Source organism: Coturnix japonica, chromosome 33 (assembly GCF_054131305.1).
Source record: "Coturnix japonica strain WE chromosome 33, WE-NBRP24, whole genome shotgun sequence".
In the NCBI taxonomy this organism is placed as follows: Eukaryota; Metazoa; Chordata; class Aves; order Galliformes; family Phasianidae; genus Coturnix; species Coturnix japonica.
In genome coordinates, this window is record NC_140695.1 from 616,467 (window position 1) to 1,078,166 (window position 461,700).

At 42.9% G+C, this 461,700-nt stretch overlaps 2 protein-coding genes, 2 long non-coding RNA genes and 1 pseudogene across 4 annotated transcripts; 3 read left to right on the forward strand and 2 right to left on the reverse strand.

Annotated features, from left to right (window-relative positions):
• The first annotated feature begins 5,223 nt into the window (after positions 1-5,223).
• On the forward strand, positions 5,224-6,159 carry LOC146755311 (olfactory receptor 14J1-like; annotated as a pseudogene).
• Positions 6,160-175,292: 169,133 nt separating this feature from the next.
• Positions 175,293-455,021, reverse strand: LOC146755312 (cytosolic carboxypeptidase 4-like). Its single transcript, XM_085525716.1, has 7 exons — positions 454,281-455,021; positions 358,456-358,636; positions 324,925-325,054; positions 320,435-320,566; positions 317,116-317,292; positions 291,151-291,317; positions 175,293-175,409 (listed from the first exon to the last, which is right to left on the reverse strand). The coding sequence occupies exons 2-7, from the start codon at positions 358,611-358,613 to the stop codon at positions 175,406-175,408; spliced, it is 768 nt and encodes a 255-aa protein (XP_085381842.1). The 5' UTR covers positions 358,614-358,636; positions 454,281-455,021; the 3' UTR covers positions 175,293-175,405.
• Positions 209,132-210,695, reverse strand: LOC146755313 (myosin-binding protein C, cardiac-type-like). Its single transcript, XM_085525725.1, has 2 exons — positions 210,383-210,695; positions 209,132-209,415 (listed from the first exon to the last, which is right to left on the reverse strand). The coding sequence occupies exons 1-2, from the start codon at positions 210,591-210,593 to the stop codon at positions 209,132-209,134; spliced, it is 495 nt and encodes a 164-aa protein (XP_085381851.1). The 5' UTR covers positions 210,594-210,695.
• On the forward strand, positions 292,320-295,861 carry LOC146755314 (uncharacterized). The gene is made up of 3 exons (XR_014938147.1): positions 292,320-292,476; positions 292,647-292,738; positions 293,889-295,861. It is a non-coding gene; the product is annotated as an uncharacterized LOC146755314 (long non-coding RNA).
• On the forward strand, positions 325,061-327,603 carry LOC146755315 (uncharacterized). The gene is made up of 2 exons (XR_014938148.1): positions 325,061-325,212; positions 327,449-327,603. It is a non-coding gene; the product is annotated as an uncharacterized LOC146755315 (long non-coding RNA).
• Positions 455,022-461,700: the final 6,679 nt, after the last annotated feature.

Sequence of the window (461,700 nt, forward strand, 5' to 3'; positions counted from 1 at the left end):
ATTTTGTGACACAGTTATCCGTTTAGTTGACCAAGGGAAGCCAGTTGATGTAATCCTTGAGGATTTCAGTGGAGATTTTGATACTGTTTCTCACAACAACCTTCTGGACAGAATGTTCTGCATATGGCTAGACAGAAACACAATGTGGTGGGTGAGCAGTTGGCCAGTAGGTCAGTCCCAAAGGATTATAGTCAGTTTTTTCCATCAGGCTGGTAGATGGTCACTGTTGGGGTCCCCAGGGTTCCATTTTGGGGCCACTTTCCTTTCATGTTTATGCAGATGGCTTGAATGCAGGACTAGAAGACGTTCTGAGCAAGTTTGGTGATAAGACCAGATGAGGAGGTGCTGTTGCCTCCGCTGAGGTTGGAGAGGACTTGCAGAGAGATGTGGACAAGTCAGAAAATTGGGTACCAGTTGGTACTAAGCACCAAGTGCATAAAGTATAACAAGAACAAGTGCCTGATTGTGCACCTGGGTAGGGGCAACGCTGGACATACACACTGACTGGATATGGGACACTGGAGAGGAGTCTGACTAGAAAGGATTGGGGTGCTGGTCAGCATCACACTGAATGTGAGTCAGCAGTGTGCCCAGGCAGCCAGGAAAGACAACAGTCCCCTGGAGTGCATGAAGCAACTTATTGCCAGCTGGGTGAGGGAAAGGATCATCCCTCTCTGCTCTGCATTGCTACTGCCTCACTAGCAGCACTAGGTGCACTTCTGGGCACCGCAGAACATAAAGGACATCAAACTCTGGGAGAATGTGCAAAGGAGGGCACTGGAACTGAGAGATCTGAAGTTCAGAGTTTCACAGGGATTGACTGCTTGTTCACACTGGGCCCTTCTCACATCCCTTCTCACATCCTGCAATGAAACATAGGTCTCATATGGAACATGAACCTCACAGCGTCCTTGCACCACATGTAGAGCCTGGGATCTTCTGTCCCCATGTCTTTCATTTAACATCATACAAAATTCCAACCCATTGCCCCAGGAAATGCCAGGAGCCAACATGAGATACAGGACCTCTCTACCACTGGTCTTGCAATCAGGGCTTGACCTGTCTGCTTTGTAAGGCAAAGGAGAGGTTTCTTAGCATGCCAGTGCCTTTGCCTGCCTGTAGTCATGTCTTCCAGTTATCTTCTCTAACAAGTCCCTTGGGAAGCTTGCTTGTTAATGTTCCTCAGTGGGCCCATTAATACTCCAAGAAACTTCACTGTTACTTCTGACTTTGTCTTGTTGAGCACTTTGTGCAAACTTCTCTCTGCACTGGAGGTTGATGGACTCAGCATCAAATGCGCCCTGGGGCCCATTATAACCTAAATAATCTCCTGTGTTTTATGCCATCTTGTTATCTTCTTCAGGTTATCAGAACTTGTTTAGCAAAAAGGAGGGATATCTGAAGAGAGCTTAAAGAGAAAGAATCCATTATAAATTTATTGTCTCTTTATTTATAGCTGGGTTTAAAGCAGCACTGTGCAACTGATACCAATCCAGGATGTCCCAATGAGTTCTGTACTGTTACTGTGTTGACAAAGGTCCTTCTCAACCTCCCCACCCAATTTCTGCTCACATTGGACCTATGGGACTTGCATCACTTTTCTTCACATCACTCTTCTCCTCTGCATTCATCCGCTCAGTGTTAAAACTGCTTTGCACCAACTCCCACTGGCTTTCCTCAGAGAACCAGCTACACATGGAAAAGGAAAGATTTCTCTTTTTTATCTGGCCAGCAAATGGAAAGAAAGGTGATGCAATTGAATGAACAGTAAAACACAGTGATCAACTGCATGCCATGTTCAAGCTGCATCTATTGAAGTTTGTCTTTCATATGGAATACTTTTAAAAGAAATGATTTATATTGAGGTAGGATAGGATAGATTGAATCACAGTGAAGTAGTTGACAACAGAGGCCATCAGACTCTGGGAGATGGAGCAAATTCCAGTAATCTCCCTGGGATAGATCAGCCAGGTAGTTGAGAGGTATCAACTTAAAACTGAACAGGACTTGTGAGTATTTCACACATTGAGACGGGTTAACACATTCTCACTGATTCTCAGAATTTGGGGAGATGGAACAAATTCCAGTAATCCCCCTGAAAGTGAGAAATCAGTCAGATAATTGGGAGGTATCTGACTGAACAAAGAGCAAGGGATGGAGAAATCTGGAGGGCAGTGGGAGTAGTGTGTGCCCAAATGGCCTGCTGAAAACATGCCCTTAACCATGGCCATTTATTTAGGAGAGCTGAAAAAACTTGGAGAATGAGACACATCAAATAGGCAGCAGGGAAGAGTAGTGCTGGGCACCGGGCTATAGTCACAGGGCATTGGCACTGGCACCGCTGTCTGTGTCTCTGAACCTGAAGACATCTGTGTCCAGCGAACACAGTTCTGGAAAACATTGTAGTTTCAGCAAAAGAAAATAAAAGACATCAAATCACCTCAAAGATTCATATTTACAACTTAAAATGGAACAAGACTCATGAGAATTTCTCATGTTGAGAAGGGTTAACACATTTTCATTGATTTCCATCTTTGTTTTCAATTATTTGTTTCAGTTTTATTGACATTTATGATCAACTATTAAGCTTACAGCCTCAAAATAAATAAATAAATTAAAAGAGATACATTTGCATCTTGCACATGGCCTGATGCCACTTTGACCTTCACAGTTCCCACAAGTCCTTCCATGCCGGAGAGTATGAGATCCAGCAGAGCACCTCTCCTCTTTGGTTCCTCCATGGCTTGGTCAAGAAGCTGCCATCTGTGCTCTCCATGGATCTGCTGGATGCCACATGCCCTGCTGTGCTGTCCCTGCCGCAGATAATGGAGTGACAAAGGCCCCCAAATTGGACAAGGGACAGACAACATCAGATTCCCATCTGTCTGCAGAGGGCTCCTTCCATTTACTCTCCTTGATCAGGAAGACAGGAAAAGACACTGATGGTCTCCTCTGTTGGCCATTTCCATTAGCTCTGACCTGGCTGCTCTTCCATCCCCAGGCAGAGCTCAGTGCACTCTCACAGAGAGCAGTCGCTCTTCCTTGTCTCCTCGCCCATCCATCCTAAAGACTCTGTATCCCCCTTGTGCTACAGTGCAGTTGTGGAAACCATTAAACTGTGTCCCCATGGTCCAAACAGGAGCTCAGGCCTGCAGCTCTACCAAGATTTCTAGCTTCTTGTGTGTTGGTGTTTGCATTAGTGCAAAAGCACAGAAGTAAACATCCTAATTGAAAAGCATCACTGGACATAGCCTGACTGGATAGCTCATCTATGGTATCAGTGTGCAGAAGGTGGCACACAAACATTAGACCGATCGTGGGTCTTGGAGCTGACGTAGCAGCACGGACACACCATGGGCATGACTTTGCTGAAGGCCCTGTGCTGCACTTGTAGCTGCATGTGAATTCACCAGACAGCCGGTGCTATCCCCTCTCTGGCCCTCAGCTGATGCCCAGGAAGGAGCTGTCTGTCTCAGGGACTTCCCACACGGTTTACAAGCACTGGCACACATCAGGAGCAGCCCAGGCACCTTGGGCATCACCCAGTGTCTGTGTGTGAGCAGCTGCCTCCCTGCTGAAGGACCGAGGACTCAGAGCAGGAGCTCACATGCAGGCAACTCCTTGTGCTCTTCTGAACTGAACCAGAGGAATCCCAGCTCCTGTGGGTGTGTAGGGAGCTGAATCCCATTTCAGCTCCAGGATTTCTGTCAACGGATGAGACTCCTGCACTGCCTCAGCTGGATCACTGCCCTGCACAGGGAAAGTCCAAACCTCCTGTCCTTGTCTGGGTGCCCTTATTGTTTCATCAAACAATAACTGGGAGCACTCCCCATATGTCTCCAATCAGTCACTGACCACTGGACATGTGGTGGTTAATTGAGCAAATTTCAACGCACAGTTATGACGCTGTTGTCTTTCAGGAGCTGTTGGCCATGAGGACACAGGGACATTTCAGGAGAGATGAGTGGGAAGGATAAAAATGACATCATCTGCTGCTTGCTTGTCTAGGCTCCTGGGACACAGGGAGCTCATAAAAGTGTGCAGGGCTGCAGAGAGACAGCTGTGCCCAGGAGCAGCTCTTGTGCACAGCACAGCCTGCAGGTGACAGAAGGAGAGGAGAGAAACTGGAGAGAGCTTACAGGATGTCTGTGGTGTGAGAGGGCTTCGAGCTCACTGCAAGAGGTTTGCTCACAGACCATGACAGGGTAAGTCTCACTACAGACCATGCAGATGCTTTTCATAGATGGTTAACTTAATCTGTGACATCCAGTAGCAGATCTGGCTGCAGGCACTGCATATTCCTTTACTGTGTTAAAAGCCTTCTGCTACAGCTGAGGGTTTCGGTGCTGCAGCATCAGAGCACAGCCCTGAGGGCTGCGTGTCCCAGCACGGCTGCAGGCTGTGCAGCCGGGGCTGCAGGTGGGTGCCCAGGGCTGTCCTGCAGAGCAGGGTCCCTGCTGTGCCCCAGGGGCTGTGTGCCGGGTATGGGACTCTGCCGCCTGCCAGGCTCAGCACTCAGCCTGCCCGGGGAGCTGCCCAGGGCGCTGCGGGGAGACGTGTGGGGGAAGGAGCCCCCGGCAGGGCTTGTGCTGCCACAGCTGCTGCCTGGGGCAGGGGATCACAGCTCCACTGCACAACTGAAGGTTTCTGAGGGCACTTTGCAAGAAGACAGCCAAGGCAGGGGGTTTCCATTTCCTGTTCTGGGGCAAAAAGGATTGGAGTCAGAAACCTAAAAGGGGCTATCAGAGATCCGAGAATTTTTCATGAATCAATTGCTTGTTTTGTGAACAGTCACACATTATGTGCTCTCAGTCTCCCCTTACTCTAATAATTGAACCAATTGTAATTACCTTCATTTTCTGCAGGCATGAATAATACATTTATCTTAAAATCAGGCAGCATTACCTAACTGAAACTGAATGTCACTGAAGCTGGGGTAAGGGGCCCTAAGAGCACTTGGGGTAAAGATAAGACAAGAAACAGTAGGAAATATCCAGGGAGAAGGGATAAGATAATAAGAGGAGGGTTAGAGCTCCATCTGCTGCTTCTGCTTAAGGAATGCTGAACTACATTAAAATAAATGCAAGTAATGGTGCTAAACGTACACTGCTGTAGGAGAATTAAAACATTTCATATTATAGCAGGAGGAGTGTCTCTGAGAATGGTCTGGACTTGTCATTATCTTCTGCACTCTGAACAGGACTCCAAGCCCAACAACAGCAGATGCCCAACAGCAGCTCCATCAGTGAGTTCCTCCTGCTGCCGTTGGCAGACACGCGGCAGCTGCAGCTCCTGCACTTCTGGCTCTTCCTGGGCATCTACCTGGCTGCCCTCCTGGGCAACGGCCTCATCAGCACAGCCGTAGCCTGCGACCGCCGCCTGCACACCCCCATGTACTTCTTCCTCCTCAACCTGGCCCTCCTCGACCTGGGCTGCATCTCCACCACTGTCCCCAAAGCCATGGCCAACGCCCTCTGGGACACCAGGGCCATCTCTTACACAGGATGTGCTGCACAGCTCTTTTTCTTTTCCTTCTTCCTCTCAGCAGAGTATTCCCTTCTCACCATCATGTCCTATGACCGCTACGTTGCCATCTGCAAGCCCCTGCACTACGGGACCTTGATGGACAGCAGAGCTTGTGCCACCATGGCAGCAGCTGCCTGGGGGACTGGGGTTCTCCATTCCCTGCTGCACACTGCCAGTACGTTTTCACTGCCTCTCTGCCAAGGCAATGTTGTCAACCAGTTTTTCTGTGAAATCCCACAGATCCTCAAGCTCTTCTGCTCTGGCTCCTACCTCATGGAATTTGTGTTTCTCATTTTTAATGCCAGTTTAGTCTTTGGTTGCTTTGTTTTCATAGTGGTGTCCTATGTGCAGATCTTCATGGCTGTGCTGAGGATGCCCTCTGAGCAGAGACGGCACAAAGCCTTCTCCACGTGCCTCCCTCACCTGGCCGTGGTCTCCCTATTTCTCAGCATTGCCTTTTTTGCTTACCTGAAACCCCCCTCCATTTCTTCCCCACTTCTGGATCTGACAGTGGCACTTCTGTACGCAGTGGTTCCTCCAACACTGAACCCTGTTATCTACAGCATGAGGAACAGGGAGATCAAGCACGCTCTCAGGAAGGTGTTACAATAAGCACTATTCCAGCTTCAATAAAATGCACAACTTCCTCACAGGATTCCCAGTGATGGTTCTTTATATTTTATGCATATATACTTTTTTGATCATGTATGATACAGAAATCTGGAGAAAAATGTTGCAAATTATTTCTCTTCTTTCCGGCCTACTTTCCATTTTCTCACTCCAAGAGCTTAAGTAAACATTGAACCAGATTTCCTGATTAGGTTAAGAGATACATAAAAAGTTTTCAAAATTGACTTTTCTTTATCTCTTCTCTCTTCCTACCTTGTTCGGGTCTGGGTCAGGGGGACAGTAACAGACAGCTGCACAACATTCTCTTTTCAATCCTGCTCTCTTTACACTGCCACTGTGCTCTCAACTCCTCTCATTTGTGCAGGCTCAAGGACTTGTGTGTCTCACAACAGTCCTGTTGTCTCTACAGCAGCACTCTGGGGCTGCAGTCAGTAGCCAGCAATATGAATGGCTGTGTCAGGGCTGGTCTCCTTGCTGGCACTGCCATAACAAGAGAGCTGCTTCAGAGCAGGACCAGAGAACTGGAGGCCTCTTCCAAGCTGGTGTAAGGAATATACCTCAGCAGCTGCTCCCTGAGAAGACCTCAAGATCTTCTGGTGCTCTTCACTGTGTGACCAGATCAGATTGTATAATCCCAATGAGATCAGTAAGAGACTCGGGGCAGTCCTGTGGTTTAAGGTTTATGGGTTGAGATAAAAAGAAAAGGATAATAATTATGACAATATATATATACATATATAATATATTTAGTATATTTTCACACATATACGACATAAGCAGTTGCAAACATATACGAACTAATCCCTATGTGTATCTGTTTGCAAGTCCAGGACTAGTTGCAGGGGTTTTAAGAGCCATAGGGTTCACTGTAGGAGCTGTACTGACTTTCAGGCTGTTGCAGGAGTTGAAGTGACCTCAGAGTTCATTGTCAGAGCTGGAATCACCACAGGACATGTGACTATGTTGGAGCAGCCACTGGGCTCATTGGAGGGGTTGGAGTGACCACAGGGCTGAACCTCCTGGCACAGTGCACCTCCCTTGGGCAGCATTTGTTTCATTTTCTTATAGCAATACTTGGAACAGCTACAGGACCTGCAGCAAGAGTGACCGCAGAGGGGCAGAGTGACAGTGGGATCTGTCCCAGAGCTTGGAGCAACTGCAGGACGTGTAGCAAAATCTTGGATCTACTGCATTGTCTGTACCAGGAGTTGCAGAGGCTGCAGCACTGTCAGCAGATCCAGCTCTCTAGATCTGGCACACTGCAGTCATTTGTGCCTGTTTGGGATTACCAGTGCCACTGCAGACCTGCCCCCAATATTCTACCAGTTTTTCAGGATCCTGCAGTTGCTCAGAGATGAAGTTCCAAAGCCCTGGAGGTGCCCACCGCTCCAGGCAGCTGCCCAGACTGTCCCACACCCTCTGCCATGCAGAGCCTTCTCACCTTGGGGCAGATCTCTCAGTGATATTCCTGAATAATTGTTTAATCTAAATCCTAGAATCATAGAATCGCCAAGGCTGGAAAAGGCCTGAAAGACCATCCAATCCAACCGTTCACCTATATACCAATAGCTCCCACTTAACCATGTCCCTCAACACAATATCCAGTCTCTCCTTGAATACCCCTGGGCTCCCAGAGACGACAGTGTAAAATGTGTAATTCCTAATCATATGGACAATATTACTTCCAAAACCCAAAGATGTCCAAAGAGCTGAATGTGCACAAAACTTCACTTTGCCAATTTTATCGTGGTACAAACCAAGGTCAAACAGCATAGCAAAATAAATACCCTAATCCAGCATCCAGAGTTGACAAATAATGCAGCAGGGAAAACAAGCAGCAAGCAAGGAGCTGTGCAATGCAGCTTCATGAGAAGACTCAGCAAGCTTCACAAATAGGGAAACTATCAGCACTATGGCCTGCACATCTCCAACTCCCACAAAGCCCTGTCCACTCTGGACAGATGTGCTGTTATCACAACCCTTAGAGCCTCACATCAGGCACCAAAATGACAGTGGTGGTTGAACCCAACATGTGGCTCAGCAGCTCACAGTGCTTGGTGCACTGCCCAATTCCCAGTGGGATGGGGATGAGAACTGGGAAAAAGAGTACAACTTCTGGGTTGTAACAAAACAGTTTACTAAGAGAGATAAAAAGAGAGGAGTAATAGTTATCACTATATATCCGTTGATATGGAATCGTATGTAACAACTGATGCACAAGCACTTGCTCAGCACCACCAGAATGATGCTCAGCTGGACCCTGGGCAGTGAAGAGACTGAGATGAACTCCCACCCCTTTCAATACAATTTCTGCTTGCTGTCAGGTGATAGAGAACGTCCCTTTGGCCACTTTCAGTCAGCTGTCCTCACTCTGTTCCCTCCCAGCTCCATGTGCCCTTTACTGACCATGGCCTTGGCTCCGTACAACACTGCTTAGCAGCAGCTGTAAACATCAGAGTGTTATCAATTATTTTCTCCTAGAACCAAAACACTGCACCATAGCAGGCAGTCTGAAGAAAAAAAATTCATCTGAGCTGTAACTCAGATTCCTGCCTGTCCCCCTCCTCTTGTTCTTCCTGATCAGGAAGCAAGGAACAGAATCTGCTGCTCTTCATTTTGAAACCTTTCCATCAGTATTCAGGTGGCTCCTCTGCCATCCCCAGGCAGAGCTCAGTGCACTCTCACAGATGGCAGCAGCCTTTCTTCATCTTCATTGCCTAATCGTAATGAAGAGTCTGTACCTACTTTGCTACAGTTCAGAGGTGGGAACCATCCCACCACGTCTCTGTGAGACAAACAAGACCCTAGGCCTGCAAAGGCACAGAGATTTGGAGTTCGCTGAGTGAATGTTTGTGGTCCTCTCATTAGTGTAAGGATTCTTCATAAAGCATCCCCTTCCAGAAGCATGCTTTGATTTAGCCTGTCTGGGTCTTGCATCTACACTGTGGTACTGATGTTCAGGGCCTTGCTCAGAAGCAGCAGCCTGCATGAAAGGAAAAGCTCTGTGGTTTTCTCTTGATTTGTCCCATTTATTTCTCATGCTACCCGCACTGGTCTACAGGCACTTTAGGGCAGCAGCAGGTTGGGGTTACCCCCAGAGGGTACACAGTAAGATTTAGGACGGGGTACTGGCAACAAGACTTTCTCTGAGGAATCCTCACACAATCCTATAGAACAACTCAGAGGCTTTCCATTCAATCTCCAACAGCAACAATATCCCTCAGCCCTTCTCTGTCACATCCAATTCCCCACCCTTCCCCATTTGGACCTGGTTTAAAGCCCTATAATCAATCAGTGCAGGAGCATTTCAGATGGGGTCATGGAGGAGGCAGACTGCCATTCTTGGGGTGGCCATTTTCCCAGGAGGGCATGGTGGGAGGGCTTTGTCCCATCTGGTTCCACCAACACTTGCATCCACCCAGCAGAAGGCTGTGCCCTCTGTGTCCCACTTGAACTCTGCATGGAGCTTACAGTTGACAGGAACATGGCTGAGAAGCTCTGGGCATGGACTAATGGACAAGGAAGTAAGGTAGCTTCTTAAATTCCTCCCTTCATACCTTAGCAACTTCCTTGTAATCTCCCCAAGTATCCTGTCCTTTCTTCTCAATGACGTAGATTCTCTTTTTCTTCCTGAGTCTCAACAGTTTTTCCCAGTTCATCTGCACTGGTCTTCTTCCCCTATGGCTCACCTTATGGCATTCAGGGACAGCCTGATCTCGTGCCTTTAAGATTTCCATCTTGAGGAGTGTCCAGGCTTCCTGGACCCCTTTACCCATAAGGAGCGACTCCCAAGGGACCTGTGCTACAAGTGTCCTGAACAGGTCAAAGTCCGCCCTCTAGAAGTTCAGGATAGTAGTTTTGCTAGTCACCCTTCTGACATCTCCAAGAATAGAGAATTCTACCATTTCATGGCCACTCTGCCCAAGACAGTCCTCAACCTTCTCAACTCCTACCAGTCCTTCACTGTTAGTGAAGAGCAGGTCTAGCAAGGAACCACCCCTGGTAGGCCTTCATACCAGCTGCGTAAGGAAGCTGTCTTCTATACAATCTATAAACCTTTTGGACTGATTCCTCTGCTATTTATTATATTCCCAGCATATATCAGAGAAGTTGTAGTCTCCCAAGAAAATGAGTGCTGGCAATCTTGCGACTTCAGTAAGCTGCTCATAGAATGCCTCACCCATCAATTAGGCGGTCTATAAGAAACCTTTAGCAAGATGTCACACTTACAGGCCTTTCCCCTGATCCTTACAAACATGCACTTCATTCTGAAGCCCAAGCTCTTCAACATCAAAACTCTCTTTAATATAAAGGGCCACACCTCCACCCTTCCTTCCTCCTCTATCCCTTCTGAAGAGCTTGTAACCATCCATCGCAGCACTGCAGTCATGGCAGTGGTCCCACCATGGGTCGGTAATAGCAACTAGGTCATGGTTTGTCAGATGCACAGTTGCTTCCAGCTCCTCCTGCTTGTTGACCAAGCTGTGTGTGTTGGTGTAGACGCACTTCAGCTGAGGCATCTGCCTCTCTCCCAGCTCAAGAAGCGTTCCCCTAGGCTCATCTCTGGTGAGCCTTGTTTTGTCCCCTCCCCCATCGTAGCTAGTTTAAATCTCTTTCGATAAGCCCCGCTACATTCTGTGTGAGGATTCATTTTCCCCTTTGAGACAGTTGGGTTCCATTCATGGATAACAGACCATGGGCCAAGTAAACTGCCCTGTGATCAAAGAAACCAAAATTTCTGGCTCAATACCAGTCTCTGAGACAACAGTTCATTGCTTTGCTTTCCAAGCCTGCTCCGTGTCCCTCACTGCCACTGAAAGTATAGAACAAAAAATCACTTGATCTCCCACTCTGTGAACTAAATGGCCTAAAGTCCTGAAATCTCTTTTCATAGTTTGTAGTCTTATCTAAGAAATTTCATTACTGCCCACATAAACTATGAGTAGTGGAAAATAATCAGTGGACCTAACCAGCATGGGGAGTTTCCTCGTTATGTCCCTGACCTGAAACCAAGAAGGCAGCAGACTTACTGACGGCTCGGGTCCAGTCTGCAAATGGGGCCCTCTATTCCTCTGAGAAGGGAGTCACCCACCACGACCACCCTTCTTTCTTTCATGGCAGAGGAAGTCACAAGGCTTGGTAGTGACTGCCTTGCATTAGGCTCCCTCCTAGGCAGATCCTCCATTGCCTCCCCATTCTTATCTCCTTCAGATTTCAGAGCGTCAAACCTGTTGCTTAGATGGATCAGGGGTCGAGGGCTAGGCAGGCATGGGGGGGCTCCTGTGACATTGAGTTGGGACTCTCTTCCAACCCTCCTCATCAGTCAGGTCTGTCCGACTGTGACAGGGCAGGGAGTCAACCACTTTTCTGGGGGTATCTGCCTGGCAGCCTTCCCTCGGGGATGCCAGCAAATCACTCCACCAGCCCATCTCCAGATCACACACCCTGATGGTAAATTGTGAGTAAAACCTTGAGTAAAGTGAGAGTTCATCTAGACAAAAGTATGAGTAGAAACATGGACTGACGTGAGGGTAAACCCAGTGTAAACCCAGGATCCCATCCATCGGGCATGCTCAGCCTCTAAGGGCAACTTTTTCCAGTGTTGCTGTGTAAAAAAATAGGTTCCTCACATCTAACCTATGTCTCCCCTTTTTAATTTAAATCCGTTTCCATTTGTCCTGTTATCAACAGACCATCCCATCCTTATTCTAGCGTTAGGCATCTCATCCTCAGATGGAAACCCTGGGGCTGAATTGGGATCAGTTTTTCAAAGAACCACGGGAGCTACAAGTTCACCTAGCTGAGTTCAGATGTGCACAGTGAGGTGTCTGTGTGTGAGTCCCTCATCTGAATCCTTGGTTTTTATTCCACAGCGACTGCACTGCTCGTACACAGACTCTCAGTGATGCCCAAGGTGCCTTGGGTGATCCTAGTTTTGTGCTAGTGCTTGTAAACTGTGACGGAAAATCTATGAGATAGACACCTCCTTCTGGAGCATCAGCTGAGGGCCAGAAGGGAGGTATTCTTGGCCATCCTAAATACCACCTCAGCCACGTGCTTAGGGCACCCATTGTGTCTTTTGCACCTGACCCCATGAAGTATGTAGTGATATTCAGCTTATCGAAAGGATGAGCTCAGAACAGAAGAGGCAGATTTTCCTCTCTGCTCCATCTGTGGCATAGTCTGGATTTCAAGGCATTGCAAAGCTATGGCACATCTACGTTCTTGCACTGATGACACTTTAGCATGCTCTGGGCTCGCATTTCAATGGCATCTAATAAATCTAGGGTCATACCAGTTGACAGGAAGCTGGCAAATGTTGTCACATTGTAAGGAAGAGCAAGAAAGATGACACGGGCAACTATGGACCTGTCAGTCTCACACCAGTGCTTGGTAAAATTATGGAGAAAATGATGGTGGGAGTTATGGAAAAACAACTGAAGGACAGGTCACAGACAACACAAGATACAGAGGGGAAGGTCCTATTTAATTTCAGGTCTTTTTATGACAACTTTATCCATTGAGCTGAACAAGGGAAGGCAGTTGATGTAATCCTTGAGGATTTCAGTAGAGCTTTTGATACTATTTCTCCAGCACCCTTATGGACAGAAATTCCTGCATACAGCTAGACAGAAACAGAACGTGGTGTGTTGTAATACAAGAAGAATTTTACAGAGCAGCAGCCATGGATTGAGATAAGGAGTTCACAGAGCAGCAGCTGCGGAGCAGGATGAACAGCATGAGAACAAAGGACATCTCTAGGAAAAGAATGAATGGCTCGTGGCTTTGAAGGGGGGTTATAGGGTTGTTATTGCAGTAGCTTTCCTCCAATTAGCGTCTGTGATTTTTGGACACCCTTGTCTGTATCCTTTAAAATCATGGCTTTTCGGGCAATAAATTGATGCAGCTATATGTAACTATATTGGTGTTTGTCTGTTTGTCCCAGCACCCTGACATTTTGCCTTTCAGGTTCACCAGCAGTGGTGGGTGAGCAGTTGGCCAGTAGTTCTGTCCCAAAGGATTATAGTCAGTGGGTTCCATCGGGCTGGTAGATGGTCACTTCCAGAGTTCCCCAGGGTTCCATTTTAGGGCCACTTTCCTTTCATGTTTATGCAGATGACTTGCATGCAGGACTAGAAGATGTTCTGAGCAAGTTTGCTGATGAGACCAGATGAGGAGGTGCTGTTGCCTCCACTGAGGGTGGAGAGGACTTGCAGAGAGATGTGGACAAGTCAGAGAAGTGGGTACCAGTTGGTACTAAGCACCAAGTGCATAATGTATAACAAGAACAAGTGCCTGATTGTGCACCTGGGTATGGGCAACCCTGGACATACACACTGACTGTATATTGGACACATGAGAGACGTCTGACTGAAAAGGATTGGGGGTCCTGCTCAACATAAAATTTTAAGTGAGTCAGCAGTGTGCCCAGCCAGCCAAGAAGGCCAACAGTCCCCTAAAGTGCATCAAGCAATTTGTTGCCAGCTGGGTGGGAGAAAGGTTTGTCCCTCTTTGCTCTGCATTGCTACAGCCTCACCTGGAGCACTGGGTGCACTTCTGGGCAATGCAGAACATAAAGAACATCAAACTATGGGAGAGTGTGCACAGGAGGGCACTGGAACTGAGAGATCTGAAGTTCAGAGTTTCACTGGGATTGACTGCTTGTTCAGACTGGGCCCTTCTCACACCCCACATCCTGTGATGAGACACAGGGCACATGTGGGATATGAACTTTAACAGCATCCTTGCACCACATGCAAATGCTTTTCCCAGTGCTTCAGTGTTCCACCACCCATTGCTTTCAACATAGTTTTCAACACCCCATTGTATCTTTTAATTTTACCAGAAGCTGGTGCATGCTAGGGGATATGATAAATCCACTCAATGCCATGAACTTTGGCCCATGTATTTATTAAGGGAATTTTTGAAATGTGTCCCATTATGAGACTCAGTTCTTTCTGAGGTGTCATGTCTCTATAGGACTTGTTTCTAACAACCCAATATTGTGTTTCTGGCAGTAGCATGGGGTACTGTGTATGTTTCAAGCCACCCAGTGGTTGCTTCCACCATGGTAAGCACAAAACGCTTATCATTATGAGATCCTGGCAAGGTGACATCATTCACCTGTCACTCCTCCCCATATTTATACTTTTGCCTTGGCCTTCCCCCCAGAGAGGCTTCATATTCTTGGCTTGTTTAATTATGGCACATGATTCACAGTCATGAATAACCAGTGCAATAGCATCCATAGTTAAGTCCACCCCTCAGTCTCTAGCCCAATTATATGTTATGTCCATTCCTTGATGGCCTGAGGTCTCATGGAACCATCAAGCTTGAAATAATTCACTCTTGTTCTGCCAGTCCAAGTCTATTTGAGCCACCTCAATTCTGGCAGCTCGACCTACCTGATGGTTGTTTTGTTGTTCTGCAATAGCCCAACTCTTGGGCAAGTGTGCATCCATGTGACACACCTTTACAATCATATCTTTTTTTTGAGCAGTTATGTTTTTCTACAGTTCAGCAGCCCAAATAGGTTTACACCTCCGTTGCCAGTTATTTTGTTCCCACTGCTGTAACAACCCCCATAAGGCATTTGCCACCATCCATGAGTCAGTATAAAGATAAAGCATTGGCCACCTCTCCTGTTCAGCCACATCTAAGGTAGGCTGGACAGCTTTTACCTCTGCAAACTGACTTGATTCTCCTTTACCTTCAGTGGCCTCTGTGACCTGTCGTGTGGGGCTCCAAACAGCAGCTTTCCATCTCCGATGCTTCCCTACAATATGAAATGATCCATCAGTGAAAAGAGCATATTTCTTTTCATTTTCTGGTAGTTCGATGTATGGTGGGGCCGCTTTAGCACATGACACCTCTTCTCCTGGTGATGTTCCAAACTATTTATCTTCAGGCCAGTTCATGATCACTTCTAAAATTCCTGGACAATTGAGGTTCCCCATCCACGCTTGTTGTCTAATCAGTGCAATCCACTTGCTCCAGGTGGCATCGGTAGCATGATGGGTGGAGGGAACCTCCCCTTTCAACATCCGGTTCATCATTGACAGTCGAGGTGCCAGAAAGAGCTGCATTTCAGTACCAGCTACTTCGGAAGCAGCCCGAGCCCCCTTATACGTGGCTATGATCTCCTTCTCAGTTGGAGTGGAGCTGGGAGGGAACAGAGTGAGGACAGCTGACTGATAGTGGCCAAAGGGACGTTCTCTATCAGCTGACAGCAAGCAGAAATTGTATTGAAAGGGGTGGGAGTTCATCTCAGTCTCTTCACTGCCCAGGGTCCAGCTGAGCATCAGTCTGGTGGTGCTGAGCAAGTGCTTGTGCATCCGTTGTTACATACAATTCCATATCAACGGATATATAGTGATAACTATTACTCCTCTTCTTTTATCTCTCTTAGTAAATTGCTTTGTTACAACCCAGAAGTTGTATTTTTTTCCCAGTTCTCATCCCCATCCCACAGGGAATTGGGCAGTGCACAAAGCACTGTGAGCTGCTGAGCCACATGTTGGGTTCAACAACCACCATCATTTTGGTGCCTGATGTGAGGCTCCAAGGGTTGAGATAGCAGCACATCTGTCCAGAGCGAGATAACTCAGGGCTTTGTGGGAGCTGGAGAAGTGCAGGCCATGGTGCTGATATGTGTGGATGTGCTCCCTATGTGTGGAGCTTGTTGAGTCTTCTCATGAAGCTTCACTGCACAGCTCCTTACTTGGTGCTTGGATGCTGCATTAGGGTATTTATTTTGCTATGCTGTTTGACCTCAGTTTGTACCACGATAAAATTGGCAGCTGACAAAGTGAAGTTTTGTGCACATTCAGCTCTGCGGTCATCTTTGGGTTTTGGAAATAATATTGTCCATATGATTAGGAATTACACAATTTACATTGTCGCCTCTGTGAGTCCGGGGGTGTACTGGATATTGTATTGAGGGACATGGTTTAGTGGGAGCTATTGGTAATAGGTGAACAGTTGGACTGGATGATCTTTTAGGCCTTTTCCAGCCTTGGTGATTCTATGAATCTAGGATTGAGGTTAAACAATTATTCAGGAATATCACTGAGAGATCTGCCCCAAGGTGAGAAGGCTCTGCATGGCAGAGGGTGTGGGACAGTCTGGGCAGCTGCCTGGAGCGGTGGGCACCCCCAGGGCTTTGGAACTTCATCTCCGAGCAACTGCAGGATCCTGAGAAACTGGTAGAATATTGGGGGAAGGTCTGCTGTGGCTCTGGTAGCCCCCAAGAAACACACATGACTGCAGTGTGCCAGATCCAGAGAGCTGGATCTTCTCACAGTGCTGCAACCTCTGCAACTCCTGGCACAGACCCTGCAGCAGCTCCAAGGTTTTGCTACACGTCCTGCAGTTGCTCCAAGCTCTGGGACAGATCCCGCTGTCACTCCATCCCTCATAATGAGCTCTGCAGTCACTCCTGCTACGAGTCCTGTAGCTGTTCCAAGTATGGTAATAAGAAAATGGTACAAATTCCTCCCAAGGGAGGAAGTACAGCCCTGCGGTGGCTCCAACCCCTCCAATGAGCCCAGTGGCTGCTCCAACATAGTCACAGGTCCTGTGGTGATTCCAGCTCTGGCAATGAACTCTGAGGTCACTTCAACTCCTGCAACAGCCCGACAGCCACTTCAGCTCCTACAGTGAACCCTGTGGCTGTTAAAACCTCTGCAACTAGTCCTGGACTTGCAAACAGATGCGCATAGGGATTAGTTCATATATGTTTGCTACTGCTTATGTTGTATATGTGTGAAAATACACTAAATATATTATATATGTATAAATACATTTGTCATAATTATTATCCTTTTCTTTTTCTCTTTGTCTCAACCCATAAACCTTAAACCACAGCACTGCCCCGAGATGCTTACGGATCTCCTTGGGACTATTCATTCTGATCTGGTCACACAGTGAAGAGCACCAGAAGATCTCAAGGTTTTCTCAGGGAGCAGCTCCTGAGGTATATTCCTTACACCAGATTTGGAAGAGGCCTCCCTCCAGTTCTCTGGTTCTGCTCTAAAGGGGCCCTCTTGTTATGGCAGTGCCAGCAAGGAGACCAGCTCTGACACAGCCGTTCGTATTGCCGGCTACTGACTGCAGCCCTGGATTGCTGCTGTAGAGACAACAGGACGGTCGTGAGACACACAAGACCATCAGGACTGCACAAATGAGAGGACTTGAGAGCACTGTGGTGGTGTAGAGATCAGAAATTAATAGAGCACGTTGAGCTGCTGTCTGTGGCTGTACCTCCCCAAATCCAGACAAAGTAGGAAAAAAGAAAAGCTAAGTAAAAGTCTATTTTGAAACCTTTTTAGGTATACTTTAACGTATTCGGGGAATCTGGATACATGTTTACATGAGCTCTTGGAGTGAAAAAATGGAAATTAGGTAGGAAATAAGTGTAATACAATTTTATTTATAAGTTCAATAACATTTTTTTTCACGTTGCTATATCTCACATAATCAAACAATCAAAGATGCATAAAACATGAAGAACCATCACTGGGAATCCTATGAGGAAGTTGTCTGTTTTATGGAAGCTGGAATAGTGCGTATTGCAACACCTTCCTGAGAGCGTGCTTGATCTCCCTGTTCCTCATGCTGTAGATAATAGGGTTCAGTGTTGGAGGAACCACTGAGTACAGAAGTGCCACTGTCAGATCCAGGAATGAGGAGGGAGTGGAGGGGGGCTTCAGGTAGGCAAAAAAACTCATGCTGAGAAACAGGGAGACCAAGGCCAGGTGGGGGAGGCACGTGGAGAAGGCTTTGTGCCGTCCCTGCTCAGAGGGCATCCTCAGCACAGCCATGAAGATCTGCACATATGACAAAACTATGAAAACATAGCAGCCTACGTCTAAACTGGCACTAAAAATGAGAAACACAACTTCCCTGAGATTTGATTCTGAGCAGGAGAGTTTGAGGATCTGGGGGATTTCACAGAAAAACTGGTTGACAACATTGCCTTGGCAGAGAGGCAGTGAGAACGTACTGGCAGTGTGCAGCAGGGAATGGAGAACCCCAGTGCCCCAGGCAGCTGCTGCCATGGTGGCACAAGCTCTGCTGTCCATCAAGGTCCCGTAGTGCAGGGGCTTGCAGATGGCAACGTAGCGGTCATAGGACATGATGGTGAGAAGGGAACACTCTGCTGAGAGTAAGAAGGAAAAGAAAAAGAGCTGTGCAGCACATCCTGTGTAGGAGATGGCCCTGGTGTCCCAGAGGGTGTTGGCCATGGCTTTGGGGAGAGTGGTGGAGATGCAGCCCAGGTCGAGGAGGGCCAGGTTGAGGAGGAAGAAGTACATGGGGGTGTGCAGGCGGCGGTCGCAGGCTACAGCTGTGCTGATGAGGCCGTTGCCCAGGAGGGCAGCCAGGTAGATGCCCAGGAAGAGCCAGAAGTGCAGGAGCTGCAGCTGCCGCGTGTCTGCCAACGGCAGCAGGAGGAACTCACTGATGGAGCCGCTGTTGGGCATCTGCTGTTGTTGGGCTTGGAGTCCTGGTCAGAGTGCAGAAGATAATGACAAGTCCAGACCATTCTCAAAGACACTCCTCCTGCTATAATATGAAATGTTTTTATTCTCTTACAACAGTGTACATTTAGCACCATTACTTGCATTTAATTTCATGTATTTCAGCATTCCTTTTCTTATCCCTTCTCCCTGGATATTTTCATCTGTTTCAAGTCTCATATCTTTACCCCAAGTGCTCTTAGAGCCCCCTACCCGAGCTTCTGTGGCATTCAGTTTCAGTTAGAAAATGCTGCCTGTTTGTAGGATAAGTGAATTATTCATGCCTACAGAAAATGATGATAATTTCATCCTTCGAGAAAGGGGAGACTGAAAGCACATCATGTGTGACTGTTCACAAAACAAGCAATTGGTTGACGAAAAATTCTCAGAACTCTTATTGCCCCTTTTAGATTTCTGACTCCAAACCTCTTTGCCTCAGAACAGGAAGTGGAAACCCCCTGCCTTGGCTCTCCTCTTGCAAAGTGCCCTCAGAAACATTCAGTTGTGCAGTGGAGCTGTGATCCCCTGCCCCAGGCAGCAGCTGTGGCAGCACAAGCCCTGCCGGGGGGCTCCTTCCCCCCACACGTCTCCCCGCAGCGCCCTGGGCAGCTCCCCGGGCAGGCTGAGTGCTGAGCCTGGCAGGCGGCAGAGTCCCATACCTGGCACACAGCCCCTGGGGCACAGCAGGGACCCTGCTCTGCAGGACAGCCCTGGGCACCCGCCTGCAGCCCCGGCTGCTGGGACACGCAGCCCTCAGGGCTGTGCTCTGACACTGCAGTATGGAAGCCCCCAGCTGGAGCAGAAGGCTTTTTCCACAGTAAAGAAACATGCAGTGCCTGCATCCAGATCTGCTATGGGATATCCCAAATTAAGTTGACCCTCTATGAAAAGCAGCTCATTGTCTGCAGTGAGACTTACCCTGTCATGGTCTGTGAGCAATGCTCCTGCAGAGAGCATGCAGCCTGCTCACACCACACACATCCTGCAAGCTCTCTCCAATTTCTCTCCTCTCCTTCTGTCACCTGCAGGCTGTGCTGTGCACAAGAGCTGCTCCTGGGCACAGCTGTCTCTCTGCAGCTCTGCCCACTTTTATGAGCTCCCTGTGTCCCAGGAGCCTGGACAAGCAAGCAGCAGATGATATCATTTTTATCCTTCCCACTCGTGTCCCCTGACACATCCCTGGGTCCTCATGGCCAACAGCTCCTGAAAGACAACAGCATCATGACTGTGCTTTGAAATCCGCTCAATTAACCACCATATGTCCAGTGGTCAGTGACTGATTGGAGACATATTGGGAGTGCTACCAGAGTTTGTTTCTTGAAGCACAAAGGGCACCCAGACAAGGACAGGAGGTTTGGACTTTCCCTGTGCAGGACAGTGATCCAGCTGAGGCAGTGCAGGAGTCTCATCCCTTGACAGAAATCCTGGAGATGAAATGGGATTCAGCTCCCTACACACCCACAGGAGCTGGGATTCCTCTGGTTCAGCTCAGAAGTGCACAAGGAGTTGCCTGCATGTGAGCTCCTGCTCTGAGTCCTTGGTCCTTCAGCGGGGAGGCAGTTGCTCACACACAGACACTGGGTGATGCCCAAGGTGCCTGGGCTGCTCCTGATGTGTGCCAGTGCTTGTCAACCGTGTGGGAAGTCCCTGAGATAGACAGCTCCTTCCTGGGCATCAGCTGAGGGCCAGAGAGGGGATAGCACCGGCTGTCTGGTGAATTCACATGCAGCTGCAAGTGCAGCACAGGGCCTTCAGCAAAGCCATGCCCATGGTGTGTCCGTGCTGCTACGTCACCTCCAAGACCCACGATAGGTCTAATGTTTGTGTGCCACCTTCTGCACACTGATACCATAGATGAGCTATCCAGTCAGGCTATGTCCAGTGATGCTTTTCAATTAGGATGTTTACTTCTGTGCTTTTGCACTAATGCAAACACCAACACACAAGAAGCTAGAAATCTTGGTAGAGCTGCTGGCCTGAGCTCCTGTTTGGACCATGGGGACACAGTTTAATGGCTTCCACAACTGCACTGTAGCACAAGGGGGATACCGAGTCTTTAGGATGGATGTGCGAGGAGATAAAGAAGGGCAACTGCCCTCTGTGAGAGTGCACTGAGCTCTGCCTGGGGATGGGAGAGCAGACAGGTCAGAGCTAATGGAAATGGCCAACAGAGGAGACCATCAGTGTCTTTTCCTGTCTTCCTGATCAGGGAGAGTCAATGGAAGGTGCCCTCTGCAGACAGATGGGAATCTGATGTTGTCTGTCCCTTGTCCCATTTGGGAGCCTTTGTCACTCCATTATCTGCGGCAGGGACAGCACAGCAGGGCATGTGGCATCCAGCAGATCCATGGAGAGCACAGATGGCAGCTTCTTGACCAAGCAGTGGAGGAACCAAAGAGGAGAGTTGCTCTGCTGGATCTCATACTCACCGGCATGGAAGGACGTGTGGGAACTGTGAAGGTCAAAGGGGCATCAGGCCATGTGCAAGATGCAAATGTATCTCTTTTTATTTATTTATTTATTTTGAGGCTGTAAGCTTAATAGTTGATCATAAATGTCAATAAAACTGAAACAAATAATTGAAGACAAAGATGGAAATCAATGAAAATGTGTTAACCCTTCTCAACATGAGAAATTCTCATGAGTCTTGTTCCATTTTTAGTTGTAAATATGAATCTTTGAGGTGATTTGATGTCTTTTTCTTTCTTTTACTGAAACTACAATGTTTTCCAGAACTGTGTTCGCTGGACACAAATGCCTTCAGGTTCAGAGACACAGACAGCGGTGCCAGTGCCAATGCCCTGTGACTATAGCCCGGTGCCCAGCACTACTCTTCCCTGCTGCCTATTTGATGTGTCTCATCCTCCAAGTTTTTTCAGCTCTCCTAAATATATGGCCATGGTTAAAGGCATGTTTTCAGCAGGCCATTTGGGCACACACTACTCCCACTGCCCTCCAGATTTCTCCATCCCTTGCTTTTTGTTCAGTCAGATACCTCCCAATTATCTGACTGATTTCTCACTTTCAGGGGGATTACTGGAATTTGTTCCATCTCCGCAAAGTCTGAGAATCAGTGAGAATGTGTTAACCCGTCTCAATGTGTGAAATACTCAGAAGTCCTGATCAGTTTTAAGTTGATACCTCTCAACTACCTGGCTGATCTATCCCAGGGAGATTACTGGAATTTGCTCTATCTACCAGAGTCTGATGGCCTATGTTGTCAACTACTTCACTGTGATTCAATCTATCCTATCCTACCTCAGTCTAAATCATTTCTTTTAAAAGTATTCCATATGAAAGACAAACTTCAATAGATGCAGCTTGAACATGGCATGCAGTTGATCACTGTGTTTTACTGTTCATTCAATTGCATCACCTTTCTTTCCATTTGCCGGCCAGATAAAAAAGAGAAATCTTTCCTTTTCCATGTGTAGCTGGTTCTCTGAGGAAAGCCAGTGGGAGTTGGTGCAAAGCAGTTTTAACACTGAGCGGATGAATACAGAGGAGAAGAGTGATGTGAAGAAAAGTGATGCAAGTCCCATAGGTCCATTGTGAGCAGAAATTGGGTGGGGAGGTTGAGAAGGACCTTTGTCAACACAGTAACAGTACAGAACTCATTGGGACAACCTGGATTGGTATCAGTTGCACAGTGCTGCTTTAAACCCAGCTATAAATAAAGAGACAATAAATTTATAATGGATTCTTTCTCTTTAAGCTCTCTCCAGATATCCCTCCTTTTTGCTGAACAAGTTCTGATAACCTGAAGAAGATAACAAGATGGCATAAAACACAGGAGATTATTTAGGTTATAATGGGCCCCAGGGAGCATTTGGTGCTGCATCCATCAACTTCCAGTGCAGAGAGAAGTTTGCACAAAGTGCTCAACAAGACAAAGTCAGAAGCAACAGTGAAGTTTCTTGGAGTATTAATGGGCTCACTGAGGAACATTAGCAAGCAACCTTCCCAAGGGACTTGTTAGAGAAGATAACTGGAAGCCATGACTACAGGCAGGAAGAGGCACTGGCATGCTAAGAAACCTCTCCTTTGCCTTACGTAGCAGACAGGTCAAGCCCTGATTGCAAGACCAGTGGTAGAGAGATCCTGTCTCTCATGTTGGCTCCGGGCATTTCCTGGGGCAATGGGTTGGAGTTTTGTATGATGTTAAATGATAGACATGGGGACAGAAGATCCCAGGCTCTACATGTGGTGCAAGGACGCTGTGAGGTTCATGTCCCATATGAGACCTATGTTTCATTGCAGGATGTGAGAAGGGATGTGAGAAGGGCCCAGTCTGAACAAGCAGTCAATCCCTGTGAAACTCTGAACTTCAGATCTCTCAGTTCCAGTGCCCTCCTTTGCACATTCTCCCAGAGTTTGAAGTCCTTTATGTTCTGTGGTGCCCAGAAGTGCACCCAGTGCTGATAGTGAGGCAGTAGCAATGCAGAGCAGAGGGATGATCCTTTCCCTCACCCAGCTGGCAATAAGTTGCTTCATGCACTCGAGGGGACCGTTGGCTTTCCTGGCTGCCTTGGCACACTGCTGACTCACATTCAGTGTGATGCTGACCAGCACCCCAATCCTTTCTAGTCAGACTCCTCTCCAGTGTCCCATATCCAGTCAGTGTGTATGTCCAGCATTGCCCCTACCCAGGTGCACAATCAGGCACTTGTTCTTGTTATACTTTATGCACTTGGTGCTTAGTACCAATTGGTACCCAGTTCTCTGACTTGTCCACATCTCTCTGCAAGTCCTCTCCACCCTCAGTGGAGGCAACAGCACCTCCTCATCTGGTCTCACCAGCAAACTTGCTCAGAACGTCTTCTAGTCCTGCATGCAAGTCATCTGCATAAACATGAAAGGAAAGTGGCCCCAAAATGGAACCCTGGGGACCCCAACAGTGACCATCTACCAGCCCGATGGAACCCACTGACTATAATCCTTTGGGACTGACCTACTGGCCAACTGCTCACCCACCACATTGTGTTTCTGTCTAGCCATATGCAGAACATTCTGTCCAGAAGGTTGTTGTGAGAAACAGTGTCAAAATCTCCACTGAAATCCTCAAGGATTACATCAACTGGCTTCCCTTGGTCAACTGAACGGATAACTGTGTCACAGAATGAGCTTAAATTAAACAGGACCTTCGCCTCACAAACTTGTGTTGGCTGCGACCAATGACAGAATTGTCCTTCAGCTGTTTTTCCATAACTCCCACCATCATTTTCTCCATAATTTTACCAGGCTCTGGACTGACAGGTCCATAATTGCCCATGTCATCTTTCTTGCTCTTCCTTACAACGAGACAACATTTGCCAGCTTCCTGTCAGCTGGCATGACCCTAGACTTCTATAGATGCAATTGAAATGAGAGCCCAGAGCACACTAAGGTGTCATCATTGAAAGAAAGTAGATGTGCCATAGCTTTGCAATGCCTTGAACTCCAGAGTATGCCACAGATGGAGCAGAGGGGAAGATTTGCCTCTTCTATAGTGAACTCATTCATTTGGTAAGCAGAATAACACTACCTGATACATGGGGACTGTGTCTCTGCTCTGCTCTGCTCAGCTCACAGGGCAGCGGTCCGGCAGGGTGTTGCTCTCATGTCAGTGCAGGTAAACTTGCTTTAACCCTTTTTCCTCTGTAAATGCTTCCTCTGTTTGTATGCTCAGATACACTTTTACATTCCCTCAAGTACACTTTCATGTATAATTAACAATTACACTTTCTTATACCATCAAAACAGTTTGTCAAACATTACAGTTCTTCAGTTCACATAAACTCCCTTAATACAGTCTGTATTCTTCAGTTATAAACACTGTGCCACAGAACCAGCACTGATTGAACCACCTCCCTCACACACTTCCTCGCAAGCAGTACATAGTATTACATAAATGGGTTGACACTCATTGGTCGGGTGGAATGTACACCTCTCCTCAGGACAATCTTACTAATCTACAGAGTGCAAACCCCCATCTTCTTACATACAAGCAGAAAGTACTTATGAGTGGACAGACAACACAGTCTTTCACTTTGTCCGTGTCTGGCCATTTCCCTCACAGGAGGAAGGAAACATGGATCGGGACTCGGCACTCACCCTGCAGCTGTTCTGTGTCTCACTCACACCACACTCACTCTGACATTTAGATCAAAAACCATGGTTTATTCATACTACACAATGCTGACAACGTTTTCTAGCTGGAATCTTAATACCACTCATACACTGGTCGACCAGTTGCAAACGTTAATGTTTTTCCCAGAGTCGGCTTGACACACGGTACCAAACACTTAAAGCAGATGATAATATTGAACATACAACCTATAAGCCCCGTGATTACAACTTGGAGAACCCAGGCTACCATTTGACAGGCTATCCACTATATCCCATACCTGTAGGAGAGACCAACCTAGGTCCCTCCTATTGTCAACTACCTGGGAGAGAGTATTTGTTCTTGTTTCCATTCATATGACATACAGTTCCCTTTCATAGGAACTCACCCAAGGAGTCTTCCTACCCCAGCTGGCAACCAAAGCCATGAGCTCACCTCCCTGGGAGCAGCACGTATGGCTGTAAACTGTGTAGGATGTCTCCTCAAGACATATGGGCTCCACTTACCATACACATACCTGGTCCACCTATGGGTGGTCCTTGTCTGTCCCTGCAGTGATCAGGTGAGGAAGGGAGTCCTTCAGAGAAATCTCAGGGTGCGCCAAAAGTGTCTCCCTCTCAGCTGGTCCTGCAGCGAACAGAGCTGGTCCCACCTGGGCCGCCAAATTGACTACAGGAATTGAACTCTATAACCTCTATAACTGATACAGTCTCCCATGACATACTTATACCAAAGTTGAGGAAGTATGGGATAGGTGAGTGGACAGTGAAGTGGGTTGAGAATTGGCTGACTGGCAGAGTGCAGAGGGTTGTCGTTGGCGGTGCAGTGTCTGGCTGCAGGGCTGTAACTAGCGGCGTCCCCCAGGGGTCTGTGCTGGGTCCGGTCTTGTTCAACATCTTCATCAATGACCACCCTCAGCAAGTTTGCTGAAGACACGAAGTTGGGAGGATTGGCTGACACACCTGAAGGCTGTGATGCCATTCAGCGAGACCTGGACAGGCTGGAGAGCTGGGCAGTAAGAAACCAGATGAGGTTTAACAAAAGCAAGTGTAGAGTCTTGCACCTGGGTAGAAATAATTGCATGCACCAGTACAGGCTGGGGGAAGAGCTGCTGGAGAGGAGCTCTGCAGAGAGGGACCTGGGCGTCCTGGTGGACGACAGATTGACCATGAGCCAGCAGTGTGCCCTTGTAGCCAAAAAGGTCAATGGCATACTGGGGTGCATTAAAAAGAGCATGGCCAGCGGGTCGAAGGAGGTGATCCTCCCCCTCTACTCTGCCCTGGTGAGGCCTCATCTGGAATATTGTATCCAGTTCTGGGCTCCCCAGTACAAAAAAGACAGGGATCTCTTGGAAAGAGTCCAGCGGAGGGCCACAAAGATGGTGAAGGGCCTGGAGCATCTCCCCTATGAGGAGAGACTAAGTGAACTGGGTCTGTTTAGCCTTGAGAAAAGAAGGCTGAGAGGGGACCTGATCCAGGTCTATAAATATTTGAGGTGAGGGGGGAAAAGTGGTGAGACCTGACTCTTTTCAGCAGTGTGTGGAGACGGGATAAGGGGAAACAGACAGAAACTGGACCATAGGAAGTTCTGCACTAATGTGTGCAATAACTTCTTTACGGTGAGAGTGACAGAGCACTGGAACAGGCTGCCCAGGGTGGTTGTGGAATCTCCTTCTCTGGAGATATTCAAGACCTGCCTGGATGCCGAGCTGTGCAACCTGGTGTAGGGAACCTGCTTTGGCAGGGGGGCTGGACTCAGTGGTCTCTGGACGTCCCTTCCAACCCCTACAATTCTGTGATTCTGTGAATATCATGGGGTGGTTTGGATGGGGAAAGACTACCCCTTTGAATGACCTTTTGTCAGGGCATGTCCTGGGATTCCTAGGATCCTCAAAATGCAGCATTGCTTCTGTCACTGAAAAATGGGACCCTGTGTGGGACGGAGGGAGGGTCCATGAGTCCCTGGCCCACCTGACTGAGTATTTCCATGGTCTTAGCAAAGACATACTTACAACTTGAGAATGACAGTTAGCTGCGTTCGTGGTGGCATGGCCACTGCTGATGGCCTTGAACTGTCTGAACATAACTGAAGAGGCTCAGGCTGATGCAAATCAGCTATTGAATGACAGTGTTGAAAAACTGGAAAGACAGGTGGCAGTTTTGATGGGGAAAAAACCTAATTCAATCATTCTCCTATGGAAGATCAGTAACATCTCTCTGGAAGACCATGGGGACCCTGTACAAGGGAATCTGTATAAAATGGACTCTGTAAATGAAGGCACTAAAAGGTCAGATTTTGAGGTTCCATTTGGACTAGATCTATTTGAGATCTGACTGATTGTATCCCAAAAATGAAAAGAATAAATAGATAAATGCAGGATAGGTTGGTGGGAGTGCCCTGACCAGTGTCCAACCCCCCAAACCCTGCTGCCCATAATACAGCAGCTGAACTGATGGATACAGTACAGTGATTTAGACAGAAACCAAGAGAGCATGCCAGCATAGCTGCTCTGGTTATGGGACATGGAGGCAGAAAGCGCTGTGGTGAATGGACTAGAAATTTCAAAACTGACATCCATTACTACTCACCCTGCCCTCAGGCAAAGACTGTATGTTCTGTCCAACATAATGAGGATAGCCATTTGATCAGTGAATGATTTATGGCTGTGTGTCATATAACATGGCCAAATAAGAATGACATACCATTAAATATGAGCCTGTGGTCCTCTATGGAGGACTAACAAAATTATATTAGAGAATTAGGCATGAAAGAGGCAATCTATGAAGATGATTTTGAGAGCCCAGTCAATAAATTTTTCATCAGGAACGAGGGATCTCATCCTACAGCCATCACCTTTACATCAGGATGGGTCTATGTTATCCATACTGAACCCCCCAGTGGCCCTCAGGTGCTGTAATAAAACAGGCTGCCCAAGTGATGGGGAGACAAGAGTGCCTGCAGCCAGATGCAGGCTCTGAATGGTGGTGATAAGGTCAGAGAACCATCTGCTACCATGACTTAGGCGTCCAGCCCCTAAGGTAATCCAGTCTGGACCCATTAGAGTCTTGAGACAACAAATGTTTAAAGACCAGATTAGAGCAGGAGTTCAGTTTAAAAAGATCGATGGACAGCATAATCAGGAAAATATCTGTTAAACAGGCCCAAGCACTGAGTATTTATAGTCCAACCTTTTCAGCCAAACTAGATGTGAATGTAACTCAAGAAGGGTCTGGATGGGGGCTCTGGCAGAGCCAGAGTTCTTTGTGAACCCCTATGAGGTTTTGGTCACAGGTTTGGCATGGAGCAGAATTAAGATACATCACAGCTCAAAAGCATTTATTGGCTACCTATTCTACACTGCAGGTGGTAGAACCAGTAACTCAGATTTCAGAGGTTATCGTTAAACAACAAGGCCAGTCCAGGGGTGGGTAAAAGATCTAACACACATCTCTATGATGGGGGTGGCCCAATCACAAGCAGTGGTGCGCTCAGTTGTTCTGCTTGCCTGCTCCTCAAGGAGTTAGGAGAAATCTGTGCCTGCTGCGTGTTCGAGTGCATGCGCAATGCCATGTGGAGGGCTTATCGCAATAAAGATTGGCGGATTTGCTGCGTAGACCGGTCAGAACTCAGATCTGCGTTGTGCTTCCTGTGGCACCAAACGCCCAACAGTGGCAGTTCCGTGTATTGGCCAGCAGGTGGCAGCAGAGACCACGGAAAGAACGTCTGCGGGACAGACCCTGGGGATCCGTTCTCTATTGATTATAGGGGAAGAACACAAAGATGGAAGAGGAGGGAAGGGGGAAAAAAAAAAGAAAAAAAGAAAAAATCAAACCACAGCAAAGAAATAAAAACTTCTCCAAATGTAGCAAACGTGAATCTCTGTCAATAAATAAATGAGTAATTGAATTGATGTCCCTCCCCCCCCCCCCCCCCCCCTCCCCAACTTCTGAGATGAAAAAAAACCACCTGGTATCAATTGGACAGATGCACACAGTGAAGCCAGGGATGGTCTGAAACGCAAAGCAGCTGAGCAGCTTTTAGAAGAAAACAGAGTAGTAACAACTTCTGTACCTACATTCACCACTCTGAGATCCTGTCTGGGTCACCCAAGGCTTGTAAATAACCACTGGGTCGGTTCTGATGTCGAGTGATTTGTTGTCAGTTCTCTCATGGTTCTCCGGTCAGTTCTCCGGTGCCAGGATCTGCCACAGGGCATTCTGACCACGGGCATCATGTTTCTACGCTGCCGCCTGCATTTAACAGGCAATGGGACTGCCCAGCATGTGCAAGGCAGCACCTCTTTCACACCACCAGAATGTTTAAGGCTGTTGGGATTGTTGTTAGCGTCCCATTAACACTGAGGCTAGAGATACCCTTAGGATTGACATTACTATTAGCATTACTTTGATGGTGCCCTATCTGGGTCATTTCCAGGGGATGTCAGGAGTAAGGCATAGTGTCAGGAGAAAAAGAACAGACTCTGTTACTTTATAAAAGTGATAATAGAGAGAGTTCATTGGAAAAAATACAACTCTTAAATAATACAAAGCATGCTTCTGATTGGATGCAGGCATCATCTGGGCTCTGATTAATATTACTCTTAAGGTAAAGAGTATTGTTACCATAATGATTTTTTTTTTTGGATTATGATCAGGGTTAAGGTTCCTTTTGCTACAAACTTCTAGCATCATTTTTGTTGTTACATTTGCAATTAGCGACGATTTTAGAATCAGGGCAAGGGTTAGGATTAGAGTTACATTGCGGGTTAATGCTGTTATCTTTACAGCTCCTGTGAGGGTTGGGGTCTGGGTCAGGTGTTTAAAAAATGAAATGAGAAAAGAATAAAAAAAATATATTGAAAGCTTCAGATTTCCTTAATCTTTGTGGGAATCACAGAATCACAGAATTACCCGGGTTGGAAGGGACCTCAAGGATGGTAGTTCCTCAATGTAGTTCCAACCCCCCTGCCTAGCAGGGCCACCAAACATACAAAGGAATCATATAATGTGCAACTCAGATCTACCTCTTCGTGCAGTGACTGCCTGTAAATTTGCTAGAGCCTAATATAATATGGCCTTGTGCTTCCCGCTAACTCACCTTCATTTCATTTTCATTAAATTTGCTTGGTAGTCAGATTTTGGTGTGTGGATATTTTAAAACAATCTAACTGACATTGGCAAAAAATTAAAAATAAATAAATAAATGCGCGACAGCATCAATTGTATCAATTTTTATAGATAAGAAGTTTCCCTTAGTTTTCTGTGCCTCTTTACTTTCTTACCATCTCCCCTTGTGTGAGAAACTCTCAAAGTCAAAGATTTCTAGTTAGGCAAAGATGGCAGCGATAGCAGCAGTGCTTATTCATCATTGCAATACTGCGCGCACATCCCCTATTGGCAAGGGAGAAATTGCACACCAGTCAGTGAAATCAATTCTGTTCTATGCCCTAAACCCAATGCAGGTGATGCTCTCATGGCTCTCATTGGTTGAGCATCTCAGGCTCACAGACTCCTCAAGACTGTTGCTAGGATTCATTTCCATATAAGGTCAATTACCAACCTCTTGTTTTTAGGTCTGCCCTGTACTTTTCTGCGGAGAGAGAAGGGCAATGTTTCCAAAAGTCAGTACATTCATTCTGTCCTGTGCTGGGCTCTACCCACCCTGTGTATTTATCTTGTGCTTGTCTCAATTCTCCCCATGTCAGAATGCCCCCAGTCTGAACTTAACTCTGCTCAGCAACTTTCTTGGTGGAAAAACTACTTATACAGCTGTTTTACAAGAGGGTTATACATTCAGTTAGGGCCTACACTATGTACTGAAAATACTGGAAACTTCCACTGCAAAAACACAATCTACCTCTCCCATCTGTGTAGCCTTGCAGACCCAGAGCATGCCAGGTTATTTCTGCTTTCATAGCATTTGCATGCTGTAGGGTGAGCAAAAGGTTCTGCTGCTTGATTCTTCTGCAAGAGCTGCCTACCGGCAAATGGTTGCAGGGATGGAGGATGTGACAGAAAGCATTTGTCTCCACAAGAGCATAGTTACATTCAGTCACAAAGAGGCATTATCACGTCACAAAGGGGCATTATGACATCACAAAGGAGCCTTATGATGTCTCAAATGGCATTATGACATCACAAAGGGCATTATGACGTCACAAAGGGGCATTAAGACATCACAATGGGTCATTATGACGTCAGAAAGGGTCATTATGACGTCAGAAAGGTGCATTATGATGTCACAAAGGGGCATTATGACGTCACAAAGGGGCGCTGGGAAAGGATCTCTGTGTGGAGATTGCTTCTACTATAGGTAGTTCTATAAGACTGTTATATAGAGCTGTGCAGAGGCTGTAAATCTGTCTGCAGAGGGTGATGATCAGTTCCAAGTGTCTGCAGTCAATGCTCATGGACAGAGCCCATCCAACCTGGCCTTGAATGCCTGCAGGCCTTGAATGGGGCATCCACAACCTCCTTGGGCAACCTGTTCCAGTGCGTCACGACCCTCTGAGCAAAAAACATCTACCTAAGATCCAATCTATACCTCCCCAGTCTCAGTTTTAAACCATTCCCCCTTGTCCTATCATTATCCACCCTCATAAACAGCCATTCCCCCTCCTGTTTATACGCTCCCTTCAAGTACTCAAAGGCCACAATGAGGTCTCCCCACAGCCTTCCATTCTCCAGGCTAAACAAGCCCAGATCCCTCCACCTTTCCTCATAAGAGAGCTGCTCCAGCCCTCTGATCATCACAGTGGCCCTCCTCTGGACCCCCCCCCAACAGCTCCACATCCTTCCCAGGCCTGGACACAGTGCTGCAAATATGGCCTCACAAGAGCTGAGCAGGAGGGGACAATCACCTCCCTCTCCTGCTGGCCACCCCTTTTTGGGTGCTACAACTGCTACAACTCCATAGAATTTTCAAGGTTGGAAAAGACCTGGATGATCTTATGATCTTACGATCTCAGATCTTATGATCTGGATGATCTTATGATCATCCAGTCCAACCATCACCAATACTTCCCAGTTAAATCACATCCCTCAACACAACACCCAAACTTTTTGTGAACTTCCCAGGGTTGGTGACTCTCCATGAGAGAAAAGGGCACTCAGATAAGGGATTCTGCATTTGCTATTAGCAGAGGTGGGATGAGACCGAGCACTGCCCCAGCGCCTGGGATAACGCAGAAGGGCTGAGACCTTCCAGCTGCTTCCACCCAGGGTCACACAGCAAAGCCGACCCTGCAGGAGTCTGCATCATTCTTTGCATGGCATTGCTAAGAGGAAGATCCCCCCCCTACCCTTGGCTCTACACTCCAGCTGCTGTCTGCCATCTGTAAAGCCACCACAGCTCTCCTACTGGAGTTCCCATCTGCACAGTGACAGCTTGGTTTCTTCTTACTGTCAAAGCAGCCACAGCCTCAGTGCTTCTCAAATCTCCCCTTTTCAGCTGATTTCCTCTTTCTAGTGGCTGGGCAATTCCTCCCTCTCACAGTCATCCCTCTGCCCCACTCTGTGCCCACAGACCCACAGAGGGCACACAGAGCCAGCCCTGTCCCAGCTGCTGCTGCTTCACATCTGACAGTCTCAGGAGCTGAGATCCAGGCCGAGACAGCAATGCCCAGACATGGTTTGTAGGACGTTTGTGATAGGAAATAAGGAGGTTTGTGATTAAACCTGCCCCCTAAGGAGGAAGGCAACGCTGCCTGCAGCCCCAGCAGGCATTACAAAACATCCCCATTTACAGGAGGGTTTTAAATAGCACAATTCAGGAACTACAACTGCACAAATTCCCGCATGCCCTGGAATAAGTTTGGGAATGGACAAGGTTCTGACGTTGGGGCGGGGGGGCAACGCGGGGGGGGTTCGGCAGTGGGGGGTGTTGGAGGGGGTGGGGCAGCATTACCCCCGGACCCCGTGGACCCCCCCCCCCCCAGCCAAAGTGCTGCTCTCCGACCCCCGCGGGCTCTATGTGCAGCCGCTGCCCTCCAGTTATAGGACCCCCCCCCCCCCCCTATATTGCGCTTTGCTCACCCCCACCCCCCAACTCCGGAACCCCCCCCCCACTCACCACATCGCCCCCTCCCCCCCCGGGTGGGGTTATGGGGGGTGGGGGTGGGGTCGACGATGTGCTGTAAGCCGCGCCGGGGTCGTGTGACAACCCCCCCGCCCCCATCAAGATGAATGGGGAACTGTCGGGGGGGGGCTCAGCCGTAAGGATAAAGCGGGGGGGTTAATGACGGGGGGGGGCAGCGCTATAGGGAACGCAAGTAATCTAAGCCCCCCCCCCACATTAACACCCCATTGTGTGTGGGGGTGGTGGGGGTGGGGCACACAATAACCCCCCCAAAGGCCAAACAGCTCCAACCCCCCCCCTCAAAGCCGCTGCCTTACGCTGTGCCCCCCCTGCATGAAGGGCCCCCCCCCATGGATTGAGCCCCCCCCAATCCCATCTATAGTTGAGAGCTGTGCTTTTGGTAACCCCCCCCTTTTAAAGCCCCCCCCCCAATGTTGTGCACGTTGTGCTGCCCCCCATGAGCCCCTGACCCCCCCCCCCTTAAAAGATGGGGTGTGGGGGGGTGGTCTCGGACCCCCCCTCCTTTAAACGATGGGGTGTGGGGGGGATTGTCACTGCCCCCCCCACCAAAATGGACACCCCCCTTTTAAAGGATGGGGTGAGGATGGGGGAGGGGGTGAAGGTGGTCTCGGCTCCCCCCCATTAAAACGGACCCCCCACCCCTTTAAAGGATGGGTGGGGGTCAGTTACGGGCCCCCCCCGGCGCTTTGTATGTATGTGGCCCCCTCCCCGTTTTCCCCCCCCCCGTGTCGGAGTGTGCTGGGAAAGGATCTCTGTGTGGAGATTGCTTCTACTAGAGGTAGTTCTATAAGACTGTTATATAGAGCTGTGCAGGGGCTGTAAATCTGTCTGCAGAGGCTGATGATCAGTTCCAAGTGTCTGCAGTCAATGCGCATGGACAGAGCCCGTCTCTGGAATTCCCAGGGGGCGTGCACCTTGGTAAGCACAAAAACCCCATGAGCAGCTGTGTTAGTTCCCTAAAGATGTTTCCTTTGACTTTAAGGATAGTAGTGCATTAACACACCAAAGGCTTTCCTTTATTCCTAGTTCTCCTATCTCCTATCAACCTCCAGCTACCACTGAAGTGATACAAGTTCTGTTTCTGTGACAGAGACATGAATATCCTTATCTTTTGATATCTCACATGTGCAAGAGGCAGAACTTTCTCTAACAGATCTTAAGCATAGAAGTGCTTCTTCTAGCACTCATGCAGAGGGAGAAGTAGAAATGTACCTATGATTTAATATTCCATTTATAATTGAGATACCAGACTTGCATCTCAAGAGCATTAAGACATCTATGTTGTTCTTCCTCAGAAACAATCCTGGCTGTGAAATCCCCCTAAAAACTGGTGAAGCTGTACCTAACTACTCACAGCCTAATCATAAAGAACGTCACCAAGAACGATGATGGAGCAGAAGTGAAATTTGTTGCCCCAAATGTTGATGTCAGCACCAAGATGGGAGTGAGAGGTATTTGCTTTGATCCTTCTCTTTTCCTCTTACAGTCAAGGCATAGTTGCTGTGATCTGATGATTAGAACTGGGGCTGCAGGCATTCACTGACTGTACCAAATACCTGAAATTGCATCCCATGGACTGACGTGAGTCCTGGTAATGACCTAAACATGATAGCACTGAGTGTAGGGTAAGCCAATCTACCCAGCTGCTTAGTATCTGAACCAGATTGCTTCATGCCAGCTGATGAATGTCTGCAGTTCACGGCTATTGGCCAGTGCATTCAGTCACCAGGTTTACCACTGCATCACCATAGAGCAGTACTTTCAGCTCCAGGTTCAGATAGACTTTCTGATTGCACTGGAATAGTTTAGAAGTAGGGGAGCAATCATTCCAATAATATCTCTATCAATCAGCTTTGCATGACAAAATAGAACAAATAAACATTCATTATGGGAGGACTTGTTTGTCATTGGGTGGAAACCTCTGCAGAAGCATGTTTAGAGCATTATTAATCAGTAGAAGGAGATGTTTGGTTGATTTTTACTTAGTAAATCCGGCAAGAAGACCAAATGAAATATCTTGAATTGCTCAGCAGTGACACAATGATGAGTGCAGGAACAGAAGGTGATACTTTTTCAGAGATGTTGCAGCAAACATTGACCACGTTAGCCTGATATCAATTGAAATAACGAGGCCTTTGCTCCTGACAGGTGCTGCAGTGAGATTTACCAAGAAGAGCAAAGATGTAGAAAAGATCTCCGCTCAGCTGCGTGAGGAAGCCAAACTGCAGGCTGAGCTTTCAGACACAGGTGCTACTGTGGAGTGGATGAAGGATGGGAAGGAGCTCAAGGCCAGTGAAAAATAGGAACTGCACATTGTGGGGAAGAAACACACCCTGAAAATGCACAGCGTCTCTATGGATGATGCTGCAAGTTATCAGTGCATCTGTGGGGGGGATAAAATGCTCTATCAGCTTTCACTGAAAGGTATGTAATACTCTGGGCTGTCCTCTTCCTGCCCAGGGCCAGCAGACTGCATTCACCTGACTCCCCGACAGTCCAGCTGTTGTCAGACAGCATCTGGGGTGTTTTCAGTGGCTGTTTTGACTTGATCTGGCCAATCTGCTTTGTAGAGCCATTTGATTTCTGTGTTCTGTCCTGTGATTCGTCCCTAAGATATAGAGGAAATCAAGGGAAAGATAGGAAAAAGAGCATCCCAGTCTTCCTGTTCTTCTCTCAGGGTGGCCACGAGAGATGATGTAAACAGCTCTTTTTGTAGCAGTGATCCCAAATGTAGAAGAGACCTGTGAAGAGTCACAGGGATGTTTACTTAGCTGTCATTCCATGGTGGGCTTTTTCTTGCACAGATGTAGAGAGAAACTTAACTTTCCCACGCAGGTCTCTGTTTTGCTGCAGGGTGTAGGTCTGATCTCTGAGATCCACACGCTGGGCCTTGATTGCAATAAATGAGAGCCCTTTGTTTGCTCCAGTGGAAGACTTTCCATTTCTGCAGTACCCTCTGCAGATGACACAAATGCAAATGCACCTTCTTCCCAGCAACAATTGGCTTATTTTTTTTTCACACTGAGTATGCATGAGGCTCTTCATCATATTCTGCTGGCTTGTCACCCTTGTTGGTCCATGGAGAAACAACAAAGCCCTAGAGTAGTGTATGCACTTTGGCATTGGAGAGCTTACTTAATTGCTTCTTCTCAAAGAACAAACTCCAGAGAGGCATGGAGACAGCTCCAAACAGAATTGAATAATGGGACTAAATTGATGGAGAAAAGAACTTCCTGCCAAGGTTTGTCAGCTAGTCTTAATTTTGCTTTTCTTCTCTCAGTCATGTTAGCATAATATTTCATACTGGCAGGTCTGCCCCCAGAATTAATTGAATTAGCTGATGGACATTTCCATGTGCTTTGCACTGTAATGTGACTATCAAATGAGTAATCAATGCTGTTATTTTAAAATCTGTGCTGGCAAACTTTAAGACAAACAACTGCTGTTGGTAGCTTGGTTACTGCAGAATCAGCTTTCGTGTATCTCATAGATAGGGAAGAGACCCTGAAGGGTCAGCTAGTTGGACTCCCCCCGCAATGAACAGGGGCACCGCAGCTCCATCAGGTGCTCTGAGCCCTGTCCAGCCTGACCTTGAACATCCTCAGGCTCACCAATCTTATACCCATGCCACACACTCGCAGTATTTCACCATTCAGCATCACCACTTGTATCTTCTCTTGCTGTAAACCAGAGCTAGCTGGTAAATCATCTGCTGTGCGGGTCAGCTGTGTCTCTCCCATGGGCATCACGTGGCTGCTGGGAGGCTCTGAAGAGCTGCAGCCAGAGGTGTGTCACCCGCTGGGCCTCGTGCCCAAAGGAGCCCACAGGAAAGTGTTGTTGCAGTTTGTCATGCACTGCACTGCCATGAGACTTGACGTGCCAGACATCCTCTGACACGTGACCTCCTGCATCCAGGCAGGACATCTGAGACGTCTCCTTCAGCCTGACGTGGCTGCAGTTTCACACTGGTTTTACTAAGGAAGGAGAAGGCACGTGGATGAAACTCTTTTCCTGCTCTTCCTGGCATTAGCTCATAGTACAAGTAAAGCACTGTCAGGTCAAGCCTGGAGGAGTAATGCTTGTCACTGACATGTTCCTGTTCAGGGTGGAGCTGGAGGGTAAAATAACACAAGAAATTGTCATTGATATTCAATATCTGTGAAATTCAGCTGGCTGCATTCACAGAACCTGGCGTTAAGATCTGTTTTCTGGTTTCTATCTTGAGCCTCTTTTCCATAACCCAGTCCTCATTTATGAACTGAAGCTCTACTGAAAGCCTTTCGCTGTGTATGCTCATGCTGCAGCGCAGCGCTTGTGACCTTTAACAGCACATTCACATTCCTCTGATCACAGGATCCTTAAGGTTGATTAAGACCCTCTAGTCCGACTGCTCACCCATCACCACCGTGATGCTCACCATCAGCTAGCTAAAAACTCAGCAGAGATGATAGATCAAGCACAACACTGGATTTGGGGTGTCTAGAGATTCCTAAGATATTGAAGGATTGCTTGCAGGTGGTATTGGCTCAGGTATTCACCCTGCATCCCACCTCCTGTTCTGTTTGGTTGAGAATCATGCATTCTGCAATTTCACTTTGTAATTCAAAGACCCTGGCTTTATCTGTTGAAAAACTGATCTAAAACAAGCCAAGAAGACTCCGTTGGAACTGGTTGATGCAGAACAAAGGCATCCCCAAAAGACAAGTTGCACTGTTTGATGAACATTATTGGATGAGAGCTAAGCTAAGATTTTAAAAGTTCTGGGGCTGTCTCTGAGCATCAAATACAGAGGAAGCCTGCATGATTCCCTGAGAATGGATACCTCCTACTTTGGTGTAGGGTTAAGGGAACACTAGCAGTAACTCCTATCACAAAATGTCACATGGCTCAGACAAAATGCCATCAAGAGGGCTTAATTAGGAGCACCAAATGGTCACAAGATGGTTTAGGGCAGGGAAGTAATCTATCTATGTGATATTGTTTGGTGCTATTAGTTCTTCACAGCTTGACTCTAGAGGGACTGTTCTTCTTTGGTCACCTAGTTTTAAAAGAATAGATGTCTCCTGTCTATTACAATTTTTAACGAATTATTTGTTCACTGATGCCATAAATGTGCCTGGCATAGCAATTGGCCTTGGTGTATTCAGTGACTGAAAGCAACAGTTGTTGCTCTAAGAAATGCAAGACTAAGCTAGGTCTGCCTGTAGCTGGCAGCCATCAGCTTGCTCCTCAGGCAGGTTCTGTCTGGATGGAATGAAGGGCATGAAATACTGATGTGCTCATCAAACTCTGCTTGTTTGCTTAGAGACAAGGTGTTGAATAGGTTTGTTCATGTATTGCAAACACGTTACTTAGCTGCCTTCATTTTAGCTTCAGAAGAACATGTGCAGAATACAGAATTGATTAAAAGAAATAAGAACTGTCTGCATAGAACTTACTCTTTCCTTACACAGGAGAATCAAGCAGATGTTTGTATGTGAGTACCTCCAGAGGTGAAACTCAATCACCCAAATGTAATGAGCAGAGACATTACAATCAGTTCTAACTGTATCTTCATGCTGTGCCGAATAAGCCTGAGTCAGGATGTAAACCACTTTCTCTTTTTTTCTTCAGATGAAGCCATTAATCTTGTCAGCAAGTCCAAAACGACTCCCGAAATATCAGTCACTCCTTCTGAAGACCTGGAGCTGGTGTGTGAGGTGTCAGCTGCAAGCGGAGCTGTCGTATGGAAGAAAGATCAAACAGAGGTGAAGCAGGACCAGAGGAAAACCATCATTTCCCAGGGGACGCACCTCAAGCTCATGGTCAAATATGTGACCCTGAAAGACCAAGGGAGCTACAGCTGTGAAACAAAAGATGACAAAGCAACATTCCAAGTGAAAGTCAGAGGTGAGAAAATGCTTGGAATCCCAGAGATAAAGGAACGCTTCATTTGGTGTGTCTTGCATTGGGAGGATCAACTGACAGCCTCTCTGGTGCAAAACATTTTGGCTATAGGACTTTCTTTGTCATCTAGTGTCATAGCAACTCTTTTCTACATGTGCTTTTCCATCGAGGAATGAATTACTGCAACAAACAATAGGCAAGGAGGGTAACTTGTGCAGCTCTTGTAGTCAGCTGGTGTCTGCAGGGTTACAGTGCAAGAGCACACCAGGCATGCAAGGAGTGAGAAAAGGGGAGGTGTTTGAAGAGATCTGGTTACAAAATTTTAATGACACAATTAGGTGGAAAATGCCACTAATCAGACTCATAAATGGCCTGGGTTGCAAAGCCCCACAGTGCTCATCCAGTTCCAACCCCCTTCTTCCTATGTGCAGGGTTGCCAAGCAGCAGCCCAGGCTGCCCAGAACCACATCCAGCCTGGCCTTGAATGCCTGCAGGGATGGAGCATCCACAGTCTCCTTGGGCAACCTGTTCTAGAGGGCCGTTCCCTTCTGATTTTCTGGAAATGTAGAGAGACATCAGAAGAAAAAAAGAGAAGGGAGGAGGTTCAGCAGTGCATGCAGGTGTTCTAAATCTCATGTCCAAATCTGCTATCAGACTGAGAAATGTTTAGCTTTGTGATATGATGTGATATGATGTGATATGAAATGATATGCTTATCATTTCCCAAGGCAAAATAGAGGGGAAAGTATTTTCCTGTCTTAATGAGGCATCACGATGCTCTCTGTGAAGGGCAAGTATAGTGAAAACGGGGAACTGGAGTTAGCTCTGCAGCAGACTACAGCAAAACGGTGTGACTGTTGTGATGTCCCTGCAGAGAAAGAAGATGTGTTTACAAACAAGGACAAGGTACAAAAAGAGGTGAAGGCTGTACTGACTCAAAATGCCACGCTGAGCTGCGAGGTGGCCCAGGAGAAGACAGAGGTGAAGTGGTACAAGGAGGGGAAACTGATCACCTCGAGCAAGAAGTTAAAGGCTGAGTCAGAGGGCAAACAGCGTCGGCTGGTGGTGAGCCAGGTGGAGAAGAAAGATGCAGGGGAGTACAGCTGCGAGGCTGCTGGCCAGAAACTCACCTTCAAGATTCATGTAACTGGTAGGAAACACATTTTGGTTGATATTCTTTGATTATTCCATAGTCTGGCTGTGGAAACGTCTGTGTGAATGTGTCCTCTTGATTCTGCCATGAAACTGTTTTTGGGAGGATGAAAAGAAATGCTTACAAACGTGCAGCTAAAATGATTATTTGTTTTTAACAGTGTTTCATCCAGCTCTTCCCCAACGACTACTTTTATAATGAGCTGTCCATAGATGTCCAACTGTGATTTATACAATGTGCAACACTGCTCTACCAGTTGATATTTCAACAGTAGTAGTTACAGTTCTCTACTGTGGGTGCACTGAGGTTTGGTTGTTGGTGTCCTAAGAACTTTTAGTCAGAGGCATTGCACTTGCCTTTGGCTTGTTGAATCCCACGTTGACGACCATTCGTTCCATGTTCTGTAAATGTAATGACCAGTTGTCATGGTTTTGTAATTTTGTAATTTTGCTATCAGTATTCCACATCATAACATCATGTAAAGTATGGATACTTCTATTGAATGTGCAGTCCACAGAAGAAGACTACATATCCCAGAGAACAACAGGGTTAATGATAAGTCACGGGACCAGGACTCTATATAATCTCATTTCCAGGCTGGAGTTCCCTCCTTCTTCTCTCGAACTTCTCGGAGAGTGGGAAGCGTTACAGCCGTGTCGCCTAGAGTTCACAGTAGGCCTCTCGGTTTTCGGGGACTCTCTCTCTCTCTCTGTTTCGTTCGATTTGTTAGCCTCAATTATATTATATGTGTTATCTTGTATTTCGGTATCATATTTAGTAAAATAAGTTTTTCCTCCTTAGATTGTCGCTGTTTTATCCCACTCCCTTTTTCCCCCTCCTTTCCGGGCCCCGGGGGGGGGGGGGGGCCACGGGGTGGCTTCCCCTGTCACGGGCATAGGTAAATCTAAGTAACCCGTGACAGATTTTTTGGTGGAGAATGCGGGCATAGAGCTTTTTAGCTTTTAGAACGACTCTCTCTTTACTCTTAAAGAGCTTCGTTAGGGGAGTGTTATCTTTTCGTAGCTGCTCACTGAGAACGTGACCTTGAAATACCAGACAAATTGTCAGCATTAAGGGCTGCTGTACATTCTCAGCACTGCTATCTAACTTTTGTGTAGAAAACAAAGGGATTTCTTTCTCCCTTAGAGCAAAGCTAGCTAGCTCTGACTTTTACAGAGCCTGCCAGCTATGAATCCACTCTTCATCCCAGTTGCTCTGTTTAAGGGATTGAACGCAATTATGATCTTCTTAAAGTATTGGTCAACTATTAACACCATAATTTGGTGTTGTGGAATTGTGCAGGTATATAGCCTAATAAGGTGGATACTGATGGAGACACCTGCCTGGTACTTTTATGAGATGTGGTATGGTCAGAATTTTGGCACCTACACCCCAGATGGAATTGTGAATCTTACAAACACTTGCATCCCAGATGGAATTGCGAATCTTACAAGTACTTGCATCCCAGATGGAACAGGCAATTTTACAAACAGCACCATGTTTAATTCATTGTACAGGCTAAAAAAACCCTTTTTATTTAGGTTGTACTCTCAGGTTTCCACACGCCTTTCAATAACTGAGATAGGGTTCATACTTGCATCCATGTTATCACTATTAATGAATGCATATATGTTCCTATGCATTCGTTCTATGCAGAAGTCTCCTCCAGAACCAGAGAATGATGACTGGCAGGGAATATGGAAAGGTTTAGGAAAAGTCTTAGAAGCATGGGGACCCGCAGTGTCATGGGATTTCACTCTTGAACACCTAAGGGACCCTAAGAAATTAAGTGAGTATTTGGGTCAGAGATCTAAGGAGGTAAACCTTATGTGGGGTTTGGCTTATGCATACCGTGCTTTGTATCATACTATTCTGGAGAGAGAGAGTTTCCGATCTGAGATTCAAGCCCAAGTTAATTCTGATCAGTCACAGGAGGCATCAGTAGCAATATCAGTTGCCCCTGTGGAAGGCAAGAAATGGAAACGGGTGTCCACGCGTCTAGAACGAAAAGAAGGAGAAGCACAGGGGGGGGCAGCAGAAGACCCAGGTGCCGGGCATGGAGCAGTACCGAAAAAAGCAAAGGCAAAAACCAAGAGGCATGAAGAAGAGACTGATGATGAGGAGGAAATCACCTATTGTCGACCTCTGAAGCTGACTGAAATCCAAGGCTCAAGAAAGGAGTTTACACGGCGTCAAGATGAAGGTATCCTTGCTTGGTTGCTTCGCTGCTGGGACAACGGGGCCAACAGCTTGTCTCTAGATGGTAATGAAGCTCGCCAACTAGGAAGCATTGCCCAAGATGCAGGTATCGACAGAGGGATTAGCAGATGTTCGGATGGAGCTGCTACTCTCTGGTTGCGGCTGTTAGAAGCCGTGAGAGAAAGGTACCCCTATAAGGATGCTTTGAAGCCTAAATTTGATAGTTGGAATACCGTCCAAAAAGGTATTCAGCGCCTGAGGGAATTGGCCATGGCGAAAATGTTGTACAGCCCTGATCCAAGCGAACTTGACCCTGAGAGAGTGAGGGCCGATCCTGACATGTGGCAGAAAATCACAAGTACAGCACCAGAGAGAATTGCACAGTCATTGGTATCAGGATCTAAAGGATTCGTGGACAGATGGCCCCGAGTTGTTGAGCTGATTATAATGCTTCAAACCATCGATCAGCAGCTCCCCCAACTGCATGCCGCAGTTTCTGCCATCTCACGGCTAGAAAACCGAGTAGATGAAATGTGCAAGAAATTGTTTCCATCAACTAATTGTAATGATCCCGTAATAGTATCAGAAACAACTGATGAAGGTCAATCCTCGTACGGGCCACCAGGTCTAATGAAGGATCTGATCAAACTAGTCCAGTCCTACTCCCCACCTGCATCATCAAAAGTCTCAGCTGTTAAACGCACACGCTTCCCAGCTCGAGCAAAGAACAACAGTACGATTGCACCGCGTGTTTCCATGTGGCGCTACCTACGTGACCGTGGAGAAGACATGAGGAAGTGGCATGATCAGCCCACGTCTGCACTACGAGCACGGGTGAAAGAACTACTAGACATACCAACCACCAGTGGAGTTGCTCCAGTCATCACAGGTAACCAATAGAGGGGCCCTGCCCTCAGTCAGGGGAGGGAAAGGGATAATAGAGTTTATTGGACTGTGTGGATTCGATGGCCTGGCACATCAGAACCACAGGAATATAAGGCGCTGGTGGATACCGGTGCACAGTGCACCCTAATGCCCTCCAGTCATGAAGGGACAGAATCAATCCATATTTCTGGAGTGACTGGGGGCTCTCAAGAATTGACTGTGCTGGAGGCTGAAATAAGCCTCACTGGCAAAGACTGGCAAAAACATCCTATTGTGACTGGCCCAGGGGCTCCATGTATACTGGGTATTGATTACCTCAGAAGGGGGCATTTCAAGGATCCTAAGGGGTATCGATGGGCCTTTGGGATAGCTGCTGTAGACATGGACAACATTAAGCAGCTGTCTGTTTTGCCTGGCCTGTCAGAGGACCCGTCTGTTGTGGGGCTGCTACGAGTAAAAGAGCAGCAGGTACCGATTGCTACAAAGACAGTGCACAGACGGCAGTATCGCACCAACAGGGATTCCTTGCTCCCCATTCATGATTTGATTCGCCAGTTGGAGAATCAGGGAGTGATCAGTAAAACTCACTCACCTTTTAACAGCCCCATATGGCCAGTGCGTAAAGCCAGTGGAGAATGGAGGCTGACAGTAGACTACCGTGGCCTGAATGAGGTCACACCCCCATTGAGCGCTGCTGTGCCGGACATGTTGGAACTCCAGTACGAGCTGGAGTCAAAAGCAGCCAAATGGTATGCCACCATTGACATTGCCAATGCCTTCTTCTCTATTCCTTTGGCCGCAGAATGCAAGCCACAGTTTGCCTTCACCTGGAGGGGCATTCAGTATACTTGGAACCGTTTGCCCCAGGGGTGGAAACACAGCCCAACCATTTGCCATGGGTTGGTTCAGACTGTACTGGAACAGGGTGGTGCTCCTGAACACCTGCAGTACATTGATGACATTGTTGTGTGGGGTGATACAGCAGAAGAAGTTTTCACAAAAGGAGAGCAGATAATCCGTATTCTTCTACAAGCTGGCTTTGCTATTAAGCGAAGCAAAGTAAAAGGACCTGCCCAGGAAATTCAGTTCTTAGGTATAAAGTGGCAGGATGGACGTCGTCACATCCCAGCAGATGTGATCGACAAAATCACTGCCATGTCTCCACCAACTAGCAAGAAAGAGACACAATCTTTCCTGGGTGCAGTGGGCTTTTGGAGGATGCACATTCCAAACTACAGCCTCATTGTAAGCCCCCTTTATCAGGTAACGCGGAAGAAGAATGATTTTGCATGGGGCCCTGAGCAGCAGCAGGCTTTTGAACAGATTAAACAAGAGATAGCCCGTGCTGTAGCCCTGGGGCCAGTACGGACTGGACAGGATGTAAAGAACATCCTCTATACTGCTGCTGGAGAGAAAGGCCCCACTTGGAGTTTGTGGCAAAGAGCCTCAGGAGAGACCCGAGGCCGACCCCTGGGATTCTGGAGTCGATCATATAAGGGGTCTGAAGAGTGCTACACTCCAACTGAGAAGGAGATCTTAGCCGCGTATGAGGGGGTTCGGGCTGCTTCCGAAGTAGTCGGGACTGAAACACAGCTCCTTTTGGCACCTCGACTGCCAGTGCTGAACTGGATGTTCAAAGGACAGGTTCCCTCCACCCATCATGCTACCGATGTCACCTGGAGCAAGTGGATTACGCTGATTACACAGCGAGCGCGAATGGGAAACCTCAATCGTCCAGGAATCCTAGAGGTAATCATGGACTGGCCTGAAGATAAAAAGTTTGGAACATCACCAGCAGAAGAGGTATCACGTGCTAAAGAGGCCCCACCATACAACGAATTACCAGAAAATGAAAAGAAATATGCCCTATTCACTGACGGATCATGTCGCATTGTAGGGAAGCATCGCAAATGGAAAGCTGCTGTGTGGAGCCCCACACGACAGGTTGCAGAGGCCACCGAAGGTAAGGGAGAATCAAGTCAGTTTGCAGAGGTAAAAGCTGTCCAGCTGGCCTTAGATGTTGCTGAACGGGAGAGGTGGCCAATGCTGTATCTTTATACTGACTCATGGATGGTGGCAAATGCCTTATGGGGGTGGTTACAGCGGTGGGAACAAAATAACTGGCAACGGAGGGGAAAATCTGTTTGGGCCGCTGAACTATGGAAGGACATTGCTTCCCGAACAAAGAATATGGTTGTAAAGGTGCGTCATGTGGATGCACATGTGCCCAAAAGTCGGGCTACTGAAGAACAACAAAACAACCATCAGGTAGATAAAGCTGCCAAAATTGAGGTGGCTCAAATTGACTTGGACTGGCAGAATAAGGGTGAATTATTTCTAGCTCGATGGGCTCATGAGACCTCAGGCCATCAAGGAAGAGACGCAACATATAAGTGGGCCAGAGACCGAGGGGTGGACTTAACCATGGACGCTATTGCGCAGATTATTCATGATTGTGAAACATGTGCCATAATTAAACAAGCCAGAAGGATGAAACCTCTCTGGGAGGAAGGGCGATGGCAAAAGTATAAATATGGGGAGGCGTGGCAGGTTGATTATATCACCTTGCCACGATCTCGCAGTGGTAAGTGTTATGTACTCACTATGGTAGAGGCAACCACTGGGTGGCTTGAAACATACGCAGTACCCCATGCAACTGCTCGAAACACCATATTAGGTCTTGAGAAACAAGTCTTGTGGCGACATGGCACCCCAGAAAGAATTGAATCTGATAATGGGACACATTTCAAAAATTCTCTTATAAATACTTGGGCCAAAGATCATGGCATTGAGTGGATTTATCATATTCCCTACCATGCACCAGCTTCTGGTAAAATTGAACGATATAATGGGTTGTTGAAAACTATGTTGAAAGCAATGGGTGGTGGAACATTTAAGCACTGGGAGAAGAATCTGGCAGAAGCCACTTGGTTGGTCAATACTAGAGGATCTGTCAATCGTGATGGTCCTAGTCAATCTAGCCCCCTACACACTGTAGAAGGAGATAAGGTCCCTGTTATACATGTAAAGAACATGTTGGGAAAAGCTGTTTGGGTCCTTCCAGCTTCTGGAAAGGGCAAACCTATCCGTGGAACTGTCTTTGCCCAGGGACCTGGGTGCACTTGGTGGGTAATGCAGAAGGATGGGGATGTTCAATGTGTGCCACAAGGGAATTTGATGCTGGGGGAGTGCAGTCAATAATTTTATGTATCTATATATATATATATATGTTTGCATGTGTAGTGTATTTTAGTTATTATAGTTGTACATTTAGTTATGTTACATGTAATTCTACTATTTAGCTATCACAATTTTACATACGTGTATATATATGTATATATATGTATATATTAACCATGATGTAATAATGTAGAATAAGGGGTGGAATGTCATGGTTTTGTAATTTTGTAATTTTGCTATCAGTATTCCACATCATAACATCATGTCAAGTATGGATACTTCTGTTGAATGTGCAGTCCACAGAAGAAGACTACATATCCCAGAGAACAACAGGAGTAACAATAAGTCACGGGACCAGGACTCTATATAATCTCGTTCCCAGGCTGGAGTGCCCTCCTTCTTCTCTCGAACTTCTCGGAGAGTGGGAAGCGTTCCAGCCGTGTCGCCTAGAGTTCACAGTAGGCCTCTCGGTTTTCGGAGACTCTCTCTCTCTGTTTCGTTCGATTTTGTTAGCCTTAATTATATTATATTGTGTTATCTTGTATTTCGATATCATATTTAGTAAAATAAGTTTTTCCTCCTTAGATTGTCGCTGTTTTATCCCACTCCCCTTTTCCCCCTCCTTTCTGGGCCCCGGGGGGGGGGCGTGGGGTGGCTTCCCCTGTCACGGGCATAGGTAAATCTAAGTAACCCGTGACATAAGCTAAGCAATGAGGATGCTAAGCAATGAGGTTTCTAAGCTAAGCATTGAGGATGCGAAGCATTGAGGATTCAAACTATTGAGGATTCTAAGCTATGCATGGAGGATTCTAAGCATTGAGGATTCTAAGCATTGAGGATTCTAAGCCAAGCATTGAGTTTTCTAATCTTTGAGGTTTCTAAGCATTAAGGCCTCTATGCATTGAGGTTTGTAAGCATTTGGGATGCTAAGCAATGAGGTTTCAAACAATAAAATTTCTCAGCATTGATGTTTGTAAGCATTGAGGATTCTAAGCATTGAGGATTCTAAGCATTGAGTTTTCTAAGCTAAGCATTGAGGATGCTAAGCATTGAGGATTCTAAGCATTGAGGATTCTAAGCATTGAGGATTCTAAGCATTTAGTATTCTAATCTAGGCATTGAGGATTCTAAGCATTGAGGATTCTAAGCCCTGAGGATTCTAAGCATTGAGGTTTCTAAGCTGAGCATGGAGGATTCTAAGTATTGAGGATGCTAAGCATTGAGGATTCTAAGCATTGAGGATGCTAAGCATTGTGGATTCTAAGCATTGAGGATTCTAAGCATTGAGGATTCTAAGCTAAGCATTGAGGATTCTAAGCATTGAGGTTTCTAAGCAAAGCATTCAGGTTTCTAAGCATTGAGGATGCAAAGCATTGAGGATGCTAAGCATTGAGGATGCTAAGCAATGAGGATGCTAAGCATTGAGGATGCTAAGCATTGAGGATCCTAAGCATTGAGGTTTCTAAGCTAAGCATTGAGGATGCGAAGCATTGAGGATTCTAACTAGTGAGGATTCTAAGCAATGCATGGAGAATGCTAAGCATTGAGGATTCTAAGCATTGAGGATTCTAAGCTATGCATGGAAGATTCTAAGCATTGAGGATTCTAAGCATAGAGGATTCTAAGCCAAGCATTGAGTTTTCTAATCTTTGAGGTTTCTAAACATTAAGGCCTCTATGTATTGAGGTTTGTAAGCATTTGGGATGCTAAGCAATGACGTTTCAAACAATAAAATTTCTCAGCATTGAGGTTTGTAAGCATTGAGGATTCTAAGCATTGAGGATTCTAAGCTAAGCATAGAGCATACTAAGGATTGAGGATGCTAAGCATTGAGGATTCTAAGCATTGAGGATTCTAAGCTATGCATTGAGGATTCTAAACATTGAGGAAGTTAAGCATTGAGGATTCTAAGTATTGAGTTTTCTAAGCTAAGCATTGAGGATGCTAAGCATTGAGGATTCTAAGCATTGAGGATTCTAAGCATTGAGGATTCTAAGCATTGAGGATTCTAATCTAGGCATTGAGGATTCTAAGCATTGAGGATTCTAAGCATTGAGGATTCTAAGCATTGAGGATGCTAAGTATTGAGGATGCTAAGCACTGAGGATGCTAAGCATTGAGGATGCTAAGCATTGAGGATTCTAAGCATTGAGGATTCTAAGCTTTGGGGATTCTAAGCATTGAGGATTCTAAGCATTGAGGATTCTAAGCTAGGCATTGAGGATTCTAAGCATTGAGGATTCTAAGCATTGAGGATTCTAAGCAAAGCATTGAGGATGCTAAGTATTGAGGATGCTAAGCATTGAGGATGCTAAGCATTGAGGATTCTAAGCATTGAGGATGCTAAGCATTGAGGATGCTAAGCATTGAGGATGGTAAGCATTGATGATTCTAAGCTTTGAGGATGCTAAGCATTGAGGATGCTAAGCATTGAGGATGCTAAGCATTGAGGATTCTAAGAATTGAGGATTCTAAGCTATGTAATGAGGATGCTAAGCATTGAGGATTCTAAGTATTGAGGTTTCTAAGCATTGAGGATGCTAAGCATTGAGGATGGTAAGCATTGAGGATGCTAAGCAGTGAGGATTCTAAGCATAGAGCATACTAAGCATTGAGGATGCTAAGCACTGAGGATGCTAAGCATTGAGGATTCTAAGATTTGGGGATGCTAAGCATAGAGGATTCTAAGCATTGAGGATGCTAAGCATTGAGTATTCTAAGCATTGAGGATTCTAAGCATTCAGGTTTCTAAGCAGTGAGGATTCTAAGCTAAGGTCTTAGGATGCTAGGTATTGAGGTTTCTAAGCATTAAGGATTCTGTGCATTGAGGTTTCTAAGCATTGAGGATTCTAAGCATTGAGTTTTCTAAGCTAAGCATTGAGGATGCTAAGCATTGAGGATTCTAAGCATGGAGGATTCTAAGCATTGAGGATTCTAAGCTATGAGAATTCTAAGCCAAGCATTGAATTTTCTAATCTTTGAGGTTTCTAAGCATTAAGGCCTCTATGCATTGAGGTTTCTAAGCATTTGGGATGCTAAGCAATGAGGTTTCAAACAATAAAATTTCTCAGCATTGAGGTTTGTAAGCATTGAGGAATCTAAGCATTGAGGATTCTAAGCTAAGCATAGAGCATACTAAGGATTGAGGATGCTAAGCATTGAGGATTCTAAGCATTGAGGATTCTAAGCTATGCATTGAGGATTCTAAACATTGAGGATGTTAAGCATTGAGGATTCTAAGCATTGAGATTTCTAAGCTAAGCATTGAGGATGATAAGCATTGAGGATTCTAAGCACTGAGGATTCTAAGCATTGAGGATTCTAAGCATTGAGGATGCTAAGCATTGAGGAAGTTAAGCATTGAGGATGCTAAGCATCGAGGATGCTAAGCATGGAGGATGCTAAGCATTGAGGATGCTAAGCATTGAGGATTCTAAGCTATGCATGGAGGATTCTAAGCATTGAGGATTCTAAGCATAGAGGATTCTAAGCCAAGCATTGAGTTTTATAATCTTTGAGGTTTCTAAGCATTAAGGCCTCTATGCATTGAGGTTTGTAAGCATTTGGGATGCTAAGCAATGAGGTTTCAAACAATAAAATTTCTCAGCATTGAGGTTTGTAAGCACTGAGGATTCTAAGCATTGAGGATTCTAAGCTAAGCATAGAGCATACTAAGGATTGAGGATGCTAAGCATTGAGGATTCTATGCATTGAGGATTCTAAGCTATGCATTGAGGATTCTAAACATTGAGGATGTTAAGCATTGAGGATTCTAAGCATTGAGTTTTCTAAGCTAAGCATTGAGGATGCTAAGCATTGAGGATTCTAAGCATTGAGGATTCTAAGCATTGAGGATTCTAAGCATTGAGGATTCTAAGCATTGAAAATTCTAATCTAGGCATTGAGGATTCTAAGCATTGAGGATTCTAAGCATTGAGGATTCTAAGCATTGAGGTTTCTAAGCTAAGCATGGAGGAGTCTAAGCATTGAGGATGCTAAGTATTGAGGATGCAAAGCATTGAGGATTCTAAGCATTGAGGTTTCTAAGCATTGAGGATGCTAAGCATTGAGGATGCTAAGCATTGAGGATTCTAGGCATTGAGGATGCTAAGCATTGAGGATGCTAAGCATTGAGGATTCTAAGCCAAGCAATGAGTTTTCTAATCTTTGTTGTTTCTAAACATTAAGGCCTCTATGCAATGAGGTTTGTAAGCATTAGGGTTGCTAAGCATTGAGGTTTCAGAGCAATAAAATTTCTAAGCAATGAGGATTCTGCGCATTGAGGATTCTAAGTAATGCATGGAGGATGCTAAGCATTGAGGTTCCTAAGCAGTGAGGATTCTGAGCTTTGAGGATTCTAAGCTAAGCAATGAGGATGCTAAGCAATGAGGATGCTAAGCAATGAGGATGCTAAGCATTGAGGATGCTAAGCATTGAGGATTCTAAGCACTGAGGTTTCTAAGCTAAGCGTTGTGGATGCGAAGCATTGAGGATTCTAAGTATTGAGGTTTCTATGCTAAGCATTGAGGATGCTAAGCATTGAGGATGCTAAGCATTGAGGATTCTAAGCATTGAGGATTCTAGGCATTGAGGATGCTAAGCATTGAGGATGCTCAGCATTGAGGATGCTAAGCATTGAGGATTCTAAGCATTGAGGATTCTAAGCCAAGCATTGAGTTTTCTAATCTTTGAGGTTTCTAAGCATTAAGGCCTCTATGCATTGAGGTTTGCAAGCATTTGGGATGCTAAGCAATGAGGTTTCAAACAATAAAATTTCTCAGCATTGAGGTTTGTAAGCATTGAGGATTCTAAGCATTGAGGATTCTAAGGTAAGCATAGAGCATACTAAGGATTGAGGATGCTAAGCATTGCGGATTCTAAGCATTGAGGATTCTAAGCTATGCATTGAGGATTCTAAGCATTGAGGATTCTAAGCATTGAGGATTCTAATCTAGGCATTGAGGATTCTATGCACTGAGGATTCTAAGCATTGAGGATTCTAAGCATTGAGGTTTCTAAGCTAAGCATGGAGGATTCTAAGCATTGAGGATGCTAAGTATTGAGGATGATAAGCATTGAGGATGCTAAGCATTGAGGATGCTAAGCATTGAGGATTCTAAGCATGGAGGATTCTAAGCATTGAGGATTCTAAGCATTGAGGTTTCTAAGCAAAGCATTGAGGTTTCTAAGCATTGAGGATGCTAAGCATTGAGGATGCTAAGCATTGAGGATGCTAAGCATTGAGGATTCTAAGCATTGAGGATTCTAGGCATTGAGGATGCTAAGCATTGAGGATGCTAAGCATTGAGGATGCGAAGCATTGAGGATTCTAACTATTGAGGATTCTAAGCAATGCATGGAGATTGCTAAGCATTGAGGATTCTAAGCATTGAGGATTCTAAGCATTGAGGATTCTAAGCTATGCATGGAGGATTCTAAGCATTGAGGATTCTAAGCATTGAGGATTCTAAGCCAAGCATTGAGTTTTCTAATCTTTGAGGTTTCTAAGCATTAAGGCCTCTATGCATTGAGGTTTGTAAGCATTTGGGATGCTAAGCAATGAGGTTTCAAACAATAAAATTTCTCAGCATTGAGGTTTGTAAGCATTGAGGATTCTAATCATTGAGGATTCTAAGCTAAGCATAGAGCATACTAAGGATTGAGGATGCTAAGCATTGAGGTTTCTAAGCATTGGGGATTCTACGCGTTGAGGACGCTAAGCACTGAGGATTCTAAGCATTGAGGTTTCTAAGCAGTGAGGATTCTAAGCTAAGCACTGAGGATGCTAAGTATTGAGGTTTCTAAGCATTAAGGACTCTGAGCATTGAGGTTTCTAAGCATTGGGGATCTGTAGCTTAGAGGATTCTAAGCTAAGCATTGAGGATTCTAAGCATTGAGGATTCCAAGCATTGAGGATTCTAAGCATTGAGGATTCTAAGCATTGAGTTTTCTAAGCTAAGCATTGAGGATGCTAAGCATTGAGGATTCTAAGCATTGAGGATTCTAAGCATTGAGGATTCTAAGCATTTAGTATTCTAATCTAGGCATTGAGGATTCTAAGCATTGAGGATTCTAAGCCTTGAGGATTCTAAGCATTGAGGTTTCTAAGCTGAGCATGGAGGATTCTAAGTATTGAGGATGCTAAGCATTGAGGATGCTAAGCATTGTGGATTCTAAGCATTGAGGATTCTAAGCATTGAGGATTCTAAGCTAGGCATTGAGGATTCTAAGCATTGAGGTTTCTAAGCAAAGCATTCAGGTTTCTAAGCATTGAGGATGCAAAGCATTGAGGATGCTAAGCATTGAGGATGCTAAGCAATGAGGATGCTAAGCATTGAGGATGCTAAGCATTGAGGATCCTAAGCATTGAGGTTTCTAAGCTAAGCATTGAGGATGCGAAGCATTGAGGATTCTAACTATTGAGGATTCTAAGCAATGCATGGAGAATGCTAAGCATTGAGGATGCTAAGCATTGACGATTCTAAGCTATGCATGGAGGATTCTAAGCATTGAGGATTCTAAGCATAGAGGATTCTAAGCCAAGCATTGAGTTTTCTAATCTTTGAGGTTTCTAAGCATTAAGGCCTCTATGCATTGAGGTTTGTAAGCATTTGGGATGCTAAGCAATGAGGTTTCAAACAATAAAATTTCTCAGCATTGAGGTTTGTAAGCATTGAGGATTCTAAGCATTGAGGATTGTAAGCTAAGCATAGAGCACACTAAGGATTGAGGATGCTAAGCATTGAGGATTCTAAGCATTGAGGATTCTAAGCTATGCATTGAGGATTCTAAACATTGAGGATGTTAAGCATTGAGGATTCTAAGCATTGAGTTTTCTAAGCTAAGCATTGAGGATGCTAAGCATTGAGGATTATAAGCATTGAGGATTCTAAGCATTGAGGATTCTAAGCATTGAGGATTCTAAGCATTGAAAATTCTAATCTAGGCATTGAGGATTCTAAGCATTGAGGATTCTAAGCATTGAGGATTCTAAGCATTGAGGTTTCTAAGCTAAGCATGGAGGAGTCTAAGCATTGAGGATGCTAAGTATTGAGGATGCAAAGCATTGAGGATGCTAAGCATTGAGGATGCTAAGCATTGAAGATTCTAAGCATTGAGGATTCTAAGCATTGAGGTTTCTAAGCATTGAGGATGCTAAGCATTGAGGATGCTAAGCATTGAGGATTCTAGGCATTGAGGATGCTAAGCATTGAGGATGCTAAACATTGAGGATTCTAAGCCAAGCATTGAGTTTTCTAATCTTTGTTGTTTCTAAACATTAAGGCCTCTATGCAATGAGGTTTGTAAGCATTAGGGTTGCTAAGCATTGAGGTTTCAGAGCAATAAAATTTCTAAGCAATGAGGATTCTGCGCATTGAGGTTTCTAAGTAATGCATGGAGGATGCTAAGCATTGAGGTTCCTAAGCAGTGAGGATTCTGAGCTTTGAGGATTCTAAGCTAAGGAATGAGGATGCTAAGCAATGAGGATGCTAAGCAATGAGGATGCTAAGCATTGAGGATGCTAAGCATTGAGGATTCTAAGCACTGAGGTTTCTAAGCTAAGCATTGTGGATGCGAAGCATTGAGGATTCTAAGTATTGAGGTTTCTATTCTAAGCATTGAGGATGCTAAGCATTGAGGATGCTAAGCATTGAGGATTCTAAGCATTGAGGATTCTAGGCATTGAGGATGCTAAGCATTGAGGATGCTCAGCATTGAGGATGCTAAGCATTGAAGATTCTAAGCATTGAGGATTCTAAGCCAAGCATTGAGTTTTCTAATCTTTGAGGTTTCTAAGCATTAAGGCCTCTATGCATTGAGGTTTGCAAGCACTTGGGATGCTAAGCAATGAGGTTTCAAACAATAAAATTTCTCAGCATTGAGGTTTGTAAGCATTGAGGATTCTAAGCATTGAGGATTCTAAGGTAAGCATAGAGCATACTAAGGATTGAGGATGCTAAGCATTGAGGATTCTAAGCATTGAGGATTCTAAGCTATGCATTGAGGATTCTAAGCATTGAGGATTCTAAGCATTGAGGATTCTAATCTAGGCATTGAGGATTCTATGCACTGAGGATTCTAAGCATTGAGGATTCTAAGCATTGAGGTTTCTAAGCTAAGCATGGAGGATTCTAAGCATTGAGGATGCTAAGTATTGAGGATGATAAGCATTGAGGGTGCTTAGCATTGAGGATGCTAAGCATTGAGGATTCTAAGCATGGAGGATTCTAAGCATTGAGGATTCTAAGCATTGAGGTTTCTAAGCAAAGCATTGAGGTTTCTATGAATTGAGGATGCTAAGCATTGAGGATGCTAAGCATTGAGGATGCTAAGCATTGAGGATTCTAAGCATTGAGGATTCTAGGCATTGAGGATGCTAAGCATTGAGGATGCTAAGCATTGAGGATGCGAAGCATTGAGGATTCTAACTATTGAGGATTCTAAGCAATGCATGGAGATTGCTAAGCATTGAGGATTCTAAGCATTGAGGATTCTAAGCATTGAGGATTCTAAGCTATGCATGGAGGATTCTAAGCATTGAGGATTCTAAGCATTGAGGATTCTAAGCCAAGCATTGAGTTTTCTAATCTTTGAGGTTTCTAAGCATTAAGGCCTCTATGCATTGAGGTTTGTAAGCTTTTGGGATGCTAAGCAATGAGGTTTCAAGCAATAAAATTTCTCAGCATTGAGGTTTGTAAGCATTGAGGATTCTAAGCATTGAGGATTCTAAGCTAAGCATAGAGCATACTAAGGATTGAGGATGCTAAGCATTGAGGTTTCTAAGCATTGGGGATTCTACGCGTTGAGGATGCTAAGCACTGAGGATTCTAAGCATTGAGGTTTCTAAGCAGTGAGGATTCTAAGCTAAGCACTGAGGATGCTAAGTATTGAGGTTTCTAAGCATTAAGGACTCTGTGCATTGAGGTTTATAAGCATTGGGGATCTGTAGCTTAGAGGATTCTTAGCTAAGCATTGAGGATTCTAAGCATTGAGGATTCCAAGCATTGAGGATTCTAATCATTGAGGATTCTAAGCATTGAGTTTTCTAAGCTAAGCATTGAGGATTCTAAGCATTGAGGATTCTAAGCATTCAATGCCTAGCTTAGAATCCTCAATGCTTAGAATCCTCAATGCTTAGAATCCACAATGCTTAGCATCCTCAATGCTTAGCATCCTCAATGCGTAGAATCCTCAATGCTTAGAATCCTCAATGCTTTGCTTAGAATCCTCAATGCTTAGAATCCTCAATGCTTAGAATCCTCAATGCCTAGATTAGAATCCTCAATGCTTAGAATCCTCAATGCTTTGAATCCTCAATGCTTAGCATCCTCAATGCCTAGAATCCTCAATGCTTAGCATCCTCAATGCTTATCATCCTCAATACTTAGCATCCTCAATGCTTAGAATCCTCAATGCTTAGAATCCTCAATGCTTAGCATCCTCAATGCTTAGCATCCCCAATGCTTAGCATCCTCAATGCTTAGAATCCTCAATGCTTAGCATCCTCAATGCTTAGCATCCTCAATGCTTAGAATCCTCAATGCTTAGCATCATCAATGCTTAGCATCCTCAATGCTTAGAATCCTCAATGCTTAGAATCCTCCATGCATTGCTTAGAATCCTCAATAGTTAGAATCCTCAATGCTTAGCATCCTCATTACATAGCTTAGAATCCTCAATGCTTAGCATCCTCAATGCTTAGCATCCTCAATGCTTAGCATCGTCAATGCTTAGCATCCTCAATGCTTAGCATCCTCATTGCTTAGCTTAGAATCCTCGGTGCTTAGATACCTCAATGCTTAGCATTCTCAATGCTTAGAATCCTCAATGCTTTGAATCCTCAATGCTTAGCATCCTCAATGCTTAGCATCCTCAATGCTAAGCATCCTGAATGCTTAGCATCCTCAATGCTTAGGATCCTCAATGCTTAGAATCCTCAATGCTTAGAATCCTCAATGCTTAGAATCCTCAATGCCTAGCTAAGAATCCTCAATGCTTAGAATCCTCAATGCTTAGAATCCTCAATGCTTAGAAACCTCAATGCACAGAGTCCTTAATGCTTAGAAACCTCAATACTTAGCATCCTCAGTGCTTAGCTTAGAATCCTCACTGCTTAGAAACCTGAGTGCTTAGAATCCTCAATCCTTAGTATGCTCTATGCTTAGCTTAGAATCCTCAATGCTTAAAATCCTTAATGCTTACAAACCTCAATGCTAAGAAATTTTATTGTTTGAAACCTCATTGCTTAGAATCCTCAATGCTTACAAACCTCAATGCATAGAGGCCTTAATGCTTAGAAACCTCAAAGATTAGAAAATTCAATGCTTGGCTTAGAATCCTCATAGCTTAGAATCCTCAATGCTTAGAATCCTCAATGCTTAGCATCCTCAATGCTTAGAATCCTCAATGCTTAGCATCCTCAATGCTTAGCATCCTCAATGCATAGCATCCTCAATGATTAGCATCCTCAATGCTTAGAATCCTCAATGCTTAGCATCCTCAATGCTCAGCATCCTAAATGCTTAGAATCCTCATTGCTTAGCATCCTCAAAGCTTATAATCCTCAATGCTTATAATCCTCAATGCTTAGCATCCTCAATGCTTAGAATCCGCAATGCTTAGTATCCTCAATCCTTAGTATGCTCTATGCTTAGCTTAGAATCCTCAATGCTTAGAATCCTCAATGCTTACAAACCTCAATGCTGAGAAATTTTATTGTTTGAAACCTCATTGCTTAGCATCCCAAATGCTTACAAACCTCAATGCATAGAGACCTTAATGCTTAGAAACCTCAAATATTAGAAAACTCAATGCTTGGCTTAGAATCCTCAATGCTTAGAATCTTTAATGCATAGTATAGAATCCTCAATGCTTAGAATCCTCAATGCTTAGCATCCTCCATGCATTGCTTAGAATCCTCACTAGTTAGAATCCTCAATGCTTCGTATCCTCAATGCTTAGCTTAGAATCCTCACTGCTTAGAATCCTCAATGCTTAGAATCCTCAATGCTTAGAATCCTCAATGCTTAGCATCCTCAATGCTTAGAATCCTCAATGCTTAGAAACCTCAATGCTTAGCATCCTCAATGCTTAGAATCCTCAATGCTTAGAATCCTCCATGCATTGCTTAGAATCCTCAATAGTTAGAATCCTCAATGCTTCGCGTCCTCAATGCTTAGCTTAGAAACCTCAATACTTAGAATCCACAATGCTTAGCATCCTCATTACATAGCTTAGAATCCTCAATGCTTAGAATCCTCAATGCTTAGCATCCTCAATGCTTAACATCCTCAATGCTTAGAATCCTCAATGCTTAGCATCCTCAATGCTTAGAATCCTCAATGCTTAGCATCCTCAAAGCTTAGCATCCTCAATGCTTAGCAACCTCAATGCTTAGCATCCTCAATGCTTAGCATCCTCAATGCTTAGCATCCTCAATGCTTAGAAACCTCAATGCTTTGCTTAGAAACCACAATGCTTAGAATCCTCAATGCTTAGAATCCTCAATGCTTAGAATCCTCAATGCTTAGCATCCTCAATGCTTAGCATCCTCAATGCTTAGCGTCCTCAATGCTTAGAATCCTCAATGCTTAGCATCCTCAATGCTTAGCATCCTCAATGCTTAGAATCCTCAATGCTTAGAATCCTCAATGCTTAGAAACCTGAATGCTTTGCTTAGAAACCTCAATGCTTAGAATCCTCAATGCTTAGAATCCTCAATGCCTAGCTTAGAATCCTCAATGCTAAGAATCCTCAATGCTTAGAATCCTCAATGCTTACAAACCTAAATGCATAGAGGCCTTAATGCTTAGAAACCTCAAAGATTAGAAAATTCAATGCTTGGCTTAGAATCCTCATAGCTTAGAATCCTCAATGCTTAGAATCCTCAATGCTTAGCATCCTCAGTGCTTAGAATCCTCAATGCTTAGCATCCTCAATGCTTAGCATCCTCAATGCTTAGAATCCTCAATGCTTAGCATCCTCAATGCTTAGAATCCTTAATGCTTAGAATCCTCAATGCTTAGCATCCTCAATGCTTAGAATCCTTAATGCTTAGAATCCTCAATGCTTAGCATCCTCAATGCTTAGAATCCTTAATGCTTAGAATCCTCAATGCTTAGCATCCTCAATGCTTAGCATCCTCAATGCTTAGAATCCTCAATGCTTAGAATCCTCCATGCCTAGCTTAGAATCCTCAATGCTTAGAATCCTCAATGCTTAGAATCCTCAATGCTTAGAATCTTCCATGCATTGCTTAGAATCCTCAATAGTTAGAATCCTCAATGCTTAGCATCCTCATTGCATAGCTTAGAATCCTCAATGCTTAGAATCCTCAATGCTTATCATCCTCTATGCTTAGCATCCTCAATGCTTAGCATCCTCAATGCTTAGCATCCTCATTGCTTAGCTTAGAATCCTCGGTGCTTAGAAACCTCAATGCTTAGCATTCTCAATGCTTAGAATCCTCAATGCTTTGAATCCTCAATGCTTAGCATCCTCAATGCTTAGCATCCTCAATGCTTAGAATCCTCAATGCTTAGCATCCTCAATGCTTAGGATCCTCAATGCTTAGAATCCTCAATGCTTAGAATCCTCAATGCTTAGAATCCTCAATGCCTAGCTAAGAATCCTCAATGATTAGAATCCTCAATGCTTAGAATCCTCAATGCTTAGAAACCTCAATGCACAGAGTCCTTAATGCTTAGAAACCTCAATACTTAGCATCCTCAGTGCTTAGCTTAGAATCCTCACTGCATAGAAACCTGAATGCTTAGAATCCTCAATGCTTAGAATCCTCAATGCTTAGCTTAGAAACCTCAATGCTTAGAATCCTCAATGCTTAGAATCCTCAATGCTTAGAATCCTCAATGCTTAGCTTAGAATCCTCAAAGCTCAGGATCCTCAATGCTTACAAACCTCAATGCATAGAGGCCTTAATGCTTAGAAACATCAAAGATTAGAAAACAGAATGCTTGGCTTAGAATCCTCAATGCTTAGAATCCTCAATTCTTCGCATCCTCAATGCTTAGCTTAGAAACCTCAATACTTAGAATCCTCAATGGTTAGCATCCTCATTACATAGCTTAGAATCCTCAATGCTTAGAATCCTCAATGCTTAGCATCCTCAATGCTTAGCATCCTCATTGATTAGCATCCTAATTGCTTAGCTTAGAATCCTCAAAGCTCAGAATCCTCGTTGCATAGATACCTCAATGCTTAGCATTCTCAATGCTTAGCATCCTCAATGCTTAGAATCCTCAATGCTTACCATCCTCAATGCTTAGAATCCTCAACGCTTAGCATCCTCAAATCTCAGAATCCTCAATGCTTAGCATCCTCAAAGCTTAGCATCCTCAATGCTTTGCTTAGAAACCTCAATGCCTAGAATCCTCAATGCTTAGAATCCTCAATGCTTAGCATCCTCAATGCTTAGCATCCTCAATGCCTTGCTTAGAAACCTCAATGCTTAGAATCCTCAATGCTTAGAATCCTCCATGCATTGCTTAGAATCCTCAATACTTATTATCCTCAATGCTTCGCATCCTCAATGCTTAGCTTAGAAACCTCAATACTTAGAATCCTCAATGCTTAGCACCCTCATTACATAGCTTAGAATCCTCAATGCTTAGAATCCTCAATTCTTAGCATCCTCACAGCTTAGAATCCTCAATGCTTAGCATCCTCAATGCTTAGCATCCTCAATGCTTAGCATCCTCAATGCTTAGCATCCTCAATGCTTAGCATCCTCAATGCTTAGCATCCTCAATGCTTAGAATCCTCAATGCTTAGCATCCTCAATGCTTAGAATCCTCAATGCTTAGAAACCTCAATGCTTTGCTTAGAAACCTCAATGCTTAGAATCCTCAATGCTTAGAATCCTCAATGCCTAGCTTAGAATCGTCAATGCTAAGAATCCTCAATGCTTAGAATCCTCAATGCTTACAAACCTAAATGCATAGAGGCCTTAATGCTTAGAAACCTCAAAGATTAGAAAATTCAATGCTTGTCTTAGAATCCTCATAGCTTAGAATCCTCAATGCTTAGAATCCTCAATGCTTAGCATCCTCAATGCTTAGAATCCTTAATGCTTAGAATCCTCAATGCTTAGCATCCTCAATGCTTAGAATCCGTAATGCTTAGAATCCTCAATGCTTAGCATCCTGAATGCTTTGCTTAGAATCCTCAATGCTTAGAATCCTCAATGCTTAGAATCCTCAATGCTTAGAGTCCTCAATGCTTAGCTTAGAATCCTCAAAGCTCAGGATCCTCAATGCTTACAAACCTCAATGCATAGAGGCCTTAATGCTTAGAAACATCAAAGATTAGAAAACAGAATGCTTGGCTTAGAATCCTCAAAGCTTAGAATCCTCAATTCTTCGCATCCTCAATGCTTAGCTTAGAAACCTCAATACTTAGAATCCTCAATGGTTAGCATCCTCATTACATAGCTTAGAATCCTCAATGCTTAGAATCCTCAATGCTTAGCATCCTCAATGCTTAGCATCCTCATTGATTAGCATCCTCATTGCTTAGCTTAGAATCCTCAAAGCTCAGAATCCTCGTTGCATAGATACCTCAATGCTTAGCATTCTCAATGCTTAGCATCCTCAATGCTTAGAATCCTCAATGCTTACCATCCTCAATGCTTAGAATCCTCAACGCTTAGCATCCTCAAATCTCAGAATCCTCAATGCTTAGCATCCTCAAAGCTTAGCATCCTCAATGCTTTGCTTAGAAACCTCAATGCCTAGAAACCTCAATGCTTAGAATCCTCAATGCTTAGCATCCTCAATGCTTAGCATCCTCAATGCTTTGCTTAGAAACCTCAATGCTTAGAATCCTCAATGCTTAGAATCCTCCATGCATTGCTTAGAATCCTCAATACTTATTATCCTCAATGCTTCGCATCCTCAATGCTTAGCTTAGAAACCTCAATACTTAGAATCCTCAATGCTTAGCACCCTCATTACATAGCTTAGAATCCTCAATGCTTAGAATCCTCAATTCTTAGCATCCTCACAGCTTAGAATCCTCAATGCTTAGCATCCTCAATGCTTAGCATCCTCAATGCTTAGCATCCTCAATGCTTAGCAGCCTCAATGCTTAGCATCCTCAATGCTTAGCATCCTCAATGCTTAGCATCCTCAATGCTTAGAATCCTCAATGCTTAGCATCCTCAATGCTTAGAATCCTCAATGCTTAGAAACCTCAATGCTTTGCTTAGAAACCTCAATGCTTAGAATCCTCAATGCTTAGAATCCTCAATGCCTAGCTTAGAATCGTCAATGCTAAGAATCCTCAATGCTTAGAATCCTCAATGCTTACAAACCTAAATGCATAGAGGCCTTAATGCTTAGAAACCTCAAAGATTAGAAAATTCAATGCTTGTCTTAGAATCCTCATAGCTTAGAATCCTCAATGCTTAGAATCCTCAATGCTTAGCATCCTCAATGCTTAGAATCCTTAATGCTTAGAATCCTCAATGCTTAGCATCCTCAATGCTTAGAATCCGTAATGCTTAGAATCCTCAATGCTTAGCATCCTGAATGCTTTGCTTAGAATCCTCAATGCTTAGAATCCTCAATGCTTAGAATCCTCCATGCCTAGCTTAGAATCCTCAATGCTTCGAATCCGCAATGCTTAGAATCCTCAATGCTTAGAATCCTCCATGCATTGCTTAGAATCCTCAATGCTTAGAATCCTCAATGCTTACCATCCTCAATGCTTAGCATCCTCAATGCTTAGTATCCTCATTGCTTAGCTTAGAATCCTCGGTGCTTAGAAACCTCAATGCTTAGCATCCTCAATGCTTAGAATCCTCAATGCTTTGAATCCTGAATGTTTAGCATCCTCAATGCTTAGCATCCTCAATGCTTAGAATCCTCAATGCTTAGCATCCTCAATGCTTAGCATCCTCAATTCTTAGCATCCTCAATGCTTAGCATCCTCAATGCTAAGCATCCTCAGTGCTTAGCATTCTCAATGCTTAGGATCCTCAATGCTTAGAATCCTCAATGCTTAGAATCCTCAATGCTTAGCATCCTCAATGCTTAGAATCCTTAATGCTTAGAATTCTCAATGCTTAGCATCCTCAATGCTTAGCATCCTGAATGCTTTGCTTAGAATCCTCAATGCTTAGAATCCTCAATGCTTAGCATCCTCCATGCCTAGCTTAGAATCCTCAATGCTTGGAATCCTCAATGCTTAGAATCCTCAATGCTTAGAATCCTCAATGCTTTGCATCCTCAATGCTTAGCATCCTCAATGCTTAGCATCCTCATTGCTTAGCTTAGAATCCTCAAAGCTCAGAATCCTCACTGCTTAGGAACCTCAATGCTTAGCATCCTCCATGCATTGCTTAGAAACCTCAATGCGTAGAATCCCCATTGCTTAGAAATTTTATTGCTCTGAAACCTCAATGCTTAGCATCCCTAATGCTTTCAAACCTCAGTGCATAGAGGCCTTAATGTTTAGAAACCTCAAAGATTAGAAAACTCAATGCTTGGCTTAGAATCCTCAATGCTTAGAATCCTCAATGCCTAGCTAAGGATCCTCAATGCTTAGAATCCTCGATGCTTAGAATCCTCAATGCTTAGAAACCTCAATGCACAGAGTCCTTAATGCTTAGATACCTCAATACTTAGCATCCTCAGTGCTTAGCTTAGAATCCTCACTGCATAGAAACCTGAATGCTTAGAATCCTCAATGCTTAGAATCATCAATGCTAAGCTTAGAAACCTCAATGCTTAGAATCCTCAATGCTTAACATCCTCAATGATTAGAATCCTCAATGCATAGCTTAGAATACTCAATGCTTAGAATCCTCAATGCTTAGAATCCCCAATGCTTAGCATCCTCAATGCTTAGCTTAGAATCCTCAAAGCTCAGGATCCTCAGTGCTTACAAACCTCAATGCATACAGGCCTTAATGCTTAGAAACCTCAAAGATTAGAAAACAGAATGCTTGGCTTAGAATCCTCAATGCTTAGAATCCTCAATGCTTCGCATCCTCAATGCTTAGCTTAGAAACCTCAATACTTAGAATCCTCAATGGTTAGCATCCTCATTACATAGCTTAGAATCCTCAATGCTTAGAATCCTCAATGCTTAGCATCCTCAATGCTTAGCATCCTCAATGCTTAGCATCCTCATTGCTTAGCATCCTCATTGCTTAGCTTAGAATCCTCAAAGCTCAGAATTTTCGGTGCATAGATACCTCAATGCTTAGCATCCTCAATCCTTAGCATCCTCAATGCTTAGAATCCTCAATGCTTAGCATCCTCAATGCTTAGAATCCTCAATGCTTAGCATCCTCAAATCTTAGAATCCTCAATGCTTAGAATCCTCAAAGCTTAGCATCCTCAATGCTTAGCATCCTCAATGCTTAGCATCCTCAATGCTTAGCATCCTCAATGCTTTGCTTAGAAACCTCAATGCTTAGAATCCTCAATGCTTAGAATCCTCCATGCATTGCTTAGAATCCTCAATAGTTAGAATCCTCAATGCTTCGCATCCTCAATGCTTAGCTTAGAAACCTCAATACTTAGAATCCTCAATGCTTAGCATCCTCATTACATAGCTTAGAATCCTCAATGCTTAGAATCCTTAATTCTTAGCATCCTCAAAGCTTAGAATCCTCAATGCTTAGCATCCTCAATGCTTAGCATTCTTAATGCTTAGCATCCTCAATGCTTAGCATCCTCAAAGCTTAGCATCCTCAATGCTTAGCAGCCTAAATTCTTAGCATCCTCAATGCTTAGATACCTCAATGCTTAGCATCCTCAATGCTTAGCATCCTCAATGCTTAGAATCCTCAATGCTTTGAATCCTCAATGCTTAGAAACCTCAATGCTTTGCTTAGAAACCTCAATGCTTAGAATCCTCAATGCTTAGAATCCTCAATGCCTAGCTTAGAATCCTCAATGCTAAGAATCCTCAATGCTTAGAATCCTCAATGCTTAGAATCCTCAATGCTTAGCATCCTCAATGCTTAGCATCCTCAATGCTTAGCTTAGAAACCTCAATGCTTAGAATCCTCAATGCTTAGAATCCTCAATGCCTAGATTAGAATCCTCAATGCTTAGAATCCTCAATGTTTAGAATCCTCAATGCGTAGCATCCTCAATGTCTAGAATCCTCAATGCTTAGCATCCTCAATGCTTCGCTTAGAATCCTCAAAGCTCAGGATCCTCAATGCATAGAAACCTCAATGCACAGAGTCCTTAATGCTTAGAAACCTCAATACTTAGCATCCTCAGTGCTTAGCTTAGAATCCTCACTGCTTAGAAACCTGAGTGCTTAGAATCCTCAATCCTTAGTATGCTCTATGCTTAGCTTAGAATCCTCAATGCTTAAAATCCTTAATGCTTATAAACCTCAATGCTAAGAAATTTTATTGTTTGAAACCTCATTGCTTAGAATCCTCAATGCTTACAAACCTCAATGCATAGAGGCCTTAATGCTTAGAAACCTCAAAGATTAGAAAATTCAATGCTTGGCTTAGAATCCTCATAGCTTAGAATCCTCAATGCTTAGAATCCTCAATGCTTAGCATCCTCAATGCTTAGAATCCTCAATGCTTAGCATCCTCAATGCTTAGCATCCTCAATGCATAGCATCCTCAATGATTAGCATCCTCAATGCTTAGAATCCTCAATGCTTAGCATCCTCAATGCTCAGCATCCTAAATGCTTAGAATCCTCATTGCTTAGCATCCTCAATGCTTAGAATCCGCAATGCTTAGCATCCTCAATCCTTAGTATGCTCTATGCTTAGCTTAGAATCCTCAATGCTTAGAATCCTCAATGCTTACAAACCTCAATGCTGAGAAATTTTATTGTTTGAAACCTCATTGCTTAGCATCCCAAATGCTTACAAACCTCAATGCATAGAGACCTTAATGCTTAGAAACCTCAAATATTAGAAAACTCAATGCTTGGCTTAGAATCCTCAATGCTTAGAATCCTCAATGCTTAGAATCCTTCATGCATAGTTTAGAATCCTCAATGCTTAGAATCCTCAATGCTTAGCATCCTCCATGCATTGCTTAGAATCCTCACTAGTTAGAATCCTCAATGCTTCGTATCCTCAATGCTTAGCTTAGAATCCTCACTGCTTAGAATCCTCAATGCTTAGAATCCTCAATGCTTAGAATCCTCAATGCTTAGCATCCTCAATGCTTAGAATCCTCAATGCTTAGAAACCTCAATGCTTAGCATCCTCAATGCTTAGAATCCTCAATGCTTAGAATCCTCCATGCATTGCTTAGAATCCTCAATAGTTAGAATACTCAATGCTTCGCGTCCTCAATGCTTAGCTTAGAAACCTCAATACTTAGAATCCTCAATGCTTAGCATCCTCATTACATAGCTTAGAATCCTCAATGCTTAGAATCCTCAATGCTTAGCATCCTCAATGCTTAACATCCTCAATGCTTAGAATCCTCAATGCTTAGCATCCTCAATGCTTAGAATCCTCAATGCTTAGCATCCTCAAAGATTAGCATCCTCAATGCTTAGCAACCTCAATGCTTAGCATCCTCAATGCTTAGCATCCTCAATGCTTAGCATCCTCAATGCTTAGAAACCTCAATGCTTTGCTTAGAAACCATAATGCTTAGAATCCTCAATGCTTAGAATCCTCAATGCTTAGAATCCTCAATGCTTAGCATCCTCAATGCTTAGCGTCCTCAATGCTTAGCGTCCTCAATGCTTAGAATCCTCAATGCTTAGCTTAGAAACCTCAATGCTTAGAATCCTCAATGCTTAGAATCCTCAATGCTTAGAATCCTCAATGCCTAGATTAGAATCCTCAATGCTTAGAATCCTCAATGCTTAGAATCCTCAATGCTTAGAATCCTCAATGCTTAGCATCCTCAATGCTTAGCTTAGAAAACTCAATGCTTAGAATCCTCAATGCTTAGAAAACTCAATGCTTAGAATCCTCAATGCTTAGAAACCTCAATGCACAGAGTCCTTAATGCTTAGAAACCTCAATACTTAGCATCCTCAATGCTTAGCTTAGAATCCTCAATGCTTAGAATCCTCAATGCTTAGAATCCTCAATGCTTAGCATCCTCAATGCTTAGCATCCTCAATGCCTAGAATCCTCACTGCTTAGCTTAGAAACCTCAATGCTTAGAATCCTCAATGCTTAGAATCCTCAATGCTTAGAATCCTCAATGCTTATCATCCTCAATGCTTAGCTTAGAAAACTCAATGCTTAGCATCCTCAATGCTTAACAGCCTCAATGCTTAGCATCATCAATGCTTAGCATCCGCAATGCTTAGCGTCCTCATTGCTTAGAAACCTCAATGCACAGAGTCCTTAATGCTTAGAAACCTCAATACTTAGCATCCTCAGTGCTTATCTTAGAATCCTCCCTGCTTAGATACCTCAATGCTTAGAATCCTCAGTGCTTAGCATCCTCAACGCGTAGAATCCCCAATGCTTCGAAACCTCAATGCTTAGCATCCTCAATCCTTAGTATGCTCTATTCTGAGCTTAGAATCCTCAATGCTTAGAATCCTCAATGCTTACAAACCTCAATGCTGAGAAATTTTATTGTTTGAAACCTCATTGCTTAGCATCCCAAATGCTTACAAACCTCAATGCATAGAGGCCTTAATGCTTAGAAAACTCAAAGATTAGAAAACTCAATGCTTGGCTTAGAATCCTCAATGCTTAGAATCCTCCATGCTTAGAATCCTCAATGCTTAGAATCCTCATTGCTTAGCTTAGAATCCTCAAAGCTCAAAATCCTCACTGCTTAGGAACCTCAATGCTGAGCATCCTCCATGCATTGCTTAGAAACCTCAATAGTTAGAATCCTCAATGCTTAGCTTAGAAAGCTCAATGCTTAGCATCCTCAATGCTTAGCATCCTCATTGCTTAGCATCCTCATTGCTTAGCTTAGAATCCTCAAAGCTCAAAATCCTCACTGCTTAGGAACCTCAATGCTGAGCATCCTCCATGCATTGCTTAGAAACCTCAATGCGCAGAATCCTCATTGCTTAGAAATCTTATTGCTCTGAAACCTCAATGCTTAGCAATCCTAATGCTTACAAACCTCATTGCATAGAGGCCTTAATGTTTAGAAAAAACAAAATTAGAAAACTCAATGCTTGGCTTAGAATCCTCAATGCTTAGAATCCTCAATGCTTACCATCCTCAATGCTTAGCATCCTCAATGCTTAGAATCCTCAATGCTTAGAATCCTCAATGCTTAGAATCCTCAATGCCTAGCTTAGAATCCTCAGTGCTTAGAATCCTCAATGCTTAGAATGCTCAATGCACAGAGTCCTTAATGCTTAGAAACCTCAATACTTAGCATTTTCAGTGCTTAGCTTAGAATCCTCCCTGCTTAGAAACCTGAATGCTTAGAATCCTCAATGCTTAGAATCCTCAATGCTAAGCTTAGAAACCTCAATGCTTACCATCCTCAATGCTTAGAAACCTCAATGCTTAGCATCCTCAATGCTTAGAAACCTCAATGCTTAGAATCCTCAATGCTTAGAATCCTCAATGCTTAGAATCCTCAATGCCTAGCTTAGAATCCTCAATGCTTAGAAACCTGAATGCTTAGAATCCTCAATGCTATGCTTAGAAACCTCAATGCTTAGCATCCTCAATGCTTAGCATCCTCAATCCTTAGCATCCTCAATGCATATCTTAGAATCCTCAAAGCTCAGGATCCTCAATGCTTAGAAACCTCAATGCACAGAGTCCTTAATGCTTAGAAACCTCAATACTTAGAATCCTCAATGCTTAGCATCCTCAACGCGTAGATTCCCCAATGCTTAGAAACCTCAATGCTTAGCATCCTCAATCCTTAGTATGCTCTATGCTTAGCTTAGAATCCTCAATGCTTAGCATCCTCAATGCTTACAAACCTCAATGCTGAGAAATTTTATTGTTTGAAACCTCATTGCTTAGCATACCAAATGCTTACAAACCTCAATGCATACAGGCCTTAATGCTTAGAAACCACAAAGATTAGAAAACTCAATGCTTGGCTTAGAATCCTCAATGCTTAGAATCCTCAATGCTTAGAATCTTCAATGCTTAGCATCCTCCATGCATCGCTTAGAATCCTCAATAGTTAGAATCATCAATGCTTCGCATCCTCAATGCTTAGCTTAGAAACCTCAATGCTTAGCATCCTCAATGCTTAGCATCCTCAATGCTTACCTTAGAAACCTCAATGCTTAGAATCCTCACTGCTTAGAAACCTGAATGCTTAGAATCCTCAATGATTAGAATCCTCAATGCTAAGCTTAGAAACCTCAATGCTTAGAATCCTCAATGCTTAGAATCCTCAATGCTTAGAATCCTCAATGCTTCGCATCCTCAATGCTTAGCTTAGAAACCTCAATACTTAGAATCCTCAATGCGTAGCATCCCCATTACATAGCTTAGAATCGTCAATGCTTAGAATCCTCAATGTTTAGCATCCTCAATGCTTAGCATACTCAATGCTTAGCATCCTCAATGCTTAGAATCCTCAATGCTTAGCATCCTCAAAGCTTAGCATCCTCAATGCTTAGCATCCTCAATGCTTAGCATCCTCAATGCTTAGCATCCTCAATGCTTAGAATCCTCAATGCTTAGCATCCTCAATGCTTAGCATCCTCAAAGCTTAGCATCTTAAATGCTTAGAAACCTCAATGCTTTGCTTTAGAAACCTCAATGCTTAGAATCCTCAATGCTTAGAATCCTCAATGCCTAGCTTAGAATCCTCAATGCTTAGAATCCTCAATGCTTAGAATCCTCAATGCTTAGAATCCTCAATGCTTAGCATCCTCAATGCTTAGCATCCTCAATGCTTAGCATTCTCAATGCTTAGCTTAGAAACCTCAATCCTTAGAATCCTCAATGCTTAGAAACCTCAATGCACAGAATCCTTAATGCTTAGAAACCTCGATACTTAGCATCCTAAGTGCTTAGCTTAGAATCCTCACTGCTTAGAAACCTGAATTCTTAGAATCCTCAATGCTTAGAATCCTCAATGCTTAGAATCATCAATGCTTAGAATCCTCAAAGCACAGAGTCCTTAATGCTTAGAAACCTCTATACATAGCATCCTCAGTGCTTAGCTTAGAATCCTCACTGCTTAGAAACCTGAATGCCTAGAATCCTCAATGATAAGCTTAGAAACCTCAATGCTTAGAATCCTCAATGCTTAGAATCCTCAATGCTTAGAATCCTCAATGCTTAGCATCCTCAATGCTTAGCATCCTCAATGCTTAGAATCCTCAATGCTTAGAATCCTCAACGCTTAGAATCCTCAATGCTTAGAATCCTCCATGCATTGCTTAGAATCCTCAATAGTTGGAATCCTCAATGCTTAGCATCCTCATTACATAGCTTAGAATCCTCAATGCTTTGAATCCTCAATGCTTAGCATCCTCAATGCTTAGAATCCTCAAAGCTTAGCATCCTCAATGCTTAGCATCCTCAATGCTTAGCATCCTCAATGCTTTGCTTAGAAACCTCAATGCTTAGAATCCTCAATGCTTAGAATCCTCAATGCTTAGAATCCTCAATGCTTAGCATCCTCAATGCTTCGAATCCTCAATGCTTAGCATCCTCAATGCTTAGAATCCTCAATGCTTAGCATCCTCAAAGCTTAGCATCCTCAATGCTTAGCATCCTCAATGCTTAGAATCCTCAATGCTTAGCATCCTCAATGCTTAGGATCCTCAATGCTTAGCATCCTCAATGCTTAGAAACCTCAATGCTTTGCTTTGAAACCTCAATGTTTAGAATCCTCAATGCTTAGAATCCTCAATGCTTAGCATCCTCAATGCTTAGCATCCTCAATGCTTAGAATCCTCAATGCTTAGCTTAGAAACCTCTATGCTTAGAATCCTCAATGCTTAGAATCCTCGATGCTTAGAATCCTCAATGCCTAGATTAGAATCCTCAATGCTTAGAATCCTCAATGCTTAGAATCCTCAATGCTTAGAATCCTCAATGCTTAGCATCCTCAATGCTTAGCTTAGAATCCTCAATGCTTAGCATCCTCAATGCTTAGCTTAGAAAACTCAATGCTTAGAATTCTCAATGCTTAGAAACCTCAATGCACAGAGTCCTTAATGCTTAGAAACCTCAATACTTAGCATCCTCAGTGCTTAGCTTAGAATCCTCACTGCTTAGAAACCTGAATGCTTAGAATCCTCAATGCTTAGCTTAGAATCCTCAATGCTTAGAAACCTCAATGCACAGAGTCCTTAATGCTTAGAAACCTCAATACTTAGCATCCTCAATGCTTAGCTTAGAATCCTCAATGCTTAGAATCCTCAATGCTTAGAATCCTCAATGCTTAGCATCCTCGATGCTTAGCATCCTCAATGCCTAGAATCCTCAATGCTTAGTATCCACAATGCTTAGAATCCTCAATGCTTAGAATCCTCAATGCTTAGAATCCTCAATGCTTAGAATCCTCAATGCTTAGCATCCTCAATGCTTAGCTTAGAAAACTCAATGCTTAGCATCCTCAATGCTTAACAGCCTCAATGCTTAGCATCCTCAATGCTTAGCATCCTCAATGCTTAGCATCCTCATTGCTTAGAAACCTCAATGCACAGAGTCCTTAATGCTTAGAAACATCAATACTTAGCATCCTCAGTGCTTATCTTAGAATCCTCCCTGCTTAGAAACCTCAATGCTTAGAATCCTCAGTGCTTAGCATCCTCAACGCGTAGAATCCCCAATGCTTCGAAACCTCAATGCTTAGCATCCTCAATCCTTAGTATGCTCTATGCTTAGCTTAGAATCCTCAATGCTTAGAATCCTCAATGCTTAGAATCCTCAATGCTTAGAATCCTCAATGCTTACAAACCTCAATGCTGAGAAATTTTATTGTTTGAAACCTCATTGCTTAGCATCCCAAATGCTTACAAACCTCAATGCATAGAGGTCTTAATGCTTAGAAACCTCAAAGATTAGAAAACTCAATGCTTGGCTTAGAATCCTCAATGCTTAGAATCCTCAATGCTTAGAATCTTCAATGCTTAGCATCCTCCATGCATTGCTTAGAATCCTCAATAGTTAGAATCCTCAATGCTTCGCATCCTCAATGCTTAGCTTAGAAACCTCAATGCTTAGAATCCTCAATGCTTAGCATCCTCAATGCTTTGTATCCTCATTGCTTAGCATCCTCATTGCTTAGCTTAGAATCCTCAAAGCTCAGAATCCTCACTGCTTAGGAACCTCAATGCTTAGCATCCTCCATGCATTGCTTAGAAACCTCAATGCGCAGAATCCTCATTGCTTAGAAATTTTACTGCTCTGAAACCTCAATGCTTAGCAACCCTAATGCTTACAAACCTCAGTGCATAGAGGGCTTAATGTCTAGAAACAACAAAGATTAGAAAACTCAATGCTTGGCTTAGAATCCTCAATGCTTAGCATCCTCAATGCTTAGCATCCTCAATGCCTAGAATCCTCAATGCTTAGCATCCTCAATGCGTAGAATCCTCAATATTTAGAATCCTCAATGCCTAGCTTAGAATCCTCAATAGTTAGAATACTCAATGCTTCGCATCCTCAATGCTTAGCTTAGAAACCTCAATACTTAGAATCCTCAATGCTTAGCATCCTCATTACATAGCTTAGAATCCTCAATGCTTAGAATCCTCAATGCTTAGAATCCTCAATGCTTAGAATCCTCAATGCTTAGAATCCTCAATGCTTAGCATCCTCAATGCTTAGCATCCTCAATGCTTAGAATCCTCAATGCTTAGCATCCTCAATGCTTAGCATCCTCAATGCTTAGAATCCTCAATGCTTAGAATCCTCAATGCTTAGCATCCTCCATGCATTGCTTAGAAACCTCAATGAGCAGAATCCTCATTGCTTAGAAAATTTATTGCTCTGAAACCTCAATGCTTAGCAACCCTAATGCTTACAAACCTCATTGCATAGAGGGCTTAATGTTTAGAAACAACAAAGATTAGAAAACTCAATGCTTGGCTTAGAATCCTCAATGCTTAGAATCCTCAATGCTTAGAATCCTCAATGCTTAGCATCCTCAATGCTTAGCATCGTCAATGCTTAGCATCCTCAATGTTTAGAATCCTCAATGCTTAGCATCCTCAATGCTTAGCATCCTCATTGCTTAGCATCCTCATTGCTTAGCATCCTCATTGCTTAGCTTAGAATCCTCAAAGCTCAGAATCCTCACTGCTTAGGAACCTCAATGCTTAGCATCCTCCATGCATTTCTTAGAAACCTCAATGCGCAGAATCCTCATTGCTTAGAAATTTTATTGCTCTGAAACCTCAATGCGTAGCAACCCTAATGCTTACAAAGCTCATTGCATAGAGGCCTTAATGTTTAGAAACAACAAAGATTAGAAAACTCAATGCTTGGCTTAGAATCCTCAATGCTTAGAATCCTCAATGCTTAGCATCCTCAATGCTTAGAATCCTCAATGCTTAGAATCCTCAATGCTTAGCATCCTCAATGCTTAGAATCCTCAATGCTTAGAATCCTCAATGGTTAGAATCCTCAAAGCTTAGCATCCTCAATGCTTAGCATTCTCAATGTTTAGCATCCTCAATGCTTAGAATCCTCAATGCTTAGCTTAGAAACCTCAATGCTTAGAATCCTCAATGCTTAGAATCCTCAATGCTTAGAATCCTCAATGCCTAGCTTAGAATCCTCAATGCTTAGAATCCTCAATGCTAAGCTTAGAAACCTCAATGCTTAGCATCCTCAATGCTTACAATCCTCAATCCATAGAAACCTCAATGCATATCTTAGAATCCTCAAAGCTCAGGATCCTCAATGCTTAGAAACCTCAATGCACAGAGTCCATAATGCTTAGAAACCTCAATACTTAGAATCCTCAGTGCTTAGCATCCTCAACGCGTAGAATCCCCAATGCTTAGAAACCTCAATGCTTAGCATCCTCAATCCTTAGTATGCTCTATGCTTAGCTTAGAATCCTCAATGCTTAGAATCCTCAATGCTTACAAACCTCAATGCTGAGAAATTTTATTGTTTGAAACCTCATTGCTTAGCATCCCAAATGCTTACAAACCTCAATGCATAGAGGCCTTAATGCTTAGAAACCTCAAAGATTAGAAAACTCAATGCTTGGCTTAGAATCCTCAATGCTTAGAATCCTCAATGCTTAGAATCTTCAATGCTTAGCATCCTCCATGCATTGCTTAGAATCCTCAATAGTTAGAATCCTCAATGCTTCGCATCCTCAATGCTTAGCTTAGAAACCTCAGTGCTTAGAATCCTCAATGCTTAGCATCCTCAATGCTTTGTATCCTCAATGCTTAGCATCCTCATTCCTTAGCTTAGAATCCTCAAAGCTCAGAATCCTCACTGCTTAGGAACCTCAATGCTTAGCATCCTCCATGCATTGCTTAGAAACCTCAATGCGCAGAATCCTCATTGCTTAGAAATTTTACTGCTCTGAAACCTCAATTCTTAGCATCCCTAATGCTTACAAACCTCAGTGCATAGAGGGCTTAATGTCTAGAAACAACAAGGATTAGAAAACTCAATGCTTGGCTTAGAATCCTCAATGCTTAGCATCCTCAATGCCTAGAATCCTCAATGCTTAGCATCCTCAATGCGTAGAATCCTCAATGTTTAGAATCCTCAATGCCTAGCTTAGAATCCTCAATAGTTAGAATACTCAATGCTTCGCATCCTCAATGCTTAGCTTATAAACCTCAATACTTAGAATCCTCAATGCTTAGCATCCTCATTACATAGCTTAGAATCCTCAATGCTTAGAATCCTCAATGCTTACAAACCTCAATGCTGAGAAATTTTATTGTTTGAAACCTCATTGTTTAGCATCCCAAATGCTTACAAACCTCAATGCATAGAGGCCTTAATGCTTAGAAACCTCAAAGATTAGAAAACTCAATGCTTGGCTTAGAATCCTCAATGCTTAGAATCCTCAATGCTTAGTATCTTCAATGCTTAGCATCCTCCATGCATTGCTTAGAATCCTCAATAGTTAGAATCCTCAATGCTTCGCATCCACAATGCTTAGCTTAGAAACGTCAATGCTTAGAATCCTCAATGCTTAGCATCCTCAATGCTTTGTATCCTCATTGCTTAGCATCCTCATTGCTTAGCTTAGAATCCTCAAAGCTCAGAATCCTCACTGCTTAGGAACCTCAATGCTTAGCATCCTCCATGCATTGCTTAGAAACCTCAATGCGCAGAATCCTCATTGCTTAGAAATTTTACTGCTCTGAAACCTCAATGCTTAGCAACCCTAATGCTTACAAACCTCAGTGCATAGAGGCCTTAATGTTTAGAAACAACAAAGATTAGAAAACTCAATGCTTGGCTTAGAATCCTCAATGCTTACCATCCTCAATGCTTAGCATCCTCAATGCTTAGCATCCTCAAAGCCTAGAATCCTCAATGCTTAGCATCCTCAATGCGTAGAATCCTCAATGTTTAGAATCCTCAATGCCTAGCTTAGAATCCTCAATAGTTAGAATACTCAATGCTTCGCATCCTCAATGCTTAGCTTATAAACCTCAATATTAGAATCCTCAATGCTTAGCATCCTCATTACATAGCTTAGAATCCTCAATGCTTAGAATCCTCAATGCTTAGCATCCTCAATGCTTAGAATCCTCAATGCTTAGCATCCTCAATGCTTAGAATCCTCAATGCTTAGAATCCTCAATGCTTAGCATCCTCAATGCGTAGAATCCTCAATGCTTAGAATCCTCAATGCTTTGCTTAGAAACCTCAATGCTTAAAATCCTCAATGCTTAGCATCCTCAATGCCTAGATTAGAATCCTCAGTGCTTAGCATCCTCAATGCTTAGAATCCTCAATGCTTAGCATCCCCAATGCTTAGAATCCTCAATGCTTAGCATCCTCAATGCTTAGCATCCTCAATGCTTACCATCCTCAAAGCTTAGAATCCTCAATGCTTAGCATCCTCTATGCTTAGCTTACAAAACTCAATACTTAGAATCCTCAATGCATAACAGCCTCAATGCTTAGCATCCTCAATGCATATCTTAGAATCCTCAAAGCTCAGGATCCTCAATGCTTAGAAACCTCAATGCACAGAGTCCTTAATGCTTAGAAACCTCAATAAGTAGCATCCTCAATGCTTAGAATCCTCAATGCTTAGCATCCTCGATGCTTAGAATCCTCAATCCTTAGTATGCTCTATGCTTAACTTAGAATCCTCAATCCTTAGAATCCTCAATGCTTACAAACCTCAATGCTGAGAAATTTTATTGTTTGCAACCTCATTGCTTAGCATCCCAAATGCTTACAAACCTCAATGCATAGAGACCTTAATGCTTAGAAACCTCAAAGATTAGAAAACTCAACGCTTGGCTTAGAATCCTCAATGCTTAGAATCCTCAATGCTTAGAATCCTCCATGCATAGTTTAGAATCCTCAATGCTTAGTATCCTCAATGCTTAGCATCCTCCATGCATTGCTTAGAATCCTCACTAGTTAGAATCCTCAATGCTTCACATCCTCAATGCTTAGCTTAGAAACCTCAATGCTTAGAATCCTCAATGCCTGGCATCCTCAATGCTTAGCATCCTCAATGCTTAGCATCCTCATTGCTTAGCATCCTCATTGCTTAGCTTAGAATCCTCAAAGCTCAGAATCCTCACTGCTTAGGAACCTCAATGCTTAGCATCCTCCATGCATTGCTTAGAAACCTCAATGCGCAGAATCCTCATTGCTTAGAAATTTTATTGCTCTGAAACCTCAATGCTTAGCAACCCTAATGCTTACAAACCTCATTGCATAGAGGCCTTAATGTTTAGAAACAACAAAGATTAGAAAACTCAATGCTTGGCTTAGAATCCTCAATGCTTAGAATCCCCAATGCTTAGAATCCTCAATGCTTAGAATCCCCAATGCTTAGAATCCTCGATGCTTAGCATCCTCAATGCTTAGCATCCTCAATGCTTAGAAACCTCAATGCTTAGAATCCTCAATGCTTAGAATCCTCAATGCTTAGCATCCTCAATGCTTAGAAACCTCAATGCTTTGCTTGGAAACCTCAATGCTTAGAATCCTCAATGCTTAGAATCCTCAATGCTTAGCATCCTCAATGCTTAGCATCCTCAATGCTTAGAATCCTCAATGCTTAGCTTATAAACCTCAATGCTTAGAATCCTCAATGCTTAGAATCCTCAATGCTTAGAATCCTCAATGCCTAGATTAGAATCCTCAATGCTTAGAATCCTCAATGCTTAGAATCCTCAATGCTTAGAATCCTCAATGCTTAGCATCCTCAATGCTTAGCTTAGAAAACTCAATGCTTAGAATCCTCAATGCTTAGAAACCTCAATGCACAGAGTCCTTAATGCTTAGAAACCTCAATACTTAGCATCCTCAATGCTTAGCTTTGAATCCACACTGCTTAGAAACCTGAATGCTTAGAATCCTCAATGTTTAGAATCCTCAGTGCATAGCATAGAATCCTCAATGCTTAGAATCCTCAATGCTTAGCATCGTCAATGCCTAGAATCCTCAATGCTTAGCTTAGAAACCTCAATGCTTAGAATCCTCAATGCTTAGAATCCTCAATGCTTAGAATCCTCAATGCTTAGCATCCTCAATGCTTAGCTTAGAAAACTCAATGCTTAGCATCCTCAATGCTTAGAATCCTCAATGCTTAGCATCCTCAATGCTTAGCATCCTCAATGCTTAGCATCCTCAATGCTTAGCATCCTCATTGCTTAGAAACCTCAATGCACAGAGTCCTTAATGCTTAGAAACCTCAATACTTAGCATCCTCAGTGCTTACCTTAGAATCCTCACTGCTTAGAAACCTCAATGCTGAGAATCCTCAGTGCTTAGCATCCTCAACGCGTAGAATCCCCAATGCTTAGAAACCTCAATGCTTAGCATCCTCAATCCTTAGTATGCTCTATGCTTAGCTTAGAATCCTCAATGCTTAGAATCCTCAATGCTTACAAACATCAATGCTAAGAAATTTTATTGTTTGAAACCTCATTGCTTAGCATCCCAAATACTTACAAACCTCAATGCATAGAGGCCTTAATGCTTAGAAACCTCAAAGATTAGAAAATTCAATGCTTGGCTTAGAATCCTCAATGCTTAGAATCCTCAATGCTTAGAATCCTCCATGCATAGCTTAGAATCCTCAATGCTTAGAATCCTCAATGCTTAGCATCCTCAATGCTTAGCAATCTCCATGCATTGCTTAGAATCCTCAATAGTTAGAATCCTCAATGCTTCGCATCCTCAATGCTTAGCATCCTCAATGCTTAGCATCCTCAATGCTTAGCATCCTCAATGCCTAGAATCCTCAGTGCTTAGAATCCTCAATGCTTAGCATCCTCAATGCTTAGCATCCTCAATGCTTAGAAACCTCAATGCTTTGCTTAGAAACCTCAATGCTTAGAATCCTCAATGCTTTGAATCCTCCATGCTTAGAATCCTCAATGCTTAGCATCCTCAATGCTTAGCATCCTCAATGCTTAGCATCCTCAATGCTTAGAATCCTCCGTGCTTAGCTTAGAAACCTCAATGCTTAGAATCCTCAATGCTTAGAATCCTCAATGCTTAGAATCCTCAGTGCTTAGAATCCTCAATGCCTAGATTAGAATCCTCAATGCTTAGAATCCTCAATGCTTAGAATCCTCAATGCTTAGAATCCTCAATGCATAGCTTGAATCCTCAATGCTTAGAATCCGCAATGCTTAGCATCCTCAATCCTTAGTATGCTCTATGCATACCTTAGAATCCTCAATGCTTAGAATCCTCAATGCTTACAAACCTCAATGCTGAGAAATTTTATTGTTTGAAACCTCATTGCTTAGCATCCCAAATGCGTGCAAACCTCAATGCATAGAGGCCTTAATGCTTAGAAACCTCAAAGATTAGAAAACTCAATGCTTGGCTTAGAATCCTCAATGCTTAGAATCCTCAATGCTTAGCATCCTCAATGCTGAGCATCTTCAATGCTTAGCATCCTCAATGCCTAGAATCCTCAATGCTTAGAATCCTCAATGCTTAGCATCCTCAATGCTTAGCATCCTCAATGCTTAGCATAGAAACCTCAATACTTAGAATCCTCAATGCTTCGCATCCACAATGCTTAGCTTAGAAACCTCAATGCTTAGAATCCTCAATGCTTAGCATCCTCAATGCTTAGCATCCTCATTGCTTAGCATCCTCATTGCTTAGCATCCTCATTGCTTAGCTTAGAATCCTCAAAGCTCAGAATCCTCACTGCTTAGGAACCTCAATGCTTAGCATCCTCCATGCATTGCTTAGAAACCTCAATGCGCAGAATCCTCATTGCTTAGAAATTTTATTGCTCTGAAACCTCAATGCTTAGCAACCCTAATTCTTACAAACCTCATTGCTTAGAGGCCTTAATGTTTAGAAACAACAAAGATTAGAAAACTCAATGCTTGGCTTAGAATCCTCAATGCTTAGAATCCTCAATGCTTAGCATCCTCAATGCTTAGCATCCTCAAAGCCTAGAATCCTCAATGCTTAGCATCCTCAATGCTTAGACTCCTCCATGCTTAGCTTAGAAACCTCAATGCTTAGAATCCTCAATGCTTAGAATCCTCAATGCTTAGAATCCTCAATGCCTAGATTAGAATTCTCAATGCTTAGAATCCTCAATGCTTAGAATCTTCAATGCATAGCTTAGAATCCTCAATGCTTAGAATCCTCAATGCTTAGCATCCTCCATGCATTGCTTAGAATCCTCAATAGTTAGAATCCTCAATGCTTCGCATCCTCAATGCTTAGCTTAGAAACCTCAATGCTTGGAATCCTCAATGCTTAGAATCCTCAATGCTTACCTTAGAAACCTCAATGCTTAGAATCCTCACTGCTTAGAATCCTCAATGCTTAGAATCCTCAATGCTTAGAATCCTCAATGCTTAGCATTCTCAATGCACAGAGTCCATAATGCTTAGAAACCTCAATACTTAGCATCCTCAGTGCTTAGCTTAGAATCCTCACTGCTTAGAAACCTGAATGCTTAGAATTATCAATGATTAGAATCCTCAATGCTAAGCTTAGAAACCTCAATGCTTAGAATCCTCAATGCTTAGAATCCTCAATGCTTAGAATCCTCAATGCTTAGCATCCTCAATGCTTAGAATCCTCAATGCTTAGAATCCTCAATGCTTAGAATCCTCAATGCTTAGCTTAGAATCCTCAAAGCTACAGATCCCCAATGCTTAGAAACCTCAATGCACAGAGTCCTTAATGCTTAGAAACCTCAATACTTAGCATCCTCAGTGCTTACCTTAGAATCCTCACTGCATAGAAACCTCAATGCTTAGAATCCTCAGTGCTTAGCATCCTCAACGCGTAGAATCCCCAATGCTTAGAAACCTCAATGCTTAGCATCCTCAATCCTTAGTATGCTCTATGCTTAGCTTAGAATCCTCAATGCTTAGAATCCTCAATGCTTAGCATCCTCAATGCTTTGTATCCCCATTACATAGCTTAGAATCCTCAATGCTTAGCATCCTCAATGCTTAGCATCCTCATTGCTTAGCTTCGAATCCTCAAAGCTCAGAATCCTCACTGCTTAGGAACCTCAATGCTTAGCATCCTCCATGCATTGCTTAGAAACCTCAATGCGTAGAATCCTCATTGCTTAGAAATTTTATTGATCTGAAACCTCAATTCTTAGCATACCTAATGCTTACAAACCTCAGTGCATAGAGGACTTAATGTTTAGAAACCTCAAAGATTAGAAAACTCAATGCTTGGCTTAGAATCCTCAATGCTTAGAAACCTGAATGCTTAGAATCCTCAATGCTAAGCTTAGAAACCTCAATGCTTAGCATCCTCAATGCTTAGCATCCTCAATCCTTAGCATCCTCAATGCATATCTTAGAATCCTCAAAGCTCAGGATCCTCAATGCTTAGAAACCTCAATGCACAGAGTCCTTAATGCTTAGAAACCTCAATACTTAGAATCCTCAGTGCTTAGCATCCTCAACGCGTAGAATCCCCAATGCTTAGAAACCTCAATGCTTAGCATCCTCAATCCTTAGTATGCTCTATGCTTAGCTTAGAATCCTCAATGCTTAGAATCCTCAATGCTTACAAACCTCAATGCTGAGAAATTTTATTGTTTGAAACCTCACTGCTTAGCATCCCAAATGCTTACAAACCTCAATGCATAGAGGCCTTAATGCTTAGAAACCTCAAAGATTAGAAAACTCAATGCTTGGCTTAGAATCCTCAATGCTTAGAATCCTCAATGCTTAGAATCTTCAATGCTTAGCATCCTCCATGCATTGCTTAGAATCCTCAATAGTTAGAATCCTCAATGCTTCGCATCCTCAATGCTTAGCTTAGAAACCTCAATGCTTAGAATCCTCAATGCTTAGAATCCTCAATGCTTACCTTAGAAACCTCAATGCTTAGAATCCTCACTGCTTAGAATCCTCAATGCTTAGAATCCTCAATGCTTAGAATCCTCATTGCACAGAGTCCTTAATGCTTAGAAACCTCAATACTTAGCATCCTCAGTGCTTAGATTAGAATCCTCACTGCTTAGAAACCTCAATGCTTAGAATCCTCAGTGCTTAGCATCCTCAACGCGTAGAATCCCCAATGCTTAGAAACCTCAATTCTTAGCATCCTCAATCCTTAGTATGCTCTATGCTTAGCTTAGAATCCTCAATGCTTAGAATCCTCAATGCTTACAAACCTCTATGCTGAGAAATTTTATTGTTTGAAACCTCATTACTTAGCATCCCAAATGATTACAAACCTCAATGCATAGAGGCCTTAATGCTTAGAAACCACAAAGATTAGAAAACTCAATGCTTGGCTTAGAATACTCAATGATTAGAATCCTCAATGCTTAGAATCCTCAATGCTTAGAATCCTCAATGCTTAGAATCCTCCATGCATAGCTTAGAATCCTCAATGCTTAGAATCCTCAATGCTTTGCATCCTCAATGCTTAGCATCCTCAATTCCTAGAATCCTCAATGCTTAGAATCCTTAATGCTTTGCATCCTCAATGCTTAGCATCCTCAATGCTTAGCATCCTCAATGCTTAGCATCCTCAATGCTTAGAAACCTCAATGCTTAGCATCCTCAATGCTTAGCATCCTCAATGCCTAGAATCCTCAATGCTTAGAATCCTTAATGCTTTGCATCCTCAATGCTTAGCATCCTCAATGCTTAGCATCCTCAATGCTTAGCATCCTCAATGCTTAGAAACCTCAATGCTTTGCTTAGAATCCTCAATGCTTAGCATCCTCAATGCCTTGATTAGAATCCTCAATGCTTAGAATCCTCAATGCTTAGAATCCTCAATGCTTAGAATCCTCAGTGCTTAGAATCCTCAATGCTTAACATCCTCAATGCTTAGAATCCTCAATGCTTAGATTCCTCAATGCTTAGCATCCTCAATCCTTAGTATGCTCTATGCTTAGCTTAGAATCCTCAATGCTTAGAATCCTCAATGCTTACAAACCTCAATGCTGAGAAATTTTATTGTTTGAAACCTCATTGCTTAGCATCCCAAATGCTTACAAACCTCAATGCATAGAGGCCTTAATGCTTAGAAACCTCAATACTTAGCATCCTCAGTGCTTAGCTTAGAATCCTCACTGCTTAGAAACTTCAATGCTTAGAATCCTCACTGCTTAGAAACCTCAATGCTTAGAATCCTCAATGCTTAGCATCCTCCATGCATAGCTTAGAATCCTCAATGCTTAGAATCCTCAATGCTTAGCATCCTCAATGCTTAGCATCCTCAATGCTTAGCATCCTCAATGCCTAGAATCCTCAATGCTTAGAATCCTCAATGCTTTGCATCCTCAATGCTTAGCATCCTCAATGCTTAGCATCCTCAATGCTTAGAAACCTCAATACTTTGCTTAGAATCCTCAATGCTTAGAATCCTCAATGCCTAGCTTAGAATCCTCAATGCTTAGAATCCTCAATGCTTAGAATCCTCAATGCTTAGCATCCTCAATGCTTAGCATCCTCAATGCTTAGCATCCTCAATGCCTAGAATCCTCAATGCTTAGAATCCTCAATGCTTAGCATCCTCAATGCTTAGCATCCTCAATGCTTAGCATCCTCAATGCTTAGAAACCTCAATGCTTTGCTTAGAAACCTCAATGCTTAGAATCCTCAATGCTTAGAATCCTCCATGCTTAGAATCCTCAATGCTTAGCATCCTCAATGCTTAGCATCCTCAATACTTAGCATCCTCAATGCTTAGAATCCTCCATGCTTAGCTTAGAAACCTCAATGCTTAGAATCCTCAATGCTTAGAATCCTCAGTGCATAGAATCCTCAATGCCTAGATTAGAATCCTCAATGCTTAGAATCCTCAATGCTTAGAATCCTCAATGCATAGCTTAGAATCCTCAATGCTTAGAATCCGCAATGCTTAGCATCCTCAATCCTTAGTATGCTCTATGCTTAACTTAGAATCCTCAATGCTTAGAATCCTCAATGCTTACAAACCTCAATGCTGAGAAATTTTATTGTTTGAAACCTTATTGCTTAGCATCCCAAATGCTTGCAAACCTCAATGCATAGAGGCCTTAATGCTTAGAAACCTCAAAGATGAGAAAACTCAATGCTTGGCTTAGAATCCTCAATGCTTAGAATCCTCAATGCTTAGCATCCTCACTGCTGAGCATCCTCAATGCTTAGCATCCTCAATGCCTAGAATCCTCAATGCTTAGAATCCTCAATGCTTAGCATCCTCAATGCTTAGCATCCTCAATGCTTAGCACCCTCAATGCTTAGAAACCTCAATGCTTTGCTTAGAAACCTCAATGCTTAGAATCCTCAATGCTTAGCATCCTCCATGCATAGCTTAGAATCCTCAATGCTTAGCATCCTCAATGCTTAGCATCCTCAATGCTTAGCATCCTCAATGCCTAGAATCCTCAATGCTTAGAATCCTCAATGCTTTGCATCCTCAATGCTTAGCATCCTCAATGCTTAGCATCCTCAATGCTTAGAAACCTCAATACTTTGCTTAGAATCCTCAATGCTTAGAATCCTCAATGCCTAGCTTAGAATCCTCAATGCTTAGAATCCTCAATGCTTAGAATCCTCAATGCTTAGCATCCTCAATGCTTAGCATCCTCAATGCTTAGCATCCTCAATGCCTAGAATCCTCAATGCTTAGAATCCTCAATGCTTAGCATCCTCAATGCTTAGCATCCTCAATGCTTAGCATCCTCAATGCTTAGAAACCTCAATGCTTTGCTTAGAAACCTCAATGCTTAGAATCCTCAATGCTTAGAATCCTCCATGCTTAGAATCCTCAATGCTTAGCATCCTCAATGCTTAGCATCCTCAATACTTAGCATCCTCAATGCTTAGAATCCTCCATGCTTAGCTTAGAAACCTCAATGCTTAGAATCCTCAATGCTTAGAATCCTCAGTGCATAGAATCCTCAATGCCTAGATTAGAATCCTCAATGCTTAGAATCCTCAATGCTTAGAATCCTGAATGCATAGCTTAGAATCCTCAATGCTTAGAATCCGCAATGCTTAGCATCCTCAATCCTTAGTATGCTCTATGCTTAACTTAGAATCCTCAATGCTTAGAATCCTCAATGCTTACAAACCTCAATGCTGAGAAATTTTATTGTTTGAAACATTATTGCTTAGCATCCCAAATGCTTGCAAACCTCAATGCATAGAGGCCTTAATGCTTAGAAACCTCAAAGATGAGAAAACTCAATGCTTGGCTTAGAATCCTCAATGCTTAGAATCCTCAATGCTTAGCATCCTCAATGCTGAGCATCCTCAATGCTTAGCATCCTCAATGCCTAGAATCCTCAATGCTTAGAATCCTCAATGCTTAGCATCCTCAATGCTTAGCATCCTCAATGCTTAGCACCCTCAATGCTTAGAAACCTCAATGCTATGCTTAGAAACCTCAATGCTTAGAATCCTCAATGCTTAGAATCCTCCATGTTTGAATCCTCAATGCTTAGCATCCTCAATGCTTAGAATCCTCAATGCTTATCATCCTCAATACTTAGCATCCTCAATGCTTAGTATCCTCCATGCTTAGCTTAGAAACCTCAATGCTTAGAATCCTCAATGCTTAGAATCCTCAATGCTTAGAATCCTCAGTGCATAGAATCCTCAATGCCTAGATTAGAATCCTCAATGCTTAGAATCCTCAATGCTTAGAATCCTCAATGCATAGCTTAGAATCCTCAATGCTTAGAATCCGCAATGCTTTGCATCCTCAATCCTTAGTATGCTCTATGCTTACCTTAGAATCCTCAATGCTTAGAATCCTCAATGCTTACAAACCTCAATGCTGAGAAATTTTATTGTTTGAAACCTCATTGCTTAGCATCCCAAATGCATGAAAACCTCAATGCATAGAGGCCTTAATGCTTAGAAACCTCAAAGATTAGAAAACTCAATGCTTGGCTTAGAATCCTCAATGCTTAGAATCCTCAATGCTTAGCATCCTCAATGCTGAGCATCCTCAATGCTTAGCATCCTCAATGACTAGAATCCTCAATGCTTAGAATCCTCAATGCTTAGCATCCTCAATGCTTAGCATAGAAACCTCAATACTTAGAATCCTCAATGCTTCGCATCCACAATCTTAGCTTAGAAACCTCAGTGCTTAGAATCCTCAATGCTTAGCATCCTCAATGCTTAGCATCCTCATTGCTTAGCATCCTCATTGCTTAGCATCCTCATTGCTTAGCTTAGAATCCTCAAAGCTCCGAATCCTCACTGCTTAGGAACCACAATGCTTAGCATCCTCCATGCATTGCTTAGAAACCTCAATGCGCAGAATCCTCATTGCTTAGAAATTTTATTGCTCTGAAACCTCAATGCTTAGCAACTCTAATGCTTACAAACCTCATTGCATAGAGGCCTTAATGTTTAGAAACAACAAAGATTAGAAAACTCAATGATTGGCTTAGAATCCTCAATGCTTAGCATCCTCAATGCTTAGCATCCTCAATGCCTAGAATCCTCAATGCTTAGCATCCTCAATGCTTAGCATCCTCAATGCTTAGAAACCTCAATGCTTAGAATCCTCAATGCTTAGAATCCTCAATGCTTAGCATCCTCAATGCTTAGCATCCTCAATGCTTAGCATCCTCAATGCTTTGCATCCTCAATACTTAGCATCCTCAATGCTTAGACTCCTCCATGCTTAGCTTAGAAACCTCAATGCTTAGAATCCTCAATGTTTAGAATCCTCAATGCCTAGATTACAATTTTCAATGCTTAGAATCCTCAATGCTTAGAATCCTCAATGCTTAGCATCCTCAATGCTTAGCTTAGAAAACTCAATGCTTAGAATCCTCAATGCTTAACATCCTCAATGTTTAGAATCCTCAATGCATAGCTTAGAATCCTCAATGCTTAGCATCCTCAATCCTTAGTATGCTCTATGCTTAGCTTAGAATCCTCAATGCTTAGAATCCTCAATGCTTACAAACCTCAATGCTGAGAAATTTTATTGTTTGAAACCTCATTGCTTAGCATCCCAAATGCTTACAAACCTCAATGCATAGAGGCCTTAATGCTTAGAAACCTCAAAGATTATAAAACTCAATGCTTGGCTTAGAATCCTCTATGCTTAGAATCCTCAATGCTTAGAATCCTCCATGCATAGCTTAGAATCCTCAATGCTTAGCATCCTCAATGCTTAGCATCCTCAATGCTTAGCATCCTCAATGCTTAGTATCCTCAATGCTTAGAAACCTGAATGCTTTGCTTAGAAACCTCAATGCTTAGAATCCTCAATGCTTAGCATCCTCAATGCTTAGCATACTCAATGCTTAGCATCCTCAATGCTTAGCTTCCTCAATGCTTAGCATCCTCAATGCTTAGAATCCTCAATGCTTAGAATCCTCAATGCTTAGAATCCTCAATGCTTATCATCCTCAATGCTTAGCTTAGAAATATCAATGCTTAGAATCCTCAATGCTTAACATCCTCAATGTTTAGAATCCTCAATGCATAGCTTAGAATCCTCAATGCTTAGAATACTCAATGCTTAGCATCCTCAATCCTTAGTATGCTCTATGCTTAGCTTAGAATCCTCAATGCTTAGAATCCTCAATGCTTACAAACCTCAATGCTGAGAAATTTTATTGTTTGAAACCTCATTGCTTAGCATCCCAAATGCTTAGAAACCTCAATGCATAGAGGCCTTAATGCTTAGAAACCTCAAAGATTAGAAAATTCAATGCTTGGCTTAGAATTCTCATAGCTTAGAATCCTCAATGCTTAGAATCCTCCATGCTTAGAATCCTCAATGCTTAGCATCCTCAATGCTTAGCTTAGAAAACTCAATGCTTAGAATCCTCAATGCTTAGAAACCTCAATGCACAGAATCCTTAATGCTTAGAAACCTCAATACTTAGCATCCTAAGAGCTTAGCTTAGAATCCTCACTGCTTAGAAACCTGAATGCTTAGAATCCTCAATGCTTAGAATACTCAATGCTTAGCATCCTCAATGCTTAGAATCCTCTATGCTTAGCATCCCCAAATCTTAGAATCCTCAATGCTTAGCATCCTCAATGCTTAGTATGCTCTATGCTTAGAATCCTCACTGCTTAGCATCCTCAATGCTTACAATCCTCAATGCTTAGCATCCTCAATGCTTAGAATCCTCAATGCTTAGAATCCTCAATGCTTAGAATCCTCAATGCTTAGCATAGAAACCTCAATACTTAGAATCCTCAATGCTTAGCATCCACATTACATAGCTTAGAATCCTCAATTCTTAGAATCCTCAATGCTTAGCATCCTCAATGCTTAGCATCCTCAATGCTTAGCATCCTCAAAGCTTAGAATCCTCAATGCTTACCATCCTCAATGCTTAGCATCCTCAATGCTTAGCATCCTCAATGCTTAGAATCCTCAGTGCTTAGCATCCTCAATGCTTAGCATCCTCAATGCTTAGAATCCTCAATGCTTTGCTTAGAAACCTCAATGCTTAGCATCCTCAATGCTTAGCATCCTCAATGCTTAGCATCCTCAATGCTTTGCATCCTCAATGCTTAGCATCCTCAATGCTTAGCATCCTCAATGCCTAGAATCCTCAATGCTTAGAATCCTCAATGCTTAGCATCCTCAATGCTTAGCATCCTCAATGCTTAGCATCCTCAATGCTTAGAAACCTCAATGCTTTGCTTAGAAACCTCAATGCTTAGAATACTCAATGCTTAGAATCCTCCATGCTTAGAATCCTCAATGCTTAGCATCCTCAATGCTTAGCATCCTCAATACTTAGCATCCTCAATGCTTAGAATCCTCCATGCTTAGCTTAGAAACCTCAATGCTTAGAATCCTCAATGCTTAGAATCCTCAGTGCATAGAATCCACAATGCCTAGATTAGAATCCTCAATGCTTAGAATCCTCAATGCTTAGAATCCTCAATGCATAGCTTAGAATCCTCAATGCTTAGAATCCGCAATGCTTAGCATCCTCAATCCTTAGTATGCTCTATGCTTACCTTAGAATCCTCAATGCTTAGAATCCTCAATGCTTACAAACCTCAATGCTGAGAAATTTTATTGTTTGAAACCTCATTGCTTAGCATCCCAAATGCTTGCAAACCTCAATGCATAGAGGCCTTAATGCTTAGAAACCTCAAAGATTAGAAAACTCAATGCTTGGCTTAGAATCCTCAATGCTTAGAATCCTCAATGCTTAGCATCCTCAATGCTGAGCATCCTCAATGCTTAGCATCCTCAATGCCTAGAATCCTCAATGCTTAGAATCCTCAATGCTTAGCATCCTCAATGCTTAGCATCCTCAATGCTTAGCATAGAAACCTCAATACTTAGAATCCTCAATGCTTCGCATCCACAATGCTTAGCATCCTCATTGCTTAGCATCCTCATTGCTTAGCATCCTCATTGCTTAGCTTAGAATCCTCAAAGCTCCGAATCCTCACTGCTTAGGAACCTCAATGCTTAGCATCCTCCATGCATTGCTTAGAAACCTCAATGCGCAGAATCCTCATTGCTTAGAAATTTTATTGCTCTGAAACCTCAATGCTTAGCAACCCTAATGCTTACAAACCTCATTGCATAGAGGCCTTAATGTTTAGAAACAACAAAGATTAGAAAACTGAATGATTGGCTTAGAATCCTCAATGCTTAGCATCCTCAATGCTTAGCATCCTCAATGCCTAGAATCCTCAATGCTTAGCATCCTCAATGCTTAGCATCCTCAATGCTTAGAAACCTCAATGCTTAGAATCCTCAATGCTTAGAATCCTCAATGCTTAGCATCCTCAATGCTTAGCATCCTCAATGCTTAGCATCCTCAATGCTTAGCATCCTCAATGCTTTGCATCCTCAATACTTAGCATCCTCAATGCTTAGACTCCTCCATGCTTAGCTTAGAAACCTCAATGCTTAGAATCCTCAATGCTTAGAATCCTCAATGCCTAGATTAGAATTTTCAATGCTTAGAATCCTCAATGCTTAGAATCCTCAATGCTTAGCATCCTCAATGCTTAGAATCCTCAATGCTTAGAATCCTCAATGCTTACAAACCTCAATGCTGAGAAATTTTATTGTTTGAAACCTCATTGCTTAGCATCCCAAATGCTTACAAACCTCAATGCATAGAGGCCTTAATGCTTAGAAACCTCAAAGATTAGAAAATTCAATGCTTGGCTTAGAATTCTCATAGCTTAGAATCCTCAATGCTTAGAATCCTCCGTGCTTAGAATCCTCAATGCTTAGCATCCTCAATGCTTAGCTTAGAAAACTCAATGCTTAGAATCCTCAATGCTTAGAATCCTCAATGCACAGAATCCTTAATGCTTAGAAACCTCAATAATTAGCATCCTAAGAGCTTAGCTTAGAATCCTCACTGCTTAGAAACCTGAATGCTTAGAATCCTCAATGCTTAGAATACTCAATGCTTAGCATCCTCAATGCTTAGAATCCTCTATGCTTAGCATCCCCAAATCTTAGAATCCTCAATGCTTAGCATCCTCAATGCTTAGCATCCTCAATGCTTAGTATGCTCTATGCTTAGAATCCTCACTGCTTAGCATCCTCAATGCTTACAATCCTCAATGCTTAGCATCCTCAATGCTTAGAATCCTCAATGCTTAGAATCCTCAATGCTTAGAATCCTCAATGCTTAGCATAGAAACCTCAATACTTAGAATCCTCAATGCTTAGCATCCTCATTACATAGCTTAGAATCCTCAGTTCTTAGAATCCTCAATGCTTAGCATCCTCAATGCTTAGCATCCTCAATGCTTAGCATCCTCAAAGCTTAGAATCCTCAATGTTTACCATCCTCAATGCTTAGCATCCTCAATGCTTAGCATCCTCAATGCTTACCATCCTCAATGCTTAGCATCCTCAATGCTTAGCATCCTCAATGCTTAGAATCCTCAATGCTTTGCTTAGAAACCTCAATGCTTAGCATCCTCAATGCTTAGCATCCTCAATGCTTAGCATCCTCAATGCTTTGCATCCTCAATGCTTAGCATCCTCAATGCTTAGCATCCTCAATGCCTAGAATCCTCAATGCTTAGAATCCTCAATGCTTAGCATCCTCAATGCTTAGCATCCTCAATGCTTCGCATCCTCAATGCTTAGAAACCTCAATGCTTTGCTTAGAATCCTCTATGCTTAGAATCCTCAATGCTTAGAATCTTCCATGCATAGCTTAGAATCCTCAATGCTTAGAATCCTCAATGCTTAGAATCCTCAATGCTTAGAATCCTCAATGCTTAGCATAGAAACCTCAATACTTAGAATCCTCAATGCTTAGCATCCTCATTACATAGCTTAGAATCCTCAATTCTTAGAATCCTCAATGCTTAGCATCCTCAATGCTTAGCATCCTCAATGCTTAGCATCATCAAAGCTTAGAATCCTCAATGCTTACCATCCTCAATGCTTAGCATCCTCACTACTTAGCATCCTCAATGCTTAGAATCCTCAATGCTTAGCATCCTCAATGCTTAGCATCCTCAATGCTTAGAATCCTCAATGCTTTGCTTAGAAACCTCAGTGCTTAGAATCCTCAATGCTTAGAATCCTCAATGCTTAGAATCCTCAATGCTTAGAATCCTCAATGCTTAGAATCCTCAAAGCTTAGAATCCTCAATGCTTAGAATCCTCAATGCTTAGCATCCTCAATGCTTAGCATCCTCAATACTTAGCATCCTCAATGCTTAGAATCCTCCATGCTTAGTTTAGAAACCTCAATGCTTAGAATCCTCAATGCTTAGAATCCTCAATGCTTAGAATCCTCAATGTTTAGATTAGAATCCTCAATGCTTAGAATCCTCAGTGCTTAGAATCCTCAATGCTTAGAATCCTCAATGCTTAGCATCCTCAATGCTTAGCTTAGAAAACTCAATGCTTAGAATCCTCAATGCTTAACATCCTCAATGTTTAGAATCCTCAATGCATAGCTTAGAATCCTCAATGCTTAGAATCCTCAATGCTTAGCATCCTCAATCCTTAGTATGCTCTATGCTTAGCTTAGAATCCTCAATGCTTAGAATCCTCAATGCTTTGCTTAGAAACCTCAGTGCTTAGAATCCTCAATGCTTAGAATCCTCAATGCTTAGAATCCTCAATGCTTAGAATCCTCCATGCTTAGAATCCTCAATGCTTAGCATCCTCAATGCTTAGCATCCTCAATACTTAGCATCCTCAATGCTTAGAATCCTCCATGCTTAGCTTAGAAACCTCAATGCTTAGAATCCTCAATGCTTAGAATCCTCAGTGCATAGAATCCTCAATGCCTAGATTAGAATCCTCAATGCTTAGAATCCTCAATGCTTAGAATCCTCAATGCATAGCTTAGAATCCTCAATGCTTAGAATCCGCAATGCTTAGCATCCTCAATCCTTAGTATGCTCTATGCTTACCGTAGAATCCTCAATGCTTAGAATCCTCAATGCTTACAAACCTCAATGCTGAGAAATTTTATTGTTTGAAACCTCATTGCTTAGCATCCCAAATGCTTGCAAACCTCAATGCATAGAGGCCTTAATGCTTAGAAACCTCAAAGATTAGAAAACTCAATGCTTGGCTTAGAATCCTCAATGCTTAGAATCCTCAATGCTTAGCATCCTCAATGCTGAGCATCCTCAATGCTTAGCATCCTCAATGCCTAGAATCCTCAATGCTTAGAATCCTCAATGCTTAGCATCCTCAATGCTTAGCATCCTCAATGCTTAGCATAGAAACCTCAATACTTAGAATCCTCAATGCTTCGCATCCACAATGCTTAGCTTAGAAACCTCAGTGCTTAGAATCCTCAATGCTTAGCATCCTCAATGCTTAGCATCCTCATTGCTTAGCATCCTCATTGCTTAGCATCCTCATTGCTTAGCTTAGAATCCTCAAAGCTCCGAATCCTCACTGCTTAGGAACCTCAATGCTTAGCATCCTCCATGCATTGCTTAGAAACCTCAATGCGCAGAATCCTCATTGTTTAGAAATTTTATTGCTCTGAAACCTCAATGCTTAGCAACCCTAATGCTTACAAACCTCATTGCATAGAGGCCTTAATGTTTAGAAACAACAAAGATTAGAAAACCAAATGCTTGGCTTAGAATCCTCAATGCTTAGCATCCTCAATGCTTAGCATCCTCAATGCCTAGAATCCTCAATGCTTAGCATCCTCAATACTTAGCATCCTCAATGCTTAGAAACCTCAATGCTTAGAATCCTCAATGCTTAGAATCCTCAATGCTTAGCATCCTCAATGCTTAGCATCCTCAATGCTTTGCATCCTCAATACTTAGCATCCTCAATGCTTAGACTCCTCCATGCTTAGCTTAGAAACCTCAATGCTTAGAATCCTCAATGCTTAGAATCCTCAATGCCTAGATTAGAATTTTCAATGCTTAGAATCCTCAATGCTTAGAATCCTCAATGCTTAGCATCCTCAATGCTTAGCTTAGAAAACTCAATGCTTAGAATCCTCAATGCTTAACATCCTCAATGTTTAGAATCCTCAATGCATAGCTTAGAATCCTCAATGCTTAGCATCCTCAATCCTTAGTATGCTCTATGCTTAGCTTAGAATCCTCAATGCTTAGAATCCTCAATGCTTACAAACCTCAATGCTGAGAAATTTTATTGTTTGAAACCTCATTGCTTAGCATCCCAAATGCTTACAAACCTCAATGCATAGAGGCCTTAATGCTTAGAAACCTCAAAGATTATAAAACTCAATGCTTGGCTTAGAATCCTCTATGCTTAGAATCCTCAATGCTTAGAATCCTCCATGCATAGCTTAGAATCCTCAGTGCTTAGCATCCTCAATGCTTAGCATCCTCAATGCTTAGCATCCTCAATGCTTAGTATCCTCAATGCTTAGAAACCTGAATGCTTTGCTTAGAAACCTCAATGCTTAGAATCCTCAATGCCTAGCTTAGAATCCTCAATACTTAGAATCCTCAATGCTTAGAATCCTCAATGCTTAGCATCCTCAATGCTTAGCATACTCAATGCTTACCATCCTCAATGCTTAGCTTCCTCAATGCTTAGCATCCTCAATGCTTAGAATCCTCAATGCTTAGAATCCTCAATGCTTAGAATCCTCAATGCTTATCATCCTCAATGCTTAGCTTAGAAATATCAATGCTTAGAATCCTCAATGCTTAACATCCTCAATGTTTAGAATCCTCAATGCATAGCTTAGAATCCTCAATGCTTAGAATCCTCAATGCTTAGCATCCTCAATCCTTAGTATGCTCTATGCTTAGCTTAGAATCCTCAATGCTTAGAATCCTCAATGCTTACAAACCTCAATGCTGAGAAATTTTATTGTTTGAAACCTCATTGCTTAGCATCCCAAATGCTTAGAAACCTCAATGCATAGAGGCCTTAATGCTTAGAAACCTCAAAGATTAGAAAATTCAATGCTTGGCTTAGAATTCTCATAGCTTAGAATCCTCAATGCTTAGAATCCTCCATGCTTAGAATCCTCAATGCTTAGCATCCTCAATGCTTAGCTTAGAAAACTCAATGCTTAGAATCCTCAATGCTTAGAAACCTCAATGCACAGAATCCTTAATGCTTAGAAACCTCAATACTTAGCATCCTAAGAGCTTAGCTTAGAATCCTCACTGCTTAGAAACCTGAATGCTTAGAATCCTCAATGCTTAGAATACTCAATGCTTAGCATCCTCAATGCTTAGAATCCTCTATGCTTAGCATCCCCAAATCTTAGAATCCTCAATGCTTAGCATCCTCAATGCTTAGTATGCTCTATGCTTAGAATCCTCACTGCTTAGCATCCTCAATGCTTACAATCCTCAATGCTTAGCATCCTCAATGCTTACAATCCTCAATGCTTAGAAACCTGAATGCTTAGAATCCTCAATGCTTAGAATCCTCAATGCTTAGAATCCTCAATGCTTAGAATCCTCAATGCTTAGCATAGAAACCTCAATACTTAGAATCCTCAATGCTTAGCATCCTCATTACATAGCTTAGAATCCTCAATTCTTAGAATCCTCAATGCTTAGCATCCTCAATGCTTAGCATCCTCAATGCTTAGCATCCTCAAAGCTTAGAATCCTCAATGCTTACCATCCTCAATGCTTAGCATCCTCAATGCTTAGCATCCTCAATGCTTAGAATCCTCAATGCTTAGCATCCTCAATGCTTAGCATCCTCAATGCTTAGAATCCTCAATGCTTTGCTTAGAAACCTCAGTGCTTAGAATCCTCAATGCTTAGAATCCTCAATGCCTAGCTTAGAATCCTCAATGCTTAGAATCCTCAATGCTTAGAATCCTCAAAGCTTAGAATCCTCAATGCTTAGAATCCTCAATGCTTAGCATCCTCAATGCTTAGCATCCTCAATACTTAGCATCCTCAATGCTTAGAATCCTCCATGCTTAGCTTAGAAACCTCAATGCTTAGAATCCTCAATGCTTAGAATCCTCAATGCTTAGAATCCTCAATGCCTAGATTAGAATCCTCAATGATTAGAATCCTCAATGCTTAGAATCCTCAATGCTTAGAATCCTCAATGCTTAGCATCCTCAATGCTTAGCTTAGAAAACTCAATGCTTAGAATCCTCAATGCTTAACATCCTCAATGCTTAGAATCCTCAATGCTTAGCATCCTCAATCCTTAGTATGCTCTATGCTTAGCTTAGAATCCTCAATGCTTAGAATCCTCAATGCTTACAAACCTCAATGCTGAGAAATTTTATTGTTTGAAACGTCATTGCTTAGCATCCCAAATGCTTACAAACCTCAATACATAGAGGCCTTAATGCTTAGAAACCTCAAAGATTAGAAAACTCAATGCTTGGCTTAGAATCCTCTATGCTTAGAATCCTCAATGCTTAGAATCTTCCATGCATAGCTTAGAATCCTCAATGCTTAGAATCCTCAATGCTTAGAATCCTCAATGCTTAGAATCCTCAATGCTTAGCATAGAAACCTCAATACTTAGAATCCTCAATGCTTAGCATCCTCATTACATAGCTTAGAATCCTCAATTCTTAGAATCCTCAATGCTTAGCATCCTCAATGCTTAGCATCCTCAATGCTTAGCATCATCAAAGCTTAGAATCCTCAATGCTTACCATCCTCAATGCTTAGCATCCTCAATACTTAGCATCCTCAATGCTTAGAATCCTCAATGCTTAGCATCCTCAATGCTTAGCATCCTCAATGCTTAGAATCCTCAATGCTTTGCTTAGAAACCTCAGTGCTTAGAATCCTCAATGCTTAGAATCCTCAATGCTTAGAATCCTCAATGCTTAGAATCCTCAATGCTTAGAATCCTCAAAGCTTAGAATCCTCAATGCTTAGAATCCTCAATGCTTAGCATCCTCAATGCTTAGCATCCTCAATACTTAGCATCCTCAATGCTTAGAATCCTCCATGCTTAGTTTAGAAACCTCAATGCTTAGAATCCTCAATGCTTAGAATCCTCAATGCTTAGAATCCTCAATGTTTAGATTAGAATCCTCAATGCTTAGAATCCTCAATGCTTAGAATCCTCAATGCTTAGAATCCTCAATGCTTAGCATCCTCAATGCTTAGCTTAGAAAACTCAATGCTTAGAATCCTCAATGCTTAACATCCTCAATGTTTAGAATCCTCAATGCATAGCTTAGAATCCTCAATGCTTAGAATCCTCAATGCTTAGCATCCTCAATCCTTAGTATGCTCTATGCTTAGCTTAGAATCCTCAATGCTTAGAATCCTCAATGCTTACAAACCTCAATGCTGAGAAATTTTATTGTTTGAAACGTCATTGCTTAGCATCCCAAATGCTTACAAACCTCAATACATAGAGGCCTTAATGCTTAGAAACCTCAAAGATTATAAAACTCAATGCTTGGCTTAGAATCCTCTATGCTTAGAATCCTCAATGCTTAGAATCTTCCATGCATAGCTTAGAATCCTCAATGCTTAGAATCCTCAATGCTTAGCATTCTCCATGCATTGCTTAGATTCCTCAATAGTTAGAATCCTCAATGCTTCGCATCCTCAATGCTTAGCTTAGAAACCTCAATGCTTAGGATCCTCAATGCTTAGCATCCTCAATGCTTAGCATCCTCATTGCTTAGCATCCTCAATGCTTAGCATCCTCAATGCTTTGCATCCTCAATGCTTAGAAACCTGAATGCTTTGCTTAGAAACCACAATGCTTAGAATCCTCAATGCCTAGCTTAGAATCCTCAATGCTTAGAATCCTCAATGCTTAGAATCCACAATGCTTAGCATCCTCAATGCTTAGCATCCTCAATGCTTAGCATCCTCAATGCTTAGCATCCTCAATACTTAGAATCCTCCATGCTCAGCTTAGAAACCTCAATGCTTAGCATCCTCAAGGCTTAGAATCCTCAATGCTTAGAATCCTCAATGCCTAGATTAGAATACTAAATGCTTAGAATCCTCAATGCTTAGAATCCTCAATGCTTAGAATCCTCAATGCTTAGCTTAGAAAACTCAATGCTTAGAATCCTCAATGATTAGAATCCTCAATGCTTGGAATCCTCAATGCTTAGAATCCTCAATGCTTAGCTAAGAATCCTCTAAGCTACAGATCCCCAATGCTTATAAACCTCAATGCACAGAGTCCTTAATGCTTAGAAACCTCAATACTTAGCATCCTCAGTGCTTAGCTTAGAATCCTCACTGCTTAGAAACCTCAATGCTTAGAATCCTCAGTGCTTAGCATCCTCAACGCGTAGAATCCCCAATGCTTAGAAACCTCAATGCTTAGCATCCTCAATCCTTAGTATGCTCTATGCTTAGCTTAGAATCCTCAATGCTTAGAATCCTCAATGCTTACAAACCTCAATGCTGAGAAATTTTATTGCTTGAAACCTCATTGCTTAGCATCCCAAAAGCTTACAAACCTCAATGCATAGAGGCCTTAATGCTTAGAAACCTCAAAGATTAGAAAACTCAATGCTTGGCTTAGAATCCTCAATGCTTAGAATCCTCAATGCTTAGAATCCTCCATGCATAGCTTAGAATCCTCAATGCTTAGAATCCTCAATGCTTAGAATCCTCAATGCTTAGCAATCTCCATGCATTGCTTAGAATCCTCAATAGTTAGAATCCTCAATGCTTCGCATCCTCAATGCTTAGCATCCTCAATGCTTAGCATCCTCAATGCCTAGAATCCTCAATGCTTAGAATCCTCAATGCTTAGCATCCTCAATGCTTAGCATCCTCAATGCTTAGCATCCTCAATTCATAGAAACCTCAATGCTTTGCTTAGAAACCTCAATGCTTAGAATCCTCAATGCTTAGAATCCTCCATGCTTAGAATCCTCAATGCTTAGCATCCTCAATGCTAAGCATCCTCAATGCTTATCATCCTCAATACTTAGCATCCTCAATGCTTAGAATCCTCCATGCTTAGCTTAGAAACCTCAATGCTTAGAATCCTCAATGCTTAGAATCCTCAGTGCATAGAATCCTCAATGCCTAGATTAGAATCCTCAATGCTTAGAATCCTCAATGCTTAGAATCCTCAATGCATAGCTTAGAATCCTCAATGCTTAGAATCCGCAATGCTTAGCATCCTCAATCCTTAGTATGCTCTATGCTTACCTTAGAATCCTCAATGCTTAGAATCCTCAATGCTTACAAACCTCAATGCTGAGAAATTTTATTGTTTGAAACCTCATTGCTTAGCATCCCAAGTGCTTGCAAACCTCAATGCATAGAGGCCTTAATGCTTAGAAACCTCAAAGATTAGAAAACTCAATGCTTGGCTTAGAATCCTCAATGCTTAGAATCTTCAATGCTTAGCATCCTCAATGCTGAGCATCCTCAATGCTTAGCATCCTCAATGCCTAGAATCCTCAATGCTTAGAATCCTCAATGCTTAGCATCCTCAATGCTTAGCATCCTCAATGCTTAGAATAGAAACCTCAATACTTAGAATCCTCAATGCTTCGCATCCACAATGCTTAGCTTAGAAACCTCAGTGCTTAGAATCCTCAATGCTTAGCATCCTCAATGCTTAGCATCCTCATTGCTTAGCATCCTCATTGCTTAGCATCCTCATTCCTTAGCTTAGAATCCTCAAAGCTCAGAATCCTCACTGCTTAGGAACCTCAATGCTTAGCATCCTCCATGCATTACTTAGAAACCTCAATGCGCAGAATCCTCATTGCTTAGAAATTTTATTGCTCTGAAACCTCAATGCTTAGCAACCCTAATGCTTACAAACCTCATTGCATAGAGGCCTTAATGTTTAGAAACAACAAAGATTAGAAAACTCAATGCTTGGCTTAGAATCCTCAATGTTTAGCATCCTCAATGCTTAGCATCCTCAATGCCTAGAATCCTCAATGCTTAGCATCCTCAATGCTTAGCATCCTCAATGCTTAGAAACCTCAATGCTTAGAATCCTCAATGCTTAGAATCCTCAATGCTTAGCATCCTCAATGCTTAGCATCCTCAATGCTTTGCATCCTCAATACTTAGCATCCTCAATGCTTAGACTCCTCCATGCTTAGCTTAGAAACCTCAATGCTTAGAATCCTCAATGCTTAGAATCCTCAATGCTTAGAATCCTCAATGCCTAGATTAGAATTTTCAATGCTTAGAATCCTCAATGCTTAGAATCCTCAATGCTTAGAATCCTCAATGCTTATAATCCTCAATGCTTAGCATCCTCAATGCTTAGCTTAGAAAACTCAATGCTTAGAATCCTCAATGCTTAACATCCTCAATGTTTAGAATCCTCAATGCATAGCTTAGAATCCTCAATGCTTAGAATCCTCAATGCTTAGCATCCTCAATCCTTAGTGTGCTCTATGCTTAGCTTACAATCCGCAATGCTTAGAATCCTCAATGCTTACAAACCTCAATGCTGAGAAATTTTATTGTTTGAAACCTCATTGCTTAGCATCCCAAATGCTTACAAACCTCAATGCATAGAGGCCTTAATGCTTAGAAACCTCAAAGATTAGAAAACTCAATGCTTGGCTTAGAATCCTCTATGCTTAGAATCCTCAATGCTTAGAATCCTCCATGCATAGCTTAGAATCGTCAATGCTTAGCATCCTCAATGCTTAGCATTCTCCATGCATTGCTTAGAATCCTCAATAGTTAGAATCCTCAATGCTTCGCATCCTCAATGCTTAGCTTAGAAACCTCAATGCTTAGGATCCTCAATGCTTAGCATCCTCAATGCTTAGCATCCTCATTGCTTAGCATCCTCAATGCTTAGCATCCTCAATGCTTTGCATCCTCAATGCTTAGAAACCTGAATGCTTTGCTTAGAAACCTCAATGCTTAGAATCCTCAATGCCTAGCTTAGAATCCTCAATGCTTAGAATCCTCAATGCTTAGAATCCACAATGCTTAGCATCCTCAATGCTTAGCATCCTCAATACTTAGAATCCTCCATGCTCAGCTTAGAAACCTCAATGCTTAGAATCCTCAAGGCTTAGAATCCTCAATGCTTAGAATCCTCAATGCCTAGATTAGAATACTAAATGCTTAGAATCCTCAATGCTTAGAATCCTCAATGCTTAGAATCCTCAATGCTTAGCATCCTCAATGCTTAGCTTAGAAAACTCAATGCTTAGAATCCTGAATGCTTAGAATCCTCAATGCTTGGAATCCTCAATGCTTAGAATCCTCAATGCTTAGCTTAGAATCCTCTAAGCTACAGATCCCCAATGCTTAGAAACCTCAATGCTCAGAGTCCTTAATGCTTAGAAACCTCAATACTTAGCATCCTCAGTGCTTAGCTTAGAATCCTCACTGCTTAGAAACCTCAATGCTTAGAATCCTCAGTGCTTAGCATCCTCAACGCGTAGAATCCCCAATGCTTAGAAACCTCAATGCTTAGCATCCTCAATCCTTAGTATCCTCATTGCTTAGCTTAGAATCCTCAATGCTTAGAATCCTCAATGCTTACAAACCTCAATGCTGAGAAATTTTATTGTTTGAAACCTCATTGCTTAGCATTCCAAAAGCTTACAAACCTCAATGCATAGAGGCCTTAATGCTTAGAAACCTAAAAGATTAGAAAACTCAATGCTTGGCTTAGAATCCTCAATGCTTAGAATCCTCAATGCTTAGAATCCTCCATGCATAGCTTAGAATCCTCAATGCTTAGAATCCTCAATTCTTAGAATCCTCAATGCTTAGCAATCTCCATGCATTGCTTAGAATCCTCAATAGTTAGAATCCTCAATGCTTCGCATCCTCAATGCTTAGCATCCTCAATGCTTAGCATCCTCAATGCCTAGAATCCTCAATGCTTAGAATCCTCAATGCTTAGCATCCTCAATGCTTAGCATCCTCAATGCTTAGCATCCTCAATGCTTAGAAACCTCAATGCTTTGCTTAGAAACCTCAATGCTTAGAATCCTCAATGCTTAGAATCCTCCATGCTTAGAATCCTCAATGCTTAGCATCCTCAATGCTTAGCATCCTCAATGCTTATCATCCTCAATACTTAGCATCCTCAATGCTTAGAATCCTCCATGCTTAGCTTAGAAACCTCAATGCTTAGAATCCTCAATGCTTAGAATCCTCAGTGCATAGAATCCTCAATGCCTAGATTAGAATCCTCAATGCTTAGAATCCTCAATGCTTAGAATCCTCAATGCATAGCTTAGAATCCTCAATGCTTAGAATCCGCAATGCTTAGCATCCTCAATCCTTAGTATGCTCTATGCTTACCTTAGAATCCTCAATGCTTAGAATCCTCAATGCTTACAAACCTCAATGCTGAGAAATTTTATTGTTTGAAACCTCATTGCTTAGCATCCCAAATGCTTGCAAACCTCAATGCATAGAGGCCTTAATGCTTAGAAACCTCAAAGATTAGAAAACTCAATGCTTGGCTTAGAATCCTCAATGCTTAGAATCCTCAATGCTTAGCATCCTCAATGCTGAGCATCCTCAATGCTTAGCATCCTCAATGCCTAGAATCCTCAATGCTTAGAATCCTCAATGCTTAGCATCCTCAATGCTTAGCATCCTCAATGCTTAGCATAGAAACCTCAATACTTAGAATCCTCAATGCTTCGCATCCACAACGCTTAGCTTAGAAACCTCAGTGCTTAGAATCCTCAATGCTTAGCATCCTCAATGCTTAGCATCCTCATTGCTTAGCATCCTCATTGCTTAGCATCCTCATTGCTTAGCTTAGAATCCTCAAAGCTCAGAATCCTCACTGCTTAGGAACCTCAATGCTTAGCATCCTCCATGCATTACTTAGAAACCTCAATGCGCAGAATCCTCATTGCTTAGAAATTTTATTGCTCTGAAACCTCAATGCTTAGCAACCCTAATGCTTACAAACCTCATTGCATAGAGGCCTTAATGTTTAGAAACAACAAAGATTAGAAAACTCATTGCTTGGCTTAGAATCCTCAATGCTTAGCATCCTCAATGCTTAGCATCCTCAATGCCTAGAATCCTCAATGCTTAGCATCCTCAATGCTTAGCATCCTCAATGCTTAGAAACCTCAATGCTTAGAATCCTCAATGCTTTGCATCCTCAATACTTAGCATCCTCAATGCTTAGACTCCTCCATGCTTAGCTTAGAAACCTCAATGCTTAGAATCCTCAATGCTTAGAATCCTCAATGCTTAGAATCCTCAATGCCTAGATTAGAATTTTCAATGCTTAGAATCCTCAATGCTTAGAATCCTCAATGCTTAGAATCCTCAATGCTTAGAATCCTCAATGCTTAGCATCCTCAATGCTTAGCTTAGAAAACTCAATGCTTAGAATCCTCAATGCTTAACATCCTCAATGTTTAGAATCCTCAATGCATAGCTTAGAATCCTCAATGCATAGAATCCTCAATGCTTAGCATCCTCAATCCTTAGTATGCTCTATGCTTAGCTTAGAATCCTCAATGCTTAGAATCCTCAGTGCTTACAAACCTCAATGCTGAGAAATTTTATTGTTTGAAACCTCATTGCTTAGCATCCCAAATGCTTACAAACCTCAATGCATAGAGGCCTTAATGCTTAGAAACCTCAAAGATTATAAAACTCAATGCTTGGCTTAGAATCCTCTATGCTTAGAATCCTCAATGCTTAGAATCCTCCATGCATAGCTTAGAATCCTCAATGCTTAGCATCCTCAATGCTTAGCATCCTCCATGCTTAGCATCCTCGATGCTTAGCATCCTCAATGCTTAACTTCCTCAATGCTTAGCATCCTCAATGCTTAGAATCCTCAATGCTTAGAATCCTCAGTGCTTAGAATCCTCAATGCTTATCATCCTCAATGCTTAGCTTAGAAATCTCAATGCTTAGAATCCTCAATGCTTAACATCCTCAATGTTTAGAATCCTCAATGCATAGCTTAGAATCCTCAATGCTTAGAATCCTCAATGCTTAGCATCCTCAATCCTTAGTATGCTCTATGCTTAGCTTAGAATCCTCAATGCTTAGATTCCTCAATGCTTACAAACCTCAATGCTGAGAAATTTTATTGTTTGAAACCTCATTGCTTAGCATCCCAAATGCTTAGAAACCTCAATGCATAGAGGCCTTAATGCTTAGAAACCTCAAAGATTAGAAAATTCAATGCTTGGCTTAGAATTCTCATAGCTTAGAATCCTCAATGCTTAGAATCCTCCATGCTTAGAATCCTCAATGCTTAGCATCCTCAATGCTTAGCTTAGAAAACTCAATGCTTAGAATCCTCAATGCTTAGAAACCTCAATGCACAGAATCCTTAATGCTTAGAAACCTCAATACCTAGCATCCTAAGACCTTAGCTTAGAATCCTCACTGCTTAGAAACCTGAATGCTTAGAATCCTCAATGCTTAGAATACTCAATGCTTAGCATCCTCAATGCTTAGAATCCTCTATGCTTAGCATCCCCAAATCTTAGAATCCTCAATGCTTAGCATCCTCAATGCTTAGCATCCTCAATGCTTAGTATGCTCTATGCTTAGAATCCTCACTGCTTAGCATCCTCAATGCTTACCATCCTCAATGCTTAGCATCCTCAATGCTTAGAAACCTCAATACTTAGAATCCTCAATGCTTAGCATCCTCATTACATAGCTTAGAATCCTCAATTCTTAGAATCCTCAATGCTTAGCATCCTCAATGCTTAGCATCCTCAATGCTTAGCATCCTCAAAGCTTAGAATCATCAATGCTTACCATCCTCAATGCTTAGCATCCTCAATGCTTAGCATCCTCAATGCTTAGAATCCTCAATGCTTAGCATCCTCAATGCTTAGCATCCTCAATACTTAGCATCCTCAATGCTTTGCTTAGAATCCTCAATGCTTAGAATCCTCAATGCTTAGAATCCTCAATGCCTAGCTTAGAATCCTCAATGCTTAGAATCCTCAATGCTTAGAATCCTCAAAGCTTAGAATCCTCAATGCTTAGAATCCTCAATGCTTAGCATCCTCAATGCTTAGCATCCTCAGTGCTTAGCATCCTCAATACTTAGCATCCTCAATGCTTAGAATCCTCAATGCTTAGAATCCTCAATGCTTAGCATCCTCAATGCCTAGATTAGAATCCTCAATGCTTAGAATCCTCAATGCTTAGAATCCTCAATGCTTAGAATCCTCAATGCTTAGCATCCTCAATGCTTAGCTTAGAAAACTCAATACTTAGAATCCTCAATGCTTAACTTCCTCAATGTTTAGAATCCTCAATGCATAGCTTAGAATCCTCAATGCTTAGAATCCTCAATGCTTAGCATCCTCAATCCTTAGTATGCTCTATGCTTAGCTTAGAATCCTCAATGCTTAGAATCCTCAATGCTTACAAACCTCAATGCTGAGAAATTTTATTGTTTGAAACGTCATTGCTTAGCATCCCAAATGCTTACAAACCTCAATACATAGAGGCCTTAATGTTTAGAAACCTCAAAGATTAGAAAACTCAATGCTTGGCTTAGAATCCTCTATGCTTAGAATCCTCAATGCTTAGAATCTTCCATGCATAGCTTAGAATCCTCAATGCTTAGAATCCTCAATGCTTAGCATTCTCCATGCATTGCTTAGAATCCTCACTAGTTAGAATCCTCAATGCTTCGCATCCTCAATGCTTAGCTTAGAAACCTCAATGCTTAGGATCCTCAATGCTTAGCATCCTCAATGCTTAGCATCCTCATTGCTTAGCATCCTCAATGCTTAGCATCCTCAATGCTTTGCATCCTCAATGCTTAGAAACCTGAATGCTTTGCTTAGAAACCTCAATGCTTAGAATCCTCAATGCTTAGCTTAGAATCCTCAATGCTTAGAATCCTCAATGCTTAGAATCCACAATGCTTAGCATCCTCAATGCTTAGAATCCTCAATGCTTAGCATCCTCAATACTTAGAATCCTCCATGCTCAGCTTAGAAACCTCAATGCTTAGAATCCTCAGGGCTTAGAATCCTCAATGCTTAGAATCCTCAATGCCTAGATTAGAATACTAAATGCTTAGAATCCTCAATGCTTAGAATCCTCAATGCTTAGAATCCTCAATGCTTAGCATCCTCAATGCTTAGCTTAGAAAACTCAATGCTTAGAATCCTCAATGCTTAGAATCCTCAATGCTTACAAACATCAATGCTGAGAAATTTTATTGTTTGAAACCTCATTGCTTAGCATCCCAAATGCTTACAAACCTCAATGCATAGAGGCCTTAATGCTTAGAAACCTCAAAGATTAGAAAACTCAATGCTTGGCTTAGAATCCTCAATGCTTAGAATCCTCAATGCTTAGAATCCTCCATGCATAGCTTAGAATCCTCAATAGTTTGAATCCTCAATGCTTCGCATCCTCAATGCTTAGCTTAGAAACCTCATTGCTTAGCATCCTCATTGCTTAGCTTATGTCACGGGTTACTTAGATTTACCTATGCCCGTGACAGGGGAAGCCACCCCACGCCCCCCCCCCGGGGCCCAGAAAGGAGGGGGAAAAGGGGAGTGGGATAAAACAGCGACAATCTAAGGAGGAAAAACTTATTTTACTAAATATGATATCGAAATACAAGATAACACAATATAATATAATTAAGGCTAACAAAATCGAACGAAACAGAGAGAGAGAGTCTCCGAAAACCGAGAGGCCTACTGTGAACTCTAGGCGACACGGCTGGAACGCTTCCCACTCTCCGAGAAGTTCGAGAGAAGAAGGAGGGCACTCCAGCCTGGGAACGAGATTATATAGAGTCCTGGTCCCGTGACTTATTGTTACTCCTGTTGTTCTCTGGGATATGTAGTCTTCTTCTGTGGACTGCACATTCAACAGAAGTATCCATACTTGACATGATGTTATGATGTGGAATACTGATAGCAAAATTACAAAATTACAAAACCATGACATTCCACCCCTTATTCTACATTATTACATCATGGTTAATATATACATATATATACATATATATACACGTATGTAAAATTGTGATAGCTAAATAGTAGAATTACATGTAACATAACTAAATGTACAACTATAATAACTAAAATACACTACACATGCAAACATATATATATATATATAGATACATAAAATTATTGACTGCACTCCCCCAGCATCAAATTCCCTTGTGGCACACATTGAACATCCCCATCCTTCTGCATTACCCACCAAGTGCACCCAGGTCCCTGGGCAAAGACAGTTCCACGGATAGGTTTGCCCTTTCCAGAAGCTGGAAGGACCCAAACAGCTTTTCCCAACATGTTCTTTACATGTATAACAGGGACCTTATCTCCTTCTACAGTGTGTAGGGGGCTAGATTGACTAGGACCATCACGATTGACAGATCCTCTAGTATTGACCAACCAAGTGGCTTCTGCCAGATTCTTCTCCCAGTGCTTAAATGTTCCACCACCCATTGCTTTCAACATAGTTTTCAACAACCCATTATATCGTTCAATTTTACCAGAAGCTGGTGCATGGTAGGGAATATGATAAATCCACTCAATGCCATGATCTTTGGCCCAAGTATTTATAAGAGAATTTTTGAAATGTGTCCCATTATCAGATTCAATTCTTTCTGGGGTGCCATGTCGCCACAAGACTTGTTTCTCAAGACCTAATATGGTGTTTCGAGCAGTTGCATGGGGTACTGCGTATGTTTCAAGCCACCCAGTGGTTGCCTCTACCATAGTGAGTACATAACACTTACCACTGCGAGATCGTGGCAAGGTGATATAATCAACCTGCCACGCCTCCCCATATTTATACTTTTGCCATCGCCCTTCCTCCCAGAGAGGTTTCATCCTTCTGGCTTGTTTAATTATGGCACATGTTTCACAATCATGAATAATCTGCGCAATAGCGTCCATGGTTAAGTCCACCCCTCGGTCTCTGGCCCACTTATATGTTGCGTCTCTTCCTTGATGGCCTGAGGTCTCATGAGCCCATCGAGCTAGAAATAATTCACCCTTATTCTGCCAGTCCAAGTCAATTTGAGCCACCTCAATTTTGGCAGCTTTATCTACCTGATGGTTGTTTTGTTGTTCTTCAGTAGCCCGACTTTTGGGCACATGTGCATCCACATGACGCACCTTTACAACCATATTCTTTGTTCGGGAAGCAATGTCCTTCCATAGTTCAGCGGCCCAAACAGATTTTCCCCTCCGTTGCCAGTTATTTTGTTCCCACCGCTGTAACCACCCCCATAAGGCATTTGCCACCATCCATGAGTCAGTATAAAGATACAGCATTGGCCACCTCTCCCGTTCAGCAACATCTAAGGCCAGCTGGACAGCTTTTACCTCTGCAAACTGACTTGATTCTCCCTTACCTTCGGTGGCCTCTGCAACCTGTCGTGTGGGGCTCCACACAGCAGCTTTCCATTTGCGATGCTTCCCTACAATGCGACATGATCCGTCAGTGAATAGGGCATATTTCTTTTCATTTTCTGGTAATTCGTTGTATGGTGGGGCCTCTTTAGCACGTGATACCTCTTCTGCTGGTGATGTTCCAAACTTTTTATCTTCAGGCCAGTCCATGATTACCTCTAGGATTCCTGGACGATTGAGGTTTCCCATTCGCGCTCGCTGTGTAATCAGCGTAATCCACTTGCTCCAGGTGACATCGGTAGCATGATGGGTGGAGGGAACCTGTCCTTTGAACATCCAGTTCAGCACTGGCAGTCGAGGTGCCAAAAGGAGCTGTGTTTCAGTCCCGACTACTTCGGAAGCAGCCCGAACCCCCTCATACGCGGCTAAGATCTCCTTCTCAGTTGGAGTGTAGCACTCTTCAGACCCCTTATATGATCGACTCCAGAATCCCAGGGGTCGGCCTCGGGTCTCTCCTGAGGCTCTTTGCCACAAACTCCAAGTGGGGCCTTTCTCTCCAGCAGCAGTATAGAGGATGTTCTTTACATCCTGTCCAGTCCGTACTGGCCCCAGGGCTACAGCACGGGCTATCTCTTGTTTAATCTGTTCAAAAGCCTGCTGCTGCTCAGGGCCCCATGCAAAATCATTCTTCTTCCGCGTTACCTGATAAAGGGGGCTTACAATGAGGCTGTAGTTTGGAATGTGCATCCTCCAAAAGCCCACTGCACCCAGGAAAGATTGTGTCTCTTTCTTGCTAGTTGGTGGAGACATGGCAGTGATTTTGTCGATCACATCTGCTGGGATGTGACGACGTCCATCCTGCCACTTTATACCTAAGAACTGAATTTCCTGGGCAGGTCCTTTTACTTTGCTTCGCTTAATAGCAAAGCCAGCTTGTAGAAGAATACGGATTATCTGCTCTCCTTTTGTGAAAACTTCTTCTGCTGTATCACCCCACACAACAATGTCATCAATGTACTGCAGGTGTTCAGGAGCACCACCCTGTTCCAGTACAGTCTGAACCAACCCATGGCAAATGGTTGGGCTGTGTTTCCACCCCTGGGGCAAACGGTTCCAAGTATACTGAATGCCCCTCCAGGTGAAGGCAAACTGTGGCTTGCATTCTGCGGCCAAAGGAATAGAGAAGAAGGCATTGGCAATGTCAATGGTGGCATACCATTTGGCTGCTTTTGACTCCAGCTCGTACTGGAGTTCCAACATGTCCGGCACAGCAGCGCTCAATGGGGGTGTGACCTCATTCAGGCCACGGTAGTCTACTGTCAGCCTCCATTCTCCACTGGCTTTACGCACTGGCCATATGGGGCTGTTAAAAGGTGAGTGAGTTTTACTGATCACTCCCTGATTCTCCAACTGGCGAATCAAATCATGAATGGGGAGCAAGGAATCCCTGTTGGTGCGATACTGCCGTCTGTGCACTGTCTTTGTAGCAATCGGTACCTGCTGCTCTTTTACTCGTAGCAGCCCCACAACAGACGGGTCCTCTGACAGGCCAGGCAAAACAGACAGCTGCTTAATGTTGTCCATGTCTACAGCAGCTATCCCAAAGGCCCATCGATACCCCTTAGGATCCTTGAAATGCCCCCTTCTGAGGTAATCAATACCCAGTATACATGGAGCCCCTGGGCCAGTCACAATAGGATGTTTTTGCCAGTCTTTGCCAGTGAGGCTTATTTCAGCCTCCAGCACAGTCAATTCTTGAGAGCCCCCAGTCACTCCAGAAATATGGATTGATTCTGTCCCTTCATGACTGGAGGGCATTAGGGTGCACTGTGCACCGGTATCCACCAGCGCCTTATATTCCTGTGGTTCTGATGTGCCAGGCCATCGAATCCACACAGTCCAATAAACTCTATTATCCCTTTCCCTCCCCTGACTGAGGGCAGGGCCCCTCTATTGGTTACCTGTGATGACTGGAGCAACTCCACTGGTGGTTGGTATGTCTAGTAGTTCTTTCACCCGTGCTCGTAGTGCAGACGTGGGCTGATCATGCCACTTCCTCATGTCTTCTCCACGGTCACGTAGGTAGCGCCACATGGAAACACGCGGTGCAATCGTACTGTTGTTCTTTGCTCGAGCTGGGAAGCGTGTGCGTTTAACAGCTGAGACTTTTGATGATGCAGGTGGGGAGTAGGACTGGACTAGTTTGATCAGATCCTTCATTAGACCTGGTGGCCCGTACGAGGATTGACCTTCATCAGTTGTTTCTGATACTATTACGGGATCATTACAATTAGTTGATGGAAACAATTTCTTGCACATTTCATCTACTCGGTTTTCTAGCCGTGAGATGGCAGAAACTGCGGCATGCAGTTGGGGGAGCTGCTGATCGATGGTTTGAAGCATTATAATCAGCTCAACAACTCGGGGCCATCTGTCCACGAATCCTTTAGATCCTGATACCAATGACTGTGCAATTCTCTCTGGTGCTGTACTTGTGATTTTCTGCCACATGTCAGGATCGGCCCTCACTCTCTCAGGGTCAAGTTCGCTTGGATCAGGGCTGTACAACATTTTCGCCATGGCCAATTCCCTCAGGCGCTGAATACCTTTTTGGACGGTATTCCAACTATCAAATTTAGGCTTCAAAGCATCCTTATAGGGGTACCTTTCTCTCACGGCTTCTAACAGCCGCAACCAGAGAGTAGCAGCTCCATCCGAACATCTGCTAATCCCTCTGTCGATACCTGCATCTTGGGCAATGCTTCCTAGTTGGCGAGCTTCATTACCATCTAGAGACAAGCTGTTGGCCCCGTTGTCCCAGCAGCGAAGCAACCAAGCAAGGATACCTTCATCTTGACGCCGTGTAAACTCCTTTCTTGAGCCTTGGATTTCAGTCAGCTTCAGAGGTCGACAATAGGTGATTTCCTCCTCATCATCAGTCTCTTCTTCATGCCTCTTGGTTTTTGCCTTTGCTTTTTTCGGTACTGCTCCATGCCCGGCACCTGGGTCTTCTGCTGCCCCCCCCTGTGCTTCTCCTTCTTTTCGTTCTAGACGCGTGGACACCCGTTTCCATTTCTTGCCTTCCACAGGGGCAACTGATATTGCTACTGATGCCTCCTGTGACTGATCAGAATTAACTTGGGCTTGAATCTCAGATCGGAAACTCTCTCTCTCCAGAATAGTATGATACAAAGCACGGTATGCATAAGCCAAACCCCACATAAGGTTTACCTCCTTAGATCTCTGACCCAAATACTCACTTAATTTCTTAGGGTCCCTTAGGTGTTCAAGAGTGAAATCCCATGACACTGCGGGTCCCCATGCTTCTAAGACTTTTCCTAAACCTTTCCATATTCCCTGCCAGTCATCATTCTCTGGTTCTGGAGGAGACTTCCGCATAGAACGAATGCATAGGAACATATATGCATGCATTGATAGTGATAACATGAATGCAAGTATGAACCCTATCTCAGTTATTGAAAAGCGTGTGGAAATCTGAGAGTACAACCTAAATAAAAAGGGTTTTTTTAGCCTGTACAATGAATTAAACATGGTGGTGTTTGTAAAATTGCCTGTTCCATCTGGGATGCAAGTATTAGTAAGATTCACAATTGCATCTGAGGTGTAGATGCCAAAATTCTGACCATACCACATCTCGTAAAAGTACCAGGCAGGTGTCTCCATCAGTATCCACCTTATTAGGCTATATATCTGCACAATTCCACAACACCAAATTATGGTGTTAATAGTTGACCAATACTTTAAGAAGATCATAATTGCTTTCAATCCCTTAAACAGAGCAACTGGGATGAAGAGTGGATTCATAGCTGGCAGGCTCTGTAAAAGTCAGAGCTAGCTAGCTTTGCTCTAAGGGAGAAAGAAATCCCTTTGTTTTCTACACAAAAGTTAGATAGCAATGCTGAGAATGTGCAGCAGCCCTTAATGTTGACAATTTGTCTGGTATTTCAAGGTCACGTTCTCCGTGAGCAGCTACGGAAAGATAACACTCCGAACACTCCCGTAACGAAGCTCTTTAAGAGCAAAGAGAGAGTTGTTCTAAAAGCTAAAAAGCTCTATGCCCGCATCCTCCACCAAAAAATCTGTCACGGGTTACTTAGATTTACCTATGCCCGTGACAGGGGAAGCCACCCCACGCCCCCCACCCCGGGGCCCGGAAAGGAGGGGGAAAAGGGGAGTGGGATAAAACAGCGACAATCTAAGGAGGAAAAACTTATTTTACTAAATATGATATCGAAATACAAGATAACACAATATAATATAATTAAGGCTAACAAAATCGAACGAAACAGAGAGAGAGAGTCTCCGAAAACCGAGAGGCCTACTGTGAACTCTAGGCGACACGGCTGGAACGCTTCCCACTCTCCGAGAAGTTCGAGAGAAGAAGGAGGGCACTCCAGCCTGGGAACGAGATTATATAGAGTCCTGGTCCCGTGACTTATTGTTACTCCTGTTGTTCTCTGGGATATGTAGTCTTCTTCTGTGGACTGCACATTCAACAGAAGTATCCATACTTGACATGATGTTATGATGTGGAATACTGATAGCAAAATTACAAAATTACAAAACCATGAATCCTCAAAGCTCAGAATCCTCACTGCTTAGGAACCTCAATGCTTAGCATACTCCATGCATTGCTTAGAAACCTCAATGCGCAGAATCCTCATTGCTTAGAAATTTTATTGCTCTGAAACCTCAATGCTTAGAAACCCTAATGCTTACAAACCTCATTGCATAGAGGCCTTAATGTTTAGAAACAACAAAGATTAGAAAACTCAATGCTTGGCTTAGAATCCTCAATGCTTTGCATCCTCAATGCTTAGCATCCTCAATGCCTAGAATCCTCAATGCTTAGAATCCTCAATGCTTAGCATCCTCAATACTTAGCATCCTCAATGCTTAGCATCCTCAATGCTTAGAATCCTCAATGCTTTGCTTAGAAACCTCAATGCTTAGAATCCACAATGATTAGAATCCTCAATGCTTAGAATCCTCAATGCTTAGCATCCTCAATGCTTAGCATCCTCAATGCTTAGAATCCTCAACGCTTAGAATCCTCAAAGCTTTGCTTAGAAACCTCAATGCTTCGAATCCTCAATGCTTAGAATCCTCAATGCCTAGCTTACAATCCTCAATGCTTAGAATCCTCAATGCCCAGATTAGAATCCTCAATGCTTAGAATCCTCAATGCTTAGAATCCTCAATGCTTAGAATCCTCAATGCTTAGCATCCTCAATGCTTAGCTTACAAAACTCAATGCTTAGCATCCTCAATGATTAACAGCCTCAATACTTAGCATCCTCAATGCATATCTTAGAATCCTCAAAGCTCAGGATCCTCAATGCTTAGAAACCTCAATGCTTAGCATCCTCAGTGCTTAGCTTAGAATCCTAACTGCATAGAAACCTCAATGCTTATAATCCTCAGTGCTTAGCATCCTCAGTGCGTAGAATCGCCAATCCTTAGAAACCTCAATGCTTAGCATCCTCAATCCTTAGTATGCTCTATGCTTAGCTTAGAATCGTCAATGCTTAGAATCCTCAATGCTTACAAACCTCAATGCTGAGAAATTTTATTGTTTGAAACCTCATTGCTTAGCATCCCAAACGCTTGCAAACCTCAATGCATAGAGGCCTTAATGCTTAGAAACCTCAAGGATTAGAAAACTCAATGCTTGGCTTAGAATCCTCTATGCTTAGAATCCTCAATGCTTAGAATCTTCCATGCATAGCTTAGAATCCTCAATGCTTAGAATCCTCAATGCTTAGCATCCTCCATGCATAGCTTAGAATCCTCAATGCTTCGCATCCTCAATGCTTAGCATCCTCATTGCTTAGCATCCTCAATGCTTAGCATCCTCAATGCTTAGCATCCTCAATGCTTAGTATGCTCTATGCTTAGAATCCTCACTGCTTAGCATCCTCAATGCTTAGAATCCTCAATGCTTAGAATCCTCAATGCTTAGAATCCTCAATGCTTAGAATCCTCCATGCACTGCTTAGAATCCTCAATAGTTAGAATCCTCAATGCTTCGCATCCTCAATGCTTAGCATAGAAACCTCAATACTTAGAATCCTCAATGCTTAGCATCCTCATTACATAGCTTAGAATCCTCAATTCTTAGAATCCTCAATGCTTAGCATCCTCAATGCTTAGCATCCTCAATGCTTAGCATCCTCAAAGCTTAGAATCCTCAATGCTTACCATCCTCAATGCTTAGCATCCTCAATGCTTAGCATCCTCAATGCTTAGAATCCTCAATGCTTAGCATCCTCAATGCTTAGCATCCTCAATACTTAGCATCCTCAATGCTTTGCTTAGAATCCTCAATGCTTAGAATCCTCAATGCTTAGAATCCTCAATGCCTAGCTTAGAATCCTCAATGCTTAGAATCCTCAATGCTTAGAATCCCCAAAGCTTTGAATCCTCAATGCTTAGAATCCTCAATGCTTAGCATCCTCAATGCTTAGCATCCTCAGTGCTTAGCATCCTCAATACTTAGCATCCTCAATGCTTAGAATCCTCAATGCTTAGAATCCTCAATGCTTAGAATCCTCAATGCCTAGATTAGAATCCTCAATGCTTAGAATCCTCAATGCTTAGAATCCTCAATGCTTAGAATCCTCAATGCTTAGCATCCTCAATGCTTAGCTTAGAAAACTCAATACTTAGAATCCTCAATGCTTAACTTCCTCAATGTTTAGAATCCTCAATGCATAGCTTAGAATCCTCAATGCTTAGAATCCTCAATGCTTAGCATCCTCAATCCTTAGTATGCTCTATGCTTAGCTTAGAATCCTCAATGCTTAGAATCCTCAATGCTTACAAACCTCAATGCTGAGAAATTTTATTGTTTGAAACGTCATTGCTTAGCATCCCAAATGCTTACAAACCTCAATACATAGAGGCCTTAATGTTTAGAAACCTCAAAGATTAGAAAACTCAATGCTTGGCTTAGAATCCTCTATGCTTAGAATCCTCAATGCTTAGAATCTTCCATGCATAGCTTAGAATCCTCAATGCTTAGAATCCTCAATGCTTAGCATTCTCCATGCATTGCTTAGAATCCTCACTAGTTAGAATCCTCAATGCTTCGCATCCTCAATGCTTAGCTTAGAAACCTCAATGCTTAGGATCCTCAATGCTTAGCATCCTCAATGCTTAGCATCCTCATTGCTTGGCATCCTCAATGCTTAGCATCCTCAATGCTTTGCATCCTCAATGCTTAGAAACCTGAATGCTTTGCTTAGAAACCTCAATGCTTAGAATCCTCAATGCCTAGCTTAGAATCCTCAATGCTTAGAATCCTCAATGCTTAGAATCCACAATGCTTAGCATCCTCAATGCTTAGCATCCTCAATGCTTAGCATCCTCAATACTTAGAATCCTCCATGCTCAGCTTAGAAACCTCAATGCTTAGAATCCTCAGGGCTTAGAATCCTCAATGCTTAGAATCCTCAATGCCTAGATTAGAATACTAAATACTTAGAATCCTCAATGCTTAGAATCCTCAATGCTTAGAATCCTCAATGCTTAGCATCCTCAATGCTTAGCTTAGAAAACTCAATGCTTAGAATCCTCAATGCTTAGAATCCTCAATGCTTACAAACATCAATGCTGAGAAAATTTATTGTTTGAAACCTCATTGCTTAGCATCCCAAATGCTTACAAACCTCAATGCATAGAGGCCTTAATGCTTAGAAACCTCAAAGATTAGAAAACTCAATGCTTGGCTTAGAATCCTCAATGCTTAGAATCCTCAATGCTTAGAATCCTCCATGCATAGCTTAGAATCCTCAATAGTTAGAATCCTCAATGCTTCGCATCCTCAATGCTTAGCTTAGAAACCTCATTGCTTAGCATCCTCATTGCTTAGCTTAGAATCCTCAAAGCTCAGAATCCTCACTGCATAGGAACCTCAATGCTTAGCATACTCCATGCATTGCTTAGAAACCTCAATGCGCAGAATCCTCATTGCTTAGAAATTTTATTGCTCTGAAACCTCAATGCTTAGCAAACCTAATGCTTACAAACCTCATTGCATAGAGGCCTTAATGTTTAGAAACAACAAAGATTAGAAAACTCAATGCTTGGCTTAGAATCCTCAATGCTTAGCATCCTCAATGCTTAGCATCCTCAATGCCTAGAATCCTCAATGCTTAGAATCCTCAATGCTTAGCATCCTCAATGCTTAGCATCCTCAATGCTTAGCATCCTCAATGCTTAGAATCCTCAATGCTTTGCTTAGAAACCTCAATGCTTAGAATCCACAATGCTTAGAATCCTCAATGCTTAGAATCCTCAATGCTTAGCATCCTCAATGCTTAGCATCCTCAATGCTTAGAATCCTCAAAGCTTAGAATCCTCAAAGCTTTGCTTAGAAACCTCAATGCTTCGAATCCTCAATGCTTAGAATCCTCAATGCCTAGCTTACAATCCTCAATGCTTAGAATCCTCAATGCCGAGATTAGAATCCTCAATGCTTAGAATCCTCAATGCTTAGAATCCTCAATGCTTAGAATCCTCAATGCTTAGAATCCTCAATGCTTAGCATCCTCAATGCTTAGCTTACAAAACTCAATGCTTAGCATCCTCAATGATTAACAGCCTCAATACTTAGCATCCTCAATGCATATCTTAGAATCCTCAAAGCTCAGGATCCTCAATGCTTAGAAACCTCAATGCACAGAGTCCTTAATGCTTAGAAACCTCAATACTTAGCATCCTCAGTGCTTAGCTTAGAATCCTAACTGCATAGAAACCTCAATGCTTATAATCCTCAGTGCTTAGCATCCTCAGTGCGTAGAATCGCCAGTCCTTAGAAACCTCAATGCTTAGCATCCTCAATCCTTAGTATGCTCTATGCTTAGCTTAGAATCGTCAATGCTTAGAATCCTCAATGCTTACAAACCTCAATGCTGAGAAATTTTATTGTTTGAAACCTCATTGCTTAGCATCCCAAACGCTTGCAAACCTCAATGCATAGAGGCCTTAATGCTTAGAAACCTCAAGGCTTAGAAAACTCAATGCTTGGCTTAGAATCCTCTATGCTTAGAATCCTCAATGCTTAGAATCTTCCATGCATAGCTTAGAATCCTCAATGCTTAGAATCCTCAATGCTTAGCATCCTCCATGCATAGCTTAGAATCCTCAATGCTTCGCATCCTCAATGCTTAGCTTAGAAACCTCTATGCTTAGAATCCTCAATGCTTAGCATCCTCAATGCTTAGCATCCTCATTGCTTAGCATCCTCAATGCTTAGCATCCTCAATGCTTAGCATCCTCAATGCTTAGAAACCTCAATGCACAGAGTCCTTAATTCTTAGAATCCTCAATAGTTAGCATTCTCAGTGCTTAGCTTAGAATCCTCAATGCTTAACATCCTCAATGTTTAGATTCCTCAATGCATAGCTTAGAATCCTCAATGCTTAGAATCCTCAGTGCTTAGCATCCTCAACGCGTAGAATCCTCAATGCTTAGCATCCTCCATGCATAGCTTAGAATCCTCAATGCTTAGAATCCTCAATGCTTAGCATCCTCAACGCGTAGAATCCTCAATGCTTAGCATCCTCCATGCATAGCTTAGAATCCTCAATGCTTAGAATCCTCAATGCTTAGCATCCTCAATGCTTAGCATCCTCAATGCCTAGAATCCTCAATGCTTAGAATCCTCAATTGTTTGCATCCTCAATGCTTAGCATCCTCAATGCTTAGCATCCTCAATGCTTAGAAACCTCAATACTTTGCTTAGAATCCTCAATGCTTAGAATCCTCAATGCCTAGATTAGAATCCTCAATGCTTAGAATCCTCAATGCTTAGCATCCTCAATGCTTAGCATCCTCAATGCTTAGCATCCTCAATGCTTAGAATCCTCCATGCTTAGCTTAGAAACCTCAATGCTTAGAATCCTCAATGCTTAGAATCCTCAATGCTTAGAATCCTCAATGCCTAGATTAGAATCCTCAATGCTTAGAATCCTCAATGCTTAGAATCCTCAAAGCTTAGAATCCTCAATGCTTAGAATCCTCAATGCTTAGCATCCTCAATGCTTAGCTTAGAAAACTCAATGCTTAGAATCCTCAATGCTTAACATCCTCAATGCTTAGAATCCTCAATGCATAGCTTAGAATCCTCAATGCTTAGAATCCGCAATGCTTAGCATCCTCAATCCTTAGTATGCTCTATGCTTACCTTAGAATCCTCAATGCTTAGAATCCTCAATGCTTACAAACCTCAATGCTGAGAAATTTTATTGTTTGAAACCTCATTGCTTAGCATCCCAAATGCTTGCAAACCTCAATGCATAGAGGCCTTAATGCTTAGAAACCTCAAAGATTAGAAAACTCAATGCTTGGCTTAGAATGCTCTATGCTTAGAATCCTCAGTGCTTAGAATCCTCAATGCTTAGAATCCTCAATGCTTAGGAACCTCAATGCACAGAGTCCTTAATGCTTAGAAACATCAATACTTAGCATCCTCAGTGCTTAGCTTAGAAGCCTCACTGCTTAGAAACTTCAATGCTTAGAATCCTCACTGCTTAGAAACCTCAATGCTTATAATCCTCAGTGGTTAGCATCCTCAATGCGTAGAATCCCCAATGCTTAGCATCCTCATTGCTTAGCATCCTCCTTGCTTAGCATCCTCATTGCTTAGCTTAGAATCCTCAAAGCTCAGAATCCTCACTGCTTAGGAACCTCAATGCTTAGCATCCTCCATGCATTGCTTAGAAACCTCAATGCGCAGAATCCTCATTGCTTAGAAATTTTATTGCTCTGAAACCTCAATGCTTAGCAACCCTAATGCTTACAAACCTCATTGCATAGAGGCCTTAATGTTTAGAAACAACAAAGATTAGAAAACTCAATGCTTGGCTTAGAATCCTCAATGCTTAGCATCCTCAATGCTTAGCATCCTCAATGCCTAGAATCCTCAATGCTTAGCATCCTCAATGCTTAGCATCCTCAATGCTTAGAAACCTCAATGCTTAGAATCCTCAATGCTTAGAATCCTCAATGCTTAGAATCCTCAATGCTTAGAAACCTCAATGCTTAGCATCCTCAATGCTTAGAAACCTCAATGCACAGAGTCCTTAATTCTTAGAATCCTCAATACATCGCATTCTCAGTGCTTAGCTTAGAATCCTCAATGCTTAACATCCTCAATGTTTAGATTCCTCAATGCATAGCTTAGAATCCTCAATGCTTAGAATCCTCAGTGCTTAGCATCCTCAACGCGTAGAATCCTCAATGCTTAGCATCCTCCATGCATAGCTTAGAATCCTCAATGCTTAGAATCCTCAATGCTTAGCATCCTCAATGCTTAGCATCCTCAATGCCTAGAATCCTAAATGCTTAGAATCCTCAATGCTTTGCATCCTCAATGCTTAGCATCCTCAGTGCTTAGAAACCTCAATACTTTGCTTAGAATCCTCAATGCTTAGAATCCTCAATGCTTAGAATCCTCAATGCTTAGAATCCTCAATGCTTAGAATCCTCAATGCTTAGCATCCTCAATACTTAGCATCCTCCATGCTTAGAATCCTCCATGCTTAGCTTAGAAACCTCAATCTTAGAATCCTCAATGCTTAGAATCCTCAATGCTTAGAATCCTCAATGCCCAGATTAGAATCCTCAATGCTTAGAATCCTCAATGCTTAGAATCCTCAAAGCTTAGAATCCTCAATGCTTAGAATCCTCAATGCTTAGCATCCTCAATGCTTAGCTTAGAAAACTCAATGCTTAGAATCCTCAATGCTTAACATCCTCAATGTTTAGAATCCTCAATGCATAGCTTAGAATCCTCAATGCTTAGAATCCTCAATGCTTAGCATCCTCAATCCTTAGTATGCTCTATGCTTAGCTTAGAATCCTCAATGCTCAGAATCCTCAATGCTTACAAACCTCAATGCTGAGAAATTTTATTGTTTGAAACCTCATTGCTTAGCATCCCAAATGCTTACCAACCTCAATGCATAGAGGCCTTAATGCTTAGAAACCTCAAAGATTAGAAATCTCAATGCTTGGCTTAGAATCCTCTATGCTTAGAATCCTCAATGCTTAGAATCCTCAATGCTTAGAATTCTCAATGCTTAGGAACCTCAGTGCACAGAGTCCTTAATGCTTAGAAACCTCAATACTTAGCATCCTCAGTGCTTAGCTTAGAAGCCTCACTGCTTAGAAACTTCAATGCTTAGAATCCTCACTGCATAGAAACCTCAATGCTTATAATCCTCAGTGGTTAGCATCCCCAATGCGTAGAATCCCCAATGCTTAGAAACCTCAATGCTTAGCATCCTCAATCCTTAGTATGCTCTATGCTTAGCTTAGAATCCTCAATGCTTAGAATCCTCAATGCTTAGCATCCTCAATGCTTTGTATCCCCATTACATAGCTTAGAATCCTCAATGCTTAGCATCCTCAATGCTTAGCATCCTCATTGCTTAGCTTCGAATCCTCAAAGCTCAGAATCCTCACTGCTTAGGAACCTCAATGCTTAGCATCCTCCATGAATAGCTTAGAAACCTCAATGCGTAGAATCCTCATTGCTTAGAAATTTTATTGCTCTGAAACCTCAATGCTTAGCATCCCTAATGCTTACAAACCTCAGTGCATAGAGGCCTTAATGTTTAGAAACCTCAAAGATAAGAAAACTCAATGCTTGGCTTAGAATCCTCAATGCTTAGAAACCTGAATGCTTAGAATCATCAATGCTAAGCTTAGAAACCTCAATGCTTAGCATCCTCAATGCTTAGCATCCTCAATCCTTAGCATCCTCAATGCATATCTTAGAATCCTCAAAGCTCAGGATCCTCAATGCTTAGAAACCTCAATGCACAGAGTCCCTAATGCTTAGAAACCTCAATACTTAGAATCCTCAGTGCTTAGCATCCTCAACGCGTAGAATCCCCAATGCTTAGAAACCTCAATGCTTAGCATCCTCAATCCTTAGTATGCTCTATGCTTAGCTTAGAATCCTCAATGCTTAGAATCCTCAATGCTTACAAACCTCAATGCTGAGAAATTTTATTGTTTGAAACCTCATTGCTTAGCATCCCAAATGCTTACAAACCTCAATGCATAGAGGCCTTAATGCTTAGAAACCTCAAAGATTAGAAAACTCAATGCTTGGCTTAGAATTCTCAATGCTTAGAATCCTCAATGCTTAGAATCTTCAATGCTTAGCATCCTCCATGCATTGCTTAGAATCCTCAATAGTTAGAATCCTCAATGCTTCGCATCCTCAATGCTTAGCTTAGAAACCTCAATGCTTAGAATCCCCAATGCTTAGAATCCTCACTGCTTAGAATCCTCAATGATTAGAATCCTCAATGCTTAGAATCCTCAATGCTTAGCATCCTCAATGCTTAGAATCCTCAATGCTTAGAATCCTCAATGCTTAGAATCCTCAATTCTTAGCTTAGAATCCTCTAAGCTACAGATCCCCAATGCTTAGAAACCTCAATGCACAGAGTCCTTAATGCTTAGAAACCTCAATACGTAGCATCCTCAGTGCTTAGCTTAGAATCCTCACTGCTTAGAAACCTCAATGCTTAGAATCCTCAGTGCTTAGCATCCACAACGCGTAGAATCCCCAATGCTTAGAAACCTCAATGCTTAGCATCCTCAATCCTTAGTATGCTCTATGCTTAGCTTAGAATCCTCAATGATTAGAATCCTCAATGCTTACAAACCTCAATGCTGAGAAATTTTATTGTTTGAAACCTCATTGCTTAGCATCCCAAATGCTTACAAACATCAGTGCATAGAGGCCTTAATGCTTAGAAACCTCAAAGATTAGAAAACTCAATGCTTGGCTTAGAATCCTCAATGCTTAGAATCCTCAATGCTTAGAATCTTCAATGCATAGCTTAGAATCCTCAATGCTTAGAATCCTCAATGCTTAGAATCCTCAATGCTTAGCAATCTCCATGCATTGCTTAGAATCCTCAATAGTTAGAATCCTCAATGCTTCGCATCCTCAATGCTTAGCATCCTCAATGCTTAGCATCCTCAATGCCTAGAATCCTCAATGCTTAGAATCCTCAATGCTTAGCATCCTCAATGCTTAGCATCCTCAATGCTTAGCATCCTCAATGCTTAGAAACCTCAATGCTTTGCTTAGAAACCTCAATGCTTAGAATCCTCAATGCTTAGAATCCTCCATGCTTAGAATCCTCAATGCTTAGCATCCTCAATGCTTAGCATCCTCAATGCTTATCATCCTCAATACTTAGCATCCTCAATGCTTATAATCCTCCATGCTTAGCTTAGAAACCTCAATGCTTAGAATCCTCAATGCTTAGAATCCTCAGTGCATAGAATCCTCAATGCCTAGATTAGAATCCTCAATGCTTCGAATCCTCAATGCTTAGAATCCTCAATGCATAGCTTAGAATCCTCAATGCTTAGAATCCGCAATGCTTAGCATCCTCAATCCTTAGTATGCTCTATGCTTACCTTAGAATCCTCAATGCTTAGAATCCTCAATGCTTACAAACCTCAATGCTGAGAAATTTTATTGTTTGAAACCTCATTGCTTAGCATCCCAAATGCTTGCAAACCTCAATGCATAGAGGCCTTAATGCTTAGAAACCTCAAAGATTAGAAAACTCAATGCTTGGCTTAGAATCCTCAATGCTTAGAATCCTCAATGCTTAGCATCCTCAATGCTGAGCATCCTCAATGCTTAGCATCCTCAATGCCTAGAATCCTCAATGCTTAGAATCCTCAATGCTTAGCATCCTCAATGCTTAGCATCCTCAATGCTTAGCATAGAAACCTCAATACTTAGAATCCTCAATGCTTCGCATCCACAATGCTTAGCTTAGAAACCTCAGTGCTTAGAATCCTCAATGCTTAGCATCCTCAATGCTTAGCATCCTCATTGCTTAGCATCCTCATTGCTTAGCATCCTCATTGCTTAGCTTAGAATCCTCAAAGCTCAGAATCCTCACTGCTTAGGAACCTCAATGCTTAGCATCCTCCATGCATTGCTTAGAAACCTCAATGCGCAGAATCCTCATTGCTTAGAAATTTTATTGCTCTGAAACCTCAATGCTTAGCAACCCTAATGCTTACAAACCTCATTGCATAGAGGCCTTAATGTTTAGAAACAACAAAGATTAGAAAACTCAATGCTTGGCTTAGAATCCTCAATGCTTAGCATCCTCAATGCTTAGCATCCTCAATGCCTAGAATCCTCAATGCTTAGCATCCTCAATGCTTAGCATCCTCAATGCTTAGAAACCTCAATGCTTAGAATCCTCAATGCTTAGAATCCTCAATTCTTAGCATCCCCAATGCTTAGCATCCTCAATGCTTAGCATCCTCAATGCTTAGCATCCTCAATGCTTTGCATCCTCAATACTTAGCATCCTCAATGCTTAGACTCCTCCATGCTTTGCTTAGAAACCTCAATGCTTAGAATCCTCAATGCTTAGAATCCACAATGCCTAGATTAGAATTTTCAATGCTTAGAATCCTCAATGCTTAGAATCCTCAATGCTTAGAATCCTCAATGCTTAGCATCCTCAATGCTTAGCATCCTCAATGCTTAGAAACCTCAATGCTTAGAATCCTCAATGCTTAGAATCCTCAATTCTTAGCATCCCCAATGCTTAGCATCCTCAATGCTTAGCATCCTCAATGCTTAGCATCCTCAATGCTTTGCATCCTCAATACTTAGCATCCTCAATGCTTAGAATCCTCCATGCTTTGCTTAGAATCCTCAATGCTTAGAATCCTCAATGCTTAGAATCCACAATGCCTAGATTAGAATTTTCAATGCTTAGAATCCTCAATGCTTAGAATCCTCAATGCTTAGAATCCTCAATGCTTAGCATCCTCAATGCTTAGCTTAGAAAACTCAATGCTTAGAATCCTCAATGCTTAACATCCTCAATGTTTAGAATCCTCAATGCATAGCTTAGAATCCTCAATGCTTAGCATCCTCAATCCTTAGTATGCTCTATGCTTAGCTTAGAATCGTCAATGCTTAGAATCCTCAATGCTTACAAACCTCAATGCTGAGAAATTTTATTGTTTGAAACCTCATTGCTTAGCATCCCAAATGCTTACAAACCTCAATGCATAGAGGCCTTAATGCTTAGAAACCTCAAAGATTATAAAACTGAATGCTTGGCTTAGAATCCTCTATGCTTAGAATCCTCAATGCTTAGAATCCTCCATGCATAGCTTAGAATCCTCAATGCTTAGCATCCTCAATGCTTAGCATCCTCAATGCTTAGCATCCTCAATGCTTAGTATCCTCAATGCTTAGAAACCTGAATGCTTTGCTTAGAAACCTCAATGCTTAGAATCCTCAATGCCTAGCTTAGAATCCTCAATACTTAGAATCCTCAATGCTTAGAATCCTCAATGCTTAGCATCCTCAATGCTTAGCATACTCAATGCTTAGCATCCTCAATGCTTAGAATCCTCAATGCTTATCATACTCAATGCTTAGCTTAGAAATCTCAATGCTTAGAATCCTCAATTCTTAACATCCTCAATGTTTAGAATCCTCAATGCATAGCTTAGAATCCTCAATGCTTAGAATCCTCAATGCTTAGCATATTCAATCCTTAGTATGCTCTATGCTTAGCTTAGAATCCTCAATGCTTAGAATCCTCAATGCTTACAAACCTCTATGCTGAGAAATTTTATTGTTTGAAACCTCATTGCTTAGCATCCCAAATGCTTAGAAACATCAATGCATAGAGGCCTTAATGCTTAGAAACCTCAAAGATTAGAAAACTCAATGCTTGGCTTAGAATTCTCATAGCTTAGAATCCTCAATGCTTAGAATCCTCCATGCTTAGAATCCTCAATGCTTAGCATCCTCAATGCTTAGCTTAGAAAACTCAATGCTTAGAATCCTCAATGCTTAGAAACCTCAATGCACAGAATCCTTAATGCTTAGAAACCTCAATACTTAGCATCCTCAGTGCTTAGCTTAGAATCCTCACTGCTTAGAAACCTGAATGCTTAGAATCCTCAATGCTTAGAATACTCAATGCTTAGCATCCTCAATGCTTAGCATCCTCTATGCTTAGCATCCCCAAATCTTAGAATCCTCAATGCTTAGCATCCTCAATGCTTAGCATCCTCAATGCTTAGTATGCTCTATGCTTAGAATCCTCACTGCTTAGCATCCTCAATGCTTTCCATCCTCATTGCTTAGCATCCTCAATGCTTAGAATCCTCAATGCTTAGAATCCTCAATGCTTAGAATCCTCAATGCTTAGCATAGAAACCTCAATACTTAGAATCCTCAATGCTTAGCATCCTCATTACATAGCTTAGAATCCTCAATTCTTAGAATCCTCAATGCTTAGCATCCTCAATGCTTAGCTTCCTCAATGCTTAGAATCCTCAAAGCTTAGAATCCTCAATGCTTAGAATCCTCAATGCTTAGCATCCTCAATGCTTAGCATCCTCAATGCTTAGAATCCTCAATGCTTAGCATCCTCAATGCTTAGAATCCTCAATGCTTAGAATCCTCAATGCTTTGCTTAGAAACCTCAGTGCTTAGAATCCTCAATGCTTAGAATCCTCAATGCCTAGCTTAGAATCCTCAATGCTTAGAATCCTCAATGCTTAGAATCCTCAAAGCTTAGAATCCTCAATGCTTAGAATCCTCAATGCTTAGCATCCTCAATGCTTAGCATCCTCAATGCTTAGCATCCTCAATACTTAGCATCCTCAATGCTTAGAATCCTCCATGCTTAGCTTAGAAACCTCAATGCTTAGAATCCTAAATGCTTAGAATCCTCAATGCTTAGAATCCTCAATGCCTAGATTAGAATCCTCAATGCTTAGAATCCTCAATGCTTAGAATCCTCAATGCTTAGCATCCTCAATGCTTAGCTTAGAAAACTCAATGCTTAGAATCCTCAATGCTTAACATCCTCAATGTTTAGAATCCTCAATGCATAGCTTAGAATCCTCAATGCTTAGAATCCTCAATGCTTAGCATCCTCAATCCTTAGTATGCTCTATGCTTAGCTTAGAATCCTGAATGCTTAGAATCCTCAATGCTTACAAACCTCAATGCTGAGAAATTTTATTGTTTGAAACGTCATTGCTTAGCATCCCAAATGCTTACAAACCTCAATACATAGAGGCCTTAATGCTTAGAAACCTCAAAGATTAGAAAACTCAATGCTTGGCTTAGAATCCTCTATGCTTAGAATCGTCAATGCTTAGAATCTTCCATGCATAGCTTAGAATCCTCAATGCTTAGAATCCTCAATGCTTAGCATTCTCCATGCATTGCTTAGAATCCTCAATAGTTAGAATCCTCAATGCTTCGCATCCTCAATGCTTAGCTTAGAAACCTCAATACTTAGGATCCTCAATGCTTAGCATCCTCAATGCTTAGCATCCTCATTGCTTAGCATCCTCAATGCTTAGCATCCTCAATGCTTTGCATCCTCAATGCTTAGAAACCTGAATGCTTTGCTTAGAAACCTCAATGCTTAGAATCCTCAATGCCTAGCTTAGAATCCTCAATGCTTAGAATCCTCAATGCTTAGAACCCACAATGCTTAGCATCCTCAATGCTTAGCATCCTCAATGCTTAGCATCCTCAATACTTAGAATCCTCCATGCTCAGCTTAGAAACCTCAATGCTTAGAATCCTCTAGGCTTAGAATCCTCAATGCTTAGAATCCTCAATGCCTAGATTAGAATACTAAATGCTTAGAATCCTCTATGCTTAGAATCCTCAATGCTTAGAATCCTCAATGCTTAGCATCCTCAATGCTTAGCTTAGAAAACTCGATGCTTAGAATCCTCAATGCTTAGAATCCTCATTACATAGCTTAGAATCCTCAATTCTTAGAATCCTCAATGCTTAGCATCCTCAATGCTTAGCATCCTCAATGCTTAGCATCCTCAAAGCTTAGAATCCTCAATGCTTAGAATCCTCAATGCTTAGCATCCTCAATGCTTAGCATCCTCAATGCTTAGAATCCTCAATGCTTAGCATCCTCAATGCTTAGCATCCTCAATGCTTAGAATCCTCAATGCTTTGCTTAGAAACCTCAGTGCTTAGAATCCTCAATGCTTAGAATCCTCAATGCCTAGCTTAGAATCCTCAATGCTTAGAATCCTCAATGCTTAGAATCCTCAAAGCTTAGAATCCTCAATGCTTAGAATCCTCAATGCTTAGCATCCTCAATGCTTAGCATCCTCAATGCTTAGCATCCTCAATACTTAGCATCCTCAATGCTTAGAATCCTCCATGCTTAGCTTAGAAACCTCAATGCTTACAATCCTCAATGCTTAGAATCCTCAATGCCTAGATTAGAATCCTCAATGCTTAGAATCCTCAATGCTTAGAATCCTCAATGCTTAGCATCCTCAATGCTTAGCTTAGAAAACTCAATGCTTAGAATCCTCAATGCTTAGAATCCTCCATGCATAGCTTAGAATCCTCAATGCTTAGCATCCTCAATGCTTAGCATCCTCAATGCTTAGCATCCTCAATGCTTAGTATCCTCAATGCTTAGAAACCTGAATGCTTTGCTTAGAAACCTCAATGCTTAGAATCCTCAATGCCTAGCTTAGAATCCTCAATACTTAGAATCCTCAATGCTTAGAATCCTCAATGCTTAGCATCCTCAATGCTTAGCATACTCAATGCTTAGCATCCTCTATGCTTAGCTTCCTCAATGCTTAGCATCCTCAATGCTTAGAATCCTCAATGCTTAGAATCCTCAATGCTAAGAATCCTCAATGCTTATCATCCTCAATGCTTAGCTTAGAAATCTCAATGCTTAGAATCCTCAATGCTTAACATCCTCAATGTTTAGAATCCTCAATGCATAGCTTAGAATCCTCAATGCTTAGAATCCTCAATGCTTAGCATCCTCAATCCTTAGTATGCTCTATGCTTAGCTTAGAATCCTCAATGCTTAGAATCCTCAATGCTTACAAACCTCTATGCTGAGAAATTTTATTGTTTGAAACCTCATTGCTTAGCATCCCAAATGCTTAGAAACATCAATGCATAGAGGCCTTAATGCTTAGAAACCTCAAAGATTAGAAAATTCAATGCTTGGCTTAGAATTCTCATAGCTTAGAATCCTCAATGCTTAGAATCCTCCATGCTTAGAATCCTCAATGCTTAGCATCCTCAATGCTTAGCTTAGAAAACTCAATGCTTAGAATCCTCAATGCTTAGAAACCTCAATGCACAGAATCCTTAATGCTTAGAAACCTCAATACATAGCATCCTAAGAGCTTAGCTTAGAATCCTCACTGCTTAGAAACCTGAATGCTTAGAATCCTCAATTCTTAGAATACTCAATGCTTAGCATCCTCAATGCTTAGCATCCTCTATGCTTAGCATCCCCAAATCTTAGAATCCTCAATGCTTAGCATCCTCAATGCTTAGCATCCTCAATGCTTAGCATCCTCAATGCTTAGTATGCTCTATGCTTAGAATCCTCACTGCTTAGCATCCTCAATGCTTACCATCCTCAATGCTTAGCATCCTCAATGCTTAGAATCCTCAATGCTTAGAATCCTCAATGCTTAGAATCCTCAATGCTTAGCATAGAAACCTCAATACTTAGAATCCTCAATGCTTAGCATCCTCATTACATAGCTTAGAATCCTCAATTCTTAGAATCCTCAATGCTTAGCATCCTCAATGCTTAGCATCCTCAATGCTTAGCATCCTCAAAGCTTAGAATCCTCAATGCTTAGAATCCTCAATGCTTAGCATCCTCAATGCTTAGCATCCTCAATGCTTAGAATCCTCAATGCTTAGCATCCTCAATGCTTAGCATCCTCAATGCTTAGAATCCTCAATGCTTTGCTTAGAAACCTCAGTGCTTAGAATCCTCAATGCCTAGCTTAGAATCCTCAATGCTTAGAATCCTCAATGCTTAGAATCCTCAAAGCTTAGAATCCTCAATGCTTAGAATCCTCAATGCTTAGCATCCTCAATGCTTAGCATCCTCAATGCTTAGAATCCTCAATGCTTAGAATCCTCAATGCTTAGAATCCTCAATGCTTATCATCCTCAATGCTTAGCTTAGAAATCTCAATGCTTAGAATCCTCAATGCTTAACATCCTCAATGTTTAGAATCCTCAATGCATAGCTTAGAATCCTCAATGCTTAGAATCCTCAATGCTTAGCATCCTCAATCCTTAGTATGCTCTATGCTTAGCTTAGAATCCTCAATGCTTAGAATCCTCAATGCTTACAAACCTCTATGCTGAGAAATTTTATTGTTTGAAACCTCATTGCTTAGCATCCCAAATGCTTAGAAACATCAATGCATAGAGGCCTTAATGCTTAGAAACCTCAAAGATTAGAAAATTCAATGCTTGGCTTAGAATTCTCATAGCTTAGAATCCTCAATGCTTAGAATCCTCCATGCTTAGAATCCTCAATGCTTAGCATCCTCAATGCTTAGCTTAGAAAACTCAATGCTTAGAATCCTCAATGCTTAGAAACCTCAATGCACAGAATCCTTAATGCTTAGAAACCTCAATACTTAGCATCCTAAGAGCTTAGCTTAGAATCCTCACTGCCTAGAAACCTGAATGCTTAGAATCCTCAATGCTTAGAATACTCAATGCTTAGCATCCTCAATGCTTAGCATCCTCTATGCTTAGCATCCCCAAATCTTAGAATCCTCAATGCTTAGCATCCTCAATGCTTAGCATCCTCAATGCTTAGCATCCTCAATGCTTAGTATGCTCTATGCTTAGAATCCTCACTGCTTAGCATCCTCAATGCTTACCATCCTCAATGCTTAGCATCCTCAATGCTTAGAATCCTCAATGCTTAGAATCCTCAATGCTTAGAATCCTCAATGCTTAGCATAGAAACCTCAATACTTAGAATCCTCAATGCTTAGCATCCTCATTACATAGCTTAGAATCCTCAATTCTTAGAATCCTCAATGCTTAGCATCCTCAATGCTTAGCATCCTCAATGCTTAGCATCCTCAAAGCTTAGAATCCTCAATGCTTAGAATCCTCAATGCTTAGCATCCTCAATGCTTAGCATCCTCAATGCTTAGAATCCTCAATGCTTAGCATCCTCAATGCTTAGCATCCTCAATGCTTAGAATCCTCAATGCTTTGCTTAGAATCCTCAGTGCTTAGAATCCTCAATGCCTAGCTTAGAATCCTCAATGCTTAGAATCCTCAATGCTTAGAATCCTCAAAGCTTAGAATCCTCAATGCTTAGAATCCTCAATGCTTAGCATCCTCAATGCTTAGCATCCTCAATGCTTAGCATCCTCAATACTTAGCATCCTCAATGCTTAGAATCCTCCATGCTTAGCTTAGAAACCTCAATGCTTAGAATCCTCAATGCTTAGAATCCTCAATGCTTAGAATCCTCAATGCCTAGATTAGAATCCTCAATGCTTAGAATCCTCAATGCTTAGAATCCTCAATGCTTAGAATCCTCAATGCTTAGCTTAGAAAACTCAATGCTTAGAATCCTCAATGCTTAACATCCTCAATGTTTAGAATCCTCAATGCATAGCTTAGAATCCTCAATGCTTAGAATCCTCAATGCTTAGCATCCTCAATCCTTAGTATGCTCTATGCTTAGCTTAGAATCCTCAATGCTTAGAATCCTCAATGCTTACAAACCTCAATGCTGAGAAATTTTATTGTTTGAAACGTCATTGCTTAGCATCCCAAATGCTTACAAACCTCAATACATAGAGGCCTTAATGCTTAGAAACCTCAAAGATTAGAAAACTCAATGCTTGGCTTAGAATCCTCTATGCTTAGAATCGTCAATGCTTAGAATCTTCCATGCATAGCTTAGAATCCTCAATGCTTAGAATCCTCAATGCTTAGCATTCTCCATGCATTGCTTAGAATCCTCAATAGTTAGAATCCTCAATGCTTCGCATCCTCAATGCTTAGCTTAGAAACCTCAATACTTAGGATCCTCAATGCTTAGCATCCTCAATGCTTAGCATCCTCATTGCTTAGCATCCTCAATGCTTAGCATCCTCAATGCTTTGCATCCTCAATGCTTAGAAACCTGAATGCTTTGCTTAGAAACCTCAATGCTTAGAATCCTAAATGCCTAGCTTAGAATCCTCAATGCTTAGAATCCTCAATGCTTAGAACCCACAATGCTTAGCATCCTCAATGCTTAGCATCCTCAATGCTTAGCATCCTCAATGCTTAGCATCCTCAATACTTAGAATCCTCCATGCTCAGCTTAGAAACCTCAATGCTTAGAATCCTCTAGGCTTAGAATCCTCAATGCTTAGAATCCTCAATGCCTAGATTAGAATACTAAATGCTTAGAATCCTCTATGCTTGGAATCCTCAATGCTTAGAATCCTCAATGCTTAGCATACTCAATGCTTAGCTTAGAAAACTCAATGCTTAGAATCCTCAATGCTTAGAATCCTCAATGCTTAGCATCCTCAATGCTTAGAATCCTCAATGCTTGGAATCCTCAATGCTTAGAATCCTCAATGCTTAGCTTAGAATCCTCTAAGCTACAGATACCCAATGCTTATAAACCTCAATGCACAGAGTCCTTAATGCTTAGAAACCTCAATACTTAGCATCCTCAGTGCTTAGCTTAGAATCCTCACTGCTTAGAAACCTCAATGCTTAGAATCCTCAGTGCTTAGCATCCTCAACGCGTAGAATCCCCAATGCTTAGAAACCTCAATGCTTAGCATCCTCAATCCTTAGTATGCTCTATGCTTAGCTTAGAATCCTCAATGCTTAGAATCCTCAATGCTTACAAACCTCAATGCTGAGAAATTTTATTGTTTGAAACCTCATTGCTTAGCATCCCAAAAGCTTACAAACCTCAATGCATAGAGGCCTTAATGCTTAGAAACCTCAAAGATTAGAAAACTCAATGCTTGGCTTAGAATCCTCAATGCTTAGAATCCTCAATGCTTAGAATCCTCCATGCATAGCTTAGAATCCTCAATGCTTAGAATCCTCAATGCTTAGAATCCTCAATGCTTAGCAATCTCCATGCATTGCTTAGAATCCTCAATAGTTAGAATCCTCAATGCTTCGCATCCTCAATGCTTAGCATCCTCAATGCTTAGCATACTCAATGCCTAGAATCCTCAATGCTTAGAATCCTCAATACTTAGCATCCTCAATGCTTAGCATCCTCAATGCTTAGCACCCTCAATGCTTAGAAACCTCAGTGCTTTGCTTAGAAACCTCAATGCTTAGAATCCTCAATGCTTAGAATCCTCCATGTTTGAATCCTCAATGCTTAGCATCCTCAATGCTTAGCATCCTCAATGCTTATCATCCTCAATACTTAGCATCCTCAATGCTTAGTATCCTCCATGCTTAGCTTAGAAACCTCAATGCTTAGAATCCTCAATGCTTAGAATCCTCAATGCTTAGAATCCTCAGTGCATAGAATCCTCAATGCCTAGATTAGAATCCTCAATGCTTAGAATCCTCAATGCTTAGAATCCGCAATGCTTAGCATCCTCAATCCTTAGTATGCTCTATGCTTACCTTAGAATCCTCAATGCTTAGAATCCTCAATGCTTACAAACCTCAATGCTGAGAAATTTTATTGTTTGAAACCTCATTGCTTAGCATCCCAAATGCTTGAAAACCTCAATGCATAGAGGCCTTAATGCTTAGAAACCTCAAAGATTAGAAAACTCAATGCTTGGCTTAGAATCCTCAATGCTTAGAATCCTCAATGCTTAGCATCCTCAATGCTGAGCATCCTCAATGCTTAGCATCCTCAATGCCTAGAATCCTCAATGCTTAGAATCCTCAATGCTTAGCATCCTCAATGCTTAGCATAGAAACCTCAATACTTAGAATCGTCAATGCTTCGCATCCACAATGCTTAGCTTAGAAACCTCAGTGCTTAGAATCCTCAATGCTTAGCATCCTCAATGCTTAGCATCCTCATTGCTTAGCATCCTCATTGCTTAGCATCCTCATTGCTTAGCTTAGAATCCTCAAAGCTCAGAATCCTCACTGCTTAGGAACCTCAATGCTTAGCATCCTCCATGCATTACTTAGAAACCTCAATGCGCAGAATCCTCATTGCTTAGAAATTTTATTGCTCTGAAACCTCAATGCTTAGCAACCCTAATGCTTACAAACCTCATTGCATAGAGGCCTTAATGTTTAGAAACAACAAAGATTAGAAAAATCATTGCTTGGCTTAGAATCCTCAATGCTTAGCATCCTCAATGCTTAGCATCCTCAATGCCTAGAATCCTCAATGCTTAGCATCCTCAATGCTTAGTATCCTCAATGCTTAGAAACCTGAATGCTTTGCTTAGAAACCTCAATGCTTAGAATCCTCAATGCCTAGCTTAGAATCCTCAATACATAGAATCCTCAATGCTTAAAATTCTCAATGCTTAGCATCCTCAATGCTTAGCATACTCAATGCTTAGCATCCTCTATGCTTAGCTTCCTCAATGCTTAGCATCCTCAATGCTTAGAATCCTCAATGCTTAGAATCCTCAATGCTTAGAATCCTCAATGCTTATCATCCTCAATGCTTAGCTTAGAAATCTCAATGCTTAGAATCCTCAATGCTTAATATCCTCAATGTTTAGAATCCTCAATGCATAGCTTAGAATCCTCAATGCTTAGAATCCTCAATGCTTAGCATCCTCAATCCTTAGTATGCTCTATGCTTAGCTTAGAATCCTCAATGCTTAGAATCCTCAATGCTTACAAAAATCTATGCTGAGAAATTTTATTGTTTGAAACCTCATTGCTTAGGATCCCAAATGCTTAGAAACATCAATGCATAGAGGCCTTAATGCTTAGAAACCTCAAAGATTAGAAAATTCAATGCTTGGCTTAGAATTCTCATAGCTTAGACTCCTCAATGCTTAGAATCCTCCATGCTTAGAATCCTCAATGCTTAGCATCCTCAATGCTTAGCTTAGAAAACTCAATGCTTAGAATCCTCAATGCTTAGAAACCTCAATGCACAGAATCCTTAATGCTTAGAAACCTCAATACTTAGCATCCTAAGAGCTTAGCTTAGAATCCTCACTGCTTAGAAACCTGAATGCTTAGAATCCCCAATGCTTAGAATACTCAATGCTTAGCATCCTCAATGCTTAGCATCCTCTATGCTTAGCATCCCCAAATCTTAGAATCCTCAATGCTTAGCATCCTCAATGCTTAGCATCCTCAATGCTTAGTATGCTCTATGCTTAGAATCCTCACTGCTTAGCATCCTCAATGCTTACCATCCTCAATGCTTAGCATCCTCAATGCTTAGAATCCTCAATGCTTAGAATCCTCAATGCTTAGAATCCTCAATGCTTAGCATAGAAACCTCAATACTTAGAATCCTCAATGCTTAGCATCCTCATTACATAGCTTAGAATCCTCAATTCTTAGAATCCTCAATGCTTAGCATCCTCAATGCTTAGCATCCTCAAAGCTTAGAATCCTCAATGCTTAGAATCCTCAATGCTTAGCATCCTCAATGCTTAGCATCCTCAATGCTTAGAATCCTCAATGCTTAGCATCCTCAATGCTTAGCATCATCAATGCTTAGAATCCTCAATGCTTTGCTTAGAAACCTCAGTGCTTAGAATCCTCAATGTTTAGAATCCTCAATGCCTAGATTAGAATCCTCTATGCTTAGAATCCTCAATGCTTAGAATCCTCAATGCTTAGCATCCTCAATGCTTAGCTTAGAAAACTCAATGCTTAGAATCCTCAATGCTTAGAATCCTCATTACATAGCTTAGAATCCTCAATTCTTAGAATCCTCAATGCTTAGCATCCTCAATGCTTAGCATCCTCAATGCTTAGCATCCTCAAAGCTTAGAATCCTCAATGCTTAGAATCCTCAATGCTTAGCATCCTCAATGCTTAGCATCCTCAATGCTTAGAATCCTCAATGCTTAGCATCCTCAATGCTTAGCATCCTCAATGCTTAGAATCCTCAATGCTTTGCTTAGAAACCTCAGTGCTTAGAATCCTCAATGCTTAGAATCCTCAATGCCTAGCTTAGAATCCTCAATGCTTAGAATCCTCAATGCTTAGAATCCTCAAAGCTTAGAATCCTCAATGCTTAGAATCCTCAATGCTTAGCATCCTCAATGCTTAGCATCCTCAATGCTTAGCATCCTCAATACTTAGCATCCTCAATGCTTAGAATCCTCCATGCTTAGCTTAGAAACCTCAATGCTTAGAATCCTCAATGCTTGGAATCCTCAATGCTTAGAATCCTCAATGCCTAGATTAGAATCCTCAATGCTTAGAATCCTCAATGCTTAGAATCCTCAATGCTTAGCATCCTCAATGCTTAGCTTAGAAAACTCAATGCTTAGAATCCTCAATGCTTAACATCCTCAATGTTTAGAATCCTCAATGCATAGCTTAGAATCCTCAATGCTTAGAATCCTCAATGCTTAGCATCCTCAATCCTTAGTATGCTCTATGCTTAGCTTAGAATCCTCAATGCTTAGAATCCTCAATGCTTACAAACCTCAATGCTGAGAAATTTTATTGTTTGAAACGTCATTGCTTAGCATCCCAAATGCTTACAAACCTCAATACATAGAGGCCTTAATGCTTAGAAACCTCAAAGATTAGAAAACTCAATGCTTGGCTTAGAATCCTCTATGCTTAGAATCGTCAATGCTTAGAATCTTCCATGCATAGCTTAGAATCCTCAATGCTTAGAATCCTCAATGCTTAGCATTCTCCATGCATTGCTTAGAATCCTCAATAGTTAGAATCCTCAATGCTTCGCATCCTCAATGCTTAGCTTAGAAACCTCAATACTTAGGATCCTCAATGCTTAGCATCCTCAATGCTTAGCATCCTCATTGCTTAGCATCCTCAATGCTTAGCATCCTCAATGCTTTGCATCCTCAATGCTTAGAAACCTGAATGCTTTGCTTAGAAACCTCAATGCTTAGAATCCTCAATGCCTAGCTTAGAATCCTCAATGCTTAGAATCCTCAATGCTTAGAACCCACAATGCTTAGCATCCTCAATGCTTAGCATCCTCAATGCTTAGCATCCTCAATACTTAGAATCCTCCATGCTCAGCTTAGAAACCTCAATGCTTAGAATCCTCTACGCTTAGAATCCTCAATGCTTAGAATCCTCAATGCCTAGATTAGAATACTAAATGCTTAGAATCCTCTATGCTTAGAATCCTCAATGCTTAGAATCCTCAATGCTTAGCATCCTCAATGCTTAGCTTAGAAAACTCAATGCTTAGAATCCTCAATGCTTAGAATCCTCATTACATAGCTTAGAATCCTCAATTCTTAGAATCCTCAATGCTTAGCATCCTCAATGCTTAGCATCCTCAATGCTTAGCATCCTCAAAGCTTAGAATCCTCAATGCTTAGAATCCTCAATGCTTAGCATCCTCAATGCTTAGCATCCTCAATGCTTAGAATCCTCAATGCTTAGCATCCTCAATGCTTAGCATCCTCAATGCTTAGAATCCTCAATGCTTTGCTTAGAAACCTCAGTGCTTAGAATCCTCAATGCTTAGAATCCTCAATGCCTAGCTTAGAATCCTCAATGCTTAGAATCCTCAATGCTTAGAATCCTCAAAGCTTAGAATCCTCAATGCTTAGAATCCTCAATGCTTAGCATCCTCAATGCTTAGCATCCTCAATGCTTAGCATCCTCAATACTTAGCATCCTCAATGCTTAGAATCCTCCATGCTTAGCTTAGAAACCTCAATGCTTAGAATCCTCAATGCTTAGAATCCTCAATGCTTAGAATCCTCAATGCCTAGATTAGAATCCTCAATGCTTAGAATCCTCAATGCTTAGAATCCTCAATGCTTAGCATCCTCAATGCTTAGCTTAGAAAACTCAATGCTTAGAATCCTCAATGCTTAACATCCTCAATGTTTAGAATCCTCAATGCATAGCTTAGAATCCTCAATGCTTAGAATCCTCAATGCTTAGCATCCTCAATCCTTAGTATGCTCTATGCTTAGCTTAGAATCCTCAATGCTTAGAATCCTCAATGCTTACAAACCTCAATGCTGAGAAATTTTATTGTTTGAAACGTCATTGCTTAGCATCCCAAATGCTTACAAACCTCAATACATAGAGGCCTTAATGCTTAGAAACCTCAAAGATTAGAAAACTCAATGCTTGGCTTAGAATCCTCTATGCTTAGAATCGTCAATGCTTAGAATCTTCCATGCATAGCTTAGAATCCTCAATGCTTAGAATCCTCAATGCTTAGCATTCTCCATGCATTGCTTAGAATCCTCAATAGTTAGAATCCTCAATGCTTCGCATCCTCAATGCTTAGCTTAGAAACCTCAATACTTAGGATCCTCAATGCTTAGCATCCTCAATGCTTAGCATCCTCATTGCTTAGCATCCTCAATGCTTAGCATCCTCAATGCTTTGCATCCTCAATGCTTAGAAACCTGAATGCTTTGCTTAGAAACCTCAATGCTTAGAATCCTCAATGCCTAGCTTAGAATCCTCAATGCTTATAATCCTCAATGCTTAGAACCCACAATGCTTAGCATCCTCAATGCTTAGCATCCTCAATGCTTAGCATCCTCAATACTTAGAATCCTCCATGCTCAGCTTAGAAACCTCAATGCTTAGAATCCTCTACGCTTAGAATCCTCAATGCTTAGAATCCTCAATGCCTAGATTAGAATACTAAATGCTTAGAATCCTCTATGCTTAGAATCCTCAATGCTTAGAATCCTCAATGCTTAGCATCCTCAATGCTTAGCTTAGAAAACTCAATGCTTAGAATCCTCAATGCTTAGAATCCTCATTACATAGCTTAGAATCCTCAATTCTTAGAATCCTCAATGCTTAGCATCCTCAATGCTTAGCATCCTCAATGCTTAGCATCCTCAAAGCTTAGAATCCTCAATGCTTAGAATCCTCAATGCTTAGCATCCTCAATGCTTAGCATCCTCAATGCTTAGAATCCTCAATGCTTAGCATCCTCAATGCTTAGCATCCTCAATGCTTAGAATCCTCAATGCTTTGCTTAGAAACCTCAGTGCTTAGCATCCTCAATACTTAGAATCCTCCATGCTCAGCTTAGAAACCTCAATGCTTAGAATCCTCAATGCTTAGAATCCTCAAAGCTTAGAATCCTCAATGCTTAGAATCCTCAATGCTTAGCATCCTCAATGCTTAGCATCCTCAATGCTTAGCATCCTCAATACTTAGCATCCTCAATGCTTAGAATCCTCAATGCCTAGATTAGAATCCTCAATGCTTAGAATCCTCAATGCTTAGAATCCTCAATGCTTAGCATCCTCAATGCTTAGCTTAGAAAACTCAATGCTTAGAATCCTCAATGCTTAACATCCTCAATGTTTAGAATCCTCAATGCATAGCTTAGAATCCTCAATGCTTAGAATCCTCAATGCTTAGCATCCTCAATCCTTAGTATGCTCTATGTTTAGCTTAGAATCCTCAATGCTTAGAATCCTCAATGCTTACAAACCTCAATGCTGAGAAATTTTATTGTTTGAAACGTCATTGCTTAGCATCCCAAATGCTTACAAACCTCAATACATAGAGGCCTTAATGCTTAGAAACCTCAAAGATTAGAAAACTCAATGCTTGGCTTAGAATCCTCTATGCTTAGAATCGTCAATGCTTAGAATCTTCCATGCATAGCTTAGAATCCTCAATGCTTAGAATCCTCAATGCTTAGCATTCTCCATGCATTGCTTAGAATCCTCAATAGTTAGAATCCTCAATGCTTCGCATCCTCAATGCTTAGCTTAGAAACCTCAATACTTAGGATCCTCAATGCTTAGCATCCTCAATGCTTAGCATCCTCAATGCTTAGCATCCTCAATGCTTAGCATCCTCAATGCCTAGAATCCTCAATGCTTAGCATCCTCAATGCTTAGCATCCTCAATGCTTAGAAACCTCAATGCTTAGAATCCTCAATGCTTAGAATCCTCAATGCTTAGCATCCTCAATGCTTAGCATCGTCAATGCTTTGCATCCTCAATACTTAGCATCCTCAATGCTTAGACTCCTCCATGCTTAGTTTAGAAACCTCAATGCTTAGAATCCTCAATGCTTAGAATCCTCAATGCTTAGAATCCTCAATGCCTAGATTAGAATTTTCAATGCTTAGAATCCTCAATGCTTAGAATCCTCAATGCTTAGAATCCTCAATGCTTAGCATCCTCAATGCTTAGCTTAGAAAACTCAATGCTTAGAATCCTCAATGCTTAACATCCTCAATGTTTAGAATCCTCAATGCATAGCTTAGAATCCTCAATGCTTAGCATCCTCAATCCTTAGTATGCTCTATGCTTTGCTCAGAAACCTCAATGCTTAGAATCCTCAATGCCTAGCTTAGAATCCTCAATACTTAGAATCCTCAATGCTTAGAATCCTCAATGCTTAGCATCCTCAATGCTTAGCATACTCAACGCTTAGCATCCTCTATGCTTAGCTTCCTCAATGCTTAGCATCCTCAATGCTTAGAATCCTCAATGCTTAGAATCCTCAATGCTTAGAATCCTCAATGCTTATCATCCTCAATGCTTAGCTTAGAAATCTCAATGCTTAGAATCCTCAATGCTTAACATCCTCAATGTTTAGAATCCTCAATGCATAGCTTAGAATCCTCAATGCTTAGAATCCTCAATGCTTAGCATCCTCAATCCTTAGTATGCTCTATGCTTAGCTTAGAATCCTCAATGCTTAGAATCCTCAATGCTTACAAACCTCTATGCTGAGAAATTTTATTGTTTGAAACCTCATTGCTTAGCATCCCAAATGCTTAGAAACATCAATGCATAGAGGCCTTAATGCTTAGAAACCTCAAAGATTAGAAAATTCAATGCTTGGCTTAGAATTCTCATAGCTTAGAATCCTCAATGCTTAGAATCCTCCATGCTTAGAATCCTCAATGCTTAGCATCCTCAATGCTTAGCTTAGAAAACTCAATGCTTAGAATCCTCAATGCTTAGAAACCTCAATGCACAGAATCCTTAATGCTTAGAAACCTCAATACTTAGCATCCTAAGAGCTTAGCTTAGAATCCTCACTGCTTAGAAACCTGAATGCTTAGAATCCTCAATGCTTAGAATACTCAATGCTTAGCATCCTCAATGCTTAGCATCCTCTATGCTTAGCATCCCCAAATCTTAGAATCCTCAATGCTTAGCATCCTCAATGCTTAGCATCCTCAATGCTTAGCATCCTCAATGCTTAGTATGCTCTATGCTTAGAATCCTCACTGCTTAGCATCCTCAATGCTTACCATCCTCAATGCTTAGCATCCTCAATGCTTAGAATCCTCAATGCTTAGAATCCTCAATGCTTAGAATCCTCAATGCTTAGCATAGAAACCTCAATACTTAGAATCCTCATTGCTTAGCATCCTCATTACATAGCTTAGAATCCTCAATTCTTAGAATCCTCAATGCTTAGCATCCTCAATGCTTAGCATCCTCAATGCTTAGCATCCTCAAAGCTTAGAATCCTCAATGCTTAGAATCCTCAATGCTTAGCATCCTCAATGCTTAGCATCCTCAATGCTTAGAATCCTCAATGCTTAGCATCCTCAATGCTTAGCATCCTCAATGCTTAGAATCCTCAATGCTTAGAATCCTCAATGCTTAGCATCCTCAATGCTGAGCATCCTCAATGCTTAGCATCCTCAATGCTTAGAATCCTCAATGCTTAGCATCCTCAATGCTTAGCATCCTCAATGCTTAGAATCCTCAATGCTTTGCTTAGAAACCTCAGTGCTTAGAATCCTCAATGCTTAGAATCCTCAATGTCTAGCTTAGAATCCTCAATGCTTAGAATCCTCAATGCTTAGAATCCTCAAAGCTTAGAATCCTCAATGCTTAGAATCCTCAATGCTTAGCATCCTCAATGCTTAGCATCCTCAATGCTTAGCATCCTCAATACTTAGCATCCTCAATGCTTAGAATCCTCCATGCTTAGCTTAGAAACCTCAATGCTTAGAATCCTAAATGCTTAGAATCCTCAATGCTTAGAATCCTCAATGCCTAGATTAGAATCCTCAATGCTTAGAATCCTCAATGCTTAGAATCCTCAATGCTTAGCATCCTCAATGCTTAGCTTAGAAAACTCAATGCTTAGAATCCTCAATGCTTAACATCCTCAATGTTTAGAATCCTCAATGCATAGCTTAGAATCCTCAATGCTTAGAATCCTCAATGCTTAGCATCCTCAATCCTTAGTATGCTCTATGCTTAGCTTAGAATCCTCAATGCTTAGAATCCTCAATGCTTACAAACCTCAATGCTGAGAAATTTTATTGTTTGAAACGTCATTGCTTAGCATCCCAAATGCTTACAAACCTCAATACATAGAGGCCTTAATGCTTAGAAACCTCAAAGATTAGAAAACTCAATGCTTGGCTTAGAATCCTCTATGCTTAGAATCGTCAATGCTTAGAATCTTCCATGCATAGCTTAGAATCCTCAATGCTTAGAATCCTCAATGCTTAGCATTCTCCATGCATTGCTTAGAATCCTCAATAGTTAGAATCCTCAATGCTTCGCATCCTCAATGCTTAGCTTAGAAACCTCAATACTTAGGATCCTCAATGCTTAGCATCCTCAATGCTTAGCATCCTCATTGCTTAGCATCCTCAATGCTTAGCATCCTCAATGCTTTGCATCCTCAATGCTTAGAAACCTGAATGCTTTGCTTAGAAACCTCAATGCTTAGAATCCTCAATGCCTAGCTTAGAATCCTCAATGCTTAGAATCCTCAATGCTTAGAACCCACAATGCTTAGCATCCTCAATGCTTAGCATCCTCAATGCTTAGCATCCTCAATACTTAGAATCCTCCATGCTCAGCTATGAAACCTCAATGCTTAGAATCCTCTAGGCTTAGAATCCTCAATGCTTAGAATCCTCAATGCCTAGATTAGAATACTAAATGCTTAGAATCCTCTATGCTTAGAATCCTCAATGCTTAGAATCCTCAATGCTTAGCATCCTCAATGCTTAGCTTAGAAAACTCAATGCTTAGAATCCTCAATGCTTAGAATCCTCAATGCTTAGCATCCTCAATGCTTAGAATCCTCAATGCTTGGAATCCTCAATGCTTAGAATCCTCAATGCTTAGCTTAGAATCCTCTAAGCTACAGATCCCCAATGCTTATAAACCTCAATGCACAGAGTCCTTAATGCTTAGAAACCTCAATACTTAGCATCCTCAGTGCTTAGCTTAGAATACTCACTGCTTAGAAACCTCAATGCTTAGAATCCTCAGTGCTTAGCATCCTCAACGCGTAGAATCCCCAATGCTTAGAAACCTCAGTGCTTAGCATCCTCAATCCTTAGTATGCTCTATGCTTAGCTTAGAATCCTCAATGCTTAGAATCCTCAATGCTTACAAACCTCAATGCTTAGAAATTTTATTGTTTGAAACCTCATTGCTTAGCATCCCAAAAGCTTACAAACCTTAATGCATAGAGGCCTTAATGCTTAGAAACCTCAAAGATTAGAAAACTCAATGCTTGGCTTAGAATCCTCAATGCTTAGAATCCTCAATGCTTAGAATCCTCCATGCATAGCTTAGAATCCTCAATGCTTAGAATCCTCAATGCTTAGCAATCTCCATGCATTGCTTAGAATCCTCAATAGTTAGAATCCTCAATGCTTCGCATCCTCAATGCTTAGCATCCTCAATGCTTAGCATCCTCAATGCCTAGAATCCTCAATGCTTAGAATCCTCAATGCTTAGCATCCTCAATGCTTAGCATCCTCAATGCTTAGCACCCTCAATGCTTAGAAACCTCAATGCTTTGCTTAGAAACCTCAATGCTTAGAATCCTCAATGCTTAGAATCCTCCATGTTTGAATCCTCAATGCTTAGCATCCTCAATGCTTAGCATCCTCAATGCTTATCATCCTCAATACTTAGCATCCTCAATGCTTAGTATCCTCCATGCTTAGCTTAGAAACCTCAATGCTTAGAATCCTCAATGCTTAGAATCCTCAATGCTTAGAATCCTCAGTGCATAGAATCCTCAATGCCTAGATTAGAATCCTCAATGCTTAGAATCCTCAATGCTTAGAATCCTCAGTGCATAGCTTAGAATCCTCAATGCTTAGAATCCGCAATGCTTAGCATCCTCAATCCTTAGTATGCTCTATGCTTACCTTAGAATCCTCAATGCTTAGAATCCTCAATGCTTACAAACCTCAATGCTGAGAAATTTTATTGTTTGAAACCTCATTGCTTAGCATCCCAAATGCTTGAAAACCTCAATGCATAGAGGCCTTAATGCTTAGAAACCTCAAAGATTAGAAAACTCAATGCTTGGCTTAGAATCCTCAATGCTTAGAATCCTCAATGCTTAGCATCCTCAATGCTGAGCATCCTCAATGCTTAGCATCCTCAATGCCTAGAATCCTCAATGCTTAGAATCCTCAATGCTTAGCATCCTCAATGCTTAGCATAGAAACCTCAATACTTAGAATCCTCAATGCTTCGCATCCACAATGCTTAGCTTAGAAACCTCAGTGCTTAGAATCCTCAATGCTTAGCATCCTCAATGCTTAGCATCCTCATTGCTTAGCATCCTCATTGCTTAGCATCCTCATTGCTTAGCTTAGAATCCTCAAAGCTCAGAATCCTCACTGCTTAGGAACCTCAATGCTTAGCATCCTCCATGCATTACTTAGAAACCTCAATGCGCAGAATCCTCATTGCTTAGAAATTTTATTGCTCTGAAACCTCAATGCTTAGCAACCCTAATGCTTACAAACCTCATTGCATAGAGGCCTTAATGTTTAGAAACAACAAAGATTAGAAAACTCATTGCTTTGCTTAGAATCCTCAATGCTTAGCATCCTCAATGCTTAGCATCCTCAATGCCTAGAATCCTCAATGCTTAGCATCCTCAATGCTTAGCATCCTCAATGCTTAGAAACCTCAATGCTTAGAATCCTCAATGCTTAGAATCCTCAATGCTTAGCATCCTCAATGCTTAGCATCCTCAATGCTTAGCATCCTCAATGCTTTGCATCCTCAATACTTAGCATCCTCAATGCTTAGCTTAGAAAACTCAATGCTTAGAATCCTCAATGCTTAGAATCCTCAATGCTTAGAATCCTCAATGCCTAGATTAGAATTTTCAATGCTGAGAATCCTCAATGCTTAGAATCCTCAATGCTTAGAATCCTCAATGCTTAGCATCCTCAATGCTTAGCTTAGAAAACTCAATGCTTAGAATCCTCAAGGCTTAACATCCTCAATGTTTAGAATCCTCAATGCATAGCTTAGAATCCTCAATGCTTAGCATCCTCAATCCTTAGTATGCTCTATGCTTAGCTTAGAATCCTCAATGCTTAGAATCCTCAATGCTTACAAACCTCAATGCTGAGAAATTTTATTGTTTGAAACCTCATTGCTTAGCATCCCAAATGCTTACAAACCTCAATGCATAGAGGCCTTAATGCTTAGAAACCTCAAAGATTATAAAACTCAATGCTTGGCTTAGAATCCTCTATGCTTAGAATCCTCAATGCTTAGAATCCTCCATGCATAGCTTAGAATCCTCAATGCTTAGCATCCTCAATGCTTAGCATCCTCAATGCTTAGCATCCTCCATGCTTAGTATCCTCAATGATTAGAAACGTGAATGCTTTGCTTAGAAACCTCAATGCTTAGAATCCTCAATGCCTAGCTTAGAATCCTCAATACTTAGAATCCTCAATGCTTAGAATCCTCAATGCTTAGCATCCTCAATGCTTAGCATACTCAATGCTTAGCATCCTCAATGCTTAGCTTCCTCAATGCTTAGCATCCTCAATGCTTAGAATCCTCAATGCTTAGAATCCTCAATGCTTAGAATCCTCAATGCTTAGCTTAGAAATCTCAATGCTTAGAATCCTCAATGCTTAACATCCTCAATGTTTAGAATCCTCAATGCATAGCTTAGAATCCTCAATGCTTAGAATCCTCAATGCTTAGCATCCTCAATCCTTAGTATGCTCTATGCTTAGCTTAGAATCCTCAATGCTTAGAATCCTCAATGCTTACAAACCTCTATGCTGAGAAATTTTATAGTTTGAAACCTCATTGCTTAGCATCCCAAATGCTTAGAAACATCAATGCATAGAGGCCTTAATGCTTAGAAACCTCAAAGATTAGAAAATTCAATGCTTGGCATAGAATTCTCATAGCTTAGAATCCTCAATGCTTAGAATCCTCCATGCTTAGAATCCTCAATGCTTAGCATCCTCAATGCTTAGCTTAGAAAACTCAATGCTTAGAATCCTCAAAGCTCAGAAACCTCAATGCACAGAATCCTTAATGCTTAGAAACCTCAATACTTAGCATCCTAAGAGCTTAGCTTAGAATCCTCAGTGCTTAGAAACCTGAATGCTTAGAATCCTCAATGCTTAGAATACTCAATGCTTAGCATCCTCAATGCTTAGAATCCTCTATGCTTAGCATCCCCAAATCTTAGAATCCTCAATGCTTAGCATCCTCAATGCTTAGCATCCTCAATGCTTAGTATGCTCTATGCTTAGAATCCTCACTGCTTAGCATCCTCAATGCTTACCATCCTCAATGCTTAGCATCCTCAATGCTTAGAATCCTCAATGCTTAGAATCCTCAATGCTTAGAATCCTCAATGCTTAGCATAGAAACCTCAATACTTAGAATCCTCAATGCTTAGCATCCTCATTACATAGCTTAGAATCCTCAATTCTTAGAATCCTCAATGCTTAGCATCCTCAATTCTTAGCATCCTCAATGCTTAGCATCCTCAAAGCTTAGAATCCTCAATGCTTACCATCCTCAATACTTAGCATCCTCAATGCTTAGCATCCTCAATTCTTAGAATCCTCAATGCTTAGCATCCTCAATGCTTAGCATCCTCAATGCTTAGAATCCTCAATGCTTTGCTTAGAAACCTCAGTGCTTAGAATCCTCAATGCTTAGAATCCTCAATGCCTAGCTTAGAATCCTCAATGCTTAGAATCCTCAATGCTTAGAATCCTCAAAGCTTAGAATCCTCAATGCTTAGAATCCTCAATGCTTAGCATACTCAATGCTTAGCATCCTCAATGCTTAGCATCCTCAATACTTACCATCCTCAATGCTTAGAATCCTCCATGCTTAGCTTAGAAACCTCAATGCTTAGAATCCTCAATGCTTAGAATCCTCAATGCTTAGAATCCTCAATGCCTAGATTAGAATCCTCAATGCTTAGAATCCTCAATGCTTAGAATCCTCAATGCTTAGAATCCTCAATGCTTAGCATCCTCAATGCTTAGCTTAGAAAACTCAATGCTTAGAATCCTCAATGCTTAACTTCCTCAATGTTTAGAATCCTCAATGCATAGCTTAGAATCCTCAATGCTTAGAATCCTCAATGCTTAGCATCCTCAATCCTTAGTATGCTCTATGCTTAGCTTAGAATCCTCAATGCTTAGAATCCTCAATGCTTACAAACCTCAATGCTGAGAAATTTTATTGTTTGAAACGTCATTGCTTAGCATCCCAAATGCTTACAAACCTCAATACATAGAGGCCTTAATGCTTAGAAACCTCAAAGATTAGAAAACTCAATGCTTGGCTTAGAATCCTCTATGCTTAGAATCCTCAATGCTTAGAATCTTCCATGCATAGCTTAGAATCCTCAATGCTTAGAATCCTCAATGCTTAGCATTCTCCATGCATTGCTTAGAATCCTCAATAGTTAGAATCCTCAATGCTTCGCATCCTCAATGCTTAGCTTAGAAACCTCAATGCTTAGGATCCTCAATGCTTAGCATCCTCAATGCTTAGCATCCTCATTGCTTAGCATCCTCAATGCTTAGCATCCTCAATGCTTTGCATCCTCAATGCTTAGAAACCTGAATGCTTTGCTTAGAAACCTCAATGCTTAGAATCCTCAATGCCTAGCTTAGAATCCTCAATGCTTAGAATCCTCAATGCTTAGCATCCTCAATGCTTAGCATCCTCAATGCTTAGCATCCTCAATACTTAGAATCCTCCATGCTCAGCTTAGAAACCTCAATGCTTAGAATCCTCAAGGCTTAGAATCCTCAATGCTTAGAATCCTCAATGCCTAGATTAGAATACTAAATGCTTAGAATCCTCAATGCTTAGAATCCTCAATGCTTAGAATCCTCAATGCTTAGCATCCTCAATGCTTAGCTTAGAAAACTCAATGCTTAGAATCCTCAATGCTTTGAATCCTCAATGCTTAGCATCCTCAATGCTTAGAATCCTCAATGCTTGGAATCCTCAATGCTTAGAATCCTCAATGCTTAGCTTAGAATCCTCTAAGCTACAGATCCCCAATGCTTAGAAACCTCAATGCACAGAGTCCTTAATGCTTAGAAACCTCAATACTTAGCATCCTCAGTGCTTAGCTTAGAATCCTCACTGCTTAGAAACCTCAATGCTTAGAATCCTCAGTGCTTAGCATCCTCAACGCGTAGAATCCCCAATGCTTAGAAACCTCAATGCTTAGCATCCTCAATCCTTAGTATGCTCTATGCTTAGCTTAGAATCCTCAATGCTTAGAATCCTCAATGCTTACAAACCTCAATGCTGAGAAATTTTATTGTTTGAAACCTCATTGCTTAGCATCCCAAAAGCATACAAACCTCAATGCATAGAGGCCTTAATGCTTAGAAACCTCAAAGATTAGAAAACTCAATGCTTGGCTTAGAATCCTCAATGCTTAGAATCCTCAATGCTTAGAATCCTCCATGCATAGCTTAGAATCCTCAATGCTTAGAATCCTCAATGCTTAGAATCCTCAATGCTTAGCAATCTCCATGCATTGCTTAGAATCCTCAATAGTTAGAATCCTCAATGCTTCGCATCCTCAATGCTTAGCATCCTCAATGCTTAGCATCCTCAATGCCTAGAATCCTCAATGCTTAGAATCCTCAATGCTTAGCATCCTCAATGCTTAGCATCCTCAATGCTTAGCATCCTCAATGCTTAGAAACCTCAATGCTTTGCTTAGAAACCTCAATGCTTAGAATCCTCAATGCTTAGAATCCTCCATGCTTAGAATCCTCAATGCTTAGCATCCTCAATGCTTAGCATCCTCAATACTTAGCATCCTCAATGCTTAGAATCCTCCATGCTTAGCTTAGAAACCTCAATGCTTAGAATCCTCAATGCTTAGAATCCTCAGTGCATAGAATCCTCAATGCCTAGATTAGAATCCTCAATGCTTAGAATCCTCAATGCTTAGAATCCTCAATGCATAGCTTAGAATCCGCAATGCTTAGCATCCTCAATCCTTAGTATGCTCTATGCTTACCTTAGAATCCTCAATGCTTAGAATCCTCAATGCTTACAAACCTCAATGCTGAGAAATTTTATTGTTTGAAACCTCATTGCTTAGCATCCCAAATGCTTGCAAACCTCAATGCATAGAGGCCTTAATGCTTAGAAACCTCAAAGATTAGAAAACTCAATGCTTGGCTTAGAATCCTCAATGCTTAGAATCCTCAATGCTTAGCATCCTCAATGCTTAGCATCCTCAATGCCTAGAATCCTCAATGCTTAGAATCCTCAATGCTTAGCATCCTCAATGCTTAGCATCCTCAATGCTTAGCATAGAAACCTCAATACTTAGAATCCTCAATGCTTCGCATCCACAATGCTTAGCTTAGAAACCTCAGTGCTTAGAATCCTCAATGCTTAGCATCCTCAATGCTTAGCATCCTCATTGCTTAGCATCCTCATTGCTTAGCATCCTCATTGCTTAGCTTAGAATCCTCAAACTCAGAATCCTCACTGCTTAGGAACCTCAATGCTTAGCATCCTCCATGCATTACTTAGAAACCTCTATGCGCAGAATCCTCATTGCTTAGAAATTTTATTGCTCTGAAACCTCAATGCTTAGCAACCCTAATGCTTACAAACCTCATTGCATAGAGGCCTTAATGTTTAGAAACAACAAAGATTAGAAAACTCAATGCTTGGCTTAGAATCCTCAATGCTTAGCATCCTCAATGCTTAGCATCCTCAATGCCTAGAATCCTCAATGCTTAGCATCCTCAATGCTTAGCATCCTCAATGCTTAGAAACCTCAATGCTTAGAATCCTCAATGCTTAGAATCCTCGATGCTTAGCATCCTCAATGCTTAGCATCCTCAATGCTTAGAAACCTCAATGCTTAGAATCCTCAATGCTTAGCATCCTCAATGCTTAGAAACCTCAATACTTAGCATCCTCAATGCTTAGACTCCTCCATGCTTAGCTTAGAAACCTCAATGCTTAGAATCCTCAATTCTTAGAATCCTCAATGCTTAGAATCCTCAATGCCTAGATTAGAATTTTCAATGCTTATAATCCTCAATGCTTATAATCCTCAATGCTTAGAATCCTCAATGCTTAGAATCCTCAATGCTTAGCATCCTCAATGCTTAGCTTAGAAAACTCAATGCTTAGAATCCTCAATGCTTAACATCCTCAATGTTTAGAATCCTCAATGCATAGCTTAGAATCCTCAATGCTTAGAATCCTCAATGCTTAGCATCCTCAATCCTTTGTATGCTCTATGCTTAGCTTAGAATCCTCAATGCTTAGAATCCTCAATGCTTACAAACCTCAATGCTGAGAAATTTTATTGTTTGAAACCTCATTGCTTAGCATCCCAAAAGCATACAAACCTCAATGCATAGAGGCCTTAATGCTTAGAAACCTCAAAGATTAGAAAACTCAATGCTTGGCTTAGAATCCTCAATGCTTAGAATCCTCAATGCTTAGAATCCTCCATGCATAGCTTAGAATCCTCAGTGCTTAGAATCCTCAATGCTTAGAATCCTCAATGCTTAGCAATCTCCATGCATTGCTTAGAATCCTCAATAGTTAGAATCCTCAATGCTTCGCATCCTCAATGCTTAGCATCCTCAATGCTTAGCATCCTCAATGCCTAGAATCCTCAATGCTTAGAATCCTCAATGCTTAGCATCCTCAATGCTTAGCATCCTCAATGCTTAGCATCCTCAATGCTTAGAAACCTCAATGCTTTGCTTAGAAACCTCAATGCTTAGAATCCTCAATGCTTAGAATCCTCCATGCTTAGAATCCTCAATGCTTAGCATCCTCAATGCTTAGCATCCTCAATACTTAGCATCCTCAATGCTTAGAATCCTCCATGCTTAGCTTAGAAACCTCAATGCTTAGAATCCTCAATGCTTAGAATCCTCAGTGCATAGAATCCTCAATGCCTAGATTAGAATCCTCAATGCTTAGAATCCTCAATGCTTAGAATCCTCAATGCATAGCTTAGAATCCGCAATGCTTAGCATCCTCAATCCTTAGTATGCTCTATGCTTACCTTAGAATCCTCAATGCTTAGAATCCTCAATGCTTACAAACCTCAATGCTGAGAAATTTTATTGTTTGAAACCTCATTGCTTAGCATCCCAAATGCTTGCAAACCTCAATGCATAGAGGCCTTAATGCTTAGAAACCTCAAAGATTAGAAAACTCAATGCTTGGCTTAGAATCCTCAATGCTTAGAATCCTCAATGCTTAGCATCCTCAATGCTTAGCATCCTCAATGCCTAGAATCCTCAATGCTTAGAATCCTCAATGCTTAGCATCCTCAATGCTTAGCATCCTCAATGCTTAGCATAGAAACCTCAATACTTAGAATCCTCAATGCTTCGCATCCACAATGCTTAGCTTAGAAACCTCAGTGCTTAGAATCCTCAATGCTTAGCATCCTCAATGCTTAGCATCCTCATTGCTTAGCATCCTCATTGCTTAGCATCCTCATTGCTTAGCTTAGAATCCTCAAACTCAGAATCCTCACTGCTTAGGAACCTCAATGCTTAGCATCCTCCATGCATTACTTAGAAACCTCTATGCGCAGAATCCTCATTGCTTAGAAATTTTATTGCTCTGAAACCTCAATGCTTAGCAACCCTAATGCTTACAAACCTCATTGCATAGAGGCCTTAATGTTTAGAAACAACAAAGATTAGAAAACTCAATGCTTGGCTTAGAATCCTCAATGCTTAGCATCCTCAATGCTTAGCATCCTCAATGCCTAGAATCCTCAATGCTTAGCATCCTCAATGCTTAGCATCCTCAATGCTTAGAAACCTCAATGCTTAGAATCCTCAATGCTTAGAATCCTCGATGCTTAGCATCCTCAATGCTTAGCATCCTCAATGCTTAGAAACCTCAATGCTTAGAATCCTCAATGCTTAGCATCCTCAATGCTTAGAAACCTCAATACTTAGCATCCTCAATGCTTAGACTCCTCCATGCTTAGCTTAGAAACCTCAATGCTTAGAATCCTCAATTCTTAGAATCCTCAATGCTTAGAATCCTCAATGCCTAGATTAGAATTTTCAATGCTTATAATCCTCAATGCTTATAATCCTCAATGCTTAGAATCCTCAATGCTTAGAATCCTCAATGCTTAGCATCCTCAATGCTTAGCTTAGAAAACTCAATGCTTAGAATCCTCAATGCTTAACATCCTCAATGTTTAGAATCCTCAATGCATAGCTTAGAATCCTCAATGCTTAGAATCCTCAATGCTTAGCATCCTCAATCCTTTGTATGCTCTATGCTTAGCTTAGAATCCTCAATGCTTAGAATCCTCAATGCTTACAAACCTCAATGCTGAGAAATTTTATTGTTTGAAACCTCATTGCTTAGCATCCCAAATGCTTACAAACCTCAATGCATAGAGGCCTTAATGCTTAGAAACCTCAAAGATTATAAAACTCAATGCTTGGCTTAGAATCCTCTATGCTTAGAATCCTCCATGCATAGCTTAGAATCCTCAATGCTTAGCATCCTCAATGCTTAGCATCCTCCATGCTTAGCATCCTCAATGCTTAGTATCCTCAATGCTTAGAAACCTGAATGCTTAGCTTAGAAACCTCAATGCTTAGAATCCTCAATGCCTAGCTTAGAATCCTCAATACTTAGAATCCTCAATGCTTAGAATCCTCAATGCTTAGCATCCTCAATGCTTAGCATACTCAATGCTTAGCATCCTCAATGCTTAACTTCCTCAATGCTTAGCATCCTCAATGCTTAGAATCCTCAATGCTTAGAATCCTCAGTGCTTAGAATCCTCAATGCTTATCATCCTCAATGCTTAGCTTAGAAATCTCAAAGCTTAGAATCCTCAATGCTTAACATCCTCAATGTTTAGAATCCTCAATGCATAGCTTAGAATCCTCAATGCTTAGAATACTCAATGCTTAGCATCCTCAATCCTTAGTATGCTCTATGCTTAGCTTAGAATCCTCAATGCTTAGAATCCTAAATGCTTACAAACCTCAAAGCTGAGAAATTTTATTGTTTGAAACCTCATTGCTTAGCATCCCAAATGCTTAGAAACCTCAATGCATAGAGGCCTTAATGCTTAGAAACCTCAAAGATTAGAAAATTCAATGCTTGGCTTAGAATTCTCATAGCTTAGAATCCTCAATGCTTAGAATCCTCCATGCTTAGAATCCTCAATGCTTAGCATCCTCAATGCTTAGCTTAGAAAACTCAATGCTTAGAATCCTCAATGCTTAGAAACCTCAATGCACAGAATCCTTAATGCTTAGAAACCTCAATACCTAGCATCCTAAGAGCTTACCTTAGAATCCTCACTGCTTAGAAACCTGAATGCTTAGAATCCTCAATGCTTAGAATACTCAATGCTTAGCATCCTCAATTCTTAGAATCCTCTATGCTTAGCATCCCCAAATCTTAGAATCCTCAATGCTTAGCATCCTCAATGCTTAGCATCCTCAATGCTTAGCATCCTCAATGCTTAGTATGCTCTATGCTTAGAATCCTCACTGCTTAGCATCCTCAATGCTTACCATCCTCAATGCTTAGCATCCTCAATGCTTAGAATCCTCAATGCTTAGAATACTCAATGCTTAGAATCCTCCATGCACTGCTTTAAATCCTCAATAGTTAGAATCCTCAATGCTTCGCATCCTCAATGCTTAGCATAGAAACCTCAATTCTTAGAATCCTCAATGCTTAGCATCCTCAATGCTTAGCATCCTCAAAGCTTAGAATCCTCAATGCTTACCATCCTCAATGCTTAGCATCCTCAATGCTTAGCATCCTCAATGCTTAGAATCCTCAATGCTTAGCATCCTCAATGCTTAGCATCCTCAATGCTTAGAATCCTCAATGCTTTGCTTAGAAACCTCAGTGCTTAGAATCCTCAATGCTTAGAATCCTCAATGCCTAGCTTAGAATCCTCAATGCTTAGAATCCTCAATGCTTAGAATCCTCAAAGCTTAGAATCCTCAATGCTTAGAATCCTCAATGCTTAGCATCCTCAATGCTTAGCATCCTCAATGCTTAGCATCCTCAATACTTAGCATCCTCAATGCTTAGAATCCTCAATGCTTAGAATCCTCAATGCCTAGATTAGAATCCTCAATGCTTAGAATCCTCAATGCTTAGCATCCTCAATGCTTAGCTTAGAAAACTCAATGCTTAGAATCCTCAATGCTTAACTTCCTCAATGTTTAGAATCCTCAATGCATAGCTTAGAATCCTCAATGCTTAGAATCCTCAATGCTTAGCATCCTCAATCCTTAGTATGCTCTATGCTTAGCTTAGAATCCTCAATGCTTAGAATCCTCAATGCTTACAAACCTCAATGCTGAGAAATTTTATTGTTTGAAACGTCATTGCTTAGCATCCCAAATGCTTACAAACCTCAATACATAGAGGCCTTAATGCTTAGAAACCTCAAAGATTAGAAAACTCAATGCTTGGCTTAGAATCCTCTATGCTTAGAATCCTCAATGCTTAGAATCTTCCATGCATAGCTTAGAATCCTCAATGCTTAGAATCCTCAATGCTTAGCATTCTCCATGCATTGCTTAGAATCCTCACTAGTTAGAATCCTCAATGCTTCGCATCCTCAATGCTTAGCTTAGAAACCTCAATGCTTAGGATCCTCAATGCTTAGCATCCTCAATGCTTAGCATCCTCATTGCTTAGCATCCTCAATGCTTAGCATCCTCAATGCTTTGCATCCTCAATGCTTAGAAACCTGAATGCTTTGCTTAGAAACCTCAATGCTTAGAATCCTCAATGCCTAGCTTAGAATCCTCAATGCTTAGAATCCTCAATGCTTAGAATCCACAATGCTTAGCATCCTCAATGCTTAGCATCCTCAATGCTTAGCATCCTCAATACTTAGAATCCTCCATGCTCAGCTTAGAAACCTCAATGCTTAGAATCCTCAAGGCTTAGAATCCTCAATGCTTAGAATCCTCAATGCCTAGATTAGAATACTAAATGCTTAGAATCCTCAATGCTTAGAATCCTCAATGCTTAGAATCCTCAATGCTTAGCATCCTCAATGCTTAGCTTAGAAAACTCAATGCTTAGAAACCTCAATGCTTAGAATCCTCAATGCTTACAAACATCAATGCTGAGAAATTTTATTGTTTGAAACCTCATTGCTTAGCATCCCAAATGCTTACAAACCTCAATGCATAGAGGCCTTATTGCTTAGAAACCTCAAAGATTAGAAAACTCAATGCTTGGCTTAGAATCCTCAATGCTTAGAATCCTCAATGCTTAGAATCCTCCATGCATAGCTTAGAATCCTCAATAGTTAGAATCCTCAATGCTTCGCATCCTCAATGCTTAGCTTAGAAACCTCATTGCTTAGCATCCTCATTGCTTAGCATCCTCATTGCTTAGCTTAGAATCCTCAAAGCTCAGAATCCTCACTGCATAGGAAACTCAATGCTTAGCATACTCCATGCATTGTTTAGAAACCTCAATGCGCAGAATCCTCATTGCTTAGAAATTTTATTGCTCTGAAACCTCAATGCTTAGCAACCCTAATGCTTACAAACCTCATTGCATAGAGGCCTTAATGTTTAGAAACAACAAAGATTAGAAATCTCAATGCTTGGCTTAGAATCCTCAATGCTTAGCATCCTCAATGCTTAGCATCCTCAATGCCTAGAATCCTCAATGCTTAGAATCCTCAATGCTTAGCATCCTCAATGCTTAGCATCCTCAATGCTTAGCATCCTCAATGGTTAGAATCCTCAATGCTTTGCTTAGAAACCTCAATGCTTAGAATCCACAATGCTTAGAATCCTCAATGCTTAGAATCCTCAATGCTTAGCATCCTCAATGCTTAGCATCCTCAATGCTTAGAATCCTCAACGCTTAGAATCCTCAAAGCTTTGCTTAGAAACCTCAATGCTTCGAATCCTCAATGCTTAGAATCCTCAATGCCTAGCTTACAATCCTCAATGCTTAGAATCCTCAATGCCCAGATTAGAATCCTCAATGCTTAGAATCCTCAATGCTTAGAATCCTCAATGCTTAGAATCCTCAATGCTTAGAATCCTCAATGCTTAGAATCCTCAATGCTTAGCATCCTCAATGCTGAGCTTACAAAACTCAATGCTTAGCATCCTCAATGATTAACAGCCTCAATACTTAGCATCCTCAATGCATATCTTAGAATCCTCAAAGCTCAGGATCCTCAATGCTTAGAAACCTCAATGCACAGAGTCCTTAATGCTTAGAAACCTCAATACTTAGCATCCTCAGTGCTTAGCTTAGAATCCTAACTGCATAGAAACCTCAATGCTTATAATCCTCAGTGCTTAGCATCCTCAGTGCGTAGAATCGCCAATCCTTAGAAACCTCAATGCTTAGCATCCTCAATCCTTAGTATGCTCTATGCTTAGCTTAGAATCGTCAATGCTTAGAATCCTCAATGCTTACAAACCTCAATGCTGAGAAATTTTATTGTTTGAAACCTCTTTTCTTAGCATCCCAAACGCTTGCAAAACTCAATGCATAGAGGCCTTAATGCTTAGAAACCTCAAGGATTAGAAAACTCAATGCTTGGCTTAGAATCGTCTATGCTTAGAATCCTCAATGCTTAGAATCTTCCATGCATAGCTTAGAATCCTCAATGCTTAGAATCCTCAATGCTTAGCATCCTCCATGCATAGCTTAGAATCCTCAATGCTTCGCATCCTCAATGCTTAGCTTAGAAACCTCAATGCTTAGCATCCTCAATGCTTAGCATCCTCATTGCTTAGCATCCTCAATGCTTAGCATCCTCAATGCTTAGCATCCTCAATGCTTAGAAACCTGAATGCTTTGCTTAGAAACCTCAATCCTTAGAATCCTCAATGCCTAGCTTAGAATCCTCAATACTTAGAATCCTCAATGCTTAGAATCCTCAATACTTAGAATCCTCAGTGCTTAGCATCCTCAATGCTTAGCATCCTCAATGCTTAGCATCCTCAATACTTAGAATCCTCCATGCTCAGCTTAGAAACCTCAATGCTTAGAATCCTCAAGGCTTAGAATCCTCAATGCTTAGAATCCTCAATGCCTAGATTAGAATCCTAAATGCTTAGAATCCTCAATGCTTAGAATCCTCAATGCTTAGAATCCTCAATGCTTAGAATCCTCAATGCTTAGCATCCTCAATGCTTAGCTTAGAAAACTCAATGCTTAGAATCCTCAATGCTTAACATCCTCAATGTTTCGAATCCTCAATGCATAGCTTAGAATCCTCAATGCTTAGAATCCTCAATGCTTACAATCCTCAATGCTGTGAAATTTTATTGTTTGAAACCTCATTGCATAGCATCCCAAATGCTTACAAACCTCAATGCATAGAGGCCTTAATGCTTAGAAACCTCAAAGATTAGAAAACTCAATGCTTGGCTTAGAATCCTCAATGCTTAGAATCCTCAATGCTTAGAATCCTCCATGCATAGCTTAGAATCCTCAATAGTTAGAATCCTCAATGCTTCGCATCCTCAATGCTTAGCTTAGAAACCTCAATGCTTAGAATCCTCAATGCTTAGCATCCTCAATGCTTAGCATCCTCATTGCTTAGCATCCTCATTGCTTACATTCTCATTGCTTAGCTTAGAATCCTCAATGCTTAGCATCCTCAATGCTTAGCTTACAAAACTCAATGCTTAGCATCCTCAATGCTTAACAGCCTCAATGCTTAGCATCCTCAATGCATATCTTAGAATCCTCAAAGCTCAGGATCCTCAATGCTTAGAAACCTCAATGCACAGAGTCCTTAATGCTTAGAAACCTCAATACTTAGCATCCTCAGTGCTTAGCTTAGAATCCTAACTGCTTAGAAACCTCAATGCTTATTATCCTCAGTGCTTAGCATCCTCAATGTGTAGAATCGCCAATCCTTAGAAACCTCAATGCTTAGCATCCTCAATCCTTAGTATGCTCTATGCTTAGCTTAGAATCCTCAATGCTTAGAATCCTCAATGCTTACAAACCTCAATGCTGAGAAATTTTATTGTTTGAAACCTCATTGCTTAGCATCCCAAATGCTTACAAACCTCAATGCTTAGAATCCTCTATGCTTAGAATCCTCAATGCTTAGAATCCTCAATGCTTGGCTTAGAATCCTCAATGCTTAGAATCCTCAATGCTTAGCATCTTCAATCCTTAGTATGCTCTATGCTTAGCTTAGAATCCTCAATGCTTAGAATCCTCAATGCTTAGAATCCTCAAAGCTTAGCATCCTCAATGCTTAGCATCCTCAATGCTTAGAATCCTCAAAGCTCAGGATCCTCAATGCTTAGAAACCTCAATGCACAGAGTCCTTAATGCTTAGAAACCTCAATACTTAGCATCCTCAGTGCTTACCATAGAATCCTCACTGCTTACAAACCAGAAAGCTTATAATCCTCAGTGCTTAGCATCCTCAATGAGTAGAATCCCCAATGCTTAGAAACCTCAATGCTTAGCATCCTCAATCCTTAGTATGCTCTATGCTTAGATTAGAATCCTCAGTGCTTAGAATCCTCAATGCTTAGCATCCCCATTACATAGCTTAGAATCCTCAATGCTTAGCATCCTCATTGCTTAGCATCCTCATTGCTTAGCTTCGAATCCTCAAAGCTCAGAATCCTCACTGCTTAGGAACCTCAATGCTTAGCATCCTCCATGCATTGCTTAGAAACCTCAATGCGTAGAATCCTCATTGCTTAGAAATTTTATTGCTCTGAAACCTCAATGCTTAGCATCCTCAATGCTTAGCTTACAAAACTCAATGCTTAGCATCCTCAATGCTTAACAGCCTCAATGCTTAGCATCCTCAATGCATATCTTAGAATCCTCAAAGCTCAGGATCCTCAATGCTTAGAAACCTCAATGCACAGAGTCCTTAATGCTTAGAAACCTCAATACTTAGCATCCTCAGTGCTTAGCTTAGAATCCTAACTGCTTAGAAACCTCAATGCTTATTATCCTCAGTGCTTAGCATCCTCAATGTGTAGAATCGCCAATCCTTAGAAACCTCAATGCTTAGCATCCTCAATCCTTAGTATGCTCTATGCTTAGCTTAGAATCCTCAATGCTTAGAATCCTCAATGCTTACAAACCTCAATGCTGAGAAATTTTATTGTTTGAAACCTCATTGCTTAGCATCCCAAATGCTTACAAACCTCAATGCTTAGAATCCTCTATGCTTAGAATCCTCAATGCTTAGAATCCTCAATGCTTGGCTTAGAATCCTCAATGCTTAGAATCCTCAATGCTTAGCATCTTCAATCCTTAGTATGCTCTATGCTTAGCTTAGAATCCTCAATGCTTAGAATCCTCAATGCTTAGAATCCTCAAAGCTTAGCATCCTCAATGCTTAGCATCCTCAATGCTTAGAATCCTCAAAGCTCAGGATCCTCAATGCTTAGAAACCTCAATGCACAGAGTCCTTAATGCTTAGAAACCTCAATACTTAGCATCCTCAGTGCTTACCATAGAATCCTCACTGCTTACAAACCAGAAAGCTTATAATCCTCAGTGCTTAGCATCCTCAATGAGTAGAATCCCCAATGCTTAGAAACCTCAATGCTTAGCATCCTCAATCCTTAGTATGCTCTATGCTTAGATTAGAATCCTCAGTGCTTAGAATCCTCAATGCTTAGCATCCCCATTACATAGCTTAGAATCCTCAATGCTTAGCATCCTCATTGCTTAGCATCCTCATTGCTTAGCTTCGAATCCTCAAAGCTCAGAATCCTCACTGCTTAGGAACCTCAATGCTTAGCATCCTCCATGCATTGCTTAGAAACCTCAATGCGTAGAATCCTCATTGCTTAGAAATTTTATTGCTCTGAAACCTCAATGCTTAGCATCCCTAATGCTTACAAACCTGAGTGCATAGAGGCCTTAATGTTTAGAAACCTCAAAGATTAGAAAACTCAATGCTTGGGTTAGAATCCTCAATGCTTAGCATCCTCAATGCTTAGCATCCTCAATGCTTAGCATCCTCAATTCTTAGAATCCTCAATGCTTAGAATCCTCAATGCTTAGAATCCTCAATGTCTAGCTTAGAATCCTCAATGCTTAGAATCCTCAATGCCTAGAATACCCAATGCTTAGAAACCTCAATGCTTAGAATCCTCAATGCTTAGAATCCTCAATGCACAGCGTCCTTAATGCTTAGAAACCTCAATACTTAGCATCCTCAATCCTTAGTATGCTCTATGCTTAGCTTAGAATCCTCAATGCTTAGAATCCTCAGTGCTTAGCATCCTCCATGCATTGCTTAGAAATCTCAATGCGTAGAATCCTCATACCTTAGGATCCTCTACGCTGAGAAATTTTATTGCTTGGAAACCTCAATGCTTAGCATCCCTAATGCTTACAAACCTCAATGCGTACAGTCCTTAATGCTTAGAAACCTCAATGCATAGCATCCTCAATTCATACCTTAGAATCCTCAATGCATAGAATCCTCAATGCTTAGAATCCTTAATCTTCGAATCCTCAATGCTTAGAATCCTCAACGCTTAGCATCCTCAATGCTCAACTTAGAACCTTCAATGCCTAGAATCCTCAATGCTTAGAATCCCCCCAATGATTAGAGCCCTTAAAGCTTAGAAACCTCAATACTTAGCATCGTCACTGCATAGCTTAGAATCCTCAATGCTTAGAAACCGTAATGCTTAGCATCCTCAATCCTTAGTATGCTCAATGCTTAGCTTAGAATACTCAATGATTAGAAACCTCATTGCTTAGCATCCTCCATTCTTTGCTTTGAAACCTCATTCCATAGAATCCTCAATGCGTAGAATCCTCAACGCTGAGAAAACTTATTGCTTTCTAACCTCAATGCTTAGCATCCCTAATGCTTAGAAACCTCAGTGCATAGCTTAGAATCCTCAATGCTTAGAATCTTCAATGCACAGCATCCTCAATGCTTAGCTTATAAACCTCAATGCATAGAATTCTCAATGCGTAGAATCCGCATTCCTTAGAATCCTCAACGCTGAGAAACTTTCTTGCTTTGAAACCTCAATCCTTAGCATCCTTAATGCTAAGAAACCTCACTGCATAGCGTCCTTAATGCTTAGAATCCTCAATGCTTAGAAAGCTCAGTACTTAGACTTCTTAAGGCTTAGAAACCTCAAAGCTTAGAATCCTCATTGCTTAGCATCCTCATTGCTCAGCACCCTCAATGCTTTGAAACCTCAATGCATTGAGTCGTTAATGCTTAGAATCCTCAATACTTGGAATCCACAATGCTATGCTCAGAATCCTCAATGCCTAAAATCCTCAATGCTTAGAATCCTCAGTGCTTAGCATTCTCAAACCTTGCAATCCTCAATGCATAGAATCTTTATGTCTTAGAATCCGTAATGCTTAGCATCCTCAATGCTTAGCATCCTTAATGATTAGAAACCTCAATGCACAGAGTCCTTAATGCTTGAAACATTTATGCTTAGAAACGTCAATTCATAGAACCCACAATGCTTAACCTAGTATCCTCAGTGCTTAGAATCGTCAATGCTTAGAACCCTCAATGTTTACCTTAGAATCCTCAATGCTTAGCATCTTGAATGCTTAGTATCCTCAATGCATAGAATCCCCAATGCTTAGAATCCTCAATGAAAAGAGTCCTTAATGCTTAGAAAGCTCAATGCTTAGAAACGTCAATGCATAGAGTCCTCAATGCTTAGAACCCTCAATGCTTAGAACCCTCAATGCTTAGAATCCTCAATGCTTAGAAAACTCAATGCTTAGAAACTTCAATGCATAGAGTCCTCAGTGCTTAGCTTAGAATCCTCAATGTGTACCATCCTCAATGCTTAAAAACCTCAAAGCTTAGAAACCTCAATGCTTAGAAACCTCATTGCTTAGAATCCTCAACGATGAGAAACCTTATTGCATAGAAACCACAAAGCTTTGAAACCACAATGCATAGAGTCCTTAATGCTTAGCAACCTCAATGCATAGAAAACTTAAAGCATAGAAACGTCAATGTTTAGAATCCTCAATGCTTAGAAACCTCACTGCTTAGAAAGCTCAATGCATAGAGTCGTTAATGCATAGAAACCTCAATGCTTAGAATTCTCAATGCTCAGCTTAGAAACCTCAAGGCTTAGAAACCTCATGGCATAGCATGCTCAATGCATAGCATAGAATCATCAATGCTTAGAACCCTCAATGCTTAGAATCTTCATTGCTTTCCATTCTCAAAGCTCAGCAGCCTCAATACTTAGCATCCTCAATGCTTAGAATCCTCAATGCTTAGAAACCTCAATGCTTAGAATCCTTAATCCTTAGCATCCTCAATGTTTAGCATCCTCAATGCTTTGGGTAGAATCCTCAATGCTTAGAAACCTTAAAGCTTTGAATCCTCAATGCTTTGCTTACAATCCTCAATGCTTAAACAACTCAATCCTTAGCATCCTCAATGCTTAGCATCCTCAATGCTTAGCTTAGAATACTCAATGCTTAGAATCCTCGGTGCTTAGCAACCTCAATGCACAGAGTCCTTAAAACTTAGAAACCTCAAAACTTGGCATCCTCAATGCTTAGATTAGAATCATCAATGCTTAGAATCCTCATGGCTTAGATACCTCAATGCTTAGTATCCTTAATGATTGGAAACGTCAATGCTTAGAGTCCTCAATGCTTAGCGTAGAATCCTCAAGGCGTAGAATCCTCAGGGCGTAGAATCCTCAGGGCGTAGAATCCTCAGGGCGTAGAATCCCCAAGGCGTAGAATCCCCAAGGCGTAGAATCCTCAAGGCGTAGAATCCCCAAGGCGTAGAATCTCCAAGGCGTAGAATCCCCAAGGCGTAGAATCCTCAAGGCGTAGAATCCCCAAGGCGTAGAATCCTCAAGGCGTAGAATCCCCAAGGCGTAGAATCCTCAGGGCGTAGAATCCTCAAGGCGTAGAATCCTCAAGGCGTAGAGCCCTTAAAGCATAGAAACCTCAATGCTTATAGTCCTTTATTTTTAGAAACCTCAATGCTTAGAAACCTGAACGCTTAGAATCCTCAATGCATAGAGTCCTTATTGCTTATCATCCTCAATGCTTAGCATCCTCAATGCTTAGATTAGAATCATCAGTGCTTAGAATCCTCATGGCTTAGATACCTCAATGCTTAGTATCCTTAATGATTGGAAACGTCAATGCTTAGAGTCCTCAATGCTTAGCGTAGAATCCTCAAGGCGTAGAATCCTCAGGGCGTAGAATCCTCAGGGCGTAGAATCCCCAAGGCGTAGAATCCTCAGGGCGTAGAATCCTCAAGGCGTAGAATCCCCAAGGCGTAGAATCCCCAAGGAGTAGAATCCTCAGGGCGTAGAATCCTCAAGGCGTAGAGCCCTTAAAGCATAGAAACCTCAATGTTTATAGTCCTTTATTTTTAGAAACCTCAATGCTTAGAAACCTGAACGCTTAGAATCCTCAATGCATAGAGTCCTTATTGCTTATCATCCTCAATGCTTAGAATCCTCAATGCTTAGCATCCTCAATGCTTAGAAACATCAATGCTTAGAAACCTTTGATGATTAGAATCCTCAATGCTTAGCGTCCTTAATGTTTAGAAATCTCAATGCATAAAGTCCTTAAAGCTTAGAAACCTCAGTGCTTAGAAACCTGAATGCTTAGATTCCTCAATGCTTAGAAACCTCAATGCCTAGAATCGTCATTGCTTAGCTCAGAATCCACAATGCTCAGATTCCTCCATGCTTAGAAATCTCCTTGCTTACTCAGTGCTTAGAATCCTCAATGCTTAGCATACTCAAAGTTTAGAAACCTCAATGCTTAACATCCTCAATGCTTAGCTTAGAATCCTCAATGCTTAGAATCCTTAATGCTTAGAAAGCTCAATGCTTTGCATCCTGTTTTCTTAGCTAAAAAACCTCAATGCTTAGAAACTTCCCTGCTTAGAAACCGCAATGCTTTGCATCCTCAATGCTTAGCATCCTTAATGCTTAGAAACCTCAATGCTTAAAGGCCTTAATGCTTAGCATCCTCAATGCTTAGAATCCTCAATGCTTAACATCCTCAATGCTTAGCTTAGAATCTACAATGCTTAGAATACTCAACGCTTAGAAACCTCCATGCTTAGTATCGTCAATGCTTAGCTTAGAATACTCAACGCTTAGAAACCTCAATGCTTAACATCCTCAATGCTTAGGTTGGGATCCTCAATGCTTAGAATCCTTGATGCTTAGAAAGATCAATGCTTAGCAACCTGTTTGCTTAGCTTAAAAACCTCAATGCTTAGAAACTTCCCTGCTTAGAAACCGCAATGCTTTGCATCCTCAATGATTTGCATCCTCAATGCTTACAAACATTAATGCTTAGCATCCTCCTTGCTTAGAAACCTTAATTCTTAGAAACCTCAATGCTTAGAATCCTCATTGCTTAGAAACCTCAATGCTTAAAATCTTCAATGCTTTGCTTAGAATTCTCAATGCTTAGGAACCTCATTGCTTAGAAACCTATGTGGCTAAAATCCTCAATGGTTAGAAACCTTAATGATTAGAATACAGAATACTTAGAATCCTCAATGCTTAGCTTAGAATCTTCAGTGCTTTGCATCCTCAATGCTTAGCATCCTCAATGCTTAGCTTCAAATCCTCAATGCTTAGAAACCTCAACGCTTAGCATTCTCTATGCTTAGCTTAGAATCCTCAATGTTTAGAATCCTTAATGATTAGAATACTCAGTACTTAGATTCCTCAATGTTTAGCTTAGAATCCTCAACACTTAGAAACCTCAATACTTAGAATCCTCGATGCTTAGCATACTCAATGCTCAGCATACTCAATGCTTAACTTAGAATCCTCAATGCTTAGAAACCACAATGCGTAGAATCCTCAATGCTTAGCTTAGAATCCTCATTGGTTAGAAACCTCAATGCTTAGGAACCTCATTGCTGAGAAACCACAGTGCTTAAAGTCCTCAATGCTTTGAATACTGTTTAAGTTTTTAACTAACATCTCCATCTAAGCAGTTGCATCTGCATTAGTATAGCATGATATTACAACCACTGCATTTTGAACCAGATATGCAACTCAACATTCATTGGCATTCTTTATCTCACTCTGTCAGTCCTCTGAGCTATGCATATACAACTGAGTTTCAAAATTTAAACTGCATACCTATTATATTGCTGCTAATGTTAGCTTCACAGGTACTCATCACAAACTAACCTTGCATTTACTGTAGGGTAAGAACGTTCCCATCCACGATTGTATGCCACACATTCTCAGTCTAGCCTGGCGGCAATATCCAGAGACAGAGTATTGAGACAAATTCCATCGGAATCAAATTAAGACGGAGGACAGCTGGCTAGCAAGGATTACTGCCAAAAACAACTGGGGATTATACTGGATGAGCTGATGATGTAAATAAATTCCCAAAAATGACATTTCTCCTTCTGGGACACACTAACATCAATGTCTCAGCTAACACAAGTAATGCTGTTCTATTGGTCTTTTTTTCACCACCTTGTTCAACCCAATGAACAAAAACAACTTGCTTAAGTATGGTGTCTACTGCTGGCCACCAAAGTTTAAAAATTTAAACTGGTGAAAAAGCCATTAAGGAACGATAACATGTTTGGTGTTAACAATGTATTAAGAAAATTAGGGAAAATGGATTTTAAGCTAGAAAAGGAAAGATGAACAGAGAAGAAACAACAGTGTTATTGTCTATCTGCTAAACCTATCTACAGTAACTTGACTGCATTCATGTGTGCCTCCATATTTACACTACCCTCCCGCTAGTCTTTGTCTATAAAAGTTCTGTATGAAGATACTCCACCACAGAGCTCAGAGTAGAATCAGTGCTAAGTCTATTATCACATAGGTCATCCTAGCTACAGGTTTAGAAATTAGGTCCAAGAATGCCCTCTATACCACTGAAACCAACTCTTGGATCCTGAGATTGGCTTGAGATTATTTTTTTTCCTGCAGCACCAGGTAATTTCAGGTATCCAAGTATTTCCTACTAGCATGTATTTTCTACTACTAATCATCAGTCCATATGTTTTTCAGTCTATGTGAGAAAAACATAGATTGCCTTGTAGAAACAGTAGAAGATGCAGTCAGCAGATGCAGAAGACACTGGAGATCCATAAAACAGACTGCAACAATATGCTCATTCAGGATGAGCAAAGCAGTGGAACCATTGCCCTAAACTGTCCCATACGTAAAATGAAGTATAGGCAGGACACGAGAGCAGCAGAGACCTGCAGGATAAGTGCTGCAAAGGCAAAGCAAAGAAATCCACAGAGCTATGAAATCCACTGGCTATTTTCTGAGAGAAGGATTTCATCTGAAATGAAATCAGGCAGGAGAAGCAGACTGAGAAAGTTTCCATTGTCATAAAAATATCTCCCTGGGTAATCCACGCTGATGGGAAAAGGAAACTCTGATAATTTATGTGACAGTTTAATGGGATTTTGGTGACACATGATACTTTAGAAAGAATTTGCCCAAATCGGACAGACAGGACTTTAATAAGGTTTCAGCCTCAAAACAGCAATATTTTCACCCTTTATTTTGCATTTTATCCTACACATACACTGCTCACTCATAGCCCATCTATCTCATTTGCAGGGCATATTTCTATATTGTGAGAACAACAACTCCTCTGCACTTTCTGGTGACATTCTCAGCTAGAGAAACCTCTGCCTATCTGAGATCCCTAAAGGGATCAAGCTGACTTTGCATCTTCAGGGCAGAGCAGCAGAGCTTTGAATTCTGAGCCATAAGCTGCCCATGGGCCACATCCCCAGCTCTGTGGATGTCATTAATAGCTTCTCTGTAGAAATCAAGGGTAGCAGATGGACAGTCTGCAGTAGCGATCACAAACAATAGGATGCACCCAGGGCACACTCCAGGAGTAAACGTCTCTCACGCTGACTTACACCTCAACCCATTTCTTCTCCTTATGAGAGACAGCCTTCACCCCAGTGCAGCATTCCCCTGCCCTTCATTGCCATCACTCAGAGAACAGGCACAGTACCAAAAGTAGTTGCTTAGAACACTCAACTATGGCGAAGCCAGGGTTAACAGGACGAAACTTTGCAGAAGTTGAATATCAGTGAATTATATGGAAGAGTTTCCCCCGTGGAGAAGTAGAAGTTAACATTAAATATACATTGCCCTGAGCACTAGAAGCCATTCTGTACATAACAGCCTCACAGAGGCTGGAGACAGAGATAACCCGACAGGCATTTGTTTTCTTACTCATTCCTATGGATCTACCCCTGAAGCCCTTATTTTTTCTGGAAAAGCACCTTGTGGGAATCTGGGCAGGTGAGGAATGGTGTGCAAATGATTCAATGTTTTGCCCAGTGTTTCTTTACTCCATGAAGCTAAGATCAGCGTGGGACATGAAATGATACCTGTTGGCCCTACGATGGGCGTGGAAAACAGAGCACCTGTCACTATTTCTTTCACCATTGGGACTACCAGCCAAATTTAACAGGGAAACAAGCTGTGTTGTGTAGTCCCTCGAGCTCTTCTGCTCTACGTGAGACACATTCTGTAGTAAAGAGAAGAATTTAAACCCACCTAATCCCACCAGCAGCATAAAGCAGTGCTCATTCTTAAACATGGGTTGTGTCTTTAAGAGGTACAGATCCATCTCTGCCTCTGACTTGAGGTCTTCCTCAGGGAATGGCTCATAAGAAATGAGATATATTAAAAGGAAGTGAAATCAGAGCCTCCCATTATCAAAGGGATAAAATATCAATTTTTTGTCAAGATAAAAAGCATCGTAGATTGGCTCAGATGGGAAAAATTAAATTCTTGGTCTTCAGTTGATTTGATATTTATCACTCCACCGCTCTAGAAATATTCTGACAGGGAATGTTTCTTAAAATATTATCCTGCATTTCTCCTCAGTTAGCAAGCTGGGAGAGTATGAACTTGTGTGTCTTGTTACACCTAAAAAACTCATAGGAAAAGAGAAAAAGGAAAGAAAACAAAGTCTAGAAAATACACCTTCTAACACTTCATTTCACCAAGAGCTTCTCAATAAAGGACCTCAATTGGGGAATCACTGCTGTCCAAGTCTACCTACCCCATATTGTAGAATATCCCAAAAGCAATTCTCTCTTCCCATATAAAGAGACTAATAAGCAAGAACTGTCTCCCAGTTCATAACAATTAATCTTATCTTGACAGCAAGAGCTCAGATGAACTCAGAGAATTGAGTAAGAAATTGAAAGTAGGGGAATAACGTAGAAGGTCTTTCAGGGAGTCCTGCTGCCCACCCTCCAATGGTGAGGACTGATGTATCCTTCAGCCTGGACAAGCTTACTTCTAGATATACAGTGTTGTCTTGATAAAGAATTAAGTGGAATGAGCCAGTGTTTGTGTCTAAAACATGATTAATGGAACTTGATCACGCACGTAAAAAAAAAAAGTGTTTAGGAGAACTGTCAATTCAATGTTAGTGGCTGCTCCTAATCTGTATTCCCCTGGCTAAAGAGCGACTTGGAAACACTGCAGTGTTTTAACAGCTTGTGTTCAAACCCTCAAATCAAAGGCTCCTCAGTAGCTGTTTAGATCATGGACAGAACATCAGTTTTCCAAGAGAACACGGATGAACCTTGGAGCTCACAGGCAAGCTCAGAACTAAGCAATACTTACATATCATCAAGATGATCAGGCAACTGAGATCCTATGGCATAATCAGAATCTCAGCATACTTGGCAGAAGGATAGATAAAGCAAGATTCGCCATTGCAATAAAGTAGATAGCATGAGGAAATTTCAACCAGTGTGTGTATGCCAAGACACTGTGCAGCCACCATGAGATCAGGAAGATCTTCCATTCAGTGAAGAGATTTCTGATGAATCACACCTTTCTACATCAATCACTATTGGGAGTGGAACATCAAGCCAGGAAGACTACTGGGCAGAGGAAAACTGTCTCCTCTTAGGTCTACTAGTAGGAAGGTTGGACAAATGAAATATATATATATATATATATAATTTTTTGCCCCAGAAGTTGCTACAAAGCATGGAATAAAGGTATACCTGAATAAAGGAGTCAGGTTGTGAAATAGTCTTATCAGCTCCAGAAGGAAAACTAACAGAAGTGAACACAATGTCCAGCACCCAATTGCTTTTCCTTAATAACACGCTATGTATCATTAAAGTGGGAGTTTTCACACAAGAGATCAGTTTGTTCTTTAATTCCTATCTTCATAAGTGATATTCTGTTTTGAATACAATCTCCAGAAGGTTCTTTTTTGTCAAATAATTTAACAGCATGAATGATGGCTGCTGATCAGTTTGAATTTCTGATGCCTACTACAAACAATGCAGACTTACACTATATGTTTGTGAAGCTGATACTGCCTGATATGTTTCTCCAATTCTGGTGCCTCCTTGTATATTCAACCCAACATTTTCCTAGCAGAACTCTTCCAATTTATGTTGCCAAGGAATCCTTCCACTGCAGCTCAGCCATTCTTCACAGTCTGAACAAATCCTTACTTGAAATGAAGCACTTGCAATGAAACAGTTCTATTTCAGAGCATTCGCAGCCACTTCATCTTCCGCTCTGTAAACTATCGGAATGCTTTTAAAGGAAACACTTATTTAAATAAAAGAAAATCCCTGTAAATTACAGTCGTGACAAGCTAACAGCAAGCACTGCAAAGATGATTTATCTTCCTGCTACATCTAACAAAGCTTCGCACATCAACACATTGTTTGTAAAGACTTCTAACTCACGATTTCTAACTACAAGAATATACTAGTAACAAAAACCTTCTTATATCAGTAATCTCTCCCTGTCATCTAATATCCCATCAACCTCAAAATCTGAGAGTCTCCTTCAATTATTTCTGTTTACTGTCTTATCCAGCATGCCTTCTTCATGGATGAAGAAACCAACTATTTAGTCTCACTGCCTGCTTGTAATCCAAATTCATTTCAGAGCTTGCATGCATTAGCTGCATGCTTTAATTTGATTTATTTTATTTGACTTCTATTAAATTACATTTGAGACAGGTTAGCAGATGGCCTCATGGGGAGCATCTCGCCAGCATCACCCCCTGTGCAAACAGCAATTATTGTATCTTAGCTGAGCCCAATTTCAAGTTATATCTTGACAAGCTAACAAATAAGGTCACAGTATCTGCATTGCAAGTAATATCCCAACTGGTGGGAAAGACACTTGACAAGCTTGAAGGTGGGCCCAGAGAGCGTTCTGATTGCAAGGGGAAGATGTAAAGGAAATTAAGCAGCAAGTCACCACTTAAGAGCAGGGATGCTGTTTCAAGTCTATCCACATTCTGCATTGCTTGCAGGCCCGCCACCTATGTTAGTACAGAGACTCCACGTCACTACGTGGATTGCTCATTCACAGTCTGTTAGTGCTAAACACGGGAGATGATGGATAGTGAGGGCACCACAGCCACCGAGGCCCCCTCTTTCTTCATATTTCTCACTCTTCTTTTGCCCCTGGCCAGTCGCTCTTTGTGAAAAACAATTCCTGCACGTTGCATTACCCTCCACGGTGACCCTCGAGCTGTTTTTTTTTTTTTGCCCTTTCAAAACACTTGACAAAGCTGTCACAGAAGGAGTTCGGCATCTGGAAGCTGTGACAGACACGATATGACCTGATTCATAAAACATAACTAAACAGCTTGGGCTGCCAGAGGCCAGGATTTACAGGACTGCGTTTCAAGAACGGCCTTCAACGCCTGCTCTACCAAACACACTCCTACTCTGCCGCAATACAAATTCCCCAGCTCCGATGGGGTGACCTGCAACACTACAAAATGACAGAGCAGCTGAGACACTAATCTTGTTACAGTCTACCCTGTCTCCTGCTGGTCAAGAAGGGGAAGGGATGACCTTGGTGTTGGCTGCACCTTTTACACCAGGCTACAAGGGAAGGGAATGCTATAAAAATAAAAGACATCATTTTTTTTTTTTCAGAAATGACTCCAGCACAGCAAGTACAAAGGAAACAAATCAAGGCACTGATAGTTTCTGTTATATTATCCCTACAGCCTCACTTTTACAATAAAAGCCTCTCTGCATTTTTATTTCCTGAAGGTGCAACCTGACCGACAGTGTATTTAAGGACTTTCTGCCATCCTATCCATCAACCCTTTTTCCTTCATTTTCCCTTCAATCACTAGTTATAGTCTGTTAGGTGATTGCCATGGTACCAAAAGGCAAACATCATTAACAATTACACTTTCTTATACCATCAAAACAGTTTGTCAAACAGTACAGTTCTTCAGTTCACATAAACTCCCTTAATACAGTCTGTATTCTTCAGTTATAAACACTGTGCCACAGAACCAGCACTGATTGAACCACCTCCCTCACACACTTCCTCACAAGCAGTACATAGTATTACATAAATGGGTTGACACTCATTGGTCAGGTGGAATGTACACCTCTCCTCAGGACAATCTTACTAATCTACAGAGTACAAACTCCTGTCTTCTTACATACAAGCAGAAAGTACATATGAGTGGACAGAAAACACGGTCTTTCACTTTGTCCGTGTCTGGCCATTTCCCTCACAGGAGGAAGGAAACATGGATCGGGACTCGGCACTCACCCTGCAGCTGTTCTGTGTCTCACTCACACCACACTCACTCTGACATTTAGATCAAAAACCATGGTTAATTCATACTACACAATGCTGACAACGTTTTCTAGCTGGAATCTTAATAACACTCATACTCTGGTCGACCAGTTGCAAACGTTAATGTTTTTCCCAGAGTCGGCTTGACACACGGTACCAAACACTTAAAGCAGATGATAATATTGAACATACAACCTATAACCCCCGTGATTACAACTTGGAGAACCCAGGCTACCATTTGACAGGCTATCCACTATATCCCATACCCGTAGGAGAGACCAACCTAGGTCCCTCCTATTGTCACCCACCTGGGAGAGAGTACTTGTTCTTGTTTCCATTCATATGACATACAGTTCCCTTTCATAGGAACTCACCCAAGGAGTCTTCCTACCCCAGCTGGCAACCAAAGCCATGAGCTCACCTCCCTGGGAGCAGCACGTATGGCTGTAAACTGTGTAGGATGTCTCCTCAAGACATATGGGCTCCACTTACCATACACATACCTGGTCCACCTATGGGTGGTCCTTGTCTGTCCCTGCAGTGATCAGGTGAGGAAGGGAGTCCTTCAGAGAAATCTCAGGGTGCGCCAAAAGTGTCTCCCTCTCAGCTGGTCCTGCAGCGAACAGAGCTGGTCCCACCTGGGCCGCCAAATTGACTACAGGAATTGAACTCTATAACCTCTATAACTGATACAGTCTCCCAGGACATACTTATACCAAAGCTGAGGAAGTATGGGATAGGTGAGTGGACAGTGAAGTGGGTCGAGAACTGGCTGACTGGCAGAGTGCAGAGGGTTGTCGTTGGCGGTGCAGTGTCTGGCTGCAGGGCTGTAACTAGCGGCGTCCCCCAGGGGTCTGTGCTGGGTCCGGTCTTGTTCAACATCTTCATCAACGACCTTGATGAGGGGATAGTGACCACCCTCAGCAAGTTTGCTGATGACATGAAGTTGGGAGGATTGGCTGACACGCCTGAAGGCTGTGCTGCCATTCAGCGAGACCTGGACAGGCTGGAGAGCTGGGCAGTAAGACACCGGATGAGGTTTAACAAAAGCAAGTGTAGAGTCTTGCACCTGGGTAGAAATAATTGCATGCACCAGTACAGGCTGGGGGAAGAGCTGCTGGAGAGGAGCTCTGCTGAGAGGGATCTGGGCGTCCTGGTGGACGACAGATTGACCATGAGCCAGCAGTGTGCCTTTGTAGCCAAAAAAGCCAATGGCATCCTGGGGTGCATTAAAAAGAGCGTGTCCAGCAGGTCGAAGGAGGTGATCCTCCCCCTCTACTCTGCCCTGGTGAGGCCTCATCTGGAATATTGTGTCCAGTTCTGGGCTCCCCAGTACAAAAAAGACAGGGATCTCTTGGAAAGAGTCCAGTGGAGGACCACAAAGATGGTGAAGGGCCTGGAGCATCTCCCCTATGAGGAGAGACTGAGGGAACTGGGTCTGTTTAGCCTTGAGAAAAGAAGGCTGAGAGGGGACCTGATCCAGGTCTATAAATATTTGAGGTGTGGGGGGCAAAGAGGTGAGGCCAGACTCTTTTCAGCAGTGTGTGGAGGAGGGACAAGGGGAAACAGACAGAAACTGCACCATAGGAAATTCTGCACTAATGTGTGCAATAACTTCTTTATGGTGAGAGTGACAGAGCACTGGAACAGGCTGCCTAGGGTGGTTGTGGAATCTCCTTCTCTGGAGATATTCAAGACCTGCCTGGATGCTGAGCTGTGCAACGTGGTGTAGGGAACCTGCTTTGGCAGGGGGCTGGACTCAGTGGTCTCTGGAGGTCCCTTCCAACCCCTACAATTCTGTGATTCTGTGAATATCATGGAGTTGTTTGGATGGGGAAAGACTACCCCTTTGAATGACCTTTTGTCAGGGCATGTCCTGGGATTCCTAGGATCCTCAAAATGCAGCACTGCTTCTGTCACTGAAAAATGGGGCCCTGTGTGGGACGGAGGGAGGGTCCATGAGTCCCTGGCCCACCTGACTGAGTATTTCCATGGTCTTAGCAAAGACATACTTACAACTTGAGAATGACAGTTAGCTGTGTTCATGGTGGCATGGCCACTTTTAATGGCCTTGAACTGTCTGAACATAACTGAAGAGGCTCAGGCTGATGCAAATCAGCTATTGAATGATAGTGTTGAAAAATTGGAAAGACAGGTGGCAGTTTTGATGGGAAAAAACCTAATTCAATCATTCTCCTATGGAAGATCAGTAACATCTCTCTGGAAGACCATGGGGGCCCTGTACAAGGGAATCTGTATAAAATGGACTCTGTAAATGAAGGCACTAAAAGGTCAGATTTTGAGGTTCCATTTGGACTAGATCTATTTGAGATCTGACTGATTGTAACCCAAAAATGAAAAAAAAAAAAAAAAAAAAATGCAGGATAGGCTGGTGGGAGTGCCCTGACCAGTGTCCACCCCCCAAACCCTGCTGCCCATAATACAGCAGCTGAACTGATGGATATAGTACAGTGGTTTAGACAGAAACCAAGAGAGCATGCCAGCATAGCTGCTCTGGTTATGGGACATGGAGGCAGAAAGTGCTATGGTGAATGGACTGGAAATTTCAAAACTGACATCCATTACTACTAACCCTGCCCTCAGGCAAAGACTTTATGCTCTTGTCTGGAGGGCTTATCACAATAAAGATTGGCGGATTTGCTGCGTAGACCGGTCAGAACTCAGATCTGCGTTGTGCTTCCTGCGGCACCAAACGCCCAACAGTGGCAGTTCCGCTTATTGGCCAGCAGGTGGCAGCAGAGACCACGGAAAGAACGTCTGCGGGACAGACCCTGGGGATCCGTTCTTTTGATTATAGGGGAAGAACACAAAGATGGAAGAGGAGGGAAGGGGGAAAAAAAAAAGAAAAAAAAAAATCAAACCACAGCAAACAAATAAAAACTTCTCCAAACGTAGCAAAAGTGAATGTCTGTCAATAAATTAATGAGTAATTAAATTGATATCCCTTTCCCGCCCCCCCCCCCCCCCCCCCAACTTCTGAGATGATAAAAAAACACTTCTTTTAGAAGAAAACAGAGTAGTAACAACTTCTGTACCTACATTCACCACTCTGAGATCCTGTCTGGGTCTCCCAAGGCTTGTAAATAACCACTGGGTCGGTTCTGATGTCGCGTGATTTGTTGTCAGTTCTCTCATGGTTCTCCGGTCAGTTCTCCGGTGCCAGGATCTGCCACAGGGCATTCTGACCACGGGCATCATGTTTCTACGCTGCCGCCTGCATTTAACAGGCAATGGGACTGCCCAGCATGTGCAAGGCAGCACCTCTTTCACACCACCAGAATGTTTAAGGCTGTTGGGATTGTTGTTAGCGTCCCATTAACACTGAGGCTAGAGATACCCTTAGGATTGACATTACTATTAGCATTACTTTGATGGTGCCCTATCTGGGTCATTTCCAGGGGATGTCAGGAGTAAGGCACAGTGTCAGGAGAAAAAGAACAGACTCTGTTACTTTATAAACGTGATAATAGAGAGAGTTCATTGGAAAAAATACAACTCTTAAATAATGCAAAGCATGCTTCTGATTGGATGCAGGCATCATCTGGGCTCTGATTAATATTACTCTTAAGGTAAAGATTATTGTTACCATAATGATTTTTTTTTTGGATTATGATCAGGGTTAAGGTTCCTTTTGCTACAAACTTCTAGCATCATTTTTGTTGTTGCATTTGGAGTTAGGGACGATTTTAGAATCAGGGTAAGGGTTAGGATTAGAGTTACATTGCTGGTTAATGCTGTTATCTTTACAGCTCCTGTGAGGGTTGGGGTCTGGGTCAGGTGTTTAAAAATGAAATGAAAAAAGAATTAAAAAAATATATTGAAAGCTTCAGATTTCCTTAATCTTTGTGGGAATCATATAATGTGCAACTCAGATCTACCTCTTCGTGCAGTGACTGCCTGTAAATTTGCTGGAGCCTAATATAATATGGCCTTGTGCTTTCCACTAACTCACCTTCATTTCATTTTCATTACATTTGCTTGGTAGTCAGATTTTGGTGTGTGGATATTTTAAAACAATCTAACTGACATTAGCAAAAAATTAAAAATAAAATTAAAAAAAATGCACAACAGCATCGTATCAATTTTTATAGATAAGATAAAGAAGAGCAGTTTCCCTTAGTTTTCTGTGCCTCTTTACTTTCTTACCCTCTCCCCTTGTGTGAGAAACTCTCAAAGTCAAAGATTTCTAGTTAGGCAAAGATGGCAGCGATAGCAGCAGTGCTTATTCATTATTGCAATACTGCGCGCACATCCCCTATTGGCAAGGGAGAAACTGCACACCAGTCAGTGAAATCAATTCTGTTCTGTGCCCTAAACCCACTGCAGGTGATGCTCTCATGGCTCTCATTGGTTGAGCATCTCAGGCTCACAGACTCCTCGAGACTGTGGCTAGGATTCATTTCCATAGAAGGTCAATTACCAACCTCTTGTTTTTAGGTCTGCCTTGTACTTTTCTGCAGAGAGAGAAGGGCAATGTTTCCAAAAGTCAGTACATTCATTCTGTCCTGTGCTGGGCTCTACCCACCCTGTATTTATCTTGTGCTTGTCTCAATTCTCCCCATGTCAGAATGCCCCCAGTCTGAACTTAATTCTGTTCAGCAACTTTCTTGGTGCAAAAACTACTTATACAGCTGTTTTACAAGAGGGTTATACATTCAGTTAGGGCCTACACTATGTACTGAAAATACTGGAAACTTCCACTGCAAAAACACAATCTACCTCTCCCATCTGTGCAGCCTTGCAGACCCAGAGCATGCCAGGTTATTTCTGCTTTCATAGCATTTGCATGCTGTAGGGTGAGCACAAGGTTCTGCTGCTTGATTCTTCTGCAAGAGCTGCCTACCGGCAAATGGTTGCAGGGATGGAGGATGTGACAGAAAGCATTTGTCTCCACAAGAGCAGAGTTACATTCAGTGCAGAGTGTGAGAGTCAGGTTGGTGTGGAAAAGCACTGACACGCTGGGGATGATGCAGTGCTCACATGTCTAACACTCACAGACATTACTGTCAGAAGGATGGTGCTGTGTTGTGCTTCTACCTTTGGCAGCCCCTGGAGAAATGCTATGGCACACAGAACACCTTTGTATTGCACTGACTGCTGCCATGCAGCATGGATTTAACACACCAAATCCAGAGGAGCATGACTGCATCTAACTGCCCTGAGAAAAACTACTGTAGCTGAAGAGATGAGGAGGCAGCTGCTCATCTGCAGAACAAGCAGTACTGCCAGACATTGGGCCAGGTGAGCACCTCCTGCTGCAGCGTGATGATGACAGGGCTGGAGATGATCTGCAAAGCCAGCTTAAAAGTGGGAGACGTGAGTCAACATGGCAGGAGGACAGAGGTGTTAGGGAGCAGCCAAGGCATCAAAGAGTATCAAAAGGCTTTGAAAAGTATCACAAAGTGACAGCCAGGAAGACTGGGATATATCATGAGCAGCAACCTGGATGCTAGAGATTATTTGCTCCCATACAAAATGGTAGAGATCTTGCTGCAGACATCCCAAAGCCAGGCAAAATGGGAACCCAGAGCTCTGCCTGCACGAACCCCACAGCCATAGCATTGCAAGCTGAGCTGCCTTGCTGTTTGTTGCATTCATCCCAATCCCTGTGATTGAAGACTCAGAATGCAGTCGAGGCGATGACTGAGCATGAGAGTGACTTTATTCAATAAAAGACAGGAGGGCTTGAGAGGTCAAGGGTGAAGATGGGACTCCTCTTGTCAAGATGAGAGTGGCTCAGAGCTGGTGCTGCTGCCTGGTGCCTGGGACTGGCAGCCTGACTCTAAGTCCCCATCTAAGATGCTCAGCTTCACCTCACTGATGCTGACCTGCTCCTGCATGGTGGTGCTGCTGCTGGGACACTCGGGCTGTGCTTGGGATGGGCAGCACTGCAAAGGCGCTGGGTCACAATCCAGGCAGGTGACTGCTGTGTCTGGCAGGCTCAGGTCAGGAGCTTCAGCAGAGCCAGGAGATATGAGAGCATGAACGTGGATGAGCCCCTTGTGTCCATCACTGTTACCATGTGGAAGGCTGTCATCCGAATTGCAGCGATTCATGCTTAATAAGAACTCTCCATTGATGGAAAGACACTGCTTGGTTTGGATCTTTGGGGTTGACAAGGGCTCGAATCACCTAGGAAGGCATAGAAACACAAGGGTTAGTTTCAAACATTTGCAAGTTGAATCATGAAAGGTTGTTGATACTTGGTAATAGAGTGGCGGCAGGAAGAAGCAAGTAGGCTTGAAGCAGCATAGCCACTGTCTTGAAAGTGATCCTCATTCAGGTCCAGCTCGTGTGTTGTTTCACTGTAATCTGCTTCTTTGGGTCTACCTAGTGGGCAGCAACACTCGAGCTGTTACTGATATCATTGAAAAGAACTGGAGACAATTGTTCTATTCCTAAGAGCTTCAAGGTGCCTAGAAGCACAAATAGAAACCAGCAGTATTTCATCACTTCACCAAAAGGAAGGTCAAACACCTGAGCTGTGAAGAGCAGTTACAGAACCTATGCATAAGATCACACCAGACATACTTTGTTCTAACAACAGTTATGGCACATAGTCCATTTCCTTCAATATTCCCAAAATGAAATGATGTGGAGCATTACAGGGAAAGAAACACTGCACACAGACACTATGACCCTGATTAGACTCAAGCAGCAGACTTAAAACAAGTCAGAGTTTTTGATTCCAGGATATTTCAGGACCTATCGTGTGAAATTCAGTTACACAACAGTGCCTAGGTGCCTGCGTTTCAAGCAACTTTCAGATCACAGCCATGTAAAATAAAAACAAATTCAGTGCAGAAATAGCAAGCCTGTACCTTAATACTCATGAGATTATCCATTTTTTACTGCATTCTGACTAAGTTCTAAAACTTGCTCATCCCAGTTCACTTCAGCAAGTTCCACCAGTTCAAGCAATGCAGTTCTGAGATCCGGTGTATGTTAGGCAGATAGAATTGAACAGTGCAGAAATAATCTCTGACAGCTTTAAGAGCTCTGTTCTGCTTACAAACTCTCAGTCCAAAACTATTCACAGTTTTAAGGAAATGAACACCTGAAGCAGTTGGATCATCTGCCATTTGCCGCATTCTGCTTCTTGGCATCATGATTAGCACAAAGGGTTTTCTGCTGTCCTGCAGAGATGGACAAAGTCCTGCTTACAAATGGACCAGGTTTCAGTGTACAGCAGAGTTTGTACCAGACTAACAAGCCACGTCATTCAATTCATGTGCTCAGGTTGTTATGCACTCCGAAAGGAAACAGAACTAACTGTTGGATTCTGAAGGCAATCTGTGGGGTCCTACATTACCTCCTGATTCTGGAAGAGGAAATTCTAATAGCAAATGCAGAACTTTGATCTTTGTAGACATGAGAAGAGCTGGCATTTAGGAACATTCATTTCAGGGAAATCAAATGATGTGTCTATATTTTTACTACAGATAGTATAGGGAGCAGCCAGTTGAAGAACCAGATACAAAAAAATCCAGCCCATTGGCAGGAAAATACTTCTCCTTAAATTCTGTATGCTATCATGGTACAGAATTAGGCTACAGTGCCACATAGGCCAACCAAGCGTAGAACCAAATCCACAAAATACTGGTAGACAAAGCAGCAAAAACAGGGACAATATTCAGCAGACTGTGCTGTGGCCTTTCTACCCACAGCTCAGCATGTTCTGCCATCCGAAAAGCAAGGCCTCTTGTCAAGCTCAGCTATTTCCCTTCTCAGTGTATTCTAGCACCACTGATACCCACTGGTATCCTCCTGTAGAGTGCCATCATATTGTCATCATCCAAAGGAAAAACCCACACAGCAGAGCATACAGCACTACACCCATGCTCCAAATATCCGCCTGAAAAACAAAAAGACAAGCTTACAAACCTGAAGCACCTCAAATGGCTTCCTGACAGACTGGATTGTCTGCCCTTGCCAAAGCCCACATATAGCCCATGAAAAGCTGGCTCTTTCCCTCAGGAAATAAAACCTTATCGTCCCAGAGAAAGCATATAACCCTCATTCAATTGCCCTTTCACTCAGCTTAGAGCACTACTAAAACCAGCATCTTCACCTTAGCTCATCACACTGCTGCAGTTCCTTTTACAAGGATTTCACTGGCAAAAATGAAATCAAAGCCGTCACAAGGGATTTAGCACAGTTACGTGTTACTGGCTACGAGAGCTGTCAGCACAGTCACCTGTCTGGCTTTGCTGCTGTTCGGTTCTCTTTATGTAGAGGCACAACAAGGTTCAGACACAGTGCAGTTCTCACTTTGACTGTAAAGAAAAAGGAGGCTTGAAAAGCAGCGTGTGGAAAACAAAGAAACAAGAATTAGAACAACAGTGGGGCCATGGCACTTGTAGGAATTGCTCCGCCTTTAACAGCGATTCAAGAAGTACGAGGGCATTCCAAACCAGACCAGTTTGGACAGATTAACAACTGCAAGTAGTGGGTTCCAAAATTCCAGACATGAAATCAAAGCTGGAAAAACTCTTCACATTTTCATCTCTCAATTTTTAGTTCATTGTGCATTACAACGGAAACAATTCTTCACATACAACTTGGAAGCTAAAGACAAGTCTGACAAAACAGACTGCACAGAAATGATGGATAATTAACAGAGCAAATTGCTCTTTCAAACACTTAGTAATAGAAAGAGATCTCTGAAGTTGCTGTTCTGTAGAGCCCCAAAGCAGTCGCTTGAGGCAGTTCAGGATTAGCCTGAGACAAACCAGCCAGCTGTGTGAACTGAGACCAATTGCACTTTTCTAGTCTGTGGCCACTGACAGCTTCTGAGAGCTACCAAGCGATGCAACCTAGCAGAATTCAGAAGGGAAACCAAGAGAGCCTACCTGAGCTCCACTGCCTTTAAATGCTCTGTGGAGAGGGAAGGGAAAGAGGGGAAAACAAACACCGCTCTACATCCCTCTGAGCCAATAGACACTTTGCCCTGGATTAGCTCTGGTGCTGCATAAGCTGGGCTTCCACAGCATGTGTTCAGGCGGTAATCAAGGCCTGCCTGGAATAACACAAAAAATAGAGAGAAACGTTTGCTTTAACAGAGTTTATGTCTTCTGGTCATAACACTTGAGAAGCCTCAGAGGCTTCTTCTCCTGTGTATATTTTCATTCATCTTAGAGTTTGCTTTCATTCAATGTGACCTCTCTAGGCAAATATTGTCTAAGACCATGAGCATCACATAAATGTGCAGATCTCAAGCTGCTCACTTATCTAGTACCCTTCGCATGATGCTTTATTTTCCTCAGCTGATCATCTAGATTGTGTCTGTTGATTGTGCAACAACAGCCTGTTGGTCTCGATTACCTGTGAGAGGCTCTAACTTTGGCCAGGAAAAATCATTTGAGGATAAGTAATTATCTGGGACTCAGTAAGTCTTCCCATGCTTTCATAACAGCCGAGATACACACACACACAAACTCGTGGAACCCCACTGCTTTGCACAATCCTGTGCACACTCACGTGTGTCATGCACTGATTTCCCAGCCAGTCCTCATAGGGTCTCTTACTTAGGACGGGAGTGTAGGGGAGCAGCCAGAAGCTGTTTGCATTCCCTGCTGTCTGCTGGGCAGCTTTGCTGGAGATGCTTGGGTTGCTTTGTTTTTCCTTGGGAGGTGGGAAGGAGCTTTGGGTTGGAGGCACATCCCGTGCCAGAGCATCCCAATGGCACGTGTGGGGCACTGATCTGCAGCAGATGAAGGGGAGGAGGTCCCAGCACAGCTCTGCACCATGCTCTGCCACACTGGGCAGCTTGTTCCTGGCTCAGCAGCGTCATCAGACAAGAAGCAGGGAAGGAAATCAAGGATGGGGGGTACCATCAAACGCAGTTAGTGCATGCCTGTGCAAGACAAACAGACCCAGAGCTTGCAGGTTGTTCCTGCTTTTGTAGCATTTGTGTGCTGTAGCTGAGCAAAAGGTTCTGCTGCTTGAATCTTCTTCTGCAAGAGCCACCTACCGGTAAATGTCTGCGGGGATGTAGTCGGTGTGCACGTCTGAAGCCATTTGAGAACCTAGTCATTCTTGCTGCAGGACCCCTGTCTTCTGTTAAAAGCTGAACGGTCCCCAGAGCACCTGTTTCCATCAGCTACCACCATCCAAAGCAGCCAGCCTTCTTACAGTCACCTGGCCCAAACATCCCTTTTGCTCTACACTTGATTCCTGCAAGAGATGGGAGCTCGGCACGCACACCATCCTTCCAACACCCCATCCCTGCAGCAAGGGATCACAGCGCTGGCACAGCTGAAACAAAAAGGGTGTGCGAGTTTCCTGTTAGCACTCAGTGTGAACCAATCTACCACTGAGCAACACCGTGAGTCCCCACTCACCTCAGCACAGGTCAACCTGTAACCCCAACCTTCCCCTATCCATGTGCACACGCACACCCATTCACCACCCTGCCTGCTTTGCACACCCCCATGCACACTCTGCATCGTGTGCCCTCCTTTGCATTCACAGACGTGTGCAAACCATCCCTGGGAACACCTACGTGCCTACACCTTCCACAAACACCCCTTTGTGTGCACCTGTGTGCAACCCAACTCCTCAGCACACGCACGCGTTTGTGCCACCCTGTCCATGCACTCACCACGTGCCCTCCAGCAACCAAGGATTGCAGAGATGCTCCAGACTGTGCCAGAGATGGAATCTCAGAGTGCTGGGACATTATTGATCACTAAGGAAAACACTTGGAAGCATATTCAATCTGCAGAAGCTGTAATTACTGGGCACAGTTAGCTTTCCTATGGCTCAGCTGGAGGAGGCGGGTGCTCTCATACATCTGAGACACTCGCACAATGTTGGGATCATTCTGATGGAAACTATGTCTTCAGATATCATGGTTAAAACCATCCAAGATGATCATGCAGAGCCTTAGCTCTTGAGCAGCACTTCCTCCCCACCCTTCACTACTCCAAGCAGCTCCAACAAACTTCTCAGAAGAAATCCAGGCCAGCACAGACCTGGCAGACCAGAACCAAGTGCAGCTTGTGGGACGGCAGTGCCCACTCCTTGCTTCCACCCTGCTCCAGCAGGTTAAGGAGTCTGAGCCTCACTGGCCTTTGACAACTCAAGACTTTCAGCACCTCATGCCAACATTTCTCACTAAGATACACCTCAGGCATTGAATTCTCTTCTCACTACCTCCTCCCAGTCCTCCCCTAGGAACAGAAACCATTCAGATTCTACAGCAAACACATCTACCCTGCAAGAGCACACTGAACCACCTGCAACAATGAAACATGGTTTTGGAGAGTGGGTTTGAAAACACACCTTTAGACAGCTGTCTCCCTGTAGCCAAAAGGAAACCAAGCAGCAAAAGAAGAGTCCAGCCTGAAATATGCCCATGCTACTAGCCCAGGTTTTTCACAGTCAATGCAGAATCCATCCTGCTCTTGAGTTAACAAATGACCAGTGGGTCTCCCCTTGCTCCACCCCTTCTCCTTCAAAGCCAGAAAAAGAAAGAAAAACAAGTAGAAGAAAACCCAGACGTACCTTTCCACACACAAAGCAGAAAGTGGAACAGCAGTTGTCTCCTTCCTGAGACATGGTGGGGCGCATCCCAGAGGAAGCCCAAGTTCTTTGCTTCTCTCCACAGGGACTTCAAGCACTCTTGGCAAGAGCTGCTTTGGTTCTTTCTTCAATTGCTTCCATCACCAGAATCTCCTTTGGAAAAGGAACCCGAATGAAAGAATCAGCAAATGAAAAAGAATGAGCAATAGCCACTTTACCAGCTTTCTTCTGACACTCAATTTAGACTCTTGACTCGGGCAAGGTCTTAAAATCAGCTGGTTACAAGAACTGTCCCAAAATATATCCAACATCTGTACAGCTGCCGTTATTTCTGACAGCGAGTGTAATCACAGAATCATAGAATGGCCCGGGTTGGAAGGGACCTCAAGGATCATGAAGATCAATCACCTCCCTGTCCCTGCTGGCCATCCCCTCTTCTGATGGAGCCCAGGGGACCATTTGCTCTCTGAGCTGCAAGAGCACGCTGATGGCTCACGTTCTGTTTTTCATCCACCAGGACCCCCAGGTCCTTCTCTGCGGGGCTTCTCTTAAGGACTGCTCCTCCCAGTCTGTAGAAATGCCTGGGATTCCTCCAGCCCAAGTGCAAAACCTTGCACTTTGCTGTGTTCAACCTCATTAGATTCACGTAGGCCAACCTCTCGGTTGAGCTCCCTCTGAATGGCATCCCTTCCTTCCACTGCGTCAGCCGCACCACTCAGCAAACAGCAGAGGGTGCACTCCATTGCATCATTGGTGTCTCTGATAACCATGTAAAAAAGCACTGGTCCCAAGACAGACTCCTGGATGACACCACTTGTTATCGGCCTCCACCTGGACATAGAACCATGAATCACCACCCTCTGTCTGTGGCCTTTCAACCAATCCCTTATCTACCAGGTGGTCCACCTGTCAAATCCACATCCCTCCAGTTTAGAGATAAGGATGTGGTGGAGGGCAATGTCAAAGATCTTGCTCAAGTCCAGGTCAATGACATCTGTTACCTTCCTTTTGTCCACAAATGCCGTCACTCCATCATAGAAGGCCACCAGACTGGTTAGGCATGGCCTTCCCCTGCTAAAGCCACGCTGCCTGTCTTGGATCACATGCTCATTTCTTATGTGATCAAGCATGTCTTTGAGGCAGATCTGTTCTTCACCATCTACATCAGTTACACATTTGAATCAAATAATTGGTGTTCCTGTCACCAAGAAAACCTCTTTGTCTTCTACTCCTGCTGCACTTCTGTGCTTTCATCAGAAGCAAAGGAAGAGACCACCTCCTAGATCCAAATTTTAAGAAACCAACACCTAATAGGTGTCATCTGAAGTAAAATAGCAGAGAAATTAAGATGACTCTTCTGCATCCAGCTTGGATCACTCCCTCACTCAGGCACACCACCATCAGATCAAGGAGATGCTGCCTTCAGCTTAGAGACTGTATGGGAAATCACAGCTTGAACCTCTGATTAATCAGCTGAGGCAAGTATTGGGTCAGCTGCGGGAGCACAGGTGAGAGTAATCTAGCTGTGCTCCCAGAAGGGGTGGACCTCGACTCAACCTCCTCTGAGACCTCATTTAAAGGCTGACCACCACTGAGACAGCATGTCTTAGAGATTGCTCCCTAGTTGAGGCTGCCTCAGCTTTCTAGTCAAGGTATCGATATTGGTGAGTTTCCCTTTGCTAATAACCTTAGGCTATTTACCACCATCTTGGTTAATATCTTTTTATTAACCACCCTTACAGAGACCATAAGGGTTTGGGCTTCCAAACTCTCAGCAAGCATTTGGATCAGACAGCTTCCTGCTGAGGAGCCCCCTGCATCACTGCTGCCTATTCTGGTACCGGACCCGCAGATGCTTCAGAGCTCATTAGCATGGACTTCCTTCCTCCCCTCAGCAGCTGCTCCTGCACTCACCTTCATTCCTACTCAGATACCGGCCGCTTCCAGCACCAGCTGACCTGCAAGACACAGAAAGGAAAGGTGGGAGTCATGCAAACGCACAAGCCCAAGGCTGTGTCACCACCACACATGGCAGCCTCGGGAAGTCAGCTGAAACTACAGCCTTTGTCAGAATGGAAACAGGCACCGTCAATTAAGTGTGACCTCTGAACTCATTGCCACCATCAGAAATAGGCACTGAAATCGCTCACTTCACTGCAGCTGGTTAACTCCAAATTCTTTTGCTTTTGGGAAAATGCGGACACGGAATTGAAGGACACCAGAAAAACGACATCTACTTCATTGTAGGTGGTTAAGCTTGGAAGCAGGACTTGAGCAAGAAATGCTTCTCAGCTCCTTGAAAGGCACTAATCCTGACCTCTGCCACAGGTGGCTGAGTGACACAAAAGTTGAGCTGCCCATTCAGAAGCACATGGAGCAGGCCATGGAGCGGTTACATACCAACACATGAACAGGCACTTTCCCATTGGAAGTGAAATCCCTTCTCCCTGCCATGCCATGCCCACACCGCTCCTCAGGGCTGCACTGACAGCACAGACAGAATTGAAACATCTTTTGTCATCATTGTGGTTTTTCACAGACCCAGACAATGAGATACTGGGTTACTGTGTGAGTTCCCAGGCGGCACTGCCATTTCCAAGCCATTGCTTCCTAGGGGCACAGAAAGGAAAACGCCTGAACAAAATGTCACCCAGAGATTGCTATTTTACCATTCTTCCATGCAAAACAGGAGGACAGTACAGCGGATTTGTGCAGCTGCATCAACACCCTGGGTGCTAAAGGAATGCAAAGACAGAAATATCAAACCTACAAGGAGGGAAGCTATGTTTAGTAATATCTTTTCTCATTTACAACAGGCAGTTGGCACTACTAAAGGAAAATCCCAGGCCTCAGGTTCTGACAGTGCGACAATCTGGCACGGACTCAGATGTGAGTGATCCAAATGGTTTATTCCAGGTTCTAATACCACTTCTGTGAATTCACACGTTTTCTCTCTTAACTTTCCCACAGCCTTCACATGTCCACAGAACATCCCACAAACTCTCCTTTACGGCGCACGTAGGCACTCATCCCACCAGAGCCATCAGTCATTCCTAGCCATGTGCTTCTCCTCCAGTCACGGACAGTATCACACGGCCATCATGCATCTTAAATGACTTAGTTTTTCTGTTCTTTCTGGAGGTGTCCTTGGTTCCTAGCCTTACCTTCTCATGCCGTTCATCTTCCTCTGCAGCTCCTGCTCTGAAGAGTCTTCTTATGTTCCCACATGACAGGAAGAAAATGAAGACACAACCCCTGCCACCAAGGTCAGCTCTGCAGCACACGTTACCTGAGGAGCACTTGGCTACTCATGCAAACTGCACAGTGCCAGGAAGATTGTTACATGTTGCACTTCTTCTTCTCCTGGCTCAGAAATTAAATTTTCTACCTAGAAAATGGAAAACAAACAAACAAGCAAACAAAAAACAACAACAACAAAAAACACCTCACCTGACATAAAGGAGACATGATTGTTACTATGGAATTCCGGAGGGCAAGGTATTTGCCCTCTCTATGAAGAAGCTGACTGCAAAGGACTAAGAACAGCCACGATCACGTTGAGAACTTGCGGGTAAAATTCGGGACTGAACCAATAATGGGCTTCTGGAGGTGAGGGTCTGCTCCAGGCCGCCTGGTCAAGGGAGCCTGTTGATGGGCCCTGCTTACTGCAGCTACCAGAAGCACCGCGCTCACTGACTCTCAACTTGATGGGGGATTCCAGTCAGGCTGGGAAATCAGCATGGCTGGCTGCAAGCTGTCTGAGAGACTGCTGGACTGCACTGGGAATAACTTTGTGGGCCAAGCATTAAGCACACCAAGCAGAAGGGAAGGTATTGGACAGACCGACCAGAGGTCAAGCGTTGCTGGACCTGCTGCTCACCAACGCTGAGGAGATCATCAAAGGCGTCAAGGTTGGAGGCTGCCTGGGCTCCAGCGATCATGCCCTGGTTGAGTTTGTGATCTCAAGCGATGTGGGCCTGGCAAAGAGCAGGACCAGGATGCTCAACTTTAGAAGAGCAGACTTCAAGCTACTCAATGGAATGCTGGCCAAGATCCCCTGGCGCGCTGCCCTCAAAGATAAGGACGTTGAGGAGAGCTGGCTACTGTTCAAGGATGCCCTCCTGGCAGCACAAGAGGTCTCCATTCCCCTGATTAAGAAAGTGGGCAGGAGAGGTAGAAAACCGGCATGGCTCAGCAAGGACCTGCTAAGAGAACTGAGGGTGAAGAAAGGGGTGTACAAGCTCTGGAAACAAGGCTGTGTCACCCGGGAAGAATACAGGGATGCCGTCCGAACTTGCAGATGTGGGATCAGGAAAGCCAAGGCTCAGGCAGAACTGAACTTGGCGAGGGATGTGAAAAACAACAAGAAAACCTTCTACAGGTACATTGGCCAGAAGAGACAGGCCAAAATGGGCGTGCCTACTCTGGTAAATTTAAAAGGAGAAATGGCTTCAACAGATGAAGAGAAAGCTGAGGTGCTGAATGAGTTCTTCACCTCGGTCTTCACTGGTGGCCAGGATTCTAGTCTTTTTCACGTCCCTAAGTCTTGCACCCCCATACCTCCATGTGGGGACCAAGGAGGTAAATCCCTCCCCACTGTAAGGGTAGAGCAAGTCCGAGAGTGCCTCCTTAGACTGAATGAGTATAAGTCTATGGGGCCAGATGGCGTGCATCCCAGGGTCCTGAAGGAGCTGGCTGAGGTGGTTGCTGAGCCGCTCTCCATCATATTTGAGAAGTCGTGGCTGTCAGGTGAGGTCCCGGATGATTGGAGGAAGGGTCACGTCACTCCCATTTACAAGAAGGGGAGCAGGGACGACCCGGGTAACTACAGGCCGGTGAGTCTCACCTCTGTGCCTGGGAAGATTATGGAACAGATCCTCCTGGACAACATGCTTGATCGCATAAAGAACAAGCATGTGACCCGAGACAGCCAGCATGGCTTCACCAGGGGAAGGTCATGCTTAACTAATCTTGTGGCCTTCTATGATGGAGTGACGGCGTTGGTGGATGAAGGGAAGGCGACCGATGTCATTTACCTGGACCTGAGCAAGGCCTTTGACATGGTCCCCCATCACATCCTCATCTCCAAATTGGAGGGAGGTGGATTTGATGGGTGGACAACTAGATGGATAAGCAATTGGTTGAAAGGCCGCAGACAGAGGGTGGTGGTCAATGGCTCTATGTCCAGGTGGAGGCCGGTAACGAGCGGCGTCCCTCAAGGGTCTGTCTTGGGACCGGTGCTCTTTAACATCTTTATTAATGACATCGATGAGGGAATGGAGTGCACCCTCAGCAAGTTTGCTGATGACACCAAGCTGAGTGGTGCAGTCGATACGGTGGAGGGAACAGATGCCATTCAGAGGGACCTTGACAGGCTGGAAAGCTGGGCTCAGGTGAACCTAATGAGGTTCAACACAGCAAAGTGCAAGGTTTTGCACTTGGGCCGGAAGAACCCCAGGCACCTGTACAGGCTGGGAGGAGTTGTCCTTGAGAGCAGCTCGGCTGAAAAAGACCTAGGGGTCCTGATAGATGAGAAACTTAACATGAGCCAGCAGTGCGCTCTGGCAGCCCGGAAAGCAAATGGGATCCTGGGCTCCATCAGGAGAGGGGTGGTCAGCAGGGATAGGGAGGTGATCGTCCCTCTCTACTCTGCTCTTGTGAGGCCCCATCTGGAGTACTGTGTCCAGGTGTGGAGCCCTCAGTACAAAAAAGATATGGAAATTTTGGAAAGGGTCCAGAGGAGGGCCACAAAGATGATCAGGGGGCTGGAGCACCTCCCCTATGAGGACAGGCTGAGGGAGTTGGGTTTGTGCAGCCTGGAGAAGAGAAGGTTGCGAGGTGACCTCATTGCAGCCTTTCAATACCTGAAGGGAACTTACTCCCAGGAGGGGAGTAAACTCTTCGAAAGGGCTGATAATAGCAGGACTAGGGGAAATGGTTTTAAGTTGAAGGAGGGAAGATTTAGGTTGGATGTTAGGGGAAAGTTCTTTACTAGAAGGGTGGTTAGGTCCTGGAACAGGCTGCCCAGTGAGGTTGTGGATGCCCCGTCCTTGGAGGTGTTCAATACCAGGTTGGACAGGGCCCTGGGCAACCTGATCTAGTAAATGTGTATGTTTGGTGGCCCTGCTAGGCAGGGGGGTTGGAACTACATGATCCTTGAGGTCCCTTCCAACCCGGGTAATTCTGTGATTCTGTGATTCTGTGAAGGGAAGCATTACTGGACATGCTGCACAGCAGGGGTTAAGACTGGAGGTGGTCAGGGCTGTAGTGACCATGCCCTCCTAGAGTTCCTCATCTCAAGGAATGCGGGCCTGGCAAAAAGCAAAGTCAGGACCCTGAGCTTCAGGAGAGTCAGCTGCAGGCTGTTCAAAGAATTCTTGGACGAGAGACACTGGAAAACTGTTCTTAGGGGCAAACGGGGGTTGGAACTACATGATCCTTGAGGTCCCTTCCAACCCGGGTAATTCTGTGAAGTCAACCTCAAGAAGAGAAATCTGAGGTGAAATAGGACATGGAAGAGGCCACCCTCCCTGCTCATACCTTCAGCTGTCAGCGTGGCCTCAGTCTCTGCAATTCCTGCTTTGCACTTGTACACACCAGCATCATCGGGCTTCAGCTTCAGAATCTTGAGCTCTGCTGAATGCTTATCCCTCTTGATCTTGTACTTCTCAGAGGGCTCGATGGGTGTGTGGCCCTTGAACCATTTCACAACCTTTGGAGAAGGCCTGAAGTCACAGGACAGGATGACAGAATGACGTTCCAAAGCTGTCTTGTCCTCCAACTTCCTGGTGATTTCTATATGGTAATCTGCAAAGCAGGGGTGGAAGAGAAGAAAGGATGAGGACAATTGGAAGAAGAGGAAAGTCTCTTGCGTGTATTCCATTCCAATTAATGTCAAGTTCACAATGGTTCTTTGAACGACTCTAAAGATAAAACAAACGATTGTCTATAGGGAATGCCATTGACTACATTTCTATGAAGTAATACTGTACAGTATCTACCAAATGCAAGGTCCAGCTCTTGTTCTGTGCTTATTAAATTGCTCCCAATTGTTGAGGCTTTTATTCAAATAAGAGTGAGTTGAAAATATAACAAGTACTTTAGGATGTGAATGGATAATCTTACGCTGGGGACAACAGCAGATAAAAAGCCTGCAAGTTTCTTTCAGATGAAATCAATGACAAACCGCACCAAATTTAGGTGCTACCAAACTTAAACTTGTCTAGTTCAGAAATACAATTAATTTCACCTGATTTGACTTCTTTGCTATAGCCAAGGACAAAACCTCAGCTCTGTAAATCTGAATAGTAAGCACATCACAGCTATTCAAACACATCTTTTACTGAGATGCAGCTGTCTCATTTAGTGTCCAACGACTTTGAACTGGAAATGGAGCAGACCAAAGCAGAATCTAAACATGGCTTCTACAAGGACTGATCAAATGCGGCCACCGTCAAATTCAAAGTATCTGATACAGAAGGATCACACTCACAGTCAGACAAAACCTCTTTGGAGAGGTGAACTGACTGCCCTGTTCACCCCCACTTTGGAAATAACTGCACTCATTTCCTACCTGCTCCCAGCAGTGTGGGATGGTGGGATAGCATCACACTTCCCACACTAAGCATCCCACCATGTCACTTGTTCCACCTAAACCTCAGTCCCAAAACAAAAGGGGAACTCGCTTCTGAACCCTCTTCACTTCATTTCAGATGTCTTATATGCTTGATCTCCAACCCACCCCCCACTCAGGAGAAAGACCCCCCGCTTACACCCTACCATCTTGTTGCATTCTGATGTTGTCATCAGCCTTCAGCTTGTTGTCCTCTTTGTACCACTGGGTCTGAACCTCATCGTGTGAAATCTCACAGACAAAAGATGCACTCCCATATTCATTTACTTCCACATCTTCCAGTGCTTTAACAATCTTGATATCTCCAGCTGTGAAACAGTAGAGATATATTTGTCAGGGTATTTCCAGAACTGAGTGCAGCATCTTTTCCTTACACATATTTGCATAGAAAATAAGTAGGATTATGTTTTATTCTAAACCATCATCCATTCCTGAGTCATTTCTCTCTTCAACACAGTCAATGCATTATTGCCCTTGAACTTAAAGACAGACCTACTAGCTACAATGGAGCTCCCTGCAAACAGTTTTCATGGAAACCAGAATCTCATTTATTCTAAAACCTTTCAAGCAAAATTAAGGGTAGAAAAACAATAGAACTGACTGAATCTTTAAGGTCATTTAGTTCCAGTCCCCCTGCTATAGGCAGGGACACCTCCCTCCACACCAACTCTTCTCCTCAGGGTCAAGGCTTCTCTCAAATCATTCTCCTCTAAGCCTGTGCCTGGGATTGCCCTGACCCAGGTGCAGGGCCTTGTACTTGGCCACACTCAAGTTCATGAGGCTGCCAAGGGCCCACCTCTCCAGCCTGTCCAGGTCCCTCTGAGTAGCATCCCTTCCCTCTAGCACATCAACAGCACCGCTCAGCTTGGTGTCATCTGCAAACTTGCTGAGGCTGCATTTGATTCCACTCTCCATGTTGCCTACAAAAATGTTAAATAACACTGGTCCCAACACCACCCTCCACCTGGACACTGAGCTATTGACTGCAGCTCTCTGAGTGTGACCATCCAGACAGTTCCCTATCCTGCAACTGGTCCATCCATCAAAACCATTTTTCTCCAGTTTGGTGACCAGGATGTCATGCAGGACGGGATCAAATGCTCTGCACAAGTCCAAGTAGATGATGTCAGTTGCTCTCCCATTATCCACTGATGCTGTTACTCCATCATGAAAGGCCACCAAGTTTGTCAGACATGGCTTGACCTTGATGAAGCCATATTGGTTACCACCAATTACCTCATCTTTATTTTCCAAACTATGCCAAGGAGAACTAGACAGAACTCTACAGTGTTGTGTCACTACAAACCTGTCTGAAAATTGGCTTCTCTGCATGCTCATCACTAGTCTCTCCTTAGCTTGTGTGCCTACAAACAATGTATGGGGAATGTCAGCCACAAATCTTACCTAGGGGACATCTTTGCTTCAAAATCCTTTGAACATCACACAATCCCTTTTAACTCTCCAGGTCTGCATTTAGTTATGTCAGAATCAGGCCATATTTCTGTGCTGCTATATCCCTTTCCTTCTGAAGGGCCTGGATACAACTTGGATTAACCTCAGGAGAAGAGTTCCTGCATAGAATCATAGATTTACCCAGGTTGGAAAAGACATTGAAGATCATCAAGTCCAACCGCAGCCTAACCAGTACCCTAACTCTAAAAACCCTACACTAAATCATATCCCTGAGTACCACATCCAAAAGGCTCTTAAACACAACCAGGGATGGTGATTCAACCACCTTTCTGGGGAGCCTATTCCAGTACCTAAAATCTCTAGTATCTAAATCTCTCTAAAAGAGCACAGGTATTAATCTGACCAGAAAGGTTCCTGTTTGTTCATAAAATGAGCCTTTTCCGCTCCATCTTGCATAGGCCACTGGGCACAGGGTAGCTGGGAGACCACAGAAAAAGTGGTTCTGTGAGCAATAGGGAAACTACTGCCTAATCCAACTCCTCCAATCTCTGCGCTCTGCCAGCATGTCTAAATAGGGTGGCAGATACACACAGGAGATAAATATTTCCACTTCCCTCAGCCAACACTGCTCTGAATTTCTATGGGACACACAGTTAGATGAAAAGGCATTTGACAAAGAAGGAAATGAAAGAGTTTAATCTGCTGTGTCATTCTCTCGGTAGCCAGAATAACTAACCCTCGCCAGTGTTAGTTCAAAGAATAGGCAGATTTTATCTCCTGACATGAGCAGTAATTCAAAGAAGCTGGTATATGATCCAGTATCCTGCATATTCACTGCAGGCAGGCAAAGACATTATGAGATAAGGGAGATCTACACATCACTTGTTATGAACACCTCATAAAGATAAAACCACACACAAGAGGAGAGTTTAGGAAGAGGACCACTCTTGGACTACTTTCCAAGAGGCATCAATTAGTAACTCTCTTCGCTCATTTTTCACACTACTCCACAGTGTCCTCCTGAGCCCCCTTACTCCTGTTGCCAACTGCTGATGCAGGGAATCCTGAGGAACCAAGGATTCATAGTTGTTCCATCAGTAGTCCTTGGTCAGCTCTCCCTCCCTGCCCCTTCTGTTTTGATCCCACTAACCAAATTTTAGTTAGTCTGAAAAGAGGATGGAAACCTCCGCAGCAATTAGTTTCTAAATATCTTGCAATGGGCAGCTTGTAGGAGCCCCATCTCAATGCCCACAGCACAGGAGGCAGGACTGCTTAGCCCATGCACTAGTGCATTTACCAGCACAGATGTAAGCCCAGATCTATGCACACCAAATACAGGCTCTCAGTTTGCACAAGGAGGCATCCATGGAGCTGAAGTATTAGGCAGATATTGTGGTGGGGCAGCAGTTATTGAGACGCCAGACAGAAAGGACACAGATAACGTGGCAACTCAGCTTTACCATTATGACTGATGATGGAACATCTAATTTCACTGCTCAAAAGAGAACTTCCATATAACTGGAAAGAATGAAATTCACAGGGGAAACCACACACAGACACACACAAAAGCAATACAAAGGAGATGAAGGATGGTTCACATACTAGTGATTCACTCTGAGACGCAAGCAAATGAAAGAGTATCCCCAACCATTTGCCTCCTGAAATGCTAAATATATAAACTCATTGCTGTGATAACTCTGCCAGACGTGAGTCATACACTGTAAAACCTTATGGGGTCAATCAGTTTAACTTCATAAATTCATTACACCAACAAAAACAGACCATCGTGTCCAGGCTGGTTCATTTCAGCTCTTCAAAGCTGTTGGTAAAACTGCCTGAGAGCTGAAATGCTTACCAGCAAAAGCTAAAAACTGTAAATCAAATGTAATAGGCTGGCTTTGTCTACTGTATAGAAATGATGCCTGAAAAAAAGAAAATAAAAAAGAACGTAAACCAGAACAAATGGAATGGCTACATAAAACAGCCAGTACTGAAACAGCAACCCAACCTGGTTGCAGAATGAGAGAGAAAATGAGAGTTCACCAAAGTCATGGGACAGGACACATGTTCATGTTCATGCTAACACTGAACCCAAGTGGCCACATGAGGACAGCATCTAGTAGGAAATCAGAAAAAAGCATCCTTTCATACGTCCCTTGGGAAGGTGGCATCTACCAGGGCACAGCAGACCCATGTGTTCAGTAACAAGTCTGATGCTTCAGAGCCCAATGATGAGCTACAAACTGGGGTTTAACCAATGCAACACATGGAGGGAAAATCTGTCTTGAGCATAAAGAAGAAAGAGAAAGGTATCCAAAAGGACTAACCAAGAAATGCCCAAACTGCCCATGAAGCATTTCTTCCCGTGGTGCAAAATACCACAAGAGGATTTATTTGCTCTTTCAGTTAAACATAAAATGAACCTTTAGGGTAGCTGATGTCTTGTCTTAGGCTGCTCAGCATGTGGATGTTCCCTGATCTTCATATTCACACTTGTGAATAATGAGACTTCTCTTATTTCCCTGGGAAGTAATGCCCACTTTTTTACTTTGACAGAGCTCCTTCCCATCCTAGAAGGGAAAATATCAAGTCAGATCTCCATTAGTCCTTCCATCTCTGCACTGAGCAAAGGGAGCCTTCAGATCTATGCTTAATTCACCCACTCCCCTAGAATTAATGGAACTGTGCTTACTGGAACATATGCTGAAGCTTAAGCACAGTGCAGTGTTTTCAACATGAAGGAATGGCTATAGAACATGCATAAATTCTGGCTGACCTATGACAGCTTAAAGCACTGCGGAGGACTGTTAACAAGCCTGTTTGGACATCACCTTGAATAAATGACGTTATCCCCAAGTAAGGGAAGGAACAGCTGAGCACCGGGGAGGTACACAAAGTGCCAGAGCAAATTCTCACACTGTCAGGTGCAAAGAAAACTGAGATTTCACCCCAAAAACCCAGTTCACAACAAGGCTACAAAATCCCGGCTGAGAATTTCTGTGTTAGACTTGAAGCTCAAGACTGTACTGTAGTTCAACCAACAATATTTTGTGCAGCATGACCTAAAAAGTTCACAATAAAACCAAAACAAACTTCAATTTCAACTTGATAAATGAACTCAGGACATAATAACAAAGAGTGCTGATCTGGGCAAATAAAAGAGCATAAAGAAAAGAGAGCAGTGAAAAAGCTATCAAGGAAAAGCTCAGACTCGCATCCCTTGGAAGTGAAATTAAAGGCTCTCATTCATTTCCAGAGAAGTCAGAAAGGAAAATACCATTACATGCCATACCTTGAACCACTTGATGTCCACGTTGGGCCTGGACAGCTCACACTCAAATGTGACCTTGTCCTTCTCAATGACGCTACTGTCTGCCAATGGTTTGCTGATTTTCACAGGCAATTCTGAGAAGGAGAAAGAAGAATGTGGATTTAGTTGGGAACATAGTTTTGTTCATAACCAGGTCCATGGGTGCTGTTAAATGGATCCTTCCAGATGGAAAAAACATTTCAGGTGGCCTCCTAGATTTTACCCCTTTTTGTGTTGCACGCAAGACTGAAAAAAAAAATTACTTCTGCAAAGTTCTTCTTGTCATAAGGAAACAAATATTTGGGGAATGGCAGAACCAGGTAAAATTTTCCTTCACGTCAAGAAAGTATAAATTTCACTCTCATGCTCTTGGTGTGGTTTCTGCTATGATTATTTGGACTAATTAAGCTTCTCCCTGATGAAAGCCTAGAAGTATATCACAAGAAGGACCAACTTACCCGTGACCTTTTATTTGTCTTACTCAAGCATCTCCTCCTGACCAAAACTGACAATAAAAGATTCAGCCAGACTACAGGTTTGAGCAGCTGAGTTGTTTCTAGGATCTCCTGCAATCTCAAGCTTGGAACACACACTTGTCTTTTGACTAAGTGTCTCTTATAGTGCAGTAAAACAACAGGTTTTCACACAGCGATTCCTCATTTACCTTGATCTGAAATCATTCTCAAACCATGTGGGATCAGTCCAGGGAGAAGGGGAGGAGAGGGGAAGGGAAAGGGGAAGTCCACAGTCCTCTAAAATCAGGCTTCTTAGCCTAAAGCTCAACAGCAAATAGCAGTCCACTTCCCCACATTGCTAGACTCCGAGCATTTAAAGAACATCAGCTGACCTCATTATGAGCTCTAACATAGCCAAAGGAATTCATATATTCAAATATTCTCTTGAGTGATGAGAAATATGGAGCATAACTTCAGACTTCTGCTGTTAAACTCTCACTTCTATCATAAACCAGAGTAAGAGTTCAATGCTGTTTTAGATGGAGGACTCATATTTTAAATAACTCATCTCATTAACGCTTGGATTCCCTACTACAATTAGTTAAATTCCAGTTTGGATCATGCTTCACCTTGGATCACTTAGGGCTTCAGCCACTTATTGGAACTAACTCAATTTGTCTACAGAGAAGCTGTTTTCTATAGCAACAATAAGCTGTGATTGCAACTGGATGTCGGGAGAGCACAAATCCCGCAGTTATCCTGCACCAACATCCTCTCCTTCCATCAGAACAGCAAGTTTTTAAACCAGACTCATGCAAGCTTGCATGACACACCTTGTGTAAAACTGTTGGCAGCCATCAGGACAGCCAGTTGCTTCCTGCATAGACACTGTTCCATCAGTTTTGGTTTTTTGTCTCGCTAGAACAACAGCCAGTGTCTGAAAACTCCCACAACTGAAGCAACCACGCTGATATACCGCAGTCACTGGAGGTGCTCAAGAGCCACGGGTATGTGGCACTGGGGACGTGGTTAGTAAGTCCAGTGAGGGTGGGCTGGGTTGGACTCAGCTATCTCAGTGGTCTTTTCCAGCCTTGGGTGCAACTTGTAAGAGGGAATGAAGCAGCAAACTGCCCAGCACTGAGCTGCATTCTTCTGACACATGGTATCAGTGAACTGCTGTATTTCCCTATCTTCTCTGGAGCTATTGATCTAACCTAACTGAAAAAGTAAGCCTGAACCTAGATATAAATCAGGATCATAGTCACCCATGGTTGCTTATATATTCAGAAAGACACTCCAGAGGGTAATTCAGCGCATCTAGAAATTAAAGTAGAAGTTCCTTAGTCAAAAATATTCCACAGCCAGATTTTCACCTCGCTACCACTACATTAAAAAGGAGAAACCAACTTGTGGTGTGGGTCATTGATGTTGTTCCGGGGGGAATTGTGGCTGTTCCATGCCCACAGGGTAGAAGACAGCCAGTCTTCCTCTAAGCCACATAAAAAGCTGCTTAGTGCTCCCAAAGCGAATGCTCACCAGTTGTTTCCAACTTGAAGGTCATCTTCTGGCCAGCAGCCTCGCAGATGTATTCTCCAGCATCTTTCTTCTCCAGCTGCTCCACAACCAGACGCCGTGTTTTGCCCACAGATTCCATTCTGAACTTTCTGGAGGAGGCAAGCAGTCTTCCATCCTTGTACCATTTTACTTCTGTTGGATCCTGTGCTACTTCACAGCTGAGGGAGGCACTTGCTGCCAGGGCAGCACTCACCTCTTTCTGCACCTGCTCCTGGTTTATAAACACAGGTTTTGGCTCTGAGGGAAGAAAAGAAAAAGTATTGACTGAGGGACCGAAATGAGACCAACTTGCAGGTTTGTATGTACAGGCTGGAACAGGTTTAGGTTACCACTTGTGCCCAAACTAATAGCCTTCACTAGAGAATATCAGCTCTTCTGTTGAAACAAAGTGTCAAATCTAGGCAAGAAAGAACCTAGGAACTGAAGGAACCAAGAGGGTCCTTGAACACCAGTCCCATGGTTGCAAGTCACTATGCAAACATATTGAACCCAAAAGAACATCTGTCCTGCAGGCAACCAAAACCTGAGTTCCTTTTACTTAAGACCCACTGTGAAACATCAAAACACATAAACATGTGATAGTCAAACCACTGGCTGCCTTTTCATGACCCAGAACAGTACTCCTGGCTTCCTGAACAGACTCCTCATGGCCTCTACCATTGCCACAACTGTGACTGTCAAAGGCACAAAGGAAATATGCTCACCAACGCAGTCCTTTGTTCTTTGTGTGTGATTTGCAGATATCTATCTTACTTTGAGCTCTGGCAATAGTCAGCTCTACCAGGTCTCTTACTGTGAGTAGCAGACTCACCTATCCAGATGCAGCCTCCAACATAAAGGCATAGTAAAAAGGCAGTGTACTACTAGGAGAAGTTCCTGCTTCTCCTGCCATGAAAGGCTGCACGTAGAACATGCACTCCAGCCTCACTGCACATACTTATCTTAGTCAAATGTTTCGGTGAACAAGAATTACAGTTTGGGATCTCAGGCACAGGAGAGATTTGAATAATATCTTGAATATTGCTTCCACTGTACATATATTACTAATTATTGCTCTACAGACAGACTGAAACAGGTCTTTGTGTCATACTGAAACCAAATACTTTCTACAAACCCAGGCAATCAAGTCTAGGGAAAAAACCTCAGCACAGACTACAGTGATCCAGGTGCAGTATAATAGAAACTAGATTTTACTTTACTGTTCTCTGCTGTATTTCATACAACACCTGTCTTACCTGTGACATGAATCTTGAAGGTGAGTTTCTGGCCAGCAGCCTCGCAGCTGTACTCCCCTGCATCTTTCTTCTCCACCTGGCTCACCACCAGCCGACGCTGTTTGCCCTCTGACTCTACCTTGAACTTCTTGCTCGAGGTGATCAGTTTCCCCTCCTTTTATCACTTGACCTCTGTGATAAAATGTTTGCTCATTAAGACCGGGATGTGGTAGCATTGTGGTGGAGTGCTTGTTCATTAGGACCGGGATATAATGGTGGAATATGGAGGCCACAAAGGTTGCAGAACACTCTAATTTTATGGGTAGATTGTGTACTCTGCGTAGTTACAGGCAAAGCGCGCCCCGATGGATACAAAGTTCCACGGAAGGACCAACCAAGGAACGACACACCAAGTCGCACGATCACAACCGACCAATTAAAGGACAATACGCTCGGGATGGACAATACAAAAGAAGTTGCAAGGGACGGGACGGCGCGGCAGTTGGAGGAACAATAATCCCCCTGTCACCCAGCGCTGAATTGCCTTTTAGTTTTACCCGCTACAATTAATAAAAGTTTATAATTGGAACATTATTGGCTCATTGCTTATAAATTGATGACAACCTCCATCTTCTCCTGGGCCACCTCGCAGCTCAGCGTGGCATTTTTCTGTTGTTGCAGCCTTCACCACCTTCTGTACCTTCCCCTTGTTTGTAAATACAAATTCTGGCTCTGAAAAGAGAGAGATACATTAGTTTGGCCTCTTGAAAGAAGAGCAGGTTTTGGGGAAGGAGTCAGAAAAATGAATCAGTTCTCCCAGTCTGATGCCCCAAGAGAATGATGTGGAGAGAAGTTGTGCAATTTATGGATGCCCCATCCCTGAAAATATTCAAGTCTAGGCTGGATGGGTGTTAGAGCAACCTAGTCTCAAAGAATGTGTTCCTTTCCAGGACAGAGATTGGAACTGGATGATCCTCCAGGTCCCTTCCAACAAAAGGCATTCTGTGATGCTTCTTGTATGACTCTCATGACTCTTTCGTCCCCTAGCTGCCATTTACTTATGTCTTCAAAACATCAACTTATACAAAACATTCCTGTAGTATTCTCTCCCATGCTAAAAGAGCACTTCCAAGACAAAAACATGTTACATAGAGCACACCCCCTAGTGCTTGACACAAAGCCCCTGTTCTGAAACTTCCTGAGACGCAGCTGCATTGCAGAGTTGTTCTAGTGGTACAGGCACGTGGGAATGGAGAAGTGCAATCAGAACTTTCTTGTCTATGGCCTCATTCCCACAGCAAAAGGAAATTCCTGAAGATTTTAAAAGATGGAGCTGCCTCACAACTGTATTTAGAATAATTTGTTCAATTTCCTCATCAGAAATTAACCACCCCAAAGTTCAGCTCCAAAAATTTTAAGCATAGCAGGGAAAACTTACAAACTAATGACCGTTTTCTAAAACATTCTAGAATGAAAGGCCAAAATGTGTTCTCTCTCACCTGTGACATGAATCTTGAAGGTGAGTTTCTGGCCAGCAGCCTTGCAGCTGTACTCCCCTGCATCTTTCTTCTCTACCTGGATCACCACCAGCCGACACTGTTTGCCCTCTGACTCCACCTTGAACTTCTTGCTCGAGGTGATCAGTTTCCCCTCCTTGTACCACTTCACCTCCATCTTCTCCTGGGCCACCTCGCAGCTCAGCGTGGCATTTTGAGTCAGTGCAGCCTTCACCTCCTTTTGTACCTTGTCCTTGTTTGTAAACACGTCTTCTTTCTCTGCAGGGACATCACAACAGTCACACCATTTTGCTGTAGTCTGCTGCAGAGCTTACTCCAGTTCCCCATTTTCATTATACTTGCCCTTCACAGGGACCATCATGATGCCTCATTAAGACAGGAAAATACTTTCCCCTCTATTTTGCCTTAGGAAATGAATAGGCATATCATTTCATATCATAAATCTAAACATTTCGCAGTCTGATAGCAGATTTGGACATGAGATTTAGAACACCTGCATGCACTGCTGAACCTCCTCCCTTCTCTTTGTTTCTTCTGATGTCTCTCTACATTTCCAGTAAATCAGAAGGGAATGGCCCTCTAGAACAGGTTGCCCAAGGAGACTGTGGATGCTCCATCCCTGCAGGCATTCAAGGCCAGGCTGGATGTGGTTCTGGGCAGCCTGGGCTGCTGCTTGGCAACCCTGCACATAGGAAGAAGGGGGTTGGAACTGGATGAGCACTGTGGGCCTTTGCAACCCAGGCCATTTATGAGTCTGATTAGTGGCATTTTCCACCTCATTGTGTCATTCAAATTTTGTAACCAGATCTCATCAAACACCTCCCCTTTTCTCACTCCTTGCATGCCTGGTGTGCTCTTGCACTGTAACCCTGCAGACACCAGCTGACTACAAGAGCTGCACAAGTTACCCTCCTTGCCTATTGTTTGTTGCAGTAATTCATTCCTGGATGGAAAAGCACATGTAGAAAAGTGTTGCTATGACACTAGATGACAAAGAAAGTCCTATAGCCAAAATGTTTTGCACCAGAGAGGCTGTAAGTTGATCCTCCAAATGCAAGACACACAAAATGAAGTGTTCCTTTATCTCTGGGATTCCAAGCATTTTCTCACCTCTGACTTTCACTTGGAATGTTGCTTTGTCATCTTTTGTTTCACAGCTGTAGCTCCCTTGGTCTTTCAGGGTCACATTTTTGACCATGAGCTTGCGGTGCGTCCCCTGGGAGATGATGGTTGTCCTCTGGTCCTGCTTCACCTCTATTTGATCTTTCTTCTATACGACAGCTCCGCTTGCAGCTGACACCTCACACACCAGCTCCAGGTCTTCAGAAGGAGTGACTGATATTTCTGGAGTCGTTTTGGACTTGCTGACAAAATTAATGGCTTCATCTGAAGAAAAAAAGAGAAAGTGGTTTACATCCTGACTCAGGCTTATTCAGCACAGCATTAAGATACAGTTAGAACTGATTGTAATGTCTCTGCTCATTACATCTGGGGGATCAAGTTTCACCTCTGGAGGTACTCACATACAAACGTGTGCTTGATTCTCCTGTGTAAGGAAAGAGTAAGTTCTATGCAGACAGTTCTTATTTCTTTTAATCAATTCTGTATTCTGCACATGTTCTTCTGAAGCTAAAATGAAGGCAGCTAAGTAACCTGTTTGCAATACATGAACAAACCAATTCAACACCTTGTCTCTAAGCTAACAAGCAGCGTTTGATGAGCACATCAGTATTTCATGCCCTTCATTCCATCCAGACTGTATTGGCAATAACTATGCTGGTATTAACAAGGATAGCAATTACAAGCAAAATGGTAGAAATACAGAAGATATAAGGAAAAGGGAACTCACCAGAGCTGAGGCGATCCTCCCTGGTGAGCGATCTCCAAGAGATGCTGCCTCAGTGAGGGTCAGCCCTTAAATGAGGTCTCAGAGGAGGTGGAGTCGAACTCCACCCCTCCAGGGAGCACAGCTACATAACTTTCACCTGTGCTCCCACAGCTGACCCCACACTTGCCTCAGCTGATCAATCAGTGGTTCACATTGTGATCTCCCATACACTCCACCCCTTCACAACGTGAACCAATGATTAGGTGAGTTCCCCTTATTACAGAGACCCAATCACGACGCTGATACAATCTCCCGTCGCATTAGATGTTGATATTATTCAAATGATGATGATTGGATGGGTGTTTATGATCTTCCATGGGCCAGTGCTTGATAGATGTTACCAGAGACAAATCATCTTGAAGTGCAGGTCCGTCTGCGTTTCATCAGTCCAGAGTAATGGTCCTAGAGGCTTAGAATCAATCTTAAGGGGAGTAATATAGATGTTTCAAGGGTACTAGGAGGGGAAGATCCGCCCTCCAGGGCAAGATACAGGCCGTATTCTTATCTTGGGTCAATACTTCTGCTTGTACTGGATTATGTCCCGGCCTCCGATACCATACCCTCTGGCCAGATATCTGTGGCTGTATAACTATATCTGGCACCAGAGGAGGAGTCTTGATCTGCCATAGGGACATAATAGGTGTTCCTTTAGCAATAAAGGCCGGAGTATTGACCACGATGTCAGTAGGCCATGTACCTATCACCGAGGGGGTGACTGAACCTCCCACCTCCAATAATCTCCCCCAAGGTGCAAGTAGGCCACACCATTTGGGTCCTACCTGCACCTTCCAAGGCCAATTTATCTTATGGATTCCCGGTTCTAAATTCTCAGGGGCAGGGAGCAGAAGATTATTTTCAGTACCAACCTGCGGTTTTACCTTATTATCGGTGCCTGTAATTTGGATCCTAAGAGGGGAGGCCCATATAGTTTGTAACATTTTCAGGGCACTGGGTCTGCCATCCCGAGGTCTTTCATTCAGGTCCCGCACGGTTTCATATAATCTTTTTGTCCACCCCTGCAGGGACTGAGAGTCTGTTTTCAGGGCAGCCTTAAGGATACCATTATAACGTTCAATAAGGCCTGCCCCTGTTGGGTTATATGGCAGGTGGAATCGCCATTCAATGTTGTTTTCTTCTGCCCAGCGCTGTATCATCGCTCCAGTGAAGTGAGTCCCTTGGTCACTCTCGATAACTTGAGGTGTCCCGTATGCAGACATCAGTTTAGTAAGTGCCTTAATTGTGTATGCTTGATTTGCCTTTGGTACAGGATAGGCTTGCAGCAGTCCACTTACAGTGTCAACGCAGGTCAGGGCATATCTCGCCCCCTCAGACCGAGGGAGGGGCCCAATGTAGTCGACCTGCCATCTCTGAAGAGGACTATATCCTCTAGCAATGTGGGATGTTGTTTCAGGCAACGGTTTCGGTCTCATCTTTGAGCAAGCATCGCAATCCTGACATGCTTGAACGATATCAGATAGTTGTACAGGCAGCCCCCATGCTTTAGCAGCTGCCCACATTATCTTCTGTCCAGCATGCCGTAGCTTCTGATGTAACCAACGGGCAATATTTTCAGATTGTGAATTCTCAATCCATCAGATTCGGGCCAGTGTGTCAGCTTCATCATTTCCTGGTGACTGCAAGGGTTGATGACCAGAGACATGGTAGACACATACTGTCCTGTGTTTGACCGTATTCCAAATGTCTACCCACATGTCTTTACCCCAAATCAGTCGGGTGTGGATAGTCCATTCCTGGGTAGCCCATTGCGTAATCCACAGAGTGAGCCCCCGGTACACAGCCCAACTATCTGTACAGATGTTCAGGACGCCGTCACCAGGTTCTTTAGTTATAACCATCCACACGGCTCGCAATTCTGCCCATTGGCTGCTTTGACCATCCCCCTCATCAAACCAGATGGTCTCAGTAGAGGGATGGTATGCTATTGCTCGCCACTTGCTCGGGTTGCCTCTGCTGGACCCATCCGTATACCAGGCATCTTCAGGAATAGGATATCTTCCTTCCTGAACGGGACTCTTCTCTGGTGGAGCAACCATCGGTTCTTTTGATGTATCACTGTGATACGTCACTGGGCCTAGGATCTTCTGTAGTTCTTCTTTAAGTGGAGATGAAGACAGACTGCTTCTCTGGCTTAGATAGGCGACCCATCGTGCCACCGTTTGTGCTTGGGCCACCCCCATCTTAGGAAGGTGAGTCAAATCTCTCACCCACCCCTGGATTGGTAATGAAGTCTTAACTATGACCTCTGCTGTTTGCGTTATCGGCTCTACTGCTTGTAATGCCGAATAGGCAGCCAATAACTGTTTCTCAATCATGCTATATCGTTCTTCTGCTCCGTGCCAAACCTGAGACCAGAATCCAATGGGGGTTCGAACAGAACTCTGGCGTTGCCACAGGCCCCAGCCAAAACCATCTTGAGTAACATGAACATCTAGTTCAGCTGGGAGGGTCGGATCAAATATACCCAACGCCTGAGCTTGTTTAACTGCCAGTTTTGCCTGTTGGAAAGCATCCTGTTCTATCTTTCCCCAATTCCATGATTGACCCTTCTTTGTAAGCTTGTATAATGGCCTTAATAGCTGAGCTAAATGAGGTATAAAGGAGCGCCAATACCCCAATATACCCAAACATTCTTGCAATTGTTTTGATGTTGTAGGGACTGGAAACGCTTGGACTTTATCTACTACCGCACTGGGTAGTACTTTGGTTTTCCCGGACCAAATTACTCCCAGGAATTTTACAGATAGCCCCGGACCTTGCACCTTCTGTGGGTTTATAGCCCACCCTCTTTTCTGCAGGTAAGCTATCAACAAATCTGCTGCTTGTCTCACCGCCTCTAACGAATCGGATGTTAACAGGAGGTCATCAATATAATGATATAAATTGACATTATTTGGCTTTTCCCACTTAGCCAGATCACGTGCCACTAAATTATGACAAAAAGTGGGCGAATGTACGTACCCTTGGGGTAGGACCTGGAAAGTCCATTGCCTCCCTTCCCATGTAAATGCAAACTGATCTTGCGATTCTTCACTGATTGGAATACTGAAGAATGCATTCGCCAAATCCAAGACACAGTGATATGTTTTGATTTCCCTGCTTAGTGTGTCCATTAGGGAGGCAATATTGGGTACAGCCGCATGAACAGGTGGCGTGACCTTATTTAATTCCCTATAGTCTACTGTCATCCTCCATGTTCCATCCGGTTTTCGCACTGGCCATATTGGGGAGTTATATGGGCTATGTGCAGGCCTTATAATACCCACTCTTTCTAATTCCTGCACCGTCTTTGTTATTTCATCCTGCCCACCCGGGAGTCTGTACTGTTTCACATTAGTAATCCGGCGTGGCTTCGGCAAACAAATAGGCTCATGTTTTGCATGGCCTCTCAATATTGTCTGGATTGCCCGGATACTAATGCATCTCTGCCGCAATCGGAACTCTCCCACTGTTGTATGGAGAGCCAGACCCCACAGGATATCAATTCCTAATATATACTCTGGAATTGGGGCAATGGATACCTTGTACTCCCGTGGTGGAAGACGCCCGACCCCCAGTTTTACCCAGGTTTGGGTGACCGGAATGGTTTGTCCCCCAAAACCTCCAATCATCACTCTATTACCTTTAAATTTAGTTGGGTCTCCATATATTATAGATGTCTCTGCCCCGGTATCAACTAGGGCCATAACCTTCTGTATATTCTTTCGGGACCAGTATATCGTCAGTTCCACATAGGGCCTCCGGTCCCGTCTAGAGGCCCTAGGAGGACTGACATCCCTCGTCAAGCCATGAACTGAGCCAGATTCAAGTCTTTTACCTCCGATACCTCCGGTGTCATAACCCGAGGCACCTGAGGTGGCTTCTTTTTCCTATTTGGAACTATAAAATCTTCTAAATTCCATGTTGTTGTTGGTCGCCGCTCTATAAATCTTATCCCTGGCCTTTTGGGTTTATTCTGAAATTTTTGTTCATCCTTCAGTTGCTTCCACAACTGAAGGAGAACCTGATTGGGCTGCCCATCAATTTTTGAAAACTGAACGCCTGCCCGGAGCAGATCATTAAACATTTGTTTCCGGGATACCCTAACAGGTCCTGCCCGAGAAGTTCGCGGGGCCGATCTTCTGGCTCGCACTATTGGAAAAGCCTCGGCATCCTCAATCACCCTGATATTGCGCTTAGCTCGTAAACGCTCAGTTTCTCCGAGGTCTGCTACCAATTGGGCGGCTTGTTGGACTACTGCCTCTGCGGATACTACTGGATTAAGTATGGAAACCAAGGTTCCATACATATGAGAGGGTGCTTACTGTAAAATTAGGTCCCTCATTCCCGCAGAAAATTTAACCATATCAGGGCTATCGAATGTGTCTTCGTAGATAGCCTCTCTCATACCTAATTCGCGTATATAATTTTGAAGGTCTTCCATAGAAGACCACATCCCTGTGTTTACTGGCATGTCAGTTTTATTTGTCCACACCATGCGGCAAGCAGCCATTATCCATTCTACAATTGAATGGTTTTCTTCAGGGAACTGAGTCCCAGCATACAGTCTCTGCCGAAGGGCAGGATGTACTGTTATTGTGGCCAACTTAGATACTTCGGGGCCACTAACCAGTACACTATCTGCCCCTGAATCCCATAACCGTAATAACCAAGCCGGAACACTTTCCCTTGGCCTTTGCCTAAATCGTTGCACTAGGTCCATGAGTTCAGTAGGCGTATATGGACGGGCTGTTACATGTAAAACAGATTCGGCAGGGGGCCATTGATCAGGAGGCACTCCTGCTGGTCGATCTTGAATTTTCTTTGTTTTTTGAGTTATTACTGGACGGACTTCTAGTGAGTCCATCTCAGATGGTTTTTCTAGATCAGATTTAGTGATCTTATTTTGATTCATTTCTTCAGGATCTTGATCGTCATTAAATGAAATGTATCTAATTTGAGGGTTGGAGGAAGAAAATGACGTTTTTTTTCCTGTCAATAGATTGATCTCACCCTCCAATTTTTCAATACGGGCCTTTAACAATTCATTTTCATGTGCAACGTTGTTTGATTTTATCTCTGCCCGATTTAAAGCATTTAATAATGGCCAGGCTGCCATAGATGCAGCCATTCGCTTTTCTTTTGTAATTAAGATATCTTTTTGTAGTCCTAGAAAGTAATCAGTTAGACAATAGGCATCCATGTTATTTGGTACTCTTAAAGGGCCCCATTGTTCAATAATTGTTGCTAATTGGTAATATGGGGACGCCTCAAAACCTGGAATTTGTCCAGGAAGGCATGTCCCTAAGGGGGTGGTCTTCTCCCCCTTGTACCAATTAAAGATTTTCCACACAAAGGACATTTTTTTTTTCCCCTTATATTTCTAGATGCCAAGTCAGTGGCTCCTGCCTGGCTTGCCAAATGTATTGGCAATAACTATGCTGGTATTAACAAGGATAGCAATTACAAGTAAAATGGTAGAAATACAGAAGATATAAGGAAAAGGGAACTCACCAGAGCTGAGGTGATCCTCCCTGGTGAGCAATCTCCAAGAGATGCTGCCTCAGTGAGGGTCAGCCCTTAAATGAGGTCTCAGAGGAGGTGGAGTCGAACTCCACCCCTCCAGGGAGCACAGCTACATAACTTTCACCTGTGCTCCCACAGCTGACCCCACACTTGCCTCAGCTGATCAATCAGTGGTTCACATTGTGATCTCCCATACACAGACAGAACCTGCCTGAGGAGCAAGCTGATGGCTGTCAGCTACAGGCAGACCTAGCTTTGTACTGCATTTCTTAGAGCAACAACTGTTGCTTTCAGTCACTGAATACACCAAGGCCAATTACTATGCCAGGAACATTTATGGCATCAGTGAACAAAAAATGCGTTAAAAATTGTAATAGACAGGAGCCATTTATTCTTTTATAACTAGGTGACCAAAGAACAACAGTCCTTCTAGAGTCAAGCTGTTAAGAACTAATAGCATCAATCAATATCACATAGATAGATTACTTCCCTGCCCTAAGACCATTTTGCGACCATTTGGTGCTCCTAATTAAGCCCTCTTGATGGCATTTTGTCTGAGCCATGCGACATTTTGTGATAGGAGTTACTGCTAGTGTTCCCTTAACCCTACACCAAAGTAGGATGTATCCATTCTCAGGGAATCATGCAGGCTTCCTCTGTATTTGATGCTCAGAGACAGCCCCAGAACTTTTTAAATCTTAGCTTAGCTCTCATCCAATAATGTTCATCAAACAGTGCAACTTGTCCTTTGGGGATGCCTTTGTTCTGCATCAACCAGTTCCAACGGAGTCTTCTTGGCTTGTTTTAGATCAGTTTTTCAACAGATAAAGCCAGGGTCTTTGAATTACAAAGTGAAATTGCAGAATGCATGATTCTCAACCAAACAGAACAGCAGGTGGGATGCAGGGTGAATACCTGAACCAACACCACCTGCAAGCAATCCTTCAATATCTTAGGAATCTCTAGCCACCCCAAATCCAGTGTTGTGCTTGATCTATCATCTCTGCTGAGTTTTTAGCTAAGCTGATGGTGAGCATCACGGTGGTGATGGGTGAGCAGTCGGACTAGAGGGTCTTAATCAACCGTAAGGATCCTGTGATCAGAGGAACGTGAATGTGCTGTTAAAGGTCACAAGCGCTGCACTGCAGCATGAGCATACACAGCAAAAGGCTTTCAGTAGAGCTTCAGTTCATAAATGAGGACTGGGTTATGGAAAATAGGCTCAAGATATAAAACAGAAAACAGATCTTAACGCCAGGTTCTGTGAATGCAACCAGCTGAATTTCACAGATATTGAATTTCAATGACAATTTCTTGTGTTATTTTACCCTCCAGCTCCACCCTGAACAGGAACATGTCAGTGACAAGCATTACTCCTCCAGGCTTGACCTAACAGTGCTTTACTTGCACTATGAGCTAATGGCTGTGCTTACAGCACCTCAGGGAGACACCTCAGAGATCACAATGTCCTTCGGGTACAGCAGGAGACACTCAACTCTCCAAATGTGGAGTTTAATTTGTCCAAAGAGGAGACAGGATTCCCATGCTAATAACTTAGGACCATTTCAGTCATAGGTTTAAAGATGATGTAAGTGCTGAGGCAATACATGAACTAGATGAATGAAGCCCAGATGTCAGGGCTCAAGTCGTGACTCCAGCCCCAGCTGGAGCTAAGGCTGTCTTGAATTCATCACAACACAGTTACATTATTTGCTCATACTGTGGATTTGCATAGGGACAACAGGAAGGTCAGAATTGCTTCAATAGAGCTATGCAATCTTTGTCCTAAATACTGGAAACCCACAGCTTTGGACAAATAAAATGAATTAAGTCTGAAGTGCTTTACATGGATTGTGATCCTATGTTTGCCTCACAAACTTACCTGAGACTTTCCAATCAAAAATCAGAGTGTCATCTCCAATTGTGTAGATGTATGTTCCCTCGTCTTCTTTCGTTACAGCTGAAGCCACAAGCTTATGCAGTTTCCCTTTATCTTCCATTGTGAATTTCTTACTGGTCTTGATTTCTTTGCCATTTTTGTACCACTTCACCATGACATTGGCTTCAGAGGTCTCAGAAACAAATTCAGCTTGTTTTCCAGCAACGGCCCTGATTACTCCTCCACTTGTCTCTTTGATTACGAAGTTTGCCAGTGCTGAAACAAAATATGAAGACACAAAATACATATGATGGTAAAGAACTGCAGGGACATTGGTGACCATGAGGCATTCATTTATCATAAGATCAAACGTGCACGTTTAATCCTAGTTCTAATTGCTAGATTCTAATTCAGAAGCTGGCAAATTGGCAGCTTTTATAAACCACGTACCAGATTACCTTATCTCCACAAGTTGAAGGGCATACACTGTACAGGGGACAGAGCCAAAGGAAGAAGCCCAAGGCTTCAAGAAAATGTCTAAAATAGGAAAACTGAGGAAAGAATTGGAACAAGCAAACTAGAAGGAAATCAATGGAGGGGGTATCTATTACTGCACTGTAACCCCCTGGCAAACAAATCAAGCCTAAAAGATAGAGATATCACTTAGGACTGAAAAGAAAAAAGAAAAAAAAAGAATTCCTTTATGGAAATTAATTGGAGTGCAAAAGTTAGATGATAAAACTGGCCCTTATTAACACACAGTGGAATAATTGACTTCAAAGATTCAAAATCTCACCACTGTCTTAGCCAAAAGTTCAAGCCTAAGTCCACGGTCCTATTTTACTGAGGGTAATTGAGCTTGTTTTCCAACTTCTTGTTAACATATCATTTCAAAACAGCGCACACAGCTGAGTTGGGTCTGTTGAGACAGCGCAGTCAGAGCTGCTAAAATCAAAGTCTGGATTATGCATGCATTTGTTCTGCAGTTCCAAGAACACGCATGTATAATACAAATTCAACAACGTTCTACAGAATGCCTGTATTTAGGAGCTCGAGAGCCAGCTGATGGACACTGGGATGCCTGAGATCCTGTCAATACATTTAACTCCATCCTATCATACAGTCAAATTTCATTCATTTTTTCAGGAACTGTCTCTTATCATTGTAGTCCCGTCACCACTGCTGGATGTGAGCCCAATCACACAAAAGCAGCTGCTGGTTTTCACTGCAGATACTGCAGTAAGGAGAAACAGCCTCCAGACTGGACCAGCTGAGCGTGGCCCTACCAGGATTTGCTCCAAAGGTCTTATTACCAGTAGTGCTTCCCGATGAAATACATGGGGGTCCTCCTTTGATTCCAACCCCAACCCACCCCACCATGCCCCCTGATAACATCCATCAGGGCCACATCTCCACAGCTCCTGAACACCTCCAGGGATCCCACCACCTACCTGGGCAGCCTGTGCCAGTTAATTCTATGGGCAGACCTGCCAGTATGAAATATTATGCTAACATGACAAAGAGAGAGAAGAAAAGCAAAATTAAGACTAGCTGACAAGCCTTGGCAGGAAGTTCTGCTCTCCATCAATTTAGTCCCTGTGACTCTTCACAGGTGTTTTCTACATTTGGGATCACTGCTACAAAAAGAGATGTTGACATCATCTCTTGTGGCCACCCTGACAGAAGAGCAGGAAGGCTGGGATGCTCTTTTTCCTATCTTTCCCTTGACTTCCTCTATATCTTAGGGACGAATCACAGGACAGAACACAGAAATCAAATGGCTCTACAAAGCAGATTGGCCAGTTCAAGTCAAAACAGCCACTGAAAACACCCCAGATGCTGTCTGACAACAGCTGGACTGTCGGGGAGTCAGGTGAATGCAGTCTGCTGGCCCTGGGCAGGAAGAGGACAGCCCAGACTGTCACATACCTTTCACTGAAAGCTGATAGAGCATTTTATCCCCCTCACAGATGCACTGATAACTTGCAGCATCATCCATTGAGTCGTTGTGAATTTTCAGGGTGTGTTTCTTCCCCACAATTTGCAGTTCATAATTTTCACTGGCCTTGAGCTCCTTCCCATCCTTCATCCACTCCACAGTAGCGCCTGTGTCTGAAAGCTCAGCCTGCAGTTTGGCTTCCTCACGCAGCCAAGCGCAGATCTTCTCTACATCTTTGCTCTTCTTGGTAAATCTCACTGCAGCACCTGTCAGGAGCAAAGGCCTCATTATTTCAATTTATATCAGGCTAACGTGGTCAATGTTTGCTGCAACATCTCTGAAAAAGTATCACCTTCTGTTCCTGCACTCATCATTGTGTCAGTGCTGAGCAATTCACGATATTTCATTTGGTCTTCTTGCTGGATTTACTAAGTAAAAATCAACCAAACATCTCCTTCTACTGATTAAGAATGCTCTAAACATGCTTCTGCAGAGGTTTCCACCCAATGACAAACAAGTCCTCCCATAATGAATGTTTATTTGTTCTACTTTGTCATGCAAAGCTGATTGATAGAGATATTATTGGAATGATTGCTCCCCTACTTCTAAACTATTCCAGTGCAATCAGAAAGGCTGTCTGAACCTGGAGCTGAAAGTACTGCTCTATGGTGATGCAGTGGTAAACCTGGTGACTGAATGCACTGGCCAATAGCTGTGAACTGCAGACATTCATCAGCTGGCATGCTTGCACGTTGTTGTAAGGTCAATAGTAAACATGGCATCCCCTCCAGGTACAGCTTCACCAGTTGTTAGGGGGGATTTCACAGCCAGGACTGGGTCTGAGGAAGAACATGTATGTCTTAATGCTCTTTAGATGCAAGTCTGGTATCTCATTTAGAGATAGAAGATTAAATCATAGGTACATTTCTACTTCTCCCTTTGCATGAGTGCTAGAAGAAGCACTTCTGTGCTTAAGATCTGTTACAGAAAGTTCTGCCTCTTGCACATGTGAGATATCAAAAGATAAGGATATTCATGTCTCTGTCACAGAAACAACTCGTATCACTTTAGTGGTAGCTGGAGGTTGATAGGAGATAGGAGAACTGGGAATAAAGGAAATCCTTTGGTGTGTTAATGCACTGCTAACCTTAAAGTCAAAGGAAGCATCTTTAGGGAACCAACACAGCTGCTCAGCACACACTGACCCATTTCCATTGGGGTTTTTGTGCTTACCAAGGTGCACGCTCCCTGGGAATTCCAGAGACGGGCTCTGTCCATGCGCATTGACTGCAGACACTCGGAACTGATCATCAGCCTCTTCAGACAGATTGCTCACCGTGAACTCTGGGACGGGGACATGAGACTCGTGGCACCTCACCCAGGTGAAGCCAGTTAGTTTCTTGCATTCCACAATGTAGCCATCGACTGGAATGGGGCGGTGCATCTTCGGAGGGGACCATGCCAGCGTCACTGAGGTTTCTGTTTTATTTTTCACCACAGGGTCAGCTGGGGGCTGGGTGGGAGGTTTTCTGGGAGCTGAACAGAAATAAATTTCAGAAATATTAGCATAAGGTCATGTAGGCTGGAAAAGACCTTCAAAAGACCTTCAAAATCAGCAGACTCAACTTTCAGCATGACCTACTGAGTCCCACCATTAACTACTGTGGTACCTGAGGACATACATGACAAGCTTATTCCTGCAGGTATTTGCATAGTGAATATATTGACCCTCTGGTTGCTTTGGAACATTTTAGAGGTTAAAATCCCATCAGACTTTTTCACTGTGTGCAGCCACTGATACAGGCAGGAGGCTGGGAATTACCTGATGGGCTCTAGTTACAGACTACTGACACAGTAAAGGATTGATTTCATTTAATTTTGGCCATCAGAAAGTTTGGTGTCTGGTTTCAGTCACCCATCTGGACTCCAATTATAATCATATGGAGAACAGCGCATTCAGGAGAACTCATCTCAATAAACCTGAATGAAATCACAGAATCATAGGATCATGGGAGGGCTTGGGTTGGAAGAAACCTTCAAGATCATTAAGTGCTAGATGCCAAAGGTCCCACTAACACAGTATTAAGCCAAAAGCTAGACGCTGGAATCAGATCTCCTGACCTTACCATCAGAAATCGAGATGTCATATTTTGCTCAGAGGTGCCTGCTTGTAGGAGGGACAGCTTCCGAGCTTTTTCTGCTCCAGGAACCAGCTCGAGCTTCAGAATTTAAACAGCAGTCAGAAATTAAACTGAGCTTTGTCACCTCCATCAAATAGAAGGAGTGGTTGGGTGGTACAGCTTTCCAAATCGCTTAGAAACTGTCACAACAATCAGATGCCTACCTTTTCTTTTTGAACTTGTTAATACATAGAGCTTAATAGCATCAGAATGCCCCAAGCACTTCAGACAACAGGACAGCTGTAAACCCTTCTTTAAGGATTCCTTTGTTTAACCACTGAGTAACTGTAATTCAGTGGTGCTGGTAGGAGAAGGGAAGTCCTAATCTTCCCAGATGGTGAACAGAGTTGATGTTCACATGCAGACTGGTGCTGCAGCAGAACCAGAAACCACTCATTTGGGAAACACAGCACCAAGAAAATAATGGGAATAGCTTCATAAAATCAGGAGCTTCACTCAAATTTCATGTCAGATCTATAATTCTTCCTATTTTCAGGAAGAAATGATTTCCCTTTTTCTTGTAGTTTTATTTTCTTTTCCTTTCCAGCAAGCAGCTTTGTAGCTTACAAATTGTTTTCTAATCACCTCCTGGTGTGGACAAATCACACAGGTCTGACTCCATGTTTTACATAGTTAGCATATTATATTTGTTCCACTATGGAACTGTACAGTCATAGAATGGCCTGGGTTGAAAAGGATCCCAAAAATCATCCAGTTCCAACCCCCTGCTATGTGCAGGGACGCCATCCACCAGACCAGGCTGCCCAGAGCCACATCCAGCCTGGCCTTGAATGCCTGCAGGGATGGGGCATCCACAGCCTCCTTGGGCAACCTGTTCCAGTGCGTCACCACCCTCTGAGTGAAAAACATCTTCCTAAGATCCAACCTGATCCACAACCCCTACACACCCTCAGAGCCCCCTAGAGCCCCTAGTCCTCCTATTGCCCACCACAGCCCCATATGCCCACTAGAGTCCCCCTCAACTCTCTTTACAGGCCCTGCACAGCTCTATATAACAGTCTTATAGAACTACCTCTAGTAGAAGCAATCTCCACACAGAGATCCTTTCCCAGCACACTGCGCCACGGGGGGAGCAAAACGGGGGGGGGCACATACACACACAGCGCCGGGGGGGCCCGTAACCGACCCCCACCCATCCTTTAAAGGGGCGGGGGGTCCGTTTTAATGGGGGGGGGGGCGAGATCACCTTCACCCCCCACCCCCCCATCCCCACCCCATCCTTTAAAAGGGGGGTGTCCATTTTGGTGTTGGGGGGCAGTGACAATCCGCCCCCCCACCCCATCGTTTAAAGGAGGGGGGGTCCGAGACCACCCCCCCCACCCCATCTTTTAAGGGGGGGGGTCAGGGGCTCATGGGGGGCAGCCCATCGTGCACAACATTGTGGGGGGGGGGGGCTTTAAAAGGGGGGGGTTACAAAAAGCATAGCTCTCAACTATAGATGGGATTGGGGGGGGCTCAATCGATGGGGGGGGGCCCTTCATGCAGGGGGGGCACAGCGTAAGGCAGCGGCTTTGAGGGGGGGTGTTGGGGCTGTTTGGCCTTTGGGGGGGTTATTGTGTGCCCCACCCCCACCACCCCCACACACAATGGGGTGTTAATGTGGGGGGGGGGGCTTAGATTAGTTGCGTTCCCTATAGCACTGCCCCCCCCCGTCATTAACCCCCCCGCTTTATCCTTACGGCTGAGCCCCCCCCCGACAGCGCCCCATTCATCTTGATGTGGGGGGGGGGGTTTGTCACACGACCCCGGCGCGGCTTACGGCACATCGTCGACCCCACCCCACCCCCCATAACCCCACCCGGGGGGGGAGGGGGCGATGTGGTGAGTGGGGGGGGGGTTCCGGAGGTGGGGGTGAGCAAAGCGCAATATGGGGGGGGGGGTCCTATAACTGGAGGGCAGCGGCTGCACAAAGAGCCCGCGGGGGTCGGAGAGCAGCACTTTGGCTGGGGGGGGTCCACGGGGTCCGGGGGTAATGCTGCCCCACCCCCTCCCCCACCCCCCACTGCCGACCCCCCCCCTGCGTTGCCCCCCCGCCCCAACGTCAGCTCCTGCGGCAGCTCCTCGTCGCTCTCCTCCTCCTCTTCCTCGTCTGGGGGGTCAATATGTGGGGGGGGGGGTCCCATCGGGCAGCGGCAGCTCCGCCGGCTCCGATTGGCTGAGCCGCAGTGCGCGGGAGCAGCTGTTGTGTGCCGGTCGGTGGAGGGGAGGCTCTTCATGGAGCTGCCCCGCAGCCAACAACAGCCTGAATGAGATCCTGGAGTCCCAGACGCTGGAGGATGAGCTGGGAAAGAGCAGAGGCTCCCCACAGAAGGGCAAATCACGTCTGATAACGTGAGTGTGGAGCACAGCCAGCCCCTTCCTCACATGTGTGGGGCTTCCATGTTCCTCTGTGCCCATTGCAGTGTGCCACCCCAATCCTGCTGCCCAGCCAGGAGTGGATGGGATGAGCAGGTTGGGATGCACAGAGCAGTGCTCAGACATTGCTGGGACATTTGTGCACTGCTGTTGAGCTTCCCTTTGTGCAGCAGGGGAGAGGATGGAGGTTTACAGGTGGATGGTTGTTATTTCTATGGCATTGCACAGGTGGTAGAACCTTGTCCATTCCCAAACTTATTCCAGGGCATGCGGGAATTTGTGCAGTTGTAGTTCCTGAATTGTGCTATTTAAAACCCTCCTGTAAATGGGGATGTTTTGTAATGCCTGCTGGGGCTGCAGGCAGCATTGCCTTCCTCCTTAGGGGGCAGGTTTAATCACAAGCCTCCCTATTTCCTATCACAAACGTCCTACAAACCATGTCTGGGCATTGCTGTCTCGGCCTGGATCTCAGCTCCTGAGACTGTCAGATGTGAAGCAGCAGCAGCTGGGACAGGGCTGGCTCTGTGTGCCCTCTCTGGGTCTGTGGGCACAGAGTGGGGCAGAGGGATGACTGTGAGAGGGAGGAATTGCCCAGCCACAAGAAAGAGGAAATCAGCTGAAAAGGGGAGATTTGAGAAGCACTGAGGCTGTGGCTGCTTTGACAGTAAGAAGAAACCAAGCTGTCACTGTGCAGATGGGAACTCCAGTAGGAGAGCTGTGGTGGCTTTACAGATGGCAGACAGCAGCTGGAGTGTAGAGCCAAGGGTAGGGGGGGGATCTTCCTCTTAGCAATGCCATGCAAAGAATGATGCAGACTCCTGCAGGGTCGGCTTTGCTGTGTGACCCTGGGTGGAAGCAGCTGGAAGGTCTCAGCCCTTCTGCATTATCCCAGGAACTGGGGCAGTGCTCGGTCTCATCCCACCTCTGCTAATAGCAAATGCAGAATCCCTTATCTGAGTGCCCTTTTCTCTCATGTAGAGTCACCGACCCTGGGAAGTTCACAAAAAGTTTGGGTGTTGTGTTGAGGGATGTGATTTAACTGGGAAGTATTGGTGATGGTTGGACTGGATGATCATAAGATCATCCAGATCATAAGATCTGAGTTCATAAGATCATAAGATCATCCAGGTCTTTTCCAACCTTGAAAATTCTATGGAGTTGTAGCAGATTGTGGGGGTGTAGGTGTGGTATATATATGTACACAGATGGGAATATCCGTATGGAAAAGATAGATCCATGTGTGTTCTGGGCTGCACTGAAAAAGGGGTGGCCAGCAGGAGAGGGAGGTGATTGTCCACTCCTGCTCAGCTCTTGTGAGGCCCTATTTGCAGCACTGTGTCCAGGCCTGGGAAGGATGTGGAGCTGTTGGGGGGGGTCCAGAGGAGGGCCACTGTGATGATCAGAGGGCTGGAGCAGCTCTCCTATGAGGAAAGGTGGAGGGATCTGGGCTTGTTTAGCCTGGAGAATGGAAGGCTGTGGGGAGACCACATTGTGGCCTTTGAGTACTTGAAGGGAGCGTATAAACAGGAGGGGGAATGGCTGTTTATGAGGGTGGATAATGATAGGACAAGGGGGAATGGTTTAAAACTGAGACTGGGGAGGTATAGGTTGGATCTTAGGTAGATGTTTTTTGCTCAGAGGGTGGTGACACACTGGAACAGGTTGCCCAAGGAGGCTGTGGATGCCCCATTCAAGGCCTGCAGGCATTCAAGGCCAGGTTGGATGGGCTCTGTCCATGAGCATTGACTGCAGACACTTGGAACTGATCATCACCCTCTGCAGACAGATTTACAGCCCCTGCACAGCTCTATATAACAGTCTTATAGAACTACCTCTAGTAGAAGCAATCTCCACACAGAGATCTTTTCCCAGCGCCCCTTTGTGACATCATAATGCCCCTTTGTGACATCATAACACCCTTTGTGACATCATAATGCACCTTTCTGATGCCATAATGCCCCTTTCTGACGTCATAATGACCCATTGTGATGTCTTAATGCCCCTTTGTGACGTCATAATGCCCTTTGTGATGTCATAATGCCATTTGAGACGTCATAAGGCTCCTTTGTTTTCATAATGCCTCTTTGTGACGTGATAATGCCTCTTTGTGACGTCATAATGCCCTTTGTGACGTCTTAATTCCCCTTTGTGATGTCTTAATGCTCTTTTGTGATGTCACAATACCCCTTTGTGATGTCATAACACCCCTTTGTGACATCACAATGCCCCTTTCAGACGTCATAATGACCCTTTTTGACGTCATAATTCCCCTTTGTGATGTCATAATGCTTCTTTGTGGTGTCATAACGCCCTTTGTGACGTCATAATGCCCTTTGAGACGTCATAATGCTCCTTTGTGATGTCATAATGCTCCTTTGTGATTCATAATGCCCTTTGTGATGTCATAATGCCCTTTCTGACGTCATAATGCCCCTTTGTGGTGTCATAATGCTTCTTTGTGAGGTATCTGTGGTGCCATTGATAATGAAGTGTGATGAACTGGAAGGCTTTCAGTAGAATTGCAGCCCTAACATAAACAATGACTTGAACTCTGGAATTCTGTGTAAAATCATTAGCTAGCTTGTGGTCCGGGTCTTCAAACCAAAGGCTGTGAGGTGCTGCTCTTGTTGACGCAGGCTGTGAAAGATGACTTGAGCTCTAAGAGTAATTTCCCTTCTGCTCTTTATATGAACGTCAAATCCACAATTAGAATATTAAGAAGATAATATAAAATTTTGTGCTGCTGGACTGAGGACTTCCATTAGCTGTTAGCCATGGTTTGGAACTTGCAAAGCAATCATATTGGAGCCTTGCTGGGCAACCTGCTCCAGTGTCTCACCACACCCACAGTAAAGCATTTCTTCCTAATATCCAATCCTAATCTACCTTCTTCCCATGTAAAGCCATTTCCCCTCATTCTGTTGCTACCTGCCCTTATGAAAAGTCCCTCCCCAGCCTTCCCTGTAGGCCCTCTTCAGATACTGGAAGGCCACTCTAAGGTCTCCTTGGAGTCTTCTCCAGGCTGAAGAGCCCCATCTCTCTCAGCCTGTGCACATAGTAGAGGTGCTTTCAGCCCTCTCTGATCACCTTCATGGCCCTCCTCTGGACCTGCCTGAACATCTCCAAGTCCTTGTGTTGAGGGCTCCAGAACTGCGTGCAGTGCTCCAGATGGGGTTTCAATGAGAGGAGTGTGGAGGGGCAGCACCACCTCCCTCGACCTGCTGGTCATGCTTCTGTGCTTTAAGCTTATGCTTTAAGGTCCTATATGCTTTAAGGTTTAGATAGTGCAGTCGCCTCACCTCTTCAGGTTTATCTGTGAAGGTCCCTTCCAAGTGAACCGTGCTGATCCAGACAGTTCGGATTGCTCATTAAAGTGTTTTAGTAAGTTGGGCTGGTCCTACGAAGCAGTATGACTGCAGTAAGCAGTGTACATGGTGCGCTGTGAGTACTGCACACATTCCTCTTGGCAGCTTGTGGAACAGAAATTGTGCATTGTTTGGATTGTGTAAGTATTCCTGTTGGTCTCTTGTGATGCTTACCTTCTTAGAGCACCTTTCCTCGTTTGGCTCTACATATTTTGGTACCTTACTTGTTCTGTTTGGCTTAGCAGGGAAGGTCTTCTTCTGAAGCATCCTCAGTCTTGGTCTGGGCAGCATACTTAGAAATGACATGGACGTTACATGAGTGGGTGGTCAAAGGGGGGAAGAACTCACCTTTCTGATCTGTTTCCTTTTAGAACACAGTCCTGGAGAGGATTTGCTTTCCTTGTTTCCTGGAGACTTGGATTCTTAGATGGTTTTGACTGCAGCTATTTCTGATGTTAATTCCTTTTTCTTTACTTTAGTAGCCAAGTGCAAGTGGAGTGCTTTGGGAATTGTCTGAAGTTGCCAGGTTGCGTGTGATCACATATGTAACGTGGAGTTATGTGTGGTGCCAGTGATAATTAAGTGTGATGAACTTGAAGGCTTTCAGTACAATTTCAGCCCTAATGTAAACAGTGACTTGAACTCTGGAATTCTGTGTAAAATCATTAGCTAGCTTGTGGTCCAGGTCTTGAAACCAAAGGCTATGAGGTGCTGCTCTTGTTGACGCAGGCTGTGAAAGATGACTTGAGCTCTAAGAGTAATTTCCCTTCTGCTCTTTATATGAACGTCATATCAACAATTAGAATATTAAGAACATAATATAAAAGTTGTTGCTGCTGGCCTGTGGACTTCCATTAGCTGTTAGCCATAGTTTGGAACTTGCAAACCAATCTTATTTAGACTTTAGTGGTGAAATCTTCTGATGAAATCTTCCTTCTAATTCTGCAAAAGAATCTCGGTGGAACATTTCTGTCTGAAAAGGCTCTGGCATATGAAGATGTGCCAGACTGCAGCCATGTGCCAGATGCGTTTGGATCCATGGAATTTTCTGATGTAGCTTCAGTGTTTGAAGAATCTCCACTCGATCTAAATACTCAGAAAACAAAGCAGGTGTGTGAAGATGTACAGCTAGTTTCTTACAGAAAAAATACAGCTCTTAATCTAGAAATCTGCTTCTCATTGTATCTAGTGCTTACTCCATATTTAAGTATCTAGTGGACCTTGACCAAAGGAAGATAAAGGTAGAGCAAAGAAGTATGTTAAGCATAAATTTTGTTGCCTTCTACCTGTAGGCCATGGTTGGTTTGACGTGATCCCTAACTCCAGTGTTTGGTTTGCACAGAAACAGCAAGCAAGGGAACAAGTAAAGGAGTCAGTGAGGATTTTAAAACACAATGGGAAGCGATAAGGCACAGTTAATAAGATTCTGGAGTTAGGCTGGAGGTAGGCAGAGGTTGAAAGGTACCGAAAGAAATTCAATCTTACTGTGTTGGACAACAAAATCCACTGTGATATTATTCAAATTTTTAACTAAACCAAGTGATAATTCATATTTATGTTTAGATAAGCTGGTGAGGGTTAATCCTCAATGGAGAATTGAGATGAACAAATAAAAAAATGGTGTTTGACAGTCTATAAGAAACGAACTTATTCTAGGAGAGAATCAGAGTTTTCAACTGTTTTGTTCAATAGCCAAATAATGTATGATATTTTTATAAGCATTGTGTCTGACCTTCTCAGCTGTTAGAATTTCTTTGACAGTAACTTCTCCGGCTGTGATCAGAAAACCTTTTGTTCCGTCTCTGGCACCATTCGAGGCATGATACTCAACTGGGTGATATGGAATTCACACTGTCAACTCCAGTGACAAGAAAAGTGGCATCTAAGAAGCGTGCAAACACAGAGAATGTTGATGCAGAGTCAGTGTTAAGAAATGAGCTGCCCTTTGCATTTCCTGCTCCAAAGGCCTTCTTTTCGAAGAGCCAGACAGAGAAGCAAGTAGAAGGCATATCTTTTTAGGCGCCTACTTCCAAAGGTATGTTGTATCTAACAAATGGAAACCTAGAACATGTGTAGCTTAGGAATTTTTTACTTTTAATATGAATGCAGTACTTGTAGGTCCTAAAATTCTGAAAGGTTTCAGTGTGGGGTTTATTTGGTCACAGCACATACAGCTGCCATCCTGTACATCTGACAGTGCACTGCAAGCGGTTTAACCATATATCAGGGCATGGTACACGTCTGTTAATGATAGAAGTTCTCACAGTTTCACAAGGAGCATGCCTTGAGATGCATTCAGATAATGAGATAAGTGCTGTGTTCCTAAAACTAGCATGTGTCTCCACTCTCCATCGAGATTTAGTAGATAATTTCTTTAACAATTATGATGAGAGTTTTGTTTTGTTTTTATTTTTTTCTGGGCTATTATTTTGAGTGAAAGAAAAGGGTATGCTTTTATTTAAGCGAGCTTTTGATTGCATCATGCTTCTAAATTAAATGTAACCTACTGAATTCCTCATGATAGCATACGAGTACTTGCGTGTATCTGTTCTCCCTAATAGAGGGAGAAGAGACTCAGTGAACCTGGACAGTGTTACCCAGGGTTGTGAGAACAGCTAAATGATTGTTGAGAACTGGTCAACTCGTGAGCCTGAGACCTGGCATCCTCCATCCTAGGGTGGAACTTTACTGGAGCACGTGGGTGCCACAGCAACAAAAGGACTGTGTACAATAGACTGAGAGTTTGCTGAGTTTCTTGGTTTACAGAAAGCACAACTAACTCAGCAGCAAGTGACGTATTTGGGATAGGAGATGACAGCTGGACTTTGAACCTTAAGGACTGCCAAGAAAGAAGCCATCTGCTCAACCCCTGAGCTGCAAACTGCCAAGGAACTCCATACGTTGCCAGGAATGACAGGAGGGTGCCGACCATGGATACACAGCTACGGACTGATGGTAAACTTGAAACAGCTTGAAGTGAGTAAGGGATATCCAGGGTGCACTGGTGCTCAATATTCAAGAAGCCCATCAATCTACACTGGGCCAAAGGATACCAGTTTTAATATCTCATGCAGTGTTTACTGTATTGGAGGCAAAAGGGGGACATTGGCTTTCACCCCACAGAATCACAGAATCACAGAATTACCCGGGTTGGAAGGGACCTCAAGGATCATGTAGTTCCAACCCCCCTGCCTAGCAGGGCCACCAAACATACACATTTACTAGATCAGGTTGCCCAGGGCCCCGTCCAACCTGGTCTTGAACACCTCCAAGGACGGGGCATCCACAACCTCACTGGGCAGCCTGTTCCAGGACCTAACCACCCTTCTAGTAAAGAACTTTCCCCTAACATCCAACCTAAATCTTCCCTCCTTCAACTTAAAACCATTTCCCCTAGTCCTGCTATTATCAGCCCTTTCGAAGAGTTTACTCCCCTCCTGGGAGTAAGTTCCCTTCAGGTACTGAAAGGCTGCAATGAGGTCACCCCGCAACCTTCTCTTCTCCAGGCTGAACAAACCCAACTCCCTCAGCCTGTCCTCATAGGGGAGGTGCTCCAGCCCCCTGATCATCTTCCTGTCCCTCCTCTGGACCCTTTCCAAAATCTCCATATCTTTTTTGTACTGAGGGCTCCGCACCTGGACACAGTACTCCAGATGGGGCCTCACAAGAGCAGAGTAGAGAGGGACGATCACCTCCCTATCCCTGCTGACCACCCCTCTCCTGATGGAGCCCAGGATCCCATTTGCTTTCCGGGCTGCCAGAGCGCACTGCTGGCTCATGTTAAGTTTCTCATCTATCAGGACCCCTAGGTCTTTTTCAGCCGAGCTGCTCTCAAGGACAACTCCTCCCGGCCTGTACAGGTGCCTGGGGTTCTTCCGGCCCAAGTGCAAAACCTTGCACTTTGCTGTGTTGAACCTCATTAGGTTCACCCGAGCCCAGCTTTCCAGCCTGTCAAGGTCCCTCTGAATGGCATCTGTTCACCCCAAAGATTCCCGAAATACCAGGCCATCCTGGTAGAGCAGGGTGATATAGAAATAATTGTAACTACTATTGCCAACCCAGTATCTTTCCTTAGCGGAACTCCCCTGGTGGAGAACCAGGATGACATCACTGCTTTGAAACAACTGATGCTGCACATTACATCCAGTCGGTCGGAGCTGAAGGACGAACCCTTAGAAGATGCAGAAGACGCCTGGTTTACCAGCAGCTGCAGTTTTGTGAGACAAGGAGGCTGTAAGGCAGGACATGCAGTAACTGCTACTGAGCAGGGAATGGAAGCACAACCATCAGCCGTGGGGACTACCCCTCAGAAGGCTGAAATAACTGCCTTGACGAGAGCCTTAATGATATGGACAGATGCTAACTATGTGTTTGGGGTGTCACACGCTCATAGTACCATCTGAAAAGAGCAAGGATTGCTCACACACAAGGAAAAGAGCATGATGTAAATGTACCTATGTTGTAGGGCACAGTTCTCTATCCAGGCCCAAGTCTGTGTGGGTGTCTCCTCTATCCACAAAGCTGCTCACCCTGCAGGAGGCACAGGCTGAGAGGAGAGGCCAGAGCAGCTCTCCCACTGTGACACGGAGCAGCAGGATACAAGTAAAGGAAGGCCCCGCAGCGGTACTGGGAAGGTTCCACACAGTCATCAATTTTTCATCTGAAAGGTAAAGAGGAATTCCCTTTTCTGCCCCTATCATCATTGGTCGGGTGAGTAGCAATGATGCCCGGTGTGCTTCCATCAATGGAGCAGAATAGGCGGAAGGCTGGGGTGCAGGCTTTCCTCTGCTGAGGTGAGTGGGGGCTCAGGGTGTTGCTCAGTGGTAGATTTGTTCACACTGAGTTCTAACAGGAAACTTGCTCAACATCGAAGGCCTTGCAAAAGTCTGGCTGAGTGATGTCAGTTGCTTTTCCTTTCCCTACTGATGCTGTCACTCCACTGTAGAAGGCCACCAAAGCGACCAGGCTGCATGTCTCCGTTTCCGCTGTTTCTCCATTTCCTTCTTGTTGCTCCCTGTAACCAGCAGGTTCAGCCATGCTGCTTTCCTGCCTCCTCTGCTGTGTTTCGTGTGGTCGGGATGGAGCTCAGAGCTCCAGCTCTGAGAAAGGTTTTCTGAGAAAGTTACCATCTCTTTTCCATTCCTTTACCCCTAAAAACAGTTTTCCAGTGTCTCTCATGCAAGAATTCTTTGAACAGCCTGCAGCTGACTCTCCTGAAGCTCAGGGTCCTGACTTTGCTTTTTGCCAGGCACACATTCCTTGAGATGAGGAACTCTAGGAGGGCATGGTCACTACAGCCCTGACCACCTCCAGTCTTAACCCCTGCTGTTCAGCATGTCCAGTAATGCTTCCCTTCTGCTTGGTGTGCTTAATGCTTGGCCCACAAAGTTATTGTCAGTGCACTCCAGCAGGCTCTCAGACAGTTTGCAGCAACTGGGATTGGTGCTGGATGGTTGCTGGGAGGTGTCTCAGCAGAAAAGCTGGGCTGGGGTGGGCGTGCTGTGTCAGTCCTCATCGCAGCTGGCAGAGAGAGTTAGAGGAGGGTGATGGGTGCTGCCTGCTCTCAATGCTGCTGCACTGAATTTGGGGCACAGCAGCACACTGGTGAGTGAGCTGGGAGGGAGACGGACTGCTGCTGTGCATGGCTAGGCCAGAGCTGGAGGATTGTCAAACGTGAGTCATGCTGGTGCAGCCATTGCAGCTGCAGCAGGAGTAGAAGACAAAGAGGTTTTGTAGAGGACAGAGGGTGGTGACTCATGGTTTGATGTCCAGGTGGAGGCCGATAACAAGTGGTGTCATCCAGGAGTCTGTCTTGGGACCAGTGCTTTTTTACATGGTTATCAGATACACCAATGATGCAATGGAGTGCACCCTCTGCTGTTTGCTGAGTGGTGCGGCTGACGCAGTGGAAGGAAGGGATGCCATTCAGAGGGAGCTCAACCGAGAGGTTGGCCTAGGTGAATTTAATGAGGTTCAACACAGCAAAGTGCAAGGTTTTGCACTTGGGCTGGAGGAATCCCAGGCATTTCTACAGACTGGGAGGAGCAGTCCTTAAGAGAAGCCCCGCAGAGAAGGACCTGGGGGTCCTGGTGGATGAAAAACAGAACGTGAGCCATCAGCGTGCTCTTGCAGCTCAGAGAGCAAATGGTCCCCTGGGCTCCATCAGAAGAGGGGATGGCCAGCAGGGACAGGGAGGTGATTGATCTTCATGATCCTTGAGGTCCCTTCCAACCCGGACCATTCTATGATTCTGTGATTACACTCGCTGTCAGAAATAACGGCAGCTGTACAGATGTTGGATATATTTTGGGACAGTTCTTGTAACCAGCTGATTTTAAGACCTTGCCCGAGTCAAGAGTCTAAATTGAGTGTCAGAAGAAAGCTGGTAAAGTGGCTATTGCTCATTCTTTTTCATTTGCTGATTCTTTCATTCGGGTTCCTTTTCCAAAGGAGATTCTGGTGATGGAAGCAATTGAAGAAAGAACCAAAGCAGCTCTTGCCAAGAGTGCTTGAAGTCCCTGTGGAGAGAAGCAAAGAACTTGGGCTTCCTCTGGGATGCGCCCCACCATGTCTCAGGAAGGAGACAACTGCTGTTCCACTTTCTGCTTTGTGTGTGGAAAGGTACGTCTGGGTTTTCTTCTACTTGTTTTTCTTTCTTTTTCTGGCTTTGAAGGAGAAGGGGTGGAGCAAGGGGAGACCCACTGGTCATTTGTTAACTCAAGAGCAGGATGGATTCTGCATTGACTGTGAAAAACCTGGGCTAGTAGCATGGGCATATTTCAGGCTGGACTCTTCTTTTGCTGCTTGGTTTCCTTTTGGCTACAGGGAGACAGCTGTCTAAAGGTGTGTTTTCAAACCCACTCTCCAAAACCATGTTTCATTGTTGCAGGTGGTTCAGTGTGCTCTTGCAGTGCAGATGCTGTAGTTTGCTGTAGAATCTGAATTGTTTCTGTTCCTAGGGGAGGACTGGGAGGAGGTAGTGAGAAGAGAATTCAATGCCTGAGGTGTATCTTAGTGAGAAATGTTGGCATGAGGTGCTGAAAGTCTTGAGTTGTCAAAGGCCAGTGAGGCTCAGACTCCTTAACCTGCTGGAGCAGGGTGGAAGCAAGGAGTGGGCACTGCCGTCCCACAAGCTGCACTTGGTTCTGGTCTGCCAGGTCTGTGCTGGCCTGGATTTCTTCTGAGAAGTTTGTTGGAGCTGCTTGGAGTAGTGAAGGGTGGGGAAGAAGTGCTGCTCCAGAGCTATGAGACGTGCAGCTCCTTCTGAAGTGCTCCTGAGAAGGACGGAGCGCATTTGCTGCAGCTTTCTCTGCAGATGTGCTCCTCACCTTGAAATCCTCCTGGTTTGTCCTCAGCTCCTGACCACGGCCTGTTCTCTGTTTTGCAGGCTGATAACATGCAGAAGCCGCAGCTGGTGCGTGCTATGTCATCTTTAAACGTACCAGCATTTGCGGCAGCCCATGTTATTAAGAGCCACGTCGCCCAGGGGCCAGATGAGCTCTCTCTGGAGGTAAGCAGTTCCAGGCGTTCCGTGTTGTCGTGCATAGAAGAGGGCAGTCCTTTCTGCTTTGTTTTCCTACCAGATTTGCTGAATCTGGGATTGATGTTTCAATCTCTTTCAGGTCGGAGATCTGGTGAGCATTGTTGATATGAGGACATATCAACAGGCTGAGCCCCTGGTGGAGAGGCAAGCGTGGCTTTGAGGTAGGCACACGTTTTTGACTAGAGAGCACAACTTCAGTAGAGTTGGGAATCTCAGCTTGGAGCTGCTCTGCCTGCACAGGATGGCTGCTGGATGCAAACAGTTGCCCTGTGTCACTGTCAGTGGACCTTCCCTTTGGCTCTGGGCTCGGGCTAATGCTCACCTGTCTTTTTGTTCTAATTACAGGTTGGGCTTTTCCCTGGTGAGTGCATGGAACTCATCAGCGGAAAAGTTCCCGATTCCCTCCTCAATTCATTGCCAAAGCCAGGTGCGTAATTTACATTTGACAATGCGAGTTAGTCAAATAGGGTCAGAACGTTACTTTCAGGGGGTTTGTTTATGCCCAAGTTCAGCAAGCTTAGAAAGAGAACTACAGTAATCTCCTTGGGCACCTCCAGGGATGGGGAAAATCCATTCTTGCGTGTCCTTGTTGGGAATGTTCTTCCCGTTGTTACATGCTCTGTCGAATGCATTGCGCTCAGCTTCGTCCAACCGAGCCAGGCCTGAAATGAACTGGTTTCTTTGTTTTGTTGCGCAGAGCCAAAGAAATGGGGCAAGCTCATCAACGGCCTTTGTTCCCTGGTGAAGGTCAGCCCTGGGAGAGCAAAGCAGCCTGAGCCTCCGACATTCTCCGGATCCATGTCCTTGCTTGACATCGTTGAGAGGTATTTAGCCTTCAGGACTTGAGGGCTGAGCTGTAGGAATGGAAGCATCCTCTGCTGTTTGAAACAGAGGGCGTTTCTAAGCTGTGTTTCAGCAGAAAGCAGGCAGTGCCCAGAACAGGCAACTTTTGGCCAGGGCTCGGTGCAGCTCTTCCCTCACCCTGCACCACGTCTGACAGCATGCTCTGTATTCTCTGCAGAATGAGTTCTCCCAGTAAGAGGGCAGAGTCAGCAGCTGGCAGTTGGTGTTCCTGCTTCTGCCTGGGCAAACCATCCCCTGTGGCCAAACACCAACTGCAGAGCAGTGCCAGGGAGCCCTCTGAAGCAGAAGTCTTGGTCCTGGCAGGTAAGGGTGCAAGTCCAGCTTACAAAACACTGCTTGTCAGCAACACAGGTAGAATTCATGCTTTCAGTGGGCTTGTACCTCCTTCTGGCGTTCAAGCCCGTGCCTGACATCTTCAGTTGATCCCTGTCTTTCCCAAATGAGTCTCTTGTCAACACAAGAGCTGGACCTGCACGTGGATCACTTTCAAGACAGTGACACTGTTGCTAGAAGCCTATTTGCTTCTGCCCACCACCACTACATAGCCAAATGTCAAGAATCTCCATGGTTCATCTTGCGAACGTTCGACACTAACTGCTGTACATCTGCTCCTTCCTAGGTGACCCGAGCCCTTGTATATCCCCAAGACGCAGGGCATGTTACGATGACGCATCTTCCATCAATGAAGAGTTGTTACTAAGCACAGAATGCTGCAGTTCGGATGAAAGCCTTCCGTATAACATCAGCTATCAAGAGAAGAAGGTCATCATCGTTGAAGCCTTCATTCATCCCATCCCTACTGAAGCTGCTGACCTGAGCCCACCAGACACCTCAGGCACCAGCCTGGACTCAATGTCTCTGCAGTGCAGCCCAGCCCAAGCACAGCCTGAGTGCCCCGACAGCAGCACCACCATGCAGGCTCAGGTCAGCATCACCGAGGAGAAGCTGAGCATCTCGCAGGGGGGCACAGAATCAGGACACGAGTCCCAGGCTCCGGGCAACAGCACGGTCTCTGAGCAGCTCTCATGATTACAAGAGAGGATGAGTCCCATCTTTCCTCCAGACCTCACACCCCCTCCTTTCTCCTATTGAATAAAGGCACGCTCGTGCTCAATCAATGCCTTGACTGAATTCCGAGTTTTCATTCGCAGAGATTGGGATGAGTGCAAGAAACTGCAAGGCAGCTCAGCTTACAACACTCTGGCTGTGGGGTTTGTGCGGCCGAGCTCTGGGTGTGTTCCCATTTTGCCTGACTTTGGGATGCCTGCAGCGAGAGCTCTGCTGCTGTTGTGTATGGCAGCAAATAGTCTCTAGCATCCTGGATGCTGCTCATGAAAACCCCAAGCTTCCTGGCTGTGGCTGTGATGCTTTTCAGGGCCTTTTGATGCTCTTTGATGCCGTGGCTGCTCCCTAACACCTCTGTCCTCCCGCCGTGTCCATTCCTGGCTCCCACCTGTGAGCTGTCCCTGCAGATCATCTCCAGCCCTGCCATCATCGCGCTGCAGCAGGAGGAGCTCGCCCTGACCAACATCAGGCAGTGCTGCCTGCCTCTCTCACTCTCTAGACCAAGTGTAACTACGCTGTCATGGAGACAAATGCTTTCTGTCACATCCTCCATCCCTGCAGACATTTACCGGTAGGTGGCTCTTGCAGAAGAAGATTCAAGCAGCAGAACCTTTTGCTCAGCTACAGCACACAAATGCTACAAAAGCAGGAATAACCCGCAAGCTCTGGGTCTGTTTGTCTTGCACAGGCATGCACTAACTGCGTTTGATGGTACCCCCCATCCTTGATTTCCTTCCCTGCTTCTTGTCTGATGACGCTGCTGAGCCAGGAACAAGCTGCCCAGTGTGGCAGAGCATGGTGCAGGGCTGTGCTGGGACCTCCTCCCCTTCATCTGCTGCAGATCAGTGCCACACACGTGCCATTGAGATGCTCTGGCACGGGATGTGCCTCCAACCCAAAGCTCCTTCCCACCTCCCAAGGAAAAACAAAGCAACCCAAGCATCTCCAGCAAAGCTGCCCAGCAGACAGCAGGGAATGCAAACAGCTTCTGGCTGCTCCCCTGCACTCCTGTCCTAAGTAATAGACCCCATGAGGACTGGCTGGGAAATCAGTGCATGACACACGTGAGTGTGCACAGGATTGTGCAAAGCAGTGGGGCTCCATGAGTTTGTGTGTGTGTGTATCTCGGCTGTTATGAAAGCATGGGAAGACTGCCTTACTGAGTCCCAGATAATTACTTATCCTCAAATGATTTTTCCTGGCCAAATTTAAAGCCTCTTACAGGTAATCGAGACCAACAGGCTGTTGTTGCACAATCAACAGACACAATCTAGATGAATAGCTGAGGAAAATAAAGCATCATGCCAAGGGTACTAGATAAGTGAGCAGCTTGAGATCTGCACATTTATGTGATACTCATGGTCTTAGACAATATTTGCTTAGTGAGGTCACATAGAATGAAAGTAAAATAGAAGAAGTGCAATTGGTCTCAGTTCACACAGCTGGCTGGTTTGTCTCAGGCTAATCCTGAACTGCCTCAAGCGACTGCTTTGGTGCTCTACAGAACAGCAACTTCAGAGATCTCTTTCTATTACTAAGTGTTTGAAAGAGCAATTTGCTCTGTTAATTATCCATCATTTTTGTGCAGTCTGTTTTGTCAGACTTGTCTTTAGCTTCCAAGTTGTATGTGAAGACTTGTTTGCACTGTAATGCACAATGTACTAAAAATTGAGAGATGAAAATGTGAAGAGTTTTTCCAGCTTTGATTTCATGTCTGGAATTTTGGAACCCACTACTTGCAGTTGTTAATCTGTCCAAACTGGTCTGGTTTGGAATGCCCTCATCCTTCTTGAATCGCTGTTAAAGGCGGAGCAATTCCTACAAGTGCCATGGCCCCACTGTTGTTCTAATTCTTGTTTCTTTGTTTTCCACACGCTGCTTTTCAAGCCTCCTTTTTCTTTACAGTCAAAGTGAGAATTGCACTGTGAGGTGTCTGAACCTGGTTGTGCCTCTACATAAAGAGAACAGCAGCAAAGCCTGACAGGTGACTGTGCTGACAGCTCTCGTAGCCAGTAACACGTAACTGTGCTAAATCCCTTGTGACGGCTTTGATTTCATTTTTGCCAGTGAAATCCTTGTAAAAGGAACTGCAGCAGTGTGATGAGCTAAGGTGAAGATGCTGGTTTTAGTAGTGCTCTAAGCTGAGTGGAAGGGCAATTGAATGAGGGTTATATGCTTTCTCTGGGACGATAAGGCTCTTTTTCCTGAGGGAAAGAGCCAGCTTTTCATGGGCTATATGTGGGCTTTGGCAAGGGCAGACAATCCAGTCTGTCAGGAAGCCATTTGAGGTGCTTCAGGTTTGTAAGCTTGTCTTTTTGTTTTTCAGGCGGATATTTGGAGCATGGGTGTAGTGCTGTATGCTCTGCTGTGTGGGTTTTCCCTTTGGATGATGACAATATGATGGCACTCTACAGGAGGATACCAGTGGGTATCAGTGGTGCTAGAATACACTGAGAAGGGAAATAGCTGAGCTTGACAAGAGGCCTTGCTTTTCGGATGGCAGAACATGCTGAGCTGTGAGTAGAAAGGCCACAGCACAGTCTGCTGAATATTGTCCCTGTTTTTGCTGCTTTGTCTACCAGTATTTTGTGGATTTGGTTCTACGCTTGGTTGGCCTATGTGGCACTGTAGCCTAATTCTGTACCATGATAGCATACAGAATTTAAGGAGAAGTATTTTCTTGCCAATGGTCTGGATTTTTTGTATCTGGTTCTTCAACTGGCTGCTCCCTATACTATCTGTAGTAAAAATACAGACACATCATTTGATTTCCCTGAAATGAATGTTCCTAAATGCCAGCTCTTCTCATGTCTACAAAGATCAAAGTTCTGCATTTGCTATTAGAATTTCCTCTTCCAGAATTGGGAGGTAATGTAGGACCCCACAGATTGCCTTAAGAATCCAACAGTTAGTTCTGTTTCCTTTCGGAGTGCATAACAACCTGAGCACATGAATTGAATGACGTGGCTTTTTAGTCTGGTACAAACTCTGCTGTAAACTGAAACCTGGTCCATTTGTAAGCAGGACTTTGTCCATCTCTGCAGGACAGCAGAAAACCCTTTGTGCTAATCATGATGCCAAGAAGCAGAATGCGGCAAATGGCAGATGATCCAACTGCTTCAGGTGTTCATTTCCTTAAAACTGAGAATAGTTTTGGACTGAGAGTTTGTAAGCAGAACAGAGCTCTTAAAGCTGTCAGAGATTATTTCTGCACTGTTCAATTCTATCTGCACAACATACACAGGATCTCAGAACTGCGTTGCTTGAATTGGTGGAACTTGTTGAAGTGAACTGGGATGAGCAAGTTTTAGAACTTAGTCAGAATGCAGTAAAAAATGGATAATCTCATGAGTATTAAGGTACAGGCTTGCTATTTCTGCACTGAATTTGTTTTTATTTTACATGGCTGTGATCTGAAAGTTGCTTGAAACGCAGGCACCTAGGCACTGTTGTGTAACTGAATTTCACACGATAGGTCCTGAAATATCCTGGAATCAAAAACTCTGACTTGTTTTAAGTCTGCTGCTTGAGTCTAATCAGGGTCATAGTGTCTGTGTGCAGTGTTTCTTTCCCTGTAATGCTCCACATCATTTCATTTTGGGAATATTGAAGGAAATGGACTATGTGCCATAACTGTTGTTAGAACAAAGTATGTCTGGTGTGATCTTATGCATAGGTTCTGTAACTGCTCTTCACAGCTCAGGTGTTTGACCTTCCTTTTGGTGAAGTGATGAAATACTGCTGGTTTCTATTTGTGCTTCTAGGCACCTTGAAGCTCTTAGGAATAGAACAATTGTCTCCAGTTCTTTTCAATGATATCAGTAACAGCTCGAGTGTTGCTGCCCACTAGGTAGACCCAAAGAAGCAGATTACAGTGAAACAACACACGAGCTGGACCTGAATGAGGATCACTTTCAAGACAGTGGCTATGCTGCTTCAAGCCTACTTGCTTCTTCCTGCCGCCACTCTATTACCAAGTATCAACAACCTTTCATGATTCAACTTGCAAATGTTTGAAACTAACCCTTGTGTTTCTATGCCTTCCTAGGTGATTCGAGCCCTTGTCAACCCCAAAGATCCAAACCAAGCAGTGTCTTTCCATCAATGGAGAGTTCTTATTAAGCATGAATCGCTGCAATTCGGATGACAGCCTTCCACATGGTAACAGTGATGGACACAAGGGGCTCATCCACGTTCATGCTCTCATATCTCCTGGCTCTGCTGAAGCTCCTGACCTGAGCCTGCCAGACACAGCAGTCACCTGCCTGGATTGTGACCCAGCGCCTTTGCAGTGCTGCCCATCCCAAGCACAGCCCGAGTGTCCCAGCAGCAGCACCACCATGCAGGAGCAGGGCAGCATCAGTGAGGTGAAGCTGAGCATCTTAGATGGGGACTTAGAGTCAGGCTGCCAGTCCCAGGCACCAGGCAGCAGCACCAGCTCTGAGCCACTCTCATCTTGACAAGAGGAGTCCCATCTTCACCCTTGACCTCTCAAGCCCTCCTGTCTTTTATTGAATAAAGTCACTCTCATGCTCAGTCATCGCCTCGACTGCATTCTGAGTCTTCAATCACAGGGATTGGGATGAATGCAACAAACAGCAAGGCAGCTCAGCTTGCAATGCTATGGCTGTGGGGTTCGTGCAGGCAGAGCTCTGGGTTCCCATTTTGCCTGGCTTTGGGATGTCTGCAGCAAGATCTCTACCATTTTGTATGGGAGCAAATAATCTCTAGCATCCAGGTTGCTGCTCATGATATATCCCAGTCTTCCTGGCTGTCACTTTGTGATACTTTTCAAAGCCTTTTGATACTCTTTGATGCCTTGGCTGCTCCCTAACACCTCTGTCCTCCTGCCATGTTGACTCATGTCTCCCACTTTGAAGCTGGCTTTGCAGATCATCTCCAGCCCTGTCATCATCACGCTGCAGCAGGAGGTGCTCACCTGGCCCAATGTCTGGCAGTACTGCTTGTTCTGCAGATGAGCAGCTGCCTCCTCATCTCTTCAGCTACAGTAGTTTTTCTCAGGGCAGTTAGATGCAGTCATGCTCCTCTGGATTTGGTGTGTTAAATCCATGCTGCATGGCAGCAGTCAGTGCAATACAAAGGTGTTCTGTGTGCCACAGCATTTCTCCAGGGGCTGCCAAAGGTAGAAGCACAACACAGCACCATCCTTCTGACAGTAATGTCTGTGAGTGTTAGACATGTGAGCACTGCATCATCCCCAGCGTGTCAGTGCTTTTCCACACCAACCTGACTCTCACACTCTGCACTGAATGTAACTCTGCTCTTGTGGAGACAAATGCTTTCTGTCACATCCTCCATCCCTGCAACCATTTGCCGGTAGGCAGCTCTTGCAGAAGAATCAAGCAGCAGAACCTTGTGCTCACCCTACAGCATGCAAATGCTATGAAAGCAGAAATAACCTGGCATGCTCTGGGTCTGCAAGGCTGCACAGATGGGAGAGGTAGATTGTGTTTTTGCAGTGGAAGTTTCCAGTATTTTCAGTACATAGTGTAGGCCCTAACTGAATGTATAACCCTCTTGTAAAACAGCTGTATAAGTAGTTTTTCCACCAAGAAAGTTGCTGAACAGAATTAAGTTCAGACTGGGGGCATTCTGACATGGGGAGAATTGAGACAAGCACAAGATAAATACAGGGTGGGTAGAGCCCAGCACAGGACAGAATGAATGTACTGACTTTTGGAAACATTGCCCTTCTCTGTCCGCAGAAAAGTACAAGGCAGACCTAAAAACAAGAGGTTGGTAATTGACCTTATATGGAAATGAATCCTAGCCACAGTCTGGAGGAGTCTGTGAGCCTGAGATGCTCAACCAATGAGAGCCATGAGAGCATCACCTGCAGTGGGTTTAGGGCACAGAACAGAATTGATTTCACTGACTGGTGTGCAGTTTCTCCCTTGCCAATAGGGGATGTGCGCGCAGTATTGCAATAATGAATAAGCACTGCTGCTATCGCTGCCATCTTTGCCTAACTAGAAATCTTTGACTTTGAGAGTTTCTCACACAAGGGGAGAGGGTAAGAAAGTAAAGAGGCACAGAAAACTAAGGGAAACTGCTCTTCTTTATCTTATCTATAAAAATTGATACGATGCTGTTGTGCATTTTTTTTAATTTTATTTTTAATTTTTTGCCAGTGTCAGTTAGATTGTTTTAAAATATCCACACACCAAAATCTGACTACCAAGCAAATGTAATGAAAATGAAATGAAGGTGAGTTAGTGGAAAGCACAAGGCCATATTATATTAGGCTCTAGCAAATTTACAGGCACTCACTGCACAAAGAGGTAGATCTGAGTTGCACATTATATGATTCCCACAAAGATTAAGGAAATCTGAAGCTTTCAATATATTTTTTTAATTCTTTTTTCATTTCATTTTTAAACACCTGACCCAGACCCCAACCCTCACAGGAGCTGTAAAGATAACAGCATTAACCAGCAATGTAACTCTAATCCTAACCCTTACCCTGATTCTAAAATCGTCCCTAACTCCAAATGCAACAACAAAAATGATGCTAGAAGTTTGTAGCAAAAGGAACCTTAACCCTGATCATAATCCAAAAAAAAAATCATTATGGTAACAATAATCTTTACCTTAAGAGTAATATTAATCAGAGCCCAGATGATGCCTGCATCCAATCAGAAGCATGCTTTGCATTATTTAAGAGTTGTATTTTTTCCAATGAACTCTCTCTATTATCACGTTTATAAAGTAACAGAGTCTGTTCTTTTTCTCCTGACACTGTGCCTTACTCCTGACATCCCCTGGAAATGACCCAGATAGGGCACCATCAAAGTAATGCTAATAGTAATGTCAATCCTAAGGGTATCTCTAGCCTCAGTGTTAATGGGACGCTAACAACAATCCCAACAGCCTTAAACATTCTGGTGGTGTGACAGAGGTGCTGCCTTGCACATGCTGGGCAGTCCCATTGCCTGTTAAATGCAGGCGGCAGCGTAGAAACATGATGCCCGTGGTCAGAATGCCCTGTGGCAGATCCTGGCACCGGAGAACTGACCGGAGAACCATGAGAGAACTGACAACAAATCACGCGACATCAGAACCGACCCAGTGGTTATTTACAAGCCTTGGGAGACCCAGACAGGATCTCAGAGTGGTGAATGTAGGTACAGAAGTTGTTACTACTCTGTTTTCTTCTAAAAGAAGTGTTTTTTTTTCATCTCAGAAGTTGGGGGGGGGGAGGGGGGCGGGAAAGGGATATCAATTTAATTACTCATTAATTTATTGACAGACATTCACGTTTGCTACGTTTGGAGAAGTTTTTATTTGTTTGCTGTGGTTTGATTTTTTTTTTTCTTTTTTTTTTTCCCCCTTCCCTCCTCTTCCATCTTTGTGTTCTTCCCTATAATCAAAAGAGAACGGATCCCCAGGGTCTGTCCCGCAGACGTTCTTTCCGTGGTCTCTGCTGCCACCTGCTGGCCAATAAGCGGAACTGCCACTGTTGGGCGTTTCGTGCCGCAGGAAGCACAACGCAGATCTGAGTTCTGACCGGTCTACGCAGCAAATCCGCCAATCTTTATTGTGATAAGCCCTCCAGACAAGAGCATAAAGTCTTTGCCTGAGGGCAGGGTTAGTAGTAATGGATGTCAGTTTTGAAATTTCCAGTCCATTCACCACAGCGCTTTCTGCCTCCATGTCCCATAACCAGAGCAGCTATGCTGGCATGCTCTCTTGGTTTCTGTCTAAACCACTGTACTATATCCATCAGTTCAGCTGCTGTATTATGGGCAGCAGGGTTTGGGGGGTGGACACTGGTCAGGGCACTCCCACCAGCCTATCCTGCATTTTTTTTTTTTTTTTTTTTTTCATTTTTGGGTTACAATCAGTCAGATCTCAAATAGATCTAGTCCAAATGGAACCTCAAAATCTGACCTTTTAGTGCCTTCATTTACAGAGTCCATTTTATACAGATTCCCTTGTACAGGGCCCCCATGGTCTTCCAGACAGTTGTTCCTGATCTTCCATAGGAGAATGATTGAATTAGGTTTTTTCCCCATCAAAACTGCCACCTGTCTTTCCAGTTTTTCAACACTATCATTCAATAGCTGATTTGCATCAGCCTGAGCCTCTTCAGTTATGTTCAGACAGTTCAAGGCCATTAAAAGTGGCCATGCCACCATGAACACAGCTAACTGTCATTCTCAAGTTGTAAGTATGTCTTTGCTAAGACCATGGAAATACTCAGTCAGGTGGGCCAGGGACTCATGGACCTTCCCTCCGTCCCACACAGGGCCCCATTTTTCAGTGACAGAAGCAGTGCTGCATTTTGAGGATCCTAGGAATCCCAGGACATGCCCTGACAAAAGGTCATTCAAAGGGGTAGTCTTTCCCCATCCAAACAACTCCATGATATTCACAGAATCACAGAATTGTAGGGGTTGGAAGGGACCTCCAGAGACCACTGAGTCCAGCCCCCTGCCAAAGCAGGTTCCCTACACCACGTTGCACAGCTCAGCATCCAGGCAGGTCTTGAATATCTCCAGAGAAGGAGATTCCACAACCACCCTGGGCAGCCTGTTCCAGTGCTCTGTCACTCTCACCGTAAAGAAGTTATTGCACACATTAGTGCAGAACTTCCTATGGTGCAGTTTCTGTCTGTTTCCCCTTGTCCCGTCTCCACACACTGCTGAAAAGAGTCTGGCCTCACCACTTTGCCCCTCACACCTCAAATATTTATAGAACCTGGATCCTGTCCCCTCTCAGCCTTCTTTTCTCAAGGCTAAACAGACCCAGTTCCCTCAGTCTCTCCTCATTGGGGAGATGCTCCAGGCCCTTCACCATCTTTGTGGTCCTCCACTGGACTCTTTCCAAGAGATCCCTGTCTTTTTTTACTGGGGAGCCCAGAACTGGACACAATATTCCAGATGAGGCCTCACCAGGGCAGAGTAGAGGGGGAGGATCACCTCCTTCGACCTGCTGGACACGCTCTTTTTAATGCACCCCAGGATGCCATTGGCTTTTTTGGCTACAAGGGCACACTGCTGGCTCATGGTCAATCTGTCGTCCACCAGGACGCCCAGGTCCCTCTCAGCAGAGCTCCTCTCCAGCAGCTCTTCCCCCAGCCTGTACCGGTGCATGCAATTATTTCTCCCTAGGTGCAAGACTCTACACTTGCTTTTGTTAAACCTCATCCGGTTTCTTACTGCCCAGCTCTCCAGCCTGTCCAGGTCTCGCTGAATGGCAGCACAGCCTTCAGGTGTGTCAGCCAATCCTCCCAACTTCGTGTCATCAGCAAACTTGCTGAGGGTGGTCATTGATGAAGATGTTGAACAAGACCGGACCCAGCACAGACCCCTGGGGGATGCCGCTAGTTACAGCCCTGCAGCCAGACACTGCACCGCCAACGACAACCCTCTGCACTCTGCCAGTCAGCCAATTCTCGACCCACTTCACTGTCCACTCACCTATCCCATACTTCCTCAGCTTTGGTATAAGTATGTCATGGGAGACTGTATCAGTTATAGAGGTTATAGAGTTCAATTCCTGTAGTCAATTTGGCGGCCCAGGTGGGACCAGCTCTGTTCGCTGCAGGACCAGCTGAGAGGGAGACACTTTTGGCGCACCCTGAGATTTCTCTGAAGGACTCCCTTCCTCACCTGATCACTGCAGGGACAGACAAGGACCATCCATAGGTGGACCAGGTATGTGTATGGTAAGTGGAGCCCATATGTCTTGAGGAGACATCCTACACAGTTTACAGCCATACGTGCTGCTCCCAGGGAGGTGAGCTCATGGCTTTGGTTGCCAGCTGGGGTAGGAAGACTCCTTGGGTGAGTTCCTATGAAAGGGAACTGTATGTCATATGAATGGAAACAAGAACAAATACTCTCTCCCAGGTAGTTGACAATAGGAGGGGCCTAGGTTGGTCTCTCCTACAGGTATGGGATATAGTGGATAGCCTGTCAAATGGTAGCCTGGGTTCTCCAAGTTGTAATCACGGGGCTTATAGGTTGTATGTTCAATATTATCATCTGCTTTAAGTGTTTGGTACCGTGTGTCAAGCCGACTCTGGGAAAAACATTAACGTTTGCAACTGGTCGACCAGAGTATGAGTGTTATTAAGATTCCAGCTAGAAAACGTTGTCAGCATTGTGTAGTATGAATTAACCATGGTTTTTGATCTAAATGTCAGAGTGAGTGTGGTGTGAGTGAGACACAGAACAGCTGCAGGGTGAGTGCCGAGTCCCGATCCATGTTTCCTTCCTCCTGTGAGGGAAATGGCCAGACACGGACAAAGTGAAAGACTGTGTTGTCTGTCCACTCATAAGTACTTTCTGCTTGTATGTAAGAAGACGGGAGTTTGTACTCTGTAGATTAGTAAGATTGTCCTGAGGAGAGGTGTACATTCCACCCGACCAATGAGTGTCAACCCATTTATGTAATACTATGTACTTCTTATGAGGAAGTGTGTGAGGGAGGTGGTTCAATCAGTGCTGGTTCTGTGGCACAGTGTTTATAACTGAAGAATACAGACTGTATTAAGGGAGTTTATGTGAACTGAAGAACTGTACTTTTTGACAAACTGTTTTGATGGTATAAGAAAGTGTAATTGTTAATGATATACGAAAGTGTAGTTGAGGGAATGTGGAAGTGTATCGGAGCATACAAATAGAGGAAGCATTTACAGAGGAAAAAGGGTTAAAGTGAGTTTACCTGCACTGACATGAGAGCAACACCCTGCACCGCTGCCCTGTGAGCTGAGCAGAGAATAGTGGAGACACAGTCCCCGTGTATCAGGTAGTGTTATTCTGCTTACCAAATGAATAGTTCACTACAGAAGAGGCAAATCTTCCCCTCTGCTCCATTTGTGGCATACTCTGGAGTTCAAGGCATTGCAAAGCTATGGCACATCTACTTTCTTTCAATGATGACGCCTTAGTGTGCTCTGGGCTCTAATTTCAATTGCATCTATAGAAGTCTAGGGTCATGCCAGCTGACAGGAAGCTGGCAAATGTTGTCTCGTGGTAAGGAAGAGCAAGAAAGATGACATGGGCAATTATGGACCTGTCAGTCCAGAGCCTGGTAAAATTATGGAGAAAATGATGGTGGGAGTTATGGAAAAACAGCTGAAGGACAATTCTGTCATTGGTCGCAGCCAACACAAGTTTGTGAGGTGAAGGTCCTGTTTAATTTAAGCTCATTCTGTGACACAGTTATCCGTTTAGTTGACCAAGGGAAGCCAGTTGATGTAATCCTTGAGGATTTCAGTGGAAATTTTGATACTGTTTCTCACAACAACCTTCTGGACAGAATGTTCTGCATATGGCTAGACAGAAACACAATGTGGTGGGTGAGCAGTTGGCCAGTAGGTCAGTCCCAAAGGATTATAGTCAGTTTTTTCCATCAGGATTGTAGATGGTCACTGTCGGGGTCCCCAGGGTTCCATTTTGGGGCCACTTTCCTTTCATGTTTATGCAGATGACTTGAATGCAGGACTAGAAGACGTTCTGAGCAAGTTTGCTGATAAGACCAGATGAGGAGGTGCTGTTGCCTCCACTGAGGGTGGAGAGGACTTGCAGAGAGATGTGGACAAGTCAGAGAACTGTGTACCAGTTGGTACTAAGCATCAAGTGCATAAAGTATAAGAAGAACAAGTGCCTGATTGTGCACCTGGGTAGGAGCAACCCTGGACATACACACTGACTGGATATGGGACACTGGAGAGGAGTCTGACTAGAAAGGATTGGGGTGCTGGTCAGCATCACACTGAATGTGAGTCAGCAGTGTGCCAAGGCAGCCAGGAAAGCCAACGGTCCCCTGGAGTGCATGAAGCAACTTATTGCCAGCTGGGTGAGGGAAAGGATCATCCCTCTCTGCTCTGCATTGCTACTGCCTCACTAGCAGCACTAGGTGCACTTCTGGGCACCGCAGAACATAAAGGACTTCAAACTCTGGGAGAATGTGCAAAGGAGGGCACTGGAAGTGAGAGATCTGAAGTTCAGAGTTTCACAGGGATTGACTGCTTGTTCACACTGGGCCCTTCTCACATCCCACATCCTGCGATGAAACATAGGTCTCATATGGGACATGAACCTCACAGCGTCCTTGCACCACATGTAGAGCCTGGGATCTTCTGTCCCCATGTCTTTCATTTAACATCATACAGACCTCCAACCCATTGCCCCAGGAAATGCCAGGAGCCAACATGACATACAGGACCTCTCTACCACTGGTCTTGCAATCAGGGCTTGACCTGTCTGCTTTGTAAGGCAAAGGAGAGGTTTCTTAGCATGCCAGTGCCTTTGCCTGCCTGTAGTCATGGCTTCCAGTTATCTTCTCTAACAAGTCCCTTGGGAAGCTTACTTGGTAATGGCCCTCAGTGGGCCCATTAATACTCCAAGAAACTTCTCTGTTACTTCTGACTTTGTCTTGTTGAGCACTTTGTGCAAACTTCTCTCTGCACTGGAGGCTGATGAACTCAGCATCAAATGCACCCTGGGACCATTATAACCTAAAGAATCTCCTGTGCCTTATGCCATCTTGTTATCTTCTTCAGGTTATCAGAACTTGTTCAGCAAAAAGGAGGGATATCTGGAGAGAGCTTAAAGAATCCATTATAAATTTATTGTCTATTTATTTATAGTTGGGTTTAAAGAAGACATTAAAGCAGCACTGTGCAACTGATACTAATCCAGGATGTCCCAATGAGTTCTGTACTGTTACTGTGTTGACAAAGGTCCTTCTCAGCCTCCCCACCCAATTTCTGCTCACAATGGACCTATGGGACTTGCATCACTTTTCTTCACATCACTCTTCTCCTCTGCATTCATCCGCTCAGTGTTAAAACTGCTTTGCACCAACTCCCACTGGCTTTCCTCAGAGAACCAGCTGCACATGGAAAAGGAAAGATTTCTCTTTTTTATCTGGCCAGCAAATGGAAGGAAAGGTGATGCAATTGAATGAACAGTAAAACAGTGATCAACTGCATGCCATGTTCAAGCTGCATCTTTTGAAGTTTGTCTTTCATATGGAATACTTTTAAAAGAAATGATTTATACTGAGGTAGCATAGGATAGATTGAATCACAGTGAAGTAGTTGACAACAGAGGCCATCAGACTCTGGTAGATGGAGCAAATTCCAGTAATCTCCGTGGGATAGATCAGCCAGGTAGTTGAGAGGTATCAACTTAAAACTGATCAGGACTTGTGAGTATTTCACACATTGAGACGGGTTAACACATTCTCACTGATTCTCAGAATTTGGGGAGATGGAACAAATTCCAGTAATCCCCCTGAAAGTCAGAAATCAGACAGATAATTGGGAGGTATCTGACTGAACAAAGAGCAAGGGGTGGGGAAATCTGGAGGGCAGTGGGAGTAGTGTGTGCCCAAATGGCCTGCTGAAAACATGCCTTTAACCATGGCCATTTATTTAGGAGAGCTGAAAACACTTGGAGGATGAGACACATCAAATAGGCAGCAGGGAAGAGTAGTGCTGGGCACCGGGCTATAGTCACAGGGCATTGGCACTGGCACCGCTGTCTGTGTCTCTGAACCTGAAGGCATTTGTGTCCAGCGAACACAGTTATGGAAAACATTGTAGTTTCAGAAAAAGAAAAAAAAAGACATCAAATCACCTCAAAGATTCATATATACAACTTAAAATGGAACAAGACTCATGAGAATTTCTCATGTTGAGAAGGGTTAACACAATTTCAATGATTTCCATCTTTGTCTTCAATTATTTGTTTCAGATTTATTGACATTTATGATCAACTATTAAGCTTACAGCCTCAAAATAAATAAAAAGAGATACATTTGCATCTTGCACGTGGCCTGATGCCCCTTTGACCTTCACAGTTCCCACAAGTCCTTCCATGCCGGAGAGTATGAGATCCAGCAGAGCACCTCTCCTCTTTGGTTCCTCCATGGCTTGGTCAAGAAGCTTCCATCTGTGCTCTCCATGGATCTGCTGGATGCCACATGCCCTGCTGTGCTGTCCCTGCTGCAGATAATGGAGTGACAAAGGCCACCAAATGGGACAAGGGACAGACAACATCAGATTCCCATCTGTCTGCAGAGGTCACCTTCCATTGACTCTCCCTGATCAGGAAGACAGGAAAAGACACTGATGGTCTCCTCTGTTTGCCATTTCCATTAGCTCTGGCCTGTCTGCTCTTCCATCCCCAGGCAGAGCTCAGTGCACTCTCACAGAGGGCAGTCGCTCTTCTTTATCTCCTCACCCATCCATCCTAAAGACTCGGTATCCCCCTTGTTCTACAGTGCAGTTGTGGAAGCCATTAAACTGTGTCCCCATGGTCCAAACAGGAGCTCAGGCATACAGCTCTATCAAGATTTCTAGCTTCTTGTGTGTTGGTGTTTGCATTAGTGCAAAACCACAGAAGTAAACATCCTAATTGGAAAGCATCACTGGACATAGCCTGACTGGATAGCTCATCTATGGTATCAGTGTGCAGAAGGTGGCACACAAACATTAGACTGATCGTGGGCCTTGGAGGTGACGTAGCAGCACGGACACACCATGGGCATGGCTTTGCTGAAGGCCCTGTACTGCTCTTGTAGCTGCATGTGAATTCACCAGACAGCCGGTGCTATCCCCTCTCTTGCCCTCAGCTGATGCCCAGGAAGGAGGTGTCTATCTCAGGGATTTCCCACATGGTTTACAAGCACTGGCACACATCAGGAGCAGCCCAGGCACCTTGGGCATCACCCAGTGTCTGTGTGTGAGCAACTGCCTCCCAGCTGAAGGACCGAGGACTCAGAGCAGGAGCTCACATGCAGGCAACTCCTTGTGCACTTCTGAACTGAACCAGAGAAATCCCAGCTCCTGTGGTTCTGTGGGGAGCTGAATCTCATTTCAGCTCCAGGATTTCTGTCAAGGGATGAGACTCCTGCACTGCCTCAGCTGGATCACTGTCCTGCACAGGGAAAGACCAAACCTCGCCTTCCTTGTCTGGGTGCCCTTATTGTTTCATCAAACGAACTCTGGGAGCACTCCCCATATGTCTCCAATCAGTCACTGACCACTGGACATGTGGTGGTTAATTGAGCGAATTTCAAAGCACAGTCATGATGCTGTTGTCTTTCAGGAGCTGTTGGCCATGAGGACCCAGGGACATGTCAGGGGAGACGAGTGGGAAGGATAAAAATGACATAATCTGCTGCTTGCTTGTCCAGGCTCCTGGGACACAGGGAGCTCATAAAAGTGGGCAGAGCTGCAGAGAGACAGCTGTGCCCAGGAGCAGCTCTTGTGCACAGCACAGCCTGCAGGTGACAGAAGGAGAGGAGAGAAACTGGAGAGAGCTTGCAGGATGTGTGTGGTGTGAGCAGGCTGCATGCTCTCTGCAGGAGCATTGCTCACAGACCATGACAAGGTAAGTCTCACTGCAGACCGTGAGCTGCTTTTCATAGAGGGTCAACTTAATTTGGGATATCCCATAGCAGATCTGGATGCAGGCACTGCATGTTTCTTTACTGTGTTAAAAGCCTTCTGCTCTAGCTGAGGGCTTCCATACTGCAGTGTCAGAGCACAGCCCTGAGGGCTGCATGTCCCAGCACGGCTGCAGGCTGTGCAGCTGGGGCTGCAGGCGGGTGCCCAGGGCTGTCCTGCAGAGCAGGGTCCCTGCTGTGCCCCAGGGGCTGTGTGCCGGGTATGGGACTCTGCCGCCTGCCAGGCTCAGCACTCAGCCTGCCCGGGGAGCTGCCCAGGGCGCTGCGGGGAGACGGGTGGGGGGAAGGAGCCCCCGGCAGGGCTTGTGCTGCTGCTGCCTGGGGCAGGGGATCACAGCTCCACTGCACAACTGAATGTTTCTGAGGGCACTTTGCAAGAGGAGAGCCAAGGCAGGGGGTTTCCATTTCCTGTTCTGAGGCAAAGAGGTTTGGAGTCAGAAATCTAAAAGGGGCAATAAGAGTTCTGAGAATTTTTCATCAATCAATTGCTTGTTTTGTGAACACTCACACATGATGTGCTTTCAGTCTCCCCTTTCTCAAAGGACGGAATTATCATCATTTTCTGTAGGCATGAATAATTCACTTATCCTACAAACAGGCAGCATTATCTAACTGAAACTGAATGCCACAGAAGCTGGGGTAGGGGGCTCTAAGAGCACTTGGGGTAAAGATAAGACAAGAAACAGAAGGAAATATCCAGGGAGAAGGGATAAGATAATAAGAGGAGGGTTAGAGCTCCATCTGCTGCTTCTGCTTAAGGAATGCTGAACTACATTAAAATAAATGCAAGTAATGGTGCTAAATGTACACTGTTGTAAGAGAATAAAAACATTTCATAGTATAGCAGTAGTGCCTCTGAGAATGGTCTGGACTTGTCATTATCTTCTGCACTCTGAGCAGGACTCCAAGCCCAACAACAGCAGATGCCCAACAGCAGCTCCATCAGCGAGTTCCTCCTGCTGCCATTGGCAGACACTTGGCCGCTGCAGCTCCTGCACTTCTGGCTCTTCCTGGGCATCTACCTGGCTGCCCTCCTGGGCAACGGCCTCATCAGCACAGCCGTAGCCTGCGACCGCCGCCTGCACACCCCCATGTACTTCTTCCTCCTCAACCTGGCCCTTCTCGACCTGGGCAGCATCTCCACCACTCTCCCCAGAGCCATGGCCAACGCCCTCTGGGACACCAGGGCCATCTCCTACACAGGATGTGCTGCACAGCTCTTTTTCTTTTCCTTCTTCATCTCAGCAGAGTATTCCCTTCTCACCATCATGTCCTATGACCGCTACGTTGCCATCTGCAAGCCCCTGCACTACGGGACCTTGATGGACAGCAGAGCTTGTGCCACCATGGCAGCAGCTGCCTGGGGCACTGTGCTTCTCTATTCAATGCTGCACACTGCCAGTACGTTTTCACTGCCTCTCTGCCAAGGCAATGTTGTCAACCAGTTTTTCTGTGAAATCCCCCAGATCCTCAAACTCTCCTGCTCTGGCTCCTACCTCAGGGAAGTTGTGTTTATCATTTTTAGTGCTTGTTTAGTCTTTGGTTGCTTTGTTTTCATAATTGTGTCCTATGTGCACATCTTCATGGCCGTGCTGAGGACACCCTCTGAGCAGGGACGGCACAAAGCCTTCTCCACGTGCCTCCCTCACCTGGCCGTGGTCTCCCTATTTCTCAGCACTGCCTTTTTTGCCTACCTGAAACCCCCCTCCATTTCCTCCCCACTCCTGGATCTGACAGTGGCAGTTCTGTATGCAGTGGTTCCTCCAACACTGAACCCTGTTATCTACAGCATGAGGAACAGGGAGATCAAGCACGCTCTCAGGAAGGTGTTGCAATACGCACTATTCCAGCTTCAATAAAATGCACAACTTCCTCACAGGATTCCCAGTGATGGTTCTTTATATTTTATGCATATATACTTTTTTGATCATGTATGATACAGAAATCTGGAGAAAAATGTTGCAAATTATTTCTCTTCTTTCCGGCCTACTTTCCATTTTCTCACTCCAAGAGCTCAAGTAAACATTGAACCAGATTTCCTGATTAGGTTAAGAGATAAATAAAAAGTTTTCAAAATTGACTTTTCTTTATCTCTTCTCTCTTCCTACCTTGTTCGGGTCTGGGTCGGGGGGACAGTAACAGACAGCTGCACAACATTCTCTTTTCAATCCTGCTCTCTTTACACTGCCACAGTGCTCTCAACTCCTCTCATTTGTGCAGGCTCAAGGACTTGTGTGTCTCACAACAGTCCTGTTGTCTCTACAGCAGCACTCTGGGGCTGCAGTCAGTAGCCGGCAATATGAATGGCTGTGTCAGGGCTGGTCTCCTTGCTGGCACTGCCATAACAAGAGAGCTGCTTCAGAGCAGGACCAGAGAACTGGAGGGAGGCCTCTTCCAAAGCTGGTGTAAGGAATATACCTCAGCAGCTGCTCCCTGAGAAGACCTCGAGCTCTTCTGGTGCTCTTCAGTGTGTGACCAGATCAGATTGTATAATCCCAATGAGATCAGTAAGAGACTCGGGGCAGTGCTGTGGTTTAAGGTTTATGGGTTGAGATAAAAAGAAAAGGATAATAATTATGACAATATATATATACATATATAATATATTTAGTATATTTTCACACATATACGACATAAGCAGTTGCAAACATATACGAACTAATCCCTATGTGTATCTGTTTGCAAGTCCAGGACTAGTTGCAGGGGTTTTAAGAGCCATAGGGTTCACTGTAGGAGCTGAAGTGACTGTCAGGCTGTTGCAGGAGTTAAAGCAACCTCAGAGTTCATTGCCAGAGCTGGAATCACCACAGGACCTGTGAGTAAGTTGGAGCAGCCACTGGGCTCATTGGAGGGGTTGGAGCCACCGCAGGGCTGAACCTCCTGGCACAGTGCACCTCCCTTGGGCAGCATTTGTTTCATTTTCTTATAGCAATACTTGGAACAGCTACAGGACCTGCAGCAAGAGTGACCGCAGAGGGGCAGAGTGACAGTGGGATCTGTCCAGAGCTTGGAGCAACCGCAGGACGTGTAGCAAAATCTTGGATCTACTGCATTGTCTGTACCAGGAGTGCCCACATAAACTATGAGTAGTGGAAAATAATCAGTGGACCTAACCAGCATGGGGAGTTTCCTCGTTATGTCCCTGACCTGAAGCCAAGAAGGCAGCAGACTTCCTGACGGCTCGGGTCCAGTCTGCAAATGGGGCCCTCTATTCCTCTGAGAAGGGAGTCACCCACCACGGCCACCCTTCTTTCTTTCATGGCAGAGGAAGTCACAAGGCTTGGTAGTGACTGCCTTGCATTAGGTTCCCTCCTAGGCAGATCCTCCATTGCCTCCCTATTCTTATCTCCTTCAGATTTCAGAGTGTCAAACCTGTTTCTTAGATGGATCAGGGGTCGAGGGCTAGGCAGGCATGGGGGGGCTCCTGTGATGTTGAGTTGGGACTCTCTTCCAACCCTCCTCATCAGTCAGGTCTGTCCGACTGTGACAGGGCAGGGAGTCAACCACTTTTCTGGGGGTATCTGCCTGGCAGCCTTCCCTCGGGGATGCCAGCAAGTCACTCCACCAGCCCATCTCCCGATCACACTCCCTGATGGTAAACTGTGAGTAAAACCTTGAGTAAAGTGAGAGTTCACCTAGAGAAAAGTATGAGTAGAAACATGGACTGACGTGAGGGTAAACCCAGAGTAAAACCAGGATCCCATCCATCGGGCATGCACAGCCTCTGAGGGCAACTTTTTCCAGTGTTGCTGTGTAAAAAAATAGGTTCCTCACATCTAACCTATGTCTCCCCTTTTTAATTTAAATCCGTTTCCATTTGTCCTGTTTTCATCAGACCATCCCATCCTTATTCTAGCGTTAGGCATCTCATCCTCAGATGGAAACCCTGGGGCTGAATTGGGATCAGTTTTTCAAAGAACCACAGGAGCTACAAGTTCACCTAGCTGAGTTCAGATGTGCACAGTGAGGTGTCTGTGTGTGAGTCCCTCATCTGAATCCTTGGTTTTTATTCCACAGGGACTGCACTGCTCATACACAGACTCTCAGTGATGCCCAAGGTGCCTTGGGTGATCCTAGTTTTGTGCTAGTGCTTGTAAACTGTGTCGGAAAATCTATGAGATAGACACCTCCTTCTGGAGCATCAGCTGAGGGCCAGAAGGGAGGTATTCTTGGCCATCCTAAATACCACCACAGCCGCGTGCTTAGGGCACCCATTGTGTCTTTTGCATCTGTCCCCACGGAGTACATAGTGATATTCAGCTTATCAAAAGGATGAGCTCAGAACAGAAGAGGCAGATTTTCCTCTCTGCTCCATCTGTGGCATAGTCTGGATTTCAAGGCATTGCAAAGATATGGCACATCTACATTCTTGCACTGATGACAATTTAGTATGCTCTGGGCTCGCATTTCAATGGCATCTAATAAATCTAGGGTCATACCAGTTGACAGGAAGCTGGCAAATGTTTTCTTATCGTAAGGAAGAGCAAGAAAGATTACAAGGGGAACTATGGACCTGTCAGTCTCACACCAGTGCTTGGTAAAATTTTGGAGAAAATGATGGTGGGAGTTATGGAAAAACACCTGAAGTACAATTCTGTGATTGGTCACAGACAACACAGTATTCCGAGGGGATGGTCCTATTTAATTTCAAGTCTTTTTATGACACCTTTATCCATTGAGCTGAACAAGGGAAGGCAGTTGATGTAATCCTTGAGGATTTCAGTAGAGCTTTTGATACTATTTCTCCAGCACCCTTCTGGACAGAAATTCCTGCATACAGCTAGACAGAAACAGAACGTGGTGTGTTGTAATACAAGAAGAATTTTACAGAGCAGCAGCCATGGATTGAGATAAGGAGTTCACAGAGCAGCAGCTGCGGAGCAGGTTAAACAGCATGAGAACAAAGGACATCTCTAGGAAAAGAATGAATGGCTCGTGGCTTTGAAGGGGGGTTATAGGGTTGTTATTGCAGTAGCTTTCCTCCAATTAGCGTGTGTGATTTTTGGACGCCCTTGTCTGTCTCCTTTAAAATCATGGCTTTTCGGGCAATAAATTGTCGCAGCTATATGTAACCATATTGGTGTTTGTCTGTTTGTCCCAGCACGCTGACATTTTGCCTTTCAGGTTCACCAGCAGTGGTGGGTGAGCAGTTGGCCAGCAGTTCTGTCCCAAAGGATTATAGTCAGTGGGTTCCATCGGGCTGGTAGATGGTCACTGTCAGAGTTCCCCAGGGTTCCATTTTAGGGCCACTTTCCTTTCATGTTTATGCAGATGACTTGCATGCAGGACTAGAAGATGTTCTGAGCAAGTTTGCTGATGAGACCAGATGAGGAGGTGCTGTTGCCTCCACTGAGGGTGGAGAGGACTTGCAGAGAGATGTGGACAAGTCAGAGAAGTGGGTACCAGTTGGTACTAAGCACCAAGTGCATAAAGTATAACAAGAACAAGTGCCTGATTGTGCACCTGGGTATGGGCAACACTGGACATACACACTGACTGGATATGGGACACATGAGAGACGTCTGACTGAAAAGGATTGGGGGTCCTGCACAACATAAAATTGGAAGTGATTCAGCAGTGTGCCCAGCCAGCCAGGAAGGCCAAAGGTAACCTGGAGCGCATCAAACAATTTATTGCCAGCTGGGTGAGGAAAGGTTTGTCCCTCTTTGCTCTGCATTGCTACAGCCTAACCTGGAGCGCTGGGAGCACTTCTGGGCACTGCAGAACACAAAGGACATCAAAATATGAAAGAGTGTGCACAGGAGGGCACTGGAACTGAGAGATCTGAAGTTCAGAGTTTCACTGGGACTGACTGCTTGTTCAGACTGAGCCCTTCTCACATCCCACATCCTGCAATGAGACACAGGGCACATGTGGGATATGAACTTAACAGCATCCTTGCACCACATGCAGAGCCTGGGATCTTCCGTTCCTATGTCTTTCACTTAACATCATATAGACTTCCAACTCACTGCCCCAGGAAGTGACTTGAGCCAACATGAGAGACAGGATCTCCCTACTTCTGGTCTTGCAATCAGGGCTTGACCTGTCTGCTTCGTAAGGCAAAGGAGAGGTTTCTTAGCATGCCAGTGCCTTTGCCTGCCTGTAGTCATGGCTTACAATTATCTGCTCTAACTAGTGCTTTGGGAAGCTTACTTGGTAATGGCCCTCAGTGGGCCCATTAGTACTCCAAGAAACTTCACCATTAGTTCTGACTTTGTCTTGTTAAGCACTTTGTACAAACTTCTCTCTGCACTGGAGGTTGATGGACTCAGCAGCAAATGTGCCCTGGGACCATTATAACCTAAAGAGCATCTTGTGCCTTGTGCCTTCCTGTTATCTATTTCAGGTTATCAGAACTTATTCAGCAAAATGGAGAGATATCTGGAGAGAGCTTAAAGTGAAAGACATTTACTGTTTATTTGTTTATAGTTTTGTTTAAATAAGGTATGAATGCAGCACTGTAAAACTACTTGTGAACATCTGAGCTGAACCAGAGGAATCCCAGCTCCTTTGTTTCTGTGGGGAGCTGCATCCCATTTCAGCCCCAGGATTTCTAACTGGGGATGAGTTACCTGCACTGTCTTCTCTGGATCACTGCCCTGCACAGGGGAAGTCCAACCTTCCTTACCCTTGTCTGGGTGCAATTTTTGATTCATCAAACACTCTCTAGTAGGATTCATCTCATGTTAAAAATTTACTGGTGGATAATGGAGCAGGTTTCAAAGAACAGTTATGATACTGCTTATGATCAAGCATGCTCTCAGGAAGGTGTTGCAATATGCACTATTCCAGCTTTGATGAAGTGCACATCTTCCTCACACAACACCCAGTGATGGTTCTTCATGTTTTATTCTTTTTGGGGTTTTTTTGATTTTTTGTAATACTGTAATCTGCAAATAAGTTGCGATTTATTTCACTATTTCTTTCCTACCTAATTTCCATTTTCTTACTCCAGGAGCTCAGGTAAACATGGAACCATATTGCCTGAATAGGTTAAGAGATAAATAAAAAGCTTTTATAATACACTTTTCCTTAGCTCTTCTCTCTTTTTACCTTGTCTGTCTCATGGGGAGGTACAGCCACAGACAGCAGCACAACGTGCTGTTTTCAGTCCTGCTCTATTTATACTGCCTCAGTGCCCTCAAGCCCTCTCATTTGTGCAGGCATGAAGGTCTTGTGTTTCTCACAACAGTCCTGTTGTCTCTACAGCAGCACTCCGGCACAGCAGTCAGTAGCCAGCAATATGATCAGCTTTGTCATGGAGTTATCTAGATCAGTCTGTAACCATGATGGGGGGGCAGTAGACCTGTGGTCCACCTGGGCCCAAACAAATGGTATGGGGTAAGGAGATGGGAGCTGGGCTCAAGGAAACAATCATAGCAGCGGCAACGACCTAAGGAGGAAAACTTGTTTTACTAACTGTGATACGTGGAATACCAATAGGAAAAATCACAAAACCATGACATTCCACCCTTAATTGTACATCACTATATCATGCTTAGAAAACATTTCTATACAGAAAGAAACAATAATTAAAATGCACAACACACTTGTCTGTATACATATATATACATGGAATTACTGTCTGCACTTCCCCAACACCACATTCCCTTGTGGTACACATTGAACATCCCCATTTTCTGCATCACCCACCAAGTGCACCCTGGGTAAAAATGGTTCTAAGGAGAGGTTTGCCCTTTCCAGAGTCTGGAAGGACCCGAACAGCTTTTCCCAACATGTTCTTTGCATGCACTGCAGGGACCTTACCTCCCTTAACAGCATGTGGGGAGCTGGATTGGGTAGCACCATCTCTACTGACAGATCCACTTGTGTTAACTAGCCACATTCTTAATTCTTAAATATTCAGCCTCCCTTTGCTTTCAATATGTTTTTTTAACAACCCGTTGTAGCATTCAATCTTACCAGAGGCTTGTGCTTGATAGGGTACATGATAAATCCACTCAATGCCATGTCCTCTGGCCGAGGTATCCAGAAATGAATTTTTGAAATGAGTCTCATTATCAAACTGAATTCTTTCTGGGGTTGTCATGTCACCACAGGATTTGCCTCTCCAGACCCAGGATGGTGTTTTGGATGGTAGCATGGGGTACTGCGTATGTTTTGAGCCACCCAGTGGTTGCCTCGACTGTGGTAAGCACATAACACTTACCATTGTGAGATCTTGGCAAGGTGATATAATCAACCTGCCACGCCTCCCCATATCTATAATTCCACCATCTCCCTTCCCCCCAGAGAGGTTTCATCCTCTTGGCTTGTTTAATTATGGCACATGTTTCACAGTCATGAATAATCTGTGCAATAGCGTCCATAGTTAAGTCCACCCCTCGGTCTCTGCCCAACTTATATGTCGCTTCTCTTCCTTGATGGCCCGAGGTCTCATGGGTCTCATCGAGCTAGAAATAGCTCTCCCATGTTCTGCCAGTCCAAGTCTATTTGAGCCACCTTAATTCTGGCAGATCAATCTACCTGATTGTTATTTTGCTGTTCTTCAGTAGCCCAACTCTTGGGTACATGGGCATCTATATGATGCACATTTATAACCATATTCTTTGTTCGGGCAGCAATGTCCTTCCTAAGTTCAGCAGCCCAAATATATTTACCCCTTTGCTGCCAGTTATTTTGTTCCCACTGCTGTAACCACCCCCATAACACATTCACAGACATCCACGAATTAGTATAAATATAAAGCATTGGCCACCTCTCCTATACAGCAACATCTAAGGCCAGCTGGACAGCCTTTACCTCTGCAAACTGACTTGATTCTCCTTTACCTTCAGTGGCCTCTGCAACCTGTCGTGTAAGGCTGCATACAGCAGCTTTCCATTTGCAAAGCTTCCCTACAATACGACATGATCCATCGGTGAACAGGGCATATTTCTTTTCATTTTCTGGCACTTTGTTGTATGGTGGGGCCTCTTTGGCACGTGACACCTCTTTTGCTGGTGATGTGCTTAATTTTTCACCTTCAGGTCACTCCATGATCATCTCTAAGATTCCTGGATGACTGAGGTTCTCTATCCGCACTCGTTGTGCAATCAGAACAATCCACTTGTTCCGAGTGTCATCTGTAGCATGATGGGTGAACGGGAACCTTTCCTTTGGACATCCAGTTCAGCTCCGGCAGTCCAGGTGCCAGAAGGAGCTGCATCTCAGTACCGACTATTTCAGAAGCAGCCCAAACCCCCTCATAGGCAGCTAAGATCTCCTCCTCAGTTGGAGTGTAGCCCTCCTTGGATCCCATGTATGCTCAACACCAAAATCCCAGGGGTCGGCCTCGGGTCTCTCCTGAGGCTCTTTGCCACAGACTCCAAGTGGGACCTTTCTCTCCAGCAGCAGTGTAGAGGATGTTCTTTACATCCTATCCAGTCCATACTGGCCCCGGGGCTACAGCATGGGCTATCTCTTGTTTAATCTGTTCAAAAGCCTGCTGCTGCTCAGGGCCCCATGCAAAATCATTCTTCTTCTGCGTCACCTGATAAAGGGGGCTTACAATGCGGCTGTAATTTGGAATGTGCATCCTCCAAAAGCCCACTGCACCCAGGAAAGACTGTGTCTCTTTCTTGCTAGTTGGTGGAGGCACGGCATTGATTTTGTCGATCACATCTGTTGGGATGTGACAACGTCCATCCTGCCACTTCATACCTAGGAACTGAATTTTCTGGGCAGGCCCTTTTACTTTGCTTCGCTTAACAGCAAAAATGGCTTGTAGAAGAATTTGGATTATCTGCTCTCCTTTTGTGAAAACTTCCTCTGCTGTATCGCCCCACACAACAATGTCATCAATGTATTGCAGGTGTTCAGGAGCACCACCCTGTTCCAGTACAGTTTGGACCAACCCATGGCAAATGGTTGGGCTGTGTTTCCACCCCTGGGGCAAACGGTTCCAAGTATACTGAATGCCCCTCCAGGTGAAGGCAAACTGTGGCCTACATTCTGAGGCCAAAGGAATAGAGAAGAAGGCGTTAGCAATGTCAGTGGTGGCATACCATTTGTCTGCTTTTGACTCCAGCTCATACTGGAGTTCTAACATGTCTGGCACAGCAGCGCTCAATGGGGGTGTGACCTCCTTCATGCCACGGTAGTCCACTATCAGCCTCCATTCCCCAGTGGCTTTATACACTGGCCATATGATGCTGTTAAAAGGGGAGTGAGTTTTACTGATTGCTTCCTGATTCTACAGCTGGCGAATCAAGTCATGAATGGGACGCAAGGAATCCTGTTGGTGCAGTACTGCTGTCTGTGCACTGTCTTTGTAGCAGTCGGTACCTGCTGCTCTTTTACTCGTAGCAGCCCCACAACACACAGGTCCTCTGACAGGCCAGGCAAAACAGACAGCTGCTTAATGTTGTCCATGTCTACAGCAGCTATCCCAAAGGCCCAGTGATACCCCTTAGTATCCTTGAAATGCCCCTTTCTGAGCTAATCAATACCAAGTATGAATAGAGCCTCTGGGCCAGTCACATAGGATGTTTTTGCCAGTCTTTGCCAGTGAGGCTTATTTCAGCCTCCAGCACAGTCAATTCTTGAGAGCCCCCAGTCACTCCAGAAATATGGATTGATTCTGTCCCTTCATGACTGGAGGGCATTAGGGTGACCTGTGCACCAGTATCCACCAGCGCCTTATATTCCTGTGGTTCTGATGTGCCAGGCCATCGAATCCACACAGTCCAATAAACTCTATTATCCCTTCCACTCCCTTGACTGAGGGCAGGGCCCCTCTATTGGTTACCTGTGATAACTGGAGCAGCCGTACTGGTGGTTGGACTGTTTTGTAGTTCTCTCACCTGTGCTAATAGTACAGGAGTAGGCTGGTCATGCCACTTCCTCATGTCTTCTCTGTGGTCATGTAGGTAACGCCACAAGGAAACACGCAGTGCAATTTACTGTTGTTCCTTGCTCGGTCTGGAAAGCGCTTGTGTCTAATAGCTGAGAATTTTAATAATACACATGAAGGCTTTATGATCGTTAATTTCTTTACGATCTCTCACCTTCAACTGAAGCAGCAGCTAGGCCAATTACCAAGTGACACCAAGGAGATGAAGTGGCAAAATGGCGATTTATTGAAACAGACTCATCCTTATATAACCTACGCCTTTTTGTCTACACCCACTGTATTACACTAAGATTCTTCCAGAATATGGGGAAGGGCCTGTCACATCACAACAAGCTACAGTCCCAGCTGTCCCAACAGCGAAGCAACCAGGTAACAAGAGATTCATTCTGGTGCCGTGTGAACTCCTTTCTCACGCCTTCGATTTCAGTCATCTTCAGGGGTCGACAAACAGTAATAGAGATTTCCTCCTCATCACTCTCTTCTTCATGCCACTTTTCCTTTTGCCTTTCTCGGTACTTATCCAGACCTGTCACCTGGATCTTCTGTTGCCTCCTCCTCCACTTCTTTTTTCCGTTCTAGACGTGAGGACATCCATTTCCATTTCTTGCCTTCCACAGAGGCAACTGATATTGTTACTGGTGCCTCCTGTGACTGATCAAAATTGACTTGGGGATTTCCCTTTTTGGCTTGAACCTCAGCACGGAAACTCTCTCTTTTCGGAACAGTGTTATATAGAGCACGGTAAGCACAAGCCAAGCCCCAAATAAGTCGTACCCCCTTAGATCTATCTAGGCTGCACCATTCCTGACTCAAATACTGGCTTAGTTTCTCGGGATCCCACAGGTGTTCAAGAGTTAAATCCCATGACATTGCGGGCCCCCACGTCTTGGCGAACCTGAAGGCAAAAGGTCAGTGTTCTAGGACAAACAACCACACACCAATATAGTTAATTATAGCTGTGTCCATCTATTGCCTGAAAAGCCTTACTTTTATAGCAAACAAACAAGGGTGTTCAAAAATCACACGTACTAATTGGAAGAAAGCTTCTGCAATAAGAACCCTAAAACCCCGCTTCAAATCCACGAGCCTTTCATTCTTTTCCTAAAGGTGTCCTTGGTTCTCATGCTGTTTATCCTGCTCCGCAGCTGCTGCTCTGTAAAGTGCTTTTCTTGATCCATGGCTGCTGCTCTGTAAAATTCTTCTTGTATTACAACAGAATGGCAGTTCCCTGGGGTCTCCAACACACCCCCAGCCAGCTGGCAAATGCCACTGAGGACCTTTAGGAAAGACATGCCCTGGGTAGTGACAATGTCCACTGGACAACTGTGAGCCCCACAATGGGTCTGGTACCTGTGTGCCATCTTCTGAACACCAGTAGCACGGTGTAGATGCAAGGCCCAGCCAGGCAAAATCAAAACATGCTTCTGGAAGGGGATGCATTCTGAAGAGTCGTTACACTAATGAGAGGACTACAAACATTCACTCAGCGAACTCCAAATCTCTGTGCCTTTGCAGGCCTAGGGTCTTGTTTGGTTCACAGAGACATGGTGGGTTGATTCTCAGCTCTGTACTGTAGCAAATGGGGTACAGATTCTGCATGACGGATGGGCAAGGAAGAAGAGAAAAGGCTGCTGCCATCCATGAGAGGGCACTGAGCTCTGCCTGGGGATGGCAGAGGAGCCAGCTGAGAACTGATGGAAAGGGCTCAGAAAGGAGAGCAGCAGATTCTGTTCCTTGCTTCCTGATCAGGAAGAACAAGAAGAGGGGACAGGCAGGAATCTGAGTTACAGCTGGGATGGAATTGTTTTCTTCAGACTGTCTGCTGTGGTGCAGTGTTTTGGTTCTAGGAGAAAACCATTGATAACACTCTGATGTTTACAGCTGCTGCTAAGCAGTGTTGTACAGAGCCAAGGCCATGGTCAGTAAAGGGCACATGGAGCTGGGAGGGAACAGAGTGAGGACAGCTGACTGATAGTGGCCAAAGGGACGTTCTCTATCAGCTGACAGCAAGCAGAAATTGTATTGAAAGGGGTGGGAGTTCATCTCAGTCTCTTCACTGCCCAGGGTCAAGCTGAGCATCAGTCTGGTGGTGCTGAGCAAGTGCTTGTGCATCAGTTGTTACATATGATTCTATATCAATGGATATATAGTGATAACTATTACTCCTCTTCTTTTATCTCTCTTAGTAAACTGCTTTGTTACAACCCAGAAGTTGTACTCTTTTTCCCAGTTCTCATCCCCATCCCACTGGGAATTGGGCAGTGCACAAAGCACTGTGAGCTGCTGAGCTACATGTTGGGTTCAACAACCACTGTCATTTCGGTGCCTGATGTGAGGCTCCAAGGGTTGAGATAACGGCACATCTGTCCTGAGCGAGATAACTCAGGGCTTAGTGGGAGCTGGAGAAGTGCAGGCCATGGTGCTGATATGTGTGGATGTGCTCCCTATGTGTGGAGCTTGTTGAGTCTTCTCATGAAGCTTCACTGCACAGCTCCTTACTTGGTGCTTGGATGCTGCATTAGGGTATTTATTTTGCTATGCTGTTTGACCTCAGTTTGTACCACGATAAAATTGGCAGCTGTCAAAGTGAAGTTTTGTGCACATTCAGCTCTGCGGTCATCTTTGGGTTTTGGAAGTAATATTGTCCATATGATTAGGAATTACACAATTTACATTGTCGCCTCTGTGAGTCCGGGGGTGTACTGGATATTGTGTTGAGGGACATGGTTTAGTGGGAGCTATAGGTAATAGGTGAACGGTTGGACTGGATGATCTTTTAGGCCTTTTCCAACCTTGGTGATTCTATGAATCTATGATTGAGGTTAAACAATTATTCAGGAATATCACTGAGAGATCTGCCCCAAGGTGAGAAGGCTCTGCATGGCAGAGGGTGTGGGACAGTCTGGGCAGCTGCCTGGAGCGGTGGGCACCCCCAGGGCTTTGGAACTTCATCTCCGAGCAACTGCAGGATCCTGATAAACTGGTAGAACAGTGGGGGCAGGTCTGCTGTGGCACTGGTAAGCCCAAGATACACACATGACTGCAGTGTGCCAGATCCAGAGAGCTGGATCTGCTGACAGTGCTGCAGCCTCTGCAGCTCCTGGCACAGACCCTGCAGCAGCTCCAAGGTTTTGCTACACGTCCTGCAGTTTCTCCAAGCTCTGGGACAGATCCCGCTGTCACTCCATCCCTCATAATGAGCTCTGCAGTCACTCCTGCTATAGGTCCTGTAGCTGTTCCAAGTATGGTAATAAGAAAATGCAACAAATTCCTCCCAAGGGAGGTGCACTGTGCCAGGAGGTTCAGCCCTGCGGTGGCTCCAGCCCCTCCAATGAGCCCAGTGGCTGCTCCAACTTACTCACAGGTCCTGTGGTGATTCCAGCTCTGGCAATGAACTCTGAGGTCACTTCAACTCCTGCAACAGCCCAACAGCCACTTCAGCTCCTACAGTGAACCCTGTGGCTGTTAAAACCCCTGCAACTAGTCGTGGACCTGCAAACAGATATGCATATGTATTAGTATCTGTGCATATATGATTGCAACTGCATATGTTGTATATGTGTGAAAATATACTAAATATATTATATGTGTATGAATACATTTGTCATAATTATTACCCTTTTCTTTTTCTCCTTCTCTCAATCCAGAAAATTTAAACCACAGCACTGTCCCGAGACGCTTAAGGATTTCCTTGGGGCTATTCAATCTGATCTGGTCACACAGTGAAGAGCACCTGAAGATCTCAAGGTTTTCTCAGGGAGCAGCTCCTGAGGTATATTCCTTACACCAGCTTTGGAAGAGGCCTCCCTCCAGTTCTCTGGTCCTGACCTGAATGGGCCCTCTTGTTATTGCAGTGCCAGCAAGGAGACCAGCTCTGACAGACCTGTTCATATTGCTGGCTACTGACTGCAGCCCTGGATTGCTGCTGTAGAGGCAACAGGACTGTCGTGAGACACACAAGACCTTCAGGACTGCACAAATGAGAGGGCTTGAGAGCACTGTGGTAGTGTAAAGAGATCAGAAATGAAAAGAGCACGTTGAGCTGCTGTCTGTGGCTGTACCTCCCCAAATCCAGACAAAATAGGAAAAAAGAAAAGCTAAGTAAAAGTCTATTTTGAAACATTTTTAGGTATATTTTAACGTATTCGGGGAATCTGGATACATGTTTACATGAGCTCCTAAAGTGACAAAATGGAAATTAGGTAGGAAAGAAGTGAAATACATTTTTATTTATAAGTTCAATAACATTTTTTTTTGCACGTTGCTATATCTCACATAATCAAACAATCAAAGATGCATAAAACATGAAGAACCATCACAGGGAATCCTATGAGGAAGTTGTGCATTTTATGGAAGCTGGAATAGTGCGTATTACAACACCTTCCTGAGAGCGTGCTTGATCTCTCTGTTCCTCATGCTGTAGATAATAGGGTTCAGTGTTGGAGGAACCACTGAGTACAGAAGTGCCACTGTCAGATCCAGGAGTGGGGAGGAAAAGGATGGGGGCTTCAGGTGGGCAAAAAAGCCAGTGCTGAGAAAGAGGGAGACCACGGCCAGGTGAGGGAGGCACGTGGAGAAGGCTTTGTGCCGTCCCTGCTCAGAGGGCATCCTCAGCACAGCCACGAAGATCTGCACATAGGACACCACTATGAAAACAAAGCAGCCAAAGGCTAAGCTGGAACCAAAAATGAGAATCACAATTTCCCTGAGATTTGATTCTGAGCAGGAGAGCTTGAGGATCTGGGAGATTTCACAGAAAAACTGGTTGACAACATTGCCTTGGCAGAGAGGCAGTGAAAACGTACTGGCAGTGTGCAGCAGGGAATAGAGAAGCACAGTGCCCCAGGCAGCTGCTGCCATGGTGGCACAAGCTCTGCTGTCCATCAAGGTCCCGTAGTGCAGGGGCTTGCAGATGGCAACGTAGCGGTCATAGGACATGATGGTGAGAAAGGAACAGTCTGCTGAGATGAAGAAGAGAAGGAAAAAGAGCTGTGCAGCACATCCTGTGTAGGAGATGGCCCTGGTGTCCCAGAGGGCGTTGGCCATGGCTTTGGGGAGAGTGGTGGAGATGCAGCCCAGGTCGAGAAGGGCCAGGTTGAGGAGGAAGAAGTACATGGGGGTGTGCAGGCGGCGGTCGCAGGCTACGGCTGTGCTGATGAGGCCGTTGCCCAGGAGGGCAGCCAGGTAGATGCCCAGGAAGAGCCAGAAGTGCAGGAGCTGCAGCTGCCGCGTGTCTGCCAACGGCAGCAGGAGGAACTCACTGATGGAGCTGCTGTTGGGCATCTGCTGTTGTTGGGCTTGGAGTCCTGCTCAGAGTGCAGAAGATAATGACAAGTCCAGACCATTCTCAGAGGCACTACTGCTATACTATGAAATGTTTTTATTCTCTTACAACAGTGTACATTTAGCACCATTACTTGCATTTATTTTAATGTAGTTCAGCATTCCTTAAGCAGAAGCAGCAGATGGAGCTCTAACCCTCCTCTTATTATCTTATCCCTTCTCCCTGGATATTTCCTTCTGTTTCTTGTCTTATCTTTACCCCAAGTGCTCTTAGAGCCCCCTACCCCAGCTTCTGTGGCATTCAGTTTCAGTTAGATAATGCTGCCTGTTTGTAGGATAAGTGAATTATTCATGCCTGCAGAAACTGAAGATAATTACAATTGGTTCCATCCTTAGGGAAGGGGTAGACTGAGAGGACATCATGTGTGACTTTTCACAAAAAAAGCAATTGATTGACGAAAAATTCTCAGATATCTGACAGCCCCTTTTAGATTTCTGACTCCAATCCTTTTTGCCTCAGAACAGGAAATGGAAACCTCCTGCCTTCGCTCTCCTCTTGCCAAGGGCCTTCGCAAACATACTGTTGTGCAGTGGAGATGCAGTCTCCCTGCCCCAGGCAGCAGCTGTGGCAGCACAAACCCTGCCGGGGGCTCCTTGCCCCCACACATCTCCCCGCAGCGCCCTGGGCAGCTCCCCGGGCAGGCTGAGTGCTGAGCCTGGCAGGCGGCAGAGTCCCATACCCGGCACACAGCCCCTGGGGCACAGCAGGGACCCTGCTCTGCAGGACAGCCCTGGGCACCCGCCTGCAGCCCCGGCTGCACAGCCTGCAGCCATACAGGGATACGCAGCCCTCAGGGCTGTGCTCTGACACTGCAGCATGGTAACCCTCAGCTGGAGCGAAAGGCTTTTTCCACAGTAAAAAACATGCAGTACCTGCAGACGGATGTGCTATGGAATGACCAAGATTAAGTTAACCCTCTATGAAAAGCAGCTGCATGGTCTTCATTGAGACTTACCCTGTCATGGTCTGTGAGCAAAACTCCTGCAGTGAGCCCGAAGCCCTCTCACACCACACACATCCTGTAAGCTCTCTACAGTTTCTCTCTTCTCTTCTTCTGTCACCTGCAGGCTGTGCTGTGCACAAGAGCTGCTCCTGGGCACAGCTGTCTCTCTGCAGCTCTGCCCACTTTTATGAGCTCCCTGTGTCCCAGGAGCCTGGACAAGCAAGCAGCAGATTATGTCATTTTTATCCTTCCCACTCATCTCACCAGACATGTCCCTGGGTCCTCATGGCCAACAGCTCCTGAAAGACAACAGCGTCATAACTGTGCTTTGAAATCCGCTCAATTAACCACCACATGTCCAGTGGTCAGTGACTGATTGGAGACATATAGAGAGTGCTACCAGAGTTCATTTGATGAAGCACAAAGGGCACCCAGACAAGGACGAGGAGGTTTGGAATTTCCCTGTGCAGGGCAGTGATCCAGTTGAGGCAGTGCTGGAGTGTCATCTGTTGACAGAAATCCTGGAGCTGAAATGGGATTCAGCTCCCTACACACCCACAGGAGCTGGGATTCCTCTGGTTCAGTTCAGAAGTGCACAAGGAGTTGCCTGCATGTGAGCTCCTGCTCTGAGTCCTCGGTCCTTCAGCAGGGAGGCAGCTGCTCACACACAGACACTGGGTGATGCCCAAGGTGCCTGGGCTGCTCCTGATGTGTGTCAGTGCTTATAAAATGTGTGGGAAATCCCTGGGACAGAAACCTCTTTCCTGAACATCAGCTGTGGGGCAGAGAGGGAACAGAGGTATTATCGACCATCCTGAATGACAGCAGACCCCAGCGTTTAGGGCACTTCATGGTGCCTTTGTCTCCACCTCCACTGAGAATGCAGAGTTACACAGCTGACTAAATGGATGAGCTCACAAAAGAAGAGCCAGATCTTTTTCTGTTCTCCATCTGAGGCATATTCTGGAGCTCAAGGGAATACAAAGAAAACATATGTCTTTATTCTTCAACAGACATAACCTCAGTTTTCGGTGGTTTCTCAAGTGAATGGCTTCAGAAGCAGCCTAGTGTCTCTGGGCTCTCCCACACACTCACATGCAGCTGTAAATGCAGCACAGGGCCTTCAGGAAAGCCATGCCCATGGTGTATCTGTGCTGCTGTGTCAACTCCAAGATCCACAATGGATCTAAAGCCTGTGTGCCACCTTCTTCACAGTAATACCATAGATGAGCTATCCAGTCAGGCTCTGTCCAGTGATGCTTTCCAATGAGTATGTTTACTTCTATATTTTTGCACTAATGAGAACAGCAAGACTTGAGGAGCTAGAAATCTTTGTAGAGTTACATGCCTGAGCTCTTGTTTGGACCACAGTGACACAGTTTAATGGCTTCCACAACTGCACTGTAGCACAAGGGGGATACAGATTCTTTATGATGGGTTGGCGAGGAGACAAGGAAGAGCGACTGCCCTCTGTGAGAGTGCACAGAGCTCTGCCTGGGGATGGCAGAGCAGCCAGGTCAGAGCTAATGGAAATGGCCAACAGAGGAGACCATCAGTGTCTGTACCTGTCTTCCTGATCAGGGAGAGCAAGTGGAAAGTGCCCTCTGCAAACAGATGGGAGTCTCATGTTGTCAGGCCATTGTCCCGTTTGGGAGCCTTTTTCACTCCATTATCTGCTGCAGGGACAGCACAGCAGGGCATGTGGCATCCAGCAGATCCCTGGAGAGCACAGATGGCAGCTTCTTGACCAAGCCATGGAGGAACCAAAGAGGAGAGGTGCTCTGCTGGATCTCATACTCTCTGGCAATGATGGTCTGGTGGGAACTGTGAAGGTGAGAGGGGCATCAGGCCACGTGCAAAAGACAAATGGATCTAATTTTATTTATTTATTTGTTTGTTTGTTTGTTTGTTTTGAGGCTGTAAGCTTAAAAGATGAACATATATGTCAATAAAACTGAAACAAAGAATTGAAGACGAAGATAGAAATCAATGAAAATGTGTTAACCCTTTTCAACATGAGAAATTCTCATGAGTCTTGTTCCATTTTTAGTTGTAAATATGAGAATTTGTAGGGATTTTGTGTCTTTTTTTTTTTTTTTTCCCTATAATTCAAATGCCTTCAGGTACAGAGACACAGACAGCGGTGCCAGTGCCATCATTGCCCTGCGACTAAAGCCTGGTGTCTGCCGCTGCTCTTCCCTGCTGCCTATTTGATGTCCCTCATTTTTCAGGTGTCTCCAGCTGTCCTAAATAAATGGCCGTGGTTAAGGGCATGTTTTCAGCAGACCATTTGGACACACACTCCTCCCACTGCCTGCCATATTTCCCCATCTTTGTTCAGTCAGATACCTCCCAATTATCTGTCTGATTTCTGACTTTCAAGGAGATTACTTGAATTTGCTCCATCTCTCCAAAGTCTGATTGACTGCGTTGTCAAACCCTTCACCATAATTCTATCTATCCCTTCCTATCTTTTCTTTTTCTCTTTCTTTTTCTTTCTTTTTCTCTTTTTTATCTCTTTCTTTTTCTTTTTCTTTTTCTTTTTCTTTTTCTTTTTCTTTTTCTTTTTCTTTTTCTTTTTCTTTTTCTTTTTCTATTTTTCTTTTTCTTTTTCTTTTCCTTTTTCATTTCTTTTTCTTTTTCTTTTCCTTTTCCTTTTTCTTCTTTTTTCTTTTTCTTATTGTTTTTCTTTCTTTTTTAAAGCACAATGTATAAAAGATGTTCATTAATGTCAGTAAAAGTGAAAAAAAAGAGTTTGAAGACAAAGATAGAAATCAATGAGAATGTGTTAAGCATTCTCAATGTGTGAAATACTCACAAGTCCTGTTCAGTTTTAAGTTGATACCTCTCAACTACCTGGCTGATCTATCCCAGGGAGATTACTGGAATTTGCTCCATCTCCCAGAGTCTGATGGCCTCTGTTGTCAACTCCTTCACTGTGATTCAATCTATCCTATGCTACCTCAGTATAAATCATTTCTTTTAAAAATATTCCATATGAAAGACAAACATCAATAGATACAGCTTGAACATGGCATGCAGTTGATCACTGTGTTTTACTGTTCATTCAATTGCATCACCTTTCCTTCCGTTTGCTGGACAGATAAAAAAGAGAAATCTTTCCTTTTCCACGTGCAGCTGGTTCTCTGAGGAAGTCAGTGGGAGTTGGTGCAAAGCAGTTTTAACACTGAGCGGATGAATGCAGAGGAGAAGAGTGATGTGAAGAAAAGTGATGCAAGTCCCATAGGTCCATTGTGAGCAGAAATTGGGTGGGGAGGCTGAGAAGGACCTTTGTCAACACAGTAACAGTACAGAACTCATTGGGACATCCTGGATTGGTATCAGTTGCACAGTGCTGCTTTAATGTCTTCTTTAAACCCAACTATAAATAAATAGACAATAAATTTATAATGGATTCTACCTCTTTAATCTCTCTCCAGATATCCCTCCTTTTTGCTGAACAAGTTCTGATAACTTGAAGATAACAAGATGGCATAAAACACAGGAGATTCTTTAGGTTATAATGGGCCCCAGGGCTCATTTGATGCTGAGTCGATCAATCTCCAGTGCAGAGAGAAGTTTGCACAAAGTGCTCAACAAGACAAAGTCAGAAGTAACAGTGAAGTTTCTTGGAGTATTAATGGGCCCAGTGAGGAACATTACCAAGCAAGCTTCCCAAGGGACTTGTTAGAGAAGATAACTGGAAGCCATGACTACAGGCAGGCAAAGGCACTGGCATGCTAAGAAACCTCTCCTTTGCCTTACGAAGCAGACAGGTCAAGCCCTGATTACAAGACCAGTGGTAGAGAGATCCTCTATCTCATGTTGGCTCCTGGCATTTCCTGGGGCAATGGGTTGGAGGTCTGTATGATGTTAAATGAAAGACATGGGGACAGAAGATCCCAGGCTCTACATGTGGTGCAAGGACGCTGTGAGGTTCATGTCCCATATGAGACCTATGTTTCATTGCAGGATGTGAGAAGAGATGTGAGAAGGGCCCAGTCTGAACAAGCAGTCAATCCCTGTGAAACTCTGAACTTCAGATCTCTCAGTTCCAGTGCCCTCCTTTGCACATTCTCCCAGAGTTTGAAGTCCTTTATGTTCTGCGGTGCCCAGAAGTGCACCTAGTGCTGCTAGTGAGGCAGTAGCAATGCAGAGCAGAGAGGGATGATCCTTTCCCTCACCCAGCTGGCAATAAGTTGCTTCATGCACTCCAGGGGACTGTTGGCTTTCCTGGCTGTCTTGGCACACTGCTGACTCACATTCAGTGTGATGCTGACCAGCACCCCAATCCTTTCCAGTCAGACTCCTCTCCAGTGTCCCATATCCAGTCAGTGTGTATGTCCAGCGTTGCCCCTACCCAGGTGCACAATAAGGCACTTGTTCTTGTTATACGTTATTCACTTGGTGCTTAGTACCAACTGGTACCCACTTCTCTGACTTGTCCACATCTCTCTGCAAGTCCTCTCCACCCTCAGTGGAGGCAACAGCACCTCCTCATCTGGTCTTATCAGCAAACTTGCTCAGAACATCTTCTAGTCCTGCATTCAAGTCATCTGCATAAACATGAAAGGAAAGTGGCCCCCAAATGGAATCCTGGGGACCCCGACAGTGACCATCTACCAGCCTGATGGAACCCACTGACTATAATCCTTTGGGACTGACCTACTGGCCAACTGCTCACCCACCACAATGTGTTTCTGTCTAGCCATATGCAGAACATTCTGTCCAGAAGGTTGTTGTGAGAAACAGTGTCAAAATCTCCACTGAAATCCTCAACGATTACATCAACTGGCTTCCCTTGGTCAACTAAACGGATAACTGTGTCACAGAATGAGCTTAAATTAAACAGGACCTTCGCCTCACAAACTTGTGTTGGCTGCAACCAATGACAGAATTGTCCTTCAGCTGTTTTTCCATAACTCCCACCATCATTTTCTCCATAATTTTACCAGGCTCTGGACTGACAGGTCCATAATTGCCCATGTCATCTTTCTTGCTCTTCCTTACAAGGAGACAACATTTGCCAGCTTCCTGTCAGCTGGCATGACCCTAGACTTCTTTAGATGCAATTGAAATTAGAGCCCAGAGCACACTAAGGTGTCATCATTGAAAGAAAGTAGATGTGCCATAGCTTTGCAATGCCTTGAACTCCAGAGTATGCCACAAATGGAGCAGAGGGGAAGATTTGCCTCTTCTGTAGAGAACTCATTCATTTGGTAAGCAGAATAACACTACCTGATACATGGGGACTGTATCTCTGCTCTGCTCTGCTCAGCTCACAGGGCAGCGGTGCAGGGTGTTGCTCTCATGTCAGTGCAGGTAAACTTGCTTTAACCCTTTTTCCTCTGTAAATGCTTCCTCTATTTGTATGCTCAGATACACTTCCACATTCCCTCAAGTACACTTCCATATATCATTAACAATTACACTTTCTTATACCTGGAGACTGGAAATTTCAAAACTGACATCCATTACTACTAACCCTGCCCTCAGGCAAAGACTTTATGCTCTTGTCTGGAGGGCTTATCGCAATAAAGATTGGCGGATTTGCTGCGTAGACCGGTCAGAACTCAGATCTGCGTTGTGCTTCCTGCGGCACCAAACGCCCAACAGTGGCAGTTCCGTGTATTGGCCAGCAGGTGGCAGCAGAGACCACGGAAAGAACGTCTGCGGGACAGACCCTGGGGATCCGTTCTCTTTTGATTATAGGGGAAGAACACAAAGATGGAAGAGGAGGGAAGGGGGAAAAAAAAAAGAAAAAAAGAAAAAATCAAACCACAGCAAACAAATAAAAACTTCTCCAAACGTAGCAAACGTGAATGTCTGTCAATAAATAAATGAGTAATTGAATTGATTTCTGTTTCCCCTCTCCCCCCCTCCCCCCCCAACTTCTGAGATGAAAAAACACCTGGTATCAATTGGACAGATGCACACAGTGAAGCCAGGGATGGTCTGAAACGCAAAGCAGCTGAGCAGCTTTTAGAAGAAAACAGAGTAGTAACAACTTCTGTACCTACATTCACCACTCTGAGATCCTGTCTGGGTCACCCAAGGCTTGTAAATAACCACTGGGTCGGTTCTGATGTCGCGTGATTTGTTGTCAGTTCTCTCATGGTTCTCCGGTCAGTTCTCCGGTGCCAGGATCTGCCACAGGGCATTCTGACCACGGGCATCATGTTTCTACGCTGCCGCCTGCATTTAACAGGCAATGGGACTGCCCAGCATGTGCAAGGCAGCACCTCTGTCACACCACCAGAATGTTTAAGGCTGTTGGGATTGTTGTTAGCGTCCCATTAACACTGAGGCTAGAGATACCCTTAGGATTGACATTACTATTAGCATTACTTTGATGGTGCCCTATCTGGGTCATTTCCAGGGGATGTCAGGAGTAAGGCACAGTGTCAGGAGAAAAAGAACAGACTCTGTTACTTTATAAAAGTGATAATAGAGAGAGTTCATTGGAAAAAATACAACTCTTAAATAATACAAAGCGTGCTTCTGATTGGATGCAGGCATCATCTGGGCTCTGATTAATATTACTCTTAAGGTAAAGATTATTGTTACCTTAATGATTGTTTTTAGGATTATGATCAGGGTTAAGGTTCCTTTTGCTACAAACTTCTAGCATCATTTTTGTTGTTACATTTGGAGTTAGGGACGATTTTAGAATCAGGGTAAGGGTTAGGATTAGAGTTACATTGCGGGTTAATGCTGTTATCTTTACAGCTCCTGTGAGGGTTGGGGTCTGGGTCAGGTGTTTAAAAATGAAATGAAAAAAGAATAAAAAAAAATATATTGAAAGCTTCAGATTTCATTAATCTTTGTGGGAATCATATAATGTGCAACTCAGATCTACCTCTTCGTGCAGTGACTGCCTGTAAATTTGCTAGAGCCTAATATAATATGGCCTTGTGCTTCCCGCTAACTCACCTTCATTTCATTTTCATTACATTTGCTTGGTAGTCAGATTTTGGTGTGTGGATATTTTAAAACAATCTAACTGACATTAGCAAAAAATTAAAAATAAATAAATAAATGCACGACAGCATCAATTGTATCAATTTTTATAGGTAAGATAAAGAATAGCAGTTTCCCTTAGTTTTCTGTGCCTCTTTACTTTCTTACCCTCTCCCCTTGTGTGAGAAACTCTCAAAGTCAAAGATTTCTTGTTAGGCAAAGCTGGCAGCGATAGCAGCAGTGCTTATTCATTATTGCAATACTGCGCGCACATCCCCTGTTGGCAAGGGAGAAACTGCACACCAGTCAGTGAAATCAATTCTGTTCTGTGCCCTAAACCCAATGCAGGTGATGCTCTCATGGCTCTCATTGGTTGAGCATCACAGGCTCACAGACTCCTCGAGACTGTGGCTAGGATTCATTTCCATAGAAGGTCAATTACCAACCTCTTGTTTTTAGGTCTGCCTTGTACTTTTCTGCGGACAGAGAAGGGCAATGTTTCCAAAAGTCAGTACATTCATTCTGTCCTGTGCTGGGCTCTACCCACCCTGTATTTATCTTGTGCTTGTCTCAATTCTCCCCATGTCAGAATGCCCCCAGTCTGAACTTAACTCTGTTCAGCAACTTTCTTGGTGGAAAAACTACTTATACAGCTGTTTTACAAGAGGGTTATACATTCAGTTAGGGCCTACACTATGTACTGAAAATACTGGAAACTTCCACTGCAAAAACACAATCTACCTCTCCCATCTGTGCAGCCTTGCAGACCCAGAGCATGCCAGGTTATTTCTGCTTTCATAGCATTTGCATGCTGTAGGGTGAGCACAAGGTTCTGCTGCTTGATTCTTCTGCAAGAGCTGCCTACCGGCAAATGGTTGCAGGGATGGAGGATGTGACAGAAAGCATTTGTCTCCACAAGAGCAGAGTTACATTCAGTGCAGAGTGTGAGAGTCAGGTTGGTGTGGAAAAGCACTGACACGCTGGGGATGATGCAGTGCTCACATGTCTAACACTCACAGACATTACTGTCAGAAGGATGGTGCTGTGTTGTGCTTCTACCTTTGGCAGCCCCTGGAGAAATGCTATGGCACACAGAACACCTTTGTATTGCACTGACTGCTGCCATGCAGCATGGATTTAACACACCAAATCCAGAGGAGCATGACTGCATCTAACTGCCCTGAGAAAAACTACTGTAGCTGAAGAGATGAGGAGGCAGCTGCTCATCTGCAGAACAAGCAGTACTGCCAGACATTGGGCCAGGTGAGCACCTCCTGCTGCAGCGTGATGATGACGGGGCTGGAGATGATCTGCAAAGCCAGCTTAAAAGTGGGAGACATGAGTCAACATGGCAGGAGGACAGAGGTGTTAGGGAGCAGCCAAGGCATCAAAGAGTATCAAACGGCTTTGAAAGGTATCACAAAGTGACAGCCAGGAAGACTGGGATTATCATGAGCAGCAACCTGGATGCTAGAGATTATTTGCTCCCATACAAAATGGTAGAGATCTTGCTGCAGACATCCCAAAGCCAGGCAAAATGGGAACCCAGAGCTCTGCCTGCACGAACCCCACAGCCAGAGTGTTGCAAGCTGAGCTGCCTTGCTGTTTGTTGCATTCATCGCAATCACTGTGAATGAATACTCAGAATGAAGTCAAGGCGATAATTGAGCATGAGTGACTTTATTCAATAAAAGACAGGAGGGCTTGAGAGGTCAGGGGTGAAGATGGGACCCCTCTTGTCAAGATGAGAGTGGCTCAGAGCTTGTGCTGCTGCCTGGTGCCTGGGACTGGCAGCCTGACTCTAAGTCCCCATCTAAGATGCTCAGCTTCACCTCACTGATGCTGACCTGCTTCTGCATGGTGGTGCTGCTGCTGGGGCACTCGGGCTGTGCTTGGGATGGGCAGCACTGCAAAGGCGCTGGGTCACAATCCAGGCAGGTGACTGCTGTGTCTGGCAGGCTCAGGTCAGCATCTTCAGCAGAGCCAGGAGATATGAGAGTATGAACGTGGATGAGCCCCTTGTGTCCATCACTGTTACCATGTGGAAGGCTGTCATCCGAATTGCAGCGATTCGTGCTTAATAAGAACTCTCCATTGATGGAAACACACTGCACATCACTACTTGGTTTGGATCTCTGGGGTTGACAAGGGCTCAAATCACCTAGGAAGGCATAGAAACACAAGGGTTAGTGTCAAACGTTTGCAAGTTGAATCATGAAAGGTTGTTGATATTTGGTAATAGAGTGGCGGCAGGAAGAAGCAAATAGGCTTCAAGCAACAGAGCCACTGTCTTGAAAGTGATCCTCGTGCAGATCCAGCTCGTGTGTTGTTTCACTGTAATCTGCTTCTTTGGGTCTACCTAGTGGGCAGCAGCACTCGAGCTGTTACTGATATCACTGAAAAGAACTGGAGACAATTGTTCTATTCCTAAGAGCTTCAAGGTGCCTAGAAGCACAAATAGAAACCAGCAGTATTTCATCACTTCACCAAAAGGAAGGTCAAACACCTGAGCTGTGAAGAGCAGTTACAGAACCTATGCATAAGATCACACCAGACATACTTTGTTCTAACAACAGTTATGGCACATAGTCCATTTCCTTCAATATTCCCAAAATGAAATGATGTGGAGCATTACAGGGAAAGAAGCACTGCACACAGACACTATGACCCTGATTAGACTCAAGCAGCAGACTTAAAACAAGTCAGAGTTTTTGATTCCAGGATATTTCAGGACCTATCGTGTGAAATTCAGTTACACAACAGTGCCTAGGTGCCTGCGTTTCAAGCAACTTTCAGATCACAGCCATGTAAAATAAAAACAAATTCAGTGCAGAAATAGCAATCCTGTACCTTAATACTCATGAGATTATCCATTTTTTACTGCATTCTGACTAAGTTCTAAAACTTGCTCATCCCAGTTCACTTCAACAATTTCCACCAATTCAAGCAATGCAGTTCTGAGATCCTGTGTATGTCAGGCAGATAGAATTGAACAGTGCAGAAATAATCTCTGACAGCTTTAAGAGCTCTGTTCTGCTTACAAACTCTCAGTCCAAAACTATTCACAGTTTTAAGGCAATGAACACCTGAAGCAGTTGGATCATCTGCCATTTGCTGCATTCTGCTTCTTGGCATCATGATTAGCACAAAGGGTTTTCTGCTGTCCTGCAGAGATGGACAAAGTCCTGCTTACAAATGGACCAAGTTCCAGTGTACAGCAGAGTTTGTACCAGACTAAAAAGCCACGTCATTCAATTCATGTGCTCAGGTTGTTATGCACTCCGAAAGGAAACAGAACTAACTGTTGGAATCTGAAGGCAATCTGTGGGGTCCTACATTACCTCCTGATTCTGGAAGAGGAAATTCTAATAGCAAATGCAGAACTTTGACCTTTGTAGACATGAGAAGAGCTGGCATTTAGGAACATTCATTTCAGGGAAATCAAATGATGTGTCTATATTTTTACTACAGATAGTATAGGGAGCAGCCAGTTGAAGAACCAGATACAAAAAAATCCAGCCCATTGGCAGGAAAATACTTCTCCTTAAATTCTGTATGCTATCATGGTATAGAATCAGGCTACAGTGCCACATAGGCCAACCAAGCGTAGAACCAAATCCACAAAATACTGGTAGACAAAGCAGCAAAAACAGGGACAATATTCAGCAGACAGGCCTTTCTACCCACAGCTCAGCATGTTCTGCCATCCGAAAAGCAAGGCCTCTTGTCAAGCTCAGCTATTTCCCTTCTCAGTGTATTCTAGCACCACTGATACCCACTGGTATCCTCCTGTAGAGTGCCATCATATTGTCATCATCCAAAGGAAAAACCCACACAGCAGAGCATACAGCACTACACCCATGCTCCAAATATCCGCCTGAAAAACAAAAAGACAAGCTTACAAACCTGAAGCACCTCAAATGGCTTCCTGACAGACTGGATTGTCTGTCCTTGCCAAAGCCCACATATAGCCCATGAAAAGCTGGCTCTTTCCCTCAGGAAAAAAAAACCTTATCGTCCCAGAGAAAGCATATAACCCTCATTCAATTGCCCTTCCACTCAGCTTAGAGCACTACTAAAACCAGCACCTTCACCTTAGCTCATCACACTGCTGCAGTTCCTTTTACAAGGATTTCACTGGCAAAAATGAAATCAAAGCAGTCACAAGGGATTTAGCACAGTTACGTGTTACTGGCTACGAGAGCTGTCAGCACAGTCACCTGTCAGGCTTTGCTGCTGTTCTCTTTATGTAGAGGCACAACAAGGTTCAGACACCTCACAGTGCAATTCTCACTTTGACTGTAAAGAAAAAGGAGGCTTGAAAAGCAGTGTGTGGAAAACAAAGAAATAAGAATTAGAACAACAGTGGGGCCATGGCACTTGTAGGAATTGCTCCGCCTTTAACAGCAGAGCGATTCAAGAAGGATGAGGGCATCCCAAACCAGACCAGTTTGGACAGATTAACAACTGCAAGTAGTGGGTTCCAAAATTCCAGACATGAAATCAAAGATAGAAAAACTCTTCACATTTTCATCTCTCAATTTTTAGTACATTGTGCATTACAACGGAAACAATTCTTCACATACAACTTGGAAGCTAAAGACAAGTCTGACAAAACAGACTGCACAGAAATGATGGATAATTAACAGAGCAAATTGCTCTTTCAAAAACTTGGTAATAGAAAGAGATCTCTGAAGTTGCTGTTCTGTAGAGCACCAAAGCAGTCGCTTGAGGCAGTTCAGGATTAGCCTGAGACAAACCAGCCAGCTGTGTGAACTGAGACCAATTGCACTTCTTCTATTTTACTTTCATTCTATGTGACCTCACTAAGCAAATATTGTCTAAGACCATGAGTATCACATAAATGTGCAGATCTCAAGCTGCTCACTTATCTAGTACCCTTGGCATGATGCTTTATTTTCCTCAGCTATTCATCTAGATTGTGCCTGTTGATTGTGCAACAACAGCCTGTTGGTCTCGATTACCTGTAAGAGGCTTTAAATTTGGCCAGGAAAAATCATTTGAGGATAAGTAATTATCTGGGACTCAGTAAGGCAGTCTTCCCATGCTTTCATAACAGCCGAGATACACACACACACAAACTCATGGAACCCCACTGCTTTGCACAATCCTGTGCACACTCACATGTGTCATGCACTGATTTCCCAGCCAGTCCTCATGGGGTCTATTACTTAGGACAGGAGTGCAGGGGAGCAGCCAGAAGCTGTTTGCATTCCCTGCTGTCTGCTGGGCAGCTTTGCTGGAGATGCTTGGGTTGCTTTGCTTTTCCTTGGGAGGTGGGAAGGAGCTTTGGGTTGGAGGCACATCCCGTGCCAGAGCATCTCAATGGCACGTGTGTGGCACTGATCTGCAGCAGATGAAGGGGAGGAGGTCCCAGCACAGCTCTGCACCATGCTCTGCCACACTGGGCAGCTTGTTCCTGGCTCAGCAGCGCCATCAGACAAGGAGCAGGGAAGGAAATCAAGGATGGGGGGTACCATCAAACGCAGTTAGTGCATGCCTGTGCAAGACAAACAGACCCAGAGCTTGCGGGTTGTTCCTGCTTTTGTAGCATTTGTGTGCTGTAGCTGAGCAAAAGGTTCTGCTGCTTGAATCTTCTTCTGCAAGAGCCGCCTACCGGTAAATGTCTGCGGGGATGGAGGATGTGACAGAAAGCATTTGTCTCCATGACAGCGTAGTTACACTTGGTCTAGAGAGTGAGAGAGGCAGGCAGCACTGCCTGATGTTGGTCAGGGCGAGCTCCTCCTGCCGCATCACGATGATGGCAGGGCTGGAGATGATCTGCAGGGACAGCTCACAGGTGAGAGCCAGGAATGGACACGGCGGGAGGACAGAGGTGTTAGGGAGCAGCCACGGCAACAAAGAGCATCAAAAGGCCCTGAAAAGCATCACAGAGCCACAGCCAGGAAGCTTGGGGTTTTCATGAGCAGCATCCAGGATGCTAGAGACTATTTGCTGCCATTCACAACGGCAGCAGAGCTCTCGCTGCAGGCATCCCAAAGTCAGGCAAAATGGGAACACACCCAGAGCTCGGCCGCACAAACCCCACAGCCAGAGTGTTGTAAGCTGAGCTGCCTTGATGTTTCTTGCACTCATCCCAATCTCTGCGAATGAAAACTCGGAATTGAGTCAAGGCGTTGATTGAGCACGAGCGTGCCTTTATTCAATAGGAGAAAGGAGGGGGTGTGAGGTCTGGAGGAAAGATGGGACTCATCCTCTTGTAATCATGAGAGCTGCTCAGAGCCTGTGCTGTTGCCCGGAGCCTGGGACTCGTGTCCTGATTCTGTGCCCCCCTGCGAGATGCTCAGCTTCTCCTCGGTGATGCTGACCTGAGCCTGCATGGTGGTGCTGCTGTCGGGGCACTCGGGCTGTGCTTGGGCTGGGCTGCACTGCAGAGACATTGAGTCCAGGCTGGTGCCTGAGGTGTCTGGTGGGCTCAGGTCAGCAGCTTCAGTAGGGATGGGATGAATGAAGGCTTCAACCTGGAATTTATCTCCAATCTACTTTTAATACCTTCATTCGATCAAAATCTACTGTCAATACCTTCAAAGGAAAATGATGCTTTGGGAAACAGAACTTGCAGGCTGAGAGATAAAGCCAAGGTCTTTAGATAAAAATGAGAAAAGATTTTGCTTGTCATTTTGTAACTGTGATGAAATTCGTAATTTTTGTTTGAGCTACATTTTGATAGAATAATGTGGTCGTAATGTGCTTGACTACAAGCATGATTTCCACATAAAGCTGACTCTTAGCAGGAACTCTGTTTCCTTTAGAAGCAGTGAACCCTGGTAGCGAACAGCTTTTCTTACTTCTAAAGACCCTGTCAACCCAGCACAGGACATGCAGTTTGCTAGCATTAAAGAACAAGTTTGTATTTTCCTTGTAAGCAATGTCGGAAGAGAAAGACAACACACATTTCAGAACCATTTTGGCCCCAGTAAAAGTGATGCCACGGAAGAGCTCCATCAAAACTTATGCAAAAACATAAGTTCAAGTGGGCAAGGCCTTATGAAAATCTTCCACACAACTCAATGGAGATTGGGGTGGGTGGGTTTATGAATAAGAATCCTTAAGAATTTTCTTCTAAGAGACTTAAGAACTGTCAATATATATATATAAAGAATATAAACACTAATTCTGTTACTACAAATAAATATATCCAAAGGGTTAGGAGACCAACCCGATCATATCACAAGCTCTTTGATGACTGTAAACGCAGTCATCAATACGCAGAAAAAGATTTAAATAGATTAATATGAATGAGTACAAATGTACAGAAAGAACAACTAGGAATAAAGGTGGAGAAATGAAGGCACAAAGTGAGACGAGTCTGGCAAAAATATCACACAGAAAAGGATGCAATTCTTTCAATTTATTAGTAGCAAAAAGCTGCATAATAAGTCCTAGTTTGCTCCTCATCAGAGAAGCAAATCCTATTGATAAGGTTGTGAGGAGAGATTTTGCATCAGTTTTCATAAAAAGGTCAACTGTGATGAATTAAGGTTGTTAAGAACTAACAAAGAAGTAAAAAAAAAAAAAAAGGCCTAGAATACAAAAGTAATAGGGTAGAGAAGATACATAGCTTAGATCTCTCCGAATGAGCTGAATCTGCTATATTCCTACTGCATTTCTAAGGGACTGACTCAATCAATCTCAAAGCTGTTAACGATTATGTTTTTAGAACTTAGGAAAGCCTGGTGATGAACCAGATAACTGATACAATGTACAGACTTCTTTTGAAGAGAGGAAAAAAAAAAGGGGGGGAGATGATGAAAAATGATAGACCTGTCAGCTTAACTCCAGGTCCTCAGAAGAAAGAAACAGTTTAGAACAACTTAGAAGAGATAGGTATCATTCAACACACCTTTGTCAGGAACAAATTACTATTAATGATTCTAATTTACCCCTGTGAGAAGGTGTCAGAGCAACACAGAGTGGACGAGATGCCAAGAGAGTTTCCAAAACTTTACTAAATTCTCAGGCCAGATAAGCAGCATGGTTTAGATGAGCTATAGAAGGATGAACATCTGTAGGTTGCTCCAAAAATAATGCCTCCTATTTATTTCCACGGACATCACAGTAGATACAAAGAGCACAATAACACTGCTTGATAGAGTAAATTCTCAGCTACTAAACACTATTTCTCAACTCAGATGCTAGCATTAGCTATGCATTTTCACCAGCAGTGAACAAGAGCCTGCAGGTCGCACTTAAAAAATCTGCATGGCCATCTGGAACACAGCTTGTCTTTCACATCACTGTCACCAGTGCTGAAATGTACCATTCACTGCCTCACTGTACTCACATCCACTGATTGGTCACTGTACATGTCCAGCAAACGTCAATGGATGCCATTTTTTCTGCACAGAGAAATTCAGTTCCATTCCTTTGCTTCATGTGCACTTCCATGACAGACGCTATTTTGCCTCTGCTGCCACTTATCACACAGCAACAAAACAGAAGGGGATCCTGGTGGGAAGGTTCAAACTCTACTGCCATACCACCAACATCTGCCTCTGACATCCTCAACCAACATAATAAAATAGGAGGCTTTACTTTCAGAGCAGCTCTTATAAAAATTGCTTAGAAAAAGTACTCTGAAAGTAGCTCTCAGTCTCGCTGTCAAAATGCATAGCTGTTCTAAATGATCTTCTGCAGGACCTGGTCACAGAATTGGTACAATCCAATATTTTTATTAAAGAGTTAGATGAAATAGAAAGTATGTTAATTTGATTTGTGGATGAAACCAATGTAAGACAAGTTTGCATTGGAATTCAAAATCATTTTGACAAACTGGAAAAGCAGCCTGAAGTAAACAACTGCAATTCAATAGGGTCAACTACAAGCTACTACAGTCAGGCAGGAATAATCAATGCTACAGACACATGAACGAGGAGCAATGACAAGGTAGCATTTCTACTGGAAAACGACAACATTCTGCACTGCTGAAGACTGCAAGCTGCATGTGAGCCAGCCACTCATGTACCAAAGTGCAGATACAATTCTGGCTGGGTATTAAAAAAAACCTGTACGCTGGCAGGACACACAAATTAATCTGTTCTCTCTGCACTGTTAATCTCTCTGTTAGAATTCTGTTTCCAGACTCAGGAAGCAATTCACAGGGAGACTTGGCACAACTGAAAAAGGTCCAGAGGACATCACTGAAAAGCAAATAAGCTTCTTCCTATGGCTAGTCTAGGTAAGACAAAGAATATATATGGCAAGGACTTCCTATGGCAAGATAGGACTTAAGACAGACAGACAGTTCTAAACATGAGAGTTGTATGAGCTGGAACAGATTACTTACAGAGTCTGGTAATCCCAATATTAGAGATCTCTACAGAAAACTTAGACTAACCTATCAGAAATGATGCAGCTAAGTTGAAGAAAAAAGATGGCTGGTGGAGGTCACCGCCAGCCATTAGCTTCATTAATTTTATGCAACCACAACTAATATGTAGGAACAATAATTCCAACATTAACTGGCAGAGAAAAGGCAAAGGAGTAACAGGACATTTAGAGGACACTTCTGCTAGAACAGCACAGGACAACTTTGATTGGGAATGAGATGTGTTGGTAAGATACCCAAGACTGGAAAATCAATCGCTATTGGACACAGCAGTATTTAAAACCAAATCACTGTAAGGTCAGAAAACAAAAAGATGAGAAAGTATAATCCTGTATCAATATGCACCAATGGAATCAGGCAGTATAAAATGAAAGCTTGAATAAAACTTGCCTATGGTACTGTTAAACCTAGGAGGATTACAGGTCACTCCTTGCAACCTCACTCCTCCTCACAGAAACTCCAGAGAAGATCAAAATGAACAGAATTAGAATGAGCTTTCATTGATGAGCCGTTAGGAACAAATAGATTACTGAAAGCTGTGTACATTTTATCAGCAGCAACCAGGTTTGGCAGGGCTGTTATCGCTGGGTCTTAGTTTATAGAGGTATAGATGAAGGGGAGAGGCCATCTGGGCAGAGCTGCCAAGTGAATCATAACAGATCAGGAGCACAGGGCTTCCCTTCAGAAGGCTGAGCTGGGAACATCGTATTGGGAATTCTTTCTCTTACCAATTTCATCTGATCTCTTCTCTCTAAATCCCTTTTCTATTCCAGGCTTTGTTTCTCTGGGGCCACTTATAACACTCCTTTGTTGTGACTGAAGGAAGGAAACAAAAGAAGCAGGAAAGCATTTTGCTGTATTAAAAGCACAAAGATGGAATGTTTTGTTGACTGAATGTGCACTCTGCATTCTTAACTGTTCTGATCCAAAGCACAGTAAAGTTGCCTTGGGTCACATTCACAGTACAAGTCAATATTTCATCAGTCTGGTATGGATTACAGAGGACTGAATTATCTCAGCATAAATTCTGGATTGCATTTTATATAGTCCATGGACCTGATATCTCCTTTCACTTTCCTACCTGCATTTTAGCAAAGGCTGCAGGTAGGTGTCATTCAGTAGGGTTTCAATAGACACGTTTCCAGGTCTCATACTGATAGGAAGGTTAGACTCTACAATACAAAGAACAGATTACAGCCATAAACTATGCCTTCTCTTCCACCCTCATCTCCACTCCCCAGTATGATACCTTATTTAACTTATAATTGCAGTACGATTTTTCTTTTGGGGTTGGGATTCTTATCAACTCCACCATTAAGCAAGTGGAATAAACTATATCAGGGCAAACTACAGGCAGGTAAAAATAACGTCTGCAATCTCTTTTCTAGAAATGAATTAGCTCTGGTGCTATAAAATCTCTAACAAGTTGGATTAAAAGACAGACTCCTCTTACATCTTTATTCCCAACAGAAATAGCACTGCTACTGCTGGGAGATTTATTCATGTCACAACCAAAGCACTTCACATTCCCAAGAAGACCAAGTCCTTTGGCTTATACCTCTTGTGACATCCTCAATACATTACCCTTTCCATGCACAGACCAGGGTATATTAGAGATTAATACAGCTCAGCAACTCAAAACACACAGATTGTCAGTCTCAGTAATCAGCCTGAAGAATTTAGAGGACAGTTGTTATTTACTGAAAGTGATAAGAGACCCAGCAGAACACTTAACTCTAAATAAACAATGTGGAAACTTCACTACCCAGAAAGTCCTAAGTGGCAAATACACAGCTCAGATGTTCCTGAATATGGTTTGATTGCATCCATGCTGTGAGGCAGCAAAAGCAAAGGGAGGGAAAGCTTAAGTCAGAAGGCAGGGGGCCCTTCTCACATGGATCTGCTCTCGGTGTTTAGCACTGGTTTGTTAGTTCATTAAGAGTGTGTTAGAAATCAGTCTCTCCATGCTTCTCACCAGCTCCATCGTGCAACAGCGTGGCATTTATTACAATGCACTACTCAGTAATGGGGCCTTCTGGCATGTGAGCAGCAAGGGGTCATACAGAGCCTGAAGGGAGCTGGCAGGGGCTTTGTGCAGCACAGAAGTAACTGCAGAGACAGTTCTTTGCTTCTCTCATAAGTTTCCCTGTAGAGAAGTGTCCCATTAGAACAGTAAGAAGACGGCAACCAAACCCCATCTCCTTAGAAACATGCAATGATTTACCTATTCTACCCTACCACAATGAAGTGCTTTAGCACTTTACCTATCTTAAGCTTGTATTGGTTTCTGCTCACCCTAACGCTGGAAATAAACCCATTCTCCAACAAGCTGTTGCTGCTCACACAAGGACTTGTGATGGAGCTCTAAAAATAGCCAAGTGGCACAACAGAGAGAGCTCCTGCATTCACGCCAACACCAGGATCCAGAGCCCAGGGAGCTGAAAGGGCTGATAATAGCCTCCATCGCTGGGCACTAAGTGGTTAGGCTTTGCCAGCTGCTGAATTCCTGCCAGCCATATGTCTGATATCCTATAATAACCAGCCAGATGTTGGGCTAAGGTAAAGCCTGACAGAGTTCAGAAGGAAAACGGTGTGCCTGCCTCTCATGATCAGCCCTTGCTGATCTTTGAACTCGGCTGTTATCTTGAAGGAAAGCCTCTTCTGAACTTCGGCATGAATCTAATTAATGAGTTAATTCCCTGCTAATCTATTCTCCTCTTTGTGTCCGTTTCATGATTAATTTAGTTCCAGTGAATTTCCTTTACTGACTGCAGAGTAGAAACACACTTCCTACCCTATTAATCTCCACTTCTGACCCATCAGTAGGGGACTAAACAAGGGTAAATGGCTCCATGCTTTTATTTTCTGAGCCAAGTGATTTCTAGCAACGTAAGGTGGAAGGAAGTAGGGAAATTCTGCAGGCACATCATGCCACTACTGTAAGAAAAGGTGGAATAAAGGCTGTCGATTAATTGAAAATTCTGCCCAGTTACATCAACCACACATCTAACAGAGAGGAAAGAACAGCAAGGCTACACACTGCATAGGAATGTCATTCGGATGTAAAGGATCAGATAAATAGCCAAGCCCAAACACCAAGAAGATAAAATCTGTTGAGGGAAACATAGCAGGGATCTGGGTTTTGTTATTCCTGAAGTTCCAAGGCTCCCTCATATATTTCCAAAGATATTTTACTGGTGTGGAAGAGAAGATCTTAACTGGAGAATGCACAGACTTCTCTGTCTACCTCTGCCTCCAGCACTCTTGGGAAATAGAAGGAAATTTGGCCTGTTTACCTGTCTGCTGAGGTAACAGTTACTCTTTCAGCATCTAAGTCTTAGAATGAAGTCCTCTTTGCTGAAAAACGAACATAATCTGCTGTTTAAACTAATAAAAGAACAACAAACCAAAATCAACCTGCATTACTGTTAGCAGCGTACAGACATGACAGAAAGCAGCAGTAAGGCTGACATTTTCTTAGTTAAGCTAAACGACTAATAACTACCTGGAATAACACGGGGAGTGAGCACAAGGCTGCAGCTTTATACCTCTGGATCCCATTCAGGGCCAGGCTGTTTATTTCCTTTAATGCTTTACATCTGTTAGCATTAAACCACACTATCAGCTCTGATGGATTTACATGTATCTTGCTGTTGCATGCATCTCTTGAGAGGCTGAGGGATGGGAAAGGTTACCTTCCCGCAATTGCGTTCCTACCCCCATAGCTCTCATGCAGCCTTCAGGGAAGCATTAAAAAAAGAAAAAGAAAAGTAAAGAGAAGCAAAACCCAAAGAGCTTCCTTCTCCCATGAATTAAACAAAATGTTCTGAGGCTGTATAACATCCATAGGAGAAGAAACGCTGCCGGTGATCAGCATCGCAAACCTTCCTTCTGATGGCACAACGTGTCAAGGACATTTTTAATGAGGGATCAAGGACACTGCTTCTTGAGAGTCATCTCATTTAAGCTGTGCTAACTGTGGCTTTCTTAGCATGCAAACCCAGCACCTCACAAGAGAGGCAGGAAAGCACCACAAGGCAAAGAAGTATCCTGCTTGCAAGGCTGTTCCTGTCATACCTGCAGGGGAAATAATCTCAGATGTTGCAGAGAGCATCTTTCTATTGATCCTTCCCCAACAGCCGTTAACTTAGAGCCACTCAGTAAGGAGATGGAAATGCCAGAAATGAGGAAAAATACACCAAAATAAGCAGAGACCTGTAGTGAGCCTATCCATTATCCACTTTCTGATAAACCCCAGTCCATATGACAGAAACTACACTTCTGAGAAGCCTAAGGAATCAGTGGATGCTGCATTACAGAAGAGTCTTTCAGATATCTGACACTGCTGGGAATAAACTCCTGATGGACCACGACCAAAAGAAGGACATGAGCTAGCAAAGAGAACAAAGATCAGAAGTTATGCAGGGATGCTGAGTACACTGCTCCCAGTTTCTCTCTATCTCCAGGTGCTGGGTCATGCATGACTAGATTTCCCAAGCAGTACCTGGTGTATGGCCAGCAGCAGCAGTATTAGAGGCTTAGCTTTCAGGCCTTGCTCTCCAGGGACTTCCTCCACTTGGAGCAGAGGCTTTGATCCTGAGTAGTACATTTGCACAAAAAGAACCTGGGTATGATTTTAAAGAGAGAGAGAGAGAAAAGTGAACACAAGCTTTGCTTCTGCATCTTATGTCTCCAATCTGCTCCTTGAAAATGGCAAAGACATCTCAGACATATTGTCAAAGGACCCAACTAATTTTTCAGCCTAATCCATTCTTTGTATCTCCATGAAAAAATAATATATATATATATGTATATACAGAAAATTCTTGAAATTAAGGCAGTTTTTCACTTCCATGAAAGCAGGGAGGGATCTTAGGTCCCAGCTTCTTATGGGGACCCTCTATCTTATTCACTGCTCCTGTGCTGCCCACAAGCTGCCAGCATGACATCCTCATCCACTCAACTCTCTCTTTTCCATTTCATCCTTTCTGGACTAATTAGGTGAGAAGCGTCTTCAAGTCAGACATAATGCTGAAATCTAAAAGATCTAAATATAAAAAGTGACATCATTTCTTACGGGCATGCATTCCCACCTGAGAGACTCTGGTTTCCTTCACAACCCCTCTTTGTGGCCAGCAATCTTCCAAGATTATTACTTAAAGATAAAATGGTTTCTCCAACACATTCATCAAATCAGGTGATGATAAGGCTGATTAATCCAGGAACCTCCATCCTTCCTGAAAACAATAAACTGCAAGGCCTACAGACAACAGGATGGAAAATATTACAAAACTTATTTTAAGAAATGCTCTGCTTTCTCTATCGAAGCCATCCTGAATTCCTGTCTTCCTACATGTTAAAGGATAACACATAGAATCACAGAACAACCCAATTTGGAAGGGACCCATAGAGATTACTGAGTCCATACTGGACCACCCAAAAATCAGATTGTATGTCTGAGTAGATAAATAAGGACGGTTCCAGAGAAGGTGATTAAAGTCATTAGAGCAATAGGAAGGCTAAAAAATATGAGTGTCTTTCGTGACCAGATGCACAAGAGAGACAATCATTGTTTACAAAATAACTGGCAATTTGGGCACTCCCAATTATTCTCTCTTACAGCAGAGGACAAAAATGCATTTGCAAAGGTGAAAGCGCAGCTGAAGAGAGGAAACATTTTCTGAGCAACACACAGCTGATCTATGAAACTCAACTGATAGACTCAAAAAGCATTAACCACTCGTACAGAAAATAAGAACATTGGAACATTTCATTAGAAAGGATTATTGTTATTATAATTACTTGGAAAGGCTATAATTTCTCACATTTCCAAGTATAAATAAATAACTGTCTGAAGATAGAAAGGCATTCCCCCATATGGTGGGAATAGTTTGTAATTGTCCACGATGGCAATTTCTTGCATCTCTCTGAAATCTCTAATGCTGGGCACTGTCAGGAAGGACTCCTGACTGGCTGAACATCGTACAATGGATCCTGTCTCATGATTCACATCTTCACAGATGAAAATACAGGTTGTGTGTTACAATGAAAAATAAGTATTAATGCGATGGAAAGCCTGACAAGACAAATCCAGGTAGCAATACCCAAATTCTTGGCTGCCCCCTGCAGTTCAAAGGAGATCAAACACTGTTTTGTTGTTTGATACTGGGAGTTTGCTTGCTATTTGAATACCTTGGACTTTTATCTTTTAATGAGATGCTGATGCTTTATGGAAGATACTGTAGAATGGCATCTTCAGAAACAATTCCGAAGTACACAGTGTAATGTAAAAACTTGTTGAGCAGCCCAGACAGAACAAACAGATTACACAGGAATAGACAGAATAGACAGGAATAGATGCTTTCTATTCCTCCCTTTATTCCTTATTTCTAATGATACTGCCCTGATAGCTCTTCTTGAATTTAGTTTCTTCCATTGCTTACTCTCCCTCCAAGCTCCAATTCCTCTAACTCTTTTTTGAAAGAGGGATTTAAGGTAGTAACTAATTGTTAATGCTTAATAGGAAGCCATTATAGTTTAACAGGTAATAAGATACCATAAATAACACTGCTGGTAATGCACTTTTAAATGGTTAAGGATGTACTTGAAAGCGTAACCACACAAAGCCTGCTTCTGTTACTTTAAAAATGAAACTCATCCTTCCAGAAATTAGCTTCACATCCATCCGAAAAACACAAGTTTTACCAAGAAGAAATGGATGCAGGATTGAGAGACATATTCAGCAAGGGACTCCGACTGCATCAGGGGAGAAACATGGAAAGAACACGCTCTAATAGCTGGAAACAGCTGTTTTTTCTTCTATCCTCTTACAGTGTACAGACCCTGCTTCTCCTTCCTGCTCTGGTGGTGGCCAGTGCTTGGCATGTTGTCTTTGCTCAGCCTGAACTACTGTTATCTACAGACTGGCCGTGGCCAAAATGGCACAGGTCTTCATCTTGTGAGTGAACTCCCCCAGTATTCATGGGAATTGGATTTGAGATTTTAGGCTTTATTTTTGTGTGTGTGTGTTCTTCAGATGTTAAGTATTCACAGAACCATACTCAGGTTGAAAGGGACCTCAAGGATCATCAAGTTCCAACCCTCTGTGAAGATCCGTATGAAGTATTAACATCACATGATCTTATCATCACATCTTTGCAGGCCCAGCTCCAGCCAAATTCTCACAAATTCTTCCTGCTAATATCTCATTTAGCTTATACATCTTAATAAACCCCCACTGTTTCTGAGACGATATAATGAATCGCCGCAGGCTACAGCAGCTGGCTTACATGTTTATGCCTCTATGCATATATGTCCATGTACATGTGTGTGCTGGGTCTAAAAACACCAACCTGCACGTATTTACCTCAGTCTCACACAATACTCCTGCCATGTCTGTCTCTCTAATATCTCATATGGCAGCAAGCAGCAGGGGCTGCGCATGAGTCACAGCCACAATACACTGCACAGCCAGAGCCTCTGACAGAATATACAATAGAGCTGAGATGTCAGTGGAGGTGGCTTTGGAGTACTTTAAAAATGCTGTTCAAGTGCCAACTTTCACCTCCAAATACGACACTTTGTTCGCCCACCCACTTTCGTTCCAAGTTAAATGTTCCTTTTACTGCAACTCGACAGCTTTAATTATGAATTTATCTGTCTTTTTCTATCCCTATAACTGTTCAGTCTCTCATTTGTCTTGCTAAGATTTTTGATATGCTCCTAGATAGCAGCTGTATACTGTCACCACAGTACAAGTGGCCTGGTCAGACTCTCATTTGCAGGCTGGGCATCAGACCAAAACCTGCAATAAGCTGTTTGCCTCGAAAGCACAAATCTCATGTGTTCCCTCTGCAGAGAAAGAACAGAGAGATGGGGACACAGTGTGCTGATGAGCATCACTGTATCAGAACCACAATGCTTTCCTTTGCTCTTATTGCCTGAGAAACTTAAATACATATAAAATTCTGACCTGAGGAAAACGTGGATCCCACTGATGGTTTCACTGAGGATGCAGCTCCTTCTATCATATTTTGCCCACGACAGAAGACATCCATTTTAAACACTAATGTTTTAAACAGTAGCAGCACACGTAACCCTGCCGCCATCAATGCTGTGCAGGACTGATGTGTGGTAAAGCCTTCACCACCTAGCTCTGCAATAATGTTATATGGAGTGTCCTAACACTGCCTCTTAAACACCTGATCCATGGTCAACCCAAAATTGTCGCATCTGGCTGCATTCAAAATGACTGTAAGTCTAAACATATCAATCCTCTCATTATCCTTTGTGACTTCTAGGAAAGACTCTATCCCGTTCCAGTGTCAGCACTATCCTGGTCTATAAAGATCACCTCAGACGGAAGTGCATATCCCTCATAATCCAGTCTTTTGGGAGATATTTCATAACTTCATAAATTAATGTTGATTGCTTTAGAAGTAAATTTTTATCCCAGCATGTGAAGGGACCCAATGACTTCCACATTTCAAGTACGATTTTAAGGGAAAAGGACTGTACCACAGAAATACAGATGCTCCTAATCAATACGAAAATGTCTAATACCAGGCAGTAGCAATGTGCCTCACAGAAAGGGCAATGCAGAGCCCATTTGTTCTGCTGGATATATACAAGTTCATTATCGGTACTCCAGTCAGATCTGTACGTGTACAGTAATTTGAATAACCTTCGATATGATAGCATGCAGTCCTTCTGTGATTCCTTTTTCTGCCATTTGCTCTTTTCATCTCATCCCTTCCTACTGCTGTTTAAATTGCTATTATTAGCTATTAAATGATAAATGAATTACCTCTGAAGTAAGCATGAATAATTGTTCCCAGCCTGAGATAGGCTTGGACTGGTATTTGGTAACAGTCAACAAGATCTGTGTGGCTCCCAAGGTTATTTCATAATAATAATAAAAATCAATAGGAAGAAAACAGGGACAGCTCCAGAAAGTGTTAATGAAAAGTTGCTGAATTACAGTGGCTCACCTGTGCACAGCTACATAAAAGCCTTCTGAATACCAAATACATTAATTATAGACTGCATTGCTCGGCTGAACCTCCACAGAATTCATTGGGCTTGTATTCTCACACTAACAAAGGAGAGACGCTGAAGAGTGCTGGATGAGAAGGATGAAGGGAGGGAGGGATGGAAGAAAGTTCATGTTCTTATTTACAAAACACAATTATCAATATATATGTACTGAGAGTAAAATCTGAATCCAGTAATAGATCTAAATCCAAAGTTGGAGGTGTTTCCTCTCATGAGCAGGCACATCAAGGTTTTACGTCAGACCCTGGACAGAAAGAAGATACTCCCCTTTTGCAGCATCTGTATGAAAGAGCACTGTAGAGTATATATGTATTTAAGCAATACCTCCTGGTAGTCATAAACTGATTCTGACTCCTTACAGTAATGTGAGTCTACCCCAGAACTCTGCAGCTGCTCTCATAGCTGACACACTCCTTTACTGTTAAAAGTTAGGCGGTGCCCTTGAAGAGTTATATGAAATACATTAGCAGCTCCTTTTGCTCCATGTTCTACACCACTAACATGACACAGTATGGCAAACACGAAACTTGGATTTACCTAATAAGCTATCACCATCACCATGCCCTTTTTGCTCAGGCATCCAAACACAGGAATATCACATTCATAGATGTTCACAAAGCAGTAGAAACTTCAAATTCCTCTAACAGCTACATAACCTGTGACCAAGCTAAAAAATGGAATCAATAAATAACCTCTCCTTCTGAAAGCTGCCCCAAGATATTTAATGTCTACAGATGATCAAGGTTAAAAATGTTCCAAATCTTTACTTAAAGAAAAATGAACGTTCAATCAAACAGAAATCTGAATCAAAACTACCAGATGATTCCTGCTGATGTTTTCCAGGGAATTAGATTCACAAAATGATGAAAGAGCCCTTTCATCTCCATGCATGTGTCAGAGGACTCCCCAGAGTCCAACCGTACAGACTGCCCCAGTGGATCAGGTACTCAGCCTGTTGGAACCATGAGGAGATGGGGCATTTGGGAGGGTGAAGCACTGTCTTGCACTCAAACACTTCAGCCAAAATTAGTTCCAGTTCATATAATTTAAACGAACAAACAAAAAACTGTAACAACAAATGAAACCCACATTCACCTGTAAGCAGAGGAAGACACAAACCAGGAAGCAAGGGAGCCATTTGCCATCACTGCACAGAACTATCATGTCGTAATTCTGCTGTTTAAATATGTGTTAAAGATGCATGAATTGAAACCAACACGCCTCGTTCCTTCTTTGTTCTTTTGCTCTTTGAACTTCCCACCTTTGGGTCTGCTTCACTCTATTTTGATCTGAATGGCATTTTGGCCACATAGCTTAAAAGATGAGCAGAATTGCTTGCACAGCCATAATCAGGCGAGGATGCATTACAGAGAAGAGATGGGAAATCCAACAGTTCAATACTATCTAGGATTGTGATGGTGCATCAATGAAGTATAGGAGAAGAGCAAGCACAGTTCCAAATGATCTACAAATCCTTCTTGTATATTATTGGATTTGCCATCCACTCACTGACCATTTTAACTGCTCACTGTATGGAAGATGAATAGATTGCACCTGGACAAAGGGCCATGGTAGTGATTAAACATTCTGCTTCTGATTAATATCACAGTAAGGTATATTTACCATCTGGGGAGGAGAGAAATTTATCTCTGTTCAAGAAACATAAGAAATGATAAAGAAACACAAGAGATGAATAATATCTGAGTCAGCAGAAAACACTTAATGACTTTGCAAGGGTCTGCCTCAGTATGTAAGAAACACCTCCCAAACAAAGGGCTACAACTGCTGCAGTGTTTGCAAAACACTCAAAGGCACAAATGCAAAAAGAGAATGAACAGAAGTGCCATCCGTTCAAAACATGAGGAAAAAGGGGAAAACACCCTTAACAAGGTAATGCTTTCTGAAACCTGCTCTTAGTGAGCAGTCACTTCTCATCCTCTTTGTGGTCATGAAAAATGTGAAGTTACCTGGGCAGCACTGACTTAAAACCCAATTGTTTCATAGCAAATGAGGCATGAAACTTATTATCAAAAAACATGATGTCTGAAGTACATGCTGTCATTTTGTTTTCCCAGAAGACAGCTTCCGAATGCCTGAACTGACTGCAAGACATGGCTGGAAATACAAGAATTAGTGGCTCTTCTTGAGCAAAAGCAGAGTTGTGAAGCCAACATCTACAGCACTGTATCTTTGTGAGATAAGAGAGTAAAATGCCTCTACAATCAACTGATACATTACCTTGTTTTTCAGAAGATGGCTGCAAAATGCAGTTAACCCTCCACATATTTGACATTTGACTTGGCAGAATGGTCCTTAAAACTGGCCTGCTGGTAGAGGAATAGCCTTTTGATGCAGAAAAACACCTATAAAAAGTTTCTGAAAAGAAAAACCCACAAACTACTAAGTTCTTTAGTAGGTCTTGTGCAATATGAGGGTGACGGCACCTAAACAAGTGTGAGAGTTAAGGAGAAATGCCCCAGGGGCACAGGATGCTAACTAAAAGCTGGCTGATACCTTGAACAATTTAACCACTAGACAGGCAGTTATGAGAATTGTATTAGGATGATCAAGAGTTTGTTCCATCCCCAGATGCATCTATGCTTCTGAAGTTTGCAGGATGTTCTCTGGATGATATTCTTTTTGGAAACATTTAAAGAATCACTTGTTTTTGTCTTCAACTAATAATCATGGGAAGCAATATATTAGGTACCAACAACCTTTGGAGTACTGGTTCCAGGACTCTGCTAGCACATCATTTACATACCATTTAAACAGAGCTAAAACAAAAGTCCCCTTACTAGACTTTCCCCAGTTTTAGAAAGGTACAGCATTGAGTAGAGCATTGAGTAGGAAGTAAATAGGAGGTTTTTGTGGAGAGAGAATATCTGAGTAAGGAACTTGCAGTGTACTGTAGAGATTTCAGAGTTAAACTATTTCCACACAGTCAAGCACTTTCAGGTAATCCAGAATCCTATGATCTCACTGCATCTCATGGCAATAATCTCAGTAGTTACCTGTTGGTCTTTAAGACAGCTGCCCTTAGAGAACCAGAGATGAAGAGTTGTTATGTGAATTTCATGTTCTCCAAGGATTTCCAGGTTCTGGGGGAAATACTCTACTGTTCTATTAGTAATGTAGCCCCAGAGACAAAAATTCAACTCCCTTTTTGCTTATTTTCAGATATAGCTACTTTGTTACCCTGCCTCTGCTGGGAACTTACTACACAGTTAATGCTCCTGAATGACTTCATATACTGTATGTGCTAGACTGAGGTCAAGAAGGAATTCTTGCCTGTGTTCCAAAATACATTTTGTTAGGACCACTAAAGGTTTAGCACACCTTTCTTCGGCTCACTGGAGACTGTACACTGAACACTATGAAATCAGGTGGGAGAAATCCCCCATTCACACAAGATGCCTCCATTAGACCAGTCATTTCCCCAGTAGCTATTACCTTGCTTCGATCTACCGCTCACTGACTCTGACAGAGCAAATAGTTTATTCTAGAGAAGTAGCCAGTGTCCAGCCTGCTCCTTCATCCTCCTCACAGCAGTAGCGGAAAAGTAAGGCTGCAAAATGCCCTGAGCAGAGAGAGCTCTAAGAGGAAAATTAAAAGACACATCCAGTTATAAACGTTGACAGGTGAAAATGTTCGCTGTTGGAGGGAGATGCTGAGATGCCAAGTCAATGCCACGCACACCAGACACCATGACAAAAAAAAAGACACAAACGCAGAACATGAACCGTAGGAGTTTCGTAACATAAAAGACCTCTGGCTTGTGATCTATGTACCTTTGCCATGAGACATATCACCTGGAAGTCAGATCTGTCCAGTACTGGATTAACTTCTCTTTCCATGGCTTGACCTGTCACCCGGAGTACTATAGAGACGGGCACTCAGAAATGCACATTTAGAAAATTAGATAGATGTATTGAACATAAGCACTGTGCAATTAATCTCACTGATCACAGCTGGAGTGGTCAGAGCAATTTCAGCATGTTTTCTGCAAAATAGAACCTTATCAACTAAATAAAGATCGTATTTTCATCAAGGTCGAGTGACAGTCATCGTTTTCTTCTGACACTGTTAATCCTGCTCTGATAGGAAACATCCATATGTGTATCTTTCTCTAGGTGAGAAAGTCAGTCAAGACAGTCTTCTGCAACACGCTCTACCAAAAACAAACTTAAGCTGCAGTCAGACCCATTGGCTCCCACTTAAACACCCACTATTCATTACACAGTACAGAGGTCTGGAAAAGGGATTGCCTGCAAGGTGTTTAAACCACCTCTGCTCACAGTGTAAAGCACACAAGAAAGACATCCCACAGTGTAACCATTTAGGTCGCTCCTGTGTAGCACCTGCAGGCCCCGAGTTCAACTCTGCTTTGGCAAAGGTACAAAAATAATTTGGGTTATTTCCATCCTCACAAGAGGAAAGCATAGAAAGTGTTCAAGTGTTTTTTGTGGTAACTACAGAAGACAACAGCACTGGTTCTAAGCTATAAACACTTCCTGCTCCTTAAACCATGAAAGACAGCTCTAGTCTTGGCAAAAGTAGACTATAATTACCATTGATGTAGTGACACACCACCAGTAAGCAGAAAGACTCTGCTGAGCTCCCTGTGCTACCTAAATGGAGAAAGACTGGATTTCATCTTTACAGAGTAAGATTAGACCGAGTGGAACCCCACACTGCAACCTCCAGTTCTGATGGATAATCAGTTTTTTATTTCATAGTCTATGCATTATTTTATTTCAAAGTCTGAGCTGGGGGAGAGGCCTGGATACAGCTGCTCTCCTGCCCATAGCAGTGTGCTCTCTTTATTCTGCATTCTTCCTTTGGTTGCTTTAGGCCTCTTATTCCCTCTAAAATCAAATTATGCAGTTCTCTTGGCGAGACTCAAAGAAACCCAGAAGCAAAATATTAATTTTCTGAATCAGAATCAATAAGCTGCACAATCCTTTTCAATGAATTATTTATCATAAAATAGAATACACTTACAAGCCAAGCCCCTTGGTCCCCACATCTCCCTTTTCCTGATCTTTTGCAAAAAGCTCCTGTAATATGGCAAATCTTTAGACAGGAGCAAACAATGTAATGTTTACTTGTACTACAAATGCCAACTAATTGCACCTAACCCATCAGAACTCCATAAATCTGCAATTCCACCCACTGGAGTGAAAATGAACAAGTAACCATCACACTGCCTTCAGCAGTGACATCCCATCCCCAGATGACACAGAACCTTGAAGGGACAGAGCGCTTTGCTTTTGACCACCACAAACAGATATGGAATGGCATGGGAGCTGTACAAGGTAAGGGATTTTTCTTTAATTCTTAACTTCTTTAAAAGTATTTGTCATTAGAGAGCTGCTATATTGGTAAAGGTTCATCGCCCACACAACATCAGGAAAAATGAAATGAATGCTCACTAACATGAAACCAACCAAAGAAAAAGGTAATGGAAAACCACACAAATGAGAGAAAGTGCTCATGGAGTTGGTATGACCAACTTATTTTCAGTGTCTGGGACAAGTCAGAGTTCAATATTTTCCTTCCCTGAAGTTACTTTCATGCAAAAACTCCTCCAGCTCTAATTCAGAATTGGAAAATCTGATTTATATCTCAAATTCATCCACCTGGCCAGGCTTCAGTAGCTCTCTCTAATGAGACACCAACGATTTCTCGGATGGCTGTCCCCAGTACTGAAACCATTTAGGATACATGTTAATTGCTTCATTTATGTGTTCATATGTACAAGTGAGCACAGCTATACAAAAGGAATGTCTCTATATTTTAGTTCTCTTTTTTTCATTGTTCCCCATAAACATTAAAAACCACGAACAAGCTTGTAAGAATGGTTTCAGGCATGAGGAACAGGTGGTGCGAATGTCAGTTAAGTATTCCTGCAGGGGGAAGACTGGAAGTTTGCTGTAAATTATGGGGGCATTTCTGCAACAGAAAAAATTGGCTTTTCATTGATGAAGCTGGAAGCACTCTTTGATAACAAACCCACTGGGAACTTCAAATCATATCACATCACTCAGTTATTTTTTCCTCCATTTGTCTTGGAAAAACAATATTGCAAGAGTAAGTGCTTGCATGTAGAACTAGGAATAGCATGGTTTAGAAAGAGCACATACATTTCTGCTTCATCACAGCTGAAGCATCCCATATTCTGACCTTTACCCAGGCCAAATTCCCCACATATGAGGCAACCTCACTTGCATACATCCCATTGAACACAGGAAGCTAAGAAATGAATTTTGCAATTAGGAAAAAACACCTCCCATATGGTTGTTTGGATAATGACTTCATCACACGCACCAAAAATCACAAACCTATGCTTCATATGTCTGTAGGATACAATGCTGTGAGGAAAAGAGGAATGACTGTGCGAATCCTTGCAGAATCAGGCATACTGTTTCTAAATCATACCATCAAAGTCCTTCACCTAGAGAACATCTTCCCTGTAGGAGATTGACTCCACAGAGGAGATCTGAGGTGGACAGAGTATCACCTGAAACTTCAGTTTCCTGTTGATGAATTCACTGAGACAGTGCCATCCATATGCTCAAGAAATATTTTGAGAGGAAAATGAAATTTGTAAGGAAACTGTCACTGACCTTTGTGCCCGGTCTGTTATTGTTATCTCTTCCTCCAGATCTAGGAGTAGCGCTGCCTGAGCCATCACCTTCTTGCTGCAGGGCAAGGATTTGAGGTGCAGAATGAGCAGAGCAAGGCAAAACTTGCTTCCCATCTCCTCCAGCTCTTGAGTTCCCAGCTGCAGGCCCTGGTGGAAAAAAGGAGGAAGTTTCATTGCTGAGTGTACAAAGCGCAGGTGTTGGGAGACTGTTTTTCAGAAGGACAGCTCTTAGTATTACAGTATCACCTCATTCAGGTTCCCATACAGTCAATCATGAATTCAATGATAGCATTTGTTCTACAGGATCTATTCTAAAATAGCTTCTATTTTACAGAGGCAACAGAGGCAAGTAGTGTAACTGCTCTGGTTACTTACACTGAAGTTGTCACTGTACAAATTAGACTCATACCCCAAGAGGATCTGACTAAATACACTCTTACAAATCATTAGGTCTCATCTTTTTTCTCTCTCTAGAAGCGTCATCTCCCTAAGCAATGGGAAACAAATAGGTTTTATGACTGTAAATACTGGACAGTGGCAGAGATTAGAGAAAAAACAGTGAAGAGGGGAAGGAGGGAACATCTTTAACAAGTTATGAATTGCTTTTTAAGAAAATCAATTACAAAGTAATTGCAAAATAACAAATAACTCTGAGGAATTTCTCAGTGTATTAAAAGCCTATGTCTCTAGTAGGGACGTGCAGGCAAAGAAATGCAAAAACAGGACTGGGATTATCAACATCACCTTTCCAAGAGGACTCCTTCAAGCTGTGGATCCTCACATGGAAGAGCCCTGACTTTGAATTGTCTGTGCATGCTTTTTCACTACTTAAAAAAATAAAGACCCAACAAAAAAGTAACACATCAAGGGCCTACATAGGAGTAATCCGGTGTAATTACTGGTAGTTTCTCACAAGCAGTGAGATGGCAAGAGACCAAAAAAAACCTCCAAAACCACAAAAGAGTCACCGAAAATAACCCAAAGAAACTGCAAAATCCCTCATCTTTGGCATTTAGTGATCACATCATGTGTTACTCCTTAATGCTATCACACCAGGGGTTGAATCAATTGCTGAACAATTGCAGCCTTTGTCAGTATCAGCCCCGTGTGCTTTTGAAGCACAAACCATTTCTGCAGCTAACCTTCTGACAAGAACTCCAATCCCATTTCCAAGACTGTTTCCTTAGCAACTGCCATAAGTCCGTGCTCACAGCCCTGGCACCAGCCACAAGCACAGTGTGTGCTCCACACCAGCATGGCCTGCTCTTGACCCTTCACTCGGTGTTTGTTACTGCACATCTTACAGGTAACAGAGCCCATATATTATATATATTATATATTATATATATATAATATACCAGTAACTGATAACAGGGGGCTGAGCTCCAGTCTCCTGTTTCTTAGTAGTTAGTTTTGTTTTGCCTTCTTTAATTTGTTTATGTTTCCTATGTAAGGTTGCACTTATAATTTCTCTAGGATCTTCTGCACAGCTGAGAGAAATTGGGAGCCAACAGCATGGAGGTGGATGGAAAAAAGAGGCTTCCCAAGTGACCATCTACAGCTCCCTTGTAATGCTTTTTTTTGGTTCATGTTTGTTAGAGGCCACAAAATGTCTTACAAGGCGAATGCCTTCACTTCAACTCCAGCAAGTCCAGCATGTACAAATAAAATCTAACATTAAAGCAGCCCTATCTGATAACAAACACATTTTCCTATAGTAACCACATTGAAATTCTGCTTGTTTTCTCAAACTATATGAATAAATATGAATAGGTAATTATAATAATGAATAATGAACAAATAATGCATTATTTTGAGCTTGTACATATACTGAGTGGTTGGACAGCTAGATAAGCAGAGGACGTGCCTAGAAGAGCACACAAACAATATGAGAAAACAGAGCCTCCCTGCCAGGCGTAGACAAAGGACTCTGGAGATCTGACTTCTGCTCTCAGAAAGTCTCTTAAATATCTTTAAAGCAGTCAGCAAATCTCTAACACCATTTCTTCTCCCATCCTAATCACTGCAAGCTTTGCTAAGTAAGAGCCAGGTGCAATGAACTATAGTAATTATTAATAATGGGAAGAAAATAGATGAAGAGGCTTAGAGGAACCAATGGTCATTAATACAAAACAACGAGGGCCTAGCAGCTCTACATAGATTCCTCACTTCCATTATTTTACTTCAGAAGACATTTTAGTGTGGCAGTTACAATTGGCAGGTGGAAATGGTGACATTTCTGAGCAAAAATAAGTCACTTCCACAGCAAAGGAATTATTCTCTCAGGGGTAAAAAATACAAGGAACATCTTGGGGCTTTCCCTGGGGTGTATCTTAGGGTCCTGTTTCCAGGATCCAGGCAGCACACTAAATACCTATCAATCCAGGAGATGCGAATAGTGACAGTGCTAAAACTCAGCCTGTGGGCTTACAATTCCCCAGGGTTTTATTCAGGATATGAAGAGGCCTTAGGAAACTATGAACAGAGAAATAATAATAATAAAAGTATAATACACCTGAGAAGCCTCAGACAGTAAGTGCTCATGCTCTGAAGTTAGCTGCTTTATGATGGACCCATATTGCTTCGAGAACAGACAGCTCGGGAATAACAGCTGGAAACCTCAGCTAGAACATTACAAGTTAACACATTTAATTCACTTCAAACACAGGCAGTCTTTTATTTTCCAACTCAGACAATGCTCTCCCTCTTCTTCCTCAGCTCTCAGCAGAGGCAGGAGCTGGAGCTGCATTGGTGACTACCATTAAAGTGAAGATGCTGACAGAACTGATGCATCAAACTAACAGCATTAATGATATCTGCCAGCAGTGCCAAGAGCTGGTGCTCTGGGTAGAAACCAGCCCCTCCTGCCTTGCTTGAAATTCTTGAAATTCTACAAGAGATAAAGAAAGAGAAGTGGTGAACTTTTGATTTTGGTTAAGAAGCTCCACAGCAGTCAAGCTGGATTGTTTCTACTCACAGTGACAATATATAACCCGTTTGCCACTACCATGCAGGAGGAAGCTGTTCTACCTGCCATCAGGTCCTCTGCAATGTCCTGAACTCTCAGAGACCCTATCTTTCCCCATCACAATCCTACATGGCTCCATCCTCCTCTGGAGGCATCTGTATGAGAAGCGGAGTGCAGTGCAGTCTTCCAAGCCAGCAAAATCTAAGCAAAGTCTGAATCAGAAAACTGTACCAGAAAGCTGCAGACAAGATCATCAGTCTTAATTAGTTTAGCCTCATGGATATGCTAACAAAGGTATTCTTCTTTGATGATCAGCTCATATCTTTGCATAGTTTCTGCTTTTCATAACATGAAAGTGCCAGTCTGGATCAGCATTGGCTCAATACACACATTGCTGCGCAATACAAATATGCCCACTGGTCCCCTGGGCCCCCTCATGCATGTCTTTTGAAGACATAATGTTAAAGGATAACAGGTTTATAGTTTCCTGGCTGTTATAAAGAATAATGGAACTAGACATTATTTGCTAATCTCTTCTCATTTTTTCATACCACAGCAGACAGTATGGTAAGAGACATCACCATGCTCTAATATCTGGATGTATCTGTATATATGATTTGGTGGGAAGAAACATTCCAGAGGAACTCAACATGGCTAATCAGATGAATTAAATGAACACAACCTATTAGCTCTTGGTCTAGTTAAACCAGTACATTTGTTCTCTGCCCAAACTGTTTTTATCATAACAGGGCAGTGAGGTGTTCATCTGCATCTCCTAAATGACACTGTGTCACAGTAATAGGAAACACGGAAGGAGGGGGAAAAATAAGAAAGCTATTCCGTGATTTATCATTTGGCCAAGATAATGGCAATAAAAATTCTCCTAATGAAAGTTGATGAAATTATACCGGAAAAAGAGTTCATTCGCATTCAGCACTGATGCATCAACTATATATTCACAACTAAATGCTTCCAACGTCTCTCAATTTACCTAAAAACACATCACAGGCTAAGAGACAATGTAATGGGAAAACTTCGTTATTCATTACTCATATGCTTTAAACAACCCCACAAGCCAAAGGCAGCGATAGTTTCATAACACAGATATTGTTGAAGGTGGAAGGACTCCAGAAGTTAAATTAGAATTTTCTCTCTCCACCAGGGTAACAAGAGCTGCAGTTAAACTGGAGTTGAAAGATATTAATAAACACAAGTAGACAACAGATTTCAGAGCCATCATTTTTCTCTTGCGTTCAGAGAAAAGGGATCTTTGGCACACAGTACGGTCACTTTTGGGCACTGTTCAATCCTTGAGGCAATATTTTTCCCTGCAAACTTACTTCCAGTCAACACATACACACACACATGCAGAGTATACTCTGCATCTCAACAGCTTTACACATGCACAATGGTTATGCCCTAAGGCTGGGTATAAATAAATTGGCAGTCTGGTTTCCCACTAATTCCATCAGTGAGCTCTCCATTGGAATACTAATAGAAACTACTTCGAGGCTGCACAGGACAAACCACACAGCTGAATGAAACATTTGGTGCCTGCAGATGAAATTTTAGCCTGGGCCAGCCCCAAAAGATAGTGTCCTTTAAACCCCTGTGAAAGAAAACATGCTGATGCACAATGGGGAACCAGCTATTGAGATGAGGACAGTAGGGAACAAGCCAGTTTTTCTCATGGCCCAGAGATCCCTAAGCAGTAGGTATGACATTCTAAACAGACAAAGTTTAGGGGACAGAAATTTGGGCCAAAAGATTTCAAAGGGATTAAGCAAGCAGAAAAGGCTGAAGATGGAGAAAAAAAACTGGGTAGCTTGAATTTCTAGAAAGATGAGAGGGGTTGAGTTAAAGACAGAAGATAAAAGGACTGGAGAGATAAAAGGATGAGAAAGAGGGAGGGGTGGTTGAGGTCAGTGGATGCTGATGTGGAGGAATGATAACAAGAGGAAAACTAATGGAAACCTCAATCCCCATCTCACTGTTGGAGAGGTGTGCTTCGTTATGAATGCCCATCCTCGCTTTCCTCAGTACTTTGGCTACTAGGTGAGGAAACAAGGCCCAGCTTGCTGTCAACCCTCCCTGAAAATCTGCTGAATTTAGCTGATGCTCTGATTCAGCTGGGACTGAGCAAACTTCTTTGTTTCGTCACAAGATGGGTTATTGATTTGTCATTCAAACGGACTCTTTCCCTGGCTAAAGATGCTACAGGCTAGATTGTTCAAGGGATGGAGGAAAGCAGATCAGAGAGCAGAAAGAGGCCTGAAAGGCCTGTTTGTAAGAGAACTGAGGATTTAGCAAATGGTAAAACTGGTTGTCAAGTTCTACTTATTCAGATAGCATAGATAGCCAACCAAAGTAAGCATAAAGATGGGGATATATTCTCATCACCCTCCCCCAGAGACTGCACACTCACACAGAGCAGTAGTGGTTGGGTATGGAATGCTTCCATACTTGCTGGATGCTGGTGCACCTCTTTCGCATTGCTTCCTGAGATGGAAGGTAGTACATGGTACCAGAAGGTCCAGTTTTGCCAGATCACTTCTTGGGTATCACTGGGACCAATGCATACATTTATGTGGGGCATAACTGTGAAAAGTGGCTGAATCAGGAATAAAAGATGGACAAAAACAGAAAGCAAAACCAACGTAGATGAGCCATAAAGAAGGTCCAGAGGGCAAAGAACAAAAGTAGTGGGAATTGTCAGTATGTTTTTGTTGTTGTCATTGTTTGTTTGTCAGGAAAAACAACAACAACAACAAAACAGAAAATAAATAGAAAAAATAAGTGCTAATTCTTGAAAGAAAACAAATAGTGCTCCAGATAATTAACTCTCCTACTTGGCAGACAAGAAGAAGAAATGGGGAAACTGTTCAAGGTCATACAGTGATTCTGGGGCAGTGTAAGAAAAGAAAACTACTTTACACTGGTGACAACCAAGTGCTTTGTTCAAGAACATTTCTGTCTTTAATGCAGGTTCCAGTACTGGCAACAGGTTAACTGCTGTTACCCCATCTGACTGTGCCTTCAACATTCATCTGTAGTCTACCCACGGCTTTCTCTCACTCGTACACCTTCTGCTGTGTGAACTCTATGGAACCTGGAACAAGTCACAGCCAGGTTATAGCCTGAGGTGCCTGAAGATTAAATGTGAGGTGGAGCTCTAAGTACATCTGAGAGTCTGTGTCAAATGAATTAGCTCATAAAAGCAGTCTGGGAAAGCAAGAAGTTGAATTTTTGCAAGTCCTAAATTGGCAGTTTAATCCCTGGATCACTTTTCCTCCCTCTCTACTTCCACTTCTCTGCTTGTATGAATAACTTCAGCATACAGAAAAGTGAGCAGACTCCAGGCCCACCCAAGCATTTTCAGCTATGAGTTTAACTCATTTGGCCATATTTCACCGTGGGAGTTAAATAACTTCCTAATCCTGGCTGGTGATCACCACATGCTTGGCAACAAAAGGATTTATGATGTTTATTCTGGCTAACGTAAATACAGATGCTATTCAGAAAGCGTCTAACCTGTTTTGAACATTCTTAGTACAGTATTTGTCTCCACAATGTCATTCACTATCAGGTTCTCCTGGTTAATTATGTGTTATATAAAGAACCAATTGTATCTTTTCATGAAATGCCCTCCATATTGTTCTATGTTACACAACACCTTGTTATTTTTCTGTGTGGCTTTAAAGCAGAGCAAGTATTTATAGTTACTGGGAAATTACAAAGTAGATTTTATTTTGAAATTCACTATACTATAATCTGCAATATAGAAAGCTTTGAAGCCTTTCCCTCTTACTCTGATAAAACATATGCCATTCTGCCCATCCCAGAGGTGATGAAAATATGTATTGACCAAAATGACACAGCAACACTAGTACGCTTTTCTTCCCCATACAAAATAAGACCCCATGATGGATCATGGTATCACTTTTGCACCAACATAATGATTTAGGCACTAGAGTGCATTTAGAAAGAAGCCAGCACAGCATGACCCAGACATCACAGCATGCTCCAGCCTGATAGCTGTCTGCCCCACAGGATCTCTGGTGCTCTGTTCCCATGCTAGCACATTACAGACACAAGCAGACCGGCAAAGCTGCATGTTGGCCTGATAGCAACGTTACATGGAGTGGAATTTAATGGGGTGGCGAGTTTGCTTCCTGCTATGCTGCCACCAAATATCCACATCACTGTGAAGCCTCTCCCCAGCACAGTGCTGAGTGTTACTGCTGAGCTCTCTGCACTCTTTCCCTTTCTCTCTCAATAGCTCAAGTATCACTAATACTCTCCCATATCGAATCTGCCTTCCAGGCCACTGTGTGCTTCCTCTAGCCCCCCCTTTCATTATCTCTTTTGCCTTACAAAGAAAATAACTCATAACAGACAAAGCAGTCCAAAGGAGGTACTACCATTCACGTCTATAGGGATATTATAGCATCTTCCAAGCCTACATTTTCTCACATACACAAGCATCTTACTCACTTTCTTCTTTATTGTTGCTGCTGCACATGGCACAGATATCTTTATTGAGCTGTCTTTCTAATCGCTACTTATGTTTTCCTGAACAGTCAGAGCTAATTCAGAACCCAACCATGTGTTTGAATGCTTTAAACTATTCCTTCAAACATGCTTTACCCCGCCACCGTCTGTATTTTATCTTCCATTCCCGTAACCACAGTCTTGCTGTCCTCCTTCCTACTGTATAATTCATATCAGCTGCAAACAGTAAATCTTAGCATTTTACTGTTCTCCTCATTTCTCAGTCATTAAAGAAATACAGACCAAAACAGAGTGGTAGCTGGAGTCACCTTACTATCCATTTCTTCCCACCCCAGTGATGATTAATACATCCCACCTATTTTTCCAGACTTTTAAGTAGATTTTCACTATACAAATGACCCTTTTGTGCCTCACCCCAAAACTCCAATCCCTTTGGGATTTCTTTTGGGTGAGGGAAACTCTCTTCTCCTTAGTTCTGACTTAACTAGGATGTCCACCAATGCTGCTCACTTAAATATGAGTCTTAACAAATGACAAACTTTGTATACTGCATCTCCCTTCACTCATGCCATCAAGGCAATTAACTCAGTCACTGTGCTTCCCTGCCCTTGTGTTTCTCGTAGGTTTTTTCTTTTTTTGGTGGTTCTCAACCTCTGGAGTAAATTTTAAAACATAAGGAATCAGAATGAGCACATTGTTTAGCATGTTTGAGATGTCTGCTATCTACCCCACTGGCCATTATTAATGATTTTACCAGTTTGAATCTTCAGTTCCTTTGTTCCCTTATAACTCTTACAGCAATAAAACCTGAGGTTTACCTGATTCTGTGTGTTGTAGCCTTGGTTGAATATAAAATAACACCGACAGATAACGTGCAGACATTGTCTTCCTGCATAAAACAGCCAGAGTGGTTCCACAGCATTCTGCTCTGTGCCTGTCCTGGCTGCCTACCAGCTCTGCCAACATGCCTGTGGCCCCAGGACAGCATAAATAGCTCCAGCATGCATCCAAATCTCAGCCTTCACAATTCCTTATTATTCCAGTCCTGAGGGTCCACTGTTTCCTTCCAGAGCCTTTTGATTATGCCTTGGAGCATGCTTCTTTTTTCCAGATCTAAGTCTGTTCTATACTAAATCCCTCATTTCCTCTGACTCCTGCTTCCATTGGCACCGGAGCAAAACTTCTACCCGATGGCAGTCCCCTTGCCTGGGCCACGCCACACGCCAGCTCCTGCAGTTAAATTGCCATGCACATATTCACAGATCAGCCCAAGACCTTCTCTTTGTTGGTCTCCTTAAACATTTACTTTAAACACGTCTTCATAAAGAGACTCATGAGTGAGAGGTAAGGGCACAGAGCCATCTGCAGCTCTGAGCCTTCCTTTCTCGTTTCTCAAATTTCACATATATTGTATGGCTGTCCCCTTATACTGCGCCTTTTCCCCTATATTATGAAGGATTTCTCATGTCAATTTTCTATCTTTTTTCATTTCACAAGTTCTCTTTGGTTATCTTCAGCCAGCTGCCAAAGCTGGTTTCCCCACCTAACACACTTCCAAGTGATCAGTGACAGTAAGCAACTACAATTCCAGAATTCATTGTATTAGCACTTCTAAAGCAACAAAGGAACCATTGATTTCCCAAGCCAAGGATACACAGGAAAGCACAAAAGGCATACGTGCCCAGTTCAGATCAGAGAGGAAAGAGACACACTGTTTGGTGAGGAATCCAGCCTGGTAACTGCTCCCTTTGAAGGTGAAGGATGGGAGTACAAAGAAGGGGCTTGTTGGCTGTGTTCTAATGGGTGTTAGCATAATTATTCTGATACAGGATGCTTCTTGCAGCTTGAATATGTCAGAAAGTTACCTTAACAGACGTATTTTACCAAAAGGCCCAGGGAGAAAGAATGATCTTTTTACAAGAAGGTTGGGTTAGGAGGGACATCCTGTGAAGGGTCTTGGGAATACAGACCACACAACCAGATGCCAGACATCAAGATAAGTTCCTCCAGGTGAAACAGTTGCCACCAGCTGCTAACCAGGATTTATAGGTCTGCGGAGTCCAAAGGCTCACTTTATTGCCAACCCAGATGTCCGCTGGTACAAGTAGTCTGATGGCTGATGGGGTTTTTTTAAACCACTCTTTTGGCTGAGAATACGATTAGTATCAAAAGAAAGGAACCAGCAAACAAAAACAACAGAGATCAAAACTGAATATTCTACATTATTACAGCAGATATGAGCCCCTGTTGCTTGCCCACAAGGAACCTACCAGCAGCATGAGCTCAGACGTTTGGACTTGTTTACCAAGGATGAGTGTCAATTAGACACAAACTTCTTCAAACCACCTATAAGCCTTTACTGCTCTTATAATCCCACCAGCAAAGGCTTACTTTAACTTCTCCACTTACTGTGCTTTTGGAAAGAAAGAGAAAAAGAAATCAGGTGTTTGAAGGCTGTAAGGAACAGACTGAAGAAAGGGAAACAAGATCAGAGAGACAGAAGTAGGGTGAGGGGGAGGCAACTATCTCTATCAAGTGGGATAACTGATGTGACTCACACAAAAGCAGCTTATATTTCCTCTTGTTCTGCAATGAGTATTTCCACTTTGTCTTTTTCAGAGGAGACCAGCCAGAAGCAAATGCACAGCAGCTGAGTAATGCCTCAACCTCCAGAGCATCATGCAAAAAGAGAAAGACATGTAGGCCTCAGAAGAATAAACTAAGTTTCTCTGAGTCTTTGGAGACCTACTGACCGTTCACAGTGTGACGCAGGCAAACCTGTATTAACAGAGAAGATGCTGACTCCAGATTATAGGCTTTCAAGACTTCTTATCTTGCAGCTGTACTACCTGAGAAAATTTGCATAAGAACAAGCTGCCTCTTTCTTAGAAGTCTTTTTCAACCTGTTTTTATGATTTCCACTTAAAACGATAATCCTCTGTTTGTGACACTGCAATCATTTCTACTACAATCAAGTGTTCCATCCAGAAGGAGGATTACTGTCTCGGTTTGGGGAAGTAATATGGACCTCAGAAAGAACAAAGCAGCCAGTTTACAAGCAAATGACCTTGATAATAAAGAAAAAAAGAAAACAAGAGCGTGTATGATCAGATCTGCCTCTTCCAAGAGACATCTGATGCACTTCAGGCTCACAAGAACTGGTATTTCCTCAATATGTTCATACAATGGAGCTGGAAAAATTGGCAATGCCTACCTTCACTGTGCCAACCCAACATACACTCAGATTTTTCCTTAGACAACCTACCAACGTTTTAAATGTGAACACTGGAGACACGTATACAATAAACCTAGCACAGTACACAACGCCATGCATTTAGCACCATGTCTTTTGAGGAGGAGCATCGCCTCACATGGTGCCGAGTGTCAAACAACTGTTCTAAATCATTGCCACTGGCAGCTGCTCTGAAATCCAAAGAACAAACGGTTAAAATAAATGAAAGCAAAAGCCTTTTTCTTTCTCCCCCCAAGAAGATAATTTAGCATGACTTTCCACAGAACAATTTGCATGGGATTACCCACAATACACTGCATTATGGTAATACTCGACAATCTCTGATGCATATTAGACTGGCAGTGTTAAAAATCTGTCAAAGGAAAAATAAACGATACGGGAAAATGATGATGTAAGACAGGACAGTAAACACTCTGCACTTGTGTAATCTGCCAAAATTCACTCCAAAATTGGCCTGGGAAAGAGAATGAGAGAGTATTGCGCACTCGGAACAGCTTTAGGGAACATTCCCAACTCAAGCAGAAAACAATACCTGACTGAGACACGGACGTAATCACAGAGGAGTGGAAAATACAACAGATCCGAATGAGGAGCTGAATAGGAAACACGGAGTGATTTTCTTCATTTCTTTGATTTCCCACTGGGCAGTAACCTGGAGGGAATCTTCCCTCTTGTTCATCCAAAGCAGGTTCGGTTCACTACCCTTCACTACACACGTTCACTCAGTCTGCCTTCTGCTCCTCTCCAAGCCCCTCTGTATCTTCTTCTGATGCTGCTGGTGATCCTTAATGGACTCTGCACAGTCTCTGTGTTCAAAAGTGTTTGTCCCAAAACAATGAGCCCCAGAGCTGTATTAGTCGCAGAATCCAAACTACCAGCACCTCCTGCCCTCAGCCATGGTTGGCTGCTCAGCCCTTCAATACACTTCACCCAGAGAACAGGGACGCTAAGGATTTCTTGCACCGACCTCGTACTTTCCTACATAAAAAAAGCTGCAGGAAAATAGTATCAAATGAACTGATTTTGCCAGTTCCATGCATCATGTTCCTAGTAATTCAAGTAATTGTCTATCACTCCTCAAATCCCTAAGAATCGTGGAATTATAGATTCTTAGCTTAGGTTGGAAGGGTCCTTAAAGATCACAGAGTTCCAACTGTCTGCCATGGGCTGGTTGCCCCCACCAGCTAAGGCTGCCCAGGACACTAAGACACATTCCCCCAGGACACTAAGGGGGAATGAGGCATAGGTTTGGCCAAGAGGTGGGAAAGAGAGAAGTAGCATTTTCCATGTGGGTTTATTCAGTAATTCTCTCACCACTAAGTTGCAGAAAATGGAAGGAAAAAAAACCACAACAACCAACAAACAAGCAAGGGATGAGGCCAAATTATATTGCTGAAGAGGAGTTATAGAGATTAGTGTAGTAATTAATCAAGACAACCATGTCAGCAAGGGTCTGACCTTTATTCCTGCCCTAGTAACAGCTTTGTCCCCGATGACTTTTGGCTTGCATGCTAAAGCGATTTAGATACATCCCTCAATTAATGTCTTCCTATGCCACAAAACGTAACCAGATTGGTTTAATTTCTGCAACACCTACGCTGAGAAAGATATTACTAAAAAGCTGTAGAAGAGTCAAGGAACATGTGCTGCGTTCCTTCCAACACCTTGATGAACACTGGATGAACAGAAGTGAAAATACTTTACAAGGAATAAGGCACTTCCCCTCACTTTACAATGCAGTAGGTCACACCAGCTTAGACAGCCTGTACTGACAGCAATTGCCTGCTTTGTTTTGCTTTCCACCACCTTAGCACCCTTTGTGTCAATACATATAAGAACTGAGCTGCGCAGTGTGAGGAGCCCACCTTACCCTTCTGCTCCAATCTCAGCTAGAAGAGGAGATGCGAAACAGCCTTAGAAGACATCCATCTCCTCTGCACGTGGAAGCCCACAGGACAGCAAGGCACACATCCATAGACCCCAGCACTGCGAGTGTGCTGCCTGACATCAGGCTTCATTGCAATCCTATACACCACACTCCACACCTTTAATTAGTTACAAATGCAAAGGAACTGAAGGACAGATTTCCCACCTAGCTTTGCATTTATTAAAAGGTCACCAAGGAAACATGATTTTTTTCCTGTGAACAGACATCAAAAGCTAATGAAACCTGAACTTCATCATTGCTGTGTACCTTTTCTTTTCAGTTTTCATTTAGAAATGAACTTCCTTTCCCCTTCACGAGATAATCCAGGCTCCCACAAGTGCTTTGCAAGAATGGTTTGGCCAAAAGGGTGAGTTATGCATCCCTTCCTTTTTCTCTTTCCACTGACAGCCATGAAACAGTGTCATACGACAGAGGAATGACACACAGCACAACATAATTCTAGCTGTACGTAGAAAATATAGACCTTAAGGTAGCCACATGTGCTATGCATAGATGCACAAAATACAGACATGTATTTAAAGCAATAAATATGCATGTCAGTTGCACACCTTTTGTGTTCTGCCTAAAACCAGAAATAAATGCATGCATACAAACATCTTTGGGCACAACTTCTTCCAAGTGCAGCACACAAACACATCCTCTAGTGTGCATACAGATGTTCCCCTAGCTACTGCATTGAAAAGAACAATTATGCACATCCCATAACTCAGTGGCAGTAACATGCCATTGCCACTTGTGTGCTCGTGTCTGTATTCTAACACATACCCTACCTCTATGCATGCGAGAAGGCTGGGAATCAATAACCACTTACAGCCCTTCAATCCAACACTGTCAACTTTGTTCCCCTCTGTTTATAGTGACAGACAAGAAGAGTGAAGACAGGGGACACATCAGTATGCAGCGTAGGAGAAGTGGACACTATCAGCATAAGCAACAGACAGGAGCTACTGAATTCAGTAGTGGCTGCTCTTGCCTCCTGCAACAAGCAGAGCTGCCGCTGTCCCAGAAATCTGGTTTATTCCCAGGAAATTGATGCAACCAGATAGAAGAAACCAGAGCAATAACCGAGGGCCATTTTCCTAAAACAACATAATTGTACAAAAAAAAAGATTCGGAAAAAAAATTCAATTCTTATTTGTTTCCTAGGTCTGAGCAATGATCTTGTCTACATAACGATGCACAACATGCTCGGTATAACACCAGAACAACTCGATATCATATCCTGCAGAGAAGACAGCATGAAACTAAATATACTTCAGACACAGCAGGCTACCTTTAAAAATTGTCAAGTTGCTTCGTTGACCTTTTAAAGGGAATGAACATACAAATGCATTACATTTAAGAGCAAGTCAATACCTCAATGAATTTCAACCAATCCTGCAGCATGTGGAATAACCAAAAAGCTGTTGGTCTGACACGAGCTCTAATCATGTACCTCCATCAAAGCTCACAGCCTCACCCACCCAAAATGCTGTCCAAGCATCTCAGAGCTACTCGGTCTCAGCCTACAACATGGCCTTGGTTTTACAGTCCTGAGTTTCTCACTGTATCTATATTCAGAGATCTTCTGCATTATGAACACGTCCCATTACGCCAGGCCTGAATCTCTCCTGGGCAGAGATTGGCATTAATATAAATATAATTATGGTCATTTAATAAATGTATGATGCATGTCACTCTATCTCATTAAATTAACAACAGGAGTGAATTTCGTATTAGTCGTGACAAGGCCCATTTTCAAAGCTGACATTTAATATCACTCCCCAGCATAATCATACATCAGGCTTCACAAATTAAAGGATTTGATGTGAGCGAGGGATGATCAAATACATGAAACCACAGAACCAGTGCTGTAGCTTGCTGCAGATATTCAGCCTATGTAATACATTTACCTACAACTGATGAACCAGCAGAAATTCCAGCCATTTCAGTGCACACGGGGGCTCATGAAAGCATTCCTGATTTAGAAAAACTTCAGCACTTTGACCTCTGGAAGCCCTTCCAATCACCAAAGACAATGGCTTGATCAGAAAAGCGACCTTTCGGTCACTATTTCAGAGCCAGTCTGAGCTGTTTTCAGACTCCATTTACTTCATTCTCCCTCACTAGAAAAGACAAGAGGGCTGCTCGCAAAAGGTCACTGGGAAAATGGTGTCCAGCTGCCTGCTGCAAACTTCCTATGCGCCATCAGACTGCAGGGAACATAAAGCCCATCACATAGCTCATCCAGTGCTTTCATCTTTGGTGGAAAGCAGTAGTATTGGCCACGGTGTTGACTTTAGGTGCCTGTTCACCCAGGTGCAGGACATCTGAAGGTTGTGAGCAAGGTATTGTGTTGCTCAAGCGTGTTTATGCTGCGTTACAGAGCTGTCTCCCTTTTTCCCATCACTGCCAATTGGCGATGCATGCATGCATGCCCTGGGCCATCACAACATGGCTGTACAGCCCATTCTCCCCAACCCAGATGACAAGTCAGATCCAACTCTATTACTTCTCAATGCTGGGAAAAAGAACACAAGACAGACAATAATACAATGGAATTGAAGGCATAATATAACAGAAAAAGAAAGCGGCAGAGGAAATATCTTAACAAGTGCTGGTCCTCCATTGTTTTCACACAGAATTAGCATTTCAAATCAAATAAACTACTTAATTCAATTCTCAGCTCCCTCACAAGCTAACAGCATTTTATATTTATCTCCAAGTCAGAACAAGTCTTTCCACTTGTAGCCTGCTGGCCATCAGCTTTTAAAGGAATACTTCCCACTGAGATGCTAACCGTCCTTCTGATCATGTGGCAAAAACATACACATACTTAAAACCCTACTTAGTAAAAGAAGTCATCTCTACCAGGAATAAGCTACTGCAAAATGGACAGTGTTTCAGGGCTTTTTATTCCCATTGTATGTAGCTGTACTCCTCTCACAGACTCATTTGCAATATCGTTTTCAAACTCATTGAAAATCGCCTTTCTCATTTTGTTTCTGAGTGAATCTCTGATTCAATATTCTTGTGTAAGTTCACCTGCTACTTCCAGCACCACCAAAGGAAACTTTTCGCAATAGCCAAGAAGAGGTGGCACGCAGTAAGAGATTTGGTTAGGAATACTTTGGGAAAAACTTATTTAATCCAAGGCAGAACTTAATTGTGAAGTACACCAGGCTTCAGGCGGCTCTTCTCAGAAAGAACTCCTTGGGGTTTAGGTTACATTTCTGATCAGACGTCATAAGAAGAATAGCTTTTTCTTTTCCAGTCATTGCATTGAATTCTTTTTTACTGTCTTTAGTAGCAATTGCCATGAATTTTCAGTTACTTTCTTAGCTTCCCACATCTAATTCCTACATTACTTTGGCTGATACCCTTTTTCCCCTTTTTCTTTTGTTCACAGAGAATTAACCTATGCATTTTTCACCTCAGAATATCTTGATCATGATTAGGTAAATGGCCTCTACCACTGTTTACTCGTATCTGTCAGAATCTCTAGTAAACAATTAGTACTGGCAAAAAGGAAACAGACTAAAAGAAGTGAAATCCACCTCTTGACAATCCATCTATTACATAGATTCTTCATCAGTGTTATGATTCACTGTCCTCTATGCTCTAATTATCACCTTCTCTTTACTATTATACCAAGATGGGTTTTAACTAAATGTGTTCTCAATTCTTAATTAAGCTTTTTTTGGGATATGTAACAGAATCTATTTTAAAAACATTGGTTTTAAAATTTATAATACCTCCGTAATCTTTTTTTTCTTTCTCTTGTGGTCTGCTTTATTTATAATACATCCTCAGTCCTGGACTATTATCCCATATTAAGGGAAAAACATACATGAACACATGTTAATAGAAATGATGCGCTCTGCCCTTATTAAACGTAATTGGGTCATGATCACTGGTGTCTAGGTAACCACCAACTCTCACACCGAAGATTATTTCACCCTTTCCTATCATAGTGTGGTCCAGAATAGAGCTATATTGGATACAACATCTTTTGTACTAGAAAATAATCATCTGTAATGTTCGGAATCTGTAATAGAATTTACTGCTGCCTACACAAAATCTCAGGTACATAACACCTAGACAGAAGTCTCTATGACCACTCTCCTCTATGACCACTGGAAAGCAGTTCGGTTTATCCATCATTTACACAACCATTACCTTTCCATCTTTTCTTCCTTCTCTCAATTTCAGCTCTAAAAAGTTGTTAGATAATAACAATAATACATCTTTCCTTTTCACCAAGAACCGTACGTATCCCATGACACACAACTGCACTCATTTCCACATGCATCATCTAAGCTCCTCTTGGTATCATATTTGTTTGCTTTAAGAAGAAAGTGTGACGCCAAATCACACTTACACTTGTTTATTCCTTTGTCCATTTTTCTAAGTGGAACTCGCTTATGATAATTACTTGGTTGAAAATATTTTAACGATTCCTTGTCTCACTTCAGCAGCTATTCATCAAAGATTAATATTCTATACTCCAGAAGCTGCCTGTCTTGAGTGTCTGAGAGTAAAAGAAATACTGCAAAACATCAGCACTTGGATGTCTCCAAATTCTCCTTCTCTCACAACTATGAGTAGCCAACAACTTCTTTGATCTCTACTGTCTTCAGCTCGTTCACCTCTCATCTGTCCCCACTTATAGTATGTATGTGAATCACTTTTTAATTGTCCCTAATGTCTGCATTTCCATAGGCTGTGTGCTGTAATTTCTCTTTTCTGACCATGCATCTTCACTTGCAGATAGCCACCATCTGGCATCACATGCATCAAAAATTTCTTCCTTGGACAAAAATTAGAATATAGCAGGTTTCTCTTTGTCATCCATATGTGGTATACAACAGAGCCTCTTACCTAAAGATAAGCCATGAAGCTCCAGAAATATCATGTCTAAACATATTGCCTTCTCTGCCTCATAGATTACCCAGCACAAGCAACCTCTTTCATCTGTAAGTTTATCACATTCAGAAACACATATTTCTCCTCCGTTATTCAGAATTAAAGTGTTTGCAATTCAGTTTGGTTTAATTTACTTTGGAAATGAGTTAAGCCAAATTTAATTAAGGCCACCTTAATTCTGCTTCAGAGTGTTGACATGTGGCTTAATGTGGTTTAGCACAGGACTTTCCACTTGCTCCTTTAGCTAATTCAGAGGTACTTACCTGCACATTCTCATACAAACTATTATAGAATTCAGCCTGTTTTAATTAATTATCAAAACAGAAAGGTAACTTGGTTGCATTGTAAGTATTTTTAAGAGAAGAACCTGCAAGTTACTAAATCTCTCTTTAAACCAACAGAGAAAAAACTAGAGTACATCTGAAAATAGCAGGCAGACGAATTCAAATTCGTACAAGGAAATAATATTTAGCACTTTCTGATCCCTGGAACAAAATATCAGGGGACCAGATGGATTTCCAATCATGTGATGCTCTCAAATCCAGTCTGAATTCTTTCTTCTATGAAAAATCTTACACAAACACGAGGGTTTGGTACAAAGCTGCCTATGTAGTATAGGAGGTCAAAACCAGAAGAGCTGATGGTTCTTTCTGGGACCATAAGCTGAAATAAGTGTTGTGGAAGAAGGGAAAGAGGAAAGACAATGCTATCAGTACAGGAGCTTAGCACATATGAAAAAAAAATATAAATCTCAATTGGGAACATAAAAAAGGAAAGACCAAAGAGACAAGAACTGGATGAGAAAAAAAAAGAAGAAGAAAGGATGCACCTACAGATTTCAAAGTTGGCAAGAATGAATAGAGTTAGTTTGATTTCTTTTTGACAAGACCAAGGGACCTACGATTGGATCATCCATGAATAAAGACAACAGTGGATGTGGCAGAGAACAGCAGATTAAAGAACCTGGGAGCTACAGCAGCTGTGAGAAGTACAGTGCAGAAATCAGTGGAGGGACAGAATGGAGGAGGAAGTGAGATTAAATTTCAATATATAGTTTACATTCAATATTGGACAGCATATCCAATACCACTAATATCACTAGTATGAACTAGTGGAGTTCACTGCTGCAGGAAATCCCGTGTGGGAAAATATTACGAAAGGGGACAGAAAAGTGCCATAATTATCAACAGAGAAAGTTGCTCATTATCATTACCACACCCTCGAAATAATCAGGCCTCATGCTGCAGCATATGAAGCAGAAAGGAGGCAGGTCAGGTGGGCCGGTAGGATTATTTCTTCTTTTCCATGTCTTAGTGTAATTGAATCAGTTGCACTACAGCCTGGTTTTGTTCTCTTAGGAGCCACGAGGAACCAAACACTGTATGAGACAGGATACCTGATCATATGGACCAATGGTCTGATCCAGCATGGCAAATGTTATGATGCTAAGAGGGGTAAAAATCAATCTTCGCAGAAAATCCTGTGTATAAAAGACTTTGAAATTTAGATGCTTCTAAAATCCATGCAGAGTAAAAGACAAACGTGGCTCCTCTAGCCTGTGCTTTTGCAACCTCCCATTCTTATTTGCCATGCCTGAGGAGTTCATGATTAGACTATGAGCTTCATCAAAGGGCAATTTTCAGCTGCCAAATAGATTTGTACAATAAATCCACATGGGACCAGATTAACAAGCAAGAGAGACATCAGAAATCAAAAACCTAGCCGCTGTAATTCCACTGAAAACTTGAAAGGATGATGTGCAATGATATTTAGACTTTTAAAGAGACACTGCCAGAATACTACAGCTAGTTTTCATTAGGAATTTTGCTTTTCTGTCTCACATCCTTCCCAAGAGTTCTTTTCATTAGCAGACTTAAATCCCACTTATATTCAAGGCTGCACCGTTCAGAACTGTTCAGTGGGCTTCAGAAAGAGTAACATTTCATCCAAAGTGCAGCATCTTTTCCATGCAACCATAAATTAATTAATTGCAAATGAATTTTTTGATTCTAACATCTAAGTTGTCTGGGTTTGCAATGTCAGCACCTGGGAATCTTCGATCTAATCCCATCCACAACTCCCAGAAAATGGGTATGACTGAATACTTGCATTTCTGATTCCATGTAGTCTGGCTTTTTATTTCCTAGGGAAATAAAAAAAAAAGCTTCTAGGGAAGCAGCTCGATAACTCTTTCCAATCTGTACCTACTACCACCTTTCTTCCCAAGAGTATGGGAAGACTGGGCTGCAACCAAGCATCTAGAAAGGTTTAGAAGTAGTTGAGGGAGAAAACAAACAAACAAAACAGGTATCAGCTGTTTATGGTATATTGGAAGGGGAAAAAAGAGAAATATCAGCATTCAGAAATGTACAGAATCAAGGTAACATCTGTTTTCCTTTCCTGGGTCCCACAGAATCTGCTGTGTTCCTTGGTTTAACAAATAAACCAGCTGCTAACTAGGAGATGCTCACATCATTTGCAAGTAAAAGGAAAGAAACGCAGGGATTTGTTGGAACAAGCCCTTTAAGACTAAGCCCCAAACAGAAGTGGTAAACATCAGAGCTACAGCAACTGATCGATTATATACAGTAGTGGAAAAGAGTTGAGAGAAAGAGGGGAGCACATGATGGCTCTGCTTTGCTGTTCCAAATACATCCATGTCTAGTGTACCTCCACAGAACTAGATGCTTCCAACTCTGCAAAGTCAGATCTACAATGACCTCATCCCATCATTACTTTCTGTTGTGCTGAAGAAAAAAAAAAAACAAAACCTAAAAAACACCACTAACAACAAAACACAAAGCAATTACAAACCACAACAAGGGAAGGAACCTGTTCTCCAGTTACACTGACAGACAGCCCTCGATAATCTATCAACAACAGAGACAAAGGAACTGATTTAAGATGCTATTACTTCCAAAGGGCTCAGATTGTGCTACTCTGTTTATTTAGGAGTTGGAGAAGTCGAGATCCTATTTGATCAGCTTTGAAATTGGTTCCAAAAGGCTGAGAAGTCAGCTGATTTTTCATTTCTCTGTAGTTCAAGGCCATATACATTTCTCCTTTTGTTTATATCAACAAAATCCGAGTTAGGATATAACACTCATTTTTTCTGCCAAGTCCGTGGAGAGTTCTCATCCAAGACTTTGCTCATCTGACTCAATCCAGCCTAAGAGGACCAGAAAATACAGGTTTGTGGCTGCAAGCCACAAGCCCTGGTGCTGTGCTTGCAGACTAATCATTATGTTGCTCTGGCCATCCAAGGAAGATGAATGCTCACCGTCTCCTGGTTGGTTTGCTCTTTCCCATGTGCCTTTGCTCATTTCCTAAATGCCATTAACCTTTATATCGTTGCATTAAGTGAAATCATCAAGACTAAAAGGTACCATTAGAATATCTTGAAAACTGAATCACAATTTACTGAAAAGGATTGGTGGGCACAAAAGGAGCATGAAAATACGGAAAACAGGATGCAAACGTTTGCAATGGGCAACAACTAAAGAAAACACAATGAGCAGAAAACCTTAATTTAATCCTTCACTCCTTAGATTACTACAAGATAACTATTTGTTTTTCTCTTATACTTCTCTTACAATTACAGCTGCTTCCAATTTGAATCACTTTGGACCAGAACTGGAAGCAGAACTATTTAGAAAAAAAAAACCAAAAAAACATTCTTCTATATTTCTTAGCATCTGCTTTTGAATGACGTGCCCAGGCCTCAGAGGGTTCACTAGATGCACGTTTTAGAGATGATTTTTTGGATAGAAACTTCTGGATGCTTGTGAAACTTACTCATACTTAGGAAAAGTGTAAAACGTGGGAGACAATGGAAACCAGAAATAGGAAAAGCCTCAGATTTCAAAGATGATGTAAACAATTTACTGGAATGCTCATCAGAAAGCCCAGAATAAACTCCATCTCTTTTCATTTCCCTTCTGCAAGTACTTATCAAATACGCTCTGTGGCAAGAACATTGCTGCAACCATTTCTGTTGGTGCCTGAATACTGGCATGAGTCCAAATTAAAATTATTTGCAAGTTTGTGCACTAGGCATCCAATTACAAGAATGATATACAAGAATATCATTGCTTCTGTATGCCAGTAAGACAACGTTATGCGACTGCAAACTCCCTCAAAACAACCCAATTTCTGACTATCGACTGTAATAAACTGCTTATGAATAAGGCATACATAAAAATTCCACAGAAATATAATATGTGATACGCAATAATAAGGAAGATAAAGAAAATCTTTCATTGCCTATAGATAACTATAAAGAAACAGAACTGCAATTTCAGGGACAAATGATGTATTAGTAACAATTTGGTTATTTTGGACAGAAATGGGTCAAACCAGAGCAGTCCACCTCTGAAAGAGTAGCAAGAGGAAAGGCTTTCATCTTGGCATACTGCTTTATTTCTGCCACACTTTCACGGCAATTCACTGGTTCATTACTTGTATAAAATAATTCAGTAAATGCTAGCCAGGTTACAGGGGATGGATAATGGCAGCTCTTCCCATTTATTAGACTCTCATCTCTGCAGTTACTGTATAAGGGGCCAGGATGCAGAGCTTTTCATCCAGTTCTGCTACCCGTTTATCAGCAGCTCCGTCCTTTTATCCCTCAGCATTTAAGTACTTCCATCTCCGAAATACAAACTATTGGCTCTTATCTAACAAGAAAGTTATCTTGGTTTTATGCCAGTATAGCATAGGAAAAACAAAAAGATGCAATTTATTAACCTTCTAAACAGAACGAGACAGACTTCAGCAAGATGGCACATGATTTGTGGAACACACGTTACATGACTAATGTCACATCCTCGTTCACACGAAGATGGCTCACAGAACCTTCAGGGACATTCACTCTCACAATTTATCTGGGGTGAGTTTTGTAGAGATGGGGGCTTCTAATTGTTAGACAGGCCATGACTTTTGACAGTTACTCTGGCCAGGCTCCACCTGCCAATTGCTGCCGTTACATCAGGCAGAATTTTACCTCTAATTTCTCCTACTGTAAATGACTGGAGAGAATGCAAGCAAAATCAAATCAAACCAACCAACCAACCAACAAAACAACATCAGTTTTTCCTCACCTCTAGCTTGCTTTACCAGTTCAGTGAATTGAGTAGTTGGACTCAAAAGAAGAAAAACTTTTCCAACATGAAGATGGGTTCTATGGAAGAGCGTTCCTGAAATTCCCCAAATCCTCCTTTCAAAGGTGTTTTGAACAACTATCAACAATTTCTTATGAACGTATGGCCACTCTGCTCGGTGCTGCTCTCCCTGATTCCATCATCTCTGCAAATGGATGGCTTTTCCCTCTCATCACGTCGGATAATAAAAGTTGGGGCATTCAATTCCCCTCATTCAGAAGCATTAGACTGGACAGAATTAATTTTTTCTCTTGACTCTCCCAAAGACTTTCTTCAAAAAGGGATCCACGTCACCAGTAAAATCTCCTTCAAAGGGTACTGTCAAAATATCTGGAATAATTTAAAAACTCATTTGTTACTCCTTGTTGCGTGTATCCCTTTGAAGCAAGAAGCTGAAGTCTATTTACATCAGTACTTCATCTCCTCTACCAGGCACAACATGTCAAGGAAAATGCCTTTCCAACACCACATGTACTGAGAGAGCACGGAGCTGAGTTTTGAGATTTGCCATGTTTCTACTATATCTGTTTTGGAACGCAAATGTATACATGGCTCAAAATACATCAAACTCGTAGGATGGTGAATACAGTTAGTAATCTGAACATCCCAGTGCAGTACGTTACTACAGGCGTCTTAACTAGTCAGCCAAGAATCAAGAAGAATAAAGTGTAGTACAATAGGATATGGTAAAACAAAGAGCTATGCCAGTTTAAAAATGAATCACACTGAAGAAACTTAGGAGAATATCCATATGCGTCAGTGCAGATTTGATTCTTTTGGGCCAATATTTGCTCCCGATTGTACTGAATAGAGCTTTCTATGGCACAGCCTTATATTCAGTATTCTGCAAACCAAATAAGACAAGATGGCTCAACAAAATCCTGCAAAAGGAGGACAGTAATACAAACCTGGAGGGCAATAGGTCCAGTGAGGGAGTTAATACAGACTGCATTCACACTGGGAGAGAAATGATAGGCAGTTTCTGATTACTTTTTGATTGTGAGATTGTAAACTGGTAGAAGTAGGAAGGAGAATTCCTTGTTGAAATGGACTGCTTTGTTTTAGGCAGCTTTCAAATGGAGACACTGCTGTTCTAAGACTCAATTGGACAATCCAGACAAAATCAAAGAGAGTCTGGATTTTTTTTCCCCTTCTTTTCTTCTTCTTTATGTTGAATAAAACCTTAGATAAGATCAATAGTTTCTTTAGTTTTATGTTTCTCTTCCTTAAGGGTAGATGGCTTATTGCATTTCCATTGATCACACAGACAGGGAGATTCAACAGAGACAAGTCATCTTTTCTTTTGCTCTCATTTCTGCCCTCCCCCCATACCCATTTGAAATCAAATGACTTTTAATCGAGGCTGGGGTCACAACTGTTTCTCATTTACATATCACTAGTAACAAATTCATGCCTTATTTTTCACTCACTAAACTGCTTTAGAAATGAAAGTCACATTTCTATACATGATATGCCACACACCGTGCAATCGAAAAACTTTAGGAACTTCTTTTCTGGGCCTCTCTATCAGACAGGTTACCTCAGCCCTCCTACAACATTGCTCTGTGGTGAGAGGGGGCTTACCTGACAGCCCTGTGTATTTAATATTTAAGCTTCTTACAGTCTCTACAAAGCCTTCCTCTGTTTTTTCCTAAATCCTTTGCAAACTCCCTATCAGATATGTGCAACTTCAAGCACAAGAAGTTTGTATCTCAGTTTACAGTCAGCAAAGCAGCTACATTCACCATTATTTTCACCATTTTCAAGAAGGAAGAAAGTCAAAGATCAGGATCCAGAACTGCTACCAACACCATTAGAAGCCTGACCACCAGCTTACTGAGTGGTGGTGCACTTGGGAGAACGTTGCATAAAACATTTTAGATCTGCTGGCACAACTTATGCAAACTTGGGTTGAAAATACTGAAGGAAGTAGAGAACAAATCATTAGACACTGATATAACCTGATGTCCAACTGCTTTTAGATGTTACTCAGATTATCTAGGAAATGAGTTAAATTCTCCATGGAGATCACTAGGAGTTTTGCCACTGACATTAGTCAAGGTAGAATTTCTCCCCACTGTCTGAAGGAAATTTAAAACCCCACACCACAACCTGTGGTACCTATTGCACCCCATCAGCACTTCTCAGAGTAGGGAGCACTAGGTGTAATGCTCAGGGCAGTTATATTCTCTTTCTTTAAACCATCTTCAGATATTTCTTCTGCCTTTTCTATCTAAGAAATGATGTGAGTATAGTAGAGCACTGTTAAAACAGTAGCTGAGTACTTGCTGGCCACATTCTATGGAATGTAAAAGGATTAACATAGAACTTGCAAAGAATAATTTGAACGTCTTATTAATTGTTATTTGTAACAATGGCTTTTTCCTTAAGGGTCTTTTCGGATCCTTAACCACATATTAATGCTGTATAGATAAGGATTGCTCCCTAGTGGGAGAAATAAGGTGGAGCACAGAATCCCTTCCATGGAAAGCAACAGGTTTGGGAAAGGAACAAAAAGAATTCACCAACTGAGCAAGTGGAGAATTATGTACAGCTAAATACAATTACCAGAGCTCAAACCATGTACTTAAAAAGTGCCAAGAGGCTCCTGTCTCTGATGCACTCAGCACAAGTACAGCCCTTCCCACAGTATCTGGAACATCATTTGGTAAGAAATTTAGCTCCATTTAGTTCACAGTTAAAGCTGTGGCTTCAGCTCATAGATGAGCTACCTTTGGCTGTCAGTAACAAACTCCAAGTGCAGAATTCTCAGTGCAGGCTCTTAAGTTTAGCCAAGCAAATGCCCAGATAGACTGCAACAGGAAGTGTACGACTCCTAATATTCATGTTAATTACCTCAGATCTACTGTGAATACCATTATAAAGACACAGTCTGTATCATCTCAAAAACACTCCTTCATTCAGCTCAATATTTTTGGCATTAGACTGGAATTTCTTTTTATTTCACTGTCAAATGAAACCTCGTAGCAAGGAACCTACTTCCCTGGCATGGAAGATTAAAAGTGAAGGATCGTGGAAGGATTTAACTGAGAAGAAACTCAGTAGAATGGCTACACTTATATTATAGAAGGAAGCTGGCAATACCAAACAGCATAAAAACAGCACTCTCTATTCTCCCAAGCTCATTAGACACACATTAGAAGGAGTGTGCCATGTAGTTCTTTGGAAGAGGTACTTACTTTGTAGAGACCATGGCTGCAGCCGCAGTACGTGCTCTCCATGGTGTAGCTCCTCAGCACACCCATTTCTTGCCATACCACCACCCGGGCTGTTGACTCGCGGGACTTTTCTACAAGGAAGCTGCAGCTGTTCATGACAAATGCAGGGGCCACTTTGTCCAGGATTTTAGGAAGAGTCTATAAGAAAGTATCAGCAATGAGAAAATGAATCAAACAGATGTACATGCATTTATATCACAAATACATCTACAAGAGGCCTATGCTGTTTAAAGCGCGTATCACCAAAGCTACCTGTAGAAACTGTCACTGTGATAGTTCCAGTTAGTGCCAAACTGGACTCATCTTCATCCCAAGTGAAATCTTCATATTCTAATGTTTTGTTGTGTTTGTTTGTTTTTTTGTCCCCAGTCACAGACAAAAATGCTGTAAGTACATTTGGTACATCCCATCCAAAATGATGTCTTTGCACATCCTATAGTTTTGGACTGCTGAAGTCACTTATGAAGCTTTATTTTTTAAGCTGCTTCAACATTAACTACATTTTCCTGTTCTGCCTAGAGGGCTGCAGTCATAGCTCAGCGCACAATGTTTCCATTCTTTCCTTTCCAGCTCCTCCTCACAATTTGACAAGGGATTCAGCTATAGGAGGAATTTTGTTTGAACACAGCACACAGAAAAGAAGGGGAATGCATAATCCCACTGAAGGTCACAGATAATTATAGGAAAATAGAGCTTAGCATTTAACTATCTTGCATTGTGAAATAAACCAAACTATTCTCATCTGGGATCAAATGGTACATTGAATGCACTCTGTATAGAAAGCGGCAATAAAGAGTAAATATGAAAATTCAGTAAAATTACCTCTTAGCTCTGAGTGATTTTCTTATTCTAGAAATCATTTTTCTCAACAGCAGCCTATAAACACTGCTAATACACAGCGCTATCAAATATTTCTATCAGTGTGGATGCAACACTTCTTCATGCTAACTGTAAAAGTATATACTAGATACCTTAACACTAGGTGTACTCGGTGTAGAAATTGGGCATTTACATACAAAAGCACATATGTGCATATAAACCTTTGTGCTTGCATCCCAGTACATGCCCAAAGACCATCCAGTGAAGAGCTTGTAAAATAAGAACGTTCATTATTTCTTTGATGACAGCTTTCTTAAACTTCTGAATGGAATGGAATCATACAGAAGGAGTTTCTGCTCATTGCTAATGGCATTGACCCTCAAATTTCATTCAGTTTGGGCAGTGAAAGCCAACCAGCTAATTTCACTTTCCAATAACAATCAGTGAAACTGATTGATTCTAAGCAATTCTAGTTCCACTCTGTTGAGCTTTACATCACAGTTCTGTACAGGACTGCTTGGTTTCATCAAAATTGAGAAAATAACATTTAATAGCTGGTCTTCTCTTAAAGGATGACTGACGCAGAAGATAAAATCTTTGGCCTAAACTGTTCTGCAATATCCACTGCAAACATCATAATCATACATACCTCTGTAATAAGAAAGTAAATGTTATTTTCAGCATATCCAATCTATAGCTATGAATGGACCCTACCAGTTCTGTAAGGTACAGACATAAAGATCTATAAGGTCCATTCATCAGCAGAAAAAAACCTTGTGAACAGATAACTGGAACAAAGTGAGAGATTACATTTCAAACCTGAGACCAGCATGAGCCTAACTCTTAAGTCAAGATCTACAGTGTGCTATTAAGAACTACAGCATTCCTTTTCCTGGGAGAATACCGAACAGAGGAATCTTTAAAATTGATTACTTGCTCTGAACTAAACATCCACTGCTTCTGAATTGCCCTCAAAGTACAATTTGCTGCAAAATATTATGATTCCGAGCAACACATCCAGGTTTTCCTGGAGCTGGGTTAAAAATAAAGCACAGTCACCCAAACAATTATAATCCTGAACACAATCATGAGATCCAGCTAAACTGCGTGTGAAGGTTCAGATAGTTTTCATTCTGTCCTTATCTGAAACAGCACACAGATTTTTGTAAATATATGCTATGAAGTACCATAATCAGATCTCTAATCCAGTTTAGTTTTTAAAACAATTGAAATTATATGCATAATCAGTCTTCTATATTTGATTAAATAAAAACGCTGGCAGGTAACAGTAATGTCTCTGTAGTCAGGACTCATTTAGAAGCATTATCAAATCTGAATTTAATATTCCTTTCATTTTACCAGCTTTCACTGGATTTCACACTAATAGTTCTTTCCCCTCTGCTTTTCTCATTAATTACCTTTCAATTGTATTTCTGGGAGGGTGAAAACGCATCTTTTCAAAGGATTCTTTTATGACAACACATTACTTTAACCATGCTCCCTGTCTCTCATACAGCTGGATTTAGCATGCACAAAAACGGGGGTGCTGCCCATGTCCATAAACCTCCGTTCCCATTTGGTCAGAATGGAATTAGGATTCTTTACTGAGGTCCCTTCAGAGATTACTGTCAAAGGGGCCTGGAATGGTGATTAAAAGGAGAAATCCTGAAGTTGGGTTTTCCAATGTCAATGCTACGCATGTCATCTGAGGCCAAGTATTAGGAAGTAACAATGCCTCTTTCTCCCACGAATCAAGGGCTACAGCAAAGGCTGTTCAAAAATCACAATTTTCTTGAGGTATTTTGCTCATGTTTTTGGGAAGTAAATACATGGAGAGCAGGATCGTCCCCAATTACTCATGGGAGGAAGGAGAGAAACTTCCCATATTTTGCAATCACAAAGCCTTTCATCTAGGCCACTGCAGATTCTTGGACACCCTTGGAGGCTTGCTCTTGGTTTCTTCATTGCAGATTCAAGACAGGCACCAGATGCTGAAAGCAGCATTTGAATTCTGTTTGTGTAACAGTGAACTATCCTCAGCCTTTTCAAGCCCACTGATTTCAAATACAACAAGCGATGTTCTGACTGTAAGCACCCTTCCTGCTTTTCCTTGTGAAACAAGTGTTTCCACGGGGACTTCTCGTGAGTTGAGGGTGAGAGAAGCACATGTATACTTGGAACTTATAAAACACAAAAATACAACATTTCTATTAGTCAGCGGCAGTGACAACAAAACAGCATCTTAATGAAATGAATTAGAGATCCACCTATTGACAATATTCTCGCAGATATCTGGTGCATGAAGATAGTAGGAATCATTTAAACTTTTCTGGATCTCTACTCCTCTGCTGCAAGACAAGTTTGCACCTACCAACAGAACTTGTGATCTGACCTCATCTTAAAGAGGGATGTAGGTGCACATATATGCCAACAACTGTAGAAAGGAACAAAGCAGACCTACCCTGTAGCCAACATCTTCTGTGATAACTGCTGTGTCGACCACGCAACCTGCTTGCCACAAGGTCTCTTTGATACTGCAACCATAGAGGAACACATTCTTTTTCTGGGAGTGTCCATGGTAGTCACAGAACACCTAGGGAGGAAAGAAAGGCAAAATCTGTAATACTGAAGTAAGCTTTGTGGTTCTTCACAACAGACACTATAAATACTAGAGGATTGTATGTGAGGAATTACACCTTTGTCAGTGCTCTTCAGACAAACTCAGAGCAGAGCTCTGGGCCAAGCCTATAATCAGTGTCAAACTTTGTTAGTCAGCCGTACCTCGTTTTACCTATTGGAACTGACATGATCTCATGAATCCAGTGTCAACACCGGTGCATTTCTGTCCACAGCAGAAATAAACATGACATCTGTGCAAGATTCCATGCCAACCGAGGAACCTGAGAGTTCATGGTAACTTATGATACAACGGAGCAATTTGTTGGGCTCCTCTGACTTCTCAACTCTAGCATTAGCCTCAGGAGATTTTAAAACTGCACCTTTTGCCAGCAATTAATCACCTTGGCTTCTTTAAACACAAAAACTGTGCTACACAATGTTTAGGAAAATGTAATTGTGCAGTTGTGTAAAAATGTATTGTATGTGGTCAGATACTTACATGAATTCCTGGACATAAAGCACGGGACATTATCTTTGTCAGACAAATAATCTGATTCCACACAACGTAATGTATCTATTTAATCCATCTCTCATGTCAGCTATCATATAAACTAGGTACAAGGTACATTCCAGGTTTTAATGGAAGTTTTGATTGCCTTCATAGGCACATATCAACTTTGATAAAAATGAAAATCACGATTTAATGACCCAAGAGGAAAATATTGACCCAAGTGTTAAATAATAATCAATCTCATTGCCCTCCGGAATATGAAGTCAATATAGACACTGCTGTTACATATATTCTCCATGTCTTTATCAGAAACATTCAGAAATCCAGCAGTGAAAAGACAAGGATTTCTAAAGAGAAGAAATTGGTTTGTTTTAAGGCAATATTCATTGCCGATTAGAAAGGAACATCGTGATATCATTTAAATAGTTTTCTGAGGCATCTATCAGAGACAAAGGGACAGGTGTCATAAGGTAGGGAAGCACTGTGGATCAATTAAAAAGATGAGGAAGAAAGATACATATTCTTATATAAACATAGACAGGAGGAGAGAAACAGATGGAATAGATCAACTTCTTCCACCAACTGTTAAGGCAAGTTTTACCCTAGTATGCTTGTTTAGTAGTTATACAGTAACTCAGTTTAGCTGCAGCCAGTCAGGAAGTTTAATTACCTAAGGAACTGAGCATTTAAATTCCTCCAGCTGCTCTGACAAGCTGCACGTTGATTGGAGATGCTAAGACACTCACACGCAGATTCATCCCACAAGTCCTAGTTAACAGGACTGCTATAGCCACAGAACATCCTGAGTTGGACAGGACCTGTAAAAGGATCACCCAGTCCAACACATGGGGCTTATGCAGTCCTACACTTCAAGCAACTGCCTGAAAAACAGGGAATTATCCCATAAAGCCCCCTTCTAAACAGCTGCATTTATTGGTTCTTTTAATGACAGGCATTTTTCCAGTTAGCGTTCCATCTATGCTTCCAGCAATACAGTCATAGATTAGTTTAACCACAGGTACCAACTAGAATTTACTCCTATGAATATCAAAGAAGGTTTTATAGCTGTGGTTCTATTTTGAGGCAGAGATCCCAGCTCAACCAGGTATCAATTACCTGCCAATTTACTGAATTACTAACATGCAAGATGCATATATTATTACCTAAAAGATTACTTATCAGAAACCACACAGGGATGATCAGCTGCTCAGATAGCTGTGCTGCCTGATAAGCAGGAGGTCCATAATTCTGCATCTCAAGAGTGAATCCTTAAGTGACAAGTCTGGAACAAGCCTTCCATATTAGTAAAGCATTGTAAAAGCCAGGCTCTGTAACACCACTATTTCATGCCATGGGATGAATCCATGACTGCCACCCACCTCCACAGCAGAGAAGTCAACACTACTGGAAATGTTTCCATTCCATTTGTGTATCATATATACCTACATTTTAATTAATTTTACTGAGCACTGCAGTTATTCTCAATGTTTATGACAAATCGTTTTGTTTTTGTTTTTACAATGCATTCTTCTGCTCTATTTTTATTCTACAGAGTAGCTCAAGCCTCACCACTCAGCCAAGACAAAACTGTATTTTATAGTTGCAGCACCCAATGAAGAACTTTCCTTGGGTTAAGCCTGGGCAACCACAAGGTAAACTTGAGACCTACCCACCCCTTTTTTCTCTCTATCCTTCTTGTACAGCTGTGACACCAACACACAGTCAAATTCCAAGTCTGGTGTTCACTGGGGTATGACTCAAGACACACATGCAAATTTTTATCTATTTAAAGTAATGTGCCAGCACTGAGCACCACAAAGGTAAGGACTGCTTTCAAACTCAAAAACAATCCCCCTCATGACTCACAGAATCAGGAAGCTTTTAAAACAAAGGAAAAGCAAGACAGAAAATGGATGCAAATACTCTTTTTTTTCCTTAGTAGCTTCGTGAGAGGACCCAATCTCAGACTGCTGAGGTAGACACGTTTAGGATGCTTTGCTCACAAAAAGCTATGTACTTGCAGTCAGATTCTGTTTCCAACCTTGATAGAATATCTCAAAAAGCAAACACCGCTTTGTGTCTCCTGGTCCCTAACAGCATCTTCCTGTCCCCTCCAAAAGTAACTTGCTCTTTGCTGCAGCTTGATCCCTCTGTAAGAGCTACACTTTTCCTGTTGCATCCTGCAAGTGCACTGTCAACTGTAATTCACAAACTGCACATTTCCTCACCACGAATGCTCAAGGGGAAAAAGCAACATCTCTTTCCCCTTCAGTCCTAGCTGCTCCCAAGCTTAGCTCTCTGATACTCCCGCTGCTCTCAGTTGAAAAGAAACCACCCTCAGTGGAGAGTTGCAATACTACAGCGTATCCAGCCCCTTCTTTTACTAGGGTTTCCAAAACCAACAAGAGAAGCAAAAATAAATAAACAAATAAAGCACTTAGATGGCTGTTTTCTATGGCTGAAGTTACCAATTAAAATGGGTTTGGTTTGAAAGGCCGCTAACTTTAAAGTTATTTCCTTTTCACTTTCAAGAAGCTTTCCTTTCCTTTGAAGAAACTGCTTGCGCATCCCCAAGATAAATTAAACTAATTCACTCCACAGAAATCATTTGGCTATCAGTGAAATTGCCTTCATGGCATCTTGGCAGTGAGTGCAGGGCAGAAGAAATCCAGCTTCTTCTGGAGTTGGGAAAAGACATTTGCGAGCATGTATAAACCAAAATCAATGTACTCTTCAAAGGCAAAGAAAAAATCAGTTTACCACGTCTGACATACTGCCTGTGAGTGAGAGACATGATACGATCAATAGTCTTACTTCACTCAGCAAGATGAAAACTTCCACTGGGCGCATGTTCAACTTCATGCATCTGGATGTGACAGGGATGGTTATGATAAATTTAAATTAAAAAGGCCCAATACGATTAGCACAATAAAACAAAACTGATCAGATGTAGCTCAAAACCCAAAGAAAATGTAGGTGGAATAAACTCTCAGATACAAGCTGAACTTCCAGTAGATTCCTTGGAGTGCAGAGCTCGATGTCAGGGCTGTCATTTAGGCCAAAAATAGCATATTTCCACAAATATTCACTTAAAGAAACTCACAGACATTTTCACCTTGTCTGAGGATTTTCTCATCAAGACCAGAGTGAACAGTGCATCTTAGGACATTTCCTGCCTAACTGGGGCTATAAGAAGCCAACTTGCTGTTCCATCCACTTCCATTCTGTTCATCAACATTTGAAACCATCAGTGTTTTTTTTTTATCCTGAGGTCTCAGAACTATTCATTCTGTTGGGCATCAAGACCGAACAGATGGGGACAGATCCCAGACATATGCCAGTAGTATCACCCCTCATGAACTTCCGGTAGTTCCCCCAAAAAGTCATTTTCTTCTCACTGAAGCAGCAGAAAAGTTCAACCATTTTGAAAGCTAACTTGTGTTTCTCTGATTGCACAGATTGCTCCAGTTTGGGCTTTTGCATGATCCATTCAGACTATGTCTTCACAGAATTTCTCCTGTCATTGCCAGAAAGATAACAATAACTTACTAACAATATCTAGTTTAGCTGAAGTACTTTGAGGATACTAAGGAGCTGTAAGGAATTTGTATTCACTCTGCAGGTGCACGAAGACTCTGAAGTTTGGAGTTGGTTAGAAGATTCAGTAGATAACCCAAGACTTTCAAAAACACCCCACAATGATGAAAGTATAGCGGTATAGTATGCTTTCCACATCTCTAACCATAAAACAGGGCTGTTGACACAACTGCAATAATCCATCTGCGTGCAATAACCCATAGAAGATACAGGGAGTTACTCACCACAGGGGCCCGGTTGATGCTGCGCAGATAATACAGAAGACCTTTGGTGTGGTAAATTGTTGGATGGAGCTGAGAACTGGGAGTCAGCCACTGCCTGTTCAGATCATCTCCACTCAAGGAACAACGGTGGCTGAAATCACAAAGCAACACATCACAAACAAAAGTTGATTCCAAAGAGTTCCTGATTCTGGCAAGACCTGGCACAAAGATGGGGAATGCCAATTAAAACACAGATCAAAGACTTTTAACACTGGGTTGGAATGAATCAACAGTCGGTACATTTCAGAGGTGCGTACCACCATGCAGATTTTATCATCCCCTTTCCTTCCAGAATTCAGACAGTTACAGCCCTGAAAATAAATGCAGATTTTCCTTTACTTAAGTACATACACAATCAGGACCACTTACAAACAAAATTACCTTCGGAAACGCTCTAAATTCTGCGCTATCTACAAAACTCACCCAGCTTACGTGCACAGCAAAGGCTTCTCAAAACCTCCACAGCAAATAAGTACATCCAACTCCTACTCATTCTAATTGAAGACAGGTGCTTGAATCTCTTCGACCAGCCTGAAATATGTATGCACTTAAATGAGATGAGCTGGATATCTCATTTAAGCTCCTCCGCTCATGAGAAATGTAGCTATCTGAAGCACATCAAGAAGATCTTGATGCATGCTACATCATTATGTGGAACAATTACCTAGATTCACTGCAAAGACTGGATAAAAAGCTAAATAAGGATCCTAGATTTGCACTGAGAAAGTGTTTTCATTAGTTGGATTGAAAATATTCTGCTCCTGACTCAGTGATCAGTGAAAAAATCTGCAGGATATTTGATTGTAAGGAGCAGCACATCATTGTACAATTTTGCAGAATCTGACTAATTTCCCTCATTAGTGATTGTGTGCACTGCAGAGCCTAATTATTGTAAGTACTGGACAAATTTCTAGCTACAGAGTTACATCCAGCTTTGCTGTTCCAGCCTCCTAGTCACAGAATAAGTACAGATGTATTCCTGGGGACACAATCTGGCGGTCTGAAGATAGAATCTCGCATTGCAACTGGGGTGCATTGCATCCAGCGTTATCAGTGAGCCTTGCAAATAATGCTTGCAGAAAAAAGGTCTTAAGGCTGGAATACTTCAAAAAATACTAGATACAATGGAGAACTGGTTAAGAAAGGAAAACAAAGAAACAATAAAATCCACTAAAAATGTCATACGTTTCTAATGGAGAAAAACAAGGTCTCTGATGCCATCTTGGGGTTTCTGGCAACATCACAAGACTCATTCTGACTTTACTCTAGTTTCAGTGTTACCTGAATTCCCTTTTTTCCTCATAACCCACAGCTGCTACATTGCTCATTCTGAAAGCTGAAAAATATTGCCAGTAACAAAAGCATGAGAAGTCACTGAATGCTTCTACCAAATATTCTATGTAAAAACATGACCGTTTCTGTTATGTTTCTTAATAGCCCTTCAGGCAAAGTTACCTGCAGGCTCACCTTTCCTGACCTGCAAGAGAACAGATGCTCAGCTGAGATTTACAAGTGTATTTCTGCCAAGAACTTGTGTGCATACACAGTTTCCTTCCAGCAGGCGTAACTCCATTCTAAAAGTCACTAAACAAAAAGCCAGTTTGTAAATATATATATAAATTATTTTTCTTTCTGAACACAAGAAGAAATTAGATGTTCTCTTAGAAAAGGAGGCAAGAAAAACTAATCGATCCTGTTGCATTGCAGTGTTTCTCATTGCAGCATTAGATTCTGCTATGGACTGTGGTCTGGAATGTAGGGCTGGTTCACAAGCACATCTTGTACACAGCATGCTGACATGTTCATAGGTCACAGTACCCTCACTCTTCAGTCTTTACTCTGCCCATGTTGCAATTTACCAATTCCATCATTCTGATACAAAAGGAGGTTCTTCCTAGAGGAGACTCTATGACAGTTCAATTGCCCCATGACATTCACAGGCTAATTTATAATGGAAGGAAGGTAAAATCTCACCAAGAAGGCAAGAACTGGGAGGCAGAGTTCAGTTTTGTCCTCCAGTGATTAGTATCTTCGCTCATTCGAATGACCTTTAGATATTAGCCCTCTGCCTGGCAGCCTGTAGCCATAGCTCTGAAGGAGATGCAGAACTTTAATTAAATTATGAGACACTGATTTTTCCAACCTCGCTCACTCCCTCTGACCATACTGTTATAGGCTGTTTATTTTTGGAGATCCCCACCAGCTCTGTTCCCTTGCTCCTTTCCTCCTTCTCTTCCTCTCCTAATAGCGATGACATTCGCAGATAATGGTTTTGTCCGTTATGCTCTGCATCCAAGGGTGAAGGTAAAATATTAAGCTGATCTCAAGTGCTGATAGCAAATAAAGAGACTGGAAAGCTGAGACTGGCTTTCTACATTTGGCAAGATTTAATGAAATTCACTTCTCAAACCAAAGGCATTTCTCACAACGTAGTTCCAAGCTACTGTATTTGCTTTAAGTGCTTTATGTCTTCTCTCCTTTGCAGCATTAGTGAGACTACGTGACAGCCTGGATGGGACTCCCAGCAGCTCAAACCAAGTGATGAAAATGTTTGCCACAAGGAATTCCAATAGAGTAAAGGAAACCCCACCTCTACCTCTAAACAGATTACCCGTAATTAAATTGTATTTCTCTTGCTCACAAGTCTGATGCTTTGGATTGAACTTCTGTTATAGCTCTACCTCCTTTTCTACCTTTAAACAGTTCTTTGACGGGGGTCAGCATGTGGGACAGCTGTTAGCTGCCTCCTGGGGTACTGCTTGACTACCAGAGCACAGAAAAAAGGAAACTATTTGCTCCTTTGTTCTACATAAGAACTGAAGTGGCTCCATTAAACGTTCGGCCACAACCTTTGAGATACACGATCCATTAGTGCTACTGTAGAAAGGATCAGTTCCACAATTTGAAGTAGTTTGTGCAAATATCACACATCTCTCCCACCAATCAAGACCAAACACTTTTGACCTTCTCCTCCAAGCAGACTCTGGGGCTGTAACGTTTCTGTAAGTAGTTCTAGAATAACTCAGGAAAAGCCACAGAGCTGGTAGAAGATGGGACCCTCAAAGCATAACTAAGGTGTTCTAAAAACGTACGTAGCCAGAAAACACTGCCACAGTGATCCACAGCAAAGCACCCAGCACTCACAACTGTCTGAGGAAAGAAACGCTTGGGTTGTCTGCCTTTCAGATATACTAGTGCCATGCAGCCCTGGAAAATGAACAGAAAGTAGTCAAGCCCACACCCTGAAGCAAAGATTTGATGGAACACGCTCAGCTCTCCTGTGACTGGCTGTGAGCAAAGAAAACTCAACCACAGGTGAATTTGTTGATGACTGTTGGTTTCAAATATCAGTACACATCATCAGTAATACTCCTGCACCTCTGCAAGCCGCACCTCTAAAGATGTATAAAGGCAGGTAGTCATTTTGAACTGCAAATGGGAGAACTACTCTAAAAAAGCCAGATCCTTAAAATCTCAAATTGATACACCACAGTCATAAAGATGAGGTTGAGTTTTCTCTTCTGAATACACAGGCAGTAAATGCACTTCTAAGAGAAGCATTAGACCTTGCTCTGAAGGCAGGGACACCTCACAGAGAGTTAATGAGAAAGAGGTTAAGTTGCTAAAGCACGGACCTATTCAGTTAAAAACAGAATGATATTTTAAGTCTGTTTGCAATTTTAAGACCTTGCTTTTAATCTTGTACCTCGAAGTCTGACATCAAGTTTTAATGAAGATTCATCCTCTTTTTTTCTCTCACCCTTAGGTCTGCTTGGTTTAAGAGCAAAGCAAAAGATCCCTGAGCGCCTCAGCTTCCAACTGTACTGAATTCTGAAATGTCTTTGGACTGGGAGACATGAACTAGTCCTAACCCAAGGCTGATATTGTCAACAGAACCCTTCAGTTGGCTGCTGTAAGACTGGTTCGATGCCCTGCATGGAAAGAAAAATGAGAGGGGAAAAAGAGAGAAGGGAACACATGGGGAGGAGAGGGGAAAAAAGAAAACAAACACCAAAAAACAAAACAAACCAAAACAAAAAAAAACCACTAAAACAAAAGGGAAAAGGAAATATGAAATAAAGACATGGGGGGGATAAATGTAATGCACAAGATATTAGACCAGGAAGAAAGCAAGAAGTGGAAAGAGAGGAAAGTCACTTTTTAAAGAAAAGATGTTGCTGTGCTTGGAAGATAAAATGATTCAAAATCTCCTGTCCATTACAGATAAATGGAAAGACAGGGCCCATCATATCAAATGAATGATGTCAGGACTGATAATAACAGCACCTGGGGCACAGTGAACTATGAAATCTAAAGGGATGCATTGTGTTTGATATGTAGAGAGCAACATCACCATTCACTGTGCATCTTAAAAGCGGACAGCAGTACCAGCACAGGATAATATCTATAAAGGAAAATAGGCACAAGTAAACATCAGGATGCCGTTGAACAGCGTGTGGCAGCCTCAGACAGACACAGCATGCTGGACTTATAAATAACTACTGCTTACCCAGGATGGAAGCAAGAGGAATATTTGCATTAAGGTGTTTTGGTCTTGCAATTAAGAAAGCTCAGATCAACCTGAGATGTGAGTACATGTGGAGAGGGCAGGTGGAATTGTGTATTTTCTTGATTGTTAACCTTTTCAGAGAACAAGGCAGTGATGTTGGAAAGCAGCAGAACCAGTAAAGCCCTCCCTCATAATTAAAAGGAAGATGTGACAGAAATAGAATTATTTTTTTACAGCCTGAAGTCCATGCGCTGGAACTGACTACATTCACCATACATTTATTCCATGGAGATGCTCATCCAATGCCATCTAGTCGTTGCATTACAGCATTGCCCTGCGATGTCTATGGTCATTCTAGAAACAGGAAGCCCCCACAACAACAGCAATATTGGAGGCTTTAAACTGTGTGCAATCCAATGAAACACCAGCTTATGGCAACTAACAGTCTTCCATTTTCTGAAATATCTGCCTTAATTGCATTAGAGAAATGTTGAAGTACTGAGTACTGCTTCGTAGAGCTCTTCATATAATCCATTTCATTTTATAGCAGATAAATATACAGATAAGCACTACAGGACTCTACAGCTGGAATCAAAGATGGGGAAAAAGAGGGCAAGGTGTTTTCCTACTGTGCTCTGGGCTGCATCATTAATTTCATAGTGAAACTTCTTTCCCATCATTTAAGTGAGCTGCTTAAAGTTCCCTCTGGGATACCTCACTTGGGCATCTTGGCAAGCCACGGGGTTTCACTGAAGAAATGTGATCCCTTCCCCATTTACTTCAAGAAACAAAGGGGGCAATGTTCTTTCTTTGTTCAGGGATTGAAGTTACCAGATTTTCATTTGTTCACAGTGAAATATAGGTGAATATCTGCAAGGCATATATACAGGCACCAATGACCAAAGCAGTTTCCATCCACATTACTGCAGCTAACAATTCACTACTGATCATAGCTTATCTCTTAGATGACACTCGTACTATCTGGCTGCCAACCAACTGAACAAGGCCACTGGAAAGATCCTGACCACTTTAGACCACTGCTGCTCAAAGACTTTTCCATTTCAGCACAGATTAATGAATCCATGATGCGTTGTACTTCCTCTTGAGCAAATGGTGTTCTAAAGCACCACTCCATCAGCTTCTTCTTGCCTACCCACATCAGAGCATTGATGCTAATTAGCATAACGAGCCTTCAGAGTTTCACCTTCTACATCTGACTGATTTTTTTTTACAGTGGACAATTCTTCCTTCCCAAGATAAATGATTTAGTCTGTGCTTTCTCCTTTTGGTCCGTGTAACTGTGTCTCTGTCCTTGTTCTGATAGGAGAGTTCCTTTTCTCTCAGCGGACACATTTCATTAAGCCGCACTTTGTCACAAACCAGTTAGACACAGAATGAGATCTGCATCATTCCCAGCTAACACTGTCAATGTCATAATCAAATGAGACAAGAAGTTCACATGACCTACTGAAAAGGTGAGTTAACAGCCTTATCACAGCTAAACTACCTCCTCAGTTCCACATGAAAGGACGCTCATCAGATTTCTACTATTTTAGCTGCAACAACAGTAACTATCAAATATGAGAACAAATTCACCTGCAGTTGGTGACACTTTGCACTGTCATTTATGAGGAAAATGCAAGTTATGATGATCTGTACTGTTTTGTGGAGGAGTAAATAAGGATTCAGGAAGCACCTAAAAACTGAAAGTTTCTTGACACCTACCATGAGATTGAGTCATCTTTAGACCCTTTTTGCAACAACTTCAAATACTTTCTCACTGGTAAGAAAGCCCAAAACAGAATTTTTAGTCACTAGTTCTGACTGGAAAAAGTAATTTTCAACTCAAGATTTTTCTTTTAACAAGTACCTGCTTCCTGCTGGAAATCATAGCTTTTCCTCAGCTCATTCTCTTCAAAACTTGGAGTTTTCCATCAAAACTTCAAATTGGCCAGTTCAGAATGTTAAACTGTTTAAGAGATGCCCTCAGCATATGGCAGAATATGTGCACTTAAGGATTCTAAGGTACTCATTCTTCTCTGCCAAAGCGCCTCTTTGTCTGGGCCACGTGTCCTACAACACAACTTAAAGCGCTGACAACACTAATTCAGTAAGATGCACAAATTAAGATGCAGCAGGGGAGGCAGGTGAAGCCAGGACAACGGGACAGCCAAGCAACTCCCAAATGGCACTGCAATGACATTTCCAAATGGAAATGATGTTTTTAAATGGGAAGATTTGGCTCCAATTTTGACTATTACTCATTGAAAAGCTTAAGTTTACCATGGGGAGAAAACAGTTCTTTAAGACAGCCTCATCCTCCTACAAACTCTTTCAGCAGATCCTAATTTTGCAGGCACAAATATTGAAAAGTGAAGACACTCATGCAACAAGGTAGCAAATCAGTGAAAAATTAAGACCAGAACCAGAGGTTTCAAGACAAAGGACTGAATAACTAACATTTTACTTTTGAAGTAATGTCCTTCAGCCTGCTTCTAAGTCTTGCATTGTTCACTTTCTTAATTTAAATATGGTTTACATTCATATACCTGAAGAAAGGTTCTTAACTGACTTAAGCTAATTGCTCACATATGGATTGCATTAATTGAGTTGATTTAAATATCGGGTAGTTATATCAGTGCAATCTCCATATACAAATGAACACTAAGAAATACATTTTCCAGATGACTGTTCTAAAATTTAAACCCAACTAAGTGACACATAAGAGCAAAGTGTGGCATCATAGATCAATAATAAGAACTACAAGCAGAGCCTTGCGTAGAGGCCAAGAATAAAAAATAAATAGAATGTGCAGAGATACCTTCAGATCTGTTCAATTTTCCTAGGATCCTTATGCAGCCCCATAGTCCAGTAGGTAGCACTCATTCCTACAGGCAAGAGCGAACTGAAGATGTTAATTAGAATGGGAGGAAAAGACCTCAGAACAGATGCTACGAATCAGAAATATTCTGCTAATAAGTTATAGAATAATTGGAGTAATCCAAAAACATTGTCAGTGAGTGCTGAAGAACCGTTGCACTTTTGTTTTAGTAATGAGAGTAATGAAACAAACACTGCACAAGGACTGTGGTCCAAGATATTATGATACAGTTCCCTTCTGGACCATCACTAACATCATCCTGGTCTAATCATGTTCAGCATCATCTAAAAGGTTTTGTCCAGCTTGTAACATCCCGCTTCCTGCTAGTCATTGATCAGGACATTGTGCGCCTACCTCAGAAGACAAACCAATTTTGGAAACCTAGAGTCCCTTTTCAGTTTGGGGCCTGCAAAGATCTGTGTATCAGACTTGTTTCAGCAAACTGACAGCAGCACGAGCAGAGATCTCAGTACATGAGACTGTGATGTGATTTATGCTGGAACTGACTGCAGGTTGACATATATGAAGACATACTATACTTCCTCCGTCAGTAAATTAGAGTACTGACAAAGCACCATTACCAGAAATATGCTGAGCGGTAGCTTATGAAATAACACAAACCCAAGAACACAGTTTGTCAACCACCCTCTCCATGGCAGGCACAGTTAAAGAAAGTAACACTAGACTTTGCTAATCACTCACATTGGAGGAGCTTTCCCTTCTTTCTTCCTACTTTTCTCCCTTTCTTTTTACAGTCACGCCTTAAAACCAATATGATTGTGATCATATTGCTACTGATGCCTACAGCTCCACTGGAAATGCCCGCTATAACAGGATATATACACTGTTGTGTGACGATGCCTACTAACTTCACAGGCTACTTGCATGACAAATACAATCTCCCCGCAATGAAGTAATAATTCCTCACAGGTTACTCAGCAATCATATACATGAATGCAAGCTTTTCCCCTTTCTGAACACAGAATTTCCAGCTCTGCCTGCCTAGTCCACTGAACAGTCACGAATTCCTATGAAACAATTTGATTTCTTTGCAATAAGTGTTCCTTTCTGTAGAGATAAGCAATAGTTACAGATCAGGTCTGTTTGCAATACAGTTTCCATGTCAAAATAGGAAAAAAAGCCAGAGCAAAACACTGAAAAAACAACAAAAGACTTATTTTCAAGTTATGCATTCCACCTGACTCTGAAGGGAAATGCATGTCTTCTATTGAACTAGACACGCATTCCATGCATCCTCAGAGATCAGGCAACCGCTGCTCTACCATCACTAGAAAAGCATCTGAGGGACTGATCTGTCACTGAGCAGAGTGAGCAGGCACAGATAAGTAAATCAGTTTGGGGTTATATCTGCAGATGCACTAAGTTGTTTTATTTACTTTCCCCCTATGCTTATGCACTACATGACTTCAAAGCTCAACTGAATGCTAATTCTGATACGAAAAGATGCACTAAAACAAATTGCACTTACGTAACTGCTCATCCAAGCACAGTGTCTCTGGGCACTGCACAATAGTAAAGTTAAATGAAGCATTCAATACCCACTTATTAAAATAAAGTATTCACTGGAGAAACCTGATGGGCTTGTAAATGTCTGCAAAACATTCAGGAAAAAAAAAAATAAAATTAAAATATCCATATAAAATGCAGTAACTGATAAAATCGCTATAAAACAAAACAAAACAGACCCAATTCTCCAGGGAAACTCACATAATGGTGAGATTGGGCCAAGTGTTTAAGAGATGCCACGCAAGTGGTAAGTAAAGCTGGCACAGAAAAGTGAGGGCGCATAGAGAAAAATGAAGACTCCTAAGAAAAAGGATTTGAATTTGAGGGGAGATCTGCCTTAGAAACCAGGGCAAACACATTAAGTGCAGCAGTTTTGCTGGAAGATTCTAGTGGAAAAAAACAAAAGTCAAAGAAAAACTAGGACAGTAGATAGGAACAAATGTAAGCGGTTCTTATATACTTATGTGAGCAGAAATCTAAGCTGTTTTTTTTTTTTCCATAGCAATTGGCAAATTTTAATTGGGGGCTCGTACGATCAAAAAAAAATCCCTCTTGAAACAGATTTGTAAAGTGAAGTTACTTGAATTCTGAAATAAATGACCTGATTTTTCAAAATATGGAGCTACTCATCACTGCCTATTGAAGTTCAATAGAATTGCAAGCACTCAGCATCTTCCAAAGTCAGGAAATTCTTAACTAGCTTCCTAAAACATATTGGATCAGGGCAACTAATTTATGGTCCTTACTATTCGTTTTTATCTCTGTTCTTCAATTGAATCAGGAAGCTTTACGTATCAGAATATATCAGCAATATTCTAGAATGGAGGACACAGAACTTTTCCAAGTATTTTGGTGAGTTTCTGCATAGCTCTTCCTTCCCTTCCCTTGTTTTTAATGTATTGAAGTAGAGGAAAAATCTCTTGAAGGGTAATGAATTAAGGATATTTGGGCATCAATGGGTTTGAAGACACTTATGAAGAAAATCAATGATCGGCATCCAATTCTGGTAATAAAGCACTTAAAAAACTTTCAGATTAGAAGCACTGTCCTGCGTCAGTGAGTCAAAACCTCAGGTTCTGATCAAAAGCTGAAATAACTCACGACATAGCAAAGGGCAGCACAGTAAGCTCTCTCATTTAGACATGGAGAAAAGGGTACAAGATAAGAACACTAATAGGACCACTGGATCATTATAGCTCTTCTACTTCAAAGGTCCATGTTTAAAAGCTGATACAGTGCCACTAAACAACATGTGTCTGCTGGCTGCTCTACATGCTCAGTCACTAAACAAGGAGTAGGACCATACTGTCTACCTTTACTTAAGTTAACGACCGAGCACTACAGTTTTCTTCTCTCTAATACGAGAAACAGTTTTCATCACCTCATGGGTAAAGCAGGGTTTGCCCATGATTCTATGTTTTAATTCTTGATGGACCTTCCAGACCTAACAGGTGAATAACAGTACTGATTTATTGCTAAGTGCATCATACAGGGCAATACTACTTATGCCACGAAGGAGAAATTGTGCTAAGCACCAACTTTAAACCAAAAGAGCTTCAAAACTGCCTTCTAAAGACCAATATTTCATCACTGCAAAGAAACAACCTTAGACGCAACTTCCAACCATATTTTTCAGTGGAGGGCATCCATAGCATTTCTATCCACAGAATGACATGGAAGGGAAGTACAGGGGAATAAAATTCTCTGTTTGAAGATGGATTTGAAACAGAAACACACCATGTGCTTAGAATCATAAATAGAGGCAGGAAGGCTAACGAGGCTCTGGAATATTTCTGATGTTATCTGATAGTGTTTTTCTTTTCTGAATTTCTCCAGGACTCCTTGTACTTTGAGCTATCCCGCCCCTCTCAGACCCAGGAGAGATTAAAGACTCAGCTGCATAACATTTAATCAATACCGATAAGCTCATAGAAATATCCTCTACAAAAATCAATGTGCAAATTCAAGTAGGCCATTCCGATCAACTGGAATAAATGTTGCAAATTATTTTGACCGTGGCTGTAAAAACACTGAGGAATAAACACCAACAAAGGAAAGACCTTAAGATCTAAGTTATCTTTCTCCTATATATATAAACAACGTAGTTCAGCTGTTACTGTTTGAATTTAGGTAAATTAGTGCTTTCTCAGCTTCTTATCTTTATAGTGTATTTGTAAGCAAAGTCATTGATTGCCTGAAGCAGAAGACCTAGAAAAAAACTTCAGCCTTCCACCTTTCTTGAACAACTTAATTCCAAATATATATAATTAATAGTGCTATATAGTGCTGTGAAATGCTAAATATCTTTAATTCTTCTTAAGGTGTAACACTTTTTTAACCTCCTCACAGTCTGAGCAGCAGTTCCTTAGTGGTGGATAGCGTGATAGACGCTTATCTCTAGCCCTGAGTGCTGCAAAATACCAGGAACAGAAAGCTAACAGAGATAGCAACAAGGTAAAAAGAAAGAGGAAGAACTAGGCCTTATAGAGCTCGTTTCTCACACAGCAAATCTGTTGGCCCCAAAATTATGCTCATTGAATGGCAGCACTGAATGTATTTCTCATGGTATGACTCCACAGCTGCAAAATCCCAGCTGCAATTAAGGAACTGCGGGGCTGGATATTCCATCATTTTTATATGTGCAGGCACTCCAGCGGTGGCTGTGGCAGGCTGCAGCTGCCTGCTCTCAGCCCCCAGCTGCTGCCTCGCAAAAAAGGCAGTAACTGCAATTGTGTGCAAACGTTAGGAAAACACAAATTTTGTGGGTGTTGGAATGGTTCAAAATTGCTGAGCATTATTTCATTCTAGCGCTTCCCAGCTCAGTCAGGTGAATAGGACTTGCTTGGAAGATATCACAAGAACGTGGTTTTACGCCACTGGAAGAGGTGATGAGGTGACCTCCTAAGCATAATGGTTTCAAACAGAAAGATAATAGCTGAATTTCAGAGTAGACACATCTCAGAGGAAATCCTCATGACTCCAACTTTGAGCAAGTTTCCAATGATTACAGAACAAGCAGGTGCCTTTTTCTCTTGTTTATCTGTTAGGGTTTTCCTGTCTATGTGGCACTGAGTACTGATTGCTGTCTAAAAGAGTAGCTGTGTTGGATGGTTCACAGATACTAGGGACAAATTAACAGCCTGACAGTTACATGCAAAAGTACAGACTTATGTCTTCTTCCTCAATATTATGTCATACTTGATGAGAAATACTTCTGAATATACCCTTTAGGGTGCATGCACCTCCTTCATCTAGCTTACGTCTAAGATAATTCCATCTGAAGATGCTGGCAAAGGTGGAAGAAGCTAAGATACTTTTGCATGATCACATATTCAATAGCTTTGCTTCACTGTGGCATCTGGCTGAGCCCTTCCCAACTCTCCCATACTTTCCCTTCACTAAGTCCATCGGTGGTTCAGATGCATTGCCATTTTGAGTTCAGGGAAATGATTTAGCAGAGGGTTGTTAGAAGAACTGAAGCACTGCCATTGCTTCAAATAACATTCCTGCTGAGGTCATAGATGTGACTGAAAGTTGGCAAAGGGAAGAGCAAGGAGAAGAACCCTTGAGGCACTCGAAGCAATGATACCACTGACAAGCTCTCTGAAGAGAGAGCTTTGCTGCAGCAGTAATATGGGAGATGCCATTTGAACAAAGGAATAATAGAAATCAGTACAGTCAAATCATGTGTCTTTTAAGTTGTAGTTTAGTCAACTACGTTTTCAAAGTATTATTTACACGCACATCCCAGGATTTCATCAAATGCAAAGTATATCCACTGATTGAATGGCCACAATCCCTTAATGGCAATCAAAGAAGAGAGATGTTTGAATTTTAGTTTCTTACTGATTTATTATTATTATCTAGCTCTCTGCTTGCAACTGCAAATATCCCTTTGCTGCTCCATTAACCTGATCACTTATCTATGTTTCAAACTACACTCAGAATGTCCACACAGAAAATATCCACACTACATTTGGAGAAGATGTGCCTTGCATTTATGCATGAGATCATGGGCTACATTTTAATGGATACTTAACCTGGGCTAAAAATCAGCTAGCACTGTAAGGAAGGACTCTGGTCACATCCCACCAAGTACTGAATACCAGTAGATGACTCATGCACAACCAAAACCATAGTGCCATAGAGTGGAAGGGTCAGTTCATCTGCCATTTACCCTGAGTCAAAAAAGCATCAGCACAAACAAAAAATGGAGCAGGGAAACTCACCCCAGGCTTGGGCTAAGCCAGATTATCAGAGAAGGTTTCCTGAACAGCAAATATATATCCTCTAATATCCTCTAACAGAGCACACTTGTGTACACATCAGGTCCTAGCAAAAGTTGGAATGGCAAGAAAGCATCGGTACATCCCTCATTTCTGTTGTTCCCAAAGGAAATGGTCCCTTATCATCACTATCCTCACATACACAACATTTGCTACTTGTTTTTAGCAGTGATGAAGTTTTTGTTTTATCTGCTAGCAGTTGTTTCAGCCAGATGTTTCACTGAGAGATTCTGACTGGTTGACAAATAAAGTTTACAGTTTCTTAAGGAAGATAAAAAAGGAAATGGGGGAATTTACACACCACAATTGGGTTACACTACCAGTAACGCTACCAGCCTGCAAACTAATTTCACTTACTACAGCAGAGCAATGGTAGATCTACAGCAGAATGCAGGGGAAGCAGAATGCAACCATAAGCCACTGCCCCTTTATTGACTAATTTCCCCATCATGCTGATGGCACTAGAGATGCTTCACAGAATGCGACTCAAAAGGCCATCAGTTGGTTTTCCTTAATCATTTCCTGTAACAACGCAAACAAGAAAGTTCACCAACTCAGTATCTTCCTATTTTGTCTGATTTTCCAGCAGAACACGCATTTCCAGTACATTTGTAGGCTCAGAATCTGCCAAAGATATCACTGTTGTCATTCAATGCATTATGGTGCATGTTAAAAGAAGTGATTTCTATTAATAAGAGGAGCAAATGAAAATAAATTACTTAGAGCCAAGTCGTAGAGATTCTTATTCCTTCAGTTTCTGGATATAAGATGATCTCAGTAAACAGATCAAAAATGTCATTCTCCCTTACCACTCATAGCCATTATAACGACTGCCCAGAGCTCCATATTGACACTCAGTGTCGCCTATTGAATATGACTGTAGCAAATGTCAACTTTTGTCCTGTTAGAGTACAACTGTCATGTGATAGATAGAGCTGCCTGTCAATTCCTCACTGTGCTTTTCTACCTTCCTTTCAACTTCCATTACATTGTACGTTTTTAAAGAAAAGATGCCTTCTTTCCAACAACAATAACCATCTTCAGTACACTTCAAAGCCACAGTGAAGAAACGCTTATGGACTGTGAAAAGCATTGCTCAAAGAGAAGCCTCACATTTAGGGGGTTGATCCATCAATGACCTTCAAACACCTGGATGTACCACAGATAGGACACACATCATTCTACATAAACACAATCATCTCTTTCTTAAATGTGCCCCATTAAGAAATATAACCGAAAAATATATGGAAACAATTCATCTTCCCTACCAGACGTTTATCTTTTTAACCACCAGATAGGACTGTATATGAAAAGCAACTTCCTTCTCAAATCCCTACTGGAAGCAATAGGAACACTGCGTTACAATCAGCTCCACACAGGCAAATGTTTTATTCATATCGCACGACTGGAAGAAAAAATAGAAAGAAAGAGGGGAAAAAAAAAAGGCATATACTGGTTAATTTTATCTAAATAAACCCCACAGTGTGGCTTTTAAATGATATCAAGATCTTTTCCTACCCCACTGAGGTACGTTTTACCTATTTGGGATGAGTGGCATCAAATGCAGTTGCCAGGAGTGAAACCCCACAGCTCTTTACAGTAAGTCATGGAATCCAGAGGCCTTTCCACACATCCCGCAGATAAATGGATTATTTAACGTGATTTTTCAAACAAGCGATCAAACCCAATCCCACTTCACTTAACCAAATGAGTTTCAAGGAGGAGAAACAAAGAAATCTACTGCCGTTTTCAAGACTGACAGTTTCTCTTCTCTTCCAGTTCTTCCTCCCACCACCACCTGTTTTGCACAACATGTTACTAATATCGTAATCACTGAATTATTAGACAGAGAATTTACAAGCACCACTTGTTTTTTCCTTGCTGATGAAGGGAAACTGCCACAGCAATGAAAACTACAGATTATATCTTCTAAACTCGGGTCTGAGGAGAGCATAAGCTACACTAACGATTTCTGAACACTAATAACAAAACCACTTAACGCTCTCTATTATTTAATATAAAACAGTCCTACATAAGTAATAGGGAAAATATTGTAACAGAATAGGCCAATGGGGAACAAAGCTACTCAAGAAATACGATACAGTCCATTGCATTGAATAGGAATGAAGATGAATTATTTTCCAAATATTAAAGAACTACTAGGACAGAGATTCTATAGTTGACAGCATGGATGGATTCCATAGAGATAAAACTGTGACCATAGGCCAATATCGAGCTATATTTGGCAAAGAACAAAGTAAAGGGTTGGAAAGAGTTCTGGACAGTACCTACCAGTAACGACATGTGATGCTTCAATAATCTCAGTGGATTAGCAAAACAAAAAATGAGTAAAAAAGGAAGAGCAGGAAAGCAGCACACAAAGGGCAGAAGCTGAAGTGCAAACAGAAAGAAAGACTTCTGCTAAGAAATAAAAGACAAAAATAAAAGAGACTCTGAACTGCAAAGAAATTGGGATTTCACTCCCTTTGGGGGCACCTCAAGGAAAGAAAATGTATGCTGAGATAGTGAAGAAAACAATCAAAGATAGGGTAAATATTTACGTTTCTATTCACATAACTGAGAAGGTATAAATCATAAGAAAAACCAACAGCTTGGACCTTGGGGGATTTCTCAGTGCTGTTTTGTTTACACATAGAGAGCCAGCACTTTGCTTAGAGCTTCTTCCATCAGCTTCACTGCAGGGTTACAAACAAGGAATCGGGTCTTTCAGTGGAAAAGATATTCACACTGCACTCCTATGGCTGTGAAGTTTCTGCAGCATGGTGGTTCTGGCTTAAAGTTCATGCTGTAAATCCAAGTAGTGCCACATGCTTATCCGAGTACAATCCAAGAGAAAATGCCAGACAAACTCTCGTTCACCTCAAAGCCCCAGAAAGATAAGAAAAACAGCACACACTTGTCCTTTGACAATACTTCTTTCTCTGTCTTCTGCAAAGTGACACAAATATTGAAAAGAATCTCATTTTCAGTATGCTCCTTGCTACCAAGTATTCTAACACAATTTATGGACTATAATTATAACTCAGGCAGTGAAACATCCAACTACTGAAGACAACAGCTGGTCTCAAATTCATGGCTAACAATACAACCTTATCAGCCCAAAAAAAGCAATTACAGACTACAGGACCTTTAAACCAGAAAAAAAAAAATGAAAATCAAAGACCATGGCAGATAAAGGCAGTGTCAGTTTCCAGCCTGGGCTGCCAGCCAATCATTTCTGATTGTAAACCTTTGACAACCTGCTCTGCCAGGTTATAAGATACTGGGATCACTCGCCTATTACTGAAGTGCAGTTAAAACATTCAAACGTGACAACAGTAACAGCTCTACATCATGGTGAAAAGGAACTGAGTTTCAAATGATTGAACCAATGCTAATACTGCAAGGAAGGGAACAGCAGCAATGCCTGATACATTATCAAGCATCACTGCCCTTTCTAACAAGGCTTACCTGGTTACAGGTAATAACCGTAAACAGTGATTGCCAGTAGTAGCACGGACCGTAAGTTCTGAAACAGAAGATGCTAAGTGACAGTCCTGCCATCTCCTCTTCTGTGAACCCAATGCATTGGGGCTCAGAACTCTGTGCATCTGAGATGTCAAAGAATTCAATGCCTGGGTCAGAAGAGCACAGTATGTGTTTCACCTGGACTAAACCCTCTCAGATCCGCTCTGGATTTCATTTTTTTAACCTGCTTTATCTTAAATATATAAACTGAAAATCTAATACAACGCTTGCGTGCTGCTGACACCTCAGTGAGTATGAAAGCTAAAGGAACATGGATGGACAGGTGCATGGAGGGTGATGCTCTGCCTCACTCCACAAACTGATTGCCATGGCTGTACATTCTATATGAAACTGAATTTAACATTTCTCCCTGCTTTGCTTGTTCATCTTTTCTCCCAGCTTGATTTTTCTTACTCTTAGGATTTCTTACCCCTTGCTCTACCGTTCCAAGCACTTCTTTTCTCTGTACTCAGCCAGGTCTTCCTCACTGTGACTTCAGCTGTATGCATTAGCAAAATCGGCTGCTTTGATTAGAAACACAGGAGTGGAAGGTAGATAATAGCCCGGTTCTCTACACCTGATCTCCCAGTGAGGGGTCACTGATAGGGGTCAACAGCTGAAATAAGCGTCTCATCACATGAAGAGTTGGTGAAGAAAAAGCTGTACTGTCAAATAAAACAGAGCACAGCAGTGCTAGGAGTTGGAGGGGGTGAAGTTATCTATGTATTTAGGCTGGTTTGTGTTTTGCAGATTTTGTTCTGAAGAAGCAGAGCTTTCAGCTCAACAGCAACAGAGCCTGAAGTCCTGTATTTAACTACAGGGCAGAGTCAACTGAGGAAGTTGCAACTCCATCCTCTCAGGAAACAGGCTTGTTAGAGGAGCTATGGAAGGAGCCACTCTGCTACCAAGCCTGCTCCCAAGGAAGCACCGCTCTCATCTTCTAAACAATACGGCTGTGACAATAATCCTGAAGGATTGTTTTTTAAGGCCAGTTCACTGATGGGCTCTGATTAAATTATCTCCAGAGTGATCCATCTGTTGATTGACACTTTTAAAATACCGACCGTCCCAGATCATTTGACACTGGCTACTGATGAATCATCAAGTTAAAGCCTTTACTTTAAATACTACTGTTACGAATGAAATGTCAAATAGTGACATTTGATATTCTGCACCAATTACTACCGCTCATGTGGGCACATAAACACCACTTAAGCGGAGTCAAAATCAGGCTATTAGGGTGCAGGGATCAAAAGAGACAGGCTACTTGTCTTGTCTGGGTTTATAGACTACATAGCTATTGAGGGTCCATTAATCAAGCAGGGAAAAAAACAGCTATTATGGGTACTGCAAAAAGAGATGGTCTAAAGGAGGTTGAAAAGGATGAGTGCCTGTGCCGTGCCATACATTCCTCGCTTCTCTTGAACAGCCCCCAGTTCGTGCGTCATTCTGACATAGATTATACAAACAAGGAGGCACTGTTGGGTTAAGGGTGATGAGAGAGAGGAAAATGTTGACAGACTCTCCACCAGTGTGAGGCACAGAGCTGTGAAAGCCTGCTCTGATTCTTAACTTGTATGGTCAAGAAGGGTGGAAGGCGCCTTACAGAGGATATTTCTGTATCAGGTCACGAGAGACAAAGTCTTGTTCCGTCAGCAGTACTTTTTATCCCTTGTATTTATAAGGGCAACAGTACTTACATGTCTCCTGCATATAGGAAAGCGCAGATCACAACTTTTACTCCACTGCATTTCAGAGTCAAAGCAGTCAACAGAGGTTAAAAAAACGCAATAAGAGAACTCTGGGGATTTATTAGCAGCCAGAATCATGCCATCAGTCCAGAACTTGATAATAAATAGCTTTCTTTTTTTTTCCTAAGAAAGCTTAGCTTCTCAACACTGAAAACTTGGTGGGTTTTTGAAGCCTTCTGAATACGTGAGCGAGCTTTGAGAAAGCTTCTTTTGAAGGTAGGGCTCATCCTTGACACAAATGTACAGTGGGGATACCTCAGATATTTGAATTAAATTTGACTTGAAAATTCTGAACTCAAAGCTCCAGAGTCATCAATTCCCACACAAACATGTACTTGCCAGCTTTCTTATTTTCTCTGGAGCATACCACTGACCCTATTACAGCATCCCCCAGTTGTACGTGCAGCTACTTCTCTTTTCAATGAGACCGTGTTCAGAGGAAGCCAGCATGATGGATAATAGAAGTCCTTTGACATACTGTGTCATTTATCACATAACAGCCTCAATCCTCCTAACAGGGCCTTCTCCATATGTCACTGTCAGCTCTTGTGCCACCCCAATGCATCAAAAAGAAAAGTTTGAATATGAAGCATTGTAATTCCTAAGTCACAGCTCATTGCAGCTTTCCAGACATGAAGAACCATTCTATCTATCTGCCAGCTTGTTTGTTTAATTTTCACTCTGTCTCACACATGTGAGAAATTAAGCCTTCAGTGTAGAAGAAAACCAGAAAAATGTCAGGTCTGGCAGAAAAGAGGAAGATAAAAATCTCCAGTTCCATCAGGAATCCAATGTGACATTTTAAAGTGTAAAAAGAGCAGCCTATGAGCATCAGGTATTAGAAAAATACTGGCAGATCTAAAGAATTCCTTCTCCTTTCCAACCCAGGAAAGAGGTTCTCTAATGGGCTGATGCGAAACTAGAAAGCTTAAAGCAATGCAGATAAGCTCCTGAACTCGGCTGCTTAATGGAGGCATATCTCAGCTCTTCAAGGGCAAGGAATGGAGTTAAAACACCCAGGAAAGCCTCTAGAGATTACCCAGTAGGCCCTGTTTTGGGCTACCTACAGTAATCAGAAATCACTCTATAATGAAAAATTTCACTGAGTCAGTTCCCAGGTGATTTGTGAAAACATAAGAGGAGACTGGAGCCACTGCTGGGGCCTCAGCTCTGCTCTCTGTAACACTCACATACATTCATCACTCTTTGCGCTCCCTCTCAAGTGTTAAGAGATGACAATCAGACAATGATCCATCCAGGCTCTTTTGCCATTAGTCTGTAGGAATGCAGCCCCATCTCGGTACTGGCTGCATTCACTGACAGTATCATGTTTGTGCTACCCAAGCACAGACTCTCCATAGCATTCATTCAAGAAGATGAGGGCTTCCTTTCAGATCTTCTCTATTTCATTTTCTTTCAGCAACACACAGAACTGGTCCAAGCTTGCATGAACCATTTCACAGACTCATTTTGTACTCGTTAGCATTTCCTGGGTTAGAAAAAGCTCCATCTTACTTTCAATGATTCAGAACCTCTCAGTGTGAATGGTCTTCAATTCCAAGAATTAAGATGCCATTTGGAATCACAAGTGATTTTAAAATATGATTTGCCACTTCATTAGGTTATTGTTGTGCAGTCTATGTAAATTTCCATTTCATTAAAAAATTTTCAAAAGAATCACAGGCAAATTACAGCTCGAAAATTAGTCAGTAAAACTTCATTAAGCCAACCCTTAATAGGATTATTAATGTGAAAGAACCAAAGATTAATTTCTTCCTCAATGAACATTAACTGACAAAATTCTTACCCTTTGTGGCACTCACAATGCTGCTCTCATGTCTTGATGCCTACTCTAACAGTAGAATCATGGAAGGTATATTAAACAACAGTGTATATTATTATGCTACAATGGATCATAAGTCAGCTGACTCAAAGGTTCCAAATTTCATTGCAAATTTCAGTATCCTCAAGGTTTTGGGGCAGCAACTTAGCATCAGCTCGAACTGTTCTTTTCATCAACTGATCTGATCTTTTCATCCCCCTTATTAAGTATTCACAGTAGATAACTTTATGTGGAGACATTAAAGTTGTGATACAGCAGAGTCTAGCAAGCCCCCAGGAAGCCCATAGGCCAAGTCACTAATAAGCCCTTCAAAGGCCTTCATCCCCCTGTAAGCAGTTTTTTCTCTGAAGCTTCCAGGATGGAGCTCTGAACCAACAATATCAATTCTGTATTCCCATGTATTTCACAGTTCGGTACACAGACAGACTTTTTTTGTGTGGGTATTAAGGGAAAGAAGATAAAAGAAGGATAAATCAGCTAGAGGCAAGTCTTGGTCACTACTCAACCACAAGGCAAAGCAGGGATGAATTCCAACTCACCATGAGAGTATCCTAAATAAGAGTTAGATGGAAATATGAGCTTATGCTACAGGAACAATTAAAGGAGTCAGTCACTAGGAAAAGGAAAACACTGCTGTACTGCTGCTTTGTAGCCACCAGCTCACATTCTTCAGATTACAGCAGAAATATCAAGAGAGGGAAAAAAAAACCTGATAAATCAATACGAGTTTATTACCAAATACAGCAAAATGCTGACAGTACAGCACACAAAACGTATGCTTATTTTCATGCCTAATTTGCACAAGCTCATTCCCAAAGGATGAGCATAATATTCAAAAGTGAGAGCACAAATGGCCATTTAAATGCCTAAACCCCAACTTAACTAATTGCATATAAAAACGTATACGTAACCTCCAAGCAAAACTGCAGCCTTTCAATCCTGATAGCCTGTGTCAAAATGGTCTCCATTACTCTATGGCTGCATACACATTTACACACAAAGAACGCTTCTTGGCAAACCTCAAAGCAAACTCCTTATTTAAGCTCACATCAGGCTTAAGCAAGAAACCATGCCCTGCAGGTAGTTTGTGGAGACATAGTGCTTGGTAGACACATGCTGTTTAGGGACCAGCCATTCCACTTGAGATCATGCAAGTACAATTGTGGTTTCAGAGCTGCCAGGTGTTTCTCAAAGATGGATAAAATGCTGGGGGAAAACAAAAACAGAATACGGACACTGTCTGATTGCATCTAAGGGATTTCTTTCAGTCACTCTGTAGCTCACAATAACTGCTGCACACCCAGTTGCTGTGACTTTTGCCCGATGGCTTAAATCCAGCAACGTCCTGTATTCATAGGCAACAGGTTCAGAGGTTATAAAGAACTACTCTGTAGCAGCCCAAAGGTAGCACACTAAGCAATGCCTGACATTAAAGTACATACAGTTTTGTTATGGCTCTTTGACACCCTTTGGGACAAAAGATATAAGAAATAAATTGCTGTCATAGCAGTACACACAGTCAGAATTGACACATGGCAACAAAAAAAAGGGAAAGGCACGAACACTGGCCAAACCAGTTCATTATAAGTAACAGCCCCGAGCTGGGCTTTTGTTTCTGTAAGAAACCACATAATGGAAAGATAGACTTGATTCTGATTATTTCTGCTTACAGCAACAGAGACTTTTTCTTAACATTCTCCTTTTTATTTAGATTCCCAGTTGTATTAGTATTATGAGTTGGGAGGCTCAAAGCCACTGCCTCTGAACAGACTACATGCTTGATGAGATCCTGTGCTGCTCGAATCAGTCTAAAGATAGACAGAGAACTAGAACAGTTCAAGGGTGCCCTCACCTGCACATCACAGAAAGAGACAAATTACAGCTAATTCAGTTAGTGCAGTTCTTTGGTGCTCTTCACTTGAAAACTAGCACACACACAAAAACATGCAATGCATCACCCAGGCATGGAGGTCTTCCAAAGCAAGCTTTCTTCCCTGACATGTTTTGGAGGGGGTGGGGAACAGTCACCCCTCTGCTGCCTTCAGCAGTGAGCTTTCTACACTGAATGTTAATATATGTTTATAGTGAGACACTAAACAGGTCAACTAGAAAGAGGTTTGGGTATTCCTTGCAAATGGTTTAACCCACAGAGTATGGCCTGTCTTTCCAGCCTTGACTCCCCAGATATCTCAGCCTAAATCCAAGGAGCTTACCTTGAATCACCTAAAAAAGTTCAAATAAAATGTAACAGCCATAATCTCCTATAACTCTTGACTTCACTTTCAGGCTCTGCTTTACAGCTCTGCTACCACAAATATAATCCAGAACTGCTTTGCTTAACATTACATCCACTGGAGCATAGAATTCACCGTGAGCTCAAATGTGGTACTAGAGATTTCTGTGACAGAATAACATCTATAAGGGACTTGGATGAAAGACCACCACGTTTTTTTCCACGTCACTGGAGCAAGGATTTAAAACCCCAATCATGCTCTGTAGAAGTGACAGACGAGTGCAATAAACTTCATTAATACCCAAACCTCTTTTCCTGCTTCTTCTCATTTTTAAGTGGTATTAAAATAGTTTATGATTGTTCAGCTGCTCTGCACTTTACATCCTCTTATGTGTCATAACCATTTGGGGGATGACAGAAAAATAGACACTTTTTTTAAAATCTTTTTTTTTTTTTTTAATATAATTTAAAATTTTAATGTATATTTTAAATTACATTAAAAAAAAATACAAAAGCCTTTAAACTACCAGACAATTAATATGCAAAATGTTCCTCAAAGTTTACATTACTGTTATCATTGTTATCTACTGGTAGAAACGTCACAGACCAGAGATAGACCTGGGAAGCAAGTTTTGCTTTAGATGGTGCTCAGTGGGACCAGGTGCCCCTTAAATGGAGGATAGATTTTTTTTAATCAAAAGCTGAGCTTCTGAACATGTAGGGGAGAAAAATTAGAGATATGGGAGATAAAGAAACATTACCATCTGAGATGCCATGTGATATACATAGAAAGAACCCCTGTACTCACCCAGAACGTTGTCACTGCATAATAACTTTACAGGAGTAGGAGTAATAGGACTTCTTCAACTATAATAACTATACCTTAAGTACTTATCATTTTTGGAGACAAATCAAAGCGACCCAAAAGGTGGTTTAGGATCTAGACTGTATTGTCCACTACCACTTCCTCACTGTGCTCTACTTCCTCAAGCAAACAACGCAGAAGAGGCTCTATCGAATGTAATGGAATATTTAAGCACCTCGTACAGGGACACATCCACCTGTGGAATTTACAAGCCAGTTCTAACAGTACAAGGAAGAGTGGCTGAGCTCTGAACACAGCAAGATCTCTACAGCAACTTAATGCCAAAATAATCACTATTCCCATGCAATGAAGTATCACCGTGCTAATCTGAAGGTTCCTAACAGGATCACAACATCACCGAGCTGGGGTGTGTTCAAATACCAACTTCGTAGTTCTACAGTGCATACAGACACAAGGTCATCATTACTGAAGCCCCCTTTGCTGCCCATCTCACCCTCTTCTTTTTGTTTCATATTGTTTCCTCCAGCTCAAATTCTGGGCCAGATGACTTCAAAAAGCTCTTCATTTTTCTATCCCTTTAAGACTCCAACGCTTTACAGCATTAGAAGTGTGGCTGACTTTTTTTTCCCTGACTCCCAGCAGTGCTGTCTTTCAGGTCACAGGAGAGGTTTTGATTTCCCACTCTTTGTCATTCCAGCATCAACTTAATTTTCTGTTTTTCATTCTCTTGCTGCTTCCCTGGGACATGCAGCTGGTTTCAGAAATTAAGGTGACAATTTGCTCAAACTACTGGGGTAAAATTTGCCCGTGTAATTACCCTAATTGCATGTGCAATCATATGAACCATGTACACAGGTGAACTATTCAACCTCAGCTGGTCCTCTGTGGGTGCATTTTTGAACAAGCAATTTTGAAAATACAGGCTTCCAGATGAAGCTTATTTTTGTTGTTATGCCTCTTTGTCCCATTTTTTAAAACACCATTTTCCAATTGCCAGCCCATTTCTCCAACCCAAGGCAGTCACATATCTGCTCTCCTACCACTGTACTTTGCCAGCTGTTATTCAATTGAATCTGTTATTCAAATGAAACAGAGGGCAGGGAAGAGCGGAAAAGAAACACAGAAACAGAGATGTTAAAGAACAGTAGTAGCTAAAATACCGAGCTAACTAAACAGAGACATTTAAAAGCCAACACGCAGTAAGGCAGCTCTACCTTTGCATAACTAAGCTCCAAGTTTTTTTATTCATATGCTTTTAGAAAGAACTTCTGTGCATATATCACAAAAAATGATGTGTTTTAATACTTAAAAGGGACTGAATGGTCGTATAAAATTTGAAATGTCACTTGGAACTCCAGGGATGTCCAGTTTGCAGGGTGAAAGAAATACTGCTTGATTTATTACACAGTAATATATGAAGGTATATTATGAGAGACAATAATCTTCATTCCCAGGCAATTTCAGCTTTCCAGGTAGTGTGGATATTGCAGTAAAGTATTGGACATTCTTCATTGCATCTATAAAAGTGAAGTTTTTACAATTTCATTTTGTGGACTTTTTTCCCATCCCATGAATAACAACTCCAAGTCTGAATCTGTAGCTTCCAAAAGGCATTAACTTGGGTAAGATGAGTTGGTCTTGAGATAAGTGATCAAAACTAGCCCTTGCACTCATGACATGAGCTTCTACCCAGTACATTCAGCATTTATGTCGGTACTCCATGCCTACCACAACCAGGAATCAGATGCAAAATCCAAGTTCGTTAGTATCTGTGTGACATCTCATTGTAGTGTTTAACTATGGGGTGAACTGGGTTCAGGGTTTGCAGGTGCATCCTGACAATTTCAAGAAAGCATAAAGAAATCCCTCATCTTACAGCGTTCTCCAGTCCCTTCACTGATGATACTGAACCTCACAAATCTTCCCTGGGTGGCTGAAGAAGTCACGGCAGTGAGATTCTCCCCCCCATCCTAAGAAGAAACAGTGAAGGAAAGCAGTAACTACAAAAGCTTCCACCTCCATAAAGTACATCATGAGAAAATGGATTAGCCTTCACAACAGATCCATTAGCCAGCACCCCAGTATCCTCTTTGTTCTTGCCAATTCTAAAGCACGCTGTGCCAGTATTGGATCAGCTCCTAACAAGAGACAAGCTGGTCCTTGCCTGTCTGCACAGAGCCTAGCACAGGCACAATTGCTATGGGAATAATATATTACCAAATGGACTTAAATGAGCATAATAACAAACAAAAGATAATCATACACACTCAAACTAATGCAAATAAGAATATAATTCAATCAACTCATTAACTTTACTAAAAGCTAGCTTTGTACATCAGCCTCCTGGCTCTTAGAACTGTCAAAGGAGCGCAGACATCTGATTATGAACTCCCGTTGTCAGTCAGGAGACTAGACATGAATGCTGAACAAAAATAATTCCTTTCTGAGCCCACGGAACATCGTGTTCATATCTAATATTCATGCTACCTTGAAAATACAAGGTAGTAGCCATATAAAATGGAATAATTTCTGAGGCTTAAAGCTGAATTGTTTAGTAGTCCAAGACATTAATATCACTGAGCTCATATCAAGTAATCTTCAAGTGCAGTGAAATTCCCAAGTGACCTTGACTAATCTGAACAGATTGGGTATGAAAGCATCGAGGGAGCTGCAGGCACCTCATGGGGGGAACCTTTACTGTTTCAGAGCAAACACTGTGCGTGCTTTTGGGACTGGAAGACCAAAGAAACAAGAGACAATGCATTTGGTCCCCCCTGTTCTTAAAATGACCATTAACTAATTCGTTTTTGTGGATGTTTAGACATGATACTGTTTTCTCCAAAGGCAAACAATAGTACAGCACTTCCATAGGATATTGACAAGCAAGAGAACAAGATCATAGACATTACATATTAAGAAACCCTTGGCCCTATCTATGCCAGACCTCCTCTGTGAGGTCTTTTTTGGTCTCTACCAAGGCATACAAACAGTGGCACAGCCCTCTGGGCAATTTACCAGAATCTAGCATTGTGTTGGCCTGTTATAATAACAGGCCTCTGGACTCTGGGACAAGCTCTTATAATTCAAGAGACTGAGCGTATTCTCCTGCCCGACCTCCTGAAAGCGCATGGAAAGTGCTGGAAAATAAAAGGAAAGGCAGCAAAGCACCCAAAGTCTCAGCTACTCAGCTTTCAGAAAACAGAAGCACCAAGCAATAAAACCAACTGCTGACATGAGACTGGTGCCGAGTCCCACAGACAACGATAGCAGACAGACTCCTATTTTAGAGACTTGACGAAACAATAAATTAGGTGAGGGTGTGTTAGAACAACAGCTGGTTGCTAATTAGTCGCAGCCCCCTCAGCAGGGTATCAATAAAGCAGCAAAGAACATCTCGAGTAAATTAAATTTTAAAAACCCCTACTGCAATCACTCCCCTGACAGACCCTTCCTTCATCTCCCTTCTCAGCTTTTTATTTATTGTAATTACTTTAGTAATAAGATTTGTTTCCTTGTTATTATATGTATTACTATGCACGGCGGCAACAACAACAATAACAACAATAGCTAGGAAGAGTTATGTTGCTTATTTATCTCTGTGGCTGTTATTGGGCCACTGGGTGGATAGAGCAATGAGGAGGTGGGTGCCTGGGAAAAGCAGTAAATAGAAAAGAAAGCATATTCCTCAGGAGCAGAGACATATGGGGACATATTTACAAAGGAGGAAACACTGACAATGAGCGAATAGATCTAATAACTCAGGGGAGCCCAACAGCTCCAGCTGATAAAGGAAGGAATAAACAATACTGCATTAGAAGTGCTGTCAGGAGTCCTGGGGTGTAGCTGCGTGCCAACAGAGGTTTACCATAGGAGAGCCAAGGATGGACTGCCATGTTAGCACAAGGCAAAGGCTTTGTCTGAAATAGGGTCATCTCCCACAGCATACTGATGTACTGAGAAGAGTTTGGTGGAGGATCAGACTCTGGTTCTGGGTCCACCAAGGGAGAAGCTGCAAAGACTTAAAGAATCACATACCCATATTTTATCTTATGTTGTTCATGTACTAGCCAGATTTCATAGCATCATAGACTCATTAAGGTTGGAAAGACCATTTAGCCAAGCTATCAGCCCATCCCCACCATGCCCAGTGACATCCCTCAGCGCCACATCTCCACGGTTCCTGCACACCTCAAGGGACAGTGACTCCACCACCTCCCTGGGCAGCTGTTCCAACACACCACCATTCCTTCTAAAAAGAAATTTTGCCTAATATCCAACCTGAACCTACCCTGGTGCAAATTGAGGCCATTACCTCACATCCTATAGATCTAACCTTCCAAATCATGGGCTTCTGCTATAGGGAATCTGCTGAGACTATCAGGAACAATAAGGCTGCTTGCCTTGAAGAAGTATAAGTGGTCTTAGACCCTCTTCACTAGAACTAAAGAACAAGCACCCAAAATTCTCAGGACGGCCTGCTGAGAAGACCGTGATGGCCAACAAGAAGCACATTTTCACCAGTTATGCCTCACCACCAGTGCAAGATCACTGTCCTCTTTATGGGGACAGCTGAGGCAACACCAGAGGCAAGAGAGCAGCACTTAGATAAGAACCATCTACTGCACTCAAAGAAAGTTCACCCACAGTTCATAGCACTTCCCTGAGCCACATTCCAGATGCAGTACAAGCATTCCTCAGACATGGCATTTTCATCTGCTCTGAGGTCCCGAGTCAGCGCTTGCAAATAGACCACCTTATAACACAGAGCTCAGAGCACAGCCATTCTAAATGAGTAAGGACTGAATCTTATGCAAAAGTGTTCTTCCACACGCATCTACCCAACTACCGTTGGCACTATCCTTAAAGAAATGCACGCATCACACATCAGCTAGTCTGGAGAGACCCCTTAAATTGTGCTTGCAAAGTGCATGGCATCCATTTAGATATGCAAGACTAGATTCTGAGAATTCAACTCCTCTTTAACCCTCTGATCAGAGAGAAGCAAACAAGAGAAGGGAAGGGAGAGTAGGAGGGATGTCTACAGCCACATGGCTTTGTGTGCCTCTACTTCAAGATTTAATCCTCAAGGATGCAGTTCTGGGTCATCAAGTGAGTCCTCAAGTGCGGCCCTTAGCTTGTTTGCTGTCTATGTCCAGCTCTGCCTCTGACTACGTGGAGAACAAAATGTCTCAGTGCAGGAGAGTGCACAATAATATAGGAGGAAATAGAAGTTATATACACAGATAATGCTTTTGGGTAGAAGAACTAGCTTGCTTCTGTTCTTCCTACAAGTATCCTTCAAAAAAAAAAGAAAAGAAAAAAAAAAAGGCCCTTGTTTCAAAAAGTAAGTGGGAAACATTAATAGTTAATAGTTTCCCTTCTGAGAGCATGCAATAGAAATGTGTTCTGAAAGGGCTTTCAGAGGACGTTTCTATCTCTCCATTTCTGTAATTGTCAGAGTTAAAGCTTTTCTCTGCTGGATTCCAGGGCGCAATAAACAAAGCCCTGTAAGTAAAACAGGATGGAACAAACAGCCTGACTAAAGTGAGAGTGAATATCAATAAAGAGAAACAAACAAAAAGCCCAGCTCACCTGCCTTACCTATAAGCAGCAGCAAAGCTTACTCAGCCTGTGTTGTGGGAAGGCAGGTGCAGAAGGGAACAGGGTGTTTTTAAACCAGATAAAGAATAGTCCATGGCTATAATCCAAAATGCAAATCAGGATTTCCTCTTCCTAACAGCTACTATGGTTACCCCATGCCTTCGAAGAAGTCACACTGCTTCCAAAAAAATTAATCTTCCTTTACCAAAATAGACTCACCGGCTCCCATCTCCACTGATTGGTTCAATTCATTTACAAAAACACATCAAGTTCCTCTCATTGAAAAGCTTCTTTGATTCAACAGTAGGGAAAGGAAAGCGAGAAAAGGGCAGACAGAAGGGAAGAAAGAGGAAACATGAAAGGGAGTAAAGAAAAAGGAAGAAGGTGGCAATGGAGGAGAGAGACATGAACTTGGAAGAGAGAGATTGGGCAGTTCAAGACCTGTGGATGCTCATAATAGACAGTGCATGGGCAGTCTGAAGATGAAATATTCTTTAAAACAAAAGCACTTATCTAGGAGTTCCACCTCTTGTTTGATCAATCATATCGCAAGGCCGAATCATTTTTAATTTAATACTTCTGGGAAGTGGGGGGGAAGCACTCATTAAACACGGGCACGGTTGGCAAGCACTGCGCGTTAGCATTTGGCACTATTTATTATTGCTGTTTATGGTGATATAAATTAGGTTATACTGATATAATTAATAACCCTAAATTCAGGGGTAATAAATAGCAATATTTATATGAAACTGCAGACTCTGAAGAAGTCCAGCCAAAAAAATCCCCACAAAATGCTGACTACCACGTTGTGACTGCTAACATACACATGGGAGCACCAGGTACGTGGGTGCAGAAGATATGCAGGTGTGAGCAGACACTGAGGAATGGCTGCATACACAAGCTGTTGACAGAAGGGTATGTAGCATGTGCACAGAGAAGACAGCCTAAAAGCAGGTCACAAGATGGTACACAACTGCATGGAGAAGTGTTGGTGCACAGGCAACTTGTTGCTCCACTGTGTGGTAATGAGCTTATGTGGAACAGTGTGAACAGCCAACAGTGCTGGGTATTTCTTTGTAACAGAACTGTTTGTGCTGTCATAAGCTTTTACAAGTTCCTTTCCTGACCCTGGTTTTAGTGGATGAATCAGAAGAACTAGATTGAAGAGAAAATGCTCCTGGTACACATATTTCACTCATTTCAAGCTGTGTGAAGGTTGTGGTGTGTCATTATTTCATCCTCCCAGGAAGAAAACTCAGGGGAAAGAAAAAAAAAGGAGGGGGAAATGCTCAAGGTCACATACTTCATCAACAGCAGAGCCAGGAACAAAGCACGGGTCTCTCACTCACCCAGTATAACTCAGCAGTTTCCTAATCAAAGTGCTGTGCTCCTTCATGGATTCTCCACCGCTGTGTAGAATGGAATTCCTTCTCTAGCTTTCCTGTTAATCCGTGATTTAATTTAAAAAGACGATAAAGGGATGAGAGAAAACAGTCAGCTGAACACCAACCAATACCTTGGGTTTTCACAGAACAGCCTTCGCAAGATAATCAGCCTACAAGGACACTTTCCCTTTAGTAATTTAATGCCTGTCACTTTGGACCATCTTATAGCACCGTTCTTGGAGATTAAGACTACTTTTACTTGTAAAGAAGAAAAAAAACACACAAATAACTATATCAGGTCAGACCATACATCTATCAGAGGCAGCATCCCATTTCCAGCAGTGGTCAAACACTACTGTGTGACAACACACAGGATGCACTTAATAAAAAGTAGTGTCTAACATTAAAATATATAGCCACTACCAGATCAGCTGAAATTTATTTGACAAACCCTACATCTGACTGCTATTCAGGACAGAGCAAAGGCTGCCCAGGGAGGTGGAGTCACCATCCATTGGAGACCTTAAAGAAACATGGAGATGTGGTACTTCAGGACACGGTTTACTGGGCAATACTGGTTGTAGGCGGACGGTTGGACCAGATGACAGACTTCTTTTCCAACCTTAATGATTCCATGAGAACAGTCGCACAGAACACAACTGCTCATCAGTACTCTCTGGATTGAACAAACTCAAATTATATGTGATATTGGGTAGTGATTTTTATTTTTATGTGATGACAGCCTTACTCATACAGACATGCTTGCATCACCACTACCTTCATTTAGCATCAGCAACAGGACTCAACTCTCTCCATCACTGACAGACAGGAATAAATCCTCATAGTACTGACTGATGTGAAAGGGAGTGAAAGGGAAGGCTGTTTCCTAGCTCAGCCACACACAGTCAGAGCATAATCACATTACTGCCATCATATCTGTGACAGAGGAACATTCTCTGCATGCAACTTTCAGATCACATTAACCAAAGCAAATACCAAGGCCCTGATCGTCTTGTTGCTGCACAAGGCTCTCGAAGTGTGATTGCACGGTATCCTGCTGGGATGAGCACTCTTCCACTGAGCTGTGCCTGCAGCAGGGAGTCAGCTGGGGAAGGGGCACAGCTGGGCTGCTGGAAGAAATCCTTTGTAACCGTGCGATGGCATTCATCTTTGTGACGGGCAGGGAAGCATTATGCACACCCCAGCACACAGGACTGGGGAGGAGGGAGAGAGTGAGGAGCTTCAAAAGAACTGCCAACAGAAAAGAATTCAACCCTTTTTTAAATATAAAGATACCGAGGTAACGAGACTAGAGCAGGATTAATACCAGATAACAGAAGGATGGATGGGTAGTACAGAAGATGCACTTTCAAAGCATGAAGATTCGAAATGAGTGATGATTCAAAATAAACAGTGGATTTGACACATTCAGTCGTGATTGTAAATCTCAAGGCAAATAAGTGGCTTCCTGAAATGTGCTACAGAGACCTAAAAGTAAGTAGTATGGACCTGTTTACAGCTACTCAGTCAGTAATGGCCTACAGACCCTTTTCCTGGAAAAAGAGCTTCCCTTTGTGGCAGTGATTTGAATGACAACAGAGTTTAATACAGCACTTAAACCTAGATGAAGTAGAACATTAATGGACAAAGAAACCTGCATGTGCTTCCACATGCAGCAAGGGACTAAAAGTCATCTCCAAAAAGCTGCCAATAAACTCTAGGCCAAGAAAAGAAGCTTTTCTTTCTGTGCAGGAACACCTCAGTCCACTGAAAAAGCACATGGGAAGAAGCAAGAGCAACAGAGCCATGGGAGGCCCCACAGCACAGCATTTAAATTGGAGCATGATGGAATGGTTCTCTCCCTTCTCCAGGCTTCATGCTTAGCTACAGAGCCATAGCCAAGTCCTTGGACCTCTGCTCCTATCCCACACCAAACTTTCCTACTCATCACCAGGTTGAACTACAGTGGAAGCTCCACACGTTCCTGTGTGATATGAGCTCAGACAGTACCCTTCATTCCAGGTGTCACCAAAAGCCACACTGTCCCTCCTGAGGACCCTTCCTCTGCTATGCTCACTCCTGACAGCTGGAGAAAAAAGGTCAGACATTCCCTCCAGCCCTCCATCTGCTGGAAACTTTAATTAAGCAGAGTGAAAGGAAAAACAGAAAGCCACAATCTTTCATTTTTGCTTCTGCTGTCTGGAAGAATCAAGGAAACATTTGGTGCCAGCAGAAGCTTCCAATACTCGGGGGCAGCATCCAGCTCCCCTGAACAGCCTAAACTACAACACACTCATGTCCTGGGGAGAACAGGAACACAAAAAACTATGCTCATAGTCGCAGACCAGAGGCTAAGAACACTCCAAGCTGCCCTCTGCTGAAGCCCAGACCACAACAGAAAGGAATTAGATTAGGACCAAATAAGCTCAAGATTTGCTTAAGGTCTTTACCCTGTTTCTTCAGCACCGGATCAGCACAACCTGACCTGAAACCAGATGAATGGTTGTAGTGATGATGTGGGTAGGAGCAATGTAAAGGCAGCTCTGAAGAATGCAAAAAGAAACTGGTATATTCATAAGCTCAGAAAGACTTGGAATCTCTTCAGAAGCATGTGGGAGGAAACAGAGTAAAGGAGATAGGAGAAGGAGGGAGTTTCATTATACGGAAACATTTCCATAAAGATACGAGCATTTAATAGATCCTTACATCTTTCCCCCATTCAGGTTATATAAAGCATTAATTAAAGCCAGTTATTCCCAGATATATCAGCTTGCAGATAAAGTTTGCCCTGCTGATTTGGCAGAATAGATAACTTTCCATTCAGCAAGTAAGATTCAGTTTGTCTGCTATCGCTAATACTTCACCCAGTCAGTTGGGACACCTTACGGCCCCACACAGTACAGAACCATGAATATCTGATGCACACGAGACAGCACACTGGGCTGTATCCAGGACTTACATTCTCCTTACAGGACTGATCACAGGATGAATAAAACACAAGGCAAAAGGCAACAGGAATTCTGGCCCAAAACACTGAAGACTAGGCCTGCTAAGTATACAGCAGTAAAGCCTGCAGGTAAACCCAGTGAAAATTCACAATAAGTATGTTACTACAACGCACTTGCCATTGATGACTCCATCAGGGTTGAGCATGGGGACAATCTTGAAAATGAAACATTTCCTCAGGAGATCAGCAATGGGATCACTGCTCACAAGGAACTCCAGGGTCCCCTTCATCACCCAGCTGGCGTTGCTTTCACCAGGATGAACACGGGCCATCAGAAAGACATAAGGACGACTGTCTGTAAAACAAAGCAAAGGCATGGAGATGTTATGCACAGAAGCTGCAGAGATACGATGCCAACTTTTTTTTTTAAGAGAGAATCTTACTAAACAGTTCATGGACAGAGCCTAATGAACCCCTGTTGCAAAGCAGACTAGCAATTTGGCAGAGAAAATTGTCTTGCTATCAGATACGTTATTTGCCATTCCCATGAAAAAGCACCCTCATTTGGCCTAGTTACACGTCTCCAAAAGCTCTCTGTATACACATGCTCAGAAGAGACCAAATTTGACAGCAGATTGTTTGAAAATCCCATCTGTGTTGAGCAAAATCCACAGATGGGCCAAGGGAAGAAGACAGAGGTAGACACCTGCCAAGCATAGAGAATAAAAGAAAAGGACAAAGCAATGATGTGTCTTAAAATTATCCTTCTGTGAATGTTCACAATCTCAGGCTGCTGTCACAAATCAACCTGACACATTTGCTTTAGTGGAAGCCACTATCTGACAGGGAATCACAACGATGCCATGATGTTTTTTGCAGCTCTGTCAGAGCACAGGCTCTCTAGTAAAGGGACAGAAAACAATCAAAGGTATCATCTGAGCATCCTTGTAAGCAAACGCTGATTTAGCAAGTTATGCTTCTATGTCCTCAGCTCCCAAAGCTGTACTAAAGTCCTTCAGTTTTCTAACAGCTTTACAAATCATTACTCAATTAATGTGAAACACAGAGGTGGAATCACAGAACCTTTTGAGTTGGAAAGGATCCTTAAAGGTCACTTGGTCCAACTCCTCTGCAAGGATGTAGACAGGTCTGGAAACAATCCCACATTCACCCCTTCCCATTCATAGGCATTTGATGGGCATGACCAGAGTCTCCACTCGAATTCATACAGAGCAATCATACTGTGGTCCAGTAAAGCAACCAGAACTCTGCTATTCAATAGCCGTGTACTAATCTTTATTTTTCCTTTATCATTCTTGCACCTTACCCTGAGATTAGTATATTTTCACTGCTGTGTATACATTAGTGCCCAAGGCGCTAATGGACTGTAAAAGATCCCTTCAGCCAATAGAGACATACTAGGAGTTCTGCTTACTTTTTATTACAAAAACATATATATATTAGAAAACAACCTCTATTCAGCTCCAGCTAGATGCTGTGCATTACAGTCTACCTTAGTAATGCTTTAAAACAGCAACAAGCAAAAACTACTTTTCACAAAGGCATCAGTTGCATTTTGCTATTTCCAAACATTTTCTTCTTTCTCCCATCATCATGATTTAGTGCTGTTTTGCAGGCTCATTGCTGAGCTAAACTTATGGGACTGTGTTGTTGTAGTTGAGAATGAGGCTCTTGAGGACTCCTAATGGACAACAGCTGTAAATAGCACAAAGCAAAATAAAACATGCTCCCTTGCAACTGATGAAAACGGCTTTAACTCCTGTCTCTTCTATACATTGGGAAAGCATGCAGCATGTTAATTGAGCGATTCTTTCTTCAGTTACTCTATGAGAAAACGAAACCACAAGAAAGGGTCTTCACATCTCAGAAATGGAAGGTTTGCCACAATTCAGCTAATTGAGGATACTGTGAGACTGGCAGAGATGTGAATTCTGCTCTCCTCAAGACTGATAAACCTCTGTCTAACATTCAACGTGACAAAAGCTTCTAGAGAGTCCTGATTTTAAACCCCAGGAAATAGTGGATCCATAGGATCCAGGTGGGGAAACATCTCTATTCCACTTAAAACTCCCTTTCTAAGCTCCACTCCCCTCCTGACAGGTATATTTGCAATGCCAAAATCACATCTCCGGGCACCAACTGGCCGGCAATAGTCAAGATTTCTGCACTTAGCTGAGCTGCTACACTTCATTCTTGATTCACTATGCCCCATAACAGCAGTGCTGATGAAGCCACCCCAGTGCTGCTGATCTGCTCTGGGACACACCTACTGTTCTGAAGTGTAATTTTGGTCCAGAGCCCCTTGATACCACCTTGTGCTACACTGCACCTCCTCAGGACACCGAGACACATGTTCTTCTATGTTTCCTTCAGGGCCCAGAACTGAGTTTGATGCTTCAAAATCCCCAAGTCAGTCCTTACACTGAATCCTCCCCAAGTCCTGGGGAAGCTGCCAGAAAGCTCAGGTTACCCATTTATCTCTGCAAAGCCCACATGACACGTAACCTTCACTGGGAATGTAAATAATAAAAAGAGTGAGCAGAGGAACCTTTTCGTGCTACATAAAGCCCCATCCAACAGATCTTGTCTCATTACTCTGTGCTACATTCTGACATGGCCAGGATATAACGTGCCACTAACAAAACCAGAGATGAGAGATTAAAGGCACTGATGCCTCTTGCAAAACATGGAGCAAAAACCCTTTGAGTAATAAATCTAACGTATCAACCACCTCCCACCTTCCCTTCTCTTTATTCATTTTAACTGTGGATATATGCATGAAAATAAGAGCTTTGTTCCTACAGTACTGCTAACTTGTTGCTTAATCTCCTGCCTATTGCAGGGATCTTCCTCTTGATTTTATCTGATTTGGAAGTTAGAAATCATGACATCAGTTGGGGAAAGATCAATCTGAAATAAAAGAATGAAACCCCGTTAACAAATCAATGTCTCGCCTCATAAAAAGAGGCACAGAAGGGAAATGAAGTGCACTTCCAGATGCCCTGACATGGGTTAAAATTCTATGCATTGTCAAGCTGCTATTTGGGCCACAGCGTTTGAAAGGGAACAAGGTTTTGAAATGACACAAGACTGGGATTTCATTAGGAGTCAAAGGGAATCATAAAGAGCGTGTGACAAATTCAACCTAGATCCAGGTCTTGACTGGAATGATTCTGGCCGTGCCTCTGCATACCTCTCACCCTATCAGCCCCAAGCCAGAGCCCACAAAACATAGGCCTTCCCTCCACTCCCCCTTATTCCTAAATACAACATGACTTTATCATGAGAGCTGCACAGATCAAAGGTTCAAGTTTACCCCCTGGACATAAGAGATAAACAAAGAAAGCCAACATTCCCACCCAACTTCATTATGTGTGACCTCTACAGCATATTCTGAGAGTCAAATGATGTGTAAAAAAGAGCATCAAACGCAGTTCTGCTGCGTGTATCACGGCTGCATCCTGCCTTGGATACATCTGAACTGCCCAAGGCTGCCTAGTTAAACAAAGTCTGACAAAGACAGGATATGGTGTGATGTACATCAAATATATTCAAGGAGAAGGAAAAAAAAAAACAACTTCAAATACTGAGATCACAGAAAACTTGAGACTGCTCTGAGGCAGAACCTGTGTTGGTCACTTTCCTCCGCTCCCCACCCAAAATCTTTCCCCAAGTTGTCACATTTTCAGTTACTCCACGATGTAATACTATGCTCCTCCATTTACCCCACCTCCTCCTTATTTCCTGACCCTGCATTTGGCAAAATCCTACTCAAAGAGACACATCTTAATGCAGAGGCAGCTTACCTAGTCTGACAGGGCCCACTGCTGTTTTCCAGAATTATCAGAGAGATAACCCTCCCTTAAATACACTTACACGATATGCGTTATCAATGGTCCTCATGGCAAAGAAGTGAATGTTACAAATCACCTTGGTTAACTGCTTTCTACCATCAAAGCTGGGTGAAGGTATTCCAGGCTCCAAGTTGCTTGGAAACATCCCTTAGTGGATGAGTTTTATGAATTCACTCACCAATGAATCAGAATGATTAGAAATGACTGCAGAGACCAATACATGTACAAAGCATCCAGACATAGTACAGTTTAACATCCTACTAAAGATGGATATTCTCGTTATTCTTTTTCTGGGTTATTCCCCCAGCCCCTTAACTCCAAGAAATTAGAATGTCAGGTTCTATAAATCATTTTGGGGCAGATCCCAAAATCCCAAATTCTGAAGGCAGATGGAAATTCTACACACATTTGACTAATATTCCATATGATGCAACTAAAAAACAACCAAGTGAACTAATACCTGATGAAACAAAAGCATACCTATAGCGAAGGATAGGGAAACAAGTCTGCAAAGAATCCTCAATGATGAGAAGCCTCAATGCTTTACTTAGAATCCTCAATGCTTAGAACACTCAATGTTTAGATCCCTCAATGGCTTAGAACAATCAATGCATAGAATCCTCAATGCTTAGAATTCCAATGCTTAACAGAGAATCCTCAATGCTTAGAAACCTCAATGCTTAGAAACATCAATGCTTAGCATCCTCAATGCACAGCTTAGAATCCTCAATGCTTAGAAAACTCTATGCATAGAGTCCTTAATGCTTAGACACCCCAATGCTTAGCTTACTCAATGTTAAGCAACCTCAATGCTTAGCTTAGAATTCTCATTGCTTACAATTCTCATTACTTAGAAACCTCAATGCTTAGTTTAGAATCTTCAATGCTTAGAATCCACAGTGCTTAGAATCGTCAATGCTTAGAATCCTCAATGCTTAGAGAGCTCATTGCTTTGCATTCTCAAAGCATAAAATCCTCAATGCTTAGCATCATCAATGCTTAAAAATCTCAATGCATAGAGTCCTTAATGCATAGAAACCTCAATGCTTATCACCCTCACTGCGTAGCTTCGTATCCCCAATGCTTAGAATCCTCAGTGCCTAGAATCCTCAATGCTTAGCATCCTCAATGCTTAGCTTAGCATCCTCAATGATTAGAATCCTCAATGCTTAGAAACCTAAATGCTTAGAAACCTCAAAGCATAGAGTCCTTAGTGCTTAGAAACCTCAATGCATAGAGTCCTTAATGCTTAGAATCCTCAATGCTTAGAAACCTCGATGCTTAGAAACCTCAAAGCATAGAGTCCTCAGTGCTTAGAAACTTCAATGCTTAGAATCCTCAATGCTTTGCATCCTCAATGCTCAGCATCCTCAATGTTTAGCTTAGAAACCTCAATGCGCAGAATCCTCAATGCTTAGAATCCTCATTGCTTAGAATCCTCAATGCTGAGAAACCTTATTGCTTTGAAACCGCAATGCTTAGCACCCTTAAAGCTTAGAAACCTCAATGCATAGAGTCCTTAATGCTTAGAATGATCAATGCTTAGAATCCTCAATGCTTAAAGTTCTTAATGCTTAGAAACCTCAATGCTGAGAATCCTCAATGATGAGAATCCTCAGTGCTTAGCATCCTCAATGCTGAGAATCCTCATTGCTTAGCACCCTCAATGCTTAGCTTAGAATCCTCAATGCTCAGAATCTGAAATACTCAGAAACCTCAATGCATAGCATCCTCAATGCTAAGAATCCTCAAAGCATAGAATCCTCAATGCCTAGAAACCTCAATGCTTACCAACCGCAATGCTTAGCTTAAAGTCCTCAAAGCTTAGAACACTCAATGCTTAGAAACCTCAATCCTTAGCATCCTCAATGCATAAAATACTCAATGCATAGAGTCCTTAATGCGTAGAAACCTCAATGCTTAGTATCCTCAATGATTAGAAACCTCATAGCTTAGAGACCTTAATTTTTAGTAACCTAAATGCTTAGAAACCTCAGTGCTTTGCACTCTCAATGCTCAGCATCCTCAGTGCTTAGTTTAGAACCCTCAATGCATAAAATCCTCAATGCATAGAATCCTCATTGCTTAGAATCCTCAACACTGAGAAACCTCAATACTTAGAATCCTACATGCTTAGCTTAGAATCCTCAATGCTGGGAATCCTCAATGATTAGCATCCTCAATGCTTAGAATCCTCAATGCCTAGCTTAGAATCCTCAATGCTTAGAATCCTCAATGCTTAGAATCCTCAATACGTAGCATCCTCAATGCTAAGAATCCTCAATGCCTAGAAACCTCAATGCTTACCAACCGCAATGCTTAGCTTGAAATCCTCAAACCTTAGAACACTCAATGCTTAGAAACCTCAATCCTTAGCATCCTCAATGCTTAGCTTAGATTCCTCGATGCTTAGAATCCACAATGCTTATAATACTCAAAGCTTAGAATCCTCAATGCTTAGAATCCACAATGCATAAAAAACTCAATGCATAGAGTCCTTAATTTTTAGTAACCTCAATGCTTAGTATCCTCAATGATTAGAAACTTTATAGCTTAGAGACCTTAATTTTTAGTAACCTCAATGCTTAGAAACCTCAACGCTTTGCACCCTCAATGCTCAGAATCCTCACTGCTTAGTTTAGAACCCTAAATGCATAAAATCCTCAATGCATACAATCCTCATTGCTTAGAATCCTCAACACTGAGAAACCTCAATACTTAGAATACTCAATGCCAAGCTTAGAAACCTCAATGCTTGGAATCCTCGATGCTTAGAAACCTCATTGCTTAGAAACCTAAATGCTCAACGTAGAATCTTCAATGCTTAGAATCCTCAATGATAAGAGCCCTAAATGCTTAGAAACCTCAACGTGTTGCATCCTCACATCAGAGCTTAGAATCGTCAATACTTAGAATCCTCATTGCTTAGAATCCTCAATGCATAGCTTAGAATCCTGAATGCTTAGCATCCTCAACGCTTAGCATCCTCAATGCTTAGCTTAGAATCCTCAAAGCTCAGGATCCTCAATGCTTAAAAACCTCAATGCACAGAGTCCTTAATGCTTAGAAACCTCAATACTAAGCATCCTCAGAGCTTAGCTTAGAATCCTCACTGCTTAGAAACCTCAACGCTTATAATCCTCAGTGCTTAGCATCCTCAATGCGTAGAATCCCCAATGCTTAGAAACCTCAATGCTTAGCATCCTCAATCCTTAGTATGCTCTATGCTTAGCTTAGAATCCTCAATGCTTAGAATCCTCAATGCTTAGCATCCTCCATGCACTGCTTAGAAAACTCAATGCCTAGAATCCTCGTAGCTTAGAATCCTCAACGCTGAGAAATTTTATTGCTTGGAAAACTCAATACTTAGCATCCCTAATGCTTAGAAACCTCAATGCATAGAGGCCATAATGCTTAGAAACCTCAAAGATTAGAAAACTCAATGCTTGGCTTAGAATCCTCAATGCTTAGAAACCTAAATGCATAGAGACCTTAAAGCTTAGAAACCTCAATGCTTAGAGTCCTTAATGCATAGAATCCTCAATACATAGAATCCACAATGCTTAGCATCCTCATTGCTTAGCATCCTCAATGCATACCTTAGAATCCTCAATGCTTAGAAACCTAAACGCGTAAAATCTTCAATGTGTAGAATGCTCATTTCTTACAATCCTCAATGCTGAGAAACCTTATTGCTTAGAAACCTCAATGCTTAAAGTACTAAATGCTAAGAATCCTCAATGCATACCTTAGAATCCTCAATGCTAAGACTCCTCAATGCTTAGAATCCTCAATGCATAGCTTAGAATCCTCAATGCTTAGAATCCTCAATGCTTAAAATAGAATCCTCAATAGTTGGAATCCTCAATGCTTCACATCCTCAATGCTTAGCTTAGATACCTCAACGCGTAAAATCTTCAATGTGTAGAATGGTCATTTCTTAGAATCCTCAATGCTGAGAAACCTTATTGAATAGAAACTTCAATGCTTAAAGTCCTAAATGCTTAGAATCCTCAATGCATAGCTTAGAATCCTCAATGCTTAGAATCCTCAATGCTTAGCTTAGAATCCTCAATGCTTAGAAACCTCAATGCTTAGAAACCTCAATGGACAGAGTCCTTAATGCTTAGAAACCTCAATACTTAGCATCCTCAGTGCTTAACGTAGAATCCTCAATGCTTAGAAACCTCAATGCTTAGAATCCTCAGTGCATAGCATCCTCAACGCGTAGAATCCCCAATGCTTAGAAACCTCAATGCTTAGCATCCACAATCCTTAATATGCTCTATGCTTAGCTTAGAATCCTCAATGCTTAGAATCCACAATGCTTAGCATCATCCATGCATTTCTTAGAAACCTCAATGCCTAGAATCCTCATTCCTTAGAATCCTCAACGCTGAGAAATTTCATTGCTTTGAAACCTCAATGCTTAGCATCCCAAATGCTTACAAACCTCAATGCATAGAGGCCTTAATGCTTAGAAACCTCAAAGATTAGAAAACTCAATGCTTGGCTTAGAAACCTAAATGCTTAGAATCCTCAACGCTCAGCTTAGAATCATCAATGCTTAGAATCCTCAATGCTTAGAATCCTCAATTCTTAGCATCCTCAATGCTTAGCAACCTCAATGCTTAGCATCCTCAATGCTTAGCTTAGAATCCTAAAAGCTCAGGATCCTCAATGCTTAGAAACCTCAATGCACAGAGTCCTTAATGCTTAGAAACCTCAATACTTAGAATCCTCAGTGCTTAGCTTAGAATCCTCACTGCTTAGAAACCTCAACGCTTATAATCCTCAGTGCTTAGCATCCTCAATGCGTAGAATCCCCAATGCTTAGAAACCTCAATGCTTAGCATCCTCAATCCTTAGCATGCTCTATGCTTAGCTTAGAATCCTCAATGCTTAGAATCCTCAATGCTTACAAACATCAATGCTGAGAAATTTTATTGTTTGAAACCTCATTGCTTAGCATCCCAAATGCTTACAAACCTCAATTCATAGAGGCCTTTATGCTTAGAAACCTCAAAGATTAGAAAACTCAATGCTTGGCTTAGAATCCTCAATGCTTAGAATCCTCAATGCTTAGAATCTTCAATGCTTAGAATCCACCATGCATAGCTTAGAATCCTCAATGCTTAGAATCCTCATTACATAGCTTAGAATCCTCAATGCTTAGAATCGTCAATGCTTAGAATCCTCAATGCTTAGAATCCTCAATGCTTAGCACCCTCAATGCTTAGCATCCTCAATGCTTAGCATCCTCAATGCATAGAATCCTCAATGCTTAGAATCCTCAATGCTTAGAATCCTCAATGCTTAGAATCCTCAATGCTTCGCATCCTCAATGCTTAGCATCCTCAATGCTTAGAATCCTCAATGCTTAGCTTAGAAACCTCAATGCTTAGAATCCTCAATGCTTAGAATCCTCAATGCTTAGAATCCTCAATGCTTAGAATCCTCAATGCCTAGCTTAGAATACTCGATGCTTAGAATCCTCAATGCTTAGAATCCTCATTGCTTAGAATCCTCAATGCTTAGAATCCTCAATGCTTAGAATCCTCAATGCCTAGATTAGGATCCTCGATGCTTAGAATCCTCGATGCTTAGAATCCTCAATGCTTAGAATCCTCAGTGCTTAGAATCCTCAATGCTTAGAATCCTCAATGCTTAGCATCCTCAATGCTTAGAATCCTCAAAGCTAAGGATCCTCAATGCTTAGAAACCTCAATGCACAGAGTCCTTAATGCTTAGAAACCTCAATACTTAGCATCCTCAGTGCTTAGCTTAGAATCCTCACTGCTTAGAAACCTGAATGATTAGAATCCTCAATGCTTAGAATCCTCAATGCATAGCTTAGAAGCCTCAATGCTTAGAATCCTATATGCTTAACATCCTCAATGTTTAGAATACTCAATGCATAGCTTAGAATCCTCAATGCTTAGAATCCTCAATGCTTAGCATCCCCAATGCTTAGCAACCTCAATGCTTAGAATCCTCAATGCTTAGCTTAGAATCCTCAATAGTTAGAATAGTCAATGCTTGGAATCCTCAATGCTTAGCTTAGAAACCTCAATGCTTAGAATCCTCAATGCTTAACATCCTCAATGTTTAGAATCCTGAATGCATAGCTTAGAAACCTCAATGCTTATAGTCCTAAGTGCTTAGCATCCTCAATGCGTAGAATCCCCAATGCTTAGAATCCTCAATGATTAGCTTAGAAACCTCAATGCTTAGAATCCTCAATGCTTAACATCCTCAATGCTTAGCTTAGAGACCTCAAAGCTCAGGATCCTCAATGCTTAGAAACCTCAATGCACAGAGTCCTTAATGCTTAGAAACCTCAATGCTTAGAATCCTCAATGCTTAACCTCCTCAATGTTTAGAATCCTCAATGCATAGCTTAGGAACCTCAATGCTTCTAGTCCTAAGTGCTTAGCATCCTCAATGCTTAGCATCCTCAATGCTTAGAATCCACAATGCTTAGCTTAGAATCCTCACTGCTTAGAATCCTCAATGCTTAGAATCCTCAATGCTTAGCATCCTCATTACATAGATTAGAATCCTCAATACTTATAATCGTCAATGCTTAGCATCCTCAATGCTTTGCTTCGAATCCTCAAAGCTCAGAATCCTCATTGGTTAGGAACCTCAATGCTTAGCATCCTCCATGCATTGCTTAGAAACCTCAATGCGTAGAATCCTCATTGCTTAGAAATTTTATTGCTCTGAAACCTCAATGCTTAGCATCCCTAATTCTTACAAACCTCAGTGCATAGAGGCCTTAATGTTTAGAAACCTCAAAGATTAGAAAACCCAATGCTTGGCTTAGAATCCTCAATGCTTAGAATCCTCAATGCTTAGAATCCTCAAAGCTTAGAATCCGCAATGCTTAGAATCCTCAATGCTTAACATTCTCAATGCTTAGAATCCTCAATGCTTAGCTTAGAATCCTCAAAACTCAGAATCCTCACTGCTTAGGAACCTCAATGCTTAGCATCCTCCATGCATTGCTTAGAAACCTCAATGCGTAGAATCCTCATTGCTTAAAAATTTTATTGCTCTGAAACCTCAATGCTTAGCAACCCTAATGCTTACAAACCTCATTGCATAGAGGCCTTAATGTTTAGAAAAAACAAAGATTAGAAAACTCAATGCTTGGCTTAGAATCCTCAATGCTTAGCATCCTCAATGCTTAGCATCCTCAATGCTTAGCATCCTCAATGCCTAGAATCCTCAATGCTTAGCATCCTCAATGCGTAGAATCCTCAATGCTTAGAATCCTCAATGCTTTGCTTAGAAACCTCAATGCTTATAATCCTCAATGCTTAGAATCCTCAATGCCTAGATTAGAATCCTCAGTGCTTAGATTCCTCAATGCTTAGAATCCTCAATGCTTAGCATCCCCAATGCTTAGAATCCTCAATGCTTAGCATCCTCAATGCTTAGCATCCTCAATGCTTAGAATCCTCAATGCTTAGAATCCTCAATGCTCAGCATCCTCAATGCTTAGCTCAGAAATCTCAATACTTAGAATGCTCAATGCTTAACAGCCTCAATGCTTAGCATCCTCAATGCATATCTTAGAATCCTCAAAGCTCAGGATCCTCAATGCTTAGAAACCTCAATGCACAGAGTCCTTAATGCTTAGAAACCTCAATACGTAGCATCCTGAGTGCTTAGCTTAGAATCCTCACTGCTTAGAAACCTCAATGCTTAGAATCCTCAGTGCTTAGCATCCCCAACGCGTAGAATCCCCAATGCTTAGAAACCTCAATGCTTAGCATCCTCAATCCTTAGTATGCTCTATGCTTAGCTTAGAATCCTCAATGCTTAGAATCCTCAATGCTTACAAACCTCAATGCTGAGAAATTTTATTGTTTGAAACCTCATTGTTTAGCATCCCAAATGCTTACAAACCTCAATGCATAGTGGGCTTAATGCTTAGAAAACTCAAAGATTATAAAACTCAATGCTTGGCGTAGAATCCTCAATGCTTAGAATCCTCAATGCTTAGAATCCTCCATGCTTAGAATCCTCAATGCTTAGAATCCTCAATGCTTAGCATCCTCCATGCATTGCTTAGAATCCTCAATAGTTAGAATCCTCAATGCTTCGCAGCCTCAATGCTTAGCTTAGAAACCTCAATGCTTAGCATCCTCAATGCTTAGCATCCTCAATGCTTAGCATCCTCATTGCTTAGCATCCTCATTGCTTAGCTTAGAATCCTCAAAGCTCAGAATCCTCACTTCTTACGAACCTCAATGCTTAGCATCCTCCATGCATTGCTTAGAAACCTCAATGCGCAGAATCCTCATTGCTTAGAAATTTTATTGCTCTGAAACCTCAATGCTTAGCAACCCTAATGCTTACAAACCTCATTGCATAGAGGCCTTAATGTTTAGAAAAAACAAAGATTAGAAAACTCAATGCTTGGCTTAGAATCCTCAATGCTTAGAATCCTCAATGCTTAGCATCCTCAATGCTTAGCTTCCTCAATGCTTAGCATCCTCAATGCTTAGCATCCTCAATGCTTAGAATCCTCAATGCTTAGAATCCTCAATGCTTAGAAACCTGAATGCTTAGAATCCTCAATGCTTAGAATCCTCAATGCTAAGCTTAGAAACCTCAATGCTTAGCATCCTCAATGCTTAGAATCCTCAATCCTTAGCATCCTCAATGCATATCTTAGAATCCTCAAAGCTCAGGATCCTCAATGCTTAGAAACCCCAATGCACAGAGTCCTTAATGCTTAGAAACCTCAATACTTAGAATCCTCAGTGCTTTGAATCCTCAACGCGTAGAATGCCCAATGCTTAGAAACCTCAATGCTTAGCGTCCTCAATCCTTAGTATGCTCTATGCTTAGCTTAGAATCCTCAATGCTTAGAATCCTCAATGCTTACAAACCTCAATGCTCAGAAATTTTATTGTTTGAAACCTCATTGCTTAGCATCCCTAATCCTTACAAACCTCAATGCATAGAGGCCTTAATGCTTAGAAACCTCAAAGATTAGAAAACTCAATGCTTGGCGTAGAATCCTCAATGCTTAGAATCCTCAATGCTTAGAATCTTCAATGCTTACCATCCTCCATGCATTGCTTAGAATCCGCAATAGTTAGAATCCTCAATGCTTCGTATCATCAATGGTTAGCTTAGAAACCTCAATGCTTAGCATCCTCAATGCTTAGAATCCTCAATGCTTACCTTAGAAACCTCAATGCTTAGAATCCTCACTGCTTAGAATCCTCAATGCTGAGAATCCTTAATGCTTAGAATCCTCAATGCTTAGAATCCTCAATGCTTAGAATCCTCAATGCACAGAGTCCTTAATGCTTAGAAACCTCAATACTTAGCATCCTCAATGCTTAGAATCCTCAATGCTTAGAATCCTCATTGCTGAGAATCCTCAATGCTTAGAATCCTCAATGATTAGAATCCTCAATGCTAAGCTCAGAAACCTCAATCCTTAGCATCCTCAATGCTTATCTTAGAATCCTCAAAGCTCAGGATCCTCAATGCTTAGAAACCTCAATGCACAGAGTCCTTAATGCTTAGAAACCTCAATACTTAGCATCCTCAGTGCTTTGCTTAGAATCCTCACTGCTTAGAAACCTGAATGCTTAGAATCCGCAATGCTTAGAATCCTCAATGCTTAGCTTAGAAGCCTCAATGCTTAGAATCCTCAATGCTTAGAATCCTCAATGCTTAGCATCCTCAATGCTTAGCATCCTCAGTGCTTGGCATCCTCAATGCTTTGTATCCTCAATGCTTAGAATCCTCAATGCTTAGAATCCTCAATGCTTAGAATCCTCAATGCTTAGCATCCTCAATGCTTAGCTTAGAAACCTCAATGCACAGAGTCCTTAATGCTTAGAAACCTCAATGCACAGAGTCATTAATGCTCAGAAACCTCAATACTTTGCATCCTCAGTGCTTAGCTTAGAATCCTCACTGCTTAGAAACCTGAATGCTTAGAATCCTCAATGCTTAGAATCCTCAATGCTTAGAATCCTCAATACTTAGCATCCTCAATGCATAGCTTAGAATCCTCAAAGCTCAGGATCCTCAATGCTTAGAAACCTCAATGCACAGAGTCCTGAATGCTTAGAAACCTCAATACTTAGCATCCTCAGTGCTTAACATAGAATCCTTTGCTTAGAAACCTCAATGCTTAGAATCCTCAGTGCATAGCATCCTCAATGCTTAGAATCCTCAATGCTTAGCATCCTCAATGCTTAGAATCCTCAATGCTTAGAAACATCAATGCTTAGAATCCTCAATGCTTAGAATCCTCAATGCTTAGAATCCTCAATGCTTAGAATCCTCAATGCCTAGCATCCTCAATGCTTAGAAACCTCAATGCTTAGAATCCACAATGCCTAGCTTAGAATCCTCAATGCTGAGAATCCTCAATGCTTAGAATCCTCAATGCTTAGAAACCTCAATGCACAGAGTCCTTAATGCTTAGAAACCTCAATACTTAGCATCCTCAGTGCTTAGCGTAGAATCCTCACTGCTTAGAAACCTGAATGCTTAGAATCCTCAATGCTTAGATTCCTCGATGCTTAGAATCCTCAATGCTTACAAACCTCAATGCATAGAGTCCTTAATGCTTAGAAACCTCAATACTTAGCATTCTCAGTGCTTAGCATAGAATCCTCACTGCTTAGAAACCTCAATGCTTATAATCCTCAGTGCTTAGCATCCTCAACGCGTAGAATCCCCAATGCTTAGAAACCTTAATGCTTAGCATCCTCAATCCTTAGTATGCTCTATGCTTAGCTTAGCATCCTCATTGCTTAGAATCCTCAATGCTTAGAATCCTCAACGCTTAGAATCCTCAATGCTTAGCATCCTCAATGCTTGGCATCCTCAATGCTTAGCATCCTCAATGCTTAGAATCCTCAATGCTTAGCATCCTCAAATCTTAGAATCCTCAATGCTTAGCATCCTCAATGCTTAGCATCCTCAATGCTTAGAATCCTCAATGCTTAGAATCCTCAATGCTTTGCTTAGAAACCTCAATGCTTAGAATCCTCAACGCTTAGAATCCTCAATGCTTAGAATCCTCCATGCATTGCTTAGAATCCTCAATAGTTAGAATCCTCAATGCTTCGCGTCCTCAATGCTTAGCTTAGAAACCTCAATACTTAGAATCCTCAATGCTTAGCATCCTCATTACATATCTTAGAATCCTCAATGCTTAGAATCCTCAATGCTTAGCATCCTCAATGCTTAGCATCCTCAAAGCTTAGCATCCACAATGCTTAGCATCCTCAATGCTTAGCATCCTCAATGCTTACCATCCTCAATGCTTTGCTTAGAAACCTCAATGCTTAGAATCGTCAATGCTTAGAATCCTCAATGCTTAGCATCCTCAATGCCTAGCATACTCATTGCTTAGCATCCTCATTACTTAGCTTAGAATCCTCAAAGCTCAGAATCCTCACTGCTTAGGAACGTCAATGCTTAGCATCCTCAATGCTTAGCTTAGAAACCTCAATGCACAGAGTCCTTAATGCTTAGAAACCTCAATGCACAGAGTCATTAATGCTCAGAAACCTCAATACTTTGCATCCTCAGTGCTTAGCTTAGAATCCTCACTGCTTAGAAACCTGAATGCTTAGAATCCTCAATGCTTAGAATCCTCAATGCTTAGAATCCTCAATGCTTAGCATCCTCAATGCATAGCTTAGAATCCTCAAAGCTCAGGATCCTCAATGCTTAGAAACCTCAATGCACAGAGTCCTTAATGCTTAGAAACCTCAATACTTAGCATCCTCAGTGCTTAACATAGAATCCTTTACTTAGAAACCTCAATGCTTAGAATCCTTAGTGCATAGCATCCTCAATGCTTAGAATCCTCAATGCTTAGCATCCTCAATGCTTAGAATCCTCAATGCTTAGAATCCTCAATGCTTAGAATCCTCAATGCTTAGAATCCTCAATGCCTAGCATCCTCAATGCTTAGAAACCTCAATGCTTAGAATCCACAATGCCTAGCTTAGAATCCTCAATGCTGAGAATCCTCAATGCTTAGAATCCTCAATGCTTAGAAACCTCAATGCACAGAGTCCTTAATGCTTAGAAACCTCAATACTTAGCATCCTCAGTGCTTAGCGTAGAATCCTCACTGCTTAGAAACCTGAATGCTTAGAATCCTCAATGCTCAGATTCCTCGATGCTTAGAATCCTCAATGCTTACAAACCTCAATGCATAGAGTCCTTAATGCTTAGAAACCTCAATACTTAGCATTCTCAGTGCTTAGCATAGAATCCTCACTGCTTAGAAACCTCAATGCTTATAATCCTCAGTGCTTAGCATCCTCAACGCGTAGAATCCCCAATGCTTAGAAACCTCAATGCTTAGCATCCTCAATCCTTAGTATGCTCTATGCTTAGCTTAGCATCCTCATTGCTTAGAATCCTCAATGCTTAGAATCCTCAACGCTTAGAATCCTCAATGCTTACCATCCTCAATGCTTGGCATCCTCAATGCTTAGCATCCTCAAATCTTAGAATCCTCAATGCTTAGCATCCTCAATGCTTAGCATCCTCAATGCTTAGAATCCTCAATGCTTAGAATCCTCAATGCTTTGCTTAGAAACCTCAATGCTTAGAATCCTCAACGCTTAGAATCCTCAATGCTTAGAATCCTCCATGCATTGCTTAGAATCCTCAATAGTTAGAATCCTCAATGCTTAGCATCCTCATTACATATCTTAGAATCCTCAATGCTTAGAATCCTCAATGCTTAGCATCCTCAATGCTTAGCATCCTCAATGCTTAGAATCCTCAATGCTTAGCATCCTCAATGCTTAGAATCCTCAATGCTTAGCATCCTAAATGCTTAGAATCCTCAATGCTTAGCATCCTCAAAGCTTAGCATCCTCAATGCTTAGCATCCTCAATGCTTAGCATCCTCAATGCTTACCATCCTCAATGCTTTGCTTAGAAACCTCAATGCTTAGAATCGTCAATGCTTAGAATCCTCAATGCTTAGCATCCTCAATGCCTAGCATACTGATTGCTTAGCATCCTCATTACTTAGCTTAGAATCCTCAAAGCTCAGAATCCTCACTGCTTAGGAACCTCAATGCTTAGCATCCTCAATGCTTAGCTTAGAAACCTCAATGCACAGAGTCCTTAATGCTTAGAAACCTCAATGCACAGAGTCATTAATGCTCAGAAACCTCAATACTTTGCATCCTCAGTGCTTAGCTTAGAATCCTCACTGCTTAGAAACCTGAATGCTTAGAATCCTCAATGCTTAGAATCCTCAATGCTTAGAATCCTCAATGCTTAGCATCCTCAATGCATAGCTTAGAATCCTCAAAGCTCAGGATCCTCAATGCTTAGAAACCTCAATGCACAGAGTCCTTAATGCTTAGAAACCTCAATACTTAGCATCCTCAGTGCTTAACATAGAATCCTTTGCTTAGAAACCTCAATGCTTAGAATCCTCAGTGCATAGCATCCTCAATGCTTAGAATCCTCAATGCTTAGCATCCTCAATGCTTAGAATCCTCAATGCTTAGAATCCTCAATGCTTAGAATCCTCAATGCTTAGAATCCTCAATGCCTAGCATCCTCAATGCTTAGAAACCTCAATGCTTAGAATCCACAATGCCTAGCTTAGAATCCTCAATGCTGAGAATCCTCAATGCTTAGAATCCTCAATGCTTAGAAACCTCAATGCACAGAGTCCTTAATGCTTAGAAACCTCAATACTTAGCATCCTCAGTGCTTAGCGTAGAATCCTCACTGCTTAGAAACCTGAATGCTTAGAATCTTCAATGCTTAGATTCCTCGATGCTTAGAATCCTCAATGCTTACAAACCTCAATGCATAGAGTCCTTAATGTTTAGAAACCTCAATACTTAGCATTCTCAGTGCTTAGCATAGAATCCTCACTGCTTAGAAACCTCAATGCTTATAATCCTCAGTGCTTAGCATCCTCAACGCGTAGAATCCCCAATGCTTAGAAACCTCAATGCTTAGCATCCTCAATCCTTAGTATGCTCTATGCTTAGCTTAGCATCCTCATTGCTTAGAATCCTCAATGCTTAGAATCCTCAACGCTTAGAATCCTCAATGCTTAGCATCCTCAATGCTTGGCATCCTCAATGCTTAGCATCCTCAATGCTTAGAATCCTCAATGCTTAGCATCCTCAAATCTTAGAATCCTCAATGCTTAGCATCCTCAATGCTTAGCATCCTCAATGCTTAGAATCCTCAATGCTTAGAATCCTCAATGCTTTGCTTAGAAACCTCAATGCTTAGAATCCTCAACGCTTAGAATCCTCAATGCTTAGAATCCTCCATGCATTGCTTAGAATCCTCAATAGTTAGAATCCTCAATGCTTCGCGTCCTCAATGCTTAGCTTAGAAACCTCAATACTTAGAATCCTCAATGCTTAGCATCCTCATTACATATCTTAGAATCCTCAATGCTTAGAATCCTCAATGCTTAGCATCCTCAATGCTTAGCATCCTCAATGCTTAGAATCCTCAATGCTTAGCATCCTCAATGCTTAGAATCCTCAATGCTTAGCATCCTCAATGCTTAGAATCCTCAATGCTTAGCATCCTCAAAGCTTAGCATCCTCAATGCTTAGCATCCTCAATGCTTACCATCCTCAATGCTTACCATCCTCAATGCTTTGCTTAGAAACCTCAATGCTTAGAATCGTCAATGCTTAGAATCCTCAATGCTTAGCATCCTCAATGCTTAGCGTACTCATTGCTTAGCATCCTCATTACTTAGCTTAGAATCCTCAAAGCTCAGAATCCTCACTGCTTAGGAACCTCAATGCTTAGCATCCTCCATGCATTGCTTAGAAACCTCAATGCTTAGAATCTTCATTGCTTAGAAATTTTATTGCTCTGAAACCTCAATGCTTAGCAACCCTAATGCTTACAAACCTCATTGCATAGAGGCCTTAATGTTTAGAAACAACAAAGATTAGAAAACTCAATGCTTGGCTTAGAATCCTCAATGCTTAGAATCCTCAATGCTTAGAATCCTCAATGCTTAGAATCCTCAAAGCTTAGCATCCTCAATGCTTAGAATCCTCAATGCTTAGCATCCTCAATGCTTAGAATCCTCAATGCTTAGCATCCTCAATGCTTAGAATCCTCAATGCTTAGAATCCTCAATGCTTAGCATCCTCAAATCTTAGAATTCTCAATGCTTAGAATCCTCAATGCTTTGCTTAGAACCCTCAATGCTTAGAATCCTCAACGCTTAGAATCCTCAATGCTTAGAATCCTCCATGCATTGCTTAGAATCCTCAATAGTTAGAATCCTCAATGCTTCGCGTCCTCAATGCTTAGCTTAGAAACCTCAATACTTAGAATCCTCAGTGCTTAGCATCCTCATTACATAGCTTAGAATCCTCAATGCTTAGAATCCTCAATGCTTAGCATCCTCAATGCTTAGCATCCTCAATGCTTAGAATCCTCAATGCTTAGCATCCTCAATGCTTAGAATCCTCAATGCTTAGCATCCTCAATGCTTAGAATCCTCAATGCTTAGCATCCTCAAAGCTTAGCATCCTCAATGCTTAGCATCCTCAATGCTTAGAATCCTCAATGCTTACCATCCTCAATGCTTTGCTTAGAAACCTCAGTGCTTAGAATCGTCAATGCTTAGAATCCTCAATGCTTAGCATCCTCAATGCTTAGCGTACTCATTGCTTAGCATCCTCATTACTTAGCTTAGAATCCTCAAAGCTCAGAATCCTCACTGCTTAGGAACGTCAATGCTTAGCATCCTCCATGCATTGCTTAGAAACCTCAATGCTTAGAATCCTCATTGCTTAGAAATTTTATTGCTCTGAAACCTCAATGCTTAGCAACCCTAATGCTTACAAACCTCATTGCATAGAGGCCTTAATGTTTAGAAACAACAAAGATTAGAAAACTCAATGCTTGGCTTAGAATCCTCAATGCTTAGAATCCTCAATGCTTAGAATCCTCAATGCTTAGAATCCTCAAAGCTTAGCATCCTCAATGCTTAGAATCCTCAATGCTTAGCATCCTCAATGCTTAGAATCCTCAATGCTTAGCATCCTCAATGCTTAGAATCCTCAATGCTTAGAATCCTCAATGCTTAGCATCCTCAAATCTTAGAATCCTCAATGCTTAGAATCCTCAATGCTTTGCTTAGAACCCTCAATGCTTAGAATCCTCAACGCTTAGAATCCTCAATGCTTAGAATCCTCCATGCATTGCTTAGAATCCTCAATAGTTAGAATCCTCAATGCTTCGCGTCCTCAATGCTTAGCTTAGAAACCTCAATACTTAGAATCCTCAGTGCTTAGCATCCTCATTACATAGCTTAGAATCCTCAATGCTTAGAATCCTCAATGCTTAGCATCCTCAATGCTTAGCATCCTCAATGCTTAGAATCCTCAATGCTTAGCATCCTCAATGCTTAGAATCCTCAATGCTTAGCATCCTCAAAGCTTAGCATCCTCAATGCTTAGCATCCTCAATGCTTAGCATCCTCAATGCTTAGAAACCTCAATGCTTTGCTTAGAAACCTCAATGCTTAGAATCCTCAATGCTTAGAATCCTCAATGCTTAGCATCCTCAATGCTTAGCATCCTCAATGCATAGAATCCTCAATGCTTAGCTTAGAAACCTCAATGCTTAGAATCCTCAATGCTTAGAATCCTCAATGCCTAGATTAGAATCCTCAATGCTTAGAATCCTCAATGCTTAGAATCCTCAATGCTTAGAATCCTCAATGCTTAGCATCCTCAATGCTTAGCTTAGAAAACTCAATGCTTAGAATCCTCAATGCTTAGAAACCTCAATGCACAGAGTCCTTAATGCTTAGAAACCTCAATACTTAGCATCCTCAATGCTTAGCTTAGAATCCTCACTGCTTAGAAACCTGAATGCTTAGAATCCACAATGCTTAGAATCTTCAATGCTTAGCTTAGAAACCTCAATGCTTAGAATCCTCAATGCTTAGAATCCTCAATGCTTAGAATCCTCAATGCTTAGAATACTCAATGCTTAGCATCCTCAATGATTATCATCCTCAATGCATGGCATCCTCAATGCTTAGAATCCTCAATGCTTAGAATCCTCAATGCTTAGAATCCTCAATGCTTAGCATCCTCAATGCTTAGCTTAGAAACCTCAATGCACAGAGTCCTTAATGCTTAGAAACCTCAATACTTAGCATCCTCAGTGCTTAGCTTAGAATCCTTTGCTTAGAAACCTCAATGCTTAGAATCCTCAGTGCTTAGCATCCTCAACGCGTAGAATGCCCAATGCTTAGAAACCTCAATGTTTAGCATCCTCAATCCTTAGTATGCTCTATGCTTAGCTTAGAATCCTCAATGCTTAGAATCCTCAATGCATACAAACCTCAATGCTGAGATATTTTATTATTTGAAACCTCATTGCTTAGCATCCCAAATGCTTACAAACCTAAATGCATAGAGGCCTTAATGCTTAGAAACCTCAAAGATTAGAAAAATCAATGCTTGGCTTAGAATCCTCAATGCTTAGAATCCCCAATGCTTAGAATCCTCAATGCTTAGCATCCTCCATGCATTGCTTAGAATCCTCAATAGTTAGAATCCTCAATGCTTAGCATCCTCATTACATAGCTTAGAATCCTCAATGCTTAGCATCCTCAATGCTTAGAATCCTCAATGCTTAGAAACCTCAATGCTTAGCATCCTCAATGCTTAGCATCCTCAATGCTTAGAATCCTCAATGCTGAGAATCCTCAATGCTTAGAATCCTCAATGCTTAGAATCCTCAATGCTTAGAAACCTCAATGCACAGAGTCCTTAATGCTTAGAAACCTCAATACTTAGCAACCTCAGTGCTTAGCGTAGAATCCTCACTGCTTAGAAACCTGAATGCTTAGAATCCTCAATGCTTAGATTCCTCGATGCTTAGAATCCTCAATGCTTAGCTTAGAAACCTCAATGCTTAGAATCCTCAATGCTTAACATCCTCAATGCTTAGAATCCTCACTGCTTAGAATCCTCAATGCTTAGCATCCTCAATGCTTAGCATCCTCAATGCATAGCTTAGAATCCCCAAAGCTCAGGATCCTCAATGCTTAGAAACCTCAATGCACAGAGTCCTTAATGCTTAGAAACCTCAATACTTAGCATTCTCAGTGCTTAGCATAGAATCCTCACTGCTTAGAATCCTCAATGCTTAGCTTCCCCAATGCTTAGAATCCTCAATGCTTAGAATCCTCAATGCTTAGCATCCTCAATGCTTAGCATCCTCATTGCTTAGCTTCGAATCCTCAAAGCTCAGAATCCTCACTGCTTAGGAACCTCAATGCTTAGCATCCACCATGCATTGCTTAAAAACCTCAATGCGTAGAATCCTCATTGCTTAGAAATTTTATTGCTCTGAAACCTCAATGCTTAGCATCCCTAATGCTTACAAACCTCAGTGCATAGAGGCCTTAATGTTTAGAAACTGCAAAGATTAGAAAACTCAATGCTTGGCTTAGAATCCTCAATGTTTAGAATCCTCAATGCATAGAATCCTCAATGCTTAGCATCCTCAATGCTTAGCATCCTCATTACATAGCTTAGAATCCTCAATGCTTAGAATCTTCAATGCTTAGCATCCTCAATGCTTGGAATCCTCAATGCTTAGAATCCTCAATGCTTAGTATCCTCAATGCTTAGAAACCTCAATGCTTAGCATCCTCAATGCTTAGAAACCTCAATGCACAGAGTCCTTAATTCTTAGAAACCTCAATACTTAGCATCCTCAGTGCTTAGCTTAGAATCCTCAATGCTTAGAATCCTCAATGATTAGAAACCTCAATGCATAGCTTAGAATCCTCAATGCTTAGAATCCTCAATGCTTAGCATTCTCAATGCTTAGCATCCTCAATGCTTAGCATCCTCAATGCTTAGCATCCTCAATGCATATCTTAGAATCCTCAAAGCTCAGTATCCTCAATGCTTAGAAACCTCAATGCACAGAGTTCTTAATGCTTAGAAACCTCAATAATTAGCATCCTCATTGCTTAGCTTAGAATCCTCACTGTTTAGAAACCTCAGTGCTTAGAATCCTCAATGCTTACCATCCTCAACGCGTAGAATCCTCAATGCTTAGCATCCTCCATGCATAGCTTAGAATCCTCAATGCTTAGAATCCTCAATGCTTAGAATCCTCAATGCTTAGCTTCCCCAATGCTTAGAATCCTCAATGCTTAGAATCCTCAATGCTTAGCTTCCCCAATGCTTAGAATCCTCAATGCTTAGAATCCTCAATGCTTAGCATCCTCAATGCTTAGCATCCTCATTGCTTAGCTTCGAATCCTCAAAGCTCAGAATCCTCACTGCTTAGGAACCTCAATGCTTAGCATCCTCCATGCATTGCTTAGAAACCTCAATGCGTAGAATCCTCATTGCTTAGAAATTTTATTGCTCTGAAACCTCAATGCTTAGCATCCCTAATGCTTACAAACCTCAGTGCATAGAGGCCTTAATGTTTAGAAACAGCAAAGATTAGAAAACTCAATGCTTGGCTTAGAATCCTCAATGTTTAGAATCCTCAATGCATAGAATCCTCAATGCTTAGCATCCTCAATGCTTAGCATGCTCATTACATAGCTTAGAATCCTCAATGCTTAGAATCTTCAATGCTTGTAGTTCTGAATTGTCCCGTGTTCATCCCTGACTATCCGCGGCTGGGCCAAATGCCGAGACAGTGACAAGAGAGCACATGGCAAATGGCGTTTATTGGAATGTGAGGGTCCCTTATATAGGTATCCTGTTTCACCTATACCTTTTTTACATATGCATGACCAAGCAGGGGAGGGCCTATCACGTTACATCCCGAGGGTCCGATTTCGCCTAATACACTACATTTCCCCCTCCCTATGATAGAGTAGCTTAACCCGTGACAACCCGATCGCTTTTACTCTTCAGGCTTCTTTAGAGCCTCTTATACATTCATTCTTGCTCACGTCTCTCTTTGAAGATTCCTGTCACCATCCGTCTGATGCATCCTTGGAGGTACTGAATGATCCAAATATACTACCCAGCCAGTTCCCAAATGGATCATCCTGGATGCCAATCTTCTTGGTATGATCTTGCAACCAAGCTAACTGCTTATGCATTGATTCACTATGATCACTCAGGTTAAAACAACACATCCCTTCGACATCTTGATAACCATGCCCTTGGGCAAGAAGCAAGAAATCTATAGCTGCTCTGTTCTGGAGTACAGCATGTCTAATGCCGCTTACGTATACAAGCAGGTCCGAAAGAAGTTGAGAAGTAACATTAGCCTGTTTTGCAGTCCAACAAGCCAATCTTTCGATTTCTTTCAAAGCACGTGCAGCCGCTACCCCAGGGGCAAGGAACGAAGCAAAGATCCTTGCTGTGGGTCCCCACAATTTAACATCATTGCCACATTCAGAATCCAAGGCCAGAATTCCTCTCTTAGGTCAAGTGTGATTGAGTGCCTTATATACCTCCGTAATGTTGGGTGATAAAATAGTTAAACTTCCTAGATAACAGGGTTCCCCTATTGCATTTCTTGGAATCCCTTGCCAAGCGCGATCCCCACAGACAAGGAAAATTCCTGGGGGTAAGGCTTTAGCGGTATTATTTTTCCAGACGGAAATCACATATATGCCTGAGCCTTTGGGAAAAGAGGCAACGACGCAGCCATTGTACCTGGAATAATTCCTGCAATATACCTCTCTAACCGATCCATTCGGTCTGCTAACATTGAAAGTCGTTGCTGGTGGAACCCAGGACCCATTCAATGGATTCAGTGGACTGTATGCCCTTGTTACGTTAGGAGTGAAACCGCAATATTCCCCATCTCCGTTAAAGGTCCGGCTATTTCGGGGATATACAAGAGTAAATGGAGCAGATTGGTCAGTTTTGTGATCCCAATAAGGGCCTTCATGCCCCAGGAATTGCAGCATATCTAGAGGTTTCCTTTGTGTGCCAAAAAATAAGCATCTAGGGCTCAGCCACTGCAAACTATTGGTGTCCCAAGTGTCATTCTGCACTGCCTGAGAGCCAAGCAACTCCACTTCCTCGGGGTCCCCTGGAAGAGTGACATTTAACCTACAGATAATACATGCCATCCTTTTTCCCAGATAATCCATGGTATCATTTCCTAACGCCCTTAAGGTAGATTTCAAGTTCATACAGTCACGGTAACAACGGTGATCCCGGTAATAAGGCGGGCCCTTCCCAAGATATCCCATAAACACCGAGTCATCCCATTCCGGAATCCCAATAAGGCACGTTTAAAAGGGTGAGGCAGCTGATTGTAAAGCAAGGCAAAAATGCATATTCCCCGTCTGATTAGCCCATGTAACCCAAAGGTTTCCTGGCTGTTTAAGCAGGTGAATGCCCCCCACTGGTGACCACAATAAACACATGAGGTATATAATTGTCAACACAGTAATTCTCGTAGGCAGCAAAGATTCTTTGTCAGGGGATTCACGTCCCTTCTTCTTCTTTGGTATCAACAGGAGCATCTTCCTGTGCTTCTTTTGTTCTGGGTTCTCCAATCTCTTCGGGCATCCAATTGGCAAATCCTATGAAGAAACACTCAACTCTTGTTACTTCCTTAGCCTTCTTGTTTTGTTTAGCCAATTCTGGTTTAACTCGACGCGAGGATACCCATTGAATATCCCCAGTCTCATTGCTCTTTACTGCTGCAAACCTCCTGCCCCACACTAATACAGTCCATCCTGATTGCCAGGACCCACTGTCACCTTTAACTTTTACCGGTGGGCCCTCCTGAAGGACCCTTGGTTGCCAGTGTTTCTGGGTAGGGGTTCTCATGCTTTCTCCTCGCTCAAAATGATTCAGAGCATATAATGCACGAGCTAAAATTTCACCCTGTTGTACTACTGGGACTCTGCCTGAGTATCCTTCCCCCTCCCCAAGCACACAGATCTTCTCTTTGAGGAGGCGGTTGGCTCTCTCCAAAATTGCTTGTCCCTGGGAATTCCCAAGGATGCCTGTCGAGTGAGATATTCCCCAATGCTCCTTGAGTAGATCTTGAGATGAAGCACAAGCCATTGTCTGTCTTGATGTGTCGCAGCACGCCAAGGACCATGATGGCAGTGGCCCAGTGTCGCTGAGCTGCAGGGGACTTAAATGTTAACATAATCATCATCACTCAGTCAAAACCTTGACTGATAATACACTAAACATAAGGTTACATATAACATCATAATTTTTTGAGTTGACACATACACAGTCATTCAAGCATTCATTTTAGACAACTCTATAAATGAAAATTTATAAGTTAATGTATTATTACTTATCGATAACTATGAGGTGGCAAACCACCAAAAGGAGAGAGAAGGAACACAATAGTGGTGAATGTGATAGGCAGTGCCTGCAGGGCGTCCCCTGCTTCAAAGTGCACTTTGCCTTTCTCACCCATCACAGATTCTCTCCTGTTTTAATTCTTGCTTAGAGATTGCAAGGTTTTTTCACATGTGCTCCATACATGCATGGCCAGTGCATGATACAGAGCCCAGGTGGAACACCTGCTCTTAAAAGACAACAAACCACTATATTAGATCTCTCTACAATACAAACTACTCAGAAAAGTTATTTGGAGCTATAGTTACTTATTCCTATTGTTTGTTACTTGCTTTACCCTTAGCTCCTTCTTTATTTAATTTAATTGGTAAGCTTTTCTTGTTGACCTACTACTATAGTTGCAAAATCATCTATGGGTAGTAATTCTTGATGCAGTATAGAGTGAGATGCACCTGTAACTGCCAAAGAACGAATATCTTTGCACTGCTGTGTGCACGTTGCATTCAGCCCACTGGGGGCAAAACTCATCCTGGGATCTTCAGGACCTGCTCTAGTACAGCTGCCACCATTCCATCCAACTCCATCACCACAATTCCCCCTCTATACAATTTCCAAGCCCCATCAACAAATTTGTCCAAGAACCCTACCCTAGTTCCCTCAATGTGTATATTATTGGGAGAAAATGAAGACATTCTTGCTCGGACTAGCAAGAGGTGCAATCAGTTCTGCAGACAAAGAGGGAGAAAACCGAAAGATTGTAACAATTACTGCCAGACAAACACTTTGTCTGTAATACTGGTCCTAGCAGGGGCAGTGATTAACACTAAACTAGGGGCACGAGCACTCAGAATGTTTTGCTTTTGCCCCCATTCGGAAGTAACGATTTGTTTACTATCACAAGCGGCGGAGGGTGGGGGGGGGTAGGCAGTGAGAAGGGGCAGCGCGGGGGTTTGTGTTCTCTTGCTGGCACTTAAACTTCTCTGGCTAGAGCGGATCACTTTCAACATTTTAACTCACTGTTCTTCTGTAACTTTTTTGCTGTTTTTTGTTTTTCACAATTCCACTACTCGTACCCTCATTTACACTTCCATGTAACATTAATAATTCCACTTCCATATAGCATTCATACTTTCACATACCATAAACATCTAACAATCACAAAGACAGTGACAATAACCAATACAGTTTATCCTAAGCATTCTTCCTCTCCTCCAAGTTATCAGCAGGAATGGGCCTTCCCATTAACCTGATTCCAAATTCTTTAATATTATCATATTTTTTCCATGACTTTTCACTCTTTCCTTGTTAACTAAAATGAAGTTAGGGCTACTGGTTGTTGTCCATCATCACATCCTTGATTTAAAGGTTCAATACATATGTCATTTTAGCAAGCCTTCCTGCTGGAAGTGCCATCTCTATTCCTTCTTTTTTACTTAAGTAGTATAGTTTTAAGGATGATTATTGTCCACTGATACCACTGGGCTGGAGCTGACACTGAAAAACATTAGTGCAAAGGTCTTTATGATAGATCTCTTTTGTGACCACAACTAACAGATATTAGATAGGTCCCTTGGCTCATTTCATTTGGAAACACTATGGAGGAGTTACATGCAAATCATAACCAGTTTGACAAAAAAGAGGTGAAAGAAAGGAATGATTATCACTGTGAAGGAAGTACCAGAAATCCAGGATGACCTGAAAAAAGGTCTGCAAACACTTCTAGGTTTTTCAAAAGCAATAAACTTCTTGGAGAAGCACAAACGTCAAAAAATTACTTTCTCACTTCCCCAAGAGGTGCATACACAAAACTTTCCAAATTCCAAGATACGTTACAAGTTACTTAAACCACCAATCTTCAAGCCATAACCAAATTATGTAGTTTTAACACATCCAAGGACTGATATCAATCACAGTCCACAACCACAACAAACAAAAGCATAGATGAGAAAAAAAAAACTTCTCAAAGTTGTTAACAGCAGTTTAACCGACTCCAACTCTGGCTAAAGTAGCTCGCTCGTCAGCAGGTTTTGTTTCTGCTTCAGAGACTCCACTCGAGCCCGGGGCCCCCTGACCGGGCCCCCAATTAACGATAAAAAGGAATGCCTCCCTTATCTTTGACCAATCCGTGACTTGGTCGCTCTTGTTCTCCCTTCCCCTTCCCCCCAGGCAGAGGTGGACCAGTAGCCCACCCTCTTGGGGAAGGGTTATGATGACTAGGAACGCCTCCGCCTCCGCCCCCGCTGATGTGGATTGGCTTCCATCTTGGTTACGCCTATCCACCCCGCCCCCCGGGGCGGAGCCACACCCACAACCCATCCCATCTCGAGGAAGGGACCCACCCTCCCGCCCCTGCTCACTCCCCTTCCCCACCCCCAAGGATGGGCGAAGGAGTGCAGAAGATACCGGTTGCTTTGGATACCGATATGGGGCCTCCGAGGAAGGCTTCTGCTGGTCAAGAGATAAGGATGTGGAATGTGTGGAATGCTGCTGGACAGGGCCATCTGCTTGTTGTTCAGCCGGAGTGATGGGTGCGGTCGGGATGGCTCGCACCACCTTGTCTTTGTCTTTCAAATCCTCACATCTGTAAGAGAAAAAGCCTCCCGACCCAATTCCTGAAGCAGCCCCAACCTGAGCATCTATCTTCCCTTCTTTCCAAGCCGCTTTCATTGCTTGTAGGGCGGCAGTTGTGAGCGCAGCCACTTCCCCTGTGACTAACTCCGCTGCTTGGACCTCTGGGGAGCCCACCATCTTATCCTCCCCCCTGGAAAGAGCAGAACTCCCCCCCCAGGGCTCTAACCCCAGGAGCGATCTTGCTCGATCGTTAGCGAGTTTCTCATCGCGGGCCGCCTTGAGGGCCCCCAAAACCAAACCCCAGGTCTTAAACTCTGAGGCTTTCTGCGTGGCAAGAATGTGCTGTGCCAACACAGAAGTAATCCCGTCCCAATTAGCAGGGTCGTAAATATCTGAGGGAGCCGCCAGCGGCCCCTCCTTCTCTAGCAAAGAAAGAAGAGCAAACAGCTCCTTCCTAGAAGGGGCCTGTTTGTGAGAGAGAGATTTACAGGAAGAGAAGAGTACCTTAACCACGGCTTCCATAGCGCCACTGACCCGCAGTCAGTATCCGGCGTAAGTGTCCCAACAATGGAGGGGTACGGCCGCTCCCCCACCAACCGGGCTTCTGTCTACTCCGCGACGAAAAGAAGAAAGTGTGTCGCTCGCAGCAGGAACCAGCCGCATAAAAGCAGCCGCAGCCAGGGCACGGAGGGGTCACCAATTGTAGTTCTGAATTGTCCCGTGTTCATCCCTGACTATCCGCGGCTGGGCCAAATGCCGAGACAGTGACAAGAGAGCACATGGCAAATGGCGTTTATTGGAATGTGAGGGTCCCTTATATAGGTATCCTGTTTCACCTATACCTTTTTTACATATGCATGACCAAGCAGGGGAGGGCCTATCACGTTACATCCCGAGGGTCCGATTTCGCCTAATACACTACAAATGCTTAGCATCCTCAATGCTTGGAATCCTCAATGCTTAGAATCCTCAATGCTTAGTATCCTCAATGCTTAGAATCCTCAATGCTTAGCATCCTCAATGCTTAGAAACCTCAATGCACAGAGTCCTTAATTCTTAGAAACCTCAATACTTAGCATCCTCAGAGCTTAGCTTAGAATCCTCAATGCTTAGAATCCTCAATGATTAGAAACCTCAATGCATAGCTTAGAATCCTCAATGCTTAGAATCCTCAATGCTTAGAATCCTCAATGCTTAGCATTCTCAATGCTTAGCATCCTCAATGCTTAGCATCCTCAATGCATATCTTAGAATCCTCAAAGCTCAGTATCCTCAATGCTTAGAAACCTCAATGCACAGAGTTCTTAATGCTTAGAAACCTCAATAATTAGCATCCTCATTGCTTAGCTTAGAATCCTCACTGCTTAGAAACCTCAGTGCTTAGAATCCTCAGTGCTTAGCATCCTCAACGCGTAGAATCCTCAATGCTTAGCATCCTCCATGCATAGCTTAGAATCCTCAATGCTTAGAATCCTCAATGCTTACCATCCTCAATGCTTAGAATCCTCAATGCTTAGCATCCTCCATGCATAGCTTAGAATCCTCAATGCATAGAGTCCTCATTGCTTAGCATCCTCATTGCTTAGCATCCTCATTGCTGAGCTTCGAATCCTCAAAGCTCAGAATCCTCACTGCTTAGGAACCTCAATGCTTAGCATCCTCCATGCATTGTTTAGAAACCTCAATGCGTAGAATCCTCATTGCTTAGAAATTTTATTGCTCTGAAACCTCAATTCTTAGCATCCCTAATGCTTACAAACCTCAGTGCATAGAGGCCTTAATGTTTAGAAACCTCAAAGATTAGAAAACTCAATGCTTGGCGTAGAATCCTCAATGCTTAGAATCCTCAATGCTTAGCATCCTCAATGCTTAGCATCCTCAATGCTTAGAATCCTCAATGCTTAGAATCCTCAATGCTTAGAATCCTCAATGCCTAGCTTAGAATCCTCAATGCCTAGCTTAGAATCCTCAATGCTTAGAATCCTCAGTGCTTAGAATCCTCAATGCTTAGAATCCTCAATGCTTATAAACCTCAATGCACAGAGTCCTTAATGCTTAGAAACCTCAATACTTAGCATCCTCAGTGCTTAGCTTAGAATCCTCACTGCTTAGAAACCTCAATGCTTAGAATCCTCAGTGCTTAGCATCCTCAATGCGTAGAATACCCAATCCTTAGAAACCTCAATGCTTAGCATCCTCAATCCTTAGTATGCTCTATGCTTAGCTTAGAATCCTCAATGCTTAGAATCCTCAATGATTACAAACCTCAATGCTGAGAAATTTTATTGTTTGAAACCTCATTGCTTAGACCCAAATGCTTAGCATCCTCAATGCTTTGAATCCACAATGCCTAGCTTAGAATCCTCAATGCTGAGAATCCTCAATGCTTAGAATCCTCAATGCTTAGCATCCTCAATGCTTAGAATCCTCAATGCTTAGAATCCTCAATGCTTAGAATCCTCAATGCTTAGCTTAGAAACCTCAATGCTTAGAATCCTCAATGCTTAACATCCTCAATGCATAGAATCCTCAATGCTTAGAATCCTCAATGCTTAGAATCCTCAATACTTAGAATCCTCAATGCACAGAGTCCTTAATGCTTAGAAACCTCAATACTTAGCATACTCAGTGCTTAGCTTAGAATCCTCACTGCTTAGAAACCTGAATGCTTAGAATCCTCAATGCTTAGAATCCTCAATGCTTAGAATCTTCAATGCTGAGAATCCTCAATGCTTAGAATCCTCAATGCTTAGAAACCTCAATGCACAGAGTCCTTAATGCTTAGAAACCTCAATACTTAGCATCCTCAGTGCTTAGCGTAGAATCCTCACTGCTTAGAAACCTGAATGCTTAGAATCCTCAATGCTTAGATTCCTCGATGCTTAGAATCCTCAGTGCTTAGCTTAGAAACCTCAATGCTTAGAATCCTCAATGCTTAACATCCTCAATGCTTAGAATCCTCAATGCTTAGAATCCTCAATGCTTAGAATCCTCAATGCTTCGAAACCTCAATGCACAGAGTCCTTAAAGCTTAGAAACCTCAATACTTAGCATCCTCAGTGCTTAGCTTAGAATCCTCACTGCTTAGAAACCTGAGTGCTTAGAATCCTCAATGCTTAGAATCCTCAATGCTTAGAATCCTCAATGCTTAGAATCCTCAATGCACAGAGTCCTTAATGATTAGCATCCTCAATGCTTCGCTTAGAATCCTCAAAGCTCAGGATCCTCAATGCTTAGAAACCTCAATGCACAGAGTCCTTAATGCTTAGAAAACTCAATACTTAGCATCCTCAGTGCTTAGCTTAGAATCCTCACTGCTTAGAAACCTCAATGCTTAGAAACCTCAGTGCTTAGCATCCTCAATGCGTAGAATCCCCAATACTTAGAAACCTCAATCCTTAGTGTGCTCTATGCTTAGCTTAAAATCCTCAATGCTTAGAATCCTCAATGCTTAGCATCCTTAATGCTTAGCATCCTCAATGCTTAGCATCCTCAATGCTTAGCATCCTCAATGCTTAGCATCCACAATGCCTAGCTTAGAATCCTCAATGCTTAGTATCCTCAATGCTTAGAATCCTCAATGCTTAGAATCCTCAATGCTTAGAATCCTCAGTGCTTAGCATCCTCATATCTTAGCATCCTCATTGCTTAGCTTCGAATCCTCAAAGCTCAGAATCCTCACTGCTTAGGAACCTCAATATTTAGCATCCTCAGTGCTTAGCTTAGAATCCTCCCTGCTTAGAATCTTCAATGCTTAGAATTCTCACTGCTTAGAAATCTCAATGCTTATAATCCTCAGTGCTTAGCATCCTCAATGCGTAGAATCCCCAATGCTTAGAAATCTCAATGCTTAGCATCCTCAATCCTTAGTATGCTCTATGCTTAGCTTAGAATCCTCAATGCTTAGAATCCTCAATGCTTAGCATCCTCAATGCTTAGCATCCCCATTACATAGCTTAGAATCCTCAATGCTTAGCATCCTCATATCTTAGCATCCTCATTGCTTAGCTTCGAATCCTCAAAGCTCAGAATCCTCACTGCTTAGGAACCTCAATGCTTAGCATCCTCAATGCATTGCTTAGAAACCTCAATGCGTGGAATCCTCATTGCTTAGAAATTTTATTGCTCTGTAACCTCAATGCTTAGCATCCCTAATGCTTACAAACCTCAGAGCATAGAGGCCTTAATGTTTAGAAACCTCAAAGATAAGAAAACTCAATGCTTGGCTTAGAATGCTCAATGCTTAGAAACCTGAATGCTTAGAATCCTCAATGCTAAGCTTAGAAACCTCAATGCTTAGCATCCTCAATGCTTAGCATCCTCAATCCTTAGCATCCTCAATGCATATCTTAGAATCCTCAAAGCTCAGGATCCTCAATGCTTAGAAACCTCATTGCACAGAGTCCTTAATGCTTAGAAACCTCAATACTTAGAATCCTCAGTGCTTAGCATCCTCAACGCGTAGAATCCCCAATGCTTAGAAACCTCAATGCTTAGCATCCTCAATCCTTAGTATGCTTTATGCTTAGGTTAGAATCCTCTATGCTTAGAATCCTCAATGCTTACAAACCTCAATGCTGAGAAATTTTATTGTTTGAAACCTCATTGCTTAGCATCCCAAATGCTTACAAACCTCAATGCATAGAGGCCTTAATGCTTAGAAACCTCAAAGATTAGAAAACTCAATGCTTGGCTTAGAATCCTCAATGCTTAGAATCCTCAATGCTTAGAATCTTCAATGCTTAGCATCCTCCATGCATTGCTTAGAATCCTCAATAGAATCCTCAATGCTTCGCAACCTCAATGTTTAGTTTAGAAACCTCAATGCTTAGAATCCTCAATGCTTAGAATCCTCAATGCTTAGAATCCTCAATGCACAGAGTCCTGAATGCTTAGAAACCTCAATACTTAGCATCCTCAGTGCTTAGCTTAGAATCCTCACTGCTTAGAAACCTGAATGCTTAGAATCCTCAATGATTAGAATCCTCAATGCTAAGCTTAGAAACCTCAATGCTTAGAATCCTCAATGCTTAGAATCCTCAATGCTTAGCATCCTCAATGCTTAGCATCCTCAATGCTTGGCATCCTCAATGCTTTGAACCCTGAATGTTTACAAACCTCAATACTTAGAATACTCAATGCTTAGAATCCTCAATGCTTAGAATCCTCAATGCTTAGAATCCTCAATGCTTAGCTTAGAATCCTCAAAGCTACAGATCCCCTATGCTTAGAAACCTCAATGCACAGAGTCCTTAATGCTTAGAAACCTCAATACTTAGCATCCTCAGTGCTTAGCATAGAATCCACACTGCTTAGAAAACTCAATGCTTAGAATCCTCATTGCTTACAAACCTCAATGCTGAGAAATTTTATTGTTTGAAACCTCATTGCTTAGCATCCCAAATGCTTACAAACCTCAATGCAAAGAGGCCTTAGTGCTTAGAAACCTCAAAGATTAGAAAACTCAGTGATTGGCTTAAAATCCTCAATGCTTATTATCCTCAATGCTTAGAATCCTCCATGCATAGCTTAGAAACCTCAATGCTTAGAATCCTCAATGCTTAGAATCCTCAATGCTTAGCTTAGAAACCTCAATGCTTAGAATTCTCAATGCTTAACATCCTGAATGTTTAGAATCTTCAATGCATAGCTTAGAATCCTCAATGCTTAGAATCCTCAATGCTTAGAATCCTCAATGCTTAGAATCCTCAATGCTTAGAATCCTCCTTGCATTGCTTAGAATCCTCAATAATTAGAATCCTCAATGCTTCGCATCCTCAATGCTTAGCATAGAAACCTCAATACTTAGAATCCTCAATGCTTAGCATCCTCAATGCTTAGAATCCTCAATGCTTAGCATCCTCAAATCTTAGAATCCTCAACGCATAGCATCCTCAATGCTTAGCATCCTCAATGCTTACCATCCTCAATGCTTAGCATTCTCAATGCTTAGCATCCTCAATCCTTAGCATCCTCAATGCTTGGAATCCTCAATGCTTACCATCCTCAATGCTTAGCATAGAAACCTCAATACTTAGAATCCTCAATGCTTAGCATCCTCATTACATAGCTTAGAATCCTCAATGCTTAGAATCCTCAATGCTTAGCATCATCAATGCTTAGAATCCTCAATGCTTAGCAACCTCAATGCTTAGCATCCTCAAAGCTTAGAATCCTCAATGCTTACCATCCTCAATGCTTAGCATCCTCAATGCTTAGCATCCTCAATGCTTAGAATCCTCAATGCTTAGCATCCTCAATGCTTAGCATCCTCAATGCTAAGCATCCTCAATGCTTAGAAACCTCAATGCTTTGCTTAGAAACCTCAATGCTTAGAATCCTCAATGCTAAGAATCCTCAATGCCTAGCTTAGAATCCTCAATGCTTAGAATCCTCAATGCTTAGAATCCTCAATGCTTAGCATCCTCAATGCTTAGCATCCTCAATGCTTAGCATCCTCAATGCTTAGAATCCTCCATGCTTAGCTTAGAAACCTCAATGCTTAGAATCCTCAATGCTTAGAATCCTCAATGCTTAGAATCCTCAATGCTTTGAATCCTCAATGCCTAGATTAGAATCCTCAATGCTTAGAAACCTCAATGCTTAGAATCCTCAATGCTTAGAATCCTCAATGCTTAGAATCCTCAATGCTTAGAATCCTCAATGCTTAGCATCCTCAATGCTTAGCATCCTCAATGCTTAGCATCCTCAATACTTAGCATCCTCAATGCTTAGAATCCTCCATGCTTAGCTTAGAAACCTCAATGCTTAGAATCCTCAATGCTTAGAATCCTCAATGCTTAGAATCCTCAATGCTTTGAATCCTCAATGCCTAGATTAGAATCCTCAATGCTTAGAAACCTCAATGCTTAGAATCCTCAATGCTTAGAATCCTCAATGCTTAGAATCCTCAATGCTTAGAATCCTCAATGCTTAGAATCCTCAATGCTTAGCATCCTCCATGCATTGCTTAGAATCCTCAATAGTTAGAATCCTCAATGCTTCGCATCCTCAATGCTTAGCTTAGAAACCTCTATGCTTAGAATCCTCAATGCTTAGAATCCTCAATGCTTACCTTAGAAACCTCAATGCTTAGAATCCTCACTGCTTAGAATCCTCAATGCTTAGAATCCTCAATGCTAGATTAGAATCCTCAATGTTTAGAATCCTCAATGCTTAGAATCCTCAATGCTTAGCATCCTCAATGCTTAGCATCCTCATTGCTTAGCATCCTCATTGATTAGCATCCTCATTGCTTAGCTTAGAATCCTCAAAGCTCAGAATCCTCACTGCTTAGGAACCTCAATGCTTAGCATCCTCCATGCATTGCTTAGAAACCTCAATGCGCAGAATCCTCATTGCTTAGCATCCTCAATGCTTAGAATCCTCAATGCTTAGCAACCCTAATGCTTACAAACCTCATTGCATAGAGGCCTTAATGTTTAGAAACAACAAAGATTAGAAAATTCAATGCTTGGCTTAGAATCCTCAATGCTTAGCATCCTCAATGCTTAGCATCCTCAATGCCTAGAATCCTCAATGCTTAGAATCCTCAATGCTTAGCATCCTCAATGCTTAGCATCCTCAATGCTTAGCATCCTCAATGCTTAGAAAACTCAATGCTTTGCTTAGAAACCTCAGTGCATAGAATCCTCAATGCATAGAATCCTCAATGACTAGCTTAGAATCCTCAATGCTTAGAATCCTCAATGCTTAGAATCCTCAATGCTTAGAATACTCAATGCTTAGCATCCTCAATGCTTAGCATCCTCAATGCTTAGCATCCTCAATGCTTTGCATCCTCAATACTTAGCATCCTCAATGCTTAGAATCCTCCATGCTTAGCTTAGAAACCTCAATGCTTAGAATCCTCAATGCTTAGAATCCTCAATGCTTAGAATCCTCAATGCTTAGCATCCTCAATGCTTAGCTTAGAAAACTCAATGCTTAGAATCCTCAATGCTTAACATCCTCAATGTTTAGAATCCTCAATGCATAGCTTAGAATCCTCAATGCTTAGAATCCTCAATGCTTAGCATCCTCAATCCCTAGTATGCTCTATGCTTAGCTTAGAATCCTTAATGCTTAGAATCCTCAATGCTTACAAACCTCAATGCTGAGAAATTTTATTGTTTGAAACCTCATTTCTTAGCATCCCAAATGCTTACAAACCTCAATGCATAGAGGCCTTAATGCTTAGAAACCTCAAAGATTAGAAAACTCAATGCTTGGCTTAGAATCCTCAATGCTTAGAATCCTCAATGCTTAGCATCCTCAATGCTTAGCATCCTCATTGCTTAGCATCCTCAATGCTTAGCATCCTCAATGCTTAGAAACCTGAATGCTTTGCTTAGAAAACACAATGCTTAGAATCCTCAATGCCTAGCTTAGAATCCTCAATACTTAGAATCCTCAATGCTTAGAATCCTCAATGCTTAGCATCCTCAATGCTTAGCATCCTCAATGCTTAGCTTCCTCAGTGCTTAGCATCCTCAATACTTAGAATCCTCCATGCTCAGCTTAGAAACCTCAATGCTTAGAATCCTCAAGGCTTAGAATCCTCAATGCTTAGAATCCTCAATGCCTAGATTAGAATCCTAAATGCTTAGAATCCTCAATGCTTAGAATCCTCAATGCTTAGAATCCTCAATTCTTAGAATCCTCAATGCTTAGCATCCTCAATGCTTAGCTTAGAATACTCAATGCTTAGAATCCTCAATGCTTAACATCCTCAATGTTTAGAATCCTCAATGCATAGCTTAGAATCCTCAATGCTTAGAATCCTCAATGCTTAGCATCATCAATCCTTAGTATGCTCTATGCTTAGCTTAGAATCCTCAATGCTTAGAATCCTCAATGCTTACAAACCTCAATGCTGAGAAATTTTATTGTTTGAAACCTCATTGCTTAGCATCCCAAATGCTTAGAAACCTCAATGCATAGAGGCCTTAATGCTTAGAAACCTCAAAGATTAGAAAATTCAATGCTTAGCATCCTCATTGCTTAGAATCCTCAATGCTTAGAATCCTCCATGCTTAGAATCCTCAATGCTTAGCATCCTCAATGCTTAGCTTAGAAAACTCAATGCTTAGAATCCTCACTGCTTAGAAACCTGAATGCTTAGAATCCTCAATGCTTAGAATCCTCAATGCTTAGCATCCTCAAATCTTAGAATCCTCAATGCTTAGCATCCTTAATGCTTAGAATCCTCAATGCTTAGTATGCTCTATGCTTAGAATCCTCAATGCTTACCATCCTCAGTGCTTAGCATCCTCAATGCTTACCATCCTCAATGCTTAGCATCCTCAATGCTTAGAATCCTCAATGCTTAGAATCCTCAATGCTTAGCATCCTCAATGCTTAGAATCCTCAATGCTTAGCTTAGAAAACTCAATGCTTAGAATCCTCAATGCTTAGAATCCTCAATGCCTAGCTTAGAATCCTCAATGCTTAGAATCCTCAATGCTTAGAAACCTCAATGCACAGAGTCCTTAACGCTTAGAAACCTCAATAATTAGCATCCTCAGTGCTTAGCTTAGAATCCTCACTGCTTAGAAACCTGAATGCTTAGAATCCTCAATGCTTAGAATCCTCAATGCTAAGCTTAGAAACCTCAATGCTTAGCATCCTCAATGCTTAGCATCCTCAATCCTTAGCATCCTCAATACATATCTTAGAATCCTCAAAGCTAAGGATCCTCAATGCTTAGAAACCTCAATGCACAGAGTCCTTAATGCTTAGAAACCTCAATACTTAGAATCCTCAGTGCTTAGCATCCTCAACGCGTAGAATGCCCAATGCTTAGAAACCTCAGTGCTTAGCATCCTCAATCCTTAGTATGCTCTATGCTTAGCTTAGAATCATCAATGCTTAGAATCCTCAATGCTGAGAAATTTTATTGTTTGAAACCTCATTGCTTAGCATCCCAAATGCTTACAAACCTCAATGCATAGAGGCCTTAATGCTTAGAAACCTCAAAGATTAGAAAACTGAATGCTTGGCTTAGAATTGTCAATGCTTAGAATCCTCAATGCTTAGAATCTTCAATGCTTAGCATCCTCAATGCTTGGCATCCTCAATGCTTGGCATCCTCAATGCTTTGAACCCTGAATGTTTACAAACCTCAATACTTAGAATCCTCAATGCTTAGAATCCTCCATGCTTAGCTTAGAAACCTCAATGCTTAGAATCCTCAATGCTAAGAATCCTCAATGCTTAGAATCCTCAATGCTTAGCATCCTCAATGCTTAGCTTAGAAAACTCAATGCTTAGAATCCTAAATGCTTAGAAACCTCAATGCACAGAGTCCTTAATGCTTAGAAACCTCAATACTTAGCATCCTCATTGCTTAGCATCCTCATTGATTAGCATCCTCATTGCTTAGCTTAGAATCCTCAAAGCTCAGAATCCTCACTGCTTAGGAACCTCAATGCTTAGCATCCTCCATGCATTGCTTAGAAACCTCAATGCGCAGAATCCTCATTGCTTAGCATCCTCAATGCTTAGAATCCTCAATGCTTAGCAACCCTAATGCTTACAAACCTCATTGCATAGAGGCCTTAATGTTTAGAAACAACAAAGATTAGAAAATTCAATGCTTGGCTTAGAATCCTCAATGCTTAGCATCCTCAATGCTTAGCATCCTCAATGCCTAGAATCCTCAATGCTTAGAATCCTCAATGCTTAGCATCCTCAATGCTTAGCATCCTCAATGCTTAGCATCCTCAATGCTTAGAAAACTCAATGCTTTGCTTAGAAACCTCAGTGCATAGAATCCTCAATGCTTAGAATCCTCAATGACTAGCTTAGAATCCTCAATGCTTAGAATCCTCAATGCTTAGAATCCTCAATGCTTAGAATACTCAATGCTTAGCATCCTCAATGCTTAGCATCCTCAATGCTTAGCATCCTCAATGCTTTGCATCCTCAATACTTAGCATCCTCAATGCTTAGAATCCTCCATGCTTAGCTTAGAAACCTCAATGCTTAGAATCCTCAATGCTTAGAATCCTCAATGCTTAGAATCCTCAATGCCTAGATTAGAATCCTCAATGCTTAGAATCCTCAATGCTTAGAATCCTCAATGCTTAGAATCCTCAATGCTTAGCATCCTCAATGCTTAGCTTAGAAAACTCAATGCTTAGAATCCTCAATGCTTAACATCCTCAATGTTTAGAATCCTCAATGCATAGCTTAGAATCCTCAATGCTTAGAATCCTCAATGCTTAGCATCCTCAATCCCTAGTATGCCCTATGCTTAGCTTAGAATCCTTAATGCTTAGAATCCTCAATGCTTACAAACCTCAATGCTGAGAAATTTTATTGTTTGAAACCTCATTTCTTAGCATCCCAAATGCTTACAAACCTCAATGCATAGAGGCCTTAATGCTTAGAAACCTCAAAGATTAGAAAACTCAATGCTTGGCTTAGAATCCTCTATGCTTAGAAACCTGAATGCTTTGCTTAGAAAACACAATGCTTAGAATCCTCAATGCCTAGCTTAGAATCCTCAATACTTAGAATCCTCAATGCTTAGAATCCTCAATGCTTAGCATCCTCAATGCTTAGCATCCTCAATGCTTAGCTTCCTCAGTGCTTAGCATCCTCAATACTTAGAATCCTCCATGCTCAGCTTAGAAACCTCAATGCTTAGAATCCTCAAGGCTTAGAATCCTCAATGCTTAGAATCCTCAATGCCTAGATTAGAATCCTAAATGCTTAGAATCCTCAATGCTTAGAATCCTCAATGCTTAGAATCCTCAATTCTTAGAATCCTCAATGCTTAGCATCCTCAATGCTTAGCTTAGAATACTCAATGCTTAGAATCCTCAATGCTTAACATCCTCAATGTTTAGAATCCTCAATGCATAGCTTAGAATCCTCAATGCTTAGAATCCTCAATGCTTAGCATCATCAATCCTTAGTATGCTCTATGCTTAGCTTAGAATCCTCAATGCTTAGAATCCTCAATGCTTACAAACCTCAATGCTGAGAAATTTTATTGTTTGAAACCTCATTGCTTAGCATCCCAAATGCTTAGAAACCTCAATGCATAGAGGCCTTAATGCTTAGAAACCTCAAAGATTAGAAAATTCAATGCTTAGCATCCTCATTGCTTAGAATCCTCAATGCTTAGAATCCTCCATGCTTAGAATCCTCAATGCTTAGAATCCTCAATGCTTAGCTTAGAAAACTCAATGCTTAGAATCCTCACTGCTTAGAAACCTGAATGCTTAGAATCCTCAATGCTTAGAATCCTCAATGCTTAGCATCCTCAAATCTTAGAATCCTCAATGCTTAGCATCCTTAATGCTTAGAATCCTCAATGCTTAGTATGCTCTATGCTTAGAATCCTCAATGCTTACCATCCTCAGTGCTTAGCATCCTCAATGCTTACCATCCTCAATGCTTAGCATCCTCAATGCTTAGAATCCTCAATGCTTAGAATCCTCAATGCTTAGCATCCTCAATGCTTAGAATCCTCAATGCTTAGCTTAGAAAACTCAATGCTTAGAATCCTCAATGCTTAGAATCCTCAATGCCTAGCTTAGAATCCTCAATGCTTAGAATCCTCAATGCTTAGAAACCTCAATGCACAGAGTCCTTAACGCTTAGAAACCTCAATAATTAGCATCCTCAGTGCTTAGCTTAGAATCCTCACTGCTTAGAAACCTGAATGCTTAGAATCCTCAATGCTTAGAATCCTCAATGCTAAGCTTAGAAACCTCAATGCTTAGCACCCTCAATGCTTAGCATCCTCAATCCTTAGCATCCTCAATACATATCTTAGAATCCTCAAAGCTAAGGATCCTCAATGCTTAGAAACCTCAATGCACAGAGTCCTTAATGCTTAGAAACCTCAATACTTAGAATCCTCAGTGCTTAGCATCCTCAACGCGTAGAATGCCCAATGCTTAGAAACCTCAGTGCTTAGCATCCTCAATCCTTAGTATGCTCTATGCTTAGCTTAGAATCATCAATGCTTAGAATCCTCAATGCTGAGAAATTTTATTGTTTGAAACCTCATTGCTTAGCATCCCAAATGCTTACAAACCTCAATGCATAGAGGCCTTAATGCTTAGAAACCTCAAAGATTAGAAAACTGAATGCTTGGCTTAGAATTCTCAATGCTTAGAATCCTCAATGCTTAGAATCTTCAATGCTTAGCATCCTCAATGCTTGGCATCCTCAATGCTTGGCATCCTCAATGCTTTGAACCCTGAATGTTTACAAACCTCAATACTTAGAATCCTCAATGCTTAGAATCCTCCATGCTTAGCTTAGAAACCTCAATGCTTAGAATCCTCAATGCTTAGAATCCTCAATGCTAAGCTTAGAAACATCAATGCTTAGAATCCTCAATGCTTAGAATCCTCAATGCTTAGCATCCTCAATGCTTAGCATCCTCAATGCTTGGCATCCTCAATGCTTTGAACCCTGAATGTTTACAAACCTCAATACTTAGAATCCTCAATGCTTAGAATCCTCAATGCTTAGAATCCTCAATGCTTAGAATCCTCAATGCTTAGCTTAGAATCCTCAAAGCTACAGATCCCCAATGCTTAGAAACCTCAATGCACAGAGTCCTTAATGCTTAGAAACCTCAATACTTAGCATCCTCAGTGCTTAGCATAGAATCCACACTGCTTAGAAAACTCAATGCTTAGAATCCTCATTGCTTACAAACCTCAATGCTGAGAAATTTTATTGTTTGAAACCTCATTGCTTAGCATCCCAAATGCTTACAAACCTCAATGCAAAGAGGCCTTAGTGCTTAGAAACCTCAAAGATTAGAAAACTCAGTGCTTGGCTTAAAATCCTCAATGCTTATTATCCTCAATGCTTAGAATCCTCCATGCATAGCTTAGAATCCTCAATGCTTAGAATCCTCAATGCTTAGAATCCTCAATGCTTAGCAATCTCCATGCATTGCTTAGAATCCTCAATAGTTAGAATCCTCAAAGCTTCGCATCCTCAATGCTTAGCTTAGAAACCTCAATGCTTAGAATCCTCAATGCTTAGAATCCTCAATGCTTAGCTTAGAAACCTCAATGCTTAGAATTCTCAATGCTTAACATCCTCAATGTTTAGAATCTTCAATGCATAGCTTAGAATCCTCAATGCTTAGAATCCTCAATGCTTAGAATCCTCAATGCTTAGAATCCTCAATGCTTAGAATCCTCCTTGCATTGCTTAGAATCCTCAATAATTAGAATCCTCAATGCTTCGCATCCTCAATGCTTAGCATAGAAACCTCAATACTTAGAATCCTCAATGCTTAGCATCCTCAAATCTTAGAATCCTCAACGCATAGCATCCTCAATGCTTACCATCATCAATGCTTAGCATTCTCAATGCTTAGCATCCTCAATCCTTAGCATCCTCAATGCTTAGAATCCTCAATGCTTACCATCCTCAATGCTTAGCATAGAAACCTCAATACTTAGAATCCTCAATGCTTAGCATCCTCATTACATAGCTTAGAATCCTCAATGCTTAGAATCCTCAATGCTTAGCATCCTCATTACATAGCTTAGAATCCTCAATGCTTAGCAACCTCAATGCTTAGCATCCTCAAAGCTTAGAATCCTCAATGCTTACCATCATCAATGCTTAGCATCCTCAATGCTTAGCATCCTCAATGCTTAGAATCCTCAATGCTTAGCATCCTCAATGCTTAGCATCCTCAATGCTTAGAAACCTCAATGCTTTGCTTAGAAACCTCAATGCTTAGAATCCTCAATGCTAAGAATCCTCAATGCCTAGCTTAGAATCCTCAATGCTTAGAATCCTCAATGCTTAGCATCCTCAATGCTTAGCATCCTCAATACTTAGCATCCTCAATGCTAAGAATCCTCAATGCCTAGCTTAGAATCCTCAATGCTTAGAAACATCAATGCTTAGAATCCTCAATGCTTAGAATCCTCAATGCTTAGAATCCTCAATGCTTTGAATCCTCAATGCCTAGATTAGAATCCTCAATGCTTAGAAACCTCAATGCTTAGAATCCTCAATGCTTAGAATCCTCAATGCTTAGAATCCTCAATGCTTAGAATCCTCAATGCTTAGCATCCTCCATGCATTGCTTAGAATCCTCAATAGTTAGAATCCTCAATGCTTCGCATTCTCAATGCTTAGCTTAGAAACCTCTATGCTTAGAATCCTCAATGCTTAGAATCCTCAATGCTTACCTTAGAAACCTCAATGCTTAGAATCCTCACTGCTTAGAATCCTCAATGCTTAGAATCCTCAATGCTAGATTAGAATCCTCAATGTTTAGAATCCTCAATGCTTAGAATCCTCAATGCTTAGCATCCTCAATGCTTAGCATCCTCATTGCTTAGCATCCTCATTGATTAGCATCCTCATTGCTTAGCTTAGAATCCTCAAAGCTCAGAATCCTCACTGCTTAGGAACCTCAATGCTTAGCATCCTCCATGCATTGCTTAGAAACCTCAATGCGCAGAATCCTCATTGCTTAGCATCCTCAATGCTTAGAATCCTCAATGCTTAGCAACCCTAATGCTTACAAACCTCATTGCATAGAGGCCTTAATGTTTAGAAACAACAAAGATTAGAAAATTCAATGCTTGGCTTAGAATCCTCAATGCTTAGAATCCTCAATGCTTAGCATCCTCAATGCTTAGCATCCTCAATGCTTAGCATCCTCAATGCTTAGAAAACTCAATGCTTTGCTTAGAAACCTCAGTGCTTAGAATCCTCAATGCTTAGAATCCTCAATGACTAGCTTAGAATCCTCAATGCTTAGAATCCTCAATGCTTAGAATCCTCAATGCTTAGAATACTCAATGCTTAGCATCCTCAATGCTTAGCATCCTCAATGCTTAGCATCCTCAATGCTTTGCATCCTCAATACTTAGCATCCTCAATGCTTAGAATCCTCCATGCTTAGCTTAGAAACCTCAATGCTTCGAATCCTCAGTGCTTAGCATCCTCAACGCGTAGAATCCCCAATGCTTAGAAACCTCAATGCTTAGCATCCTCAATCCTTAGTATGCTTTATGCTTAGGTTAGAATCCTCTATGCTTAGAATCCTCAATGCTTACAAACCTCAATGCTGAGAAATTTTATTGTTTGAAACCTCATTGCTTAGCATCCCAAATGCTTACAAACCTCAATGCATAGAGGCCTTAATGCTTAGAAACCTCAAAGATTAGAAAACTCAATGCTTGGCTTAGAATCCTCTATGCTTATAATCCTCAATGCTTAGAATCCTCCATGCATAGCTTAGAATCCTCAATGCTTAGAATCCTCAATGCTTAGCATCCTCAATGCTTAGCATCCTCATTGCTTAGCATCCTCAATGCTTAGCATCCTCAATGCTTAGAAACCTGAATGCTTTGCTTAGAAAACACAATGCTTAGAATCCTCAATGCCTAGCTTAGAATCCTCAATACTTAGAATCCTCAATGCTTAGAATCCTCAATGCTTAGCATCCTCAATGCTTAGCATCCTCAATGCTTAGCTTCCTCAGTGCTTAGCATCCTCAATACTTAGAATCCTCCATGCTCAGCTTAGAAACCTCAATGCTTAGAATCCTCAAGGCTTAGAATCCTCAATGCTTGGAATCCTCAATGCCTAGATTAGAATCCTAAATGCTTAGAATCCTCAATGCTTAGAATCCTCCATGCTTAGAATCCTCAATGCTTAGCATCCTCAATGCTTAGCTTAGAAAACTCAATGCTTAGAATCCTCAATGCTTAGAAACCTCAATGCACAGAATCCTTAATGCTTAGAAACCTCAATACTTAGCATCCTAAGTGCTTAGCTTAGAATCCTCACTGCTTAGAAACCTGAATGCTTAGAATCCTCAATGATTAGCATCCTCAATGCTTAGAATCCTCAATGCTTAGCATCCTCAAATCTTAGAATCCTCAATGCTTAGCATCCTTAATGCTTAGAATCCTCAATGCTTAGTATGCTCTATGCTTAGAATCCTCAATGCTTACCATCCTCAGTGCTTAGCATCCTCAATGCTTACCATCCTCAATGCTTAGCATCCTCAATGCTTTGAATCCTCAATGCTTAGAATCCTCAATGCTTAGCATCCTCAATGCTTAGAATCCTCAATGCTTAGCTTAGAAAACTCAATGCTTAGAATCCTCAATGCTTAGAATCCTCAATGCCTAGCTTAGAATCCTCAATGCTTAGAATCCTCAATGCTTAGAAAGCTCAATGCACAGAGTCCTTAACGCTTAGAAACCTCAATACTTAGCATCCTCAGTGCTTAGCTTAGAATCCTCACTGCTTAGAAACCTGAATGCTTAGAATCCTCAATGCTTAGAATCCTCAATGCTAAGCTTAGAAACCTCAATGCTTAGCATCCTCAATGCTTAGCATCCTCAATCCTTAGCATCCTCAATGCATATCTTAGAATCCTCAAAGCTCAGGATCCTCAATGCTTAGAAACCTCAATGCACAGAGTCCTTAATGCTTAGAAACCTCAATACTTAGAATCCTCAGTGCTTAGCATCCTTAACGCGTAGAATGCCCAATGCTTAGAAACCTCAATGCTTAGCATCCTCAATCCTTAGTATGCTCTATGCTTAGCTTAGAATCATCAATGCTTAGAATCCTCAATGCTGAGAAATTTTATTGTTTGAAACCTCATTGCTTAGCATACCAAATGCTTACAAACCTCAATGCATAGAGGCCTTAATGCTTAGAAACCTCAAAGATTAGAAAACTGAATGCTTGGCTTAGAATTCTCAATGCTTAGAATCCTCAATGCTTAGAATCTTCAATGCTTAGCATTCTCCATGCATTGCTTAGAATCCTCAATAGTTAGAATCCTCAATGCTTCGCATCCTCAATGCTTAGCTTAGAAACCTCAAAGCTTAGAATCCTCAATGCTTAGAATCCTCAATGCTTACCTTAGAAACCTCAATGCTTAGAATCCTCACTGCTTAGAATCCTCAATGCTTAGAATCCTCAATGCTTAGCATCCTCAAATCTTAGAATCCTCAATGCTTAGCATCCTCAATGCTTAGCATCCTCAATGCTTATCATCCTCAATGCTTAGTATGCTCTATGCTTAGAATCCTAAATGCTTAGCATCCTCAATGCTTACCATCCTCAATCCTTAGCATCCTCAATGCTTAGAATCCTCAATGATTAGAATCGTCAATGCTTAGAATCCTCAATTCTTAGAATCCTCCATGCATTGCTTAGAATCCTCAATAGTTAGAATCCTCAATGCTTACCATCCTCAATGCTTAGCATAGAAACCTCAATACTTAGAATCTTCAATGCTTAGCATCCTCATTACATAGCTTAGAATCCTCAATGCTTAGAATTCTCAATGCTTAGCATCCTCAATGCTTAGCATCCTCAATACTTAGCATCCTCAAAGCTTAGAATCCTCAATGCTTACCATCCTCAATGCTTAGCATCCTCAATGCTTAGCATCCTCAATGCTTAGAATCCTCAATGCTTAGCATCCTCAATGCTTAGCATCCTCAATGCTTAGCATCCTCAATGCTTAGAAACCTCAATGCTTTGCTTAGAAACCTCAATGCTTAGAATCCTCAATGCTTAGAATCCTCAATGCCTAGCTTAGAATCCTCAATGCTTAGAATCCTCAATGCTTAGCATCCTCAATGCTTAGCATCCTCAATGCTTAGCATCTTCAATACTTAGCATCCTCAATGCTTAGAATCCTCCATGCTTAGCTTAGAAACCTCAATGCTTAGAATCCTCAATGCTTAGAATCCTCAATGCTTAGAATCCTCAGTGCTTAGAATCCTCAATGCCTAGATTAGAATCCTCAATGCTTAGAATCCTCAATGCTTAGAATCCTCAATGCTTAGAATCCTCAATGCTTAGAATCCTCAATGCTTAGAATCCTCAATGCATAGCTTAGAATCCTCAATGCTTAGAATCCGCAATGCTGACAAACCTCAATGCTGAGAAATTTTATTGTTTGAAACCTCATTGCATAGCATCCCAAATGCTTGCAAACCTCAATGCATAGAGGCCTTAAAGCTTAGAAACCTCAAAGATTAGAAAACTCAATGCTTGGCTTAGAATCCTCAATGCTTAGAATCCTCAATGCTTAGAATCCTCCATGCATAGCTTAGAATCCTCAATGCTTAGAATCCTCAATGCTTAGCATCCTCTATGCATTGCTTAGAATCCTCAATAGTTAGAATCCTCAATGCTTCGCATCCTCAATGCTTAGCTTAGAAACCTCAATGCTTAGAATCCTCAATGCTTAGCTTAGAAACCTCAATGCTTAGCATCCTCATTGCTTAGCATCCTCATTGCTTAGCATCCTCATTGCTTAGCTTAGAATCCTCAAAGCTCAGAATCCTCACTGCTTAGGAACCTCAATGCTTAGCATCCTCCATGCATTGCTTAAAAACCTCAATGCGCAGAATCCTCATTGCTTAGAAATTTTATTGCTCTGAAACCTCAATGCTTAGCAACCCTAATGCTTACAAACCTCATTGCATAGAGGCCTTAATGTTTAGAAACAACAAAGATTAGAAAACTCAATGCTTGGCTTAGAATCCTCAATGCTTAGCATCCTCAATGCTTAGCATCCTCAATGCTTAGCATCCTCAATGCTTAGAATCCTCAATGCTTAGCATCCTCAATGCTTAGCATCCTCATTGCTTAGCATCCTCAATGCTTTGCATCCTCAATGCTTAGCATCCTCAATGCTTAGAATCCTCCATGCTTAGCTTAGAAACCTCAATGCTTAGAATCCTCAATGCTTAGAATCCTCAATGCTTAGAATCCTCAATGCCTAGATTAGAATCCTCAATGCTTAGAATCCTCAATGCTTAGAATCCTCAATAATAAGAATCCTCAATGCTTAGAATCCTCAATGCTTAACATCCTCAGTGTTTAGAATCCTCAATGCATAGCTTAGAATCCTCAATGCTTAGAATCCACAATGCTTAGCATCCTCAATGCCTAGTATGCTCTATGCTTAGCTTAGAATCCTCAATGCTTAGAATCCTCAATGCTTACAAACCTCAATGCTGAGAAATTTTATTGTTTGAAACCTCATTGCTTAGCATCCCAAATGCTTACAAACCTCAATGCATAGAGGCCTTAATGCTTAGAAACCTCAAAGATTAGAAAACTCAATGCTTGGCTTAGAATCCTCTATGCTTAGAATCCTCAATGCTTAGAATCTTCCATGCATAGCTTAGAATCCTCAATGCTTAGAATCCTCAATGCTTAGCATCCTCAATGCTTAGCATCCTCATTGCTTAGCATCCTCAATGCTTAGCATCCTCAATGCTTAGCATCCTCAATACTTAGAATCCTCCATGCTCAGCTTAGAAACCTCAATGCTTAGAATCCTCAAGGCTTAGAATCCTCAATGCTTAGAATCCTCAATGCCTAGACTAGAATCCTAAACGCTTAGAATCCTCAATGCTTAGAATCCTCAATGCTTAGAATCCTCAATGCCTAGCATCCTCAATGCTTAGCTTAGAAAACTCAGTTCTCAGAATTCTCAATGCTTAACATCCTCAATGTTTAGAATCCTCAATGCATAGCTTAGAATCCTCAATGCTTAGAATCCTCAATGCTTAGCATCCTCAGTCCTTAGTATGCTCTATGCTTAGCTTAGAATCCTCAATGCTTAGAATCCTCAATGCTTACAAACCTCAATGCTGAGAAATTTTATTGTTTGAAACCTGAATGCTTAGCATCCCAAATGCTTAGAAACCTCAATGCATAGAGGCCTTAATGCTTAGAAACCTCAAAGATTAGAAAATTCAATGCTTGGCTTAGAATCCTCATAGCTTAGAATCCTCAATGCTTAGAATCCTCCATGCTTAGAATCCTCAATGCTTAGCATCCTCAATGCTTAGCTTAGAAAACTCAATGCTTAGAATCCTCAATGCTTAGAAACCTCAACGCACAGAATCCTTAATGCTTAGAAACCTCAATACTTAGCATCCTAAGTGCTTAGATTAGAATCCTCACTTCTTAGAAACCTGAATACTTAGAATCCTCAATGCTTAGAATCCTCAATGCTTAGAATCCTCAATGCTTAGCATCCTCAATGCTTAGAATCCTCAACGCTTAGCATCCTCAAATCTTAGAATCCTCAATGCTTAGCATCCTCAATGCTTAGCATCCCCAATGCTTAGTATGCTCTATGCTTAGAATCCTCAATGCTTAGCATCCTCAATGCTTACCATCCTCAATGCTTAGCATCCTCAATGCTTACCATTATCAATGCTTAGCATCCTCAATGCTTAGAATCCTCAATGCTTAGTATCCTCAATGCTTAGAATCCTCAATGCTTAGAATCCTCCATGCATTGCTTAGAATCCTCAATAGTTAAAATCCTCAATGCTTCGCATCCACAATGCATAGCATAGAAACCTCAATACTTAGAATCCTCAATGCTTAGCATCCTCATTACATAGCTTAGAATCCTCAATGCTTAGAATCCTCAATGCTTAGCATCCTCAATGCTTAGCATCCTCAATGCTTAGCATCCTCAATGCTTAGAATCCTCAATGCTTACCATCCTCAATTCTTAGCATCCTCAATGCTTAGCATCCTCAATGCTTAGAATCCTCAATGCTTAGCATCCTCAATGCTTAGCATCCTCAATGCTTAGCATCCTCAATGCTTTGCTTAGAAACCTCAATGCTTAGAATCCTCAACGCTTAGAATCCTCAACGCTTAGAATCCTCAATGCTTAGAATCCTCAATGCTTAGCATCCTCAATGCTTAGCATCCTCAATGCTTTGCATCCTCAATACTTAGCATCCTCAATGCTTAGAATCCTCCATGCTTAGCTTAGAAACCTCAATGCTTAGAATCCTCAATGCTTAGAATCCTCAATGCTTAGAATCCACAAAGCCTAGATTAGAATCCTCAATGCTTAGAATCCTCAATGTTTAGAATCCTCAATGCTTAGAATCCTCAATGCTTAACATCCTCAATACTTAGCTTAGAAAACTCAATGCTTAGAATCCTCAATGCTTAACATCCTCAATGTTTAGAATCCTCAATGCATAGCTTAGAATCCTCAATGCTAAGAATCCTCAATGCTTAGCATCCTCAATCCCTAGTATGCTCTATGCTTAGCTTAGAATCCTCAATGCTTAGAATCCTCAATGCTTACAAACCTCAATGCTGAGAAATTTTATTGTATGAAACCTCATTGCTTAGCATCCCAAATGCTTACAAACCTCAATGCATAGAGGCCTTAATGCTTAGAAACCTCAAAGATTAGAAAACTCAATGCTTGGCTTAGAATCCTCTATGCTTAGAATCCTCTATGCTTAGAATCCTCAATGCTTAGCATCCTCAATGCTTAGCATCCTCATTGCTTAGCATCCTCAATGCTTAGCATCCTCAATGCTTAGCATCCACAATGCTTAGAAACCTGAATGCTTTGCTTAGAAACCTCAATGCTTAGAATCCTCAATGCCTAGCTTAGAATCCTCAATACTTAGAATACTCAATGCTTAGCATCCTCAATGCTTAGCATCCTCAATGCTTAGCATCCTCAATGCTTAGCTTCCTCAATGCTTACCATCCTCAATACTTAGAATCCTCCATGCTCAGCTTAGAATCCTCAATGCTTAGAATCCTCAATGCTTAGAATTCTCAATGCTTAGAATCCTCAATGCTTAGCATCCTCAATGCTTAGCTTAGAAAACTCAATGCTTAGAATCCTCAATGCTTAACATCCTCAATGTTTAGAATCCTCAATGCATAGCTTAGAATCCTCAATGCTTAGAATCCTCAATGCTTAGCATCCTCAATCCTTAGTATGCTCTATGCTTAGCTTAGAATCCTCAATGCTTAGAATCCTCAATGCTTACAAACCTCAATGCTGAGAAATTTTCTTGTTTGAAACCTCATTGCTTAGCATCCAAAATGCTTAGAAATCTCAATGCATAGAGGCCTTAATGCTTAGAAACCTCAAATCTTAGAATCCTCAATGCTTAGCATCCTCAATGCTTAGCATCCTCAATGCTTAGTATGCTCTATGCTTAGAATCCTCAATGCTTAGCATCCTCAATGCTTACCATCCTCAATGCTTAGCATCCTCAATGCTTACCATTATCAATGCTTAGCATCCTCAATGCTTAGAATCCTCAATGCTTAGTATCCTCAATGCTTAGAATCCTCAATGCTTAGAATCCTCCATGCATTGCTTAGAATCCTCAATAGTTAGAATCCTCAATGCTTCGCATCCTCAATGCATAGCATAGAAACCTCAATACTTAGAATCCTCAATGCTTAGCATCCTCATTACATAGCTTAGAATCCTCAATGCTTAGAATCCTCAATGCTTAGCATCCTCAATGCTTAGCATCCTCAATGCTTAGCATCCTCAATGCTTAGAATCCTCAATGCTTACCATCCTCAATTCTTAGCATCCTCAATGCTTAGCATCCTCAATGCTTAGAATCCTCAATGCTTAGCATCCTCAATGCTTAGCATCCTCAATGCTTAGCATCCTCAATGCTTTGCTTAGAAACGTCAATGCTTAGAATCCTCAACGCTTAGAATCCTCAATGCTTAGAATCCTCAATGCTTAGAATCCTCAATGCTTAGCATCCTCAATGCTTAGCATCCTCAATGCTTTGCATCCTCAATACTTAGCATCCTCAATGCTTAGAATCCTCCATGCTTAGCTTAGAAACCTCAATGCTTAGAATCCTCAATGCTTAGAATCCTCAATGCTTAGAATCCACAAAGCCTAGATTAGAATCCTCAATGCTTAGAATCCTCAATGCTTAGAATCCTCAATGCTTAGAATCCTCAATGCTTAACATCCTCAATACTTAGCTTAGAAAACTCAATGCTTAGAATCCTCAATGCTTAACATCCTCAATGTTTAGAATCCTCAATGCATAGCTTAGAATCCTCAATGCTAAGAATCCTCAATGCTTAGCATCCTCAATCCCTAGTATGCTCTATGCTTAGCTTAGAATCCTCAATGCTTAGAATCCTCAATGCTTACAAACCTCAATGCTGAGAAATTTTATTGTATGAAACCTCATTGCTTAGCATCCCAAATGCTTACAAACCTCAATGCATAGAGGCCTTAATGCTTAGAAACCTCAAAGATTAGAAAACTCAATGCTTGGCTTAGAATCCTCTATGCTTAGAATCCTCTATGCTTAGAATCCTCAATGCCTAGCATCCTCAATGCTTAGCATCCTCATTGCTTAGCATCCTCAATGCTTAGCATCCTCAATGCTTAGCATCCACAATGCTTAGAAACCTGAATGCTTTGCTTAGAAACCTCAATGCTTAGAATCCTCAATGCCTAGCTTAGAATCCTCAATACTTAGAATACTCAATGCTTAGCATCCTCAATGCTTAGCATCCTCAATGCTTAGCATCCTCAATGCTTAGCTTCCTCAATGCTTACCATCCTCAATACTTAGAATCCTCCATGCTCAGCTTAGAATCCTCAATGCTTAGAATCCTCAATGCTTAGAATTCTCAATGCTTAGAATCCTCAATGCTTAGCATCCTCAATGCTTAGCTTAGAAAACTCAATGCTTAGAATCCTCAATGCTTAACATCCTCAATGTTTAGAATCCTCAATGCATAGCTTAGAATCCTCAATGCTTAGAATCCTCAATGCTTAGCATCCTCAATCCTTAGTATGCTCTATGCTTAGCTTAGAATCCTCAATGCTTAGAATCCTCAATGCTTACAAACCTCAATGCTGAGAAATTTTCTTGTTTGAAACCTCATTGCTTAGCATCCAAAATGCTTAGAAATCTCAATGCATAGAGGCCTTAATGCTTAGAAACCTCAAATCTTAGAATCCTCAATGCTTAGCATCCTCAATGCTTAGCATCCTCAATGCTTAGTATGCTCTATGCTTAGAATCCTCAATGCTTAGCATCCTCAATGCTTACCATCCTCAATGCTTAGCATCCTCAATGCTTACCATCCTCAATGCTTAGCATCCTCAATGCTTAGAATCCTCAATGCTTAGAATCCTCAATGCTTAGAATCCTCAATGCTTAGAATCCTCCATGCATTGCTTAGAATCTTCAATAGTTAGAATCCTCAATGCTTCGCATCCTCAATGCATAGCATAGAAACCTCAATACTTAGAATCCTCAATGCTTAGCATCCTCATTACATAGCTTAGAATCCTCAACGCTTAGAATCCTCAATGCTTAGCATCCTCAATGCTTAGCATCCTCAATGCTTAGCATCCTCAATGCTTTGCTTAGAAACCTCAATGCTTAGAATCCTCAATGCTTAGAATCCTCAGTGCTTAGAATCCTCAATGCTTAGAATCCTCAATGCTTAGAATCCTCAATGCTTAGAATCCTCAACGCTTAGAATCCTCAATGCTTAGAATCCTCAATGCTTAGAATCCTCAATGCTTAGCATCCTCAATGCTTAGCATCCTAAATACTTAGCATCCTCAATGCTTACAATCCTCCATGCTTAGCTTAGAAACCTCAATGCTTAGAATCCTCAATGCTTAGAATCCTCAATGCTTAGAATCCTCAATGCCTAGATTAGAATCCTCAATGCTTAGAATCCTCAATGCTTAGAATCCTCAATGCTTAGAATCCTCAATGCTTAGCTTAGAAAACTCAATGCTTAGAATCCTCAATGCTTATCATCCTCAATGTTTAGAATCCTCAATGCATAGCTTAGAATCCTCAATGCTTAGAATCCTCAATGCTTAGCATCCTCAGTCCTTAGTATGCTCTATGCTTAGCTTAGAATCCTCAATGCTTAGAATCCTCAATGCTTACAAACGTCAATGCTGAGAAATTTTATTGTTTGAAACGTCCCAAATGCTTAGCATCCCAAATGCTTACAAACCTCAATACATAGAGGCCTTAATGCTTAGAAACCTCAAAGATTAGAAAACTCAATGCTTGGCTTAGAATCCTCTTTGCTTAGAATCCTCAATGCTTAGAATCTTCCATGGATAGCTTAGAATCCTCAATGCTTAGAATCCTCAATGCTTAGCATCCTCCATGCATTGCTTAGAATCCTCAATAGTTAGAATCCTCAATGCTTAGAATCCTCAATGCTTAGCATCCTCATTGCTTAGCATCCTCAATGCTTAGCATCCTCATTGCTTAGCATCCTCAATGCTTAGCATCCTCAATGCTTAGCATCCTCAATGCTTAGAAACCTGAATGCTTTGCTTAGAAACCTCAATGCTTAGAATCCTCAATGCTTAGAATCCTCAATGCTTAGAATCTTCAATGCTTAGCATCCTCAATGCTTAGCTTAGAAAACTCAATGCTTAGAATCCTCCATGCTTAACATCGTCAATGTTTAGAATCCTCAATGCATAGCTTAGAATCCTCAATGCTTAGAATCCTCAATGCTTAGCATCCTAAATCCTTAGTATGCTCTATGCTTAGCTTAGAATCCTCAATGCTTAGAATCCTCAATGCTTAGAATCCTCCATGCATAGCTTAGAAACCTCAATGCTTAGCATCCTCAGTGCTTAGCATCCTCATTGCTTAGCATCCTCATTGCTTAGCATCCTCATTGCTTAGCTTAGAATCCTCAAAGCTCAGAATCCTCACTGCATAGGAACCTCAATGCTTAGCATCCTCCATGCATTGCTTAGAAACCTCAATGCGCAGAATCCTCATTGCTTAGAAATTTTATTGCTCTGAAACCTCAATACTTAGCAACCCTACTGCTTACAAACCTCATTGCATAGAGGCCTTAATGTTTAGAAACAACAAAGATTAGAAAACTCAATGCTTGGCTTAGAATCCTCAATGCTTAGCATCCTCAATGCTTAGCATCCTCAATGCCTAGAATCCTCAATGCTTAGAATCCTCAATGCTTAGCATCCTCAATGCTTAGCATCCTCAATGCTTAGCATCCTCTATGCTTGGAATCCTCTATGCTTGGAATCCTCAATGCTTTGCTTAGAAACCTCAATGCTTAGAATCCTCAATGCTTAGAATCCTCAATGCCTAGATTAGAATCCTCAATGCTTAGAATCCTCAGTGCTTAGAATCCTCAATGCTTAGAATCCTCAATGCTTAGCATCCTCAATGCTTAGCATCCTCTATGCTTGGAATCCTCTATGCTTGGAATCCTCAATGCTTTGCTTAGAAACCTCAATGCTTAGAATCCTCAATGCTTAGAATCCTCAATGCCTAGATTAGAATCCTCAATGCTTAGAATCCTCAATGCTTAGCATCCACAATGCTTAGAATCCTCAATGCTTAGAATCCTCAATGCTTAGCATCCTCAATGCTTAGCATCCTCAATGCTTAGAATCCTCAATGCTTAGAATCCTCAAAGCTTTGCTTAGAAACCTCAATGCTTAGAATCCCCAATGCTTAGAATCCTCAATGCTTAGAATCCTCAATGCCTAGCTTACAATCCTCAATGCTTAGCATCCTCATTGCTTAGCTTAGAATCCTCAAAGCTCAGAATCCTCACTGCATTGGAACCTCAATGCTTAGAATCCTCAATGCTTACAAACCTCAATGCTGAGAAATTTTATTGTATGAAACCTCATTGCTTAGCATCCCAAATGCTTACAAACCTCAATGCATAGAGGCCTTAATGCTTAGAAACCTCAAAGATTAGAAAACTCAATGCTTGGCTTAGAATCCTCTATGCTTAGAATCCTCTATACTTAGAATCCTCAATGCTTAGCATCCTCAATGCTTAGCATCCTCATTGCTTAGCATCCAAAATGCTTAGAAATCTCAATGCATAGAGGCCTTAATGCTTAGAAACCTCAAATCTTAGAATCCTCAATGCTTAGCATCCTCAATGCTTAGCATCCTCAATGCTTAGTATGCTCTATGCTTAGAATCCTCAATGCTTAGCATCCTCAATGCTTACCATCCTCAATGCTTAGCATCCTCAATGCTTACCATCCTCAATGCTTAGCATCCTCAATGCTTAGAATCCTCAATGCTTAGAATCCTCAATGCTTAGAATCCTCAATGCTTAGAATCCTCCATGCATTGCTTAGAATCTTCAATAGTTAGAATCCTCAATGCTTCGCATCCTCAATGCATAGCATAGAAACCTCAATACTTAGAATCCTCAATGCTTAGCATCCTCATTACATAGCTTAGAATCCTCAATGCTTAGAATCCTCAATGCTTAGCATCCTCAATGCTTAGCATCCTCAATGCTTAGCATCCTCAATGCTTTGCTTAGAAACCTCAATGCTTAGAATCCTCAATGCTTAGAATCCTCAATGCTTAGAATCCGCAATGCTTAGAATCCTCAACGCTTAGAATCCTCAATGCTTAGAATCCTCAATGCTTAGCATCCTCAATGCTTAGCATCCTAAATACTTAGCATCCTCAATGCTTACAATCCTCCATGCTTAGCTTAGAAACCTCAATGCTTAGAATCCTCAATGCTTAGAATCCTCAATGCTTAGAATCCTCAATGCCTAGATTAGAATCCTCAATGCTTAGAATCCTCAATGCTTAGAATCCTCAATGCTTAGAATCCTCAATGCTTAGCTTAGAAAACTCAATGCTTAGAATCCTCAATGCTTATCATCCTCAATGTTTAGAATCCTCAATGCATAGCTTAGAATCCTCAATGCTTAGAATCCTCAATGCTTAGCATCCTCAGTCCTTAGTATGCTCTATGCTTAGCTTAGAATCCTCAATGCTTAGAATCCTCAATGCTTACAAACGTCAATGCTGAGAAATTTTATTGTTTGAAACGTCCCAAATGCTTAGCATCCCAAATGCTTACAAACCTCAATACATAGAGGCCTTAATGCTTAGAAACCTCAAAGATTAGAAAACTCAATGCTTGGCTTAGAATCCTCTTTGCTTAGAATCCTCAATGCTTAGAATCCTCAATGCTTAGCATCCTCAATGCTTAGCATCCTCAATGCTTAGAATCCTCAATGCTTAGCATCCTCAATGCTTAGCATCCTCAATGCTTAGAATCCTCAATGCTTAGAATCCTCAAAGCTTTGCTTAGAAACCTCAATGCTTAGAATCCCCAATGCTTAGAATCCTCAATGCTTAGAATCCTCAATGCCTAGCTTACAATCCTCAGTGCTTAGCATCCTCAATGCGTAGAATCGCCAATCCTTAGAAACCTCAATGCTTAGCATCCTCAATCCTTAGTATGCTCTATGCTTAGCTTAGAATCATCAATGCTTAGAATCCTCAATGCTGAGAAATTTTATTGTTTGAAACCTCATTGCTTAGCATCCCAAATGCTTACAAACCTCAATGCATAGAGGCCTTAATGCTTCGAAACCTCAAAGATTAGAAAACTCAATGCTTGGCTTAGAATCCTCAGTGCTTAGAATCCTCAATGCTTAGAATCCTCCATGCATAGCTTAGAATCCTCAATAGTTAGAATCCTCAATGCTTCGCATCCTCAATGCTTAGCTTAGAAACCTCAATGCTTAGAATCCTCAATGCTTAGCATCCTCATTGCTTAGCATCCTCAATGCTTAGCATCCTCATTGCTTAGCATCCTCAATGCTTAGCATCCTCAATGCTTAGCATCCTCAATGCTTAGAAACCTGAATGCTTTGCTTAGAAACCTCAATGCTTAGAATCCTCAATGCCTAGCTTAGAATCCTCAATACTTAGAATCCTCAATGCTTAGAATCCTCAATGCTTAGAATCCTCAATGCTTAGCATCCTCAGTGCTTAGCATCCTCAATACTTAGAATCCTCCATGCTCAGCTTAGAAACCTCAATGCTTAGAATCCTCAAGGCTTAGAATCCTCAATGCTTAGAATCCTCAATGCTTAGCATCCTCAATGCTTAGCTTAGAAAACTCAATGCTTAGAATCCTCCATGCTTAACATCCTCAATGTTTAGAATCCTCAATGCATAGCTTAGAATCCTCAATGCTTAGAATCCTCAATGCTTAGCATCCTAAATCCTTAGTATGCTCTATGCTTAGCTTAGAATCCTCAATGCTTACAAACTTCAATGCTGAGAAATTTTATTGATTGAAACCTCATTGCTTAGCATCCCAAATGCTTACAAACCTCAATGCATAGAGGCCTTAATGCTTAGAAACCTCAAAGATTAGAAAACTCACTGCTTGTCTTAGAATCCTCAATGCTTAGAATCCTCAATGCTTAGAATCCTCCATGCATAGCTTAGAAACCTCAATGCTTAGCATCCTCAGTGCTTAGCATCCTCATTGCTTAGCATCCTCATTGCTTAGCATCCTCATTGCTTAGCTTAGAATCCTCAAAGCTCAGAATCCTCACTGCATAGGAACCTCAATGCTTAGCATCCTCCATGCATTGCTTAGAAACCTCAATGCGCAGAATCATCATTGCTTAGAAATTTTATTGCTCTGAAACCTCAATACTTAGCAACCCTACTGCTTACAAACCTCATTGCATAGAGGCCTTAATGTTTAGAAACAACAAAGATTAGAAAACTCAATGCTTGGCTTAGAATCCTCAATGCTTAGCATCCTCAATGCTTAGCATCCTCAATGCCTAGAATCCTCAATGCTTAGAATCCTCAATGCTTAGCATCCTCAATGCTTAGCATCCTCAATGCTTAGCATCCTCTATGCTTGGAATCCTCTATGCTTGGAATCCTCAATGCTTTGCTTAGAAACCTCAATGCTTAGAATCCTCAATGCTTAGAATCCTCAATGCCTAGATTAGAATCCTCAATGCTTAGAATCCTCAATGCTTAGAATCCTCAATGCTTAGAATCCTCAATGCTTAGCATCCTCAATGCTTAGCATCCTCAATGCTTAGCATCCTCTATGCTTGGAATCCTCTATGCTTGGAATCCTCAATGCTTTGCTTAGAAACCTCAATGCTTAGAATCCTCAATGCTTAGAATCCTCAATGCCTAGATTAGAATCCTCAATGCTTAGAATCCTCAATGCTTAGCATCCACAATGCTTAGAATCCTCAATGCTTAGAATCCTCAATGCTTAGCATCCTCAATGCTTAGCATCCTCAATGCTTAGAATCCTCAATGCTTAGAATCCTCAAAGCTTTGCTTAGAAACCTCAATGCTTAGAATCCCCAATGCTTAGAATCCTCAATGCTTAGAATCCTCAATGCCTAGCTTACAATCCTCAGTGCTTAGCATCCTCAATGCGTAGAATCGCCAATCCTTAGAAACCTCAATGCTTAGCATCCTCAATTCTTAGTATGCTCTATGCTTAGCTTAGAATCATCAATGCTTAGAATCCTCAATGCTGAGAAATTTTATTGTTTGAAACCTCATTGCTTAGCATCCCAAATGCTTACAAACCTCAATGCATAGAGTCCTTAATGCTTCGAAACCTCAAAGATTAGAAAACTCAATGCTTGGCTTAGAATCCTCAGTGCTTAGAATCCTCAATGCTTAGAATCCTCCATGCATAGCTTAGAATCCTCAATAGTTAGAATCCTCAATGCTTCGCATCCTCAATGCTTAGCTTAGAAACCTCAATGCTTAGAATCCTCAATGCTTAGCATCCTCATTGCTTAGCATCCTCAATGCTTAGCATCCTCATTGCTTAGCATCCTCAATGCTTAGCATCCTCAATGCTTAGCATCCTCAATGCTTAGAAACCTGAATGCTTTGCTTAGAAACCTCAATGCTTAGAATCCTCAATGCCTAGCTTAGAATCCTCAATACTTAGAATCCTCAATGCTTAGAATCCTAAATGCTTAGAATCCTCAATGCTTAGCATCCTCAGTGCTTAGCATCCTCAATACTTAGAATCCTCCATGCTCAGCTTAGAAACCTCAATGCTTAGAATCCTCAAGGCTTAGAATCCTCAATGCTTAGAATCCTCAATGCTTAGCATCCTCAATGCTTAGCTTAGAAAACTCAATGCTTAGAATCCTCCATGCTTAACATCCTCAATGTTTAGAATCCTCAATGCATAGCTTAGAATCCTCAATGCTTAGAATCCTCAATGCTTAGCATCCTAAATCCTTAGTATGCTCTATGCTTAGCTTAGAATCCTCAATGCTTACAAACTTCAATGCTGAGAAATTTTATTGATTGAAACCTCATTGCTTAGCATCCCAAATGCTTACAAACCTCAATGCATAGAGGCCTTAATGCTTAGAAACCTCAAAGATTAGAAAACTCACTGCTTGTCTTAGAATCCTCAATGCTTAGAATCCTCAATGCTTAGAATCCTCCATGCATAGCTTAGAAACCTCAATGCTTAGCATCCTCAGTGCTTAGCATCCTCATTGCTTAGCATCCTCATTGCTTAGCATCCTCATTGCTTAGCTTAGAATCCTCAAAGCTCAGAATCCTCACTGCATAGGAACCTCAATGCTTAGCATCCTCCATGCATTGCTTAGAAACCTCAATGCGCAGAATCCTCATTGCTTAGAAATTTTATTGCTCTGAAACCTCAATACTTAGCAACCCTACTGCTTACAAACCTCATTGCATAGAGGCCTTAATGTTTAGAAACAACAAAGATTAGAAAACTCAATGCTTGGCTTAGAATCCTCAATGCTTAGCATCCTCAATGCTTAGCATCCTCAATGCCTAGAATCCTCAATGCTTAGAATCCTCAATGCTTAGCATCCTCAATGCTTAGCATCCTCAATGCTTAGCATCCTCTATGCTTGGAATCCTCTATGCTTGGAATCCTCAATGCTTTGCTTAGAAACCTCAATGCTTAGAATCCTCAATGCTTAGAATCCTCAATGCCTAGATTAGAATCCACAATGCTTAGAATCCTCAATGCTTAGAATCCTCAATGCTTAGCATCCTCAATGCTTAGCATCCTCAATGCTTAGAATCCTCAATGCTTAGAATCCTCAAAGCTTTGCTTAGAAACCTCAATGCTTAGAATCCCCAATGCTTAGAATCCTCAATGCTTAGAATCCTCAATGCCTAGCTTACAATCCTCAGTGCTTAGCATCCTCAATGCGTAGAATCGCCAATCCTTAGAAACCTCAATGCTTAGCATCCTCAATCCTTAGTATGCTCTATGCTTAGCTTAGAATCATCAATGCTTAGAATCCTCAATGCTGAGAAATTTTATTGTTTGAAACCTCATTGCTTAGCATCCCAAATGCTTACAAACCTCAATGCATAGAGGCCTTAATGCTTCGAAACCTCAAAGATTAGAAAACTCAATGCTTGGCTTAGAATCCTCAGTGCTTAGAATCCTCAATGCTTAGAATCCTCCATGCATAGCTTAGAATCCTCAATAGTTAGAATCCTCAATGCTTCGCATCCTCAATGCTTAGCTTAGAAACCTCAATGCTTAGAATCCTCAATGCTTAGCATCCTCATTGCTTAGCATCCTCAATGCTTAGCATCCTCATTGCTTAGCATCCTCAATGCTTAGCATCCTCAATGCTTAGCATCCTCAATGCTTAGAAACCTGAATGCTTTGCTTAGAAACCTCAATGCTTAGAATCCTCAATGCCTAGCTTAGAATCCTCAATACTTAGAATCCTCAATGCTTAGAATCCTAAATGCTTAGAATCCTCAATGCTTAGCATCCTCAGTGCTTAGCATCCTCAATACTTAGAATCCTCCATGCTCAGCTTAGAAACCTCAATGCTTAGAATCCTCAAGGCTTAGAATCCTCAATGCTTAGAATCCTCAATGCTTAGCATCCTCAATGCTTAGCTTAGAAAACTCAATGCTTAGAATCCTCCATGCTTAACATCCTCAATGTTTAGAATCCTCAATGCATAGCTTAGAATCCTCAATGCTTAGAATCCTCAATGCTTAGCATCCTAAATCCTTAGTATGCTCTATGCTTAGCTTAGAATCCTCAATGCTTACAAACTTCAATGCTGAGAAATTTTATTGATTGAAACCTCGTTGCTTAGCATCCCAAATGCTTACAAACCTCAATGCATAGAGGCCTTAATGCTTAGAAACCTCAAAGATTAGAAAACTCACTGCTTGTCTTAGAATCCTCAATGCTTAGAATCCTCAATGCTTAGAATCCTCCATGCATAGCTTAGAAACCTCAATGCTTAGCATCCTCAGTGCTTAGCATCCTCATTGCTTAGCATCCTCATTGCTTAGCATCCTCATTGCTTAGCTTAGAATCCTCAAAGCTCAGAATCCTCACTGCATAGGAACCTCAATGCTTAGCATCCTCCATGCATTGCTTAGAAACCTCAATGCGCAGAATCCTCATTGCTTAGAAATTTTATTGCTCTGAAACCTCAATACTTAGCAACCCTACTGCTTACAAACCTCATTGCATAGAGGCCTTAATGTTTAGAAACAACAAAGATTAGAAAACTCAATGCTTGGCTTAGAATCCTCAATGCTTAGCATCCTCAATGCTTAGCATCCTCAATGCCTAGAATCCTCAATGCTTAGAATCCTCAATGCTTAGCATCCTCAATGCTTAGCATCCTCAATGCTTAGCATCCTCTATGCTTGGAATCCTCTATGCTTGGAATCCTCAATGCTTTGCTTAGAAACCTCAATGCTTAGAATCCTCAATGCTTAGAATCCTCAATGCCTAGATTAGAATCCTCAATGCTTAGAATCCTCAATGCTTAGAATCCTCAATGCTTAGAATCCTCAATGCTTAGCATCCTCAATGCTTAGCATCCTCAATGCTTAGCATCCTCTATGCTTGGAATCCTCTATGCTTGGAATCCTCAATGCTTTGCTTAGAAACCTCAATGCTTAGAATCCTCAATGCTTAGAATCCTCAATGCCTAGATTAGAATCCTCAATGCTTAGAATCCTCAATGCTTAGCATCCACAATGCTTAGAATCCTCAATGCTTAGAATCCTCAATGCTTAGCATCCTCAATGCTTAGCATCCTCAATGCTTAGAATCCTCAATGCTTAGAATCCTCAAAGCTTTGCTTAGAAACCTCAATGCTTAGAATCCCCAATGCTTAGAATCCTCAATGCTTAGAATCCTCAATGCCTAGCTTACAATCCTCAGTGCTTAGCATCCTCAATGCGTAGAATCGCCAATCCTTAGAAACCTCAATGCTTAGCATCCTCAATCCTTAGTATGCTCTATGCTTAGCTTAGAATCATCAATGCTTAGAATCCTCAATGCTGAGAAATTTTATTGTTTGAAACCTCATTGCTTAGCATCCCAAATGCTTACAAACCTCAATGCATAGAGGCCTTAATGCTTCGAAACCTCAAAGATTAGAAAACTCAATGCTTGGCTTAGAATCCTCAGTGCTTAGAATCCTCAATGCTTAGAATCCTCCATGCATAGCTTAGAATCCTCAATAGTTAGAATCCTCAATGCTTCGCATCCTCAATGCTTAGCTTAGAAACCTCAATGCTTAGAATCCTCAATGCTTAGCATCCTCATTGCTTAGCATCCTCATTGCTTAGCATCCTCATTGCTTAGCTTAGAATCCTCAAAGCTCAGAATCCTCACTGCATAGGAACCTCAATGCTTAGCATCCTCCATGCATTGCTTAGAAACCTCAATGCGCAGAATCCTCATTGCTTAGAAATTTTATTGCTCTGAAACCTCAATGCTTAGCAACCCTAATGCTTACAAACCTCATTGCATAGAGGCCTTAATGTTTAGAAACAACAAAGATTAGAAAACTCAATGCTTGGCTTAGAATCCTCAATGCTTAGCATCCTCAATGCTTAGCATCCTCAATGCTTAGCATCCTCTATGCTTAGCATCCTCAATGCTTAGAATCCTCAATGCTTTGCTTAGAAACCTCAATGCTTAGAATCCTCAATGCTTAGAATCCTCAATGCCTAGATTAGAATCCTCAATGCTTAGAATCCTCAATGCTTAGGATCCTCAGTGCTTAGTATGCTCTATGCTTAGAATCCTCAATGCTTAGCATCCTCAATGCTTACCATTCTCAATGCTTAGCATCCTCAATGCTTAGCATCCTCAAAGCTTTGCTTAGAAACCTCAATGCTTAGAATCCTCAATGCTTAGAATCCTCAATGCCTAGCTTACAATCCTCAATGCTTAGAATCCTCAATGCCTAGATTAGAATCCTCAATGCTTAGAATCCTCAGTGCTTAGAATCCTCAATTTCTGGCTTAGAATCCTCAATGCTTAGAATCCTCAATGCCTAGAATCCTCAATGCCTAGAATCCTCAATGCTTAGAAACCTCAATGCACACAGTCCTTAATGCTTAGAAACCTCAATACTTAGCATCCTCAGTGCTTAGCTTAGAATCCTCACTGCTTAAAAACCTCAATGCTTATAATCCTCATTGCTTAGCATCCTCAATGCGTAGAATCCCCAATACTTAGAAACCTCAATGCTTAGCATCCTCAATCCTTAGTATGCTCTATGCTTAGCTTAGAATCCTCAATGCTTAGAATCCTCAATGGTTACAAACGTCAATGCTGAGAAATTTTATTGTTTGAAACCTCATTGCTTAGCATCCCAAATGCTTACAAACCTCAATGCATAGAGGCCTTAATGCTTAGAAACGTCAAAGATTAGAAAACTCAATGCTTGGCTTAGAATCCTCAATGCTTAGAATCCTCAATGCTTAGAATCCTCCATGCATAGCTTAGAATCCTCAATGCTTAGAATCCTCAATAATTAGCATCCTTAATGCTTAGCATCCTCATTGCTTAGCATCCTCAATGCTTTGCATCCTCAATGCTTAGCATCCTCATTACATAGCTTAGAATCCTCAATGCTTAGAATCCTCATTGCTTCGCATCCTCAATGCTTAGCATCCTTATTGCTTAGCTTAGAATACTCAAAGCTCAGAATCCTCACTGCTTAGGAACCTCAATGCTTAGCATCCTCCATGCATTGCTTAGAAACCTCAATGCGCAGAATCCTCATTGCTTAGAAATTTTATTGCTCTGAAACCTCAATGCTTAGCATCCCTAATGCTTACAAACCTCAATGCATAGAGGCCTTAATGTTTAGAAACCTCAAAGATTAGAAAACTCAATGCTTGGCTTAGAATCCTCAATGCTTAGAATCCTCAATTCTTAGCATCCTCAATGCTTAGCATCCTCAATGCCTAGCTTAGAATCCTCAGTGCTTAGAATCCTCAATGCTTAGAATCCTCAATGCTTAGAATCCTCAATGCACAGAGTCCTTAATGCTTAGAAACCTCAATACTTAGCATCCTCAGTGCTTAGCTTAGAATCCTCACTGCTTCGAAACCTGAATGCTTAGAATCCTCAATGCTTAGAATCCTCAATGCATAGCTTAGAAACCTGAATGCTTAGAATCCTCAATGCTTAACATCCTCAATGTTTAGAATCCTCAATGCATAGCTTACAATCCTCAATGCTTAGAATACTCAATGCTTAGCATCCTCAATGCTTAGCGTCCTCAATGCTTAGCATCCTCAATGCTTAGCTTAGAATCCTCAAAGCTCAGGATCCTCAATGCTTAGAAACCTCAATGCACAGAGTCCTTAATGCTTAGAAACCTCAATACTTAGCATCCTCAGTGCTTAGCTTAGAATCCTCACTGCTTAGAAACCTCAATGCTTACTATCCTCAGTGCTTAGCATCCTCAATGCGTAGAATACCCAATGCTTAGAAACCTCAATGCTTAGCATCCTCAATCCTTAGTATGCTCTATGCTTAGCTTAGAATCCTCAATGCTTAGAATCCTCAATGCTTAGAATCCTCAATGCACAGAGTCCTTAATGCTTAGAAACCTCAATACTTAGCATCCTCAATCCTTAGTATGCTCTATGCTTAGCTTAGAATCCTCAATGCTTAGAATCCTCAGTGCTTAGCATCCTCCATGCATTGCTTAGAAAGCTCAATGCGTAGAATCCTCATACCTTAGAATCCTCTACGCTGAGAAATTTTATTGCTTGGAAACCTCAATGCTTAGCATCCCTAATGCTTACAAACCTCAATGCGTACAGTCCTTAATGCTTAGAAACCTCAGTGCATAGCATCCTCAATTCATACCTTAGAATCCTCAATGCATAGAATCCTCAATGCTTAGAATCCTTAATCTTCGAATCCTCAATGCTTAGAATCCTCAACGCTTAGCATCCTCAATGCTCAACTTAGAACCTTCAATGCCTAGAATCCTCAATGCTTAGAATCCCCCCAATTATTAGAGCCCTTAAAGCTTAGAAACCTCAATACTTAGCATCGTCACTGCATAGCTTAGAATCCTCAATGCTTAGAAACCGTAATGCTTAGCATCCTCAATCCTTAGTATGCTCAATGCTTAGCTTAGAATACTCAATGATTAGAAACCTCATTGCTTAGCATCCTCCATTCTTTGCTTTGAAACCTCATTCCATAGAATCCTCAATGCGTAGAATCCTCAACGCTGAGAAAACTTATTGCTTTGAAACCTCAATGCTTAGCATCCCTAATGCTTAGAAACCTCAGTGCATAGCTTAGAATCCTCAATGCACAGCATCCTCAATGCTTAGCTTATAAACCTCAATGCATAGAATTCTCAATGCGTAGAATCCGCATTCCTTAGAATCCTCAACGCTGAGAAACTTTCTTGCTTTGAAACCTCAATCCTTAGCATCCTTAATGCTAAGAAACCTCACTGCATAGCGTCCTTAATGCTTAGAATCCTCAATGCTTAGAAAGCTCAGTACTTAGACTTCTTAAGGCTTAGAAACCTCAAAGCTTAGAATCCTCATTGCTTAGCATCCTCATTGCTCAGCACCCTCAATGCTTTGAAACCTCAATGCATTGAGTCGGTAATGCTTAGAATCCTCAATACTTGGAAACCACAATGCTATGCTCAGAATCCTCAATGCCTAAAATCCTCAATGCTTAGAATCCCCAAAGATTAGAGTCCTTAATGCTTAGAAACCTCAATGCTTAGAATCCTCAGTGCTTAGCATTCTCAAACCTTGCAATCCTCAATGCATAGAATCTTTATGTCTTAGAATCCATAATGCTTAGCATCCTCAATGCTTAGCATCCTTAATGATTAGAAACCTCAATGCACAGAGTCCTTAATGCTTGAAACATTTATGCTTAGAAACCTCAATTCATAGAACCCACAATGCTTAACCTAGTATCCTCAGTGCTTAGAATCGTCAATGCTTAGAACCCTCAATGTTTACCTTAGAATCCTCAATGCTTAGCATCTTGAATGCTTAGTATCCTCAATGCATAGAATCCCCAATGCTTAGAATCCTCAATGAAAAAAGTCCTTAATGCTTAGAAAGCTCAATGCTTAGAAACGTCAATGCATAGAGTCCTCAATGCTTAGAACCCTCAATGCTTAGAACCCTCAATGCTTAGAATCATCAATGCTTAGAAAACTCAATGCTTAGAAACTTCAATGCATAGAGTCCTCAGTGCTTAGCTTAGAATCCTCAATGTGTACCATCCTCAATGCTTACAAACCTCAAAGCTTAGAAACCTCAATGCTTAGAAACCTCATTGCTTAGAATCCTCAACGATGAGAAACCTTATTGCATAGAAACCACAAAGCTTAGAAGCCACAATGCATAGAGTCCTTAATGCTTAGCAACCTCAATGCATAGAAAACTTAAAGCATAGAAACGTCAATGTTTAGAATCCTCAATGCTTAGAAACCTCACTGCTTAGAAAGCTCAATGCATAGAGTCGTTAATGCATAGAAACCTCAATGCTTAGAATCCTCAATGCTCAGCTTAGAAACCTCAATGCTTAGAAACCTCATGGCATAGCATGCTCAATGCATAGCATAGAATCATCAATGCTTAGAACCCTCAATGCTTAGAATCTTCATTGCTTTCCATTCTCAAAGCTCAGCAGCCTCAATACTTAGCATCCTCAATGCTTAGAATCCGCAATGCTTAGCATCCTCAATGCTTAGCATCCACAATGCTTAGATTAGAATCCTCAATGCTTAGAAACCTCAATGCTTAGAATCCTTAATCCTTAGCATCCTCAATGTTTAGCATCCTCAATGCTTTGGGTAGAATCCTCAATGCTTAGAAACCTTAAAGCTTTGAATCCTCAATGCTTTGCTTACAATCCTCAATGCTTAAACCACTCAATCCTTAGCATCCTCAATGCTTAGCATCCTCAATGCTTAGCTTAGAATACTCAATGCTTAGAATCCTCGGTGCTTAGCAACCTCAATGCACAGAGTCCTTAAAACTTAGAAACCTCAAAACTTAGCATCCTCAATGCTTAGATTAGAATCATCAATGCTTAGAATCTTCATGGCTTAGATACCTCAATGCTTAGTATCCTTAATGATTGGAAACGTCAATGCTTAGAGTCCTCAATGCTTAGCGTAGAATCCTCAAGGCGTAGAATCCTCAGGGCGTAGAATCCCCAAGGCGTAGAATCCTCAAGGCGTAGAATCCCCAAGGCGTAGAATCCCCAAGGCGTAGAATCCCCAAGGCGTAGAATCCTCAGGGCGTTGAATCCTCAGGGCGTAGAATCCTCAAGGCGTAGAGCCCTTAAAGCATAGAAACCTCAATGCTTATAGTCCTTTATTTTTAGAAACCTCAATGCTTAGAAACCTGAACGCTTAGAATCCTCAATGCATAGAGTCCTTATTGCTTATCATCCTCAATGCTTAGCATCCTCAATGCTTAGCTTAGAATACTCAATGCTTAGAATCCTCGGTGCTTAGCAACCTCAATGCACAGAGTCCTTAAAACTTAGAAACCTCAAAACTTAGCATCCTCAATGCTTAGATTAGAATCATCAATGCTTAGAATCTTCATGGCTTAGATACCTCAATGCTTAGTATCCTTAATGATTGGAAACGTCAATGCTTAGAGTCCTCAATGCTTAGCGTAGAATCCTCAAGGCATAGAATCCTCAGGGCGTAGAATCCTCAGGGCGTAGAATCCTCAAGGCGTAGAATCCCCAAGGCGTAGAATCCTCAGGGCGTAGAATCCTCAGGGCGTAGAATCCTCAAGGCGTAGAGCCCTTAAAGCATAGAAACCTCAATGCTTATAGTCCTTTATTTTTAGAAACCTCAATGCTTAGAAACCTGAACGCTTAGAATCCTCAATGCATAGAGTCCTTATTGCTTATCATCCTCAATGCTTAGAATCCTCAATGCTTAGCATCCTCAATGCTTAGAAACATCAATGCTTAGAAACCTTTGATGATTAGAATCCTCAATGCTTAGCGTCCTTAATGTTTAGAAATCTCAATGCATAAAGTCCTTAAAGCTTAGAAACCTCAATGCTTAGAAACCTGAATGCTTAGATTCCTCAATGCTTAGAAACCACAATGCCTAGAATCGTCATTGCTTAGCTCAGAATCCACAATGCTCAGATTCCTCCATGCTTAGAAATCTCCTTGCTTACTCAGTGCTTAGAATCCTCAATGCTTAGCATACTCAAAGTTTAGAAACCTCAATGCTTAACATCCTCAATGCTTAGCTTAGAATCCTCAATGCTTAGAATCCTTAATGCTTAGAAAGCTCAATGCTTAGCATCCTGTTTTCTTAGCTAAAAAACCTCAATGCTTAGAAACTTCCCTGCTTAGAAACCGCAATGCTTTGCATCCTCAATGCTTAGCATCCTTAATGCTTAGAAACCTCAATGCTTAAAGGCCTTAATGCTTAGCATCCTCAATGCTTAGAATCCTCAATGCTTAACATCCTCAATGCTTAGAATCTACAATGCTTAGAATCCTCCATGCTTAGAAACCTCCATGCTTAGTATCGTCAATGCTTAGCTTAGAATACTCAACGCTTAGAAACCTCAATGCTTAACATCCTCAATGCTTAGATTGGGATCCTCAATGCTTAGAATCCTTGATGCTTAGAAAGATCAATGCTTAGCAACCTGTTTGCTTAGCTTAAAAACCTCAATGCTTAGAAACTTCCCTGCTTAGAAACCGCAATGCTTTGCATCCTCAATGATTTGCATCCTCAATGCTTACAAACATTAATGCTTAGCATCCTCCTTGCTTAGAAACCTTAATTCTTAGAAACCTCAATGCTTAGAATCCTCATTGCTTAGAAACCTCAATGCTTAAAATCTTCAATGCTTTGCTTAGAATTCTCAATGCTTAGGAACCTCATTGCTTAGAAACCTATGTGGTTAAAATCCTCAATGGTTAGAAACCTTAATGATTAGAATACAGAATACTTAGAATCCTCAATGCTTAGCTTAGAATCTTCAGTGCTTTGCATCCTCAATGCTTAGCATCCTCAATGCTTAGCTTCAAATCCTCAATGCTTAGAAACCTCAACGCTTAGCATTCTCTATGCTTAGCTTAGAATCCTCAATGTTTAGAATCCTTAATGATTAGAATACTCAGTACTTAGATTCCTCAATGTTTAGCTTAGAATACTCAACACTTAGAAACCTCAATACTTAGAATCCTCAATGCTTAGCATACTCAATGCTCAGCATACTCAATGCTTAACTTAGAATCCTCAATGCTTAGAAACCACAATGCGTAGAATCCTCAATGCTTAGCTTAGAATCCTCATTGGTTAGAAACCTCAATGCTTAGGAACCTCATTGCTGAGAAACCACAGTGCTTAAAGTCCTCAATGCTTTGAATACTGTTTAAGTTTTTAACTAACATCTCCATCTAAGCAGTTGCATCTGCATTAGTATAGCATGATATTACAACCACTGCATTTTGAACCAGATATGCAACTCAACATTCATTGGCATTCTTTATCTCACTCTGTCAGTCCTCTGAGCTATGCATATACAACTGAGTTTCAAAATTTAAACTGCATACCTATTATATTGCTGCTAATGTTAGCTTCACAGGTACTCATCATAAACTAGCCTTGCATTTACTGTAGGGTAAGAACGTTCCCATCCACGATTGTATGCCACACATTCTCAGTCTAGCCTGGCGGCAATATCCAGAGACAGAGTATTGAGACAAATTCCATCGGAATCAAATTAAGACGGAGGACAGCTGGCTAGCAAGGATTACTGCCAAAAACAACTGGGGATTATACTGGATGAGCTGATGATGTAAATAAATTCCCAAAAATGACATTTCTCCTTCTGGGACACACTAACATCAATGTCTCAGCTAACACAAGTAATGCTGTTCTATTGGTCTTTTTTTCCCCACCTTGTTCAACCCAATGAACAAAAACAACTTGCTTAAGTATGGTGTCTACTGCTGGCCACCAAAGTTTAAAAATTTAAACTGGGGAAAAAGCCATTAAGGAACGATAACATGTTTGGTGTTAACAATGTATTAAGAAAATTAGGGAAAATGGATTTTAAGCTAGAAAAGGAAAGATGAACAGAGAAGAAACAACAGTGTTATTGTCTATCTGCTAAACCTATCTACAGTAACTTGACTGCATTCATGTGTGCCTCCATATTTACACTACCCTCCCGCTAGTCTTTGTCTATAAAAGTTCTGTATGAAGATACTCCACCACAGAGCTCAGAGTAGAATCAGTGCTAAGTCTATTATCACATAGGTCATCCTAGCTACAGGTTTAGAAATTAGGTCCAAGAATGCCCTCTATACCACTGAAACCAACTCTTGGATCCTGAGATTGGCTTGAGATTATTTTTTTTCCTGCAGCACCAGGTAATTTCAGGTATCCAAGTATTTCCTACTAGCATGTATTTTCTACTACTAATCATCAGTCCATATGTTTTTCAGTCTATGTGAGAAAAACATAGATTGCCTTGTAGAAACAGTAGAAGATGCAGTCAGCAGATGCAGAAGACACTGGAGATCCATAAAACAGACTGCAACAATATGCTCATTCAGGATGAGCAAAGCAGTGGAACCATTGCCCTAAACTGTCCCATACGTAAAATGAAGTATAGGCAGGACACGAGAGCAGCAGAGACCTGCAGGATAAGTGCTGCAAAGGCAAAGCAAAGAAATCCACAGAGCTATGAAATCCACTGGCTATTTTCTGAGAGAAGGATTTCATCTGAAATGAAATCAGGCAGGAGAAGCAGACTGAGAAAGTTTCCATTGTCATAAAAATATCTCCCTGGGTAATCCACGCTGATGGGAAAAGGAAACTCTGATAATTTATGTGACAGTTTAATGGGATTTTTGTGACACATGATACTTTAGAAAGAATTTGCCCAAATCGGACAGACAGGACTTTAATAAGGTTTCAGCCTCAAAACAGCAATATTTTCACCCTTTATTTTGCATTTTATCCTACACATACACTGCTCACTCATAGCCCATCTATCTCATTTGCAGGGCATATTTCTATATTGTGAGAACAACAACTCCTCTGCACTTTCTGGTGACATTCTCAGCTAGAGAAACCTCTGCCTATCTGAGATCCCTAAAGGGATCAAGCTGACTTTGCATCTTCAGGGCAGAGCAGCAGAGCTTTGAATTCTGAGCCATAAGCTGCCCATGGGCCACATCCCCAGCTCTGTGGATGTCATTAATAGCTTCTCTGTAGAAATCAAGGGTAGCAGATGGACAGTCTGCAGTAGCGATCACAAACAATAGGATGCACCCAGGGCACACTCCAGGAGTAAACGTCTCTCACGCTGACTTACACCTCAACCCATTTCTTCTCCTTATGAGAGACAGCCTTCACCCCAGTGCAGCATTCCCCTGCCCTTCATTGCCATCACTCAGAGAACAGGCACAGTACCAAAAGTAGTTGCTTAGAACACTCAACTATGGCGAAGCCAGGGTTAACAGGACGAAACTTTGCAGAAGTTGAATATCAGTGAATTATATGGAAGAGTTTCCCCCGTGGAGAAGTAGAAGTTAACATTAAATATACATTGCCCTGAGCACTAGAAGCCATTCTGTACATAACAGCCTCACAGAGGCTGGAGACAGAGATAACCCGACAGGCATTTGTTTTCTTACTCATTCCTATGGATCTACCCCTGAAGCCCTTATTTTTTTCTGGAAAAGCACCTTGTGGGAATCTGGGCAGGTGAGGAACGGTGTGCAAATGATTCAATGTTTTGCCCAGTGTTTCTTTACTCCATGAAGCTAAGATCAGCGTGGGACATGAAATGATACCTGTTGGCCCTACGATGGGCGTGGAAAACAGAGCACCTGTCACTATTTCTTTCACCATTGGGACTACCAGCCAAATTTAACAGGGAAACAAGCTGTGTTGTGTAGTCCCTCGAGCTCTTCTGCTCTACGTGAGACACATTCTGTAGTAAAGAGAAGAATTTAAACCCACCTAATCCCACCAGCAGCATAAAGCAGTGCTCATTCTTAAACATGGGTTGTGTCTTTAAGAGGTACAGATCCATCTCTGCCTCTGACTTGAGGTCTTCCTCAGGGAATGGCTCATAAGAAATGAGATATATTAAAAGGAAGTGAAATCAGAGCCTCCCATTATCAAAGGGATAAAATATCAATTTTTTGTCAAGATAAAAAGCATCGTAGATTGGCTCAGATGGGAAAAATTAAATTCTTGGTCTTCAGTTGATTTGATATTTATCACTCCACCGCTCTAGAAATATTCTGACAGGGAATGTTTCTTAAAATATTATCCTGCATTTCTCCTCAGTTAGCAAGCTGGGAGAGTATGAACTTGTGTGTCTTGTTACACCTAAAAAACTCATAGGAAAAGAGAAAAAGGAAAGAAAACAAAGTCTAGAAAATACACCTTCTAACACTTCATTTCACCAAGAGCTTCTCAATAAAGGACCTCAATTGGGGAATCACTGCTGTCCAAGTCTACCTACCCCATATTGTAGAATATCCCAAAAGCAATTCTCTCTTCCCATATAAAGAGACTAATAAGCAAGAACTGTCTCCCAGTTCATAACAATTAATCTTATCTTGACAGCAAGAGCTCAGATGAACTCAGAGAATTGAGTAAGAAATTGAAAGTAGGGGAATAACGTAGAAGGTCTTTCAGGGAGTCCTGCTGCCCACCCTCCAATGGTGAGGACTGATGTATCCTTCAGCCTGGACAAGCTTACTTCTAGATATACAGTGTTGTCTTGATAAAGAATTAAGTGGAATGAGCCAGTGTTTGTGTCTAAAACATGATTAATGGAACTTGATCACGCACGTAAAAAAAAAAAGTGTTTAGGAGAACTGTCAATTCAATGTTAGTGGCTGCTCCTAATCTGTATTCCCCTGGCTAAAGAGCGACTTGGAAACACTGCAGTGTTTTAACAGCTTGTGTTCAAACCCTCAAATCAAAGGCTCCTCAGTAGCTGTTTAGATCATGGACAGAACATCAGTTTTCCAAGAGAACACGGATGAACCTTGGAGCTCACAGGCAAGCTCAGAACTAAGCAATACTTACATATCATCAAGATGATCAGGCAACTGAGATCCTATGGCATAATCAGAATCTCAGCATACTTGGCAGAAAGATAGATAAAGCAAGATTCGCCATTGCAATAAAGTAGATAGCATGAGGAAATTTCAACCAGTGTGTGTATGCCAAGACACTGTGCAGCCACCATGAGATCAGGAAGATCTTCCATTCAGTGAAGAGATTTCTGATGAATCACACCTTTCTACATCAATCACTATTGGGAGTGGAACATCAAGCCAGGAAGACTACTGGGCAGAGGAAAACTGTCTCCTCTTAGGTCTACTAGTAGGAAGGTTGGACAAATGAAATATATATATATATATATATAATTTTTTGCCCCAGAAGTTGCTACAAAGCATGGAATAAAGGTATACCTGAATAAAGGAGTCAGGTTGTGAAACAGTCTTATCAGCTCCAGAAGGAAAACTAACAGAAGTGAACACAATGTCCAGCACCCAATTGCTTTTCCTTAATAACACGCTATGTATCATTAAAGTGGGAGTTTTCACACAAGAGATCAGTTTGTTCTTTAATTCCTATCTTCATAAGTGATATTCTGTTTTGAATACAATCTCCAGAAGGTTCTTTTTTGTCAAATAATTTAACAGCATGAATGATGGCTGCTGATCAGTTTGAATTTCTGATGCCTACTACAAACAATGCAGACTTACACTATATGTTTGTGAAGCTGATACTGCCTGATATGTTTCTCCAATTCTGGTGCCTCCTTGTATATTCAACCCAACATTTTCCTAGCAGAACTCTTCCAATTTATGTTGCCAAGGAATCCTTCCACTGCAGCTCAGCCATTCTTCACAGTCTGAACAAATCCTTACTTGAAATGAAGCACTTGCAATGAAACAGTTCTATTTCAGAGCATTCGCTGCCACTTCATCTTCCGCTCTGTAAACTATCGGAATGCTTTTAAAGGAAACACTTATTTAAATAAAAGAAAATCCCTGTAAATCACAGTCGTGACAAGCTAACAGCAAGCACTGCAAAGATGATTTATCTTCCTGCTACATCTAACAAAGCTTCGCACATCAACACATTGTTTGTAAAGACTTCTAACTCACGATTTCTAACTACAAGAATATACTAGTAACAAAAACCTTCTTATATCAGTAATCTCTCCCTGTCATCTAATATCCCATCAACCTCAAAATCTGAGAGTCTCCTTCAATTATTTCTGTTTACTGTCTTATCCAGCATGCCTTCTTCATGGATGAAGAAACCAACTATTTAGTCTCACTGCCTGCTTGTAATCCAAATTCATTTCAGAGCTTGCATGCATTAGCTGCATGCTTTAATTTGATTTATTTTATTTGACTTCTATTAAATTACATTTGAGACAGGTTAGCAGATGGCCTCATGGGGAGCATCTCGCCAGCATCACCCCCTGTGCAAACAGCAATTATTGTATCTTAGCTGAGCCCAATTTCAAGTTATATCTTGACAAGCTAACAAATAAGGTCACAGTATCTGCATTGCAAGTAATATCCCAACTGGTGGGAAAGACACTTGACAAGCTTGAAGGTGGGCCCAGAGAGTGTTCTGATTGCAAGGGGAAGATGTAAAGGAAATTAAGCAGCAAGTCACCACTTAAGAGCAGGGATGCTGTTTCAAGTCTATCCACATTCTGCATTGCTTGCAGGCCCGCCACCTATGTTAGTACAGAGACTCCACGTCACTACGTGGATTGCTCATTCACAGTCTGTTAGTGCTAAACACGGGAGATGATGGATAGTGAGGGCACCACAGCCACCGAGGCCCCCTCTTTCTTCATATTTCTCACTCTTCTTTTGCCCCTGGCCAGTCGCTCTTTGTGAAAAACAATTCCTGCACGTTGCATTACCCTCCACGGTGACCCTCGAGCTGTTTTTTTTTTTTTTGCCCTTTCAAAACACTTGACAAAGCTGTCACAGAAGGAGTTCGGCATCTGGAAGCTGTGACAGACACAATATGACCTGATTCATAAAACATAACTAAACAGCTTGGGCTGCCAGAGGCCAGGATTTACAGGACTGCGTTTCAAGAACGGCCTTCAACGTCTGCTCTACCAAACACACTCCTACTCTGCCGCAATACAAATTCCCCAGCTCCGATGGGGTGACCTGCAACACTACAAAATGACAGAGCAGCTGAGACACTAATCTTGTTACAGTCTACCCTGTCTCCTGCTGGTCAAGAAGGGGAAGGGATGACCTTGGTGTTGGCTGCACCTTTTACACCAGGCTACAAGGGAAGGGAATGCTATAAAAATAAAAGACATCATTTTTTTTTTTTCAGAAATGACTCCAGCACAGCAAGTACAAAGGAAACAAATCAAGGCACTGATAGTTTCTGTTATATTATCCCTACAGCCTCACTTTTACAATAAAAGCCTCTCTGCATTTTTATTTCCTGAAGGTGCAACCTGACCGACAGTGTATTTAAGGACTTTCTGCCATCCTATCCATCAACCCTTTTTCCTTCATTTTCCCTTCAATCACTAGTTATAGTCTGTTAGGTGATTGCCATGGTACCAAAAGGCAAACATCATTAACAATTACACTTTCTTATACCATCAAAACAGTTTGTCAAACAGTACAGTTCTTCAGTTCACATAAACTCCCTTAATACAGTCTGTATTCTTCAGTTATAAACACTGTGCCACAGAACCAGCACTGATTGAACCACCTCCCTCACACACTTCCTCACAAGAAGTACATAGTATTACATAAATGGGTTGACATTCATTGGTCAGGTGGAATGTACACCTCTCCTCAGGACAATCTTACTAATCTACAGAGTACAAACTCCTGTCTTCTTACATACAAGCAGAAAGTACATATGAGTGGACAGACAACACAGTCTTTCACTTTGTCCGTGTCTGGCCATTTCCCTCACAGGAGGAAGGAAACATGGATCGGGACTCGGCACTCACCCTGCAGCTGTTCTGTGTCTCACTCACACCACACTCACTCTGACATTTAGATCAAAAACCATGGTTATTTCATACTACACAATGCTGACAACGTTTTCTAGCTGGAATCTTAATAACACTCATACTCTGGTCGACCAGTTGCAAACGTTAATGTTTTTCCCAGAGTCGGCTTGACACACGGTACCAAACACTTAAAGCAGATGATAATATTGAACATACAACCTATAAGCCCCGTGATTACAACTTGGAGAACCCAGGCTACCATTTGACAGGCTATCCACTATATCCCATACCTGTAGGAGAGACCAACCTAGGCCCCTCCTATTGTCAACTACCTGGGAGAGAGTATTTGTTCTTGTTTCCATTCATATGACATACAGTTCCCTTTCATAGGAACTCACCCAAGGAGTCTTCCTACCCCAGCTGGCAACCAAAGCCATGAGCTCACCTCCCTGGGAGCAGCACGTATGGCTGTAAACTGTGTAGGATGTCTCCTCAAGACATATGGGCTCCACTTACCATACACATACCTGGTCCACCTATGGGTGGTCCTTGTCTGTCCCTGCAGTGATCAGGTGAGGAAGGGAGTCCTTCAGAGAAATCTCAGGGTGCGCCAAAAGTGTCTCCCTCTCAGCTGGTCCTGCAGCGAACAGAGCTGGTCCCACCTGGGCCGCCAAACTGACTACAGGAATTGAACTCTATAACCTCTATAACTGATACAGTCTCCCATGACATACTTATACCAAAGCTGAGGAAGTATGGGATAGGTGAGTGGACAGTGAAGTGGGTCGAGAATTGGCTGACTGGCAGAGTGCAGAGGGTTGTCGTTGGCGGTGCAGTGTCTGGCTGCAGGGCTGTAACTAGCGGCGTCCCCCAGGGGTCTGTGCTGGGTCCGGTCTTGTTCAACATCTTCATCAATGACCACCCTCAGCAAGTTTGCTGATGACACGAAGTTGGGAGGATTGGCTGACACACCTGAAGGCTGTGCTGCCATTCAGCGAGACCTGGACAGGCTGGAGAGCTGGGCAGTAAGAAACCGGATGAGGTTTAACAAAAGCAAGTGTAGAGTCTTGCACCTGGGTAGAAATAATTGCATGCACCAGTACAGGCTGGGGGAAGAGCTGCTGGACAGGAGCTCTGCTGAGAGGGACCTGGGCGTCCTGGTGGACGACAGATTAACCATGAGCCAGCAGTGTGCCCTTGTAGCCAAAAAAGCCAATGGCATACTGGGGTGCATTAAAAAGAGCGTGTCCAGCAGGTCGAAGGAGGTGATCCTCCCCCTCTACTCTGCCCTGGTGAGGCCTCATCTGGAATATTGTGTCCAGTTCTGGGCTCCCCAGTAAAAAAAGACAGGGATCTCTTGGAAAGAGTCCAGCGGAGGGCCACTAAGATGGTGAAGGGCCTGGAGCATCTCCCCAATGAGGAGAGACTGAGGGAACTGGGTCTGTTTAGCCTTGAGAAAAGAAGGCTGAGAGGGGACCTGATCCAGGTCTATAAATATTTGAGGTGTGGGGGGCAAAGTGGTGAGGCCAGACTCTTTTCAGCAGTGTGTGGAGGAGTGACAAGGGGAAACAGACAGAAACTGCACCATAGGAAGTTCTGCACTAATGTGTGCAATAACTTCTTTATGGTGAGAGTGACAGAGCACTGGAACAGGCTGCCCAGGGTGGTTGTGGAATCTCCTTCTCTGGAGATATTCAAGACCTGCCTGGATGCCGAGCTGTGCGACGTGGTGTAGGGAACCTGCTTTGGCAGGGGGGTTGGACTCAATGGTCTCTGGAGGTCCCTTCCAACCCCTACAATTCTGTGATTCTGTGAATATCATGGGGTGGTTTGGATGAGGAAAGACTACCCCTTTGAATGACCTTTTGTCAGGGCATGTCCTGGGATTCCTAGGATCCTCAAAATGCAGCACTGCTTCTGTCACTGAAAAATGGGGCCCTGTGTGGGACGGAGGGAGGGTCCATGAGTCCCTGGCCCACCTGACTGAGTATTTCCATGGTCTTAGCAAAGACATACGTACAACTTGAGAATGACAGTTAGCTGTGTTCATGGTGGCATGGCCACTGCTGATGGCCTTGAACTGTCTGAACATAACTGAAGAGGCTCAGGCTGATGCAAATCAGCTATTGAATGACAGTGTTGAAAAACTGGAAAGACAGGTGGCAGTTTTGATGGGGAAAAAACCTAATTCAATCATTCTCTTATGGAAGATCAGGAACATCTTTCTGGAAGACCATGGGGAACCTGTACAAGGGAATCTGTATAAAATGGACTCTGTAAATGAAGGCACTAAAAGGTCAGATTTTGAGGTTCCATTTGGACTAGATCTATTTGAGATCTGACTGATTGTAACCCTAAAATGAAAAAAAAAAAATGCAGGATAGGCTGGTGGGAGTGCCCTGACCAGTGTCCACCCCCCAAACCCTGCTGCCCATAATACAGCAGCTGAACTGATGGATATAGTACAGTGGTTTAGACAGAAACCAAGAGAGCATGCCAGCATAGCTGCTCTGGTTATGGGACATGGAGGCAGAAAGCGCTGTGGTGAACGGACTGGAAATTTCAAAACTGACATCCATTACTACTCACCCTGCCCTCAGGCAAAGACTGTATGTTCTGTCCAACATAATGAGGATAGCCATTTGATCAGTGAATGATTTATGGCTGTGTGTCATATAACATGGCCAAATAAGAATGACATACCATTAAATATCAGCCTGTGGTCCTCTATGGAGGACTAACAAAATTATATTAGAGAATTAGGCATGAAAGAGGCAATCTATGAAGATGATTTTGAGAGCCCAGTCAATAAATTTTTCATCAGGAACGTGGGATCTCATCCTACAGCCATCACCTTTACATCAGGATGGGTCTATGTTATCCATACTGAACCCCCCAGTGGCCCTCAGGTGCTGTAATACAACAGGCTGCCCAATTGATGGGGAGACAAGAGTGCCTATGGCCAGATGCAGGCTCTGAATGGTGGTGGAAAGGTCAGAGAACCATCTGCTGCCATAACTTAGGCGTCCAGCCCCTAAGGTAATCCAGTCTGGACCCATTAGGGTCTTGAGACAACAAATGTTTAAAGACCAGATTAGAGCAGGAGTTCAGTTTAAAAAGATCGATGGACAGCATAATCAGGAAAAAATATCTGTTAAACAGGCCCAAGCACTGAGTATTTATAGTCCAACCTTTTCAGCCAATCTAGATGTGAATGTAACTCAAGAAGGGTCTGGATGGGGGCGCTGGCAGAGCCAGAGTTCTTTGTGAACCCCTATGAGGTTTTGGTCACAGGTTTGGCATGGAGCAGAATAAAGATACATCACAGTTGAAAAGCATTTATTGGCTACCTATTCTACACTACAGGTGGTAGAACCAGTAACTCAGATTTCAGAGGTTATCATTAAACAACAAGGCCAGTCCAGGGGTGGGTAAAAGATCTAACACACATCTCTATGATGGGGGTGGCCCAATCACAAGCAGTGGTGCGCTCAGTTGTTCTGCTTGCCTGCTCCTCACGGAGTTTGGAGAAATCTATGCCTGTTGCGTGTTCGAGTGCATGCGCAATGCCATGTGGAGGGCTTATCGCAATAAAGATTGGCGGATTTGCTGCGTAGACCGGTCAGAACTCAGATCTGCGTTGTGCTTCCTCCGGCACCAAACGCCCAACAGTGGCAGTTCCGTGTATTGGCCAGCAGGTGGCAGCAGAGACCACGGAAAGAACCTCTGCGGGACAGACCCTGGGGATCCGTTCTCTTTTGATTATAGGGGAAGAACACAAAGATGGAAGAGGAGGGAAGGGGGAAAAAAAAAAAGAAAAAAAGAAAAAAACAAACCACAGCAAACAAATAAAAACTTCTCCAAACGTAGCAAACGTGAATGTCTGTCAATAAATAAATGAGTAATTGAATTGATTTCTGTTTCCACTCTCCCCCGCCCCCCTCAACTTCCGAGATGAAGAAACACCTGGTATCAATTGGACAGATGCACACAGTGAAGCCAGGGATGGTCTGAAACGCAAAGCAGCTGAGCAGCTTTTAGAAGAAAACAGAGTAGTAACAACTTCTGTACCTACATTCACCACTCTGAGATCCTGTCTGGGTCACCCAAGGCTTGTAAATAACCACTGGGTCGGTTCTGATGTCGCGTGATTTGTTGTCAGTTCTCTCATGGTTCTCCGGTCAGTTCTCCGGTGCCAGGATCTGCCACAGGGCATTCTGACCACGGGCATCATGTTTCTACGCTGCCGCCTGCATTTAACAGGCAATGGGACTGCCCAGCATGTGCAAGGCAGCACCTCTGTCACACCACCAGAATGTTTAAGGCTGTTGGGATTGTTGTTAGCGTCCCATTAACACTGAGGCTAGAGATACCCTTAGGATTGACATTACTATTAGCATTACTTTAATGGTGCCCTATCTGGGTCATTTCCAGGGGATGTCAGGAGTAAGGCACAGTGTCAGGAGAAAAAGAACAGACTCTGTTACTTTATAAAAGTGATAATAGAGAGAGTTCATTGGAAAAAATACAACTCTTAAATAATACAAAGCATGCTTCTGATTGGATGCAGGCATCATCTGGGCTCTGATTAATATTACTTTTAAGGTAAAGATTATTGTTACCTTAATGATTGTTTTTTGGATTATGATTAGGGTTAAGGTTCCTTTTGCTACAAACTTCTAGCATCATTTTTGTTGTTACATTTGGAGTTAGAGATGATTTTAGAATCAGGGTAAGGGTTAGGATTAGAGTTACATTGCTGGTTAATGCTGTTATCTTTACAGCTCCTGTGAGGGTTGGGGTCTGGGTCAGGTGTTTAAAAAATGAAAGGAGAAAAGAATAAAAAAAATATATTGAAAGCTTCAGATTTCCTTAATCTTTGTGGGAATCATATAATGTGCAACTCAGATCTACCTCTTTGTGCAGTGACTGCCTGTAAATTTGCTAGAGCCTAATATAATATGGCCTTGTGCTTTCCGCTAACTCACCTTCATTTCATTTTCATTACATTTGCTTGGTAGTCAGATTTTGGTGTGTGGATATTTTAAAACAATCTAACTGACATTAGCAAAAAATTAAAAATAAATTAAAAAATGCACGACAGCATCGTATCAATTTTTATAGATAAGATACAGAAGAGCAGTTTTCCTTAGTTTTCTGTGCCTCTTTACTTTCTTACCCCCTCCCCTTGTTTGAGAAACTCTCAAAGTCAAAGATTTCTAGTTAGGCAAAGCTGGCAGCGATAGCAGCAGTGCTTATTCATTACTGCAATACTGCGCGCACATCCCCTATTGGCAAGGGAGAAACTGCACACCAGTCAGTGAAATCAATTCTGTTCTGTGCCCTAAACCCACTGCAGGTGATGCTCTCATGGCTCTCATTGGTTGAGCATCTCAGGCTCACAGACTCCTCCAGACTGTTGCTAGGTTTCATTTCCATATAAGGTCAATTACCAACCTCTTGTTTTTAGGTCTGCCTTGTACTTTTCTGCAGAGAGAGAAGGGCAATGTTTCCAAAAGTCAGTACATTCATTCTGTCCTGTGCTGGGCTCTACCCACCCTGTGTATTTATCTTGTGCTTGTCTCAATTCTCCCCATGTCAGAATGCCCCCAGTCTGAACTTAATTCTGTTCAGCAACTTTCTTGGTGGAAAAACTACTTATACAGCTGTTTTACAAGAGGGTTATACATTCAGTTAGGGCCTACACTATGTACTGAAAATACTGGAAACTTCCACTGCAAAAACACAATCTACCTCTCCCATCTGTGCAGCCTTGCAGACCCAGAGCATGCCAGGTTATTTCTGCTTTCATAGCATTTGCATGCTGTAGGGTGAGCAAAAGGTTCTGCTGCTTGATTCTTCTGCAAGAGCTGCCTACCGGCAAATGGTTGCAGGGATGGAGGATGTGACAGAAAGCATTTGTCTCCACAAGAGCAGAGTTACATTCAGTGCAGAGTGTGAGAGTCAGGTTGGTGTGGAAAAGCACTGACACGCTGGGGATGATGCAGTGCTCACATGTCTAACACTCACAGACATTACTGTCAGAAGGATGGTGCTGTGTTGTGCTTCTACCTTTGGCAGCCCCTGGAGAAATGCTATGGCACACAGAACACCTTTGTATTGCACTGACTGCTGCCATGCAGCATGGATTTAACACACCAAATCCAGAGGAGCATGACTGCATCTAACTGCCCTGAGAAAAACTACTGTAGCTGAAGAGATGAGGAGGCAGCTGCTCATCTGCAGAACAAGCAGCACTGCCAGACACTGGGCCAGGTGAGCACCTCCTGCTGCAGCGTGATGATGACAGGGCTGGAGATGATCTGCAAAGCCAGCTTAAAAGTGGGAGACATGAGTCAACATGGCAGGAGGACAGAGGTGTTAGGGAGCAGCCAAGGCATCAAAGAGTATCAAAAGGCTTTGAAAGGTATCACAAAGTGACAGCCAGGAAGACTGGGATTATCATGAGCAGCAACCTGGATGCTAGAGATTATTTGCTCCCATACAAAATGGTAGAGATCTTGCTGCAGACATCCCAAAGCCAGGCAAAATGGGAACCCAGAGCTCTGCCTGCACGAACCCCACAGCCAGAGTGTTGCAAGCTGAGCTGCCTTGCTGTTTGTTGCATTCATCGCAATCACTGTGAATGAATACTCAGAATGCAGTCAAGGCGATAATTGAGCATGAGTGACTTTATTCAATAAAAGACAGGAGGGCTTGAGAGGTCAGGGGTGAAGATGGGACTCCTCTTGTGAAGATGAGAGTGGCTCAGAGCTGGTGCTGCTGCCTGGTGCCTGGGACTGGCAGCCTGACTCTAAGTCCCCATCTAAGATGCTCAGCTTCACCTCACTGATGCTGACCTGCTCCTGCATGGTGGTGCTGCTGCTGGGGCACTCGGGCTGTGCTTGGGATGGGCAGCACTGCAAAGGCACTTGTTATGGTTTTGCAATTTGGTTGGTGTTGGTATTCCACATCAGAACACCATGCTAATAATGGGAGTAAAGGGGACAAGTTTTTTTCCTGTGAACTGCCTTAATGAGCATGTGGGGTGGGGCACCGGAAGGGAAGTGAGGAAGGGGACGGGGTTGCTGGACCGGCTCCCTGCGAGGAGACAACGTGGTCAGACCTTCCTGCCTTCCACAGCTCCATCGGTGAGATTTGGGACTTGGTATTCTCTTTGTTGATACTCTCTTGTTGTTTGTTTAGCATTATTAGGTTATTAAACTGCCATTCGTTCTCAGATCACCTTTTTCCTCCCTCATTTTTGGTTAGACCTAATCGTAATCTCCCTTCCCTTCCCCGTCTCCCTAAACGCACGTGGCCAGGCCGCGCCGGGCCGCCCCGCATTGCCGCTAGAGAAAAGGGGGAGGGCTTTTGTTCCTGCTGCCCCGGGTTGTGCCCACTGTCCCGGAGTGAGCTCTAGAGAGAACTCCGTGACATTTTTGGTGGAGAATGCGGGCACAGCTCAGGGCAATGTTTTGGGCAGTAATTAGGTGGTCTTTTTCAGCAGCCCTGTATGTAGGACTGATAGTCCCTAGGTTCCTGTGGTCCTGGCTTAAGGACTTCCTGATGTTGGGGGTAGGGGTAGATTTATTAAGCCGATGGCTGGCAGGGATAGAGATATCTGCCTGGCTCCCTTCCAGACTAACGAACATCACAGGCACCGTGCTTGAACTGGCTCACGAATGCTCTGAATTCCTTAAGTATGACTGGGGTGTCAATTGGAATACTGTGTTGTTAGTCTCTCTAATTGTAGTAGTTTACTATAAATTGCAGAGAGACTTGCAAAGAATAGTGCAGAGAGACTCAGGAAAAGGGCCAGAAGCATCGGGACCCCCAGTATCAGGTAATCTCACCCCTGAACACCAGAGGGACCTTGGGAAATTAATAGAACCCCTGAGTGAGTGTGGGAGATCAGGGGGATCTCAGAACGAATGGCTTATGAAAAAGATAGAGAGTCTCGAGAATGAGATCCAAATCCTAAGGGGAAGGCAACAAGTTAATCCCAGCCGACCACAGGAAGCACCAGCATCAGTGTCAGTCGCCCCAGTGGAAGGCCAGAGTTGGGACGTGTGTCCTCACGTCTGGAACGGATGGAGGAAGTAGAGGAAGATCCGGGCGAGGGACCCTCCCCAAAACCACCAAGGAAGGCAACTCAGAAGACTAACAGACATGGAGAAGATAGTGACGATGAAGGCCAGAGATGGGAGCGTGTGCCCTCACGTCTGGAACGGATGGAGGAAGTAGAGGAAGATCCTGGTGAGGGACCCTCCCCAAAACCACTGAGAAAGGCAACCCAGAAGACTAACAGACGCGGAGAAGATAGTGATGATGAGGGAAAAGTCACTGCTTCCTCTACTCGTAAACCTCTGAAAATTACTGAAATCCAAAGTGCGAGAAAGGAGTTTGCCCGACTCCCAGGTGAACGCCTTGTCACTTGGCTGCTCCGGTGTTGGGACAATGGGGCCTCCTGCATGTCCCTAAGCTGCGATGAGGCTCGTCAATTAGGAAACATTGCTCGAGACTCATCTATTGATAGAGGGATCAGCAGATGTCTCGATGGAGTCGCCAATCTCTGGGAGAGGATTCTATCAGCTGTAAAGGCAACCTGTCTTCTCAAAAGTGATTTGGAGCCTGTACTGGAAAAATGGAGTACAGCTGAAGAAGGTATCCAGTACCTGAGAGAAATGGCTGTGGCAGAAATGCTGTTCGATCCCACGTTTGTCCCTGGGGACCCAGAGGATTACCATGACCCAGAAAAGGTGAGCGGTACTCCGGAAATATGCAAGAAACTCATACGGTCAGCACCAGTGAAGTATTCCAGTGTACTATTAACGAACTCTAACAGGTATGATGAGCTGGATAGGAGACCTGAAATTTTTGAGCTCATCCTTTCACTGCAAAATATCGAATACTCACTACTGCCACACCGTACCACCATCGCAGCCATCTGTAAAATGGTGGATAGAATGGACCGAATGGAGAAAAGACAGGACAACATGCAGAAGAGCTGGTCTGCGGCAAGGAACCACAGTGAACCTGTGGCAGTCTCAGCTGTCAGACGCAAACGCACACCTGTCCGAGTGAAGGACCGCAGTGAGCCTATGTCACGTGGTGCCATGTGGAACTACCTGCGTGACCATGGAGAGGATATGAAGAAGTGGCATGACGAACCCAATTTTGTACTGCGAGCACGGGTAAGAAAATTACAAAAGAGGTCAGCCACTACTGAGGTTGCCTCTACCGCCTCAGACAACCAATAGAGGGGCCCTGCCCTCAGCCAGGGGGGGGAAAGGGATAATAGAGTGTATTGGACTGTGTGGATTCGGTGGCCTGGCACATCAGAACCACAAAAATATAAAGCACTAGTGGATACCGGTGCACAGTGCACTCTGATACCCTCAGGTTTCGAAGGGACAGAACGGATACATATACATGGGGTGACTGGGGGTTCGCAGGAACTGTCTGTATTGGAGGCCGAGATAAGCCTCACTGGTAGAGACTGGCAGAAGCATCGCATAGTGACTGGCCAGGGGGCTCCTTGCATACTTGGAATAGATTACCTAAGAAGGGGACATTTCAAGGACCCCAAAGGATACAGATGGGCTTTTGGAATAGCTGCTATAGAAACAGACAATATTAAGCAGCTGTCTGATTTGCCTGGCCTATCAGGGGACCCGTCTGCTGTGGGGTTACTACGGGTGGAAGAACAACGGGTACCAATTGCCACGAGAACAGTACACAGACGACAGTACCGTACTAATAGGGATTCCTTGCTCCCTATCCATAAGCTCATTCAACAACTAGAAAGTCAGGGAGTAATTAGTAAGACCCATTCACCCTTCAATAGCCCCATATGGCCAGTGCGCAAAGCCAGTGGAGAATGGAGGCTGACAGTAGACTATCGTGGCCTTAATGAGGTCACACCCCCATTGAGTGCTGCAGTGCCAGACATGTTGGAACTCCAGTATGAACTGGAATCAAAAGAGGCAAAATGGTATGCCACCATTGATATTGCCAATGCATTCTTCTCTGTCCCTTTGGCCACAGAGTGTAGGCCACAGTTTGCTTGTACTTGGAGGGGTGTTCAGTACACTTGGAATCGTTTGCCCCAGGGGTGGAAACACAGCCCGACCATCTGCCATGGGCTGATCCAAGCCACATTGGAACAGGGCGGTGCTCCAGAGCACCTGCAGTATATAGATGATATCGTTGTGTGGGGTGATACAGCGACGGAGGTTTTTAAAAAAGGAGAACGGATAATCCAGATCCTCCTGTCTGCTGGTTTCGCTATTAAGCGAGACAAAGTGAAGGGCCCTGCCCAAGAAATCCAGTTTCTTGGGGTGAAATGGCAAGATGGGCGTCGCCACATCCCAATAGACGTGATCAACAAAATTACTGCAATGTCTGCGCCCACTGACAAAAAAGAGACACAGTCCTTCCTGGGTGTGGTAGGCTTCTGGAGGATGCACATCCCAAATTATAGCCTCATTGTGAGCCGCCTCTATCAGGTGACCCGAAAGAAGAATAGCTTCGCGTGGGGCCCTGAACAGCAGCAGGCCTTTGAGCAAATCAAGCAAGAGATAGCCCATGCTGTGGCCCTGGGGCCAGTACGGATGGGACAGGATGTGAAGAACATCCTTTACACGGCTGCTGGGGAGAAAGGTCCCACTTGGAGCTTGTGGCAGAGAACCTCAGATGAGACCCGAGGCCGACCCCTAGGATTCTGGAGTAGAGCATATAGGGGGTCGGAAGAGGGCTACACTCCAACTGAGAAGGAGATCTTAGCCGCATATGAAGGGGTCCGGGCTGCCTCTGAGGTAATTGGCACCGAAACGCAGCTTCTCCTGGCACCTCGACTTCCAGTGCTGAATTGGATGTTTAAAGGGCAGGTTCCCTCCACTCACCATGCCACAGATGCCACATGGAGTAAGTGGGTTGCACTAATCACACAGCGGGCCCGGATGGGGAACCTCAGCCGTCCAGGGATCCTAGAAGTGATCATGGACTGGCCCGAAGGTAAAAAGTTTGAAGCACCACCAGCAGAAGAGGTGTCACGTGCCAAAGAGGCTCCCCCGTACAATGAACTTCTGGAAAATGAAAAGAAGTTCGCCCTGTTCACTGATGGATCGTGCCGCATTGTTGGGAAACATCGCAGATGGAAGGCTGCAGTGTGGAGCCCCACACGACAAGTTGCAGAGGCCACGGAAGGAAGAGGAGAATCGAGTCAATTTGCGGAGGTAAAGGCTGTCCAGCTGGCCCTAGACATTGCTGAGTGGGAGAAATGGCCAGTGCTTTACCTCTATACTGACTCGTGGATGGTGGCCAATGCCTTGTGGGGGTGGTTGCAGCAATGGGAGCAAAACAACTGGCAGCGGAAAGGTAAACCTATTTGGGCCGCTGAACTATGGAAGAACATTGCTGCCCGAATAAAGAACATGGTCCTAAAGGTGCGTCACGTAGATGCCCACGTGCCCAAGAGTCGAGCAACAGAGGAGCAACAAAATAACCACCAGGTAGATCAAGCTGCCAGAATTGAGGTGGCTGAGATAGACCTGGATTGGCAGAATAAGGGAGAGTTATTCCTAGCTCGGTGGGCCCATGAGACCTCAGGCCATCAAGGCAGAGATGGAACACATAAGTGGGCTAGAGACCGAGGGGTGGACATAACTATGGATGCTATTGCGCAGATCATCCATGATTGTGACACCTGTGCCATGATCAAACAGGCCAAGAGGATGAGACCTCTCTGGGGGGAAGGGCGATGGGAAAAGTATAAATATGGGGAGGCATGGCAGATTGATTATATCACCCTGCCAAAGACTCGTAATGGTAAGCATTATGTACTCACCATGGTGGAGGTAACCACTGGGTGGCTTGAGACATATGGGGTACCCCATGCCACTGCCAGAAACACCATATTAGGCCTAGAGACACAAATCCTGTGGCGACATGGCACCCCAGAGAGGATCGAATCAGACAATGGGACTCATTTCAAAAATTCACTGGTGAGCACTTGGGCCAAAGAACATGGCATCGAGTGGATCTATCACATCCCCTATCACGCACCAGCCGCTGGTAAGATCGAGCGCCACAACGGTTTGCTGAAAACCACGCTGAAAGCGATGGGTGGTGGAACATTTAAGAACTGGGAGAAACATCTAGCAGAAGCCACCTGGCTGGTAAACACCCGAGGATCAGCCAACTGAGACAGCCCTACACAGTCCAACTCCCTGCGTACCGTGGAGGGAGACAAGGTTCCTGTGGTGCATGTAAAGAATATGCTGGGAAAAGCGGTTTGGGTCCTTCCAGCCTCTGGAAAAGGGGAGGCCCCTCCGTGGAACTGTCTTTGCACAGGGACCTGGGTGCACCTGGTGGGTGATGCAGAAGGATGGGGATGTTCAGTGTGTGCCACAGGGAAATCTGATGCTGGGGGAGTGCAGCCTGTGATTCCATGTGTGTATATATATATATATATATCTGTATGTACATATGTAATGCATGTTAACTACTGTTCTGTTTATATGTTGATAAAAGTTAGGCATGATGTGATGATGTGTAATAAGGGGTGGAATGTTATGGTTTTGCAATTTGGTTGGTGTTGGTATTCCACATCAGAACACCATGCTAATAATGGGAGTAAAGGGGACAAGTTTTTTTTTCTGTGAACTGCCTTAATGAGCATGTGGGGTGGGGCACCGGAAGGGAAGTGAGGAAGGGGACGGCGTTGCTGGACCGGCTCCCTGCGAGGAGACAACGTGGTCAGACCTTCCTGCCTTCCACAGCTCCATAGGTGAGATTTGGGACTTGGTATTCTCTTTGTTGAAACTCTCTTGTTGCTGTTTAGCATTATTGGGTTATTAAACTGCCATTCGTTCTCAGATCACCTTTTTTTTCTCCCTTACTTTTTGTTAGACCTAATCGCAATCTCCCTTCCCTTCCCCGTCTCCCTAAACGCACATGGCCGGGCCGCGCTGCATTGCCGCTAGAGAAAAGGGGGGGGGGCTTTTGTTCCTGCTGCCCCGGGTTGTGCCCACTGTCCCGGAGTGAGCTCTAGAGAGAACTCCGTGACAATGAGGAATTATAAACTGGAATACCAGATACCTGGCAACGTAACAATGCTTTGGCAATGAAAACAGCTTTATTCATCTCTGTAATAAACCAAACCAAACCAAAACAAAAACAACAATCCAACATGACATTGACAGAGAAACTTGAACAACAACAACAAAAAACTTCAAGGGAAAAAACAGGCATTCAACTTTCAAGTCAGCTAATCGTGTGTTCTCATGGAAATGATCTTATAGGAGTTCTTGTTGAGAAACTCAGCAGGAAGAGCAACCTCAAAAATAAAGCATGAGACATGGTTTTGCAGCACTGGGAACCAGATACAAGCACTCAGTTTGCCAGTCCCATGCTATGCAATTAAAGAGGCCTTTACTGAGGTTTCCCATTAGCCACTGAATTAGCCATTTGACAAATCACCTTTTGCATTATTCAGCCTGCTCAGGACAAACATTATCTGTAGAGTGATTTAACCCACAAGAACATGAGAACTGCTACACTGGCTTAGGCCAGCAGAACAGCTCCAGCCCCAAGCCACAGGCAGCAGGCAGCCAGCAAGGCAGGCACGGGGGAATGGAGCCCTGTGGCCAGCGCTGCCACCCTCCTCTGCACCAGGCACTACGTCAATGTGCACTCAGACACAGACCTTCCCCTAGGTCTTACTCCCTTTAGGCATCACAGACTTCACTACACCCTTCTAAATGACAGGACTATTTGGCAGCTAGGACAGCTGTCACTGAAATCCATGACCCCAGTTCATGGCAGGGCAATGGACTCCTCTGACTAACAGTCTGGATCTCAGATTGTCCACCTATGATTGTAGTAAGGGCACTGCACAGGGTGTTCAGAGAAGCTATGGATGCCCCATCCCTGGAGTTGTTCAAGGCCAGGCTGGATGGGGCTTTGGGTAACCTGATCTAGAGAAAGATGTAAGCATTAGAACTAGATGATGACTAAGAGCTTTTCCAACCCATACCATCCTATGATTCAAGGAGCTGAAGATGGCACAGTACCTGTCCCTGAGCATCAGGGGACCAAATACCAGACTTGAGACCTTTTCTGAGAACCATACATTTAACTTCTCTGTGGCCCGTCTCAACATCCTACAGATACCAATTGCTCTCAATTCCTCTACAGGTTTTCTTACTTCAAGAACCATAAGCAAGAGATGCCACAGAAAATTACTATTATTACCATTCCATCATAGTCTGAAGGCCAGTCAGACACAGAATCACCAACGCAACCACTTTTGCAGCAGGGTTAACTGGGAACATTTATGAAAGCTTGGAACTAGAGTATCATCTTTTACCCCTGGATCTGTACTGCCAGTTCCAAAACACTACCTGGACAGCAATTACTATTGCACCACAGCATGCAGTGAGATCAGCCCCTCCACCTGCAATTAATTCCTGGTGTGTCCCTTTGGGGCAGCATACAGCACAGCTCCCACTCACCCAGAGCTCAGGAGCTGACAGATCAGTTAACCTGGTCAGGAGAACCTCATGCTCCTCTCTGTCAGCTCCCCTGCTGCCAAGCACAGGTGGGTACCCACATTAGCGCTGTTGTGGATGAGGGGTGGCCCCAGCAGGAGCACCACTGAAGAACATTGGCTGGCTGCCTGGGCCTGCTGCACACCTACAACAGACAAGAAGGTGCTTCTTCCAGGATTTGTTTCCAAAATGATGTCTCAAACTTCACAGTATTCAGCATGCAGGAACCATGTAGTCAGAAGGTATATCTGACTAATCAGAAGCAAATCTTCCCATTGTATCACAGAGTAAACAATTATATATATTTATGGAGGGAATGGCTCACTTTTAAGCAACAAAAGCCTGTAGTTGTTTGGATTTGGCCTTAGAGGCTTGAGTATGTCTCCAGTACTGCTTCAATTCAACCGTATTTCTTTTTGCTCTCCATCTGCACCATAACACGCTTTCACTTCCAAAGCATTTCAGGTAGCAACTTGAAGAACAATTTTTATTTTAAACATACACACACATCTCTTAGCATAAAACTCATCAAGTAGTGTCAGCAAGCACATTTTAATAGCATAATATCGAAAAGTAATTTTACTACTATCTAAGAGTCTGAAGTCTGCAGAGGATATATTTAGATGCATATAAATAGACAACAGACGGTGATGTCTGGTCAAAGGAGTACAAATCTTTCCTAATGCATGGAATTTGCCTGGCCCCAAACACTGCAACAGCACTTAGACAAGCCTTTTCTACTTGGCTCAAATTCTGCCAGGCCTGTTAATAACAAAGCTATTAGCATGATTTTCTGGATGGGTTGCTTGCTTAGAGAATATTCAAAGATTGTTCTAATAAACTAAACCCGTTACCACATCTGAAAGCATAGGAAATATTGATCAACAATGGAAAGCCATTATCCTTTCAGCATTTAACATATCCCCATGCGCCCCAACAGACCGACAAGCTCTCCAGGTACCTTCGGACGCTCCATCTCCCCACTGCTTGCAGGCACCTTTGCTTGCCCAGACCACACCAGCGGGAACACCATCCCCATCTTCTGAAATTTTTGGAAAAAAATGTACACCAAGGCAGCTGCGTGGGGAGCTCAGTTACAGATTGGCCTGGGGAAGCTCCGTTTCCCTCTTTCTGTGCTGTTCTGACACATTTGTTTTTGGGTTCCCACCTGTTTTGCCCCACATACCTCATCAGTCCCATTCTTAGGTTGGACAACACCTTACCTTCTTCCTCTACCTCATGGTCAACATCTACCAATGTTCATAATGATGCAGCCAAATACAAATCTCTTCAGGCAAAAGATTTGTACAACAAATTCAAAGACAGCACCCAAGAAACCATCTGAATAACACTGCACCTCCTTGAGCATAAACCAAAGATGAGATTGATGAGTGCAAGGAGTCCATTCCTGGACTTGTGTAGGTTTTAGTAAGCCACAAAACTGGTAGACCAGCTCAGCTTCTAACTCATGCGAGACTCTTCAAATAGCCAGGATTTATTTCCACTGACTGCAATGCCATGAGAAAACTGGTAACTGCTTTTTCTGAAAGAAGAAATGCAAGCTAATATACCATGGGAAGCTTCTTAGTAAGCTTTGTGACTGGAGGCCTAGCTGGCAAGCTTGGGTGTGCATTTTGATACAGCCTTAATGCATTAAAATGCATTTATTATGCATTTAAACAAATGCATAATCCCTCGAGAACAGCTTATATTTAGAAATGTAGATCAGAAAGGTGTTTGGGCACTGAGAGCATTCAGTTTCTGGTATGGTTCTTCCTGCAGAATTGAACCTGACTCTCAGACCAACAGAGAGGAATCGCTGCTCCACGTTTTGGAGCACAGCGGCTCCACCCCACCAGGACAGATTCCAGCAGTAAAACACAGCAGTGGGCTGACACCAAGGGGAGACCCACACACAGCCCACGGCTCCAGGGGATGACTCCAAGCTAATGGAACCAGGCAGAGGCCCCACCACACCACGAGGCACACACTGCCCCAACAGCCCTGGGCACTGTGCTCCTGCCGATGGCTGCAGGTAGGATGGGTGCTGCCAGAACCAGCCCAGCCCTCCCAAGGAAGTAGAAACCCTTTGACACACAGTTATCACCAAAAGGCTCCAACAACCCAGGGAGGATCCATCCATCCCACTACTTTGTTGTCTGTCGACCTTCACTTGAAAAGGGCTGGACATGCAGCATTCAGACAAGGATTCTCAGAAGGAATGAGCAGACACCACCTTACTCTGGGGACATGTAAACGTGAATGGGAAAGATCAGTAACCAGCAACATGACGAGAAAGGCATAGGTATCCTGGGCTGTCAAGCTCTGTAGGAGACAGCCAGAGACCGTGCAGGGACAGCCCCAGCTAAAGGCTCCCAGCTTTCCCCTCCTTGGTTTGGCGGCTGGTCAGATGATGTTCACACCAGCAGCTAAGGCCAACACACCCTCCTGTTCCAGTTGCTCAATGCAATGAAAATTGCCTGCCCTGGAGACATGACAGACCAGGCTAGAGAGAGAAGACAACAGCACAGGAGAGGAAATACTGCTGCCCTGTATCACAGAAGAAAATGACAGAGGGCAGTGGCCGTGATCTGCAGATGCCATGCTGATGCCAAGCCAGCGCCTGGCAAGCAGCAACACCACGAAGGGCTGTGACAGCTCCTCGCCCACCTCTGCCCGTGCTCCCCAGGTGTGGCAGCACTGAACTGCCCCTCCGTGTAGCCGCCCTCCGTGGCCCCCTCCTCAGCTGCAGCCGATCCCTGCAGGGAGGTTTGTTTGTTCCTGACATCAACATGGCTGCAAGGTTTCGGCTGGCTCCTCAACAACTGCCGTGCTGTCTCCCCTAACGGGAACCTTCCATCAGAAAAAAAAAAAAAAAAAGGTTGATTGTGTCCTACATTTGCTTTCCCGCAGACGAGGAGCGCTCACTACACACAAAAAGGAGGGGAGGGGAAGGGACGGCACTTAACACAAATCCTGGGATCCCGGGGACAAGCGACAGCCTCCCAGGACAGAGGTGCAATGAGAGGCGTGTGCCGGGCGAGGGCAGCGGGACGGCGCGGCTGACGGGAGCCTCCCGCGGTGAGGGCAGGCGGCAGGAGGGAGCCGGGAGCCGCATCTCCGCACACCCGGTGCGTTCCCTGCGGAGGAGCTCAGGAACCCCCCGCAGCCGGAGGAGCCGAGCCGTGCCCCCGAGCGAGCGCCCGGCAGGACCGCGGGCACGGCCGCGACCCCGGCAGCGCAGGGCTCGGGCGGCACCGCGCAGCCCCGGCCCGGCCCGGCGGTGCCGGCGCTCCCCAGACGGCGGCAGCACTGCGCCAAGGAGCGGAGGGGGCGGCGGCCGCCGCGGTATCCGCGGCCCTGCAGCACCCCCAGCCGCGGGCGGCCGCCGGCGCCGTCCCGCGGGCAGCGATGGGAGCGCGGCCCGGCCCGGCCCGGCTCGTGGCGCCCACCCCACCCTCGCCCCGCGCGGCCCCGCGGCCGCCGCCCCCCCGGGAGGGGAGTCCCAGGCGCCGGCGGACACCCCGTCCCGTCCCGTCCCGTCCCGTCGCGGTGCGATGCGATGCGGGGCGAGCCCTGCACGGAGCCGGGCGGGACCCCGCCGCTGGCGCCCTCCCGCGCCCCTTCCCCCATGAATAAGTAACGGCGGCTGCAATGCGGCGGGAGCCGGGCGACGGCCGCCAGCTCCGCGATTACCTGGTGCCTCTCGGGGAAAGACGGCGTCCGGAGCGCTTCCCCTGCAGCGGCGGCCGCGGCCGGGCTCCGGCGGGGCTTCAGACTCTCGCAGCAGGCAGGCTGGCCGCCTCTCTGCCCTGTGCCATGGCTCAGCAGCCGCATCCTAGACCGGCTCCGCGGTGGCGGCTGCCGGCGGCCGCGGAGGGAAGGGCAGCCCGCACGGACGGCCCCATGGAGCGCGGCGGCTCGGCTCCGGCTCCGGCTCCGGCTCCGGCTCCGGCTCCGGCTCCGGCTCCGGCTCCGGCTCCGGCGCGGGCAGCGGCAGCGCACATGCACACACGCACACACCGCGCCGGGCGGGCGGGAGGCGGGGGGACGGCGCGGGCGCGGGGCACGCAGCGGCGCAGCCCTCCGAGCCCGCTCGCATCGCCCCGCCGCGGGCAGCCCGCGCCGCTCCGCTCCGCGCCCGCCGACCTCGCGGTGGAGCCGAGCCGGGTGAATCCTCGCCGAGCGCTGCGTGTCCGCGCTTCGCTGCGGAACGACGGAGCTTGGAAGGGGGGGGGGGGCGCGGAGCCTCCCCGGGGGCACCTACGGCGCGGCGGGCGGCAGGGCCATGCGGCTCCGCGCTCAGGCGGAGCAGCCGCGGCGCCGCGCGGTGCGGTGGGGCAGGGCGGGGTGCTCGGCCCGGCCCTTCGCTGCGCCCATCCTCCGCACCCAGCGCTGCCGCCCGGCCCCGGCCCCCGCCAGCGGCGCCGCGCGATGTAGCACGGAGGCGGACGCCGCCTCCCCCGCGCCGCGCCGGGGCGGGCACGGGATGCGGGCGCTCCCCGCCCCGCACGCACGGCTGAGCCGCAGCCGCCCGACCGCGCGCAGACGTGTCGCGGGCCGGGCAGCCGCGCACCGGGCGGGGCAGCGCCGACAGGGAGCACGGAGCCACGAGTCTGACCAACGCTCGGGTCGGGATGCGGGAGGGACGCGGGACCCCGGGCCCCGTGGGGAGGCGGGTGCGTGAGGAGCGGAGCGGAGAGGAAAGGAGAGGAGAGGAGAGGAGAGGAGAGGAGAGGAGAGGAGAGGAGAGGAGAGGAGAGGAGAGGAGAGGAGAGGAGAGGAGAGGAGAGGAGAGGAGAGGAGAGGAGAGGAGAGGAGAGGAAAGGAGAGGAGAGGAAAGAAGAGGAGAGGAAAGAAGAGGAGAGGAAAGAAGAGGAGAGGAAAGAAGAGGAGAGGAGCGGAGAGGAATGCTGCTGCCACCGCTCAGGAGCGTTTTCGGCTTTCGAGCGGCTTTTCCGCTGAGGGAACCGGCAGAAACGGCTGCGGCGCCAGGAGGAGCCACGCACGGATTGGAGGCGGCGTTGGAAGCCGAGCGCGGAGCTGCGCGGAGCGGAACGGAACGGGCTCCTGCCGGCCCGGCCCCGGCCCCGACACGCGGCTGGGTGGAGGAGATGAGCCCGGCGCGGAAATGAGAGGTTACGTTGTCTCCGGGGTCAATAAATTCTGTAGGCGTCAGGGTTTTAGAGGTTGTTTCCTGTCTCCAGGACTCCTAGCAGTGTGCAGCTCTGACATTTTGAAACCTTGGTCCGGTTTTCTCAGAAAATGACAGCGATGTTACAGCACGGCGAGCAGAGCACCGCGACAAACACTGCCTGCCCGGAGAGGAGCCGCCGTACCTTGCCAACATGCAGCAACCCTGCGCCTGGAAAGAGGCCCCCACCACTGGCCATGAACCCTGGCCCCTCGGCCACCCTCCCGTGGGGACAGCAGTGGTGCCGCTTGGCTGGGGCTGTCCCCACTCTCATGCTGCCTGCAGCTGGAGGAGCGCGGGGCCAGGGTTACTGTGGAGCATGTGGGTACAGCCCATCGTTGTGCCGGGGTGGATGCAATGCTTCTGGATACCTTGTGCTGGGCGTTGTGCTGGGTGCGCACGTGGGGGGGCACAGCCCCAGAAGAAGAAGAAAGCTGCAGCGCTGCACCTCACACCTTCCTCCTGGAAACCTTCCTGCCCTGGGATCCAGCGCCTGGGGTCAGTGTGAGCAAGGAAAGGGAATGCGGCTTTGCTCCCAGACCCATCTCTGTGCAGCCTGAGGACACAGTTCTTGCAACCTCTAAGGGGGAAAAGGAGCATTGTTTTGAGATCAGCACCACAGCTTGTGCCTGTGGACCATCAAAACTGCCCTTCCCAGAGCAGTGGCCACCTCTGCCCTATCAGCAACTGCTGCCTGGGGCTGGGAACTGAGGATTGGCACTGAGGGCAGCTCTCCTCTATCCATTTTCAAGCCCTCTGCTCCATGGATCAGGATCAGGCTGTTACAAGGGCAGAGAGGCCCAAGTGATGAAGGAAGGGAGCGACTGATTCCTCTGCTCCCCTAAGAGAAAAGCCACGTCAGAAAGTTGGCTTTGCCGGGGTTTTCTTGTGCATCCCTAATTTTCAGTTCTATCACTGCTGTCTTTTAGAACTGGAGGGAGTGTGTTTGGTGTTCCTCAGTTCCATGCTTGGCCCTGCTCAGCATTAGCAGTGTGCTCCCTGGAGGGAGCAGACAGACAGGAAGGCGCTCTGTGGTAATGCATCTGCAGTCTTGGCTGACCTCTGCCACATGGAGCAGCCTCCTCAGGCCTCTCATTCCCAGCATTTGCTGCCTTGGCACTCCGTTCTGGCCCAGGAGCAGCAGGGCGGGCACAGCAGCGGTGCCAGCTGTGTTCTGGTGCGAGGAAAGGAAGCAAATGTTTGGGTATGACTTTCTTGGTGACAGGAGAAGCTTGTTCCAAGTCAGGCTCATAGTGGAGGCTGCTCTGCTTTGCTACCATCCAACACAAACACCAGGACTGGGTCAGAATCACTCTGAACAGGTACTGTGACAGCACCTCCCAGCAGCTGCCTCCTCACAGGCAGGTTCAGGAACATCCTGCACCCTCTGCTCTCAGGGCTGTGCAGGGGCTACTGCCAGCTCAAAATTCATGTTGGGCATGGGCCTGAAATGGCCCTGCTGCTTTGGTAACATCCCCAGGGAAAAATGCTCTTTTCCAGAGGGTCTGGGAGCGCTGAGAGGCAGGTGGCCATGGGGAGCACCCGCTGTGCCACAGCTCAGCCACTGTACCTGCACTTCCACCCTTCCCCACGAGCCCTTGAGGGAGCTTTGTCTTACTGCAGCCTTCAGGAACAGGATAAATGCCTTATTTCTGACAGAAGACCACTTGTTACCCTATATTCTCCTTTCGTAGGTATCATTCAAGAATTATTTGATAGAATCACTGAGTGGCTTGAGTTGAAAGGAACCATTGAAAGTCATCCTATCCACCTCCCCTACAATGCACAGAGACACCCACAGCTCCGTCAGGAGCTCAGAACCCATTTCCTGACCTTGAAGGCCTGCAGGGATGGGGCACCACCACCTCTTTGGGCAAATTGTGCAGTGCCAACACCGCCCTTATTGTAAAAACTTACGTCCAATTTAAATATCCCATCTTTCAGTTTGAAACCATTTAACCATTTTCCTCTGGATGAACACACCATCAGGTCTGTGTCTCCCCTGAACTGAGGACTCCACATATGGAGCAGTGCTCCAGGTGAGGTCTCGCAGAGCAGAGCAGAGGGGTGGGATCACCTCCCTCAGTCTCTGACCACACTGTTTTTTGTGCAGCCCAGGGTACAGTTGGACTCAATGATCTCTAGAGGTCCCTTCCAACCCCTACAGCTCTGTGATTCTGTGATACAGTTGTCTTTCTGGGCTGTGAGGGCACATTACTGGCTCACGGACATCACTTTGGTCTCTTTTGGCTGAAATAAAGATGGAAGGCTGCAGCTACGTGCTGTACCTGTCATGCTGCCCAAGTGCTTCCTGCCCCCCAGAGCCATGTGCCTCACTCAGCCCTAGGCACAGTGGCTGCTTGTCCCCACCTGCTTTACACCATAACCCCTTGCTGGCCTTGCAGCTGGGGAAGATGCCATCAGTTAGAAGTGCTGCCCAGCAGCTGGGAACGCAGGCGTTTTTCTTGGGGAAAGGAAGGAGAAATACTTTCCTAAGGTGTTGTGTGCAAGCCTGGGGAAGTGACAGATTAGGGAGACAGTCTGGATTGAGCAAAATGCTTAAAAACAAACCAAAACCACCTCTGAGTGCTAATGCAGTGTGCTATGTACACACCCTAAAGGAGACCAACAGCAGTGCAGGGAGGTAGAACAGCAATGGATGGGTGGCTGCAAGGTTTAGCATCCCTGTTGGAACTCTGAAGCAAGAGGGAGCAAATGCTTCTTTTTATGGTAGTCTGTTGTGGCTAATCAAGAAGCGTTTGGGAACTGCGGTTTTTACTCATTTTTACAAGAAGCTCAATGCCTCAGTGACGGAAATGTCGGGGCAGCGCTGCATGCAGTGTGTCCTCCCCTGAGCGCCCGGGCAATGGGAGCACTGCGGTTATCGGGCACAGGGGACGCTCTGTCCGGCGGCAGCAGCGCGGTACGTCAGGTTCATCGGTGTTGGTTTCCCACGGTTTAAATTATTCTAGTTTCAGTTCTGCGGTCTGTAAGATGGGGGAGCTGTTGCATTGCACAAGAACCGCGCAGGCTGCTCCTCCCGGTTCCACGCGGTGAGAGCCTCCCGGGCCGGGCTCACCTGATCCATCACCAGCGATGGCTCCGCGGGAGCCTGGCCCACGGAAGGGATTGCTGGATAAGCCTCTTCCTTACTTTAATAGCTCTAACGCTATGTAAAGTGGACTGGCGTTGCATTGAAGCCCACAGTACACGTGTTCGCGAGCAGCAGCACGGACTCATTTATTGCCCCTGGATGTGCTTCACTGCTGGGTGATGGTGAAGCAGGCTGGTCATCAGGTCAGCTTGGTTCCCTGGCTGAAACTAAGCCAGGTGAAATAGATGCTTGGTTGCTGATGTGCACCTTGGGATTCTTAGTTTATGGGTTTGTTGGTTTGTTTGATTGTGGGTTGTTTTGGGCTTTTTTGTTGTTGTTTTGTTTTGTTTTTTAATCTTTTACAAATCTTTTCAGCCTAGATTTACATTCATGATTACAGTATTATACTGTTTGTTCTCTAACAGCCTCGCTTTCTGAGAAAGAAGTAAAACAAAGCACTGACACCTTTTGGGTTGATTTCTAAATCTCGTCTGCGATAAAATGAAGATTTCTACCAATTGGCACCTGACTTTCAAAATGGTGGTTTATATCTCTCTTTTATCTAACAAATGCCACCCAGCAGATCACTACCAGCACAAGGCCTGTTGGACAGCAGCGTGGCCCCAGCACCAGGCTGCATGGGGGACGGGGAGGATGGGGAGGAACACAGAGCACCACTCCAAGTGCCTCCATCAGCACTGTCCATCTTTCCAGCCTGCTCACCACAGGGTCAGTGCACTCCCACTGCATTCAGGCAGGCAGAGCTGCTGGGTGAGGAGTGCATGGGATGGGACGGGCTGCACCCAGCTGTAGTGAAGTGCCTCTGTCCCACACACTGCAGCCACCCCTGTGCTCATGAAATAAAACCAAGCATCTGGGTTAAGGATGTGCTCCATTGCCCATCTCCTTTTCCCTTCTGCTGGCAGTACTTAGGTGTGCCCTTGGCAGTTATTAATGAGCTCCCTTAACACTTGCACTCTTTTCATGTTGCTGTTTGCTTGGTTGTTTTTATTTTTTTAATGCTTTCTTATTCACATTATTCCTTATGTGACTTATCCTTGTGGAGATGACATCTCTATAGGAAGTAGCAAAGTCAGCATCATCAGCCTGCATGAATTGCCTGAGCATCCTTGCTGCTTCTGAAGCAGCCAGGTGAAGGGCTGGTTTACAGCATGAACTGAAAATGGTTTGCTTGTCTCCCAGCTGCTGATTCAAGTATTTACCTTAGGCCAAGACTTAAGTGGAGAAGAGTAATTTGAGCCGCTTGCTCCATCTTCCTTCTGCATGTCCTATCTATTATACCCACCCAATCAGCTGAAGGCTCTCAATTAGCTGATGAGTGGGAGGATGAAGAACCATTTATGCACACAAGTTTAAAAAAAATAAATAATAATCACTCAGTTTACAGTCTTTGTGGTCACAGCTTAAAGCAGAATTTCATTACAGAATTTCATCACTGGCATAACCACACTTCAGTGACAAAGTTGCATCAAAGCAAATCAATTGTTACTCCAAAATTTTACTCACAGGTACTGGCAGGGTCTAATTCTGTCTGATGATTTTCTGACCAGAGAAGGAATATTCCACTGGGCAGGAAAAGGAGTTAGATAGAATGACTTAGGCAGAAACATCCCAAACAAGTACAAATGAAAAGATGCTGGGGTAACTAATATTGTCAGGAATTTGCCAATGGGAAAAAAAAAATAATGCAGAGGCACATGGGCAAAAGAAGTCTTGTAATAATTCTTCAAAAGAGAGGGAGCTGGAATCTGGCATGGATCCCCATAGCTTCCAAGCTTGTTCAATTAAAATCAACACTGAGTGGGTTTTCTTTCACTTCCATTACTCAAGCTGCATTCTTCAAAGGGATAGCAAATGAGTGATATGCATATGAAAGAACCATGGAGTATGAAATTACAAAATGATACAAGGTTTGGATATTTGCACTTTGAGATATTAAATCTTCTGAAGAAAAATATTTGAGCAAATTCTGAATAAAGGACCCTACAGAGGAGGAAGGAAGAGCTGTGAGATAAATCTAATAAAGATGATACTATGCAATTTCTGAACACTCTTGAATTACTGAGTTTAGCTGTGGCAGTGTTTCCAATGGAGGATTCACTCCCACGTAGTCAGGCAGCAAGCACATTTTAAAGCCCATTTGGAACTATTTTCTACTCATGGTGCCATGGGGCAGTCTATGGGGAATACGTATGTCACAAAATCAGAACCACAGGGGTGGAAAGGGACGTGTGAAGCTCCCTCAGCCCACCCTCTTGCTAAAACCCAGGTGACTTTATTATTTTTATTGTTAAAAGTGGACATCAGAAATTCACTTTTTTCTGCTGTAGCAGCACCAGCCCTTTGGTGCTGACCTGAAACATGTTCCCTAGCCCTCTTCCACTCCTGCTTTGCTGTTCCACTTCTCTCATAGTACTTCACACGCTCCATCAAAACCTCTTCTTACTTTTCTTTTAGAAACCTTTGTTTCCTCTGTGATTTTCATTGAATCCTGGACACATTTCCCTATGGTCAATAAGCTTTTTTCCCCAGTTCTTGCAAGTTTTCTCATTTCTTATGGCCTCTTTAAAACATTCATCCATTTGAGGCACCATCACTCAAATTTTCCCTTTTGTGGAGGAGCCTAAATGCGCTGCACACAGCTACATGTTAGTAGGAAGGGATTTTTTTAAAATCAAAGTGGGGCTGTCTATGTACAGTAAAGAAATAAGTACTACTGTCTCCATTTAGTCCATTCTCTTATGACTCCGCTCTCAGATTTCAGGCTGGATAGCAAAAGGGTGTGCTGCCAGAAAAGCTTTTCACCT

Coding starts and splice junctions, on each gene's coding strand:
- LOC146755313 (XM_085525725.1), bottom strand. CDS start 210,593: ATGCACCGCCCCATTCCAGTCGATGGCTACATTGTGGAATGCAAGAAA. Junction 209,416..210,382: donor CCCAGGGAGCGTGCACCTTG/GTAAGCACAAAA, acceptor TGCTCCTGACAG/GTGCTGCAGTGAGATTTACC.
- LOC146755312 (XM_085525716.1), bottom strand. CDS start 358,613: ATGGCCCGTGTTCATCCTGGTGAAAGCAACGCCAGCTGGGTGATGAAG. Junction 325,055..358,455: donor GATGGAGTCATCAATGGCAA/GTGCGTTGTAGT, acceptor TTGTGATTTCAG/CCACCGTTGTTCCTTGAGTG. Junction 291,318..317,115: donor GCAGCCATGGTCTCTACAAA/GTAAGTACCTCT, acceptor TTTTTCCACCAG/GGCCTGCAGCTGGGAACTCA.